Source organism: Carcharhinus amblyrhynchos, chromosome 11, assembly GCF_965287045.1.
Source record: "Carcharhinus amblyrhynchos chromosome 11, sCarAmb.v2.hapA, whole genome shotgun sequence".
NCBI lineage: Eukaryota > Metazoa > Chordata > Chondrichthyes > Carcharhiniformes > Carcharhinidae > Carcharhinus > Carcharhinus amblyrhynchos.
The window spans coordinates 90616987-91193702 of record NC_137334.1 but is presented as its reverse complement, the minus strand read 5'-3'; the positions used below and the strand labels follow the sequence as shown (position 1 = coordinate 91193702).

The window sequence follows — 576716 nt, the reverse complement described above, 5'->3', positions numbered from 1 at the left end:
TTGTAGCCAGCTTGTTTTCCAAACTATTGCTCATCACTATGCCTCTTTCTCAGGTTCCTTTCTCTCTCTGGCCCTTTATTCCCAGTCCCTGGCTTTCAGCTGTCTTCCTGGCTGCCTGGTCTCTCTCTCTCTCTCTCGCTCCCTCTGACTCTCTGCTCTCTCTCAGGTTCTCTGCTCTCTCTCTCTCTCTGTTCCTTCGCTTTCTCTCTCTGATTCTCTGCCCTCTGACTCTGCTCTCTCTCTCTCTGGCTCTCTGCTCTCTCTCCAACTCTCTCTCTCGGACTCTCTCTCTCTGATCCTTCGCTTTCTCTCTCTGATTCTCTGCCCTCTGACTCTGCTCTCTCTCTCTCCGGCTCTCTCTCCAACTCTCTCTCTCGGACTCTCTGCTCTCTTTCTGACTCTTTGCTCTTTCTCTCATTTTCTGCTCTCTCTCTCTGACTCTTTGCTCTCTCTCTCTCTGGTTCTCTGCTCTCTCTGACTCTCTGCTCTCTCCCTGACTCCCTGCTCTCTCTCTGACTCTTTGCTCTCTCTCTGGTTCCCTGCTCCCTCTCTGGCTCTCTGATCTCTCTCTGACTCTGCTCTCTCTCTGGTTCCCTGCTCTCTCCCTGATTCTCTGCTCTCTCTCTGGTTCCCTGCTCTCCCTCTGATTCCCTGTGCTCTCTCGCTGGTTCTCTGCTCTCTCTCTCTCTTGCTCTTTGCCTTCACTCTGTCTTTATGTTGCCCCTGGCTCTTGCCTCTATGACTTGCCAGGTCCTTTGTTTTATTTGTTGTCTCTCTGGCGTCTCTCTTTCTGACATTGATCAAAGTGTTTGAGTGGCATGTTGTGCTCAAGGTGAGAGATGCTAATACCGGCGAAGATTCTAGCAGCGTGCAGTGTCAGCAATAAGCACTTCCAGCTTGTTCGACTTAGCTACAGAGTAAAGCTTTCTACTAAATGACACAATGATGTGTTTCAATCACTGAAGGCTCCCTTCACTACACTGAAGCCACATTTCCAATTCGAACACCAGACTTTATCATGACCTCTCTTTGTTAGGTTGTCAATTCAGTGCCAATCTGAAGTGAATTATAGGCAGCTTTGTGTGTCATCTCTTCACAGGAATGACTTGAACCGATGCCAGGTTCACTTCAACCAGGAGAAATATCAGATCTTCCATTAATCTGGTTTGATTTTCAAACCCAAGCATCTCCCGCCCCCATCGGCTCATTCCCAGTCAGTCAGTACTAAATAAAGACATTAGCGAACCAGATGGGTTTTTATGACCACACCTTTCCTTCCTTTAGGGACATCCCTAAGGAACTCTGCCACCTGTATCCTTGACTCCAGACCCTGAGCAATGTGGCTGACTTTTAACTGCCCTCTGAAGTGACCTAAAAAATCCATGAAAGTTCAAGGGCAATTAGCGATGGGCAACAAATGCTGGCCATGCCAGGGACATCCATATCCCATGGAAGAAACACCCCTCCCACACCCCTCAGCATAATAAAGGACCCCATGCACCCCAGACATTCTCTCTTCCACCTTCTTCTTTTGGGAAAAAGATACAAAAGTCTGAGGTCACGTACCAACTAATTCAAGAACAGTTTCTTCCCTGCTGCTGTCAGACTTTTGAATGGATCTGCCTTGCATTAAGTTGATCTTTCTCTGCACCCTAGCTATGACTATAACACTACATTCTGCACTCCTTTCCTTCTCTATGAATGGTATGCTTTGTCTGTATAGCATGCAAGAAACAATACTTTTCACTGTATTTTAATACATGTGACAATAATAAATCAAATCAAATCAAATCAAAAGTTTGCTCCATTTTTGTTCCAATCCCTCCCAGTTTCAGTACAATATCTAACATACTTCCCGTCTCTTTAGCTCTGAAGAAGAGTTATAGAATCATAGAATTGTAGAATCCCTACGGTGCAGAAGGAGGCCATTTGGCCCATTGAGTCTGCACTGACCACAATTCTTCCAGGCCCTACCCCCATAACGCCATGTATTTACCCTGCTCGTCCCCTGACACTAAGGGGCAATTTTGCATGACCGGACAACCTAACCAACACGATTTGGGGTCATACAGACTAAAAACGTTAACTCAGTTTTCTCTCCCTCCAGATGCTGCCGGACCTGCTGAACTTTTCCAGCATCCTCTGTTCTTGTTTCAGATTGCAGCATCTGCAGTATTTTGCTAGTCATATCACCAGCTTAGATGTTTGGGCTCAAGTGGGTTTTGAACCCACAGTCTCCTGACCGCAGGGCTGAGAGTGTTGAACTGAGTTAATTAAGGCTATCCCTTCCCTAATTGCTCCTGCGATGTAGAATTCCGGGGCACCAACTGCTGCTAGCATTGAGAATGAACCAAATCAGTTAATATTCTTGTTATGAATCCCCGCTGATGTTATGTGCGAGAGTGTTCCAACCTGAAACATCGCTTTCCCGTGATGCATTGTTTTGGATATTAGTGAGAAAGGTTTGCAGAAACAGTGAAACCTCAAACCTCCCTTTCGTTAACAACAAGTATTTATTAAGTAGAAGAAAGATAATAAAACACTGCAAAGTAGAATCTTATATTTCAGCAAATTAACAGTAAACACTTTGTCCCTCACAGACTGAAAATCCAGAAGTATCTTTTACCCCCATAATCCTAATCTCTGCTGAGACCCCTGTTTCTCAAGCAACAAGCATAAACCTATTGGTCAAGTGTAGCCAGGGATTACCGCACTGTGCAGTTTAGGTGACCAGGACTTGGGAATGGTCTTTCGTTCAGAGAAGAAAATTATCATTTGCACAAACTAAACTTTTGCCTTCAGTGCTTTATTTCCAGCTGACCTGTCTCCTGAGGATGACTGCCCCTCTCTCCTGCTCTTCTGCTGCCTTCAGCTCCTAATCTCCGGCTGAACTGGTTCCTGGAGATGGCTGCCTCTCTCTCTCTCTCTCTCTATCACTCTTGCTGCTGCTTCTTCAACACCTCATCTGTGTCTAACCTGCCTCCTGGCTCGCAGTACTCAGGCTACTAATTGTATCAGTTGCAAAGAACACCTATTTCCCTATTCTTTCCTTTTCCTTCCTTTCTATTAGTTGCTGCCGAGACTTGGTATACAATTTACATGGCCGTATGATTTTACTTGTGCAAAAAAAAAATTCATTTCAATAGCATCCTAACATTTTGTGATATAAAGTTTTAAAGTTTATTTATTAGTGTCACAGGTAGGCTCACACTAACACTGCAATGACATTACTGTGAAAATCCCCTAGTTGCCACGCTCCGGCGCTGTTTGGGTACACTGAGGGAGAATTTAGCATGGGCCAATGCACCTAACCAGCAGTCTTTCGGACTGTGGGAGGAAACCGGAGCACCCGGAGGAAACCCATGCAGACATGGGGAGAATGTGCGGACTCCACGCAGATAGTGACCTAAGCCGGGAATCAAACCCCAGTCCCTGGCACTGTGATGCAGCAATGCTAACCACTGTGCCACGCATATGCTATTCAAATAAGACACCAAAGCAAGATTTTGGGCAGAATTTTCCCATTCTGTCCGCCACAGGAATCATAGTGGGCGGGACATGGACAGAGGTCCATTAATCTCGAGTGGGATTTTTTGACCTTGGGGCAAGCACGGCTGGAAAATGCCACCCTTTGTCCCTATGTCCCAGTGAGTCAGATAGATGCTATTTCTAGAACATCAGGGATTCTTTGAAAGTATTCCATCCAGGGCTGGCGCCACCGAAAGCAGATAAATTGGCCATTCACCCCATTGCCAAGTGTGGGATGTTGCTCTGCCCAAAACAATGTTAAATTTAATTAAGCAAGGAATGAAAGGAAGAGTTTGTAATTATATTGCAACTTTCATGACCTCAGGACGTTCCAAAGTGCTTAACGTCCAGTGAATGTATATTTTGAAGTGTAATTCACTGCTGTAATGAACAGCACAGGTCTGCATTAGTTTGTGAGTTACTTTGAGAAGCCACAAGGCATGATATAAAAGCCAGTCTTTGCTTCAATGTCAGAGATTTTAATTCAGATACAATATTATGCTCAAGTACCTGGCGATATCGCTCAGTGTGCAGAGTGCAGTCAACTCATTGTCAAACATCTCCTTGATAGACCAACACCTTCTAGAAATCCAATCACTTTCCGTGTGAAATGGATGCCTTGGTTAAGTGTTTCCTGTGATTATAATTGTGTGTGATTGAATTGCTGCATGAATGATTACACGGAGCGGGAGACAAAAGATTAGCGAACCTGCTATTTTTATCCACAGTGCTTTCCCAATAAAACAATGATTCAAGCTGGAACCTTCCCTGCTGTAACCTCCTTTTTCTCAATTGCCAGCTAGGCATTATTACCAGTTACAATTGGGCATTGGCAACAGTTATCTTTTCCCCCTTACGCATGCCCATCTGGCCATGTGGTGTGGCTCTCCCCTGCCACTGGATAAATCCTGGTGACGGTGGATTGAGGCCCTTACGTGGGCAATGATTGCCCACAGTTCTCATAATGGGCCTGCTGATACGACACTGGTAAAATTGCAGTGGGGCAGGGGTGGGCAGGCGGGTGGGTGGTGGGCAGACCCCTGGCCGGGTTTAGCAAACAGTTAGAAACACACACTTTGGGGTCGCTCATTAATGGGCTCCCTGAGTTCATCGGAGAGTAACTGAGTGCGCAGAGTCTGCATGGGTTTCCTCCGGTTTCCTCCCACGGTCCAAAGACGTGCAGGTTAGGTTGATTGCTGAATTGTCCCTTTGTGTCAGAGGGATTAGCTGGGTAAATATGTGGAGTTATGGGGATAGGGCCTGGGTAGGAATGTTGTCGGTGCAGACTCAATGGGCTGAATGGCCTCCTTCTGCACTGTAAGGATTCTAAAGTACTGGAGAGCTGCAAGCCTCCGATTGGCTGACAGTAGCGGGACTTGCTGTTCCCCAGGTTGAAAGTCCCACCAGTCTATTAATGACCATAAACTGTTTTTAGCCAATGGGAGTGGGTATGGTTGTATCCCATTAAATTAATCCTGTAGGATAACTTGCAGCATACAAGGAGCGTATTTAACCCATTGCATCTGGATCGGCTCTCTGAAGGAGATATCCAACCAATCCTATTCCACTTCTGATCTTTCCCCATAGCCCTCCTTTTCCAATGCCCCATCGAAAGCTACTACAAAGTCCCAGATGACCATTGGCTGACTGATAGTGATTTACTTTGAGGATCATCGCTAGTCAGGGGCCAGATTGTGAAAGTGGGGTCTTTATGAATAACCTCAGCTGATACAGGAATTGAACCGATGTCATTGGTGTTGCTTTGCATCACAAACCAACTGTCCAGCCGACTGAGCTAAACCAAGCCACGGGTGACAGCTAATATTGAAACTGTTCCATCACCTTTCCAGACATACATCCTCGATTGTAAGAACTTGCTGGCAAATCATTCTCCTTCTCCCTCACAACCTTGTCTTGTTTCTCCTTAAATGGATAGATTCTATTCACTTTAACCACTCTCTGTGTTGGAAAATTTCCAAATTCCCACGCCCGTATGAGTAAAGGAGTTTCTCCTGAATTCCCAATTGGTTTCTTGGTGATTATTTTATACTGGCCTCTAGATACAATCTTCCCCACAAGAGGAAACATTCTCTCTGTGTCCACTTCATCAAAACCTTTCAGAATTTTAAAAACTTCTATTTGATCATCCTTCAGCACTCTTTCCAACAAAGAAGTGACCCAGTCTACGAATCCTTCCCTCGTGTGTACGCCCACGTATTTCTGATACCATCCTTGTAAAACTTCTCTGGTGTATACTGTGTTATATCAATTCTATAACACAGTAGCCAGAACTGTAAGCAATGCTCTAAGTGTGATCTCACCAAGGTTCGATACAGGTTTACCTGCTTAGAGGATGGGCAATAATTGCTGACCTTGCCAGCGATGGTCACACCCTATGGACCAACCTCTCCTTTGTAGGTGGGCCCTTTAGCCCATCCTCAATGCTACACTGAAATATCAGCCAATAATAAACTCTTCCAGCGATGGGGTCCATTTTGCTGTGGGGTTGGTGCTCCCACTCTCGCTGTTCCAACCCTGGTGATCATTTGGAATGCTCAAACACACAGAGTTGTGGGTAGTAGGTAAAGATGTTTCTTTTTACAAAAATCACAGCTACAGAAATTAACTTTGATGCTGCATTTCTGTCATAGGCTTGGTGTACCAAGGGTACTGATATCATCTTCAGTATAAACCTTTGTCTGGTAGTCTTCATATGGGGAATCAAATTCTCCAGGAGCATTGAAAGTCTGTGTGGGTTTCTTCCAGGTGCTCTGGTTTCCTCCCACAGTCCAAAGATGTGCAAGTTAGGCAGATTAGCCATGCTAAATTAACTCTAGTGTCAGGGGAATTAGCAGGGTAAATAAGTGGAGTTGCAAGGATAGATCCTGGGTGGGATTGTTGTCGGTGCAGACTCAATGGGCTGAATGGCCTTCTATACTGTAGGGATTCTATGCCTTCCTTCCTAAATGGACCTGTTCCTCTTTTAAGATGATGAATCCCCCACCTCCATCCTTGATTCCCCCACCAGAACAAAGATTTGCTGTGCCTGCTTTGTGTTTGCTGGTTAGATGTTACCGGTGAGCGATTGGCAATGTTACTCTGACCTCTCAGCTCTTGCCCCGTGCCCACATCCAATTGGTGAAGATTTGTATTCTTTTTAATATCTGCCTTGTGAGTTTCAGGGGCAAGGCTGGGTGAAATCTCACTGACAAAAACTGGATTCCCAATGATAAGTATCCCATTCGGTCAGGAACTCATCGGGGAGAATTAATGATCCAGTGAGTAGTCCAGTTAAGTGCGCATCGCTGACAAATGAATAATCAAATCGTGTTGAGCGGGTTCTTTCTCAACTGGAATTGACTGCACTCGCTGGTTAGGGTCACATCAGGAATAGGCACTCTCCAACAACAATCTAACTGGGCCTTGCCAATCTGGCCTTGTAAATATCACCGTGCTGTGCTTCCGAGGTTAAGGGTGATATCCATCACGAGGTGCAATTATAACAATATTACAGGGTCTACTTTATCCATCGACCTCTGCTGCACAGCTCCTGTTTAACATGTCCAATTAATGAACTGTCTTATTCATTACTGTAGATTAGTTGTCCTTGCTCTCTGTCCCACTCTCTCAGCATTAAGTGCAGTGGATGGATGGGGTTGTATGTGTGTGCGTGCTTGTGTGTGTGTATTTGCCTATGTTTGTGCAGGGATGCATGCCTATGTCCTGAGGGTGTATGTGTGTGCATGTTTGTGTGTGTGCGCGTGTGCCGATGTTTTGCAGGTATACATGCCTATGTGCTGAGGGCGCATGTGTGTGCATGTTTGTGTGTGTGTTGTGTGTGTGTGCACACATGTGGGCATGTCTGTGTGTGCAAGTGTGGCTATGTGAGCGTGTAGGTTGTATATGTGCATGTCTGGGTATATGTCCGCCTAGGGGTGGCACAGTGGCGCACTAGTTAGCACCGCTGCCTCACAGCGCCAGGGACTCCGGTTCAATTCCCAGCTTGGGTTGCTGTCTGTGCGGAGCTTGCACATTCTCCCTGTGTCTGCGTGGGTTTCTTCCAGGTGCTCCAGTTTCCTCCCACAATCCAAAGGACATGCTAATTAGGTGCACTGGCTGTGCTAAATTCTCTCTCAGTGTACTCAAACAGGCACTCTAGTGTGGTGACTAGAGGATTTTCACAGTAACTTCATTGCAGTGTTAACGTAAGTCTACTTGTGTCTCTAATAAATAAACTTTGAACTATGTTTGTGCAGGTATATGTGAGTGTGTGCAGGTGTATGTGAGCAGGTGACTGAAGCTAGAACATGGTTGATGATCTCTGCACAGTTCAGTAATGATTGGAAAATTTTGAAAAACCCTTTATGTCTCTCTTCATTGTCTTTCTTGCCCATTCTATGCCAGATATCATAGAACTTGCCCCACATCCCAAGTTAAATTTGTAATAATTGTAAAAGTAGGCAATGTTATACATTATAATATTAACATTAATTAAAATATTCTCATTAAACTTGCCTCCTTTGCAATAGTGGTCATAATTTGAAAGTACTTCATTGACCGGGAAGCATTCTGAGATGTCCTGGGGCATTGTTAAAGTAAGTTCATTCTTTCTTTCAATGGGTTGCGTATTGTCTGGGAACCAGCTGCAGTTGAGGGGACAATTGTTGGGATAATTAGTTTTAGGATTCTGGAATGAGGCCATAGCAGGTGTCACATCAGCTGTGGCTCCGTTACTCTGGGATAAAAGGTCATGGGTTCAAATCCCACTCCAGAGACTTCAGCATAAAATCTCAGTTGATACTCTCAGGAGGAGTGCCACATGGTTGGAGGTGAACTTATTTTTGGCTGAGGTGATAAACTGAGACTCTGCCTGCTCTCTCAGGTAGATATCAAAAGATCCCATGGCACTCTGTTAAGATGTTCCCTCAGCAATAAAATACTTGTGCAGACAAAGGTGTTATTAATGACCCTGAGTTGGACTAAGTCCACAGTGGAATCTGAAAACATAAAATTCTCAACTTCACGTTTAAATCCCTTTTTTTCTTGCCTTCCTGATCTCAACATCCAACAACCCTTCCTGAGGTGAATTCCTTCCCTGAATCTCTCTCCTCTCATTAAAACACACCTTGCTAACCAAACCCTGGCCACCCATTCTGAAAACCTTCCCAAATAAAAACAGAAAATGCTTGAAAAGCTCAGTAGGTCTCTTTAACTTTCTCCTTCTGAAGTCTTACATAGAAGCACACATAGAACATAGGAGCAGGAGGAGGCCATTTAGCCCTTCGAGCCTGCTCTACCATTCGTTATGATCATGGCTGATCACCAAATTCAATATCCTGATTCCCCCCCTCCTTCCCATATTCCTTAATCCCAAGAGTTATGTCTAATTCCTTCTAAAACATCATCTTAGTCTCACTACTTTCTGTGGCAGTGAATTCCAACATTCACCACTCTCTGAGTGAAGGAATTTCTCCTCACTCAGTCTCAAACTTCAAACTACGGCTCCACATTCTGGACACCCCCACCATCGAGAACATTCTTTCTGAATTTGCCCTGTTTTATCCTGTAAGAATCTTATGAGATCCCCTCTCACTCTTCTAAACTTCAGTGAACATAATCCTAACTGATTTAATCTCTTTTCATATGACTGACCTGCCATCCCAGGAATCAGCCTGGTAAACCTCCGTTGTACTTCCTCTGTAGCAATGACGTCCTTCCTCAGATAAGGACACCAAAACTGCATACAGTACTCCAGATGTAGCCTCACCAACACTCTATACAATTGCAGCAAAACATCCCTATCCCTGTACTCAAATCCTCTCGCTATGAAGGCCAACATACCATTTGCCTTCTTTATTCTGCCTGCTGTACCTACTTTCAGCAACTGATGCACAAGAACATCAAGGTCTTGCTGAGTATCCATCTCTCAATGTACACCTATTCAGGTAATAAACTGACTTCCTATTTTTGTTACCTAAAGTGGATAACCTCACATTTATCCACGATATACTGCACCTACCACGCAGATGCCCACACACTCAGCCTGTTGAAATCACACTGCAGCATCTCTGTATCCTCCTCACAGCTCACCCTCCCACCCAACTTTGTATAATCTGCAAATTTGGAGAGTAGCCATACCAAACTCGGTAACTACATTTAAATCTAGTTAATTCCATGTAAATAGGCCGTATGCCCATTCCGGCATGAAGCCGTTCTCACTGGCAAAACAGAGCCAGGAAGATAGCAATCTGATTAGCACTCGGCCTGATTCAGAATTTTGGCCTTGCGTGCTATCTTCCCGGAATACTGCGAAGCTGGTCGATCGGCGAGTTGATCCAATAGGATCACACCCGTTAACTCTGTTTCTCTGTTTTCCAGTTTGTTTTCATGTCATATTTCCAACATCTGCGGCATTTTACTTTTATTACAGCCATACAACACTTTGAGATCCTTCTATTCCTCCAATTTTGGTCTCAGATTGATCTCTCCAGCATCGGTGGTCATGCCTTGAGCTCTCTGGTCATAGAATCATGGAATCATAGAATCACAGTGCAGAAGGAGGCCATTTGGCCCATCGAGTCTGCATCAACAACAATCCCACCTAGGCCCTACCCTGCAACCCTACATGTTTACCCTGTTAATCCCTCTGACTATGCATCCCAGGAAAGGGGCAATTTAGCACCAAACCCACACATCTTTGGACCTGAAGCTCTTGAACCCTATCCCTAACCTTCTCTACCTCTCGGTTCTCCAATACTTTAACGGCCTACTTCTTTGATCAAGTTTCTCATCACTTACCCTCATATTGCTTTATGTGGCCTGGATTTTCTATTATAACGCTCCCACAAAGGGCCTTGGGATGTTCAACGATATTAAAAGGTGCTATGTAAATGCAAATTATTGCTGTTCAGTGGCTAGTCATCTCATCAGTTGCGTGTTGGATCATGCTATGCACAAAATGGCTACTGTGTCTACCCAAGGTAACAATACTTATTGAGCAACGTGATGAAGGTCAGTGCAGATCATGGAATGCAGTAGAATCACTACACTACAGAAGGAGGCCATTTGGCCCATCGAGTCTGTATCAACCACAATGTGACTCAGACCCTATTCCCGCAACCCCACGTATCTACCCTGTTAATCCCTCTGACACGAAGGGACATTTTAGCATGGCCAATTAACCTAACCTGCTCATCTTTGGAGGGTGGGGGGAAACCAGAGCAGCAGGAGGAAACCCATGCAGACATGGAGAGAGTGTGCAAACTCCACACAGACAGTGACCCGAGACTAGAATTGAACCCAGGTCTGACCACTGTGCCACCGTGCCGCCCTACGCTGGTTTATCTTACACCAGTCTCAGCAATGAAATTACTGGATGTATGTGTATAGATGTATGTGTGTGTAGATAATATATACGTATATATTAAAATAAAGATACGCATCAGTCCTGCCTTTCTAAGCTCTATAGGGAAGTAAAAGGTTCTGACAAACAGGTTATTAATGATACACAAAGCAGCAATGCTTACACATATAAGAAGTTACTCCTGGTGAGCGTGTTTTAACTTCAGTTTGATTTCTGTCCCTGTTTTGAGCAAGGGGGGAGGTCAGAAATTAAATGCACGGAGCTAAATCGCCTGGCGGTTAAAGGGATTGGAGATGTCGAGGTGTGGTTGACGGTAGCTTAGTGAATGATTAGAAGTGGTTTAATTTGCCGCTCTGTCAGCGGGAGTTGATAAGCCCTAAGTGGCTGTCAGGGAAACACATCAGTCTTCCGATCAGGGACTTACACGGAAATTCATTCCCTAATTAGAAACTTCCTCGGCGGGGGGAAAGCAAAAAACATTATCTAAATAAATACTTCCATTAGGGACATTGTGGCTGCGGGCAGCATGAACCGGTGAGTTATTAATGGAGGACGGCCAGCCGAAGATTAAGACGGATGATTTATTAACAAATGGGCCTGATTGGATCGTTGTCTGAGGCAGTGTCTTTTCGAAGGTCACCCTGATCCTTACTCAGTACCCCCTCCGCCACCCCCTCCGCCACCCCCAGCCCACCCCACCCACACTCCGCACAGAACAGGGTGGGGACGGTGCCCTCAATTCACAGTCTGTTTGGTGTTACCATTTTACCGAGCGCGCCATTTATTGTCGTCGGTTGCTCACTGATTCCATGTCCGGTCATGGCACTAACTTCTTATTCGTACGTTCAAATCTCTCCAGGGCCTCACCATCTGCCCTGTCCCCGTCACCTCCTCCAGCCCCACATCTCGGTCTTCCTCCTGTTCCGGCCTCTTAAGTTTCATCGATTTTCTTCTTTTTTCCCTTCATTCTTTCATGGGATGCGGGTGTCTCTGGCGGGGACAACACTTGTTGCCCATCCCTAATTGCCCTCGAACCGAGTGCCTCGCTCGGCCATCTTGGGAGCAGTTGAGAGTCACCCACATTGCTATGGGTCTGCATCACATGTAGGCCAGACCGGGTAAGGACAGCAGATTTCCTTCTCTAAAGGACATTAGTGAGCTGGATGGATTTTTCCAACAATTGACAATGGTTTCATGATCATCAGTAGAGTTTTAATTCCAGATTTTTATTGAATTCAAATTTCACCATTTGTCGTGACGGGATTCGAATTGGGGTCTCCAACCCGACATTGGCATTCATGTCTTCAAGCAGGCCAATCCGAATTCCCTCACCAAACCTTTCCGCCTCAGTACCTCTTCCTCCTTCGAGACCTACTTCTTTGTACGTCCTTGGGACAGTTTGCAGCTTCACAGGTGCTATCCAAATGCCAGTTGTTGTTGTGATGAGCACCAATCACTGAGGCCTCCCTCCACAACACTCAAGTGCAGCCAACCTTAATGACCTCTCCGGGGGGTGGGGAGGTAATCGGGGAAGAGGGGGGCTGGGGAAGTGGAGGGTATTGTGGTTGGATCTGTCCTTGGCTTACCAACAACAACGGCAACAAATGTGTCATGCATCAGCCAAAAGCTCAGTGGATAGCACTTTGATCTTCATGTCCCACACTGGTATTGTGGGTCAGATAGTGTAGGTTGGTTCTCTGCTGGAGAACTGAGGGAGTGCCACACTGTTGAAGATGCTATCCTTTGGACAAGATGTCTAATTGAGGCACACACGGACCTTTCAGGTGCATATAAAAGATCCCAAGGCACTTGTTTGGAGAACAGAGGGAGCCTGTCCCTGGTGTCACAGCCAATATTTATGATAGAATGGCTACAGACACACAGGATACCAATGGGTCCATGTTAGCTCTCTGTACAAGTAACTCAATTAGCTTCACTTCTCTGCCCTTCTCCCTTACCTCCCCACCCCCCGGAGAGGTCATTAAGGTTGGCTGCACTTGAGTGTTGTGGAGGGAGGCCTCAGTGATTGGTGCTCATCACAACAACAACTGGCATTTGGATAGCACCTGTGAAGCTGCAAACTGTCCCAAGGACGTACAAAGAAGTAGGTCTCGAAGGAGGAAGAGGTACTGAGGCGGAAAGGTTTGGTGAGGGAATATTCTCTCTTCAGGTAATAATCCAATTTCCTTTTGCAAGCCTCCATTGAATCTATCTCCACCACACTCTCAGACAGTGCATTCCAGATCCTAACCACTCCTTGTGTGAATCTGTCTCCACCACACTCTCAGGCAGTGCATTCCAGATCCTAACAACTCGCTGAGTGAATCTGTCTCCACCACACTCTCAGACAGTACATTCCAGACCCTAACAACTCGCTGCGTGAATCTGTCTCCACCATACTCTCAGACAGAGGGTATTGTGGTTGGATCTGTCCTTGGCTTACCAACAACAATGGTAACAAATGTGTCATACATCAGCCAAATGCTCAGTGGATAGCACCTTGATCTTCATGTCCCACACTGGTATTGTGGGTCAGATAGTGTAGGTTGGTTCTCTGGTGGAGAACATTCTAGACCCTAACAACTCGCTGCGTGAATCTGTCTCCACCACACTCTCAGACAGTGCATTCCAAATCCTAACCACTCGCTGTGTGAATCTGTCTCCACCACACTCTCAGACAGTGCATTCCAAATCCTAACCACTCGCTGTGTGAATCTGTCTCCACCACACTCTCAGACAGTGCATTCCAGGTCCAAACCACTCGCTGTGTCAAAAAACTACCCTTCGTTTCACCTCTAGTTCTCTGTCTATTGGCTTTAAACCCGAGTTCTCTGACCCTCGACCCCTCTGTCACTGAGAACAGTTTGCTCTATCCGAATCTTCATGATTTTACACTTCTATCAAATCTCCTCTCAACCTTCTCTCCTCTAACCAGACAACACCTACCAACTACCAACTAGAACCGATTACCTGGTCGTTATCACGTTACTGATTGTGGGATCTTACTGTGTGGAAATATGCTGCCACATTTCCTACATTACAAAAGTGAGTACACTTTATAAGTGCTTTGGTATTCCTCTTTCTTTTCACAAAGCAGATAGAGAAAGAACTTGCATTCATATAGTGACTTTATGACTTCAGAAAGCATCTTGGCCAATGAGGTGCTTTGTGAAGTATATCAGAAGGTTTCATTGATGAAGCATTGTGTTGGAGACCAGATAGAATTCCCATCACCATCTTTGCACAGAACTACGGGATCTTTTCCATTCACTTGAGAAGGTAGATGGGGCCTTGGTTTAGCGCCTCAAAGACAGCACCTCTGACAGAGCAGCACTCCTCCTGCCCCGCACTGACTGAGAACAGGTCAGCGTAGATTACACACAGATATCGCTGGAATAATGTGTTCACACCATGACCTGCAGCCTCACTTAGTGACGAGAGTGCAACCCCTACCCGCCGCCCCCCCCCCCCCCCCATCACAATTGGCGCCTGGGCTCCAAGCTTCTCTACCTGCTTCTGTTGGAATAGAACTGGACTAATCATACAACCCACCTTATTAAGATAGAGTTTATTTACTAATCAGAAGTAGATTTACATTCACACTGCAACAAAGTTACTGCAAAAATCCCCTAGTCACCAAAATCTGGCACCTGTTTGGGTACACTGAGGGAGAATTAACACGACCAATTCATTTAACCTGCACAACTTTTGGGCCGTGGGTGGAAACTGGAGCATCCAGAGGAAACCCATACAGACATGGGGAGAACATGCAAACTCCACACAGACAGTGACCCAAGCCCAGGAATCGAGCCTGGGTCCCTGGCGCTGTGAGGCAGCAGTGCTAACCACTGTGCCACCATGCTACCCTTGTTGCCACCTCTCTATCACAATAAACTGCTGCAGTCGTGAGTGACAAGACACCAGCCACTTCAATCCCTGCTAACTACCTCTTGTTTATGTTCATGACTTTATGTCCACTCATCGCAACCCAGTGATTCTGTCCTTGTAATTTCGAAATGAAGAGGCAACAATATAGATTCCTCCACTGTTTTATCTTCTGATAACTCTCTCTCTCTCTCTCTCTCTGTGACTTTCCCAGCCAGATTGGTTCTGGCTGGCAATCAATTTAATTCCCTAAGCAGCTCTCAAACTCGTCCGTCCTTCGACTCGATAATGAAGCAGTGAATTTAGAATTACTCATTGCTACATTTACAAAATGATTGTCTGATTATTTAGATATAGGGTCGGACAAGTGGTAAACATGGAGGGAATTTCATTTTCGCAAAGCACACAGCCAGTGTAAGTTACGGAGCTGAATTAATTCCTTCGTTAAATGGAATGAAACAACTCGATCTATACTTCACCTTAGAAAGTGTTGGTTGCTCTTGGCTGAGTTTGACTTGGATTAATTTTCACCAACTACCTCCCCCTCCCCAACCCAAACTGGGGTTTCTTCTTAACTGCCTGTAGGCAACTCTAGGCTGCATTGTTGGAGATAGTAGGAAATCTCACAACACCAGGTTAAAGTCCAACAGGTTTACTTGGCATCACAAGCTTTCGGAGTCTCAGGCTCCTTCTTCAGGTGAGTGAGGAGTTGTGTTTACAAACAGGGCATATACAGACACAAACTCAATTTACAAGGTAGTGGTTGGAAAGCGAGTCTTTCCAGGTAATCAACAGACAATGTTCTTCTTATGTCTGCATGGGTTTCCTCTGGATGCTCCGGTTTCCTCCCACAGTCCAAAAGTTGTGCAGGTTAGGTGAATTGGCCGTGTTAATTCTCCCTCAGTGCATCCAAACAGGTGCCAGATTTTGGCGACTATGGGATTTTCACAGTATCTTCATTGCAGTGTGAATGTAAGCCTACTTCTGACGAATAAATAAACCTTACTTTACTTTAACAAGTACAATGAGAGAGGACCAAGCGCAGGTTAAAGAGGTGTGTATTGTCTCCAGCCAGGACGGTTAGTGAGATTTTGCAAGCCCAGGCAAGTCATTGGGGTTACAGGTAGTGTGACATGAACCCAAGATCCCGGTTGAGGCCGTCCTTATGTGTGCGGAACTTGGCTATCAGTCTCTGCTCAGCAATTCTGCATTGTCGTGTGTCATGAAGGCCGTCTTGGAGAATGTTTACCTGAAGATCAGAGATTGAATGCCCGTGACCACTGAAGTGTTTCCCAACAGGAAGAGAACATTCTTGCCTGGTGATTGTCGAGCGGTGTTCATTCATCCGTTGTCGTAGCGTCTGCATGGGCCTCCCCAAGGTTGGAAATAGCCTGTCACTTGCCAGGGTGCTGTAATAAGTCTTCAAGGCAGAAGTCCCTTCACCAACATCCCTTTATTTGCAATTCTAACAGCAGTACACAGAGTGCTCGCAGTCAGCAGTCTACCTATGGGAGTGCCAGAGGAACTGACAGTCCTGGTTAAATACAAGGAAAAGATTCCTTGATTGGCCCATCAACTGACTCCTTAATTAGGGCGTTCATATTCCAATAGGCCAACCTCAGTGGCCTGATTGAAGTCATGGCGAGGATGGCAAGGGATAGTGCCAGGGCCTGGCAGGGGTGAGGCATGGGGGGGGGGGGAGCCAGGAGAGTCCTTGTTGACCCCACATTGGTGTGTCTCCCCTGTTTTGTGGGGGGGGGGTGGAAAGGTTGGCCTCTGACTGTTGTGGGGGGGGGTGGTTCGGTATTTGGGTCACCCTCATGTCTGTATTGTGTGAGGCAGAGGGGATTACCCATTCATTTAGGGGTGCCAGGGAGATTGCCCCTTGGTGGTGAGGTGTTGGGGGTGTTGACCTTCTCAGTGGGGAGTTGCCAATTCCATGGGGCAGGTGTGGGGGTGTTTGGGAGGGTGTGGGGAGGGAGCTTGAGGAAGGCGTCAGTTAACTCTGAGGTCGACCTTCTCACTGGTGGGAGCACTGAGTTTTGTTAATGGGGAATTGTGGTGACCTTGAAAGGAGGTTTGTTAATGGGGAATTGTGGTGACCTTGAAAGGAGGTTCCCATCTGCAATCCCAGACAGATGTGAAAAGTCCCTCGGCCTCTATCAACCCCAAGTTATTGTTCATGTGGGGACACATGACATAGGGAGGTTAAGGGAAGGGGATATTAAGCAGAGATTTATGGAGTTGGGGTGGAAACTAAAGGCCAAGACTGATAGAGTGGTTATCTCCAGACTCTTGCCTGTGCCACGAGATAGTTTACAGAGGAATAGAGAAAGGGAAAGTTTGAACTTGTGGCTGAGAGGATGGTGCAGGAGGGAGGGGTTCAGGTACTTAAGCAATTGGGGCTCGTTCTGGGGAAGGTGGGACCTCTATAAGAGGGATGGTCTACACCTAAATCAGAAGGGGACCAATATCCTGGGGGGTAAGTTTGCTAGGGCTATGCAGGGAAGTTTAAACTGATTCGGAGGGGGGGAGGGATCCTGAGTAGAGGGGTTGAAAGTGAGGGGTGCATGGATGGGGACTGCAATGCATGGCATCGCAGGGGTGGGGTGGAGCAGGGTTTGAAATGTGTATACTTCAATGCGAGGAGTATTCGCAATAAAGTGGGTGAACTTGCAGCGTGGATCAGTACCTGGGATTTCGATGTTGTGGCCATTTCAGAGACATGGATAGAGCAGGGGCAGGAATGGATGCTGCAGGTCTCGGGGTTTAAATGTTTTAGTCGAAGTAGAGAAGGAGGTAGAAGGGGGGGAGGGGTAGCATTATTGGTCAGGGATTGTATTACAGTGTCAGAGAGGAGGTTTGATGAGGACTTGTCTGTTGAGGTAGTATGGGCGGAGATTAGAAATAGGAGAGGAGAGGTCACCCTGTTGGGAGTCTTTTATAGACCTCCTAAAAGTTCTAGAGAGGTTGAGGAAAGGATTGCGGAGACGATCCTGGTTAGGAGTGAAAGTAATAGGGTAATTGTTATGGGGGATTTTAACTTTACTAATATTGATTGGAATTGTTATAGCTCTAGCTCGCTAGAGGGGTCAGTTTTTGTGCAAAGTGTGCAGGAAGGTTTTTTGACTCAGTATGTAGATAGGCCAACTAGAGGTGAGGCTATATTGGATTTGGTGCTGGGAAATGAGCCAGATCAGGTGTTGGATTTGGAAGTTGGTGTGCATTTTGGTGATAGTGACCACAATTCGGTTACGTTCACCTTAGTGATGGAAAGGGATAGGCATGAACCTCGGGCCAGTGGTTTTAGCTGGGGGAAGGGTAATTATGAGGCTATTAGGGGAGAATTAGGAAACATAGGTTGGACTAGGAGATTACAGGGATTGGGAACGTCCGAAATGTGGAGTTTTTTCAAGGAGCAGCTACTGCGAGTCTGTGATAGGTATGTCCCTGTCAGGCAAGGTGGAATTGGTAAGGCTAGGGAACCGTGGTGCACCAAAAAAGTTGATTCGTTGGTTAAAAAGAAAAAGGAGGCTTATGTTCGGATGAGACGTGAGCACTCGGATAGTGCACTAGAGAGCTTTAGATTGGCTAGGAGGGAGTTGAAGAGCGAGCTAAGGAGGGCTAAAAGAGGACACAAGAAGACTTTGGCTGATAGGGTTAAGGAGAATCCTAAGGCGTTCTATAGGTATGTCAAGAACAGAAGGTTGGTTAGGGCAAGGTTAGGGCCAGTTATAGACGGCAGAGGGAAGTTATGTGTGGAACCGGAGGAGATTGGTGAAGCATTGAACCAATATTTCTCTTCGGTGTTCACGCAGGGGGACATGGATATAGCTGAGGAGGACACTGGGTTGCAGGGGAGTAGAATTGACAGCGTTACAGTTGATAAGGAGGATGTGCTGGATATTCTGGAGGGTCTGAAAATAGATAAGTCCCCTGGTCCGGATGGGATTTACCCCAGGATTCTCTGGGAGGCAAGAGAAGTGATTGCAGAGCCTCTGGCTCTGATCTTCAGGTCGTCGTTGGCCTCTGGTATAGTACCAGATGATTGGAGGATAGCGAATGTTGTCCCATTGTTTAAGAAGGGGAACAGAGACTTCCCCGGGAATTATAGACCGGTGAGTCTCACTTCTGTTGTGGGCAAGGTTTTGGAAAAAATTATTAGGGATAGGATTTATAGTTATTTGGAGAGTAATGAGTTGATTGGAGATAGTCAGCATGGTTTTGTGGCGGGTAGGTCGTGCCTTACTAACCTTATTGAGTTTTTTGAGAAAGTGACCAAAGAGGTGGATGGGGGTAAGGCAGTGGATGTGGTGTATATGGATTTTAGTAAGGCGTTTGATAAGGTTCACCATGGTAGGCTTCTGCACAAAATGCAGATGTATGGGATTGGGGGTGATCTAGGGAACTGGATTAGGAATTGGCTAGCGGATAGGAGACAGAGGGTAGTGGTTGACGGTAAATATTCATCATGGAGTTCGGTTACAAGTGGTGTGCCTCAGGGATCTGTGTTGGGGCCACTGCTGTTTGTGATTTTTATTAATGATCTGGATGAGGGTATAGTTGGGTGGATCAGTAAATTTGCTGATGACACCAAAGTCGGAGGTGTGGTAGATAGTGAGGAAGGGTGTCACAGTTTGCAGGAAGACTTAGACAGGTTGCAGAGCTGGGCCGAGAGGTGGCGGATGGAGTTTAATGCAGAGAAATGTGAGGTAATTCACTTTGGTAGGAATAACAGATGTGTTGAGTATAGGGCTAACGGGAAGACTTTGAATAGTGTGGAGGAGCAGAGGGATCTAGGTGTATGTGTACATAGATCCCTGAAAGTTGGGAATCAAGTAGATAAGGTTGTTAAGAAGGCACACAGATCTTGGCGTTTATTGGTAGGGGGATTGAATTTAGGAGTCGTAGCGTTATGTTGCAACTGTACACAACTCTGGTGCGGCCGCACTTGGAGTATTGTGTGCAGTTCTGGTCCCCACATTACAGGAAGGATGTGGAGGCTTTGGAGAGGGTGCAGAGGAGGTTTACCAGGATGTTGCCTGGTATGGAGGGGAGATCCTATGAGGAGAGGCTGAGGGATTTGGGGTTGTTTTCGCTGGAAAGAAGGCGGCTAAGAGGGGATCTTATTGAAACATATAAGATGATTAGAGGTTTAGATAGGGTGGATAGTGATAGCCTTTTTCCTCTGATGGAAAAATCTAGCACGAGGGGGCATGGCTTTAAACTAAGGGGGGGTAGTTATAGGACAGATGTCAGGGGTAGGTTCTTTACCCAGAGGGTGGTGAGGGATTGGAATGCCCTGCCTGCTGCAGTTGTAAATGCGCCTAGTTTGGGGGCGTTTAAGAGGTCTGTGGACAGGTTTATGGACGAAAAGGGATTGGTTTAGGTTAGTGGGTCATTGTTGTTGTTTTTTTTAACTGGTCGGCGCAACATCGTGGGCCGAAGGGCCTGTTCTGCGCTGTAATGTTCTATGTTCTATGTTCTATGTTCTATTAGAAGAAAAGCAGGGAGGTTCTACCACTGTGCAGTCTTTATTCCTCAATCAATATCACACAAAAATATAGACACGTGAGCCATATGTTATCACATTGCTGTTTATGGGATCTTGCTGTGCTATCTTAGAGACGTATAAGATAATGAAGGGGATGGATAGGGTAGAGGTAGAGAGATTCTTCCGGCTTAGAAAAGATAGCAGGACTAGAGGGCACAGCCTCAAGATAAGCGGGGGGGGAGGGGTTTGGAGGAACTTCTTCACTCAAAGGGTAGTGAATCTCTGGAATTCTCTGCCCGTTGAAGTGGTGGAGGCTACCTCGCTAAATATATTTAAGTCACGGGTAGATAGGTTTCTGATAGACAGGGGAATTAAGGGTTATGGGGAGAAAGCGGGAAAGTGGAACTGAGCCACTTCAGATCAGCCATGATCTTATTGAATGGCGGGGCAGGCTCGAGGGGCTAGATGGCCTACTCCTGCTCCTATTTCTCATGTTCTTATGTTCTGCCTTTCCTATATTATAATAGCTCATTGTGTTAAATATTTCATTGGCTGTAAACCACAAAGTGATGTCTCGTGGTAATGAAAGGCACCAAACAAATAGAAAGTCCGGAATTCTTTCAAAAAAATTTTGTGTCAAATTCATGTGAAAACTGGAGGAGGTAAAAGAATTAGCACAATGGGATGGGAGAATTGTTCTTTCTCCCTGCTAACTGGAACACAGGGAGGTCGGGGCAGGAGGGGGGGGAAATGGTGAAACTGGGCTTCAAACAAAATGGAATGGATGCTTCACACAGAATCTCTACGGTGCAGAAGGAGACCATTCAACCCATCACGTCTGCACCCACCCTCTGACAGAATATCTTACCCAGGCCCTCTGCCCGTAATCCCACACATTTACTCCACTAATCCTCCTAACCTGCACATCTTTGAACTGTGGGAGGAAACCGGAGCACCCGGAGATAACCCACGCAGACGTGGGGAGAACGTGCAATCTTCGCACAGACATTCACCCAAGGTTGGATTTGAACCCTTGTCTCTGGAGCTGTGAGGCAGCAGTGATAACCGCTGTGCCAACGTATCACTGAGTAGACAGTGGCTACGAGAATATAGCGGGGGAACAGAACTTATCTTTCTACAGAGAGCTGGCATGGACTCAATGGACTGAATGGCCTCCTTCTGTGCCTCTATGACTGTGGAAATCTACTGCACAGGAGAACGTTACAAAGAAATTGAGACAAAATCATAAGTTAAAAAAAAGCTTGATTTTTATGATGGATCTCTACTGGGGCGAGGGTAGTGAGCACTGCAGGATGAATGCTATTTAAACCAGAAGCAGAGGTAGTGTTAAGCCCTGAGCGAGTATAATATTAACTGCCTGTTTGTGCCTTTGTGTTGATCCTACCAGAAGGTTATTTGAGGGTCTGGATTTGTTTAATTGCGTGTGACAGTCTCCAAAGGGCTTGTTCGAGTGGAAGAGTGCTGATTACTGCCATGACTTTTATTAGGCCACCACGACAGCTATCCCCACCCACTGCCCCCCTTCCCCGTCACCAACCCCCACCCCGCCCCCCAACCCTTACCCCAACCACAGTCCCTGCTCCATCTGACACTTTACAATCTGACCACAAGCCAGAGCAATAAAGGTGTCTTTCATCCAATCTGAGGTGGCGATTCTTAATACTTTTTATTCTTTTATGGGAACCTACCAGATACAAGGGAGAGCGATGGAGGTTGGAGCAGAGAATGATTCCTTCCTGTAGTTGTGGGTGAATTTGGCAAATGTATCATTAAAGCATCATGAAATTGCAGCTCTCTCTCTCTCTTTCTTCTCCCCTTTTCTTTCTCTTGTGGCTAAATGCGCCTGATTAATTTACGTAAACTATTACTCGTTGAGGGGCTGCTGTGGCTTTTGTCTAAATACAAATGATGTCATCTCGATTCTTAATGATACCATCTGTACCCGACACAGGCTACGTAGCAAAGCACAACTGGAACAGGGCTAAAGGCAGTGGGACCCAGACACAGGGCCATTCACTGCTCCTTCCCCTGCCATTACCACCTGCCCTGCTAATGCCCACCCATGAAAGCCATTGATGAATTAGTCGAACATGCACTGCGTTGGAGAGAGAGGGCACAGCCTACAGAGAAGCAGCAATCATGTGGTACAGAGGGAATGGGTCATTTAATCTACACTTACAATCCCTGCACCAGAGATGCTTCAAACAGCCTCCTGATGCCAACAGACACACAGGTAATATCCTCTGCTCTCGCTGGTTGTGAGTTTGGAGATGGGAAGAGGCAGGATAGTGGGGGACCAGAACCCTGACATCTCACTGCCTCCGCAAGAATTAAGTTCTGGGCAGGAAGCACAGTGTGTTGCCCTTTCTTGTCTCTGGGAGATTTTCCTCTCCCTGTTCCCCACCTTTGGCAGCCAAGTCTTCATCCGTTTAAGCCCAAAACTGAGACATTCCCCCATCCAATCTTTCCACAACTCTCTCACCCTCCTTAAAACCTGCCTCGTCAAGGAGCACTTATCCTAATATCTCCCTGTCTGGCTCAGTGGAAATTTTAATCCGAGTGTGCTCCCACGAAGCTCCTTGAGACATGTACCCACACGAAAAGCATGACGCTGAGAGGTCAGTTCCCCTTGTGGGACAGCCTAGCACCAGAGGCATAATCTCAGAGCAAAGGGGTCACTCTTTAAGATGTGGAGGTGCCAACGTTGGACTGGGGTAAACACAGTAAGAAGTCTCGCAACATCAGGTTAAAGCCCAACAGGTTTATTTGGTAGCAAAAGCCACTAGCTTTCGGAGCTCTGCCACTCCGAAGGGGCAGTGCTCATTTGAGCCAGAGGTGAGGAGGAATTTCTTCACTGAGGGGGTACTGAATCTGTGGAATTCTTTACTGCTGTGGGCTGTAGAGGGTGGGTTGTTAAGTATGTCCAAGGCAGAGATAGGCTGATTTTAAGGCAATCAAGGGATATAAGGATAAGGTGGGAAAGTGAAGTTGAGGATGATTTTATCAGATCAGTCGTGGCCACATCTCATGGTGGAGCTGACACGATGGGCTGAATGGCCTACTCCTTCTACTCCTACACCTTATGTTCTAAAAATGCAAGGAGTTGTTTATTGGGATCAATAGTTTCCACTCTAGTACTTTACCCTCCCCACTCCAGACAGCCAGATGTATTAGATTCTGAGTGCATTAGGAGTATGATGGAAGCTTAAATATAGAAATCATAGAACCCTACAGTGCAGAAAGAGGCCCTTCGGCCCATTGAGTCTGCACCGAGCACAATCCCACCCAGGCCCTACCCCCATATCATACCCATTAATCCCTCTAACCTACAGATCGCTGTATTCTGAGGGGCACTTTCTTAGCATGGCCAATCAACCTAACCCGCACATCTTTGGACTGTGGGAGGAAACCGGAGTACCCAGAGGAAACCCACGCAGACACAAGGAGAATGTGCAGACTCCACACAGACAGTGACCTGAGCCGGGAATCGAACCCAGGACCCTGGAGCTGTGAAGCAGCAGTGCTAACCACTGTGCTATAAACATTAACTTTGGGACATCCAGAGGTCGCAAAAGGTGCCAGGTAAATGCAAGTTCTTTTCATGTCCCTTACTGGATCTCAGACCAAAAGGAATGTAATGTTTCATGTATCATGTCTTTTCTCTCAACCTATCACTTTACCTCCCTTGAAGAAAATATTAATAACTTAAGCACCGACCCCTTAGAGGCGAATAAGACGAGGGAAGGAAATTTCTATCTTAGACACAATATTGAAATATTCAAATACTACCTGAACTGTAGCAGTAAAGGAGTGGCAGCAGTCTTGTGTTGAAATTGGAGATAAAACTGTTCCACTGTTGAATGGAAAAGTGTACTAAGGGGTCTCACAACACCAGGTTTAAGTCCAACCAATTTATTTGATAGTAAACTCACAAGCTTTTTGGGGTTTCCCTCTTCGTCGGGTGAATGGAGAGTTCTGGCCTCAGACAGAGCATATAACAGCACACACAGTTTACAGATTACTGATTAGAATGTGAGTCTTTACACCTAACCTGCTATTTAAGTCTGAAAGATGCCAACAATGTGAGTGGAAAGAGCATTATGAATAGCAGGTTAGTTGTAAAGACTCACATTCTAATCAGTAATCTGTAAACTGCCTGTGCTTTATATGCTCTGTCTGAGGCCAGAACTCTCCGTTCACCTGATGAAGGGCAAACCCTGAAAGCTTGTGAGTTTACTATCAAATAAATTAGTTGGACTTAAACCTGGTGTTGTCAGACTTCTTACTGTGTTTACCCCAGTCCAACACTAGCATCTCCACATCATGAATGGAAAAATGTGCCAGGGACTAAATCTTCTGAAAGTGCGTCACTGAAGCAATTTGCAAATACCATTAGCACAACAATTGATGAACCATTGACTTGAAGAAAATTATGATCGTGAGTGGTCATGTCTTTCAATGCTTGGGTTGCCAAGAAGGAAACTACATAAACCCTCTGATTAGATTACCTTTTTATAATGACTCCCTTGTGTCTGTGTAGAGAGCTACTTTGTACACGGGAGGCAACGGCCTACTGGTTTTACCGCTGGACTATTAATCCAGAAACATAGCTAATGTTCTGGGGACATTTCTGGGTTCGAATCCCGCTGCAGCAGATGGTGGAATTTGAAATCAATAAAAGACCTGGAATTAAGAATCTACTGGTGGCCATGAAACGCTTGTCAGAAAAATCCATCTGGATCACCAATGCACTTCAGGGAAGGAGTTTCTGGGGATGTTTTTGCTAGAGTTCAGATAAATGAGAGGGGGATCTTATAGAGACTTATAAAATTCTGACAGTTCTAGACAGGGTAGATGCAGGAAGGATGTTCCCGATGGTGGGGGAATCTAGAACCGGGTGTCACAGTCTAAGGATTCGAAATAGATCATTTAGGATGGAGATGAGGAGACATTTCTTCACCCAAAGAGAGGTGAGCCTGTGGAATTCATTATCACAGGAAGTAGTTGATGCCAAAACATTAAATGTATTCAATTTTACAGATTCACTTTTACAGATGCACCATAGAAAGCATTCTTTCTGGTTGTATCACAGCTTGGTATGGGCTCCTGCTCTGCCCAAGACTGCAAGAAACTATAAGAGATCATGAATGTAGCCCAATCCATCACGCAAACCAGCCTCTCATCCATTGAGTCTGTCTACACTTCCTGCTGCCTCAGCAAAGCTGCCAGCATAATTAAGGACCCCACGCACCCCAGACATTCTCTCTTCCACCTTCTTCCTTCGGGAAAAAGGTACAAAGGTCTACGGTCACGTTCCAACTGACTCAAGAACAGCTTCTTCCCTGCTGCTTTCAGACTTTTGAATGGACCTACCTTGCATTAAGTTGATCTTTCTCTACACCCTATAACTGTAACACTACATTCTGCACTCTCTCATTTCCTTCTCTATGAACGGTATGCTTTGTCTGTACAGCATGCCAGAAACAATACTTTTCACTGTATCTTAATACATGTGACAATAATAAATCAAATCAAAATCAAAGTATTCAGGAGATGGCTGGATATAGCACTTGGGGCAAATAGGATCAAAGGTTATGGGGAGAAAGCAGGGTTAGGCTGCTGAGTTGGACGATCAGCCATGATCGTGATGAATAGTGGAACAGGCTTAAAGGGCCGAATGGCCTCCTCCAGCTCCTATCTTCTGTGTTTCTATGTAAGTGGTCTGGGGTTGTGTGTGTGTGTGTGTGTGTGTGTGTGTGTGTGTGTGTGTGTGTGTGTGTGTGTGTGTGTGTGTGTGTGTGTGTGTGTGTGTGTGTGTGTGTGTGTGTATTGTGTGCACTCACTTGCAGCCGTCACTGGTGAGCTTGGTGGGAAGTTACATGGGTATATAACAGAAAGCCTTTTAACAAAGTGTTTAAAAACTCACATTTTCATATTTATATAATGCATGCTGATGCAAATAATCTTTAATAATTACATACTTAATGTTACCCTGCTGATTTATTGCAGGTTTATATTGGCTGGTGTCTGGGGTTGTATTAATTTAATGGGGCCACATTGGAAATAGTTGTGAAACAATTGCCCTTGATATTCAGAAGCATTACAATTATGAAATCCCCACTATCAATATTCTCCAGATTACCATTGACCAGATACCTAACTGTACCAACCAATGGCTGCAAAGTGGGTCAGAGGCTAGGAATCCTGCGGTGAGTAACTCACATCCAAAGCCTGTTCATCATCTACAAAACACAAGCCAGGAGTGTGGTGCGGTACTCTCCAACTGCCTGAGAAGCGCAGCTCTTTCCACACTCTGCAATCCCAACACTCCAAGCCAAGCATGATTGGCACTCCATCCATCATTGCCTCTATTCCTGGTGCAGAGTGGGATCAGTCTGCATCAGCAACTGGTTACCCTGCAGCAGTTTGCCAGGATTCCTCCAACCAGTGACTCCCAATCCTCCTACCTGTACCACCTAGAGGGGCAAGGGCAGCAAAAGACACATGGTACCACCACCACCACCACCTGGAGGCTCCCCTCCAAGCCACTCAACATCATGACTTGGAAATATATCAGCCATTCCTTCACTGTCGCTGGGTTAAAATACTGGAACACCCTCCCTAACAGCATCATAGGTGTACCTACACCTCATGGGCGGCAAGAAGGCAGCTCACCACCACCTTCTCAAGGGCAACTAGGGATGGGCAAGAAATGCTGGCCTTGCCAGCGATGCCCATGTCCCAAGAATGAATCAGGGAAAGAGATCTGACAGCAAAAGAGAAAATGCTGGAAAATCTCAGCAGGTCTGGCAGCATCTGTAAGGAGAGAAAAGAGCTGACGTTTCGAGTCCAGACGAGGGTTGTTGTTCTGGGAGTTATGTGAGAGGTCGGTAGGGAGAAGAAGTCGCAGAGGGATTTGAGTACGAGGGTGAGGATTTTAATTCCCAGAGTGGGGAGCCAGCATTTTTGAAATTTCTGAGAGAAACAAACCTTTAATTGCCTTTGACAGATGTAGAAGCTATTGAGAGGGAGGAGAGAGACTGCAAGCGCTGTCCTTGTGGAGATAATCCAAGCTGATTAGTAAGTTTATGCTCGTAGTAAAGGGCTGAAGATGAGCTATGGGTTGTCCTGATCAGGCTCCTAAATTGAAAAGATTAATCAGTAGATTGGTTTTGCAAGAAGCACCAGAGCAAAGCCTGGGAGAGACAAGCACATCACTGGAGTATTAATATAATGTAAGCTGCGGAATGGAGTGTTTATTTAGAAGACATTCCACAGTGGCCTTCATCAGAGACAAGGTCATTGTTAATGCCATTGGAAATTCAACATCTCAAGCTGATGAATCTTTAATTGTAACATGAGCTTTAATTGGGAGTGTAAGATGGCTCACTTGGGAAAATGAAAGTGTCCATTTCAGTGTCCTGGGCAGCATTTGCGCTAACTTACCCGGGCATCGCAGAGGTTGGTCTGAAAGAGTTAAAGAGATTGGTACAGGTTAGATATAAAGATCACCTGGGATGCGATTAAATGATAGACTAGATGCCTGGGAGTGAATTACAGGCTTGGATGGCTTGGATGAGAATAATGAGTGAGTTACAGGCTGGGATTTAATCAAGGACACCGTGTGGTTTATATATTGGATAATGGAGTGAGTTAGAGGCTGGAGTCTAGTTGAGGGATTTAGATAGTTTATATGTAGAGTAATGGATATGCAACAAATGCTGGCCCAGCCAGCTATACCCATATCCCATGAATGAATAATAGAAACTGCCTTCTCTGTGTGAAATTTCTGGGTAACCTGTAACCTGATCTCAAAAAATGGCTTCCCCTGCCTCCTTTCCCATGACAATGGCAACACATTATCTTTGGACAATTAAGAATGGGCAATAGTGCCCACGTCCATTGAAAGAACCAATGAAAAAGCAAGTAGAAATGGTAATCAATTATCTACCATAGCAGCCATTTCAAAAGCTGACAGATACAACTTGCCTCTTCTTCTTACCCTATTGATGACTGCCAATTTTAGTACAGTAAGATCCCATAAATAACAATGAATTATATGCCCAGTTCTTCTGTTTTCAGTGTCGGTTGTGGCTAACTCTCATCCTCTTCTTCCAATAATGTCTTATATTCATTGAAAGGGCATGATGGAGGCCTTGGTTTCTGTAGGATTATATCCATTGGATATATGGGCACAGAAACAGGCCATTCAGCCCAAACAGTCCATTCTGTTCTTTATGCTCCACTTGAGCCTCCTCCTGTCTTACCACATCAAAATCTATATTCTCATTCCCCCATACATGTTGTCTAGACTCTCCCCAAATACATCTTTATTATTCTTCAACCAATCCCACATTCTCATCACTCTTTGGGTTGTTCATTCGTGGGACACAGGCATCGCTGGCTGGGCCAGCATTTATTGCCCATCCTTGGTTGCCATTGGAGGCAGCTGAGAGTCAACCACGATGGCACAGTGGTTAGCACTGCTGCTTCACAGCGCCAGGGACCTGAGTCCGATTCCCAGCTTGGGTCACTGTCCGTTTGGAGTCTGCACATTCTCCCCTCCAGGTGCTCCAGTTTCCTCCCACAGTCTGAAAGACATGCTGGTTAGGTGCATTGATGTAAACAGGCGCCGAGAGTGTGGGGATTAGGGAGATTTTACAGTAACCTCATTGCAGTGTTAATAAGCCTAACTTGTGACTAATAAATAAACTTCAGTGGGCCTGGAGTCACAGGTAGGCCAAACCAGGTAAGGATGGCAAATTTCCTTCAGAAGTTAGTGAACCAGATAGGTTTTTATGACAATCAACAATGGTTTCATGGTCATCGGTAGATCCTTAATTCCAGATTTTTTAATTGAATTTGAATTTCATCATCTGCTGTGGCAGGATTCAATCCAGAACATTATTTGAGTTTCTAGACAGGGTAGACAGGAAACACCAGTTTCCCCAAACAGAGAAGTCAATTACCAGGAGGCATGGACTGAAGGTATTGGTAGAATGATTAGAGGGGACATGAGGAAAATCTTTTTCACCCAGTGGGTGGTGAGTCTGGAATTCACTGTCTGAGTTGATGGTTGAGTCAGAAATCCTTAACTCATTTGAAAGGAACCTGGACCTATATCCGAACTGCCTTCTCTGTGAAATTTCTGGGCAATCTGATCTCAGAATGGCTTCCCCTACCTCTTTTCCCATGACAATTGCAACGCATTAGACTTGGACAATTAAGAATGGGCAATAAAGCCCACATCCCTTGAATGAACCAAAGACAAAGAAACAGTAATCAACTATCTATCATAGCAGTCCTTTCAAGTCAGAAACAAAGCTGACAGATACAACTTGAATTTCACTATCTGCCATGATGGGATTCGAACCCAGGTGCCCAGAACATTAGTTGAGCTTCTAGGTTAATAGTCTAGCGATAATGCCATTAGGCCATCACTCCCCACTTTGGGGAAATGGGTTTCTCCTGAATTCCTCAAGTAGCAATGAAGAGAGATTGGATAGGCGAGAGTTGTTTTCTTTAGAACAGGAACCTGCAAGGCTATGAACCAGATGCTGGAAAATGAGCCACTAATTTCTATTTTCTCTTATACAGCCAGCGCTGAGACAATGCTGCCTGTACTCGATCCTGAATTGGTTCTCATTTCCACTTAATATGGGTCCAATATAAAGCACCAGAAGCAACTCCAGACAATTGTGTAAACCTTGCCCGAATCCATGTTGTCAGGGTCACAGAAAGGAGGAGGAAGGCATTCAGTCTGAAACTTTGGGCAAATTGGTTACAGAATTTAAAGAAAGAAGCAAACAGCTTTCAGAATCAGAGGCACCCTGAGTGCTTCATAATTAATGAAGTATATTGATAGTATTGGAATGGGGAGTGAATGGTACAGTGGTATTCATATAAGAACATAAGAACATAAGAAATAGGAGCAGGAGTAGGCCATCTGGCCCTTCGAGCCTGCCCCGCCATTCAATAAGATCATGGCTGATCTGTCGTGGCTCAGTTCCACTTTCCCGCCCTCTCCCCATAACCCTTAATCCCCTCTCTTATCAAGAACCCATCAACCCGCTTCTTAAAAATATTTAGCGAGGCAGCCTCCACCACTTCAACGGGCAGAGAATTCCAGAGATTCACCACCCTTTGAGTGAAGAAGTTCCTCCTCAACTCCGTTCTAAACCGCCCCCCCTTTATCTTGAGGCTGTGCCCCCTAGTCCTACTGTCTTTTTTGAGCGGGAAGAGTCTCTCCACCTCTATCCTATCCATCCCATTCATCATCTTATACGTCTCAATGAGATCTCCCCTCATTCTTCTAAACTCTAACGAGTACAAGCCTAGTTTATTCAGCCTCTCCTCATAGCTCAACCCCCTCAACTCCGGTATCAGCCTGGTAAACCTCCTCTGCACTCCCTCCAAGCCCTACAGCGCATAAGGAGGTCATTTGGTCCATCAATCCTGCACCAACCACAATCCCACCAGGCCCTAGTCCCGTAACCCCACATGTTTACCCTGCCAATACCCTGGCACACAGGGAGAATGTGCAAACTCACTGCTGCCTCACAGCACCAGGACCCAGGTTCAATCCGGCCTCGGGTCACTGTCTGTGTGGAATTTGCACATTCTCCCAGTATCTGCATGGGTTTCCTCCAGGTGCTCCAGTTTCCTCCCACACTTCAATGATGTGCGGGTTAGATTGATTGGCCATGCTAAATTGCTCCTTAGTGCCAGGGGTATTAGGGCTGTAATTATGTGGGGTGACGGGTATGCAATCTGGGGGGATTATTGTCAGTGCCAGCCCGATGGGCCAATTGGCCTCCTTCTGTACTCTCTGAATCTAAGTTTCTAAGCTGAAATCTGCCATTTCTACCTGGTCTGGACTACATATAACTACAGAGCAACAGCAATGTCATTGACTCTCAAATGGCCAGGCAAGCTATTCAGTTCGAGGGTAATGAGGGAGGGACAGTCAGTGCTGGTCCAGCCAGATGCAGTGCAATAATAACCAGACCACCTTTCCTTGAAGGTAATGTTGTTAAAGGGATCGTTGAAGGCAGATATCCCATCTGCAACGGAGTTAGAAGCTGTGGATCATTCAGAGTTAAAATCTCTGGAGTGGGACTCGCCCCCAGGATCCTCCGGAGCAGGAGCAGGAGAGCTCCGCACTCAGCTGTGACTCACTCCTGTGAGCTTATTTTGACTTGAGCCAAGTTCAGTTTTCCTGCACCAACCGCGCCCCCCCCCCCCCCCCCCCCCCAATTAAATCTGGCACCCAGTCCGATTGGGCAAGCTGTCCACTGGGGAGGGAGTCAAACCTGAACAGAGTCACACTGGCCGATGACAGCTCAGCTATTGTGTCTCCTCAGGGAACGAGGGTGGAGGGGGCGGCGGGGGGTGGGGGGGAGGGTGGAGCGGTGGACAGGGGCTCGAACAGTCGAGAGGTCAGTCGCGGCTGCCAATGAGTTACTTGTGTTCAATGAATTGAATGCTTCCTAAACAGCTAAGGGTGATGACATATGGAAGTGCCTGTTTAATTAAAGTGATGAAATGAAGACATTAGCACAAAGAGGGCAACCAGGGCCTCTGAAAGACTCCCATCTGAGCAAGTCAGTTCACAACAATAGGAGCGTCGGTGTGAGATTAATGTTGGGGAGTGTCCTGTCATGTTTGGGGTTGGATGTGCTCTCATTGTATCCAACAAGTTTATTATGCTGACACTCGGTGAAAGACCTATGGGGGCCTTTATTCCTTCTTTCTCAACAATTCAAAACCACAAGAGCTCTTTGTTCTTAACAGCAAGAATGGACCAGAAGAACCATCTGTAAAACTGAAGCGTGAACCTGTCAATGAGCCGAAAACCAGCGTCTTCCATCGCTTTTTTGTTTCGAATTTCTGGCACTGTTAACAAAATTGCCCGTGTCCGCGTGGGCTTCCTCTGGGTGCTCCGGTTTCCTCCCACAGTCCAAAGGTGTGCGGGTTAGCTGCACTGGCCATGCTAAATTGCCCCTTAGTGTCCTGGGATGTGTAGGTTAGAGGGGTTAGCAGGATAAATATGTGGGGTTACAGGGGTAGGGCTGAGCTGGGATTGCTGTCAGCGCAGACCTAATGGGCTGAATGGCCTCCTTCTGCACTGTAGGAATTCTATGAAACAGGACAGAAGGAGCACGTTCACCCCAGCAGGTTCGTACCTGCTCTTCTGAAAGAATTGTCCAACTAAAGAAAGACTTGCATGACCTAATAATGTCCCAAAATGCTTTGCAGCAAAGGAAGTATTTTCAAAGTGAAAAATAAAATTTATTTATTAGCGTCACAAATAGGATTACATTAACATTGCAGTGAAGTTATTGTGAAAATCCCCTAGTCAGCATACTCCTGTCCCTGTTTGGATACAGGGAGGGGTTGGGGGGATGAGGAAGGAGGTGGTGGGGAGGGAGGGGTTGGGGGAGGTGGGGAGGGAGGGGTTGGGGGAGGTGGGGAGGGAGGGGTTGGAGGAGGTGGGGAGGGAGGGGTTGGAGGAATGGGGAGGGAGGGGTTGGGGGAGGTGCTTATCCTGCCTTAAACTGTGGATTGTGATGTTTGTCTCGCCTTGTAACTCATGGGCGCCCTTCTCTGAGCTCTCTCTAACTGTTGCCATTTCTGTTGCTTCCTTGAAAGTCAACTCAATCTGAGCCAAAAATTTCCTTTGTACAGCTACATTATTTACACCACATGCCAAACAATCTCTTAACATGTCATTTAAAGTGGGTACGGGGTTGCAATGCTCTGGAATCTGCTTCAATCTTGCTATGAAAGCTACAATAGTCTTCTCCCCGGAGCCCTCCCCACTGAGATCATCTTTGCAACATTACCTAAGGTTTAGGACAGTAATGTCCCTTTGCCAACTCAACGAGCTTTGCAGATCTCTGTGTGTCAGGAGCAGCTGAGAGCATTAAACTTTAGATCAAGTTATATGTCTGGCTCCCACATGCAGTAAGTAAAATTATTTTCTTCTTATCTTTCCCCTCTGTTTCATTAGCCCTGAAAGAATTCTCTAACTATTCCATATACAGTAGTTGTGTTGAAGGTGTCTATCTCCCTCTTTTTCAGGCTGGGATCGATCTAATTCGCTCTGCAGATTTGCAACAACATTCTCTTTGAATTCATCACTGCAAATGGAGTTGATCTGATTTACCTCGTCGCCAGTATAGTAATTGCAAGGATTGGCAACCACCAGTTAGTACAACAAACAATGGCGGTTTATTTACTAGCAGATAAATATAGAGCGTCCTTTCACAATGTTAACACTTCTCCAGGCTCTAGGATGTGTTCTGATTACAAAAACCTACTCTCTGCCACCCATGCTCCTTGCCCATTGGCCGATCAGGTCACATAAAGCTCCCATTGTTTTGAAGTTTAAAATTTATTTATTAATATCACAAGTAGGCTTACATTAACACTGCAATGAAGTTACTGTGAAAATTCCCGAGTTGTCACAGTCCGGTGCCTGTTCGGATACACTGAGAGAGAATGTAGTATGGGCCAATGTAACTAACCAGCACACCTTTTTTTGGACAGTGGGAAGAAACCCATGCAAACATGGAGAGAACGTGCAGACTCTACACAGACAGTGACCCAAGCCAGGAATCGAACCTAGGTCCCTGGTGCTGTAAGGTAGTACGCTCCTTAAAGATGCCAGCTACTACAGGGGGCATAATTGTGGGCCATCTCATTTTTTAAGATATTTTGAATAGCAGGAATTTCTGGGGCCTCGGTTTCTCCTCTTCCTGCTCAACTCAAGCCCAAAACACAAACTTGGCCACAATTAAAGATTGTGAAAATTGGAAGTCTTTTTTTTAACAACATATTGGATATGTGAGGGAGTCCCCATTCCCAGCCTGGTGCTTGACTCCAACATGTCATTCAATCATCGTGTACTGACCAGCGTCCTTACTAACAATGTCAATTTGGAAAATGTAGACACTTAAAATGGCACGGTGGCACAGTGGTTGGCACTGCTGCCTCACAGCACCAGGGACCTCAGTTCGATTCCGGCTTGGGTCACTGTCTATGTGGCGTTTGCACATTCCTCCCATGTCTGAGTGGCTTCCACGGATGCTGCAGTTTCCTCCCACAGTCTGAAAGACAAACTTAGTTAGATGCATTGGCTGTGCTAAATTTTCTCTCAGTGTACCCAAATAAGCGCTGGAGTGTGGTGACTAGGGGATTTTCACAGTAACTTCATTGCAATGTTAATGTAAGCCTACTTGTGACACTAATGAGTAAACCTTAAACTTAAACTTTGTTCAGGCCCCATGCCCTGCCCTATCAAAACATTGAGCCTTTAAGTTTCCTCAATGATTGAGTGACCAGATTAAAGCAGATGCAGTCCTGGGCCAGTCTGTCAGGGTGACTATGTGCAACACAAGGAGGTGGCAGTCTTCTGGGTGGCCTCCTGAGTGTGTGTGTGTGTGTGTGTGTGTGGCATACGGAGGTCCCTGTTAACATGGTGCAGTGAAGCAGATGTGGGGTGGGAGGCACTGAATAACAAGCTGACAGAATGGCCCCAGGTCAGGCAGCCAGCTGAATGCATCGCCACTGGCCCTCTGTAAAAGCAGGCATTTGTGCAAACTTTCTATCTGACCATAAAGCAGAGAGTGCTCCTGTCTAATTGCTGCTGTATCCACTTAAAGAGACGACAACTGAATGACTAACTCCACAACTAGCAAGGTGGTGTTGACCACTACGTTAACCACTAACCACATGTGGAGACTTGGGAATACAGATGTGGCTGCAGTAATTGAATTTTATAACTGAGATACATAACAGACACTGCCATTAATTTGATTTGATTTATTATTGTGCCATGTATTAATAAACAGTTAAAGTATTGTTTCTTGTGCGCTATACAGACAGAACGTACCATTCAATAATAAGGAAAGGAGAGGGTGCATAATGTAACGTTACAGTCATAGCTCAGGCGTAGAGAAAGATCAGTTTAATGCAATCAAACGTCTGATGGCAGCAGGGAAGAAGCTGATCTTCAGTTGGTTGGTACATGACCTTTTGTATCTTTTTCCTGATGGAAGAAGGTGGAAGAGAGAATGTCCGGGGTGTGTGGGCTCCTTGATTATGCTGGCTGCTTTTCCGAGGCAGTGGGAAGTGTAGATGGAGTCAATGGATGGAAGGCTAGCTTGCATAATGGATTGGGTTTCATGCATGATCTTTTGTCGTTCCTTGTGGTCTTGGGCAGAGCAGGAGCCATACCAAGCTGTGATACAACCAGAAAGAATGCTTTCTATGGTGCATTTGTGAAAGTTGGTGAGAGTCGTAGTGGACGTGCCAAATTTCCCTGAACCTGCAATCTCACTACTCACGTAGAAGCAGTGGATATTTGTAAACTTTAACCTTTCTGTGCTTTTGTGGATAAAATGGTAAAACCAGAGCGGAGGGTGTCAGTGCTTTCTGGTCATCAGCATATCAATATTCTTGGCAATTACAACAACAATCTGTATTTATATGGTGCCTTTAAGGTAATGAAACATCCAAGGTGCCCCACAGGAGCATTGCAAAACAAAACATGACAGCATGTGACAGAAGGAGAACTAGGTCATATGACCAAAGGGGCAGCACGTAGCACAGTGGCTAACACAGCACCAGGATCTGGGTTCAATTATTAAATATATTGGGTTATGGGGATAGGGCCTGGGTAAAATAGCCTGTTGGAGAATCAGTGCAGACTCGATGGGCCAAAAGGCCTCCCCCTGTCCTATAGAGATTCTACGATTCTTTGAGTTAGGTTTTCAAATAAAGGAAGATTGTGAGGTATAGAGGCGGAGAGGGGAAGGGAAGGAATTCCAGAGCTTGGATCCTCAGCTGCTGAAGGTATGAGGTGAAAATCAGGGAGGCCAGGATTAGAGGAAGAGAGCTATCTTGGAGTGGGTGCCAGTTAGCCCAGGTTTTTATATATCTGTAGGGCAGTGTTGGGTGCCATTAAAGGTGTGGGTTCAATCTTCATACTGGCTCTGGGTAGCTGATGGAGGCCTGCCTCATTGTCCTGCTCCATGTTTGATGTGGGTTGGTTCCCCCCCACCAACCACCCCCACCCCACAAGCTGTATGATCAGCAACAACTATGAATGTGTGTCAACAGCACATGTGGCTGGCCACTGGGAATTCCCCCCAATTTTACCCATGGCAGCTCATGAATAAACAAGACTCTAACAGTGAGAGAAACACCGATGATATCTCATAGACTCTAGCTAATTACTTTACCTTACAGAGTTGTAGATACCTTGGAGAGTTGTAATGCTGGAGATGATTACAGAAGTAGGGAGAGGCTAGGGCATGGAGGAACTTGAAAACAAGGGTGAGAGTTTGAAAATTGAGGCACTGCGTGAGTGGGAGTTAGTGTCAGTCAGCAAGCACAGGGGTAATAGGAGAATAGGACTTGCTACTAGTAAAGACTCAGGCAGATGACCTCAAGAGGGGAGAATTTGAGAGGCTTCATCCTAGCCTCTTTAGGCTTCTGGACAGCTTCTCTGGACAATACCCTGGCTGGTTTCTCTGCTCCCCTTCCATCCCACTGTATTCCCCCTCCCCTGGCCCCATCCCTGAGACTATCACATCTCTCTCCCAATGGTCCTGTTTACCAAAATAAATTGAAACCAACTGCAATGTTCTTGCAATCAAGCAACTCATGTGGAGCAGGGATGAATCCTGATACCTCCCTGAGTCTATCGATTTCAATCTCAATGGCTAAGTTACCGGGAAATGTTGTACAGGCTCATGGTGTTGAAGGATTGGGAGGATGGGTTGTTTGGAAGGTTGTGGCCTCCCTCTGAGACCTTAACTTCACCTCTGCACATTCCAGATAAAATCTCAGAATATGTTCAACACCTTCCCAAATCAGCTTTCCCTGTTTTGCTCAGTCATGAGCCAGGATCTCCCTGGCCAGAATGTGTGCTCTTCGGAGATGCTTTTAAGGACACCTTTAATGTGTTTCCTCTGGGAATCTCCGGCTGAATCTCCGAGTGGAGTCAGTTGTACGAGGGACATGTCCCTGGCAGCAGAGCCAGTTGTGACTCATTAGCTCCTTGGAGGTGGGCAGGTTGGCTTGAGGGAAGATGTTGTTGTTGGAGCAATTGCTTGATGAAGCCCACCCCCTATCTCCCTATCTCTGCAACTTCCTCCAGCTCTCTGAGGTCACTACACTGCTCCAGATCTGCCCTCTCGTGTGTTGTTAACTTTACTTGTTTCACCATTGGCACCCATTCATTTGCTTATTGGGCAATGATCCTAGAATTCCCTTTACAAATTCCCCAACTCACTAGCTCTCTTCCTTCAAGCTCCTCCTTAAAACCTCTTTCTCAAGCCAATCTTTCAGTCACCTGTCCCAATATCTCCATATTTGTCAAAATTTGTTTGGTAACCTTCCTCTGAAATGCCTGGGGTTGTTTCGCTGGAGCTGTATAAATGCAAGTTGTTGTTTAAGATGTAAGTAAAGTTTATTAATTAGTCACAAGTAGGCTTACATTAACACTGCAATGAAGTTACTGTGAAAATCTTCTAATTGCCACACTTCAGCGCCTGTTCGGATACACTGAGGGAGAATTTAGCATTGCCAATGCACCTAACCAACACATCTTTTGGCCTGAGGGACAAAACCAGAGCACCCAAAGGAAACCCACAGAGACACGGGGAGAACATGCAGACTCCACACAGACAGTGACCCAAGCCAGGAATTGAACACAGGTCCCTGGTGCTGTTAGGCAATAGTGCTAACCATTGAACTATCGTGCCACTCCTTTTGATTGAGACAAAGAGAAACTACTTCCTCTGAGGGTGGGGAGTGTCCAGAACAAAGGGGAAGGACCTTAAAATTAGAGCTAAAATTTTAGAGTTTAGGGAGATGTCAGGAAGCATTTCTTCACACAAAGGGGATTGGAAATCTGGAACTTTCTCCTGGGGAGCTGTCGAGGCTGTCGAGCTGTCTCTGTATACTGAGACATGTTACAATAATGAATCAAATCAAATCAAATAGGCTTACATTAACACTGCAATGAAGTTACTGTGAAAATCCCATAGTCACCACACTCCGGCAGGTGTTTCATGTACAGGTACACTGAGGAAGGATTTAGCACAGCCAATACACCTAACCAGCACATCTTTGGACTGTGGGAGGAAACCAGAGCACCAGAAGGAAACCCACGAAGACACAGGGAGAACATGCAGACACCACACAGACAGTGACTCAAGCCAGGAATTGAACCTGGGTCCTTAATGCTATGAGCCAGCAGTGTTAACCACTGTGCGTTAGTTTTCTGGAACAAGCCAGGTTGAGGTTAAGAAAAGGACCAACAATGATCTAATTGAACGGTGCAAAAGGCTTGAGGGGCTCTGTGTGGACCACACCCTCCCCCCCCACCGCCCCTCCAGCCTCGCCACCCCTGCCATCCTTATCTTAATGTTGCACCCTGCTACATCCTGGTTGAATGATCCAGGCACACTTAACATCTGGATCATGCTCTGAGGGGATCGATTGAACAAGCAAAAGTGTTTTTCTTGTCAGAACAGCCTGTGGGTGAATCAGCTGCACTGAGCTATCTTATCACCCAGCCATTTCAGCCTTGGCCAGTTGCAGTTTCTCCATGTACCTCCATTCTCGGATGGGCTTTAGATCAGATTGGTGGGGCACTGCGACAGTGTAAAAACCTCCAGCAGGTTGGTCCCTTGTCTGTGGTGAGCACTATTACTCCCAGCAATAACACAGAGCAGCATATTATTAATAGTTTAGCAGGAGGCATGTTATCAGACCTCATTATTAACACAGTAAACTAGGTGTGACTCCTCACTAACGATTAGTTCTGTAAATAGTACAGCAGGGAAGTTAATTGATTTGTTTTTAATGCTACCTCCTGACCACATCAAGCCTGGCTCCTGCTAATAGCGAGACAAACACAGGCTTGCCTGCAGCTTGTTAACTCAGGTCAAAACAGACTATTGTCAAGTGATAAGCGATCTCCAGCCCGATGAGGAATGAATCACTCCGAGGGTGTAAACACTGCTGATACTTTACCTGTTCCATTATCTCCCATGTTGAGGCTTCTCCAATCACCTGCATCAATCTTGCCATTCAGACAGATGGGTATAGTGAAATCACATTGATGGGTGCACTTTCGTATCAAACCAGGAACCGTGCACCAATTCCCTGCACTCTAACCTGTTCCCGCCCAGCAATCCTGAGATTACTACCTTTGAGGTCCCACTTTCAGTTTCCACCCTAACTCCTTATATTCTGCTTGTAGGATCTCTTCACTTTTGTTACCAATCTCGTTGATATTGATTCACCACACCCCCCCTTTCAGAATGCTCCGCAGCTGCTCCGAGACATCCTTGACCCTGGCATCAGGGAGGCAGCACACCATCCTGGAGTCTTTGCATTGTTGCAGAAGAGCCTGTTCGTTCCCTTTAATATTGAATCTTCTATCGCAATAACCCTACCAATCTTCTTACTCTCTTCTTGTACAACAGAGCCTGGTCTGCAACGCAAAGATTGTTGCAAAGATCCTGCAACGCAAAGCCAAATCTCACCAAGTTGGCAAAGATAAGGGCAAATATAAGGAAGAACCTACTGAAAAAATGCAGGAGTAATTAAATATTGGAATTTTACTACTTCCAATAGATTCAACATTTGAAAAAAAAACTACATTCTGTGATGTTGAATTCCACACATTCAGCACTCTCTGGGTGAAGAAATTTCTCCTCACCTCAGCTCTACTTACATTAATAAGACAGGGGCGGCACAGTGGTTAGCATTGTTGCTTCACAGCGCCAGGGACTTGGGTTCGATTCCTGGCTTGGGTCACTGTCTGTGTGGGTTTTCTTCAGCTGCTCCAGTTTCCTCCCACAGTCCGAAAGACATTCTGGTTGGATGCACTGACCCTAAATAGGCGCCGCAGTATGGTGATTAGAGGAATTTCACAGTAACTTAATTGTGGTGTTAATGTAAGCCATACTTATGACACTAATAATAAACTTTACTTTACTTTAGATGATCCAGTGATTATAACATCGCTGGTTATAGGATCACGCTGTGTATAAGTTGGCTGCCATGTTTTCCTACATTGCAGCAGTGACTACACATTGAAAGTGCGACTGCAAAACATATTGGGATGTCCTGAGGTTGTGAAAGGTGCTACATAAATGCACAGTCCTCCTTTATTGGCATTACAATTGTACAATGCGTCTTACCAACCCATGCCATTGGAGTCGGTAGTTAGCGAGTAATTTTCCTAATCTTTTCCCAGTTAGAATCTCATCTACTCGAACTTCTGATACAAGGTCCCTGAAGGTGAGACTCCCCACTGGAATCGCTAAGTGGAAGTTGGCCTGAACCCCCCATCAGGAACCACCATTGTGTGAAGCATTGTCACTAAGAGCAGGGTCCTGATTAACACTTTGTGGCCACATATGTTGCCCTGGGTGGTCCCGAGGGGCTGAATGTGCTTTACCGGAAGAGGAATGTTGGAAATTGTCTACACTTGCCCCTCCCCTGGACTCCCCCTCAATTCCACTGGCACGCACAACTCACGTATTCCTCTGTAATGTCACATGTATTTAACTCTGCCCTCAGACCTCCCAGCTACAATAAAGCTCCATTGTTCTCAAGTCCTAAAAGTTGGCTCTAAGTCAACTTGTTAAAGTTCCTGCTAAAGCTTTTATTGAGGGAAAGGGGTGGGGTCAGATGCTGCTTCTAGTTTAAAATCAATGAATGGTTTTGACAGAGTAAACAGTGAGAAACTATGTGGCAGAAAGCTCAGTAAGTAGAGGGAACGGGGCAAAGATAATTGGCAAAAGAACCGGGGTGAGGGGTTAGGGAGCAGAACAGGATGAACTGTGGTGATCAGATTCAACAGTGACAGTCCAAGGGGGGAGTGAATAAATACTTCATAAAGGAAAAAGAGCTGCAGAGAATGGGGGTGTAGACTGAATGGATATCTCTTTCAAACAGCCAAGCAAGATGGGTCAAATGGTCTCTTTCTGTGCTGCATCATTTTTTTACTAATTCGTGGGATAGGGGCATCACTGGCTGACTAGCATTTATTGCCCATCCCTACTTGTCCAAGGGCAGCTGAGAGTCAACCACATTGCTGTGGCTCTGGAGTCACATGTAGGCCAGACCAGGTAAGGACAGCAGATTTCCTTCCCTCAAGTGAACCAGATGGGTTTTTCCAACAATTGACAATGGTTTCATGGTCATCAGTAAGATTCTTAATTCCAGAACATTTTTAACTGAATTCAAATTCCACTGTCTGCCGAGGCAGGATTCAAACCCGGGTCCCCAGAACACTAGCTGAGCGTCTGGATTAGTCTAATGATAATACCACTAGGCCATCGCCTTCCCATTGTCTTATGGCTCTATTTTCAGGGTGGCAACACATTGAAAGTGAGGGTCGGATCCACATTTCTCAACCTGCTGGCCATGTTTTCACACAATTTCTTTTTCAGAAACTCTCTCGGAGTCTGTCCTTAATTAGACTAATTCTCTTGCATTTAGAGCAGGGAGATAAATCAAAGTGTTGCACAGTGGCCTTGCCACCCTAATTAATGTCACCTCATTAATGCAATAATAATAATTTATTACACTGGCACTTATTCCGCTCCCTCCAACACACACACACACACACACACACCCTCCCACCCCCTCCCCACCACCACCACCGCCTCCATTGCCATTTAACAGGCTGGACAGTGTAATATTTAAACCTTGAGAAGACAAGGTGAGGCCTCCACTTGGTGACTGGTGGTGGGAGAGGGGCGGGGGGGAGGAAGGGTGGAGGGAGAGCGGAGGGGGGAGCAGGATGAAGGAGATCATTAAAACTAAATGTGCACAAAGAGCCACTTCAGGACCACCTCAGAAATACAGAGACTCAGTTGTCAGAATTAATCATTCATATCAACCATCCTCCACTAACTCACAACCAGCACGTTGGCACAATGGTTAGCACTGCTGCCTCACAGTGCCAGGGACCCGGGTTTGACTCCCAGCCCGAGGTCACTGTCTGGGCGCTGTTTGCATGTTCTCCCTGTGTCTGTGTGGGTTTCCTCCGGGTGCTCCGGTTTCCTCCCACAGTCCAAAAGAAATGCTGGTTAAGTGGATTGGCCATGCTAAATTCTCCCTCAGTGTACCTGAACAGGCGCTGGAGTGTGGCGACTAGGGGATTTTCACAGTAATTTTATTGCAGTGTGAATGTAAGCCTACTTGTGGCAATAATAAACAAACTTAACTCACAATCTTTCACCAACACTTGATCCTCCCAGTAACCCCCACTATGTTCATCCAAGTCCCCTTTATCCTGATTTATTGATCGAACCAAATAATATTATAATATTTGTTAAATTCTCTCCTTATGCTCCATTTTTACCTTCCCCATTTCTTAATCTATTCCCTTATTTTCTCGCATTCCCTTTTACAAAGAATAATGTAGGCTCTATCTACCTTCTTGTTTGATTTTTATTTATTTCAAATATCGCTACTTGCCCACTGCGTCAGGAAACTTGAAGTTTTCCTTTCCTGGGAATACTTAGTGCTCCATGGTCCCACTTGACAAATTGTCCAACATCCTCATTCCAAATTTTGATTCAATCCCAACCTTTGAGAAATAACCCTTTTACAAAATGGTTATACGAAGATGTGTGCAGGCTAGGTGGATTGGCTGTGCTAAATTGACCCTAGTGTCAATGGGATTAGCAGGGTAAATATGTGGGAATGAGGCTGGGGGGGGGGGGGGGGGTGGGCGGGCGGGATTGTGATCAGTACAGCCTCGATGGGATGAATAGCCTCCTTCTGTACTGTAGGGATTTTATAGAACATAGAACATAGAACACTACAGCACAAACAGGCCCTTCGGCCCACAAGTTGCGCCGATCACATCACCTACCAACCTACAGACCTATCTATAACCCTCAATCTCATTAAACCCCATATACTAATCCAGAAGTCTTTTAAAAGACCCCAGCGAGTTCGCCTCCAACACCACTGACGGCAGCCGATTCCATTCACTCACCACCCTCTGAGTGAAAAACTTACCCCTAACATCACTTCTGAACCTCCCTCCCCGCACCTTAAATCTGTGTCCTCTCGTAGCGACCATTTCAAACCGGGGAAATAGCCTCTGAGAGTCCACCCTATCTATTCCTCTCAACATTTTGTAAACTTCTATCAGGTCGCCTCTCAACCTTCGTCTCTCCAGGGAAAAGAGTCCCAGCTCCCTCAACCTAACTTCATAAGGCATGCCTCCCAGTCCAGGCAACATCCTTGTAAATCTCCTCTGCACCCTTTCAATAGCTTCTACATCTTTCCTATAGTGAGGCGACCAGAACTGCACACAATACTCCAAATGAGGCCTGACAAGGGTCTTATAAAGTTCCAGCATTACCTCCCGACTCCTAAACTCAATCCCTCGATTAATGAAGGCCAGTACACCATACGCCTTCTTGACCACCTCCTCCACCTGCGAGGCCGATTTAAGAGTCCTGTGGACCCGGACCCCAAGATCCTTCTGCTCCTCAACACTACTCAGACTTCTGCCCTTGATAGTGTACTCGTTCATCCCGTTGGTTCTGCCAAAATGGACGACTACACATTTATCCGCGTTGAAGTCCATCTGCCACTTCTCCGCCCAGTCCTGCATCCTATCTATGTCCTGCTGTTATATGTTAATATATGTTATATTATTACATTATGACTTCCAAGGTGTTCACCCACATTCAGTTCATAGGAATAGACCGAGAGGGAAAGGAAAGGAATTGCATTTGTATAGCACCTTTCATAAGGTTACCGTAAAGCTCTTTACAGGTAACAATGATCTTTTGAAGTGTAAACGCTTTGGCAATGGAGGAAAAGTGGCAACTAATTTGTGCACAGCAAGATCCCACAAACATCAGTGTTATAATGACCAGATAATCTGTTTTCCGGATGAACTACCGCCTACCCCACAACCACCTCACCACTGCTCTTCTTTGTTAGTCCAGATTTTGTTCACAAAGAGGTTGCTGAGCCCCTCGAGCATGTTCCAACGTTAAATTTGACCATGTCTGATCTGTGTGGTTTCTGGGAAAGTACTGATTCATTGCTCATGACAAGATCTAACAAGTTAATCAAGAAGAAGGACAAGCACCCAGAGGAAACCCACGCAGACATGGGGAGAACGTGCTAACTCCACATAGACAGTGACCCAAGCGGGAATTGAACTCAGGTCCCTGGCGTTGTGAGGCAGGAATGCTAACCGTTGTGCCACAATGCCACCCTGTATTCTATTTTTCCCTTTTCTCGATGGCACAGACGTAATGGGCTGAATGGCCTCTTTCTGCACTGTAACTTTTCTGTGGTTCTAAAGGTTTCATTCCGACTCAGTTTTCTGGTTTGTCTCCAAATCTCCTCTTCCATCCTTCCCTTCCGACCAGCATCGCCCCCTCTCAGGGAGAACGCGAGGATGGAGTGTGACTCTAATCTTCTTAACAATAAGCGAGTAAATTAAAGTTCACTGGCATTGGCCAAAACTACCATCAAAGGTTTTAATGTGTTTATTACCCAGATTATAGTTCACTAATATCTTTGGAATTACTAAAATGAGATGACTCACTGCCCTTACTGAAAGCCAGTTCTGCCCCAAGTTTACTGCATCCAATACTGTGCGCTGTGACTAAGATTCGGAGGGATTCAGTTTACTTAAATGGTCTCTTTCGTTCTTAGAACCTCATTTAGATTTCAGCGATAGAGGACAAGAGGCAATGCAAGACCATAAGTGGGACTGTCTGGCCACACTCACCCCAAAACCAGAGAAACCTACTGAGGTCACTGGACCTTTGTGTGTGGTCCACCACCTGCCTGCATCGATTCCCATGATGGGCAGAATGGGAGAACCACCCCCCCCGCCCCACCTCATAAGACCATAAGACACAGGAGCAGAAGTAGGCCATTCAGCCCATCAAGGCCATACAATGAGATCATGGCTGATCGGCAGCACAGTGGCACAGTGGTTAGCACTGTTGCCTCACAGCGCCAGGGACCTGTGTTCAATTCCCAGCTTGGATCACTGTGTAGGCGGAGACTGCATGTTCTCCCCATATCTGCGTGGGTTTTCTCCTGGTGTTCCGGCTTCCTCCCACAGTCCAAAGATGTGCGGGTTAGGTGGATTGGCCATGTTAAATTGCCCCTTAGTGTCAGGGGGCCTAGCTAGGGTAAACTCACAGGTTTATGGGGATAGTGCCTGTGTGGGATTGTGGTCGGTGCAGACTCGATGGGCCAAATGGTCTCCTTCTGCATCATAGGATTCTATGATATAATCCTCAACTCCACTTTGCCCCATAACCTGTGATTCCCTAAATGATCAAAAACATACCTGTCTCAGCCTTGAACGTACATAATGACCCAGCCTCTACAACCCTCTGCGGTAAGAATTCCACAGATCCACTACCCTCTGAGAGAAGAAATTCCTCCTCAGCTCTATTGTAAATGAATGATCCTTTACTCTAAGTTTAAGCCCTCTGGTCCAAGACTCTCCCACAAGGGGAAAAAGAAGTCTCAATGAGGTCGCCTCTCATTCTTCTCAACTCCAATGAGTATGGACCCAACCTACTCAACCTCTCCTCATAAGAAAATCCCTCCATACCCGGGATCAACCTAACGAACCTTCTCTGGAATGCCTCTAAAGCCAGTATATATTTCCTTAGATAAGTGAATCAGAACTGATTGCAATACAAGGATCGGACATCAAACGTCTTCTGATTTTTCTCTCTACAGTGTGAAAGTGCCTAAGACCATCAGAAATAAAACATCAGATGCATAAATCTGCAAAAAAAGGAAAGAGTTTGCATTTATATAGCACCTTCCTTCTCTTCACAATGCTTTATAGCCATAGGGGAGGTAATGGCCTAGTGGTATTATCACTAGATTTATTAATCCAGAAATTCAGCGAATGTTCTGGGGACCTGGGTTCAAATCCTACCACGGCAGATGGTGGAATTTGAATTCAATTTAAAAAATCTGGAATTAAGAATCTACTGATGACCATGAATTCATTTTTGATTGTCAGGGAAAAACCCATCTGGTTCACTAATGTCCTTTAGGGAAGGAAATCTGCCATCCTTACCTGATCTGGCCTACATGTGACTCCAGAGCCACAGCAATGTGGTTTACTCTCAACTACCTTTGGATGACTATGAATGGGCAATAAATGCTGGCCAGCCAGCGACACCCATGTATCACAAATGAATATTAATGGGATGCGTAGGTTAGAGGGATTAGTGGGTATAAAATGTAGGGATATGGGGGTAGGACCTGGGTGGGATTGTGTCGGTGCAGACTCGATGGGCCGAAGGGCCTCTTTCTGCACTGTAGGGGTCTATGAATCTATGATTCTATGAATAAGAAAATACTATTTGATGTGATTTATTATTGTCACATGTATTGGTATACAGTGAAAAGTATTGTTTCTTGTGCACTATACAGACAAAGCATACCGTTCATTGAGAAGGAAAGGAGGGAGTGCAGAATGCAGTGTTACAGTCATAGCTGGGGTGTAGAGAAAGATCAACTTAGTGTGAAGTCTGATGGCAGCAGGGAAGAAGCTGCTCTTGAGTCAGCTGGTACGTGACCTCAGACTTTTGTATCTTTTTCTCAACAGAAGAAAATGGAAGAGAGAATGCCCTGGTACTCTTATTGTAATGTTGTGATACAGGAAGTTAGGCAACCAATTTGTACATAGCAAGGCCCCATAAACAGCAATAGGAGAAGACATTCTGTTGCTGGTTGAGGGATAAGTATTGGACACCAGGTGAGAACTCCGTCAATCTTCTTCCACATAATGCCAAGGAACCCACCGGAGGGAGCAGGGGGACATCCGTTTACCATCTCACCTGAAAGACTGTGGTTCCGACAGTGTAGCATGCCATCAGTGCCTCATTTGAGTGTCAGTCTCAATAATGTGATACTCAGATTACCTAGACTGATGCTTGAACATATGAGTCATTGGTATCAGCTTCTGATTCAGAAACAGAAGAGTATGATCCAAACTACCAGGAATTAATTGCCAATCTTGTTCAGAGAACAAGAACATAAGAATCAAAGAAAAATCATGGAATCCCAACAGCGCAGAAGGACCATTCGGCCCACTGAGTCTGCACCAACAACAATCCCACCCAAGCCCCAACCCACAACCCCACATATTTACCTCCCTAACCCCTCTAAATCTTCATATCTTGGGACACCAGGGGCAATTTAGCATGGCCAATGCACCTACCCTGCACAACTTTGGACTGTGGCAGGAAATCGGAGCACCAGAGAAAACCTATGCAGACACGGGAAGAATGTGCAAACTCCACACAGACAGTGACCCAAGCTGGGAATTGAACCCAGGTCCCTGGCACAATGAGGCAGCAGTGCCAACCACTATGCCACCATGGAATGGAAGTAGCAGTTGGCCACTGTGAATCCTTCAAGTCTGTTCAGCCAATCAGTAAGGTCATGGCTGATGTTAGACATCAAAACCATTTCCTTTTAAAGAGGGTCCAGATAGATTCACAAGGATGATCCCAGGGGTAAAGAGTTTGTCATATGAGGAGTGGTTGAGGACTCTGGGTCTTGAGTTTTGAAGGGTAAGTGGGGGGATCTCATTGAAACTCACAGGATACTGCGAGGCGAGGATAGCGTGGAGGTGGAAAATCTGTTTCCATTAGAGAGGGAGACTAGAACCGGAGGGCACTGCCTCAAAGTGAAGAGATGCTCCTTTAAAACAGAGATGAGGAGGAATTTCTTCAGCTGGAGAGTGGTGAATCTGTGGAACGCATTGCTACAGATGGCTGTGGAGGCCAGGTTATTGAATGTCTTTAAGGCAGAGAAAGATAGGCTCCTGATCAATAAGGGGATCAAGGGTTTTAGGGAGAAGGCAGGAGAATGGCGACAAGAATCATATCAGCCATGATTGAATGGTGGAGCAGACTCGATGGGCCAAATGGCCTAATTTTGCCCCTACATCTTATGGTCCTATGCTTGTAATATGTAGAAATGCTTCAACCTCAACTTTCAGCATATTCAACCATCTACAGGGTGAGGATAAAGGATAAACCTTTTAGGACTGAGAAAGAAATTTCTTCACCCAAAGGGTGGTTAGTGTGTGGAATTTGCTTCCACAGAAAGTAGTTGAAGCCAAAACATTGTCTGATTTCAAGAAGAAATTGGATGTAGTTCTTGGGGCTAAAGGAATTCAGGGATATGGTGGGAAGGCGGGATCAGGATATTGATACCAGGATATATCAGCTATGATCAAAATGAATGGTGCAGCAAGCTCGAAGGGCTGAATGGCCTAATCCTGCTTCTAATTTGTATATTTCTATCGCTAGAGACAAATAGAACATTCACTGCTCCAGTTGGAGGGTCACTTTTCTGTGACTGGGATAGAGGCTTGTTGTTCAGGTAAGGTGGAAGGGAAATTGTATTCTGCGTTGAGTTCTGCTGTGTTTGACTTGAGACTTGTTGCTGAGGATTTGGGATCTGCTTATTCCTCAGAACTAACATCCCGTGTCTCAATATGTGAGATACTGACAATTAAAAAGCATTTAAAATGTAACTATATTAACCCGGGCTCTTGACTTAACCTCCCACTACTGAGGGCCTAGTAGTATTATTGCTAGACTATTAATCCAAAAACTCAGCTAACGTTCCAGGGACCCGGGTTCAAATCCCGCCACAGCAGATGGTGGAATTTAAATTTAATTTAAAAAAATCAGGGATTAAAAATCTACTGATGACTGTGAAACCATTGTTGATTGTTGGAAAAATCCATCTGGTTCACTAATGTTCTTTAGAGAAGGAAATCTGCCGTCCTTACCTGGTCTGGCCTACATGTGATTCCAGAGCCACAGCAAAGTGGTTGACTCTCAACTGCCCTCCAAGGGCAACTAGGGATGGGCAATAAATGCTGGCCAGCCAGCAATGCCCATGTCCTGTCAATGAATGAATAAATACCATGTCACTGAGTTCAGATGGCGTTGTGTGTTCGAGTTCCAATTGATGGTGCTGTGGAGCTTAGGGTCACATCTTCAATCATTCTTTTCAATGTTTTCCCAACTCAGTAACAATGACACAGGACCTCACTGTAATTTTTTTTCATTCATGGGATGTCGGAGTCGCTGGCTAGTCCGGCATTTGTTGCCCATCCTTAATTGCCCTTGAGAAGGTGGTGGTGAGCTGCCTTCTTAAACTCATGCAGTCTCTGAGGTGTAGGTACACCCACAGTGCTGTTAGTGAGGGAGTTCCAGGATTTTGACCCAGCGACAATGAAGGAACAGCCAATATGTTTCGAAGTCAGGATGGACCATAGAACCCACAGAATTCCTACAGCGCAGAACGAGTCTGTACCAGCTCTCCAAAAGAGCATCTTGCCATCCTCCAACGCCCCCACCCCCCACCGACTCCCCCCTCTCCCCTCACACACACACACACACACACACACACCTCTGCACTGTAACCCTGTGCTTTTACCATGGTAATCCACCTAACCTACACATCACGGGGAACTAAGCATGTGTGTGTGTTGGGGAGATTAATGGGATAAATACATGGGATTAGAGCCCTGTTAGGATGCTCTGTTGGAGAAATGGTGCAGACTTGATGGGCCAAATGGCCTCCTTCTACACTGTGAAGATTCTACGATCACAGAGTATGAGGAATAGTCTGACCAGAGCACTGCACAATTTTATTGTGTTCTGGCAAAATAAACAACAACAGCGGCAAGATGCATTAGTATAGCATCTCTAAAGTAGTGAAGCCATTCCATGGTGCCTCACAGGTTTGAGAATAAAGCTGGCCCCAAACAAAGAGAGATATTAGGACAAGTGAAAAGCTTGATTGAAGAGATAAGCTTTATATCACCAAAAAAAGACAGATTGATCACAGAATTGTTCTGGTGTGGAAGGGGGCCATTTGGCCCATTGTGCCTGTACTGGAAATTATCTGGTCATTCATTGCTATTAAATGGGAGCTTGCTGTGCAATTGCGAAAGATACTGTGCAAAACAAGTTCCTTCATTCTTGTATTATCCAAGAATCACCAACCCTCCAACACCATCCCCTTCCCCACCTGGGAAATTCTGAGGGAGTGAAGGTTCAATATAAACGTGAATCTTTCTTTAAAGTTTATTTATTAGTCTCAGGAATAGGCTTACATTAACAATGCAAAATGTGAAAATCCCCTAATTGCCATACTCTGGTGCCTGTTCGGGTACACTGAGGGAGAGTTTAGCACGGCCAATGCACCCAACCAGCACGTCTTTCGGACTGTGGGAGGAAACCAGAGCACCCGGTGGAAACCCACACAGACATGGGGAAAACATGCAAACTCCACACAGACAGCGACCTGAGCCGGGAATTGAACCTAGGTCCCTAGCACTGTGAGGCAGCAGTGCCAACCACTGTGCCACTGTGCTGCCCAATAGGGCATCAGGTTAGGTGCTTTGGCCGTGCTAAATTCTCCCCCAGTGTACCCGAACAGGCGCTGGAGTGTGGCGACTGGAGGATTTTCACAGTAATTTCATTACTGTAAGCCTACCTGTGACACTAATAAATAAGAATTAAATAAGAATGTGCAGCCACATCTTAAATACAACATATAAAAATGAGTGGTAATTCAGGCTGTTTGCAGAGTGCAGGGAGCTGACTGAACACTAAAGGGTTAAAATATTTTGTCTCATTTGGTCTAATTCAGCTGACTAATACACAGAGCCCTTATCTGTGTGAAAGTCTGGGAATGTCCATCTGCAAGGTGGTAGAATAAATAAGCAAGTGACATTGGAATGATTAGTGACAAGTTAAAGTGCTTAAAAATGACTAATTATTGAAAAACCCTAATTAACAGGATCAGCGCTGTCTCGATTATGTCGTTAATGGGCAATCATTTTTTATGTTTTCTAACTGATTCAGTTAAAAGAACACAGAAGACTTTATTAGCACGGGATTAAGTGATAATGCATTCTGAGCGAGGGAACTTAAAGCAAGTGATGCAATAGGTTCCTTGGCTGAGCTCGTAAAAGATAAAAGAAAATGTGTGGGAAGGTTTACACACTGTAATGCGCATTGCAACAGATGCCAATTAAAGCAGAGTAGGGTTGGGGCAAGGCACAACAAGGTGTTCTGACAAATAAATGTATAAACAGCTCATCTGAATTGGTTATTCTAACACTGTCTTCACCGATGTCCCAACTTTCACCTTCTGTGAGCAAGAGTTGATCCAAAGCTCTGAACTCTAACTCACACCCGTTCACCCCTCATCTCACTGACGTGCAAAGGCTCCTGCTCCACCAATGCTCAATTTTAAAATGCTTTTCCCCCCACCCCGCTTCTTTTCAAAACTCTGGGTGGGGTTTTCTATCCGCGCTCGCTCCGAGACTGGAAACTCCTGCCCAGGGTCAATGGTTGCATGGTGCGTCCCCACCCACTGCAATTCCTATGGCAAGGCGGGCAGGAGGGGAAATTTCACCCTCTGTTTTACCATCCCCTCCCTATCTCAGTAATCTCCTCCCACAACTCAACGTGGGCCTTTAACCTATCCCTGGTTGTAATCGCTCCCCCACTGGTGACTGAGACTTCAGGTTCGTAGATCCAATGCTCTGGAGCTCCCTCATAGAATAAAATCATAGCATCTCTATAGTATGGAAGGAGGCCATTCAGCCCATCGGTTTTGCACTGACCACAATCCCACCCAGCCCCTTTTCCTGTATTCCTTATTTACCCCAGCTAATCCCCCTGACACCAGGGTCAATTTAGCACAGCCAATCAACCTAACCCATGCACTTTTGGAGTGTGGGAGGAAGCCGGAGCACCCAGAGGAAACCCACGCAGACACATGGAGAAAGTGCAAAGTCCGCACAGACAGTGAAACAAGGTTGGAAATGAACCCGGGTCTCTGGCGCTGTGAGGCAGCAGTGCTAACCACTGTGCCACCGTGCTGCCCTTCAATCTTTCTGCCTTTCAAAGCAGGGCAGCATTGTGGCACACTGGCTAGTTCTGCTACCTCACAGCGCCAGGGACCTGGGTTCAGTTCTGGCCTTGAGTGTCTGTCTGTGTGGATGTTGCATGTTCTCCCATGTCTGCATGGGTTTTCTCCAGGTGCTCTTGTTTCCTTCCATCATCGAGAGATGTACAGGTTAGGTGGATTGGCCATGGTAAATTGTGCCTTCGTGTCTCAAGGCATGTGGGCTGGATGGATTAGCCATGGGAAATGCGAGGGGGTTGGATGGGAGAGGGCCTGGTAAGATACCTAGCTTATGAGGAGAGATTGAGTAGGTTGGGCCTGTTGTAGTTTAGAAGGCTGAAGAAGACTTACAAGATAATGAAGGGGATAGATAGGGTAGAGGTAGAGAGATTCTTTCCACTTAGAAAGGAAATCAGAACTAGAGGGCACAGCCTCAAAATAAGTGGGGGGGGGGGTGCGGTGGTGGGGTGCGGGGGTGCAGATTAGAACAGAGTTGAGGAGGAAGTTCTTCTCTCAGAGGGTGGTGAATCTCTGGAATTCTCTGCCCATTGAAGCGGTGGAGGCTGCCTCATTGAATCTATTTAAGTCATGGGTAGATAGATTTCTGATAGACAGGGGAATTAAGGGTTATGGGGAGCAGGCGGGTAAATAGAACTGATCCACTTCAGATCAGCCATGATCTTATTGAATGGTGGGGCAGGCTCGAAGGGCTAGATGGCCTCCTCCTGCTCCTATTTCTTATGTTCTTACACTCTGTCAGAGAGTTGGTGCAGATGCGATGGGCCGAATGACGCTATAAATGGAGTTGAGACCATGATCTAACTGAATCAGCGGAACAGGTTTGAGAGGCTGAATGGCCTCTTTGTGCAGTCCCTAATAGCCCTAAAATATGGGACTAAATGTTCCCTGGTGCAACACAAGGAGCAGAATTGAAGGATTAGTGATATCTATGTTACCAAAGCAAAGGGGACGCACAGTGAACAGTGGCAAATTGACTATTTTCCTTCTGACAAAACCAGGCATTGTACATTTAAAGGGTTATTTTTTCCAGAAAGTAGATTTTGCTTTTAGAAATATAGCTGCAATTTGTCACAGAAAGTAAATTATTGATATTATTGAGTCACAGCAGACAATGGATACTGTTACGTTAAACGACTCCCCGTGTCCTTGGCTTGTCTTGTGTCATTTTTCAAAGCCTGGCTTTGGATCGATCAGTGTGACTTGTACGTTGGAAATCAGTTGCTTAAATATTCCCATTTTCCCACTGGAAAGTGCTCGGGGTTCTTGCAGCTTTCGGTTATCCCTGCTGGGGGTTTGGAAGATCTTTACCCAAGCAGCAGAAAGACCAACCGCCCAGCTGGAATTTAAGGAGTGTCCTCTGAGAGACGGCACCCACAACAATGCAGCACTTCCTCAATCCTGCAGTCGGACTGTTCTCAAGCTGCAGGGTGGGGCTTGACACCAGAGCCTCCGGACTGAGAGGTGAAAGCACAGGCATTGAGCCATGGGAATGTTTGTGCCTAGGCTGCAAAAGGCATGAAAATGCGAGGAGCAAGGGGCAGGTGGGGGAGGGAAAATACATCTCAAGTGTTCGAATCTGAACCCACCAAGTCATAGAGGTTTACAGCATGGAAACAGGCCCATTGGCCCAACTTGTGCATGTCATTTTTAGCACTAAGCTAGTCCCATTGCCCACATTAGGTCCATATCCCTCTACACACATCTTACCCATGCTTTTTAAAAGACAAAATTGTACCCGCCTCTACTACTACCTCTGGCAGCTCCTTCCAGACCCTCACCACCCTCTGTGTAAAAGAATTGCCCCTCTGAACCCTTTTGTATCTCTCCCCTCTCACCTTAAACCTATGCCCTCTAGTTTTAGACTCCCTATATTTGGGAAAAGATATTGAATATCTAGCTGACCTATGACCTTCATTATTTTATAAACCTCTATAAGATCATCCCTCAGCCTCCTACACGCCAGAGAAAAAAGTCCCAGTTTATCCAGCCTCTCCTTATAACTCAATCCATCATGTCCTGGTAGCATCCTAGTAAATCTTTTCTGCACTCTTTGTAGTTTAATAATATCCTTTCTATAATAGGGTGACCAGAACTGTACACAGTATTCCAAGTGTGGCCTTACCAATGTCCTGCACAACTTCAACAAGACATTCCAACTCCTGTAACCAATGGTCTGAACAATGAAACCAAGCATGCCGAATGCCTTCTTTACCACCCTGTCCACCTGTGATTCCACTTTCAAGGAGCTGTGAACCTGTACCACTTTGAACCAGGCTTGAACTAAGGCCAAAATTTTGAGCGTGTGGCAAGCTTCTTCACGTGCAGTGACCACATTCCGCTCACAAAACCACATATCTTAGAGATGTCACTTTGTTGGGAAAGGCATTATCGCATGTCAGGTGTGAACAGCCGGGTCAACCAGTCAAGGTTTCTTGTGGTTAGGGGTCAGGGGTCAACGAGAGCCTGATTAAGTGAGAGAGATAAGGCACATTGTATGCACATTCTGCACACACCTGGGACTGTGCTGGTTATCAGCTGTGTGTGTGTGTGCAGAAGTTTTTCACACTTTACAATGGGCCAGTTGTCAATTAATCCCTGAAGTGGCGGAGTGTAAGTTGTGTAGTTGAAGTGTGGGGTTAGGAGATGCAGACCTGCCTCGCATTTCAATCCCATCCCCCATCAGGCTAATTTACAGAGGAAAGAAGGAGACCTGTACATCTGGGGCCCAGTCAGTTGCAGGAGTTTCCAGAAGCTTCTTGCCTGAGGAAATCTGCAACTGCCTCCACATTTTGAGTCAGGTTTACTCCTTTGGTTTTGACTCTCGATGCTAATGTTAAAGGTGGGCCCAGCAGGAGCGGCACGGTGGCACAGTGGTTAGCACGGCTGCCTCACAGCGGCAGGGACCCGGGTTCAATCCCTGGCTTGGGTCACTGTCTGTGTGGAGACTGCACATTCTCCCCGTGTCTGTGTGGGTTTCCTCTGGGTGCTCCAGTTTCCTCCCACAGTCTGAAAGGCATGCTGGTCAGGTGCATTGGCCATGCTAAATTATCCTTCAGTGTACCCAAACAGGTGGTGGAGTGTGGCGACTAGGTGATTTTCACAGTAACTTCGTTGCAGTGTTAATGTAAGCCTACTTATGAAACTTTAACCCATCTATATCATTGTCAAGTCTTTTTGCCCTGGAGAGTCGGCGACTTAGGGGTGATCTTATAGATATCTATAAATTAATGAGGGGCATAGATCAGTTAGATAGTTGACATCATTTCCCAAAGATAGAGGAGTCTAAAACTAGAGGGCATAGGTTTAAGGTGAGAGATACAAAAGGGTCCAGAGGGGCAATCTTTTTCACACTGAGGGTGGTGAGTGTCTGGAACAAGCTGCCAGAGGTAGTAGTAGAGGCAGGTACAATTTTGTCTTTTCATAGAATCATAGAAATCCTACAGTGCAGAATGAGGCCATTGAGCCCATTGAGCCTGCACCGACCACAATCCCATCCCCATATCCCTATATATTAACCCACTAATCCCTCTAGCCTACGCATTTCAGGACACAAAGGGACAATTTTACCATAGCCAATCAACCTAACCCACACATCTTTAGACATTTTAAAAAGCATTTAGACCGTTATATGGGTAAGATGGGTGTAGAGGGATATGGCTCAAATGGGAGAATTTAACATGGCCAATGTACTTAACCTGCACATCTTTGGGGTGTGGGAGGAAATCAGAACACCCGGAGAAAACCCATGCAGATACGGGGAGAATGTGCATAGTCTACACAGAGATTGACCCGAGGTTGGAATCAAACCCGGATCCCTGGCGCTGTGAGGCAGCAGTGCTAACCACTGTGCCACCGCCCCTGAATGTTTGACCATGGATCGTAACAGATTTCAACAAAAAAGTCACACATGGTGTAAGACAGGCTCCAGGTTCCGCAAAAATCTTATTCCACATGACTGGTAAAGTCTACTTTGCTTTCCATAACCTTTGATCTCTTAGTCCTTTGCCAGGAAGACGAGGCAACTCTGAGTGAGATGATGGCTGTAATGGAGTTGGAGTATTAATGCGTGGCGGGATTTGAGTGACCCACAAGCCCATTGAGCCAGGCCAGGGCAGGCCAGGTGCCTGCCTGATCCTCCTGTTATCTGTTACTCTGACTGTCAATGATAGTGAAGAATGAAAGGTAATTTCTCCTTTCATTTTCAATCCCTTCTCATGAGTGGAGGATGAAGCTAATCAGCCCGGGGACACCTGAACTCATCGCGCGGCTGATTAACGACCCACTGAAGTCGGATTTCATCTGCGAACCAACATATATCACCGACTCACCCCTTCCTCTCCATCTCCCTCCAATCCTCTCGCTGCTGTAGAACCTTCAGCCACAGTTTAATCTAATCCTCCAGCTCAATCAGCCTCCTCGCACTGATTAACTGGCTTGTTTCTGTCAGATTCTCATCAATCACTGGCAAAAAGACTCAAAGCAGACGGTGAAAATTAATATAGAATTAGTCCTCCTTTACCAATGCCACACCGATGCACTACCCTACAGAACTGTACACCTGAAAAGATGATGGAGCTCATGGCCCACGCTCCCTTTCGAAGCAGATTCTCTATTACTGGCAGCATTTATCAGAATATTGTGGGCGTTTTGCCCGATATTTTCTGGTTTGCATCCAAAAGTTCCCAGTGGTGCTCTGAAAAATAAGGGGTGGCACAGTGGTTAGCACTGTTGCCTCACAACACCAGGGACTCAGGTTCGATTCCTGGCTTGGGTTACTCTCTGTGCGGAGTCTGCACGTTCTCCCCGTGTCTGCATGGGTTTTCTCCGGGTGCTCCCGTTTCCTCCCACAGTCCAAACATGTGGGGGTTAGATGGATTGGCCATGGTAAATTGCCCCTTAGTGTCAGGGGACCAGCTAGAGTAAATGCATGGGATTATGGGGAATGGGACTTGGGTGGGATTGTGGTTGGTTGGACTTGATGGGCCTCCTTCTGCACTGTAGGTTTCTATGATTCTATGAATTGTAGGCACCATCATCACAAAAGGAGACGCTGGATAGACTGGGGTCTTTCTTCCCTTAGGAGTGATTTTATAGAGGTCTATGAAATAATGAGGGGCATAGAACAGTTGATAGTTAACATCTTTTTCCAAAAGTAGGGGAGTCTAAAACTAAAGGGCATAGTTTAAGGTGAGAGGGGAGAGATACAAAAGGGTCCAGAGGGGCAATTTTTTCACACAGAGAGAGGTGAGGGTCTGGAACAAGCTGCCAGAGGTACGAGGAACGAGGAACAAAATCTGGCAATTTTGAATTTTAAAAAGCATTTAGACAGTTACACAGGTACGATGGGTATAGTGGGATATGGGCCAAATGCAGACAAATGAGACCAACTTTGGGGTTAAAAAAAAGGGCGGCATGGACAAGTTGGGCCAAAGGACCTGTTTCCGTGCTGTAAACCTCAATGACTCTATGACAGGATAGGACAATCAGAATTGGCCTTTTCCCCACTCCTGCTTAAGAAATAGGAGCAAGAATATAGAAATTTGATCTGGCTCATCTGATTATGGCTTCAACTCCACTTGCCTGTCTGTAACCCACTGACTCCCGATAGTCCAAGAATCCACTTATATCAATCCTAGAGGGATTCAACCTCCACAGGTCACTGAGGTCGGGAATTCCAAACATTTGCCACCCTCTGTGAGAGATACATGGTCTTGCTGGAACCTCTTTCTGTCTCATTGATATCTCTGGATTTGATAATCCCAACACTTCCCAGCCTGGCCTCCCATCTTCCTGCCTCCTTCAATGGAGTTCACCCAAAACCCTGCTGTCTGCAATCCTAACAGCAAATTCTGTTCACCTATCACACCCTCTGTGTTTTTAAATTTTAAAATTCCCCTCCTTGTTTTCAGATTCTTCTGTCTACGCTCTCACCCCTTTCCTAGTCTCTGACCATCCGTGGCCCTACAACCCTCCAAGCCACCATCAATTCTGATCTCTTGAGCATCCCGACAGACTTCTCACAGAATCAGAGAATCCCTACAATGCAGAAGGAGACCATTCGGCCCATCGCATCTGCACCAATTATAATCCCATCCGGCTCTATCTCTGTACATTTTCCCTAGCTAGTCCCCCGACACTAAGGGGCAACTTAGCATGGCCAATCCACCTAACCTACACATCATTGGACTGTGGGTGGAAACCGCTGCACCCCGAGGAAACCCACGCAGACATGGGGAGAATGTGCAAACTCCACACAGGCAGTGACCCAAGCCAATAATCAAACCCAGGTCCCTTCGCTGTGAGGCAGGAATGCTAACCACTGTGCCACAATGCCACCCTGTATTCTATTTTTCTCTTTTTTTGATGGCACAGACGTAATGGGCTGAATGGCCTCTTTCTGAACTGTAACTTTTCTATGGTTCTAATGGTTTAATTCCAACTTAGTTTTCTGGTTTGTCTCCAAATCTCCTCTTCCATCTTCCTCCTCTGATTAGTGATTAGCATCGCCCTCCTCTTAGAGAGAACGCGAGGACGGAATGTGACTCCAACCTTCTTAACAATAAAGCAGTACATTTACTTGTCACTTATCAAAGAACAAAGAAAATTACAGCACAGGACCAGGCCTTTCAGCCCTCCAAGCCTGCACCGACCATGCCGCTGACTGAACTAAAACCCCCTACCCTTCCGGGGACATACCCCTCTATCCCCACCCTATTCATGTATTTGCCAAGACACCCCTTAAAACTCACTACCGTATCTGCTTCCACTACCTCCCGCGGCAGCGAGTTTCAGGCACTCACCACCCTCTGTTTAAAAATTCTGCCTCGTACATCTTTAAACTTTGCCCCTCGCACCTTAAACCTGTGCCCCCTAGTAATTGACTCTTCCACCTCGGAAAAAACTTCTGACTATCCACTCTGTACCTGCCTCTCATAATCTTGTAGATTTCTATCAGGTCGTCCCTCAACCCCTGTCGTTCCAGTGAGAACAAACCAAATTTCTCCAACCTCTCCTCATAGCTAATGCCCTCCATACCAGGCAACATTCTGGTAAATCATTTCTCTACCCTCTCCAAAGCCTCCACATCCTTCTGGTAGTGTGGCGACCAGAATTGAACACTATATTCCAAGTGCAGCTAACTAAAGTTCTATATAGCTGCAACATGACTTGCCAATTTTTAAACTCAATGTCCCAGCCAATGAAGGCAAGCATGCTGTATGCTTTCTTGACTACCTTCTCAACCTGCATTGCCACTTTCAGTGACCTGTGTACCTGTACACCCAGATCCCTCTGCCTATCAATCCTCTTAAGGGTTCTGCTATTTACTGTATATTTCCTACCTGTATTAGATCCTACAAAATACATTACCTCACATTTGTCCAGATTAAACTCCATCTGCCACCTCTCTGCCCAAGTTCCTAACCAATCTATATCACACTATGTCCTCTGATGGTCCTCATCGCTATCTGCAAATCCACCAATCTTTGTGTCGTCCGCAAACTTATTAATCAATGCAGTTACATTTTCCTTCAAATCATTTATATATAAGTACAAACAGCAAAGTTCCCAGCACTGATCCCTGAGGAATGCCATTTGTCACAGCCCCCCATTCAGAAATGCACCCTTCTACTGCTACCTTCTGTCTTCTTTGATGGAGCCAGTTTTGTGTCCGCCTTGCCAGCTCACCCCTGATCCCATGCAACTTCACCTTCACCAGTCTGCCATGCGGGACCTTGTCAAAGGCCTTACTGAAGCCCACGTAGACAACATCCACTGCCCTACCCTCATCAATCATCTTCGTCACATCCTCAAAAAACTCGATCAAGTTAATCAGACACGACCTCCCCTTCACAAAACCACATTGCCTCTCATTAATACGTTCACTTATTTCCAAGTGGGAGTAAATCCTGTCTCGAAGATTCTTCTCCAATAATTTCCCCATCACTGAGGTAAGGCTCATTGGCCTGTAATTACCTAGATTATTCTTGCTGCCCTTCTTAAACAAAGGAACAACATTGGCTATTCTCCAATCCTCTGGGACCTCCCTGTAGCCAGTGAGATTTCTCTCAAGGATTGGTAGGCAGCACCGTGAGGCGGGACTTCCTGATCGAGTGGAAGTCCCACCTCCAGTCTGTGAACAGCCAGTTAGCTGTTAAGGGGCTGTTCATTGGCCGGCCATCCCTTTGATGGTCTCCCTGAGAACTATTTAGTCTGAAGTCTGGGGGCTCTGACACCATGTAAAATGTAGCCCTTGATTTCTCTAAATATTTTGGATGCAGAAACCATTTCTGTCATTTGTGGACAAGATGGGCAAATTGCCTTAAAAAAAAATCTTTAAGGGATGAAAGAATCATTTGCATTTATATACAAGGCCAGCATTTATTGCCCATTGCTAATTTCCCTGAACTGAGTATTTCACCCAACCATTTCAGAGGGCAGTTAAGAGTCAACCACATTGCTGTGGCTCTGGAGTCACATGTAGGCCAGACCGGGTAAGGACGGCAGATTTCCTTTCCTAAAGGACATTAGTGAACCAGATGGGTTTTTCCAACAGTTGCTGGTTGGCCACCATTACTGAGACTAGCTTCTGAATCCAGATTTATTAATTGAATTTATGTTCCACCAGTGGCTTTTGTGGGATTTGAACCCATATCTCCAGAATGTTAACCTGGCTCTCTAGATTATTAATACAGTGAGGTCACCACTATGCCACCAACTCCCATCCCATGTTTAAGATGATTAGGCTGTCTCACAGCAAAAAGGACCTGGGGTCAAATCCAGCCTCGGGTCACTGTCTGGGTGGAGTTTGCATGTTCTCCCCGTTGTCTGTGTGGGTTTCCTCCGGGTGCTCCGGTTTCCTCCCACACTCCAAAGGTGTGCTGGTTAGGTTGATTGGCCATGCTAAATTGGCCCTAGTGTCAGCAAGATTAGCAGGGTAAATATGTGGGGTTTTGGGAATAGGGCCTGGGTGGGATTGTGGTCGGTGCAGACTCGATGGACAAATGGCCTCCTCGTGCACAGTAGGGATTCTATGAGATGGGAGTTAGGATGCAGATCAGCCATAATTGCTTTGAACAGGAGGTAGACTAGGCTCAAAGGGCTGAATGTCCTCCTCCTGTTCTTATGCCCCTATATTTTAAGATTGGCAATGCTTTTAAAGTGAGGCTCTTTCTTCCCTTTCAGATGGATGTGAAATATCCAACAACACCATTCAGAGACGAGCAGGGGAGTTCTTCCCAGTGTCCTGGCCAACATTCATCCCTCAACCAACATCACTAATACAGATGGTCTGCTCATTTAAGCCGTTGCAGTTTTTGGGATCTTGCTGTGTGCATATTGCCTGCCGCAGCTCCTTGCTTCATTTCCACTTCACCGCTTACTCCAATCCAGGGTCACAGGGAGTCAAAGCTTATCCAGGCAGACACTGGGCATTAGGTGAGGTGCAAACAGGACAGGACGCCAGTCTATTGCAGAGCACACACTCTCACACACAGACAACCTAACAGTCAATTTAGCGGGGCCAACTCACCTAATCTGCACGTATTTGGAATGTGGGAGAAAACCAAAGCACCCAGAGGAGACATTTGTAGACACAGGGAGAATGTGCAAAGTGTCCCACAGACAGTCATGCAAGGTTGGAATCAAACCCAGGTCCTTGGTGCTGTGAAGCAACAGTGCTAATCATGGTGCCACTGTGCTGCCCACACCTGGAATACTGTGAGCAGTTTTAGCCCCCTTATCTAAGTATATACAAATGAACTGGAAGAAAATGTGGGGGGGGTCTGATTAGTAAGTTTGCTGGTGACACAAGGATTGGTGGCGTTGTTGATAGAGCCGTGGATTGTCAGAGGATACAACAAGATATAGATAGATTGGACTCAGAAATGGCAGAAAGCGTTTAATCCGGACAAATGTGGAGTAACGCATTTTGGACGATTAAATTTAGGTGTGAATTATTATGTAAATGTAAATAGGAACATTAAAATACAGAGGGATCTGGGCGTGCAGGTCCATAGTTCCCTAAAAGTGCCAACACAATTGGCCAAGGTGATTAAGAAGGCATATGGCATTCTTGCCTTCATCATGTGGAGATGCCGGTGTTGGACTGGGGTAAGCACAGTCAGAAATCTCACAACACCAGGTTAAAGTCCAACAGGTTTATTTGGCAGCGCTAGATTTCGGAGTCTCAAGACTCACCTGATGAAGGAGCTTGAGACTCCGAAAGCTAGTGTTGCCAAATAAACCTGTTTCACTTTAACCTGGTGTTGTGAGACTTCTTACTTTGCCATTATTAGCCAGGGCACTGAGTGCAGGAGTTGGGAAATCATGTTGCAGCTATATAAAACTTTGTTTAGACCACACGTGGAGTATTGTGTGCAACTTTGGTCACCACACTACCAGAAGGAGCTTTGGAGAGAGTGCAAAGCAGGTTCACCAGGACGTTACCTGGTTTTGAGGGTGTTGACTATGAGAAGAGGTTGAATAAATTAGGATTGTTTTCACTAGAAAGACGGAAGCTGAGGGGAGATCTGATAGAGGTCTCCAAAATTATAAGAGACATAGACAGAGTGGATAGTCATAGGCTATTTTCCAGGATGGAAGTGTCAATTATAAGGGGCACAGGTTCAAGCTGAGACAGGGAAAGTTTAGGAGAGATGTGCGGGGGGGAGATTTTCATGCAGAGAGTGGTGGGAGCCTGGAACACGCTGCCAGAGAATGTAGTGGAAGCAGGTACATTAACAACATTTAAGAGGCATCTGGGTGGGTATATGATGAGGGAGAGAATAGAGGGACACAGACTGAGTAAGGGCAGGAGGTTTTCCTCTTTAGTTTAGTTGGGACATCATGATCAGCACAGTCTTAGAGGGCCGAAGGGCCTGTCTTTGTTCTGTTCTTTTTCTTTATTCTTTGTTCTGTGAAAGATATACTGGCATTGGAGGCAGCCCAAAGAAGGTTCACTGGGTTGATCCCAGATATGAAGGGACTTTTTTAAAAGGAAAGGTTGAGTAGGTTGGACCTGTTGTCTTTGGAGTTTAGAAGAATGAGAGGCAACTTTATTGAGATATCAAGGATTAGCAGGGGGCTTGACAAGATAGGTCTGGAGAGGTTGTTTCTCCTTCAGGTTTAGACTCCTGGGATCAGAGGGCATAACTTTAGGGTAAGGGGTCGTGCCGTTTAAAACATAGATGGGAAGGAATTTCTTCTCCCAGAGGGTAGAGAATTCTTTGCTGCAGAGACTGGGTCATTAAGCTGAGATAGATAGGGAATTAAGGTATATTTAGGAAAAGTGGGGGAAAGTGGAGTTGAGGATGGTCATATTAGATCAAGTATGATGTCATTGAATGGGGGACTAGATGGGCCGAATGGCCTACTGTTCTTCACATGGTCTTATTGCAGCAGTGTGTACACTTTAAATGTATTTCATTGGCTGTAAAGTGGTTTGGGACGTCCTGAGGCGATGAAAGGTGACGTATAAATACACGTCCTTTCTTATTTGTCTCCTGTGAAAACACAAAACCGTTAATTCTTCATCTCCTTAAGCCAACTCTTTATTTACTCTAATCTCCAATAAACCCTACTTTGCTTGTCACCTTTAAGGCGCATTGAAGCTTGTCCCTGAGCTAGTAGCAGATTGATGGCCCGCTTAATAATATTTTGACAGCAATTCATTCGCAACATGAAAAATACTTCAATGCATTGGAATGAAATGAAATTGAAGTTCTCAACCAGCAGGTCCCGGCTATTTGAATAACAGAGACTGACATGTGGGTAAGTGGTTCTTTTGATTAAATTTAATTTGTGCATTTCTGTCACACTCAATGACGGATTTACCAGCGAGGCTGCTTAAATTACTTTTAAATCATAAAAGCTGGAGGTGAAATTGTAAAAGCACTTGCCTTCTTCTCCCTGATTTCCCCTGAGCAAATTAGCTCTATATCATACCGGGAGTGGGGGCAGTTCAAGGGATGGGACAATATCTAATCTGCTTTATTGGGAGCTGGTGGGAAGAACTGCGGGACCCTCCGTGCTATGCTCCACACCAGTCCACAGCTCTCGGTTTCCTCAAAGCACTTATTCCTCCAAACTGCCATCATCCTCTTCCTCATCTTTTGTGGCTTACACACTCTCTGCACCTGCCCTCCATACACCTATGTGAATGTGTGCCCAGCTTCCCCCGATTCTGACCAGAGGACAATTTCCTGCCTTCTGCCCGCTCTCTAATCTGTGTCAGTTAGCTCCGTGTCTGAGCGGAGAGAGGGGGAGGTGAGCTGTGGCGAACAGAGCAGCCAAACTTGGCTACTTAGTTGGTTGAAAAGCGCTTTGGAATCTCCTGCAGTTGCAAAAGTACAAATCTTCTTTTCATTTTCCCATTAGTAGCCCAAGAGTGTAGAGGCCAATGATAGACTGCTTGGAATTAGCTAACAATTTCAGTGGGAGCAATGAACTAGACCATAGAACTATAGAATCATACCATAAACCAAAGGACCATAGGACCATTGGTCCACACAACCATAGACCCATACAATCATTGGATCATAAAATCCCTACAGTACAGAAAGAGGTCATCCACACGGAATCTCTAAAAGAGCATCCCTCCCAGGCCCTCCCTTCTGCCCTATCCCCATAACCCTACACATTTACCATGACCAATCCACCTGTCCTGCACATCTTTGGACACTAAGAGGCAATTTAGCATGGCCAATCCAACTAACCTGCACATCTATGGACTCAAAGGGACAAATTAGCATGGCCAGTCAACCTAACTCACACACCATTGAACACAAATGGACTATCTAGCATGGCCTATCCACCTAATGTACACATCTTTGGACACGAAGGTGCAATTTAGTATGACCAGTCCAGATAACCTGCACATCTTTGGACTGTGGGAGGAAACCAGAGCAGCTGGAGTTAACCCAAGCAGACATGGGGAGAACATGCAAACTCCACACAGGCAGTGACCCGAGACTGGAATTGAACCCTGGTCCCTGGCACAGGCGACCATTGTAAGAAGTCTCACAATGTCAGGTGAAAGTCCAACAGGTTTATTTGGTAGCAAAAGCCACTAGCTTTTGGAGATCTGCCCCTTCATCAGGTGAGTGGGAGTTCTGTTCACAAACAGGGCATATAAAGACACAAAGTCAATTTACAAAATAATGGTTGGAATGTGATTAATTACAGGTAATCAAGTCTTGAAGGTGCAGACGATGTGAGTGGAGAGATAGTTAAGCACAGGTGTAAGAGATGTGCATTGACCCCACCCAGGACAGCTAGTGAGATTTTGCAAGCCCAGGCAAGTCGTGTAGGTTACAGATAGTGTGACATGAACCGAAGATCCTGGTTGAAGCCGTCCTCATGTGTGTGGAACTTGGCTATCAGTCTCTGCTCAGCGACTCTGCGCTGTCGTGTATCATGAAGGCCACCTTGGATAACGCTTACCCGAAGATCAGAGGCCGAATGGCCGTGACCGCTGAGGTGTTCCCCAACAGGAAGAGAGCATTCTTGACTGGTGATTGCCGAGCGGTGTTCATTCAATCCTCATCGTAGCGTCTGCAAGGTCTCCCCAATGTACCATGCCTCGAGACATTCTTTCCTACAGCGTATCAGGTAGACGACGTTGCCAAGTTGCAAGAATATGTACTGTGTACCTGGATGATGGTGTTCTCACATGAGATGATGACATCTGTGTCGATGATCCGGCGTGTCTTGCAGAGGTTGCTGTGGCAGGGTTGTGTGGTGTCGTGGTCACTGTTCTCCTGAAGGCTGGGTAGTTTGCTGCGGACAATAGTTGTGCGGTTGTTTGAAGGCAAGAAGTGAGGGTGTGGGGATGGCCTTGGCGAGATGCTCGTCTTCATCAATGACATGTTGAAGGCTCCAGAGGAGATGTCATAGCTTCTCCACTCCAGGGAAGTACTGGACGACAAAGGGTACTCTGTCTGCCGTGTCCTGTGGCATGTCGGAACTGTCGATCAATGAGTCGAGCGCCGCATCCTGTTCTTATGAGGGTATCTTTCAGCGTCTGGAGGTGGCTGTTTGCGATCCTCAGGTGACCATTGACAGGGAGAGAGGTCCTCTGTGTTTCATACTCAATACTCATTGCAGTACTCAGCATCACTGCCACATGCCTCAATCACAATATGGGATGGCCTGTCATTACTTCTCTGGAACAGAGTATATTCTGAGGGGTACAGTACATGGCTGACCGCAGGCTGTAATGTCAGAGCTAAGCTTGCAGCACGAAGCATTGTAGCATGCAACAGATACTCAACACGGCCATGAAGTCAGAGCTTTCCTTTGCTCATGATCCAAAGGCAGCCCCAGCAGAAAGTGATGGAAATTGGGAGTAAAACAAAGGGATTGTGGGCTCTAATGATGAGAATAGAGGAGAAATAAGACTTGCATTTCTGTGGCACCCTTCATCTCCTGAGATTCCAAAGCATTTTGCAGCCAATGAAGTAAGGGAGGCAGTGGTGTAGTGGTGTTGTCTCTGGAATAGTCACCTGGACACCCAGGGTTATGCTCTGGGGAGCTGGGTTCAAATCCCATCACAGAAGATGGTGAAATCTGAATTCAGTAAAAATCTGGAATTAAACGTTTAATGATGACCTTGAAATCATTGTCGATTGTCATAAAAACCCATCTTTGGGGAAGGAAATCTGCCGTCCTTACCTGGTCTGGCCTACATATGATTCCAGAGCCATAGCAATCCTTAAATGCCCCCCAGGGATGGGCAATAAACACTGGCCCAGCCAGTGGCAGCTATGAACAAATGTAAAAACATAGGAAATAGGATCAGAAGGCCATTTGGCTTCTCCTTTGAAATCATCTCTCTAATGTTCAACCAGATTAGCAAGACTTGCATTGCAAGTGTATTTAATGCTTAGCAATGTTATGTACTGCCTGTGTAGCCGAGATTTAAAATAACAGAAGTGCAATTGACATTATTATGATGCTTATAAGGCCAGACTGAAAATAAATGGAGTGTAGTGCATTTTTTTACAGGTTGTATTTTAGCAGGAGGCCATTTCCAAGTGTTAAAGGGGGAAGTTTATTTCAGAACAGTCGCTCCTCATGCATCTTTCTGGAAGAAATCTTCCTTCACCATCTTTGTATCCCTTGATGTCATTGGTGCATACATATCTACCAACCTCTGCTTTGAACATATTCAACAACTGAACCTCCACACCCGTCTGGAGTAGAGAATTCCAAAGATTCACCAGCCTCTGAGTTAACAAAATCCTCCTCATCTCAATCCTAAATGGGCTATCTCTTATTCTGAGACTGTCCCCTGGTTCTAGCCAACCCCAACACCCTTCCTGCATCCACCCCTGTGGGACTTGTAAGGATTTTGTACACTTCAACGAGGTCTCCTCTCATCCCTCTAAACTTAGAGAATACAGGTCCAGTCTCCCCAATCTCTCCTCATAGGGCAATCCTAGGGATATCTCTGCTGAACCTATGTTTCTCGTGCTCTCTGACATTATATCCTTTCTTAGGTTAGGAGATCCAAACTGCACACACATTCCTCCATGTGTGGTCTCTCCAAGGCTCTATACACTTGCAACAAGACTTCTTTATCCCTGTACTCAAATCCCATTGCAATAAAGAGTAATATACCAGATGAGGGAGGTGATGGCCAGGCTGTATTATTGCTAGACTATTAATACAGAAACTCAACTAATGCACTGGAACCTAGGTTTGAATCTCGTCATGGCAGATGGTGGAATTTGAATTAAATAAAAAATAGCTGGAATTAAGAATCTACTGATGACCATGAAACCATTATCGATTGTTGGAAAAACCCATCTGATTCACTAATGTCCTTTAGGGAAGGAAATCTGCTGTCCTTAGCTGGTCTGATCTATAGGTGACTCAAGAGCCACAGCAATGTGGTTGACTCTCATCTGCCCTCCAAGGGCAACTAGGGATGGGCAATAAATGCGGGCCAGCCAGTGACACTCATGTCCTACAAATGAATAAAAAAAAACATTTGTCTTCCAAATTGCTTGTTCCACCTGCTTGTTAATTTTCAGAGATTAGTGAACCAAGAACATGCAGATCCCTTTGGACATCGATACTTCCCAATCTTTCCCCATCTAAGAATTATCCTGTATTTCTGTTTTTCTTTTTGTGGAGTGAGCAATTGTGACAAAAGTAGAAAATGCTGGGAAAATCTCAGCAGGTCTGACAGCATCTGTGGAGAGAGAATAGAGCCAACGCTTCAAGTCTGGATTATCCTTTGTCAGAGTCATCCAGATTCGAGACATTGGCTCTATTTCTTCCCCCACAGATGCTGTCAGACCTGCTGAGATGTTCCAGCATTTTCTGTTTTTGTTTCAGATTCCAGCATCCACAGTAATTTGCTTTTATCTCAGTGAGAAATTTGTGATCTGGAATTCACTGGTTATAAGGGAAGTGAACACAGATTCAGTGGTGGGGTTCAAAAGGGAATTGATCAAATGTTTGAAAGGAAGTAAATTCCGGAGCTTTGGGGAAAGAACAGGAGCGGGAGTGGGAGTATTTGGAGTGCGCTTTCAAAGAGCCAGAATGGGCATGATGGGCCAAATTGCCTTTGTCATGGCCGTAACATTCAACTAGAAATCTGGCCAAAGGTGCACTCGTTTGCATTGGAGCACTGAGCTGGTTTGGACAGGGCTGCCTAAAAACCCACTTTCCCATTGACCCTGTCTGCGGCTCCAATCAGCCTCCACCCTACGCCCAACACCCCCACTGCCTCCCCCACCCTCCAAGCAAGGAAGCCATTGATTTTTTTTTACAAAATGTCCTCTGTGTGATTCAAGCATCTGACTAAACTGCCCAACTACCTGTGGGTTTCAGATATATGCTTATAGATTCATGGGAACATAGAGAAACTGACTGAAAGAGGCCATTTGACCCATTGAGTCAGTGCCAGAATTAGTGCCCTATTTGCTTGTAACATCATCTACCTCAGCCATGTGATGCTATACCAATATTTGCCACCATTTATTTAATGCTTTTCACAACCAAGGGAAATGAAAGAGTTTATCATTGCCAATAATGTGCCCCAAATGTGTGCTCACTGTTGTAGGAAAGTGGGCAGCCAGTTTACCCGCAGTAAGCTCCCACAAATGCATTAAGTTGATCTTTCTTTGCACTCCACCTATGACCATAATATTACATTCTGCACTCTCTCCTTTCCTTCTCTATGAACGATATGTTTTGTCTGTATAGTGCGCAAAAAGCAATATTTCTCACTGTGTCCCAATACATATGACAATAATAAATCAAATCAAATCAAGCGGTGATATGGCAGTTTGCTGGGCATTCTGGTTTTAGTGGATGGACTGTGATAGCTTGGATCTTCACACTTACTGAGTCATGGCTGACAACACTTCTCAAATAAAAATGCTCCTTCTGTCTAGTCCTTGATATCATCGTCCTCGAATCAAAACAGCGTGGTTACAACTGATGAAAACAAAACCTTTCCAGAGCGGGGGCTGGGTTTTGAAGTGGCCCTGCATCCTTTCCCTTTCTGGAGAGATGTGTCCAATCTCTCACTTTGCCATCCTCAGCTCCCTAATAACAAGTGTCAAACCATGTTCCATATAATTGATTCCAATTATTTGGACGGTCCGACTCTTTCCGTCCATTTAATGTCGGTTACAGTTGCTGTAAGTGGGCTAATTCATATACTTTCACAAATATAGCAAGTCTGGAGAGATCAGCGATTGTTAACTGATCATAAAATTCCTCAGCAAATGCAGCCCGGCCATTGTTAATGATTTACAATGGTCGCATAAATCAAAGCACCTGAATATACAGCAGGAACTATATGAAAGATTTGTATACAGGCATTTATCTTTCAGGGAGGAGGCTTTGAACCCTTGTCCAAATGACCTTAATACAGGTACTGCCTATCTTTAACATTCCAAAGAACTGGATTGTAACAATACCAGGGTTTATTTACATTGAATTTCAGTGAACTCACAGCATGGAAACAGACCATTCAGCCCATCTGATCCATGCTAGCAATAATGCTCCACTTGAACCTCCCCCCAATCCTCATCGTCTGACCCTATTAGCATCACCTTCTATTCCTTTCTCCCATGTATTTTTATCTAGCTTCCCTTTAACCGCACCAAATTCCACATTCTCATCATTCTCTGAGTAGAGAAATTCCTCCTGAATTCCCAGTGGATTTATTGGCAATTATTGTTTTTTCAATGGGGACCTGAGTTTTGGGCTAGTCCACTACTTCACCAATTCAATTCACTCCACGTGTTATCAAGAAATGGCTGAAGGTGCTGGTTCAACCCTGGCTACTGGCCTTGACTTTAATTAGGTGGTTGAGGTGGGCCTGTTAGAATATGAGCTCCCTGACTAAGGGCCAAATTGATGGAGCAGTCAGAGAGCCTTTTGCTTTGTATTTAACCAGGAGTGTCAGCTCCTCTGGCACTCTGAGTGTAGACTGCTAACTGGAAACACTCTGTGTGATGCTGTCAGACTTGTAAATAAAGGGGTTTTTGGTGAAGGGATTTCTGCCTCTGAGGACCTAGTACACCTTGACAATATTCCATACATAGTACTGAAGACTTGTGCCCCAGAACTTGCTACTCCTTTAGCCAAGCTTTTCCACTGCTGGCACCTACCTGACAATGTGAAAAACTACCCAGGTATGTCCAATCCATGGAAAGCAGGACAAATCTAACCCACTCAATTACCACCTCATCAGACTACTCTTGATCATTGTCAAAGTAATGGAAGGGATTGTCAACATTGCTATCGAGTGGAACTTACTCAATAACAACTCCTTCAACTGCATAAAATTTTGGTTAGACCACACTTAGAGGACTGTATGTAGTTTTGGTCCCCTTACCCTCGGAAGGATATTATTGTCATGGAGGAAGTGAAACGAATGTTCACCAGACCAGTTCCCAGGGTGAAGGAGCTGTCTTACGAAGAGAAAACTGGACCTGTATTTTCTAGAGATTCAAAGAATGAGAGGTAATCTAACTGAAACCTAAAAAATATGGTATCACAGTGGTTAGCATTGCTGCCTCACAGCACCAGAGATCAGTATTCAATTCCAGTCTCGAGTCTCTGTCTATGTGGAGACTGCATGTTCTCCCCATGTCTGCGTGGGTTTCCTCTAGGTTCTCTGGTTTCCTCCCACAGTCCAAAGATGTGCAGGTTAGCTGGATTGGCCATGCTCAATTGACCCTAGTATCAGGGCGATTAGCGGGGAAAATGCATGGGGTTATGGGGATATGGCCTAGGTGGAATTGTGGTCGATGCAAACTCAATGGGCCAAATAGTCTTCTTCTGCACTGTAGGGATTTGATGATTCTAATTCAAGGAACCGACAGGATAGGTGCAGGTTAGATATTTCCCTTGGTTGGGGAGTTCAGAATCAGGAAACACAATTTCAAAATAAAGGGGAAGTCACTTGGGAGTGAGATGAGGAGAATTTAATTTTTACTCAGCGTTGTGAATCTTTGGAATTCTCCACCCCAGCGGACTGTGAAAGCTCAGTCGGTGAGTATGTTTAAAGCAGCAATTGTGGGTGTACCTACATCACGTGCACTGCAGTGGTTCAAAAAGATCAGCTTTTCAAGGACAATTAAGGGTAGGTAATGCATGCTGACCTAGCTAGTGATACCTACATCCTGTGAATGAATAAACAAAATAAAGTCTAAACAACTTTTCTATGCCTTTCCCAAAAAAAAATTCCATAATTTAAAAAAACAGCTTTCAGTTGATCTCTTTTCTACAGAAAAGAGCCCAGGCTGTGGGGTCTTTCCCGATGGTAATAACTTCTCAGTTCTGGTAACATTCTTTGATGTGGGTATGCCGGCGTTGGACTGGCGTAAACACAGTAAAAAGTCTGACAACACCAGGTTTTAGTCCAACCTATTTATTTGATAATATACTCGCAAGTGTTAGCCCCTTCGTCAGGTGAATGGAGAGTTCTGGCCTCAGACAGAGCATATAAAGCACAGACAGTTTAGAGATTACTGATTAGAATGCGAATCCTTACACCTAACCTGCTGTTCAAGACCTGAAGTGGCTGACAATGTGAGTGGAAGGAGCACTGATCACAGTTTAAAGAGATGTGTATTGTCTTCAGACAGTACAGTAAGTGAGGCAAGACTGTTCCCTTCCTGTTGGCGAACACTTCAGTGGTCACGGGCATTCAGCCTCTGACCTTCGGGTAAGCATTCTCCAAGGCGGCTTTCACGACACACGACAGCGCAGAGTCGCTGAACAGAGACTGATAGCCAAGTTCCGCACACATGAGGACGGTCTCAACAGGGATCGTGGGTTCATGTCGCACTATCTGTAACCCCCGTGACTTGCCTGGGTTTGCAAAACCTCACTTACTGTACTGTCTGGAGACAATACACATCTCTTTAAACTGTGATCAACAGTGCTCCTTCCACTCACATTATCAGCCACTTCAGGTCTTGAACAGCAGGTTAGGTGTAAGGATTCGCATTCTAATCAGTAATCTCTAAACTGTCTGTGCTTTATATGCTCTGTCTGAGGCCAGAACTCTCCATTCACCTGACGAAGGGGCTAACCCCGAAAGCTTGCGAGTATATTATCAAATAAATAGGTTGGACTAAAACCTGGTGTTGTCAGACTTTTTACTGTGTTTACGCCAGTCCAACGCCGGCATACCCACATCATGGATTGTAATGGCCATTCACTCCGGCAGGATTTTCCCGCCCTGCCGCAGTGAACGGAGATTTGGCTGGGCGTCACATTCTCCTCCTCGCCGCAGCGGGAACATGGTGTGAAAGGCCAGTAAGATCATATCCAGTGACTCTATCAGTGGGATTTTATTGCCTCACTCGACCTGAGACTGGAAAATCTACTGACCTGACCCTTGCCAGCTCCGATCCCATGGTGGGCGGGGTGGTAGAAATCTGACTCATTCGGGTGCATCTAATATCCCAATATCTGAAGAAAAATAGATAAAATGCTTTTTGCAATGTACAAGTAATTGATTCCTTTCATTTCCCAATCTCCCTTTTCCCACCGCATCGTTCCTCGTCTTTTCCTTTCTTCTCTTCCCCCTCCTCCCCTCCAAACATATGATTCTAATCACACTTCCTCTTCTCTGGATCCTCACTGCATTCCCATTGAGAATCCACACACTTTTACAGAGTGTTTGGGACTTAATGCTGAACAGGACTGGGAGAAATGAGTTGGAATATATATAGGGGTTATACATAAAGGCCCTGCCTTCGCAACCCTCTGAGATGTGGCGATCCTCAGGTTAAATCACCACCAGGCAACTCTCCCCCTCAAAGGGGAGTGCAGCCTATGGTCATCTGGGGCTACGGCGACTTTATCTTTCTGAGAATGGGAATTACAAGGCCATAGTGAAGGACATTGGAGAAATGATGTGTGGAAGTATCAGACGTGAGGATAGATCTATTAAAGGTGATGGCGAGGCGTGGATTGAAGTGAGCTTTTTTGGACATGGAAGGCAGCAATCTTGATAGTGAAGTAGATTGAATTTCATCAGGACACAGGGTTTCCGCACATTCTGCCTCTTCCAGAATGAGCAGATGGGGAATGGAGATAGAGGCAGGTTGTAAGGATGTGGAGATTATGGTCAAGGCCAAATTAAGTGGTGTTAATCTTGTCGATGTTAAATTAGAGGAATTTCTGACTTATACATCAATTGACTTTGGAGTCAGAGACAGAATGGATTTCATGGAAAGGAGGGTGATGGCAAATCTTGCGTAAGGTCCATTTATTCCTTTGAACATAACTTAGAGAAAATTAAATCATTGCAGAAAGGGAAGGAAAGAGTGAAATTGGAGCTGTCTTTTTCATTGCCAGCCCATTGTCCTGATCTGGAACAGACTGAATTCAAAACCAAAGCTGAAGTGCAAACACAGAGCTGAAACAACACTATATGTCATTCGGTATCTTGTTATTGAAATTGACCTCCAACTTGGAGAAACTGACCTTGCAGATGTTGTTTGTGAAAAGCCTGTTTTGCTTGCATTGGACCCTTCAGAAATGCAGTCAGTTTCTAGCTAATCCAGCATGCCTTCTGAGTTTTAAAATATAGTCAAATGTCAGTTAACCCCCTACAATCTAGCATTTAAATGTAATTACATAGGCAGAAAGATCTTTAAATGAAGCCTTTGCACAGATGAAGCAAACCATACACAGAATCCCTCAACAGCTTGGTTTCCTTATTCTCCATTGAACACAAAATCCAGGCAGACACTTGCAGTGCAGGACAAAGGGAGTGCTGCACTGTCAGAGGTGCTGTCTTTTGAATGAAATGTGAAATGTGACATTTGTTTGCCCTTCCAGTGACTTGGTTTCGAAGAGGAGTAGGGGAGTTGTCTCAATGTTCTGACCTCGAAGTATTGCTCATCAACATCAGTGAAAACATATCATCTGGCCCAATGGCTGTCTGTGGGAGCTTGCTTAATGCAAATTGGCTGCCATGTTTCCACCACCACTTCCTACATTCAAAAGATACTTCCATTGTCTGTAAGAGCACTGGGATGTCCTGAGACAGTGATTGATGCTATATAAATGTAAGTGCTTTCACCCTATGGGAAGTCATTACATGGGGCATGAAGATGGAACATTGGGGGCACTCCCAAGATGAACATCATGGGCAGGATGACAAGCCGTTCCTTGGGCCCAAGAGAAGGCAATCCCACAGTGAGATTCTGTGGATCACTAGCGGTGGAGCAGGATAGATGGTGTTTGATTATCACAGAGTGGCTGAGATGTCACAGTCCCAGAAAACTGAATCAAATCTGGGCACAGGTGGTTTTAAGTTTTAAAATTTATTTATCAATGTCACAAGTAGGCTTACATTAACACCACAATGAAGTTACTGCGAAAATCCCCTGGTCGTCGCACTCCAGTGCCTGTTTGGTTATATTGACGAAGAATTTAGCATGGCCAATGCTCGTCTTTTGGACTGTGGGAAGAAACCAGAGCACCCGGAGGAAACTCATGCAGACACAGGGAGAACATGAAGACTCTGCACAGACAGTGACCCAACTTGGGAATTGAACCTGGGTCCCTGGCACTGTGAGGAGCAGTGCTAACCACTGGGTCACCATATCACTCTTAAAGAAACCTGACTGAGAGGATTTGAACAAAGAATGAGATAGGTGAGCAACGTGGTGTGAAAAGCATTCAATGTGCTGAATTTAATGGCCAGAGTGTTGGGTCCATGACCAGTCAGAAAGCCAAGGCAGCTCCAGCATGACCACTCTGGGAAGGCCAAAGGGAATTTGATGACACTCAGGCAATTAACTGTCTGCTGTTTGGGCTTCCACCCATTTATGGGCAAAGATCTGCCTCCAAGAGTTGCCAACCAACCAGAGGACCTCCAGACCATCAGTCCCAGCAGCGCCACCAGGTGCAATGGCCGCTGCTGGGATTGCAGCAGGACTGGACCAGCCAGCAATGGAGGAGGCCCCCAGAATGAAAAATAAAATGTGGGATCTTCAAGGTGAGGGAGGCCCTTACTGTTGGGTGGCCTTCCTTGGGCCATGGTGCCTAATCAAGAGGTACCACCTTGAAACCCACAAGGAGGCTACCAATTTTAATTAGCCTGCCTCCTTTATTGCCATTGCACTGCCCCTCCCTGCTCCCACCCCAACCTCACAATCCCACCACTGGCAGAACTGGGCTGTCCTCAACCTCACCCACTCTTGATATAATTGGGGATTAGTCAGGAAGGCAATAGGCACTCCATTCTTTGTGTTTTCTTCTGATTCTCCCCACTAAATTCTAGCCCAGCCCCACACCCTTCTCCCCAACTAACCTGTTCCCACGAGCTGTAGAAGCATCTGCCTTTCTAAATTGGTTAGACCCTTTCTGGAGCACTGTGTTCAGTTTGGAAATGCTCCTCAAGAAGATTGGCCTTGAAGAGCATGCATAGCAGATTCAACAGAGTGATTCCTGGGCCAACAGAGTTAAGTTTCATGGACTCGGCTTGTGTTACATGGAGGTTAAGATATTGAGGGCATGATGTTGTTATGAAGCAGATGTTGATCCCCCCTCTGGGAACTAACACCCAAACAGCCAAAGAGGAGTACCTCACCTTTTAATCTGTAAAAAGTGTGTGTGAAGTGGTGTGATCTACTCTTCAGCAACTCTTAGTGGTTAAATAAAGAATAAATCCCTGACAGTCTCTCTAAAATCAACACATAACACTTTATTTATCTAACTAAGACTGAGCAAATTAACTAAGCTATTAACAAATCAAATAAATCCCTTCTAACTATTAACTATTCCTGAACTAAATAAGATTCTAATGGAATGCTGCTCCAATAAATGCAATTCTCACTCATTAACAAAGTAGAATTTAATCACTCTCTAAATTACAACCAGGTTTTGTGTCTTCCGGAACATTCTGAGCTTTCTCTGTTGATTCTTCTGTCCGGAACTTCTTTCTTCTTTGGTACCTTTGCTATCTGGATGGGGCTTTCTCTAAGATATAAATGACACTATGAGAGCCAGTGATTTTCTCTCTCTTTGAGAGCTATGAGCTGTTATCTCTGGCAAGTGGCAATTTCTCTCTCTTTCTCTCTCTCTCTCTTTTATTGTCCCACTGCCCCCTTATACCAGCGATAATGTATCAATATTTCCCACAACGGGATTGGTCCTAGATTGTCAAAATCATCAGATTCAAATTTAACAGTTTCTTGATATCTAAGCACCTGATTCAAATATTTCATTCTGGGGCTCTCTATGTCCTTGCAGCTTTTTTTTAACTCTCTAAGAACAGAAAAAGCACCATCTTTTAAAGGCTCCATGCAATGCTTTCTCCCTAACATTTTTACAAGCACCAATCTACAATTACTCTACCAATGTTGCAGCAATGTGTTAATACTGAAGTGTTAATAATGCTAAAAGGATTTGATAGAGTCATAACATGAAGATATTTTCTCTGATGTCAGAATTAAGAACGAGAGAACGTAATGTTAAAATGCCTGATCTGTTAGGGAGCGAAATTAGGAAATATATTTTCAATGCAAATGTGGTGGAAATTTGGCATTTTCACCCAGAAAAAGTGATGAATATAAGAAGCGATTAGACCTCTCAAGACTGAATCAATAGGTGTTGCTGGGATCGGGGTGTTGAGGGATTTGGAGTCAAGGGAGGTAAGTGGGGTTGAGGTGCCTATCAGCCATTGGTCGTGGAGAAGACTCAAATGGCTGAACACTATTCCTGCTTGTTATGTTCGTAACGGTAAGAAGTCTCACAACACCAGGTTAAAGTCCAACAGGTTTGTTTGGTAACACGAGCTTTTGGAGCACTAAGTGATCATCTGATGAAGGGGCAGCACCCCAAAAACTCGTGCTACCAAATAAACCTGTTGGACTTTAACCTGGTGCTGTGAGACTTCTTACCGTTAAAGTCCACCAGGTTTATTTAGTAGCACGAGCTTTTGGGGTGCTGCCCCTTCATCAGATGATCACTCAGCTCTCCGAAAGCTCGTGATACCAAATAAACCTGTTGGACTTTAACCTGGTGTTGTGAGACTTCTTACTGTGCCCACCCCAGTCCAACGCCGGCATCTCCACATCATGTTCCTAATGGGGTAGCCAATCCGGAGCAGGATCCTTGGCTGATGCCTCTGCTCCTTTGCCCTGGGAATCCTGCCGTGATCCCTGGCTAAATTCAGTGAACTCAGAACAGGCCGGTGCTGAACAAGACCAGGGACGGAGCAGAGAACTGCAGTAACACAGCTTTATGTTCCTTGGCCCTCAGGGGGCTCTGTGACAATCGTGATAAGTGTGGAATGAGATCAAAGTACGTGACCCCCCCCCCCACCCCGACTCACTATTAAAGCTAAACAAATAGAATAAGGATTTATCACCCCCTTTCTCCTTAAATCTGTGACTAGATTCTCCCAAACCACCAACTCGTCCAATTTGTGGTCAATTTCATCTATTGAAACTCAACCAATCAGTGATCCCTGTGAACCTGACCAAATTTCGAAGCCAGGTCACCGCTGGGAGAAAATGACAATTAATCAGAGGGACAGGGGCGGCCTGAACAGCTACACATTCCTGTTTAAGAATAACAACATGTACGGAACAATAGGCTAACAGTCCTGATTATTGAACCATAGTTCATTCATCTTCTCTCTTTTTCCTTTTCCTGCTGTGTTGATAAAGATTGACTGATAGATGTATACACACTTAATGGATAAGTGGATTCATATATGCACAGGGCGGCACAGTGGCACAGTGGTTTTAGCACTGCTGCCTCACAGCGCCAGGGACCTGGGTTTGAATCCAACCTTGGGTCACTGTCTGTGTGGAGTTTGCACATTCTCCCATCTCTGTGTGGGTTTCCTCCCGCAGTCCAAAGATGTGCAGGCTAGGTTGATTCGCCATGCTAAATTGCCCCTTAGTGTCAGGGAATTAGCGGGGTAAATGTGTAGGTTTACGTAGGGCCTGAGTGGGATTGTGGTTGGTGTAGACTCGATGGGCTGAATGGCCTCCTGCACTGCAGGAATTCTATGATTCTATGCCTGGTGGACACATTGATGTTTACTACAACAACTTCCATTGATCTAGCACTGTGAACGTAATAAAGCATCGCAAGGTACTTCACAGGAACACTATAAAACAAAGTCTGACATTGGATCATATAAGGGATATTAGGTCAGATGACCAAACGTTTGGCCAACAAAGGTAGGTTTTAAGAATTATGATAAGAAGCCAGTAGATCTAAAGTGTGTAAAAGAGATTAATGTGTAAAATTAAAGCGCAAGGAATTGGGGGTAGTGTATTGAGGTGGATAGAAAACTCATTAGCAGACAGGAAGAAAAGAGTCGGAAAAAAAGGCCTTTACTGAATGGCAGGCAGTGACTCGAGGGGTACCGCTGGAGTCAGTGTTAGTACCCCAGCTAAACACATTATATATTAATGAATTGAATGAGGGAACTGAATGTATTATCCCCAAATTTGCAGATGGCACAAAGCTGGGTGGGACGGTGAGCTGTGAGGAAGATGCGGAGATGTTTCAGTGTAATTTGGATAGGCTGAGTGTGTAGGTAAATGCATGGCAGATGCCATATAATGTGGATAAATGTGAGGTTATCCATTTGATAGCAAAGACAGGAAGGCAGATTATTATCTGAATGGCTAAGTGAAGGGAATGCGCAACAAAATCTGAGTGTCCTTGTGCACCAGTCACTGATGGTAAATATGCAGGTGCATCAGGTTGTAAAGAAGGCAAATGGGGTGTTGGCCTTCATAGCAAGAGGGCAAGAGCACAGGAGCAGGGATATATCACTGCAATTATACAGGGCCTTAAAGCCATATCTAAAGTGTTGTATGCAGTTTTGGTCTCCTTATCCAAGGAAGGATGCTCTTGCTATAGAGGGAGTGCAGTGAAGATTTACCAGACTGATTCCTGAGACAGCAGGACTGACGTAGGAGGAGAAATTGAGTTGGTTAGGAGTTTATTTGCTGGAGTTCAGAAGACTGAGGGGGGATCTCAGAAACTTATAAAATTCTAACAGGACTAGTCAGGGTAGATGCAGGAAGGTGTGATGACACTGTACCTTTAAGAAATGTACTTTAATCATGTTCCTTGTTTCTACCAGGCCCTGGAAGTTGTCAATGTCGAGATATCTGTAACCAGTGTCCTCTAATTTTACTGAAGCAATATAATGGACATCATGCTGATTTTAATCTGGGTTAAAGTGGTGTTTTGGGGTTTTATGGTCTTTTCGGGATTGCTGAATGGAGCTTGATTTGGGGATGATTGACAGATTAGGTGATGCCTGGGGACAGATTTTTCCACAGAAAAATCCAGTTTTTAGTTTCAGTTTAGTTGCTGTTAGAAGCTGGTGGAAGAGACAGTGAGCAGAATTTTCCCATCCTGCCCACCATGGAAATCGTAGCAGGAGGGGGCAGACCATGCAAAGGTCTGATGTCCTAGGACGGGATTTTCCAGCCTTGGGGCGAGCGTGGCCAGAAAATCCTACCCAGTGTCTCTGGCTCTCTACAGAAGCTTGCTGAAAGTTCCAGGAATGGGAAGCCTCAGAGATTTAATCCAATATTCAAAGGATAAATTTGCAGCAAGTGTTAAAAAGATCCAGCAACACGTGAGCACACTTTCTTTTTCTGCTAAGTCTAGACAGCTCCAAGGTCCCAAGTTCGATTCCCGGCTTGGGTCACTGCCCATGTGGAGTTTGCACATTCTCCCTGTGTCTGCATGGGTTTCCTCCAGGTGCTCCAGTTTCCTCCCACAGTCCAAAGGTGTGCAGGTTAGATTGATTGGCCAACTTAATTTGCCCCTTATTGTCCCAGGATGCATACGTTAGCGGGATTAGCAGGATAAATATGTGGGGTTATGCGGATAGGGCATGGATGGGATTGTTGTCAGTGCAGACTAAATGGGCCAAATGGCCTCCTTCTGTACTGTGGGATTTCTATGATTCTATGACTTTGACTTCCAGCAGGCTTTCAGCAAAATTCCCCCATAAGAGATTCACATGTACAATTAAAGCGCATGAGATTGGTCCAAAGATGTATGTTTTTGCAATGGTGTTTGACCTGGAACAACATAGATAGCTAGCTGTCAATGTTCATGCTGTGTTATGTTTAAATCTTGTAATTGGCAGAAGTTAAACTAATTCTTTTTATTATATTTTAACTGTGTTCGTAAAAAAACTTTTAAAAGCTTCCTGGTGGGTCACTTGAATCATACCCAGAGTGAAACACCTTATGTGCACCCATGTCTAATCCAAATGTAGAACTTAGGGTCTAGATTATCTTCACAAAACATCTTGGAGTTTCTGACCTGGGTCTTAACAGAAGGATATTGGTTGTCAAATAGGAGGCAGAGAGTGGGGGTCAACGGGTGCTATTCGGATTGGCGGATGGTGACTAGTGGAGTGCCCCAGGGGTCGGTGCTGGGGCCTCAGCTTTATACCATTTATATAGATGATCTGGAGGAGGGAACCGAGTGTAGAGTGTCGAAATTTGCTGATGACACCAAGATTGGGGGAACGGCAAATTGTGCGGAGGGTGTGGAGAGTCTGCAGAAGGATCTAGATAGGCTGGGAGAATGGGCCAGGAAATGGCAAATGGAATTTAATGTTGGCAAGTGTGAGGTGGTCCACTTTGGTAGGAAGAATGGTAGGAAGGACTATTACTTACGGGGCGAAAAACTGCAGCAGGCGACGGTGCAGAGGGACCTCGGGGTCCTTGTGCATGAGTCGCAAAAACCCAGCTTGCAGGTGCAGCAGGTGGTCAGGAAGGCGAATGGGATGCTGGCCTTCATAGCGAGGGGGATTGAATATAAAAGTAGGGAGGTCTTGCTGCAGCTGTATAGGGCATTGGTGAGGCCGCAGCTGGAGTACTGTGTGCAGTTTTGGGCGCCGCACCTGCGCAAAGATATTTTGGCCTTGGAGGGAGTGCAGAGGAGGTTTACTAGGCTGATACCGGGGTTGAGCTATGAGGAGAGGCTGAATAAACTGGGCTTGTACTCGTTAGAGTTTAGAAGAATGAGGGGAGATCTCATTGAGACGTATAAGATGATGAATGGGATGGATAGGATAGAGGTGGAAAGACTCTTCCCACTCAAAAAAGACAGTAGGACTAGGGGGCACAGCCTCAAGATAAAAGGGGGGCGGTTTAGAACGGAGTTGAGGAGGAACTTCTTCACTTAAAGGGTGGTGAATCTCTGGAATTCTCTGCCCGTTGAAGTGGTGGAGGCTGCCTCGCTAAATATTTTTAAGACGCGGGTTGGTGGGTTTTTGATAGGAGAGGGGATTAAGGGTTATGGGGAGAGGGCGGGAAAGTGGAACTGAGCAGCGACAGATCAGCCATGATCTTATTGAATGGCGGGGCAGGCTCGAAGGGCTGGATGGCCTACTCCTGCTCCTATTTCTTATGTTCTTATGTTCTTATGTTCTTATTCCTGATGGTGAGATTGTCCAGAACCAACAGTCATAGTTTCAGGATACAGGGTAAATCTCTTAGGACTAAGATGAAGATAAATTTCTTTAACCAGAGAATGGTGAGCGTGTGGAATTATCTACCGTAGGAAGCAGTTGAGGCCAAAACATTGTATGATTTCAAGAAGGAGATATATAGCTCTTGGGGTGAAGGGGATCAAAGGATATGGGAGGCAAGGCAGAATCAGGCTATTGAGTTGGATGTTCAGCCATGATCTTAATGAATGGTGGAGCAGGCTCAAAAGGCCAAATGATCTACTCCTGCTTCTAACTGCTATGTTAAAGGAAGTGAAGTAGAGGAGCAGAGGGGGGAACAGGGAAATTCCAGACCTTGGGGCCCAGGCAACTGATGGCACGGCCACTAATGGTGCAACAATTATAATTAGGAATGCACTAGAGGCCAGAATTCAAGGAATTGCAGATTCCTCAGGGGGTTGTGGGGCTGCAGGAGATTCCAGAATAGGGAGGGCTGAGGCCATAGAGGGATTTGAAAACAAGATTGAGAATTTTAAAATCAATTTGTTGCTCAACTGTTAGCCAATTAAGACATGGACAGCAAAGATATGAATGACTCCAAGTTTACAGAGGGTAGAATATAGGAGAGAAGCCAGGAGTGAACTGGAATAGTTGAGTGTTGATGAAAGGGATACACATAAATATGACAGACAGATGGATGGACAGACCAACTGACTGACAAATAGATTGATCAATGGATGGATGATGGGCTGATTGATGGACACTGCAAAGGAAAGATAGACAGATAGACAGACGGATCAACTGATAGATGAAGATGGACAGATCAACTAATGGACTGCCAATAGATTGAGAGATTAAATAACGGACCAACCAATGGACCATCTGACAGATGGACCAACTGAATGACCCACCAATGGACTGATTGACCAATGGACCAATCAATGGATCAATTGATCGACTAACTAATGGACTGACCAACCAAATGACTAATGGACCCAGCGAACTGACTAGTGGACTGACTGACCGACTGAAGGAATGACTGACAGACAGATTGACTGACCGATGGAGTGAGTGGTGGTGGACCAATCGACTTATGGAATGAAGGATTGACTGACCAACAGAATGACTGACTGATGTAATGACTGACTGATGGACGAATTAATGGACAAACCAACCGACTGATAGACTGACCACAGACAGACCAGCTGACATGGAAATTTGCAGGTGGTGATCCTATATATCTGCTATCCTTGTCCTTCTAGGCGGTAGAGGTCACAGGTTTGGAAGGTGTGCTCTCGAAGGAGCCTGACTGAGTTGCTACAGTACATCATGTAAATGCTGCTGATGTTGCCACTGTTTGTCACTGGCGGAGGGAGTGAATGTTTAAGGTCGTGGATTTGTTTCCTCTTTAAAACCTTTATTGAATCTGAACCCAAATATTGAGATGCAGTCAGCTTTTTACCAGTTAGCTGTGACACTCTTATTCATATTCTAATAGTTTTGTACAATTTATTTTTGTAACCTTCACTTTAAACTTCCACTGCCAACCCTATCATTGTCTGACATCTGTCCTAAACTTGCCTTTAAGAGCCTTGACCTTCTCTCCAGCCCAGTTCACAGGTATAATATATCAACATTGTTCCCAGTTTGATTTCTATATCCATTCAGATCCAGGGATTTTATCTACTGAAGCCACAGCTTATCCAATGCCTTCACTCTTCAATAATTCTCAATGTTTCTGGAGCATTTCAAGAAAGTCACTTTTTTTATTTAATATCTTTCAGTACTTTTTGATTGATTTTGCTTTGATTGTTCCAGCTTCTGTTCTAAACTCACACCATTTACAACAATGGTGTGTAAAACTCACTGACACCAAACACATCACAGCAAAAGGAAATGTGTTAAGCTGGGGAATCTGAACCCAGATGAGGATAGGAATGTTAAGATGATGGGATGTCAGGGTTTACATTTGTGGGTTTGATGTTTACCATTTGGGCTTATGGAGATGAGGAATTGGATAATAGGCTAACTTCTGAATTCCTCTGATTTCATATATAATATATATAAGTTTATGTACACACACACAGATATATGTATAGATTAGTACATTTATTAACCATGGAATTCCTTTGGTGTTTTATATTTATATATAATATATTTGTTGAGTACTGAATTCCTCTCATTTTGTATACACGCACGTATACACTCGCACACACACACACATATATACATTTATAAAGATAGATATAATGAATATATTTAATAGCCTTAGCCTAAACACAACAGAGTCATTCCATTTGCTTGTCATTTCCACCATCCGTTCCTTTGGAATACATATAGGATTTTGAAAGGAATAAAAGAACAAAATGAATTGTTATATTTCCCAGGACTTTTCCAATTTGTTTTCAATTCAAAATTACCTCCTTTCAAATACCTGAAAACTCATTTCTGCTGTAGTTTCAAGTGCTGGATAAAAGTGCAATTTGCTCAGGGGTGCATGTCCCACTCAGTTCCCCCTACTGCAAATTTAGAAGTCCCACAGATCCCATCGATTGTGAAGCAGTGAGACGTCTTACTGATGTGGAATGTGCATGAATGGAGATGTAAAAATTGAAATCCCATCACATTTCTACATCTCTCCATCTCTTAAAAAAAGACTCATATTGAACTGGAAAGATTAACTCTGCTTCTCTCTCCACAGATCTGCTGAGCTGTTCCAGCAATTCTTGTTTTCATCTTTTGTAAATTAACTATATTATTTTGCACCAGTGGGGAGGGGCTGAGAGGTGGTTTAATGACAAGTCTAATTCTGTTCAGAATGGGTTGCCTTAGAACCACACAGCACAAACTAGACATTTAAGAAGCATTTCGATGAAATGCCACAGCATACCAGTCTACGGAGCACGTGCAGGTAAATGGGAATGGTTTAGTTTATTTATCGATATCACAAGTAGGCTTACATTAACACAGCAGTGAAGTTACTGCAACCCCTAGTTGCCACACTCCGGCACCAGTTCGGGTACACTGAGGGAGAATTTAGCATAGCCAATGCACTTAATCAGCACGTCTTTTGGAAGGTGGGAGGAAATTGGACTACCTGGAGGAAACCCATGCTGACACGGGGAAAACGTGCAGACTGCACACAGACGGTCACCCAAGTTTGGAATTGGACCCTGGTCCCTGGCCCTGTGAGGTAGCATTGCTAACCACTGTGCCACCATGCGGCCCCTCGAAGGTGCTTGATGGCCGATGCACAGCTGATGGGTCAAAGGATCTCTTTCTGTGCTGTAAAACGCTATGACAGGTAGAAGATGAAACATGATGGCACCAGGGGAATGATGGCGAGCAAGCGAGCAGATAAGTTGGATGGGAGGGGAGTAGTACTGGGTACAGGCGAGGGGGAGAAAATTCATAGCTAGAACTACAGGCGAAACTGAACAAATTCTGCGGTCGGAAACTAGTTAAGTAAGGATTGAACTGAAGGAATTGATGAGAAAATTAAGATGGGAGTGCTGCTGGCGTTTATCCACGGCTTTCGATTCTCTGATGCCCGATTTCAACAAATCGAATGTGTAGTATTTAAGTTGACAACAGTTGGACTGTATTCTGTACAACCATTCGTGTAAAGGGTCTACATTTCCGTCTCAGATCACACACGCCGTTCCCTCTCCACCTCATGTTGAAGCTTGCTCCGTTGCTGTGGCGTTACAACCTCGTCTAAAAGCTTGTTAAATGTGCAGTTTGTACTGTGTGCTGCCAGAGGTAACCCACTCTGAACAGAATTAGACTTATTATTAATCCATCTCTCAGCCCCTCACATATACCTTCCCCGTTTGCATTGCGGTGTGGGGGACAGTAATTATATTGTCCTGAGGATCTATCGAAAATCTGGAACTTTGCAAATAGACTCCAGGCAGAACACTCACCTGGGTCTGTTATACAATTCACCATTTCTCTTTTCTTCCTGAATTAATTTATTTTCACATAATATATATAGATTTCGCTCAAAACGATTTATTAAAAAAAAAAATTCGTTCCAGACAATTTGTAAAAGATATATTTCGTTCAAATGCAGTGAGATCGCCTCCTGGTTCATCTGCGAAGCAAGATCTGTATAAATTCCTTCTGAATTCAAGGAAAGTGACTGCGGATTTTGTTGAATCTCTCCCCTTTGGGACTTTAGCTCTTGTTTCGTGTTCCCAATCCACAGTATTGTTCCCAGCACCTCCTGCCTTCAATCCCAGCACATCCATCTGACTGGTGGGAAGTTTGGGGCGGACTTCAGTCTTTGGAAAGAGCGCGGATTCGGGGAAAGTGAGAGCTTGAGAAGCCAACAAATCGGGGCCTTTTTTGTTCAGCAACATTCACGTGTATGTTTTGCATAGAATCAGATAGCACAGAGCAGGCCATTCTGTCCATCATGCCGGTGGTAGCTCTTTGTAAAGGGTTATGTCATCAGTCCCACTCTTTCCCCATAATTCTTTTCTGGGGGGCGGCACGTTCCAGATCACAGCCACCAGCTGATAAAAACTATCCCCCCCACCTTTGGCCACTTGCTGAATTGGCCTCAGTCTGTGTCCAGTGTTGACCTCCCTCGCCCCGGCCCCGGCCCCCGCCCCCGTCCCCTCATTAATTCCAGAGAATCCCTAAACATGTATTAGAGATTCTGGAGACTGCATCTAACATGTGACACATTCTATAATGGTTCACTCTGAGAGAGGGGCTGACGGAGGGAATGAGAGAAAGAGAGAGGAGGGAGGGAATGAGAGAAGGGGAGGGAATGAAAGAGGGAGAAGGAATGGGATGAGAGAGAGGGGGGAATGAGGGAGAGAGGCTGAGGGAGGGAATGAGAGAGAGGCTGAGGGAGGGAATGAGAGAGAGAGAAGGAATGAGGAATGAGAGAGGGCTGAGGGAGATGAGAGTGAATTAAAGAGGGGGTCTGGAAGGGGGCCTGTTTGAAACCCGAGACTTCCAAACTCCTCTCCTCCTGCCTTGAAGCTGGTGTAAAGCTCTGAAGCTTTTTATCCGCCTCTCCTGGTTTAACCCCCACCGAGAATGTTTGTAAAGAGCCCGGAGAGGAGAGGGGGAACGGGAATGACTGGATCCAAACTCTGATATTTCACAGAAAGATAAAAATTATTTTCTGATGTTTTATCAATTTTAATATCTATTCTTTAAAATTGAAATAAATTGATTTCTGTCGAATATGAAATCTATTTCTTGCTCCTCAGATTGGGAAATGAGCATAGTTTAATGATTAAATTGATTGATAAATTAAATTTGAATTTAATTTCAGAAACACCCTACACAAGCGGCTCCTCGCTGCTCCCGGAGCGGAATTGGGTTAAATATTATAACATTTCGCTGGTGATACAGCTTCATCCAAATGAGGGGTAATTAATTAATTAAACGCCTTTTGAATAGGATCCTATCCCTAGGGATGGACATCACCTGGGCTAATGGCGTTCCCTACCCCCAGGGGGTGCTGAGATCTTCACAGGGGTGACCAAAGACTACAACACCAGGGTTGGGGAGATCGCTGTATGAGGGAACACAGTTAGGAGATTCCCAGGACACAGAGGTTTGAATCCAAGGGAAGATGTTTTAAAAGACAAATCTATAGGCCAGTGGAAATAACTCAAAAAAGGAAGGGGAGAGATAGACAGAGATAGACAAAATAAAAACTAGAAGACACGCGCGCACACACACACACACACCAAGAGAGACGAGAAAGGCTCACAGACTGAGAGACAGATTGAGACAGTGACAGAAACATAGAGACAGAGAGAAAACTGAGAGGGAGAAAGCCATAGGCTGAGAGGTAGAGAGAGAATGGGACAGAGATTCGCTGAGACAGAATAGCATAACTGGAAGACACGGTGCCATACAATAGCAAATCAACTGTAGAGGCATCACAAACGGATTGGGAACTGGGGCACCGCAGAAAAATAGTTTACCCAGTGAAACAGACAGGGAGAGAATCTGATCAAAGTGCTATATAGACAGGGAGTAACTGCTGGTGTTACATAGGGAGTAACCGTGGGTGTTACACGGGGAGTAGCTGTGGGTGTTACACAGGGAGTAGCTGTGGGTGTTACACAAGGAGTAGCTGTGAGTGTTGCACAGGGAGTAACTGTGGGTGTTACAGGGAGTAGCTGTGGGTGTTACACAAGGAGTAGCTGTGAGTGTTGCACAGGGAGTAACTGTGGGTGTTACAGGGAGTAGTTGTGGGTGTTACACAGGGAGTAGCTGTGGGTGTTACACAGGGAGTAACTGTGCGTTTACGGGGAGGCGCTGTGGGTGTGTTACAGGGAGTAGCTGTGGGTGTTACAGGGAGTAGCTGTGGGTGTTACAAGGGAGTAACCGTGGGTGTTACACAGGGAGTAACTGTGGGTTTACGGGGAGGAGCTGTGGGTGTGTTACAGGGAGTAGCTGTGGGTGTTACAGGGAGTAGCTGTGGGTGTTACAAGGGAGTAACTGTGGGTGTTACACGGGGAATAACCGTGGGTGTTACACAGGGAGTAACTGTGGGTTTACAGGGAGTAGCTGTGAGTGTTACACGGGAATAACCGTGGGTGTTACAAGGGAGTAACTGTGGGTGTTACAGGGAGTAGCTGTGGGTGTTACAGGGAGTAACTGTGGGTGTTACACAGGGAATAACCGTGGGTGTTACAGGGAGTAGCTGTGGGTGTTTTACAGGGAGTAACCGTGGGTGTTACACGGGGAGTAACCGTGGGTGTTACACGGGGAGTAACCGTGGGTGTTACACAGGGAGTAGTTGTGGGTGTTACACAGGGAGTAACTGTGGGTTTACAGGGAGTAGCTGTGGGTGTTACACGGGGAATAACCGTGGGTGTTACAGGGAGTAGTTGTGGGTGTTACACAGGGAGTAACTGTGGGTTTACAGGGAGTAGCTGTGAGTGTTACACGGGGAATAACCATGGGTGTTACAGGGAGTAGCTGTGAGTGTTACACGGGGAATAACCATGGGTGTTACAGGGAGTAGCTGTGGGTGTTTTACAGGGAGTAGTTGTGGGTGTTACACAGGGAGTAACTGAGGGTTTACAGGGAGTAGCTGTGGGTTTACAGGGAGTAGCTGTGAGTGTTACACGGGGAATAACCATGGGTGTTACAGGGAGTAGCTGTGGGTGTTACACAGGGAGTAACTGAGGGTTTACAGGGAGTAGCTGTGAGTGTTACACGGGGAATAACCATGGGTGTTACAGGGAGTAGCCGTGGGTGTTACAGGGAGTAGCTGTGAGTGTTTTACAGGGAGTAGCTGTGGGTGTTTTACAGGGAGTAGCTGTGGGTGGTATATGGAGCACTTGTCCTCTCCCTGGACACTCAGAGTTGTGGAGATCTGCAGGTAGGCAGTGGGAAAGGCAGTGCCCACAGGTCGGAGTGTTGGAGGCTGGCACGGCTGTTCTTATAGAGCGCAGTGACTAGACCAGCATCACAGAGGAGCTGCTGTCACAGTGAGAGCTTCCTTCCCACATTCCCCCCCCCAAAACCACCCAACGCCATGGAGAAGTCGAAAAACTTCCGGATCGACGCTCTGTTAGCCGAGGAGGCGCCCCGGGCGGTGCCGAGCGCTTCCCCTCCCGTGCTGAGCCCCGGCTCGGTGCCGGAGAGTTCGGCGGGGAGCCCGGGCACCGAGAGCCCCTCTCCCCGGGCGAACCCGGGCCCCTTGTCCCTGGCTAGCAGCATCATCCCCAAGCCGGGTTTGCTGAACCTGCAGCCCCCGGCGCTGGGCTCTCTGTCCCACTCCGCCATCCCCGCCATGTACGGCCACCCTGTCTACACCTACCCCAGCCTGGGAGCCCATCACCCCGCTCTGCCGTACGGCGCCTTCCCGCCGCTGCCCCAGCCGCACCCCGAGCACCTGAAGGCGGCGGCGGCCGGCTCCTTCCAGCTAGACCACTGGCTCCGAGCTCAAGCTGCCGGGATGATGATACCGAGACTGCCCGACTACAGCAGTGAGTAACAGAGAGAAAAAAAAACTCTAATTCACAATAACAATTCCAAATTTAAGACAAACTTTGTGTAACTTTGGGAAAGTTTAGAGTGAAGATCCACTCGTTTAGACAATTTATATTTTCCCATCGATTCATTCCTACAAAATTACAAAGTGTTAAATTCCTTCCAGCGCAGAAATTGGGAAGCTGTGATTGTTCTGGAGCACAGAGAGGTGAGGGGAGAGATTAAATATTTAAAACCAGGATTGAGAGAAGAGTGTTTTGTGTAATAGTGGAACACAGACTGCAGAGAATGGGCAGATAAACCACTCGGGGGGATACTGTTTTTCACACAGCTCTGGAACGGGCAGAAAGCGCGGTGCGAGCAGATTCGATAGGAACTAATATTTGGCGAGAGGAGATACAAAAAAATTTCCGGGTTAGGGTAGGGGATAGAACTAGTACAGAGGCAAGGGGCTGAATGGTCTCCCGATCGGCCGTAGGAATCTGTGATTCGGAAAGTGGGTTAGGGGCAAGCCACAGAAAATGCTGGAAAATCTCAGCGGGTCTGGCTGCATCAGTGGAGAGAGAATAGAACCAAAGTTTCGAGTCTGGATTACCCTTCCAGCATTTGTTTCCGATTCCAGCATCCGCAGTAATTTGCTTTTATCTCAGGGACAGGTCAGTTTGTTGGAACAAGGATTCTCTTCAATTGGGTTCCTGATTCCGCCCCACCCCGGAATAACTTTTTGTTCCTGTGGGATATTATTTGGGAATCGGGTGGAGAGTTCGCTGGGTGCTGGACTGTGAAAATATCCTGAAAGTCTAAACTATTCCTTCCTTTAGCGGTCCGTTGTGTTTGAATGGGATGGTGTGGAATTGGGGGATAAAGCGAGGTCTCTTTCGCTCGCTGTAAAACGAGTTCTCCAGATGTACTGTGCAGTTGGGCTGTGTGTTACCGCCCCAGGTCTCACAGAGGCTCGCTGGAGCGGCTGCATCTGTTTTATGTTTGAGCAGGAACAGTTGTCGGGGTGTTCTGTGTCGGAACAAGTTAAGAGGACGTGTGGCTTTCTCACTCCCTTCTGATATTGGGGTGGGATTAAGGCCTTTTAACCTTCCCGGGTCCCGAGTAATCGGTGCGGCTCTTTGAGGGGAAATTCGGGGAGGGGGAGATGTTCACTGCAGTGTGTGTGCAGATTACATTAAAAAGTAAATTATTATATATACATATATAAATATGTATGTATATGTGTGTGTGTAATAGGTGTACAAAGATGTATCTCAGCTGGGAATCCGGAATCATATTAGCAGGAAAATCGTTGTCACATCAACGCAATTAAAACGAACATAAATCCCCGAAAAAGTGGCAGGGCAGGAAAAAAGATACAAATTAAAGTTTAAGAAGGAATTAACGTGTTGCCATTATCATAGATCCCCACCGCGCTGAAAGGGGATCATACGGTCCATCCTATCTGGACTAACAATTTCACAATCTCAGGCACTCCAAAAGTCAATCTATAAACAAATGAAAGATTTTTTTTGTGTAGTCGCTGTTGTAATGTGTGTAGACTAACATATACAATATTAAATAAAGACAGCAAATGCTGGAAAAGCTCAGCAAATCTGGCAGCTTCTGTGGACAGAAAATGTTCCCCATCCAGGATGGGTTTTCTTTAGCAGTTTGTTTTTTCCCCGAGCATCTTTCTGTTTTTTTTTCCCATTTCCAGCATCCCCGGTATTTTACTTTTATATAAAATACTAACATCTACAGAAAGTACCAGCTATGCAGACTTTAGCCATTGTTTAATGGCACATTGTGATGTTTTCCTTAGCTCTCTGACGAGATGTACAAACTGTTCATCTGTGTCTCGGTATGTTTCCGCGTTTGAATGTGTGTCTCTGTCTGTGTGTATCTGTATCTGTCTGTGTGACTGTGTGTCTCTGTGTGTCTTTGTATCTGTGCCTGTGTCTCTGTGTCTCTGTGCCTGTCCCTGTGTGTCTTTGTATCTGTGCCTGTGTACGTGTGTTTTGTGTCTCTGTGGCTCGATGTGTGTGTGTGTCAGAGTGTCTCTGTGTGTCTTTCTATCTGTGTGTGTGTGTGTGTGAAGATGTGAAGGGGCCAGTCTTCTCAAAGGAAGTTGTTCTTGTCAGTCTAATTGCTTATTGGAAGAAATTAGTTCAATCTGCCGCTGAAAGTGGGCTGTTTCACGGCCCATTAGCCGGAATGAAGAGATCAGTGTGTGTGGGTGCAGATAATGTGATTAGATACACTTCACACTAGGACAACGAGACTGCCAGGAAAGAGAGAGAGGGACAGAAAGCCAGAGGGAGAAAGAAGGACTAGACACACAACAGGCACAAGTTAGAAACAATGCGAACACAAGGGCATCACACAATCTCTCATGTTAAACACGATGTGGGGATGCCTTCTGTGCTGGGGCTGTGAGACGACTTATTGTTCTCATGTTAAAGACACGAGAGACGCCGAGAGGGAAAGGCGAGAAATAGAAGGCAAGAAGAGAGAGGAGGAACGTGGGGGACTGACAGAGATGTGCGAAATAGAATAAGACCGAAAGATAAACGGGAAGATTGAGAAGGAGACGGGGGACAAAGAGGAGTTAACACTGAATGAGATGGGGATGAGAGACAGGCAGAAGAGTCACATTGGACTGGAGGCATTAACTCTGTTTCTCTCTCCACAGAGGCTGCCAGACTTGCTGAATCTTTCCGGCATTTTTTGCTTTTATTTTGAGACAGAAATGTAGAGCAGGGTAGTCAGAGACTGAGAGAGAGTGCGTTACAAATAGGGAGAAAGATACGAGCCAGAGAGAACATGGGAAGGTTCGAAAAACATTAGAAGCTCGGTGTAACTGAAACGAGGCCGGCCTCACAGATTTACACATCTACTGCTGTTAATTTGATTCACTTTAGCTGACACTTTAGCTTCCCATTTTCCCGTCTGTGGGTCCCGTCTAATTTGAGGGGAACGGTTTGTCGTTAAATTTACAACACGGTTCACACAAACACCCTTCCCTTATCCAGCTCAGTTCACAGCGGGGGAGCGAAAGGCTCAAAGTGGAAATTAAACCTCGGAAGGCAGTTTGTGCTTGTGATGTTTTGCATGTGACTTGTCTGTGTTTATTGTGGAATGTGGAATAGGAGGCAGCTGCTGTGTGACTTCAGAGTAAACACACTAATCTGTTTCTCACTCGCACACAATACCTTAAACACGAGCCACCCCCCCCCCCACCTTCCCAAAAAAAATCACAAAGGAATATTTACTCGTTAAGGGGCAATTAATCAGTTCGGTGGGGTGGGGGGAGAGAGGCGGTGGATTTGGTTAAATTGGGACTACACTGACACGGTGGGCCGAACGGCGTCCCTCTGTGCTGGGAGTTGTGTGTGGTCAAAGACAACACTCGCTATTTTTAACATCTTCCAGCGACTCGGTGCCAAAATCCACGCGGCCACATGTTTAATTAAAAGCGAGTTGATCCAGTTTCGTTAGATTTATGTCCAAACATCACAAACGGTTTCAGAAATCATGACAGCATTATCCCGGGTGGAGATAGGGGCAGATATTTGACTGGTTGTCCACACCGCGGGAGCCTTTTGCTTCAATTCTGAATATTTCCAAGCCCGGTTGTGCGTCCGACCTGGTTCCTTCCCTCGGCACACACTGCTGGGCACCGCTACAAACTCTCATTGTCATCTCTCCCCGCCCCCCATGGCTGGGCTGCAGGCGGCCCTCTGTGATTTTTACACTGGGGTCAAATTAGTTTTACTGAGCAATTCGTCTCATCACGCGTTAGACTGGATGTATTTCTGGGAATGATGTGGAGATGCCGGCGTTGGACTGGGGTAAACACAGTAAGAAGCCTCAGAACATCTGGTTAGAGTCCAACCAATTTATTTGATAGTAACCCCCCAAGCTTTCGGGGTTTGCCCCTTCGTCAGGGGCAAACGACGAAGGGGCAAACCCCGAAAGTTTGTGAGTTTACTATCAAATAAGTTGGTTGGACTCTAACTAGGTGTCCTGAGACTTCTTGCTATATTACTGGGAAGGCAGGAGGAGGCCACTCAGCCCCTCTGTGTCAATGAGATCACGGCTGACCTGTGAGCCAACAACAACTGTCATTACTCCTTCAAGACATGAGGCCAAGGTGCTTCACAGGGTCATTTTAGAACAAAATCTGACCGCCCTCCCCCCCACCAGCCACCTAAGGAGGTGTTTAAGTGTATCTATTAGTCACAAGTAAGGCTTACATTAACACGGCAATGAAGTTACTGTGAAATTCCCCCCGTCGCCACACTCCGGTGACTGTTCGGGTCAATGCACCCTCACCAGCACATCTTTCAGATTGTGGGAGGAAACACACGCAGATACGGGGAGAATGTGCAAAGTCCACACAGACAGTGACCCAAGCTGGGACTCAAACCCGGATCGCTGGTGCTGTGAGGCAGCAGTGCTAACTATTGTACCACCATGTTGCTAGGTCAGGTGATCAAAATCCTGGTCAAGAGGTGGGTTTTAAGGGGAAGGGGGTGTTCTGAGAGGGGGAGGGAGTTAGGGAGGTGGAGAGATGTAGGGATGGTTTTAGAGTTTGGTCTCTTGGTCACCAATGATGGAGTAATTATAATTGGGAATGTACAAGAGGCCAAGATTAGAGGAGAGCAGGTGTGTTGGAGGATTGTGGGTCTGGAAGAGACGGTACAGGACAGCACAGTAGTTAGCACTGCTCCCTCACAGCACCAGGGATCCGGGTTCAATTCCAGCCTTGGGTCACTGTCTGTGTGGAGTTTGCATGTTCTCCCCATATTTAAGAACATAAGAAATAGGAGCAGGAGTAGGTCATCTAGCCCTTCGAGCCTGCCCTGCCATTCAATTAGATCATGGCTGATCTGTCGTGGCTCAGTTCCACATTCCCGCCCTCTCCCCATAACCCTTAATCCCCTCTCTTATCAAAAACCCATCAACCCGCGTCTTAAAAATATTTAGCGAGGCAGCCTCCACCACTTCAACAGGCAGAGAATTCCAGAGATTCACCACCCTTTGAGTGAAGAAGTTCCTCCTCAACTCCGTTCTAAACCGCACCCCCCTTTATCTTGAGGCTGTGCCCCCTAGTCCTACTATCCTTTCTGAGCGGGAAGAGTCTCTCCACCTCTATCCTATCCATCCCATTCATCATCTTATACGTCTCAATGAGAACTCCCCTCATTCTTCTAAACTCTAACGAGTACAAGCCTAGTTTATTCAGCCTCTCCTCATAGCTCAACCCCCTCAACTCCGGTATCAGCCTAGTAAACCTCCTCTCCAAGGCCAAAATATCCTTGCGCAGGTGCGGCGCCCAAAACTGCACACAGTACTCCAGCTGCGGCTTCACCAATGCCCTATACAGCTGCAGCAAGACCTCCCTACTTTTATATTCAATCCCCCTCGCTATGAAGGCCAGCATCCCATTCGCCTTCCTGACCACCTGCTGCACCTGCAGGCTGGGTTTTTGCGACTCATGCACAAGGACCCCAAGGTCCCTCTGCACCGTCGCCTGTTGCAGTTTTTCGCCACGTAAATAATAATCCTTCCTACCATTATTCCTACCAAAGTGGGATGTATTTGTGTGGGTTTCTTCCGGGTGCTCCATTTCCTCCCACAGTCATGTGCTGGTTAGATTGATTGGCCATGCTAAATTGACCCTAGTATCAAGGGCTGAGCAGGGTAAATGCATAGGGTCACTGAAATAGGGGCCAGGTGGGATTATTGTGGTTGGTGTAGACTCGATGGATCAAATGTCCTTCTTCTGCATTGTAGGGATTCTATGATTCTAACCTATTTGCCAAGGTAAATGTGTGGGGTTACTATAAGTGTGGGATGGACCTGGATAGAAATCTATTTTGAAAAGTCGGTGAAGATGGGCCGAATGGCCTTCTTGTACACTGTAAGGATTCAATGGTTTTAAGATCACAGAGAGCGAGAGAGAAAGTGATAGAGTGATTTGAAAACAAGGATGAGAATTCTAAAGTCAAGACCCTGCTGGACCAGGAGCCAGAGTAGTTCATCCAGCCCAAAGGGTGATGGGGGAATGAGATCTGCTGTAATTTAATCCAGGGCACCTGCGTTTTGGATGGTTTCAAGTTCAGGGCGGGTAGATTATGGGAGAGCAGTGTTGGAATAGTTGAGGCTGGGGGTAACAAAAGCAAGAATGAGGGTTTCAGTCGCAGCTGAGGCGCATTCTCACACTTTGCTCAGTAACTCTTTTCTCTCAGTGCCTTGTGCAACACCTGGTTGTAATGATAGAGAGTTTAGGCTCAGGATGAATCAGTATCTGTGGCAGCATAATCCTATTATGATGATTGATTCATGGTCAAACTCCATGCTGGGGGGGCAACCTTTTGTTAAATATCACAACTGTTGTAACAGGGAATTTACCAATCTCAAATTTAAAGTTCACAATTGATCCTGGGAAGAAAGTTCCAAACTCCATTCAAGTTTCTTCATGTCTGTCAAAGGGGAGGAACAATATTGCGACCCCCCCCCCCTTGTCCCACTGCGGTCCCCCCCCCTTGTCCCACTGCGGTCCCCCCCCCTTGTCCCACTGTGGTCCCCCCCCCTTGTCCCACTGCGGTCCCCCCCTTGTCCCACTGCGGTCCCCCCCCCTTGTCCCACTGCGGTCCTCCCCCCTTGTCCCACTGCGGTCCCCCCCCCCTTGTCCCACTGCGGTCCCCCCCCTTGTCCCACTGCGGTCCCCCCCCCTTGTCCCACTGCGGTCCCCCCCCCTTGTCCCACTGCGGTCCCCCCCCCTTGTCCCACTGCGGTCCCCCCCCCTTGTCCCACTGCGGTCCCCCCCCCTTGTCCCACTGCGGTCCCCCCCCCTTGTCCCACTGCGGTCCCCCCCCCTTGTCCCACTGCGGTCCCCCCCCCTTGTCCCACTGCGGTCCCCCCCCCTTGTCCCACTGCGGTCCCCCCCCTTGTCCCACTGCGGTCCCCCCCCCTTGTCCCACTGCGGTCCCCCCCCCTTGTCCCACTGCGGTCCCCCCCCCTTGTCCCACTGCGGTCCCCCCCCCCTTGTCCCACTGCGGTCCCCCCCCCCTTGTCCCACTGCGGTCCCCCCCCCCCTTGTCCCACTGCGGTCCCCCCCCCCTTGTCCCACTGCGGTCCCCCCCCCCCCTTGTCCCACTGCGGTCCCCCCCCCCCCTTGTCCCACTGCGGTCCCCCCCCCCTTGTCCCACTGCGGCCCCCCCCCCACTTGTCCCACTGCGGTTCCCCCCCCCCCTTGTCCCACTGCAATTTCATTTTCCCGGTTCCATCGACATCTATTAACCTCAGTATAATGGTTCTAGATTTGTAAGATTCCATCTCTCCACATTCTTCACAAATGAGAATGTTTTAAACATAAATCTATTTGAGGGTGGGACACGCCCTAACCTCTTATTTTGGGACGATTTTTGTTCTATCTTCTGGTTCCCAGAAACAAATAGAATCAAAAAGTAATGTAAACACAGGTGCCAGTGTGATGTCCTTCAGTGCCCCAGGCAGAGAGAGCAGTTGATAAGGCTGGATGGTTTGCATTGCAACTCAAAGCTGTTGCTTTAAAGACGTTTATGACGAGGATTAAGGTCCGTGATCATGTTTGAGATCAGGGTTCCTTCTGATGGTGAAGGAAAGATGGATGTTCGGTGGGAGTTTTTTGCTGTTGGTTTTTAAATGAATGAAAAATATTCAGTTTCTTTCCCGTGCTCATCATTATTTCAAACCCCCTGTTGGTCAGGGTGATGTGTTATACTGATCAGCTTAGAGTTTTTATATCCCGGAAATCATTGGACAACGATCCAGTTGAGAGGAAGGAGAATGCAAGCTTTGACAAAGCGTTGTCTGGACTCGAAACATCAGCTCTTTTCCCTCCTTATGGATGCTACCAGACCTGCTGAGATTTTCTCTCTTGGTTGGAAAATGCAATATCCTTTTCCCATTGCAATCTCCCTTTTTTCAACTGCAATTCCCCCTTTTCCCATTGCAACACCCCCCCCCCCTTCCCATTGTGACTCTCTTTTCCCACTATGGTCCTTTTTTCAACACAATTCCCCCCTTTTCCCATTGTGATTCCCTTTTCCGATTGCAACCCCCCCTTTTCTCATTGAAATCCCCCCCCCTTTTCTCATTGCCATCCTCTTTTCCCATTGCAAGCTCCCTTTCCCGTTGCAGTTATAGTCAAGAGTTTCAAATGGCTTGTGTGAAACTGTAGAAAGTTCTGAGTAGAATGCAGACACAAAAATGAAGGAGTCTGTGGGAAGGGGAGTTGACACAGGAAAAGTGGGCAAGAAATTCAGAGCGAAGGACTCAGGTGTATCACAGAATCAGATAGCACAGGAAGAGTCCACCCGCCCCCCTCGGGCCTGTGCTGGCTTTTTACAGGAGCGGTTCAATTATTTCCCCCCTTCTCTTTCCCCACCCCGCCTCCCTGCATCACCATCCCCTTACATTCTCTCCCCGGAACCCTTTAAACCAATATTCCAGTGTTAGCAGAGACTTCTCATTTCCAGTGAGAACATGGAGAGCTTATTAAAACGGAATAGTTTTATTCTTTATTAATGTCGGTGACAAAGGAAGATGAGTTAATGTTTCAGCAACAATCAGAACACCCCTGGAAATGAGGATTGGGCTGGGGGGAGGGATATAAAGTTTATAGCACAGAACAAGGCCACTCTGCCTATCGGATTCGCCCCTCGCTGGAGCAACCCTCCATTCATCCCATAGCCTCGCCCTCTCCCCATTCTCTCTTTCCTATCAGCTGTTGAAATGCTTTCTTCCTTCAAATATACCACGGATTCTGTCTCCGCATTTGCTCTGACAATTGGCTATGCAGGGAAATTTCTCTCCTACACGTCAGGATACCGATAGCAGAAACAGGGCAGGTGGATAAGCACCCTTGGCACTTTTTCAAGCCAGCGGTGTTTACCATCTGTAAAATAGTCAGCGAAGCCCATTCCTCGTTGGCTTTCTGGAAAGGTTTATTTATTAGTGCCACAAGTAGGCTTACATTAACACTGCAATGAAGTTACTGTGAAAATCCCCTAGTCGCCGCACTCCAGCAACTATTTGGGTCAATACACCTAACCAGCACATCTTTCCCAACTGTGGGAGGAAACCGGAGCAGCCGGAGGAAACCCACGCAGACACGAGGAGAACGTGCAAACTCCACACAGAGAGTGACCCAAGCTAGAAATCAAACCCAGGTCCTTGGCGCTGTGAAGCAGCAGTGCCAATCCACTGTGTCACTGTGCTGCCCAGTCAGTGGTCAGTGGCTGGTGGAGATTTTAACCAGGCTCAGTGTTTAACAAGAAACCACTTTTGTAAAACTGGTTTAGTATTTTACTCAATGTTGCAGATTTAAAAAAATAAAGCAGGTGTACCACTCAATGTGGCTGATTTTAAATAAAAACAGAAACAGGTCCTGTTTTTATTCCAGGTTTCCAGCACTTGCAGTGTTTTGCTTTTATCGTAAGTGATTTTAAACTAGGTTTAGTGTTTATTCAATCTAGCAAAAAAAAATAAGTTCAGAGTTTTGCTTGTATTTTTATTTTGGTCCTATTTTCTTTCAGTTTCTGGGATGTGATCCCAGTCATGCTGTCTTATATCAAACTGGCAAATCCCTTTTGTGGTTTATCTGTATTTCTGGCAGTAGATAGCTGAATTTAGCAGTGTCAAAGTTGCTAAAACTTTGTTTTTTAATATCAATAAAATAAATGGTAAGTGTTGGCACAATACACAAAGTTGATATATGCTACCCAAGCAACTGGATACTCTATACCCACACAGCACATCTGCACATTTTCAATATCAACTGGCCCACCATCTCTCTGAGTGAGATGACCAATCTATGCTACAGATTCTCACCCAGATGGTGAAATTTGAATTCAGTAAAAATCTGGAATTAAAAGTCTACCGATGACCATGAAATAATTGGCAATTGTCATGAAAATCCATCTGGTCACTAATGTCCTTCAGGGAAGGAATCTGCTGTCCTTACCTGGTCTGGCCTACATGTGACTCTAGAGCCTTAGAAATGTGCTTGACTCTCAAATGTCTTCTAAAGTGGAACGCAGTTAAGGATGGGCAATAAATTCTGGCCCAGCCAGTGACACTCACGGCCCATAAAATTAAGTTAAAAAAATGCTGATGCTTGATTGAGATTATCCAAAACTAATAGGATGGATGGATACAGAACTAGGGGGCATAGATTTAAGGTGCGAGGGCAAGGTTTAAAGGAGATGTAGAAGGCAAGTTCTTTACACAGAGGGTGGTGGACGCCTGGAACCCACTGCCGGGGAAGTAGTGGAAGCAGATAATATATTGACTTTTAAGGGGCAACTTGACAAATACATGAATAGGATGGGAATAGAGGGATATGGTGCCCAGAAGGGTAGGGGGTTTTAGTTCAATCAGGCAGCATGGTCAGCACAGGCTTGGAGGGCTGAAGGGCCTGTTCCTGTGCTGTAATTCTCTTTGTTCTTATTCTTTGATCTTAATGGATGTCCCATCAGCCCAGGCTGGATTTGGGACTGGGTCTCAAACAGAAAAGAAGTGTCTAATGCACTTTGGCACTCAGTTACCCAAAATAGAATTAGGCTATTCACCCTGCTCCGCCATTTAATAAGATCATCGTAGATCTCTTTCCTCAACATCTCTGTTCTGCCTCATCTGCATATCCTTCATTCCGTTAGAGTGTTGAACTTTTATATTTCAGGACTTATTTCATGATTGTTCTTTGCGAAGAACTGTTTGGGACAACCCTTGAGGGAGATTCACGATTTGGATCCAGGCTACATGTGAAGGATTAGGCTAACTCTGTCAATTTATAATCTATTTGGGGAAGAGAATTACATGGAGGGTCATGTATCTGTGGAGGTCTTTTCCAGACAGCAGTGCAGCCAGGGCCAATGACTATTTTTAAGGCTGAGTTTGATGGATTCTTGACTAACCAGAGCGTTCAAGGGTTGAGGGGATACATAGGAAAGTGGGATTGAGGCCACAATCAGATCAGCCATGATCTTATTGAATAGAAGAGCAGCCCTGGGGGGCCAAGTGGCCTACTCCTGCTCCTAGTCTGGATGTTGATATGTTTGTATCTTTCTCTATCTATCAAGGTCTGTTTTTTTTCTCTGTTTAAACAGATGGTACTGTAGCCTTGGTACAAGCCATTGTCTTGGCAAGGTTTCCAAATCAGACCTAGAACTCTAAAGAACCTTACACATAAATGACAATGAAGCACCTTGAGGTTGCATTTTCCTCTGATTGAGGGAACGTTAACATCATTTCAGTTGCTTATTTTCAATCCATTTACTGAATCTATGTAATGGGACAGGGGCTAGGACATGGCTGGGGAATGGGATTGTGTTATATTATGGTACAGCTTTCCTATATGTTGCTGTATGTGTGGGTTTGAATGTATATTTGACAGTTGAGTGAGTATATGAAAATGACCAGCAGGTTCACTAACTTGCCCCATTCTCATGATGACTGGAACATTGTGACTGGATGTTTTGTACGTTGTCCCCCAAACTCCCAATCCCTATTCCCCAATCCTTCCAACATCTCCTGGGAGAGTCAAAGAACCTAGAGGGAAAAATAACAGGGCCAACATGGGAAAGTATTCTGGGAACATTTCTCTCCTGCTCCTTCAGGTAATCAAAACAAATTCCGGAGATCTCAGGGATTGCATTATCTCTACAAACTCATTTACCTTCTGGGACACTGACCTGTGATTCTGCCCCAGTCAGGAACTGCTCCTGCTCCCTCACAAAGGCAGAGAAGCAGTTCCTTCCACACCAGCCAACAATGTATTCCAGTTTTCACACAAAAGGTCATGAATGTAGCTCAATCCATAATGCAAACCAACCTCCCTTCCATTGACTCTGTCTACGCTTCCCGCTGCCTTGGCAAAGCAGCCAGCATAATTAAGGACCCCACCCACCCCGGACATTCTCTCTTCCACTTTCTTCCTTCAGGAAAAAAATACAAAGGTCTAAGGTCTTGTGCCAACTGACTTAAGAACAGCTTCTTCCCTACTGCCGTCAGAGTTTTGAATGGGCATTAAGTTGATCTTTCTCTACACCCTAGCTATGACTGTAACACTATATTCTGCACTCTCTCATTTCCTTCTCTATGAATGGTATGTTTTGTCTGTATAGCACGCAAGAAACAATACTTTTACTGTATGTTAATACATGTGACAATAATAAATCAAATCAAATCAATGCATTCCAGTTTTCACACAAGGGGAAGTATACCTTATTGTCTGCTGTTAAGTGTGTGGTTAGTTCATATCTCTCGCAACAGAGACACTAATGACATAACAGTGATACTAGGAACTTAGGGGCCGAGCATTCAAATTATGTTTTTGATTCATTCGCAAGTTGTGGGTGTTGCTGTCGAGGCCAGCACCCATTGGCCCTCCCTAACAGTCTCAACACAACTGAATGGCTTGCTGAACCATTCCACAATCAATGGCCAGAATCTTGAGGCGGCAACGAGAGTCTTGGCTTCTGCTGGAAAGCCAGCCAAAGAGTATCCTGCATTATCTCTTTCTGGAAAGGTCTTCACATCTTGTTGCATCCAGGTACTTGACAGAGCAGCCGTGGGCTGTTCCTGGGGTTGGAAATTTCGCCTGCTCAGATCTTCCATTAAAACAGAGACTGTCAGCACCACCAGGCATTTAATAAATCTGGTTGTCCAATGTTCTTCAAAGATGGGAAGCTGGTCTGGCCAACATCTGATTCTCAACACACACATTGTGGTTGATGTTTTTTAATCTTTCATGGGATGTGGGCAAAGGCAGCATTTGTTGCCCATCCCTGATCACCTTCAACCATTTCAGTGGGCAGTTAATAACCAACCACATTGTATGGGTCTGGAGTCATAGTTAGGCTAAAGCAGGTAAAGTTGCTAAATGATATTAGTGAACCAGATGAGTTTTTAATGACATTCAGTAATGGTTTTGTTACTGAGACGTGGTTTCAATTCCAGCTTTATTAATAATGCCGAGGTGAAATTTGAACTCACGTCCCCAGGGTGTTAGGTTGTGTTTTGGGTTACTAGTCAATTGACATTAGCACCACATCACTGTCTCCCCTGTTAACTTCAGTGCCCTCTGAAGTGCCCTGACAAACCATGACGTTATTTTAAAAAGACAATTTCTACAAACCAAGCAGAAAACCAATCAGCACCACCTCTCAAGGAAAATATCCATTGGTAATAAATGGGACCCTGCCACTGTTGCCCATATCCTAAGGACAAATGTAACAAGAAATCGATTGCTGTGTGTAGTTACCTTGGAGTCAGAGAGAGAGATAATGGAACACCGTAGATTTTCTGGGCTCTTCTGTGTTTTTTTAACTTTATCCATTCTTGGAATGCGGAAGTCACAGGTAAACCTCCCTCCTGTGAATATATTTCTGTGTCTTCTCATAGACCATGGGCAATTTAATACAACTTAGTGCCTTGCTAAATAATTTCAGAGGGCATTTAAGAGTTAACCGCATTGCAGTGGGATTGCCAGACTGAGTAAGATAGCTTCTCCCCTGAAGAGACATTAATGAACCATCTGGGGTTTTGAGACTACACAATCACTTTGGTTATTTATTTATTTTTTATTTTTATATCAGTTTCACAAGTAGGCTTACATTAATGCTACATTGAAGTTACTGTAAAAATCCCCTAATTGCTACACTCCAGAGAGAATGTAGCACGGCCAATGCACCGAACTATAGCACGTCTTTTGGACTTTGGGAGGAAAGCAGAGCACCCAGCGGAAATCCATATAGGCACAGGGAGAACATGCAAACTCCACACAGACAGTGACCCAAGCCGGGAATCGAACCCAGGTCCCTGGTGCTGTGGAGCAGCAGTGCCAACCCACGGTGCCACACTGATCCCACCATTTCTTCTAAACTTAATTCAAATTCTCACTGGAGTGTAGAAATCACTTTCTCCTGCATATTCAGACCAAGCCTCTGGATTACTAGCTCTGTAACATAACCACTGCACCACAGTACCCATTAAATAACCCCAGACTCAGTGGAGCTCATGTACACTCACATTCCATTCCCATGTGCACTCTTTTTAAGCAGAGGCTATTAACCATTCAGTTTCCACTCGTACAAAGTTAACACAGCAGCACATTGGGTGTGTGTGAACATTGACAATTGAAAGTGTACGAGTCAATGCTTAGCCTACACTTAACACTGCCACTCAATGACACAGAAGTGAATGAGGAACATCTGCAACAAAGTAAACACTCAGAGAATTACCCCCCACCCCCTGCACCACACTGTACTTAGTATCCACAAACATTTAAAAATCTACAGGAATCTACAGAAAACAGGTTAATATTTTAAATAAGTATTTTTTTTAAACAAAATCTTTGCAACTATTTCAGTTCTTAAAAAGGCCCTGATGCTGGGGTGTTGTCATTATAGGTGTTTGAAGTTGTAAAGTTTAAAGTTTTAAAGTTTATTTATTAGAGTCACAAGTTTGCTGTGTCTCAGTGGGAAACAGCCTCCCCTCTGAATTGGAAAGTTTAGCTTCATGTTGAGGCTGATACCCCAGTACACCTCTGAGGGAGTACTACACTGTTAGAGATGCTGTCCTTGTGGTGAGGCCTGGCACAAGAATGGCAACATTCCACAGAAGCATGCCTGCCTGTGCACTGTTGGCACAATAGCTTCAGGGAAATGGGGCACAAAAGGCGGCATTTCAGCCCACTTGGACTTGTTCTGCTTTTCAATTAAACCATGAGTGATCTGCATTTTAATTCCTATTGAATGTCCTGGATTTGCAACCCTTCATGCTTTTACCTGGTCATTTTCAACTGACCCCAGACTCAACAGCTTTTTGCAGGGGAGACAGATGCACTCCCTTTGTGTGAGGGAGTGTTTCCTGATATCATTTGGCTCTAATTTTAAGGAGATTTTCCCTTTCTCTGGACTTCCATCACACCCTCTGGAGTGTTAATATGGATCTTAAAGTCTTCTCGCACAATTTCCAAGTCACTTGGCTGTTAAGAAGAATAACTTGTGGAATGAAACACAGGGCAATAAACACAGTATAAAGAAATCAAAGCAGGCTTTATGAGCTAGTTAAGCACTTGACAGACAGGACAAAAGGGCACACCACTTTAGGTCATTCATTCAAGTGGACTAGAAGAAAATGAGGTTAATAGGAGGAGTATATCTCCCTCTTAACACAGCAATTCAATGGTGTGGAAGTGAATGGAGAAACACTTACACACAAAGTGAAGGACTTATCAGATTGACGCTCAAATACATATCATTGCTGATACTGTTTATCTAGCCAAGGTTTTATTTTCCCTTGATATGTTCCACACTGGCAATTAGTCAGAAGACCATTTATGACTGAAAGACTGAGACAGATACCAAATCTATTTAAACAAAAGGTGTGGGTGAGGGGGAGAGAAAAAAACTCCTTTTGCACTTATAAATGAGCAGGTTCCCAATTTCTCTGGCGTTATCAATCATAAGAAGTGTTAAGAAAACTCTTACTGTGCCCCTTCTCACCGCAGTAGCAAAGTGAACGCCATCCAAATTATCTGCTCTTGAGGTCAGTAACACATGACAAGTTTGCATTGACAGGTAACTTGTGTGACAGAGTCCATATGGTGGGGAGGCGGGGCGGGGGGGGGGAGGTGGGGGTGGAATGAGGGGGAGGGGGAAGTCGTTGTGCTTTGCTTGCCATTATAGTGTTATTATGTGTGAAATGGTTGTGTTATCACACACATTAAACAAGGTGTCCCCTCCCTTCTCCACCCGCTTTCATGGCAGGTCTCATTCTCCAGTAAGTGCAGCATTCCCCATTGTGTACAGACTGCCCTCTACGCAGAGAAGGTAGAATTCTTCATAATAGTGGAGATTTCCAGTAAAAGTGAGAGGGGGAAAAGGTGACCCTCATTTCGAGCACGTTTGGATGTCCCAGCTTGCCTCACAGCCAATGGAGTGATTTTTTTTTTGACGTTTCGTTGTAATGTTGACAACACAGCTGCACTGTAAGCTTCCAGACACAGGAGTCTAATAATACCATCCTCCTGTGGAATTGGCTGAGGAATAATCAGGGCACTGGGGAGAACAACTTCTCCGAACAGTGCCTGGATCTCTTATACCCGCCTGAGAGATAGGTTTAATGTCTCAAACAGACAAGTGTAGCCCTCTTCCAATTGCCACAGTGGAGTGTCAGCCTAAGGTTTTATAATAAGGTTCTGACTCTGAGCTGAGTGCTACTTACTGAGACACACATGATAGCCAATGTCCTACACCAGGGAACCCTCTTCATGTTCCGCTAGTCTCTTCGCACAGATCTGAGGTAAACCAAATGTCAGATCAATGACCCCCTCAAGTAAGACTAAGATTTGGGAGAACATGCTGCGTTCACCGATCAGTGGCCAGGTGGAACGGGTTACTGGTAAAAGTTCTCTGTTGATTGACTTTTATAAAAAGGATGAGTATTCTTGATAGTTGGAGCATCACGTCTAGACAATCCCCCTTTCAACCCCGTCCCTAGCCCACCCACCCCCACTGCCACTGCCGTGTAATCTCTTGAGACAGACAAGAAATATCACAAGGAAAAGGCCCGGGAAGGCGGGGTGGGGGTGGGGGGGGTTGCGTTTTAAATACACTAGAAATGTATTTTCAGATCCCCCCGCCCCAAAGGACATCCTTACGGAAAAGTGTTATCCTCTGATACAGATGTGTTGAATACGGAAGTGGAATTGTCCATACTGAATCAAAGTTGTATCTGTAAGAATGTTCTGTATATAGGGAGACCTGTATTTATTGTGCGGACGGACGGTTTCCCGAGGGCATCCAATTCCTCACCTGGTTGACGCTGTAAACCTGACTATGGGATACACAAAGATATTTCTCTCCATGAATGTGTTTGGGAGCAGTGCCTGCGCCAATGGTCGCCAGATTCCAAATCTCCATATCAGCAAGAATAGCACTGAGATTTCAGTTAAAACCTTCATAACGCGCTCATTCATTTTGTTCCATATAAACTTTGACCATAAACTTTGTTTATACTTTAAACCAAAAAATACTGTAAATTATTATGCTGTTAATTTAAAATATTAAAATTTATTATATTATTAATTAAAAATATTATAATTAACTATTATACTGAAATGTAAAAATATTATAATATTTAATTTTAAAAACATTAATTATTATACAACTAAAAGATTATATTTATTGTATTATTAATTTTAAAACATTATCAATTATATTTTTAAAATTAATAACATGATATAATTATTATTGTAAAATATAGTTAATTATATTAAAAATTATGAATTATTATACTATAGATGTAAAAGTATTATAACTATTATATTGATTTTTAAAATATAATTATATTGTAAATTTAAAAATAATTTAATTTTAAAAATATTGTAATGAATTATACAGTTAAATATTATAATTAATTATACTGTTTATTTTTAAAAACTTATAATTATATAGTTAATTGAAAATATTATAATTAATTATCTATTGTTCATTTAAAAACCATTATGCTTTAGTAGCCATACCCATTAGATGTATGAGTCTGATATATGGGTGGGTTGTAAACAATTTGTTTAAAGGCGTTTGCCCTGTTAATGTCAAGTAGTTTTTTTGCTGACTTGTTTCATTATGATATTGTAGTCCCACACAATCTTATCCATTTGTGGTCCAGCATGAACTAACTGACACTGGACACTAGAGTCACTAAACCAAAAGAAACCACCTTTTATGCAGTCCAGTTATTGCAAACAGGTGCTCTTTTCTCTAGAAAAGAGACCTAACTGAGACGTTGATTAGGATAACCATAAAGAATATGTTTCCACTTGTGGGAGAAACCAAAACCCAATGTCATAAAATAGTCATAAATAAATCCAATAGGTGAATGTGTTTTTTACTCAGAGAGTGGTGGGATTCAGAGAACGGGGAGTGGTCGAGCTGAATGGCAAAAATACTTTCAGGTAGACACATGAGAGAGAAAGGAATCAAAAGGATATGCTAATCGAGTGAGGTGAAGCAGAGTGGTAGGAACCTCTTGTGGAGCACTAACAGTTTAGACCGAATAGTCTGTTTCTATGCCGTAATTATATGTAAACATATTTTTGTAACGTAACGGATAATCTAATATTGAAGAGATGTATCCATGAAATGAAATAGAATCTGAATGAACCATTTATGATGTGGAGATGCCGGCGTTGGACTGGGGTAAACACAGTGAGAAGTCTGACAACACCAAGATTCGCATTCTAATCAGTAATCTGTAAACTGTCTGTGCTGTTATATGTACTGCCTGAGGCCACTACTCTCCATTCACCTGAGGAAGAGGGAAACCTCGAAAGCTTTTGAGTTTACTATCAAATAAATCGGTTGGACTTAAACCTGGCGTTGTCAGACTTCTTACAGGTGTACTTACCCGAGTATGAGAAAGGACAAATGATTGGTTGTGCATATCAAAGCGTGATACTGCGCAGAAGGAATGAAAATAAATTAAAGGACATTTATATCCGGCTTTTTCACACTATCAGGTAGCCCAACATGCGTTACAGCCAATTCAATACTTCTGAAACCCCCCAAAAGAGAAAATGCTGGAAAATCTCAGCAGGCCTGGCATCTGTAGGTCCTTTGTCAAGGTCACCTGGACTTGAAACGTCAGCTCTTTTCCCTCCTTACAGATGCTGCCAGACCTGCTGAGATTTTCCAGCGTTTTCTCTTGGTTTCAGATTCCAGCACCCGCAGTAGTTCGCTTTTATTCATCACTTTTGAAAGTGTGGTCACTATGTTGGAGGAACCACAGCTGCCCCCTTCCTACACAGCTTCGCAACTGTGTCCCTCTCAAAGTGTTTATCCCGTTCCCTTTTAAAAATTATTATTCCATACAAAGCTTCATTTCCTTCTTTACCTGAAGAGCACAGAAATCGTGTGTGTCGATATAAATGCGCATACACAGACATGCACATCTGTGTATGTATTTTCATCGAGTGGTTTAAGTACACGTGCGGATGTGCACTGTGTCTTGTGTGCACACCGCTCTCCCCAGTTGTCTGCCAGAGCAAGTGCTTGTGCCTTGTTGCTGACCTAATTTTTGCACTCACTTTCTCGCCTCGAGTAGATCCTCAAACGCCGTTGTTTCCAACAATCCCTAACTCCAGTCTTTCCCCCATCTGAAAACTGTAAAGAAAACCGTTTAGCAACTAAAATTCGTTTTTTTCAGAGGTGGAGGGAACGGAGGATGATTTTTTTTTTAAAAATTAATTATTAAACACTCTTAAGAAATGTCTCCCACGCCTTGTCGCGGATTTAATCCTCACTCCCAGCCCGCCGCTTTGTGCAGAGTCCCACTTCACTGGACAGAGGCAGTCCACCTGCCTGCAGTAACACAGGCTGGTTCTCAAAACCGACCTGAACTGATCGGAATTTGTTACACTCAAATCCGACACGAACATTTTAATTCTTTTCGGTTTTTTTTAAGGAAAAAGGTGCTGATTAAATCGCTTGGCGGAAACACGCCGCAAGTTTCATTTTACTGCCCCGCGTCCTGGCGCCTTCACAGGAAATGAGTGAAATTAAATGAGCAGTAAATACAAACTGGACACTGCGGCAAGGTCCCGCTGTATGACCCAGTGTCTATTTTAATCCGAAATAAAAATCACAAAAATTGTAAAAGTACATTACCAAACAATTTGAGTTGTAAATTACAGAAAGTGTAATGAAATCCAACCTTTCTCCACACAGCTCATTCTACTCTGCCGTGCCGCAATGCAACTGATATTTACTTGATATGTACTCCATGTCAAGTATACAGCAGTTTCCAGCCTCGATGCAACTGATATTTACTTGATATGTACTCCATGTCAAGTATATAGCAGTTTCCAGCCTCTCCCTGTACTCTACCTAAAAGGCCTTTTTACCTGCAGTTACACGCAATAGAACCAAAATATTTCCTAAATTCCCTAAGTAAAATTTTCCCTAACCCATTTTCCAACAGAACTACACCAGTGGATTATCTAATTATTCCCTCACTGCTGTTTGTGGGGACTCGCTCCCAGACATATTAACTGCCCGTTTTACAGCAGCGACAGCATTGCAAAAACGACTTACAGAGGTCGTGAAAGGTGCTATATAAATGAAGAAAAAAACATATCTGCATTTTTAAAAAAAAACACTCTGGGTAAGACCGTCAAAAATATTTCCTTCCGACTATGGGTTAATATTGGGAGCTGCACTAACATTGCCGTGACTGTTCAATGCAAATTTAACCGCCAAGCATCGAAATCTATCCCCAGTACACGGCCAGCTTAATAGAGACTGAATGGGAGAGCTCGGTGTTCAATAAATATACCCACATCACCGGAAAATCACTAACATTAAGACACAGCTAGACTTACTTACACTCCTGAATTGAGTAGTATCCGAATTCTTTCCGCAAGGAGCGGATTTCTCGCTGTTTTATTTAAGAGAAATGACTAGTGCTATTAGTGCACTAATATTCTCGAAGATCAGTGCAATCTTCGAGAATATTGTGGAATTTTTCGAAGGGAGACCTGTACTAGTTGTTTTCAGCTAAATCCTGCCCGGTTCTTGATGTGACCTTTTTTTTGGGGGGGGGGTGGGAAGAAAATGAATGCGGCCGATTCCTGGGGAAAGGTTGGAAAGGAGTCTAAAACTGGCGGACCAGAGGAATTAGGAAGAAGCATATCTTACATTTCAGAAATAGCAACAGAAGCGGAGAACTGTGTGTGTCTGAGTGAGCGATTTACTGAAATGGACTGATGTATAACAGTGCAACATTTAGCTGTCTTGACTGCCCAGTATTTATATCCACAGGCGGGTATTAATTGCTGGGTATTTGAGTGGAAATGTTAACATATGAGAGTATTAATGGGTGCTCGCTGGAAGCATTAATCTGTGATTAACGCATATAGTATTTGAAGGATACATTTCTGTGGGAGTATTAATGGAGTGTGAATGTATGTACCTGCAAATGTGTGTCTGGGAGTGTTTTATTGAGTGTTTAATCGTTTCTATACCTGTGATGTGTTAGTTTGTGTGTGTGAGGGTGAGGGGGATATTTAAATTGAAATTTGACCAGATGTATAAAATCGAACGGCATTACTTTGGAGCGGATGTAACGCACGGTTTTATTAGCCAAGTTCACTTAAACCGGGTCCTGTTATGGAGAGCGGCTCTCGTTCTCCCAGTTTGAATTCAATCCCGCGGTTTCTCGTGTATCGAAAAATCCAGAACGGAAGCAGGAAAAGATTTATAGAACTCACAATAATGAAATGTTGAGATTAGAGAGAGGGGGCTAGGGCTGGCGGAGCGGGGGAGAGGGAGGGGAGCAGAGAAAGAAATCGAGGCGCAGAGAGGAGATATCCCTCCCGAATATAAAGGAGATCTTGTAATATTCTCTCTCCTTTGATCTGCATTTGATGATGATGTCCCAAATTCTCCTTCAATAACATCAGTGCTGCTACTAATTTCCATTTAATAGCCCGGGAATCATATTACACAGCTGTAACTTTACAGCTCACTGGGAAATCTAATTTATCCCATCCCTTTAAACATCAAAAGCAGTTTTTTTTCGGAAGGGGGAAGAATTAAGCCAGAGAGTTGTTTTGCATTGAGTGGAGTTTTCAACCTAAACAGATTTATTTATTTTAAATAAAAAAAATAACATTCTGGGTAAAACCTTCAGCCGAACCCAAGATCTGAATTCTAATTGTGTTTAATCTATCCAGCCTGCAACCAACTCAACTAGATACTTAGAATCTGGAAAAGTTATGTAACTTTCTTTTAAGAGGCCGCTTTTACGAGATTCGGATTTTCTTTTCCATGCGCACTTTTAATTTTAGCACCTCTAGCTTTCAATATGTGGGCGGGAAAGTAGATTTTAAAAAGTGTTTTTGTAATGTATTTTAAAGGGATGTTCGATGGGGCTAATTTGGGAGCGGGGGTGGGGGTTGGGGGTGGTTATGCCAGACCTGTGTAATCCCGAGGCAACCACGAATATAATGGGTAAGAGAGTCAATCCCAGGGGAAAAAAAAATTAGAGGTGTACACAAAATATACAGTGAATGTACGCACCAGTTACAGCATGTTGCTGGCAAGCTCAAACATCCACAGTATATTTTTTTTCTTTCCGAATGCAATCAATTAAACTGGTTTGTGTTGACGCCCAGGTGATTTTTAAAATTCATTTTATGGGCCGTGAGCGTCGCTGGCATTTATTGCCCGTCCTTAACTGTCCTCCATTCCAGAGGACATTTCAGAGTCAACAACATTGCAGTGGCTCTGGAATCACATGTAGGCCAGGTCGGCTTAGGACGGCAGATTTTCTTCCCTAAAGGACATTTACAACAATCGACCTTATTGAACTCGAATTTCACCAGCTGCGGTGGAGGGATTTGAACCCGGGTCCCCAGATCTTGCCCTAGGTCTCTGGATTACTAGTTCAGTGGCAATATCACTGGCTCTTCTACTTATCCCGCATCTCACCCTTTTAGCCAACCTTTCTACATCATGGGACAATTCGGGCTTACACTTTAACCTGCTTATTCCTTCAGCCACCCCCTATGGTCGTGAGTTCCACAATGTCACCACTCCCTGGGTAGAGAGGTGTCTCCTGGATTTCCCAATTGGGTTTAGTATTGATCATGAAATTGTTGCAAAAACCCATTTGGTTCATTAATGTCCTTTAGAGAGGGCAAGTTCTCAGTAACTTTTATATTTAAGTCACGGGTAGATAGGTTTCTGATAGCCAGGGGAATTAAGGGTTATGGGGAAAAAGCGGGAAAGTGGAACTGATCCACTTCAGATCAGCCATGATCTTATTGAATGGCGGGGCAGGCTCGAAGGACTAGATGGCCTACTCCTGCTCCTATTTCTTATGTTCTTATGTTCTTGACTTCATTGCAATGTTAATGTAAGCCTTACTTGTGACTAATAATTAAACCTTACTATCTTATCCAGTCTGGACTACATGTGACTCCAGACCCACAGCAATGTGATTGACTCTTAACTGCTGTCTGAAGTGGCCTAGCAAGCCACTCTTGTTCAAGGGCAATTAGGGATGGGCAACAAATGCTGGCCTTGCCAGTGACGCCCACATTCCATGAAATATTTAAATGAAGTAATGTAAACAGAATTTTACAGTTTTATCCTGAATAATCTCTATAATAATACCGTGTTTAATCTCTATAATAATATCGTCGCTTAACTGTTACAATCATGTCTTATTCTAACTGCAATTGGACATACTGTGAGGAGGAGTGATTGATAAACATTTATAACAATATCTTCACCATATTTTAGATAATGTGCTTGGATTCCATTTCGATTTCTGTTTTATTCTAAGGGTCTATCTGTTAGACACGGGTAAAGATAATGGCTCCTTGTATTAAAAACCCCAACTGCAGAACGTTGGAGATGTTTGCCGCCCCGGACGAAAACATCCACCCCAAGCACTTGCTAAGGAAATGTGTTATAGAGAGAGGTGTCGCCGAGGCACAGTGGGGTGGAGGGTTAGATATACTGGAAATAACAGGTCCTTTCACAAAGCAGCGTAACTGGTTGAACGCACATTTCAGAGCTCTACACACACACAGAGCGAGCCCTCGGCACTAGACTCTGAACCTCGGGGGATTAATTAACATAATAGTCAATGATGAAAAATAAATAATTACTTACACCTAATTATTTATCGTCTCTCTCTATCCCGAGCGGTAGGACGGGGATTTGTCAGTGAGATTTTAGTATTCAATAAAAAGCTAACACAATCCAACCGCTGATCTCCCAATTTCTATTAGGAAAGAATATTCCCTCTTTAATGGGGATCGCTCGCTGCTGTCCCCTTAGAGCCACACAAGGAATTTTCAATAAAATTCTTCAATTTGAAAGCGCACGCGGGCTGGTGGGAAAATTCTCCAACATTCTGCAGTTGGGTTTAATACAACGAATCGATTATTATCTTTACATGCGTCTAAAAGACAGGCCGTGGAATAAAAAAATTCTTGGAAATTGAAATGGAATCCAGGCATATTATTTATCTAAGTGTAAAATATGGTGAGGATTTGCTATGAATGTAGATTTATATTTATATAGTTTTTAAAATATATATTTATCTCACAATATCTCCAACTGCAGTTAGAGTGAGACAGGATTGTAACAATTAACCAATGATATTATAAAGATTAAACATTATTTATTCAGGATGATAATATAAAACTCTGACTGCGTTAATTTATTTAATCTTTCAGATAAACCTACCCGGTTCATATCTATTATATGGATATCAGTTTTAGTTTAAATATCCACATCTGTTTTTTTTTCTCCCCTGACTGCTCATTTAATAAATTAATTCCGATTTCGCCACAGGTCCCCGTTCAAAACTTTTTAATTTTAACAGTGGTCCGGCCGGCGATTTTGACTCGTTAACGCACCATGGCGAAAGTTTCGTAAATCATATTTCGTTTCTTTAAAAAAAACCCAAAGCGGTTAGTGTGAGGGTATTTGAATGATACCATTGCCACCACTTGTACAGACCAAATGTTATTCTTGGTAATCTGCAGTTCCATGTCTAACGTTTAACGGGATCGAACAAAGGTCAGTTCACTGCGAGTGTTAAGCGAAGGTTAAAATGAACCGAAGTCCTCGCTTGCTGGCGGTATTATCCGGAGTTTAATTTCATTCTCAGCTTATTTCTCACAATCAGAAAGATTTCAGTGCAGGTGACTCTGAAGCAAGCGAAACAGACTCAGGAGGGCACAAAAATAAAGGATGGTGAAATCTAGATAATTCCATTCACAGCGGGTGTCACGGGCAAGGCAGTTTTAACCCATTCCCCAGTCTTTTTTTAAAAATACTCCATTTTTATATTTACAAAGCCAATGTTCAGACTGGACCAGGCAAACTTTCAATCTGCTAACCTACTGGGCTGCAGGTCGGCACAGTGGATAGCACCGCTGTCTCACAGTGTCAGGGAACCCGGGTTCGATTCCGGCGTGGGGGGGGTCACTGTCTGTGAGAAATTTGCAGTTCTCCTCGCGTCTGCGTGGGTTTCCTCTGGATGCTCCGGTTTCCTCCCGCAATCCAAAAATGTACAGGGTTAGGTTAATTGGCCATGCTAAATTGCCCCTTAGTGTCAGAGGATTGGCAGGATAAATATACGGAGTTAGGGGGATTGTGGTCAGTGCAGACTAGCACTGGGGGATTCTATAAAGGCAAAATACTGCGGATGTTGGAATCTGAAACAGCTCTGACCAAGGGTCATCCAGACTGGAAACGTTGGCTCTATTCTCTCTCCAAAGATGTTGTCAGACCTGCTGAGATTTTCCAGCATTTAGTCCATCTCCTTACTTGCTCCAAAAACAATTCAATTTGAATCCAATTCATGCCCCCCTCCCACCCCCACCAGAGAGACAAACAAGATCTAAGCGGACAAGGAAAGGCATTGCACCACACCCAGGCCTTGATCTGAGGCCTGATTCACCAAAAGCCCATCCCTAGTTGCCCTTGAACTGAGTGTCTGACTCCACCATTTCAGAGAAGCAGTTAAGAGTCAACCACATTGCTGGGTGACACAGTGGTTAGCTCGGCTGCCTCACATCTGCCAGGGACCAGGTTCGATTCCCGGCCTGGCTCATTGTCTGTGCGGAATTTGCACGTTCTCTCCTTGTCTGTGTGGGTTTCCTCCCGGTGCCTCGGTTTCCTCCCACAGTCTGAAAGACTTGCTGGTTCGGTGCAGTGCCCTGAACAGGCGTTAGAATGGCAAATACGGGAATTTCACAGTAACTTAATTGCAGTGTTAATGTAAGCCTTACTTGTGACTAAAGAACCGAATAAAAAAGTTAAGAGGCCAGACCAACTAAGGACGGCAGATTTCCTCCCCTGAAGAACATCAGTAAACCAGATGGGTTTTTACACGAATCCATGATAGTTTGATGATCGCCATTAATGAGATTAGTTTTATATTCAGATTTTATTAATTGTATTTGATCCTGTGATTTAACCTGGCCTTTTGGGTTACCAGTTCAAAGGATACTTTGACATTATGGCGTATCTCCCCGGCCCATTGCTTATTTGCTTTGTAAGAATATTTAGCAAACAGAGGGACAATGAATAAAAGCTGCTTGTGTGTACGCCCAGCTTTTTATTGAGAAACTGAATTAAAATCTCCCAGCGACCCCCATGGTGAAGTTGTGGACCCTGGGTCACCAATCATTAATTCGCCCAGTAACTCTAGAATTATTCTCTCGATAATCTCCCTTAATACAGCGGCGGGGGTGGAGGGAAGGGGCGGGGAGTGAAATAAGAGGTTGCGAAAATGGAGAGGGAGTGTGGAAAATGGATGGGAAGTAAGTCAGGCGGAAAGAGAACCCAACTGAAAGAAAGGAAAGCAGATAGATTCACCGAGAAAGGGCAAGTGGGGGCAGAATTTGTGAAGCAACAAGAAACAGGTAGCAAAAAGAGAGACATTCTTAATGATACTGAGAATAACTCCCAGTTTGAACTCTGTTTCTGATGTATCCTGTCAGGAGCAGGTAAATCAAAACCGTTACACGCTCAAGGCTTGTTTCAGTATGAATTATCTATGTTGTTATATTCTAAAGTTAAAATCGACAATGCTTCAAAGCAAGTCATTGACTTAATTTGGAATTATTACACGGAAGGGGATTTTGGAAAGTAATTTTAATATCAATATTTGTCACAATCCGTGTGTTATTTCACTCTCCACACAGTGTAAATACTTTATGATGCTGCTTGTCACTGATCTTAGGTGGAGAAAGGAAGACTCCCTCCCGCTGCCTCAATTATAGTAACTGGGCATCTTGTCCTGATCGCCTGACAAGGTTTTTTTTAAAAGCTGAGATGTTACCGCCCTGTGTACTTCCGGCGCTTCGCTTATTTGCACTTTAGCGATGATCAAGGGAAGCAAGTTTGTCGGGATTGGTTTGCGGGGCAGATTTGGGATCTATCTGAACATTAAGTAAAATTTCTCCAATCCAAGTGGGGAGAAATTGACTGGAATAAAAACCCAGAATCTCACAATACCGAAGGAGGCCGTTCGGCCCATTCTGCAGGTACTCGCTGTTTGATACAGCGATCCAATTCATCCCACCCCCGCCCCCGCTCTCTTTCCCCCTCAGTCCTGCAAATTTTTCCTTTTCAAATATTTATCCAATTCTCTTTTGAAAGTTCCTATTGAATCTACCTCCGCCGCCCTTTCTAACAGCGCCTTCCAGATCACAATACATTGTGTAAAAAAAATCCCTTATCTCCCCTTCCCCCGTGTGTTCAAGTTACTGACTCTCCTGCCATTGGAAACAAGTTTTCCTCATTCAATCTATCAAAATCCCTTCATATGGCCATTAGGGAAACTCAGGAGTTGTTAAACAATCTATTTTATATCAGTCACTTGCAAGAATTTGAGTTTCAGCAAGTGGATACTGGTGGGTCATGGATGATACACAGGCCCAGGGCGTGATGGGTAAGGGTTGTCACACAGGCCCACGGAGTGATGGGTAAGGGATGTTACACAGGCCCAGGGAGTGATGGGTAAGGGATGTTACACAGGCCCAGGGAGTGATGGGTAAGGGATGTTACACAGGCCCAGGGAGTGATGACGGGTAAGGGATGTCACACAGGCATAGTTGGGATGGGGGTGAGGGGGTGGTGATGATTCCTCCTTGGGTAAAGATTAATATCAGAACTCATTAGAACAGCTCCTCTGATGAAATGTCACAGGTCTCAAACATTAACTTGCTGAGATTTTTCCCAAGGTTTTGTTTTTTTTATCATTTTACAATATTCAATAAATAACAACTCACACTCAGAGAGTGTCATGGACATAGGGTTCACATCAACAGCCCATTCTTAATTCTTTCATTCGGTGCCCATGCCCAACACCTTTGAACTTGGCATGCCATTTCAGAGAGCAGTTTAAAGTCAACCACATTACTGTGGATTTGAAATCCCATAAAGTCCAGACCAGATAAGGATAGCGGATTCCCTTCCCGAAAGGGATTAGCAAACCAGGTGGGTTTATAAACTGGAATCACTGACGGTTATCATGGACACCCTTACTGAGACTATTTTCAATTCCAGATTTGATTAATTGAATTTGCATTCTATCAGCTGCTGTGGCGGGATTTGAACCTGTTTCTCCAGCGTATTAGGCTGGTCCTCTGGATTGTTAGTCCAGTGAAATTATCACCATCATCTAGCCTTATCTGGATTACTTTCTATATCTTTCCCCCTCATGCTTCACTTTAAGTTTATCTCTGCTATTTGCTTTATCCACACCCTACCACAGCAAGTTCTATATTCTAACAAATCATTAAGTAATGAAATTTTTCCTGACCTCCTTATTGGTGACCATCCTATATGTGTGATCTCACCCACAAGTGGAAACATTCTTTCCCTCTCTACCTTGTAAAACCCCTTCATAAATATAAAGACTCCTACCAGTTCACCTTGACCTTTACTTGAGAAAAGAGCACCTACCTTCAATAATTCCAGTGGCTCACCTAAAAGATACTTTCTTTGGTGAAATCCCATTGATTTATCCTTCCATTTCCTTCACCCTCATTTGTTTAACTAATTCCATTTAAATATATCTATACTATTCATGTCAATCAGTCCATGTGTTGCAAGTTCCACACTCTAACCACTCTCTAGTTAAATAACCCTTTAATTTAGTTTCATGTGAGTCAACATTGCTGTTTTATGTAAATTGACAACTTAAGGCATTGTAACCAGCAACCTTGAAATTGACATCAAGACACGTGGATGTTGGTTATCACTTTCACCCGATATCGGCAACTTCCCATTTTTTAAAATAGACTTTATAGGCTTCAAGTTTTTAGGTGTTCAGATCACCAACAACCTACCCTGGTTCCTCCATGCTGACCATGGCATTTAGAAAGCCCATCAATGCCTCTATTTTCTCAGAGGACAAAGGAAATTTGGCATGTGAGCTATGACTCTCACCAACTATTACAGATGCACCATAGAAAGCATTCTTTCTGGTTGTATCACAGCTTGGTGTGGCTCCTGCTCTGCGCAAGTCCGCAAGGAACTACAAAAGGTAGTGAATGTAGCCCAATCCATCACGCAAACCAGCCTCCCATCCACTGACTCTGTCTACACTTGCCCCTGCCTCGGCAAAGCAGTCAGCATAATTAAGGACCCTATGCACCCGGACATACTCTCTTCCACCTTCTTCTGTTGAGAAAAAGATACAAAACTCTGAGGCCATGTACCAACTGACTCAAGAACAGCTTCTTCCCTGCTGCTGTCAGACTTTTGAATGGACCTACCTCGCATTAAGCTGATTTTTCTTACACCCTGATTATGACTACATTCTGCACTGTCTCATTTCCTTCTCCATGAATGGTATGCTTTGCCTGTATTGCACACAAGAAACAATACTTTTCACTGAATGTTAATACATGTGACAATAATGAATCAAATCAAATCAAAGTTTAAGTGGTAGGATCTACCCTTTGTCTATTTATTGATGTAATGCGTAAAATGGTATTATTCTGATGCACAAATTGCGCTCTAACTGACCTGTTGTACAACACATCACATGTCACATGTGTTTCATGCCAAAGGCTAGTAACGCAAACTTTGCATGACCCAGGCTGGAATGGGCAAGACTGAATGTTCTGCCCTTGTCCCAATGAAACCTTATTAGATTCAGAAGCAGCAAAGAGATCATGTAATCTGAAATGTGATGATGCACTCAGCAAGATGTTATAGCAAAATCAATTGGTTAATGTTGGGGCGGTTGAACTGACACATCTCGGCAATCTCCTTGTTCACTGTGCATCGCACTGTTTCCTGGCGTGAGTCCTAAAATACTTACATTAAAAAAAGAGTCAGAGACAGTTGTTGCTGAATGGATCTGTGAAGCAATATATCAGCTGCCGCAGCATATCACTTGGCCCAGTCACCGTGTCTGGTGCTACAAATTTCTTTTGATCCCTGCTTTAGCAAAAGATGAAGTAAAATTTAGAAGGAGCTGAATGAAAGAGCTGGCGATGCAAGCGAGGCGGGAGGCACACTGGAGCAAGCTTGACAAATCAGCCAATCCCTTTCACATTGCCGGCCCCTTTACATTACAACACAGTAGCTGCCAGAAGGACAATTTTGGAGTCAGTAGTATGATTTAACCCATAACAGTCCAAGATCTCTGCACAATCTGGCCTCTTGGTGTGAATTGTATATTAACCACGTTTAATTGTATGCAGTTCCTGGATATTAATGTGTGCCCCTAAAAATAGGCACCGACTGAAGCTGTGCTTGTTGGTTTAGGAAGTGCATGCCTGTGATGTGTAACCCTGTGAATCACAGAATCCCTACAGTGGAGAAGAAGGCCATTTGGCCCATCGAGTCTGCATCACCACCAATCCCACCCAGGCCCTATCCTTCCAACCCAATATATTTACCTTGCTAATCCCCCTGACACTAAGGGGCAATTTACCATGGCCAATCCACCCAACCTCAATGCTTATAAAAATGTCCAAAGATTAACTCCAATTCTATCTTTCAGCAACTGGCATTTTGGAACATAAAAGGGTGGCAGAAAATGGATGCCTAATGATTTTACAATCCAACAGTACAGAAGGAGGCCATTCGGCCCATCGAGTCTGCACCAAACACAATCCCACCCAGGCCCTATCCCCCTAACCACATGCATTTACCCTACCCAGTTCCCCCGACATTAAGGGGCAATTTAGCATGGCCAATCCACCTAACTCACATGTCTTTCGGACTGTGGGGAAACTGGAGCACCCAGAGGAATCAAATGCTGACATGGGGAGAATGTGCAAACTCCGCACAGACAATGATCCCACTGGGAATCAAAGCCAGGTCCCTGGCACTAGAGGGGCAGCAGTGCTAACCACTGTATTACATGCCACTCTAAGAAAATTTGTCAGATAAAAGAAACTACAACCCTATTAGCCATTGTGGCAAGTAAAATCACTCTCTGACATTCTGGCAATTCAGCCATATGATGCGGGGAGATGGTTGCATCGTGGTATTGTCACTGGACTAGTAATCCAGGATCCAAGGGATCATGCTCTGGGGACCTGGGTTCAAATCTCTTCACAGCAAATAGCGAAATTTGAATTCACTAAAAATCTGCTGATTGCTATAAAAACCCATCTGGTTCACGAATATCCTTTAGGGGAAGAAATCTACCATCCTATTGGACCTATGCATGACTCCAGAGCCACGGCAATCTTAAATGCCCTCTGAAATGCCCTCTTGAACTAAGTTCAAGCGGTTTGAAGGGATGGGCAATAGATGCTGGACCAGCCCAGTGATGTTCACATCCCGTGAATTCATAAAAATGAAATGGCCAGGTGGGCACTGGTTGCAAACCAACCTGGGCATTGTCACTTCTTACAAGAAATATGATGGGTAGCACAGTGGTTAGCACTGCTGCGTCAAAGTACCAGTGACTCGTGTTCAATTCTGGCCTTGGGTAACTCGCTGTGTGGAGTTTGCACGTTCTCCCCATGTCTGTGTGGGTTTCCTCCAACAATCCAAAGATGTAGGGTGGGATTCTCCCCAAAAAATTCTAAGGGTCAAATTTGCATGAAAACTGGAGTAATTCACACTTTTTTCTCAGTGGGGGTTCAGAGAAGAATCTCCGCCCCCGGCTGGTCCCTCCCCCTGCCTGCCCCAATCACTGCCCTCCCTTCTTTCCCTAGTGATGCCTATGGTGAGTGGAAGCAGTAAGCAGTGCCAAGGTTCCCTCTGGGCATTGGCACTTTAGCCCTTGGGCAGTGCTGGGGACACAGGCTGGCACTGCCAGGTTGCCAATGCCCGGGGTCACCAACCCCCCATCTGCCCAACACCTGGGGGGCCTGGTTGCCCCCCCCCTTCACTCCAGTGGGATTGGGTCACTAGCTCCCTGAAAGTGGAGAGCGACAGTAATCCCCGCTGGAGTGAAATACTCTGGCAGAGTGGGAGATGTTAGTGGGCCCAGAAACTTCAGTCCCAGGCCTGCTAAACATATTTAAATTATATTACAATGACCATGTAAATGGACTTTGTGACATCCTGCCAATTTCTGGCACGGAGCAGACGCGACCAAAAACGTGGCTCTGGAAGACACAAGCAAGGCCTGAGTTGGCTGACATCTTCCCGCATAGAGATTTTTCCCACTTAGAAAGGGCAGCAGGACTAGAGGGCACAGCCTCAAGAAAACGGGGGTGGGGGGGGGGGCAGTTTAGATCGGAGTTGAGGAGGAACTTCTCTCACTCAAAGGGTGGTGAATCTCTGGAATTCTCTGCCCGTTGAAGTGGTGGAGGCTACCTTGCTAAATATATTTAACTCACGGGCAGATAGGTTTTTGATAGACAAGGGAATTAAGGGTTATGGGGAGAGGGCGGGAAAGTGGAACTGAGCCACTTCAGATCAGCCATGATCTTGTTGAGTGGCGGGGCAGGCTCGAAGGGCTAGATGGCCTACTCCTGCTCCTATTTCTTATGTTATGAGAATTTCCTGGCCCGCTGCACTAAAAAATTAGTACGAAGTTTCACAACACCAGGTTAAAGTCCAACAGGTTTATCTGGTAGCAAAAGCCACTAGCTTTCGGAGCACTTGCTGCCCCTTCGTCAGGCGAATGGGGTGAATGTCACAAAGACGTCCCAGTCGCTTGTCCAGTATTAACATCAGCTGGGATCATAAAACAATGTACATCACGATAATTCATCTAAACTCACTGCACCCATTTCTAACCATAGATTGCAATTCCCTGCTTGTAGACCTATTATTACTTACTGCCAGCAAGTACCCATGAGATTACTAATTTATCCAGTTTTGTGCGCTTGGACAGAAATTCCTGTGGTGTATTTTTGTGAACAGAAACTTCTGATTTTACTTGGACTCTCGCAGCTAGAGAGAAATACAAAAGAACCAGCCATTCGTTCATACCTGTGACTGTCAGTGTGTGCTCACAGCACCATCTAGTGCTCCAATGATTAACATCTATTTAACTTAATGTTAATTGTAATGTTGCTGATAAACCAATCTCTCCTTAACAGATGCATCTCTTCATATAGATCCACATTAGCTTCTCTCCTGCATGGTAATCTTTACTGCCTCCCAACTCTCTCAGATCCATTTTCATCTCTGGCCTCATTTAAATGTGAGGTGATGTGAAGTCTACTGCAGAAGGAAAGCACACAGTAAATGGTAGAGCACATAGAAATGTTAGCATACAGAGGGATCTAGGCATGCAGATCCACAGTTCTCTGAAGGTGGCAACTCAGGTGTGCAAGGTGGTCAAGAAGGCATATGGCATGTTAGCCTTCATTGGTTGGGGTGTTCACTATAAGAATTGGAAGATCATGTTGCAGCTGTATAAGACTTTGGTTAGGCTGCATTTGGAGTATTGTGTACAATTCTGGTCGCCACACTACCAGAAGGATGTTGATACATTGGAAAGGGTGCAGAAAAGATTTACCAGGATGTTGCCTGGTTTGGAGAAATTGGACTACGAAGAAAAGTTGAACAAACTTGGATTGGTTCCATTGGAGTGTCGGAGGATGAGGGGGAACCTGATAAAGGTTTACAAGGTTATGACAGGCTTTGCTAAAATGGGTAGTCAGAGTCTTTTTCCCAGGGTTGAGAGTCAGGGTGGGGGGAGTTTAAAAGAGTTGGAAGGGGCAAGCTTTTCACACAGAGGGTGGTGAATGCCAGGAACATGCTGCCGGACGAGGTGATGGAAGCAGATTCTGTAACAACATTCAAGAGACATCTGTATAGATCTGGAATGAAAGGACATGGATCATGTAGAGGCAGGAAAATATTAGAGAGGCATCTGTGTCGGCACAGACTTGGTGGGCCAAAGGGCCTGTTCCAGTGCTGTACTGTTCTTTACTCTTTCTTATTTTAAAATTGGTAGATGAAATGCAGGGAGCCAAAATGCAAGCCTCCCTCAGTGCACCGCACTGCACCAAGGCCAGGACCACACCAGCAAGGTAAATTGCAGGGTTGGGAATGTGGAGTAGTGATCCCAGAGAATGGAGTGAGGGGGCAGGGTGTGGGGGGAAGGCTGTGGCAAGGGCAGCAGTGGACCTGACTGTTCTTCCCTCTCTTCCTGTAATGACTTCAACGAGGCCCAAGAAGTAGTCCTCTTGGAGTATGAGCTCCCTGATTGAGGTGATGATTGCCTGCCCAATCAGGTAGCCTCGAGCTACTGAAACTCTCGATTCTGGGTTTGTGCCTAAAACACTCTTAGGAGTGGAATAGAATTTGTAAACAAAGAGAACCTGGTGAAGGGACACAGGCCTCTGAGGAATTATTTCACTTCCCTTTCCAGTACCGACACTCCAATGTAGCACTGACAAAGTGTTACACTGCCAGTGAGTAAGATTCATCAACAGTGACGTGGGGACTGGAGTTACATGCATCCAAATCTGGCAAGGATAGTTGTTTTTCTTCCCTAGGGGCCCATTAGTGAATCACGTAGATTTTTATTTTGGACAGCTTCCAGGTCATTTACACTATTTAACTTGAATTCACATTCACCAATTGCAATGTTGGGATTTTGAACCCAAAATTATGAGTCTAGCTCTTTGGATTGGTGGCCCAGTAATATTACCACTGCTCTACCACCACTAGTGTTGACAGCGGATTGTGAGTAGTCCAATGCACACTGTACAGGCACAAACTAAACTGGTATTGCTCTTCCTTGGTCCATTTCTTCCATCGCTAATGGGTTACACTCTTGCCACTGAATCTGAACATTGTAGGTTCAAGTCTGTAACAAATTGAGGGTGAATCGGTGAGGCTAAAGTTGGCTTTATTGCCAACTGAACAAATAACTATATTTATAACTAGGGCCAGACAGAATTACTATGTGACTGTACACCACTTCTTCCTGGCTCCTGCGACTTGGCATATGCTCCCATGTACTCGAATTGCTCAGTTTCCCCTCCCTTGACATTCCATAGCGTCTGGCCTGAGAATGTGGCCCTTATCCAAAACCCTCTTAAAGGGGCCACAATACCACAAAGTCCCTTTCCAGAGTCTTCAAGCCAATAGACCACTGTGCAGTCTTCCAGTGGAGAAATTAAAATGAAATCCTGCCTTCCCTCTTAAGGTTGATGTAAATGAGCCCATGGTTTTAGTTTCATTTATTAGTATCATAAGTAGGTTTACATTACTGCAATGAAGTTACTGTGAGAATCCCCTAGTCGCTACACTCCGGCACCTGTTCAGATAAAGTCAGGGAGAATTTAGCATAGACAAATCACCGAACAGCACGTCTCTCAGACTGTGGGAGGAAACTGGAGCACCCGGAGGAAACCCATGCAGACACTGGGAGAACTTGCAAACCCTGCACAGGCAGTTAGCCAAGGCTGGAATTGAACCCAAGTCCCTGGCACTGTGAGGCAGCAGCGCTAACCACTGTGCTGTCCATGCACACTGGCTATCAACCAGCAGGCAAAGCAAATATTTCTGACCAGTCGAGGGGAAGATAATCATGGATTTGTTGTGAATTGCTTTGAAATGTACAATTCCTTGTGTCCTGGTTGTCACCTCTTAAGCATCAGCTGGACTCAAGTTGGGCTGAGAGTGCACAATTCATGGTGTCTGTTTATTCTGGGTTCTATTCATGGCCAGATGTGCTTTCCCTTTCTGCTTGACTTTCAATGTCCTTCCAAACAGTCAGCCTCTAATGTCATGGTCATCAGCAGCTTTCCCAGTTTGTGTCAATGTCCGTTATATCTATGTTGGCTTAGCAATGAGTTTATACTGATGGAATGATTATGCTTGTTGGCATGTTTGGGAGGATTTTGCAAGTTGACTGCCGTGTTATGAACTTAGCCATCGATTCCTGGGGTGGGACTCAAAACCAGAACTTCTGGCTCAGAGGCAAGGATGCTAACCCAGGTTATGCAGTCATCACTACATTGCTGTTTATGATTTGATTTGATTTATTATTGTCACACGTGTTAACATACAGTGAAAAGTATTATTTCCTGCACGCTATACAGACAAAACGTACCGTTCATAGAGAAGGAAAGGAGTGAGTGCAGAATGTAATCTTACAGTCATAGCTAGGATGTAGAGGAAGAGTAACTTAATGCGAGGTAGGTCCATTCAAAAGTCTGACAGCAGCAGGGAAGAAGGAGCTTGCTGTGCTCAAATTGACTGCCTATGTTATAACAGTGACATGCTCCGGGATTGCTGAGAGAGCTGTTATCCAAATGCACACAGTCTGAGATGGTCACTCATTTTCCTTGTCCTTTCCTGTTTTCCAGCTCAGCCCCAGTCAGGACTGATGGGGAAATGCCGTCGGCCTCGGACAGCGTTCACCAGTCAACAGCTCCTGGAGCTGGAAAACCAGTTCAAGCTCAACAAATACCTGTCCAGGCCCAAACGCTTCGAGGTGGCCACGTCTCTCATGCTGACAGAAACCCAGGTAAGGAAGCAGCCATGCAACAGTCCAGCAGAATTGGCACATTACTACATTACAACAGCATTGACTACATTTCCAAAGAAGCTTATTGCTTGTGAAAGGTTTTTGGGATGCTGTAAGATTACCAATCCATCACTCCTGTGCCCTTTGACCTGCATAGCTCCCAATTGAACAGTGACTGCATTTTAAAATTCTTACCCTGATGTTCCAATCCTATTCTTCATGTCACTGATCTGCTCCAGCCCACAACCCAGTGAGAAACAGGCCTCTTGAGCATCCCCGATATTAATTATTCCACCATTGATGGCCATGTATTCAACTGTTGGGACAGTAATTCCCTCCCTAAACCTCTCTGCTCCTCTCTCCTCCTTTAAGACCTTGGGCAGAACTGTGGTTAGCACTGCTGCCTCTCAGCACCAGGGATGTGGGTCAGATCATAGACCATAGAACATAGATCATAGAACATAGATCATAGAACATAGATCATAGAAAAACTACAGCACAAACAGGCCCTTCGGCCCACAGGTTGTGCTGATCATATCCCTCCCTACTAGGCCTACCTATAACCCTCAATCCTATTAAGTCCCATATACTCATCCAGAAGTCTCTTAAAAGACCCTATCGAATTTGCCTCCACCACCACCGACAGCAGCTGATTCCACTCACCCACCGTTGTCTGAGTGATAAACTTACCCCGACATCTCTTCTGTACCTACTCCCCAGCACCTTAAACCTGTGTCCTCTCGTAGTGACCATTTCAGCCCTGGGAAATAGCCCCTGAGAATCCACCCGATCTATACATCTCAACATCTTATAAACCTCTATCAGGTCACCTCTCATCCTTCGTCTCCTTTGGAGGTTCATTAATCTGAATGCATATAAGTGTTACTAAGTTGCCCCCTCGCCAGTTATTAACCCCGTGCCAATGTGACATCACATTGGCATAGTTTACAACAGGTTCACACAGACATGAACACATTGTGGAGGTCTCCCCGGTAGTGCAAAGTTATATATAGCCCCTGGGGGTGAAGGACTTGGCCAGTGGCTTGGCAATGTCCCTTGGCACATGTTGGCGTGGCCAGACTGGCACCATGCTCATGCCAACCGGGCAGTACCAACTTGACAGTGCCAACCTGTGCTAAAGGGCCGGATCCAATGGGAACCTCATGGTGGGGTGGGGAGAGGTGTAATTGGGAAGATTTATTTAGATGTGGTTGGGGTGAATGGAGGAGCTGGAAATGCTGGCAATGGCCATTGGCGGGGGGCGGTGCAGGTGGGTGTCAGCTCAAGGTGTGTGTGGTGGGGGTGAAAGGAGAAAGGTCCAATGGTCGTGGGGGTTGGGGGGAAGAAGCCAATGATCAGTGAGGAGAAGGGGCTAATGATCTGGGGAGGGCGGTAGAGAAGTGCCGACTCTGGTCGGGGGGTGGGTTGGATACCCCCTGAGACCTCCATGGTGGACTGGAAGGGAGGTTTGTTCAGGTTATGATCAGGGCATCATTTTTAAGAGCAGCCTACTTTTGCCAGTGTGTTGAGGCCCTGTCCCCCTGTATGATGGCATAAAATGCACCTCCCTTGATGCTTTTAGGTTGAGCGTGGTAAGGTCTGGAGATAAAACCAACTGGTTTCTGAAGAGAAACTTGCCGGAAACAACATGGTGCCATGTTTTGGTAACCATGATGTGGTGATGCCAGCATTGGACTGGGATGGGCAAAGTAAGAAGTCTCACAACACCAGGTAAAAGTCCAACAGGTTTATTTGGAATCACGAGCTTTTGGAGCACTGGTCCTTCATCAGGCGAGTGGAGCTCGGTTCACAAACTTACCTCCTTTACAGTCCTGTAAAGATTTGATTACCTGTAAAGACTCGCATTCCAACCATTCTTCACATTCCAATCTGTAACTATCTTCCAATTACATCTATGCCTTTATATGCCGTGTTTGTGAACCTACCTCCACTCCCCGATGAAGGAGCAGTGCTCCAAAAGCTCGTGATTGCAAAGAAGCCTGTTGGACTTTAACTTGGTGTAGTGAGACTTCTTACTATGTCTTGGTAAGATTTGGTCCTTTGCCATTTTTTGGGGGAAAATCGCACCCTTTATTGTATTAAAGAACATATAATTAATGTAAAGGCAAAATACTGCAGTTGCTGGAATCTGAAACAAAGACAGAAAATGCTGGAAAATCTCAGCAGGTCTGACAGCATCTGTGGAGAGAGAAACAGAGCTAACGTTTAGCGTCTGTACAACCCTTCATCAAGGCTGACCCTTCGTTATCCAGACTCAAAACATTGGCTGGAATTTTGCCATCCTGCCCGCGGAACTTGGAGCAGCCGAGTGGCGGACCTTGGGTATGATGTTATGGTTGTGGGATGAGCAAGGCTGTAAAATCCCATCCGTTGGCTCTATTCTCTCTCCACAGATGCTGTCAGACCTGCTGAAATTTTCCAGCATAACATAAAATCCCTACAAGTAGACAGAGGCTATTCGTCCCATCAACTCTGTACCGAGCATGATCCCGTTCGGGCTGTATCCGCATAGCCCACTATTTACCCTGCTAACCCCCTGACACTAAGTGGCAAATTAGCATGGCCAATCAATCAAACCCGCTTATCTTTATACTGTGGGAGGAAACCCACGCAGACACGGGGAGAAAGTGCAGACTCCGCACAGGCAGTGACCCACACCAGGAATTGAACCTGGGTCCCTGGCGCTATGAAGCAGCAGTGCTAACCACTGTGACACGATTTATAATGATGTGGAGATGTTGGTGTTGGACTGGGGTAGGCACAGTAAGAAGTTTCACATTGCCATGTCAAAGTCCAACAGGCTTATTTGGTAGCACAAGCTTTAGGAGCACTGCTCCTTCATCAGGTGAGAGTTGGGTTCACAAATAGGACATATATAGACACAAACTCAATTACAAGACAATGGTTGGAATACGAGTCTTAACAGGTAATCAAGTCTTTTCAGGAAGTTGTCTCACAACATCAGGTTAAAGTCCAACAGGTTTATTTGGTAGCATGAGCTTTTGGAGCGCTGTCCCTTCATCAGCTGAGTGTCACTTGATCAGGCACTCACCTGATGAAAGGGTAGCGCTCCTAAAGCTGGTGCTACTAAATAAACCTGGTGGACTTTAACCTGATGTTGTGAGACTACTTACTCTACCTACCCCAGTCCAACACAGGCAACTCCACATCAAGCCTTTACAGATACCGACAATGTGAGTGGAGAGAGGGTTAAGCACAGGTTAAAGAGATGTGTATTGTCTCCAGACAGGACAGTTAGTGAGATTTTACAAGTCCAGGCAAGTCGTGGGGATTACAGATAGTGTGACATGAACCCAAGATCCCGGTTGAGGCCGTCCTCACTTGGCTATTATTTATAATAAATGTAAATTGTTCTGTAAATGCAGGTTCTGTTAGTGTCACAAGAAGAAGGCAAACTGCTAAGATTTTTTTCCCCCTCTGCAAAAATCTCACTCAGGTGAAGATCTGGTTCCAGAACCGCAGGATGAAGTGGAAGCGGAGCCGGAAAGCCAAGGAGCAGGCAGCACAGGAGGCTGAGAAGCAGCGAGCCGGAAAATTGGCGGACAAAGCGGGAGGGGGCGAGAGCAGGTCCGAGTCGGAGAGTGTGGATTTCAGCAACCACAACACACACTTCCTGCAGTGCAACACAGAACTGGGCTACACCTCCAACAGCTCCTGCTCGGAGGACGAAGTCACTCGGAAGGAGGTGAAAATCGCTTCGGCGTTGTGAATGAACTCCTGGGCGCAAACTTCGCGCGCAACGAAGAAAAACTTTTTCTCGGGTCTTGAGAAAGTTGCACTCCTCCGTGACACTGGGTTCTAGTGCCCGGCCAAGTTCGCCCTCACTCTCTGTCTCCTGCTACCAATCCAGCAAAAATACTGAGAATTTTTAAAAATTCAGCGAGGAGAAGGGATAAAAGACTTACAAGACTTCTTCAAATAAAACAAAAACTGAACAAACAGAAAAAAATGAAAGAGGCAGCGCCTGATTTGCTGGGCACTTAAATATTATACTGTACTGAAACAGTTTAATTTAATTTATTTTTTATTTTTGTCATATTTAATGTGAATTATTCTTATATTATATTTTGGAAAGACATCTCCGGATCCACAGTATCTCGCTCTTTCGAAAACTTGAAGGGACAGAAGGCAGGAGTGTAAACTAAGAACAAACAATGAGACAAAAGTGGAGGATTTTGCAAAGGGCGGGGTGGGGGGGGACAATTTCAAAGACTTTGTAACATGCTTTTCTTAATTTATTCAAATACTGTGAACTTCAAAGTGTCGTGTGGCCCTGTACATATCTCTAACTTTGCTTTTCATTATTCTGCATCCAGAAAAATATTGCTGGCAGATGTTACAAAAGTGTGCGTGTGTTCTTGCAAGTGTGGGTGCATGCGGGAGTGTGCATCTGTGTGTGTGTGTGTGAGTGTGGACCTGTGTGTGTATTTTGGAAGCTGCACTAGAATGAGGGTATCAATCTCTCGTTGGTTTTAACAGTAGAAAAATAGTCTGCTTTATTATTTGAAAGGAATCTGCCATACTCCCTCCGTGGAGTAGCAAATATACAGTGTCTGTGTCTGTCCGGGACGTCTGTCTCTGGACTCTTGTCTGTGATGTCTCGAACTTTGTACAAAGCAAACGCTTGCCAACGCTTTAAATGTGAATATTAAACAGTTCTGTATATGTTCAATGTTCTGTACAACAAGATAACGTGGTTTAAAAGATAGAACCAATTCCCGACGTGTGTGGTTATTTCTGATACTTGAGAACCTAGGAGTGTGACTAGGCCATTCCGCCCCTTGAGATTGTTTGTCTTTCTTCTAGATTACATATCCCAACTCCATTCATCCACCTTAGCTGCACATCCTGGGGTTGGGTGGCACAATGGTTTGGGTGGCACGGTGGCACAGTGGTTAGCACTGCTGCTTCACAGCTCCAAGGACCTGGGTTCGATTCCCAGCTTGGGTCACTGTCTTGTGTAGAATTTGCACATTCTCCCTGTGCCTGCATGGGTTTCCTCCCACAGTCCGAAGATGTGCAGGTTAGGCACATTGGCCATGCTAATTTGCCCCTTAGTGTCCTGGGATTAGTGGGGTTAATATGTGTGTCTATGGGGATAGGGTCTGGGTGGGATTGGTACAGACTCAATGTGCGGAATGGTCTCCTCCTGCACTGTAGGAATTCTATGATCAAAAATCTTGCAAATTCATTCTCAGCATCCACAACCTTTGGGGAGAGAGTTTCTGATTCCCATTACCCTCTGTGTGTGTGTTTAAAGTTAGAGTTTATTTATTAGTCGCAAGTAGGCTTACATTAACAGTGCAATGAAGTTACTGTGCTTGGGAAGAATAGTAGGCATCACTGGCAAGGCCAAAGTTTATTGTTTGTTAGTTGTTGCCCATGAGAAGGGTGGTGACCTGCCTTCCCAAGCATTTGCTGTGATATCAGTACATCCCCAATGGTGTTTAGTGAGGGAGATTCAGGATTTGTACCCAGTGATGGTAAAGGAATAGTAATACATTTCCACATCAGGATTCCATGTGACTTGGAGGGTAACGTAGCTGGTGGTGTTCTTGTGCACCTGCTGGCCTTGTTCCCTGGAACAATAGAGGCTGGAATTTTACCGCCATGCCCACCATGGCAACTGGAATGGGCGAGGGGTGGAGCAGGGAAAGGTCCAGTGACCTTGGAAGGGATTTTACAGTTTTGGGATGAGCAAGGCAGAGTTTCAGACTTGGAAAGTGCTGTCAAAGGAGCCTTGGCAAGTTGCTGCAGTGCATTTTGAAGATGACATGTACTGCTGCTATGCTGCACCGGTGGGGTTACTGAAGCTTTAGTGTGGCGGTTGCATTGTCAATTAAACAGGCTGCTTTGTCCTGGATGGTGTTGAGCTTCTTGTGTGTTGCTGGAGCTGCACCCATCCACTCATGTAAGTGGAGAGAGTGGACAGTATTCTGTCATACGCCTGACATTCACCTGGTAGATGGTGGACAGGGTTTGGGAAGTCAGGTAGATTTAGATTATGTTATTTCCAATGCTCTCAACAACTAAGGGTTTTCCTGGCCTCATGTCTGGGAATGCTGCAGATTCCTGGATTGGGATCAGTGGCTGTGATTAATCAATTACTCCCATTATTATTGTAACATGCACCTATCAGGATAGCAGAAATTGAAGTTAGACCATGATTTTATGACTGTCCCTCCTGCCGTGACGTGTCTTCCCCCCGCTCCGTGAATCTGGTGAGCCATTTAAAAATCCATTCAGTAGAGTAATATTGTAGCGAGGCCATATAATCCTGGCCTTAGTCTTTTTGATTTGTATTTACATAGTACCTTTAACAATCTGTGGATATTCAAAGATGCATGACAACCAATTTGTTCTAAGTGCTACCTCCATTGTTGTAATGAAGGAAACTTGGCACAACTTGCGCAAAGTAAGATCCCACAAACAGCAAATAACCAAATAATCTACTCGTCGAGTAGATTGAAGAATAAATATTGGCCAGGACATCTGCTCTTCTTTGAAGTAGCACCGTGGGATATTTTATGTTCAATTTAAGAGGACAGACAGGACCTCAATTTAACATGCCATCTGGCAGTGTAGAACTCTGTCAGTATTGCACTGGGATCACCAGCTGAGATTTTGTGCTCAAGTTCTTCGAGTGAGACTTGAACCAACAACCTTTTGACTCAGAGCTGGCAGTGCTACCAACTGACATACAGTAGTCACGGATACCACCTCACAGCAATGATCGTGTACTGAATCAGGGAGCCTCCTTAATGGTGCATAATTCCACAAGATAATCACAGGTAGAGACCTTCATTTATACCGTGCCTTTCGTGGAAAACCAAGAATCCCAAGACGTTTTACAAGTTGGGAAAGGGCAACAGGCAGCAACGCCGGGAGAAAGGTGTGTTTGGAAGATGTGACGGGTGGGATTTACTGGCCTTGCTCGCCCCGAATCCGGAAAATCCCACCCGAGGTCAATGGACCTTTCCATGGTCCTCTCTCCCACTCCAATTCCCATGGGAGGCAGGATGGTAAAATAGTCTTGGGTGAGGTCTTTAACAGCAACATTTTGCATTCATATTATGTCATAATGTAAACTCTCCAAAGTACTGCACAAGACTGATATCAAATAAAATTTGACACAGTGCCATAAAAGGAGATGGTAGGAGAGTTTTGCCAAATTGGTAGTTTTTGAAAAGCATTTGAAAGGAGGGATGAATTGCAGAGTGAAAGTTCTTGGCAGTGGGGTTGAGGGGGAGATATTCCGGAGCTAGGGACCCAGATAACTAAATGCACAGCCAGCAGTGTTGGAGCGATGATAATCAGAAATATACATGAGACCAGAGTTGGAAGAATGCAGAGGTCTGGGAGGGAAGCTGGGGGAGGTTACAGAGGGAGAGAGAGGGGAAGGATGAAAAATCAGTCAGGCTAATGACGGGAATAAAACTCAGGAAGTGACACCCTTGCCACCAATGGAGAGGTGAAGGGAGGAGCAGATGCACAGGCTGGGATTTTCCAGCCACATTGTGGTCAGATCCATCATGGGAGATCCACTTTTGCAAGGACTGGACAATCCCGCTGGAATTGATCTGGCTGTTCACATTGGCGGGATCTTCTGGGGCCGCTGATGGCACTGCCCGCCATGGGTTTTCCGGTGGTGAGGGGTACATTCAGTGGGTAACACCGTTAACAACAGCAGGACTGGAATCTGCCGCCATGGGCCAATGGTAAGCTGCCCCCGCCGGTTATGCGGAAAATCTCGGGTGTTCATGATGTGGACAGAGATTGTCAGCGATTGTCCACTTTCCTTAAGTAAGCTACTCCGGACTGTATTTTATTAAAACAATTATCAGTTACTTACAGTTCCATGTACATGAGGCTGGACATTCCTTTGTCCAGATCACTGTTACTTAGTCATGCGTCATTACATCGTGGACGTACAACATAAGGAGGTCGTAGAATTAGGATGGGTGAGAAAATGAAACATTAGAGTTAGATAACAATTCTATTTTTCTTATTCATCCATGGGACATTGCTTTTATTGCCCATCCCTAGTTGCCCAAGAGCAGTTGAGAGTCAACCGCATTGCTCTGTGTCTGGAGTCACATGTAGGTTAGGTTAGGTTAGGTCAGGTCAGGTCAGGTTCAGTCTCACACCTCTCTTCCTACAAACCCCAGTGTCCCAGACATGCCCTATTTATACAGTCCTTTTAAACAATGAACTAATTTAAAATGGAAAATGCTGGATAAACTCATTAGGTCTGGCAACACATGTGGATAGAGAAACAGTGTTAATGTTTTGAGTCCATGATCCTTCTGCAGAAGTTCTCTTCCAGGAATCAGTGCAATCTACTGAACAAATTAAATTGATGGTCCTTTAAAGGGGCACTTATCCCATAATTATATGTGTCAAAAGACAATTAACATCCATCACCTCTTCCTCTTAACCTTAACAATGTAATTGACATGACATTGACACCCTTGCAGTATAATTATATGAGGATTAGGTGACACCAACTTTTGGATTTTAAACTGCAGATGTTGGAAATATGAAACAAAATCAGGAAATTTAGGGAACATCCAGCACCTGTCTGACAAATGGTTAGCTTAATAATAGTTTCAGGTTCAAGAAGATCTTCAGCCCACCATAAATAGATTTTGTGGCACAGAAACAGGTCATTCAGCCAAACAGGTCTATGCTGGTGTTTATCTTGCATACAACATAACAGGTGGCACAGTGGTCAGCACTGCTGCCTCACAGTGCCAGGGACTTGGGTTCAATTCCCAGCTTGGGTCACTGTCTGTATGGAGTTTGCACATTCTCTCCATGTCTGTGCAGGTTTCCTCCGAGTGCTCCAGTTTTCTCCCACCATGTGAAAGATGTGCTATTTAGGTGTATTAACCCAAACAGACGCTGGAATGTGGTGACGCGGGGAATTTCACAGTAACTTCATTGCAGTGTTAATGTAAGCCTTATTTGTGATTCATAAATAAACTTTACTTTAACTGCAAACCTCCTACCACCCTTTCAACTCTATTCCTTCCTCCCTCATGTACTTACCTAGATTCTCTTTACTTCCTTCAACTATTTTTTGCGATGACAAGTGTTATTCCAAAAGCAAAAGAATGCGGATGCTGAAAATCTAAAATAGAAACATAAGCATAAAATGCTGGAGACTCAGCAGATAAGGCAATATCTTGGAGAGACACGGAGTTAGTGTTTCAGTTGAGATGACCATCTATTTCTCTCCACAGATGCTATTTGGCCTGACTTGCTGAGCATTTTATGTTTTAATGCCCTTATTATTCTCTTGGTGCATTTCTAAATACCTTTGAATCCTATTCACTGCCAAGAACTTGCTGAGTTCCTTCTTGAATCCCACTTTTTTCCCACTTGCCAGTCAATCTGCTCCGTATATTTACCACCCTTTTGGGAAAGGGGTTTCTTTTGCATTCCAATTATCTTGTGTGTTGATTTTAATTTGTACAAACTGACTGCTGCGCTTCAATCCAGCTCATGATGGATAAGCTTAACGTGGATCCCATTGGGATCATCAGTAATAAACACATTCCTTCCTTGTTCAAGAGTAAAATGACCAAAGTCCTGTTCATCCATCATCTGCTATCTTTGATATTCCTTTAAATTCTGTGCAACCCTTCAGCAGAACCCCTGCGATAACAGAATATTCTTTGTGAAATAAAGAGACCAAAATAATGAAAAATGAAAAAGTTATGAAGAAAAGGCAGGAGGATGGGGATGAGAACAGTATCAGCCATGATTGATTGGTGGAGCAGACTCGATGGGCCAAGTGGCCAATGTCTTATGGTCTTACAGAAAAAGATTTGCATTTATTTGGCACCTCTTGGGAAATAAATAATAAATTTGGTGCAGCACAGTGGTTAGCACTGCTGCTTCACAGCTCCAGGGACCTGGGTTCGATTCCCGGCTTGGGTCACTGCCTGTGTGGAGTTTGCACATTCTCCTCATGTCTGCATGGGTTTCCTCCAGGTGCTCCGGTTTCCCCCCACAGTCCAAAGACATGGGGGTTAGGTTGATTAGCCGTGCTAAAATTGCCCCTTAGTGTCCTAAGATGCTTAGGTTAGAGGGATTAGTAGGTAATAATATGTAGGGATATGGGGGTAGGGCCTGGGTGAGATTGTGGTCGGTGCAGACTCGATGGGCCGAAGGGCCTCTTTCTGCACTGTAGGGTTTCTATGATTCTATGAAATTGAGCCAAAGTGCTTCACAAGGGAGTATCAAATGAAATTTGACACCAAGCCTCATAAGGAGATATTATAGAATCCCTACGGTACAGAAGGAGGCCAATTGGCCCATCAATTCTCTATCAACCACAATCCCACTCAGGCCCTTTTCCTGTAACCCTCATTTACTCTGCTAACCTCCCTGAAACTACAGTCAATTGCAAATGTCCAATCAACCTAACCTGCATAGCCTTGGACTGTGGAGGGATTCCGGAGAACCTGGAGGAAACCCATGCAGACACAGGGAGAAAGTGCAAACTCCACACAGACAGTGAGTGACTCGAGGCCCGGACTTGAACCTGGGCCCCTGATGCTGTGTGGCTGCAGTGCTAAACCACTGCGCCACCGTGCTATTAGGGCAGATGGTAAAACTTTTGGTCAAAGGACTACTTTCAAAGGAGTAGAGTGAGGTAGAGAGGTTTGGGGGTGGGTGAAATTATAAGCTGCTGAAGGCACAGCCACCAGCAGTGGAGTAATTATAATTGGAGATGTATGACAGGCCAGAATTAAAGGAGAGCTGCTGTCTTGAAGGTGTTTGTGGAGATTACAGAAATAGGAAGGGGGTGAGGCCATAGAGGGATTCAAAACTAACTATCAGGATTTTGAAATTGAGGTACTGCAGAACTGGGAGCCAATGTATGTCAGTGAGCACGGGGCAATGGTTGAACAGGACTTGGTATAAATTAGGACAAGAGTGGCAGACGTCAACTTTGCACACAACACTTGGGATGTGATCTCATCAGAACAAAATAGAATCACAGAATCCCCACAGCACAGAAGGAGGCCACTCAGCCCATCGAGCTGCACTGATAACAATCCCACCCAGGCTCTATTCTTGTAACCCTACACATTTATCCTATAATCTCTCTGATACTAAGGGCCAATCCACCTAACCTGCACATGTTTGGAGTGTGGGAGGAAACTGGAGCACATGGAGGAAACCCACGCAGACATGGGGAGAATGTGCAAACTCCACACCAAACAAAGCTGGAATTGAACCTAGGACCCTGGCACTACTGAGCGACAGTACTAACTGTGCCACCGTGCCTCCCCAAATTTTGGAATGATCTTTATGAATTAATGTTTTGTACCTTGATATATATCCCAATCTTTCATTTGACCTTTCAAAAAAAAAAGTGGCTTGGGAACCTTAGTTTAAGTGACCTAAAACCCCAAGATCTCCTTCCTGCTCTGTTCCCTCAAGTACTTTCCCATTCAGCACAAAATCCGCATCAATCTTCCCTCTGCCGAATCTCATCACCTTAAATATCCCTTTATTAAATTACATCTGTCAGTTCTCCACCCACTGTTCGAACCTGTCAAGATCCCTTTGTGCACATTCATATTCATCACTTGCCTTTGCTCTCAGTGTGGTGGTGTCTGCAAATTTGGACACGAGTCCTTCCTCTAAATCATTTTTAAAAATCATAAACAACAATCGCCCCAACACAGGTGGCTTGAAGCCAAATTTTGCTTACTAACCCTTCCCGTGAAGTGTGTTGCAATGCTTCAAAATGATGAAGATACTATTTCAATGAAAGTTCATTTTGTACGGAGACGTGAGTGACATACTGGCAGATTTGCCAAGGTATATCCTGTCCACAAAAGCAGAACGACTCCAACACAATCACTATCAACCTACTTTGGATCATCAGTAAATTGATGGAGGGAGTCACGAATATTGCTATCAAGTGGCACTTACACACCAATAACCTGCTCACCGATACACACTTGGTATCACTCAGCTCCAGACCTAATTGCAACCTTAGCCCAAACAGACATGAGGGGAGAGTGACTGCTCTCGGCATCAAGGCAACATGCAGCTGAGAATGACATCAAGGTGTCCGAGTAACACTGGGGTCAATGGGAATCAGGGGGATCTGTCTGCTGGCTGAAGTCATACCTAGCCACAAAAGAAGATGGTTGTGGTTGTTGAAGGTCAAACATTTCAGGCCCTGGAGTTCTAAGGCTGTAGCTGCTTCATCAATGACTTTCCCCATTCATAAAGTCAGAAATGGGGATATTCATTGATAGTTTAGGGTGACACGGTGGCACCACTGCCTCACAGCGCTGGGGACCTGGGTTCAATTCTGGTCTTGGGTGACTGTGTGGAGTTTGCTTGTTCTCCCCGTGTCTGCGTGGGTTTCTTCCAGGTGCTCTGGTTTTCTCTCATAGTCCAAAGATATGCAGGTTAGGTGGATTGGCCATACTAAATTGCCCCTTAGTGTCCCAAAATGCATTAGATTAAATTCATGGGGTTACAGTGTTTGGACCTGGATAAGGCGTTCTGTCAGAGAGTCAATGCAGACTCAATGGGCTAAATAGCCTGCTTCAGCATGGTAGAGATTCTATGATTCCAATTGCACAGTGTTCATATTATTTATAATTCCCAGGTAATGAAGCAATCTGAGCCTCCCCATACAGTATCATCTGAACAGCATCCAGACTGATGAGTGACAAGTGACAATTGTGTCACACGGCAGCTAGGAAATTACCATGTTCAACAAGAGAGATTATTGCATGTGATGGTGTTCTCATGAGTCCGCTGTCCTTGTTCTTCTAGGTGGTAGAGATCACAGGTTTGGAAGATTGACGGAGCCTTGGTGAGTTGCTGCAGTGTATCTGAAAAATAGTATGCACTGCAGCTTTGATGCCATGATGATGGAGGGAGCGAATGTTTGAGGTAGTGGATAGGATGTCAGTGAAGTGGGCTGCTTTGTCCCAAACTGTGAAGGGCTGCTTGAGCGTTGTTGGAACTGCATTCATCCAAGCAATTGGAAGGTTTTCCATCACACCCCTTACCTATGCCTTGTAGATGATGTAGAGAGTTAGGGAGTGAGTTACTCGCTGCAGAATTCTCTGCTCTTGTAGCCATGGCATCTATATGGTTGGATCAGTTAAACTTCTGGTCAATAGTAACCCTCAGGGTACTGATGAGGGAGAATTCATTGATGATAATGCCATTGAAAGCCATGAAAAGATGTTTTGACTCCATTTATGGCCATAGATATTGCCTGGCATTTGTGTGGCATGTAGCTATTTGCCACGTCAGACCAAGCTTGAATGTCCACCTTTCAGTTAGACCATAAATGATGTTTCCTTCTTCACTTCTTCAAACCTTCCCATTGAATTAGTCTACTAAACATATTCTATTAAAGCAAAATACTGCGGATTCTGGAATCGGGAACAAAAACAGAAAATGCTGGAAAATCTCAGCAGGTCTGACCATATATATGGAGAGAGAATAGAGTAAAAAGTTTTACTGTGTTTACCCCAGTCCAATGCCGGCATCTCCACATCGAGAGAGAATAGAGCCAACATTTCAAGCCTAGATACCCCTTCATCAGAGCTAAGAGCAAAGAAAATCAGGGGTTTATACTCTGAGGGTTGTGGGGGTGACAGCAATTGGACAAAGGGAATGTAAGTGAGGATGAACAAGGCTGAGAAAGGTGCTGAAAACGTCCATTAAGTGACCATAATATGTGAATGGTAAGCAGGGTCTGCAAGCATCTTCCTGTCGCTTGCCACTTCAACACACCACCCTGCTCCCCAGTCCACATGTCCATCCTTGGCCTTTTGCAACGTTCTAGCAAACCCCAATGCAAACTGGAGGAACAGCACCTCATCTTCCGGTTGGGCAATTTACACCTTTCCAGACTGAACATTGAGTTCACTAACTTCAGAGAATGAACTCTCTCCTCCACCTTCACTCCATGTCCATTTATTTTACTTCCTTTTGTTTCTTCTTTTCATGTCATTCATCCATTTTTATCATCCTTTTATCTAAAGAACATAACAACATAAGAAATAGGAGCAGGAGTAGGCCATCTAGCCCTTCGAGCCTGCCCCGCCATTCAATAAGATCATGGCTGATCTGTCGTGGCTCAGTTCCACATTCCCGCCCTCTCCCCATAACCCGTAATCCCCTCACTTCAATTTTTCCACTTCTCCCATTCCCAATCTCTATCTGCAACAAACCACCACCCCCTCCCACCCCCCGACCCGCCACCGCCATTCCTCACCACCACCACCTTCAGGGCAACTGCTTTAACCATTTGTATCTCTGTTCTGCCATCCACACATTCTGATCTCTTAATGGATGCTTTCACTTTCAACACCTTTCTCAAGCCTTCTTCATCCTCATCTACAGTCCCTTTGTCCAATAACAGATCCCCCCCCCCCCATCATATAAATCTCTCCTAATTTTCTTTGCTCTTAACTTTGACAGAGTCATCCAGACTTAAAATATTGGCTCTATTCTCCCTCCACAGGTGCTGTCGGACCTGCTGAGACTTCCCAGCATTTTCTATTTTTATTACTTTCCTTCATTGTATTCCCCAACAAGCTTTGTTGTAAGCAGCCCTTCATGCATTTTCTAAAGCAAAATATTGTTTTCATATTGCACCAATGCTCTGACACTATCCCACCTCGATGAAAAGCCCCTGTTTTAAAAGGCAAAGTATTTATTTCTAATCATTTCTGACGCTGCGTATCACCCATCTATATTACTTATTTAACAGTGCCCATCTTTACAGCTTTTCACCTTTTGTCCAGTGTTGTCCAATGTTATCAGTTATCAACAAGGGTCAAAAAAAAGGCTTTACAAGAGCACAATTTGAACCAATTGTGTTTATATTACTGTCCTCTCTGCAAGAAACAAGAGCTTATTGATATTCTTACACTTCAACCCTTTATAGCTGAACACTTACAAAATTATATCCCAAATGAAAAGTGCAATAAATCAACCATAAATATTGTTTAATTCCTTGTATAATATAGTCTGGCTATTTTTTGATGAAGAATACTCATTACCAATTCGCATGAGTAGCACAATGAAGCAGAATGATATGAAATGGCTCTGTGCCCAGTGGTTACACTTTGCATCCTGTTGGACAGATGGCACACTGTTTGCTCCTTTGGGCCCTCCAGTCCTTAAGGAAAACATTCCCGCTCTGCGGAAAAGGCTTTTAAGCTAAAATAGAAATAGGTCCACAGAGGAGATCTTCTGCCTGTACTAGAGATACCTCTTCACAAATCAGACATCTTTTAAAAGGAATGCCACTGACTCTCAGTTATGGTTCAGGAGGTGGTAAGAGTTCAAGTGGTAGAGGCAGGAAAGCACATCATAGGATACAAGGACAAAGTACTGGAAAAGGGGATTAGCATAGACAGGTGCAAATGTGATGGGCCGAAGGGTCTCTTTCTGTGCTGTAAAATTCCATGACTTTATGACACTCCGGAGGCCTGAATACAAATATAAACTGATACTCTACTGCAGTACTGAGGGCGTGCCGCAAAGATGGAAGTGTCATGCTTTGGACGAAATGTCATTGAAACATAGAATCGTAGAGGATTGGAGCAGGAGGAGGCCATTTGGCCCTTTGGGCCTGATCTGTCATTCATTACCATTTACGGCTGATCGTCCAACTCAATAACCTAATCCTGCTTTTTCCCCACAATCTCTGAACCCATTCGACCCAAGTGCTATATCTAGCTGCCTCTTGAACACATTCAATGTTTTGGCATCAACTACTTCCTGTGGTAATGAATTCCACAGGCTCACCACTCTTTGGGTGAAGAAATGTCTCCTCACCTCCATCCTAAATGGTCTACCCCATACCCTCAGACTGTGATCCCTGGTTCTGGACACCCCCACCATCGGGAACGTCCTCCCTGCATCTACCCTGTTCCATCCTGTTAGAATTTTATAAGTTTCTATGAGGTCACCCCTCATTCAGCTGAACTCCATTGAAAACAATCTTAATCTAGTCAATCTCTTCTCATACATCAGTCCCGTCATCCCCAGAATCAGCCTGGCAAACTTCTGCTGCACTCCCTTGAGAGCAAGAACATCCTTCCTCAGAAAATGCGTGGCACGGTGGCACAGTGGTTAGCACTGCTGCCTCACAGCAGTGGGGACCTGGGTTCAATTCCCAGGTTGGATCACTGTCCGCGTGGAGTTTGCATGTTCTCCCTGTGTCTGCGTGGGTTTCGTCTGGGTGATCCAGTTTCCTCCCACATTCTGAAAGACGTACTGGTAAGGTGCACTCACCCGAACAGAAGCCAATGTGTGGCGACTAGAGGAATTTCACAGTAACTTCATTACAGTGTTAATATAAGCCTACTTGTGACTAATATAAGTAAATAAAATAAAGAAAAGGAGACCCAAACTGCACACAATATTCTAGGTGTGACCTCACCAAGGCCCTGTATAACTGTAACACCACATCCTGTACTCAAAACCTCTCACAATGAAGGCCAACATACATCTTTACCACCGGCTGCATTTGCATGCTTCCCTTCAGCAACTGGTACACCAGGACACCCAGGTCCCATTGCCACTTTATGTCAAATCAAGGCTCTGTCTGCTCTCTAACGAATGCAAAAGATCCCTCAGCTCAATTTCAACTCCCTAGTGTCTGGTAATTCTTCCTCAACCAACATCACAAAACTACATATTTGTCGGAATTCTCTGGCCGTTCACGTCAGCAGAATTCTCCGGTCCTGCCAGCAATGATCCATGGAGGCGTGGAGTGACATCAATGGGAAATCCCACTGAAAGTGGCAAGACCAGAATATCCCACTGCCTTCCACCGCTGGGAAACACGTTGGGGCCAGAGAATCTCGCCCATTATCTGATCATTATCACATTAATCTTTGTGGGACTGTGCCATTGTGCAAAATAGTTGCTACATTTCTTACATTGCAACAGTGACTACACTTCAGAAGGACCTTCCTGAATTCATGGAAGGCGTATAACTCCAAATTCTTTCTTAAAGTAATATTCTTTGTATAAAGCCTTAGCAGCAATGGCTGATTGGTTGAAGCTTTGCATTTGAAATGCATTTGGACTGTATGATACAGTTTCCAACCCAACTCAGCGCATTTGCCTAACGTTGTGCTTAGTGCTTCAAATTCTTTACTCATTTTTCTTATGCTTCTATATTTGATTCTGAGATTGATAGCTTTTTGTATATGAAAGGAATCAGGAATGTGGGGATAGGTGGGGGAAATATTTTTCTATTCATTTGTGAGACATGGGCATCACTGGCTGGCCAGCATTTATTACCCATCCTTAGTTGACCTTGAGATGGTGAGCTGCCTTCTTGAAACGTTGCAGTCCACACATTGTGGGCTGACTCATAATGCTGTTAAGGAAGTTATGCAGGAGATTAGTCATAATTTTGTTGAACAGGAGCAGGTTTAAGGAGCCCTATTCTTGCTAACTCTTACGGTCTTAGAATACTACCATTTTATCTCTGGGTTTCAATGTATTTTCATGTTGCATGACAGTTCCTCCTCTTGTTCATCTGTCAGCCACATACAGTTCTAATCTCGATAGGCATCTTCATTTGGTTTCAATGTCTTAACCGCTCAGAGTCAGCCTGCCCAGTTTCAACTTGAATAAAGTTGGGCATTTCACTATCCCATGCTCTATTCTCCAATGGCAACACTTCCACTAATCAAAATCCACTTGCCAACCAATCAGTGTTCTCTTCTCAAGCAGTATAAATTGTTGTTCCCATGTTACAGTTGGTAATTTCGTGCAAGCAATTCTGATGAATGCAAGATGGAAAAGCCTGCCTCTTTTGTTCAGCACTATTCAAATTCTATACGCAATGTGGCTTGGACTGGTTCCTTCCTGCCATCTAACTGGGCATATAACAAAACATAATAAATTCAGCACATATTGAATTGGCCAAGTGTAAGTGCAAGATGTTTACCAATGAGGGTGCACTTGTGTGATTCTATCACTTAGACTGGAAATAAAATGTAGAGACATATGCCTTTGATATCCAAGAGCAGAACATTTAATGATACTTCTGATTTGATTTGGTTTATTATTGTCACATGTATTAGTATACAGTGAAAAGTAGTTTCTCACATGCTATGCAGACAAAGCATACCATTCATAGAGAAGGAAAGCAGAGGATGCAGAATGTAGTGTTACAGTCATAGCTAGGATGTAAAGAAAGATCAACTTAATATAAGGTAAGTCCATTCAAAAGTCTGACAACAGAAGGGAAGAAGCTGTTCTTGAGTTAGTTGGTACGTGACCTCAGACTTTTGTATTTTGATCCTTGAGGTTGTTTTGTCTTTCTTCTAGATCACATACCCCAACTCTATTCACCCACTTTAGCTGCACAGCCCTTCAAACCCAATCAAATCAAAAATCTAGAAATTTCAATCTCAGCATCCAGAGTCTCTGGGGAGAGAGTTCCAGATTTCCATTACTCTTTTTTTTAAAGCTAAAGTTTATTTATTAGTTACAAATAGGCTTACATGAACACTACTGTGAGAATCTCAGCAGGTCTGACAGTATCTGTGGAGTGAGAATAGAGCCAATGTTTTGAGTCTGGATGTCCCTTCATCAGAGCTGATGATCCAGACTCGAAATGTTGGCTCTATTCTCACTCCACAGATGCTGTCGGACTGCTGAGATCTTCCAGCATTTTCTGTTTTTGTTTCAGATTCCAGCACCTGCAGTATTTTGCTTTTATCTTACTGTGAAAGTCCTGTGATGCATCCGGAAAGGATGCTTTCTATGGTGCAATTATAAAAGTTGGTGAGAGTCATAGCAGACATGCCGGATTTCCTTAGCTTCCTGAGAAAGTAGAGGCATTGATGCGCTTTCTTAACTATAGCATTAGCGTGAAGGGACCAGGTCAGGTTGTTATTGATCTGGACACCTAGAAACTTGAAGATCTCAACCATTTTCACTTCATCCCTGTTGATGTCGACAGGGGCATGTTCTCCATTTCGCTTCCTGAATTCAATATTTAAAATTCCTCAAATTGGACTTGGAGAACTGTGAATTAATTTGTTCCTCAAATCTTCTGAGTCATTCACTAAGATCATGGTTGATCTTCTACCTTAAATTCAGACTTCCTACTGACTCAACTCTTGAGTCAGTGGTTGTAAGATATGTTTGGCTGAAAATCCATCGCCTGTATACTCTCACATCAATGCCCAATTCCTGATTCCACATCTCCGTTCATTCCCTCAGCTTTGGAGGGGGTGGGAAACGGCAGGGGAATGGTGTCATGTTTAGTGGTGCAGTACAGAAGGCAGACAAGTATCCAACTCAGCCAGGAAAAAAATTTTAAATCAAAGACTTTCAGGATGAGGGTGACCAAAGACAAGCAGGTCTTCCGAGCCCTGGTGGAGACCAAATTGTTGAGAGGCAGCCATTTTCAAGTACCAATCTTTGACGAGATTATAATTACGGTTTACTAACTGTTTAACAGGTTCAAGAGCAAAAGTTCACTTAAAGCTGAGTAATAGCACATTAAGATGTCAATAAAGTATCTGGAAAGTTTATCGTCACTTTTGACCCTGCGCTTGTGTTGTCAATATCACGTGTTATCTATCTTGTTTTGAAGGATACTTCTGCGCTGTGCTGCTGATTTTTACAATCAATTAATATTGGATTTTTTTGTAATGTCTGTCCCTTCCTTTCCTCTCTGCTTTCCTTTCCTTTCTCTCGGACCGTGAATCTTCCCTGGCTACGACCTACTTACAAGATTTCATCTGTTTTATTCATAGCCATACATGAGGGGTTACAGACAAACGACCCTACAGGTTCATAGAATCATACAATCCCTACAGTACAGAAAGAGGCCATTCAGCCCATCAAGCCTGCACCAACAACAGGTCCTATCCCTGTAACCCCATGCATTTACGTTGCTAATCTCCCTGACATTAAGAAGCAATTTAGCATGGCTATTCCACCTAACTTGCACATCTTTGGACTTTGGATGTTGTGCCTCTTCTTCTGACTTTGTTAGCATCTTGTAAGGAAATCCCTTTTTATTGCTCTGTGTAACTCTTCCTCATTGATGCCCAAAGATGTGTGGGCTAGGTGAATTGGTCCTGCTATGTTGCCCCTTAGTGTCAGGGGATTACCAGTGTAAATGTATGTGGTTACGGGGATAGGGCCTTGGTGGGATTGCCTTCAGTGCAGGCTTCATGGGCTGAATGGCCTGATTTTGCACTGTAGGGATTCTATGATGGCAATCAAAATGCTGAGACACTGAAGGAAATCCAGATGAAGCCCATCTCACATCACATCAATGACTGAACTTGTTCAAATCCAGACCCTTGTTGCCTCTCAAAGGTACCTTTAATTTTGTCAGTTTGGCTGAGAAACTATTTAGCCATCCGTAATCATCTAGTGGGCCTACTTTTCTTCACGGTTGAGTGCCTATTGAAAAGGTTTGCTTTCTGCAGCATGCCACTCTGCTGATTGGGAGTCTGGATTCCTGTTGCCTGACACTATCACCAGGCAAGGGAAGTGCATTGTGAGCTTCCCTTTGTGCTGGGTTTGCCAATAGACAGATCTCTCATATCGGTTGGGATAATTGAGAAAAAATAGATGGATGGATAGATATTAGAAAAATAGATGATAGGTATTAGAAAAATAGATAGATCGATAGATATTAGAAAAATAGATGATAGGTATTAGAAAATTAGATAGATAGATACTTAGATAGATAGAGAAGTAGCTAGATGGATGGGAAAATAGATGGATAAATAAATCAACAGATAGATGGATATACATAGACAGAATCATACACAGATGGATAGAGAGCCAAAGGGCAGTACAAAAAGATGAAGACAGCAGCCAATAGATAGCACTATCAAAGAGTGACTTTTCGGTAAAATGGCAGGGTGAAGTTTAAAAACTGCACCTATTAAAGTGATGAATTTTACAGCTAATCTCTCTTACTTGTTTTAGAGTCCGTGTAGCTGTAAAAGACAACCATCCTGTGTGTTTATTTATTGTCCACTGCTCCCAGGACTGGGCAGTTTCCCAGATCTCCTAATTCAAGATCTGATTTACTGCTGTTTAGAGGAATGAGTCATGCTGTAAACAGTGGCAAATGCCATCAAACACAGATTTATCCCACTTTGTACCCTTCTCCCACCCACCTTAAATCTTTGGGACATTGGTAAAGGGCTGACACAATGCCGCAGATACAATTAGAGCCAATACAACAAATTCAGATCATTTACAGAAAACAGCTCCTTTCATTATTTACCTTCATTGCTATCCTGTCAGTCTTGTCCCATTTAATTATACATATTGAATGTTAATGGGGTAATTGAATATTTGGTGTGTGAATTACGCTATCAGATAATGATAGCAGGCTCTTTTAGAGTTTATTGATTATAAGTGAGCAGATTTAAAATCACCATTAGTTAAATGTGTTTAATTACCTTACTGGGAGGTGAAATAAAGGACAACAGACCAAACGAGCTAAATAACTGTAGGAGATGGAGATGCCTAGACCAGAGAAATGGGATCTTACAACTTTTGACAAAGAATGGCCATAAACACGCACAAAATTGAGCAGAAAAGCAGTGGAGTCATTAAGAATAAAATATTTGGGTTTTATATTTCATTAGAAGGAAGGAGAATTCTGCAAACCGGTTTCTTTTACCTGATGCTGAAATTAATCCTTACTGTCAGGAAGCCGGTACATTTTTAGTGGTCCCTAATGTTTTTCCAAAATGAGCCTCATTCTTCCTCTCTGCTGAGGTTCCCCATTTTTACCTTTTTACCAATTTCATAATTGCCACTGCGATTGAACCATACCAACACAGGAGTAGGAGGCAGCCATTCAGCCCCTCAAACTTGTTCTGGATCACGGCTGATCCATATCTTAACTCCGATTACCTATCTTGTTTTTATAAACCTTTACCTCGACAGAAATCCGATCAATCTCAGAAAATGTTGGAGAATGTCAGCAGGTCTGGCAGCGTCTGTGGAGGGAGAATGGAGCTAATGGTTTGAGACTGGTTGAGGCTTTTATTTCAGATTCCAGCATCCGCAGTATTTTGCTTTTATCTATCAAACTCAGTTTTGATATGCTCAATTGACCTGAGACTCAACAGCTTTTTGCAGGAAGCGAGTTCCAGATTTTCAGCACTCTTTGCGTGAAGATGTGTTTCCTAACATCACCTCTGACAGCCTAGGTTTCATTGCAAAGCCCTTTGGTCCGGACCTTCCCACAAGTGGAGATAATTTTTCTCCCCATCTTTTCAACCTTTTCCAAGAAGAAGCTATGTTCAATCCCCTGTCGGGCCATCTTTCTATAGTGTTTGCTTATTTCAATTAAGGTGGCAGAACAGGGGTGTCAGAATTATGGGGAGGCCATGGCCTACAGGTACCGTTGCTAGACTATTAATCCAAAACTCAGCTAATGTTCTGGGAACCTGGGTTCGAATCCCGCCAAGGCAGATAGTAGAATTTGAATTTGATAAAAAACATCTGGAATTAAAAATCTACCGTTAAACCATTGTCAATTGTTGGAAAAACCCATCTGGTTCAGTAATGACCCTTAGGGAAGGAAATCCGCTGTCCTTACCTGGTCTGGCCTACATGTGACTCCAGAGCTACAGCAATGTGGTTGACTCTCAATTGTCCTCTGAAAAATTCAGAATGCTGGCCTTGCCAGTGGCGCCCACATCCCATGAAAGGATAAGGACAACCTCAAGGCACAAAATGCACAATGTAATTTTCAATAGTCCACATGCTTCAATGGCTGAAGAAATGCTCTGGTCATCATGGGGTCATGAAAGTCCCTATATAAACATAACTTCTATCTTTGTCATTCAAAGTTGGATTATCAGAAACACTTGAACAGCCACACAAGAATAATCACAAGGTTTGCATAGCATCTTTTGCAACCTTGGAATGCCTCAAAGCATCTTACAACCAATGAAGTAACATTGAAGTTTAGCCACTGTTGCAATGTATAAACTTTGATTAGGGGATAAATGTTACCTGGCACATTGGACAATACTCACCTGCTCTCCTTAAAATAGTGTCCTGTGATCTTTTATGTCCACATAAGAGAGCCAGAATGTTTCTCATCCAAGAGACACCCAGGAAAGTGTAACCCTACCACAATATTGCACTAAACTGTCAGTCTAGAAACCTCTGGCATCAGGCTTGAACCCACCACCTCCCTCAAGCTTCCCAGGAAAGGCAAAAGAACAGAAATCCATAGCCAATTCAAGTAACCCCTATTAAAACATCTTTGAATCCTCAAAAGTCATCAGCTCATCATAAGAGACTCTCATACATTTGGTTATTACACTAAATTTCATATTTTTCCTGCTTACTTTTCCACTACAACCTTCTTGAAGACGTTCAACAGGCCAAATGACCTCTGAGAAAAGCAAAACTTCTGAGCACCCAGCCTCGCTTCTTCCTTCCCCAAATTGAATGGTTGGTGTCTCTAGTTCCCTCATCCCAGTGTATTGACCTGTTTGTGTGTTATTGATGCATTTAATAAGTTTAAAACCTGAATCGGATACCCGCTAACACTATTGCCCCACAGTGAATCCAAACTCAAACCATGCCGTCTAACTAAGAAACAGGAGACAGCTTGTCCAAATACTGATTCCCTAAACCCCATCAAACATGAGTTGGATTAGTCTCTGGCTGAGATAGGACTGAACCTTGTGTAAAAGGTAGGTAACTCTATAAAAGCAGTCAGCATCAGAATGGTCCCTTGGCTAATCCTGCTCATTTAAAAGGAGAGATGGCCTTTTAAAGTGAGGACTGCTTTGGGCTTAAATCTGAGCCCTCAGAGTGAATCAGCCCATTGAACCACCCGAGCTGGAGAACAGCCTACTCTGTTTGAGATGTTGGATAATCTTTGAACTTGTAGCTGTAGACAAATTGGCACTGCGAACACAATGTATACAAAGGCAGCTCTGTGGTACAGTGGTTAGCACTGCTGTCTCACAGTGCCAGAAACTCGGGTTTGATTCCCAGCTTGGGTCACTGTCTATGTGGAGTTTGCAAGTTCTCCCCGTGTCTGCATGGGTTTCCTCAGGGCGCTCTTATTTCCTCCCACAGTTCAAAGGTGTGCTGGTTAGGTGGATTGGCTATGCTAAATTCTCCCTTAGTGTACCTGAACAGGTGCCAGAGTGTGGTGACTAGGGGATTTTCACAGTAACTTCATTACAGTGCTAATGTAAGCCTACTTATGACTAATAAATAAACTTAAATCAGCATTTTCAGCAAAGAACGAAGGGGAAAGAAACAGAAAAATATGAAGCAAAATAAATAAAAAGTAGACTGAGCACATATTGTACTGCAGTAATATTGAAAATGGATAGCTATATTAGCATGAGAGGCAATCATGGTAATGTGTGCTACAAACAAATGCATTTAAAACAAATTGACTGAACATCAACAGCAGGCGATAGTTTTGCCGTTGAGTTGTGAGAAATAATTTCATAAAAATTCTCACAAACAATCCGCCCTCGCAATTCAAATACACATCAATTTTTATTGGATTAATCAAGGAAAGAATTAGAAATTAAAAGCCCCACATTGTGCTCTTTAATCAGTGTTTTCCATTCATTTCATAAAGATGAATTTAAATGGAATTTATTTTTGTTAACCTATGAAGTCACACAAAGCTATATTTCAGACTCTATTATAATTGAGGTTAGCTAAGCTGCACGGTGGAGCTCGGAATATTAGGGTGGGTCTGATAGACTGAATGTATCAGAAAACGAAAGGGTTGTCTGGACTCAAAACATCAGCTATTTTCTCTCCTTGCAGATGCTGTCAGACCTACTGAGATTTTCCAGCATTTTCTCTCTCTCGGTCTATTCTGTCTGCTGTCCATTTGTTTCATGTCGTTGTCAGTCTGACTCATCAAACTTTTCTTTTAAAAACTCACTCAGCACTCCCACCTCTGGATTCAAGTCCCACGGGGGCATTTGAACATATTATCTAGACCAATATTTTATCAATAGCAACAACTCATATTTATATTGCACCGATAACGCAGAGAAGGCGATTCAAAGGTGCAAAATCAGATGAAAATAGACACCAGTCACCTAAGGAAATATTAGGACAGGTGCCAAAAATTTAGTTAAAGGGGTAGGTTGAGTCGATTTATTATTGTCACATGTATTGGTACACAGTGAAAAGTATTGTTTCTCGTGAGCTGCACAGACAAAGCACAATGTTCATAGAGTATATAGAGGAGAAAATAAAGAGAGCGTGCAGAATGTAGTGCTACAGTCATAGCTAGAGTGTAGAGAAAGATCAACTTAAAAATTGTAGGTCCATTTAAAAGTCTGATTGCAGCAGGGAAGAAGTTGGTTGGTACACGGTCTAAGACTTTTGTATCTTATTCCCATTGGAAAAGTTGGAAGAGAGTATGTCCAGGGTGCATGGGGTCCTTGATTATGCTGCCTGCTTTTCTGAGGCAGCGAGAAGTGAAGACGGAGTCAATGGATGGTGGGCTAGTTTACGTGATGGACTGGGCTACATGCAGAACCCTTTGTAGATTCTTGTGATTAAAGATTTTAAGGGAAAGTCTTTAAAAGAGAAGAGGGGAGGAGTGACTTGGGTAGGGAATTCTAGGACTTAAGGTCTTGGCATCTGAAGACATGGCTTCCAAAGGTGGGATGTTGGAAATTAGGATCACCCAGAGTCTAGAGTTGGAAGAGCACAGAGATCTTGAGGACTCTAGGACTGTGGAATGTTAAAGACACAGGGAGAGGCAAGGCCATGTATTCAATGGTGAAAACTTTAAATTTGAGGTGTTGTGAGACCAGGAGGCAGAGTAGGTCAACGTGTTTCAGTGCAACAGGGAGGTGATTGTTGCTCTGTCAGAATTGTCACTTTTAAGATGAGATGTTAACTTGACTCCCCCTCCCCCACACCCGCCCACACCCTGCCATGCCCTCTCCTGTGGACATAATTTTAAGTAGAGGTGAAAATCTTTCCCAATGTGATGCCAGAACTAATCCCTTAACCAACATCACCAAACACAGATTAACTGGTTATTTAACTCATTGTTGCTGGTGGACCTTGCTGTGTGCAAATTGGGCACCAGTTTTATGAACCAACAACATTAGTTACATTTCAAAAGTACTTAATTAAATGTGAAAAGCGTGAGAAAAATGTTTTTTTAGTAATACATTTAAATTTCTATTTTTCCCATGCATGTTAAAGTTTAGGCATTGCAGTGAGGTCACAGAAACATAGAATTGTTACAATGCAGAAGGAGGCCATTCATCCCATCGTGTCAGCATTGGCACTCGAAATGAGCAATGCACCTAACGCAAATTCTCTGTCCTCTCCCTACACATTATTCCTTTCCAGATGACAGTCCAATTCTGTTTTTAATGCCTCGATTGAACCTACACTTTCAGGCAGTGCATTCCAGGCCCTAACCATTCATTGTGAGAAAAAAAATCCTCATATCGCTCATTTCTTTTTCCAATTACTTTAAATCTGTGCCCTCTTGTTCTCACTGCCTTCACAAGTGGTAAGAGTTTTTCCCTTTCTACTCCCTCATTTTCCTTTTCTCCAGGGAAAACAGTCCCATCTTGTTTGCTTGTTTATTTATTAGTGACACAAGTAGGCTTATATTAACATTGCAATGAAGTTACTGTGAAAATCCTTTAGTTGCCACACTCTGGTGCCTGTTCGGGTACGCTGAGGGAGAATTTAGTATGGCATTGCAACTAACCAGCACGTCTTTCAGACTGCAGTGGGAACACACACAGACACGGGGACACTCCACACAGACAGTGACCGAAGCTGGGATTTGAATCTAGGTCCTTGGCGCCACGAGGCAGCAGTGCTAACCATAGTGTCACCGTGCTGCCCCGTATCTCCAATCTATCTTCATAACTGAAGTTCCTCGTATCTGGAACCATTCTTGTGAATCATTTCTCCACCCTCTCCAACACCTTCACATTTTTCCTAAAGCGTGGTGCCCAGATCTGGACACAACTGAGACCCATCAGGATAGTTTATGTACGATTTGACACTAAACCGATTAAGGTGCTCAAGACAGGACATGGGAAGACTGGCATAGCACAATTAATTTTTCCTTTTACTGAGGTCTCTAATTATAAAATAATAACGTGAGAGGTAGGTGTGGGGACAGACCATTCAGCCCTTTTGAGTTTGTGCCACCATTCAACAGGATCATGGCCTTTTCTATTTATTGTTGGGATATGAGCACCAATGGCAAGGCCAGCCTTTATTGCCTGTCCCTTATTGGCCTTGTGCAGGCTTGTTATCCATTTCAACTCCACTTTCCCACACTACCATATAATCTTAATTTATTTGGTATCCACAAATCTATTGATCTCTGACTTGAATACACTCAATGATTCAACATCCATAACCCACTGAAGTAGGATAGATTCACAACCCTTCTATTGATAATTTTTCCTCATTTTAACCCAATAATCTGAGATTTTGGCCTTGTGTTGACTCACCAGCAGAAACAACCTTCCACCATCTAGCCTGTCAAGCTCCATAAAAATTTTCTATGTTTCAGTGACGTCATTTCCCACTGCCTTGACAAAGCAGCCAGCATAATTAAGGACACCACGCACCCCAAACATTCTCTCTTCCACCTTCTTCCATCGGAAAAATGAGGTCACGTACCAACTGACTCAAGAACAGCTTCTTCCCTGCTGACATCAGACTTTTGAATGGACGTACCTCTCATTAAGTTGCTCTCTCTACACTCTACATTTGAAGCTATAATTATCTCATCAGCACTCAAAGTCCATAGTTTCTGAGGATTTCAAGGATTTCTCCTCAGAAGTCTCCCATCACCCTCTCAGATGATTATCATATAAGGAGGTCTAAATTCCATTCCCAGAAATAGGCTTTAAAATCTTCTCTCGTTGCAATACTTTCAGTTAGCAATCCACATTCTAAACTCCAGTTTGAGTTTTCCAAAGACGTGGTTGACTAGAGTTTCTGCTCCATAAGAACATAAGAACATAAGAAATAGGAGCAGGAGTAGGCCATCTAGCCCTTCGAGCCTGCCCCGCCATTCAATAAGATCATGGCTGATCTGTCGCTGCTCAGTTCCACTTTCCCGCCCTCTCTCCATAATCCTTAATCCCCTCTCTTATCAAAAACCCATCAACCCGCGTCTTAAAAATATTTAGCGAGGCAGCCACTTCAACGGGCAGAGAATTCCAGAGATTCACCACCCTTTGAGTGAAGAAGTTCCTCCTCAACTCCGTTCTAAACCGCCCCCCTTTTATCTTGAGGCTGTGCCCCCTAGTCCTACTGTCTTTTTTGAGCGGGAAGAGTCTCTCCACCTCTATCCTATCCATCCCATTCATCATCTTATACGTCTCAATGAGATCGCCCCTCATTCTTCTAAACTCTAACGAGTACAAGCCTAGTTTATTCAGCCTCTCCTCATAGCTCAACCCCCTCAACTCCGGTATCAGCCTAGTAAACCTCCTCTGCACTCCCTCCAAGGCCAAAATATCTTTGCGCAGGTGCGGCGCCCAAAACTGCACACAGTACTCCAGCTGCGGCCTCACCAATGCCCTATACAGCTGCAGCAAGACCTCTCTACTTTTATATTCAATCCCCCTCGCTATGAAGGCCAGCATCCCATTCGCCTTCCTGACCACCTGCTGCACCTGCAAGCTGGGTTTTTGCGACTCATGCACAAGGACCCCGAGGTCCCTCTGCACCGTTGCCTGCTGCAGTTTTTCGCCCCGTAAGTAATAGTCCTTCCTACCATTCTTCCTACCAAAGTGGACCACCTCACACTTGCCAACATTAAATTCCATTTGCCAGTTCCTGGCCCATTCGCCCAGCCTATCTAAATCCTTCTGCAGACTCTCCACACCCTCCGCACAATTTGCCGTTCCCCCAATCTTGGTGTCATCAGCAAATTTCGACACCCTACACTCGGTTCCCTCCTCCAGATCATCTATATAAATGGTAAAAAGCTGAGGCCCCAGCACCGACCCCTGGGGCACTCCACTAGTCTCCACCTTAGAAGTGAATCCTTACCAGGATTTCGAACCAGCTCCTTCTTCCTTCCACACTCTTAATGACATCACACTGTTCTACCACCTTTTAGGTTTCGGTCACTAATTTGCAATTTGTTCGAAACGCTAACAAAACAATTAGTTGAGTTAATTTTAGAAAACCTTTTTTTCAGCAATCAATCTGTCCCAACTTTTTCTCATTCTCCGAACAGAAGTTTGTTTTCCAATAATCTCTGATCACTAAGTTTCAGATGTTCTGAAATCTTCTTGTTACAGCTCTCTGAAACTCTGGACCTTTCAGCAGTTCTCTCCTTTTTTTTCTGTGGAACTCTAGTCCTGGCTAGGTTACTCCATTATAAGACTCCACCTTCAAGCAGATCTGAGAGACCCATCTTACCTTTCTTCCAGTCTCCAACTCAATTGACTGCTAAGAGACAAGATGAGCTAAACCGAGGTGTAATGACCAGGGCATGCCTGGCTTACATTTGAAAGTCTGTGGATTGTAAGTAGCCTTTCAGGACAACCTGGAGCACTTACAACCAATGACAGCTTTTTGAAATGTTTGTCACTTTACAACATTGGAAACATGATGGCTAATGTGTGCAGAGAAAGCTCCCGCAGACAGCAATATGGTGATGACCAGATAACTGTGTTTGTGATGTTGATTGACAGTTCATTATTTGGTAGGAAGTTTCTTCAAAATCTATCTCCACGATAATCCGAAACAATCTTTTACACCCAACTGAAGAGAATCTTTATTTAGCATCTCATTTCAAAGACAAGTTCTGGACTGGAATTTTAACCTAGAGTTTGAATTTAAAACCTTGCAATTCAAAGGTGAGGGTGTCACCCACTTAGCCATTGCAGGCAGTTAAGGGCCAGTTCCATCTGAACCTATCGCATAATCCTTGATAAGGAGAGTTGTTGACCTTTCCAGATCTAGTTTTAGAGAGTGATTAAGAAGGGAAGGTTTGAACTTAAATATCACCTGACCAACATGACTAAGACACAGGCAGCCTGGTCAATATCAGAATGCTGCTTGTGGGATATTATTGTGTGCAAATTGGCAGCTGCATTTCCTAAATTACAACACTGACTAACATTTCAAAATGAATTAATTAGCTACCGTGCCACTGGGGTGGCACAGTGGCATTGTGATTGGCACTGTTGCCTCGCAGAGCCACAGACCTGGTTTGATTCCTGGCTTGGGTCTTTGTCTGTGTGGAGTTTGCACATTCTCCCTGTGTCTTGAACGAGCTGCCAGAAGTAGTAGAAGTGGGTACAATGTTGTCTTTAAAAAAGCATTTAGACAGGGTAAGATGGTATAGAGGGTTTCCTCTGGATGTTCTGGTTTCCTCCCACAGTCCAAAAGACATGCTAGTTAGGTGCATCAGTCATGCTAAATTCTCCCTCAGTGTACCCGAACAGGCGCCGGAATACGGCAACTAGGGGATTTTCACAGTAACTTCATTACAATGTTAACTTAAACATTACTTATGACACAAATAAATTAACTTATATGTTAATTGCCTGTAAAACCACTTTGGAATATCCTAACAACAAGAAAGCTGTTACATAAATTCAAGTCTTTATTTGTTCTCTTTACAACAGTGTCATAGAGTCATAGAGGTTTACAGCATGGAGACAGGCCCTTTGGCCCAACTTGTCCATGCTGCCCAGTTTTTGTCATGAAGCTAGTCCCAATTGCCCATATTTGCCCCATATCCTTTTATACCCATCTTACCCATGTAACGTCTAAATGCTTTTTAAAAGATAAAGTTGTACCCACCTCTACTACTACTACTTCTGGCAGCTCGTTCCAGACAGTCACCATCCTCTGAGAGAAAAAATGCCTCTCTGGACCCTTTCATATCTCTCCCACCTCACCATAAATCTATGCCTTCTAGTTTTAGGCTCCCCTACCTTCAGGCAAAGACGACCTTATCTCTGCCCTTCATTATTTTATAGACTACTATAAGTTCACCCCTAAACCTCATACATTCGAGGAAAAAAGTCCCAGTCTATTCAGCCCTTCCTTATAACACAAATCAAGTCCTGGTAGCATCCTAGTAAATCTTTTCTGCACTCTTTCTAGTTAAACAATATCCTTTCTATAATAGGGTGACCAGAACTGTACACCATATTCCAAGTGTGGCCTTACCAATGTCTTGTACAACTTCAACAAGATGTCCTAACTCCTGTATTCAATGTTCTGACCGATGAAACCAAGCATGCCAAATGCCTTCTTCACTACTCTGTCCACTTGTGACTCCACGTTCACGGGGCTATGAACCTTTGTACCCCTTGATCTCTTTGTTCTGTAACTCTCCCCAACGCCCTACCAATATATAGATGATCTGGAGGAAGGGGCTGAGTGTAGGGTGACGAAATTTGCTGATGACATGAAGGTGAGTGGAAAAGCAAATTGCGTGGAGGGTGTGGAAAGTCTGCAGAGAGATCTGGATAGGCTGAGTGAGAGGGCGAGGACCTGGCAGATGGAGAATAATGTTAGCAAGTGTGAGGTTATCCACTTTGGCAGAAATAATAGTAGGAGGGATTATTATTTAAAAGGTGAAAAGCTGCAGCATGCTACGGTGCAGAGGGACCTGGGGGTCCTTGTGCACGAGTCGCAAAAACCCAGTCTGCAGGTGCAGCAGGTGATCAAGAAGGTGAATGGAATGTTGGCCTTTATAGCAAGGGGGATAGAATATAAAAGCAGGGAGGTCTTGCTACAACTGTACAGGGTACCGGTGAGGCCGCAGCTGGAGTACTGGTCGCTGCACTTGCGGAAGGATATATTCGCCTTGGAGGGAGTGCAGAGGAGGTTCACTAGGCTGATACCAGAGATGAGGGAGTTAGCCTATGAAGAGAGACTAAATAGACTGGGCCTGTACTCGTTGGAGTTTAGAGGGCTGAGGGGGGATCTTATAGAGACATATTAGATAATGAAGGGGATAGACAGGGTAGACGTAGAGAGATCCTTCCCGCTTAGAAAGGATAGCAGGACTAGAGGGCACAGACTCAAGATAAGGTGCGGGGCAGTTTAGATCAGAGTTGAGGAGGAACTTCTTCACACAAACGGTGGTGAATCTTTGGAATTCTCTGCCCGTTGAAGTGGTGGAGGCTACCTCGCTGAATATATTTAAGTCACGGGTGGATAGGTTTCTGATAGACAGGGGAATTAAGGGTTACGGGGAGAAAGCCGGAAAGTGGAACTGATCCACTTCAGATCAGCCATGATCTTATTGAATGGCGGGGCAGGCTCGAAGGGCGAGATGGCCTACTCCTGCTCCTATTTCTTATGTTCTTATTAATTGCCCTGTTCCATCACCTTGCATATGTCTGAATCAGGGGTCTCCAAACTATGGCCCATGGGCCGCATCCAGATTGGAGATTGGAGACCACTGGTGGGGCGGGGGGGGGGGGGGGGGTGTCTTTCAGGTTGGAGACCACTCTCCATCTGCCATTCCTCAGCCCACTGGCCCAATGATTAAGAGGTGGAAACGCCAGTGCCAAACTGACCAAGATCCCGTCGCAATCCTAGATCACCTTCTTCACTTCAGAGAGAAGCTATTACACTTCGGAAAGCGCACCCCTGTTGTGTGAAAAGCCCAGTGGGTGTGCGGAGGCGCTATACAAAGGCAGATCCGGCCACCGTGGGTGGGCGGGGGCGGGCGGCGCGGGACTCACTGCGCCTGCGCGGTGCCCCGGCCGCCGGCCGTTGCCAGGGGCAGCAGCGGCGCCGCTGGTTGCCAAGGGGACGGGGCCGCCCGGAACGCGGCGCTGGGAGGCCGGAGAGACCGGGGAGACCGGGCCAGGGCCAGGACCAGGTGAGAGAGAGAGGCCGGGGAGAGGGGGCCTCCTGAGCTGCGGGGAGACTGGGGACCCCCAACCCAGAGGAATCGGGACCCCCCCCACCCCCTCCTCTCCCCACAGAGAGATTGGGGATCCCCCAGTCCCCAGAAATACAGAGAGGTCGGAGTCAACCCCTTCCCCCCCCCACCCCCCCCCCCACCACAAACCAGCGGAATTAGGGACCCCCCCCCCTCCTCAGATTTACAGCAAGATAAGGGACCCCCTCCCTTTCCTCTTGCTCCTCAGATACAAGGGGATCTGGAACCCCAAGAGGAAAAGAGAGAGATCAGAGACAATCCACTACCCCCCCCCCCCCCCGCCCCCCCACAACACTCCCTTCCCTTTTGAGGCACTGAGAGATTGAGGATCTGTGAGGGGTGCAGGGAGATTGGGGATTTTCATCCAATTTACAAGGGGAGTGACCCCCCCCCCTCCCCCCCAACACCCCTCCGAGAGATACAGGCAGCTCAGGGAACCCCAAACACTCCGTGATGCACCGAGCGATTGAGGATCTGTGAGGGGTACAGGGAGATTGGGGATTTTCACCCTGAGTTTCAAGGAGATTGACCCTCCCACCCCTCCGAGAGATGCAGGCAGCTCAGGGAACCCCAACCACTCAATGATGCACTGAGCGATTGAGGATCTCTGAGGGGTACAAGGAGATTGGGGATTTTCACCCTGAGTTACAGGGGATTGACCCCCCCCCCCCCCACCATCTCTCCGAGAGGTACAGGCAACCACTCCACTGGGCGACTGAGGACTCCCATGGGGTACAGGGAGATTGGAGATTCCCATCCTGAGTTGCAGGAAGATTGCACTCCCCACATACCTCCCTCCCAGAGCTACAGAAAGAGCAGGAACCTTCCCACTTCCCCCATGAGATACGGCGAGATTGAGGATCCCTGAGGGGCACAGGGAGATTGGAAATCCCCCCCCACAAGGTACAGGGAAAGTTTGGATTCCACCTGGCCCCCCCAAGGTACACTGGGGCCACCCCTTGAGGTTGTATGAGATTTCTGACCCTCGAAGCGTTCAGAGGCTTCCCCTAGCTACCCATAAGTACAAGAAGATTGGGCAGCCCTCGCCCCCTCCCCCCCACCCATCCCATATGGGTTCAGGACACAGTATTGTTCTAAAGTTATAAAACATACAATGCTGGGAAAAAAACTCAGTCGTCTGGCAGCATCTTTAGAGAGAGAGATAATGTTTTAAGTCCATGTGACTCTTCTTCAGATCTGTAGTGTTGTAGGGAATTTGACCCGCACTGGTGTGGATTGGGTTCCCCCCCCCCCCACCTCACCCCTCACCCCTGGCTCTATGTTGCATTCTAGCCTGGCTGAAGGAGCACCATATTGCAGAATCCACACAAGTAATCCTTCTCTATGAATGTGCTCAGGCAGGGTGTTTGACTGGGATAGTTCACATTCCCACTCCAGCTCTACTGAAACTTGCAATTTCTGATGATCTTTCATTGCCCAGAGTCATTGAGATCAATTGTAGAAGCCAGTGTCAGAGGCTCCTGCTCTACTATCTATTTACATATTTTACATTTGAAGGTTTGAGATGATGGACTGCTCTTGGGTTTGAATGTTGCATAGCACACGTGAATGAAAAACATTTTTGTTGGACGCAAGATGGAATAAGTAAGTCAAGTATTGTGAAGCAGTGCATCATTCCTTGGAATTATTGCTGTTGTACAACGTAATAAGATTTTCAACCCAACTCGTGTCTTATTTCAGACAAGTCTTGGAGGCTTGGAAGTAGAGTGATTTGACCATTAACAACCTAATTTTAAAGCACTAATATCTCTGTGCTGTCCCATATCTTTTTATTCTCATGTTCCCCATTTTGTGCAATGTGATAGGATGAAATGACAGTGAAAGCACTCCTAAGTAGCAGCGATCATAATGTGATTGAATTTTACATTCAGTTTGAGGGAGAGAACAATGCATCCGAGGCTGGTATTTTAAACTTAAATAAGGGCAATTATAGGGGCATTAAAACAGAGCTAGCTAGATTGAATTGGTAAATATGCTTAAGGGATAGGTCAATAGAGGTTCAGTGGCAGACATTTAGAGGGGCATTTCAGCAACCACAGAAAGAAAGTTCAATTTAGTTTGTTTAATTTAGTTAATTAATTTACGAAATTATCCATGATTAACTAAAACAATTAAAGACAATGGTGGAACAGTGGTTAGTTCTGTTGCCTCACAGCGCCGGGGACCTGGGTTTGATTCCTAGCTCAGGTCATTGTCTGTGTGGAGTCTGCATGTTCTCCCTGTGTCTACGTGGGTTTCCACCAGGAGCTCCGTTTCCTCCCACAATCTGAAAGACCTGCTGGTCAGGTTCATTGGCCGTGCTAAATTCTCCCTCAGTGTACCCAAACAAGTGCCAGAGTGTGGTGACAAAAGTATTTTCACAGTAGCTTCATTGCAGGAATAATGTAAGCCTACTTGTGACACTAATAAATAAACTTGAACTATTAAACTTAAAGAAAAAGCAAATATTTGTGCAAAGATGAGTGGCAGGTCAGATGATTAGAATGAATAGAAAGAACATAAAAGAATGATAAAAAGATTGATAAGGAGAGAAAAACAGGGAAACAAAAAAGCTAGATAGCAATATAAAAATGAAAGTAAGAGTTTCTACAGATATTTAAGTAAGAGTTAACAAAGTGAGCGCTGGCCCTATAGAAGGTGTGTCTGGGGAATTGATAATAAGAACATAAGAAATAAGAACATAAGAAATAGGAGCAGGAGTAGGCCATCTGGCCCTTCGAGCCTGCCCCGCCATTCAATAAGATCATGGCTGATCTGTCGTGGCTCAGTTCCACTTTCCCGCCCTCTCCCCATAACCCTTAAACCCCTCTCTTATCAAAAACCCATCAACCCGCTTCTTAAAAATATTTAGCGAGGCAGCCTCCACCACTTCAACGGGCAGAGAATTCCAGAGATTCACCACCCTTTGAGTGAAGAAGTTCCTCCTCAACTCTGTTCTAAACCGCTCCCCCTTTATCTTGAGGCTGTGCCCCCTAGTCCTACTGTCTTTTTTGAGCGGGAAGAGTCTCTCCACCTCTATCCTATCCATCCCATTCATCATCTTATACGTCTCAATGAGATCTCCCCTCATTCTTCTAAACTCTAACGAGTACAAGCCTAGTTTATTCAGCCTCTCCTCATAGCTCAACCCCCTCAACTCCGGTATCAGCCTAGTAAACCTCCTCTGCACTCCCTCCAAGGCCAAAATATCCTTGCGCAGGTGCGGCGCCCTAAACTGCACACAGTACTCCAGCTGCGGCCTCACCAATGCCCTATACAGCTGCAGCAAGACCTCCCTACTTTTATATTCAATCCCCCTCGCTATGAAGGCCAGCATCCCATTCGCCTTCCTGACCACCTGCTGCACCTGCAGGCTGGGTTTTTGCGACTCCTGCACAAGGACCCCGAGGTCCCTCTGCACCGTCGCCTGCTGCAGTTTTTCGCCCCGTAAGTAATAGTCCTTCCTACCATTCTTCCTACCAAAGTGGACCACCTCGCACTTGCCAACATTAAATTCCATTTGCCATTTCCTGGCCCATTCGCCCAGCCTATCTAGATCCTTCTGCAGACTCTCCACACCCTCTGCACAATTTGCCTTTCCCCCAATCTTGGTGTCATCAGCAAATTTCGACACCCTACACTCGGTTCCCTCCTCCAGATCATCTATATAAATGGTAAATAGCTGAGATGAGCTAAGCAGGTGCTTTGTATCAGTCTTCACTGTAGCGGATACAAGTAACATCCCAGAAATAGCTGTAAATCAGGAAATGGGAGGGAGGTACTCAGGAAAATTTCCAATCACCAAGGAAATAGTATTGAGCAAATTGCTCAGCCTGTGAGCTGACAAATCCCCAGGTCAGGTGAACTTCACCGTAAGGTCTTGTTTCTCACATTAGGAGGCAGTGTGTCAGTTGCCGCCAGCAGGACCTCCTGGTCCCGCTGCTGTCAGTAGGGTTTCCTATTAACTGTGCTCCATGCGGCTAGGAAACCTTTGGTGGGATGCGCCGTTGGCAGGACCAGAAGATCCCACCAGCATGAACAGCAGGAACATTCCAGCCATTTACACCTATCTTCAGTCAATGTGTTGAGTGGATGATCCATCTCAGCCTCCTCCTGAGGCCATCACAGATGTCAATCTTCAACCAATCTAATTCATTCCACATGATATTAAGAAATTGCTGAAAGCACTGGTTACAAAAAGGCTCTGGGCCCTGACAACATGCACATACTAGAGTGATTGGCATTAGAACTCAGACTCCTCAATGCCACACTTGTTTGAATACTTGTTTTGATGTCAAGGGCAGTCAGGTTTGTCTGTGTTTGGGCCAAGGCTGCAATAAGTTCTGGAACTATGTGGCTCTGGCAAATCATTGGTGAACAGATTGTTGCTGAGTAAGTGCTGCTTGACAGCACTGTCCATGACATATTTCATCACTTCACTGATGTAGACTAATGGGGCAATATTTGGCTGGATTTGATTTGTCCTCTGTTTTGTGGACGGGAAATATCTGGACAAATTTTCACATTGTTTGGTAGATAGATGTCAGCATTGTAGCTGTACTGAAACAGCTTGGCTAAGAGCAACGCTAGTTCTGGAGCACAGGTCTTCAGTGCTACAGTTGGGATGTTGTCAGGGCTCATATCTTTTTTACAAGGGACGATCGTTTAAAAAGAGATGAGGAGGAACTTATTCAGCCAGAGAGTGGTGAATCAGTGGAACTCTTTGCCACAGAAGGCTGTGGAGATCAGGTCATTGAGCGTCTTTAAGACAGAGATAAACAGGTTCTTGATTAATAAGGGGATCAGGGATTATGAGGAAAAGGCAGGAGAATGGGGATGAGAAAAATATCAGCCATGATTGGATGATGGAGCAGATTTGATGGGCCGAGTGGCCTAATTCTGCTCCTATGTCTTATGATCTTATGGTCTTATATTGAGTGCCTTCAGCCATTTCGTGATATCACGTGGAATGAATTGAATTGACTGAAGATTGACAGCTATGATGGTGTCAAGAGGAGGCTGAGATGAATTATCTGGTTGAAGATAGGTGCAAATGCTTCAATCTTATCTTTTGCATTGATGTGTTGTGTGTTCCATTTTTGAGGGTGGGGTTGTTTTTGGAGCCTCCTCCTCTGCTTAGTTGCTTAATTAACAAACTCCAATGAGAGGTGAGGAAACCAGCCCACTCCTGTCCTCCTCACCAACTCTCAATGTTAGAAAGCTTTGGCAAATGTAGGTCCAAAGTCACCTGTCCCTCCCAACCATGCTACACTTTCCACATATCATATCTCAAATGATTTATACACTATGTCAAATGTTATTTCCTGAAATAAATCTATATAACCTAGATTTTACTGGATTGGGCCATTTTGTGTGCCCTATTCATGAGATTTTTTTTACTCACCTTTCAGGTGAAGTCAATGGATATCTGGAACCTTAGTAAATGAGAGGGCCAACAGTGTGACTCCTTAGATTTAAGGATAGAGAGAGGAATGATGGTCCAGGAAATAGAAAGAATTAGGCTAAATTTAGACACAGAAAGATAAATGAACAGAGGGAAAGAAAGTTTGGATTAAGAGAGAGAAATATACAAGATTAAAAAAAAGCCTTGGAACAATGTACTGTCCACAGCTTCAATTATTCTCTTTCAGAGCTGGGGAACCATTAAATCTAGTCAATCGTTATGAATCAGCCTTAACTCTCCGTGGTGACTTTCATTCATTTTAGTGGCGCAAATGCAGAAATTCCTTGGAACACGTGGGGAAATTGAAGGTTCAGATCCTGTTTTTGTAAGGCGAATGGAGCAGTCCAGCAACTTGTGGCATTTTACAACTCATAGCATCCCCCTCTCTGGTGGCTGAATAAGTCACGCATTAATAATGGTTACCACCATCCAAATTGCTTTTATTTATGCAGCAAATCCTGGGCCATTACTCCCTTTTCAATGTTCTGCTATCGTGGAGATGGTGCAATAGCTCATTATGAAAGGTACAAATTTTCATAGGATCAACCAGCAGAACTGTCCAGTTCTGAACAGTCTCCTGTCAGTCAGACTTTGGCATGCTGACAGCAATTCAGTGTCAGAGAAACTGAATGTAAGCCAACTGATCTTAAGTCACTGGTGTGTAATGCTGATGGGATACTCTTAATCCATCAACTCAAATTTCTGCCACCACTACTGACAGACCTGTAAAGGCCAATGCTTCACCTTGCTAAAGAGCTCCAAGTACTTTCTCCAGGTGCAACCCAAGATCGGGAGGACTGACTCATTTTCGTGTGTCACCAGGTATTTCAGTTAAAGTGTAATCAATAGGTATATATTTTGCATTTTTCCTTGCGCTTTTGTGACATGGCTTCACAATTCTCCATATGGAAGACTCTCATAGAGGGGTCATTTGTGATGTCATTATTTTGTGCACAAATATCGCAGTATCTCAGTGAAGTTGTCATAAACCTTTCGTTTATAACAGAACTCTAAATGCCAAGTTAACTCCCCAGCAATATTTATACCTGCTATTTAATCAATGGGAGAAAGTCATTAGCATAATATGAACAGATTGCAATGTTTTAACCTAATCAGAATTATTGGTTTTGCATTTACCATATGTAGCAATTCCACTTAAGTAAATGGGGAATAGGGTAAGAGTTGCGAGATTGTAATAAATTCTGGACCTGATGCTCAGTACTATATTATTCCATCAGTCTGGTAATAGGAGAGTGCCTTACTTGCTGAGCAATTTAAAGGACAACAGCATCTCGATTATAATTGCAGTTAACTGAAAGGTCACTTAGTATTATAGTTATTTTTATATTCCTTCTTCACTTTGATTGTCAGGTTTCCTGGTACTGGCCTTTCTTTGTTTTCAGGCATGTGCTGGATATGTGGTACTCACTTCACCCCCAAAAAGCTACGGGGGCTCAGTAAATTGAAAATATCAAACCCGGGGTTGATAGGTTTTTGTGTTAGATGAGGGTACTAATAATTTTTTGTTACATGAGGTTATTAAGGGGATGCTGAAGAAAGGTGGGTAAATGGAGTTGAGTATGAGGGTGATCTATCTGAGGTGTTTAAAATTGTTAAAGAAGTTTGGTAGGCAGATGGAGAGTAAGTATTTCCTCTGATGGGGAAAGTCCAGAAGAAGGCGTGTATCCTTTCACAGGGCTGATAACAAGAAGCACTTCTTCACACAAAGGATAGTGGAGGTGTGCAACTTTCTGCTCTCCCAAAAAAGCTGTTGAGGCTGAAGTCAAACCAGATTGTCAAAACTGAGGTCAATCATTTTTTGTTGCGTAAGGAACCTAAGGGATTTAGAATTATAGTAAGTGGATGGAGTTAAGATACAGATCAGCCAGGATCTAGTTGAATGGCTCACTCTTGTTTCCATTTCCTATGTCACTGCATCCCATTGTAGAGTGGTAAATGTACCTCATGATAGAAGTTTAATCCATAAACACTGATGGTAAAAAGCCTCTTTGAAGCAACCAGGTTCATAAGGAAAAGGCGGGTGATGTATTCTCCACTTGTTGGCTCTAGAAGTATATGGGTGAGATTTTCCAGCTCTTCCCACCAGTGGGATCTTCCAGTTCTGCAAGAGATGGGCCAAACAGCATAGATACTGGCAGAACTGGAAGATCCCACCAATGGCCAATGGTGAGCAGCCTCCACTGCCAGAAAACACACCACAGCGGGGCCAGAAAATCCTGTCGTGTGTCTGACCTCATAGTATGTGTTATTGAACAGTGAGATGTGTGACTGTAACAAAAATTTATAGACCATTGTAAAGTTGTAAAACGTCCCAAGTTACTTCATAGCAGCACAATCAGAGAAATGTGACACTGCATCACAAAAGGGGACATTAGGATAGGAAACTTGGTAATTGAGGTAGGGCTTTAGGACATCTTAGGGGAGAGGGATGGGGTGGGCAGGGAGGGCGGGGAGGGGAGCGGAGAGGTTTGGGAGGCAATTCCCAGAGCTTAGAGTCTCAACAATTATAACCACTGCCACCAATGGCAGAGTGATGGAAATCAGGGGCAAGAGGCCTGGGGAGGAAGAGATGTACAAGAGCATTGTTACTAGACTTATATGTTGACTTGGCATCCCAAAGATAACCATTTAGGACCCACAATCAATGAGATTTGACCCATTTCCCATCATCAAAGTAACCCCAACAACCAGATAATATGTCCAGTGTTCCATGAGCCCAGTAATCCAGTACCCACTGTCACTACCCATGCAGCTAAGTCAAAATAGATATCCAAAGATTAACAAACCAGTCTGAGCGTGCACTAGTACATAATTCCCCCACTCTAACAACACCAGAGACATGTATAACAAAAAAAGAGAACCCAATCTTTTCCAGGATACAGTCCAGTGAAGGGTATTAAAAATTGTACTCCTTCAGTGCAAATACAAGAACTACAGCACATAAAAAACCCAGATAAATACTCATGTGACATAACCAACTCAGCATGTTCTCCAATAGAAAGAAGGAGACTCACAAACAATTCCCAAACAAGGAAGTATCTCCATATTGCAAACACCAAAACTCATGATTTAGTCCTTGATAGAGAGCCAGAAACAGGATGGGCAGACTCCCTCATCCACCTCGCTCCCCTAATACAATCATCAAGATCAAAATTGAGTGCAAACTACAATGCACATTAAAATATGGCCTCCCTCATTCCACTGAAGAAGCAGGCCAGTGGATGAATACCTTCAAAAAGAAAAAAATGTATAATCCTGATTTTTGCAGGATAACAGGTGATAAACGCCTCTGTACTCATATATCATACACCCTTGTCAGGCTTTCCTTCGCCCCTGCACTTACATCATGTTATCCCCTGCAACCATTTTTTTAATTCGCTCATGGGATGTGGGCCATGATTTATTGCCTGTCCCCAGTTGGCATTTAAGAGTCAACCACATTGTGATGGAGTCACATACAAGCCAGACCAGGTTAGGACAGCAGATTTCTTTCACTTAAAGGACATTAGTGAATCAGATGGCTTTTCCGACAGTGACATTAGACATTAGACATTAGACTCTTAATTCCAGATTTCTATTGAATTTATCTATTGTGTTGGGATTTGAACCCGGATCCCCAGAACCTTACCTTACCTTGGGTCTTTGGATTATTAGTCCAGTGACAATACCACAACACCACTGCCTCCCTCCCATATTGCCAGTCAAGTTCCTATCAGCTCCCAGAGGACGGATTCAGTCAGTCCAACTTTCTCACTTGATTCCCTTAACCTTGCAAATTTATTTTATTCAAGTGCCCATCCAATTTCCTTTTGGAATCCTTGCTTGTTTCCACTTCTCACACTGTTGATTTGATTTGGTTTGATTTATTATTGTCACATGTATTAACATACAGTGAAAAGTTCTGTTTCTTGAGCACTATACAGACAAAGCATACCGTTCATAGCGAAGGAAAGGAGAGAGAGCAGAATGTAGTGTTACAGCACTACCTAGGGTGTAGAGAAAGATCAACTTAGTGCAAGATAAGACCCATTCAAAAGTCTGTGGCAGCAGGGAAGGTTGGTATGTGACCTCAGACTTTTGTATCTTTTTCTCAACAGAAGAAGGTGGAAGAGAGAGTGTCTGGGGTATGTGGGGTCCTTAATTATGTTGGCTGCTTTGCCAAGGCAGCGAGAAGTATAGATAGAGTCAATGGATGGGAGGCTGGTTTACGTGATGAATTGGGCTACATTCACAACCTTTGTAGTTTCTTGCGATCTTGGGCAGAGCAGGAGCCATACCAAGCTGTGATATAACCAGAAAGAATGCTTTCTATAGTGCATCTGTAAAAGTTGGTGAGAGTCGTAGCTGACATTGTGGGAAGTGAGTTGTGGGAAGTGAGTTCTAAGTCATTACCACCCCCTGCATAAAAACACTCCAACTCATACTTCCTTGCATCTCTTGCCAGAAAACTTTAATTTTTATGTAAAATCATAGAGTTCACAGTTCTGATAGCCTTTTTATCTCACTTTGACAGTGTTTAAACATGTTGACCTCGACGTATTCCATGAAGTCTGTCCCTTTTCAAGATGTGTCACTGAAAGCTTATACTAAGGTAGGTCCATCATACACCCTGTGGGTGATTAATATGTTATTTCATTTGTGTACGAAAGGATGTGAAGAAGATTACATTGCATATAACCTCTCATTTTTGTGAATCACAGAATTGTTTACAGTGCAAACGAGGCCATTTGGGCAGGTGTTGACATGATGGGCCAAATGGCCTCCTTTTGCACCATAACAATTCTGTAATTTTGTTATTTACAAGAATGATACGTGAACTGAGAGGTTATAACTCTCAGGAAAGATTGAACAAGTTACGGCTCTTTTCTCCAGAAAAATTAAGGCTGGATATGATATAATGGAGATCTTGAGCAAAGTTTTCTCTCAATGGCAAGTGTGCGCACATCATGCATTGATTGTGACTGCATGTGAGTTGCTGTGATTTTCAGGGTCAGTAACTCCTGATCAGTATGTTACAATATTGGTACAGGGCAGCATACTCAAAGTGAGTAAGTAATAGTCAAGCAGAAAACATCCTGGGAAAGTCATGACACTAGCACAAAAAATCACAATCCTAGGTTGAGTGAAAAACCATGTTGCCCAGGGAATACAGCGTCAATGGATCTACAATTAGGTAAATTATGCAGTCTGAAGAAAGAGTAAGGGTCATTGTCAGTGGTACTGTTAGGTTAACTTTTGTAAGTAGGAGAGACCCACATTTGGAGGAAATGGAGAAGTTACAGAACACATGGATACAGCACCAGCAACAACAGGAGGACTCTAGTTAATGGTCAAATCATTCACAATAAGCACTTGAATTTTACTCGTGTATCAAAAGTTTTAAAGAGCATGGTATCACTGGAGATAATAGCGATGATGAAGGTGATGCAAGATGTGGCCCTCCTTTGCCTTCCAAAGGATTCTTGGCCAATACAAGATGTTTGATTGTAAAAAGTGTTTCCGGCTGCATGATATGAAATAGGTGGGGGGAGATGCATCAGCTGACTATGCAGAGTAGGAGAGTTTGCCATGGTGTTATAAAAATATGCTGAGGAGAGAGGCTACCCCCAGGCAGCGCGGGGTTTTTAACGCAGAGGAATCTGTCTGTTCTGGAAGAAAATGCCAAGTAGCAGCTTTCAAATCTAAAGAAGAAAGGACAGTCCTTCGTTTTAAAGGTACAAAGAGCAGGCTAACACTCCGACCATGTGCCAATGTGACGAGTTTTAAATGTAAACCAGTGCTGGCTTATAGGACCAGAAGAACATAAGAACATAAGAAATAGGAGCAGGAGTAGGCCCTAAGAAGGCTCATTTTACAATCAAGATGATGGCAGTTCTCATAGAATTAGCTGAAGAGTTAAACTATAACAGACCATAAACAAACATGTAGAATAATTGACACGACTAATGCTCTTTACTGAGACCTTTACAAAATTGAAAAGGAACAGGCAAAGTAGTCAAGAATAAAATCTTTCTATTCACATAAGTGACTACATAAACCACTTCACCCACTCCCCCCATCTCCACTCTCTAAAGTATTCTACAGTAATTTGTACCGTAAGTGTGACAAATGTTACAATAGCCTTGTTTCCTAGATTTAGAATCCATAGAACCCGACAGTGCAGAAGGAGGCCATTTGGCCCACTGAATCTGCACTGACTCTCCAAAACAGCATCTTACCTCAGCCTATCTCCCCTGTCCTATCCCCGTAATCCAGTGCATTTAGCATGGCTAATCCAACTAACCTGTTAATCTTTGGATTGTGGGAAGAAACTGGAGCACCCAGAGGAAACTGGAGCACCTGGAGGAAACCCACACAGATATGGGGAGAATGTGCAAAGTCCACACAGACAGTGACCCATGCTAGAATTGAACCTGGGTCCCTGGCAATGTGAGGCAGCAATGCTAACTACCATGCCACCACGTTGCCTGTTCTGAAACAATTTCTCCAATTGTCTTGAATTTAGTCAAAACCATGGTTTTTATTGTCTCTGCCTGTAAAAAGTCTAATTTTGGGATAACTGGAATCTACCTGATTCACTCCCACTACTAAGTATGTCCATCATTCTTTGTGAGAATTTGTGGGACTAACCCCGCAAATGGTGGGACATTTATATAGCAATTTTTGCCCATAGGGAAAGAAGTTAGTTGCCAATTTAAATTGTTCACCAGATTGATTCCAGGATAAATAACTTGACTTCTGAAGAGAGATTGAGCAGTTTCGGTTTGTAATTGCAGGAGTTCAGAAGAATGAGTGGAGGTCCATTTGAGGTATCTAAGACGCTAAAGGGATTGGATGAGTAGATGTAGAGAGAATGTTTCCCCTGTTGGACATTCTAGAGTGAGAGGCCATAGTTTTAGGCTAAGGGGTGGCAGATTTAAAACAAAAATGAGCAGGAATTACTTCACTCAAAGGATGGTGAATCTGTGGAAATCTCTACCCAGAGTGCAGTGGATGCCAGAACACTAAGCAAATTTCAGGAGGAGATTTTTAATTAGTGGTGAGGTGAAGGGTTGTGGAGAGCAGGCAGGAGGGTGGACATGAGGCCACACATGATCATATTGAATGCAGGCTCGAGAGGCTGAATTGCCTACTCCTGCTCCTAGTTCTTATGTCTTAGGGTAGGGAGGAAGACAGTGGGGAGCATGCATTTGGGGAAAGAGAAAGAGACAGTGAGGTTATATGCTCAGGGGAAAAGATACTAGAAAACAATGTTAGGGATGAACAAGATAGTTAGAAGCATGCAATAATGTAACAATGTGACCCTCCCTTGGTATAAGGCCTTTCCTTTTCAAGTGCATCGATTTGCATTTGTTCAACAACAACAACCTCCATTTATATAAATATCTTTAACTTCACAAAGTATCCCACAGAACTTGTCAGTGAACCATAAAAGGAGGTAGGTTGATGAATGAGGTAGGCTTTGAAATGAGTGAGGTAGGGAAGGAGAGAGGGCTAGGGAGGAAATTCTAGAGGTTAGGGCCCATACTGCTGAAGGTAATCATAATGTGGAGATGCCGGCGTTGGACTGGGGTAAAACACAGTAAAAAGTCTGACAACACCAGGTTTAAGTCCAACCAATTTATTTGATAGTGAACTCGCAAGCTTTCGGGGTTTGCCCCTTCATCAGGTGAATGGAGAGTTCTGAATTCTCAGAGAGTTCAGAACTCTCCATTCACCTGACGAAGGGGCAAACCCCGAAAGCTTGCGAGTTCACTATCAAATAAATTGGTTGGACTTAAACCTGGTGTTGTCAGACTTCTTACAGAAGGTAATCATAGACAGATTGCAGACTTAATATCCAATGCAGGATATTTTGCTGCGTGAAGCCCTGCCATATTGAATTGTATCTAGGACATTTGGGGCCCAATTCAAGATTAAACAGCATTTCAACCAGGCACTTGTTTTTTCTGTTCTGTGGAAGCAGGGGGTGGGGGGGTAGTGGTTCTGGATTAATGAGCAGAACCACAGACAGATTCTTAGGTTAAGCAATAGCTGGAGAGGAAAGAGTTAAAATTATTCATACTTAATAAAATCTGTTGACAGTTTATCTACATGTGAATGAGAGTGATAATGAGTGATAATGAGAGTGATAGGAATATGATTTTAAGTATTAAGTATCTTTATATCAAAACACTGAATGATGTATTTTAAGATATTAAAAGTATTTTTAATATGAACTCACCTCAGAAATGTGAACGCTGCAGAAATGATGGTGGAAGTTAAGAAGTTCATAGCTGAATTATCAGGAATGCAATACTTTCAAGTTCTAGGACAGAGGATGAAACATAATTATGTTCAAACACTGAGGTTTCTATTGTCCAGGCATAGAAATGTGCCAGTCTTAGGGCCCAAGATGCCGTTATCTCCATCTTGGCAATGTGCCATTGGAAAAATATTCGGGTGGCGTGTAGAAACAACAACAAGGAAGTGGACCATGCCATCGGGTAAAGATTAGGTAATAGAAACAGACAAATAGAATATCATTATGTCAGGTAGTGTATCGTATCTGGCTGAGGTTATTTGATATAATTTGGACTGACATGTTAATATGAAATAAAATAGAATTAAGCTAATTAGTAGGAGTATCTAAGATAAGCAGGCAGTATAATTGTATTGAATTTTGGATCAATGCCACAGATCTTTGAGAAAGGCTTTCTGGCACATGTCTGCGCCACCTAGCCATCCAGAGGTCTCCCTTCGGCTGTTGGCTACTGTTCTGTATTGTGTTGTTTCATTATTTTTATGTTTAAATAAATTCTTGGTACGTTTTTAAGCTGAGACTTTGCCTTTGTGAGTTTAATTTTGAAAGATTCTTTAAGTCTTAAGATATCAGACCACCTTTAAAAAATCCCCTACTACAGGTGGTGAGACTGTTCCTGTATCTTGTCAGTTCTTAACACTTTATGTCTGACTTCTTTGCAGTGGAATGTGCACAATCTAGTCAACCCTGGCATCACAAGAAGGAAGAACAAGCCAATCAAGGCAAACTTTTTTGGTATTGAGTTCTTTGAACATCTGGAATGGATGAACTGGGAACTGGGGATAGCATCCACCAAACATGTAATATTGAAGAATGTGCAATTCAAAACTCAAAAACTCAAGTTCAGGTAAGTTCTAGTGCAGCTTTTCAGGGGCTTTAATGATTGTCAGAAGCCATTTATATATCCACCTAGCTCTTTTGTCATTTTAGGGCCACATAGGCTTGTACCACTGAGCTTTGAGAACCACTTAAGAAGTTTAAATTTATAGGGCGGCACAGTGGTTAGCCCTGCAGCCTCACAGCATCAGGGATTCAGGTTTGATTCCTAGCGTGGGTCACTGTCTGTGTGGAATTTGCACTTTCCCCCTGTGTCTGCATGAGTTTCCTCCGGGTGCTCTGGTTGCCGTCCACAGTCCAAAGATGTGTAGGTTAGGCGAATTGGCCATGCTAAATTCTCCCCCAGCGTACCCGAACAGCCACTGGAATATGGTGATTAGGGGATTTTCACAGTAACTTCATTTCAGTGTGAAGGTAAGCCTACTTGTGACTCATAAATAAAGTTTACTTTTAATTTTACTTTATCCATAGGCCTATTAATTTGCGCATAGTTCCATTCACTGATTAACAGATCCTGCTGTTGTGATTTGGGATTTGTCTGCTAATGGGTCAACAGGTGTAAGATCAGCCCTTTTCAACCCAATGAATAAATCGGGGAAATCAGAAATGACAGAAAATGGACTGCATCATGAGGTTTTGATGTTACCAGGGCTCAGGAATTGAATGGAATGTGCTGTTGGACACAGACAAATCTAGCCCGTACCTTTAGCAAATCATGCACCCTATCATGGAGTCCACCCAAAGCATTTAATACAATGAAAAGCAAAATCTGTATTTATATAGTGCCTGTCATGACCCTGCAATGTTGAAAAGTGTTATATAACTAATTAAGTACATCTGATGTGTTATCACTGGCATAATCATAGAATTTTACAGCACTGAGGAGGCCCAATGTGTCACCTCTTTGAAAACCATCTAATTAGTGTCTCACCTCCTTGTTGCTGCTCTTCCCCCAAAGTTCTGCACATTTTTCCTTTTCAGGTCTGAAAATTATTGTTAAATCATCTTCTATCACCCATTCATTTGTGATCACAACTACCCACTTGTAAAAAATAACCATCTAATTAGTGTCTCACCTCCTTGTTGCTGCTCTTCCCCCAAAGTTCTGCACATTTTTCCTTTTCAGGTCTGAAAATTATTGTTAAATCATCTTCTATCACCCATTCATTTGTGATCACAACTACCCACTTGTAAAAAATAAATTCTTAAGATTCACCGGCATGGTGGCACAATGGTTAGCACTGCTGCTTCACAGCTCCAGAGACCTGGGTTTGATTCCCAGCTTGGGTCACTGTTTGTGCGGAGTCTGCGCATTCTCCCTGTGTCTGCATGGGTTTCCTCCGGGTGCTCTGGTTTCCTCCCACAGTCCAAAGGTGTGCGGATTAGGTTGATTGGCCATGCTAAATTGCCCCTTAGTGTCCTGGGATGCGTAGTTTAGAGGGATTAGAGGGATTAGTGAATATGTGGCATTATGGGGATAAGGTCTAGGTGGGATTGTTGTCAGTGCAGAGTCAATGGGCCGAATGGCCTCCTTGTGCATTGTATGGTTTCAATGTTTATCTTTTAGCTCTTTTGTTAATTACTTAAATCTGTGTCCTCTTGCCATTGGGAACAATTGTTCCTTATTTACTCTTCATAATTTTGAATTGCTTTACTGAATCTCCATGTAAATTTTTACTCTAAGGAGAACCATCCCAGCTTCTTCTATCTATGCAGCAGATCCCTTCTGGTATCATTTTACTAATCTCCTATGCACCCTGTCCAAGGCCTTGGCATTGTTGCAAATGGGTAGTGCTCCAAATTAGCACAGTAATCCAACCATTTCAAGGCTTTAATTAGGTCCCAGTTCCCTTTAAAACTTCTTCTTTTGCATGTGTTCAAATTCCTCCACTCCCTAGTCCCCCACCGAAACCTCCTGCAGCCTTTCAACACTACAAGATTTCTGCATTTCTTCGATTCTGTCCTCATGAACTTCCCGATCTTTATCACAATACCAGTGATGGCTGTGTCTTCAGCCGCATAGGCCTTAAGCTCTGTAATTTCTTCTCTGTACCTCTCCAGCTCTCTACCTCTCCCTCTCCTTTGTGCTCTCACCTCCATTGACCAGCATTTCACCTGCTGTGAAATCTCCCTCAGTGATTTGGTGTTGAATTTTGTATTGCTGTTGTAAAACACTGGGGGGTTTTTACTAAGTTAAGTTAAGGGTGCCATATAAATGTAAAGTTATTGGGTTGGATCCTCTAGCCACAGTCACCTCAAAACCGAAGAATCTTGCCCGAGGTCAATGGTCCACCGCCCTGCCCTCTATAATTTCTGTGTCAGGTGGGACAGGAGAATTCTGGCCATTGTGTTTATAAATCTACCTCTTTTGTTTTACAGATCTCCATCTACAGCATTCTTCTCTACACTGTTTCCAAAGCTGGTGGTCTTGAGCGCAGGAACGTCATTCTCTTTGCCAGTCACGTTTTGTGGTCTTGAGAAGGTAAAGCAACAGAACAATATTGGGAGAGGTTCAAGTTTTGAGTTGATTTGATTTGATTTGATTTATTATTGTCCATGTATTAACATATAGCTAAACAGACAAAACGTACCGCTCATAGAGAAGGAAACAAGAGAATGCAGAATGTAGTGTTACAGTCATAGCTAGGGTGTAGAGAAAGATTGACTTAATGCGTGGTAAGTCTATTCAAAAGTCTGACAGCAGCAGGGAAGAAGCTGTTCTTGAGTTGGTTGGTACGTGACCTCAGACTTTTAATCTTTTTCCTGCAGAAGGAAGGCAAGAAGAGACGATGTATGGGGTACGTGGGGTCCTTAATTATGCTGGCTGCTTTGCCGAGGCAGTGTGAAGTGTAGACAGAGTCAACGGATGGGAGGCTGGTTTGCGTGATGGGTTGGGCTAAATTCATGACCTTCTGTAGTCCCTTGCGGCTTTGGGCAGAGCAGGAGCCATACCAAGCTGTGATACAACCAGAAAGAATGCTTTCTATGGTGCATCTGTAAATGTTGGTGAGAGTCGTAGCAGATATGCCGAATTTCCTTAGTCTTCTGAGAAAGTAGAGGCGTTTGTGGGCTTTCTTTACTATAATGTCGGCATGGGAGACCAGGACAGTTTGTTGGTGATTTGGACACCTAAAAACTTGAAGCTCTCGACCCTTTCTACTTCGTCCCCGTTGATGTAACATATCTAAGTTATATTTCCATATCTAAATTTCATTTTTCCATTATAACTCCATTCCCACTTCAAGGTTTCCCCACATTATGTTACATGCCTTAGCGAAGTGGATGATCTGCTCTTGGGTCTCCTCACTGAATCGTAGAAATTTACAACACAGAAGGAGATTGTTTAGCCCATCATGTCTCCAGCTTCCCCGGAACAAGCTACCATAAGGTTCTTCCATGTGTTGCTTGTTTCACCCAAGTACAAAACACTGGCCACCATGGTGTAAAGATAATAGGAGAAGTTTCAGGGTCTGTTAGTCACGGACTCAAATCCCATTAAGGCCGCAATTCTCGCGAGAGGGCCATAATAGGATTTGCACTGGGGAGATCTTAAAATGAGACCTTCCCCACTTGCGACTTGGGCATGAACCTGATTACCATCAATTTGAATAGTTTTAAATATTCTTAAATGGCTTAAAACTGTTGCTCCCAGGGTTGTCCCCTGTGGTCCAGTTAATCATAAGTGTGAGGTTATCCATTTTGGCAGAAAAAAATAGAAAAAGTGGAAACAGATTCAAAATGCATCTGGGCAGAGGGATCTGGATATCTTTGTTCATGAATTGCAGAAAGTGGTATGCAGGTACAGCATGTAATGAAGAAGGCAAATTGATGTTGACATTTATTGCAAAAGGACTGGATATAAAAGTAGAGAAGTGTTGCAATTGTATAGGGTGTTGGTGAGACCACATCTGGAGTATTGTGTCCAGTTTCGATCTCGTTATTTGAGGAAGGATGTGGTGGCATTGGAGGCAGTTCAGAGGAGATTCACCAAATTGATTCTGGGGATGAAAGGGTTGACCCCCAGATGGAGGGAGATTAAATAGTCTGGACTTATATTTGTTGGAGTTTAGAAGGATGAGAAGGGATCTGATCAGGATATATAAAATGCTAAAAGGGATTGATAGAGGTAACATAGGCCAAATGTTTCCTCTTATGAGGCAATCGAGAACAAGAGGTCACAGGAATAGGTTGACAGGCAGTAAACCTGAGATGAGGAGGAACTGCTCACAGAAAGTGGTGAATTTGTGGAACTTGCTGCCCCATAGAGCGGTGGAGTCTCAATCATTAAACGATTACAAGGAGGAGATAGATATATTTATAATAAAGGGATATGGGGAACAGATGAGGATGTCGATTTGAGTCCAGAGAGAAGTCAACCATGATCTGATTGAATGGTGGAGCAGGCTTGAAGGGCCGAGCTTGCCTCCTTCTGCTCCTAGTTCATATGTGTCCATTCTATATGTTCTGATGTTCCCCCATGGTTCACATCACCCCACAGCGTGTAGTAAATTGTGGGACAGGGTGATGGATTGAACTACCCGGCTCAATAATGGAGCCAGCAAAGGCAGAGAATTGCTGTGTGTGGGTTAGCTACCCACAACCTTATCCCAGGCCATCAAAACATATTGCCAGAATGGGCATAGACTAGGAATTTTGGAACCAACCATTTGTAAAGACAACTTGACTTAGTCAAAAACTGAGACTTAGCTTTTCATTCTAGATTTATTTAATAACTGACACTGAAGACCCCACCTGCAGTGGTAGAATTTTAATTCATGCCTCTGGATTAATTCATGCCGGCAGGCGGCACGGTGGCATAATGGTTATACCTGCTGCCTCACAGGGCCAGGGACCCAGGTTCAATTCCTAGCTTGTGACTGACTGTGTGGAGTTTTTCCCATAATGTCCCAAGCTTACATGGATTAGCCATGGTAATTGTGTGGAGTTAGAGGGAAGGGCGAGGGAGAAGGCCTGGGTAAGATACTCTGTCAGAGAGTTAGTGGGGACTTGATGGATCAAGTGGCCTCTCCTGCACTGTAGGGATTCTATCAATTGACCCAGGAGCACAATCACTATGCTACTACATTAAAGATGAAGATAGAAGCGTACACCACAACCACTTCAGTGAGATCGTTGGGCCTTCATTTTTGTCTCCTTGCAGAAAGACTATGAGGATCGCATTGTGTTCGAGTCGAAAGATGGGTCATTTGTTGTTCGGCTGCGTGCTTCTGTGCCCTCCTACGACCTGCAAATTCCTGAGATGCTGTGTTTGCCAGTCTGTGGAGTCTTTGAAACCTCAGAGACCATATTTTATTTATGCAACAACAGGTAAGGCCAAAAGACCATAGAAACATAGAAAAGCAGGAGGGTTTTCAGCCTGCACTAATATCTCTTTAAGTGTCAAATTCTGTTAGATAAACTCTCCTACAAAGCATCTTGGCATGTTTTACTATGTTAAAGGCACTGTATAAATAACAGCTACTGTTGTTGCTGTTAATGCTGACAATGTTAACTGTCTTTACAGTCAGCTTCCGACTCGCTTCCGTTTGGAAGTGCCCAGTCCATTCTTCTTAGTACCAGCCAGCGGCATATTGCCACCATGGGATGACTACAAGATCAAGGTTTTGTTCCAGCCCCAGATCCCCAAAGTCTTTGATGCAATTGCCACCTGCAAGTTTGGAGATGATGACCGTGTAAAGTACATGAGGCTGCAAGCAATAGGTGAGAATAAATTCTATCAATAGTGAAACTTTGTCATTAAAAAAAAAGAAAAAGTGAAGAGGTTCCATTTATATAGGTTGGAATTCTTCGATATTGTACGGCCCAGGTGCTCAGCGAAATTTCCATTCACTGCAGCAGGACCTGAGAATCCCAGCTGTGGATGAGGACGGAGAATCCCAGCCTAGGTATCTTTCATGCACTCAGGATCTCCCTATTTTTGTTTGATTTGTTCATGAATATCGCTGGTAATGCCAGCATTTGTTGCCCATCCTTGATGTGCCTTTGTGAAGGTCATGGTGAGCTGTCTTCATGAACCAGTACGGTCCATTTGGTGCAGGTACACCAATGGTGAATGGAAATCCAGGATTTCATCCATATACAGTGAGGGAACAGAGAATTATTTCCTAGTGAAGATGGTGAGTGTCTTGAAGAGAAACATGCAGGTGGTAGTGTTCCCATTGCATATGCTGCCTTCATCCATATAGATGGCGAAGGATGTAAGCTTGGAAGATGCTGCCGAAGGAGTCTTAGTGAGTTGGTGCAGTGTGTCATGTGTTGGTAGTGGAGAGTGTGAAATTTTTTTTGACTAATCAGTCAAGCTGCCTGGTTTACATTTCAAACAATGCTTAGCAATTAACTGTGAGTTACCATCAACTGATGCATTCTCCATAGGCATTGCCTCTACTAGAGCCTGTGCCAGTCAGAGGCAACTTGCTAACCAGTCTACACTTACTTCTCCTACTATTGCCTCCCATGGATTTGTATTCTTGCAAATGTCCTGATGAGTGCAAGATGAAAAGCCTCCAGAAAAAATGTCTCCTTATTCAGTAATACTCAAATTCTGTATTTCCAAATGACTAAATGTTTAAGCTGGTGGATGGAGTGCCATTGAAGTGGGGCTGCTTTGTCTTGGATGGTGTCGAGCTTATTGTATGTTGTTGGGGATGCACTCATCCAGGCAAGTGGAAAGTATTCCATCACACTCCCAACTTGTGCCTTATTGATAGTTGAAAGGTTTTGGGGAGTCAGAAAGTGAGTTACTCGCCATAGAATTCCCAGCCTCTGACCTGCCTTTGTAGCCACAGTATTTATATGGCTGGGTCCAGTTCAGTTTCTGGCCAATTCTAACCACAGTAAGAAGTCTCACAACACCAGGTTAAGGTCCAACAGATTTATTTGGTAGCACAAGCTTTCGGAGTGTCATTCCCTCTTCAGGTGAGTGAGGAGTTGTGTTCACAAACAGGGCATATATAGACACAAACTCAATCAGTGGTACCCCCAGGATGTTGATAGTCGGAGATTCAGCCATGATAATGTCATTGAACATCAAGGGAAAATTATTAGATTCAGCCATTGATAGCGGAGGAGGAGGCCATTTGACCCATCATGTCTACCCTTTCAAGAAAGATCCGACTACACTAATCCTATTTTCCAGCACTTGGTCTGTAGCCCTGGAGCAGCACAAGTGGTAGACAGAGATGTTTGTAGTCTGGTACATATGGGATGCAAATGTTACTTGAATATTGATGTAAGACCAAATTTGACATTCCATACCCAGTTGGGATGATGAACCATAACATTCTGACTTGGAAGTGAGAGAACAACTATTTGAGACACAACTGATACCGAGGAAGAAATTGGTTGATTTTAGTATTCTAACCAGTTCCTTCTGCTCCACAGCCAAGTACCCTCATCTCTTGGTGAGTGGACTAGGAGAACAGTCCCAGACATCCAAACAGGAGGACACACAGAGCGTCCTAAACTTCGGGCATGTTGCTATTGGCAGCGCAGTTGAGAAGTATATGGAGATTCATAACTATGCATTGGTGAGTATTTCCAGTGGTAGATTTGACAAAACATTAAGTGGAGCGGAGCCAAATCTTTGGTCTGTTTGGACTATTCGGGCAGACAGCACGGCAGCACAATGGTTGGCACTGCTACCTCACAGCGACAGGGACCCAGGTTCAAATCCGGCCTCGGGTCATAGTCTGTGTGGAGTTTGCACATAGTCCCTGTGTCTGTCTGGGTTTCCTCTGGGTAGTCCAGTTTCTTCCCACACTCCAAAGTTTGATTGGCGATGCTCAGTTGCCCTTAGTGTCGGGGGAACTAGCTAGAATAATATGTGGAGTTACGGGAATAGGGCCTAAGTGGGATTGTGATTGGTACAGTCTCGATTCTCCTCCTTCTGCACTTAGGGATTTTCTGAACTTTGCTGTGGTACCATTCTTGATTTAGCAGCAACATCTATCAGCTTGAATTTATACAGCGCCTTTGATATAATGGAACATCTCAAAGTGGCGCTATCAAACAAAATTCAAAGTCGAACCACATAACGAGGCAAGGACAGGCGGTCCAAAGTTGTAAGTTTTGAGGGCCATCTTGAAGGAGGGGAGGGAGAGAGTGAGAGGTAGGCAGATAGGGAGAGAATTGGAAAGCGTAGAGTCAAGGCAGCTGAAAACTCAGCTCTTGATAGTGAAGTGATGGAAATCGAAGACATGAGAAAGAAATCCTAAATTTCTGCTAAGTTCCTTGTTAATGCGGATGAGTACTGGAAATGGAGTGTGCTCTCACAATGTGCACACTATGCCAATCTCATCCAGGTCCCAAATGTGCTTGATGCAGTGCAAAGCTCCCTCTCGGCACTGTCCCATCAAGCACTTCCAAGTCATGTTTAGATGCAAAGTACAGGTATTTATGCATGAGGTTGTTATGACCTCAAAGAATCCCTACAGTGCAGAAGAGATCATTCAGCCCATTGAGTCTACACCGATTCTCTGACAGAAAACCCAATTTAGACCCAATACCTTGCCCTAACCCCAAACCCCTGCTCATTGATCATGGCCAATCCACCTAACCTGCACACCTTTGGATTGGGGGAGGAAACCAGAGCACCCAGAGGAAACCCACGCAGACACAGGGCGAACGTGCAGACTCCACACAGACAGTGACCCGAGGCTGGAATTGAACCCGGGTCCTTGGTGTTTTCAGGCATCAGTGCTAACCATTGTGCCACTGTGCTGCCCTATGATCTGGAATGCAATTGCTGAAAGGACGGTAGATGCAGACTCAATAGTAACTTTCAAAAGAGAATTGAACAAGTATTTCAAGAACAATTTTCAGCACAGTGGGAAAAGAGCAGAGCAGGGAGATTATTTGGAAAGCTCTTTCAAAATGCCAGCACAGGCATGATAGCCTCACCCATTAGGTACAGTCAAACCAAGCAGGAGACCAGGTGAGATACTGAGTCAAGTTGCCTGTGTACTGTGCATTCAAGGATCAGATATGGCACAGATGAAATTATAAAAGGAAATAAATTTATGTAATGGGTGGCACGATGGCACAGTGGTTAGAACTGCTGCCTCACAGCATCAGGAGCCTGGGTTCAATTCCTGGCTTGGGTCACTGTCTTTGCGGAGTTTGCACATTCTCCTGTGTCTGCGTGGGTTTCTTCTGGGTGCTCCAGTTTTCTTCCACAGTCCAAAGATGTTAGGGTGATTGGCCATGCTAAATTGACCCTGAGTGTCAGGGGGATTTGCAGGGTAAATGTATGGAGATAGTGGTCGATACAGACTCGATAGGCCGAATGGCCTCCTCCTGTACTGTTGGGATTCTATGATTTTATAACTCAACCTCAGAATGTTTCAAAGTGCTTTGCTGTCAAAAAAGTACTGTTGAAATGTTGTATTTATTCCCATGCTGAAATGTAGATACAGGGTAACGCTTCCATTGCAATGTCCCGGAAAGCACACTCTGATGAACGCCCTCAATATAAACTTCATCAAGCAATTGCAGGTCACAAGTTAAATTCATTGTGAGTGAGATTATAAATATGAGCTGCTCTTTGAAACCACTCTCACTACAAATCGGTTGCCAAGAGTAATTTTGCAAAGTTACATAGATCTTAGAGCTCAGGAATAGGCTGGTCTGTCCAGTACATCTATGCTAAAAATACTGGAGAGTCTCGGCAGGTCTGGCAGCGTCCATGGAGAGAGAATAGAGTATGAAGTCTCACAACACCAGGTTAAAGTTCAACAGGTCTATTTGGTAGCACAAGCCACTAACTAGCTTTTGGAGCACTGGTCCTTCATCAGGTGAGCCACTCACCTGATGAAGGAGCAGGGCTCCGAGAGTTAGTGGCTTGTACTACCAAAGAAACCTGTTGGACTTTAACCTGGTGTTGTGAGACTTCTTACCATGTTTACCCCAGTCCAACGCCAGCGTCTCCACATCAGAGAGAGAATAGAGTCAACGTTTTAGGTCTGGATGATTGTCATCAGGGCTCAAAACATTGGTTCTATTCTCTTTCCAGAGATGCTGTCAGACCTCATGAGATTTTCCAGCATTTTCTATTTTTGTTTCAGGTTCCAACATCCGCAACATTTTGCCTTTATCTTAGGTCTGTGCTGGCGTTTGTGCACCTGTTATCCAGCTTTGTCTAATCCTGTCAGCATAAACCTCTATTCCTCTCGCCATGTCCCTTGTGGGAGCAGGAATGGAGTCCACCCCTCATCTTCTGCCCCATCCCTTCTCTCTTCTAGTGACTCAATTGGGAGTTGACTTTGTTGCAGCATGAACACTGACCATGAACAAACAGTGCCACCAACTGGCACGACTGGGTAAATGCGATATTTTGTAAAAACACTTGTTAAAATTCTTCTGTAATTAATCTCTGAAATTCCATATTGCAAAAGCATTAAATTTACCACAAAAGTGAAATAACCTACAATGTTAATAATGTGACTGCAATTTATCAATTCAATATAATTTGATGTAAAATGTTGAAAACCTGTTGCGATCTTTCATAGAGTCACAGAGCTTTACAGCATGGAAACAGGCCCTTCGGCCCAACTTGTCCATGCCGCCCTGCTTTTTTAACCTCTAAATTAGTCTCAATTGCCTGCATTTGGCCAATATTCCTCTATACCCACCTTACCCATGTAACTATCTAAATGCTTTTTAAAAGACAAAATTGTACCCGCCCCTACTACTACCTTTGGCAGCTTGTTCCAGACACTCACCACCCTCTTGAGCTTCATCTGTTGTATTATGAGCGAGATATTAAATATTTTATTAACAGTTCAGTTGATGCAGCTCTGGGAGTGCCAATTTTGCACACCGCAACATCCCATAGATAGCAATGAGATTATCTGTTTTATCGTTGCTAGTCATGATATCAATATCGTCCAAGACACCTGCAGAAGTCCTGCTCATCTGATGTATTACTAACAGTGTAACGCTGCTGCAGGGTTGAGGGGGAGGGGGGGAGGTGATGGTGGTAGTGGTGATAAGCGGACCATGTGCTAGGGGATACGGAGGGAGGGGTTGGGGAACTGAGGTGGGGGGAGAGTGCATTGGGGTGTTTAGGGGGTTTACTTTTGGGGAGGTCTCTGATGTCTGCAGGGAGGTGGTGAGGGGGGAGGTTGTATCTGGCCCAGTGTTGGGAGTTTGGGGGAGGTTCTGTCAGCAGAGCTAGGGTTTTTCCAGTTTTCCTGCACATGCACAGTTTGTGGCTTGGATCTAAGCTGTTGGCTGTCTGGTGAAATAGGCCCCACCTGCTGCCTTCAGCAGATAGAAATGGTCTAGCCCGTATTTTCAAAGACTTATGCGCATAAAATTGGGAGTGAAAACTTAATCAAAAAATGGATCAGCAACTCTCATGTTTTTTGCTGTCTCACAACACCAGGGACCTGGCTTGGGTCACTGTCTGTGTGGAGTCTGCACGTTCGCCCTGTGTCTGTGAGGGTTTCCTCATACCGTCCAACAGGCATATAGGTTAGGTGCATTAGTCATGTAAAGTTCTACTTCAGTATACCCTAACAGGTGCCGGAGTGTGGTGACTGGGAGGGTTTCACAGTAGTTTCATTGCAGTGTTAATGTCAGCCTGCTTGTGACACTAATAAATAAACTTTAAACACTCGGGAAAATTTTGTAAAATTCACCTATTCTAAGTTCTGGGCAAGTATTGTAGCTGCCCAAACTGATCCCCCACACCCAGGCATTTCCCCCCACACTACAACATTTCCCCCCTCACTCCCCCATAGTTTACCCGCCACCCAGACCCTCCAAAGGGTCTGTCCCCCCAGATCCATGCGCACTCTGCCCTGACCTGCAGAGCTGAACACCCCTTCCCAACACTCTCCTCCCCCCTGCTCCACACCCCCTCATGCCCCCCACTCACGACCCACAGAAACAATCAGAACCCTCCCACTCTGTCCTGCCCTAATGATCTCCAACCTCTGACACTCCAATCTCCACCCCTCACCCCTCTGACCTTACAGTCTCCCCCAACCCTCCCCAGAACTCTGAAGTCCCACCCCCCCAATCTCTGACCCCCTCAACCACATTGACAACCCAACTCCACCTCTCTCCCGACCCTCATTCACAATCCCGACCTCTAATCTCCTCAATCTCCCCCAAATCCAACCTCTTCCTCACCTGACCTCAATCTTCCAATTACTTTGGACACACTTTTCCCTGGCCTATCATTTTCTCTGGGCCCTTTAACCCGAGCTGCTTTATAATAGCTGGGATAGAGCTGGACTGTGCTTGGACCTGCTAGGAGTCTTTCACTGCAGGCCCCAGAAGTTCTTGGCCATCTGAGGTTCCTGCACAGTTTTCAGGAGCAGCTAAGAGCACATCAAATTCTTCCAGTTGCTGCCAGCCATCTCTTTCTTACACTTGGAGAAAGTTATAGAGTCATAGAGGTTTACAGCATGGAAGCAGGTCCTTCGGCCCAACTTGTTCTTGTTGCCTTTTTTTTAAAACCCTAAGCTAGCCCCAATTGCCCGCATTTGGCCCATATCCCTCTATACCCATCTTACCCATATAACTGTCTAAAAGCTTTTTAAAAGACAAGATTGCACCTGCCTCTACTACTACCTCTGGCAGCTTGTCCCAGACACTCACCACCCTCTGTGTGAAAAAATTGCCCCTCTGGAGCCTTTTGTATCTCTCCCCTGTCACCTTAAACCTAAAACTCTCTAGTTTTAAACTCCCCTACCATCGGGAAAAGATATTGACTATCCAGCTGACCTGTGCCCCTCATTATTTTATCGACCTCTATCAGATCACCCCTCAGCTTTCTATGCTCCAGAGAAAAATGTCCCCGTTTATCCAGCATCTCCAGCAACTCAAACCATCAAGTCCTGGTAGCATCCTAGTAAATCTTGTCTGCACTCTTTATAGTTTAATAATATCCTTTCTGTAATAGAATGACCAGAAGTGTACACAATATTCCAAGTGTGGTCTTAACAATGTCTTGTACAACTTCAGCAAGATGTCCCAACTCCTGTATTCAATGTTCCTACCAATGAAACCAAGCATGCTGAATGCCTTCTTCACCACTCTGTCCACCTGTGACAACACCTTCAAGGACCTATGAGCCTATACCCCTAGATCTCTTTGTTCTGTAATTCTCCCCAGCACCCTACCATTAACTGAGTGAGTCCTGTTCTGGTTAAATCTACCAAAATGCATCACTTCGCACTTATCTAAATTAAACTCCATCTGCCATTCGTCAGCCCACTGGCCCAATTGATCAAGATTCTGTTGCAATCTAGATAACCTTCTTCACTGTCCACTATGCCACCAACCTTGGTGTCATCTGCAATCTTACCATCTATGCATGCTTCCGATATTCTCATCCAAATCATTAATATAAATACCAAATAACAGTGGATCCAGCACTGATATCTGAGGCACACCGCTGGTCACAGGTCTCCAATTTGAAAAACAAGTCATGGCCCTATCCTTTTATTGCTTTCTCTGCCATGTACCTGACTGGTTTCCCTTAAATGTATCTATTCTCCTCACCTAAACCATTCCTTCTGCCAGCTAGTTCCATAACCAGGCCACAGTCTGGGGTAAAGGTATTTCTCCTGAATTCTTACTGGATTGATTTGTGGCTTGCTTATATTTTTGCCCCTAATTCTGGATTTCCCCATGAGTCCTGCTCCTCTGATTCTCTGAGTGAGAGTACCAACTTAATTGTGGGACATTACAACTTACAAGCCAGGAATTGGTCAAATTAAATTGACGCAATAGTACTGAAGACTTCTGTTCCAGAACTAGCCGCGTCCCCAGCCAAACTGTTTCAGTGAAGTCAGGACACTGGCATCTACCAGCAATATGTCCTGTGCACAAAAAAGCAAGACAAATCCAACCCAGCCACTTATTGCTCCGTCACTCAAAATGTGGTCAGCAGCTAAGTGATCGAAGGTGTCGTCGACAGTGCTATCAAGTGGCACTTACTCAACAGTAACCTTTCACTGCTAGTCAGATCTGCCATGGTCACTGAGCTCCTTACCTTATTGTGCCCTTTGTTCAAAAATTGACAGTGGGCTAAATGCCAGAGGTGAGGTGAGAGTGACTGCCCTTTATGTCAAGGTAACATTTGATCAAATTTGCTATCAAGGGAAGAAAGGAAAAACCTTCCACTGATTGGCGTCATACTTCATACAAAGATAGATAGTTGCTGCAGGTCAATCATCTCAGCTCCAGCACATCACTGCAGGAGTTCCTCAGGGTTAATGTCCTAGGTCCATCCATCTTCAGCTGCTTCATCAATGACCCTCCCTTAATGATAAGGTCAGAAGTGGGGGTGCTCACTGATAATTGCACAATGTTCAGCATTATTCACAACTCCTCAGATACTGAGGCAATTATTGCCAATAGGTGCTCACCTAAACACTTCTTAAATATTGTGAGGGTTCTAGACTCCACCACCCTTTCAGGCAGAGTTTCAGATTCCCACCACCCGCTGAATAAAAAGGTTTTTATCCAGATCGTGCTCCCTCCATCTCCAACACACCGTGGCAGCATCTACAAGATGCATTGTAGCAACTCTCCCTCCTCTGGCAGCAGCTTCCAAACCTGCAACCTCGACCACCTTAAAGATGAAGGGAAGAATATGTTTAGAATGCGCCTCCCTCCAGGCCCATACCACCCTGACTTGGAAATATATCGCCATTCCTTCACTGGCACTCAGTCAAAATCTGAGGACTCCCTTCCGAACAGCACTGTGGGTGTATCTCGCCAGCAATGCGTACGTGCCCAGAAAGAGTAAAAAGTGACAGGACTCTTAAAGCCAGCTGCTGGAAGGATGCTTTAATGTCATTAGCCTGGGAAAGATTTGAGCAAAGTTGCTGAGATTGAAATGTTAGTAGGTGCCATTCAAATATATCAATTTAAATGTGAAATCTATTATGACAATTTTCTTAACTTTTTTCTTCGCCTTGTGAACAGGTGAACACTTCGTTTCGAATCATGCAATGTGAGCACCCTGCACTGCTACAGCCTGAATTCATCTGTGAGGTCAGGGAGGGCTCTATCCAAGCCAGCAGCAGGTTCCAGGTCCCCATCACATTCATGCCACAGACAGTTGGCGCGCAGAGCGTTGATTACTTCTACGTGACCCGGCCTGGCAACAGCTCCAGGACCGTGCTGAAGGTGGTCGGAACATGCAAAGGTACAAATCGTTTCTCACGGGATAAAATCAAGCTCGGGCAACACAGAAATCTGTAGAAAGCAAGCAGACTTCCTTTAACACCCACTGCATTCTGCCCACACTCCATGAGCCACCCAGCCCTCGACCTGAGCTTGCATTGATCTCTGGTTTCTTATCTACCTCCCCTCTCTGAGCTTATCTTGTCCATGGGACTCCCTATTTGAACTGCTGATCACCAGGTTCCCCTCCTGGCCACATGTTAGCTGATGTGAATGCTTCTCCCTCTGTGCTGTGACTGAGCCTCTCTCTAAAAACACATTCCTTGATCTCACTGTCCTTGCAAACATCCCGCCTCCAATCTCCTTTTACATAAAAACATAAGAACTAGGAGCAGGGGTAGGCTGTCTGTCCCCTCAAGCCTACTATGCCATCCAATAAGATCATGGCTGATCTTTTTGTGGACTCGGCTCCACTTACCCACCTGCTCACCATAACCCTTAATTCCTTTACTGTTCAAAAATTTATCTATCCTTGCCTCAAAAACATTCAATGAGGTAGCCTCAACTGCTTCTCTGGGCAGGGAATTCCACAGATTCACGACCCTTTGTGTGAAGAAGTTCCTCCTCAACTCAGCCCTAAATCTGCTCCCCCTTATTTTGAGGTTATGTTCCCTAGTTCTAGTTTTACCAGCCAGTGGAAACAACCTCCCTGTTTCTATCTTATCTATTTCCTTCATAACTTTATATGTTTCTATAAGATCATCCCTCATTCTTCTGAATTCCAGTGAGTCTTCCAATGAGCCCCAGTCTTTCCCTTCCAAGGTTCCTGAACGTGTTGTTACCATTACAAATCCATTCTGCACTATTGCTGCACGGCACAGGTTGAAGCATTGCACAGTCGGAGAGACCCCCCTTTAAATGAGGTACAAAGGGAAGAAAGGATCAGAAATTGATGCTGATGGGATTAGATGAAGAGGGATGACAGGAAATTTGTGTGGTGTCTAAAAACTAGCAAAGATGTGTTGATCAGAATGGCTTATCTCCTGGAACTTCATGTCTGAATTGCTCATCCGGCAGTCAGGATGCTCCAGTAGCAGTAAAGAACGAACCTCACAAAGTAAATCAAAGGTTTAATAAATAAACTTAATTACACGACCACCTGAGCCACGTGCTGGGCTACAAATACTCCCCAACAATCTCCATCTGCTTTCTATTTATACTGGGTTAGCTGGTCAGATGTCCACCATACCATTTTGTTATTGATTATGTTGTCTACCGGGTCAGCTGACCCTCACAGCATGTTATTATTGGTTACATTGTTATATTGGTTACATTGTTACAGCAAACTCGATGGGCCAAATGGCCTAATCTTGCTCCTATATCTTATCTCCACTACATCACCTTTAATGTAGACAGGGGAATGTCCTCCAGTGTGTTTCCTGAAGTCGATGACTATTTCCTTTGTTTTACTGACACTGAGGGAGAGATTTTTGTCATCGCACCAATTCAGCAGGTTTGCTATCTCTTTTCTGTACTCCATCTTATCATTGTTTGAGATCCGACCCACTTCAGTGGTGTCATCAGCCAAGTTAAAAATATAGTTGGAGTGGAATTTGGCCACACAATTATAAGTGTAAAGGACTGTGATAAGGGCCTGAGGATGCAACCTTGTGAGGCACCGGTGTTAAGGATAATTGTAGAGGAGGTGTCATTACCTATCCTTATTGATTGCGGTCTGTGGGTTAGGAAGCCTACAATCCGGTCACAGAGGGAAGAACTGAACCCTAGGCTACTGAGTTTGGAATTGAGTTTTGCTTGGACAATGATATTGAAGGCTGAGTTGTAGTTAGTCCACACAGGATCTGATTGCTTATCCAGGTACCCCACCTGGGTCAGTCGCTTTATATGGGTTAACTTTCAAGAAGTCTGATCTGATGTCTGTGATGGCGACCTCAGATACCAATTCGACTGAGGTTGTCAGGGCGGATGACGTTCTCTTGCTGACCTCTTGCTCAAAACCAGCATTGAATGCATCGAGCTCATCGGGGAGGCTGCAATCCTATTTGTCTTCACGTTGTAGCCTGTAATGTCGTGTAGACCTTGCCATAATCAGTGGGTGTTTGTATGGCTAGCTTGGAACTCCTAGCTTGGTCCTGTTTTGTCTCTTGGCATCTTTGATTGTTCTCTGTAGGTTATATCTGGATTTCATTTTAGGTCAGGGTCATCCAACTTGAACACCTCACCCTTGGACTTCAGTAGGCAGTGCATATCCCAGAGGGTGGTGAGGGATTGGAATGCCCTGCCTGCTGCAGTTGTAAATGCGCCTAGTTTGGGGGCGTTTAAGAGGTCTGTGGACAGGTTTATGGACGAAAAGGGATTGGTTTAGGTTAGTGGGTCGTTGTTGTTGTTTTTTTTTTATTTTTTTTTATTTTTTTAATTTTTTTTTAACTGGTCGGCGCAACATCGTGGGCCGAAGGGCCTGTTCTGCGCTGTAATGTTCTATGTTCTATGTTCTATGTTCTATCCCTTTCCATCCATGGTTTCCGTTTGGGAAACACTCAGATTTGCTTCTTTGGCAAACAGCTTTCTACTCACTTACTATTGAAGTCAATTATTGTGGTGGTGTAGTCATTCAGGTTGTTCACTAAGCTCTTGAATATTGACCAATCCACTGATCTAAAGCAGTCCCGAACGAGATCATCTGATTCCCCAGACCAACATTGAGCAACCTTCTTTTTCAGATCCTCCTGCTTCAGTTTTGTTTGTATGCTGGGGGCAGGAGCACAACCTTGTGGTCAGATTTGGAGAAGTGTGGCTGGCGGATAGAGCATTCAGCGTGTTTGATGTTTGTGTAGCAGTGGTTGAGGATGTTTGGGCCTCTGGTGGGACAGGAGACATGTTGATGGTATCTTGGTAGGACACTCTTGATTGAGAATGAGTTGAGCCTTAGGTTTTGTTTCCCAGAGGATGTGTCAGTAGTTAGAGGTTCTTCCCAGAGAATTTATTAGTGTAAATAAGCTTACATTAACACTACAATGAAGTTACTGTGAAAATCCACTAGTCAGCACAATCCGGCACTTGTTTGGGTACAAGGAGGGAGAATTTAGCATGGCCAATGCATCTAACCAGTACGTCTATCGGACTGCGGGAGGAAACCAGAGCATCCGAAGGAAACCCATGCAGACATGGGGAGAACACACTAACTCCACACTGACAGTAACCCAAGCCGGGAATCAAACCGGGGTCCCTGGAGCTGTGAGACAACAGTGCTAATGCTTGTGCCACCAGTCTGCCCTGTTCTTCCATGGTTTCTGATTGGGAACCACTTGGATTTGTTTCTTTGGTGCACAGTCTTCTGTGCACTTACTAATGAAGTCTGTAACTGTAGTGGCGCATTCATTTAGCTTGATCACTGACCAGTCCTGAAGGAGATCATCCATTTCCTCAGATCAACATTGCATAACTTTCTTTGTCAGATTCTCCCACAGTATTTACATATCGTTCGAAGCAGAGTGTGTCAGTATTTGAACATTATCCCTGGAGAATGTATCAGTGTGTAGAAGAGATTGCTCTGCAATAATTTGTCTGTATTTAGGGTTTTTTCTCCCAGGAGAATGTGTTGTCATTTAAAAATTGTTTCTCGAAGAATGTTCAGCATTTCGAAAATGCTACCGGGAGTATTTTGCAGCATGTAGAGAATTTTGCCATGGGAATACGCGAGAACTCTGAGGTTCTTACCAAAAGAATATGCCAATGCTCAGAGAATATTGCTCAAATGTATCAGTGGAAAGGAAAATCTCCCTGAAGAATACATCAGTATTTACAAGTTGTTTTCAGAAGAATATGTCAGTATTTAGAGATTTTTTTCCCCAGGGATGGTTCCTCGGAGAAGGTGGCGCAGTGGTTAGCACTGCTGCGTCACAGCGCCAGGATTCCTGGTTCGATTCCCTGGCTTGGGTCACTGTCTGTGTGAAGTTTGCACATTCTTCTCGTGTCTGTGTGGGTTTCCTCCCACACTCCAAAGATGTGCTGATTAGGTGGATTGGCCATGCTAAATTGCCCCTTGGAGTGAGGGGACTAGCTCGGGTAAATACACGGAGATAGGTTCTGGGTGGGATTGTGGTTGCTGCAGATTCGATAGACCGAATGGCCTTGTTCCGCACGTAGGATTCTATGATTCTAAGGTGTCAGTCTTTAGAGATTTTTGCCCAGAAAATGTGTCAGCATTCAGAAACTGTTCCCTGGAGTATTATTCATTATTTTCTCCTCCAGATAGTGTGTCAGTGCTTGCTTCAAAGTTGGCCCTGGGAAAGTCATTTTGAGTTTGTTACCAGAGAAAGTTATCACTATTTACAGGTTGGTTCCAGGGTACTGTGTCAGTATTTCCAGATTGCTGCCTGGAGTCATCTCATTGGGTCTCATGCAACAGCAGGGATTTGTTCTAAACTTGAGCGTTTTAATGTGTAGCAGGAACTGAGGCTTTGACCTCACTTGACCAAAAGTGATGGAGCAAAGTTTGTAACAGATAAATCACACCATACTTTCGGAAAGATGCTTCTCAATATTAGCTGACATATCAACTATTCTCCTGCGAGTTGTATTATCAGACAGAGGAATTTCCGTAACTTCTTGCTCAGCATCATCAGCAAACAAAGTTTTCACAATCAAGCTGCAGACAGGTGAATCAATTTTTCAGCTATTGTTGTGTGTGGTTTTATCTGCTGAGCAATCAATTCAGCCACTTGGTAAGATACAATCTGCATCTTATCTGAGACTGCCATTCGTTTTTCAAAATATGATCGTTGGCATTTCTGCTGTTCCAAAAGCCTTTCAAAATATTGAACATCCTTGTTTGCCAGATTTCCATCTTTTTTCATCTTGCTTGGGACCATATTGGAATTGGAAAGCTTCTCACCACAAATCAAACACATAGGCCAAGGTACGTTTTCATCTCCAGTCCATGTGAAACTGAGATTCAGATAGCTATCCATATATTGTTGACAAACTTTCTTTTTTGGAGGTTTGCTTGGGCCTGCTACTGGTGTAGAATTAAACGACTCTTCTTCGGCACTCTGTTCGAACAGCGATTCTGGATCACAACATGGACTCAGATCATCCTCAGCATCACTTGATGCTCTTGCTCTCACTTTGAAAAAATATCTATCCATGATCTGCAAATAAAAAGAATTATTTTAATCGTCATTCTAAATATAAATCTTGCAAATAAATGTGATAATAACACACTATACTATACTACACTGCACTTAACACAAAGAGTGATGGCATGAAATATGGAAACTTCTACATGTTTCTATACATGAACATTTAAATGTTTCTTTGTCCTTGAATTTTCCCGCCACACTTGCCATCCTCTCTCGCCGCACCAGTGTGGCATGCCACACCCTTTGGGAAGCACTGATTTAAAACAAGCATGAAGAAGCAACTGAGGGCATCTATAAAGACCAAATTGGAGTGAGTGACCAGTTTTGCGTGAAGAACTTTCGTGGGATCATAATTGAAAAAAACAGGGCCAGTGTCCTGTGAAAGGGTAAGGTCATGAGGAAACATGAGTCCTCCCCAGAGCTGCTTGCCTTCACCAGCTGGGGCATAGTGTACAAGAGTTGGGAAATCATTTTGCAGCTATGTAAAGCCTTGGTTGGACCGCATTTGGAGTTTTGAGTGCAATTCTGGTCAGCACACTACCAGAAGGATGTGGAAGCTCTGGAGAGTTTTGCAAAGAAGGTTCACCAGGATGTTGCCTGGTCTTGAAGATGTTGGCTATGAGGAGAGGTTGAATAAACTAGGACTGTTTTCACTGGAAAGACAAAGGCTGAAGGGAAACCTGATAAATGTCCACAAACTTCAGACAGGCATAGACAGGGTGGATAATCCAAGGTTTTATCCTTGGGTAGAAGCATCAATTACAGGGTTCAAAGTGAGAGGGGGAAAGTTTAAAGGAAATGCTCGGAGGAGGTTTTTCATACTGGGAGTGGTAGATGCCTGGAACACACTGCCAGAGGAGGTGGTGGAAAGAAGCACATTAGTAATAGTTAAGAGTACACAATGGGTACATGAATAGAAGGGAAATAGGGGATACAGAGTAAGGGCAGAAGTTTTTTTTTAGTTTAGTGACGGCATCATGATTAGTACAGGCTTTGAGGGCTGAAGGGCCTGTCCTGTGCTGTACTTTTCTTTGTTCTTTGTTTATTACCGGCCATGGAAATGGCCACTGCCAGCCCAGAGTTGTTGCTTTCTGGTGTCCCACAGAATGATGCAGAAATGGACTCAGAGATGGAAACTGAGGAAGCAGACATCCCGACTGAGGCGGATCCTGAAGAGAAACCTGTGTCAGTGATACTTCGGTGCTCCCTCTGAAAACGAAGGTCCCTGATTCAGTTCATGCCCTTAGATCCAAAGCCACTCCCAGCTGACCCTCGACTGGTCGCCAAGCAGCAGAAAGAACTCCTTCGCAGTGGGATTACAGTGGGAGCTGTGGAGTTGAGGGGGCAGGGATGTTTTGTGGGATCATCAATGGATTTGACAAGGTACCTCACAAAAGGTTATTGCAGAAGGTAAGGGGGCATGGAGTTGGGGGTAGGGTGTTAGCGTGGATAGAGGATTGGTTGTCAAATAGGAGGCAGAGAGTGGGGGTCAATGGGTGCTATTCGGATTGGCGGTTGGTGACTAGTGGAGTGCCCCAGGGGTCGGTGCTGGGGCCTCAGCTATTTACCATTTATATAGATGATCTGGAGGAGGGAACCGAGTGTATGGTGTCGAAATTTGCTGATGACACCAAGATTGGTGGAACGGCAAATTGCGTGGAGGGTGTGGAGAGTCTGCAGAAGGACCTAGATAGGCTGGGCGAATGGGCCAGGAACTGGTAAATGGAATTTAATGTTGGCAAGTGCGAGGTGACTGTGGGAGGAAACGGAGCACCCGGGAGAAACCCACACAAATACATCCCACTTTGGTAGGAATAATGGTAGGAAGGATTATTATTTACGTGGCGAAAAACTGCAACAGGCGACGGTGCAGAGGGACCTTGGGGTCCTTGTGCATGAGTCGCAAAAACCCAGCCTGCAGGTGCAGCAGGTGGTCAGGAAGGCTAATGGAATGCTGGCCTTCATAGCGAGGGGGATTGAATATAAAAGTGGGGAGGTCTTGCTGCAGCTGTATAGGGCATAAGTGAGGCCGTAGCTGGAGTACTGTGTGCAGTTTTGGTCGCCGCACTTACACAAGGATATTTTGGCCTTGGAGGGAGTGCAGAGGAGGTTTACTAGGCTGATGCCGGAGTTGAGGGGGTTGAGCTATGAGGAGAGGCTGAATAAACTAGGCTTGCACTCGTTAGAGTTTAGAAGAATGAGGGGAGATCTCATTGAGACGTATAAGATGATGAATGGGATGGCTAGGATACTCTTCCCGCTCAGAAAGGACAGTAGGACTAGGGGGCACAGCCTCAAGATAAAGGGGGGTGCGGTTTAGAACGGAGTTGAGGAGGAACTTCTTCACTCAAAGGGTGGTGAATCTGTGGAATTCTCTGCCCGTTGAAGTGGTGGAGGCTGCCTCGCTAAATATTTTTAAGACGCGGGTTGATGGGTTTTTGATAAGCGAGGGGATTAAGGGTTATGAGGAGAGGGCGGGAATGTGGAACTGAGCCACGACAGATCAGCCATGATCTAATTGAATGGCGGGGCAGGCTCGAAGGGCTAGATGGCCTACTCCTGCTCCTATTTCTTCTGTTCTTATGTTCTTATCTCCCCATGGGCTTCGTGGAAGTCCATATTTCCCTATTAAGTGAGTGGGAGCTTCTTGTGTGTTGTTGGAGCTGTACTCATCCAGTCAAGTGGATATTATTCCATCACCCTTCTGATTTGTGCCTTATAGACGGTGGACTGATGTAGGGGAGTTAGGAACTGACTTACTTGCCACAGACTTCCCAGTTTCTGACCTGCTCTTGGAGGCACAGTATATATTTGGCTCGTCCACTTCAGTTTCTGGTCAATGATAAACCCCAGGATGTTGAAAGTGGGGAATTCAGCGGAATGGGCGGAATGGCCTACGCTTGCTCCTATTTTCTGTTTCTACGTGTGCACTTCCAGTAACGATAACTGGGTGATGATAAGGAGTGGGAAGCCTGTGCAAATTATAACATTCCCGATGCTGCGGGTCAGCCTCTTCAGGACAGGATGCATAAAAATTAGGAGAGAAAAAATAAACTATTAAAAGAAAATTCATGCAATTTTTATGCTCTTGTCCTAGGTCCAGTGGTGGCTCTTGCAGACTTGAAGCTGAGTTTTGGTCGTGTGTTACTTGGCGAGACAGTGACTTACACGACTGAAATCAGTAACACATCGGATGTACCGACAATTTACCAATTTGAAATTGATTGCAGCCAGAGCGTGTTCATGATTGATCAACCATGTGGCGTGCTGGAAGGGGAATCCACGCAGAAGCTAAAGGTGACATTCCGACCCTCCCATTCCATAAACTACTACAGAAGGGTGGCTTGCCTTATCCACCATCAGGTACAGTGCAACCAACATAAAGATATGGCATGGAAAGTTATTTATAAAAGTCATATCAATTGATGACCGAGCAAGGCTCAAATATTACCTTGCAGAGCCTAAAAACAAAAAAAAATTCACATTTATTTGGTATCTTCCACACCAGTGGGATATGCCAATGTGTATTACAGCTAATGTAGCATTTTTGAAGAATCGGCATTGCTGGTTGAGGATGTTATTTGTTTGAGGTGTCTTTAATGAATCATTCTACAAATTGTTTTTTAATAATCCAGGACTTCTCAAGTGGTCTACTCAGAATCTTGACCACGTAAATAACCTCTTACATTTATCATAATTGCTTCTGTTATAATCCTTCAACCTTAGGTGTCTTGCAGTTTGAACCTTGGATTTTCCCTTTCTTGCCAATAATTAAAAATTGGAACTTGGGTCAACTCCCACAGTTTGTTAGTGCAGTTGCATACATGCAAACCATGAGCTTTTTAACTTGTGTACCAGTTTGTCAGCACTTTCCATTTTAGATCAGTGTCAAGTGTTTCTTCAGAAGGAATTCTTCAAAATGCAGCTAATGAAAATACAACAAAACTTGCTCCCACTTATAAATCAAAGAAAGGGTCTAATAAAGAAACATCATTACTCCAAACTTGGGGCCTCACCCTGGATCACTCCAAGCTTCCCACAATTCTACATGATTCCTTATTTATAGTGAGTCAGCTGGTCCATGTTTTACCATGTAATTGGTTCCATGTTTTACTGGGTCAGCTGACCCTTACATCTTGTTCCCATTGGTCACATTACATCCAATTAAAGTTGTCACTGGTTACATTCTAACATCAAGGATAATGGATAGGTTTATGGATGGAAAGGGGTTGGTTTAGGTTAGAGGGTCATTGCTTTTTAACTGGTCGGCGCAACATCGTGGGCCGAAGGGCCTGTTCTGCACTGTAATGTTCTATGTTCTATAATAATCAGATTGTTTTGAAGTCTGATATAACCAATGTTTTCTTCCATTGTTGGTTATCCAAGATGCTGAGGTTGAAACATTTTAAGATAAATTTGCTTTTGAGAATTGTGATTACTATTGTTTTCATAGAGTGTTATTGCCAAATAGATTATATGTAACAACTAAGCTGAGAACGAAAGACAGGATGAATGCACAGACTTGTATTTGTGTAGCACCTTCTATGATCTCAGGATCTCCCAATGCACATGACGCATTGCTCAGGAATGACTGACATGGAGTGGTTTGTAATAAAAATCAGCAACTTCAGGAGAAGAGACACAGAGGAAATCAAAGGATGAAAACAAGAATTTCTCTGCAGTCACACACACCTTCAATCTACTAACTTTGAATATAAAAGCTTAATGGTTTGGTGTTTACTTTTCCAAAATTCATTGCAACATCAAGTCAATTCCATCGATCAAAAAATTATCTTTTTTTAACACGGGAAGTAATTTGCCAGTGGTTGACCACAAGGAAAATGGCCATTTAGACCAAATGGTCCATTCTGGTTTTTATGCTCTACACAAGCCTCCTCCAACTTCCTTCAGCTATCCCTATCAGCATATTTTTCTGTTCCTTTCTTCCTCTTGTGCTTATTTTGCTACCTCTTAAATGTATCTGTGCTAATTGCCTTGGTCACTTCCTGCTGTAGCAAGCTCCGCACTTTAAATGTTCTTTACACAGTATATTTGACATAAAAGCAAGCCTTTCAGTCCAATCATTCCATGAGGGCACTTGAGTCTCCTCCTATTTTTTTCTCATCCAAACCTATCATCGTAATCCTCTATTTCCTTCTCCCTCAGATGTTTGTCTAGCTTTTTCTAAAATGCATCTACATTATTTGCTTCAGCCACTTCCTCTGGTACCCAGTTCTGCATTCTCACTATTCTTTGGGTAAAGAAGTTTCTTCTGAATTCCCTATTGGATTTCTTGGTGATTATCTTATATTGATGGCCTTGTCTTGTGCTCTTCCCTAAATATTCTCTTGGTATGCACTCAGAACCTTTCATAATTTTAAAGCCTTCTATTAAGCCAACATTCAGCCTTTTTCAAGAAAAAAGAGATCCAGCCTGTCCATCCTTTCCTGATACGTAAACCCACACATTTCTGGTATCATCTTGTAAACCTTCTCTGTATCCAATCCAGTAATCGTATTTCTTTTTTTGCTATATTACAAGCAGAACTGCGCGCAGTTCTCTACTTGTGTTCTACCCACAGTTTGATACAGGTTTAACATACTTCTCTACTGTTCAGTTCTATCCCTCTAGAATTAAAATCTAGTGCTTGGTTTGCATTTCTCATGGCCTAGTTAATCTGTGGTGCTTTTAATGATTGATGCATTTGCCCTCTGAGACTTTGTTCCTCCATCCCTCCTTGACTCATACCTTCCAAGCAATAAGTGTTCTCCCCATTCTTCCTACCAAATTGTGCAATCTCACATTTATCTATGCTGAACTTTATTTGTTAATGTGCCCATTGTTCAAGTTAGTGAATGTTCTGTAATTTATTGCAGTCCTCCATCATATTGACTGTTCCCTCCAACATGATATCATCCATAAGTTTTGAAATCAAGAACAAAATTACTGAGTCCAAATTGTTAATGTAAATCGTGAACAGCGGTGGTCCCATAAATTATGTCTGTTGCATTTCCATTGTCCACTCTCTCTGTTATCCTCTCAAAAATTCAATAAGGTTGGCCAAACAAGATTTTCCCTTTTGAAATCGAAGATGGCTACTCATTGTTACATTTTTAATTTCTGGGCTGTTCTTCTATTCAATCTTTCTGTAGGAAACCCTTTATTTTATTTCCCACTGATTTTAAGCCGATCAGTCATTAATTCCCTGGTATAATCTGCCTTAAGTATAGGAATTACATCAGCTATCCTTCAATCCTCTGGCACAATACATTTTTCTAATGAATTGTTGAATATTTATATGTGTCTGCTATCTCTTCTCTGTACTTATTCTTTTAAAGCAAGCAACACAGTTATCCTGAATTACTCATTGGATTTACTAGCCTCATCTTGCATTGATGACTCCTAGCAGAGATGATAAACAACTATGAGAAGTGTAAAACTGTTGTAGCTTTTAACCATCCAACTTGCCCTGCCTGTGCTACAGGATCCTCTGTTCCTGGATTTAATCGGCACTTGCTACTCAAATCAGATGGTGCCAGCGATTCTGAAGCCCAAACACATCGAACTGTACCGTACTAATACGTTACGTGGACTGACTTTCTACCCACCCGACATACTGAATATGATGCTGCAGGAAGGCAAGCTGCAGCTCGAGGATGATGGCAGCCTGACACTGGCTCCTCTATATTGTTGCCCAGAGAAAAACATCAACGAGGTAACTGCCCTTCTCTAACATTCACCCCCCTGCCTCCTCCAACCCCCCCTCCAACCCCCAACTCCCTTTCCCACACCCTGCCAATTCTCCCCCAGGCTGAAAAATCTGGAGAGGTCACTGCAGAAAATAAAAGCTCATGGTGCAGGGAATAACACTTTAGCATGGACGGGAAATTAGCAGCTAACAGGAAAGAGAGGGTAACCATAAATGGATCTTTTTTGATTGGCGGGATGTGATGGGTGGTGTGCCACGGGAATCAATTCTGGGGCCTCAACCTTTTACAATTTATATTGGATGAAGGGCTAGAAGGTATGCTTGCTAAATTTGCTGATAATACAAAGATAGGTAGGAAAATAAGTTGTGAGGAGGACCTCAGGAGGGAACATGGGGATATAGATAGGTTCAGTGAGTGGGCAAAAAATTTTGTAAATGGAGCATAATGTGAGAAAATGAAACTCTCCATTTTGGCAGGAAGAAGGAAAAGAAGCTCATTATCACAAGATTGCAAAACTCTGATACGCAGAGGGATCTGAGGTGTCCTGGTGCATTAATCACAAAAGGCTAATATGCAGGTGTAGCAAATAATTAGGAAATCTAATAGAATGCTATTGTTTATTGCAAGGGAGTTGGAATACAAAAGTCACAGGGTTATGCTTCAGTTGTACAGGATACTGGTGAACACACCTGGAGTTGGTTTAACTCAGTTGGCTGGATGAATGCATAGTGATGCAGATCAACACCAACAGTGTGGTTTCAATTCCCATACCGGATGAGGTTATTCATGAAGGCCCTGCATTCTCAACCTTGCCCCTTGCCTATGGTGTGGTGATCCTCAGGTTAAAATCACCACCAGTCACACTTTATCGTCATCTGGTGACTTTACTATATACAGTATTAATCTCCTTGTTTAAGGAAGGGTGTCAATGTATTAGAAATCATTCAGAAAGGATTTATCAAACCAATACCAGGAAAGGATGCATTGTCTTATGAGGAAAGGTTGGATACAATGGGCTCACATCCGCTAGACTTTAGAAGAGTAAGATTGAAACTTAATTGAAACACATAAGATTCTGAGGAGACTTGGCAGGGTGATGTGGAGAGGATGGTTGGGCTTCTTTGGCTGCGCTTGCCCCAAGGCCAGAAAATCCCACCTGAGGTCATTGGATCTTTGCATGGTCCGTGTCCCAACTTCTACGTTTCCCGTGCTGGGTGGGAAAGGACAATTCCTCCTGATGTTTTTCTTGTGGCAGAATCTAGAACTAGAGGCCACTGTTTAAAAATATTGTTTAAGACAGAGACGAGAACAATTTCTTTCTCCTCAGAGAGTAGTGAATCTTTGGGATTGTCTTCCTCAAAAGGCTGTGGAAGCAGAATCTTCAAGACAGAGCTAGGTAGATCCCTAATAAACAAGAGGTTGAAAGGTTAATGGAGGTGGGAAGGAGGTTTGCAGTCAAGATCTTATTGAATGGTGGTGATTTTAACCTGAGGATCACCACATCACAGGCAAGGGGCAAGGTTGAGAATGCGGGGCCTTCATGAATAACCTCATCTGATAAGGGAATTAAGCCCACACTGTTGGGGGCCGAGTGACCTCACCATGTCCTGAAAGTATATGTTTGTACATATCTAGGGGTGTCTGAGACTCCTTCTCTGTTCTGTTTCATTTTGTTACATAAAACACTGCATCAGTTACAACAGTACTGAATGAGGTCTTTATTGAGACATCACAGTATATAATCTACTAAGTGCACTCAGATAAATCACACTGCACAACTCCAGTATAAACTTTTATGGGCTCCTATTACTTGAGTTATCAGATAGAATGCACTCTAAAGTCCAGCATGAGTACAACATACATTGGTTCATACACAATTCTCATAATAATTCTAACTTTGATCTCCACATACCATGCATATAACCATTAAATCATAGTATATTCTGGCATCAGAATAATAGCGTGGAGACAATAAGATGAATTTAGGTCTCTGAATCTCTTCCAATCATTCTGTGACCATACTCGTACGGCCCACTCCATTTCATCATTATAAATATCAGTGAAAGAACCAACATCTCCAGAATCATTGAAGTCACGGATGAGTGATACTCACATCCCATCAGTTCCATCAAAACTTTTACCTTAGACCCACTTACATAGTGACCCCATGTTTAGCAGCCAGCTGTGCTAACACAATGGGGCGAGATTTTACAGTCTCGCTTGATCCAGAGCTGAGGTCAACAGACCTTCACATTGTCCAGCTCTTGCCTGCTCCAAATCCATGGCGGGTAGGGCAGTAGAATTCCAGTGATGGAGTGCTGATCCCCGACAAACCACCCAGGACATTGAGATATGGTATGGACCCTCTTTTTGCAGGGCTCACAGTTACAGGAAAAGGAATCAAACATTTAGGATTGAGATGGAGAGAAACTTATTTTTGGATATTGAGATAATTAGGAACTGTTGTTCCTCCCCTTATCCAACAAGTATCTATTAAACTCAGTTTTGTTTTCAATTGCCCACCAGGCTCAGCAACTCTTTCTGAGAGGAAGAGAGTTCTGGATTTCCATTGTGTGAAGATTATCTTTCCTGACATCACCCCGAATGACCTCGTTAATTTTAAAATTGCACTCCCTTGTTCTGGACTCTCCCCACCAGAAAAAGTAATTTCTCACAACATATTCTTTCAGCATGGGGCAGCATTACAGCACAGTGGCTAGCACTGCTGCCTCTCAGTGCCAGGCTTGGGTCACTGTCTGTGTGGAGTCTGCAGGTTTTCCTTGTGCCTGCGAAGATTTTCTCCAGGTGCTCCGGTTTCCTCCTACGGTCCGAAAGACATGCTAGTTGGGTGCATTGGCCATCGTGAGTTCTCCCTCAGTGTACCCGAACAGGCGCTGGAGTGTGGCAAAAGTTGTGATACAGTTGTATGGTGTTTGGCTAAATCCCATCTCACAGTAACCTCATTGCAGTGTTAATGTAAGCCCACTTGTGACACTAATAAATAAGCTTTAAACTTTACTTTTTAAATGCTTTAATCTTAAATGCCCCCTAATCTTCCATACTCAAGAGAATATAGACCTCACCTATGCAAATTTTCTTCAAGATTCTTCAAGGATATTATTAAACTAGAAAGAGTGCAGTAAAGATTTACTAGGATGCTACCAGGACTTGATGGATTGAGTTATAAGGAGAGGCTGAATAGACTGGGACATTTTTCTCTGGAGCATAGAAGGCTGAGGGGTGATTTATAGAGGTCTATAAAATAATGAGGGGCATAGACAAGGTAGATAGTCAATATCTTTTCCCAAAGGTAGGGGAGTCTGAAACTAGAGGGCATAGGATTAAGATGAGAGGGGAGAGATACAAAAGTGTCCAGAGGGTGGTGAGTGTCTGGAACAAGCTGCCAGAGGTAGTAGTAGAGGTGGGTACAATTATATCTTTTAAAAAGCATTTAGATAGTTATGTGGGGATGTTGGGTATAGAGGAATATGGGCCAAATGCGGGCAATTGGGATTAGTTTAGGGGTTTAAAAGAAAATAAGGGCGGCATGGACAAGTTGGGCCGAAGGGCCTGTTTCCATGCTATAAACCTCTGTGACTCTATGACTCTAATACTTTTAGCCCCGGTGTAATTCTAGTGAATCTGTGCTGCACCCTACCCAAGGCCATTCTTCATGAAGTGCACTGTCCAAAACTTAATGCAATATTTGAGATGGGATTTAGCCAAACACCATACAACTGTATCACAGCTTTTACTCACGTTACATTCCAGTCCATTGGTCAAAATTAATTAGCCTATTTAATTACTTTTTTTACACTATACCCTTGCATTTTGCATTCCGTATTTGGAACCCCCTAAATATCTCTGCTCTTCCACTCTAAATCTTCTCGCCATTCCGAAAACATACTGATCTGATTCCTCTAGTCCAAAGGGGGAACAACATTGCATTTCTCTGTGTTTTAACTTTGTGCTTCCTTCCCAGGAATGTCCAAAATCTCCAGGATTGTTCCCCAGTATTCCTTCAATCATTGAGTATTTTGATGACGGTATCCAAAGTGATGTTACCATGTTTCCACCTCATGTCTCAGTCAGTGAAAGGGAGTTAGATTTCGGCAACTGCCGTGTACGTGACCAGATCGTTCCTCTGCCGCTCACCGTGATGAACCACACAAAAGGCAAGGTCACAATCATCTGGACATCGATACCAGGCAGCACCTTCACTGTGTTACCTCAGATCATCGACATCCCCCCCTTGAAGAGTATGGCTTTCCGTGTCCACTTTGCCCCTGAAAAAAATAACATGTTATATGGCGCTGAACTGGAATGTTTTTCTTATTATAAGGTCAGTATAGGTGCAAGAATCATCTACTATAATGCAAAGTGTTAGTGCAGGCTCAGACTTTTGCCTCAGAGTCATAAGATCATGGGTTCAAGATCCATTCCAAAGATGTGAGTATAACATTCCAGACTGATATCTTAGTGCAGAACTAAAGGTGTTTTGCACTGTCAGATGTGTCTTTCAGATAAGACATCCTGACTGCCCACAGGTGTACACAAAGGATCCCGTGGCCTTTGAAGAAGGACAGGGGATGGCACAATGTTGGATCTAATTCTGGGGAACTGGGGAAGTCAGACAGGTGTTTGAATAAGCAATGGGGGAGCATTTTAGTGATAGTGACCATAACACAGTATAATTTAAGTTTATTATGGAAAAGGAAAAAGATAGTCTGCAAAAAACAATTTTAGATTGGGGAAAAGGCAGATTTTATTAAAATAAGGTAGGATCTGGTGAAGGTAGATTGGGAACAGCTTTTTGTAGAAAAATATACAGCAGAGCAGTGGGGAGGTGTCCAAAAAGGAAATGGGGAGAGTACAGGCCCAACATGTTCCCTACAGAGTGAAATGAAGGACTAACAAGGCCAGAGAATCCTATATGTCCAGGAATACTCAAGACAGGATAAGAAAGTAAAGAGAGGCTCTTAGCAGGTGGAGCCTTCTTGGAGTATATAAAGTGCAAGGGGAACTTAAGGAAGGACTTAGGGGAAGGGGCATGAAAAAGTGCTGGCAGGTAAGATTATGGAGATAATCTGTAAGTATGTTAAGAGTAAAAGGATAACCAGGGAAAGAGTAGGGACGAAGGGGGTAATCTGTCCATGGAGCCGGAGGACATTGATATGGTGCTAAACGTTTACTTCATATTTATCTTCACACGGGAGAAGGAAAGTGTAGGTATAGAATTCCGAGAGAGAGACTGTGAGATTCTTGAACAGTTTGACAAAGGCGCCAGAACCCTACCTCCCCGTCAGCCACGGAATCAGAGCAGGTGAGAGGCGGGCAATGGAAATGTCTGTTGATCTCGGGTGGGAATTTCCGGTCTCGCTCAAACGAGGCTGTAAAACCTTGCCCAAGGAGTGAGCAGGTATTGGAGGTTTTGGCAGGCTTAACAATGGACAAATTTCCAGGTCCCAAAGAGTTGTGCCCAGACTGCCGTGGGAGGCAAGGGAGGAAATTACAGGGGCTCTGACCCAGATTTATAATTCATCTCTGGTCACAAGAGAGGTGCTAGAGAACTGGAGGACAGCTAATGTGGTTCCACTTTTCAAGAAGGGTGGTAGAGATGAACCAGGGAATTACAGATCGGTGAGCCTCTCATCAGTGGTAGGGAAACAATTGGGTACATTCTGAAGGGGAGAATTAACGAATGCTTGGAGAGACAAGGTGTAGAAACATAGAATCCCCACAGTGCAGAGGGAGGCTGTCGGCTTACTGACTCTCCAAAAGAGTACCTTACCCTGGCCCACTCTATCCCAGGAACCCTGCACATTTACCATGGCTAATCCTACAAAACTTCACACCTTTGAACACAAAGGGGCAATTTAGCATGGCCAATCCACCTAACCTTCGTATTTCTGGACTGCAAGAGGAAATTTGAGCAGCTAGGGGAAACACAGACAGATGCAGGGAGGACGTGAAAACGCCACACAGTCACCCAAGGCCAGAATTGAACCTGGATTCTTGGTGCTGCGAGGCAGCAATGCTAACCAACGTGCCATCATGCTGTCCTTAATCAGGAGATTGATCAGGGATAGTCAACATAGTTTTCTCACTGGGAGGTCATGCCTAACAAATTTGATTGAATTTTTCGAAGCGGCAATTGAGTGTGTAGATGAGGATAGTGCAGTTCATGTTTATATGGATTTCAGCAAAGTCTTTGACAAGGTCCTACATGGGAGACTTATAAAGAAGGCAAATCCATATGAGATCCAGCCTCGTATCCAATGACATGCCACAGAGATCAGCGCTTGGTCCCTTGATGTTTGTGATATATATAAATGACATAGATGAGAATGTGGGGGGGATAATGAATAAATTTGCGATGACAGAAAGACTGGCAGGGTGGTTAATAATGAGGAAGAAGATCCGAGGTTGCAGGAAAATATAGACGAGTTGTTCAGTTGGGCAGATAGGTGGCAGATCGGATTCAATCCTGAAAAGTGTGAAGTGATGCACTTTGCAAGGAGTAACCAGACAAGGAGTACTCAATGACAGTAAGTAGCTCAGAGGAACAGTGGATCTGGGGGTGCATGTCCACAGATCCCTGAAGGTGACAGAATAGGTTTAATAGGGTAGTTAAGAAGGCAAACAGGGACACTTGCTTATATCAGTCATGACAGATTAAAAGAGCAGAAAGGTTACGTTGGAGCTGTACAATACTTTGGTCAGGCCACAGCAGAAGTACTGTGTGTTGTTCTGGTCACCTTACTATAGGAAGGATGTGATTGTACTGGAGAGGGTGTGGAGGAGATTCACCAGGATGCTGCCTGGGATGGAGCATTTGAGCTGTGAAGAGGGGCTAAATAGGCTCAGGTTGTTTTCTTTAAAGCAAAGGAGGGTGGGGGGGGAGGGGCCTGATTGAGATGTACAGAATTATGAGGGGTATGGATAAGGTCGATAGGAAACAGCTGTTCCCCTTAGCTGAAGTAATGAGAGGGCATAATTTTAAGGTAAGGGGTAGGAGATTTAGAGAGGATCTAAGGAAAAGCTTTTTTCACCTAGCGGGTGGTGGGACTCTGGCTTGTCCCTGGGAAGATAGTAGAGGCAGGAAACGTCACAACCTTTAAAAACTATGTAGATAAGTACTTGAAATGTCATAACAGTCAAAGCTCTGGGCCAAGGCAGTAAGGCAAGAAAATATATAGTTTTGTCAGTACAGATTCGATGGGCTGAAGGACCTCTTTTGCACTGAATGGCTATGAGTGAGTTTTCCACTCTGGTTACCATTTATTCCTCAACCAATGTCACTACCTTGTGATAATCTAGTCACTGTTTGTGGGAGCTTGCTATTACCAAATTGGTTGCCAAGTACTTGTTAATGGAAGTTTCCAAGTTGTTGGTGTTATTTTCAGGTCCTGCGTGATCACCGTCTTGTAGACGATAACACATTCTGTCCACCATGGTGCCTAACGGTAAATGTGCAAGGGCACACATTCCAGCCAGAATTGGAACATTTCATCCCCAAGTACACCCTTGACTCTGCTGAAGTGGTGAGTTAAAATACGGAGCTCAGTGTTTTTATGCCCTGCGCAATCCAAGAAGCCAGTAAATTGAACCTCTTGGTCATTCTAGCCAGAGAAGGTGGGAAGATGGAATGGGGTTGGGTGGCAGAAAGGGAGGGTTGAGGGGATGAGGGAAAAGGGAGCAGGGAGAGAACAGGGACTGGGTGGTGCTCTGGATTGGATGCCAGCTTTTTGAAAGAAGGGTAATCACTCCCATGGGGTTTTCAGGAGAGATGTGGGAAGAAGCATCCAGCTCAAAACAAACAACGAGGGATTTTAGGATATGACAGATATATTTTCTGTGGTGTTTTTATCTTGTTCCGTAGTGAGGAGTATATACAGATTTATGTGCTAATCTAAGCTATGGGCAGTATTTTATGAGCCCCTCCTGGTGGTTTTGCAGATGGGAGGAGTGGTTGGGTTGGGTCTCCTCCCACTCCCCCTCTCCCAATTAATGACCAATTATGACCCACTTTCTGCCCAACTCCAAAACTAAGGCTGGTGGGCAGAGGTTAGGAAATGGTTGAGGGAGGGGGAGGGGATCCTGCAGGTTACCCTGCTTGGATACAAAAGAGATGGAGGGGGAGGGGGGAATGCCTCCCTCCCTTTCCCATCGGGCTCTCCCGAAGGCATGTCCCTCCTAGTGCTCTCTCTCCTCATGGCCTCTCTGTTAAGATACTCTATTCAATATCCACCAACCTTGGTGCCTCCTGTCCCGCCGCACCTCTGATGTGACATCTCCCAGCACTTACCCTCACTCTGGACCTCCAACTTATGGGGTTGCTTGTAATCCAATTGCCAATCAAATTGACTGACAGCTCTCTGAGGCAGGACTTCCACCCCAGTGAGGCACAAAAGTCTCGCTTTTAGCCGATTAACTCTCCACAGACTGTTAAAAGGTTGAGGGACAGCCAACATTAAAAAGGACAATTTCCCCACAGTCTCTGAGTCACAGATTTCTTGCGGCACAGAAGGAGGCCATTCGGCCCATTTTATCTTCATCAACCCTTCCCTCAAACGAACAAAAATGAAAGCAAATTACTGCAGGTGCTGGTATCTGAAATCAAAAGAGAAAATACTGGAAAATCTTAGCAGGTCTGACAGCATCTATAAGGAGAGAAAAGAACTGACATTTCAAGCCCTTTGTCAAAGCTAAAAGGAGATATTTATACTATAGTGTGAGGGAATGAAAGATGAGTCATTACCACAGAAACCAGGGAAACCCGCTAATAGCTGTCCACAGCTAGGATTTATTCCCTCACCCTGCAGTATAAATATCTTCCACTTTCTATGCCTTTTACCTTTGACAAAGGGTCATCTGGACTTGAAACGTCAGCTCTTTTCTCTCCTTATGGATAATGCCAGACCTGCTGAGATTTTCCAGCATTTTCTATTTCAGCCTCCAAACGAGCAGTTCACCTCGTGCCATTCTCCTGCCTTCTCCCTGTAACCCTACATGGTCTTCCTTTTCACACAGCGGTCTAATTTCCTTTTGAATGCTTCAATTGACCCTGCCTCCACCACATTCTCAGGCATTGTGTTCCATCCTTTAACCACTCGCGGCGTGAAAAAGTTCTGCCTCGTGTCGTTTTGTTCTCCTTTGCCAGTTGCTTTAAATCTGTGCTCTCTCATTCTCAACACTTCCATGAGTGATAACAGTTTCTCCTCATGTCATCTACTCCTCATCTACTCTTCATCCCAGAACCATCATGATTTCGAACAACTCTAATTTCCTCTCAGCCTTCTCTTCTACAAGGAAAACAGTGAGAGGAGAGTTTATTTCATAAATGAAGTTCCTCATCCCTGAAGCCATTTTCCTGGTTTTTTTCTGTGCTGTTTCCAATGCATTAAAGTTTAAAGTTTATCTATTAGTCACAGTATGACTTACATTAACACTGCAATGAAGTTACTGTGAAATTCCCCTAGTCAGCACAGTCTGGTACCTGTTCGGGTCAATGCACCTAACCAGCACTCCTTTGAGAATGTGGGAGGGAACCGGAACACCCAGAGGAAACCCATGCAGACATGGGGAGAACGTGCAAACTCCATACAGACAACGACCTAAGCTGAGAATCAAACCCGTGTCCCTAGACCTATAAAACAGCAGTGCTAACCACTGTATACCGTGCATTCATATTTTTTACAAAGTTGGGTGCCCAAAACCAGACCCAACAGCCCAGATGAGGCTGAACCTTATACAGGTTCAACTTAACGTGCTTGCCTTTGTATCATATGCCCCTATTAATAAAGCCTATTAAAGGATACTGTATGCTTTATTAAGCAGCACTCAAAACCTGTCTCACTGCATTCAAAGATCTGTGCACAGATATACCAGGTCCTTCTTCTCCTGCACCCCTTTTAGAATTGTACTTTTTATTTTCTCTCCATGTTCTTCCTAAAGACAGGAATCATTTCACATTTTTTCACATTGAACTTCATCTGCCACTTTTTGATTTGATTTGATGCCACGTCTGCCCATCCTACCATGTCCTTGTAATGTTCTACACTATCCTCTCACAGTTCATAAAGCTTCTAAATTTTGTGTCATCTGCAAATTTTGAAATTATGCCCTGTGTGCTAAGGTCTAGGTCATGAATATGTATCAAGAAAGAGGCACAATACTGACCCCTGGGGAACTCCATTACAAACCTTTCCCAACCTGAACAATAGCCATTAATCTCTGCTACCTGTTTCCTGTCACTCAGCCAATTTTTTTATATAGTTAAAGAAGCTCTTGCTGTCATTTTTATATTACTTGCTAGTCTATCCTCATAATTTATCTTTTCCCTTTTTTTGATCATCTTTTGTTGATTTTTAAAACTTTCCCAATCTTCTGGCTTACCACTTAGCTTTGCCACATTGTTTGCTTTTCCTTTCAGTTTAATACTATGCCTCCTTGGTTAACCATTATTGATTTCTCCTTCTTAGAATCTCCCACGGTCTGATGGCATCCACCCCAGATTACTGAGAGAGGCAAGGGTAGAAATTGCTTGGGCCTTGACAGAAATCTTTGTATCTGCACTGGCTACAGGTGAAATTCCAGAGGACTGGAGAACAATCAATGTTGTTCCATTGTTCAAAGAGGGAATCAGGGATAATCCAGGAAGTTATAGGTTGGTGAGCTTTATGTCAGTAGAAGGGAAATTATTGGAAAAGATTCTTAGGGACAGGATTTACTCACATTTAGAAAGAAATGGACTTTAGCGATAGCATGGTTTTATGAAGGTGAGGTCATGTCACATTAACTTGATTGAGTTTTTCGAGGAAGTGACAAAGATGATAGATGAGGGAAAGGCAGTGGATGTTGTGTGCATCAGCTTCAGTAAAGCTTTTGACAGGGTACCCCATGGAAAGCTGGTACGAAAGGTGAAGTCACATGGGATCAGAGGAGAACTGGCAAGATGGATGTAGAACTGGCTTGGCAATAGAAGACAGAGAGTAGCAGTAGAGAGGTGCTTTTCTGAATGGAACGCTGTGACTAGCGGTGTTCATGATGTGGAAATGCTGGCATTGGACTGGGGTAAACACAGTAAGAAGTCTGTGGATCTCTCTGTTGGCTGTTCTGGTTCACTGGCTGTCTCATTGTGTTTGCAGATCTCTCTGCGGTGTTCCACAGGGATCAGTTGTTGACCTTTGTTGCTAGTAGTATATTAAATGATCAGGAGGAAAACATAACTGGTCTGCTTAGTAAGTTTGCAAATGACACAAAATTTGGTGGAGTTGTGAATAGTGAAGAGGATTGTCAGAGGATGCAGCAAGATATAGACCAGTTGGACTCTTAGGTAGAGAAATGGCAGATGCAGTTTAATCCGGACAAGTGTGAGATAATGCATTTTGGAATGTCCAATGCATGTAGGAATTATACAGTAAATGGTAGAAACTTTAGGAGTATTGATAGGGAGAGAGATCTGGGCGTACATGTCCACTGATTACTGAAAGAAGCAGTGCAGGTCGATAATACAGTCAAGAAAGCATAAGGCATTGAATATAAAAATTGGCAGGTCATGTTGCAGCTGTACAGAACCTTCGTTAGGCCTCATTTAGATATTGTGTACAATTCTGGTTGCCATACCACCAGAAGGATGTGGATGCTTTAGAGAGGCTACAGAAGAGGTTTACTAGGATGTTGCCTAGTCTGAAGGGTATTAGCTATGAGCAGAGGTTGGATAAACTCAGTTTGTTCTCACTGGAACTAGAGGTCTACAAGATTATGAGTGGCGTGGACAGAGTGGATCATCAGATGCTCTTTCCTAAGATAAAAAAATCAAGTACTAGGGGACATAGGTTTAAGGTGCGTGGGGAAAGTTTAGAGGATATGTGCGAGATAAGCCTATTACGCAGAGGGTGGTGAATGTCTGGAATGAACTGCCCAGGGAGGTGGTGAGAATAGGTACGATAGCGTCATTTAAGGGGAAACTAGACGAATACATGAATAGGATGGGAATGGAAGGATACGGACTCCATAAGCGCATATGGTTTTAGTTTAGGCGGGCATCATGATCGGCACAGGCTTGGAGGGCCGAATGGCCTGTTCTTGTGCTGTACTTTTCTTTGTTCTTTGTTCTTCCTCACTGGGATATATAGCATAAGAACATAAGAAATAGGAGCAGGAGTAGGCCATCCAGCCCTTCGAGCCTGCCCTACCATTCAGTAAGATCATGGCTGATCTGTCATGGCTCAGTTCCACATTCCCGCCCTCTCCCCATAACCCTTAATCCCCTCGCTTATCAAAAACCCATCAACCGGCGTCTTAAAAATATTTAGCGAGGCAGCCTCCACCACTTCAACGGGCAGAGAATTCCAGAGATTCACCACCCTTTGAGTGAAGAAGTTCCTCCTCAACTCCGTTCTAAACCGCCCCCCCTTTATCTTGAGGCTGTGCCCCCTAGTCCTACTGTCCTTTCTGAGCGGGAAGAGTCTCTCCACCTCTATCCTATCCATCCCATTCATCATCTTATACATCTCAATGAGATCTCCCCTCATTCTTCTAAACTCTAACGAGTACAAGCCTAGTTTATTCAGCCTCTCCTCATAGCTCAACCCCCTCAACTCCGGTATCAGCCTAGTAAACCTCCTCTGCACTCCCTCCAAGGCCAAAATATCCTTGCGTAAGTACGGTGACCAAAACTGCACACAGTACTCCAGCTGCGGCCTCACCAATGCCCTACACAGCCGCAGCAAGACCTCCCTACTTTTATATTCAATCCCCCTCGCTATGAAGGCCAGCATCCCATTAGCCTTCCTTGTTGTGAGTCATTAACTGTTTTCATAAATGCCTGTCAGTACTGATCATTGGTCACACTGGAAGCAACTCTTCAACGACAAACCATTTTTGGAACGTGGCTATCACTGGCAAAGTTTATTGCCCATCCCTGGTTGCTCTTGAGAATGTGGTAGTGAATCGCCTTCTTAAATGCTGGGAGTAATTTTCTATAAGTGATTTACTCAAGCACTTCAGAGTCAACTGGGTTAATGTGGGGCTGGAGACTCACATAGGCCAATTTGCATAAGGATAGTAGATTTCTGAACCCCAAAAGGGGCATTAATGAAGTATTTGGGTTTATTTGAACAGTCTGACATTTTCATGGTCACTTTCACTGAATTTAATTTCTCAAACTGCCCATGATGGGATCAGCCCAAGCCTCAGGATTAGCAGTCTTGCGCTATCTGACCCCAACTTGGGACATTTTAATTATGTGAAAGTTGCCATATAAATGTTCCACATAATTGGAGAGGCAGTGGTGTAGTGGTATTGCTACTAGACTAACAATCCCAAGTTTATTTGGAATCACAAGCTTTCAGAGTCACTCACCTGAGGAAGGAGCAGCGTTCTGAAAACTTGTGATTCCAAATAAACCTGTTAGACTTTAACCTGGTATTGTGAGACTTCTTACTGTGCCCACCCCAGTCCAACACCGGCAACTCCACATCATCATAATTCCAAGACCCAGATTAATGATTTGGGGACCTGGATTCAAATCCTACCACAGCAGATGGTGAACTTTGAATGCAATAATAATCTGGAATTAAATGTCGAATGATGACCATGAAACCATTGTCGGTAGTTGTAAAACCCATCTGGTTCACTGACGTCCTTTAGGGAAGGAAATCTGCTGTCCTTGCTTGGTCTGGCCTACATGTGACTCCCGATCCACGGCAATGCGGTTGACTCTTAAAAAGCTCAGTGATGGGCAATAAATGCTGGCCAGCGACACGTCCCATGAATGAATAAAAAAAAACTATTGACAGGTTATTTTAACGTTGTATTTCAAAAGGCGTTGTGATTCCTAATTCACCTCAATTTGCTTCCTTCAGGTGTTGCCAGCAGTGAATGAGAAAGGGATAATCTACAAGACCCTGCTGCTCAAGAATATAGGGAACTTACCCATCATGTTCTCAATGAATACGCAGCATGATACCGCCATCAAAATCAAACCAGCTGTCGGTTTTGTTTTCCCTCAAGCTTGTCAGATATTCACAGTGAGAGGAGCACCCAAGAACGAAAGCCTTACCAAACACTCTTTGCTGCTGCGTCTGAATGCCTCAGAGAGATACGAGCAGGTACCAGCAAGAAATCTTAGGCTTAGAGTATAGTGTATAGTTTTGGACTGCTTACCAGCGGAAGGATGGGCACACCTGTCTCTGAGTGGATGCAATGAAATTTTATGAGGTTGAGGCCTGGGATGGGAGATTTCTAAGGAGATAATGGGTGGAATTTTACAAAATTTTTTTCCAAGTGTTTAAAGTTTATTTATTAGTGTCACAAGCAGGCTGACATTAACACTGCAGTGAAGTTACTGTGAAACCCTCTCCATCGCCACACTCTGTAACCTGTTAGGGTACACTGAGGGAGAATTTTACATGGCTAATGCACCTAACCTGTACGTCTGTTGGACGGTATGAGGAAGCCCACACAGACACGGGAGAACATGCAGACTCCACACAGATAGTGACCCAAGCTGGGTCCCTGGCGCTGTGAGGCAGCAGAAAACATGAGAGCCGCTGATCCATTTTTCGGGTAAGATTTCACTCCCAATTTTATGTGCATAAGCCTTTGAAAATATGGGCTAGACCGTTTCTATCCACTCGAGGCAGCAGGGAGGTCCTATTTTGCCAGACAGCCAACAGCTTAGATGGAAGCCACAAACTGTGCCTGTGCAGGAAAATCGGAAAAACCCTAGCTCTGCTGACAGAACCTACCCCCCACTCCCAACACCGGGCCAGATACAGCCTCCCCCCTCTCCTCCATCCCACAGACATCAGAGACCTCCCCAACAGTAGACCCCCTAACCACCCCAATGCACTCTCCCCCCACCTCAGATCCCCAATCCCTCCCTCTGGACCCCCTGACACATGGTCCATTCATCACTACCACCCCCCCAAATCTGGTCCCGATGGCTGACTGACATGACCCTCAGCCATGGCATCCTCAGAACCCATGACAGATTCTCTCCGCACCCCACTACTGCACTCACCCCAGGTCCTAAATGGGAGTTTAGTGCCTCCTTACCCACCACCCAGACATGGACCAGGTGCCAGCAAGCGGCGCTCTGAGTCTGACTAGTTTGCACCAGGGCATCATCAAAATGGTGCTTAGCGAGTCATCATCATCCTCCTGTCTGCCACAGAAACTCACTAACGCAGCGTACCCAGACCCACCTGTAACACACTCTGTATGACAATGTTGCAGGAGATTGTAGGAATCTAAGGGGAGGGGGGTGGGGGTGGGGGTGGGGGGTTGGGGGGGGAGGTTGGGGGTGGGGGGTTGGGGGGGTGGTGGTGGTGGCGGGGAGGCGAGGGAATGGGACCCATGTGTGACCAAAGCACATGGTGATCAGGGCCTTCCTCGCCGTCCTCACATGCCTGATCGTTGCTGCTGCCAGTCCTCCAGCATCTGGGTGATGTTGCTTGTTATTGTCATCCTCTTCCTCCTGCTGGGTTGTCTCCTCTCCAGTGATGCCCAGCTGATTGGCTTCCACATCCTCCTCCTCCAAAAGGTCTCCTCACTGCTGCGCCAGTTTGTGTAGGGATCGGAACACAACCACAATGTGGGATGATATCAGGGGCTATATTGGAGGACCCCGCCAGAGTGGTCCAGGCACATTTTGAGGAGCCCTATGCACCGCTCCACTGGCAACGTGGGCCTCATTGTATCAGGTCTCTGCGTCACCTCCCCACAGATGTCATCAGCCATGTCTGAAGAACAGGTACCACATGTCCCCCATGAGCTATCCCTTCACCCTGGGCTCCTCTTCAATGACTTCCACGACATCAGAACTCCTTAATATGAGGCTGTCAAGCACGTTGCTGGGGTGTCTGGCACAGACATGCATCATATTCACTTGAGGGCCCACAGCAATTGCGCATTTATTGAATGGAAGCCCTTTCTGTTCATGAATCTTCCTGGATTCTTCCCGGGGTCTCGATGGTGATGTGGGATTGCAGTTTATAGCCCCCTGAACATTTGGCATGGCCGCGAATCTGCAGCCTGGGCTTCCAGCTGGGCCTGGTCCAGGTCAAATTTAATATACTGGCCAACCTGGACAGACAGGCCATCCGTGACCTCCTTGACACACTTGTGGAGGATGGTTGGGAAATGCCACAAAAATCTCCACTGGAAGGACTCAGCAGCGTAAAGGTTTAAGGCAGCTGTCACTTTCACAGACGCAGGGTATGGTTGCTCCCCCGTCTCCTGAGGCACCAGGTCCTGCAACAAATGGCACGAGTGTCACACTGTCTGCTTTCGGAGCTGGACCTGGGGCCATCAGCGGCACACGATGTCCAGCAATTGCTCGCAGGACATTCATGTCTGGAACTGCTGGGTCTCTGCTCCCTCCTTCTCCCACCAGAGACACCCAGCAACACACATTCCCGATATCCCCCGCCCCCCACAGACCCCCAGCAACACACATTGTCCATACCCCCCCCCCCCACCACAGATTCACTGGCTATAGCAGGTGGCATCCATCGGCAGCAACTTCCATTATCTGCCATGGTGTTCTTGGAACCTATGAGAGATTCCTCTGCACCTCCCACCCCACCCACCATCTTAGGAGCGCCTGCGTATTGTACAATGTATTCTGCCAGGAGCACTTTCTGCACTATCGAAATGCTGACGTTACGATGCTTTTCCCATATTTTATATCATAGCCTCATCCAAAGCAAAGGCATCTCTGGCAGTACAGCAGCAAAGACTCACGTTCCAACTATTATCTTGTAAATTGAGTTTGTGCCTTTATATGCTCTGTCTGTGAACCCAGCTCTTCACTCAGCTGATGAAGGAGCAGCGCTCTGAAAGCTAGTGGCTTGTACTACCAAATAAACCTGTTGGACTTTAACCTGGTATTGTGAGACTTCTTTACAGTGCAGCACTCCCACAGCATGGCATGAAGTGTCAGCCTGCATCATGTGTTCAAGTCTCTGGAGCAGAGCTTGAAGGCCAGAATGCAACAATGGACTCATGTTACACTTGTGCTGAGTTACAAAGGACAGAGGGGAACTGAAACTTAACCTGCTCCATTTCTTGCTTTTTAGGAGATTAGGTTGTACTCCAATGTAGAAATTCCACGATTGGCTCTGGATGAAGATGGATATCTGTATTTTAAGCCGACGTGTATAGGCACCATATCGGAACGATTCTATTACATTAAGAACTTGTCTCGGATGCCACTGTATTTTCAGTGGAAGGTATCAGCATCTGGCTCCAGAGTGCTGTCTGTCAAACCAAACTTTGGGATCATCCAAGCCTACGAATCACTGGTGAGTTCCAGATCTACTTTTGTTGTTTAAACGAGCACAATAAGATCAGTGTGGTTAAATGCACTTACTGCTGATATGTTTGTCTTGTCCACTGTAATGCTGCCTTTTTGTCCACGTTTGTAACTTTGAATTTCTACTATAAGAACCCAAACCGACTGTAGGCAACTAGGGCTGGCTACATTAGGGAACCAGATGTTTTGTTCCGACAATCGATTCATGGTCATTGGTAGATTCTTAATTCCAGATTTTTAAAAATTGAATTCAAGTCCCACCACCTGCCGTGGATTCGAACCCAGGTCCCCTTAACACTAACAGAGTTTCTAGATTAATAGTCTAGCGATAATACCACTAGGCCATCGCCTCCCGTTGTATTTAGGTTTATTCTGTGTTTTACGTGCATCTAAAATCTAGATTATTATTTTGCATGTGATTATAATGGTGCATGATATTTGAAGCATTTATTGTTTTACACTCTGTGTGAGAAAGGGAGATGTTCTGGTTGATAAGGGGAAGTCTGTGTTCTACAGTAGAAACTGAGACAGTAACTCATACCTATAAAGCCAAACTGGTGAAGTGCTTATTCTGTGTTTGATTAATTGTTTCTTATTTTGGTCCATCAAAACATCTTTATGTGGTGCATTGTAAATATTCTTTTTTTTCTCCTTTCCCACTATGTATATTTTTGAACCATTTTTGCACTTGGATTTAGAGTATATATAAACTCCTTTGTATGAAGGTGTCATTGCATATTTTGTCACCATCTGTATATATATTTATATATATGGGTGGCACAGTGGTTAGCACTGCTGCCTCACAGCATCAGGGACCTGGGTTCGATTCCCAGCTTGGGTCACTGTCTGTGTGGAGTTTGTACTATCTCCCCATGTCTGCGTGGATTTCCTTCAGGCCCCTGGTGCTGTGAAGCAGCAGTGCTAATCACTGTGCTACTGTGTTGGCCTTTTGACTAGGTTTTAGTGGCCTAAAACGTGGTCAAAGGGGTAGGTAAGGAGCATCTTAAAGGAGAAGAGAGAGGCTAAGTGATTTGGAGAGAAAATTCTAGAATTAGAACATGGGTGCCAATGGTGGAGCACAGGAAATGGGAGATGACTTTGATGAGTGAATAGATTTCAGAGATTGCAGGTTTGGAGGAGATTACATATGCATGACGGGGGGAGGCCATGAAAGAATTTGAGAATGAGAATGACAGAGTTGAGAGTGTGGCTGCCAGTGGTGCACAAAGGAAATCATGGATGTGCCATTAAAAGATCACAGGGTTTGCTGCCAATTATACTTTTAGTGCTAAGATAAAATACAGGATGGGTTAGAGGAGATAAAGACCAAGGACCTCCTACCATTCTGGTAGTTACATGATACAATCCTACTGAAGTTACTGACTCAATCTCCATCAATTATCAACAACAAACTAATGGGAAAATGGCAGAATTGCACAACAAGCCATTGAGCAAGCGAGGGGATAAAGTCATTGGATTATTTCAGCAGAACTTGAATAGATGGATTATAACAATAAAACTTGCATTTAGATAGCAGCATGTTGCATTGAAATGCCCCAGAGACACACACACAACAACTGCCATTATGTAGACAAAAGTGATTTAGTTTATTTGTTAGTGCTAGATTAACACTGCAATGAAGTTACTGTGAAAATCTCCAAGTCACCACACTCTGGCACCTGTTTGTGTACACTGAGGGAAAATTTAGCTTGGCCAGTGCACCTAACCAGCACGTCTTTCAGACTGTGGGAGGAAACCAGAGCACCCAGAGGAAACCCACACAGACACGGGGAGAACATGCAGACTCTGCACAGACAGTGACCCAAGCCAGAATCAAACCTGTGTTCTTGGTACTGAGAGGCAGCAGTGCTGCTGACCACTGTGCCACAATGTCACGCTGAACTTTTCTACATTCTAAAGTCTTTCTGCTTAAGTTTTTGTTTTTCTTTGAATATAAAAGTAGGGAGGTCTTGCTGCAGCTGTATAGGGCATTGGTGAGGCCGCAGCTGGAGTACTGTGTGCAGTTTTGGGCACCGCACCTGCGCAAAGATATTTTGGCCTTGGAGGGAGTGCAGAGGAGGTTTAATAGGCTGATACCGGAGTTGAGGGGGTTGAGCTATGAGGAGAGGCTGAATAAACTAGGCTTGTACTCGTTAGAGTTTAGAAGAATGAGGGGAGATCTCATTGAGACGTATAAGATGATGAATGGGATGGATAGGATAGAGGTGGAGAGACTCTTCCCGCTCAAAAAAGACAGTAGGACTAGGGGGCACAGCCTCAAGATAAAGGGGGGACGGTTTAGAACGGAGTTGAGGAGGAACTTCTTTACTCAAAGGGTGGTGAATCTCTGGAATTCTCTGCCCGTTGAAGTGGTGGAGGCTGCCTCGCTAAATATTTTTAAGACACGGGTTGATGGGTTTTTGATAAGCGAGGGGATTAAGGGTTATGGGGAGAGGGCGGGAAAGTGGAACTGAGCCACGACAGATCAGCCATGATCTTATTGAATGGCGGGGCAGGCTCGAAGGGCTAGATGGCCTACTCCTGCTCCTATTTCTTATGTTCTTATGTTCTTAGATGGTGCTAATCAGCTGCTTGAGACTTTTGTTCTGTTGCTGTATTAATGTTTGTGCAGCCTGTGCATTTTTTTATTCTTTCACAGAATGTGGGCATTACTGGCAAGGCCAGTCTTGCTATTTGCTATTGAGAAGTGTATGTATGTATCTATTCTCGGTCTAACCAGTGAAATGTTGTGGGCTCTTTGCAGTCACAGACTTGGTCTTTCTATCCGCAAGCAAAACAGAAGTATTTCCTGAAACCCCACCTTTTCGTATGGGGCATGAAAGGTCCATACTGTCCAGACTCGGGGAAGAAGACCCGCCTCATTCTCAGGGTTATCGGTGAAGGAACAGAGGGCAGAATAATGGTGAGATTACAGGAGAGAAATAAGTCCTGCTCATATGTTTTTTCTTTGTAATGGTGACCATATCTCCCTCAATCAATTTCTCCCCTTCTCCCTGAAAGTAGTAACCCTTGTTGGGGACCATGATGTGGAGATGCTTGTAACCCTTGTCGGGGGGAACAAGTTAGCATTGACGGGTCTGTGGTACTTTGGACAGAAGACCATTCTTCATGTGTCATGGCAAGCAACTTCAAACAGCATTTCAGTCATGAATAGGTCATGCGACCCAACATTGAACCCAAGTAGAATCATAGAATCCCTACAATGCAGAAGGAGCTATTTGGCCCATCAAGAATACGTGTTTATAAATCTTTCGTTGGGCATTAACCCAGCAGCATTTACAGTCACCTCCATATTCAGTTTTTGCCGAATTGCATAGAATTTACAGCACAGAAACAGGCCGTTCGGCCTAAGTTGTCCCTGCCATTGTTTATGCTCTGCACAAGCCTTTTCCCATTGTACTTCACCTCACCCTATCTTTCTATTCTTTCCTGCCTCATTTATTTTCTGAGATTCCGCTTAAATCTATTTATGCTAGCTATTGAGTCATAAAGCCATTATAGCACAGAAGGAGACATTCAGTGAAGTACACACCTGCTCTCTGTAGAACAATCCGCTCAGTCTCATTCCCCCACATTGTTGCTGTAGCCCTGCAAGTTTATTAGCCTGAAGTATTCATTCAACTTCCTTTTGAAATCAACAATTATCTCTGTTTCCATCACTCACGTGGGGAGTGAGGTCCACTCACTGTGTAAAGTAAGTTCTTCCTCACTTACCCTTACATTTCTTACTCAAAAACTTACATTTGGGCCCCTAGATCTTGCGCCAGCACCTAATAGAACAGCTTATCTTTGTCTATCTTATTTTAATCTGCCATATTCTTGTACACCATTGTTGAATCTCTTCTCAATTTCCTTTGCTCCAAGATCACTTTCGGATTGCCAATCTGTAGCGAAATTGCCAATCCAAAGACCAAGAGCAAAGAAAATTACAGCACAGGAACAGGCCCTTCGGCCCTCAAGCCTTCACTGACCATGTTGCCTGACTGAACTAAAGCCCTCTACCCTTTCGGGTATATCCCTCTATTTCCATCCTGTTCATGTATTTTCCCGTTAAAAGTCACCATCGTATCTGCTTCCACTACCTCACCCAGCAGCGAGTTCCAGGCAGCCATCACCCTCTGTGTAAAAGAACTTGTCTCGTACATGTCCTTTAAACCTTGCCCCTTATACCTTAAACCTATGCCTCCCAGTTATTGACTCTTCCACCCTGGGAAAAAGCTTCTGATTATCCACTCTGTCCATGCCCCTCATAATCTTGGAGACTCCTAACGGGTCGCCCTTCCACTTCCGTGATTCTAGTGAGAACAAACCAAGTTTCTCCAATCTGTCCTCATAGCTAATGCCCTCCATGCCAGGCAACATCCTGGTAAATCTTTTCTGTACCCTCTCCAAAACCTCCACATCCTCCTGGTAGTGTGGCAACCAGAATTGAACATTATATTCCAAGTGCAGTTTAACTAACATTCTATAAAGCTCAACATGATTTGCCAATTTTTAAACTCAATGTCCTGGCTGATGAAGACAAGCATGCTGTATACCTTCTTGACTATCTTTTCCGCCTGCATTGCCACTTTCAGTGACTGTGTACCTGTACACCAGATCCCTCTGCCTATCAATACTCTTAAGAGTTCTGCCATTTACTGTATATTTCCTATTGGTATTACACCTTCCAAAATGCATTGCCTCATATTTACCCAGATTAAACTCCTTCTGCCACTTCTCCACCCAAGTCTCCAACTGATCTATATCGTGCTGTACCCTCTGATGGTCCTCACCGCTATCTGCAAATCCACCAACCTTTGTGTCATCCTTGGAACCATTCTGGTAAATGTCCTTTGCACCTTGTCCTTGCAAAGACTTCCTGACATATGGGGACCAGAACTGGACACAATACTGACACTGTGGAGTAACTTGAGTTTTATTCAAGTTAACTACTCCCTGTGGTAGAAAGTTCCACATTCTAACCACTCTGAGTAAAGTAGTTTCTCCCAAAAGCCTTCTGGAATTTATTTGTGATCATCTTACATTTATGTCCCTCACTTTGGAATCACTCACAAGTGGAAAGATCATGTGTCCCCCGTTGAGTCCCTTCATTACGTTAAACTAGGGGTCGACTCAGCCTTCTTACTCGTACCTATAGCAGAGGGTGAAATGAAAAGATTATAAGCATGTCTAGATATGGGAACAATTTTAGCATCCCACCCACTGCAGGAATTGGAGCAGACGAGGGGTGCATCGTGGAAAGGTCCATTTTGGAGTGAGCGAGGCCAGAAAATCCCACCCATAGAGTCTACCCTGTATCAACAATAATCCCAGTCTCAACTTCAGCAGAGTTATTTCTGCTCCAACAGTGTGAATTTCCAGTTTGAATTGTCAACTGCAATTTTGTAAATGCAATTGACAAGTTGTGTTGAGGCTTTCCAAACTCAATTCATGTCGGACTTTTACAGCCAGCAGACATGCAAAGCTTTTCCTTTATCTGGGCTACGTGCTAGAAGCAAAAGAAAAATATTCTCACTGCCTGCACCCTTTAAGACAATGCTTGAGAGATATTGGCCAAATATTCAAAAACTTGGGAACATCTTGTTGAAATTGTACAATAGTATCTTTTTCCTGACTGAAGAAGGTGGAAGAGAGAATGTCCGGGGTGCGTGGGATACTTAATTATGCTGGCTGCTTTGCTGAGACAGCGGGAAATGTAGACAGAGTCAATGGATGGGAGGCTGGTTTGCGTGATGGATTGGGCTACATTGATGATCTTTTGTAGTTTCGGGATACTGTGTACAGTTCTGGTCACCCTGTTATAGAAAGAGTATTATTAAACTAGAAAGAGTGCAGAAAAGGTTTGCTAGGATGCTATTGGGACTTGATGTTTTGAAATATAAGGAGAGGCTGGATAGACTGGGACTTTCTTTCCTGGAGCATAGGAGGCTTAAGGTGATCTTATAGACATCTATAAAATAATGAGGGGCATTGATCAGTTAGATCGTCAACATCTTTTCTTAAAGACAGGGGAGTCTAAAATGAGAGAGCATAGGTTTAGGGTGAGAGGGGAGAGATACAAAAGGGTCCAGAGGGGCATTTTTTTCACACAGAGGATGGTGAGTGTCTGGAATGAGCTGCTGGAGGCAGTAATAGGAGCAGGTACAATTTTGTTTCTAAAAAGCATTTAGACAGTTACATGAGTAAGATGGGTATAGAGGGAAATGGGCCAAATGCAGGCAATCGGCACTAGTTTAGTGGTTAAAAACTGGGCGGCATGGAAATTTGGGCCGAAGGGCCTGTTTCCATGCAGTAAACCTCTGTGACTCTATAACTTCCTAGAGCTAATAAATACAAAAAAGAATTCAGGAGAGACTTATTTGCGAATACTGTGGACACATTTAAAGGGGGACTAGATAGCAGAGAAAGGAACAGTGAGTTTTCTGGATAATGTGTTTTAACAAGGGTGGGAGGAGGCTCGTATGGATAACCGGATGGACCAGTTGGGCTGAATGGCCTGTTTTTGTGCTGTAAATACGGTGTAATAACCACCTGAAGGTGCAACTTGCATAATTTTCTACTCAACTTTGCTCATCTTGGATCATTAAAAGAGATGAGTGTTATTCTCCCAGTTTTTTGACATGTGAATAGGTAGATTTAAGTAAGTTTTCATCCATCCTATTGCAACAATATTTTCCGTAATCTCTAGGGGCCACTTTTTGTAAAGATAGAAAGATCAACTGGTCCCATCTTGTGCCGTGCTTGAGAATTGTATCAGTAATGTTTGCCCCTCTGTTAAATATCTCCTTTAGGCTGAGAAAACCCATATAGATTTGGGAGAGATCCTGATTGGCGATATTAAGTCAGATGATCTTGTACTGGTCAATAATGAGGCATGCTCTTTGAACTTTGAGCTGAATGTGAAGCAGGAGATCACTGGATTATGTGACCCTGATGTGGTTGTGAAAGATCCGATGGGTAAGTAGTTGAGATAAAAATGAGGCATTGAAATATTACTGAACTCGTTTCAAATATCTGTCAGTGGTGGATGGAAAGGTCACTGAGGGATTAAAGAACTTAGACCTCCTAGGCAAGATCTAACTGGAGTAAGAGCAATTAAAGTTTATTTATTATTGTCACAAGTAGGCTTACATTAACACTGATATGATGACAAAAATTGACAAATACCAACTCATGTTACCTTTTCTTATCATGGCAAATGATAATCGAACTTGTGACTAATCATGGCAACCACTTTATCAATTTGTCCACAACAGACCCAGAAGTGTCATGAGGAAAATCCCAATGGTGGACAACTTTGGGATTGATAAGTTTCTCTATTCTAATTGCAGTGTTTAGATGACCAAAGCAATCAATTTGAGAACATAAACAAATTCCTCTGATGAGGGAGGAAAATTAGACCTATGTTGTTCAGGAGTGATGTCAGGAAGCACTTCTTTGATCAAAGGAAAGTGGGTGGCACGGTGGCACAGTGATTAGCATGGCTGCCTCACAGTGTCATGAACCTGGGTTCAATTCTCGCCTCGGGTCATTGTCTGTGTGGGGTTTGCACGTTCTCCCCATGTCTGGGTTTCCTTCAGGTCATAGAGGTTTACAGCATGGAAATAGGCCCTTCGGCCCAACTTGTCCATGCTGCCCTTTTTCTTTAAACCCCTAAGCCATTGCCAATTGCCTGCATTTGGTCTATATCCCTCTATACCCATATTACTCATGTAACAGTCTAAATGCTTTTTAAAAGACAAAATTGTACCCGTCTCCACTACTACCTCTGGTAGCTCGTTACAAACACTCACCATTTTCTGTGTGAAAAAATTGCCCTGGCTGCTCCGATTTCTTCCCACAGTCCAAAGGCATGCGGATTAGGTTGATTGCTATGTTAAATTGTTATTTCCTGATGCTAAATTGACCCGCGTATCAGAGGGATTAGCAGGGTAAATATGTAGGGTTACGGAGATAGCGGGTGGGATTGTGGTCGGTGCAGATTCAATCAACCGAATGGCCTCCTTCTGGACAGTAAGGATTCTATGAAAGCTGGAATGCTCTGCCCCAAAAAGGTGTTGATGCTGGTGTCAACTGAAAATTTCAAAAGTGAAAACAACAGATTTTTCTTAGGAAAGGATATTAAGGATTATGGGACTAAATGGGGAGCTGTTGTTAAGATCAACATTAATCTGATTGAATGGCAGCAGAACAGAATGTTGCCATGTGTACTCTGTGATAAGACTTATCCATAATATATACATTGGTGAACAAATATCATGTTTTTTTGTTGGAAATGCGTGTTCCTCAGCTTTTGTATTGAAATCTCATCATGGCACAATACCCGCGAGGTCAAAAGTCAATTTCAGATTCACTGTCCGGCCTGTCCGAAGGCTTCGTTACACTTGGACAATTACCTCCAAGATTATCTCTGCTCAAGGTGAGTACTTCTTTCATGTTTGTAAATGAGATGTTGGCCTTTTGTATCTGGTGCCTTGCTCTGCGTCTGATTGAGACTCAAAGGATAAAAGTTTCTTCTATCTTAGCTATAACTGTCACATGCGATTCGTCCAGTTTGGTTCCTTGCAAGTTTGGACCTACAGCACACAATTGCCTCTTAACTGGTGCTGGTTGACATCCTAATTGGCCTAGCAAGTCATTCAGTCCAAGGCAACAAAATGCTGACTTTGCCAGTGATGCCCACGTCACAAGAAAAAATAAAGAATTAGGCGGGGGATGGTTCTCAGACCTCCCCATGCCATTCACAGATCGCGCCAGTCCTGGAGAATAGTGTGCGTGCCTAAAAATGCGTTTTGTGCCCAGCACCAAGTAGTTCGTGAGTCTCTCAGCCCATTCTTAATGATATGAATTGATTCACATCCAGAAAGGGCATGAGGCAATATCATGTTTAAAGTAGCATTTAAATATTTATAGACCATTCAAATCCCAGCACATGGAATTCTCCAGCCTTTGGGTGTGACACAATAACAGCGAGAATCGGTACTGGTCCCCACGAACACAGGCCTGGCATGATGGTCACTCCAGGCTGCTCAGAGGCTATTTAAGCCTCCGGTGTGGCCGGGCGGTGCCCACCTGGCAGGGCCCACTTGCCACATTGGAGGTGGCTAATGGTTCCCCTGGCGTAGTAGCAGTGTGCCAGGGGCAGTGCCGAGGGTGGTGGGGGCCTAAGTGGAGCCAATGATGAGGTGGCTATGGCATGGAGGGATTGTGCAGAGGTCGATCCTGAATGTGGTCATGATAGCTGGGGGGGGGGGGGGGGGTGGTGGTGTTGAGATGGCACATGTCATGGATCATGATTGGGGGGCATTTTGGGTATCTGGGAGGGGGACCCATTAGGAGGGCTCCGATCCCGGCAACGCATGTCGGAGCGGAGGATGGGGGTGTGGGGAACCAGTGAGGGGGTTCTGGTGTCCATGAGGGATCGGAGAGAGTTTCCCATTGCACCGTGGGATTGGGTCACCTTTATGAAATGCCACCTGAGCACTCTGGGCTCGGCAGCGTGTTTAGGCCCCCCAGCATGTACTAGGCTCCCCAGTACCAGAGTGAAACTCCCAACCCTCCGAAAATGTGACTGAGTGTGGGAAGATTGTAGTGTGGTGTGCGCCTGAGAAGCCAGCATGGATCACTCCATTATACTTGGCAGGATGACACTTTTGTTTTGGAGAGAATTCTATCATTAGGACAGTTGATGTGTGAAATCAGGAAATGATGATTTAAGAAGGAAAATCTTGCATTCTTATGGCATCTTTCATGACCTTAGGTAATCCCAAACAATGATGTACTTTTCGAAGTGTTCTCACTGTGCAACTCATTTGTACAAATCAAAATCACTCAAACAGAAATGTGATTCAATTCATTTTAGTGCTGTCCGTTGAGGGATAAAGTTTGGCCAGAAAACTAGAAAAAATGCCCCTGCTTTTCTTAAAATAGCGCCATGCAATGTTTTATGTCCAACTAAGGGCTCAGACAGGGTCTTGGTCCGATGTCTCATCCGAAAGACAGCACCCACAACAGTGCAACACTCGTTCAGCACGGTACTGAAATGGCAAGCTAGATTCAAGCTATTAGAATGTGATTCAAGCTTATGCCTTCTGACTCTGAACTGTAAGCTCATGTCCCGGACATTTGGGCATCACTGTCTCGACCAGAATTTATTGCCCATCCCTAATTTCCCTTGAGAAGGTGGTAGTGAATTGCCTTCTTGAACTGTTGCAGTCCACGTGATGTAGTACACCCACAGTGCTATTAAAGTTCCAGTATTTTGACCCAGCAACAGTGAATGAATGGCTATATTGTTCCAAGTTAGGATGTTGCATTACTTGAAGAGGAACTTGCAGGTGGTGGTGTTCCCATGCATCTTGTCCTTCTAGATGGTAGTAATCATAGATTGTTAGGTGCTGTCTAAGGGGCCGTGGTGAAATGTTACAATGCATCTTGAAGATAGTAGACACTGCTGCCACTTTGCATCATGATGAATGGGGTGCCAGTCAAGTGGGCTGCTTTGTCTTGGATGACTTTGAGCTTCTTGAGTGTTGTTGGAGCTGCATTCATTTCGACATATGGAGAGAATTCCTTCACACACCTGACTTGTGTCTTGTACGTGGTGGACAGGCATTGGGGATGGTGAGTTACTCTCTGCTGAGCTCCCAACCTCTGACTTGTTCTGGTAACCACAGTATTTATATGTCTAGTGAAGTTTAGTTTCTGGTCAATGATAACCTCCAGGATGTTGATAGTAGGGTATTCTGTGATAATAATGCCATTGAATATCAAGGGCAGATGGTTAGATATCCTCTTGGAGATACTCATTGTCTGGTACTTTGTGGCACAAATGTTACTTGACACTGAACAGCCCAAGCCTGAATATTGCCCAGGTTTGCTGCATATGGACACAAATTGCTTCAATTCAAATGATTGTTGTGCATTTGTGTAATGTTCTCAGTGCTGGAACCTGATGAAAGTGAGGAGGGAAACCATGCATGTTGCGTGACAGCATATGGAGTCTATCCAATGATATCAATCTCGGATGCTCGTTGCCTGGGGAGCATTAGTGGCATCAGCAAGCAGCAACTCTGGCGACTGTTCTCACTTGACACACTCAATGAGTACCTGCAGCGTGATCCCACAGAGGGCGAGCTGCTGTACCGAGTGCCAACCAGACACAGGTGAGAAAATATGCCCAAAATACACAAAGAGCGGCTGACAATTTGGACAGCCAAGACTCGCTAACTGGTCCCAGAAGGTAGACCGAGTTGGATGGGCTTTTCTTCCTACATTCTAATGTTGGTTATCAAAAATGTATTGCTTCAATGATTATCAAAGTTTTAAAGAGGGTGCAGAAGAGATCCACCAGAACTGAGGAACTTAGAGAAAAATGGAGAGATCTGGAGAAACTGGAGTTGTTCCCCTTAAAGCAGAGAAGATTAAAGGCGGATATAGTAGCGCTGTTCAAAATTTTGAGAGGTTTCGATAACTTAGACGAGGGAAAACTATTTTCACTGACGGGAGAACACACAGATTTATGATATTCATGAAAAATATCATGATGTAGAGATTCTGGCATTGGACTGGGGTGAGCACAGTGAGAAGTCTCACAACACAGGTTAAAGTCCAATAGGTTTATTTGGAATCACAATCTTTCGGAGTTTCTTCATCAGGTGAGTGAGGAAGAAGCCGTGCTTTGAAAGCTTGTGATTCCAAATAAACCTGTTGGACTTTAACCTGTGTTGTGAGACTTCTTACAATGAAAAATATCGGAGGGGGTGATGAGGAGAATTTTTTTATGTAGGAAATTCTAACGATCTGTAATGCACTTACTAAAAAGGTGATAGAAGCATATTCAACAGTAACTTTCAATTAATACTGCAGTGGGCCAGCACCACAATAGTGGGCCAAATGGTCTCCTTCTGTGTTGTAGGATGTTATGATTTATATACTTCTACAACTTGCTGCCTAACTATGCAACCTGCCTCTGACAGTTTCGCATACTCTGCACTCATTCACAGTCCTGTGCCACAATTTCTGATAGTATTTCAGCAAATTCCAAAATCGTTCTCTTATACATATGAAGATTCCTACATTAGAGGAAATTGTTTTCCTTATCTACCTTATCAAATCCTTTGATAATCTTACACATCTTGATTAGTGGACCAGCATGGTGGCACAGTGGTTAGCACTGCTGTCTCACAGCTCTGGGGACCTGGGTTCAATTCCCGATTTGGGTGACTGCCTGTGTGAAATTTGCACATTCTCCCTATGTCTGCGTGGGTTTCTTCTGCGTGCTCTGGTTTCCTCCCACAATCCAAAATATGCGGGTTAGGTAGACTGGCCATGGTAAATTACCCCTTAGTGTCCCGGGATGCATAGTTTAGAGGGATAAGCGAGGTAAATATGTGGAGCTACGGGGATAAGGCCTTGGTGGGATTGTTGCCTGTGTGGACTTGGTGAGCCGAATGGCCTCCATCTGCACTATAGGTTTACTATGAGTTATCCCTTAATCTCTGTTGTCAAGGAAACATTGGCCCATGCAGGATTTGGCCAACAGTCTTTTCTGCTTTCCTTCTAGCACAAATCGCTGCCCCTCTGTGTCCACCCCAGTAATGGTGGACTTCAACTTTGGAGCAGCACCCATATGCTCAGACCCATCCATCGTTCTGCTAATGATGGAGAACAAGGAGGTGACGCCCGTCAACTGGTAGGTACCAGACGCTTCTGGAGGGAGGAGAAACTGAACCTGTGTAATCAAATTCCTGAATTTGATTCTACCAGAAGGTGGAACTTAGAAAACAAGGTCATCCCAAAGTGAATTACTTTTTGTAGGTGTAGCCTCTGATTATGGAGGTGAATGCAGCATCCAGTCCCCACACTGCACAGCTCCAAAAGAAATAATAAAAGAAAATGCACAGTGAACCATCAATTCTCAACTGTATTTTGCTGATAAGTTCAGCCAAAATGGACTGTGAGGTTACATACATACGTACTGCAACTTGTTTCTCTCAGATATTTTAGTAGATTCCCCTGGAGGGGAAGGAGAGGCCTCAGGGCAGTGGTGTAAAATACCCAAAAACATTTAGGTTGGAATCCAGGTAGCTTTCCTTTTCAGAGACTAATTGACCTTTGCAACACACTGTCAGGCTGTGTCGCCATTACAGGTCTTTACAGGCAGGTTCCTTGAGAGTAGAAAAACATCTCAAGTTTATGGAGGGTAAAATGATAGTTATTTTTTACATAGTTAGATATTCATAATGTGTTTTACTAAGAGTAGATAAGGAGAAGCTGTTTCCACTGTGGAAGGATCAGTTAGCTGAGGGCATTATTAAGTTGATTGGCAAAAGGACCAGGGAGGAGATGAGAATTTATTTTTACATGGTGAGTTTTATGATCTGGAACGCACTGCCTGAAAGGGCAGTAAAAGAAATTCATTGGTAACTTTCAAAAGAAAATTGGCCAAATACTTGAAAAGGAAATATTTGCAGGGCTATGGGAAATGAGCAAGTAAAGAGAAAGAAGCTAGTTGGATAGATATTGCCCAAGCACATTGGGCCAAATGGCCTCCTCTTGCGTCTTGAGATTGTAGACAACTCATTACAGGGCATTACAAAACAGTGGAAAATAACATCATGGGCCCGGTCTTACTGCCCACTCAAGCCACGATCCTGCTGCACTGAAGGCAGAGATTTTGGCGACAAGCCAAATGTCTTTCACTGCAGCAGGATGTTCAAGGTTATGAGGGACATGGATAGGGTGGGTAGGGAGCAGCTGTTCCTCTTAGTTGAAGGGTCAGTTGTGCAGAGACACAAGTTAAAAGTGAGGGATGGGAGGTTTAGGGGGGGATTTGAAGAAAAACATTTGTACCCAGTGGGCGGTGATGGTCTGGAATGCGCTGCCTGGGAGGGTGGTGGAGGCGGGATGCCTCACATCCTTTAAAATGTGCCTGGATGAGTACTTGGCACATCATAACATTCAAGGCTATGGGCCAAATGCTGGCAAGTGGGATGAGATGGGCAGGTCAGGGCCTTTCATGCATCGCTGCAGACGCGATGGGCACTGTAGTATTCTGTGAAACTGTGATGGGAAAATCCCACTGGCGTGATCAGTTTTCTCTTCCACTGTCTTCCTTCGGAAAAAAGATACAAAAATTTGAGGTCACGTACCAACCATCTCAAGAACAGCTTCTTCCCTGCTGCAGTCAGACTTTTGAATGGACCTATCTCGCATTAAGTTGAACTTTCTCTACACCTTGTATGACTGTAACACTACATTCTGCACTTTCTCATTTCCTTCTTGATGAATGGTATGTTTTTCTGTATAGCGCACTAGAAACAATACTTTTCACTGTATGCTAATACATGTGACAATAATAAATCAAATCAAAGCATTTTGAAAATTCTGGCCCATATGCTGTTATATTCTGAATTTACAGCCTGGAAGTCAATTACTTTCTTTGATTTGTTCCTTTTGCTTTGCCAAGGGCCTTTCTATTTCCAAAAGACCAACAACTGAACTTGGAGTACTGGGCAGAGACCGGAGAATTCGACCCCATTGAAATGCACGAGATGAGGATCGACGATAACCGGCTCTTCATGGTGGAACCAAAATCCGGTTGCCTGTCTCCTGGACAGCGAGAAACCATTCAACTCACTTATAGGTAAGTTCATTTCTACGGCTAGAGACTGTGTGGAGAACATACATGTAAATTTGTCCCCTGCAGTGTAAGACAAATGGTAAAATCATGATTATAGCAAAGGACTGCAGCTGCTGGAACCTGAAACAAAAACAGAAAACGCTGGAAACATTTCAGCAAGTCTGACAGCATCTGTGGAGAGGGAATAGAGCCAACGTTTCGAGTCTGTTTGACCCTTCGTGCAGTTATATCAGGTAAATTAGTCAAAACTAGATATTTGGGATACTAAATATAAATATGTTAAAAATATCTCTCCAATTTGCATCAATCTATTATCAACAACATAGAATCATAGTATCTACAGTGCAGAAAGAGGCCGTTTGGCCCATCGAGCCTGCACCGACAACAACCTCACCCAGGCTCTGTCCTCAAAACCCCATGTATTTACCTTTCAAGTCCCCCTGATACTAAGGAGCAATTTAGCATGGCCAATCAACCTTACCCGCACATCTTTGGGCCTTGAGCCCTAAACTCTGTCATTCTCCCCCAAGCCTCTGCCCCTTCTTCTCCTTCTTTAAGGAACTCCTTAAAACCTATCTCTGTGACCAATTTATTCCGATATCTCCTTACGTTACTTGGTAAACATTTTGCTTGATAATTGTTCCTGTGAAGTGCCTTGAAATGAAAGTTCTTATTAAACTGGGGCGGTTGTAACAAAGTGTTATACCAGGTCAGTCACTGCATATTTTACCATTTCAGTAAGCTAGTGAAGAATTTTGACCAAATGTTTCAGCGTTTCCTTCACTTCAAACTTGTATTCCTCCAAACTGCACCACAAAAGATGAATGTTTGTGGCATTGCGGTGAAGCCACTGGGTTGGTTATCCCGAAGCCCAGGCTACATTCTTTGGGAATGTGGGTTCAAATCTCAGCACGGCAGCTAGTGGAATTTCAGTTTGGTGAATAAATCTGGAATTGAAAACTAGTCTAAATTCACTATTTCTTCAATTACAGAGCAAAAAATTGAGCTCCCCAAACTCAGCAACCTGATTAATTTAGCGGAGGTGCTACTGAAGCTTGAATTCCATAACTGATTATTCTGTATCACTGGTGTTGTGCATTTTCAGAGAGCTTAAAAATCTCTTCCCACTAACTCTGACACACACTAACTCTGAACCCTCTCTCTCTGCACTCCTGTTTTGCTTCTGTTTTGGTGTCACTGGATTGCAGTTTTTTTTAAATTAGAATCCTACAATGTAGAAGGAGGCCATTTGACCCATTGGGCCTGCACCAACCACAATCCCACCCAGGCCCTACCCCCACAACTCCATGCATTTGCCCTAGCTAGTCCCCCTGACATAAGAACATAAGAAATAGGAGCAGGAGTAGGCCATCCAGCCCTTCGAGCCTGCCCCGCCATTCAATAAGATCATGGCTGATCTGTCGTGGCTCAGTTCCACATTCCCGCCCTCTCCCCATAACCCTTAATCCCCTCTCTTATCAAAAACTCATCAACCCGTGTCTTAAAAATATTTAGCGAGGCAGCCTCCACCACTTCAACGGGCAGAGAATTCCAGAGATTCACCACCCTTTGAGTGAAGAAGTTCCTCCTCAACTCTGTTCTAAACTGCCCCCCCTTTATCTTGAGGCTGTGCCCCCTAGTCCTACTATCCTTTCTGAGCAGGAAGAGTCTCTCCACCTCTATCCTATCCATCCCATTCATCATCTTATACGTCTCAATGAGATCTCCCCTCATTCTTCTAAACTCTAACGAGTACAAGCCTAGTTTATTCAGCCTCTCCTCATAGCTCAACCCCCTCAACTCCGGCATCAGCCTAGTAAACCTCCTCTGCACTCCCTCCAAGGCCAAAATATCCTTGCGTAAGTACGGCGCCCAAAACTGCACACAGTACTCCAGCTGCGGCCTCACCAATGCCCTATACAGCCGCAGCAAGACCTCCCTACTTTTATATTCAATCCCCCTCGCTATGAAGGCCAGCATCCCATTCACCTTCCTGACCACCTGCTGCATCTGCAAGCTGGGTTTTTGCGACTCGTGCACAAGGACCCCAAGGTCCCTCTGCACCGTCGCCTGCTGCAGTTTTTCGCCACGTAAGTAATAATCCTTCCTACCACTATTCCTACCAAAGTGGACCACCTCGCACTTGCCAACATTAAATTCCATTTGCCATTTCCTGGCCCATTCGCCCAGCCTATCTAGATCCTTCTGTAGACTCTCCACACCCTCCGCACAATTTGCCTTTCCTCCAATCTTGGTGTCATCAGCAAATTTCGACACCCTACACTCGGTTCCCTCCTCCAGATCATCTATATAAATGGTAAATAGCTGAGGCCCCAGCACCGACCCCTGGGGCACTCCACTAGTCACCAACCGCCAATCCGAATAGCACCCATTGACCCCCACTCTCTGCCTCCTATTTGACAACCAATCCTCTATCCACGCTAACACCCTACCCCTGACTCCATGTCCCCTGACCTTCTGCAATAACCTCCTGTGAGGTACCTTGTCAAACGCCTTCTGAAAATCCAGAAAGACCACATCCACCGGCTCTCCTCTATCCACCGCCCTAGACACATCCTCATAGAACTCCAGTAAATTTGTCAGACACGACTTCCCCTTAACGAAACCGTGCTGCGTCTGCTCTATCAAGCAATTCCTCTCAAGGTGCCTCGCTATTTCCTCCTTGATGACGGATTCTAACATTTTACCTACAACAGACGTTAAACTAACCGGCCTATAATTCCCCGCCTTTTGCCTGGCACCCTTCTTAAACAACGGCATAACATTAGCTGCTTTCCAATCTTCCGGCACTTCCCCGGAATCACTCAGGGGCAATTTAGCATGGCCAATCCACCTAACCCGCACATCTGTGGACTGTGGGAGGAAACCGGTACACCCGGAGGAAGGCCACACAGACATGGGGAGAATGTACAAACTCCCCACAGACTGTGATCTGAGCCGGGAATTGAACCCAGGTCCCTCGTGCTGTGAGGCAGCGGCGCTAACCACAGTGCCACTGTGCTACCCCGCAAGTTTTTTCCAATACCACCAAACTTTTAACTCCTTTCAACCCACCTCATCTCAAGCGGTCGTGAAACTTCATTAGTAGTTACATACAAACACGAAACACCTGAAACCTTTTAGTCACGATCTAGATTCCCAGGGACTAAGGTTCACAAACAAAACCAAAATGAAACCAATCTCACCTTTCTTAACACACATGTATACATTCAACTTAAAAATTATACATTATTCATAACACCTGCAATGTCTGCATCAAATGAATTTTAGTAAAGAATAAAAATGGCCAATTATACCTCTACATAAAGTTAGTTTATTAGTCACAAGTAGGCTTTCATTAACACTGCAATGAAGTTACTGTGAAAATTCCCCTAGTTGCCACACTCCAGCGCTTGTTTGGGCACACTAAGAGAGAATTTAGCATGGCCATTACACCTAACCAGCACGTCTTTTGGACTGTGGGAGGAAACCAGAGCATCCGAGGAAACCCACACAGACACAGGGAGAACATGCAGACTCCGCACAGACAGTGACCCAAACTGGGAATCGAACCTGGGTCCCTGGAGCTGTGAGTAGTGCTAACCACCGTGCCACTACGCTGTCCTGTACATAAAGGATAGTAGGGATTTATGATAATACCTATACAATGCCTCCACAAAGGGGAAAATAATATATGATAGCCCATGTTCCAAGTGAATCACGGAATTGTTTTGGTGCAATGGGAGGAAATTAGATCCATTGTGTTTGCACAGGCTCTTTGAATGAGCAACTCACCTTGGTGCCATTTCCCCATCCTTCTCCCCATAGCTTGGCGCGTTCTTCCTATTCAAATAAGTTCCTTTTCGAATGCTTCAATGGAACCTACCTCCACCACGCTTTCAGGCAGTGCTTTCTAAATCCTAAATATTTGCTGTGTAACAAAGCTTGTCTTCACATCACTTTTGCTTCTCAACTAATTATTTTAAATCTGTGCTGCCTTGCTTTTGATTCTTTCATGAATCGGAAGAGTTTCTCCCTATCGACTCTGTCCAGATGCCTCATAATTTTTAATATCTGTATAAAACCTCCTCTCAACCTTCTTTTCTTTTTCAATCATTTATTATTAAGAGGGGAATTCAATACAAAAGCATGGAGATGATACTTTAGTTGTACGGGGCACTGGTGAGACCACATCTGGAGTACTGCGTACAGCATTGCTCTCCTTACTTAAGGAAGAATGTAAAATCATTAGAAAAATGTCCAAGAAAGTTTACTAGACTGATACTAAGCATGGGCGAGTTGTCTTATGAGGAGAGATTGGACAGGCTCGGCTCATCTCCACTTGAGTTTAGAAGAGCTTGGAGGGCCAAAGGGGTTGTTCCTGTGCTGTAATTTTCTTTGTTCTTTGTTCCAGTAAAAGGTGACTTGATTGAAAGATATTGGCCTGAATTTTAACGGCCCACCCACCATGGGAATCGGAGTGGGTAAGGGGCGGAACATGGGAAGGCCCGTTGACCTTGGGCTGGATTTTATTGTTTCAGGATGAGTGAGGCTGTAGAATTCCACCCGTTAGATCCTGAGAGGTCTTGACAGGACGGAGGTGGAAAGAACGTTCCCTCTTATGGGAGAATCTAGAATAGGAGTCACTGTTTAAAAATAAGGGGTCACCCATTTAAGACAGATGAGGAGAATTTTTTTTTCTCACGGAGGGTAATGAGTGTGTCAAACTGTCTTTCTCAAAAGGTGGTAGAAGCAGAGTCTTTGAATATGTTTAAGGCAGAGCTAGATTCTTCATTATTAAACGATGTGGGGGGGGCTTAGTTATCGGAGAGTAGATAAAAAGGTGAGGCCAAGGTTACAGACAACCATAATCTTAGTGAATGGCGGGACAGGTTCAATTGGCAGAATGGCCTACTAGTACTCATAATTTGTCTGTTTGACTGTAAGGAAAACAGCCTCTGGTTGAATTATATTGACAATTAATTATAATTAAAGATTATTTATTAGTCACAAATAAGGCTTACGTTAACACTGCAATGAAGTTACTGTGAAATTCCCCTAATCGCCACACTCTGGTGCCTGTTCAGATCAATGTACCTAACCAGCACGTCTTTCAGAATGTGGGAGGAAACCGGAGCACCCGGAGAAAACCCATGCTGACACGGGGAGAATGCGCAAACCCCACACAGTGACCCAAGCCGGGAATCGAACCTGAGTCCCTGGCGCTGTGAAGCAGCAGTGCTAACCATTGTGCCACCGTGCCATCCCAATCAGTAGCGTGCGTATCAGTATTTTAGCACCATGTTCATGTGTTAACATACACTTTGAAGTTTAAAGATTTGCTTTGATCCGAGATGGTTTTAAGCTTGCAAGTAAAAATAGCCATCAAAGATCTTTCATGCCTGGATTGAAATTGTGGGTTTTATTTTAATCATTCTCTGCCCTTCTCAGGCATGAATATACAGGCACTGACCGGATCCCTGTTCTACTGAAACTTTCACATGGCCGTGAAATTCTGGTAAGGAACAGCTTATACTGCCCCAGGGAAGGATTTGTCTTGTTTGACTGTGATGGGTCCTGTAACTGAAGGAGTCTTCAAAGTACCCCAAATTTGAGGCAAGATTCTTCCAATGCTACCCACAATTGAGGGCTATTGGGATAAACAATTATCCCTCACAGTTACAGGAATGACTGAGTGTGTTACAATGATAGAAGCCAAGAATTGAGGTCAGCGTTCTGAACCAATGGGAAAGAACCACAATCAGTTGACGGTTTATATTTTACGACCTTACTCATTTTAACTGAAAGCTTTGTCACCAGTGACAACGTCACATCATGTTTCAGAAGATTACCTGTGAAGTTCTGTAATTTCTCTTGACTGCCTTCACACGCACACAATATATTTTTACAAGTTCATGTAGCGACTCTTGGGGTGAGGGAACAGTATTCTGTCATAGCTTTCTCCACAGCTTGTGACAAAATTAGAGCAATATCTTGGAAAGGGATGTTTTTGCCCTAAGTACGATATGTTAATCCCTAATTTAAACTTTTTGTTTGTTTCCTGTTAGGCCAACATTTCATTTAACTAATGGATTCACTTTTACCGGTTTCCAGAATGTTTTCCTATCTCTGTACTGTACTATACATTGGACCAATAGTTATCCCTCAATAAACATCACGAAAAGTGATTAAAAACACAAAGTACTGAATATACTCAGCAGGTCTGGCAGCATCTGTGTAGAGAGAAGCTGAGTTAATGTTTTGGGTCAAATATGACTCTTCTTCAGAGCTGAGGGAAGATAGAAATGTGAGGGGTTTTGAGATGACGTGAGTTGTGGAACTTGCTGGTTGAAGAAACCTTTGTAACCTTCTGTATGTTAACAGCATATCTTTATTCATTACTTGTAACTATATACAACTATGCAGTGTTGGATACAGGTAAGGAACTATCTCTTAACGTGTCTCTAACCAACTCCACACACAAGCTTGATCTCAGTAATATAAGACCAGAAGAACATAATACATAGGAGCAGAATTAGGCCACTCGGCCCATCGAGTCTGACATTCAAACATGGCTGTTATTTCTCTCAACTCCATTCTCCTGCCTTTTACCCATATGTCTTCTTATATCACTGTGTGTATGGTCCTGTACTCAAGGGGGTTGGTTGGCTGGATAGCTGGATAGCAGAGTGACACCAACATCATGGGTTCAATTCCCGTACTAGCTGGGGTATTCATGAATAACCCCCTCCTGCCTCATCTTCATCTGTCACAGCTTATCCTCTGATTTCAGCTTCTCTGCTGAATGGCCATTCACACCCTCTATTCTCTCCATGGACTGCCATTAGCAGCCTTTCCCCTGATTTCTGTGGCTATGACTCATCTTTCTTTCCTTCATCCTATAGTATAAATGTCTCCCACTTTCTATGCCTTTTAGCTTTGACAAAGGGTCATCTGGATTCGAAAGGTCAGCTCTTTTCTCTCCTTACAGATGCTGCCAGACTGCTGAGAGTTTTTCAGCATTTTCTGTTTTGGTTATTGATGAAGGTCATCCTTACCACTCACCTAATGTGTAGTGAAGCTCAGTTAAGTCATCACCAGTCAGCTCTTTCTCAAAGGGGAGAGCAGCCTATGTTCCTCTGGGACTATGGCAATGTTTACTCTACAGAGACCCACATTAATCCTGCATGTACCTGACTATTCTACTGTACTGAGGTTTATCAACACCAGGTTTTAGTCCAACCTATTTATTTGATAATATACTCACAAGCTTTATGCCATTGAAAGGAGGGAGGGGGAGGAAGGTCAAAAAATAAAGATCTGGGATTGGGTAGAGGGTCGGAAAGATTTTTTAAAAAAATCATTCATGGGACATGGGTGTCACTGGCTGGCCAGCATTTATTATTGTCCATCCCTAGATGCCCTTGGAGGGCAGTTGAGAGTCAACCATATTGCTGTGCCTCTGGAGTCACATGTAGGCCAGGTCTGGTAGGGAAGGCAGATTTTCTTCCCAAAAGGGCATTAATGAACCAAATGGGTTTTGCCTGACATTCAATAATGGTTTCATGGTCCTCAGTCAATTCTTAATTCCAGGTATTTTTGTTGAACTCAAATTCCACTATTTGCCATGGCGGGATTTGAACCCTGATCCCCAGAACATTAGTTGAGTTTTTGGATTCATGTGCAGCAATAATACCACTTAGGCCATTGCTGCCCCTGTAAATGGCAAATATAATGTGGAAATGCTGGCATTGGACTGAGGTAAGCACAGTAAGAAATCTCACAACACCAGTTAAAGACCAACAGGTTTATTTGGTAGCACAAACTTGTGCTACCAAATAAATCTGTTGGACTTTAACTTGGTGTAGTGAGACTTCTTACCGTGGCAAATATGTCATGGAAGAAAAGGAAAAGGGAGTGATAATGCTTGTAGTAAAGGAACAAAGCATGGTCCAGTGTGTGAATGGCAGAACACTCAATAGCCCAAAAACAAAAATAAGATTCAGATGAATCTGGCAGATGATAAAAAGAATCAAAAAGAGGAGCAGAGTTTGTGGTCAGAAATGTTTGAACTCGGTGTTGAGTCCAGAAGGCTTTTAAGTAGTGGATCAATAGATGAGGTGCTGTTTTTTGAGTTGGCGTTGAGCTTTATTGGAACAACACTGCAGGCTGAGGGCTGGAATGTGAACATGAGAGCAAGCTGGTGAATTAAAATGGCAAGAAACCAGAAGCTCGAGTCAGGCCTGAAAACTCAGCAGAAGTGTTCTGAAAATCAGTTACCCACCCTGCAGTTGGTCTCTCCAATCACTAAGTGATCGTCTGCTTTTTGTCACGTTGCTGTTTGTTAGAAATTGGATTCTCCATTTCCTTACAAAAGTGGCTGCATTTCAAGAATACTTCAGTTGGTTGTGAAGCATTTTGAAACATCCTGAGGTGTGAAAGGTGCTACATAAATGCAAGTTTTTCTTTATTTTTTCTCATTAAGTTATGATAAGTTTGCAAAAAATACAAATGGAAATCACCTCATTAGAGCATAAATATTCTAAGTTTGTAGTTCAGGAATGACCAGGCGGAATAGAGTAAAGGTCGATAAATATTTACCTTAAAGTGGGTTTTAGTTAAAAAAAATAGCAGTGGGCCATCTCTGCCAAGTTCTGTACGCTGCTATTTCCTTGAGCAAATGCTGGAGCAGGTGCAATGGAATAATATTGGTCTGGGAAATTCCCATGGATTGAACTCCATAAAATTCGTGATAGTGGGTTCGGTTTTGGTTTTCTTTAACCTAATAACTACTTGGTGGAGAATGCAAAAAACCCCCTTAACCATTAATTATATAGTTTGTGGGATTCCATGACCATTAGCCTTTAACTGTCTCATTAAAAGCCCATGTGATTAGTGGTGCAGTGGCAGAATGGATACAAAAGTAAAGTTTAATTATTAGTTACAAGAAAGGTTTACATTAACATGCAATGAAGTTGCTGTGGAATTCCCCTCGTCACCACATTCCAGCGCCTGTTCAGGTCAACGCACCTAACCAGCACATCTTTCAGACTGTGGGAGGAAACTGAAGCACCCAGAGGAAACCCACACAGACGTGGGGAGAATGTGCAGACTCCACACAGACAGTGACCCAAACCAGGAATCGAACCCAGGTCCCTAGCACTGTGAGGTAGCAGTGCTAACCACTATGCCACCACGCCATTCCAGGACTGGAAGCAGAGATTAGTGGTGAATGGCTTACTTGGGAGTGTACAGAAAGGTGTTCCTCAGGGGTCAGTATTAGGACCACTGCCCTTTTTATTATTCATCAATTCAAAGATTGCAGATGACACAGAGCTCTAAAGTGATAGGAAGGATAGTAACAGACATAAGAAGGATACAGACAGACTGGTAAAGTTGCCAGAAAGAGTTTAATTCAGAGAAATACAAAGTGACTCATTTTGGTAGGAAGAATGAGGAGAAGCTTTATAAACTAAATGATACAATTCTAAAGGATTGCAGGAACAGAAAGAATAAATCTTTGAAGGAGGCAAGACTAAAGCAGTTGCAATGAGACTAGACAAGCTGCACATGATATGTTGACAGGTTTATTTGGTCGGTCTTACTATTTAGTATTGTTTGACAGGTCATTCGGCTACCAAGTAAACCTGCTGGACTTTAACCTAGTGTTGTGAGACTTCTTACTGTGCTTATCCCAGTCCAACACCGGCATCTCCATGATATTTTGACCAGTGCACACACACAAAGCAATAGTTCATAAAGCTTCACAAACTTGACCTCTTTCAAAACTCCACAATTCCCTTCAAGTTGGAGCATGCATGCATGGCGAAATTAAAATGTTGCTTTATGACATCTCTGTTCAATAATCATTGACTTGCTGGTTCCAAGGAAAGTTATTCGAAAGGAACAGTCTTTCCAGAGGTGAGTGCTAACATGTTGGCACTGATGTTTGCTGCATGAGACCCAAGCTGTGGAAATACTTGTCAAAGACCACAAAATTATCAAAATAATTAACACATGGCCAGCCATTTGGCCCACTTTATTTCACCAGGCAAGGAGACCCCAATATCCCTCTTAGCCCACAGTTACCCTGAACTGCAGTAACAAGTTGTTTCTACATGCAGATTTGTTTCCTCTGATATTCTTTCTGGAAGTTAGTTTTACATGTTGAACCTCTCAGTGCATGCCACTCACTGTGGCTCATCAGCTGGCACTTTCTCCTCTAACTCAGTGAGCTCAAGTCCCATACTAGAGGCTGGAATGCAGGCCAATGCTTCTAGTGTAGTGTTAGTGGGAATGCTGCACTGTTGAAGGTGAGGTGGGTCTAATCAGACATTCAACTCTGCAGTCTCCTCTATTTCAAGGAAGAGCAGGAGAATTGTGGTGAATTCAGCTGCAGAGTAAGGGAAATGAATCGAAGAGCAGGGTAAGGGATCAGAAACAAAAAATGCTGGATAATCTCAGCAGGTCTGAGAGCATCTGTGATGTGGAGATGCCGACATTGGACTGGGGTGGGCACAGTAAGAAGCCTGATAACATCAGGTTAAAGACCAACAGGTTTATTTGGTACCACGAACTTTTGGAGCATTTCTCCTTCAATAGCTGAGCATCTGTGTGACAGAATAGAGCTAATGTTTCGAGTCTGGATGACCTTTCATCAGAGGAGGGCGGGGAAGCACCCTGGTGAGCTTGGGTCTTTGTTCTAGAACCTTCTCAGGAACTGACTCACAGCCATGAGGCTGAAAGGCTCTGTGTTAAAGTTGCATGTAAATAAACCTTGCAGTTGTTATTTACCTAACTGGTGAACTAGAATTATTACAGGAGTTATTCTTGGTGTCCTGGCCAATGCTTATCCCTCACATCAACATCACAGGAGCAGATTATTAAGCCATTATCACGTTGCTGCTTGATGGAATTTACAAGTTCACAAATTGGCTGCCATATTTCTGACCTTACATCTTTATTACACCAGTGACTGCGCTTCAAAAATAATTCATTGGTTTCAAAGTGCTTTGAGAGGTCCGTGGTTGTGAAGGAGCTTTATAAATGCAAGTCTTTTAGCTAACATGACGAATAAAAACAAATAATCTGGTCATTATCACATTTCTGTTTCTAGAGCTTGCTGTGCGCAAATTGGCAGGCATTTCAGAAATACCTCAGTGGCTGAAAGACGCTCGGGATGCCCTGAGAAATTCAATGCTGCTTTATAGATGCAAGTCTTGCCTTATAAAATCAGCTTAATGCTCACATTATGCCGCATGCTATTACATCGTCCTGAAGTCTCAGAGCACTTTGCACAGTGAATCAAGTTTTGGGATGCAATATTTTGTTTGTAATGCCACAGGAATTCTGTGCCAGCTGCATCCCACGGCCCGCTTCTGTTTTTTTTGTGGTATTTGCCATAGGAGGAATTCTGGCGAGCAGTTCCAGGAAAATGCCTGCCTTCCTTTGAATTGTGCACTCGGATCTTTGATGTCCACCTGAACAAGCAGATAGGGACCCGCGTGCTGCAGTACAGGGAGAAAAAGATTATTTATGTAATACTATTTATGACCCCAGAACATCCCAAAATGATACACATTCAATTAAGCCCTTTGAAGTGTAGTTTACTGCTGTACTGTAAGAAACACAGCATCTAATTTAAGGCATCAAAAGAACGGTGTGCTAATAATCAGATAACCTTTTTGATGATATTTGAGGGCAAACTAGTGCTTTGTTGGAACTTTCGTTTAAAATCTCATCCAACAGTACTGCACTTTTTCAATTACACTAGAGATTCAGTTTACACTTTTGAAATAACTTCTCAGAGACCAGTGCTCCTTCACCAGATTTCCTTTATTTATAAACTTGTCTCCACTCCTAAGAGTGCTTCAGGTACAGAGTTAGAATCTGCACTGTCAGGGCTCGCTCTCTCTCTCTGTCTCTTTCCTTATATATATAGGCAATCAGGGAGCTCATACTCCAAGGGGCCAACCTCAATGGCCTTATTGTGGTCATTACAACATTTTTTTTTGCTTGAATCCACAACCTTCTGACTCAGAAGCAAGAACGATATTCACTGAGCCAGAAGAATAAATGGCATGAAAATAAGCAGTTCTGCCGGAGAATCATAGAATAGAATCCAACAGTGCAGAAGGAGGACATTTGGCCCATCAAGTCTGCACCGACCACAATCACACCCAGACCCTATCCCCATGACCCCATATATTTACCGTAACTAGTTCCCCTGCACTAAGGAGCAATTTAGCACGGCCAATCCAGCTAACCGGCCCATCTTTTGGACAGAGGAGGGTAATCTGCTCTGGCAGGGTAATAGCCTGTTGCCAAATTAAAAATCATCCCCAATCTCCCCCTATGCATTGTAGTTTTTATTCTTATTCAAATTAATCTGGAGTGATTGCCTTTGCACCATTACTTACCAGACCTTTCATTAGTAGTGCTCATTGGAGCAAAGCCTTAATACCAGCAATACACCTTCTGTATTCCCGTTATCTCCAGCTACATTCTTTAAGTGCTTCAACTCAAACCAATAAGAATGTAGCAATGCAAATGATTTTATCACTTTTGTCTCCTTCCAGTTAAATTTCATCGGTATCACGGTGCCGAAAGATCGTCCTTACATTCACTTCCTTGTCACTCACCATACGTTTGCACCTGTTTGTATCAGCACTTCCAACCCACCCAAGCAGGTGAGTGAATCCCATCTCCTCCTTACGGCTGAATTCACTCATTGTGGTCTAGTGTGAGATAGTGTTATTCGTGTTTAGCTTATAATTGAGTGCAGATCATGTAATTGACTCTAATATTTCATTTCTACTTGATTAGATTAATTTGTAAAATGGTGGTGGAGGGGGGGGAATGATAATTAAATGTTGAAACATATAACCAATTTTTTAAAAAAAACAATATCATTTAACCAGCTGAACCATTTATCCCAGCCCCATTTTGGTCTCTCTCCCCTCTGCTGCCTCTCCCTTGAAGACGGTCACATCACGTCATGTCAATGGCAGGGAACATTCTGAAGGAGAGCATCTATCTCCACTTGGAGAGGCAAAGCTTGATCAGGGATAGTCAGCATGGCTTTGTCAGAGGGAACTTGTGCCTAACAAATTTGATTGAATTTTTTGAGGAGGTGGCCAGGTGTGCAGACGAGGGCAGTGCAGTCGATGTAGTTTATACAGATTTCTGCAAAGCTTTTAACAAGGACCTACATGGAAGCCTTATAAAGAAGGTAAATTCTCATGGGATACAGGGTAATTTGATAAAGTGGATTCAAAATTGGCTCAGTTGCAGGAGACAGAGGGTGTTGACAGACGGCTGCCTTAGTGACTGGAAGCCATTGTCCAGTGGTGTACCACAGGGACTTGTGTCGGGCCCCCTATTAATCGTCATTTATATAAATGATATTGATGACCATGTGAGAGGTAGGATTAGTAAATTTGTGGATGACACAAAGATTGGATGGGTGGTTAACAGTGAGGCAGAGTGTCAGGCTACAAGAAGATATAGATGGAATGGTCTATATGGAAGGAATAATTTGACTAGAAAGTATTCAATAGATGATAGGACATTTGGAAATTCTGTGGAACAAAGGGACCTTGGTAAGTTTGTCCACAGATCTCTGAAAGCAGAAGAACATGTTAGTAGGGTGGTGAAAAAGACATATTTGTCACTTGCCTGTATCTGTTGAGGCATAGATTACAAAAACAGGGAAGTCATTATGGAGTTGTATAAAACTTTGGTGAGGCCACAGCTGGAGTACTGTGTACAGTTCTGGTCGCCACATTATCAGAAGAATGTGATTGCACTGGAGGGGGTGCAGAGGAGATTCACCAGGTTGCTGCCTGGGATGGGACATTGAACTTATGAAGAGAGGTTGGATAAGCTTGGGTTGTTTTCATTGGGGCAGAAAAGTCTGAGGGGGTGACTTGATTCAGATGTACAAGATTATGAGGGACATGGACAGAGTGGATAAGGAGCAGCTGTTCCCCTTAGTTAAAGGGTCAGTCACGAGGGGACACAGGTTCAAGGTGAGGGGTGGGTGGTTTAAGAGGGATGCCGAGAACAAGGTTTTTTACCCAGAGGGCGGTGACAGTCTGGAATGCGCTGCCTAGGAGGGTGGTGGAGGCAGGTTGCCCCACAGCCTTTAAAAAGTATCTGGATGGACACTTGGCGCATCATAACATCCAGGGCTATGGGCCAAATGCTAGCAGATGGGATTAGGTGGGAGTTCAGGTGTTTCTATTGTGTTAGTGTGGACTCGATGGGCCGAAGGGCCTATTCTGTGCAGTGTGATTCTGTGATTCTATGAAATGCAATGCCTGTTATGAAACTGTGTCATTTATATCAAGAAGGCTCAGAGTTTGGCTCCCAGGCAGTTTTGTTACATTAAATGATCTTAACTTAGGGTGATGACACCTGCAATTGACCTCCGTGTCCTGGTCTTGGGAGGGGAGCAATCAACTCCAGGATTTCTACTCTTGATCATTATTCAGTGACATTGATTTAGGGTTTCTGAACTAATATCACAAGTTCAAATCCCACAATGGCAAGTTGTAAGAATGAATTCAAAATAATTCTGGCAAATCAGTGGGATAGAAGCAGAAAAGTAAAAGTCAAAGCTTCTGGATTGTTTTCAAAAAATCCCTGGGGTCCTCTGATATCCTTCGGGGAATAGAGCCAATCATCCGACCCAATCTGGCTTGTGACTCTGTGGTGGATTGATTGTTCGTAACTTCTGACTTTGCCAAACCTCCAGGATTCTTCAGCAATTGAAGATTATTCTGTGGTCAAAACCTAAAAAAAAAATCATAGGTGCATTGAGAAAATTGTGAGTGGGGATGGTGCTAATGCGTTATTATTTTCCTTGAACACTTAAGTTTATTGGTTACAAAATCTAGGAGATGGGGGGGAAAGGAATACAGTTTAATAGTCAATCATCGAACTGAGTCGTGAAGAGCCTGTTCAGTTTGTGTGGGAAGTTGGAAAGGCCATGGACATGTTGGATAAAACAATGGAGGGACGCTGGAAGATAGGACAGAGGGAGGTTGGGGCATTGTGTAATAAAACCTTCAGGAATATGTCCATCCAGAGCTGGCAATCTTAGAACCCCCTGGAATGGGTTAGTGGGTCGCTAACAATTGGTGTGACACTTTGTGATTTCAGCCCTTTCCTTATATCTTTTGCTCACCACAGATTTATGAGCTGTACAATGGTGGCTCAGCACGAGTGATATATGATATCCAGCTAGATTCCTTGAAAGAAGTCCAGGAGCAGAATTACAACCATTCCATCTTTAAGTGCCTGAATCCACGTGGCGAGATCAAGCCGGGAATGACTGCTTACATTGAATGGATTTTCTCACCACTTGAGGCGCGATCCTATTCGGTATGTGACCCAGAGAAAGACTTTCATTTGGCAACAACAGTTTTGGTCATCTATATCAATGATCTGGATGATAATGTGGTAAATTGGATCAGCAAATTTGCTGATGATACAAAGTTTGGAGGTGTAGAGGACAGTGAGGAAGGTTTTCAAAGCTTGCAGAGGGATTTGGACCAACTAGAAAAATGGGCTGAAAAATGGCAAATGGAATTTAATGCAGACAAGTGTGAGGGAAGTCGTTATGGAGTTGTATAAAACTTTGGTGAAGCCACAGCTGGAGTACTGTGTGCCGTTCTGGTTGCCACATTATCGGAAAGATGTGATTGCACTGGAGGGGGTGCAGAGGAGATTCACCAGGATGCTGCCTAGGATGGAACATTTAAGTTATAAAGAGAGGTTAGACAGGCTTGGGTTGTTTTCAATGGTGCAGAAAAGTCTGAGGGGGTGACTTGATTGAGATGTACAAGGTTGTGAGGGACATGGACAGAGTGAATAAGGAGCAGCTCTTCCCCTTAGTTAAAGGGTCAGTCACAAGGGGACACAGGTTCAAGGTGAGGGGTGGAAGGTTTAAGAGGCAGAGAGGTTTGGGTAGGCTGAGTGAGTGGGCGATGATCTGGCAGATGGAGTATAACGTTGGCAAATGTGAGGTTATCTACTTTGGAAGAAATAATAGTAAAATGGAATATTATTTAAATGGTGAAAAATTACAACATGCTACTGTGCAGAGGGACCTGGGGGTCGTTGTGCATGAATTGCAAAAACTCAGTCTGCAGGTGCTGCAGGTGATCAAGAAGGCGAATGGAATGTTGACCTTTATTGCGAGGGGGATAGAATATAAAAGCAGGGAGGTCTTGCTACAACTGTATAAGGCTCTGGTGAGGCCGCAACTAGAGTACAGTGTGCAATTTTGATCCCCTTATTTGCGAAAGGATATATTGGCCTTGGAGGGAGTACAGAAAAGCTTCACCAGGTTGATACCGGAGAAGTGGGTGTTAGCATATGAGGAGAGACTGAGCAGATTGGGCCTGTACTCGTTGGAGTTTAGAAGGCTGAGGGGTGATCTTATAGAGACATATAAGATAATGAAGGGACTAAATAAGGTAGACGGAGAGAGATTCTTTCCACTTAGAAAGGAAACCAGAACTCGAGGGCACAGCCTCAAAATAAGGGGGGGTCAGTTTAGAACAGAGTTGAGGAGGAAGTTCTTCTCTCAGAGGGTAGTGAATCTCTGGAATTCTCTGCCCATTGAAGTGGTGGAGGCTACCTCGTTGAATATGTTTAAGTCACAGATAGATAAATTTCTGATCAATAAGGGAGTTAAGAGTTATGGGAAGCAGGCGGGTAAGTGGAACTGATCCACTTCAGATTAGCCATGATCTTATTGAATGGTGGGGCAGGCTCGAGGGGCTAGATGGCCTCCTCCTGCTCCTATTTCTTATGCTCTTATGTATTGTACTTTGGAAGGACAAACCAAAGTAGAACGTACGGGCTAAATGGCAGGACTCTGAAGAGTGCAGTTGAACAGAGGGATCTGGGAATGCAGGTACAGAATTCCCTAAAAGTGACATCACAGGTGGATAGGGTCGTAAAGAGTGCTTTTGGCCTTTATAAATCAGAGTATCGAGCATAAAAGTTGGAGTGTTATGGTAAGGTTGTATAAGGCATTGGTGAGGCCGAATTTAGAGCATTGTGTACAGTTTTGGTCACCTAGTTACAGGAAGGATGTAAACAAGGTTGAAAGAGTGCAGGGAAGGTTCACAAGGATGTTGCCTGGACTTGAGAAGCTGAGTTACAGAGAGAGATTAAATAGGTTAGGACTTTATTCCCTGAAGCATAGAAGAATGAAGGGAGATTTGATAGAGGTGTATAAGATTTTGATGGGTATAGATAGGGTGAATGCAAGCAGGCTTTTTCCACTGAGGCTAGGGGAGAAAAAAAAAACAGAGGGCATGGGTTAAGGGTGAAAGGAGAAAAGTTTAAAGGGAATATTAGGGGGGGCTTCTTCACACGGAGAGTGGTGGGAGTATGGAATGAGTTGCTGGATAAAGTGGTAAGTACGGGTCACTTTTAACTTTTAAGAAAAACTTGGACAGGTTCATGGATGAGAGGAGTGTGGAGAGATATGGTCCAAGTGCAAGTCAGTGGGACTAGGCAAAAAATGGTTTGGCACAGACAAGAAGGGCCAAAAGGCTTGTTTCTGAGTTGTAATTTTCAATGGTCCCTGGATGTTCCAAAGCACCTGACTGCAAATGATGCACTTTTCAAGTTTCGCTGGAGTTGGAATGCTGGAAATGTGGCAGCCAATTTGCACTGTAAGCTCCCACAAACAGCATTCTGATAATGACCATGTAATCCACTTCAAGTGCACTAAGATGTCAGCCAAGGGTTTTGTGCTCAATTCTCTGGAGGGAGACTAGAGCCCACAACTTCCTGAGTCAGAGGCAAGAGTGTTACCCACTGAGCCACAGTTCACACCACAGAATGTTGTCCACTTGCCAGTGTCTCCTCCACTGATACTCAAAGATAAGTACTTGACGGGATTATAGTTCATGTTAATGGAATGAGTTGAAATTGGTTTGTTTTCATCAGCTAAAAGGAGCAAGTATGTGTAGACATGGAGAACAACAGCACTTCTGTAACCAAATTAAAGTTAAGCCTGGATTGTTAATGAAACAAAAGGCATACATTTTGGATCACATGGCAAGACTACCAGTTAAAATGATTGCTAGGTATAAAACATTAGATGAAACCTTGGCAGCGATGTGGTGAATTGAATAGAGGGACAAAGAGTGGAATTTTACGGCCCCTTCTGCCAGTGAAATTCTTTGTTCTGACTGAAGCCAGTGGATCTTTGAATGTTTTGTCATATTTATTGGCATGAGTGGCAAAATTTTCACTGCAACCTCATTGTGGTGTTAATGTAAATCTACTTGTGACGCTAATAAATAAACTTTTAAAATTCTGCCCAAAGTCTCAGTTGTTGTCCAAGCTTCATTTTTATATTTTTTTCAATATTCCTTGTCCCGTTGTGAGTTTTCTTAGAATCCTACAATGCCGAAAAAGGCCTTTTGGTCCATCGAGTCTGCATCGAGCACAATCCCATCCAGGCCCGATCCTTGTCACTCCATATATTTATCCTGCTAGTCTGCCTGGCATGTAAGGGGCAATTTTACACAGTCAATCCACCGAACCTGCACATGTTTGGACTGCGAAAGGAAACCGGAGCACCCAGAGGAAACCCATGCAGACACAGGGAGAATGTGTCCACACATTCACAGGGAGAATTGTCCACAGACAGTGACCCAAGCCGGGACTTGAACCCGGGTCCCTGGCGCTGTGAGGTAGCAGTGCTAACCGCTGTGCCACCGTGCCGCCCATAAAGTGAGCATTCATCTGGGAGTTGAATCTCAGATGTCAGGTTCAGCAAATTCATTGATAGCAGCACTTAAAGCGAGAGTCATAACCCTAGGCCAATGAGCTGACACAGTTTTGTGGGACATGCAGGCCAAAATTTTGCACCATCAAAAATCCAGTCTCCTGGGACTGCTCCCAAATCTACAGAATTTTGGAGGATGACAGCCAACGCATCCACTATTTCCAGGGTCACCTCCTTTTAGTACTCTGGGATGTAGATTACCAAGCTCTGAGGATTCATTGGCTTTCAGTTACATTAATTTCTCCAACTCCTATTTCTTTAGTAATACCAATTTACTTCAATTCCTCCTTAAGTCTACTTATTCGTCTTACAAGTAGGCTTACATTAACACTGCAATGAATTTATTGTGAAAACCCCCTAGTTGCTACACTCCAGCGCCTGTTCAGGTACACTGAGGGAGAATTTAGCATGGCCAATTCATCTAACCTGTATGTCTTTCAGACGGTGGGTGGAAACCGGACCACCTGGAGGAAACGCACACAGACCTGGGGAGAACATGCAAACTCCACACAGACAATGACCCAAGCTGGGAATCAAATCTGGGTCCCTGATACTGTGAGGCAGCCATGCTAACCACTGTGCCACCATGCCGCCTAGACTCTTGGTTCCTTTGTTTTTCTGGGAAGTTATTTGTTTCTTCTCCTGTGAAGACAGAACTGAAATAGTTGTTTAACTGGAAAGGTTAGAATATGGAACTTGCCACCACAGAGTGTAGTTGAGGTCAACAGCATGGACACATTGAAGAGGAAGCTGGATACGTACATGAGGGAGAAAAGAATGGGAGAATATGCTGACAGGATGAAATGAATTAGGAAGGAGGTTTGTGTGGAGCATAAACACCAGCTCCAGCTGGGCTGAAGGGCCCATTTCTATGTTGTAATATTCTATCTAATTCAAGCATGTTTAACTTCAAGAATCCAGGCACATGCCCAACATGTGCTTTGGCTGCTGGAGTGAAGGTTACACCATTCGGCCCATCGAGTCTGTGCCAACCACAATCGCTCAAGCATTTATAACATGAATCCAATTATACTCGTTCTAGCATGATAGAAAGACAACCAGAAATATTGGAAATATGAAATAAAAGAAAAGACTGGAAATAATCAGCAGAAAATAACAGGTTAACATTTGGGAGGTGACCCCTCCGCCCCATAAGGATCACATTTTGCTGATGGACAGCACTATAAACATCAAACTCTTCGTCTTCACATTGGTGATTGACTCACTGTATGTGTTCTGCGTTATGTGGGATTTAAGTGGAATTTCAATTACTCTCTGACTGTTGTGGCTCATTCTGAGACTTCCATTCTTCAACTGAAACTTTATTTTGGCTTTGCATGTACTCCAGTAAATTGGATTTCTACCTTGTCTTTTCTCTAGGTGAACATCCCCATTCATATCCTGTGTGGTGATTCTGCCTTGGTGACCTTCACAGGTATTGGATATGATACGCGGGTCCTAGGCAACTCTGCCTCTTTCAATGACCCATCTTCCTACTTTGGAGCTCCAGCTGTCCAGCGAGCACCAGTCCTTGGGCAGGTGAGAGTTGGATTGATCATCGGACTGTACTGTATTTCAAGGATCTCTTAAACCCTTTGTCACGTATGGATTTGTTCCTGTTACACGGAATTCATTAGGAAACTAACAACGGCATGTTTAATGCCACTCACTCATTTTTGGTATGGAAATAGCCCAGCAATTTGCAGTGACGAAATGGTATGCTATAAATTTGAATTGTCACACATTGCTGAATGATGTACAGTGTTCTGTTGTTAGTGGCAACAGAGTCTCAGTGCCCTGGGAGTCTTAAGCAATTGCTCCTTTCGTAACTTAGAAATGGTACATAATACAGGAGCCATATCAATGACAAGTTTCCTGAAACCCAAGTCAACCTTCCCTGCTCAGAAAAGGAACAATTAAAATTTTGGAGTTTTGACCCAGCATTGCAGATTGCTCCAAATGCAGGGTTTTTAATTTTTTCATTACTCTTTGTCTCAGTATCATTTCTATTGCTTTTAATCTGCCAGGATAGTTTCCTTCAACAGTGTGTGTTGGAGCCAACGAGGGAACGAGCTATCTTGGATCTGGTGTTATGTAATGAGGTGGGTAGAATTAGGGACCTTGTGGTGAAGGATCCTCTTGGGGAGAGTGATCATTGTATGGTGGAGTTTCTGGTGCAGATGGAGGAGGAGAAAGTGGGTTCCCGGACACGCGTCCTTTGTTTGAACAAAGGGGAGTACGGTAGGATGAGAGAAGAATTGGCGAATGTTGACTGGGGGAGCGCGTTGGAAGGTAGGTCTGCTGAGGAGCAGTGGAGGATCTTTAAGGAGTTCTTTCTTGGTGCTCAGCAGAAATTTATTCCGATGGTTAAAAAGGACCGTAGGAGGAGAGGTAATAAGCCGTGGATAACGAAGGAGGTGAAGGAAAGTGTTAAATTAAAAGCGGAGGCATTTAGAGTAGCTAAGAGTAGTGGGTGAGAAGAGGATTGGGAGAGGTTTAAATGTCAACAAAGATTGACAAAAAAGTTGATAAGGAAGGGTAGGAGAAACTATGAAGCTGGGCTAGTGCTTCATATAAAAAAGGATAGCAGGAGCTTTTATGAATATATAAAAGGGAAGAGGCTGGCTAGGGTGAACGTTGGACCCTTGGAGGATGAGAGGGGGGACTTAGTGGTAGGGGATGGGGAAGTGGCTGAGGTCTTGAATAACTTTTTTGTTTCGGTCTTCACGGAGGAAGATGTGAATAATTTGCCGGGTGTTAGCGATGGAAAGGTGGTAGAACTGGAGGGTCTCAATGACATTATTGTTACTAGAGAGGCGGTGCTCGACAGACTGGAGGGACTGATTGTGGACAAGTCCCCAGGACTGGATGGAATGCATCCGAGGGTTCTGAAAGAAATGGCGGAGGTGATAGCGGATGCCTTGGTGGTTATTTTCCAAACGTCGCTGGATTCCGGGGAAGTGCCGGAAGATTGGAAAGAACATAAGAACATAAGAACATAAGAAATAGGAGCAGGAGTAGGCCATCTAGCCCTTCGAGCCTGCCCCGCCATTCAATAAGATCATGGCTGATCTGTCGTGGCTCAGTTCCACTTTCCCGCCCTCTCCCCATAACCCTTAATCCCTTCTCTTATCAAAAACCCATCAACCCGCTTCTTAAAAATATTTAGCGAGGCAGCCTCCACCACTTCAACGGGCAGAGAATTCCAGAGATTCACCACCCTTTGAGTGAAGAAGTTCCTCCTCAACTCCGTTCTAAACCGCCTCCCCTTTATCTTGAGGCTGTGCCCCCTAGTCCTACTGTCTTTTTTGAGCGGGAAGAGTCTCTCCACCTCTATCCTATCCATCCCATTCATCATCTTATACGTCTCAATGAGATCTCCCCTCATTCTTCTAAACTCTAACGAGTACAAGCCTAGTTTATTCAGCCTCTCCTTAAGAAGGGTGCCAGGCAAAAGGCGGGGAATTATAGGCCGGTTAGTTTAACGTCTGTTGTGGGTAAAATGTTAGAATCCGTCATCAAGGAGGAAGTAGCGAGGCATCTTGAGGGGAATTGCTTGATAGAGCAGACGCAGCACGGTTTCGTTAAGGGGAAGTCGTGTCTGACAAATTTATTGGAGTTCTATGAGGATGTGTCTAGGGCGGTGGATAGAGGAGAGCCGGTGGATGTGGTCTTTCTTGATTTTCAGAAGGCGTTTGACAAGGTACCTCACAAGAGGTTATTGCAGAAGGTAAGGGGGCATGGAGTTGGGGGTAGGGTGTTAGCGTGGATAGAGGATTGGTTGTCAAATAGGAGGCAGAGAGTGGGGGTCAATGGGTGCTATTCGGATTGGCGGTTGGTGACTAGTGGAGTGCCCCAGGGGTCGGTGCTGGGGCCTCAGCTATTTACCATTTATGTAGATGATCTGGAGGAGGGAACCGAGTGTATGGTGTCGAAATTTGCTGATGACACCAAGATTGGTGGAACGGCAAATTGTGTGGAGGGTGTGGAGAGTCTGCAGAAGGATCTAGATAGCTGGGTGAATGGGCCAGGAACTGGCAAATGGAATTTAATGTTGGCAAGTGCGAGGTGGTCCACTTTGGTAGGAATAATGGTAGGAAGGATTATTACTTACGTGGCGAAAAACTGCAGCAGGCGACGGTGCAGAGGGACCTCGGGGTCCTTGTGCATGAGTCGCAAAAACCCAGCCTGCAGGTGCAGCAGGTGGTCAGGAAGGCTAATGGGATGCTGACCTTCATAGCGAGGGGGATTGAATATAAAAGTAGGGAGGTCTTGCTGCGGCTGTATAGGGCATTGGTGAGGACGCAGCTGGAGTACTGTGTGCAGTTTTGGTCGCCGTACTTACGCAAGGATATTTTGGCCTTGGAGGGAGTGCAGAGGAGGTTTACTAGGCTGATACCGGAGATGAGGGGGTTGAGCTATGAGGAGAGGCTGAATAAACTAGGCTTGTACTCGTTAGAGTTTAGAAGAATGAGGGGAGATCTCATTGAGACATATAAAATGATAAATGGGATGGATAGGATAGAGGTAGAGAGACTCTTCCCGCTCAGAAAGGACAGTAGGACTAGGGGGCACAGCCTCAAGATAAAGGGGGGTGCGGTTTAGAACGGAGTTGAGGAGGAACTTCTTCACTCAAAGGGTGGTGAACCTCTGGAATTCTCTGCCCGTTGAGGTGGTGGAGGCTGCCTCGCTAAATATTTTTAAGACGCGGGTTGATGGATTTTTGATAAGTGAGGGGATTAAGGGTTATGGGGAGAGGGCGGGAATGTGGAACTGAGCCATGACAGATCAGCCATGATCTTATTGAATGGTGGGGCAGGCTCGAAGGGCTAGGTGGCCTACTCCTGCTCCTATTTCTTATGTTCTTATGTCCTTAGGTTCTTAATCCATTCTTTCTTTTCCTCTCTTCATTTCTCTTTCTGTGACTGATTCAATTAATCCACTCTATTTCTCCACTGGTCCTCTGTTTCTTTCTTAACCCTTATACCTCACAAGTTAAGGAGACAGTCCTTAGGGTCTGAGATTTACTGAAGTCCCATTTGTCCCAAAATCCTCACTGTGCCATTATTGTGGTGTTTGTCCCCTCCATGGGGCAATCTGCCAAAAGGGCCATGTTACCCAGATGACCAGTCATGGACCAGGGTGGAGGATTACCCTAGCAAGTGTGGTCTTCTGTATCAGTTTGATCTTGGACGCTGACTGGCAGCCATGAGGCTGCAAGTCTTTGTATTGTAGTTATATCTAAATAAATGTTGCACTTGTTATTTATTTAACTGGTGAACAAGAATTATTACACTGGCAATGAGAGATTAATGATAAGGGAAAGAAAAAGCAGTCCCAAGATCGTGAGTATAAACCCACATTCAAGTTCAGTTCAGGTTGAGAAATAGATGAGTGTTTGCAGATATGCCCCTATTACGTTTGATGCCTCTTTGGAGCATTGGAGACAACACATTGAACATTTGAACTACTATTTTCAGCCCCACAGAGGAAGGTAAAAGAAAGGCAATGCTTCTGAGCATGTGTGGAAGACAGGCCTACAATTTAATATGCAGCCTAATATTCCCCAAGCAGCCCAGTCCCAAGACATTCATTGAAATTGTTGAATTGCTGAAAACACACTACCACCCAAAGCCATCAGTAATATTGCAGTGATTTAAGTTTAACTCAACTGGGAGAACTGCTGGAAATACTATTGCAATTTATATTATCAAGTTAAGTCAGATCTCAGAGCACTACGAATTCAGAGCCACTTTCAATGATATGGTGGGACCATTTAGTCTGCGGGGTAAGTAATGAGGTCATCCAAAGGAAGCTATTAGCAGAGGCAGATATAATTTTTAAGAAGATACTGGAGATAGTGCTAGCGACAGTGAGTGCCGAGATGAACGCACAGGAGTTTCCCAGTATGCAAAATGCCGCGGTTCACCAGTTAGGGTGGGAAGCTAAAAATGAAGATGTCATTTTAAAACTGGAAGCACCCAGGGCACCAAAAATAATCCCTCTACATTTCACGATGGTACAGTGGTTGGCACTGCTGCCTGACAGCACCAGGGACCCGGGTTCAATTCCTGGCTTGGGTCACTGTCTGTGTGGCGTTTGCACGTTCTCCCCATGTCTGTGTGGGTTTCCTTTGAGTGCTCCGATTTCTTCCCACAGTCCAAAGATGTCGGGTTAGGTGCCTGGACTAATATCTACCCACAACCAACAAAAATGTCAAAACAAGCAAATGACCTGGTCAATATCTCATTGCAATCTCTGGGACATCCGTCCATGTAAATTATTACCGAGCCATTACAGTGACTACTCTTTACATATCATTTAATTGTTTGTGAAGTACTTATTGTAATGATTAGATAGCTTGTCCATAACATCATAAGACTGTAAGACATAGGAGCAGAATTAGGTCACTTCACCCATCGAGTCTGCTGACCATTCAATCATGGCTGATGTTTTTCTCATCCCCATTCTCCTTCCTTTTCCACATAACCCCTGATCCCCTTATTAATCAAGAACCCATCTCTCTCGGGCTTAAAGACACCTAATGATCTGGCTTCTGTGGCAAAGTGTTCCACAGATTCACCGCTGTCTGCCTGAAGAAATTCTTTCTCACTTCTGCTTTAAAGGATCATCCTTTAGTCTGAGGATGTACCCTCTGGTTCTAGTTTTTCCTACTAGTGGAAACATCCTCTCCACATCCACTCTATCCAGGCCTTGCAGTATCCTGTCAATATTCAAAGTTCGGCAAAAAATTTATAAAGAATGGTACCTAGGCAATGTATTGGAGAGTTTCTGCAATTGGAGAGGGCAAGAAGTGTTCCTAAAGTTCCAGGATTTTTTTTTGGCAGCTAATGTTTTTGTCGGAAGAGCGGATTTCTTTTAGAAATGTCCCTGTCTTCACTAAATCAAGCCGCATGATCTTTCTGTACAACGTTTCTGAGACAGAAGTCATTTCATATAAATGGTACTCAACATCAGCACACATCAGCGAGGTGAGAGATTAGCAATTTCTTCCAAGTTTACGATCATGAAATGATAATAGTGGGATCAGATTTATTGTCTGTAGTTTTTATCTTTAGTTGATAAATATGTTTTGAAAAAACTTTTTCTGTCTGGGCCCTGTTGTTTTATTTTTCTGGCTGCAGCTGGTTTAAAGTAATTTGTACCAATTACCTTAAACCAGAGCCAGGTTCTTAAACAGATTTTTGGCCTTTCATTTTCATGTGTAGATGACCTAGTGTTTCTGATGGGATGGTTGAGTATTTCAGGTGCTGGTTGAGCTTGGGGCAGCATGCTGCAACATTGGCCTTTCCCCCGCTATCTCCGTACCCCGATCAGGCTACCTGACTACTGCCTCAAGCTAATACAAGAGTTGCGGGGCACTTAATGCCTCCAAATCCATCTTCATCAGGGCCAATTTATTATCAAGATCTCCCTGTTTCTAGCTCTGAAACATTATCGGCCTCTCACCCACCACTCCCAAAATGCTCATTAACACCTTTTGAATTTTAAGACTTCATATGGCCTTGGTTGTTTGGCCATTTCCATCCCAAGAGAACCTCAATTCACCCAGAATCCTGTCTCCGATATTTTCCCCTGTACAAGGACCCACGCTTTTCAAGATCCACCATGCCTCAGCGAAGGAATTGTTAATATCTCTGGGGGCGATCTTACCAGCTGTTCGCACCACGCTCCCATTGCAGCGAGGTTGGAGAATTTGGAAAATTTGTCAGCATGAATGGTAGTAACATTCTGGCCTTTGTCTCCAAATTCCTCCATGGCCTTGCCTACCTTTTCCTCCATGATCATGTGCAATGGCAGGTTATTGCCTGACGCTGACTCATTGGTCATTCCCCACCGATGACAATCTGCTCTACACAGTAAGCATGTCCTCTCTCTGTGCAACTCCCTTCCTCCACAACAATTTGCATTCATGTGGTCCTTGTAATGTAGCACAGTGTCCCAGTGTGTTTCACTGGTACATCAGCAGCCTAGGTGTGAAAAGCTGAGCCACCTGTGGAAATATTGGTGAGGTGGGTTTCAAAATGAATTATTTAAAAGGAGAAGAGAGAAGCAGAGCAGTAAACCTCTCTGACACAATTGCAGAGCTTAGAGCCTAGACAGCTACAGGCACAGCTGCCAATGGTGAAACAATGAAAATTGGAGGCCAATAATTGGAGGATACAGAGTATCTTGAAGGATTGGATGGCACGGTGGCACAGTGGTTAGCACTGCTGCCTCACTGCACAAGGGACCCGGGTTCAATTCCCAGCTTCGGTCACTGTCTGCGTGGAGTTTGCACATTCTCCCTGTGTCTTTGTGGGTATCTCCTGGGGGCGCTGGTTTCCTCTCACATCCAAAGATGTGTCGGTTAGGTGGATTGGCCATGCTAAATTGCCCCTTTGTGTCAAGAGGACCAGCTAGGGTAAATGCATGGGGTTACGGGAATAGGGCTGGATGGGATTGTGGTTGGTGCAGATTTGATGCACTGAATGGCCTCCTTCTGCACTGGAGGACTCTGTGATGTAGAGCTGGAGGGGAAGGGTGAGGCCATGGAGGAAATTGAATATTTGGATGAAATTTGTCATTCAATTCCTGCTTTTGAAACCCCTTCTCTTCAGCTTTGCTTTTTCCCATTCCCCATCAATCATTTTTTTACCTCCTGTTTGATATCCAATTATTTCTACCCATAATCTGTAGAATCATTCAAGCATCTTTCTATATGTCAGGAGTGTGAACTAGATGTAAGTTGTTACAATAGTATGATTTGAGACAGTTGCTTCTCATTTTGGTCCATGCATCACTTCACTGCGCCTATCTAAGTCTTGTTAACTTTAGCTACTCTTTTTACAGGTATTAAATGTTTGTCCTGTTCGTGGAGTGCTTCATCCTGGAGAAAGCGCACATTGTATTGTCACACTGAGATCACACAAAACACCTTGCTTCTATGACCTGGATTTAATTTGTGAGGTAACTCCTTTTAACTTATCTATAAAAAGGATTTGAACTGATAGGAAACTGTGCTCAGGAATCACTGGAGGCAGCTACCCAGCTGTGGCCTTAGCCTTTTTGCTTTTGCCTCAAACTCTCCTGTTCCATCTCGTGAAAGGACTGCTCTTTTGTGTTAGGGAACAAAGATAGTTTTAAAGAATTTATAATTGTATTGCTAAACATTAGAAATAAGACAAAGAGCAAAGAACAACACAGCACAGGAAACAGGCCCATCGGCCCAATGAGCCCGCACCGCCATTTCAACATTATGAGTCCCCTCTCCACCCATGACCCTTGTCTATGCTTATGGCACTCCACGTTGAGGGAAGACTAATTTAGGGACAATTTGTTACACCAATCAGCCTAACAGCACATCTTTGGGGTGTGGGAGGAAACCGGAGCACCCAGAGAAAATACATAGTTTTAAGACATAGTTTAAAGTGTGCTTAATTTAATGCTTTTGAGCCTGGAAGGGTAAAACCTCTATCACAGAATCCCTACAGAAGGAGGCTATTCAGCTCATCAAGTCTGCACCGATTCTACAACACAGCATCCCACATAGGCCTTACCCCCATAACCCCATGTGTTTACCCCATTAATCCCCCTGACCTACACATCTTGAGACGCTGAGGGACAATTTAACATGGTCAATCAACCTAACCTGGAACATCCTGAGGTCATATAAGGTTACTATATTATGCAAGTTTTTCTTTCCTTTGAAGTGGTAGGAAGTGTTCCATGCACAGTCACATGAAGTGCCAGGGTCTCTCAGCATCTAAACAATGCTTGCACTTGGCCCTTACCTTCAGCATTCTAATGCAAATTGTTTTTGAGTAGTTTCAACTCAATACTTGGAATATATAAGCCCCTACTGCAGTCAAATGGGCAATCTTGCTCCAACAAACCCATGTAGAAAATAGGCACAGGACAAGAAAAGTGAAAAGGTAGCATTTTAAAAGGGGTGGAGGAACTGATACCTCAGGGATCGAAAGTAACAGGACACGTTGATAAGAAAAAGAAGCATAGGGGATTCTTGGCTTTATAAATAGATGTGGAGGTCTCTTTACCTAAGGATGGATACACTATCCCAAGAGGGAGTGCAACAAAGATCTGCAACAAAGGTGGAATTTTAATGCCTATCCCTTGTTGCCTTGCAAAGATGGTGGTGAGCTGCCTTTCATATGCTGTGGGTTGACCCATAATGCCATTAGGGAGGGAATTCCAGGATTTTGACCCAGCAACTTAAAAGGAATGTTGATATATTTCCAAATTAGGATGGCGTGTGGCTTCGAAGGGAACTTGCAGGTTCCCATGTATTTGCTGTCCTTGTCCTTCTAGAAGGGAGTGGTGGTGGGTTTGGAAGATGCTGTCGAAGGATCTTTGGTGAATTACTGCAGTGCACCTTGTAGATAGTAGACTGGGCCCTTATTCCCTTGAGTTAAGAAGAATGAAAGGAGATTTCATTGAAGCATACAAAATTCTTCCAGAGCTCGACAGGGTAAATGCAGAAAGGATGTTATCCATGGCTGAGAGGGGTGGTTCTAGAACCAGGGGACACAGGCCAGGATTCTCTGCTCCTGTTCATGTTGAGCGGGTTTCTTAGAGCAGGGAAACTTAAGAGAAGATTTAATAGAGCTATTTTGGAAGAAACTGTTTCCATTGGCATATGGGTCAGTGAGCAAAAGACACAAATTTAAGATAAATAACTTAAGAACCAGAGGGGAGATAGAGTCATGGGGTGGGGGGGTGTGTGGGGGGGAGTGGGAGAGCAGTCTTACTGGCTCATCATGCCAATCGATCAGCTTGATGAGCTGGTAAGGTTATGAGACCTTAGGGTGACACGGTCGCACAGTGGTTAGCATTGCTGCATCATAGCGCCAAGGATCCGGTTTTGATTCCTGGCTTGGGTCGCTGTCTGTGTGGAGTTTGCACATTATCCCCACGTTTGCATGGGTTTTCCCCAGGTGCTCCAGTTTCTTCCCACTGTCCGAAAAATGTGCTGGTTAGGCGCATTGGCCATGCCAAATTCTCCCTCAGTGTACCCGATTAGGCGCTGGAGTGGTGACGAGGGGATTTTCACAGTAAGTTTATTGCACTGTTAAAGTAAGCCTACTTGTGACTAAGGAACTTTAAAACTTTAACTTTGGAGAGGCGAAAATTTGGAAACATTATTGAGCAGCGGAGAGGAAGCTTTCTGCTGAATATAATTTGCCCTGTCTGTGACCTGGGAGAATTGAGTGCTTGAAATGCCCCATCCTTTTGATAAACATTAAATTCACCTTCTTAACAAAACCATTTTGCTCCCAACGTGGAAGATTGCCAGGAAAGGCCCAGCCGGTGGTTTCTGAGTGCACTATTGTGCGTTTGTGTGTTTAAGATGATGAAGAGATTTGATGGTGAAGGTAGAAGCTATTTCCCCTGGTGGAGGGAGGCCAAAACAAGAGGGCATGGCCTTCAAATCGGAGCCAGGCCATTCATGGGCAATGTCAGGAAGCACTTCCTCACTCTAAGGGTAGAGAAATTGAACATTCTCTTCCCAAGAAAGCTGTTGAGGCTGTTTTAATTTTCAGTTGAAAACCTTAAAACTGTAGGATGGATAGATTTTGTTAAGTAGTGTTACAGAACCAAGACGGGTAAACGCAGTTAGGGTACAGGTCAGCAATGATCTGACTTGAATGTGAAACAGGCTCGAGGGCCTCAAAGGCCTCCTGTTCTTGTGTATGGAACTGCAACACTCTGTAAATCTGTCTGATTTTACTGACTTGATCTCCTTGATAGGTTTACTGTAAGAGACAGGTAACACAGTACCAGAAAGAACTCCAGGAGTGGGAGAAAGAGAAAGGCCGGCAGAAAGTCGAATTCACTATTACAGAATGGGGTCTGCAGCCCAATCAACCGCCAGTTCGCCAAAGACAGGTAGCTGCTGCTAATAAAAAAAAGGCTGGGATTGAGTATGTTTAGCACAAACTGTGATGGCTGATCAGATTGATAAACAGCTTGTCAGGAGCTCAAGTTCTGTGTCACTCATTGCTCACTGGAGGCTAAATGTATAGGATTGTGAGACCAGAACTTGGAACTTTTAATTCTTCACTCTGCCCTGTTCTGTTACATGGCCACACAAGCCTACTTCCTTGTTGAGGAATGTAATTCCAGAAAGTTACAGTTCAGACACTGGGTAACACATTTCCAGATTACAAGGCATGTGTAACTTCCCAGGGCATCAAGTTTGAGGATTGTGGATGCACCCACAAGAGTGACTCTTAGCATTGAGTGAGAGAAATAATCTGACCAATGTATCAGCCTCAAATTCCTTCCAGAGGGAGATGGTGCCGCAGTGGTATTGTCACTGGACCAGTAATCCAGAGATCCAGGGTAATGCTTTGGGGACCAGGTTTGATTCCCACATGGCAGTTTTGAATTCAATAAAAATCTGGAATTAAAGCCAGAGTTTTACTGCCCTGATCACCATGGGATTGGAATGGGCGAGGGGTGGAACATGAAAAGCTCTAGTTGACCTCTGGCAGAATTTTACAGTTTTAGATGAGTGAGGCTGTAAAATCCCGCCCAATAAACATTATAGAAACATAGGCATAGAAACATAGAAGATAGGAGCAGGACGAGGCCATTCAGCCCTTCGGGTCTGCTCCACTATTCATCATGATCATGGCTGATCATCCAACTCAATAGCCTAATTCTGCTTTCTCCCCATAACCTTTGATTCCATTTGCCCCTAGTGCTATAGCCAGCCGGCTCTTGAATACATTCAATGTTTTGTAATCAACCATTTCCTTTGGTAATGAATTCCACAGGCTCTTTGGGTGAAGACATGTCTTCTTATCTCCATCCTAAATGGTCTACCCTGAATCCTCAGACTGTGACCCCTGGCTCTGGACGTTCCCACCATCAGGTGATGACCATGAAACCCATCTGGTTCACAAATGTCTTTAGGGAAAGAAAACTGCCATCCTTAACTATGATCCCAGATCCACAGCAATGTGGTTGACTCTTAACTGCCCTCTGAAATGGAGGAATGAGACACTCAGACCAAGGCCAATTATGGATGAGCAACAAATGCTGGCCTTGCCAGGGAGGCCCACATCCCTGAATGAATAAAGAATAAATAAATAAAAACAGAGAATGCTGGAAAAACTCAGCAGATGTTTACCAAACAATTGTTGAGCAGAGGACGGAGTTGAGCTTTCACCACTTGGATCTGTCCAGTCAGGGTGGCAAATAGAGACCATGGAACCTTTAATCGTAAGGTTAGGGAAACCATGCAGGACATGCTAGGTTCCTGTTGACAGGCTTGTGGCAGATAAGTATGTGGGCCTAGTTGATTGCAAGACACCTTGTGAAGCCCCTGATAAATTTTGGCGTGTTACATAGAACAACTGCATTGAACTACCTCTCGACCTTAAAAGTGCTGTGGATGGGGCAGAGTTGTCTCACTAGTGCAGCATCACTTCCAAGTTTGATTCTGTTAATACCAGAAGTTCACACACCTTTTTGTTTCGGGATAATGAGAGTGGGAACCTGGGCTGATTTTCCTCCTCCATAACCCTGGGAGATGAGATTAAAACCTGGTGTTGTTGTGAGAGACTTCTTACTGTGTTTACCCCAGTCCAATGCCGGCATCTCTACATCATAACTGAGACAAGTCACAGTTACAACTGAGATTAACCCACTTTGCACTGAAAGGGGTTTAAATTTGGGTCGGACTGGATCAATTGGGAAGGATATTTAAATGGCGGAGTTTCCCACCCCATCACCCAAAGAGTCGGCGGGCGGACAGCCCCGAAACCACTAAACACTCTGAGGAGAGTTAATTGGCTGAAGATGGGACTTGTGCCTCTCACTTTGGCAGAAGTCCTGCCTCATAGAGCTACTGGGGAATCTGACTGGTTGAAAGCTCTCCATGGTCCCAGCAATACCAGTGGCCAGGACTGGGACAGAAAGTAGGTTCCCACATTCTGAGTCCAGGATCAGGTATAAGCAAAGGTTCTCATGGCAGGGAGGGGCGCTGAACCTGGGCGTTGTTGGAGAGGTGTGTGCAGAGGGAATCAAGGGACAAGGGTCTTGTTGGAGAGGCCAGTGGGGGGAATTGGGAGCACAGGTGGGTGACAGACCTTTAGGGTGGAAAGGGAACCCTAGAGGGGGGCTCTGCCCTCAATTCCTTCCTGAAGTCCAAGCTTGGTGATTTGCTGAGCTTCTCCACTGCTCCAAACCTTTCCTGCCAGCCTCAAAATTCAAGCGAGTAGCCAAAGATTGGTCATGGGTCACTTAAGGCCTCAATTAGATTGAGGGGAATGGGGTGTGGGTTGTCCTATTTCTTGCATGCCCTATAGAAAATTGCAGACAGGTCGGAGAAGGTGGCAGGCCAGCAGAGAGGCCACCTGGGAAGTTTTGCAGCTTGCAGACCTTTGTGAGGGACCACAAAAATCTGCCCCATATTTTTCAGTCTGTCCATCTACGCTGTGATTATAGCAGCCGCAAGTTTCGTAAGTCATCCCCATGATACGACAATATGTATCAGATCTTTATTCTTGGTATATTAGCCGTTCCTCAGTGGGTTGTACTCTGGTCTCAGAGTTCAAATTTCAGCTTGGATGGAGAATGTGGAACTGAACACAAAACGGTCAGCCCTAACTGAACTGACTGAATGGCGGGTCTGGTTCAAGGGGCCAAATGGCCAGCTTCTGTTCGTAGAAACATAACCCAGGCAGTCAGTTCAGTGCTGCAGTGAGGGAGTGCACGCTATTAGAAGCATGACATTTGGAGGTGAAGTTAATGCGAGGTCCAATCTGCCCTTTCAGGTCATTGTAAAAGCACATGGTATTATTGCAGTGAAGAACAGAGGAGTTCTCTCTGGTGTCATGGTCAATACTTATCTGTCGTTTTTTTTTAAAATAAAGGATCATCTGGTCATGATCATATTTCTGTTTGTGGGACCATGCTTTATAAAAATTGTCTGGTGTTTTTCTACGTTACGACAGTGAATAGGTTTCAAAAAACAAGTCGCTTGCTGACTGTAAAGCACTTTACGATGCATGGAGCTTGTGAAAGTCACCATATAAACATGAGTCTTTTTGCCAAATGTGGCTTTTTCTTCATAGCTCATAGCTGAATAGCACAATACTCCTCATGGCTGCAATGCTTTAGAACACTTCTATGGTTCAGTACAGTGTATTCTAAATGTACCAACTCAATTTCATTTCTTTATCTTTGAAAGTGTTGCAAAGAATTACAAGAACATCACAAGATGACACTCAAGGACGTAGCCCCTAAGATTATGAAGTACAAGGTGAGAAACATGGACTAAGGTACAGCCTGTCATAGTGAAGATAAAAATAGAGGTATGTGAAAGAGTATAACAAAAATCATATTGAGGGAAAAAGCGCTGGTATGATAAAGTTCCCTGAAGTAGATTAGATTATTTTGAGTTGGTTGAGTGGCAAGCTCTTAATTCAGATGTTCAGCTATTTTAGCACTTTGTTATGTTCCTGACATTGCAGCACCTAAAAAGTCCCTTTTGCCAAAAGGTGTTTTGTGAAATGGATTTGGACCTGAAATCAAGTTCAATTTTTCTCTTTGTCTAGACAGATGGTTTTAATCTAACCCTTTGGTTGGGAAAACCATGGAATCAAATGTGACACTGGTTTTGCACATTGCCTGATTTTACCATCTGTCAAAGTCAACAAGAGCAATAAAAGCAGAAAATGGTGGAAATACTCAGCAGGTCAGGCAGCATCTGTAGAGAGAAAGAGTTAATCAGTGAAACCTCACCTAAAAATAGCAGAGTGTTGTTTCAGGTGAGAAACCCGGCCTGTTTCTCTCCAGAGAAACCGGTCGATTTTCTCTCCAGATCTCACAACACTGTGCCAACAAAAATCAGGGGGACGTGTTTTATGCCATCGTACGGGATGGAGGGGATGGGGGGGGATAGGTCCTCAATACGCTGGCAAAATCCCGCTGCTCAGAGATCACAAACCATTTTAAAAGGGCGTCCAATCAGAGTCTGGGAGATTTTAGGGGCCCCGTCCCCACCCCAGATTGGAATTGGCACTTCTCTAACCCCTCCAATCACTGGCCCGTTCTCGCTTCTCCCATTCCTCACCCACCAATCATTGACACCTGCATGAAGTGCATTGTGTGGTCACAGATGAGCTCCGCATTGAGGGAAGAATATCCCTCCTTTCCTGATGCATTGCAATGTTTACAGCTATGCGTCCAGCACAACGACTCTGTGCTGAAGCTCCTCACGCCACAGGCATTTACTGCTGGTTTGGTTGTTCCGGATCACCATCCTGACTCCTCAACCACTCCTAAAAGACAAACCCTTCATTCCTGGGATCATTCCTGTGAACCTCCTCTGGGAGCCCTTCAAGGCCAACACATTGAGTAACATTCTGAGATGCTTCAATGAAGTAAAGGATACATTTCAGACATTTTACAATGGTCTTCCAAATGTTGCTGTTATTTTAAAGGTTTTCTACATAGAAAAAGTTGCACTGTGAGGTGCTTCAGTACAGCTGAAATAGATGTAATATTCACTGTATATGTTCAATGAGTCGTTTGGCCTGAGGAGGTTCTGCTCCCCTTGGTTCATTTGGGCAGCAGCTGCAAAGTCACAATAGGGAAGGACGCTGTCTAAGACCCATCTTGGTCTTGATTTTGTATATCCAATTCATTCCAATCAAAGTCCAATTCAAAGTCTCAGCAAGTGAGACGTTCCAGATCCAAGCTGACAAGTCAGGCTTCCCACTTCCTGTCCTGAGCCTGATCTACATAATCCAAGCTCATTGGAGCAGGTTTTGCATGTTCTCCAAGGCTTGATCTTATTTGCCAATAGGTCAAGATGCCACTTTAAGAAATTGCTTCAAATAAAGCCTCAGTGTAACCTCGTGACTTCAACCAAGTGCAAGATGTCGATACTACACTTGAACTTAATCAAAAGGCCAAGAAGCGATAGATGTTGGTGACTGTTCTTGGCCCTCTTTTCACCTGCTATTCTAGATACTGCTGACTGATTCCAGGTCTTCTCTTTGCCCATTCTTCTAGACAGATGGTTAGTGCCTTCAGATCCTCTTTTCTCCCGCCCCCCCCCTCCCCCACTTGGTGATGATTACTGCTTCTGGGTCCTCCTTTCAACAGCTCAGAGAGCAGTCACGATATGGCTTAAAACTGGAATGCCTCCTGACCTCGTGGATTCCTTGTTCAGAACATTAGAACATTTACATTGCCCCTGTTTCCCTGGAGCGGTCACAACACTGTCTTTAGTGAGTGCGTGGTGGATACAGCACAGGAAAGTCCGTAATTCAGTACATCAACAATTTCCTTATGGACACCCAGCAGCAAGTTAATGGAAATATTGCTGTAGTGTATTAGAGAGCATTTTTTGGAGGCTGGGGTTAGGGTAAATCTTTCAGGCAGAGCTGTCGCACTTTTATTCAATGTCTAACCCGCGTCACAAGTTAGTGGAGTGGTTAATGTTGCCTGAAATAAGAAAGGAATCTTGTAACCTTGATAGACATCAAGCATTGCCAAACACTTGAAAGTGGATTAAATTACAGTAGTCAAAATTCCTCGAGGTATGTTTGTCTCTGCACAGACGCTCCCTCCAATCAAGGAGCCAATGGAAACATGGGAAGGTCAACATAATAGGAAGACAGTTGCCGGAATGTGGCTGAAACCGATGCCAGTTAAACCATTCTTGCTGCACCTTGGAGTCACCGCCAGATCTCACTCCATGGAGGAATATCATAAGAGCTTTCCACATGACGTTCCTAAGCACTACATTATGAGGTAGGAAGTGTCCACGGTAGCCATGGGATATGTTGGGTCATCAATTCTGGTTGGACGTTTGCCTCAAGGCATGATCATGCGACCTCTCACCTCCAACTTCTTCCCCCCCCATGCTCCCGCTGTTGGTCACACAACATGCCACCGTCTGTGAGGTGTAATCTCTTCCCATGGCCAATCGGAAAGTGAATAAACTCTTCTGATGGAAATTCATGGACCTGAAACATTCAAGGGAATTTTAGGGCCTCGCTTGAGTGAGATCATAAATTCCACTTGTGGCCAGAGGAGATTTCCGTTCTGGGGATCGAGCCCAAGCTGATTCCGGGGCGGGCGAGGTGGTAAGGTTCAGGCCATTGACTCTGCTTTTCTCTCTCCACAGCTTCTGCCAAATTAATGAGCATTTTCCATTTTTATTTCAGATTTCCAGCACCTTCAGTTTTCCAACAGATTCCTTGCCTGATTAGGACAATTCTCGAGTCCCTTGAGGCTTGAGACTTTCCTCCTCATTGTCAATATTTTTATGACTAATAAATAAATATTTAAAGAAAATTGGGGGCAGATATCTAGTTTTATTTTCAATATCAAAGCAAATTACTGCAGATGCTGGAATCAGAAACCAAAAGAAAAAAGTGCTGGAAAATCTCAGCAGGTCTGGCAGCATCTGTAAGGAGAGAAAACCTTTGACAAAGAGTCATCTGGACTCAAAATATCAGCTCTTTTCTCTCCTTACAGATGCTACCAGACCTGCTGAGATTTTCCAGCATTTTCTCTGACAGGAAATCTTGATGATATTTATCCTTGTTTCACACTTGCCGAGGCAAAGACTCTAAGAACAGGGAGGTAGGTTATGCTGGAACAATATAATATGTTGATTAGGCCATAGCTAGAGTACTGTGTGCAGTTTTGGAATCCACATTACAGGAGGGATGTGACAGCACTGGAAAGGGTGCAAAGGAGGTTAACTAAGATGCTGCCTGAGCTGGAGTTATGGAGTGGATAGGCAGAGGTTGTTTTCCTCGGAGCAGAGGAGATTGTGCCTCAGCTAATAAAAGCACGAATACCATATGGCTTCTTAAACAGTTTATTCATCTGATTGATTGACACGTAGTCGGCTGCGTCCTAATGCATAATGCAGAGGAGACTGAGGGAGGACATGATTGAAATGCATAAGATTATGAGGGGTATAGATAGAACAGAGTGGAAGAAACCTTTCACCTTGGTGGAGGGATCAATGATCAGGGACACAAATTTAAGATAAGGGATGGGAGGCTAAGAGGGGATGTGAGGAGAAACCTTTCCACCCAGAGGGTGGTGGGAGTCTGGAACTCACTGCCTGAAAAAGTGGTGAAGGCCGAGACCCTCATAACGTTAAAGGAGCATTTAGATGTGCACTTGCGATGCCAAAGTTCACAAGGCTGTGGGCCATGTGCTAGAAAATTGGATCAGAATACTTGAATGGTTTGTCTTTGTCAAGCACAGACTTCAAGGGCTGAAGGATCTTTTTCTGTGCTCTGGATCTCTATAACTCTAAATCCAGGTTGCTTCAGGAATTATATCACTCAGTTTACTCTTGTGCTGTTTCCACTCCATCATAGAGTCATACTTCAGCAGCAGCAGCCCCATTTCATGTCAGGGTAAACTCAGTGCTTGCTCATCGAACACACTGATCATAATTAGGGCAACAGTAAGGTTCCCAGGATTTCCCTGGAGTCTCCAGATTAATCTCCCACACACTGTTGTTAGAAAAACCCCAGGGAAAAATAAATTTGGAGCACTGTGAGCAGTTTTGGGCTCTATTTTTAAGGAAGGATGTGCTAGCCTTGGAAAGGGTCCAGAAGAGGTTCACAAGGATGATCCCTGGAATGAAGAGCTTATCATTTGAGGAACAGTTGAGTACTCTGGATCTGTACTCGTTGGAGTTTAGAAGGCTGAGGGGGATCTTATTGAAACTTACATGATGCTGCAAGGCCTGGATAGAGTGGACATGGAGAGATGTTTCCACTAGTGGGAACAACTAGAACCAGAGGCCATAACCTCAGACTAAAAGGACGATTGTTTAAAACAGAGATGAGGAGGAATTTCTTCAGCCAGAGAGTGGTGAATCTGTGGAACTCTTTGCCATAGATGGCTGGGAGACCAGGTCATTGAGTGCCTTTAAGACAGAGATAGGTAAGTTCTTGATTAATAAGGGGATCAGGGGTTATGGGAAAAAGGCAGGAGAACGGGAATGAGAAAATTATCAGCCATGATTGAATGGTGGAGCAGACATGATGGGCCAAGTGGCCTAATTCTGCTCCTGTGTCTTATGGTCTTTTGGTCTAAATGGAGCATTAAAAAATATTTATCCATACAATGAGAACTGGTGTTTAATCGATGGTGAAGTCTATTCGTTTCCACTTGATCATGGGAAAGGTGATGTGGTGTTGGGGTTGACCTGTTGCTAGGTGAATGGAGAAGTTTGGGAGTGGATGGTCACCTGATGGCATCTCCTGGACCTCCTCCAACTAGAGTTGCTACAACATACCAGCGCGGATTATCACAGCTGTGCTCACGTATTGAATATTCCTGTCGAAAGTCCCAGCTTATTGAATACATGCTACAGACGACACTTTGCAGGTTTTCCAATACTGATATTGCATTCTCAATTGCCAGGAGCCTCATTTCGGAACCGCTCTCAGCTAACTCGGAGCCTGGATGCAGTGGGAAGATTTGGGGCAAGTGGGAGGACAATTCGGTTGATCCCCTCTTGTCTGCCTCAAATGAAAACATGAGGCTTGTAACTGACATCCTCACAACAGTCCTGAGGTAATTGGAAATATCTTATCACATAGGCCTTGGAGTGGTGTGTCCATTAATTTTCGTAGAACCATACTGTGAGGCCATTTGGCCAACTTCCTCTCCCATTCCTTCCCTCCAACAATATTAAGCAATATTAATCAAGCTTGCTGCTGTCTACATCACTGCTCACAAATATACAACATCTACTTCAGGCTGGAGTTGCACCTGCAGATTTTTACTTGAGCAAACATTCAAAGTTGTCAGAAGAAAATTGGTGGGAAAAGAAACATTCAGGGTAATTTTAAGCCACACCCCCCCCCAAAAAAACAAAGAAAACATGTGGACTGGAGTGAAAACCAACAGACAATTCCCCTTCAACCTGCCAAGTTCTTGTTTTAATGGAGGTGGGATGGGAGGTGGTTAATTAACCCATTTCCAAAGACACGTTGGTAATTTAAATATATTGAGGCTGTCTGCATTACACTTCACTTTTCTTTCAGGTTCCATAATGTTTACAGCATAGAAACAGGCCCTTTGGTCCAACTTGTCCATGCTGTCCTTTTTTTTAACCACTAGGTTAGTCCCAATTTCCCACATTTGGCCAATATCCCTCTGTACCCATCTTACCCATGTAACTGTCTAAATGCTTTTTAAAAGACAAAATTGTACCCGCCCCTACTATTACCTCTGGCAGATCGTTCCAGATGCTCACCACCCTCTGTGTGAAAAAATGTCCTTCTGGACCCTTTTGTATCTCTTCCCTCTCACCTTAAACCTATGCCCTCTAGTTTTAGACTCCCCTACCTTTGGGAAAATATATTGACTATTTACCAATGCCTCTCATTATTTTATAGACCCCTATAAGATCATCCCTAAGTCTCCTTTGCTCTTAAGGAAAAAAGTCCCAGTCTATCCAACCTCTCCTTATAATTCAAGCAATCAAGTCCTGGTAGCATCTTAGTAAATGTTTTCTTCACTCATTCTAGTTTAATAATATCCTTTCTATAAACAGGTGACCAGTACTGTATACTGTTTGACTGTGTTTCCTAAGCAGAGGGAAACAGACAGCTAAAGTTGGGCCAAAGGGCCTATTTTCATGCTGTAAGCCTCAATGACTCTACAATGGGAGCTGGGTGAATGAGAAATATACTTTACAGCACTGCTGTGGGCCTGGGGGAGCAGAAGTGCTTCATTTTGCACCCCCCAAGACATGCCTGAATTTGATCCCACCAGGACTAAGCATTCTCTCCAGTCAGAGATGTGGATCCACATTCCCACTAACCCAGCAGCTGGCTCCCTCCTTTTGTGACCTCCTCTGGAGCATTCTTTGCCCACCAGGGAGCCAAATTTGCCACCAGACTGGATTTCCCAGCTGGAGATCTGCCTGAACAAAAAGATGCATGTTGTGGAGTCAAAACCGAGGGACATCCAGAGTTCCTGACTAACACTATTCACAAAAGCTGTCCCAATAAATGTTGGAGCTTGTTAGTCTACATTTAGCTGGAGTGGAGTGGTGCAAATTGCCCAGTAACTTCTGCCGATCCTTAACTTATGAGTAATCTCTTGCTTTTAACAAATTGCTGGCTAATTCACACATTAATAATAGTGAGCACTGTTCTCATGCACTCATTGCTAGGGGGCTCGTTTTAGCTCAGTTGGCTGGAGACTGATTAGTGATGCAAAGTGACATTAACAGCTTGGGCTCAATTCCCGTACCAGCTGAGGTTATTCATGAAGGTCCCACCTTCTGAACTTTGCCCCTCACCTGAGTTGTAATGATCCTTGATCCCAGTTTAAGTCATCACCAGTCAGCTCTCTCTCCTCTCCCTGCAAAGAAGGAGGCAGTGTATGGCAACTTTATTCCTTGCTGTTGCCCCAGAAACTGCCTTCTATAAACTTGTGGTCATTTAAAGCTCTACTGTCCATGGGTTAACTTGCAGCAAATCCTGTTCACTTAACCCTGTGCTCGCTAGCCTATTATATTGGTCAAGTGGACATGGATTTAATATTTTTCATCCTGGTTTTCAAATATCTCACTGCTCCCTATCTCTGTATTCTCCAACCTCACAGCCCATTGAAATATCTACGCTTGTCTATTTCCAGCCTCTTGTGCATCCCCAATTTTAATTCCTCCAGCACTGGTAACTATGTCTTCAGCTGTCTGAGTGCCAAGCTCTGGAAATCCCTCCCTGAATCCCCCTACTTCTTCCTCTCCTTATTTAAGGTGTGCTCCAACAAAATGTCTGATCATCTGATCTGGTATGTCCTTATAATTATACTTACTGGAGTTTGGAAAAGTGAGAGGGGATCGCATAGAAACTTATAAAATTCTAACAGGGTTAGAGAGGGTACATTCAAAAAGAATATCCCCGATGGTAGGGAGAATCCAGACCTAGGGGGTCATTGTTTGAGGATAAGGGATAAAATTTTTAGAACTGAGGTGAGGAGAAATTTCTTCACCTTGAAGGTGGTGAATGTGTGGAATTCAGTAGTTGAGGCCAATGGGCGGAAGACGAGATCAGGATACTGAATTCGATGATCAACCATGACCAAAATGGATGGCGAAACAGGCTCGAATGGTCAAATGGCCTACTCCTGTTTCTAGGTTCTATGTCTCTATGTGGCTTGGTGTCATATTTAGTTTTATAATGCTCCCTCAGATATTTTATTATGTTACAGCCATTATATAAATATATATGTTGTTATTTTGCCCGGCAAATTCTGAGTCAATAAATATCAAGTGTCCAAACCTCACCTCATGAAACCATCAGATACTCATGGTTGTTATTTTCATAACACATTTAAGAGCTAAGTAAAAGGTGTTGGCTTTTATCTCTTTTGTTTTGTCTAAGGTGTCTGCAGGAAGACGTTCACTTCCAACGTGTTCTGGCTGAAGGAACCACCGAGCCCATCCCTTATTACAGACAGTTCTGGAGCGAGGAGGGTGAGGAATTGGCCATGAAGAGCAAGGAGCTTGCAAATATTGAAGACATGGAAACTGCTCAGCACCATGAGTCAGACCATATCCAAGCAAAAGAAACCAAAAACGTGGTGCTCCCAACTGTCCCAGCTATCAAAGACACCAGTCATGGCCAGGAACTAGACATAATACTACCAAAAGAAACTGACACAGATTTGACATTGACTGTAACTGTGAATGAAGGAGAACACAGTCAGGAAGCTGACAGTATCCAACGATTAGAAACTGAAGGAGAGGATGTGTCAAGTTTAGTAGAGAGCTCAAATGAAGGTCAGAGCCAGGAACCTGAAACTTCCCAGCTGACAGATGTGGAGGAAGAGCTGACCTCGAATCTTCAGAGCGTAGATGTTGGCCAGGGCCAGGAAGCTGACGATGCCCAACCAACAGAATCTGAAGAAGAGACAACTTCGATTGTATCCGCAACCGCAGACGTCAGTCAGAGTTTGGACGTAGTTGGTACTGACACTGAGGAAGAGTGGCAGTCTGAGGAAGTACAAGCATCATTGAGCGCCGTTCGCTTGGAAGAGCAGCTTGCTCGCAGGCGTCACCTGAAAAGGTGAGTAATCACTGAAAAGAACCAGTGGCTGGGGTTTTCTGCTCATGTCAGTGTTCACATCAGCGGAGGGAGTGTAAAATATCGTAAGTAGACCAAAATTGCATTTCATATTCACTTGTAGCACGAACAGATTGCCCCCACTCCCGTAAGTAATGGACCACATTGGAACCTCATTATAATAAATGATAATATAATTATCAGGCCAACATACTGGAATCATACCCCCCACACCAAAAGGTCCATCCAAGGCAGCTTGCTGTTAGATTGGAGTGAAGCACGCCTGTCCTATGAAAGAGAGCACCCGGCAAGAAATCTCCTAGGGGAACCCAGGCGTATGCAGCACACAGTGATGCAGTCACTGAAGGTGGTGCCCAGGTCATGCTTGGACCATGCTCAGGTAATACCATCTTGATGCCTAGATAGTGCCAGCTTGATGCTTGGGTAGTACCAGCTTGAGGCCTGGTAGTGCAGGGGGATGGTGGTATCAGGGGGCACACCTGGCTGAACTAGTTTCCTCACTGTGCATTGGGGCACCCCAGATCATCGGGTCTCTGAGCTGCTGGCAAATCAGAGCCTGTCCTGCCAGCGATACATCATGGAATCCGTGACTTGAAGTTTTCTTTCTACCGGCTGCGCTACATGATGGAGAAAGCTGTCTTTCCTGACCGATGTTGGCCTTTGCCAATATCAGCCAAAATCCCGGCCAGAGTTTCTCCTTGATGAGAACCAGTGAGCCTTTTCCTATATCTATAACCATCTCAAATCTTGTAACTCTTCCCAGTGTGGCTCGGAAGGTAGCACTGCAGCATTTACCTTTCATCACTTGTTGAGAAGGTGGTCTTCGTGAACTGCTGCAGTCTGTGGTGAAAGTGCTCCCACAGTGTGTTAGGCAAGTTCCAGGATTTTAACCCAGCAATATTAAAGGAAAGGCTGATATAAGCCAGATCTCTCCTCAGCCAATTTCCATTCACTGCAGTGGGACCGGAAAATCCCAGTGACTGGAGAGGTCGGAGAATTCTGTTTCTAGTTTTAGAGTCATAGGTCCAAGTCAGGTGCTGTGCGACTTGTGCTTGTTAACTTGGGAGGTAGTGATAAGACCTTAAGACATAAGAGCAGAATTAGGCCACTCAGCCCATCGATCATGGTTGATATTTTTCTCATCCCCATTCTCCTGCCTTTTCCCCATAATCCCTGATCCCCTTATTATCAAGAATCTATCTATCTCTGTCTTAAAAACACTCAATTACCTGGCCTCCACAGCCTTCTGCAGCAAAGAGTTCCACAGATTCTCCACTCTCTGGCTGAAGAAATTCCTTCTTATCTCTGTTTTAAAGGATCTTTCCTTTAGTCTGAGGTTGTGCCCTTTGCTTCTAGTTTTTCCTATTAATGGAAAGACGCTCTCCAAGTTCACTCTATCCAGGCCTCGCCGTATCCTGTAAGTTTCAATAAGATTCCCTCTCACCCTTCTAAACTCCAACGAGTACAGACCCAGAGCCCTCAACCGTTCCTCAAACTATAAGCTCTTCATCCCAGGGATCATTCTTGTGAACATGCTTTGGACTCTTGCCAAGGCCAGAACATCCTTCCTGAGATACAGAACTGCTCACAGTACTCCAAATGGGGTCTGACCAGAGCCTTATACAGCCTCAGAGGTACATCCCAAATGTTGCTATTATTATGATACTAAGATACTAAGCAGCAAATACGAAGTGCTCAGCTGCCTTACCCCCAGGGAAACTTTAATGATTTGAAATTTGTATGTTACGTGAAGTATCTGACGTCAGGAGAAGTAAATTTCAGACCACTTGTGAAGATTTCAAACATTAAATTTAGATATATTTTGATATATGAAAATAAAGAAAAGAAGAAAATAACATTTAGGGACACAAAAACACCTTTTACTACAAACATTTCCCAGAAGATTTTGGAAATAAGTAAACTCAGAGCTAAATTTCCTTTTCATGGCAACAGCTTTCATAGATGTTTAATGTATTCAAAAAAATTCCTGTGATGTTACCACATTGTTGCTATCGGAAAACTTTATACAGGCTTTCCTCCTGTCTCGATGTATACTGAAAAGCCACAGCCTGTGTCATAAGAACATAAGAACATAAGAAATAGGAGCAGGAGTAGGCCATCTAGCCCTTCGAGCCTGCCCCGCCATTCAATAAGATCATGGCTGATCTGTCGTGGCTCAGTTCCACTTTCCCGCCCTCTCCCCATAACCCTTAATCCCCTCTCTTATCAAGAACCCATCAACCCGCTTCTTAAAAATATTTAGCGAGGTAGCCTCCACCACTTCAACAGGCAGAGAATTCCAGAGATTCACCACCCTTTGAGTGAAGAAGTTCCTCCTCAACTCTGTTCTAAACCGCCTCCCCTTTATCTTGAGGCTGTGCCCCCTAGTCCTACTGTCTTTTTTGAGCGGGAAGAGTCTCTCCACCTCTATCCTATCCATCCCATTCATCATCTTATACTTGCAGACAAAAACACATTTCTCTGAGGGTGATGGAGACTGGTTTTCACAGGCCTGCCTCCAGCAGACTCTGTCTTGTCAGAATATCATTTTCACACACTAATAGTCTTCAATTTATCTTTAAATATGTTTTGATCTTCCATTCTATTGTTTCTAGTTATAGAGTCATACAGCATGGAAACAGGCCCTTTGGCCTAACTTTGCCCATGCCGACCAGATTTCCAATGCTGAGCTAGCCCCATTTGCCTGCATTTGGCCCATATCCCTCTAAATCTCACTTATCCACGCATCTATCCAAATGTAATCGTGCCCACCTCTACCACATCCTCTGGCAGTTCATTCCATATACACACCAACCTCTGCGTGAAAAAGTTTCCTCTCAACTGTGGAATTTCCTCTTCCTATCATTTACCAATCTTTTGTGTTACTTTGTGGCCACTAATTTTATAAAATTAAACTTACTACTTTGTGTCACCCATTTATGATTGCCTAATTGTAATGCAATGATTAACATGAAATCACTATCTATTGTAAATTCCCATTCACGTTCCCCCTGCCATTCCCTCTTAGGTCTGTTCATTTCCCTTCAACCACTTGTCTCTATACCAACCCCTTATTGATGTTTGACCCTTGTAGTCTAACTGTTTTCAGTTTAATTAAGACAGTTACACCCTTCCCTACTCATACGCACAAGTCTGTTAGAATAGAATCACTACAGCGCAGAAAGAGGCCCATCAAGCCTGTACTGACCACAATCCCACCCAGGCCCTATGCTCACATCCTTACATATTTACCCAGTAATCCTCCAATCTATGCATTTCAGGACACTAAAGGGCAATTTTAGTATGGCCAATCAACCTAACCTGCACATCTTTGGACTGTGGTAGGAAACCGGAGCACCGGGAGGAAACCCACGCAGACACGAGGAGAATGTGCAAACTCCACACAGACAGTGACCCAAGCCAGGAATCGAACCAGGTCCCTGGAGTTGTGAAGCAGCAGTGCTAACCATTGTGCTACCGTGCCACCCCAGTGTTAAAGTATATGACAGTGATAGTACAAGAAAAACAAAATCTCAGTTTTCCTCATACTTTGGACATGCTACCCATGTGGGTAGAGGTTGCAGAGCTATGGAGATGCTGTCAAATGCACCTTTAATATCACTGTCATATACTTTGAAACAGGCTTGTGCATATGAATAGGGAGGAATGTGACTGGTTTAATTAAACTGAAGATAGTTAGACTACAAGGTCAAAATCTATAACGGGTTGGTGTGAAGGCAAGTGGCTGAACTGCAGTGCCTCCCACAATTGACAGGTGGAGGAGTGGGGTGGATGTTCAAGATGGTGGATGGGCTCAAACAGTAACCAAGCATTCTCTTTCAGGTACTGACAGCCATGGTGTGTATTGCTGATTGACTCTGTAATCTGTTAATAGCAACTGCTAGAACAATTTTTCATATTTGACTGTGGCATTCGATAACTCTTTTTCCTTCCCTTGACACCCCCTACCTTCATCTATTTCCAGGCACCCGGAGTTCTGTGACCTTCTGGAATCAATTCTGGAGAACACACTGCAGAATATACTGATAGAAGCCAGCAGGGGGGAGGTGGTACTGACAGCTCGACCCAGGGTGGTCAGCCTGCCCCCTGTGACATCCAGGTAAAGTGCAGACAAAAGCCTGGGGGTGAAAATAGCCGTTGAGTGATTGGCTATCACCAACATGGCCACTTATGCAACATTACCCGCTTGCCAACTTTCACCAGCACACTGATGATAAAAAGCCCTTGTTTGTGGAGTTGCCCTGATGGGTCATTTGGTAAAGACACTGCACTGTGTGACATCCTCAGTGGTGGAAGTTATGCATTCTATCATAGAAGCTTCAGCAAGTAGGAAAGTCAAAAAAAGAGGGGTGTCTTTTCAAGAGCCTGTGTTAAAATTTTGAAAGAATTATATACCGTAGACTTAGAGAAGATGTTTGATTATTCTTAACTAGGACAATTTTTTGTGGTCCCTGACAGAATGTTTAGAATGCGGATCTTGTAAGACATAGAGTGGCCAAGGGATTAGCATTGATGTATTTCAGGGAAAGCTAGATAACTACATAAGGAAAAGAGAGATATGCGAATGTATGACTTGCCAAAATTGAGTTTAAAAATTGGCCAGTCATGTTGCAGCTTTATAGAACCTTGTTTAGACCGTACTTGGAATATAGTGGTCAATTCAAGTCATCAGAAGGATGTGGAGGCTTTGGAGAGGGTACAGAAAAGATTTACCAGGATGTTGCCTGGCATGGAGGGCATTAGCTATGAGGAGAGGTTGGAGAAACTTGGTTTGTTCTCAAGGGACGACCTGATAGAAGTCTACAAGATTATGAGAGACATGGACAGATTGGGTAGTCAGAAGCTTTTTCCCAGGATGGAAGAGTCCATTGCTAGAGGGCATAAGTTTAAGGTGCGAGGGGCAAGATTTAAAGGAGATGCACGAGGCAGATTTTTTACACAGAGGGTGGTGGGTGCCTGGAACTTGTTGCCGGGGGAGGTAGTGGAAGCAGATACAGTAATGCCTTGTAAGGGGCATCTTGACAAATACATGAATAGGATGGGAATAGAGGGATATGGTCCCCGAAAGGGGGTTTTAGTTCAGTAAGACAGCCATGGTCAATGCAGGTTTGGAGGGCCAAAAGGCCTGTTCCTGTGCTGTAATTTTCCTTGTTCTTTATATGTAAATAAGGAAGGATGGGGAGGAGGCTAGATTAGAGCATAAATATTGGCAGAGGCTGGTTGAGCCAAATGCTTTGTTTCTATGTTACACATTCTGTATAACTGTAGGTAATGCAGGTATAATTTATTTACTTCTTTATTTATTCCTGGGATCCAGGTGTTATTGATGAGGCCAGCATTTATTGTCCATCCTTAATTGCCCTAAAGATGGTGGTGGTGAACCATATTCCTAAACCACTGGAGCCGGTGTAGTGAAGGTACTCCCACAGTGCTGCTAAGTCAGGAGTTTTAGGATTTTTACCAAGCAATGATGGCAATTTATTTCCAAGTCAGTGCGTAACTTCGAGATGATCTTGCAGGTTCCCATGTGCCAGCTGCCTTTGTCCTTCTCAGTGGGTTTGGGGATTGGAATGGAATTGTTCAAAGCACTCTGGATTTACTCACATTAATTAAGCCGTGCCCTCTTGAGTGCAACACAATGACTGTGATACTTTCAGCAGCAGTCAGAGTTTAAGAAACTGATACATATGAGATTCAATCTTTAAGTATAAATGTGAAGGCATAAACCTGCTAATGATGGGCTGTGGAAACTCATAATTTTTTGCATTGTGGATAAACAGTCACGGAGATTGTGGAAAAACCAGGATCGCATCACGTGTGTTTTCCAAAAGTTAAAAACTATTATTGACTTAATTTATTATTGTCACATGTATAGTGATTCAGTGAAAAGTATTATTTCTTGCGCACTATATAGGCAAAGCATTACATTCATAGAGTACGTAGGGGAGAAGGAAAGGAGAGGGTGTAGAATGTGGTGTTACAGACATAGCTATAGCTATAGAACTAAATGGCACAAGAACAGGACTATAGTGCAGATGAGTTGACAGCAACAGGACTGAGGTACAGCAACAGAAACAGGGCAATAAGACACTGTGCTCTTGCTACCCTTTGTTATAAGTGGTAATTACCCAATAGGAAAAAGCACTTTGCACCAGTATTCTCATTTCCCATTTTTCACTAGCGTTCTATTTTAAAGTATGCAAGACCAATTTGGATCAGTATTCTTATTTCACTGCTTTTACTGTTTGCCTTTTGGTGTTAATTTTCCAAAATTCCAACAAGGTTTACTTGCCTATGAAGCCATTAAGACTTCATGGGGTCAGAGTTAATGTTGAGGACTCCCTGGGTAACTCCATCCTTTCTGTATGTCACTGTGCAGCACTAGCTTAGGAATAGTGATGATGGTGCTTGTGACATTGACTGAAAGGTATGAGTTGGAGGTTGTCTGTCAGGTTGTTGTTTGACTATCTGCAGCATTGCTCACCTAATTTTAATACAACCCTCCCGAGATTAGTAAAGTGGACTTTGTAGGGTCGGCAGGGCTGGGTGTGCCCTTGTGTTTTCCAGTGCATATGATGGATGTGAGGTGGTCCATCCGGTTTTATCCTTTTTTGACTTTTCTGTAATGGTTTGGTGCAACTGAGTGACTTGCCTAGACCATTTCAGAGGACAGTTAAAAGTCAACCACATTGCTGTGGCTCTGGATTCACAGCTGACAGATTTCCTTCCGTTTTTGTAACATATATTTATATATATATATATATCATGATTTGGAGGAAAATGTAACTGATTTGATTACTATGTTTGCGGATGACACAAAGGTTGGCGGATAGCAATGAGTACTATCAGAGGATACAACCGGATATAGATCGGTTGGATGCTTGGGTGGATAGATGGCAGATGGAGTTTAATCCAGACAATTGTGAGGCAATGCATTTTGGAAGGTCTATTACAGATAGGAAATATACAGTAAATGGCAGAACCCTTAAGAGTATTGATAAACAAAGGGATCTGGGTATACAGGTACACCGATTACTGTCAACGCAGCTGGAAAAGGTAGTCAAGAAAGCATACTACATGCTTCCTTCATCGGCCGGGGCATTGAGTTTAAAAATTGGCAAGTCATGATGCAGCTTTATAGAACCTTAGTTAGGCCACACTTGGTGTTCAATTCTGGTCGCCACACTACCAGAAGGATGTGGAGACTTTGGAGAGGGTACACAAAAGATTTACGAGGATGTTGCCTGGTATGGAGGGCATTAGCTATGAGGAGAGGTTGGAGGTAGTGGCACAGTGGTATACAGTTGGGAGGGAGCTAACATCAATTTTGCAGCCTACCAAGTCTTATGGCACCAAGTGACCAAGTCTTGTCGACTGATAGAAGTCTACAAGAAGTCTAATCTTGTAGACTTCTATCAATTCACTCCTTCAATCCAGATAGAAGTCTACAAGATTATCAGGGGCATGGATCGAGTGGATAGTCAGAAGGTTTTTCCTAGGGCAGAAGAGTCAATTACTAGGGAGCATAGGTTTAGGGTGCAAGAGGCAAGGTTTAAAGGAGATGTATGAGGCAAGTTTTTTACACAGAGGGTGGTGGGTGCCGAGAAATCGATGCCAGGGTAGATAGTGAAGCAGATACAATGGTGAATAGGATGGGAATAGAGGGATATGGTCCCTGGAAGGGTAGGGAGTTTTAGTTCAGTCAGGCAGCATGAACAATGCAAGCTTGGAGAGCCAAAGGGGCGCCTTCCTGTGCTGTAATTTTCTTTGTACTTTTATCTTCCCTAAAGGGCTTAGTGAACCAGCTAGGGTTTTTACAACAATCTGAGACCAGTTTTTAGTTTAAATTCCATCAGCTGTTGTGGTGGAAATTGAACCCGTGAACCAGGCGATTAGTTTGGCCTTCTGGATTATTAGTCCAGGGACATTACTAATATACCACCTACTCCACCAATGGCAGCCTCTCTCCTTCAATGCTGCACCTCATCAACCCTCTGCATTTGCCGTCTCCCAGAATTCCCAACACTGAGGCTAATTGGAACATACCAAGTTGAATTTAGCCATTTGGCCCTTCAAACCAGCTGTGCTTTTCAACAAGATCATGACTGATCATCCATCCCAATTCCGCTTATCCGTCCTAACTAAAATCTATTGATTTCTGTCTTGAATGTATTCAATGATTGAGTATCCACAGCTCTCCGGGATAGGGAACCCCAAACATTCACGACCCCTGAGTGAAGAAATTTCTCCTCACCTCAGTTCTAAATGTTGGATCTCCTCCCGTTTCTCTGAACTTCAGATTATAAAGGCCTAGTTTGCTCAGCCTCTCCTCATAGGACAGTCCCCTCATTGGGTCTGGTGAACTTTTGTTGTACACCCTCTACAGCAAGTATCCTCCTCAGGTAAGGAGACCTAAACAGCACAAGGTACTCCAGGTGTATCCCCTCCAATACCCTAAGTGTTTTCTGACTATTACACTAGAGGTAGATAAGATCATAGATAAGGAATTAACCTCGGCCAGACTTGGGCTCCACATCTTAGTGATGAAACGCTTGATAATTGAAATTTTACAGTAATTGCTTGCTTTTTCTGTATTTTAGAAGTACTTTCGAGTCTTTAAGCATTCAAGAAGCTTCACAGAGTAAGGAAGAATTGGATCAGAGCAGCCCAACGTAAGTGATATTACTTCACTGGTAACTTGTTTATACCTGTCACATGATCATAGAATCATAGAATCCTACAGTGTAGAAGGAAACCATTCAGCCTATTGAGTCTGCACCGACCACAATCTCTCCCAGATCCTATCTGATAACCCCATGCGTTTACCCTAGCTAGTTCCCCTGATATTAAGGGACAATTTAGCACGGCCAATTCACCTAACCCACACATCTTTGGACAATGGGAGGAAACCAGAGCATCTGGAGGAAACCCACGCAGTCACGGGCAGAATGTGCAAACTCCACACAGAGACCCAAGCCTTGTCCCTGGTGCTGTGCAGCATGCGGAGCTAACCACTGTGCCACCGTGTCACGCTCCCTGTATGTATGTCATTTGTTTTATTGAGTCATATAAATGCATTGCAGAGGAGAACATTTGGCTCATCATGCCTGTGCTGGCATTACGTCTGCAGCGGGAGCTTCGCAGTCCAATATTAGTAGTCTCAAGAATTAATCACCAGATGCTGTTGGGACGTAACATTTGATTATTGCATTGGAAGATTGCCATTGTGCCTGTTTTAACTTGTGCTTTTGTTATAGGACCTAGGCTCCTCACTACCTGTGTCACCAGGAGGATAGACCCAGCCAGAGGTGGTGGCACAGTGGTATACAGTTGGGAGGGAGCTCTGGTATTCCTAAACATCATTTCTTCAGCCTACCAAGTCTTATGGGACCAAATCAGATATGATTATCACTTACCATCCCCCTCAGCTGATGAACCAGTGCTCCTCCATTCAAACACCACTTGAGGATGGTGCTGAATGTGCTCTGGGTGGGGGAGCTTCAATGACCATCACCAAGAGTGGCTCAGTAGTACCACCACAGACTGAGTTGGCCAGGTCCTAAAGGACATCGCAGTGAGATTGGGACTATGGCAGGTGGCAAGGGAACCAACAAGAGGGAAAAACGTAGTTGACCTCATCTTCACCAAGCTGCCTGCCACAGATGCATCTATCCATGACAGTATCGGTAGGAGTGACCACAGCACAGTCCTCATGGACACAAAGTTCCGTCTTCACATTTAGGATATCCTCCATCGTGTTGTGTGGCACCTCCACCGTGCTAAATGGGACAGACTTCAAACAGATCTAGCAAGTCAAGACTGGACTTCCATGAGGTGCTGCAGGCCATCAGCAGCAACAGAATTGTATTCAATTACAATCTGTAACCTCATGGCCCGGCATATCCCCCACTTTATCATTACCATCAAGCCAGGGTATCAACTCTGGTTCAATGAAGAGTACAGGAGGACATGACAGGGGCAGCACTAGGCATACCTAAAAATGAGATGTGAACCTAGTGAAGTTACAGCAGAGGATACTTGCATGCCAAACAACATAAGCAGCAAGTAATAGACAGCCAAGCAATTCCTCAACCAATGCATTAGATGTAACTCCTGCCACTTAAGTGGTGGAGGGAAGAGCCTGAGTAAGATACTCTGTCGGAGAGTCAGTGCAGACTTGATGGGACAAATGGCCTCCTTCTTAACTCTAGGGGATTCTGTGAATTTTATCCCAGATGCCTAAATTTCAATCCCTTGCCAGCAAACTGTGCCACCCTCACCCATTCATTTACCCAAACCGCCAGTGTAGTGTGTGAGGCCATGATTGCCAGGCTATTCCACGTTGGGGACTGAATTCTGATATTTCTGCACTTATTGGATGACCATTTGTGCAGTGGCATCCCTGCTGATTTTACCACTTCTCCAGACCCAGGCATTGAGGTCAATTTTACTGTCCACTCCTCTCCCACGACAATACCCTGACCGTCTAAAGTATGAGTTTAAAGTTTAAACTAATAGTTTATATGATCAGGGTGTTGCAGGGGGTTTGGGGGGGGTGGGGGGGAGGCGGGGTTATGTGCATTGGTCGTGCTAAATTATCCCTCAGTGTACCCGAACAGGTGCCCAGTGTGGTGACTTGGGGATTTTCACAGTAACTTCATTGCAGTATAAATGTAAGCCTACTTGTGACACCAATGAAAAAAAATTAGCCATGATGGAGAATTAAACAATTCACTGGAGGAGGAGGCTCCGCAAATATCCTCTTCCTCAATGATGGAGGAGTCCAGCACATCAGTGCAAAAAAAAAGGCATTCACGACAACCTGTGGTGAGAGTCTTTAGCCAGGAATGCTGAGAAGATAATCCACCTCAGCCTCCTTCCCACGTCCCCAGCATCACAAGTGTCACTCTTGTAAAGTCCAGTTTGATTCACCCCATGTGATATCAAGAAACAGCTGAAGGTACTGGATGCAGCAAAGGCAATGGGCCCTAACAATATTCCAGCAATAATCTGCTCCAGAACTTGCCACACTCTAGCCAAGCTGTCACGGTACAGCTACAACACTGGCATTTACCCAGCAATGTGGAAAATTGCCCAGATTAGTCCTTAAGAAACAGGACAAAAACACAACACAAGAATACAAGAAATAATAACAGAAAGAGGCCCTTCAAGCCTGCCCCACCATTCAGTACAATCGTGGCTGATCTATGCTGCCTCAACTCTTTTTCTGTGCCATTTCCCCATGGCCCTCTATTCCTCGATCTATCAAATATTTAACCACCTCCATTTTGAGTACTTCTAATGAACCAATCTCAGTTACACTTTGGGGGCAGAGAGATTCACCACCCTCTGCAAGAAGAAATTTCTATACTCCTCAGTTTTAAATGACCGGACCTTTATCTTGTAGCAATATCCTCTTGTTTGAGACTCTCCTACTGGTGAAAACATCTCACCAGTAACCCTATCAAGCCCCCTCAGGATCTTATATATTTGAATAAGGTCACCCCTCATTCCTCTAAAGTCCAACGAATACAGACCCAGACTATTTAGTAACTTTTGATAGGACAATCATCTCATCCCAGGAATTAGCTTGGTGAATCTTTTTTGGACTGCCTCCAATGTTACTCTAAGCTTTTTAAGGTAAGGAAACCAGAACTGTATGCAGTGTTCCAGGTTTGGGTCTGTGCCGGCCAGCTTTTAGGAAATGGAAAAAAACATTGTACAAAGGTCCTGCTATCCTCTGATAAACTGTTTTCTTCTAATGTAGTCATCTTCCACTGCACCCTCACAATGGATATTGGAGCTCATAGGTGGGATTTAATGGCCATGCTGTCCTGGAACCATAAAATCCTGCCTAAGGTCAGTGGACCTTTCCATGGTCGGCCCCTTGCTGCTCTGATTCCAATGGTGGACGGGACAGTAAAATTCACCTCTGTAAGTCAGTTATGCTAACACTTAGAATTGAAAACATAAGCAGCAACAGCCCCTTCAAGTTCTGCTCCTGGCATGTCCTCCTGCACTGGAACCCATTCCTCACTGCTAGTCCTTGAGAAACAAGAATGGGATGACGGCTGATGGTAGGTGGTATGGAGACAAGGAGAGACAATCGGAAAGGGGAAGGCTGCTAGAGAGGGATACTGACAGGTGGCATAGAACTGAGATCAGTGTTCGAGGTGGAGGACTGGAATTGTGGCGGGGAGAGAGAAGGAGGTTGTGATTGACTGAAAATATGCCGAGGACTTTTCTGAGGGATGGTGGGGAGTTCTCATGCTCCTCCTGACCCACAGTGTTGTCAAAAAGGGCCTCCCTTTCCCTGAGTGCCAAACATATAATTTCAAAATAGTGTGAAAGCTGATCTGTGTGAGCTGTCTTCCTCAACATGTTGTGATTAACAATCTAGAGGAGAACATATATATCAATAACAAACAACAGCATTAATATATACCACCTGATTTTTTTTTAAATCCCAATTTTCTCCCCTGTAGGAGTGAACTTTTTGCTGGGGTAAAGTTGTCTGACCTGGGGAATCCTGCTTTATCTAAGACCGCTGACTAAGACAGTGAATGTCGGTAGGAACCCTATTTATTCTGCCATTGACAGCCTCACTTTTAACCCCTTTTCTCACTCTAGTATCTCTCCATCTGACTGTCTTTTTACCAAATATCCTCGCACCCAAAATCTCTCCGTCTGCCTCCTGGTCCACTCTTCCAACTTTTGAAATCTGGTTTTTATAGTGTTCTATGTTCTATTCTACTTCTTTTGTATTCTTCACCACTCAGTTCCTGCTTTGTTCCCTGCACGTAGCATTTCCTTGCCCCTTTCCAGTATGAGGAGTTGCTTATTGCAATTGAGCCTGATGTCTATCCTGACCAGTACAGATCCCCATAGAGGGACCAGACTGCTGTAGGATCATTTATTTTTAATCTAATTGTAGGCTAATCAGACGTGAGGTCAACTAACTCTTAAAAATGTCCTAACTAATGGAGTCATAAAGGTTTATAGCATGGAAATAGGCCCTTCGGCCCAACTTGTCCATGCCACCCTTTTTTTAACCACAAAGCTAATCCCAATTGTCTGTGTTGGCCCATATCCCTCTAAACCCATCTTACCCATGAAACAGTCTAAATGCTTTTTAAAAGTCAAAATTGTACCTGCCTCTACTACTACTTCTGGCAGCTTGTTCCAGACACTCACCACCCACTGTGTGAAAAAATTGCCTTCTAACTCCACCACCTTATCCTTTCTGTCTGTCCTTCTTAAACACTGAATAGTCCTCAATGTTTAGTTCTCATCCTCGGTCACCTTGGAGCCACGTCTCCGTAATGCCAACCATATCATACTTCTTTACATCTATCTGTGCAACAAATTAATCCATTTCGTTTCAAATCCGATGAGCATTCAGGTGCAAAACCTGAAGGTGGGCACTGTTAACATTTCTTTTATAAGAACATAAGGACATAAGAAATAGGAGCAGGAGTAGGCCATCTAGCCCTTCGAGCCTGCCCCGCCATTCAATAAGATCATGGCTGATCTGTCGTGGCTCAGTTCCACATTCCACATTCCTACTAGTCCCTTTCCTACTATTTTTTACTGTGTTCTTATCTGACTCTGGCCCTTTATTTCTCTGCCTATCACTTTCCTTATTCTCCTCACCGTCTTTTTCTCTTGTTCTTAATTGCCCTGTTCTGAATCTTTGGAAAGGTTACCAACCCCCTGCCACATTAGTTGAAACTCTCTCTAACCACTCTAGCAAGTACCCCCCCCCCAGCTGTACCCGTCCAGTTTGTACAGGTCCCACCTCCCCCTGAACTGGTCCCAATACCCTACGGATCTGAAACCCTCCCCCTCACGCCATCTTTTCAGCCATGTATTCATCCTCTGTATCCTGCCGTTTCTACTTTGACTCGCAAGTGGCACAAGTAGTAATCCTGAGATCACTACGTTTGAAGTCCTACTTTTCAACTTGCTTCCTAGCTCCTTATATTCTGCTTTTAGGACCTCATCCCTTTTTTACCTCTAGTGTTTGTTACGACCACTGGATGTTCACCCTCCCTCTTCAGAATGTCCTGCAGCTGCTCCGAGACATCCTTGACCCAAGCACCAGGGAGGCAATATACCATCCTGGAGTCTCGTTTGGGCAACAGAAACGCCTATCTATTCCCCTTACAATTGAATCCCTTATAACTATTGCATTCCCACATTTTTTACTCCTCTCCTCTGCAGCACAACCAACTGTGGTGCAACGGAACATCCAGTTCTCTGCCAACATCCTATTAATGAGAGTTTAATAATTCCTTTGCTAGTATTTGTTGCCCATCCCTAATTGTATTAAACTTAGTAGCTTGCTAGACCTTTTCAGAGGGCAGTTAAGAGTCACCCATATGACTGTGGGTCTGGAGCCACATGCAGGCTAGACCAGGTAAGGAAGCAGATTTCCTTCCCTAAAAGACATGAGTGAACCAGATGGGTTTTTCCAACAATCAATGATTGTTAGTGTAGATAGGTGATGTCTTAGTCACATTACTGAGACTAGCTTTATAATTCCAGGTTTCATAGTTGAATTTAAATTCTAACAATGGATATTGTAGGATTTAGCTTGAGCCTCTGGATTACTATCCCACTGATCTTACTGCTAAAAATCAAAAGTTGTCTTGGTAACTTTCCTTTCTCTCTTGCCTACTGTTCCACACATTCATACTACCAAATGGCACCTGGTGTTTACCCTGGTCCTTCAAGAGTCTCTGAATGCCTTCTTATCTGTAAACTTCCAGACTATCTTGCATCACATCATGTTTCCCCAACATTCCCTCCTGAAAAGTCAGTTTAAAAGTTTTTTTAACAATCGCTCCTTTTGGCAGGTAAGTAATCCAAGTAAAGTCCAAAAATCCTCTGCTGAAAATCCTGTTGAGATTATTAGTATTTATTTATTTTTAAAATTTTAACCCAGGTGGATTCTGATGAGTTTATCTGTTGCACCCCAAGCACAGACCAGGGGCCAAATCTGGGTCAGACTTGAACTTTATAGCTTAGTCCCATAATAAACTATCTAAGCAGTAACCTGACATGCTTTGATTAAATTTGATAGTAATCTTTAGCTTTCTCCGAATTTAGTCCACAAGACCTTGAAATTAGTTCATCAGAGAAAAACAGCGACATGGACGTCAGCAGCTCACAGTAAGTGAAGTTACAGCACAAGTAACTTATCTGTAGCATCTGCAATCACCTATAAGATGTTTGTCCTGGAATCACAGTAACTGCAACTCAGGGGACCAATTAGTCATCGTGCCTGTGTTAGCTCTTCAACTGGATTAATCCACCTCAACTATCAATCCTACCCAGGGTCAGTGACTAGCAAGCTGTAATTACAAGAGATCTTATCCAACAATTATTTCCCTTCCATAGAACATATAGTGGAGCACAGATGGAAGCCATTTGGCTCATTTAATCTGCACCAGATTTTATGAAGAGTAATTCAGTAAGTCCCAGTCCCCTGCTCTTTCCCATAGCCTTGGAATATTTTCCATCCAGCAAGAGTTCTGCTCGGAGCCATTTATTGCACCTGTGTCTTACAAACTCTTTATCACGCTAAAATCACTTTAATGGCTTCACCCCCACCCTACTTCTGTAACCTCCTGCAGCCTTACAATCCCCTGCGATCTTTGTGGACCCCAGTTCTACTTTCTTCCACATTCTTCTTTTTCTTTGCTGACTACTGATGATGTGAATAAAAAGTGAAATTATTGTTAACCAAATGTTTTGCTAAAATTGAAGGGGCAGAAAAGAGTATTGTAGAAATAATGTCTGGCAACTATGTTTCATATATCGCTTGCAAAATTTTAATTTTTTATGCACATTCACCAATTATTTTTTGTTATTTGGATTGATGTTTATAAATGATACAGCAGGGGAGACCATTCAGTCCGTTGTGTTTCTGCTGAGTCTTTGAAAGAGGTACCAAATTGATCCCAATACCTGGTCTTTCCCAATTTTTCCTTCAGACAATTACCCAGTCATCTTCTGAATTTCACTATTGGGTCACTTTTCCAGCGTTCCTCATTGAATGTTTTGGAGGCAACCTCCATTTACCACCTTCAATGGAATAGTTTCTTCAAAATCTCAAATACCTCCTAATGGTCAACCGTCCATACCAATCACCATTCCATTCTGCTTGGAGAATCTTAGAATAGAATTCCACAGCAAAGAAAGCAGAATTAAACAACAATAAAATTTAGAAATACTCAGCAAGTCCGTCTGCATCCTAGGAGAGAGAAACAGAGTTTAGAAGCAGGATTTACTGCTGGGTGATTCACAATGGCGGAAGATGGTCATTGGCCAGTGGTAGGATCTTCTGGTTCTTCCATTGTGAATGGGGTTTCCCATTGAAAGTACCCCTTGCCACCAGGAAATCTACAGTATGGTTGTGCCATCAGGGTGACTGGAAGCTCTCACCAGTGTGACCAGCCAGAAAATTCCAACCAATATTTCAGGTTGAGATGATCTTTCATCTGATGGCTCCTTTTCTCCTTATCGCCCCCTCAGCTTCAAGATCTCTACCTGCCATCCTAAATTAGATCCTAAATCCACCTTCCGCTCATTAATTGGCCAATTTGAGGAAAATCATAACCAGGTCACTGTTTCCACACAGTGCCAATATTTGACCATGACAGCAGGGGAGGGGTCATGGACAAATCCTGTTCCCAAGGGAATTGGAAAAGAACCAAAGGAAAACCTGAAGAGACATTATATCGGAAGTTGTTATGATCAGGAATGCACTACCTGAAAGGTTGGTGGAAGCAAAAAGGAAATTGGATAATACTTGAAGAAAAGAAAATTGTTTGGCTTTCTGGAGGAGCAGGGAGGGAAATGAGTTAAGTAAATCCCTTAAAGAATCAACATAAATGATCGACACTGGTCACTGACTACTTAGAAGTAAAAGATCCTTACAGATATCTGGAATCCAAGTTGGTGTTGGTTGCTGACAATCATTCCCTCATGCCTTGAACTCTTGTGGAGGACATAAAAATGGACCTAAGGATCTCAGATTCAGATTTGTTATGATCCTTGGTCAGACCCTAAGTTCTGGCTAAGGTCAGTTAGGGCCCAATAATGTTTTGTTTACAGTAGACGAAATTTGAGATTCGAGACACTTGCTCAGTGAAGAAAACCACAAGATTCCATTGGTTTTAAGAAGACAAAACTAAACTACTATGCAAGATCAGTGAAACAATAGGATATATATCTGATATTCCAACATTCAGGGTAAGTACAAGGTACATGTGAATTAACAGGCAAACGGTGATCAGACACATCACATTGCATGATAAATGACAGATGCGACAAAAGCAGCTCCATGGATTTCTCAGCAACCCACCAGGATGTTATTCACACTTTGAATTGACCAATTTCACTGAAATTCCTATTCTCTCATGAGGTTTCCAATCTTCACCTTTTGAAGAACTCACCTCGGAATTCTCTCTTCAAATTTGCTCAACTCGGATGTCTTCAATATGATCCACATTGCTGGTTTCAATCTCCCCTCTGAGATTCCACATTCCATTGGATTCTTGAGTAAACTCAAAAGCCAATTGACATGCACAATTCCAGCTCCTCGGCTGCTCCGTAAAGATACCTTTGCCCCAATCCTCCCGCAGCATGGAGTCACCAATCTTCAAACATACAAATTAAGATCAGGAGTGGGCCAGGTGGCCCATCTAGACTTGTCTTTCATTTAATAAGGTCATAACTGATCTGACTGTAACCTCAGCACCACATTCCTGCCGACCCCCAATTACCAGTTACCCCCTCGCTTATCAAGAATCTATCTACCTCTGCCTTCAAAAGACTTAAAGACTCTGCTTCCACTACATTAGAAGAGTTCCAAAGACTGCTGACCATCTGAAAGAAAATAATTCTTCACGTCACTGCCTTAAAATGGCCAACTCCTTATTTTTAAATGGTGACCCCTAGTTCTAGACTCTCCCACAAGAGGAAACATTCTCCCGCGTCCTATCAAGACACCTTTTACTCTTTTAATCCATTGCATCTTGCCATCTTGCAGATGGATTAGAGTTGGCAGTTGGTGACTAGTGGAGTGCCGCAGGGATCGGCGCTGGGGCCTCAACTGTTTACCATTTACATAGACGATCTGGAGGAGGGGGCTGAGTCAGGTCCCATCTTGCCATCCAGAAAATGATAGATTTATATCTAATCTCTGTTTCCTGTTAGCTAGCAAATCTTCTATTCCTGTCAATGTATTAACCCTTACACCATGAGCTTTAATTTTCTGCAGTAATCATTGATGTGGCACATTATTAAATGCCTGCTCGAAATTCAAGTCCAGTACATCCACCAGTTCCCCTTTATCCACAGCAAGTGTTTTCAGCTGCCTTCTTGAACCTTCTTAGCACTTATTGATTATCAGGGCTTCTCCTATGCTTACTTCATTTAAAAGCAGCCCTTTTTTCTAATCAGAGCCTGTTTTTCAGCTCCTTCCTTTTAACTGAATGTAACTAGGATCTATTTCTGTCCCCCTATCTTTGACCCATATCTGGGACTTCTTTTTGGGGCCACATCCTGTGCCCTTCCCTTGTACCCCTTACCTGGGATACTATGGTGCCACTGTGGTTAGCAATGGTGCCACAATGGTTAGCACTGCTCCTTCATAGCGCCAGGACCCAAGTCCGATTCCAGCCTCGGGTCACTGTCTGTGTAAAGTTCGCACATTCTCCCCGTGCCTGCATGGGTTTACGTAGAAACATAAAACATTGGATCGGAGCAGGAGGAGGCTGTTTGGTTGTCGAGCCTGCTCTGCCGTTCATTACAATCATGGCTGATCATCCAACTCAATAGCCTAAGCCTGCATTTTCCTCATAACCTTCAATCCCATTTGCCCCAAGTGCTATATCCAGCCGCCTCTTGAATAAATTCCTCTTGGTGCTCAGGTTTCCTCCCACAGTCCAAAGATGTGCAGGTTAGGTGATTGGCCATGTTGAATTGACAGGGAGATTGGCAGGGTAAATAAGAGGGTTACAGGAATAGGGATGGCCTTGTGGTTTGTGCAGACTCAATGGGCTGAATGGCCTCCTTCTGCACTGTAGGGATCCTATGGATTCTTGGAACCTCTTCTTGTCCCTCTCCTTTGTTCCTTACTTGGGACACTTGCTAGCCATGGTCCTTTACACCTGGTCACCTGTACCTGGCTTTCAAACACCAGATTTGTTCTATATGAACATGTTAGCCTGGCCCATGGCCCAGATAGTGTAACGGACGCAGAAATCCTCGTGTGCAGCCCACTCCCGATGTGCATGCATGGGAAGTTGAAAGACTACCAGATTTGGAGTTCCCAACCTCCGTGCTCAAGTTTGAGGTCAGCTGGGTTTCATAACAGACCCATCCCTTATCCTAAGCTTCACTCAACTATGGTTACGTGAGTTGAAAGCGGTTGACATGTGGGAAGGGGGAGAAATTCTGACTTTCCACTTGAAGATGAAAAGATATTCAGGCACTGGGGCGATCTGGTGAGAGGGTCACATGACCCAGATAACCAACCAATCAGGAACCAGAGTCGGGGGGGGGGAGATCACCCAAGCAAGCACGGGTTTCTGTATCAATTCAATCCTGAAAGCTGATTGGCAGCCATGAGGCTGCAAACCTCTCTATTATAGTTTTACGTAAATAGACACTGCAGTTTTTTGTTACCTAACTGATGAATAAGAATTATTACAGGGGCCAGATTGGAAAGAGCAGGGACAGGATGAAAATAAAACAGGTTTCATACAAACAGGTGCAGGCCATTCAGCCCCTGTTACTTGTTCTACCATTCATCACCCAATGCTTGCTGACGCGTTTTGTTCATTAGTCTGATGTCACCTCAATTTTAAATCCTTTATCCCTGTTTTCAAATTCATCCATGCCCTCACCTATGTCTGCAACCTCTGCAGCCCCACAACCCTCCAAGATCTCTATGCTTCTCCAGTTCTGGTCTTTTGCAGATCCTCGATTCTATATGCTCCACCATTGGTCGCTATGCCTTCAGATGTCTGGGCTCCAAGCTCTGAATTCCCTCCCTAAATCTCTTCGCTTTTCTATCTCTTTTCAGAATCTTTTTTTAAATCTATCTCCCGAAGCCCAGTCTATCACTCAAACCAGCCTCCCACTCATTGACTCTATCTATACTTCCCGCTGCCTTGGAAAAGCAGCCAGCATAATAAAGGACTCCCATGCACCCTAGACATACTCTCTTCTACCTTCTTTTGTCAGGAAAAAGATACAGAAGTCTGAGGTCACATATCAACCTACTCAAGAACAGCTTCTACCCTGCTGCCATCAGACTCTCGAATGGACCTACCTCGCATTAAATTGATCTTTCTCTTCATCCTAGCTATGACTGTAACACTATATTCTGCACTCTCTCCTTTCCTTCTCTATGTATGGTATGTTTTGTATAACGTGCAAGAAACAATACTTTTCACTGAATGTTAATACATGTGACAATAATAAATTAACTGAAACAAAAAGCTTTTAGTTACCTGTCTTAATGTCTCCTTGTGCACCTCGGTGTCAAAAATAATTTTATTGATATTTCTTTTGTTAAGCGTCCTTGTAAGTTCTGCAACACTAAATACAGTATATATGAGTTATTTTCCAATGAGATTGCGACCGATATACCTTTTTCTTTACAATCTTTACAATTTTAATTGTGATTTTATCTGTTCAACAGATTTTCAACCCTGGATAAACAAAGAAGGCCAATGAATATGACAGCTGCAACTCAAGACGAGACTCCCATAGATAAGAAGCCGAATATCAACAAAATCAACAAACAGAACGTCTCAATCTCGACTGTCAGTGGCACGAGCACGCGCACCAGCTAACGTTTCTGATTTGTGAGGTGCTAAATCTTTGATGAGGAAACCACCTCTTGAGGACTGGGTGCCTTGGTTAAGAGAGACAATCTAATCTGAACAGGATGGGGGAGGGGAATAATAAAAAGAACAACCCTGGAACATGTTAGAATTTGGTGGAATAAATTCTATTTGTTACAAGTAGAGTTAAAATGCAAATAATTAGTAAGATTTTCTTGGCTGCAACCTTGCATATTTTGGCTTGAGTGGCATTCAATGTAACGTTTGGATTTGATGACTCGCTATTGCCGAAAATTCCAATATATGTTGAAGAGGATGCCGCAACAGTGCCTTTTATTATATAAGTAAAACAATTAAAAGTGAGTATATTTTATTTTTTTGCCTCATTTTTATTTCCACCATTCCTTTCTAATGCCTCAGAAATTAGGGTGTTTGTGGTGGCGGGTATGGCTGGGTTGGGGAGGGGGAGGGGTTTTGGGCGGAGTGGCGCTATTAATTAAAGATGGCAGCTGTGACTGAAGAGGGAGGATGTCAAAGGGGGAGAAGTCAAAATGTCCAGAGGAGTCAAAGATGGAACCTCCCTGGCTAGAGGTATGGAGTGAAAAAAAGTGCAATAACTTTGATCATGGTAGCATATAGACCAGCAGCTTGGGAAGGGGTGCAGAGAAACAAATTCGCAGAAGAAAATTACAGAGAGGTCCAAACATCATGAAGCAATTAGAATGGGGGACTTCAATTATCCAAATATAGACTGGGATTGGAATAGTGCAAAGGGACAAGAGTTCCTGGAGTGTGTTCAAGAGAATTTTCTGCAGCAGTACGTTTTCAATCGAATGAGAGGGCAGGTACTGTCCAACCTGATTCTGGGGAATGAGTCAGCCCAGATGGATCCAACATCAGGGTGACCATTATATCAGAAGGTTGGCCACGGAGAAGGACAAGGAACAAACCAGAAAGGGATAATTAATTGGAGGGATGCCAGCTTCGATGGGATAAAAATGCATCTGAGTTGAGTGAGTTGAAATCAAATTCTGGCAAAATAGATGGTGGCTTTCAAAGAAAATGTTTTACAGGCAATGTTAAGGTATATTCCACTGAAGAGGACACATGGACAAATAAATCCAGAATGGCCGAGATGACGAGAGAGATAGAGGTGAACATGAAAAGGAAGATATGCTTTATGACAATTGTTAGGTAGAAAGTCATTGAATCCTACGGTGCAGAAGGAGGCCATTCAACCCATCGAGTCTGCATTGACCACAATCCCATCCAGGCCCCATCCCCATAACCCCATGAATTCACCCTGCCAACACCCCTGACATTAAGGGACAATTTAGCCTGGCCAATGCACATCTTTGGACTGTGGGAGGAAACCAGAGCACCCGAAGGAAACCCACGCAGACATAGGGAGGATGTAGAAACTCCACACAGACAGTGACCCAAGGCTGGAATTGAACCCTGGTCCCTGGCGCCGTGAGACAGCAGTGCTAACCACTGTGCCGCTGTGTCACCCAATGGAGAATCAGGCTAAATATAGAAGGACCAGCAGAAAGGCCTGGATAGAGAACTGGCTCATGGGCAGGAAACTGCGAGTGGGGATAAGGGGTTATTTTTCTGGTTGACAACCTGTAACCAGTGGGATTCCACAATGATCAGCACTGGGATTGCAGCTGTTTACAATTTATTATTAATGACTTGAAGGAAGGAAGTGAATGTATTGTAGCCAGATTTGCAGACAATACAAAAATAGGTGGAATGACAAGTTGCGAGAGAGATACAACAGTTTACAAAGAGATATTGAGAGGTTAAGCAAGTGGTCAAATGGAGTAAAACGTGGAAAAATGTGAAGTTGTTCATTTTGGAAGGGAGAACAACAGAAGGTGGTTAGCTTGCTGGACTAGGGTGTATTATTCTTACTTAAGGGAGCAGCATTAGAATGCGAGAGGTCCCGGATTCAAATCCCAGACCAACCCAAGACGTTTAGCAGCATAGTGGCGCAGAGGCTGGCACTGCTGCCTCACAGCGCCAGGGACCCAGATTCAATTGGGGCCTCGGGTTACTGGATACGTGGAGACTGCACGCTCTCCTGGTCTCTATGTGGGTTTCCTCTGGGTGCTCCGGTTTCCTCCCACAGTCCAAAGATGTGTGGGTTAGTTGATTGGCTATGCTAAAAATTGTCCCTCAGTGTTAGGGGAATTAATAGGATAATGACTTGGGGATAGGTCCTGGGTGGGATTGTTGTTGGTGCAGGCATGAAAAGCCAAATGGCCTCCTTCTGCACTGGAGGGATTCCATGATTCTATGAATAGTATTATTTAAATGGAGAAAAACTCCAGAAAGCTGCAACGCAAAGGGACCTTGGAGGTACTTGCTCACGAAACACAGAAAGCTAGCACACAGGCGCAGCAGGTAATCAGGAAGGCCAATGGAATCTTGGTCCTTATTTTAAGTGTGTTACAGTATAAGTGTAGGGAAGTCTTGCTGCAACTGTACAAGGTACTGGGGAGACCACATCTGGGGCATTGAGAGCAGTTTTGGTCCCCTAATTAAAGGAAAGATATTACTTTATTGGAGGCAGCTCGGATAAGGTTCGCCAGAATGATCCTCGGTACGGAGGGATTGTCTTGTGAGAAAAGGTTAAACGGGAATTGGATTTTAGAAGAATGAGAGGTGAACTTACTGAAACATATAAGGTGGGATTTTACTGCTGCTGAATGCCCAATGTGCGGCGGGAAATATCGATAAAATCAGCTTTCATAACCGGCACGATTTTATGACATCCGGACTTCCAATGTGGTCAGCCTCTGACCAGTAATGGATGAGAGACTGGTTAATTTATTCACATTTATTCAAATTGTGTTCCGCATCTGTTTAGCGAGCGCAGCGCTCAATCGTCCGGCTCACTTGCCTTTATGGCCTCTCCAGGAGAGGGTCTCTCTGGCGAGGAAACACCTGCTCCCTATGAATGAGGAACAGTCATGTTGGCCTCGCCGGTGGAACTGGAGGCCATTGAACCTCCACCAAGGCCAACGACAAGGTGGGGGTGCACCTTGAGCCATGCCAGACTGGAGGTGCCACCCTGGCACCTGGGCAATGGCCACTGGGCAGTGCTAGAGAGCAGGGCAAATGGATGTGGGGCCTGTGGGTGGGTGCAGCCTGTAGGGTCAGTGCCAGGGGTAGGACCTGTGGGTGGGTGGAGCCAATGGGGGTGGGGTTGGCGGGGGAGGGGGGCCCGCTGCAGCTCTGCATATGATTGGTGGGGGAGGGCAGAAGGGCCGCGCTCGGTGGGGGAGGGAGGGGTCCATGATCAGTCTCAGCAGCAGTGGGGAGGGGCTTGCATCGCAGGCCACGGACCTCTGTGATTGCAGGCGGGGTGGGGCTATTTATGGCTGTCTGCAATAAATAGGTCTGACAGCTCTCTGTCTATCAGAGTGCTACTATTGTTAATCAGAGGTCTGTACATGCGCAATAGCTCCCTCCACAGGCTGTCTGGTGAGTTAAGCCCTGCCCTTTGCCTTCTGGAGTGAGAAATGGACTTGCCCAAAATTTTAAAGACAGAGTGCATAAGATTGGGCATAAAAACATGCCCCAAAAATGGATCGGGAACTCTCCCAGTTTCACACCCACCCCCAACACCTAGAAAAAAATCTTGTAAAATTCCGTCCAGGGGTTTCTTAAGAGACATGACAGGGTAAATGCTGAAAGGATGTTTCCCTCATGGGGGAGTTTATAACTAGAGGGCCTCAGAATAAAGGAGCACCAATTTAAGGCTGTGATGAGGATGTATTTCTTCCTCAGATAGTTGTAAAGCTTTGGAACTCCTTTCTCCAGTGAGCGTGGATGCAGAGTCCTTGTGTATATTTAAAGCCGAGATAGATAGATTTTTGATCTGTAAGGGAATCAAGACTTATTGGGAAAAGGTAGGACAGTGAACATGAGGATATTCCAATCAACCATGGTCCTACTGAATGGTGGAGCAGGCTTGAGGGGCTGAATGGTCTATACCTATTCCTAGTGGCCTTATTGTCTGAAAGAGACTGGTAGCTAACATGAAAAGGATTCCAAGGCTGTTTATAAGTATATAAATAATAAAAGGGTGGTAAAAGAGAATTTTGACTTGTGACTCAGTGGGTAGCATCCCTGCCTGTAAGCCAGAGGTTCTGGGTTCAAGTCCCACCCTGGAATTAATAGCCAAGGAACACGGTTGCAAACAGGTTGCGTGTAACTCCTCCCAACTCACACCAGTGGCTGGCGGTAAGACCAAGAGACTCCTGCTCAGCCATGCGTGATGCAGAGTGGTGCTCGTCAAACTATAACAAGCCTCTGCTGACAGACTAGAGATCTGTTCGGGGTCCTTGTGCATGAGTTGCAAAAACCCAGCTTGCAAGTGCAGCAGGTGGTCAGGAAGGCGAATGGGATGCTGGCCTTCATAGTGAGGGGGATTGAATATAAAAGTAGGGAGGTCTTGCTGCAGCTGTATAGGGCATTGGTGAGGCCGCAGCTGGAGTACTGTGTGCAGTTTTGGGCGCCGCACCTGCGCAAAGATATTTTGGCCTTGGAGGGAGTGCAGAGGAGGTTTACTAGGCTGATACCGGAGTTGAGGGGGTTGAGCTATGAGGAGAGGCTGAATAAACTGGGCTTGTACTCGTTAGAGTTTAGAAGAATGAGGGGAGATCTCATTGAGACATATAAGATGATGAATGGGATGGATAGGATAGAGGTGGAGAGACTCTTCCCGCTCAAAAAAGACAGTAGGACTAGGGGGCACAGCCTCAAGATAAAAGGGGGGCGGTTTAGAATGGAGTTGAGGAGGAACTTCTTCACTCAAAGGGTGGTGAATCTCTGGAATTCTCTGCCCGTTGAAGTGGTGGAGGCTGCCTCGCTAAATATTTTTAAGACGCGGGTTGATGGGTTTTTGATAAGAGAGGGGATTAAGGGTTATGGGGAGAGGGCGGGAAAGTGGAACTGAGCCACGACAGATCAGCCATGATCTTATTGAATGGCGGGGCAGGCTCGAAGGGCTAGATGGCCTACTCCTGCTCCTATTTCTTATGTTCTTATGTTCTTATGAACGGACAAGATTCTGCCTTAGTGCCCCTAAGAGAATTGGAAAAGAGAGAGTAGCGTCAATTAGGGATACAAAGGCAGTCTGAAGGCAGACTGTACCTGAAGGCAGGGGAAATAGTGGAGATATTAACCAAATCCATCAATCCTTCTGTCATTTTGAGAATTATGTGGATATGCTGTTGTTGGACTGGGGTGGGCACAGTGAGAAGTCTCACAACACCAGGTTAAACTCCAACAGGTTTATTTGGAATCATGAGCTTTCGGAGCGCTGCCCTGGGAGCGGCACCCCAAAAGCTCATGATTCCAAATGAATCTGTTGGACTTTAACCTGGTGTTGTGAGACTTCATATTGACTTCAAGAACTGAAATTGAAAGTGGCTTTGATTTTAAAAATTGCATTTAATCTACCGTAAAGAAGCTTGAAATAATCTTTTTTTCAGAAAGTTTGCAAATACATTTGTGATATTTTATATGTTTGAAAATTATAATTAATTAAAAGCCTTGTGAGGAAACAGCTTGGACTATATTTAGTTCAGCCTCAGTGGAGAGTTGGAAGAGCAGAAAGATGATTTCTTGGAAGGGCAAAGAGAAATGTTTTGTGAAAAGCAGCAGCAGGTGTAAGTGGAGGGAAGCAGAATCATTTTCAGATGGGAAAACGAAAGAGAGATGTTTCCCCTGGGAGTTCAGGTGTAAGCAGCCTTTCCAATGGATGGGACTGTATTTCACCCTCTGGTGAGTGTCTCCAGGGGTGGAGTTGAAGGGCGGAACGATCGAGAGGCGCCGCTTGTTGTGGTGGGGACGGAGAGAGGGAGCGGACGGGCCGGCAGTTACAGCAATTGAGAGGTGAGGTTTGTTGTCTATTTTTCAAAAGTTTAAAAACTTTAAATAATTTACTTTAATTTTCCGCCCTGGGGGTGGAAGGAATCTGGTGTGTTTGTCTAAAGCCGCCTCCCCCTCACATGGACGGGGTCCCTCAGTGTCAACAATCCCCTCAGTGATGACAACAGCTCTTATTGATTATTTTTACTTTGTATTTGTTTCACAACATTTACAAATCCACTGATTGATAGATTAGGACCTGATTAGTTTCTTATTCCCTACATAATTAGCTGTTTTGTGATGATATTTACAGAATTAGCCTGAGGCAAACCTCAATATTTCATACTTTGCTCTGTTTTTTCCCAATCATTTGAGTCATCGAATCCCCACAGCGCAGAAGGAGGCCGCTCAGCCCATCGAGTCTGTACCGATCACGATCCCACCCAGGCACTATCCCCATAACCCTATGCATTTACCCCAGCTAGTCCCCCTGACACTAAGGGGGAATTTACCACGGCCAACGCACCCTAACCAGCACATCTTTTGGACTGTGGGCGGAAACTGGAGCACCCGGAGGAAACCCACGCAGACACGGGGAGAACGTGCAGACTCCACTCAGGCAGTGACCCAAGCCGGGAATCAAACTGGCTCCCTGGCGCTGTGAGGCAGCAGTGCTAACCACTGTGCTGCTGTTAAAGCTCTGCGTTGGGATGCTGCCCTATCCCAGGAAAGTATTGGCATTTTGCACAGGGTGACCTAAACTATAAAGTCAGGGACACTTGAATTGGGAGTTCGCCTTCCAAACACTTTCCACTCCCACCCTAACAAACCCACACACACACCTCTGCCCAACACACCTTCCTGACAGATGCACACTGCTGACATCTCCCTAACCTCCTCCCTATATTCACTCAGAAACACTTCTCCCCAATATCCTCCCCAGACTCACTCAGCAGTCCCGCTCTCATCCCTTTCCCCAGCGTCTCCGCACTCCCTCATTTGAAGTCCCTTTCTGTAACCTCTTCCTCATGCTCACTCAACCTCTCTCCCCACCTCTTCATGCCACACTCACACAGGAGCCTTTTTCCTCAGCCCCACCTCCACACACACAACAGCCCCTCTTCCATAACCCACCCACTCAACAGACCCATCTCTCCACCTTCTCCCACACAATCACTCACTCAACAGTCCCACTTTTTTTAACTGGAGGTCTGTCACTCGTGGTGTTCCGCAAGGATCTGTGCTGGGGCCTCTGTTGTTTGTAATTATATATAAATGATTTGGAGGAAAATGTAGATGGTCTGATTAGTAAATTTGCAGAGGATACAAAAATTGGGGGAGTAGTGGATAGATTGAGGTGAGTACAATATTCAAAGCTGACAGCAGCTCTTCTCTAGATCGTCATTGATGCAGCTGTGTAAGGTTAGACTGCTGGGGGTTGCAGGCAGAGACATTGGTAATGGGTGCTGAGGGCCTTGGGCAGGACTTGCAATGGGTGCTGTGGGTCTCAGGGTTGTTCACAGTGGGTGTTGTGGGTCTCAGGGTTGTTCACAGTGGGTGCTGTGGGTGTCAGGCAAGGCCGTTCAGTGTATGTAGTGTGGGTCTGCCTGGAAGAACCATTCGCAGTGACAGTCTGCACTCTACCAACAGAGAACAGGGTGGGGGAATGGGACTTTGACAGGAACATGAGGGTGAACAGAACAGGAGGGATTGTGGGGAGGGGTGACAGATGGCAGGCAGAGGGATGACTGTGGGTGCTGGCGATAGAGAGGGAAGGGCCATACCCCGACTCAGCAGAGGTGTTGGATGGGAGTGAGAGGAAGCTAGTACATACAGACTAGGCAAAGGGGGGTGGGGGCTGGTTAGTGTAGTACTAGATGGAAAGGTTGTGGGGTGGAGGGTCTTAATGACATTACTGTTACTAGAGAGGTGGTGCTCGACAGACTGGAGGGGCTGATTGTGGACAAGTCCCCAGGACCGGATGGAATGCATCCGAGGGTTCTGAAAGAAATGGCGGAGGTTATAGTGGATGCCTTGGTGGTTATTTTCCAGACGTCGCTGGATTCCGGGGAAGTGCCGGAAGATTGGAAAACGGCTAATGTTACGCCATTGTTTAAGAAGGGTGCCAGGCAAAAGGCGGGGAATTATAGGCCGGTTAGTTTAACGTCGGTGGTAGGTAAAATGTTAGAATCCGTCATTAAGGAGGAAATTGCGAGGCATCTTGAAGGGAATTGCTTGATAGGGCGGACGCAACACGGTTTCATTAAAGGGAAGTCGTGTCTGACAAATTTACTGGAGTTCTATGAGGATGTGTCTAGGGCAGTGGATAGAGGAGAGCCGGTGGATGTGGTCTTTCTGGATTTTCAGAAGGCGTTTGACAAGGTACCTCACAAGAGGTTATTGCAGAAGGTCAGGGGACATGGAGTTGGGGGTAGGGTGTTAGCGTGGATAGAGGATTGGTTGTCAAATAGGAGGCAGAGAGTGGGGGTCAATGGGTGCTATTCGGATTGGTGGTTGGTGACTAGTGGGGTGCCCCAGGGGTCGGTGCTGGGGCCTCAGCTATTTACCATTTATATAGATGATCTGGAGGAGGGAACCGAGTGCAGGGTGTCGAAATTTGCTGATGACAGCAAGATTGGTGGAACGGCAAATTGTGCGGAGGGTGTGGAGAGTCTGCAGAAGGATCTAGATAGGCTGGGCGAATGGGCCAGGAAATGGCAAATGGAATTTAATGTTGGCAAGTGTGAGGTGGTCCACTTTGGTAGGAAGAATGGTAGGAAGGACTATTACTTACGTGGCGAAAAACTGCAGCAGGCGACGGTGCAGAGGGACCTCGGGGTCCTTGTGCATGAGTCGCAAAAACCCAGCTTGCAGGTGCAGCAGGTGGTCAGGAAGGCGAATGGGATGCTGGCCTTCATAGCGAGGGGGATTGAATATAAAAGTAGGGAGGTCTTGCTGCAGCTGTATAGGGCATTGGTGAGGCCGCAGCTGGAGTACTGTGTGCAGTTTTGGGCGCCGCACCTGCGCAAGGATATTTTGGCCCTGGAGGGAGTGCAGAGGAGGTTTACTAGGCTGATACCGGAGTTGAGGGGATTGAGCTATGAGGAGAGGCTGAATAAACTAGGCTTGTACTCGTTAGAGTTTAGAAGAATGAGGGGAGATCTCATTGAGACGTATAAGATGATGAATGGGATGGATAGGATAGAGGTGGAGAGACTCTTCCCGCTCAAAAAAGACAGTAGGACTAGGGGGCACAGCCTCAAGATAAAGGGGAGGCGGTTTAGAACGGAGTTGAGGAGGAACTTCTTCACTCAAAGGGTGGTGAATCTCTGGAATTCTCTGCCCGTTGAAGTGGTGGAGGCTGCCTCGCTAAATATTTTTAAGAAGCGGGTTGATGGGTTCTTGATAAGAGAGGGGTTTAAGGGTTATGGGGAGAGGGCGGGAAAGTGGAACTGAGCCACGACAGATCAGCCATGATCTTATTGAATGGCGGGGCAGGCTCGAAGGGCTAGATGGCCTACTCCTGCTCCTATTTCTTATGTTCTTATGTTCTTATGTGGAGTTGAATGGTTGTGGGGGAGGATGGTGTGTTCAGTCCTGACAGAAACATGGTGGTTTATTGACAGCCATACCCCTGGGACAGAGATCAAAAGGTTGGGGTGTGAGATTAAAGGCAGTCCTGAGGCTTTGTGCCCCATGCCACAGGGTGATGCATGACCAGGTTGTGCTCCTGGTCCTAGGAGGGACATAAATTGTCTATCACAGCTAGGTGTGCAGGAGGTGGCCTATGCCTCACACATGATGCTGCTGGGGATAACTGGCTCAGTGCTGGGCTGCAGTTGGAATGGTCATGGTTGGGGGAGGCAGCCTGTAATAGGGGAAAACATAAAGTGGGGGTTACTGCTGCATGTGCTGAGCCCATCTCGGGTAAGAGCTGAAGATGCAGCATGATAGATGCTGGTGGTGTTGAAGTGTCTGAGAGTCAGTCAGTGTTGAAATTTGCCCCCGTGACCATTGTGTGAGAGCCCTCAGTAGTGTAATCAGTGCAAGATGCCAATCTGAGAGTTTGGAGTGAGAAGAAGGTTGACTTCTCCTGGCTGAGGGACTTAGGGTATTCATCCTCTTGTAGCACTGCTGGGCATTTTGTTACCAGTGGCCCACGGTAGAGAAGGCCTCAGCAACTGCTTCCCTGGCCAGGTTGGTGAGATTGGTGGAACTTCTGATTTCACCCTGGCATTGGTGGTCTACACAGAGAAGAGCCTCAGGAGGCACGTGGCTGAACTTTGCAGCTATTGTTCTTTCTCCCTACGGTCATCTCAGGGCGAGGTATACAGCTGGGCTGCTGAGAGTGAATGTGTGTGCTTGGATGGCATTTAAATATGGCACCAGAATCTTTGACCCCACGAGGTAATGGCGGATCAGACGAATCTATGCCCGTCCCGCTATGTGATTCAGAGAGATGCTCACCGGTGCATAATTAATGAGCTTCAAGCATAAAATCAGGAGTGATAATTCACCATGCCACTCTGTGAGAAACATGACCCTTATCACATCTGCTCTCACACTTCAAGTGGAATTTCCCCATCCCGCCCACCATGGGAATCGTAGCGGGCAGGACAGAAAATTCAGGGACCATGCAAAGATCCGTTGGCCTTGAGGGATTTTCCGGTCTTGGGATGAGCACAGCTGGAAAATCCCACCCTAAGTCTCCCTATGGTTTCTGATGAAGGGTCACAGACCTGAAACGTTAATTCTGTTTCCCTCTCTACAGATGTTGGCAGATCTGCTAGGTGTCTCCTGCATTTTCTGCTTTTATAGCAAAAGCAAATATGGTTTCAATGGCTGTTTCCCAATTCAAATTTTCGTTTCCCAATTCAAATTTTCGTTTCCCAATTCAAATTTTCGTTTCCCAATTCAAATTTTCGTTTCCCAATTCAAATTTTCGTTTCCCAATTCAAATTTTCGTTTCTGTGTTTAGAGGTCATGAGCATTAAGTGCCAATGTTCATTGGAGGATGTTGCCAGTGAAACAGATTAGCTGAAGTATCTGTGGCTCAGCGGGCAGCGCTCTGACCTTTGAGTCAGAAAGTTGTTGAATTAAGTCCAAATACAGAGCTTTGAGCACATAATCTGTGCTGATACTGAGGGAATGCTGCACTGTCTCAGAAGAATGGAAAGACCTGCCTGCCCTCCTGTAATAGGTCTCATGGCAGCAAATTCTCCCTTGTGTCTTTGCCATTATTTATCCTCAACTAGTAAAACAGTTGATCTGGTCTTTATCTTGTCACTGTTTGTCGGAACAATGACTGTAGAATCATGAAATCATGACAGTACAGAAGGAGGCCATTTGGCCCATCGGATCTGTACCAACCACACCCCAGATGAGCCCTATTCCTGTAAACCCACACATTTACTCTGCTAATCCCCCTGATGCTCAGGGGCCAATCAACCTAACCTGCACATTTTTGGACTGTGGGAGGAAACCAGAGGCAACCCACTCAGACAGGGGGAGAACATGCAAACTCCACACAGACAGTGACCCGAGGCCAGGATTGAACCCTGGTGCTGTGAGGCAGCAGTGCTAACCACTTCAGCAAGTACTTAATGTTAGCTGTGAAAACAGGTTGGAATCTACTAAGGCTGTGAAAGGTGCTGTACAAATGGAAAAGTTTCTTTTCTTTAACTCCAGAGTCTTCCTTTCAATGGCGGAATTGGAGACGTTGGCCGATGATCTCCTCGCTCAGCCGTGGATCTCTGTTTATATTGGTGACTCTCCTTTCCTGCTCAAGGCCTCTTTCAGCGATGCTGCCTACAAGCTGATGCTCTGTGACCTTGACAGTGTCTGGTGGGAGGAGATGAACTCGGATGGTCTGAAGCAAAGGGCACAGGTATGTCTTTGGATTCGTGTTACCAATATAGAAGGAGGTGGATGAGAGAGAGCCTGGATTCAGCCAGTTCACCTTGTGCCATCCTGGTAGTCGTAAGACCAAACACCAACAGAGTTGTTCGGCTAATAATAGGAGCCGAAGACAATTCATCCCTTTGAGCTTGTTCTGCCATTGAATTAATTCATGACTGATCTGTATCTTAACTCCAGTAACATTCTAAAAACAGGTTGCAGATCCACATTTTGACAGTAGATTAGTGTTTTTCAGTGAAATTTAATGAGGAAGTGAATTACAACACAAAAATTATAGGTTGCATCACCCACAGCTTACATGTGACACGAATATACAAACTTAATCAGAACTTTATAAAACCGTCCCAAAGTTCGCATTACCTCATTTAGAGATATAGACCCTAAGGAATTGTTTGAAAAGGAAAGACTGAGGTCCGTCTTCTCCACCTTGTGACCATCCTGATGGCTGCAAATAAAGACAGACAAACATGTATTTATACAGCACTTTCCCTGCACTTGGCGCTTCCCAAAGTGCATTACAATTAATGAAGTATTTTTAAAGTGTAGACACTATTATAATGCAGGTATCAATGATAAAGGAGTTGTTGATGAGTTACAACAATCAATCTCCTTTCAATTCATCTCCAGTGTGAGGTGAGGAAAATTCCCAACAGTGGAGAGTTTTGGGAACAGATTTCAAAGGACCTCATGCAGCCCAGACATTCTCTCTTCCACCTTCTTCAATCGGGAAAAAGATACAAAACATGCACCAATCGAGTCAAGGACAGCTACTTCCCTGCTGTCATCAGATTTTGAATGGTCCTATCATATATTAAATTAATCTTCCCCTGTCTGTGATTGCAGCACTATATTCTGCACCCTCTCTTTTCCTTTTCCCCTATATACTCTATGAACAGAATGTTGTGCCTGTTTAGCGCACAAGAAACAATACTTCTCACCGTGACCCAGTACGTGTGACAATAATAAATCAGAAGAATCCTGAGCCATATGCGCCCCTAGGATTGCCAACTGTGATCAACTGTAATCCTGGAGGTTTCATCACCTGACTTCCCCCACAATCCAGCCATTCATTAATCAGCCAACATACCCATCCTTATGACAAATTGCCTTCCTACGCCAGTTGGAAAGAGAAATATTTGAAGAATCTACTTTTATAAGTTTTTTTTAATGGTATATTGTTGTATACTACATAAATGCACATTTGTTTCTTGTTGCTCTGTTGCTGCCTCAGCCTAGCAGATAATCCTCAATGTGATTTGGTTTTCCCAGGAACTGAACAAGAGGCTGAAGGCCCCGGTGTCCGCATTTTGCCGTCACCTTCGTGAGGCGGTGGATCCGCTGTTGCGAGGCGGAAATGGGGTTCCCCTGTCAGGCTTCTCGTGCGAGCGAGCTCGGAATCTGCTCCGTGTCAGCCTGAGGAGTGAGTTATCTGGCGTTCCTTTCTACTGGACCTTCCACTGCACCGAGGCCCCTCTGAGCATGGTAGGTACTTCACTCACATGGATCAGCACATGGTCTCTGCTGCTGATACGGCATTGGCAACGGAGGGAGGGAGATCTAAGCAGGGCGATGGGCAGACAAAAACTGCAGGTTAGGACACTCTCCGATATAAAATCAAAATACTGCAGATGCTGGAATCTGAGATGGGACCTGTGGGAAGAGAATAGAACCAACGTTTTGAGTCTGCATGACCCTATTTGAAAAGTTGACTTTGTTCTCTCACCACAGATGTTGTCAGACTTGCTGAGATTTTCCTACGTTTTCTGTTTCTGTGGGAAACTTTCCTGTCTCACTTCAGGGATTTGAATTTATACAAAAGAATATTGAGGACAATGGTGGCCCTTCAAGATTTAAAGGTTGTAGATTGCTTTAAGAGCTGATCACATGATTTGATGGTGCTGTCATTAGGGTGTTGCACAGTCTTATTTTCAGTTTGTATCTGTGTGGTGCAGAGAACATCTTTTTCAGTGAAACCTGTCAGGTGTTACTTAGTATCTACGTGTGCAAACCTCAACTATTCTTTTTGTTTAAAACCCACAACCCGAACAAAGGACATCGCAAAGACTGTTCAATTCACACCATTCACTGAGATCATCCCTGATCTGTGCCTCAAGTCCATTTATCTGTCTTTGATCAAGATCCCGCAGTATCCTCACCCAACCCATCTCAGTCTTTAAAAGCCCCAACTGACCTTGGATGTCAGGATCCTTTTCGTAGAGAGAGTTCCAGATTTCTTTTTAAAGTTTATTTATTAGTGTTGTAAGTAGGCTGACATTAACACTGCAATGGAGCTACTGTGGAAATCCCCAAGTTGCCACACTCCTGTCTCTGTTTGGGTAAACACAGTAAGAAGTCTCTCAACACCAGGTTAAAGTCCAGCCAGTTTATTTGATAGTAAACCTACAAGCTTTCGGAAATGCTGTTCCTTTGTCAGGTGTGTGGAAAGTTCTGATCAGAGGACTTTAACCTGGTGTTGTGAGACTTCTTACTGTGTTTACCTTAGTCCAACACTGGCATCTCCGCATCTGTTCGGGTACACCGAGGGAGAATTTAGCATAGCCAGTGCACCTAACCAGCACATCTTTCAGACTGTTGGAAGAAACTGGAGCACCTGGAGGAAACCCATGCAGGTGCAGGGAGAACGTGCAAACTCTACACAGCCCAAGCCGGGAATTGAGCCTGGATCCCTGGTGCTGTGAGTCAGCAGTGCTTACCACTGTGCTGCCACCCCTAATAAAATTGTGTGACGAAATTGCTTGCTGATATCTCATCCCTGAATGGCCTAGCTCCAATTTTAAGACTTTGTCTCCTTGTCCTGGATTCCCCCTCCCCCGTGCCCCTCGAACCTGCCCACCTGAGGAAGTGCTCTCTATCTGAGCCAATGTTGACTGCCCCTGAGCTGTCATCGTTCAAGAGACCTGTATCCCGGACGCTCTAATTCAGCATTGCCACTTCCTTTTATTCTTTCACAGAATATGGACATCACTGGCTTGCCCAGCATTTTGCCCAGCAGTATCCCTCATTGCCCTTGAGAAGGTGATGGTGAGCCAGTACCTTGAACCGCTGCAGCCTGTGTTTTGTAAATATACCCAGTGCTGTTAGGGTGGGTGTTCCAGGATTTTGACCCAGCGACAGTGAAGGAACAGCAATATACTTCCAAATTGGGCTAGCGTGTGGCTCAGAGGGGACCATGTAGTTGGCAATGTTCCCATGCCTCTGCTGCCCTTTTCCTAGGAGGTAGAGGTTGTGGATTTGGCAGATGCTGTCGAAGGAATCTTGGTGAGTTGCTGCAGTGCATCTTGTGGATGGTACTCACTGCTGTGGCTATAAATCAGGAGTGAGGGAGTGAATGTTGAAAGTAGTAGAGGTGTTTGAGGGATATCTGATGAATTCAGTGTCAAATCACTTGCTCCAAAGGCAGTGCGTGCCTTAACTGGGACATCATCACAGCTTGTTTATCATTGGCTGTAGCATTATTAAAGTGGAAACAAGATGGTAAAATCGAAAGATTGAAAAGGTTAAATCAGTAACTTTTTATACAACTTTTTTTAATACGCTACGAGAGGACACAGGTTTAAGGTGCTGGGGAGTAAGTACAGAGGAGACGTCAGAGGTAAGTTTTTCACTCAGAGGGTGGTGAGTGAGTGGAATCGGCTGCCGTCAGTGGTGGTAGAGGCGAACTCGCTGGGGTCTTTTAAAAGACTTCTGGATGAGTACATGGGATTTAATGGGATTGGGAGTTACAGATAGTTCTATGGCCTGGTAGGTATGCATATGACCGGTGCAACTTGTGGGCCGAAGGGCCTGTTTGTGCTGTAGTGTTCTATGTAATAAAAAAGTTTTACTACACATTCTGTAATTGCTAATTAAACCTGTTTTGATGCCCCTGTTAAACAAATATACTTAAGAGATGCGCTCAGATGCTGTTAAGGTCTCCCTGGCTATATCTGAAGAAGAGGGGAATTCTCCTGCTCCCTGGCTAACATTCATTCCTCCTCAATCAACATTGTTAAAAGAATTCATTGCGTTGCAGTCTGCAAGAAAGGGCCCGTGTGGCTTCCTGATTCTAAAAGTCATGAATATTTTAGAACTGAGCACTAAATCCAATGGTTTATACATCATTGGATACAGAACTATTGAAATGTGTGGCTGTCTGCAACGTATTTCTTCATGAGATGCGGGTGTCACTGGCAAGACCCTTGTTACATTCGAGTTGGAGTTTGGTAGTGGGGGGGTTTTGGTGAGTGGGGTGGTGGTGGGGAGGGTGGGTGTTTGGTGAGGTGGGGAGAAGGTAATCAATCCCTTTTCTCTGATTGGTAAACACTTTTAAGTTTAAGTGTCACATGTAGGCTTATATTAACAATGTAATGAAACTACTGTGAAAATCTCCTAGTCACCGCACTCCGATGCCTGTTTGGGTACAGTAAGGCAGAATTTAGCACAGCCAATGCACCTAACCAGCACACCTCTTCAAAATGAAAGTAAGATCTTAAGGAATTTGGAGCATGAGGGGAAAGAGGTGCAGCGCAGAGCACCGGAGGTCAGAGGGAGCAAACCTGGTGAGGACAGCTTCCTGGCGAACCTTTACTCCGAGTTCCTGAGGATTTAAAAGTGATGAGGGGTAGGCAGAAACGGCTGATTAGGTGAGTATTTATACAATAATTACTTGTATTTTATAAAGTCTTTATTTTGTGGTTTATAGTTTGTAAGGGCTAAATTCTGCATTAACAAGATCAAGGGAAGAAGAACGCTGAAGTAGTTGATAATTATTTGATTTTAAGAATCCTTTATAAGTTTAGTCATGGTAGGAGAGCTCAAAGCTGAGTTTGCTCCTCCTGCTCACTTGAATTTGAACTCCTACCTCCCAAATTAGTCCAGGCTTCATGTTCACTACAGAAACATAGCCACTACACTACCATTCCTATTCTGTGAGACATGAGAGGGCTGCTACATCAGCACAGTTCTCCGTTCTACAGTTCTTCTGTCCAAAAACAGCTGCTGTGCCACAGTTTTCCACTAGGGGGTGGAACAATACCGCTTTAGACATTATGTGACGATGCTGGCACTGGACTTGGGTAAACACAATAAGAAGTCTCTCAATACCAGGTTAAAGTCAGAACTCCCACTTACCTGATGAATGCTACCAGATAAATCTGTTGGACTTTAATCTTCTTTAGACACTGCCAGAGTTTTGAGACTGAGGTGAGCTGGCTACCCTGAAGTCTCAAAACAGACGGTGATTGCCCATTTATATCCGAATCTTATTTACCCATCTCATTCTTCTGTAGTCCGTCCTTCTCATTTAGGCACTGCTGTAGAGTTGGGTACACAGTGAGGTGAAGGAAGGGTGGAAGAAACAGTCAGTGATCACAAATACTGACATAAACATGTTGGGCCAAATGGCCTGTTTTCGGTGCTGTGAATTCTATATCCTTGGTTGCACAAGAGTTTTAAACCGGTGTCAAATTTCTAATCTCTAGTCCCTGCAGCCTTGGTTTAGTGATTGATGCTGCCATAACATATATAATGATTTTATGATTGTCCGCCTGTGGGTTAGGATGAACCTTTTTCAAAATTATTTTGTGGAATATTGGCGTCATTGGCAAGGCCAGCATTTGTTGCCAACCCCTAATTGCTCTTGAACTGAGTGCCTCTCTTGGCCACTTCAGAGGACACTTAAGAGTCAACCACATTACCTTGGGTCTGGAATCACATGTCGCCATGACGTGGAGATGCTGGTGTTGAACTGGGGTAAACACAGTAAGAAGTCTCACAACACCAGGTTAAAGTCCAACAAGTTTATTTGCTAGCACAAGCCACTAGTTTTCGGAGCGCTTGCTACTCCTTCATCAGGTGAGTGGGATTTCAGTTCACAAACAGGGCATATAAAGGCACAAACTCAATTTACAAAATAACGGTTGGAATGCAAATCCAACCATTCCAACCATTATTTTGTAAATTGAGTTTGTGTCTTTAGATGCCCTGTTTGTGAACTAAATCCCACTCGCCTGATGAAGGAGCAGCGCTCCAAAAGGTAATCGCATGTAGGCCAGACCAGGTTAGGACGGCAGATTTCCTTCCCTTAAGGGCTTTAGTGTGCCGGATGGACTTTTATGACAATCGATGATAGTTCAATGGCCACCATTCACTGAGACTAGCTTTACATTCCAGATTTATTAATTGAATTTAAAATCCATCAATTACCGTGATGGGATTTGAACCTCTGTCCCCAGAGCATTAACCTGAAGATCTGGATTGAGAATCCAGTGACAATACCAATACACCAAGCTGCACACTACAGCAAACTATCTAAAGAGTCTCCTTGAACTACAGCGTTTGGAACTCATTGGTCCAAGCTACAGCAAAGTCTTTTGACAAAAAGATATTGCAGAAAACATAAACTCATGGTGTGGGGTAATATAATGGCATGCATTGGTTAGCTAACAGGAAGTGGATTTGGCATAAATGGCTCATTCTTTGGCTGGCAGGATGTGACAGTGATGTGCCACTGGGATCAGTGCTGGGGCTTCAATTTATATCAATGACATGGATGAACGGACTGATGATATGGTCACTAAATTTGCTGACAACACAAAGATAAGTAGGAAAGTAAATTGTGAAGAGGACGTAAGGAGGCTACAAAGTGATAGGTTGAATGGACAAAAATTTGGTAATGGAATGTAATGTGGGCAAATATGAAAATGTCAATTTTGGCAGGAACAATAAAAAATAAATTTATTATCTAAATGGCAAGAGATTGCAGAGCTCTGCGATGCAGAGGGATCTGGGTGTCCTAATGCATGAATCACAACAGGTACAGCAAGTAATTAGGAAAACTAATAGGATGTTATTGTTTATTGTGAGGAGAATTGATTACCAAAGTAGAGACGATATGCTTCAGTTGTACAGGACGTTGATGAGACCACATCTGGGGTACCGTGTACAGTATTGCTATCTTCAGGGAAAGATGTAAATGCTTTTGAAGCAATTCAGAGAAGGTTTATTAGACTAATACCAGGAATGTCTAATGAGGACAGGTTAGTGAGGTTAGGTTTGTATCCACTAGAGTTTAGAAGAATAAGAGGCAACTTGACTGAAATCTTGAAGGTCCTGAGGGGTAGTGACAAGGTGGACGTGGAGAGGATGTTTCCCATTGTTGGAAAATCTAGAACTCGGCTGTCAGTGCTTAAAATAAGGGGCCACTCATTTCAGACAGAGAAAACTTTTCTCTGAGGGTTGTGAATCTCTGGGACTCCCTTCCTCAAAAGGCAGTGGAAGCCATCTGTTTCACTAATGTTCTTGAAGGAAGGAAACCTGCCGTCCTTGCCTGATCTGGCCCACATGTTACTCGAGATCCACAACAGTGTAGTTGACTCTTAAAGTGTCTACTAAGCCACTCAGTTTAAAGGCAGTCAGAGATGAGCAATGAAACACAGGCCAGTGACACCCACATCTTGTGAATGAATAAAATGAATTTTATAAAAGTGTTTGAGTATTTTAAGACAGAGCTAGGTAGATTCCTGATTAACAAAGGGAGAGAAAGATTATCAGGACTAAATGGAAAGTGGGGTTGAGGTGACACTCGTCAGCCATGATCTTATTGAATGGCAGATTTAAAGGGCCAAGTGGCCTACTCCTGCTCCTACTCCTAATTCGTATGTTTGTAAAAGTTGGGTGATTTCTCCAACAAAAGGCAGTGAATGGGGGATAGACGTATCATACTGATCTGTGCGGTCATTTACAGAGTGCAGGCTTTAGGTGTGATCAATGGGCAAGACTTGTTCAAACATTTCCATTCTGCTCTGGTTTTGTGTTGTCACTATATGCAACTCTATTTTAAATGCTGGCTGCGACCCCTTTATTTTCTTAGAATGCTTTCCAGAAAAATCTGGACTTGTGTCTTGAATTCTGCGTTCTGCACTTTCTTTCTTCTGTATGCATTGCCTTGTTCATGATATACACCAGCATAATCTTCATCTCTGAGGATTATGCTGGTGATTTGACAGTGTCCTTTGTAAATTGGGATGGGAAATAAAGGGTTGGTGAGGGATGGGGTGGTGGGGTCCTGTATACCCCTCCACCGCAATATTCAAGCAATCCTTAAAGTCTGTTGGAGTGTTGACCTGTATCTCAAAGTGGCCTTGAATACAAAAGCTGAAGGCCTTTTGTTTCAGTTTCACAAAGTTCTGGTCTGTAACAGTTGGAAGCCTTTTCCTAGGGCAAAAATGACAATTAGAAGGGGGGACAGGTTCAAAATAAGGGGGGAAAGGTTCAGTGGAGATGTGTGAGCGAAGATTTTTTACACAAAGGGTGGTGGGAGCCTGGAATGCACTGCCAAGTGAGGTGGTTGAGGCAGTTACATTACTCACACCTAAGACTCATCTTGATAGGCACACGAACAGATGGGGATATAAGCAGTTGGCCTAGATAGGACAACGTGACTGGCACAGGCTTGGAGGGCCAAACGGCCTGTTCCTGTGCTGTACTGTTCTTAGGATTTGGCCAAAGAACAATCATCTGGAGTAAATGCATTCAGTTTTATGTGTCATTTTCCAGTGGGTACATAGAGATCCTGGAAGGAGGTACAGTGCTGATTTAGGGTTTAATTTTTTTCAGTATTATTTTCACAGGATATGGCCGTCACTGGCTAATCCAGCACTTTTGTTGCCCATACCTAATCACCCTTGAGAAAATGGTGGTGACCCGCTGCCTTGAACTGCTGCAGTCCATGTGCTGTAGGTACACCTACTGAGCTGTTAGGGAGTTCAGCATTTTTGACAATGTGCTATTCGGATTGGTGGATGGTGACTAGTGGACTGTCCCAGGGGTCGGTGCTGGGGCCTCAGCTATTTACCATTTATATAGATGATCTGGAGGAGGGAACCGAGTGTAGGGTGTCGAAATTTGCTGATGACAGCAAGATTGGTGGAACGGCAAATTGTGCGGAGGGTGTGGAGAGTCTACAGAAGGATCTAGATAGGCTGGGCGAATGGGCCAGGAAATGGCAAATGGAATTTAATGTTGGCAAGTGCGAGGTGGTCCACTTTGGTAGGAATAATGGTAGGAAGGATTATTACTTACGTGGCGAAAAACTGCAGCAGACGACGGTGCAGAGGGACCTCGGGGTCCTTGTGCATGAGTCGCAAAAACCCAGCTTGCAGGTGCAGCAGGTGGTCAGGAAGGCGAATGGGATGCTGGCCTTCATCGCGAGGGGGATTGAATATAAAAGTAGGGAGGTCTTGCTGCGGCTGTATAGGGCATTGGTGAGGCCGCAGCTGGAGTACTGTGTGCAGTTTTGGGCGCCGTACTTACACAAGGATATTTTGGCCTTGGAGGGAGTGCAGAGGAGGTTTACTAGGCTGATACCGGAGTTGAGGGGGTTGAGCTATGAGGAGAGGCTGAATGAACTAGGCTTGTACTCGTTGGAGTTTAGAAGAATGAGGGGAGATCTCATTGAGACATATAAGATGATGAATGGGATGGATAGGATAGAGGTGGAGAGACTCTTCCCACTTAGAAAGGATAGTAGGACTAGGGGGCACAGCCTCAAGATAAAGGGGGGTGCGGTTTAGAATGGAGTTGAGGAGGAACTTCTTCACTCAAAGGGTGGTGAATCTCTGGAATTCTCTGCCCGTTGAAGTGGTGGAGGCTACCTCGCTAAATATTTTTAAGACGCGGGTTGATGGGTTTTTGATAAGAGAGGGGATTAAGGGTTATGGGGAGAGGGCGGGAATGTGGAACTGAGCCACGACAGATCAGCCATGATCTTATTGAATGACGGGGCAGGCTCGAAGGGCTAGATGGCCTACTCCTGCTCCTATTTTTTATGTTCTTATGTTATGTTCTTATGACCCAGTGATTTTGAAGAAACAATGATATGTTTTCAAGTCAGGATGGTGAGCAACTTGGAGAGGAACTTGCAGAGGTGATATTCCCAGGTATCTAATGCTGTTATAGAAACATAGAAAATAAGAGCGGGAAGCGGCCATTTGGCCCTTTGAGCCTTCTCTGCCATTCATTATGATCACGGCTGACCATCGAACCCAGTAACCTATTCATCTACCCTGTCTAACCCTGTTAGGAGATTCTTTGCCCTGACCTATTCCTAGTCTTCACTTCTGCCTCACCTCCTCTGCCCCCTTTCCAACTATACAATTCCGTACATTTTTACCTTCAGTTCCGTAGAAGGATCATTTAGATCCAAAACTTTAACTTTGTTTCTCTCCACAGATCCTGCCTGATCTGCTGAGTTTATCCGACATTTTCTATTTTTATATTTGAAATATTCTTGGAAAGTTGTAATACGATAAGTCTGATTTTTCTGCCTATTAGTGTGGATGCCTGTGAGTTATGCTAGCTGGGAGAAGTGTGCTTTATTTTTCCTTTACTCTTTGATTACTTCCCTCTGTTACCTAGTGTTAGGTTTGAGCACAAAACCCACCTCCATAGTCGCTACTTCAGTAAGTTGAGCGAATGCAGCGCAGCGCCCTGCGTGAGCCGTGGGAAATGCCTGGTGCTTGTGCATTGCCTGCTGTACTGAGGGAGTGTCGCACTGTTGGAGGTGCAGGCTTTCAGGTAAGACATTAAAACGGAGTCTCTTTCTGTCCTCTCGGGTGGAGGTAATGGAACCCACAACACTATACTTAAAAAAGGAACAGCTCTCCACAGCCTGGGAACTTCCAGGGGAAGTTTTTTTACACAGAGTATGGTGGGGGCCCAGAATGCCAAGTGAGGTAGTTGAGGCAGATACGTTAACGACATTTAAGAATTATCAGTTTAGGCACATGAACAGATGTGGCATGGAGGTTTATCTGGATAGGACAATGTGACTGGTGCAGGCTTGGAGGGCCGAAGGGCCTGTTCCTGGGCTGTACTTTTCTTTGTTCAGTGTTCTGGTCATTATTTACTTTTAAACAGTACTTTTAAAAAAAACTTTAGCTTGGTTTGTACTTCAGTGGCATTGGAGGGACCTTGCTGCTCACAAGCTGGCTGCTCTATTTCCTATGTTTCTGTCAATTTGAAGTGATTGACCAGGAAACTGGGAAGATGTGGAGAATGATTTATTTAACACAGCGAGTTGTTCTGATCTTGAGTGAACTTCTTGAAATGATGGTGGAAACAGATTCAGTAGCAACCATTAAAAACCAAATTGCGTATATCCTTTTAAAGGAAAAATTGATAGGGCTATGGAGGGCAGTGTCATGGGACAAATTGAACAGTTGTTTCAACCACAGTGGACCAAAGTACTTTATAGTAGGTTTGTCATTGTTATAATGGTGGCCATATTGCACATTGCAAGCTCCCACACACAGCCTTGTGATAATGTCGTAATCATTTGTTACAACGATGTTCAATGTTGGTCCAGGACCTTGGGGTAAACTCCCTGTTGTTCTTAACTGGGGTCTTTTATATGCACTTAGGAGCGTAATCAAAATCTCGGTCTGACGTCCCATCCGAAAGATGGCACCGCCAACAGTGCAGCACTCCTACAGAACTCTGCTGGGAGCCTAGATTATGTGCTTCAGGTTCTGCAGTGGAACATGAACCTGTTTCCTTCTGTCTCAAAGGCTAGGTTGCTAACCACTGAGCCGAGGCTGACACTGCATTGGGTTTGTAATTATGCCAAAGGAGCAATAGGAACTTGCATGTGGGATGGGGTGTATTGGAGGTTTACCAATCTCTTGGCTGACTCTCCCTATCCAGATATATTGCCATGGACCGGAGTGTACACTTCTGCAGAGGACCTGTCTGAAGCAGACTGAGTGGATGGGCAACTGAGGAGGGAGAGGTTTGAACTTGTGGTTGATGTGGGTCTAAGCCCCTTGGTTTCAGCCATTACTCAAGGCTGTTTTGGAAATTTGACTGTTCTCTTGACGCGTTTGGCATCTCTCCTTTGGAGATAAGTAGCTGCTTTGCCTTGTCAATCGCTCTTTCTAATTATGCAGCTGCAATTTTCCTTTTCTTCCCTCGCTTAGAAATGTAAATTTCTCACTTTTCACAAACCTAGTGTCATGTTTTAATTAAATCCAGGCACCAGGGTTGTTTAACTACCTTATTTTTGTATAAAGAAAGGAAGCATTTGTTGCTCTCCTCTTGGCTATTTTAAATGTAATCTGATAATGGAAATTTCTCAGTCCACTCCTTCCCTATCCTTTCTACTGCAAGACAAATCTGGAGTGAAAATAGCTGTCTTTTCAATGTTTGATCCTAGGTGCATGCTTCTCTTTGAAGAGCATTAGGAATCATTCCTGTCTTGTCTAGTCTGATGCTACCAGTGTCATGACTATGGGAGTGCTGCAATGTTGAGATCTTAAAACTGAGCCTGGGTCTACTCTCTCAAGTGTAAAAGAACCCATTGCACTATTAAAAACGGAACAGTGGAGTACCCAGTGCTTTGGCCAATATTAAATCTTCGACTACTTCAATTCAAAACAGATCATCTGCCCATTGACTACACTGCGTTTGTGAGATCTTGCTGTCCAAAATTGATTTTATTTGATTTGATTTATTATTGGCACATGTATTAGTTTACAGTGAAAAGTTTTGTTTCTTGCGTGCTATACAGACAAAACATACCGTTCTTGGAGAAGGAAAGGAGAGAGTGCGAAAGGTAGTGTTACAGTCATAGGTAGCGGGCAGAGAAAGATCAACTTAAGGCACGGTAGGTCCATTCAGAAGTCTGACAGTAGCAGGGAAGAAGCTGTTCTTGAGTCGGTTGGTACATAACCCCAGACTTTTGTATCTTTTTCCCAGCGGAAGAAGATGGAATCAAGGATGCCCGGGGTGGGTGGTGTCCTTAGTTATGCCAGCAGCCTTGATGAGGCAGCGAGAAGTGAAGTTAGAGTCACTGGATGGAAGGCTGCAACATGACAACAGAGATGACACTTCATGGCATTGGAATGTCATGTCGCCAGGCAAATTTTTTATCTGGTTAAAGGCTCTGTACTTGCTGTCGTGCATTTTGTTTATTTCTAAGCTGCAAATACCTCCTCCGAAGCAGTCTCCCCTCATCTCTGCACCTTCTGTGTTGGATTGGAATTGAAATAACTCTCATCCTCCAACTCATTCATAACAGGACCTTAAATGATTAAAGATAATAAATTTGCAGGAAGGAGCAGGGAGAGTGGGACTAATTGGATAGTTCTCTCAAAAGCATCCCACAGGCTTGAATGGTTGAATGGTTTCCTTCTGTGCGAATATCATTCTAAAAATTGATGCCCTCAATACTGAAAGGCAGTGAAGAACATTTGGGGAAAACTGGACATTTGAGGTGTAGGAAGAGGAAGGTACTTTCATTTGTACAATACCTTATCATACCCCTCTGCCTATCCAAAAGACTTCATATACAATCAACTTTTTTGAGATACGTTACTATTGTGACGATACTATGCCTTTAAGAAATGTTATTTGTGTTTCTTGTGCAGGATGTGTTTTAGCCATCAGTTCTGTATGTCTGTACTCGACAGCCTATGTTGTTACTGCAGCAGCAAAATTGATCTTAATTACTGGATTTTTTTTTAATCTGGACTAATGCAGCATTGTTATGTTAGTGTTTTTCCCTGAAGTTTTTCAGAGTGGGATGTGATTCGGGTTTTGACAGGTAAAATCATGTAACTGGGTGAGGCCAGGGTCACAGAGAGAAAGCCAACTCAGTTGATGTTTGGGATTTCTAGAGAAAAGAAATAACTCTCTGCGTTTGTCTCTCTCTCTCTCTCTCTCTCTCTGTCTCTTTGGATTTGGGATCTAGCAGAAAACAGTGCTCTTTCTCTGAAGCTCTGTTTCTTGAAGGTAACTCTTCCTTTGGGAACTGCTATATGGGAGTAGTATCTGTCCAGAGGAGTTAAAGGACTGTAAATCTAGTATCCACATGAGCATACTTGTTTTTGGTGCTAATTGATTCTGATGTAGGATTTATGTCTATGGGAGTATTGCTTAAATTTGAACTATAGAGATCGATTTTTACAGCTTTTTACCATTTATATAGATGATCTGGAGGAGGGAACCGAGTGTAGAGTGTCGAAATTTGCTGATGACACCAAGATTGGGGGAACGGCAAATTGTGCGGAGGGTGTGGAGAGTCTGCAGAAGGATCTAGATAGGCTGGGCGAATGGGCCAGGAAATGGCAAATGGAATTTAATGTTGGCAAGTGTGAGGTGGTCCACTTTGGTAGGAAAAATGGTAGGAAGGACTATTACTTACGAGGCGAAAAACTGCAGCAGGCGACGGTGCAGAGGGACCTCGGGGTCCTTGTGCATGAGTCGCAAAAACCCAGCTTGCAGGTGCAGCAGGTGGTCAGGAAGGCGAATGGGATGCTGGCCTTCATAGCGAAGGGGATTGAATATAAAAGTAGGGAGGTCTTGCTGCAGCTGTATAGGGCATTGGTGAGGCCGCAACTGGAGTACTGTGTGCATTTTTGGGCGCCGCACCTGCGCAAAGATATTTTGGCCTTGGAGGGAGTGCAGAGGAGGTTTACTAGGCTGATACCGGAGTTGAAAGGGTTGAGCTATGAGGAGAGGCTGAATAAACTGGGCTTGTACTCGTTAGAGTTTAGAAGAATGAGAGGAGATCTCATTGAGACATATAAGATGATGAATGGGATGGATAGGATAGAGGTGGAAAGACTCTTCCCGCTCAAAAAAGACAATAGGACTAGGGGGCACAGCCTCAAGATAAAAGGGGGGCGGTTTAGAACGGAGTTGAGGAGGAACTTCTTCACTCAAAGGGTGGTGAATCTCTGGAATTCTCTGCCCGTTGAAGTGGTGGAGGCTGCCTCGCTAAATATTTTTAAGACGCGGGTTGATGGGTTTTTGATAGGAGAGGGGATTAAGGGTTATGGGGAGAGGGCGGGAAAGTGGAACTGAGCAGCGACAGATCAGCCATGATCTTATTGAATGGCGGGGCAGGCTCGAAGGGCTGGATGGCCTACTCCTGCTCCTATTTCTTATGTTCTTATGTTTAAATTTTTCAATCGATAAAGGTCATACTAATTTTTTTCTTATATTTTAGCTGTGTTGTTAAATAAAGTTTGTTTTAATAAAAGCTTTCTGGTGGGTCAATTGAATTACATCCGGAATGGAACACCTTATGCTCATCCTAATGCCAAAATCAAAAATAAGTTGGGTAACTTCATAATATATGAAGTTATTATGCTTCATAATATACCTTGGAATTTCTGATTTCTGATCTGGTCCCTAACACTGTGTAGTTGAATGTGGCATGCATTGTGCATATTGAAATGCTTTACCTGTAGCTGTGAGGTGGATTTCTTTAATGGCGTTTCATTGACGGAAGAATAGTTAACGTTGACCAGGGTACCAAAAGCCCTCCAGGCTCTGCCAAGAGGATCATGTGATCTTTAGGACACTTGTCCTTATGGGAGGGACTATAATAGAGATCAGAGTTTAAACATAAGGGGTCTCCCATTTAAGACAAAGATGGGAAGAGATTTTTTTTCACTGAGGGTAGTGAATCTTTGGAGCGAGATAGATAGATTCTTGACCAAGAATAGAGTCAAAGGTTATTGGGGTGGGTGGAATGTGGAGTTGAGGTCACAATCAGATTTACCATGATCTTATTGAACGGTGGTGCTGACTTGAGGGGCCAATTGGCCTCCTCCTGCTGCTAATTTGTATGTTCATGCCTTGTTGAACAGGCCAAGAGGGTCATCATTGGAATACTTCCTCTGACAGAGCAGTTCACCCTCGCTACTGACAAGCAGAATTTAACTCTTGTTCTGGAGCAGAACTTGGATCCTCGTCTTGGAGGTGAAAGTGCTGAACCATAGATGACAAACCTCAGGCTAAAGGGACGATCCTTTAGAACAGAGATGAGGAGGAATTTCTTCAGCCAAAGCGTGGTGAATCTGTGGAATTCTTTGCTGCAGAAGGTTGTGGAGGCCAGGTCATTGAATGTCTTTAAGACAGGGAGGTAGGTTCTTGATCTAAAAGAGGGTCAGGAGTTATGGGGAAAAAGGTAGGAAAATTGGGCTGAGAAAAATTTCAGCCATGATTGAATGGCGGAGCAGACTAGTGGCCTAATTCTGTTCCTATGTCTTATGGTGTTATGTTCATTCCAGTGGCATTAACAGTGAAGTATTGCTGTTGGGCTGGGTGGTTTCACCTGGAGAGGTGATGTATCTCAGATAGTGCAAGGCTAGCTGGACCAGTGCACAATGGTTGATTTCAATTTTTGCTCCTATTAATTTGTGAGTGCAGTCCTACAGAGTTACCTGGATAGGTAGGAAAAAGTGGGATTGACCTCACCGGAGGAGATTTGATAGAGATACTCAAAATCCTGAGCAGGTCTGGACTGAGTAGATCAGGGGAGAAATTGTCCAATTAGTGGAATTTTTGAGAACCAGAGGAGACTGGTTTAAGGCGATCGGCAAAAAAATACGGCATATGGAAAAACATTTTTAAATCAGTGAGTTGTTGGGAGCCGCCTGAGAGTGGGGTGGGGGCAGATTCAATCATGGTTTCAAAGGGGAATCGGAAAGTGGAAATATTTACAGAGCTACTGGGAAAGGGGGGGTGAGTGGGACTCGCTGAGTCGCTCTTGCTGGGAGCTGGCACAGCCTCACTGGGTTGAATGGCCTTGCTATGTGCTATGACTATTGCACGAATTGAAATTTATCATCCTCTTGTTCCATTCAGTGACTCCGTCCGTGCAGGTTGGTCATTGATGCTATCAGTACTCAGCGTCCGAGCAAATACATTGGGGTGGGGGGAAATCTTGAAACCATCATGGGAAAACAGAGTGTGAGCTAATCCTGCAGCACTGTGTTTGTTTTTGTAAGGCGTTTTCCGATGGTGACAGTCATTCTTTTGATCCTGTGTATAAATGAGATGAAACACTGAGAAGACATTATACAACATGCTACTTTTTAACAGGTCGGAGCCAAAAGCAAATTGTCAACAAGGTTGCAGCAAGGTGGTGTTTCTACAAATACATATTAACTGGGATAATCAGCCATTTGAATCATAGAATCCCTACAGCGCAGAAGGAGGCCATTCAGCCCATCGAGCCTGCACCGCCCACAGACCCACCCAGGCCCTATTCCCATAACCCCATGCATTTGCCCTAGCTAATTCCCACAGACACTAAGAGGCAGTTAAGCATGGCCAATCCACCTGACCTGCACATCTTTGGATTGTGGGACGAAATCGGAACACCTGGAGGAAACCCACACAGATATTGTGTGCAGACGCCACACAAACAGTGACCCAAACTGGGGATTGAACTTGGGACCCTGGCACTGTGAGGCAGCAGTGCTAACCACTGTGCCACTGGAGCGTGAGGCAGACTGGTTTTCATCATCCATTTTACCTTGGGCGGGTAGGGGGAATAAAAGCAGTTTTACCTCTTCTAAGGTAAGAGGGCATCATGGTGGCTCGGTGGTTAGCACTGCAGTCTCATAGTACCAGGGACCCAGTGCAAATTCTCCCCGTTTCTGTGTGGGTTCCTTCCAGGTGCTCCAGTTTCCTTCCACATCCAAAGATGTGTGGGTTGGCCATCCTAAATTGTCCCTTAATGTCCCACGATGTGTAGGTTAGATGGATTAGCCATGGTAAACGTGTGTGGAGTTACAGCAATAGGGTGGGAGAGAGGGACTGGATAAGTTACTCTATCAGATAGTCAGTGCATCCTCGATGGGATGAATGGCCTCTTCTGCGCTGTAGGGATTCTATGATCATCTCCCTTGGACAAGTAGAAACTGGTAATCAATGCAGCCTTGCCAGTGTAATGAAAAGCCCAAGACCAAATGGGAGCATTCTTTCTGATTATAGCTTGAACATAAGAACATAAGAAATAGGAGCAGGAGTAGGCCATCTAGCCCTTCGAGCCTGCCCCGCCATTCAATAAGATCATGGCTGATCTGTTGTGGCTCAGTTCCACTTTCCCGCCCTCTCCCCATAACCCTTAATCCCCTCTCTTATCAAGAACCCATCAACCCGCTTCTTAAAAATATTTAGCGAGGCAGCCTCCACCACTTCAACGGGCAGAGAATTCCAGAGATTCACCACCCTTTGAGTGAAGAAGTTCCTCCTCAACTCCGTTCTAAACCGCCTCCCCTTTATCTTGAGGCTGTGCCCCCTAGTCCTACTGTCTTTTTTGAGCGGGAAGAGTCTCTCCACCTCTATCCTATCCATCCCATTCATCATCTTATACGTCTCAATGAGATCTCCCCTCATTCTTCTAAACTCTAACGAGTACAAGCCTAGTTTATTCAGCCTCTCCTCATAGCTCAATCCCCTCAACTCCGGTATCAGCTTGGTTTGGCTTCTGCTCTGCCCAAGACCGCAAGGGGCTACAAAGGGTCGTGAATGAAGCCCTGTCCATCATGCAAACCAGCCTCCCATCCATTGACTGTGACTACACTTCCCACTGCCTCAGAAAAGCAGCCAGCATAATTGAAGATCCCATGCATCCGGACGTTCTTTCCTCCATCTTCTTCCGTCAGGAAAAAGATACAAAAGTTTGAGGTCACGTACCAACCGACTCAAGAACAGTTCTTCCCTGCTGCTGTCAGGCTTTTGAATGGACCTACCTCGCACTAAGTTGATCTTTCTCTATTCTCTATCTATGACTGTAACACTACATTCTGCACTCTCCTTTTCTTCGCTATGTACGGAGTGCTTTGTATAGCATGCAAGAAAAAAATACTTCTAATTGTATACTAATAATGTGACAATGATAAATCAAATTAAAAAATCAAGTTTTATTCGCAAACAGATGGATGACTCTATTAATTGGCACCCAAGAGCACTTCATATCCAACCAGTTTACTCAATGCTGTACCAGGTGCAACAAAACTTTGCTTTCAACTTCAGCGAGGATGTGGAGATGCCGGCGTTGGACTGGGGTGGGCACAATAAGAAGTCTCACGACATTAGGTTAAAGTCCAACAGGTTTATTTGGAGTCACGAGCTTTCGGAGAGCTGCTTCTTCATCAGGTGAGTCCAAAAGCTGGTGATTGCAAATAAACCTGTTGGACTTTAGCCTGGTGTTGTGAGACTTCTTACTGAACTTCAACAAGTATATGGAGTTTGACTACAGACAGACGAAACCTGACCTGACTGGCAGCACAGGCTAAATGTCCTACTTAACTTAAAGGAAACAACGTTCACAACCTCATGGTGCCTGAAAAATCTTTTAAATCAGGAAAGCACTTTTGAAATGTGATGGCTGTTGTGGGAAAAGTGGCCACCAGTTTGTGCCCATCATGATCCCACAAATTGCGATGTGATAAGCAGTTCTTTAAGTGATGTTGATTGAGGGATAAATATTGGTGAGTACCCCCCCCCCCCCCCCCCCCCCAACCTCCTGTAGCATTCATAGTAATAGTGTTGTGGAATCCTCCCTGCCCACCCCAGAGAGCAGAGGGGGCCTCAGTTGACCACCTCATGCAATGAACACCACCTCTGACAGTGCAGCCCTCCACAATGCTGGACTCGCTGTGCTGGCCTGGATGCCGTGTTCAGGTCCCCAGAGCGGGACTTTGAACCCACAAACCTCTGAGTCAGAGGCTAGAGAGACTTACCCGCTGAGCCACGGCCGAAACTATCAGTCAACATTGAGGGTGATTGGTGGTCAGGTACTAACTTGTGGCGACGCCCATGTGGGGAGGCGTGATGTACCATTGGCTGTGTTTAGCCCAGACTCGTGCGGTCACTGAGGCCCAGCAGACTGACCACATCCAACACAAAGACTGCAGCCAATGTCGGTTTTTGAGGGACCTGGGTCTGAAGTGACCAAACACTAAAAAATGTGAAGCTTGATATTATTTGATTTTGAGCTGCTATTCTAAACCTCAGTTTATTTGCTGCTGGAAACCTCATAATTATTCAGTCTGATACCGATCAACAGGCTGTGGTAAATTTGCACCTTGCTTCACATTTATATATTTTTATAAGCGGCCCGTGAATGATTGCATATACAATGTTCCAGTTCTCCTCAATTCTTTGGAAAATTACAACTCTCATGACCCAACACTGACTATCGTGCATGGCACTGACCGTGTATGTGAGCAATATCCTTTCTTAACCTGTTCCCCTCACTTATAAGATGCTCCTTGTAAAGATGTTGAGTTGTACTGAGACACAATTTGCACAGTTGCTCATTACCATTGAGACATAGGGATACAACCAGAAAATATTGGAAAAACTCCGCAGCGTCTGTGGTGAGAGGAACAGAGTTATCGTTTCGAGTCTGTATGGCACTTCAGAACAGCAGTTGCTCTGTTGAAGAGTTGTACGGACTCAAAACATTAACTCTGTGTGCCTCTGTCCACAGACACGACCAGACCTGCGGAGTTTTCCCAGAATTTTCTGTTTCTATTTCAGATTTACAGCATCGCAGTATTTTGGTTTTTATTATTGGAACACTGGACCTTAGAGCCAGGAGCAGGCCATTTGGTCCTTTGAGCCTGTTCTGCCATTCAGTAAGACCATGGCTGTGGCTCCTCCTGGCCACCCTCCCCCATGACACCTGACTCTTTTGTCCATCAAAAATCTGTCCAACCCAGCCTTGAATAATTTCAATGAACCAGTCTCCAAAGCTCTCTGGAGAAGGGAATTTCCAGACTAAGTACCCTCTGAGAGAACAATATTCCTCTCAGTTTTAAACTGTATCCCCTCATAAAACTAGGAGCGGGGAAGGGAATTCAGGGTCTCAGACCTGTTCCGCCATTTAATACGATCATGGCTGATCCCATCTCAGCTTCAACTCCTGCCCCTTCACCATCACCTCTCAACTCCACTATCGATTAAAAAATATGTCCACCTCTTCCTTAAATTTACTCAAAGTTCCTGCATCCACCGTGCTCTGGGATAGTGAATTCCACAGATTCACTGCCCTGAGAGAAAAAACTTCTCCTCATCTCTGTTTTAAATCTGTTATCCCTTATCCCAAGACTATAACCTCTTATTTTAGATTGTCCTACAAGAGGAAACATCCTCTCCATGTCTACCTTGTCTTTCCCCCTTATCATCTTGTAGGTCTCAATTCGATCTTCTCTCATTTTTCTAAACTGCAGGAACTATAGGCCTAAACTGCCCAATCTATCCTTGTAAATCAAACCTCTCATCTCTGGAATCAATCTCGTGAACCTCCTCTGAACCGCCTCCAATGCAAATACATCAGTATCATAGAATCCTACAGTGCAGAAGGTGGCCATTCGGCCCGTTCGAGTCTGCACCGACTACAATCCCACACAGGCCCTACCTCCACAACCCCATGCACCTACCCTAACTAGTCCCCCTGAAACTAAGGGGCAATTTTGCATGGCAAATCCATCTAATCTGCACACATTTGCACTGTGGGAAGAAACTGGAGCACCTGGAGGAAACCCATGCAGACATGTGGAGAACGTGCAAACTCCATACAAACAGTGACCTGAGCCGGGAATTGAACCCGGGTCCCTGGCTTTGTGAGGCAGCAGTGCTAACCACTGTGCCACCCTGCCACCACTCCTCAAGTAAGGGGTCCAAAACTACACAATATTCTAAGTGCAGTCTCACTAACGCTTTGTAGAGTAGCAGCAATACTTCACTACTTTTATATCCTATTCCTTTAGCAATAAATGCCAAGATTCCATTTACTTTGCTTATTACCTGCTGTACCTGCATATTAGTTTTCTGAGATTCATGCATGAGAACACCCAGATCCCTCTGCATCAAAAGCACTACGAAGTCTCTCCCTATTTAGAAAATTTGCCTTTCTATTTTTCCTACCAAAATGGATAATCTCTCACTAATCTGCATTCAACTCCATCGGCCAAATTTTGGCTCATTTACTTAACCTACCCCATATCTATTTGTAAATTTCTTATTTCAAAGAACAAAGAACAGGCCCTCTGGCCCACCAAGTCTGTGCCTACATAGCTGCCTCCCTAATATTTTTTTTATCTCAACACAGTCCATATCCCTCTATCCCCTGCCTAATCATGTATCTATCCAGATGCCCCTTTGAACATTGTTATAGAATCAGCTTCCACCACCACCACCACCTGCAGTGCGTTCCAGGCATTCACCTCCCTCTGTCTGAAAAACTTGCCCTTTATATCTCTTTTAAACCTTCCCCCTCTCATTCTCAACCTATGCCCCTGAGTAATTGACCTTTCGACCTTAAGAACATAAGAAATAGGAGCAGGAGTAGGCCATCTGGCCCCTCGAGCCTGTCCCGCCATTCAATAAGATCATGGCTGATCTGTTGTGGCTCAGTTCCACATTCCCGCCCTCTCCCCATAACCCTTAATCCCCTCTCTTATCAAAAACCCATCAACCCACGTCTTAAAAATATTTAGCGAGGTAGCCTCCACCACTTCCAACGGGCAGAGAATTCCAGAGATTCACCACCCTTTGAGTGAAGAAGTTCCTCCTCAACTCCGTTCTAAACCGCCCCCCCTTTATCTTGAGGCTGTGCCCCCTAGTCCTACTATCCTTTCTGAGCGGGAAGAGTCTCCACCTCTATCCTATCCATCCCATTCATCATCTTATATGTCTCAATGAGATCTCTCCTCATTCTTCTAAACTCTAACGAGTACAAGCCTAATTTATTCAGCCTCTCCTCATAGTTCAACCCCCTCAACTCCGGCATCAGCCTAGTAAACCTCCTCTGCACTCCCTCCAAGGCCAAAATATCCTTGAGGACCTTGGGAAAAAGACTTTGACTATCCACTTTATCCAAGCTTGTCGTAATCTTGTAAACCTTTATCCAGTCCCCCCTCATTCTCCAATACTCCAATGAAAACAATCCAAGTTTGACCAATCTTTCTTCATACTCCATTTCCTCCAAACCAGACAACATCCTGGTTAATCTCTTCTGCACCCTTTCCAATGCATCAACATCCTTCCGGTAATAATTTACCAGAATGATAGGGAGTGGGATAGCATGATCTTGGGTTTGGACATAGCTCGGCACAACATCGAGGACCGAAGAGCCTGTACTGTTCTATGTTCTAATGTGATGACCAGAATTGTGTACAATACTCCAAATGCGGCCTAGCCAAAGTCTTATACAGCTGCAACATGATTTTCCAATTCCTATACTCAATGCCCCGACCAGTGAAGGCCAGCATGCCGTATGCCTTCTTGATTACCTTGTCCACCTGAGTGCCACCTTCAGGGAACTGTGGATCTGCATACCTAGATCCCTCTATCTGCTAATATTTCTATGGGCTCTACTGTTTATTGTATATTTTCCTTTTGCAGTAGACCTTCCACATTGCATCACCTCGGACTTGTCTGGGTTAAATTCCATATGCCATCTTTCGGCCCACATCTCCAGAGTTTTGACCATAAATTGTATTTGGTACAACTTTATTATCAATTTCCACACAGCAAACTCCCACAAATAGCAAAATGGTAACGAGCAGACAGTCTGTTTCTGCAATGTCTATTGAAGGATAAATATTGGCCTGGATACTAGGAGAACTCCTCTGACGGATGGTCATCCAGACTCGAAATGTTGGCTCTATTCTCTCTCCACAGATGCTTTTAGATCTGCTGAGATTTTCCAGTATTTTCTGTTTTTTGTTTCAGATTCCAGCATCTGCAGTATTTTGCTTTTAAGGTAGATAGTCAATGTCTTTTTCCAAAGGTAGAGGAGTCTAAAACTAGAGGGCATAGGTTGAAGGTGAGAGGGGAGAGATACAAAAGGTCCAGAGGGGCAGCTTTTTCACTCAGAGTGGTGAGTGTCTAGAACAAGCTGCCAGAGGTAGTAGGAGAAGCGGGTACAATTTTGTCTTTTAAAAAGCATTTAGCCAATTACATGAATAAGATGGGTATAAAGGGATCTGGGCCAAATGTGGGCAATTGGGACTAGCTTAGTGGTAAAACCTGAGCAACATAGACAAGTTGGGCCAATGGGCCTGTTTCCATGTTGTAAACCTCTATGATTCTATAAATGGGTCTAACTATGTACATTTCTGAAGAGAGCCAGACTGGTCTAATGTGCTGAGTGGCATCTTTCTGTGCTCAGAAATTCCACGGTTCCACCAGTATTAATGAGGAATGCACAGAACTTACAAATAATCAGTTCTGCACTGGGTGACATGGCAGCATGTTTGTGTGTGTTTCAGATAAGGTGAAAGACCTGTAACGTTAGGTGCCAAAACCAATCTGATTTGTCCCCATCTATTATCTGCAGGTATCCCGCCACATGATCTGCCCCTTACTGAATATGATGCAGGCTTTGCACAGACAAACCCAGGACCTGATGCTACTCTTGGAGAGGAAAGATGCAGAGATTCTCGACTACAAGGAAAATGGCGCTATGCTCAGTAGAGGTGAGGACTGTTGCGGCAATCTGTACCAAAGATTTGAATAAATAAAGGGAGAATTGGAGAGACGGAGAGGAAGACAACCCTCCGGATGGCTCAAGCCAGGTTCCAGCCAGTGAACTACTTGCAAAGCATGTCACTGTTGTAATGGAGGAAACATGGCAGCCAATTTATGCACAGCAAGCTCCCACAATTAACAATGCAATAATGGCCAGATGATCTGTTTTGTAGATACCTTGATGTGGAGATGCAGGTGTTGGGCTGGGATGGGCACCGTAAGTAGTCTCACAACACCAGGTTACAATCAAACAGGTTTATTTGGTATCTCTAGCTTTTAGAGCACTGCTCCTACATCAGGTGAGTCATAGACCTGTTGGACTTTAACCTGCTGTTGTGAATCTTCTTACTGTAGATACCTTGGTTAAGAGATGAGTGTCTGGGTACCAGGGAGAACTCTTTTGTTGTACTTCAGAATACTGCTGTGGGACCTTCGTGTCCACTTGAGAGGGAGGACAGAGCTTGGCTTAAGCTCCCATGGGAAAGCTCTGCCGATGACCTCTGCGCTCTCTCGGTATTGGATATCGCATGATATTGTATATTCTAGTCCCAGCATGGGGCTTGAACCACTGGCATGAGAGTGTCTTCAACTGAGGTCCGGCCAAAACACTTGTCCAACATGAAAGAGAAAGTGGATGTTAGGCTCCGTTATAAAGACCAAGCTTGCATCATATCGTAACCGTCACATTATCGAAACACCCAGAGTAGGTGAACACAGTAACCAATCTACGCACAACAAACAGTAACCATCTTTGCTTAGTGTTGTTAGGAGGATACATGTGGATAAAACCCTCTCCGTTATCCTCCTGCTAGACCTGTTGACCAAAGTTAGGACAACAACGGAACTGTACAATTGCATTGATGGGTGACAAGATGTGGCAAACAGTTGGCTCCTGGTTGCCATCATGTGGCCTGTGTTGGTATGGCATATGAATGTTAGCTGACAATTGGGTTTGATTTCCATCCATTCCATCTCTCCATCCCCAGTATTTGAGGAGCGTGCTTAGCCCGATGGTTAGCAATCTGTCCTCTGGCTCAGAGGATTGTGGATTTAAGGCCTGCTCCAAAGATTTGAGTGTGTAGTAAGGACTTAGAATCTGTGTCAGAACTGAGCGAGTGCTACAGTATCGGAGGTTCCTCCTTTCAATTGCAATGCTTATCAAATTCCTGGTTTGTTTTCTTGGAGAGCTGTTAAAGATCCCTTACATCATACTGAAGAAAAGATTGGGAGTTCTCACCAGTGTCCTGAGCGGTATGGTGCCACAGTGGTTAGCACTGCTGCCTCACAGTGCCAGGGTTTGATTCCTGGCTTGGGTCACTGGCTATGCGGAGTCTGCACATTCTCCCCGTGTCTGTGTGGGTTTCCTCCGAGTGCTCCAGTTTCCTCCCATGTGCTGGTTAAGTGCATTGGCCCGTGCTAAATTCTCCCTCACTGTACCTGAACAGGCGCTGGAGTGTGGCAACTAGGGGATTTACAGAGTAACTTCATTGCAGTGTTAATGTAAGCCTACTTGTGACACTAATAAATAAACTTTTTAAAAAAACAATATTTATTCCTCATCCGTTGTCACAGAAGCCATTTATTTGACTGTTATTACTTGGCTGTGTGTGGGAGCTTGCTCTGCACTAAGCTCAAAGCAGTGACTGTCCTTCAAAAATAATTAATTGCCCGTAAAGCACTTTGAAAAAACTTCAGGCTGGGAAAGATGCTGTATAAAATCTTTTTGCTTTGGTGTTTACTGCAAATATTTGCAATGTGCCAAACATTATCAATACCTTGCTGTTGGAATAAAAATGCTTCAGTTTACCTTTTGGGATGAGGGAATTGGTGGGATTGTAGATTTAGGGGAAAGTTTAGACTGTTTCCATCCTCAATGTACAGGATGGGATTTTCTGCACGCTCCCCTGCTGTGCTATGTGGTGATGGAAGTGGTTGGCCATTGGCCAAACACAGGATCTTCCAGTCCCTCCGTTGTCCATGGGTTTGTTGGCACCCTCCAATGCCAAAGAACCTGCAACCAGGGGAGGGAGAGGATCAGCATCAGTAGAAGCCACCAGAAAATTTCCACCGCTGTCTCAAATTCCTCTCAGTGTGTGTCAGTAAACTGGGACGTGGGGCTGAAGAGTGCAGAACAGCCACCCAGAGCACTCTGACCAATTCCCCTGTGGAATAGCTGCTTACCCGTTGTGTGGTCAAGAACTGTCCAATTTGCTGCTAAGATGATAATGATGGTACCTCCACAAGCAAAATCGATCCCTTTTACTTCATCCCTTCGATAGAAATGAACCACACCATGTGGTTAAGTAAAATCCAGACCAATGTTTGGGCTAGAACTTGCTGAAGTGGGTCATCGTAGAATATAGAATAGACTCCCTACAGTGCAGAAGGCCATTCGGCCCACTGAGCCTGCACTGACGACAATTCCACCCAGGCCCTATCCTCATAACCCTCTGCATTTACCCCTGATACTAAGGGGCAATTTAGCATGGCCAATCCACTTAACCCGCACATCTTTTGGACTGTGGGAGGAAACCGGAGCACCTGGAGGAAACCCACGCAGTCACAAGGAGAACGTGCAAACTCCACACCGATAGTAACCCAAGATGGGAATTGAACCCGGGTCCCTGGCGCTGTGAAGCAGCAGTGCTAACCACTGAGCTACCATGCTATCTTGTGTCGGTGACATTTAGTCAGAATTTTCCTCACCTATTTGGCGGAGATGTACTTGATTGGCTTCTGCGATGAGATGGTTGCTCGATGATGAGAGGCTGAGTAAATCGGGCCTAAGTTCTCTGGATTTACAAGAATGAGAAGTGAACTCTTTGAAACATACAAGATTCTGATGGGGCTTGACAGGGTAAACACTGAGAGATTGTTTCCCCCTGCTTGGAGAATCTTGAACATGGGGGCACAGTCTCTGGATAATGGGCTGAGCATTTAGGACAGAGATGAGGAGAAATTGCTTCATTCAAAGCATTGCGAATCTTTGGAATTCTCTATCCCAGAGGGTTGTGGATGTTCCATCGCCGATTAAGGCTGGGACATACAGATGTTTGGTGTCTCAGGGAATCAAGGGATGCGACAGGAAAGTGGTGTTAGGTAAGGGTTATGGGGAGAAAGCGGGAAAGTGGAACTGATCCACTGCAGATCAGCCATGATCTTTTGAATGGCGGAGCAGGCTCGAAGGGCTAGATGGCCTACTCCTGCTCCTATTTCTTATGTTTTTGTGTTGAGGCAGCAAACCAGCCCTGATCTTATTCAATGGCAGAGCAGGCTTGAGGGGTTATATGGCCTCATTGTCCCGGTTCTCATATTCTTATGGAATATAATTAATGTTGTAACTCGCTGGAATTGCAATCTAATAATAGCGTAGTGAGGGAAACAGGACATCTGGGACCATGCTGAAAGAGGGGGCAAACAATTTATCTCCTTAACCAAATGAGATTTAAGGATTGAGAAAGAAACAGAGGAATGACAGAGAAAAAAAAGGATGAATTAGAATCAAGTTAGATATTTGGGTATCAAAAGAAGAATAGAGGAAAAAAGATTGGATTCAGAGGGGGAATAAAGAGGAAATGTAAAAGTAAGAACATAGAACAGTACAGTACAGCACAGCACAGGCCCTTCAGCCCTCGATGTTGTGCCAAGCTATATCCGAACCCAGGATCAAGCTATCCCACTCCCTATCATTCTGGTGTGTTCCATGTGCCTATCCAATAACCGTTTGAAAGTTCCTAAAGTGTCCACTATCACAGCAGGCAGTGCATTCCACACCCCAACCACTCTCTGAGTAAAGAATCTACTTTGGACATCCTTCCTGTATGTCCCACCATGAACCTTATAGTTATGCCCCTAGTAACAACTACATCACCCGAGGAAATAGTCTCTGAACGTCCACTCTACCTATCCCCCTCATCATCTATTAAGTTGCCTCTCAACCTCCTCCACTCTAAAGAGAAAAGCCTCAGCTCCCTCAACCTTTCGTCATAAGACCTACCCTCCAAACAAGGCAACATCTTGGTAAGTCTCCTGTGCGCTCTCTTCAATGCTTCCGCATCCTCCTTATAATGAGATGACCAGAACGGAATACAATATTCCAAATGTGGTCTCACCAATGTCCTGTATAGTTGCAGCATAACCCCACGACTCTTAAACTCAAACCTCCTGTTTTTTAAACTTATTAAAAAAACTCTAAGAATAATTAGATGTAAATAGGAATGGGATTGAACATTTTAAATTGCTTCCTTGGTTGGCTAAATTTAGCTGAATTGATTGGCAGTGTAATCATGTCATTGAATGTTCATTTGTTAGTTTCTCAAGTAGGCTTATGTTAACACTGCAATGATGTTACTGTGAAAATCCCCTAGTCGCCACACTCTAGTGCCTGTTCGGGTACACTGAGAGAGAATTTAGCATGGCCAATGCACCTAACTAGCATGTCTTTTGGACTATGGGAGGAAACCCATGCAGACACGGAAAGAACGTGCAGATTCCGCACAGACAGTGACCCAAGATGGAAATTGAACCCAGGTTCCTGACGCTATGAAGCAGCAGTGCTGACCATTATGTGACCGTGCCGCCGTTTCTGCATTCCTGTACTTCAGACCTCTTGTACATCCCTTACTTCCTTTGCTCTGCCACTGTCCTTTGACTTCCAGGACCCAAAGCTCTGGAATTCCTCCTTAACTCTCTTTGATGCTATTCGGGTGCTATTCGGATTGGCGGTTGGTGACTAGTGGAGTGCCCCAGGGATCGGTGCTGGGGCCTCAGCTATTCACCATTTATATAGATGATCTGGAGGAGGGAACCGAGTGTATGGTGTCGAAATTTGCTGATGACACCAAGATTGATGGAACGGCAAATTGTGCGGAGGGTGTGGAGAGTCTGCAGAAGGATCTAGATAGGCTGGGCGAATGGGCCAGGAACTGGCAAATGGAATTTAATGTTGGCAAATGTGAGGTTGTCCACTTTGGTAGGAATAATGGTAGGAAGGACTATTACTTACATGGCAAAAAACTGCAGCATGCGACGGTGCAGAGGGACCTCGGGGTCCTCGTGCATGAGTCGCAAAAACCCAGCCTGCAGGTGCAGCAGGTGGTCAGGAAGGCGAATGGGATGCTGGCCTTCATAGCGAGGGGGATTGAATATAAAAGTAGGGAGGTCTTGCTGCGGCTGTATAGGGCACTGGTGAGGCCGCAGCTGGAGTACTGTGTGCAGTTTTGGTCGCCGCACTTACACAAGGATATTTTGGCCTTGGAGGGAGTGCAGAGGAGGTTTACTAGGCTGATGCCGGAGTTGAGGGGGTTGAGCTATGAGGAGAGGCTGAATAAACTAGGCTTGTACTCATTAGAGTTTAGAAGAATGAGGGGAGATCTCATTGAGACATATAAGATGATGAATGGGATGGATAGGATAGAGGTAGAGAGGCTCTTCCCGCTCAGAAAGGACAGTAGGACTAGAGTGCACAGCCTCAAGATAAAGGGGGGTGCGGTTTAGAATGGAGTTGAGGAGGAACTTCTTCACTCAAAGGGTGGTGAATCCCTGGAATTCTCTGCCCGTTGAAGTGGTGGAGGCTGCCTCGCTAAATATTTTTAAGACGCGGGTTGATGGGTTTTTGATAGGCAAGGGGATTGAGGGTTATGGGAGAAGGCGGGAATGTGGAACTGAGCCACGACAGATCAGCCATGATCTTATTGAATGGCGGGGCAGGCTCGAGGGGCTAGATGGCCTACTCCTGCTCCTATTTCTTACGTTCTTATGATTTACTTAAGACACTTTGTAAAACCTATCACTTCAACCAAGTTTTTGGCCACCTGTGGCTGGGTCTCAAATATTGTCGGGCGATCAGTCCATGATGTTAAAAGGCACTCTATAAATGCAAGGTTTTGTTGTTGTACACTGAAATCTCTTGAGTGGGCATTCTCCACCTTCATAACCCACATGTAACAGGGCCTCTGTGGTTATTGACTCTGCCAAGTATTCCTGGCACTCGATGACTCAGCCCTCACATATGGGCAACCTGGCCAAGTCTTTAAGCAATGTTTTCTTAATCGAATTTTTCTGAAGACATCACAAAAAAACTAACTGAAACCCCAGCAAGTGCAGCAGCCCGGTGATGATGCTATTTATTCATCCAAAGGCAACTGCTTCAAACGGAGAATTTGTGAAACTGGCCTCAGAAATTTGATAGAGGTGATTAACTTTGCAAACGATTTCTGATGAGAGTAAATAAAGAAAAATGATTTTCATTGCTGGTTGGATCACGAACCAGAGGAAACACAGATTTAAGATAATAGCTGAGAAAAAATTAAGAGACCAGACTACGATGCCCTTCAACAGTCAAGGGCATTCAGCTTCCGATCTTTGGTAAGCATTCTCCAAGGTGCCTTCAAGACGCACAACAATGCAGAATCGCCGAGCAGAAACTGATAGCCAAGTTCTGCACACATAAGGATGGCCTCAACCGGGATCTTGGGTTCATATCACAATCCATGTAACCTCCACCATTTGGTGTGGGCTTGCAAAATCCAGCTAACTGACCTGGCGTGAGACAATTCACACCTCTTTAACCTCTAATTATCCCCCTCTCTACTCGCACTGTCTATACCTGTAAAGACTTGATTACCTGTAAAGACTCGCATTCCAACTATTCTTCACATTCCAGTCTGTAATTATCTTACAACTGTGTCTTTGCCTATATATGCTGCTTTTGTGAACCTACCTCTCCACTCACCTGATGAAGGAGCAGTGCTCCGAAAGCTTGTGATTCCAAATAAGCCTGTTGGACTTTAACCTGATGTTGTGAGACTTCTTATTGGGCCCACCCCAGTCCAAAGCAGGCATCTCCATATCTTAAACTTATGATCCGAAAGCCACCAACTGGAATGTGCAATGGTGGAAACAGATGCAACAAATGCTTAAATAAGTAAGAAGAAGAACAAAGAAGAAGAAGAACGAAGAAGAACAAAAGCAGCCCGGGAAACAGGCCCTTCGGCCCAACGAGCCCGCGCCGCCATCTCAACACCACCAGTCCCCCTCTTCACCCATGACCCTTGTCCATCCACATTGAGGGAAGCTAATTTAGGGACAATTTATTACTGCCAGTCAGCCTAACAGCACATCTTTGGGATGTGGGAGGAAACCGGAGCACCCGGAGAAAACCCACGCAAGCACGGGGAGAATGCGCAAACTCCTACAGACACTGGCCCAAATCCATGTGTCTGCACAGCAATCAGTGATAGTCACTGAGCTGTCGTCTTGCCCAGTATCTGGTCCAGTTTAGGCGCGCACTAACGACATGAAGCACTAGGCCAATCTTGAACAACCAAGAGCAGCCCAAGTACGACCCACTGCGTGTATGCCCCTCATTGGACACAAGGCAGACCGACTTAAAACCTGTGAATGAGAAGGAAAAAAACTATTATTATTGTACCATATCCATTTACCTTACCAGGGATGCCCCAATGCTAATGACCCTTATTTAAGAACATAAGAACATAAGAACCTAAGAAAATAGGAGCAGGAGTAGGCCAACTAGCCCTTCGAGCCTGCCCCGCCATTCAGTAAGATCATGGCTGATCTGTCGTGGCTCAGTTCCACATTCCCGCCCTCTCCCCATAACCCTTAAACCCCTGTCTTATCAAAAACCCATCAACCCGCGTCTTAAAAATATTTAGCGAGGTAGCCTCCACCACTTCAACGGGCAGAGAATTCCAGAGATTCACCACCCTTTGAGTGAAGAAGTTCCTCCTCAACTCCGTTCTAAACCGCCCCCCCTTTATCTTGAGGCTGTGCTCCCTAGTCCTGCTATCCTTTCTGAGCGGGAAGAGTCTCTCCACCTCTATCCTATCCATCCCATTCATCATCTTATATGTCTCAATGAGATCTCCCCTCATTCTTCTAAACTCTAACGAGTACAAGCCTAGTTTATTCAGCCTCTCCTCATAGCTCAACCCCCTCAACTCCGGTATCAGCCTAGTAAACCTCCTCTGCACTCCCTCCAAGGCCAAAATATCCTTGCGTAAGTACGGCGCCCAAAACTGCACACAGTACTCCAGCTGTGGCCTCACCAATGCCCTATACAGCCGCAGCAAGACCTCCCTACTTTTATATTCAATCACCCTCGCGATGAAGGCCGGCATCCCATTCGCCTTCCTGACCACCTGCTGCACCTGCAAGCTGGGTTTTTGCGACTCATGCACAAGGACCCCGAGGTCCCTCTGCACCGTCGCCTGCTGCAGTTTTTCTCCACGTAAGTAATAGTCCTTCCTACCATTATTCCTACCAAAGTGGACCACCTCGCACTTGCCAACATTAAATTCCATTTGCCATTTCCTGGCCCATTCGCCCAGCCTATCTAGATCCTTCTGTAGACTCTCCCCACCCTCCGCACAATTTGCCTTTCCATCAATTTTGGTGTCATCAGCAAGTTTCGACACCCTACACTCGGTTCCCTCCTCCAGATCATCTATATAAATGGTAAATAGCTGAGGCCCCAGCACCGACCCCTGGGGCACTCCACTAGTCACCGTCCGCCAATCCGAATAGCACCCATTGACCCCCACTCTCTGCCTCCTATTTGACAACCAGTCCTCTATCCACGCTAACACCCTACCCCCAACTCCATGCCCCCTGACCTTCTGCAAAACCTCTTGTGAGGTACCTTGTCAAACGCCTTCTGAAAATCAAGAAAGAATTTCTTAATTATTTCTTAATAATTTCTTAATTATTTAAAACAATCTCCTATATCCACCCATCTCCAACTCACTCATGTGCCTGTCTAAGTTACTCTTAAATGACTCTAGCGTGCTTGCCTCCACCACCTTACTTGGCAGAGCATTCCATACCCCCACTACCCTCTGTGTGAAAAACCTCCCTCTAATATCTGTGTTATACCTCTCCCCCCTCACCTTAAGTCCATGGCCCCTTGTCCTGTGTATCTCTATCATGGAAAATAGCTTACCTCTGTTTACTCTATCTATACCCTACATAATCTTATATACCTCTATTAGATCCCCCCTCAGTCGCCGTCTTTCAAGGGAAAAGAGCCCCAATTTCTTCAATCTTTCCTCATACCCCAGTCCTTCCATACCAGGCAACATCCTGGTAAACCTCCTCTGCACTCTCTCCAGAGTCTCCACGTCCTTCCGGTAGTAAGGCGACCAGAACTGGACGCAGTACTCTAAATGCGGCCTAACCAACGTTCTGTACAACTGCAACATTAGACTCCAGCTCTTATATTCTATCTGCAGAGCTATGAGGAAAGAGCAGGATGCAGTGGAACTAATTGGAAAGCTTCTTCAAAGAGCTGGTGCAGACTTAATGGACCGAACGGCCTTTTTCAGCACTGTGAGATTTTTAAAAAATTCATTCATGGGACGCAGGTGTTGCTGGCTGGCCAGCATTTATTGCCCATCCCTAGTTGCCCTTGGGGGGCAGTTTGAGAGTCGACCACATTGCTGTGTCTCTGGAGTCACATGTAGGCCAGACCAGGTAAGGACGGCAGATTTCCTTCCCTAAAGGACATTAGTGAACCAGATGGGTTCTTCCGACAATCGTTCAATGGTCATCAGTAGATTTTCAATTCCAGATTTTTAAAAAAGTCGCTAGGATGAAAGGCTCTCTGACAGATGTGAGAGAGATGTGTTTGGTTAAGTTTCAATCTGTTTCACGGTTGGGAGAATTCGGCCACTCTGCGTTAGGCTGGCATCCTCCACAGGCAGTAATTTGGTAACCTAGCTCTGAGTGCAGAAGATGGTTGCCGTGATAATGGAAGATATTGCACTGGCGCAATGCGGGACTGTTGTTCTGAAAATGTAAAAATTGTTGTCAAATCCCTCCATGACTTTGCCCCTTCCCTACCTTTGTAATCTCCTCCAGCCCACCAACCCTCAGAGATCTCTGTACTCCACTGACTCTGGCTTCTTGCTCATCCCTGATTTGTTCCATTGGTGGCTACACTTTCAGCTATCTGGACTCTTAAGCATTGGGATTTTCTACCTAAACTCTCCACCTCTCTGCGGCCATTCAAAGCTAAGAAATAAAAGGTACAGACAGCCTTAAGATACCTTCAATCAGGAAGTTAGAGCGGTTTGACCCAGAAATGGAGAACTGTAAGAGTGCGTACTGGAGAATCGGCCCGAAAGTGGAGTTGAGACCAAGGTGAGATCAGCCATGATTGTGTTGAATGGCTGAGCAGGCTGAAGAAGCTGAATTGTCCACTCCTGTTCCTAATTCTTATGTTCTTATCTCTCCGTGGCTAACATGGTCACTGAAGAGAAAAAGCAAAAGGTGACACTATTCACAGGGCAGGTTTTTACGTTGTAAATACCCTTTTTATTTCTTTAATACTACAAATTAACAGTAACGATCCATCATTCTTTGCTTGCCTGCCTACATTTGCTCCTGAGCCGACAACGGCACAGTGGTTAGCACTGCTGCCTCACAGCGCCAGAAACCAAGGTTCAGTTCCCGGCTTGGGTCACTGTCTGTGTGGAGTTTGCACATTTTCCCTGTGTCTGTGTGGGTTTTCTCTGGGTGCTCCGATTTCCTCTCACAGTCCGAAAGACGTGCTGGTTAGGATGTGTTGGCCGTGCTAAATTCTCCCTCAGTGTCCCCGAACATAGAACATTACAGCGCAGTACAGGCCCTTCGGCCCTCGATGTTGCACCGACCAGTGGAACCAATCTAATGACCCTCGAACCTAAACTATTCCAATGTTATCCATATGCCCTTAAAGTTGGCGAGTCCACAACTGCTGCAGGCAGGGCATTCCACGTCCTTACTACCCTCTGAGTAAAGAACCTACCTCTGACATAGAACATAGAACATTACAGCGCAGAACAGGCCCTTCGGCCCGCAATGTTGCGCCGACCAATTAAAAAAGCAATGACCCGCTAACCTAAACCAATCCCTTTCCATCCATAAACCTATCTACGGATCTCTTAAACGCCCCCAAACTAGGCACATCTACAACTGCAGCAGGCAGGGCATTCCAATCCCTCACCACCCTCTGGGTAAAGAACCCACCTCTGACATCTGTCCTGTAACTACCACCCCTTAATTTAAAGCTATGCCCCCTCGTGCTAGCTTTCTCCATCCGAGGAAAAAGGCTATCACTGTCCACCCTATCTAAACCTCTAATCATCTTATATGTTTCAATAAGGTCCCCTCTTAGCCGCCTTCTTTCTAACGAAAACAACCCCAAATCCTTCAGTCTCTCCTCATAGGACCTTCCCTCCATACCAGGCAACATCCTGGTAAACCTCCTCTGCACCCTCTCCAATGCCTCCACATCCTTCCTATAATGTGGGGACCAGAACTGCACACAATACTCTAAGTGCAGACGCACCAGAGTTTTGTACAGTTGCAACATGACGTTGCGGCTCCTAAATTCAATCCCCCTACCAATAAACGCCAAGACACCGTATGCCTTCCTAACTACCTTATCTACTTGATTCCCAACTTTCAGGGATCTATGTACACATACACCTAGATCCCTCTGTTCATCAACACTATTCAGAGTCCTACCGTTAGCCCTATACTCTACACATCTGTTATTCCTGCCAAAGTGAATTACCTCACACTTTTCCGCATTAAACTCCATCTGCCACCTCTCGGCCCAGCTCTGCAACTTGTCCAAGTCTCTCTGTAAACTATGACACCCCTCTTCATTATCTACCACTCCTCCGACTTTGGTGTCATCAGCAAATTTACTGATCCACCCAACTATACCCTCATCCAGATCATTTATAAAAATTACAAACATCAGTGGCCCCAAAACAGATCCCTGAGGCACACCACTTGTAACCGAACTCCATGACGAATACTTTCCATCAACCACCACCCTCTGTCTCCTATCTGCTAGCCAATTCCTGATCCAATTAACTAAATCACCCCCAATCCCATACATCTGCATTTTCTGCAGAAGCCTTCCATGGTGAACCTTATCAAACGCCTTACTAAAGTCCATATATACCACGTTAACTGCCTTACCCCCATCCACCTCTTTGGTCACTTTCTCAAAAAACTCAATAAGGTTAGTAAGGCACGACCTACCCTTGACAAAACCGTGCTGACTATCTCCAATCAATTCATTACTCTCCAAATAACTATAAATCCTATCCCTAATAATTTTTTCTAAAACTTTGCCCACAACAGAAGTAAGACTCACCGGCCTATAATTCCCGGGGAAGTCTCTGTTCCCCTTCTTAAACAATGGGACAACATTTGCTATCCTCCAATCCTCTGGCACTATACCAGTGACCAATGACGACCTGAAGATCAGAGCCAGAGGCTCTGCAATTGCCTCTCTTGGCTCCCAGAGAATCCTAGGGTAAATCCCGTCCGGCCCAGGGGACTTATCTATTTTCAAACCCTCAAGAATATCTAGCACATCCTCCTTATCAACTGCAATACTATCCAGTTTACATCCGTCCTATAATTACCACCCCTTAATTTAAAGCTATGTCCCCTTGTGTTAGCCGTCACCATCTGAGGTAAAAGGCTCTCACTGTCCACCCTATCCAATCCTTTGATCATCTTGATGCCTCAATCAGGTCACCTCGTAACCTTCTTCTCTCCAATGAAAATAACCTCAAGTCCCTCAGCCTTTCCTCATAAGACCTTCCCCCCATACCAGGCAACATCCTGGTAAACCTCCTCTGCACCCTTTCCAATGCCTCCACATCTTTCTTATAATGCGGCGACCAGAACTGTACGCAATACTCCAAGTGCGGCCGCACCAGAGTTTTGTACAGTTGTAACATGACCTCACGGCTCCGAAATTCAATCCCTCTACCAATAAAAGCTAACACGCTGTACGCCTTCTTAACAAACTTATCAACCTGGGTGCCAACTTTCAGGGAGCTATGCACATGTACCCCGAGATCTCTCTGCTCGTCAACACTACTAAGAGTCCTTCCATTAGCCCTATATTCTGTACTCCTGTTATTCTTACCAAAGTGAATCACCTCACACTTTTCCGTATTAAACTCCATCTGTCATCTCTCGGCTCAGCTCTGCAGCTTATCTATGTCCCTCTGCAAACTGTAACATCCATCCTCACTGTCTACAACAGGCGCTGGAGTGTGGCGACTAGGGGATTTTCACAGTAACTTCGTGGCAGTGTTAATATAAGCCTACTTGTGACACTAATTAATAAATTTTAACTTTAAGCTTGAAATCCCTCCATGACCTTTTCCCTCCCTATCTCCATAAAAAAATCTCACAACACCAAGTTAAAGTTCAACAGGTTTATTTGGTAGCACAAGCTTTCGGAGCGCTGCTCCTTTAACAGATGAATGAACTGGTTCATTCATGTGATGGAGGAACAGTGCTCCAAAAGCTTGTACTACTAAATAAACCTATTGGACTTTAACCTGGTGTTGTGAGATTTCTTACAGTGCCTTCCTCAGTCCAATGCCAGCATCTCCACATCATGGCTCCCTATCTCTGTTCAGCTACCTCCTCCAGCCCTCCAATCCTCCCAGATCTCTGCACTCCCCCAATTCTGTTCCCTTTAGCATCAGCTGATTTAATTCCTCCATCAGGGGCGGCTTTCCCTTCAGCTCCCTGGTCCCCATGTTCCAGAATTCCCACCCTGCCTCACTCACCTTCTTTAAAATAACAGTCAAAGCCAAACCTCACTGACCCAGCTTTTGGCCGCCTGTTCTGTTACCACCTCCTGTGGCTCGATATCAAATATTGTTTGATAACACTCCCCTGAAGCACCTTTGAGACATTTGACAGAGTCGATGGTGCTGTATAAATGCAGGTTGTTGTTGTAAATCACAGTGCAGATTGTTTCAGAAGGGTTGATGTCGTTTCTCAGTGCTGCAAAGTTCTTATAATGGAGGGAATCTCTGTGCTACTTGACTCCCTTTTCATGAAAAGAAAGCCCTCCAATAGTTATATTTCTGATTAGGCTTCACATCCCTTTATTTGTTTTTCCTGCCTTTCTGTTGGTTTTAAATCCATGTCTGTATTTTTGTTTAAATGCCGAGTGGTTTTTTCCTCACTGTTGAGCCTCTTTGTTTAGCTTGACGTGAGGCGGGCTGGAGAGTGCACCCATTATAAAAAAACTGACTGGTGACCTCAGTAAATTTGTGACTGGATTGCGATCAAACTGGCTTTGTCTCACCGGACATTGGATTAGTCTAGGAAATGAGCCTGGTGGGAACTTTCTTTCTGCTGTGAGACAGCAATGTTTGGTGCACAGTTGGGAACATTGCCATGTGGATCGCTCTACCCCATATCCCCCCTCCTTTTGTTTCCCCCCACCACCACCCCTTCCGACACAATGCAAACTTTGTGCAAAGGAATGATTCATCTGCAGTCTGCTGGTACTATTTCCCACTTACACCATGTGGACAGCATGGTGGCACAGTGGTTAACACTGCTGCCTCATATTGCCAGTGACCCTGGTTCGATTCTGGTTTTGGGTCACTGTGTAGAGTTTGCACATTCTCCCCGTGGCTGCGTGGATTTCCTCCAGGTGCTCTGGTTTCCTCCCACAGTCCTTAAAATGTGCGGATTAGGTGGATTGGCCATGCTAAATTGACCCTGGTGTCAGGAGGATTAGCAAGGTAAATATGTGGGGTTATGGGAATAGGGCTTGGGTGGGATTGTGGTTGGTGTACACTTAATGGAAGAATGTCTTCCTTCTGCGCTGTAGGGATTCTATGATTCTATGTTTGCCCATGATCACAATGCAGAAAAGGAAGTAAAGAATTTGCATTTGTATTTTTAGTATAATATTTTATATTATTTATACTTTCACAATGTCTGGATACCCCCAAAACACTTTGCGATGAGTATAATACTTTCTGAGGGGTGGTCACTGCTGCAATATTGAACATGCAGCAGCCAGTTTGCACAAAGCAAGCTCCCAGTAGTGTGATAATGATCAGGTAATCTTACCTTCTGACTGATTGGTATTGACCAGGGCATTAGGGAGAATCTCCACGCCCTTCTTTGAATGGTGTCATTGTGTCTTCCACGTTCATCTGAGAAGGCAGATGGGGCCTTGATTGAATGTCTCATCTGAACGACATCCCCTCCGCCCAACAGCACAGTTCTCCCTTGGCCTAGATTTTGTGCTGAAGACTTTGGGCTGGGGTCTAAACTTGTAACCTTCTAACACAAAAAACAAATGAGTTTTAAAAGTTTAAAGTCTAAAGTTCATTTTATCAGTGCCACAACTAGGCTTACGTTAACACCATAGTAAGGGAATAAAAGGACATGGGAAAAGTGCAAGATGTTGGAGTGCAGGTAGAAAATCAGTCATGACGTTGAACAGCAGAGCAGGGTTGAATGGCCTAATACAGATCCTATTTCTTACGTTCTGAAGCAATCTTCGTTCCTCTCATCAGTTATGTGGATAAGACCTTTTGCGTAATGTGTAAATTACCTAATGTGTCCCCTTATTGGTATTGTACAATACACATGATAAGATGCACTTAAATTGAGGATGAAGCACGTCGGCAATTACAGTCCCCATAAGGGGACACCTTATGTTACTATCCAAAAATCTAGTATTCACAATTGTGAATATATTCTTTTGGCTGAGCATCCACTGCTCGCTGGGATAAAGAATTCCAAAGATTCACTGTCCTTTGGGTGAAGAAATGTCTCCTTAGCTCAGTTCTAAACGGCCAACCCTGTATCCTGAGACTGTGACATCAGACTTTCCAAGGGAAACGGACTCTTGGTGATCATGCCAAGGAGAATTTTATGAAACCTACTGAAGATGGGACCAATCGACTGTGACTCCCAGCAAAGATTTAGCTTGGGGGAGCCACTCAATCCCAGGGCCAACTGGGTTTTTTTTGTTTTAAAAGAAATCTCAACCACTCCCATTTAAGTTGATGCCAGTTAGAGAAAGTTAGTCCAGCACTCGCAGGAAGAACACGCTGTAAGTGATGTTAGATTTGTGAATTTTGTATAGTTAAATCAACTTTCTGGGAGTTGGTTTAGCTCAGTTGGCTGGACAACTGGTTAGCGATGCCATCAGCGTAGGTTCAATTCCTGTACCGGCCGAGGTTATTCATGAAGACCCTGCCTTCTCAACCTTGCCCCTCGCCTGATGCGTGGTGATCCTCAGGTCCTGCAGCAGGCGACGGTGCAGAGGGACCTTGGGGTCCTTGTGCATGAGTCGCAAAAACCCAGCTTGCAGGTGCAGCAGGTGGTCAGGAAGGCGAATGAGATGCTGGCCTTCATAGCGAGGGGGATTGAATATAAAAGTAGGGAGGTCTTGCTGCAGCTGTATAGGGCATTGGTGAGGCCGCAGCTGGAGTACTGTGTGCAGTTTTGGGCGCCGCACCTGCGCAAAGATATTTTGGCCTTGGAGGGAGTGCAGAGGAGGTTTACTAGGCTGATACCGGAGTTGAGGGGGTTGAGCTATGAGGAGAGGCTGAATGAACTAGGCTTGTACTCGTTGGAGTTTAGAAGAATGAGGGGAGATCTCATTGAGACGTATAAGATGATGAATGGGATGGATAGGATAGAGGTGGAGAGACTCTTCCCGCTCAAAAAAGACAGTAGGACTAGGGGGCACAGCCTCAAGATAAAGGGGGGGCATTTTAGAACGGAGTTGAGGAGGAACTTCTTCACTCAAAGGGTGGTGAATCTCTGGAATTCTCTACCCGTTGAAGTGGTGGAGGCTGCCTCGCTAAATATTTTCAAGAAGCGGGTTGATGGGTTTTTGATAAGAGAGGGGATTAAGGGTTATAGGGAGAGGGCCGGAAAGTGGAACTGAGCCACGACAGATCAGCCATGATCTTATTGAATGGCGGGGCAGGCTCGAAGGGCCAGATGGCCTACTCCTGCTCCTATTTCTTATGTTCTTATGTAAATCACCAACATTCAGCTCTCCCCCTCGTAACTTGGGACTGTGGCAACCTTTTCTTTTATTTTATACAAATTACTTTAACTCATTACCTGTCGCATATGCAACAGCAGTGATGTCATCAGATTATCCTCCAATTTACTGTGACGTACACCACAAGAGCTCTCTGTCACTCTGCACGTCTTATCGATCCGCGCACACTTTGCTTGTCAGCCTGCGCTCCAGCCGGTCAGTGAGTCTGCACGCCTGATGGTCAGTTTGTGTGCTTGTTTGTTGGTTGGTTGGGACTGCGGATCTGTCAGCAGGTGGGTATATGTCTGCACTGTGTGTTTGTGCTCGACTGAATATGAAAGTGCGTGTCTGTGGCTAAGTGCGCACGTGTGTCTGTCCATGTAACAATTCCCTCTCCCCAGCTGAAAACAAATGCGTTATTTTAGCGTGTTTTTTCTGGATGTTTCGAATTGGACGTAGTTGATTGGAGAATCCTTCGTATTTACAGGAAAAATATTTGTCTGAGAGTAGTCAAAGTAATATCATTCCTCCTTAAACTACAGTGCTTTGTGTGGGATATGTTGATCTTTCTGTCAGTCAGATTGAATTTTATATGAAATATTTTTTCCCCAAAAAGCATGCATACAGTAAAAAAAAAATCCTGGGATTAGGTTTACCAAGCTTAGATGTTGTGTGTCAAATGGGCAAGGAAAATCAAAAGAAATTTACCAAAGAACTGTTGATATTGGAGCAGCTGGGTGTTTGCAGTCAGGGGTTCTTGGTATATGTTAGTGCAGCTTGTAGTAGTGTGTGCTGTATAATGTTGATCTTTGTGTCAATCAAGTTGAATTTTAATCAGAATATGATCCAAGAGCCACAGTAAAAACCTGGGGATTAGGTTCGCGGAGACTGTGTGACTTTACTGTTTGGGTTGCAAAAAAAAATGAGAGAAGTGGTTTTGATTTTCTCTCTACCTTCCTCCTCCTCCTTCATCCTTGGGTCTTTGAACCCGATTGTGGGGGTGGGGTTTATGTAATCATGAATCACTGCTGCTTATGTTGTAAGAACTCTCCTTTGATGCCTCTCAATTCCTCCGAATGGTTCAGTCAGTAGATCTGCGGGAAAAGATGGCTTTGGGACAAGTTTGATCACGAGTTGGCTGTTCTCAGCCGAGGTGGTTTGGAATCGTTTAAGTAACTCTCTATGCCCCGGGCTGTGAAGGGGTAGGTGGAAGAGGGAGCTAGCCACTGTCCTATGCTTTTGAATGCTCTCCAATGGCTCCTGCTGGATTGCAGGTCATATCGCACCTTCAGTGACTTCAGAATGTCCCAAATTGCTTTGCAGGCAAGTTACAAAAATTGTATGGATCCTGAGGATGTGAGCATCACTGGCGAGGTCAGCATTTGTTGCCCTCCCCTTCTTCCTGGAGAAGGTGGCAATGAACCACCTTCTTGAATAGCTTCAGTACACAAAGTGTAGGTACACCCACAATGCTGTTAGGGAGTTCCAAGATTTGGCCCAATGATGATGAAGGAATGATGATATGGTTCAGAGGTAGGATGGTGTGTAGCTTGCAGGAGAACTTGCAGAACATGCATCTGCTGCCCTTGTCCTTCTAGATAGTAGAGCTCATGAGTTTGGAAGGTGCTATAAAAGGAGCCTTGATGAATTGCTGCAGTGTGTCTTGCAAATGGTGTACATGGCTACCACTGTGCATCACTGGCTAGGGAGTGAATGTTTAAGGTGGTGAATGGGGTTCCAATCAAAGGGACTGCTTTACCCTGGACGGTGTCAGGCTTCTTGAGTATTGAGCTTTGCTCATCCAGGCAACTGGGGAGTATTCCATCACAATCCTGCCATCTGGAGATACTTTGGAGAAATTGGAGGTGAGTAGAATGTAAATTTGGACACTGCCTCATAAGTGTGAGTTCTTGTGTTCTTGCTCCATTGTAGCTGAACCCTCCAAGGTCCTACAAATGAGTGAAGCCCATTGGTTACTCATCAGCAGCTTCCTGGAGTTCTGGTCCTTAAAGAACATAAGAGCTAGGAACAGGAGTAGGCCGTCTGGCCCCTCAAAAGCCTGCTCCGCCATTCAGTAAGATCATGGCTGATCTTTTCATGGACTCAGCTCCACTTATCCTTCTGCTCACCATAACCCTTAATTCCTTTATTGCTCAAAAATTTATCTATCCTTGCCTTAAAACCATTCAATGAGGTAGCCTCTACTGCTTCACTGGATAGGGAATTCCACAGAGACACAACCCTTTCTGTGAAGAAGTTCCTCCTCAACTCAGCCCTAAATCTGCTTCCCCTTATTTTGAGGCCATGCCTCTTAGTTCCAGGTTCACCCGTCAGTGGAAACAACTTCCTTGCTTCTATCTTATCTATTCCCTTCATCATCTTGTGTGTTTCTATAAGATCTTCCCTCATTCTTCTGAATTCCAATGAGTATAGCCCTTACTGTGTGTTTCCTACATACTCTGTGCGTATCTCAGAGTTCCTCCTGGTGGTAGTTTGCTTATCTCTGCCCTGGTTCATTGACCTGAAATATGTTCATTATTTTGTTTCACATATTTTCAACTGAACTGAAGCTGCGGCGTGATTTCCAGGTGCTGATTTCTATCCTTTTGTATGTCCAGATCGCTTGGAGACTGAGACTTTCAACGCAGAGGAGTTTAAAGACAGGTTTCTTGCAGAGGTAAGGATTGGTCCCTTGGGTGTATTTGGGCAGAGGTGGAAATGTGTGTAATGGTTATTTATTGCAAGTTGCCTGGGGCTCCTTGTGTCACACAGGTAATGTGCTCCACCATACAGTACCTCACTGCTCTTCGCTCCCCCCCCGTCCCGATGACAGCGCAACATTGAGCATGACATGCAGCATAAGCACCTTGTGACCAGACAGCAGGACGTTTCCTGGTCTGTGTGTGTGGAGGCTTTAGTCGTTCCCTGAAGAAACTCACTCAGGCATTCAGAGTACATTTGGGATCCACGGTGATGCCTTGAAGGTGAGGGAGGAACGTTGCGATGGATGGCACCTTCCCATAAGCCCGTTTCAGAGTTTTGCTGAGTTGCATAGAATACAGCAGAGACTGGCCCTATAGTAAAAGCTAAGTACTGCAGATACTGCTGGCAATCTGAAATAAAAACCAAAAATGCTGCAAGTACTCAGCGGGTCTGTCAGCATCTGTAGAGTTTGGTTGTTGAGTTGAGTACGTTTCCTTAGCACAGTTTTGATTTGATTTATTATTGTCACATGTATTGGTATACGGTGAAAAGCATTGTTTCTTGCACACTCTACCGACAAGGCATACTGTTCATAGAGAAGGAAAGGAGAGGCTGCAGAATGTACTATTTACAGTCATAGCTACCATGTAGAGAAACATCAACTTAATGTGGTCCATTCAAAAGTCTGCTTGCATCAGGGAAGAAGCTGTTCTTGAGTTGGTTGGTATGTGACCTTAGACTTTTGTACCTTTTTCCCAACCGAAGAAGATGGGAGAGAGAATGTCCGGGGTGTGTGGGGTCCTTGAATACGCTGGCTGCTTTGCTGAAGTAGTGGCAAGTGTAGACAGAGTCAATGGATGGGAGGCTGTTTGCGTGATGGACTGGGGTTTGTTCACGATCCTTTGTAGTTTCTTGCAGAGTTGGGCAGAGCAGGAGCTATATCAAGCTGTGATACAGCCAGAAAGAATGCTTTCTATGGTGCATCTATAAAAGTTGGTGAGAGTCGTAGCTGACATGCTAAACTTCTGTAGCTGCCGACAGAAGTAGAGGCATTGGTGGGCATTCTATCTATAGTGTCAGAATTTAGATTTGATTTGATTTGATTTATTAAAGTCACATCTATTGGTATACAGTGAAAAGTATTGTTTCTTGCTTGCAATATAGACAAAGCATACCGTTCATAGAGAAGGAAAGGAGAGAGTACAGAATGTAGTGTTACAATCATAGCTCAGATGGAGAGAAAGATGAAGGGACCAAGAAGGTTGTTGTTGATTTGGACACTGAAATACTTGAAGCTCTCGACTATTTCCACTTCATCCCTGTTGATGTAGACATGGGCATGTCCTCCACTACACTGAAGTCCCTGACTATCCCCTTAGTTTTGTTGATATTGAGGGAGAGATTATTGTTGTCATTTCAGTTTGCCAGATTCTCTATCTCACTCCTGTACTCTGTCTCGTCATTGTTTGAGACCTGACCCACTATGGTGGTGTCATCAGCAAACTTGGAAATCGAGTTGGAGGGGAATTTTTGAAAAAGTCATATTCAACATAGAAAATGGCCATTTGGAAACTGAACTCTTTCCTTATTTAAGGAAAGAGAGAAAGTTTACTTGACTAATAGATAGAATAAAGGATTGTCTTATAAGGAATGATTGGACAGGAGACGCTTATATCTACCAGAGTTTAGAAGGATAAGCGGTAACTTGATCGAAATCTTTAGGATCCTGAAAGGTATTGATAGGGTGGATGTGGAGAAGATGTTTCCTCTTGTGGAGAATCTGGAACTAGGGATCACTTTTAAAAATAAGGAATCATCTAATTAAGACAGAGATGAGAAATAATTTCTCTCAGTGGGTGGTGAATCTCTGGAACTTTCTTCCTCAAAGGGCAGTGTAAGCGGAGTCTTTGAATATTCTTAAGGCAGAGCGAGATAAATTCTTGATTAACAAGAGGGTGAAAGATAACTGGGGGGTAGATGCAAGGTTAAAATCAGATCAGCCATGATCTTGTTGAATGGTGGGGCAGGCTTGCGGGACCGACTGGCCTACTCCTACTCCTAATGTGCATGTTTATGGCAATGTTTATGTTGTATTCAAGCCTCATCTCTATTTACTTCAGTTCAACGTGTCAACATAAACTTCAACTGAGACTGAGTAGACTGGGACTATACTCATTGGAATTTAGAAGAATGAGGAGGAATCTTATAGAAACATATAAGATTATGAAGGGAATAGATAAGCTAGAAGCAGTGAGATTGTTTCCACTGGTGGGTGAAACCAGAACGATGGAGCATGGCCTCAAAATAAGGGGGAACAGATTTAGGACTGAGTTGAGGAGGAACTTTTTCATACAAAGGGTTGTGAATCTGTGGAATTCCTTGCCTAGTGAAGCAGTTGAGGCTACTCAATAAATGTTTTTAAGGCAAGGATAGATACATTTTTGAACAGTAAAGGAATTAAGGCTTATGGTGAGTGGGTGGGTAAGTGGAGCAGAGACCACGAAAAGATCAGCTGTGATCTTGTTGAATGGCAGAGCAGGCTCGAGGGGCCAGATGGCCCATTGCTGCTTCTAGTTCTTATGTTTTAATTTAGTCCTTTCTACCTCGTATTTATTTAATTTCTCCTTAAATATATCTCATGTTACTCACCTTAACCTCTCCTTGTGGCAGTGGCTTCCACATTCTAACCACTGTCTGAGTAAAGAAGCTTCTCCTGAATTTCACAATGGATGAAATCTTATTCTAAATCTTATATTTTATAGATTCTAGTTTTGGACTCTCCCAAAAATGAGAAGAGCTTTTCGATTTTTTACCTCTCAAACCTTTTCATAATTTTAACGGCCACTATCCAGCCACCCTTCATTGTTTTCTAAAGAAAGAACCTCCAGCCTGTTCAGCCTTTCCCATAGTTGTACCTCCTCCATTCTACAGTATCTCCAGTACCTTCACATCCTTTAGATAATATGTAGACCAGAACTGTGCTCAGCGCTCAGAGTGAGGTCTGGGTGGCATGGTGGCACAGTGGTTGGCACTGCTGCCTCACAGCGCCAGGGACCCTGGTTCAATTCCCGGCTTGGGTCATTGTCTGCGTGGGTTTCCTTCGGGAACTCTGGTTTCTCCCACAGTCCAAAGATGTAAGGTGAGAGGGGAGAGATATAAAAGGATCCAGAGAGGCAGTTCTTTTGTGAGTATCACAAGCTACCAGAGGTAGTATTAGAGACAGGTGTAATTTTGTCTTTTAAAAAGTGTTTAGACAGTTACATGGGTAAGATGGGTGTAGAGGGATATGGGCCAAACGCGGTCAATTGGGACTGGGTTAGTGGTTAAAAAAGAGACGGCATTGACAAGTTGGGCTGAAGGGCCTGTTTCCATGCTCTAAACTTCTAAGACTCTATGACTGTTACGTGCCGGTGAGGTGGATTGGCCAAGCTAAATTGCCCCTTAGTGTCAGGGGGACTAACTAGGGTAAACATATGGGTTTATGGGGATAGGGCCTGGGGGGTGATTGTGGTTGGTGTCGACTCTATGGGCCAAATGGCCTCCTTCTGCACTGTAGGATTCTACGGTTCTATGAAGGTCTGGTATAAGCTCAACATCTCTGCTTTCCAGTTCTATTTCTCGAGAAATGAACTCCTGTCCATTTTTGTGATTGGTTTTACCTGCTTCACCACAGCTAATGATCTGTGCTCCAAGATCCCCTTGTGCCTTTACCTCACTCAGATCAGGTGGCTTCCCTTAATCCGCTTACCAAAAACACAGCACCTCGCAGAAATAAAGCATTTCTTTTCAAAGGAGGGAGGAGGATTAGATTGTGCTCATTACTGAGCACACAACCACAAACCACAAAGCATGACCAGTCTCATTCTCCGGCTGTGCTTTGTGCCTGGAGTGTGGGGTGGTAATTACAGAGAAATGCTACTGAGCTAAAGCCATGCTGAATTGAATGAAATCTGTGCTCTGTTTATGTGTGTCTTATCCTTCAGAGGGCTGCTCCACACATTGAAACATGGGATGGAATGGTAGGGTTGCCTTGTCTGGTCCCCATGGTGATGACAGCACTTGTGTAGTTGTTTCTCTGATGTCTGTTGTTACATATGCTGTTTTGTCGTGCTTCTCAAAGTAAGGAAACGTATTAGCAAAGTAGGTTCCTTTTCAGGCATTAAACACTCCCAGGACAGGTACAGCAAGGGGTTAGATAAGAGCAAATCTCCCTCTACACTGTTGCCCATCAAATATTCAGCAAGGGTTAGTTAGTCAAACATTATGAGCTCAGATATAAAGGCGTTAACAGCCTGAGCAGAGGAAATAAATTGTACAAGACATGTTGTGGATTGAAAACAGGAAGCACTTACATACTGATTGTTCTTCAGTTGGGCGCTGGAGGCAAAGATTATGAACTAATTCAAGAGACGGTTAGATAGTGTGAGGGATGCAAAGTTTCTCCGAAGGGCTGCAATGGATGGTCTCTCTCATACTTAGACATGTTATTATCAGAAACTAGGCTACACCAGTTTCAACTGGCTAAAGACAATATTTTGCAACTGCTAAAGAACAAACTTCCATTTATATGGTACCTCATACGACCTCCCAACCTTCCCTAAGTTTGAATCATAGAATCATCAAACGTAGAATCCCCACAGTGCAGAAGGAGCCATATGGCCCATCGAGTCTGCACCGACCATAATCCCACCCAGGTCCTATCCCCATTACCCCATACATTTACCCTAGCCAGTGCCCTTGACACTAAGGGGCAATTTAGCATGACCAATCCACCTAACCCGCACACCTTTGGACTGTGGGAGGAAACTGGAGCACCTGGAGGAAACCCAAACATGCAAACTCTACACAAGCAGTGACCCAAGCTGGGATTGAACACGGGTCCCTGGCGCTATGAGGCAGTAGTGCTAACCACTGTGCCACCCACAATAAATATTGTCAATGTTGTAATGTAGGAACAGTGACACCACATTTGTGTAGAACAAGCTCCACAAACAAGTGGGAGAAGAGCCAGGTTACCTGTTTCTTGATGTTGATTGAGGACTAGTCTGCTCTCCTTCAGAGTTGTGCCAAGGGATCGTTTAATACTTCGTTTGTGGCAGACAGGACCACGGTTTAATGTTTCATCCTGAATGATGGGACCTCCGGCTGCGCAGTATTCCCTTGGTACTGGCTCTTGGACTATCAACCTGGATTGTATGCTCGAGTCTCACCAATGGGATCTGAAACATGTGACCTCCTGGTTGAGATGTGAGAGTGATATCGGGATGTTGCTCTTCATTCAAGGAGTGAGTTAGGATATAAAAATAGTCTCTGGATATGATGCCAAAGGTGAAAACCGGAGAACAATACTCCAGAGCATTGGAAAGCCAGGTCAGGAAACTGGTAGGCTTTTGGATAAGGTAAATGATCTACCTCGTCCATTCTAATCTTGTACTTCGGTGCCCATGGAATGTTCAGTCTCCTCTGCAGTTATGCCTGAAGGCTAGATTTTCTTGACATTCATTCGCGGAATGTGAGTGTTGCTGGCGGAGCATTTGTTACCCATCCCTACTTGCCCTTGAACTGAGTGTCTTGCTCGGCCACTTCAGAGGGCAGTTAAGAGTCAACCACATTGCTGTGGCTCTGGAGTCAGCTGTAGGCCAGACCGGGTAAGGACAGCAGATTTCTTCCCAGATGGGTTTTTGATTTGATTTGCTTTGATTTATTATTGTCGCATGTATTAACATACAGTGAAAAGTATTGTTTCTTGTGCGCTATATAGAAAAAACCTCCCATTCATAGAGAAGGAAAGGAGAGAGTGCAGAATGTGGTGTTACAGTCATAGCTAGGGAGTAGAGAAAGATCAACTTGATGCAAGGTAGGTCCATCCAAAAGCCTGACAGCAGCAGGGAAGAAGCTGTTCTTGCGTCAATTGGTACATGACCGCAGGCTTTTGTATCTTCTTCCCAATGCAAGAAGGTGGAAGAGAGAGTGTCCAGGGTGCGTGAGTTTCTCAATTATGCTGGCTGCTTTGCTGAGGCAGCAAGAAGTGTAAACAGAGTCAATGGATGGGAGGCTGGTTTGCGTGATGGATTGGGCTTCATTCACTACCTTTTGTAGTTCCTTGTGGCCTTAGAATGAATCTCTGGATATGATGCCATAGGTAAAAACCAGAGAACAATGTTAAGAGCATTGGAAAGCCAGGTAAGGAAACTGGTAGGCTTTGGATGAAGTAAATGATCTACCTTGTCCGTACTAATCTTATACTTCAGTGCCCATGGAATGCTCTTATCCCTTCTGCACTTATCCCTGAAGACTAGATTTTCTTGATATTCATTCAGAGGATGGAAGTGTCACTGGTGGGTCCAGTATTTATTGCCCATCCCTAATTGCCTTTGAACTGAGTGTCTCACTCAGCCATTTCAGGCGGCAGTTGAGAGTCAACCACATTGCTGAGATTCTGGAGTCAGCTGTAGGCCAGACCGGCTAAGGACAGCAGATTTCTTTCCCAGATGGGTTTTTCAAACAATCGATGATGGTTGTCATGGTCACCATGACTTAAACTAGCTTTATATTCCAGATTTTATTAATTGAATTTAAATTCCACCAGCTGCCACAGTGGGATTTGAACCTGTGTCCCCAGAGGCATTAGCCTGGGCCACTGGATTACGAGCCCAGCGTTTACAACTGAGCCACTGTCACTCGTAAAAGAAACCCCTGTTGCTCCAGCCTCCACCTGTGGCTCCCACTTTCAACTGGAAACCTGGGCTAAGTTTTAGATTTCTGCCCATTGTCCCTCATGAAGGTCTAAGTCGTCCCGTCTCTCCCTCCCATCCGGCCCATGGCCTAGCCCCTCTGCAGCTCTGTAATCTCCTCCAACCCACCATCCTTCCACGATCTCTACATTCCTCCAATTCTGCACTCTTGCACATAATGATGCTCTGCAACATCATTATGCCTTCAGTTGCCTGGGCCTTAAACTCTGGAATTACTTCCCTAAAGCTCTCCACCCTCTCCCTCACAGGGCACCATCTTTTCACGCCCTGCCACTGCTGCAAGTGAGGACAGAGGATTTGGCACATAGCCAAATTTCCATTCACTGCAGTGGGGCCAGAAAATCCCACCAGCATGAACAGCCATAGGATTCCACCTGCAGTCTCTAAAACACACCTTGAAATCTATCTCTTTGACCACGCACCTGCTCCTTTACCTCCTTGTGTGTCTTGTGTTTCACGTTTTAGAATCCATAGAATCCCTACAGCGCAGAAGGAGGCCATTCGGTCTGCACCGACCACAATCCCACCCAGTCCCCCTGACACTAAGGGGCAATGTTTAGCACGACCAGTCAGCCTAACCTGCACATCTTTGGACTCTGAGAAGAAACCGAAGCACCCGGAGGAAATCCACGCAGACACGGGGAGAACGTACAGACTCCACACAGACAGTGACCCAAGCTGGAATACGATCCCAGGTCCCTGGCGCAATGAGGCAGCAGTGCTAACCCACTGTGCCACCCATAGTTAGATTATGTTCCTGTGAAGCAGCTTGGGATGTTTTACTGAGTTAAAGACGCTATTGAAATATAAACTGTGTAGGTTTTGCTGTGACAAGCCGACATGCTCCTGAGTTTAGTGTTTCTTTGAATTAAAAAGAGTTAAATGGTAGACTCGGAATTCCTGAAGTAGGATATCAGTAAACTGAGGTAAAACTGGGAATGGAAGTTAAAGAAAGATAAAGAAGTTAGACTTATATGTTACGTATCACATCCTCAGGATGTTCCAAAACACTTAACTACCTCTGAAGCTGTTTTGAACTGCTGTAATATAGGAAACACAGCTGCCAATTTGCACAAAGCAGGATCCCATAAAGAGCAGTGTGAGGATATCTGGGCAATCTGTATTTTCAATATTGGTGATCAATGGGCAGACGTTAACCATGCTCTGAGGAAGAATAACTTTGCTATCCGTTAAAATAGAACTCTGCAATCCTCCAGAGAGTGGAATTTATCGAGTAAATGTATGCTCTGTTCGTGAACACAATTCTTCACTCACCTGAAGAAGGAGCAACACTCTAAAAGCTTGTGCTGCCAAATAAACCTGTTGGACTTTAACCTGGTGTTGTGAGACTTCTTACTATCCTCCAAAGAGACGTGACAAGGAACGCGACTTAACATCTCACCCAATAGATGGCCAATAGTATGCCTCTGATCGGCAGAAAATTCCAGAATTACTTTGCCAAATTCGTCATCATCTTTTCCAATTTTTTTCCTCTCTTTAATCTCACAGGAAAGTTTAGTTCATAAATTTGATAGGTCCTGCAGGAGATTAGCTCTTTGTCACATCACCAACCCCACCATCAGAGGGCACCAGTGCCTTTAACTATATTGACTCACTTGCAGCCCCTAGTGGCAGTGGTTGACAATACATTTCTTTCTCAACCTGTCCTTTTAACACTTTAAGGTTATGTATCTGTGTATGTTGTGAATGTTAGCTTTATTATACAGTGACTGAGAGTCCATGTGCGTTTTATTTTCAGCCATTTTAATTTCCACTGATTTTTATTTAATGAGAAAGGAGATGCAATGTTTTTGTTCAAGCAATGAAAGTTGGTGAAGTCATTGTGGAAACTATCTGGGAAGAGAGCGAACATGTGATAATCATGCTTGCTTAGAAAACCCGCGCTTTATAACTTCTCCCAGCTAGTTCCTCTACCTCTGTCCTCACCACTGATGTATTCGAAGCTTCCACTTTGAATGAAAACATTCTACATCAAGAAATTAAATGATTGTAATCTCCGTCTGTGACATAGTTTGTAAAGGTGGGGTTCGTGGAATCCCTTGTAGAATCCTACAGTGCAGGAGGAGGCCATTTGGTCCATCAAGCCTGCACTGACAACAATCCCATCCAGGCCCAATCCCTGTAACAACACGTATTTACCCTGTTAATCCTCTGACACCAAGGGGAAATTTTAGCATGGCCTAAATGCACCTAACCAGCATGTCTTTCAAGCTGTTGGAGGAAACCAGAGCACCCAGAGGAAACTAATGCAGTCATGGGAAGAACGTGCAAATTCCACACAGACAATGACCCAAGGCTGGAAGGCACTGCTAACCACTGTGCCACCTTGCCACCGTGCTGTCCTTTAGTTTAGCCCAGTTGGCTGGATGGCTGGTTAGTGATGCAGAGCGACACCAACAGCATCAATTCCCATACTGGCTAAGGTTATTCACAAAGGTCCTACCTTCTCAACCTTATCCCTCACCTGAGGTATGACGATGCTCAGGTTAAATCACTACCAGTCAGCTCTCCCCCTGGGGGACACAGCCTCTGGTCACCTGGGACTATGGTGACCTTACCCAAAGGTGGTGTGTCCCATTAACACATGCTATCGAGAAATAAGCCTGCAAGGTATGAACCGTCATTTCCTCTGGTAAAGGATCCAGCATAAGGGTGAACTAACCTTTCAAATTAGAGTTAAGTCACCCATGGGCGATGTGAATACACATAGGAACATGTATATTAGGAGCAGGAGTAGACCATTCGGCCCCTCGAACCTACTCTACCATTCAGTAGGATCATGCTGATCTGCTTGTGGCTTCAACTCCACTTTCCAGATAACTCCCTGATAACCTTTGACTCCTTTATTGATCAAAAATGTATCTAACTCTGGCTTTAAAAGATTCAATGACTCTACCTCTGCCTCTCTCTGGGGAAGCAAGTTGTTAGACTCACCACTGTCCGAGCGAAAACATTTCTCATTTCCATCTTAAATGGGAGACCCTTTATTCTTAGTCCCGGATCCTCGTCTCACCAAAAAAGGGAACATTATTTTGGCATCTGCCCTGTCAAGTCTCCTCAGAATCTTTCAGAATGTTTCAATGTGATCACCTCTCATTCTTCTCTAATTCTTAAGATACCTGATGTGAGGAATCACTTCACCACATAAGAGGCCATGGAAATCTGGAGGCCTCATCCACAAAAGCTGTGGAATGATATCCATTTCCATCCTCAGGATCTTGTATGTTTCATTCAAGCCACTTCTTATGCTTCCAGACTCCAATGGATGTCAGCCTGATCTTTCCTCCTTATGTCCTCTTCACAATTTAATTTCCTATTTATCTTTGTGTCATTAGCAAATTTAGCAACTGTACCTTTGATCCCTTCTCTGTTGTTGAGAAAGTTGTTGCCTGGCACTTGTGTAGTGCGAATCTTACTTGCCACTTAAACAGCCCAAGCCTAGATATTGTCCAGGTCTTGCTTCAGGTATGCACGGACTGCTTCAGAAAACACTTTTTTTTAAATCACCAGTCTAGCAGTTTGATAGGCTATCTTAGAGGGGAGCTATGAGCTCATCACATTTGTATGGGACTGGGGTCACTTGTAAGCTTAGACCAGCTAAGGATGGTGAATGGATGTCAGAGGTAGGTTCTTTACTCAGGGTAGTAAGAGCGTGGAATGCCCTGCCTGCAGCAGTTGTGGACTCGCCAACTTTAAGGGCGTTCAAATGGTCAGTGGATAGGCATATGGATAACATTGGAATAGTTTAGGTTAGAGGGTCATTAGATTGGTTCCACTGGTCAGCGCAACATTGAGGGCCGAAGGGCCTGTACTGCGCTGTAATGTTCTATGTTCTATGGTGAACATAAGATAGTCTTGCATTTCTATAGCACCTTTCACAACTTCCAAGTCCTTTCAAATTACTTTATAGCCATTGCTAACACTCTTTTAAGAAGTGGGGATGCAGTGCCTGTTTACACACAGCAAGCTCCCATATAGAATCCCTACAGTATGGAAGGAGGCTATTCGGCCCATCGAGTCTGTACCGACCACAGTCCCGCCCAGGCCCTATTCCTGTAACTGCACGCATTTACCTGGCTAATCCCCCGACACTAGTGTCAATTTAGTGTGGCCAATCGACCTAACCTGCACAGCTTTGGACTGTGGGAGGAAACTGGAGCACCCGGAGGAAACCCATGCAGACATGGGCAGAACATACAGACTCCACACTGACAGTGAACTGAGGCCGGAATTGAACCTGGGATCCTGGCGCTATGAGGTAGCAGTGCTAACCACTGCACCAGCATGACAAATGGCGCAGCGAACACGATTGTAAATCTTTCCTTGTAATGCCATTTGAGGAATATATGTTTGCCCAGGACCTCTGCTCCTCCTCAAGATAGCAGGCATGGAAGCTTTCACATCCCACCTCTGAGAGCCCTCTGTCTGACAGTGCAACACTCCCTCAGTGCTATACTGAAAGTGTCAGTCCTAGTTTTGTGTTGAAGGCTCTGGAATGGGACTTAGTTGGATCCGTTCAGTTTCTCCAACAACGCAGCAGCTTCTCTGGTCTCATTTACTGACGGCAACTTTTTATTTCCAGATTTTTTTTTAAAACAGAATCCAAATTCTCAAAGTGCCATGGTGTGGGAATTGAACTCCCGTCCTCTGCATTATTAGTCCAGTAACATAACCACGACGCTACTGTACCCTGTTATTGCATTCTCTGTTATTACTTCAGATTCCCAGCATTCACGGTTGGGCTTTTTGTTTATATAGTTTGATTAAAAAAAAGACTTTTATACCGTGAGAGTGTGATATTATCTCCACAGTTTGATACTATAGCTGTCATACTGGGAGTGAGTGTTCCTTTTTTTCAAAGTGTGTGCATGAATCCCTGCTCCAGAGGACAAGGACTGTGCAGTGCTGAGAGTGTGGTAGTTCAGTGCAGCTGCATAGTTTCCTTTCCCCATTTACTAGGCTTCTCCACTGTCGCACTGCAGAACGTGTGTGGGGAAAAGAGAGCCTGGAGGAGACCAGGAGTGACCAAATGACTCTGGGCTTCTCCTCATACCAGTATTAAGAGCAGCATTGCGGGCCAAGGGGATGGAACTCTGCTGCAGAAGGCTTTGAAGGCTGGGTCATTGAGTGTCTTTTGAGGTTCTTGATTAATAAGGGGATCAGAGGTTATGGGGAAAAGGCAGGAGAATGGGGATGAGAAAAATATCAGCCATGATTGAATGGCGGAGTAGACCTTGATGGGCCGAGTGGCCTAATTCTGTTTCTTTGTCTTATGGTCGAAGATCTCTTCGGTTGGACCTCTTACCAGAGGTTGGGTTGAGAAGGAGAAGGTCATTGGATCATAGAATCTCTACAGTTCAGAAGAGGGTATTCGGCCCATTGAGTCTGCACCAACTGTCCGACAGAGCATCTTACCTAACCCTTCTCCACTGCCCTATCCTCAGAACTTTGCAAATTTCCCATGGCTAATTCATCTAACCTACACAACTTGGGTCACTAAGGGGCAATTTAGCATGGCAGTCCACCTAAACTGCACATCTTTTGAACTGTGGGAGGAAACCAGAGTATCTGGAGAAAACCTACGCAGACACAGGGTGCACATGTAGACTCCATACAGACAGTCACCCAAGGCCAGAATTGAACCTGGTTCCTTGGAGCTGTGAGGCAGTAGAATGCAGAAGGAGGCTATCCGGCAATCGAATCTGCACCGATCACAATCCCACCCAGGCCCTATCCCCACAGCCCCATGCATTTACTCTAGCTAGTCCCCCTGTCACTAAGGGGCAATTTAGCATAGCTAATCCACCTAATCAACACATCTTTGGACTGTGGCAGGAAATTGGAGCAACTGGAAGAATCCCCTGCAGACAAGGGAGAATGGGCAAACTCCACACAGACAGTGACCCGCGCCTGGAATCGAACCCAGGTCCTTGGCTCTGTGAGGCAGTAGTGCTAACCACTATGCCACTGTGCTACCCCTGTCTTGAGGTCAAATGCATCGTGCCATCTTCATCTCTTGGTTGAGGCATTAAATTGAGGTCAATCTGCCCCCTTTGGTCAGACATAAAAGATCCCATGGCAGTATTCTGCCCAAGAGAAGAGTGCTTCTCCTGGGTAAGCTTCAACAAACATATCCAACATTTGCCATAACAAATTATCTGGTCATGATCATGTTTGTGGGAGCTTGCTATAGGTAAACTTGCCGTGGATTATCATGAGGTTTTGAAAGGCACTATATAAATGAAAGTTCTTTCTTTTACGATTACTGCCTGGACACTCCAGCAGCAGTGGGTTACCTGTAGAACTCTGAAGTGGACCAGATGGGGAACACTCCCTGAGTTAAATATCCTGACAACACTTCGAGCAGTGGCCACTTGAACGAGGTTTTGAAGGGCTCTTGTTGCCCGTAAACTCACTGTCCTGAAAGGAGAGGAGTTAGAAAATCAGCTGGACAAGCCTTTAATCCAATGCCAGTAATGAGCTCAAAGGTGTGCTGTTGGTCAAAGTTTCCTAATTCCTTCTCCCACCAACCTTCATCTTGTGCCAGGAAAGCCTATTAACTTGTAATGACTGTTCAAAATCCTATATAGTGCCTCTTCTTCCTCCAATAGTTCCTTGCTCTGAACCCTTGCCCTATCATAGTGCCAGTTTGACAGGCTAGCATGACTCTACACTCTTAAATTCACTGAATAATTGTGAATTCTTTGGGAGCCTTCTCAGGGGAGAGTGAATGAGATCTCAAAAGTCACGATATCGATGCAAGTCTTTCTTTCATAGTAGGCTGACAAAATGTTGGCACGCAAACAAAATATGTGACAGTTTAGGTCAAAATATAATAGTATCCAAGGAGGAATGAGATCAGCAGTTGTGGAAGAATGTTGAAGAACTTCAGGAAACAATGAGGAAATGGGATTGAAGTAGAGAGATTCCGTGGAGGGAACGGGATAGCGGTGAAGAAACCTCTAATGTAAACAAAATCAGATTCTAATTGATATTCAATGAGAATGACGAGATTGAACTTGCATTTCTATCGCAGCTATAATGACCTCAGGACATCCCAATGCACTTTGCAACCAGTGAAGTACTTTTGAAGTCCACGTACTGTCGTAAAGTAGGAAATGCAACAGCCAACTATTGCACAGCAAGCTCCCACAATCAGCAATCTGATAATGACCCAGTAATGTTTTCTGAGTGATGCTGGTTGAGAAATAACTATTGGTCAGGACATCAGGGAGAACGCCCCTGGTCTTGGTTTTGAAATCTGGTGCCGTGGGATCATTCACCCTTCGCTCGCCAGGGGCCGAGGGGGGTCTGATTTAACCTATCAGCTCACAGAGGGCACAGCTATTTGCTCACTGGTTAGAATACAGCAACAGAACTGGACACTTCCTCTGAGCCTGTGTTTATTATCTTATTAGATTTTTATTGTTCCTGTCTTCCATGTTGTTTTGTTATTTGGAGTTGAGTTTTGCTTCTCATTGTGAATAAGTAAGCTGGACAGAGTGAAATGATGATTAAAAACCTGCATTAGTTTCCTTCCCCAGCCCCTCTCCATAAAGAATGTGGCTGGTGAAAGGGTTGGAAATGTGGAGGGGATACTGGTTTAATATTTAGTGAAAGAAATTTCCTGCACTAAAGTTGATGGCCAGTATGGTAATATTTGTATGACTATAGGACTGGCCTTTTCAGGATGTCTGAGGAATAATTATTTTTATCTCTGTCCGCTGGCCATTTCTTTCAGCCACATTTGGTTGACCCACATTTTTTAAAATTGGTTTATAGAAGCAGGGTTTCAACAAACAGGACAGGGAGGGTGAAAGGTCAGCCTGGGCTGTGACTGGAGGATGTACCATTAAAACAAGCACCGCTGAATAGGAAGACAAATAAACAGCGGGGTTAAGAATCCCGGCCGATGGAGGCGTTCGGGGTCCAGGCGCGGAAGTTTTGGGATTGGGTTTGTTAGCATAAACTCACTGACGTCAGCGTGGAGAGGGGCAGCCGGCGAAATTCATTGTTTTCGCTTTCCCCAGGGGGTTGGGCTGGAAATGATTCAAACATCTCGATACCAGCTGGATTGTAGAGATTCCAGCTCACTTTCTACAGCCTGCAGTGAAAGGGCTTTTAGCATGCAGTTTCAGTGCAGTTCATTTCAACGAAACTCTTTCTTTCTCAGCCACTTTCCTTTTCTCCTTTCCTTTCTTTCCTTCTCCTCTCTGCTTCCTTCTCTTTCCTTCTCCTCTCTCTCTGCCTCTATATCTACCCCCCGCCCCCCCCGTCTGATTGATTCTAATTTTCAGCCCTGTGTTTCTCCATTTGTCCTCTGCTCCACCATTGGTTGTCGTGTGCCTTCAGCTACTTCAACCCTAATCCCTGCAATTTTTACTACCTACCTCTCCTCCTCTTTGAGCAATCTTTAGGTCATCAGTCCTAACGTCTCACTTTTGACTCCGTGCCAATATTTGTTTGAGAAATGCTTTTTATTTTCTTCTTTCCTGGGATGTAGGTGGCACTGGCAAGATAAGAATTTGTTACCTAAGCCTAATTGCTCTTGAATTTGCCATTTCAGACGGTAAAGAGTCAAACGCATTCTATCTAGAGTTGCATGTAGGCCATATTTCCTTCCGTAAAGGACATCAGTGTTTAAAATAACGGATCATCATAAAATCCTACCGTGCAGAAGAAGGCCATTTGGCCCATTCAGTCTGCACTGACCACAATCCCTCCCAGGCCCTCTCCCCTTTACCACGTGCATTTACCCTAGCTAGTCCCCCTGACACAAAGGGGCAATTTAACATGGCCAATCCACCTATCCCACGCATCTTTGGACTATCCATCTTTGGATAGTTTCATTGTCACCATTATTAAGACTACTTTTCAATTATGGATTGTATTAATAATTAAAATTAAGATCCACCAGCTGTCATTTGAATCTGTAATCCCAGCACAATAACCTGGGCCTCTGGGTTACTAGACCAGTGACATTACCACTATGTCATCATCTCTGCACAAAGCTCCTATGCAGTGCCTTGGGGCATTTTACTGTGTTAACAGTGCCTTTGGAGTGAGTCCAAGACCCTTCAGGAGCAATGTCAGGAAGCCTGTTCGTGTAAGTGCCAATGGACACCTAAAACCCTCTTCCCAGAAAGCAGTTGAGGCTGGGTCTAAGTTTAAACAAAGCAAAATACGTCCAGTACAGTTGGAAAAACAAGAGGGCAAGGTGAATAAGCAAAAGAATTCAGCGAACCTGTGTAGATGAATCATGGGTATAATATCATATTCTTAAAATACTAATGAAGTTCTGGGTTTTGATTTAAGAGTTACAGAATATACAAACAAGGAAGTACTTCTGTGATTACATGGAGTGTTGGTCAGACCTCATTTGGAATATTGAGTTTGTTTATTGGTGACCCACTTTTATTTTAGGAAACTTTTGGAAAAGGTCCAGTGATTGTTCAAAAGTTTGACATTTGGAACAAAGAGACAGTGCTACACTGGTAGTAAACATGAGTCAGACTCCCTGGAGGTGATGAGGGAGAATAGTGATCTGTTTGAGGTGTTTACGATATCGAAGAGAATTGATGGGGCGTATAGATGACGACTTATCCCATTATTATTGTAATCTCTTTTGCCACGTCTGTTTTCTCGCCCTCTCCCTCTCTCTCTCTCTCTCTCCCTCCCTGTCACACATATCAAACCTACTTCACCAGTATCTCCTCTCATTATGATCTCTTGAAGAACTAAAGTAGCAATATCGTGGGAACTTCAGTTTACACCCATCCTAACGGGGGCACATATTGTTGTTTTCTCATTGTTACTGGGTCACATTTGTGGAATTTCCAAAGTAGCACTTGTGGGAGCATCATCACCACAAGGACGGTTGTAATGCAATGTCTTCTCCCACCGCTACCTCCTTTTCATGACAGTTTGGCCTGGATAGCAAATACAACCTTGCCAACGTGATATGAATTGAAAAATTACAGCAGAGGCCATGGGCTGATTTATCCCTTTCCTTTCCAGAATTCTGAGGTACATGATTAATTGGCAAAAAATAGCAGAGACAACATGAGGAGTAAGAAATTGCTTGCAGCGGCGAACTGTTGTGATCTGGAATGCACCACCTGAAAGGATGGTGATAACAGACTCAAAAGGATGTTCAAAAGGGAACTGGATAAGTAATTGAAAGAGAACAAATTACAGGGCAATGAGGAAAGTGCAAGGGCGAGTGACCATAACGTGTAGGAGCAGAAGTAGGCCATTCGGCCCATACTTTGCCAATCAGTAGAACATAAGAACATAAGAAATAGGAGCAGGAGTAGGCCATCTAGCCCTTCGAGCCTGCCCTGCCATTCAATAAGATCGTGGCTGATCTGTCGTGGCTCAGTTCCACTTTCCCGCCCTCTCCCCATAACCCTTAATCACCTTGCCTATCAAAAACCTATCAACCCGCGTCTTAAATATATTTAGCGAGGCAGCCTCCACCACTTCAACGGGCAGAAAATTCCAGAGATTCATCACACTTTGAGTGAAGAAGTTCCTCCTCAACTCCGTTCTAGACTGCACCCCCTTTATCTTGAGGCTGTGCCCTCTAGTCCTACTGTCCTTTCTGAGCGGGAAGAGCCTCTCCACCTCTATCCTATCCATCCCATTCATCATCTTGTATGTCTCAATGAGATCTCCCCTCATCCTTCTAAACTCTAACGAGTGCAAGCCTAGTTTATTCAGCCTCTCCTCATAGCTCAACCCCCTCAATTCCGGTATCAGCCTAGTAAACCTCCTCTGCACTCCCTCCAAGGCCAAAATATCCTTGCGTAAGTGCGGCGACCAAAACTGCACACAGTACTCCAGCTGCGGCCTCACCAATGCCCTGTACAGTTGCAGCAAGACCTCCCTAATTTTATATTCAATCCCCCTCGCTATGAAGGCCAGTATCCCATTTGCCTTCCAGACCACCTGCTGCACCTGCAAGCTGGGTTTTTGCGACTCATGCACAAGGACCCCGAGGTCTCTCTGCACCGTAGCCTGCTGCAGTTTGTCGCCATGTAAGTAATAGTCCTTCCTACCATTATTCCTACCAAAGTGGACAACTTCACACTTGCCAACATTAAATTCCAGTTGCCAGTTCCTGGCCCATTCGCCCAGCCTATCTAGATCCCTCTGCAGACTCTCCACACCCTCCACACAATTTGCTGTTCCATCAATCTTGGTGTCATCAGCAAATTTCGACACTTTACACTCGGTTCCCTCCTCCAGATCATCTATATAAATGATAAATAGCTGAGGCCCCAGCACCGATCTCTGGGGCACTCCACTAGTCACCAACCGCCAATCCGAATAGCACCCATTGACCCCCACTCTCTGCCTCCTATTTGACAGCCAATTCCCTATCCACGCTAACACCCTACCCCCAACTCCACGCCCCCTAACCTTCTGTAACAACCTCTTGTGCGGCACCTTATCAAACGCCTTCTGAAAATCAAGAAACACCACATCTACCAGCTCTCCTCTATCCACCGCACTAGACACATCCTCATAGAATTCCAATAAATTTGTCAGACACGACTTCCCCTTAACGAAACTGCGCTGCGTCTGCTCTATCAAACAATTCTCCTCAAGATGCCTCGCTATTTTCTCCTTGATTATGGATTCAAGCATTTTACCTACAACAGACGTTAAACTAACCGGCCTATAATTCCCTGCCTTTTGCCAGCTACCCTTCTTAAACAATGGCGTAACATTAGCCGTTTTCCAATCTTCCGGCACTTCCCCGGAATCCAGCGAGGTTTGGAAAATAATCACCAAGGCATCCACTATCACCTTCGCCATTTCTTTCAGAACCCTTGGATGCATTCCATCCGGTCCTGGGGACTTGTCCACAGTCAGTCCCTCCAGTCTGTCGAGCACTGCCTCTCTAGTAACAATAATGTCATTCAGGCCCTCCACTCCTACCATCTTTCCATTGCTAACACCCGGCAAACTATTCACGTCCTCCTCCGTGAAGACCAAGCAAAAAAGTTATTCAAGGTCTCAGCCATTTCCTCATCCCCCACCACTATGTCCCCCCTCTCATCCTCTAAGGGTCCAACGTTCACCCTAGTCAGCCTCTTCCTTTTTATATATTTATGAAAACTCTTACTATCCTTTTTTATATTTAGCGCTAGCCCAGCTTCATAGTTTATCCTTCCTTTCTTTATCAACTTCTTCGTCATTCTTTGTTGATATTTAAACCTCTCCCAATCCTCTTCTTGCCCACTACTGTTAGCCACTCTAAACGCATCCGCTTTTAATTTAATACTCTCCTTTACCTCCTTCGTTATCCACGGCTGATTATCTCTATGATCCTTTTTAACCATAGGAATAAATTTCTGCTGAGCACCAAGAAAGATCTCCTTAAAGATCCTCCACTGTTCCTCAGCAGACCTACCTTCCAATGTGCTCCCCCAATCAACATTCGCCAATTCCTCTCTCATCCTATCGTACTCCCTCTGTTCAAACAAAGGACACAGGTCCGGGAACCCACTTTCTCCTCCTCCATCTGCATCAGAAACTCCACCATACAATGATCACTCTTCCCAAGAGGATCCTTCACCACAAGGTCCCTAATTCTACCTGCCATGAGGTCCCTACCACAAGGTCCCTAATTCTACCTGTCAGTCATGATTCTACAATAGAATCATGACTGACCTGATATGTTAATCCTCAGCTCCACTTTCCCGCCTTACCCCCATAATCCTCAATTCCCTTCTCGATTAATACTCTGTCTGCCTCAATCTTGAATGTACTCAACGACCCAGTCTCTGCAGGCCCTTATGGTAAAGAATTTCAAAGATTCGTTACCCTCTGAGAGAAGAAATTCTCCTTCGTCGTTTTTTTGTTAAAGTTTAAAATTTATTTATTAGTGTTACAAGTAGGTTTGCATTAACACTGCAATGAACTTGCTGTGAAAATCCCATAGTTGCCACAATCCGGCACCTGCTCGGGTACACAGAGAGAATTTAGCATGACCAATGCACTTAACCAACACACCTTTCAGACTGTTCGAGGGAACCCATGCAGACTCAGAGAGAACATGTAGACTCTGCACAGACAGTGACCCAAGCCAGGAATTGAACCTGGGTCTCTGGCTCTGTGAGGCCCCAACTATCTTAAGTTGGCGACCCTTTACTGTGAGATTATGCCCTCTGGTCCTAGACTCTCCCACAAGGGGAAACAACATCTCAACATCTGCTCTGTCAGGCCCCCTATGCATCTCGATAAGGTCGTCTCTCATCCTTCTAAACTCCAATGAGTACAGACCCAACCTACTCAACCTGTTCTAGGACCTTGCTGTTTGTCATTTTCATAAATGACCTGGATGAGGAAGTGGAAGGATGGGTAAGTAAGTTCGCTGATGACACGAAGGTCGGTGGTGTTGTGGATGGTCTGGAAGGATGGCAAAAGTTGCAGCAGGACATAAATAGGATGCAGGACTGGGCGGAGAAGTGGCAGATGGACTTCAACGCGGATAAATGCGTAGTCGTCTATTTTGGCAGAACCAACGGGATGAACGAGTACACCATCAAGGGCAGGAGTCTTGGTAGTGTTGAGGAGCAGAAGGATCTTGGGGTCCGGGTCCACAGGACTCTTAAATCGGCCTCGCAGGTGGAAGAGGTGGTCAAGGAGGTGTACAGTGTACTGGCCTTCATAAATCGAGGGATTGAGTTTAGGAGTCGGGAGGTAATGCTGCAACTTTATAAGACCCTTGTCAGGCCTCATTTGGAGTACTGTGCGCAGTTCTGGTCGCCTCACTATAGGAAAGATGTAGAAGCTATTGAAAGGGTACAGAGGAGATTTACAAGGATGTTGCCTGGACTGGGAGGCATGCCTTATGAAGTTAGGTTGAGGGAACTGGATCTCTTTTCCCTGGAGAGACGTAGGTTGAGAGGCGACCTGATAGAGGTTTATAAAATGTTGAGAGGAATAGATAGGGTGGATTCTCAGAGGCTATTTCCCCGGGTTGAAATGGTCGCTACGAGAGGACACAGGTTTAAGGTGCGGGGAGGAAAGTACAGAAGTGATGTTAGGGGTAAGTTTTTCACTCAGAGGGTGGTGAGTGAATGGAATCGGCTGCCGTCAGTGGTGGTGGAGGCGAACTCGCTGGGGTCTTTTAAAAGACTTCTGGATGAGTATATGGGGTTTTATGGGATTGGGGGTTATAGATAGGTGTTGATGCGATCGGCGCAACTCGTGGGCCGTAGGGCCTGTTTGTGCTGTAGTGTTCTATGTTCTATGTTCTAACCTCTCCTCATAAGAAAATCCCTCCATACCCGGTTTCAACCAAGTGAATGACAATTTGGACTAGACAGTAAACACTTGTTCTGGACTACCTCCATTGCCCATGTATCTTTTCATAATTAAGGGGACCTCTGTGTCATACTCGACACAACGGAAGATGATTGGGGTGGTTGGAGGTTAGGCATCTTAGTTCCAGGGTATCACTGCAGAGGTTTCTCAGGTAGTGTCACAGGCCTAACCATCTTCAGCTTCACTCAAAGGGTGGTGAATCTCTGGAATTCTCTGCCCGTTGAAGTGGTGGAGGCTGCCTCGCTAAATATTTTTAAGGCGCGGGTTGATGGGTTTTTGATAAGAGAGGGGATTAAGGGTTATGGGGAGAGGGCGGGAAAGTGGAACTGAGCAGCGACAGATCAGCCATGATCTTATTGAATGGCGGGGCAGGCTCGAAGGGCTAGATGGCCTACTCCTGCTCCTATTTCTTATGTTCTTATGTTCTTCATCAATGTCCCTCCTTCCATCGTAAGGTCAGAAGTTTGCTGAGACTGCGCAATGTTCAACAACATTCACAGATCCTCAGATACTGAAGCAGCTGATGTTCAGATACAACACCTGAACAATATCTATGGTTGATTTATCCCCTTTCTAGAATTCTTCTTCCTCACTGGAATTTCTGTTTGTTTTGAGTGTTGAACTATTTTCATAAACATCCACCATTGCTGATCAACCATTTTTCCTGCTGAACTCCTTTCCCAGTCCATTCCAACCAACTCTGCCGTCATTTCTTTATGATTAGCCTTATTTAAGTGTAGCACAGTTGTTTCAGAGCCACGTTTCTCACTCTCAAACTGAATGCTAAATTCTATCATGTTACAGTCACTGCTTCCTCAGGTATCCTCTACTCTGAGGTTGTTTATTACACCTGCCTCATTACACATGACCAGATCCAAAATAGCCTGATCCCTGGTTGGATCCACAGCATATTATCCTAAGAAACTGTCCTGAATACACACAATGAATTCTTCCTCATGGCTACTTTTCCCAATCTACATGAAGATTAAAGTTACCTATACATGGACAAGTTGGGCTGACCAGAATTGAACTCTGTGTTCCAAGTGCAGCCTAACTAAGGTTCTGCAAAGCTACAACATGGCTTGCCAATTTTTAAACCAAGTGCTCTGGCTGATGAAGGCAAGCATACTGTGTGCCTTCTTGACTATCTTCTCCACCTGCGTTGCCACTTTCAGTGACCTGTGTACCTGTACACCCAGATCCCTCTGCTTATCAATCCGCTTAAGGATTTTGCCGTTTACTGCTACTTTAACTCTGGGCATTCTAATCTGTAATAGCTTAAACCCAGCCCCGGTTTTAAATTAATCAGCTGATTCATAGAGAGAACTGGACATTTAAAGTCCTGTTGGACTATTATAAGCGAGTTCTTTCTCCTGCACTGATTAACATTTTGCCATTTACCGAGAGATTCCGCAGTTATAAAATTGGGATGTATAAGATTATAATTTTTCAAAAGAGGCCTTCTTTGTCGTCTCAGTAAGAATTATGAGATGCCTCGAAGGAAAATGCCAGCAAAATAACAGATTCCTTTCTTTTTGCTTATTAAGATTCCCTCAGCTGTGGGCAGTCTCCCCATCACACACTGTTGTGTACAGTACATAATTACATATTGCTGGTTGCCATGTTCTCCTTTCGTCTCCGAGAGATTTGGTCAGTGTCACGCAATGAGATGCAATAGTTACTGACCTACAAATTAAGAGCCGCAGTAGACCACTCGGCCATTCAGGCATGCTCAGCCATTCAATAAGATCATGGCTCCCGTCTACGATAGTAACATTTCACCCCTTTTGTTTATCAATCTACCACTGCACAAAAATATTCAAAGTCTTTGTTTGAAGAAGAGAATTCCAGAGATTCACTACCTTCTGAGAGAAAAACATTTCCTCATCTCTGGGCGACTCCTTATTTTTAAATAATGTCCTCTAGTTCTACTGATGGATTTTGTATAAATTTTATATTGACTTTGGAGAGATGCTGTGTAGATTCAGCAGGATAATACTGGGTTAGAAGCTAAGAGGGGAGGTTTCATGGACCGGGTTTGTTCTTTCTCCAGTATAAAAAATGAATGGGTGAAATAATCAAGGTGTCTCAGATGATTAAAGTATTTCATAGGGTAGATAGGGCAAAACTGTTCCCTTCTGGAGGAAGAGCCAGGTCACTGAGGCTGTATAAGGCTCTGGTCAGACCCATTTGGAATATTGTGAGCAGTTTTGAGCATGTACCTAAGGAAGGATATGCTGGCCTTAGAGGGGTTCCAGAGGAGGTTCACGAGAATGAAGGGTTTATCATATGAGGAGCGGTTGAGGAGTCTGGGTCTGTACTCGATGGAGTTTAGAAGGATGGGGGTGGGGGGGGGATCCAATTGAAACTTACAGACGACTGAGAGGACTAGATAGAGTGGATGTGGAGAGGATGTTTCCACTAGTGAGAGAGACAAGAACTCGAGCACATAACCTCACAGTGAAGGGATGCTCCTTTAAAACTGTGATGAAGAGGAATTTCTTCAGCCAAATGGTGGTGAATCTGTGGAACTCACTACCACAGAAGGCTGTGGAGACCAGGTCATTGAGTGTCTTTGAGACAGAGATAGATAGTTTCTTGATCAATAAGGGGATCAAGGGTTATGGGGAGAAGGCAGGAGAATGGAGATGAGAGTCATATCAGCTGTGATTGAATGGCAGAGCAGACTCAATGGATTGAATGGCCTAATTCTGCTCCTATATCTTATGGTCTTATTGAAGGGTAAAGGGTAGCGGAAATCTGCCCCCACCCCCTCCCCCCCATGGCCAAAGTAATATTACATCTTTTTTAATGTTGAGCCATATAGAAGGAGAAATGCTGGCTAGATGAGCAAAAGCTTAACCAAGGAGGTAGGTTATAAAAGGCAGATTGAAAGAGAGGAGAGAGGTAAAAAAAAGTGGAGAGGTTTAGGGAGGGAATTCTGGAGCTTATGACCCAGGTAGCTGAAAGCATAGTCACCATGGCTAAAGCTGCTAAATCTGGAGATGTACAAGAAGGCAGAATTGGAAGGTGTAGAAATGGAAGCAAAGTAGAAGGAGACCATTTAGCTTCTGGAGACTGTTCAGCCATTCAATGATATCATGGCTGATCTCCAACCTAACTCCATATCTCTCAATACCGTTAACTAATAGCAATCTACCCATCACCGTTTTTAAAATTACCAATTGATTTAACATCAATTGTCATTTGCAGTTTGTCTTCTTTAGTTCTTTTTTGTTCCAAACTCCTGCCACCCTTTGCATGAGGTAGTGATTCTGAATTTCACTGTTGTAAAGGCCTAACTTACTGATATTGTCGATTATGGTCCTTGTTCTGGACTCCCAAATTATGAAACTAGTTTCTCCCATTCTACACAATCTGTTCCCCTTAATACCTTGAAGATTTAAATGAAAACACCTTGTAACCTTCAATATTCTGAGAAATACAATTCTAGTTTGTCTAATTTTTTTATCTTCACTTAATCCTTTGAGTCTAGGTAAATCAACACCACGCTGCCTTTGAGGCAAATATATAATTCCTAAGGTGTGGTGCCCAGAACTGCTCTCGATGCTCCAGGTGTAGTCTAGCAAGGACTTTGTATTGCTGTAACATGACTTCCACCCCCTTATGTTCAAGTTCTCCAGATATAAAAGTCAGCACTCCATTAGCCTTTTTGATTGTTTTTTGTAGCTTTTTGTCATTTAAGAAGTACGCTATGCTATCTTTTATTGATCCAAAGTGGATGATTTTACATTTGGCTAAATCCCTTTGCCACAATTTTTGTCTGTTTATTTAACAGGATTAATTTCACTGTGGCCTTGCCAAACCCTGACCTGGACTGACTTCCTGTACCTTCTCCAGCACTACATTTGTCAGAAATCCAGTTCTGGCCTTCTGTGCACCACTGATTATCTTGACTCCACTATTGTCAATAGTGACCTAGGCCCCAATCTCTGGAATTCCCTCCTTAAACTTGTTTTTTTCCCCCACTCGGCTACAACACACTTGTTTGAACAGGCTTTTGGTCACCTATCTTAACGTCTGCTTTGGAGACTCAGTATCAAATGTTATCTGATTGTGCTTCTGTTTTGCTGAATTAAAATACAATGTAAATGCAAGTTGTTAGTATCAGTAAGAAGCATATATAGCATGGAACATTATCATTAAAATCTAAGACTGTGGGGCAGTGAAGTTTATCAGAAGGTGGATTTCAAAATCTTTGTAGTGAAATCCAAATTATTGTAATTTTACCAATTCCCCTGTGATTTCTTTTCCAAAATATCTCTATTCCCATGCACTCCGCAAGCACACCCAGCTCCGGGCATCTTGAATGATTCTTATAGCCAAAAGGGTTTTGTGGCCCACCATTCATTGCCTCACGGTGCGGAATGGCTAAATCCTTCAGCACCCAGGCAATAATAACAGCATTTATTCTAGAACCAGAAGTAAATCTGTCCCATATAACGACGATGTGGAGATGCTGGCGTTGGACTAGGGTAAACACAGTCAGAAGTCCCACAACACCAGGTTGAGGTCCAACAGGTTTATTTGGTAGTAAACGCCACTAGCTTTCGGCGTTTGCCCCTTTGTCAGGTGAGTGGGAGTTCTGAACTCTCACTTACCTGACAAAGGGGCAAACCTCGAAAGCTAGTGGTGTTTACTACCAAATAAACCTGTGGGACTTCAACCTGGTGTTGTGAGACTTCTTACCATCTAACACCAGAGACATTCTCTGCTCAAGTTTAGCTTCTGCACAACTTTAAAAGAGTAAGAGGCAACTTAATTTAAATCTTCAAGGTATCTAAAGATCTTGGATGTGGAGAGGATGTTCACTGTTATGGGAGAATCGAGGGGTCACTGTTTAAAAAACAGTGTTGCCCATTGAAGACAGAGATGAGAAATTTTTTTCCCTCAGAGGGTCTTGAATCTTTGGAACTCTCTTCCTCAAAGTAGAAGTAGAGTCTGATTTCAACAAGGAATTAGATATATATATTTAAATATATATATATATAATGTAGTATGGGAACAGAAGTGATCCCTTGAGTCTATTTGAATGAGATGCTGGCTGGTTTGCATCTCTGCTTGCCTTGATTCCATGATCTTTAATACTTCCTGCCTCACAGAGATCTGGCAACCTCACTGCAAGTATTTTCCGTCAGCAAAAAGTAAAAGTAAATTTCACCTTGCCAAGGTTTGAGAAACGGTTAATTTTATCAGACTCCATTCTGGAATGCATGAATACCTCAGGAAAACCACATGCGCTCCCAAGACCTGTTAATGAGTCATTGCTCTTCTCCCCAAACCATCATGTGTCAGTGATGATAGACCATCTTTATATAGACGTCTCCTACAAAAAACTGTCTCCTTTACACAGTAAACAACAACAGTATGATTATTAAGAGTCTCCACTGTGTGATTACCCTTGCCTAAAGAGGAAGAGGCTTGAAGGTACGCACTGGAACATGACTGATAGTAATCCTATAGCTTGCCCCCTTTTGTATGTTAATAAAGGTTTTCAATTTGCATAGTCATGCTGCATAGCGAGAGACCAGTCAGCCCATCATACTTGTGCCAGCAACCTTTGAAAGAACTATCGGATTAAGCCCCTATTTCCCCCAAAGACTTACAGTTTCTTATTTCCCCTTTTTAAATAAATTATTAATTTCCTCTTGATCACTAAGATTGAATTTGCTTCCACAACTCTTTTCTGTCGTTGCAGTCTAGGTCTTGACAACTTGCTGCGTCAGGTAATTTCTCTGCAATTCCCTTCTGGCTTCCCTTGCCAATTATCTTAAAGCTGTCGCCTAGTTGCTGACCTCTTCCTGCCAGTGGAAACAGTTTCTCCTTATTTATGCTTATCAAAACCCCTCGTGACTTTGGTGTATTCCTAACTTGGAATTTCCCATTCAATTTCTTCAGTCAGAAAAGTAAATCCTGTCGGGAATGATGTAAATTTAGACAAACGACTGGGATTCTTCCCCTCATTTAGTTCAAGAGGGGAGGCTTACTGTAATAGTGAGTAATACTGAAAGTTTATCTGCCATGCCCTGCTCCCATTCCGGTAGAAGGCAGACGGTATAATGAGTAATATACAAAATAAATGTTTGTAAATGTCTCGAGGTGCCAGCACAGACTGGGCCAAACAGTTACATTAAAAGCACTGTCTCTACTACACTATTCGCCTACTTAATGCCAAGTGCCTCTTCTTTCAGAAGACGGTCACTGAGGGGTTGCCAACACTCTAGAATTGTCCTGTTCAAACTTTGGGGCACTGCTACTAGCAAAAACCCAGGAACAGAGTGTCGGAAACATTTTTTAAAAAGTGTCTTTTTTTTGCATTGAACACATTTCTGTTTACTGTATTTACTTGTGTAAAAGTCAATCTTGTGTAAATTTGATCCCATGACTTTTGGCCTAAAACCCCATTCCGTCAGAAGTATCCTCATGGCTCATTTGAAAGTTGACCCTAGATTTACCAGGGATAAAACCATAAGACATAGGAGAAACGTAGACCATTCCACCTGCTGGGTGGAATTTACCCGTCCCGCCCGCTACAAGATTGAAATATCTGTTGATCTCGGGTGAGATTTTCCAGCCTTGGGGTGAGCGTAGCCAGAACATCCCGCCCATTAGTTTGCATTGCCAGTAAATGAGATCATGACTCATCTGATGTAATTCTCAACTCCACTTCTCCGCTTATCCCCATAACCCTCGATTCCCTTACTGATTAAAAATCTGTCTATCTCAGCCTTGAACATACTTAACAACTTAGTTTCTACAGCTCTGTGCAGTAAAGCATTCCACAGATTCACTCTCCTCTAAGAGAAGAAATTCCACCTTATCTCTGTCTTAAATGGCTGACCCATTACTCCGTGATTGTACCTCTGGTCCTGGTCTCTTCCACAATGCAAAGCAACCTCTCAGCATGGGCAGTACAGTGGCACAGTGGTTAGCACAGTTGCCTCTTAGCGCCAGGGACCCAGGTTCAATTTCCGCCTCAGATCACTGTCTGTGTGGAGTTTGCATGTTCTCCCCATGTCTGCGTGGGTTTCCTCTGGGTACTTAGTTACCCCCCATAGTTCAACGATTGTGGGTTAGGTTGATTGACCATGGTAAATTGCCTCTTTGTGTCAGGGGACTAGCAGGATGAATATATGGGGTAACAGAGATAGGGGTCTGGATGGAATTGCAGTCAGTGCAGACTTGATGGGCTGAATGGCCACCTCCTGCACTGTAGGGATTTTATGCTTCTATGCGCATCTACCCTGTCAAGCCCCTTGAGAATCCTATATGTCTCAATAAGGCTGCCTCTCGTTCTTCTAAATTCCAATTAGTAGAGGCCACTGCTCATAAGAAAATCCCTTCATTCCCAGGATCAACTTAGTCAACCTTCCCTGGATCAAACTGTGTTCCAAATTAATTGCTTACTGGTAATTACCACAGTTCAATCATTTGAAGGTGGTGAGGGAACTTCAGATTTTCTGTCAATTAAAAAGGCAATTTCTGAGCCAATTGACAAGATTAATCAGTAGTGTGTGGCTATCATGATGCTTCCAAGAAAGGAAAACAAGAATGCAGCTCAATTTAAACCATTGAAAAAAGTGGAAGAATGGGTTAACAAACTCTGCACCTTCAGAGAAGTGAAGAAGGGTGGTATTCCAGAATTGAAAGCCAGCACCAGGTGGTACACAAGATTCATTAAAAGGAGCAACTCAGTACTCTGTCAGAAAACAAACATCAGCATCTGTCACCTGAACTCTGAAATCAGCAAATAGGTTGTTTTGTCACCCAATATAGGGAAAGATGTGTATCAATTGCCCTGCATTGGAAATATGGATGAAACATTGATGAATTTTGACATGCCAGCAAGCAAGGCTGCTACAAAGATTGGCGAAAGAACTGTTCTTAAGTCAACTGGTCACAAGAAGACTCTGTTCACCGTGGTTTCACTTGTATAGGATGGCACAAATTTAAAGCCAATGGTAACATTGAAACGCAAAGCTCTTCCTGAAGAGGATTGTCAGAAGGATGTTGTCATCCATGCTCATTGGAAAGGTTGAAATCGATGAAGGTGGGTTGCAAGAAATGTATCAAAAAAGTGTAGAATTTGAGACCAGGAGGATGACACAGAAAGAAATTGCCCATCTGTGACGTGTTCAAATCCTACTTTCTTAAGAATGTGGCCTGTGACGTGAGATCAACCAACACCAACATGGCAGTTCAAGTGGTGTTCAGCCCTTGGATGTTTGTTTGAATAAACTCACTAGAACAGTATCCGAGACACGTGGAACAATTGGATGGTTGGAAGATGAGAAAACTTCACTGAAGCAATAAATATGTAAATAGCCTCGAGCAACATTACGTTAATGGGTCATGGACACGTGAAATGAACTTGATCCCAATATTCTCAAAAAATCCGTTCTAAAAAGAGGAAAATTGAATATGTTCAAAAGTATAGATTACTGATAGAACGATGATGCTGAAGTTACAGGACCCACGAGTATCTATGATGAAGCCTGGGAAACACTACATGATGTTATATAATCAAAATATTGGGACAAATTGTTCAGATAGTGATCAGAGTGATTTTGGAGGATTCCATTGTGATCTGTTGTAGCTAATGTTGTGGTATATAGTTATATGAATGAAATATATATAGTTTGTAATGTTATAAAATAAATTTTGATTTGATTTATTATTGTCACATGTATTAATATACAGTGAAAAATATTGTTTCTTGTGTGCTATACAGACAAAGCATATCATTGATAGAGAAGGAAAGGAGTGCAGAATATAATGTTACTGTCATGGCTAGGGTGTAGAGAAAGAACGACTTGATGCAGGGTAGGTCCATTCAGAAGTCTGATGGCAGCAGGGAAGAAGCTGTTCTTGAGTTGGTTGGTACATGACCTCAAGACTTTTGTATCTTTTTCCCGATGGAAGAAGGTGGAAGAGAGAATGTTCAGGGTGTATGGAGTCCTTAATTATGCTGGCTGCTTTTCCAAGACAACAGGGAGTATAGACAGAGTCAATGGATGGGAGGCTGCTTTCCGTGATGGACTGGGCTACATTCATGACCCTTTGTAGTTTCTTGCAGTTCATGAACTAATATGAATTAATTAATATGACTGAGTTATTATGAATTCTTTAATATTATAGGTTTTTACTTTATTCCATTCTGACAATCTTGTTTGGGCCCAAATCAAGCATGCAGGTCAATGCCTCAAAATCATTATCCATGCAAAGGTCAACCCCATGATTCTTGGCCTAAGTTCAAAAATCCAACTTTTGCACAAGTATATACTGCTTATAAAAATATTAGCCATGAAATTGGGAGAAAGGGGCTTGTTTGGCTTCTCATGCACCCTCCATTGTAATCATCCCACCACTGGTGGCTGTTCTTTCAATTGCTTCAATTCTAAGCTCTCTGCTTCACTCTTCCTTCATTAATATGTTTCTGAAAACATCTCTTTTACCAAGCTTTTGACCCGACATTGTCCTTTATGCTTTTGCGTCAAATTTTATTAGATTATGCACCTGTGAAGCACCACGTTAACATTTTACCCAAGTTAAAGGTTCTGTATAAATGTTGTTGGCTGCTCACTTTTTCCACTTACAAAGAATAGTACGGCACAGGAACAGGCCTTTTGGCCCATCAAGTCTGTGCTGAAATAGATGCCTGTCTAAAATAATATTTTCTTGCCTGTACATGGTCCATATCCCTCTATTCCCTTCCTATTCTGTCCAGATGCCTTTTGAGTATTGTTATAGAATCTGCTTCCACCATCTCCCCCGGCAGCGCATTCCAGAAGTTCACCACCCTCTATGTGAAAAACTTGCCGTTTACATCTCTTTTAAACTTTCCCCCCTCAATCTCAACCTATGCCCCTGAGTAATTGACCCTTCGAGCCTGGGAAAAAGACTCTGACTATGCACTCTATCCACGCCTGACATAATCATGTAAACCTCTTTCTGGTCCCACCCTCATCCTCCAATGGAATCATTCAAGTTTGTTCAACCTTTCTTCATAGTTCGTATCCTCCAAACCAGGCAACATCCTGGTAAATCTCTTCTGCAGCCTTTCCAATACATCAACATCCTTGGGCCAGCTCTGGATCAGAGGAGAGTAATTCCAGCCTTAGTCTTGTTCTTAGTTAAGGATTTGATTTGATTTATTATTGTTATATGCATTGATATAAAGTGAAAAGTATTGTCTCTTTTGCACTATACAAACAAAGCATACCGTTCATAGAGAAGGAAAGGAGAGGGTACAGAATGTAGTGTTACAATCATAGTCATGGGGCAGCACGGTGGCACAGTAGTTAGCACTATTGCCTCACAGCGCCGGGGATCTGTGTTCGATTCTTGGCTTGGATCATTGTCAGTATGGAGTTTGCATGTTCTCCCTGTGTCTGTGTGGGTTTCCTCCAGATACTCCAGTTTTCTCCCACAGCCTGAAAGACTAGCTGGTTAGGTGCATTGACCCAAACAGGCGCCAGAGAGTGGCGATTAGGGGTAACTTCATTGCGTTGTTAATATAAGACACATTTGTGACTAATAAATTAACTTTATAGCTAGGATGTAGAGAAAGATCAGCTGAAGATAAGGTAGATCCATTCAAAAGTAGGGAAGACGTTGTCCTTGAGTTGGTTGGTAGATGACCTCAGACTTTTGTATCGAAGGATTTTGTGACGAGTTTTTTTTCCCAGTTGGCCATGAGAAGACAGCACTTTGGGGGATGGACTGACCAATAGGAAGGGAATGTGAAGGTGGACCAGTTTGTGCCAAGTGGGCCTGTGATTAAACTATCAGAAATTGCTCTGACTAGAATTGGCAACTCCCAAATTGGTCTGACTAGATTTGGCACGAAAGGGTGAGGTCTTTGCCCACAGACCTTCCCTTGTGTTCCACCATTTTGGGGCTGAGCAGATGATCTATTTCATGGTCTGATCGAATGTGAATTTCATGTACAGTCCCCCTGGTTTGAGATGGGAATGAAGGTGGGCTACAGTGCTTCAGGAGGGCTCAACTCAAGATCTGCGGTGGGGAGGAGAGGACAGAAACATAGTTTTTTTTTGCCAGATAGTTGCAAAAGCACTTTATAGCCTATGAAGCATTTTTGAAGTGCTGTCACTGTTGCAATGTAGCAAATGCAGAAGCCAACTTGAGTGTGCACCAAAGTCCCACAAATAGCAACATGATCTATTTTAGACACTGGTTTAAAGAATTAATATTGACCTGGAAATCTGAAATAAAAACACAAAATGCTGGAAATACCTAGGCAGTGTCTGGGAAGAGAAACAGAAATAGTGGCTGGAATTTTCCAGCCATTCATGCCCCGCCATGGCTGCTAGCAAAGATGGAGAATTTGGCCTTTAGCCAAATCTTCATTCACTGCAGCGGGACTGGAGAATCCTGTCGGTGTGAATGGTCGCAACATTCCGGCCAATTCATTTCGAGAGTTTTGGTCGCAATGATCTTTCATCTGATGGCTTCCAGTCCAGTTATTGGTTCCTCCAGCTGCAAGAGCCCACGCGCCATCTTTAATTGGATGGCAAGCCCACCCTCTGGCCATGAATTGGCTGGGAAGGTAGAGTCGATGTTTGAAGATCAGCTATGATTGTATTGAATGGCAGGACAGGCCACGGGAGCATATGTCAGTCCCTTTGTGCAAGCTTGATCTGCACACTGTCCCAAAACTTTGTCCTCAGCATCCATAGAAAGCTATCATAGTATCATTTAACTCATCCCTACTAGGCATTGCCAGCTCTGTGTGCTTCTAGCTACTTCCTGCTGACAATATGAGCCTGTGCCCTGCCAGTTGAATTCGCTGCTCTGTGTAGACTCTCTCTTTCTGTTCAGAAGCACTGTGCTCTCACAATATGAGCTGGCTCTTAGTACTGCCAAATGAATAATGTCCACTGCACCAGCTCTGTGTAATGCCGCTTGATCTACTGCTGGCTCTTCATGTTGCCAGTTCTGTCCATTCATCAGAGCCAAATGCATGGTTCTACTTTCTTAATAACTTGCCAGGTGTGCTTGCCCTAGTTGGCTGCCTCATAATTGGTTTGATTCCTGATCACAACCAGAGAGTGAAATCCTCCATGTGCCTGGACAGTAGATTCCTTCCTCCTGCTCACTCCACACATCCAAAGGCCACTTGCAGTTTGAAAGGTTTTATTGATTTACAGCTGCTTTGAATCTGGGGAATGTGGGGAGGGAGTCAGGCCACTGAGGATAAAATGAATCACTTTAGCTGAACTTGGGGGTTCAGCCAGTCCAACTGCTCAATCAATAATCACTGTACGTTGTTGCTGGTGACCCTGTCAGGTTAGAAGACCTGATATTGACCTTCTATTGGCACTGTGTAAGTACATTGTGTGGTACAATGGCATTCATATCGACCCTCAAGGTTCATAGAATCCCTACAGTACAGAAAGAGGCCATTCGGCCCATTGTGTCTGTACGAACGACAATCCCACCCAGGCCCTATTCCTGTAACCCCATATATTTACCCTGCTAATTCCCGTGGTCAACTAAGGTCAATTTAGCATGGCCAATTTTGCTAACCCACACATCTTTGGACTGAGGGAGGAAACTGGAGCACTCGGAGGAAACCCACACAGACATGGAGAGAACATGCAAATTCTACACAAATAGTGATTCAAACCTGGATCTCTGGCGCTATGAGGAAGGAATGCTAACCACTGTGCCACCTCAGCTCTTTAATTTCCTGAACAATATTTATCCCTCAATCAATATCAGATTCTTCTCTCATTGCTCTTTATAGGATCTCTCTGTGCACAAATTGGCTTCTGTGTTTCCATTATAACAGTGACTACATTTCAGAAGTTCTTCCTAAGTTGACTGTAACACTCTTTAGGCTGTGCTGAGGTCATGAAAGGGACAATTGATATTTAAGTCTTTTTCGATTTCTCCTTTCATTTTTCTTTCTCCCACTCAGCCTTTCTCTTTCCCTATCTGATTTGAGCTGGAGCATTGGAGGGCTTACTAGATCCTACCTCTGTGAACTTGTCTTGTTGGTTTGGGGTGGATGTCAGTCAGAGTTTCCCCTTCTGATGGGAAAGCTTGTGCATGTACATGTTATATGTGTGGCATTGGGACCCAGCCTGAGACTTGAAGGAATGAGTACTTGTGAAGTATTCCTGTTTATAGTGTTAATACAACCAGGTTTCCCTAAGCTAGCTAGGGCAAGAAAAACAATCCATTATCTAATTGTACCTAAACTTGTGACCTCTACCACCTAGAAGGACGAGGGCATCAGATGCATAGGAGCATCACCATTTACAAGTTTTCTTCCGCCTTAACTTGGAAATATATTGCCATTCCTTCATAGTCAATGGGTCAAAAACCTGGAACTCCCCTCTACTTCCTCAAGGGCAGTTAGGGATGGATGCTTTTAAGTGATGGTCTAGTCAGCAATGCCTAATGCAACAATAAAAAGAATTAAGATAGTGTTGTTAGTCTATGTTTTCCCTTAATCTCATCATTTATGGCATTAGAGTCTAACTTTCCACCTCTGCTAGATCTGGTTGTGACCAATCGCTCTGGTCTGCTGTGAAACAAGTTGAGGAAGGTTCACCAGGCAAGCTATTGGGCATGTGTCCACAGCACAGTGTGCACTTAACTTGGCATTGAACCGACAGTCTTACTCTGTCAGAGAGGCTGGTGTGTAGTGTGGAACAGTATCGTGCGGATGCCAAGATTGAGGGGGAAGAGGTACGTTGTTTTGGCAGAGTAGAGGGAGCTTCCCAATGAGATAACGGAATGTTTTTTCCCGCTTCGGAGCCACCAACAAATGCTATTTTTGATATTGTATAAATAGACAGCGAAGGGAAACTCTGTTGAAACAAGAAAATAAGCAAATGTTTATTTACTTGAATTAGATTCACATAATTTTAAATGTGTTTTTCCTATCTTACCTTCCCCTTGGCCCCTGATTTGTCTATGTAAACGACTGTGTAGAGGGTAGGCTGTGTGGTCTGGAGGGTCTTTACCTGTATGTCTATAAACCACATTGAGAGAGGCTCCCAAGATCAACTTGGAAGAGAAGAGTACAGGTTTGAGCTGGCTGTGGATATGTATCTCAATTTGTACATTATGGGGCGCAGGCTTAATTTCAACCCCCTGCGTTGAGTAATTTTTCTTCATTCTGTCTTAGTATATGGGCATTAATGGTAAGGCACAGCATTTGTTGCCCATCCCTAATTGCCTTTGAACTGAGTGGCTAGTTGGGCCATTTCAGAGGACAATTAAGAATCAGCCACATTGCTGTGGGTCTGGAGTCACATGTAAACCAGACTGGGTGAGGACGGCAGATTTCCTTCCCTAAAGGACATTGGTTTTTATATCAATCGATGATCGTTTCACAGTCACTATTACTGAGACTAGCTTTCAGTTCCAGATTCTTTTATTAATTGAATTTCGATGTCACCAGTTGTTGTGGCTGGATTTGAACCTGTGTCCCCTCAGCATTAGCCTGGATTACTAGTGCACTGACATTACTTCTATGCCATAATCTCAGTTTAAATGCCAGTTTAGGATGAACTGTGAGCCCATTTGAAACTGCCTCAGGGTTACCCATACATGTTCCATGTAAACCTCACCCAGCTATTATCCAATCAGATGGACCTAGTTCACACCCCCAGCCCTGCAACTGAAATATAATCCTCCTCTAACTATAGTTAAAAAGACTTGCATGTCATCTTAACTCAGTAGGCAGGACTCACCTCTGAGTTTTAACCCATTCTGGCACCAAATTTCAGCTAACATGTCAGTGCTGGGAAAATACAGCATTTGCCAAAGATTTTTGGCAATATGTGAAACATTGCCTTCCACCCGCAATCCCCCCAAGCTTCCATCTATTCCTGTTAGTACTCAAGCTCCTTTTTATTCGTTCTTGGGATGTGGGCATCACTGGCTAGGCCAGCATTTATTGCCCATCCCTAACAGTACTTGAGAAGATGGTGGTGAGCTGCCTTCTTGAACTGCTGCAGTCCACGTGGTGTAGGTGCACCCACTGTGCTGTTAGGGAGGGAGTTTTCATGATTTTGAACCAGCGACAGTGAAGGAATGGCCGATATATATATGTTTCCAAGTCAGAATGACGGTTGGCTTGGAGGAGAACTTCCAGGTGGTGGTGTTAGCCCTTGTCCTTCTCGATGGAGTGGTCATGGGTTTGGAACGTGCCATATGAGGAGGCTTAGTGAGTTCCTGCAGTGTCTCTTGTAGATGGTACACACTGTTGCCACTGCTTCGGTGCTGGCGGGAGTGAATGTTTGTCGATGGGGTGCTGATCAACTCGGCTACTTTGTTCTGGATGGTTCTGAGCTTCTTGAGTGTTGTTGGAGCTGCACCCTGCTAGGCTTGTGGAGTGTATTATGTTACCCTTCTAACTTGTGCCTTATAGATGGTAGACAAGCTTTGGGGAGTCATGAGATGAGTTACTTGCCACAGGGTCCCTAGCCTCTGACCTGCTCTTGTAGCCACTGTATTCACAAGGCTAGTCCAGTTCAGTTTCTGATCAAGCCCCCAGGAGGTCAGTAGTAGGATAATCAGCGATGCTAGTACCATTGACTATCTAGGGGCAAAGGCTAGATTCTTGTTAGAGATAGCCATTGCCTTGTACTTCTATGGCATGAATATTACGCCACTTGTCAGCCCAAGCTTAGGTATTGTCCTAGTGCTGCATTTAGGCATGGACTGCTTCAGTATCAGAGGAGTCGTGAAAGGTGCTGAACATTGTGCAAACATCAGCAAATATTCCCACTTCTGATCTTATGACGGAAGGAAGGTCATTGATGAAGCAGCTGAAGATGGTTGTGTCTAGGACACTACCCTGAGAAACTCCCGCAGTGATGTCCTGGAACTGTGATGATAGACCTTTGTGCCAGGTATGACTCCAACCAGTAGATTCCCATTGAATCCAGTTTTGCTAAGGCCCCTTGATGTCATATTCAGTCAAGTGCTACCTTGATGTCAAAGGCAGTCACTCTCACCTCACCTCCAGCATTCAACTCTTTTGTTCATGTTTGAACCAAGGCTGTAATGTCAGGAGCTGAGTGATTCTGGCAGAACCCAAACTGAGCATCATTGAGCAAGTTATTGCTAAGCAAAGGCCACTTCATAGCATGACTTTTTCCATCACATTACTGATCATCAGGACTAGACTGATGGGGCAATAATTGGCTGTGTTTTTGTTCACAGGACATTCCTGGACAATTTTCCACATTGCCAGGTAGATGCCAGATCTTGTGACGTTCATTCAAAAAGTGGGAAGGATTTATGGCCATTACTTTCATTACTACTTAAGAGCATAAGAAATGGGATCAGGTGTGGACCATAGTGCTCCTCAAGTCTGCTCCACCACTCAGTAAGATCATGGCTGATCTTCAACTTCAGCGCCATCTTCCTGCTCTGGCCCCATATCCCTTGATTACCTTAGTTTCCAAAAGTCTATTGACTTTTCTGCTTAATTCACTGACTGACCATTTGCCACGCTCTGGGGTAGAGATTCGTAAGATTCACAACCCTCTCCGTGAAGACATTTTATCTCATTCCTCAGTGGCCAACTCCTGATCCTGAGATAATGACTCCTTAATGCTAGACCCTGGGAACAATCTCTTAGCATCCACCATGCCAGTCCTACCCTGTGGGGTTCTTTCCAGTCACCGTCGTGGTAGCCACTTCAAAGTGTTTTATTTCACTCGCTTCGGGTTGTTTATAAGAAAGGACAAGGCGTGACATAAACATGATTTTTTTTTTCATAAAAGTAAGTTGCTGGAAATGGTGCTGTGATATTCCGCACCAGTTGAAAGCATCAACAGTTGTGGTTACCAGATTTTTGCTGTGTGAGTATCAGGGGTTATGGAGCGAAGCTGGGTAAATGGTGCTGAGATACAGATCAGCCATGATTTAGTTGAATGGCGGAACAACTGAACAGCCCCCTCCTGTTCCTGTGTTGCAATCCTGATGCACCCGAAACATGAACTTGACCTTGCCTATTACAGACACTGACTTGAACGACTGTAGATTTCCAGCATTTTCTGGTTTTATTTATTTATTCGCCCAAGTTTCCTTCAGATTAAGTTTCCAACTTGTTGAAAGGGTCACCATCAGAATCCCTTTCATTGAGTCTATCTTAAGCCGGAGTCACAACCACAAAAAAGCCAGATTGGTTTATGATTAATTTAAACATCCTATTTGGTTTTCTTTCTCCCCTGTCTATTTCTATCTGTACTTTTGAAAATATTTTTGTTTAGATTGTGAGTCCTCGTAATGTCGCCAGGGTGCTGACTGAGGAAACACTGAGTCTGACCTGTTGGGATTGTTGCATTGCGGGCACCTCTGTCCAGCGTTATTGACCGCACCTCTGCTGATGCCCGTTCCATCCCTCAGGCCACTGGCGTGGCCAGCACCTCCTCCCAGACATTCCCACAGGGCGATGTCCACAGCACACATTGATTAAACAAAAAGAAACGTTCAGAATTAACCTCCAGAAAGAGCTGGTTAAAGGGACTTGGTGAAACTGAGTGCCAAGTCCCTTATAAAGAGAGGAATGCATTGATGCGGTCGTCTGCCCCTCAAATGTTTTTTTTCAGTTAGTTTACGTAAAATTTAATGTCAGAACACGAAAACCACACCACAGCCTTTGATACTGTTAGAAATTCCCAGTGAAAGCAGTCAACGCCACATCGAATAAAATAAAGTTTACAGTGCAGAAACAGGCCATTGGCCTGACTGGTCTGTACTCGTACTTATGCACCCCGCATGCCTACTCTCCCCTCTGTTTACTTCATCTAACCCTATAAACGTTATCCTTTTATTCCTTCTCCCTCATATACTTTCCCCTTAAGTGTGTCCAGACGATTTGTCTCAATCACTCCATGTGGTAGTCAACTCCGCGTTCTCACCACCATGGAGATGGTAGCTTCTCCTTGAATTCCTTTGTGGATTTATTAGTAACTATCACATAATTACGGCCACTGGTTTGAGAGCATCCTCACAAGTGAAAACATCCCACCCGTTTGCCAGCTCCTGGGTATTTGCGGAAATACGTGAGTAGCTGAGAATGGGACTGGAGGTTATGAGGTTCAACAGAGTAAATACAACACAGGACATGGGATTCATGAGGGAGGAATGCTGTCTGAAGGATAGGTGGACAGTTGTGAATAGTGGGGTGGATGAATAATCTGGAAGTTTAACCTCATTCCCCCTCTGATTCAGAAAGTATTTTTACACAACTTTCCCTTAAACCGAAGTGGGTTGGATGGAGCTAATGATGAGTTATACGAAAGACCTTAGGAAGTTACCAGGTACTTTACAGCCAAAGTCAGATCATCATCTGTTGTAGTGTAGGAAACAGGAAGCTCCCACAAACATCAGTGTGATAATGGTCTGAGATCTGCTTCAGTGATGTTGATTGAGGGATAAGTGTTGGCCCAGGACACTGGGGAGAACTCCACCTCTTGCTCCTCTCCCTGCACTCTCTCCCTGCTTTTCTTTGGTGCAGCAATATCTCCTGTGCCCACATTTTTATTTATTCATCGGTGTCACAAGTAAGATTTACATTAACACTGCAATGAAGTTACTGTGAAAATCCCATAGCTGCCACACTGCCGACGCCTGTTCAGGTACTCTGGGCATTGCACCTGAGTAAGAAATCTCACAACACCAGTTTAAAGTCCAACAGGTTTATTTGGTAGCAAACGCCACTAGCTTTTGGGGCTTTGCCGTTTTGTCAGGTGATGAAGGGGCAAAGCCCTGAAAGCTAGTGGCGTTTGCTACCAAATAAACCTGTTGGATTTTAACCTTGTGTTGTGAGACTTCTTACTGTGTTTACCCCAGTCCAATGCCGACATCTCCACCTTAACCAGCATGTCTTTTGGACTATGGGAGGAAACTGGAGCACCTGGAGGAAATCCAGACCAGCCAGACACGGGGAGAATGTGCCAACTCTACACAGGCAGTGACCCAAGCCGGGAATCGAACCCGGGTCCCTGGTGCTGTGAGGCAGCAGTGCTAACCACTGTGCCACCGTGCTGCCTCATGAGAGAGCAGATGAGGCCTTGGTTTCTCATTTCATCTGAAAAACAGCATCTCCAACAGTATAGCTCTGGCAATGTCATCCTGTGTTTCGTGTTCTGGTCTCTGGAGTGAGAATGCTGCTATGTAGTGTGAATCAGGTTTTGTCTAGGGCAAGGGTAGGGACATGTCTTTAGAAATCAGTTCCTGACTGGGGAGTGTGTACGCATTGAATAAAGACAGGATTAAACTTGTCTCTCGTTCTTCTCATTAGCAGAAGTCCCAATCTGAGCTCACCTGCAAATAATGAGCGTTGGGTGGGGGAGGGACGAAAGGAAGCTTTAGCTATGAACTTGATCTCAGCGAGAAATCAATTCATCCAGGAGAAGAGGGGAAGGGAGAAAATTGATGAGGAGAAATAAAATCTTTTGTAAAAGACTGTGAAGAAGGGAGGTTGGAGAAGTGCTTTGGCAGATATCCTGGGATCGCCTCACACACAACAACAAACAACACGCAGACATCGGGAGGGAGAATTCATAAAACACAGTCAAACAATTATGAGAAATTATACTGCAGCCAAAAATAAAATCTCATTTTAAGAATGGAGACTGGACATCCAACACACAAGCCCAGTACGTTTATTTATAGCCCTCTGTAAATAAACTTGGTCAAGCTACTGGTTTGGATACAGAGCAGGAACATTCGAAGCAGCCGCAGTAGGGGGTGAGGGGGGGGATATGTGCACGTGTGTGTACCTATATGCATCCGTGTGAGTGACTCTGTGGCTGTGAGTGTGTGCACGTGTCTGGGTGCATGTCTACATGTGTGTGTGTGAGATACAGATATGTATATATTTTACACTTTTTTATTTATATATATGTTTTTTTTGTCTGCTGGAATGTCTGTGCAAGTTAGTATCTATGTCTTGTGTGTGTGACTGTGTGTGTATCTGTGCATGTGTGTGTAAGATTCTGTGTGCGAGAGAACGAGACTCTATGGCTGGAATTTTACCATCCTGCCACCGTAGAAATTGGAGCAGGTGAGGGACGGACAATGGAAAGTTCCATAGACCTTGAGTGGGATTTTCCGGTTTTGGGGCGAGCATGGCTGGAAAATCCTGTGCCATATATCTGTGTTTGCGCGTGTGTGTCTGTAAGTGTAACTCTGACTTTACATTTGTGTGTGTGTATGTGAGAGAGAGTGAGTGTGTGTATGTGAGAGTGTGTGTGTATGTGAGAGAGAGTGTGTGTGTGTGTATGTGAGAGAGAGAGTGTGTGTGTGTGTGAGAGAGAGAGTGTGTGTGTGTATGTGAGAGAGTGTGTATGTGAGAGAGAGTGTGTGTGTGTGTATGTGAGAGAGTGTGTATGTGAGAGAGAGTGTGTGTGTGTGTATGTGAGAGAGAGTGTGTGTGTGTGTATGTGAGAGAGAGTGTGTGTGTATGTATGTGAGAGAGAGTGTGTGTGTGTGTGTGAGAGAGAGTGTGTGTATGTATGTGAGAGAGAGTGTGTGTGTGTGTGTGTGAATGTGAGTGAGTGTGTGTGTGTGTGAGAGAGAGAGAGTGTGTGTGTGTGTATATACACAGCAATCCAAGGCTGTGTTTAAATTTAGCTGCTTAATGACGGCTCTGAGGAAACAGACTCTCATGAACCCAACTCTAATTGCCACATAAATCTTTTCTTATGGTTTCCTACAAAGACCAGGCTGGAAATCGGAGGTTGAGTTTGGGTTGCAGATTGGGATGAGGGATGGGGGAAGCAAGGAGGCGGCAAATTGAATTTCTGGTACACTGGTTCTATGCAGACAGTGTTCAGCTCCTTGTCTCTCCTTTACTCTGTCTTGAGTTTAACCTCTTTTTAACATCAATGCATTCCTTCCTGCTTCTTTGTTGAAAAAGCAAAAGATTTAAGGTAAGGGGCAGGAGACTTAGAGGGGATTTGAGGGAAACACTTTCACCCAGAGGGTGGTGAGAATCTGGAACTCACTGCCTGAAAGAGTGGTAGTGATGGGAACTGTGACCATGTTTCAGAAGCATGTAGACTGGAAGTCTACATGGAGTCGTGTCTGACAAATTTACTGGAGTTCTATGAGGATGTGTCTAGGGCAGTGGATAGAGGAGAGCCGGTGGATGTGGTCTTTCTGGATTTTCAGAAGGCGTTTGTCAAGGTACCTCACAAGAGGTTATTGCAGAAGGTCAGGGGACATGGAGTTGGGGGTAGGGTGTTAGCGTGGATAGAGGATTGGTTGTCAAATAGGAGGCAGAGAGTGGGGGTCAATGGGTGCTATTCGGATTGGCGGTTGGTGACTAGTGGGGTGCCCCAGGGGTCGGTGCTGGGGCCTCAGCTATTTACCATTTATATAGATGATCTGGAGGAGGGAACCGAGTGCAGGGTGTCGAAATTTGCTGATGACACCAAGATTGGGGGAAAGGCAAATTGTGCGGAGGGTGTGGAGAGTCTGCAGAAGGATCTAGATAGGCTGGGCGAATGGGCCAGGAAATGGCAAATGGAATTTAATGTTGGCAAGTGTGAGGTGGTCCACTTTGGTAGGAAGAATGGTAGGAAGGACTATTACTTACGTGGCGAAAAACTGCAGCAGGCGACGGTGCAGAGGGACCTCGGGGTCCTTGTGCATGAGTCGCAAAAACCCAGCTTGCAGGTGCAGCAGGTGGTCAGGAAGGCGAATGGGATGCTGGCCTTCATAGCGAGGGGGATTGAATATAAAAGTAGGGAGGTCTTGCTGCAGCTGTATAGGGCATTGGTGAGGCCGCAGCTGGAGTACTGTGTGCAGTTTTGGGCGCCGCACCTGCGCAAGGATATTTTGGCCCTGGAGGGAGTGCAGAGGAGGTTTACTAGGCTGATGCCGGAGTTGAGGGGATTGAGCTATGAGGAGAGGCTGAATAAACTAGGCTTGTACTCGTTAGAGTTTAGAAGAATGAGGGGAGATCTCATTGAGACGTATAAGATGATGAATGGGATGGATAGGATAGAGGTGGAGAGACTCTTCCCGCTCAAAAAAGACAGTAGGACTAGGGGGCACAGCCTCAAGATAAAGGGGAGGCGGTTTAGAACGGAGTTGAGGAGGAACTTCTTCACTCAAAGGGTGGTGAATCTCTGGAATTCTCTGCCCGTTGAAGTGGTGGAGGCTGCCTCGCTAAATATTTTTAAGAAGCGGGTTGATGGGTTCTTGATAAGAGAGGGGATTAAGGGTTATGGGGAGAGGGCGGGAAAGTGGAACTGAGCCACAACAGATCAGCCATGATCTTATTGAATGGCAGGGCAGGCTCGAAGGGCTAGATGGCCTACTCCTGCTCCTATTTCTTATGTTCTTATGTTCTTATGTTCTTAAACACCATAGCATACAAGGCTGCAACCAAGTGCTGGAAAATGGGATTAGAATAGATAGATGCCTAATGACCAATACAGACACGATGGGCTGAAGGGCCTTTCTTGCACTGTAAAACTCTGTGGGCGTGATTTAATGGCTTTGCTTGTCCCGAAACTGTAAAATCCCATCCGAGGTCAACGGACTTTCCATGGTCTGCCCCTCACCCACTCTGATTCCCGTGGTGGACAGGACGGTAAAATTCCAGCCCATGACTCCAGTATGCTGTATCTCTTCCCTCATTAGCTAAAGGCCCCGATTGAAACACAATTGCCAAAAAAAGCCCTCATCCCAGTTTGTCAAGATTTCTGCATTTTTGATCGTTCATCGCATGGGATGTGTTCTCATGTGTTTCTGAAAAGACCTGAAAGGGGGCTGTTTAAATGCATGCCCTTTCCAATGCATATTCACCTGGCTGTGTGAGCTTAGATGGTGATTATTGGCCAGCTATGCTGGCCTTTACTTTCCAGCTGGCTTCGCAAGAGGGAATAGCAACTGAGAAGTTTCATTTCCCCATTCTGGGATCAGTGGCTCAAGGAAATAGCAATGGGAATTCTTTGTAGCTTTGGCAGTCCATTGCAACACTAAAGTGCATTTGAAAGCAAGGCCCAGTGCTGTACTTCATAGAATAATGCAGCCATTCGGCCCATTGTGCCTGTGATGGCTCTTTGAAAGAGCTATTCAATTAGTCCCACTGCCCCTCCTCTTTCCCCAGAGACCAGCAAAGACCCAGAAACTCTTCCAGTTCTTCAGTTCCCTTTTCGAAGTTGTATTGAATCTGCTCCCAGACTGAGCATTGTAGATCACAACAACTAGAATCATAGAGCTATTTATGGCACAGCAGGAAACCAATCGGCCCATTGAGTACATTACAGCTCCCCACCATGGAGCATTTCCCCTTTGTCATCATAACTCTGCAAGTTTATTTCCTTCAAGTGCTCAACCAATTTCCTTTGGAATTGTTAAGTCTTTGTGCACTCAGAGCCTTATGGGCAATGAATTCCAGCTCATTACCATTCACTGTGTGAAGAAAATTCTTCCTCTTTCCTCGCATCTTTTGCACCAGTCCTTAAATCTATACCCCTGTCCTTGTACAATTAATCAATGAGAAAACATGTCATAATTTTTATTCGCTCCAATCAAATCTCCTCTCAATTTCCGTTGCTGCAAGGAGAGTGATCCCAGCCTGTCCAACTGACTCCTGTCACTAAAATTCCTCATTCTCGGAACCTGGTTCTGATAAATCTCTTCTGCACCCTTTCAAGGATCTTAACATTTTTCCTAAATTGTGGTGACCAGAACTGGACATAATATCATGGTTGGGGCCTAACCAGAGCTTGATAAAGATTTAACATAACTTGTTTGCTTTTGTGCCCAGTCAATTTATGAAGCCCAAGATCCCATACACTTTGCTGACCCCTCTCTCAGTATGTCCAGTCACCTTCAAAGGTTGATACATCAACACCCTCGGGTGCTTCTCTTCCTACACATCTGCAGAATGGTGCCGTTAAGTCTATATTGCCTCTCCCTATCCTTTCTACCGAAATGCATTACCTCTCACCTCTCAGTATGAAATTCCATCTGCCACTTGTCCAGCCATTCTGCCAGCCTATCCTGTTGCGGACAATTTGTAGCATCCTTGCCATGTCTCCAAATGTGAAAGTTTGAAATTTTCTTATGAATTCCAAGATTCAAGGCATTTATATATAGCAAAAAAAAAGTATTGGTCCCAGCACTGACCTTTGAGGAACACCACTGTTTTCTACCCTCCAATCCAAAAAGCAATCATCTACTATGATTTGTTGTGTCCTGCCCATAAGTCAATTTTTTATCTAACGCACAATGACCCTTCTGTTCCAAAAGCCTCAGTTTTGTTAACTAGCCTTTTATGTGGTACCTTATGGAACATTTTCTTAAAATCCTTCTGGATGACACGTTCCCTTCATCAACTTTCTCTGTTGCTTCATCAAAAACTTCAATTAGATTAGTCATTGCAATCTACATTTTACAAATCCGTGTTCCTTAATTAACTTTAACTTGTCTGAGTGTCTGTAGTTTATCTTCTCCTGATTACGGATTTCAAAACCTTATCCATGTTACCTGATGTTTGCTAACTGGCCTGCAGTTGCTGGATGTCTTTGCATCCTTTCTTGAATGGGAGTGTCACATTCGCCACTTTCTCACCCTCTGAGTACCCATTGAATAAAATTCCCCTCATCCCCTTTCTGGTTCTAATGCTGAGAATCTTAAATCTGTTCCCTCTGGTTATTGACCCTTCTGCCAGTGGAAACAATTTCGCGCTCTCTACTCACATAAATCACCTCATGATTTCCAAAACCTCTCTCCTCTTAATCTTTATAAAATACTGTTGTGCTGTCAACTGGAGTATTGTGTTCAGGTTTGGGCACCATAGTTTAAGAAGCAGATGAAAGCATTGGAGAGGGTTCAGAAATGATTTGCAAGAACGCTTCCAGGGCTGAGAGACTTCAATTCCATGGATCAGTTGGGTTGTTCTTGAGTTGAGAGGGGTTTTGATAGAATTATTTAAAATCTTCAGGGGTATGGATAGAGTAAGTAGAGAAAGATTGTTCCCATTGGCAGAGGGGTCAAGAACCAGAGGACACCAATTTAAGGTGATTGGCAAAATAATGAATTACAACATGCAGCGAGCAGTTAGGATCTGCAACTGAGAGTGTGATGACGGAAGCAAGGTTGAATAGTGACTTCCAATAGAGAATTGGGTAAGTACAGAAAAAACATTTTCAGGGCTATAGAGGGTGGGTGAACGGACCTCACTAAACGATTCATGCGGAAAACTGCTACAGGCTGAATGGCTTCCTTCTGGGCTGTAACCATTCTACGATCAACCTTCCCTGCCTTAAGATTCCCAGTTTCCCATATCTCTCTGTGTAGAAGAAGACCTTCATCCCAGCTATCATCAGGTGCATGAACTTTATGACTTAAGCCTGGCCTCATCATGATAAATCGGGGATACTGCTTCTCTCCCAAGTATGAAGTTGACACTTCAGATGGGTCCCCATGATGGCTGACAATCTGCTGCTACACATATCCTCAGGGTGTCACAGTGGCACAGTGGTTAGACTGCTGCCTCACAGCATCAGGGATCCGGGTTCGATTCCCAGTTTGGATCACTGTCTGTGTGAGTTTGCACATTCTCCCCGTGTCTGTGTGGGTTTCCTCCAGGTGCTTCATTACCTCCCACAGTCCAAAGATGTTTTGGTTAGGTGCATTGGCCATTCTAAATTCTTCCTCGGTGTACCAGAATAGGTGCCAGAGTGTGATGACTAGGGGATTTTCACAGTAACTTTTTTTTTCACAGTAACTTCATTACGGTGTGAATGTAAGCGGACTTGTGACTAATAAATAAACTTTAAAACTTTTTGATGCTAGTTATTGCACCTGTAACATTGTAGTTAGTGTATGCTGGTTATTGAACTTTCTGGAAACCAGCTCATAATCGTTGCTTGATAAATATACAGTAAAAATGGCAACGCTCACTCCCTGATGTGAAGGTTACTGCACCTTGCAATGGAGCATTGTAACTAGCCTGTGCTGACACCGCAGACAAGTGCAAGTAGCAAGAATTAATGCAGCTGTCTCATAAAATTCATAGTGTAACCTGTAAACTCAAATGAGATTGCACTTCAAAGGGGAGATGAGAGCCTGGTCAATGAGATTGGTTTTAAAGAGCATCCTAAAGGAGGAAGGAGGGGCAGAGGGGTTTAGGACTGAATTCCAGAGCTGAGAAACCTGAAGGCACAGGAGGCAGTGGTGGAGTGCTTAAATTGGGGATGGGCAAGTGGCCATAATGGAGGCGTGCAGAGATCTCAGAGGGTTATCGGACTGGAGGAGGAAAGATCAAGGAAGGATTTGAAAACAAGAATGCGGATTTTAAAATGGAAGCGTTGCCAGGTGGGGAGTCAGTGTAGAGCAGCAAGCATAGGGTAGAGTGTTGCAGCTAATGCTTGAGCCAATGAAATGATGCAGAGTGCAAGTGAAAGATCTTGATTGCTGTCTATACCTTTGGGTTGGAATTCGTCAAGTTTAAGAAGATTGCTTCTCTGCCCTTCCTGAAAATCATCCATTTAAAGACAGTTGGACAGCTGGGATTTCAGTCTGTTGTCATCAAGGTTTCAGGTCAGACAGAACAGAACTGAAAAAGGACTTGATTCCAATTACTTTGCAGCCTCCAAAGAAAAAAATCCTGCGGAATTCCACCCAATTCTGGACCTTTGCTTACTCAACAGATGTCTTCCGAAAAGCATTCAAAATGGCTGCCTGACCTCAATGTTACTCAGGCAGTCTGCCCAGGAGATGTGACAGACCTCAATGAAGCCCACTTCCACGTGGGGATTGGCTCACAGCACAGGAAATTGCTGAGGTTTCACGAGCACAAGATATTCCCTCTTGGCCTCCCTTCTCCAGCCAGGTTGTCTTTCTGTGGTTGCACCTATGGCTTCAGGACTTGCACATCTCCCCTTTGCGTAGATGGTAAGCTCATTGGAGCAAACCTTCAGGGTCTCCCAAGGACAACAGTCTCAGGGCATTGGGTTTCTTGTTAACTTTGAGAAATCTCAGAGCTAATGTTAACTTGTAATGGTGCCTATTATTCTTGGACACCTCTGGAAGTTCTGTTCTTTCCAATGGCCTAGTTTCCCTGCAAAGCACAGTACTTCCTCTTGAGGAAGATCCTTCAGCAGAAAGTTAACTGGAATTTTTTCAGGTCAGATGGTGGCAGCCTTGTAGTACTGTACTGAACTTGTGACTCTTCAGGTTATCTGTTTAAGAAAAAAATCATTTTCTTCAAATTGGCCATCAGTATTTCAGTGAGAGCAGCTTAGGAATTTATGGTTTTGCCAGGGCTTATTGTAGGCAACACTGGCAAGACATTAGATGCTGCACACCCCTTGCTGTACTGAAGGCATTAAGAGCCAACTGTGTTAGGTTATGGGACTGGGGTTACATTACGTATTATGTTCTGATTTTTTGTGAATCCCCATTTTTCTTTGCTCTACTGTTGGTAACTGTGCCTTTAACTGCCTAGACCCTAAGCTCCTGGATACCTTCCCTAAATCTCTATGTTTCTTTGCTCCTTTAAGACACTCTTTGAAACTTAACTTTTCAATGGATCCTATGGTCGCCTGTGCTGATATCTCCGTATGTAACTTTACGTCAGATTTTGTTTGATGATCACTCACATGATGCATCATGAGACACTTTACTGCATTAAAGGCACCATATAAATGCAAGTTGATGTTTTCCTTTTTTGGCAGTTAATTCACAATGAAACTTCCCAGGTAAACTCGTCACAGTGTAATTACACACTCCCTCCATTGAGGGCGCTGCAACACTGTCCTTAACAGGAAGTTTACATCTATAGTTGCTATTACAAATGGAAATATAAATATGAGGACAGGACTTTCTGGTTCCACATCTGGGTCCAATCCTCCACTCACACCTCGCACACCCTCTAACCCTGTGTTACTTAAGTTTTGACTGTGTTTGAATACTACGAGAATTGATTGAAATATATTTAGTACATCAAAACAGAAATAGGCTATTCAGCGCCTTGAGTCTGTTCTGTTATTCAGTTCGATCTTGGCTGTTCTTTATCTTCGTTCCATCTGGGCAACACGGTGGCACTGTGGTTAGCACTGCCGCCTCACAGCACCAGGGACCCCAGTTCGATTCCCAGCTCAGGTCACTGTGTGGAGTTTGCACGCCTTCTGGGTGCTCCAGTTCCTTCCCACAGTCTAAAGATGTGCAGGTCAAGTGGAATGGCCACGCTAAATTGCCCCTTGTGTCAGGAGGACTAGCTCGGGTAAATGCATTTAGTTACGGGGATAGTGCCTGGGTGGGAATGTGATTGGTGCAAAATGACCTCCTTCTGCACTGTAGGGATTCTATGCTTCTTTGATCTACGCGCCTTGGTTCCATCACCATAATCATTAAAGCTTTATCCAGCAAAAAAAGTCTATTGTCACAGGAGGAGAATACTGCAGATTCCAAGAACCTGAAACAAAAGCAAAACCCTGTAAATGTCCTCAAGATCTGGCAGCATCTGGACAATAACAGTCTTATTTTGGAGGGGGGAGAGAATTCCAGATTTCCACTACCTTTGGCATGAACAAGTGCTTCCCCACATCATCCCTGAACAGCCTATGGCTGTATCCCTAAGGAGGGAAACAGAAAACACCAAAGCAGAGAACTGTCTGTTGAAACAAGCATCAGGATTAGCGGAGGTGTGCACTTACATGTTTGGGTAAAAGGATTTAGTGCTTCAATGTTGATATGAGGAAAGGGTAATATAGGATCAGGAGACAGGGTCCTGTTCAGGGACAGATTCAGCAATTTAATGAAATGATTTTAGCTGCAGAGTTAACAGCTAGACCATAGAACCTACAGTGCAGAAGGAGGCCATTTGGCCCATCGAGCTTGCACCTACAACAATCCCACCCAGATCCTGTCCTATCCCCGTAATCCCACATATTTACCCTCCTAATCCCCCTGAGGGGAAATTTAACACGGCCAATCAACCTAACCTGGACTGTGGAAGGAAACCAGAGCACCTGGAGGAAACCCATGCAGACAGACGGAGAATGTGCAGTCTCTGCACAGAGAGTGACCTGAGGCCGGGAATTGAACCTGGGTCCCTGCTACTGTGAGGCAGCAGTGCTAACCACCGTGCCGTCCCACCACCATTGTGTAATGTCCAAGTAACTGAAATACCTGGGCCAGGTGGGTTCTGGTGCAGGTTTCCCTGGATCCCCTCATACTTATGAAGCAGGTTTAATGCAGTTAAACATTCCACATCTCTTCGCCTGAGCGATTATCAAACGTAATTTGATACCAAGCCATAAGAGGAGAAATTAGTTCCGAAGAAGCCATGTTGGACATGAAATGTTAACTTTGTTTCTTTTGATTTGATTTATTATTGTCACATATATTGGAATATGGTGAAAAGTATTGTTGTGCACTTTACAATAAAGCACACCATTCATAGAGATATTGGGGGGAAGGAAAGGAGAGGAGAGGGTGCAAAATGTAGCATTACCGTCATACTAGGGTGTAGAGAAAGATCATCTTAATATAAGTTAAGTTCACTCAAAAGTGTGATGGCAGCAGGGAAGAAGCTGTTCTTGAGTTGTTTGGTACGGCACTTCAGACTTTGTCTTTTTCCTCACGGAAGAAGGTGGAAGAGAGAATGCCTGGGGTCCTTGATTATGCTGGTTGCTTCCCTGAGGCAGTTAGAAGTTTGGACAGAATCATTGGACGGGAGGCTGGTTTGCGTGATGGACTGGGGCTACATTGTAGTTTCTTGCGGCCTTGGTCAGAGCAGGAGGCATACCAAGTTGTGACACAACCAGAAAGGATGCTTTCTATGGTGCGTCTGTAAAAATTAGTGTGTCATCGCGGATATGCCGAATTTCCTTAGCCTCCTGAGAAAGTAGAAACATTGATGAACTTTCTTAGCTATGGCATTCTCTCTCCATAGATGCTGCCAGACCTGCTGAGTTTTTTCAGTATTTTCTGTTTGTATTTATACAAGGAGAAATTAGGACAGATAATTCAAAAACTTTGGGTAAAGATGTTGACTTTAAGAATTATTTTAAAGGAGTCCCTTAGAGCAGAGGAGTTTTGATAAGGCTGATCAGGATCTTGAGGGATTTTAATCAAGTAAAATCCAGTGACAGATAGATCTGTAAGCAGAGGACACAGATTCAAGTGATTGGCAAAGGAGGTGAGATGAGAACATTTTCTGATTCAGTGAATTGTTAGGAGTTGGAATGCACTTCCTGAAAAGGGCGTTGCAAGCAAATTCAGATGTAACTTTCAAAAAGAGAATAGCAATGTAGTCACAAAACTGGCCCAGTAATAGGAAACAGCGAGTAATGGTGAACTGATATTTTTCAGGCTGGAATTCCCCTTGCTTTTCCTGTTATATATTAATGATCTGGATCTTGATGTTCAGGGAACATTTTCAAAGTTTGCGGACGATACAAAACTTGGAATGTAAACTGCGAGGAGGAAAGTGCGGAACTTCAAAAGGACATATACAAGTTGGTGGAATGGGCCGATAGGCGGCAGATGGAGTTCAATGCGGGGGAGTGTGAGGTGATGCATTTGGTAGGAAGAACATGGAGAAGCAATGTAAAATAAGTGGTGCCACTCTAAAGGAGCAGAGAGACTGGGGTGTATTTGTGCATAGTTCATTAAACGTGCCAGGACAAGTGGGGAGAGTATTTATTAACGCATACAGTATCCTTTATTAATAGGAGCATAGAATATGAGAGCAAAGAGGTCATTCTGAAGTTGTATAAGACACTAGTTAGACCTCAGCTGGAATGTTATGTACAGTTCTGGGTGCCACACTATAGGAAGGATGTGAGTGTATTGAAGAGAACGTGAAGAGGTTTACAAGAAAGGTTCCAGGGATGCGAAACTTAAGTCACGAGGATAGATTGGAGAGGTTGGGACTGTTGTCCTTGAAGAGGAGATGGGCAAGAAGAGATTGATAGAGATGCTCAAAATCATGAGGGGGTTGAACAGAGTAGATAGGGATAACTGTTCCTACCCTAATAGCAACCGAGAGGGCACAGATTTAAAGTGATTTGTAAAAGAAGCAAATCCAATCTGAGAAAAAAAAAAATTCACCCAGCAAGTGGTTGGGGTCTGGTATGCGCTGCCTGGTAGTGTGATGGAGGCAGGTTCAGTGGAGGCATTTAAGGGAGCATTAGATAATTATTTGAATAGAAACAATCTGCAGGAAAAAGGCACTAAGACACTTGGAGGGCCAGTGCAGACATGATGGGCGGAATGGCCTCCATCTGCACTGTAACAATTCTGTGACTCTGATTCTGTGACTCTGCGGATAAATACTAAAGAAACATTACATGATTATGGGGAAAGCAGGGAAGTAGGAGCAATTGGATTTTTTTTAAAGAGATGGCAAAGGGGATGATGGACCGAATGGATTTTTTCTTTGCTGCATGTCTGAGTCCGCTCATTTGATATATTCTGTACAGTCAGAACGCCACCATAAGTTCTAGGGTATGTGCAAACTCAGAAAACAGGCAGGGATAGGTTGTGCTGTATTTTCTTTCAGAGCCCTCCTTGAAAAACAAAGGAAACAGCCTTGCATTGCTGGAAGTTGTGTGCTTTCATGGTGAGGGCTTGTTATTATCAGGTAACCCTGACAAACACAGCTTGCCCTTCTCCTCACCCTTCCTATTCGAATTATGTGATTTTTAAGAGCTTCCTGAATTCTACGATTTATAAGATATTTCTGTTTCCGGTCACGCTGGGTTTAATGAGACAGATCTTAAGGTGGGCATACACAATAATATTAATATATATTCTTCCCATTGCTTATTGTCTTTGTAATGACTGTCAGATGGAGTGGGAAATCTTTGGTCTGTTCTGTTTCCAGCCTAGCTATCTTAGCTTCGGACAATGCATCCTGTGTTGCATGGGTTCAATGGAACACAACAGTATATTAAACACTGATAAGCTTATGAGGGCTGATTAAGGTTTAAACCTATTTGTTATTTTACCATGTTGTTGCACATCCTATTCTAAATATCCTTTTGCTGTCTTGTATCTTGCCTACCAGCCCAACTTCTTACCACGAGTGAGTGCTATGCAGTTGAGCTTGCAAATGCTTCCTGCCAGTGATGTATTGACCAAGACTGTCTCGTTCCACCTCGTTTACATCATTCCTCCACACTCGCCTCAGTTGCTCAAAATCTTAATCCCTGACTTCTTGTCACTTCCAGATTTGACTATCCCAATGTTCACCATACCTCACTCCAAACCTCCGTAAACTTCAGCACATCCAAAACTCTGCTGCCTGTATCCTATAACTCTCAACAAGTCCTGTTCATTCATCTCTCTACATGGAGTTACGTTGGCTCATTCGTTAGAGTTTAGAAGAATGAGGGGAGATCTCATTGAGACGTATAAGATGATGAATGGGATGGATAGGATAGAGGTGGAGAGACTCTTCCCGCTCAAAAAAGACAGTAGGACTAGGGGGCACAGCCTCAAGATAAAGGGGAGGCGGTTTAGAACGGAGTTGAGGAGGAACTTCTTCACTCAAAGGGTGGTGAATCTCTGGAATTCTCTGCCCGTTGAAGTGGTGGAGGCTGCCTCGCTAAATATTTTTAAGAAGCGGGTTGATGGGTTTTTGATAAGAGAAGGGATTAAGGGTTATGGGGAGAGGGCGGGAAAGTGGAACTGAGCCACGACAGATCAGCCATGATCTTATTGAATGGCGGGGCAGGCTCGAAGGGCTAGATGGCCTACTCCTGCTCCTATTTCTTATGTTCTTATGTTCTTATTATCCAAAATTACCTTGAATTTAAAATTCCCAGCTCAATCCCTCCATGACCTTGCCCCCTCTATGTCTCAGTAACTACAGTCTCTGGAACCTCCATTCCTATACAATTCTGGTCTGTTGAACATTCCCAGTTTCCATCAGCCCACCACTGGTAGCCACACCTTCAGCTACGTAGGCCCTGGATTCTGGGGTACCCTTCCTGCGACCCTCCATCCCTCCATTTTCTCAACCTTTATGGCACTTCTTAAAACACATCTCTCTGACTACACTTTTGATCCCTTATCCTAATATTGCTTTAAGAACATAAGAACATAAGAAATAGGAGCAGGAGTAGGCCATCTAGCCCTTCGAGCCTGCCCCGCCATTCAATAAGATCATGGCTGATCTGTCGCTGCTCAGTTCCACTTTCCCGCTTTCTCCCCATAACCCTTAATCCCCTCTCTTATCAAAAACCCATCAACCCGCGTCTTAAAAATATTTAGCGAGGCAGCCTCCACCACTTCAACGGGCAGAGAATTCCAGAGATTCACCACCCTTTGAGTGAAGAAGTTCCTCCTCAACTCCGTTCTAAACCGCCCCCCTTTTATCTTGAGGCTGTGCCCCCTAGTCCTACTGTCTTTTTTGAGCGGGAAGAGTCTCTCCACCTCTATCCTATCCATCCCATTCATCATCTTATACGTCTCAATGAGATCTCCCCTCATTCTTCTAAACTCTAACGAGTACAAGCCCAGTTTATTCAGCCTCTCCTCATAGCTCAACCCCCTCAACTCCGGCATCAGCCTAGTAAACCTCCTCTGCACTCCCTCCAAGGCCAAAATATCTTTGCGCAGGTGCGGCGCCCAAAACTGCACACAGTACTCCAGCTGCGGCTTCACCAATGCCCTATACAGCTGCAGCAAGACCTCCCTACTTTTATATTCAATCCCCCTCGCTATGAAGGCCAGCATCCCATTTGCCTTCCTGACTACCTGCTGCACCTGCAAGCTGGGTTTTTGCGACTCATGCACAAGGACCCCGAGGTCCCTCTGCACCGTCGCCTGCTGCAGTTTTTCACCCCGTAAGTATTAGTCCTTCCTACCATTCTTCCTACCAAAGTGGACCACCTCACCAACATTAAATTCCATTTGCCATTTCCTGGCCCATTCGCCCAGCCTATCTAGATCCTTCTGCAGACTCTCCACACCCTCTGCACAATTTGCCGTTCCCCCAATCTGTGACATGGTGTCATTTTTTTGTTTTTGTTAATGCTGCTTTGAAGTGATTAGGGCATTTCATCATATTTAAGAACACTATATCAATGCAGGGAGTTATTGTAGTGGGACGTAAAAGTTAGCAGCAAACTTTTTTGTTTTAACCCCATTACATTTTTTTTATTAATTTGTGGGACATGGGCTTTGCTGGCTGGCCAACATTTATTGCCCATCCCTAAGTTACCCCCAAAGGCAATTGAGAGCCACCACATTGCTGTGGCTCCGGAGTCACATGTAGGCCCAACCAGCGAAGGACAGAAGATTTCCTTCCCTAAAGGACATTAGTGAACCAGATGGGTTTTTCTGACAATCAACAATGGTTTCATGGTCATCAGTAGATTCTTAATTCCAGATACTTTATATTGAATTCAAATTCCACCATCTGCCTTGGTGGGATTCGAACTCAGATCCCCAGAACATTAGCTGAGTGTCTGGATTAATAATCTAGTGATAATACCACTAGGCTATCACCTCCCCTACATGTTAATTCCAAACGTAGTTCCATACGACTCCATGTGTGATGTAACAAAAACAGAAAATGCTGGAAAATCTCAGCAGGTCTGACAGCATCTGTGGGGAGAGAAAAGAGCCAATATTTCACAGAAACATAGAAGAAACATTGAAACAGAGAAGAAAGGAGCAGGAGGAGGCCATTTGGCCCTTTGAGCCTGCTCTGCCATTCATTATGATCATGGCTGATCATCCAACTCAATAGCCCAATCCTGTTTTTTCCCCATAACCTTTGATCCCATTTGCCCCAAGTGCTATATCCAGCCGCCTTTTGAATGCATTCAATGTTTTGGCATCAACTACTTCCTGTGATAATGAATTCCGCAGGCTTACCACTCTTTGGGTGAAGAGATGTCTCCTCATCTCCGTCCTAACATAAGAACATAAGAAATAGGAGCAGGAGTAGGCCATCTAGCCCCTCGAGCCTGCCCCGCCATTCAATAAGATCATGGCTGATCTGATAGTGGCTCAGTTCCACTTTCCAGCCTGCTCCCCATAACCCTTAATTCCGTTATTGATCAGAAATCTAGCTACCTGTGACTTAAACACATTTATCGAGGTAGCCTCCACTGCCTCAATGGGTAGAGAATTCCAAAGATTCACCACCCTCTGAGAGAAGAAGTCCCCCCTCAACTCTGTTCTAAATTGACTCCGCCTTGTTTCCTTTCTAAGTGGAAATAATCTCTCTGCCTCTACCCTGTCTAGCTCTTTCATTGTCTTATATGCCTCTATAAGATCTCCCCTCAGCCTTCTAAACGCCAACGAGTACAGGCCCAATCTACTCAATCTCTCCTCATAAACTAATCCCCTCATCTCCGGTATCAACCTGGTGAAATTTCTCTGCACTCCCTCCAAGGCCAATATATCCTTCCGCAAGTGCGGCGACCAAAACTGCACACAATACTCTAGTTGCGGCCTCACCAGTGCCCTGTACAGTTGCAGCAAGACCTCCCTGCTTTTATATTCCAACCCCCTCGCGATAAAGCCCAACATTCCATTTGCCTTCTTGATCACCTGCTGCACCTGCAGACTGGGTTTTTGCGATTCATGCATAAGGACCCCCAGGTCCCTCTGCACAGTAGCATGTTGTAATTTTTCACCATTTAAATAATAGTCCATTTTACTATTATTCCTTCCAAAGTGGATAACCTCACACTTACCAACGTTATACTCCATCTGCCAGATCCTCGCCCACTCACTTAGCCTATCCAAATCTTTCTACAGACTTTCCACGTCCTCCATGCAATTCGCTTTCCCACTCATCTTTGTGTCATCAGCAAACTTCGTTACCCTACACTCGGTCCCCTCCTCCAGATCGTCTACGTATATGGTAAACAATTGAGGCCCCAGCACCGATCCCTGCAACACACCACTAGTCACCAACTGCCAACCGGAAAAGCACCCATTTATTCCAACTCTCTGCTTCCTGTTAGATAGCCAATCCTCAATCCACGCTAACACTTTACCCACAACTGCGTGTACCTTAATCTTTTGTAGCAACCTATTGTGAGGCACCTTATCGAACGCCTTCTGGAAATCTAAAAACACCACATCCGCCGGTTCCCCTCTGTCAACCGCACTCGTTACGTCTTCATAAAAATCCAGTAAGTTCGTCAAACACGTCTTTCCTTTCACGAATCCATGCTGCGTCCTAAATCGTCTACCCTGAATCCTCAGACTGTGACCCCTGGTTCTGGACTCTCCCACAATCGGGAACATCCTCTCTGCATCTATCCTGTCGAGATTGTTAAAATTTTGTCAGTGTCCATGAGATCCTCTCTCACTCATCTGATTCTGAAGAAGGGTCATCTAGAATTGAAACATTGGCTCTATTCTCTCCCCAAAGGTGCTTACAGACCTGCTGAGATTTTCCAGCATTTTCTGTTTTTGTTTCAGATTTCAGCACCTGCGGTATTTCGCTTTTATCCATGGTGTAATATGTTGAAATGTGTCCATTTCTGAGCATTCTACCTTTACTTCAAGGCTCTCACAGCTTCAGAGAGTGAGCAGAGCAGGCTTCTGGAATTGGTTCCAGGTTTGAGGAACTTCAGTTACGTGGAGGGACTCGAGAAGCAGGGATTGGAGAACAGAGGAGGCCAAGTTCCAATCATCCAGTTAACCTTGCATGTTGGGAAAAGAACTGAGTTGGAGGTGAATATTTAACTGGAGCTTACTGTTAGAAGCAAAGGGACAGCTCCAGTGGGGCAAAGTGCAGGCAGCAAGATGACCACTTGCAATATTTTAGTCAAGACACTTAAATTCATGATAGCATTTATAAATAGGCAAATCTATAGTCCTAGAATCCCTACAGTGCAGAAGGAGGCCATTCAGCCCATCGAGTCTGCACCTACTACAATCCCACCTATTCCTGTAACCCCTCATATTTACCCTGCTAATCCCCCTGACTCAACTGTTAATTTAGCATGGCCAATCAACGTAACCCACACATCTTTGGAGTGTGGGAGAAAACTGGAGCACCTGGAGTAAACCCAGGCAGACATGTGGAGAATGCGCAAACTCAACACGGATAGTGACTCGAAGCCGGCATTGAACTCAAGTCCCTGGTGCTGTGAGGCAGCAACATGAATAAGGAGGAACTGTTGCCTGTGGTGGAAAGATTGGTAGCCAGACAATACAGAATTAAGATAATTGGCAAAAGAATGCGAGACTGGGTGAAGAGAAGTTGTTAAACACAGCAAGTTGTTGTGTTCTGGGATGCACTGCCTGAAAGAGGGGTGGAAACAGATTCTGTAAGAACTCTTAAATGAAGGAGTAATAATTTGCAGGGTTATGGAGAAAGACCGAGACTAACTGGAGGTGGGCCGACTGGTCTCCTTCTGTGCTGTGTCATCCTGTGGTGAGGTGCCGAGCGAAGCCAGACAGCTCAGGGATGTCACCAGGTGGGCAAAGTCCTGGGCCTGTTCCCTATTCTGCAACGGTTTGATATCCTTTGGGAAAGAGACTGGGACAACCAGTTGGTTTCTAAGTCCCGATCACCCAGTGAACCTTGCATGTTGGGAAAAGGACTGAGTTGGACAGGAATGTTTAACCTGCCGGAGTTTAATGTTAGAGGCAAAGGGCAGCTCCAATGGGGTAAAGAACTGGCAGCCCTTTCAAAATTCCCCCAAAATAATAAATGACAAGTGCGGAAGGGAGGTGGAGGCAAATTGGAGAAGGGAAGCAGGATTTGTTTTGCCTGTGACACAGTAGCATTCTATCAAGATGGCAGCACTCCAAGTACACAGATTTGCAACCCATCCTCTGTTCATTGTTGTGTCTGACCATGGAATCACAGCGCTCCAAGTTCCTCAGATTAGCCGGGAAAACTGCGCTCGAGGTTCAAGGTTTTATTTTTTTTTGTCTCGCTGTCTCACCCTTGGTAAGCCTTCATGTGAAGGAATGTCGAAACAGAAACAATTGTGCAGATAGATAACTTTCCAATGACAGGCCACCTGAGCGCTGAGACTCGAGCTGTGTCTGTAGCAGAACACTAGCCCGATACAAAGATTGATCTTAAAGAGGCATGAACTTCACCTTTCCCAAACTTGGCTACTTTGGCCAAACCCACTTTAGTATATCATCGCTGGACTTTGCAGGTTATACGCACGCAGTAGAAATAGCGTGGAATCACACAGCAGAGATGGAGGCTATTCAACCCATCATGCCTTCTGTAGAGAAGGCAGCAGTGTAAGGTTACATAAATATTTGTAAACACTGTGGCTGGAAATTTCCATCCATTCATGCCGACGGGATTTTCCAATCCTGCTGATAGCCAGTTTCCCAGCGGTAAGAGGTGCACACAGTGGGAAACCCCCATTGACAATGGTAGGACCAGAAGATCCTGGTGATGATCGATGGAAGGCCACCTTCCACCACCATGAAAGACACGTTGGGCTGTGCAGTAAATCCCGTCCCATGTTTCTCCTCCTCCGCAAGCATCCCTTCCCAGTCTCACCCATTGTGACAAATGGCTTGTGAGTGAAGGTTGTAACGCTAAGTAACACAGAATTTAATTGGCAGAGCGATGCTGAGGTTAACACGGTGAAATAATGAGGACTGTTTTGTCGGCTGGGTTTGTATTCTCATGAGTATTGAAGATTAAGAAGTGAGCGAAATAAATTGTTTAAAATGATTGAAGGAGTTTATGGGATGTGTAGAGAGAAGGACGACGTCCTTTGGGGAACTCCAGAACAAGGGAGCATAACCTTAAAACTAAGGCTGATGTCAGGAAGCACTTTTTCACACATAGGGCAGTGGAGCACAGGAACTTCCCCTGAAGGCAGTGTTGTTTGATTTAATTTGCTTTATTATTGCCACATGTATTGGAATACAATGAAAAGTATTTTTACTCGTGTGCTATGCAAATAAAACATACTGTTCATAGAGTACGAGGCGATGGCCTAATGATATTATTGCTTGACTGTTAATCCAGAAACTCAGCTAATGTTCTGGGGACCCAGACAGATAGTGGAATTTGAATTCAGTTAAAAATATCTGGAATTTTACTAAATCAACTGATGGCCATGAAACTATTGTCGATTGTCAGAAAAACCCCTATCTGATTCACGAATGCCCTTTATGGAAGGAACACTGATGTCCTGACCCAGTCTGGCCTACATGTGACTCCAGAGCCATAGCAATGTGGTTGACTTTCAACATCCCTTGGGGTACTAGGGATAGGCAATAAATATTGACTGGCCAGCGATGCTCATGTCCCATGAATGAATTAAAAAAACATAGGGGAGAAGGAAAGGAGAGGGTGCAGAATATAGTGTTACAGTCACAGCTAGGGTGTGGAGAAAGATCAGCTTGATATAAGGTAGGTCCATTCAAAAGTCGAATGGCAGGAGGGAAGAAGCTGTTCTTAAGTCGGTTGGTAGGTGACCTCAGACTTTTGTATCTTTTTTGCAACAGAAGAAGGTGGACTAGTATGTCCAGGATGAATGGGATCTTTGATTAGGCTAGCTGCTTTTCTGAGGCAGCAAGAAGTGTTGACTGAGTCAATAGATGGGAGGTTGGGTTCCATGATGGACTGAGCTACATTCATCTTTGTAGTTTATTGCGGTCTTGGGCAGAGCAGGAACCATATCAAGCTGTGATACACCCAGAAAGAATGTTTTCTATGGAGCATCTGTATAATTGGTGAGTTGTAGTGGATATGCCAAATTTCCTTAGCCTCCTGAGAAAGTAGAGGCGTTGGCGGGCTTTCTTAACTATAGTGTCGGTGTGGAGGGACCAAACTGCGATTAATAGATTTTAGTTTTATATAAGAGTATTTACTAAGGGTTACAGGCAGGTAGATAGAGTTGAGATCAGCTATGTTCTAACTGGGTAGCTGAACAGGCCTGCAGGGTTCCTGGAACATGAGCTCAGTAGTCACCGGGGGTTTCGTTGGCCCCCAACCGCTTTCAGTAATATTTCTTCTGGAAAGAGAAGAGATTGGAGAGGAGAAGGCAGGCTGTGTTGGTGAGCACGGGATAAAGAAGGTTAGTTCGTCGTACCCCATGTCCTTTCCTGTACCCAAAAATTCTTATCTCCCACAATCAGTAGGAAGCGGATGAAGATAAATTGACATTGAAACAGTAACAACAAAGAACCAGTTATGGAACTCTGCATTGCTGCAGAATAACTTCTCACAAATTTGTTGCCAACTGGCATATTTCAGCCAAGTAATCAATCCTGTTTCTTTTTAAAGAAGGTGAGGAAATCTGAGAGTTGCTAATTACTGCCGCGCTGATTTGATTTGATTTATTATTGTCACATGTATTAGTATATAGTGAAAAGTATTGTTTCTTGCATGCTATACAAACAAAACATACTGTTCATAGAGAAGGAAAGGAGAGAGTGCAGAATGTAGTGTTACAGTCATACCTATGGTGCAGAGAAAGACCAACTTAATGCAAGGTAAGTCCATTCAAAGGCCTGACAGCGGCAGGGGCGAAGCTGTTCTTGAGTTGATTGGTAGTGATCTTTTTCCCGAAGGATGAAGGTGGAAGAGAGAACGTCCGGGGTGTGTGGGGCCCTTAATTATGCTTAATTATGTTTTGCCGAGACAGTAGGAAGTATTGACAGAATCAATGGATGGGAGGCTGGTTTGCGTGATGGATTGAGCTACATTTACAACCTTTTGTCGTTTCTTGTGGGTCTTGGGCTGAGCTGGAGTCATACCAAGCTGTGATACAACCAGAAAGGATACCCTCAGTGGTGCATCTGTAAATGTTGGTGAGACATGTTGCTGACATGCCTAATTTTCTTAGTCTTCTAAGAAAGCAGAAGCATTGGTGGGTTTTCTTAACTATGGCATCGGCCAGGGGGGACCAAGGTAGGTTGTTGGTGATCTGGACACCCGAAATCTTGAAGCTTTCGACCATTCCTACTTCGTCTGCAGGTCAGCATGTTGGGAAATTGTGTCTCAACCATGTGTAGAACTTGGTGGCAAGACTGGATGGATGAGAAAACAAACTCTGGAAAAACTGAACATTCTGATGTGGGAGCTGAAGGATAGTGGAATCACGAAATACGGATGGGTACTAAACTTTGCTGGGCTGGGGTAGGTTGTGTTGCAGTAGAAAATTCCTGTTACTCTCGCCCAAAAATCATACTGAAGAAGGAACCTGAAGGTGACTTTGCTTCAAAATCAAATCTCAAATCAATTGTGGCTTGCTAATATAGTTTGCAAATGACGCAACAGATTAAACTTGGCTTCAAATAAGATACAAGCACCATGTTTGCTTTTATGAGGACGTTTCACTGTGGGGACCCAGTTTCAAAGAAATGTAAAACATTGTAATAAAACAAACACTTTTATTCTATTTTAATTTCAGTTACTAAATTGCCACAGACTGAATTCTAACTTATTTTGTAAAGACACAGCAAGGAAGTTAAGAAACATATTTCCGAACTTTCTCCGCAGCATCGTTTACTGGCCAGAACCTGCAACTACATTGTTACAGGCATATGTTTACATACAGAATTTTCAATCTGAATCTTTACACAATTAAATGTTATGAAAGCGTAACCAATAGGCTAATAATAATACTTCATTCGATGTTAAGTTTTGCAAAGCTAGCTTGGAGGAATTCTGATGTTGGACAGGATGAGGGAGGTGGATTACCTTAGGAGAGGAGTGGTCAGCTATGCAGGATGGCTTTGAGCAGCTCTCTCATGCACATCCAAGTTTCTAAGCAAATTCTACAACTCTTACAAGTTTTTTTTCCCCCCAAGCAATTCCCACACTGTTGGGAGATGATGACTCAGACACTGATAGAGATGTTTGATAGAGTGGGTGGGGAGAAGTTCTTTCCATTGGTACAGGGTTCGTAAACAAAGATATAATGCAATTGGTCAAAAGGGGAGATGAGAATTTTTTTTAACTGCAGTGTGCTGATATGATCTGGAATGGATAATGTGTTGAGTGGCTTCCTTCTGTCCTGTATGAGTCCATGCAATAAACTGATTTTGTCTTAACCATTTCCCCCTTTTCTTTTCCCTCCTTCCTCCTCATGCCCCTTCCATCTGCCTCTGTCCTCCTATTCTCTCCTCCTACCCCCCCCCCACCCAACTTGCCGCTGTCGCTGTCCCCCATTACAAGTCAGGAGTGTGATGGAATACTCCCCACTTGCCTGGATGGGTGCAACTCCAACAACACTCAGGAAGCTTGACACCATCCAGGACAAAGCAGCCCAGCTTGATTGGCGCCGCATCTACAAATATTCAATCTGTCCACCACTGATGCTCAGTATCAGCAGTGTGTACTATCTACAAGATGCGCTGCAGCAATTCACCAAAGATCCTTAGGCAACACCTTCCAAACCCGCGATCACTTCCATCAAGAAGGACAAGGGCAGCAGGTACATGGGAAGGCCACCAGCTGCAAGTTCATAAGAACATAATAAGAAATAGGAGCAGGAGTAGGCCATCTGGCCCTTCGAGCCTGCCCCGCCATTCAATAAGATCATGGCTGATCTGTCGTGGCTCAGTTCCACTTTCCCGCCCTCTCCCCATAACCCTTAATCCCCTCTCTTATCAAAAACCCATCAACCCGCTTCTTAAAAATATTTAGCGAGGCAGCCTCCACCACTTCAACGGGCAGAGAATTCCAGAGATTCACCACCCTTTGAGTGAAGAAGTTCCTCCTCAACTCCGTTCTGAACCGCCCCCCCTTTATCTTGAGGCTGTGCCCCCTAGTCCTACTGTCTTTTTTGAGCGGGAAGAGTCTTTCCACCTCTATCCTATCCATCCCATTCATCATCTTATACGTCTCAATGAGATCTCCCCTCATTCTTCTAAACTCTAACGAGTACAAGCCTAGTTTATTCAGCCTCTCCTCATAGCTCAACCCCCTCAACTCCGGTATCAGCCTAGTAAACCTCCTCTGCACTCCCTCCAAGGCCAAAATATCCTTGCGCAGGTGCGGCGCCCAAAACTGCACACAGTACTCCAGCTGCGGCCTCACCAGTGCCCTATACAGCTGCAGCAAGACCTCCCTACTTTTATATTCAATCCCCCTCGCTATGAAGGCCAGCATCCCATTCGCCTTCCTGACCACCTGCTGCACCTGCAAGCTGGGTTTTTGCGACTCATGCACAAGGACCCCGAGGTCCCTCTGCACCGTCGCCTGCTGCAGTTTTTCGCCACGTAAGTAATAGTCCTTCCTACCATTCTTCCTACCAAAGTGGACCACCTCACACTTGCCAACATTAAATTCCATTTGCCATTTCCTGGCCCATTCGCCCAGCCTATCTAGATCCTTCTGCAGACTCTCCACACCCTCCGCACAATTTGCCTTTCCCCCAATCTTGGTGTCATCAGCAAATTTCGACACCCTACACTCGGTTCCCTCCTCCAGATCATCTATATAAATGGTAAATAGCTGAGGCCCCAGCACCGACCCCTGGGGCACCCCACTAGTCACCAACCGCCAATCTGAATAGCACCCATTGACCCCCACTCTCTGCCTCCTATTTGACAACCAATCCTCTATCCACGCTAACACCCTACCCCCAACTCCATGTCCTCTGACCTTCTGCAGTAACCTCTTGTGAGGTACCTTATCAAACGCCTTCTGAAAATCCAGAAAGACCACATCCACCGGCTCTCCTCTATCCACCGCCCTAGACACATCCTCATAGAACTCCAGTAAATTTGTCAGACACGACTTCCCTTTAATGAAACCGTGTTGCGTCTGCCCTATCAAGCAATTCCCTTCAAGATGCCTCGCAATTTCCTCCTTAATGACGGATTCTAACATTTTACCTACCACAGACGTTAAACTAACCGGCCTGTAATTCCCCGCCTTTTGCCTGGCTCCCTCCAAGCCACTCACCATCCTGGCTTGGAAATATATCATCGTTCCTTCATGGTCACAGGGTCAAAATCCTGGAATTCCCTCCCTAATGGTATTGTGCCTCAACCAAATCACATGAACTGCAGCAATTCAAGAAGGTAGTCACCAACACCTTCTCAAGGGCAACTAAAGGATGACTTTAGCTCAGAGATCCAGTCCTGAGAGACGGTAACCAGAGACCAATCCCTTGCTGCACCATTCCATCTTTACAGAGGGACTCCCCCTGCAATAAGACTCCTTCATTACCAAGGGACATCCCATAACCAGGTTCCCTTCTTCAGAACATTTCTGTTCATTGTGCAAGTGTTGTCCTGAGGATCACGATATAGATTGTGTGACTGGAAAGCTCCATTTAAAACAATGCTCAGAAGCATTTCTCATACAGCGTCCAGTGTACTGAATGGCTGACACTGATATCAGACCAGCCGTGTGTGTTGTGTTTATTTGCTTAATTGTGTCACTCCAAGAAGCTTGGTTTCCTTTTCAAACTGGGAGCCAGGAAATCACTCTCTGTAAAAATACCCTTCCATTATTAAAAGATCAGATACAGTAGGATTTTTTTTTATATAAATGACCTTGCACCTTTTCTTTACTGCAATAAATTTCAGCCACTCATGTCTGCACTCTTTGAGCTATTTGCTCTCTGTTTAACTAGACAATTTCCTATTTGAAGTTCAAATGTTAAACCTCAGTCAGCCACTGCAGTAGTGTTCCCTCAGGGCATGCTGCCTAAATAAAATGGCCTTTTTTACTTCACACCAGATTTTTCCACTTCTCTCCTGGAGGGCATCATCCTGAGACTCCAAGAGGTCAGACACACCATCCCACTTGCCTATGGAATCCCCTTACCACTAGCCTCAACTCCCACATCACCTGCGTCACCCCTAGGTGCTCCTCTGTGGGGTCTTGCTCCACCCTTGGCTTCTCCTCTGTAAGACCCAGATTTTCAGTGGGACCAAATTCACCCCTGGGTGCTCCCCTGTGAGGTTTTACCCTTGCCTTGGGTAATCCTGTGTGGGACCCAGATTCATCAACTTTTATAAAGCCTCACCTTATGTTTATTTCTTCTGTTGCAAACTCCTTTAAATTCCTTTCTCCTCCTCATCTGCCTCTGTCCTCCCATCCTCTCCCCATCCCCCTCTTGCCTCCGTCCCCCTCTCGGGCCCCCGTCTCCCCCCCTCCCCGTTCTTCTGAACTGTGAAGTTTTATACTCAGCTCTTCAAAATGGTGGCACAGTGGTTAGGGACCCGTGTTTGATTCCCAGCTTGAGTCACTGTCTGTGCGAACTCTGCATGTTCTCCCCATGCCTGCGTGGGTTTCCTCTGGGTGCTCTGGTTTCCTCCCACAGTTCAAAGAACGTGCTGGTTAGGTGCGTTGGACATGCTAAATTCTCCCTCAGTGTACTTGATCAGATACCGAAGTGTGGTGATTAGGGAATTTTCGCAGTAACTTCATTGCAATGTTAATGTAAGTCTGTCCAGGCTGGAAAGCTCATCATTGCAAATGGATGTTCCTGAATAGTCCTGATGAACCATTCAGGGAGCTGCGTTACCTTGTCCTGTAAGCCCAGGAGTCCAAAAGAGCTGCAGCGGCCTGTTTGTCTGCTACTCGTTTCTTCTCAGCGTAAGTGCACAAAGCTCATTTCAACTACTGTTATTTTTGGCTCCCAATAAAGTTGGCTTTGTGTGCTAAATATGAGAACAAGCATGGGTTGAATGAAAGAAGTGCAAAGGCTGGATTTCGTCCAGAGGCTGTAACATTCACACTCTAGAAATCGGCCATTCAGCCCAACAAATCCATGCTAATCTCTACGTCCCTGTACCTTTGTCCATCCTAACCTATCCTTTTGTACTTCTATTCCTTTCTCCCTCGTGTACTTACCCAGCTTTCCTGTAAATGCTCTGTGCTTTTTGCTTCAACAACTCCACTTGGTAGTGAGTTTCTCAAGCATAATGTGTGTCCCAACCTACTCGTCATCTGCTAGCCCTCAATTCAAGGATTACATCTCATCAGGGTCGTGAGTTTCTGCTCTAGATCTCTGTGATTGACGCTTGACCCACATATCTTTAGGTGCATCAGGCAGCATATCCCAAGAGCTAGTGGGATCTGGGCGACAGGATTTGATTCCTTCTCTGCTGTTGCTGTGCCTCATCATAAAGACGTTGTGACTCAAAGTACAATGTAGCTTGGTGAACAAGTTGTCGCCTTTTTAAACAGTTGCTTGCAAATTCTTCCCAGTCACTCATGTCAATGCTGCGGTGGAGAGTTTCAAGGGGTGTTTCAGAGCATCTTTGAAATGTTTTCTTTGTTGTCCTTTTGGGGGAGGAGATGGCCTAACGTTGGTGACAGGGTGGCACAGTGGTTAGCATTGCTGCCTCACAGCGCCAGGGACCTGGATTCAATTCGAGCCTCTGGTCACTGTGTGGAGTTTGCATGTTCTCCCTGTGTCTGCATGGGTTTCCTCCGGCTGCTCCGGTTTCCTCCCACAGTCTAAAGGCGTGCTGTTTAGGTGTATTGACCTAGATAGGTGCCGGAGTGTGGCGACTAGGGGAGTTTTATAGTAACTTCATTGCAATTGTAACTTCATTGTAACTTTATTGTTAATGTAAGCCTTACTTGTGAGTAATAAATAAACTTTACTTTCTGGGGCCATTAATAAAAAATATCTGGATTTAAGAATTACTGATGATCGTGAAGCCATTGTTGATTGTCAGAAAAACCCATCTGGTTCACTGATGTCCTTTAGGGAAGGAAATCTGTTGCTCTTACCTGGCTTGGCTTTCGTGCAATTCCAGAACCATAGCAATGTGGTTAATTCGCAGTTGCCCTCGGGCAATTAGGGATGGGCGATAAATGCTGGCCAGCCAGCGACGCCCATGTTCCACGAATGAATAAAAACAAATTGAGAGTCGAGAAAACAGGAAATGATTTTTGAGTATGTGAACACCATGTCCTGTCCAGTCCATTGCAGTTGATTTTTCTTGGGCTTGGCCTGATTTTTTGTGAAGCTGGCTTCAAGAAGGACACCAGCATTTGTTCAATGGCCTTACCATTAAATCTAGAGGACACAGCAGAGGCGTTGCTGATGGAGTTTCTCTCACACTGTTGTGGGTTATTGATAATACTCCAGCTCAGTTTGCAGTGCATCAGTGTGTTCTGCACACTCGGACTTCTGTTGACTTGAGGAGGTTTTTATTGTCAAACACTCGTGGCTGGATTTTGGAAAAGGCTGAGTTGGCACAGCTGGTCCAGTGTTGGATCTCCTCATTAATGGTGGCCTTTTGAAAGATGTGACTGCCAAGGGGAAAGGAAGGAGAGACTCCCGTTCAACATATACAGGAGGTGGAATATTTGATTGTCTAGATCCGGGTTGACATGAGTTTTGCTTTAACAAGGACAGACCGAGGTTTGTGAGTGCAGAGTTGAAAAGGTTGAGAGAGGCTTAGAAATCTGGTGCAGAGTGGGCCACATCACTGTGGCCATCCACAAACTGTAGATCATGTATGTCTATGGTGGTCAGTTTAGTTTTGGCGTGGAGGCGACTGAAGTTAAAGAGTTTTCCATCTAGAAGGTTTGATAATAGTGGATTGATTAGTTCAGTTAGGTGGACAGTTGGTTAGTAATATAGAGCCACGTCAGCAGCACAGGTTCAATTCCGATACCAGTTATGAAGTTATTCATGAAGGCCCACCCTCTCAACCTTGTCCCTCACCTGAGGTGTGGTGATCCACAGGTTAAATCACCACTAATCAGCTCTCTCTCTACCAAAGGGGAGAGCAGCCTATCTGGTACTATGGCAGCTTCTTACTTCTTATTTAATAATAGTTGACCTATGATGAGGTGAATAACACAATCAGATTGAATGTGAATAGAACGAAGGGTATCGCACAACCTTGCTCAACCTTGGTCTGGATTTTGAAGATGTCTCGTTCAGATCTCCCACACAAGACAGTTGCAGTCGTATCATCATGAAGCAGTTGCAGGTTTGTGATTAAGTTTCTCACACATCCAAATCTTTGGAGCAAGACACACACAGCTTTCTGATTTATTGAATCAAATGCTTTGGTCAGGCTTAATGAATGCAATGAATGTTCCTGGTGTTCTCGGCACTTTTCATTGATTTGTCTGGCACAGAAGATCATGCCAGAGGTTCCCCTGGAGGGTCTAAAGCCACACTGTGTCTCTGAGAGGAGTTCCTCAACCACAGGAAGTAATGGATTCAGGAGAATGTGTGTCAGGACTTTCCCTGCTGTGGACAGGATGGGAAAACCTTGATAGTTTCCACAGTTTCTTGTACCTCCTTCCTGAAGATAATTGCTGAAACTGAGGGGGCAGGGAGGATGGGCAGGCTGGTGTGGGGGGGTGGCGATGGTGGGAGGGTAGACTGATTGTGGGGTGGATTGGTTGTGGGGGGGGTGATTGGTGACGAGTAAAGGGAAGTTTCAATTCTTGCTGCAATAAGGTAGCATTCATTAACTGCCTTATTCTTGCTGCAATAAGGTAGCATTCATTAACTGCCTTGACTACTTGCTGTATCTGCATGCTAACTTTCTGTGACTTTAGCACACCTGGATTCCCACTTTGCAATTCTGCATTTAAGTAATACTCTGCTTTTCGATTGCTCCTGCCAAAGTGAGCAACTTCACATTTTCCCACATTTTCTCCAGAATTTTGCCCACCCACTCAACCTTTCTATATTGTCTGCAAATTCCTTATGTGCTTTTCCCAACATACTTTCTTTCTTTTTTTTGTGAGCTGTAAATTTAGCTACCATGCCTTCATTCGCCCCATCTAAATTATTGATGAAAATTGTAAAAAGTTGAGGCTCCAGTACAGACCCCAACAGGACTCCACTCATTACATCCTCCCAATCAAAGATCCATTTATACATACAGACTTTTGTATCTTTTTCCTGACGGAGGAAGGTGGAAGAGAGAATGTCTGGGGTGTGCAAAGTCCTTGATTATGCTTGGCTAGGCAACAGAAATTATTTTGGTACTGAACTACACAAACCAATGAGGCTCCAGGTGATAAATTAGCTGGAACAGTGGTAGGAGAATTGACCTTAATACCCCCAGTTTGGGAGGAACACTGGAACTGCCACAGGACCTGGTCTGTCTCCGTAGAGTTAATGAAATGTCCAATGCAGAAACATGCCATTTCCCCTAACTTGTCCCTATCTATGTTATAGAATCATAAATCGTAGAATTTTGCAGTGCAGAAGGAGGCCATTTGGCACATCAAATCTGCACTGACTGCACAATCCCACCCAGGCCCGATCCTCATAACTCCATGCATTTAGCCTAGCTAGCCCCCCTGACACTAAGGGGGAGTTTAGCATGGCCAATCCACCTAACCTGCACATCTTTGGACTAAGTGAGGAAACCAGAGCACCTGGAGGAAACCCACGCAGACATGGGGAGAATGTGCAAACTCTACACAGACAGCGACCTAAGCCAGGACTCAAACCCGGGAGCTGGCGCTGTGAGTCAGCAGTGCTAACCATTGTGTTACCGTGCTGCCCATTCCTCTCATCCAAATCCATCAAGGTAATGTTCTATTTCTTTCACCTTCACTTGCATATCGTAACTTCTCCATAAAAGCAGCATATTTTATCAAGTTCCTTTATTATTTTTCTCTTTACACGACATGCATATTAAGGTTTGATTTATTATTTCATGGGATGTGGGTGTCACTGACAAGGCTGGCATTTGTTATCCATCCTTAATTGCCTTTGAACTGATTGACTTGTTCGGCCATTTCAGAGGGCAGTTAAGATTCAACCACATTTCTGTGGGTTTGGAGTCATATGTAGACCAGACCAATTAAGGACAGCAGATTTGGATGGTTCCCGAGAGTGTGGTGGAGGCAAATTCAATCGTGGCTTTCAAAAGGGAAGTGAATATTTATCTGAGGATGAAAATTTTACAGGGCTGTGTAGAAAAAGCTGGGGAGTGGAACTAACTGAGTTGTTTTTATTGAAGTCAATGTGGAGACCATGAGTTGAAAGGCTTTCTCCTCTGCTTGGAACCATTCTGTGATTTTATCATGCATTGCCCCACATTTTTCACCTAATTAGAATGTTTCAAAGTGTTTCTATAGAATTATAGAATCCCTACAGTGCAGAAAGAGGCCATTCAGCCCATTGACTCTGCACCTAGTCTGACAGACTATTTTACCCAGGCCCATGACCCTGCCCTATCTTGTAACCCCATACATTTACCATGGTTAATCCATCTAACCTACTCATCTTTGCACACTAAGGGGTAATCTAATCCACCTAACCTGCGCGTCTTTGGACTGTGGGAGGAAACTGGAGCACCCGGAGGAAACCCACACAGGCATGGGGAGAATGTGCAAACTCCACCCAGACAGTCATCCAAAGCTATAATTGAACCCAGATCATTGGTGCTGTGAGGCAGCAGTGCTAACCATCATGCCATCCAAGCAGTTGGTCAAGTTTTTTGAAATACTACGATGAAGGAAACATGGCAGCCAGTTTAAACCCAGCAAGTTCTTATAGTGACCAAATAATCTCTTGAATGATGTTGTCTGAGGGATGAGCATTTAACACAACGCTTGAGAGAGATTCACTTCTGAAATAGTGGCTTCGGATCTTTTATGTGCACTCGACGAAGCCTCTTTTAAACACCTCATCTGAAAGAAGGTTTCGTCAGTGCTACAGTAGCAAGTTTCAACCTAGCATCTGTGCTCCAGTTTTGGTTTACATACAGAAAATAGCAACTTAGGCTGAAGCATAAAGCGGGTTTTTCAGTGTGAGTCAATGTTTTCAACTTGGTGGGGGGGGGGGGGGGGGGGGGGGGGGGGGGGGGGGGCGGTGGGGGGGGGGGGGGGAGGTGGGGGGTGGGGGCGGGGTGGGGGTGGGGGGGGGGTGGAATTTGAAATTCCAAATTCCAGTCTGTCCAATTGGGAAGGGATTTGCTCTAGTTAGCTTAATATATGGCTTATAACTCTGATCGCAGCTGGGAAGAAGTTGTTTTTGAGTTGGTTGATACATGATATCAGACGTCAGTATATTTTTCCTGATGGAAGGTGGAAGAGAATATGTCCAGGATGCGTGGGGTTCTTGATAATGCTAGCTGCTTTTCAGAGGCAGGGGGAGGTGTAGACAGTGTCAGTGGATGGGAGGCTTGTTGCTCAATGGACTGGGCTTCTTTCAGACCCTTTGTAGCTTCTTGGGCAGAGCAGGAGCCTTACCAAGCTGTGATATAACCAGAAAGAATGCCTTCTATGGTGCACCTGTAGAAGTTGGCGAGAGTCGTAGCTGACGTGCCAAATTTCTTTATTCTTCTGAGAAAGTGGAGGCGTTCTTGGGCTTTCTTAACTATAGTGTCAGCTATATGGGGGGACCAGGACATGTTTTTGGTGATTTGGACACCTAAAATCTTGAAGCTCTTGACCGTTTCTTTCTCTGCTGCTGCTGTACTCCACATTAAGATTTTGTGAATCATTCTGTGATGCAGCTGGATGGACAATTTGAACGATTGGTAACAAACTCTTCATCATTAATATCAATGCTGTTGTGTTTCGAGGTGTCCTGGAAGCAATCTCTTTTGATCCTCGTCAACTCACTTTCCCTTCAAGGTTCTTGGGACCTCAGTCGTTCATGAGGGGAACTTTAACATGAGTCACATTCTATCATCTTAGGTTGTTTGGCCATGCTAAATTGCCCCTTGCTGTCAGGGGCACTAGCTAGGGTAAATACATGGGGTTATGGGGATAGGGTCTGGGTGGGATTGGGATTGTGGTTGGTGCAGGCTCGATAGGCCAAATAGTGGGGATTCTATGGTTCTATGTTGACAGCACACATTAGTTATATTATGCATAATGCTACTAGCAGTCTGGCCAAATGTCCCAGATACCCATTTTAAATCACAAAACGATGATTTAAGATCTCGGGAGCTGTACTCAGTGAAAATGCAGACAGAATTGGATGTGCTTCGGTAAACCTTTAAGAACATTGAAAAGCAGACACAATCCAGGACTGAAAAGTGGATGCTGTGGAATTCAGCATTTTATTGAAATGGGTTATAAAACTGCAAGGAATATGCATGAAAGCGATGGACTTCAAGACCAGAGATTGAAAATTTCCTTATTTTTACCTCCAGCCCAAGTAATTGGTGAAAACACTATCCTTTTTGGAAAAAAGCAAATTATCGTGGATGCTGGAATCTGAAACCAAAAGAAAAAATGCTGGAAAATCTCAGCAGGTCTGGCAGCATCTGTAAGGAGAGAAAAGAACTGAAGTTTCGAGTCCAGATGATCCTTTGTCAAATTGTCAACTTTGACAAAGGGTCATCTGGACTTGAAAGGCCAGCCTTTTTCTCTCCTTACAGATGCTGCCAGACCTGCTGAGATTTTCTAGCATTTTCTCTTCATCCTTTTTGGAAATTAGCCTATGGGCCAGTAAGAAGCTCAAGTACTTCTTTGGGCCATGGTATGTTACTTTATCTTGGGCTGCCGCAGTTGATGTTATGCTTGCCCTCAAACTGGGCAAGGGGAATCAAAGTCAGCCACAGCTCACAAGTCTAACCATTGCCCGTAAAAGGGTAAGTGTGCCTTTAGTTTAACGTTTGAAGTGGCTCCTTTATCATAACCTCACTGTAAATACCAGTGAAAGCCAGTTTATCTGGTGGTCACCTCATTGCTGTCTGTGGTATCTCGCTGTGCATCAATTGCCAGTCGCATTTCCTACATCCTAACAGTCACTGCTTCTAAAAGTGCTTCTTTGTCTTGAAAGCTCTTTGGGACGTCCTGAGATGGGTGAAAGGTGCTCCAAATTACATCTTGCTCTCCTCCCTACACTGCAGCATCTCATTTTAAAAAGGCTGCCAGAGCGATAGGGTAATCTGTTGTCAGTGTTTGTTGAACACTGGCCTTATCAAAATAATTTTGTCACACATGTGGCATAGTATTATTATCACGTGACGCGGTGTTAATAACTTGTGTTATCAAGACCACAGAACATGCTGCATGCCTGTTCTCCCTGCAGTGAATAAGCTGATGCCCTTCTATGTCAACTTCAGAATACAATTGTACTGATTCACTTTCTTTTGACTCTTTTCAGAATCTGATTTCAATTATTTTTTTTAAAAGGTTGCTTGTTTTGTTTATTGCTGTAGTGCAAAGAGGGGGGAAAGCTCAAACTTGCTTCTGTATCCCTCTGTCTTTCTTTCGATGAATTTGACACCCGTCCCAGAACAAAAGGGTTTTGTGACGATGTGAACAGAATGTGGACTGCTCAAGGTCCTGATGCACCCTTTGACTGAACTTCATGTATAAATCCCTTACTGTGTGCTGTCCGGGGGTTTTGGGGGAGCCCACTCGAATGTGAATGGAACAGAATGCTTTTAATTTGTCTGACTCTGCTGTTTGTAAGTTTATTGTGAGCTGCGGCCTCTCTTTTTTATATATATATATACATCGGTAAATATCAGATTGTGTTCGACCCCTCCTAAAGTCAATATTTGCGTTATATTTAATTATAACTTAACGAGCAGCTATTTGCAGAGTCTGTTTCTTTTTGGTCTAAATGGGAGCGTTTATCTGAGGGGAGTGGGTGTGTGTTTGGTGACTCAGTGGTGCCAGTGGCTGTCAGACCGATGCACACCCACTGTGTCAACTTAATCCTCTATTTCAGTTTTTACAGCGGGTAAACTGTGGCACAGTTTAGTATTGCGCAAAGAGAAGTAGAAAAAAAAACAGGGCAGGTTTTTGTGCACGGAGCCCCGACCCGGAGCAGCCCCAGCCTCTGATTAATGACCAAGTGACGTCATTTGGCCAGGTATTCACACTGCTGGCTGTGAGAGCCCGATTTAGACCGAGGTTTCCTCTTTTCTTTAAAAAAAAACTTCTATTTATTATTTCAGAAAACCCTTCCACCACTCCCACTGCCTCTTGCTCTCCAAGGGAAAAAAATACCCACCTCTCCACAGATAACAAAATAGCCTTCCAAAAAAACTGTGTCTTTTTTTTTAAAATCTTACTCATTCGCAGACAGGGAGCAGCTGCGGTCACCCATCTGAATAGTTAACGCTCAGGGTCAACAAGGTGAAGCATCTTCTTTTCTTCCAGAAACGTTGTTCTGGCGATCAGAGTTAGATTCTGCCGGTTGACCCGCAGGCGGTTTTGTGCAGGCGTTCACATCAGGTTGTCGCGTGGTCTAATCCGGATGTTGATGAATCTTTTTGAGGTGTTTAAGAATCTTATCGGAGGGGTTTGTCAATCATAAAGTACAAAGAATGATTGAAGGGTTTGATGGAATGGGTGGAGAAAAACAATTTCCTCTAATCTTTGGGGCGGCACGGTGGCACATTACTGCCTCACAGCGCCAAGGATTCAGGTTCGATCCTGGCCTCAAGTCACTGTCTGTGTGAAGTTTGCACATTCTCCCCATGTCTATGTGGGTTTCCTCCGGTTTCCTCCCACAGTCCAAAGCTATGAGGGTTGGGTGGATTGGCCATGCTAAATTGCCCCTTAATATCATGGGGACTAGCTAGGGTAAATGCATGGGGTTATGGGGGGTAGGGTCTAGGTGAGATTGTGGCTGGTGCAGTCTTGATGGGCTGAATGACCTCCTTCTCCACTGTAGGGATTCTATGATTCTATAATCAGGAGAGTTGAGAGTCAGAGAGGGCCTGGGTAAGATACTCTGTTAAAGAGCCAGTGCCAACACAATGGGCCAAATAGCCTCTTTTGCATTGTGGAGATTCTATGATGGGCTGAATTCTAAAAGTGGAGCTAGGCCATTCACAATGCACTTGTTCGCACAAAGGGTAGTGTAAATCTGGAACTTTTTACCCCTACCGCCATCAACCATAAAGAACAATTGAGGCTAGGGATCAGTTGTTAGGGATGAGTATTGATCATAGAATCCCAAGTGCAGAAGGAGGGCGTTCGGCCCATCGAGTCTGCATTAACAACAATCCTGCTCTATCCCCATAACCTCACGGATTTACCTTGTTAATCCCCCTGACACTAAGCACGGCCAATCCACCTAACCCACACATCTTTGGATTGTTGGATGAAACCGGAACACCCGGATGAAAACCCATGCAGACACGGGGAGAACATGCAGATTCTACACAGACAGTGATCCGAGCCCAGAATTGAACCGGGTCCCTGGGGTGTCTTAAATGAGAAATACAGAAATAGCTGAGATGGGTAATAGAAACCCTAGATTAAGTTTTTTCCCCGTGAGGCAGCAGTGCTAACCACTGTGCCATCATGCTGCCTTCAAAGGTAATGGAATCAAGGCACATCGGAAGAGTTAAAATGCAGATCAACCGTGATGTAACTAAATGGCAGAATGGCCTCCTTCTGTTCCAAGGATTCATGCTTTTTTGGTTCTGATGTGTCAGGGAAGAAATTATTGTCACATGGTGAACACAGGCCTGACACAGCCAGCAGTGATGTTGAAAATCAGGAGTGTGCAAGAAACTAAAAGTGGCGATGTGCAGAGATCTCGGAGGGTCCTGGGGCTGAAGGAGGTTGGAGATAGGGCAGGGCCAGGCCATGGTAGGATTTGAAAACAGAGTTGTGAATTTTAAAGTGGAGACATTGTTCAACTGGAAGGCATTGTAGGTGAGCGAGCGCGGGGTGATGGGCAAACGGGACTTTGTAATTGGAAGCTCAACTATGACATCAAGGTTGCAAGCATTTGCAGCAAGGCCACCTGACTAGTTTGGGAACTTTTCACAGCTACTTTTCCTGGAAGGCGTGGTGCAAAATGCAATTGATTTGATTCTGGTTCCTTTAAACATAAAATGCCAGGCAAAAGGCGGGGAATTACAGGCCGGTTAGTTTAACGTCTGTGGTAGGTAAAATGTTAGAATCCGTCATTAAGGAGGAAATTGCGAGGCATCTTGAAGGGAATTGCTTGATAGGGCAGACGCAACACGGTTTCATTAAAGGGAAGTCGTGTCTGACAAATTTACTGGAGTTCTATGAGGATGTGTCTAGGGCGGTGGATAGAGGAGAGCCGGTGGATGTGGTCTTTCTGGATTTTCAGAAGGCGTTTGATAAGGTACCTCACAAGAGGTTACTGCAGAAGGTCAGAGGACATGGAGTTGGGGGTAGGGTGTTAGCGTGGATAGAGGATTGGTTGTCAAATAGGAGGCAGAGAGTGGGGGTCAATGGGTGCTATTCGGATTGGCGGTTGGTGACTAGTGGGGTGCCCCAGGGGTCGGTGCTGGGGCCTCAGCTATTTACCATTTATATAGATGATCTGGAGGAGGGAACCGAGTGTAGGGTGTCGAAATTTGCTGATGACACCAAGATTGGGGGAAAGGCAAATTGTGCGGAGGGTGTGGAGAGTCTGCAGAAGGATCTAGATAGGCTGGGCGAATGGGCCAGGAAATGGCAAATGGAATTTAATGTTGGCAAGTGTGAGGTGGTCCACTTTGGTAGGAAGAATGGTAGGAAGGACTATTACTTACGTGGCGAAAAACTGCAGCAGGCGACGGTGCAGAGGGACCTCGGGGTCCTTGTGCATGAGTCGCAAAAACCCAGCCTGCAAGTGCAGCAGGTGGTCAGGAAGGCGAATGGGATGCTGGCCTTCATAGCGAGGGGGATTGAATATAAAAGTAGGGAGGTCTTGCTGCAGCTGTATAGGGCATTGGTGAGGCCGCAGCTGGAGTACTGTGTGCAGTTTTGGGCGCCGCACCTGCGCAAGGATATTTTGGCCCTGGAGGGAGTGCAGAGGAGGTTTACTAGGCTGATACCGGAGTTGAGGGGGTTGAGCTATGAGGAGAGGCTGAATAAACTGGGCTTGTACTCGTTAGAGTTTAGAAGAATGAGGGGAGATCTCATTGAGACGTATAAGATGATGAATGGGATGGATAGGATAGAGGTGGAAAGACTCTTCCCGCTCAAAAAAGACAGTAGGACTAGGGGGCACAGCCTCAAGATAAAGGGGGGGCGGTTCAGAACGGAGTTGAGGAAGAACTTCTTCACTCAAAGGGTGGTGAATCTCTGGAATTCTCTGCCCGTTGAAGTGGTGGAGGCTGCCTCGCTAAATATTTTTAAGAAGCGGGTTGATGGGTTTTTGATAAGAGAGGGGATTAAGGGTTATGGGGAGAGGGCGGGAAAGTGGAACTGAGCCACGACAGATCAGCCATGATCTTATTGAATGGCGGGGCAGGCTCGAAGGGCCAGATGGCCTACTCCTGCTCCTATTTCTTATGTTCTTATGAAAGAACTTACATTTGTATATCATCTACCATTGACAACCTCAGGACATCACAAAGTACTTGAGAGCCTATGAAGTCATTTTTGAAGTGCAGTCACTGTTGCAATGCAATGTTGGAATGACATAGAATCATAAAATCCCGACAGTGCAGAATGAGGCCACAATTCCATCCAGGCCTTATTCCCATAAACCCTCATATTTACCCTGCTAATTCCCCAACACTAGGGTCAATATTAGCATGGCCAATCAACCTAACCCACACATCTTTGGACTGTGGGAGGAAATGGAGCACCCGGAGGAAACCCATGCAGACACGAGGAGAACATGCAAACTCCACACAGACAGTGACCCGAGGCTGAAGTTGAACCCGGGTCCCTGGCGCTGTGAAGCAGCAGCGCTAACCACTGTGCCGCCGTGCTGCCCTGATGGACGGAATAAGTGAAACTTCGAAACATCAGAGCGAATGTGAGTGTTTAGTGCCCATATGTATTGTAATACAGCCCATCCTCAAACTGGAATACCCTCCTCCAAAGCCTTTGCTTTCCTGAATATTTAAACCAGGGCACAAGAGCTTTTCAATGTAATTTGCCACTAGCACTCGTTCCTTCATGCATGACCTGTCCCCATATTCACCCGTGTAATGTCCCAGTAAAAAATTCTGTTTATGTTTTTGTGTGTGTGTGTGGAATAAATCATTAACAAGGCTGAGGCATCTTGCTTTGATGTCCCGTCAGTGACTGTGTGTTAGCTGAGCTCAAATGCTGAGAAACGGGCAAGAGGCTAATAGAGTAAGATTAATCTCAAGGGCCAGATTAAAATCAATAACCCGAACCGCGACTGCCACAGATGGGAAGTTACAGACCCACAACTACTGGACAGACATCAAATAATGACCTCATGCAGTTTGCTAAGCGGCCTGCAGAAATGGTGCAATAATATTTAGAGAACGCTTCTTTTTTTCTGTCTGTATTCTTTCCATTTAGTGTGCAGTGATGGTTTAGAGGTCCAGGTAGAAGGTGCAAATAGCTCAACAGTACAGCCCCTGCACTGTAGTGAATTTGTCTGGTGCAGCGGGAGATGGTGGGCAAGAGTGAAGAATTAAGGTGGGCTCATTCTCCGAAGAAGGGAGAGAATGTTTGAGGATGTTGTCTGCCTACTACTGTCCCCACCCCAGACAAACTGTCCATCTCCTACTAATGGCAGGCTGGTAACATCTTTGCACAGATATCCTCCAAAGAATGCCACCAATTCAGTTTCTTGCTTAATAACAACATGCATTTATATAGCACCTTTAATCCAGTTAAAAAGTCTCAAAATGAATACAATAATTTTACACAAAGCCAAAGAAGCAAGCATTGAGACAGATAACCAATAGCTTGGTCAAAGAACTAGATTTTAAAACACACCTTTAGGACGTGAGGGAGTTAGAGAGATGCAGGGAGGGACATGGTGAGAGAGGTAGAGAAGTGTAGGGAGATAATGAGGTGTAGGGAGTTAGGGAGGTGTAGGGAGGGAGGTATGCGAGGGAGGTAATGAGGTGTAGGCAATTGGAGAGATGTAGGGAAGGAGGTGGTGAGGGGGGTGTAGGGAGTTAGAGAAGTGTCTTAAATGAGAAATACAGAAATAGCTGAGATGGGTAATAGAAACCCTAGATTAAGTTTTTTTCCTCCCAATGGAACAAAGACATTCAAAAAGGGAAGAATACTGTTCACAGCTTAAATTTGGGGATATAACTCCACCATGTTTTAGTGACTGAACAAGAGGGAGGGAGGGAAGTGGAGAGGGAGTTAGAGATGTATGTAGAGAGAGGGAGGTAGAGAGGTGTAGGGAGGGGGGGTGGAGAGAGAAGTAGAGAGGTGTACGGAGGGAGATGGAGAGGGATGTAAAGAGGTGTAGGGATGTATTCCAGAGGTTAGGGCCTGCTCAAGCTGAAGGTAGCTGAATCCTTGCTAAGGATTGGCAACATCCTTAGACAATGTTGGGGCTAAGAAAATGGGGATGCCCAAGAGGTGAGAAGTAGAAGAATGCAGAAGTCTCAGAGGTTTGAAGGGCGGAGGAGGTTGGATTGTGGTAGGGATGTGGTGAGGCCACAAAGGGATTCAGAAACAAGGATTTTAAATTTGAAGCAATACTGGCCTCGGTCAGTGTTGGCTGGCGATTGCATCAGAGAATTGAAAAAAAGCAACATTATAACAGTGAGTAACCAGCTCAGTTGGTTAGATAGCTCGAGTGTGATTTAGAAAGATGCCAATAGTCTGTGTTTAATCCCGCACTGGCTGTGATTGTTCATGGAGCCTTGTTCGTCACCATGCTTGCTGAGTGGTGCCCCTGAAACTACATAATGAGATATCTGTACAGAGGTGAGAAAAGATATTGACTATCTAGCTGATCTATGGGGCATAGATCAGCTAGATAGTCAATATCTTTGCCCAAAAATAGGGGAGTCTAAAACTAGAGGGCATAGGTTTAAGGTGAAAGGGGAGAGATACAAAAGGGTCCAGAGGGGCAGTTTTTTCACACAGAGGGTGGTGAGTATCTGGAGCTGCCAGACGTAGTAGTAGAGGCAGGTACACTTTTGTCTTTTAAAAAGTGTTTAGACAGTTACATGGATAAGATGGGTATTGAGGCTTATGGGCCAAATGCAGGCAATTGGGACTAGCTTAGGGGTTTTAAAAAAAGGGCAGAATGGACAAGTTAGACCAAAGGGCCTGTTTCCATGCTGTTAACCTCTATGACTCTATGAGAAACTTCTTTCCCAAAGGATTGTTAGTGTGTGGAACTTCCTTTCCCAGAAAGCAGTGGAGGCTGGGTCTTTGAATTTATTTGAGGCAGAGTTAGATATCCTTGTTTGCCAAGGAAATCAAAGATTATGCGGGCAGACAGGGAAGTGGAACTAAGACCACAGCCAAATCAGCCATGATCTTATTGGATAGTGGAGCAGGCTTGAAGGGCCAAATAGCCTTGTCCTGCTCTTAAGATCCAATATAACCAGTTGTCTCCCCTAACAAAGAGAGATGCCTGTGGTCCTTTGTGGACTATGGCTAATGAGAGGAAAATAATCTGACTTTTTGCCAAAGCTTTCATATTTTGGATTGTGCAGACATTACCTGCAAGGTTTTTGAAGAATGCATAATACCCGTGGGTGATTGATCCTGAACACAGGAAAATAGCAATGAACAAGCGGAAGCCACTCAGCCTATCAAGCCCATCCCCTCTAAAACCAAGCATAATTAATCTTTTTCTGGATCCTCAGACTTGGGCTTAATTTTCGCCCGACACCGCCCCCCCCCCCCAATCCCCCCACTTACACACTGCCCCAGTCTGAAAGTTCTTTTAAAATTTCCGTGCTCCCTGATCCTCAAAGGAAATTGGACCAAAAAAAACCCCAACATACCTAACCATTGGCGTTCCATCATCTAAGCCTCCAGGGCCCAGAGCCACGGGAATGATCATGTTCCATAGAATAATTGATCATCTCTGACTATATTTATCTTCCATAGCCTTCAATCCCCTTCATAACCAGATAATTATGAGTTGTATTTTTTGAACTGTTAAATGGACAAAGCTTTTTGGTTGGAGCCTTTTTTTGACCAATGCACAGGACTTGGCAGGGGGAATGGAAAGTCTAATGTCTAGTTTTGCTTGATGCTTGTTAATTTTGTTCTCCTATCATTTAATTTTGCTCTCACGGCCCAAATTAAATTGCCCGGTTACACCTCGGACGTCTCTCCTTCTACACATTTCAAAGTCCTGAATCATAGTTCCACATCACTTGGTTCAGCAAGGGAAGAGTTCCCTGGATTGTACATGAGTTGCTGTTGTTGGATATTGCCCATTGTCATTGCTTATATCTGGAAGCACATAGGAGAGGCCATTCAGCCCCTTGAGCCTTCTCAGCACACTGAGTTTGATCATGGCTGATCTGTACCTCAACTCTTTTACAGTTCTTGATTCAAAACCTCTGAAGCACCTACTCAACAAAAATCTATTGATCTCATTCTGGAGAGGTTACAGCAGAACCCGCCAGCTGTTGCTTTTTCAGTGAAGGAATTCCAACTCCTCATGTATAGTTCTTGATCTCCTCCTTAACTGGTAAAGTTGCCAAATTTCTAGGATTGTCCTGATGTCTCCAGGAATGTAAAGATTAATCTCCAGGTCACCACCGTGAGCAAAACTTGGGAGAAAAATCAAACACTTTTTGTTTATTAGTTGTAAAAATTTTGGCAGTGGGAAAGGTTTTTTAATGGTCAAGAATCTGCTTGTTTTCCAATTGGCCTTAGGAAGGTGATGATACGCCATGAGGAATGGACTGAAGAGCATGGGAGGAGGGAGACCGAAGGCAGGAGGGTAATGTGACAAAAAGCCCAGGAATGCATCCAACTGGGGATGGTTATCCTCCAAAAACAAATCTTAATCTTAAGTTTGTATCCCTTTTAAACCTATTTCCTCCATCAGAGCAAATAATAAAGTTTAAAGTTTATTTATTTGTCACAAGTAAGGCTGACATTAACACTGTAATGAAGTTACTGTGAAATTCCCTTAATCACCACACTCAAGCTCCTGGCCGGGTCAATGCACATCTTTCACAGTGTGTGAGGAAACCGGAGCACCCAGAGGAAACCTACGCAGACACGGGGAGAATGTGCAGACTCCATACAGACAGCGACCCAAGCCGGGACCCAAGCAGTGCTAACCACTATGCCACCGTGCCACCCACCATTTCACTGCATCTACCCTATTGAATCCTTTTAACATTTTAAAGATGTTTAAACAATAGAATAATCCAACTATTAGCAGGAAAAGTATGGAAAATTGATAGGGTAGCATATCCAGGACACATGAATGATGAATTTGTGCATGCTGACGTTCTACGTGGAGAGGGCTGTAGAAATTCAAATGGAAAGTACATACAATGTGTTTATAATATATTTTCCAAACTGTCTGAGACCCTTTATGCCAGTGACATTTACTAGAAAAATAGTGCAGGCCAGCTGGGATAATGGAAATTTCTAATTTAGCCACAAGTAAAATTTTAAAAATACTTAAAGGTTTATGGCAATTTATTTATTCAAAAAGCTATCTTGGTACATAAAACACAAAAAATGAAAGCACATTAGTAACTATGTGGTACACCTAGTGTACCGTTACTAATGTGTTTAATAGCTTGCTAACTCTTAATAACTTACTACTTTTGTCGACTTCCCTCACGATCGCTGCCTTTCTTGCTCACTGCTTCCCTTCCCTACCATCCCACTTGCCACTTCTGTCCTGCTTGCTGCTTCTCTACTGCCTGCCAATTCCCTCCCTGAACCTCCTGTTCATCAACCCTCCCTCTCACTCAGCGCCTCTCTCTCCCAAACCCTCACAAGGGCTCAAAAGAGAGAGAGGGGCAGTGAAAAAGAGGAAACATGGTGAAGAAGCAAAAAGGGCTGTGAGTGGGAGAGAGGGGATGATTGCATTGATTGACAGAACAGGCTTGAGGGGCCATATAGCCTACTGCCCCTATTTCTTATGTTCTGATGTTTTAAAGCACTCCCTCATTAAGCACTACCAGACCAATTATAACACTTGTTAAATTTAGGTTCGAGCTCTAAAGGCACTGTTTCATTTACAGACAGGGGTAACACAGATTCGGTGCAGACTAAGCTTCCTCTACACTCTCAGGAAAAGCATCCTGAGCTAGGCACATCATGAATTTGTGGCTGGAATCAGTAGGTGATGGAAAAGAAGTTATGGCTGTTGGAGGGCAATCATCTCAGCCCAAGATATCCTCAGGAAGGCATCATCAAGCAAACCATCCATAGCCTCTTCATCATTCACCTTCAAAATTACCACAGATAAAGCAGTTGGCTCAACTGTGGACATAATGGGTGAGATTTTCCAGTTCTGCACACTCCAAGACTGGAAATTTCTGTCTGAGGTTAATGGACTTTTAAATGGTCTGCCAAATTTCCTGTCTCGCCCTCTATGATCTTCACAGCAAGCAGGACAGGAAAATTCCACCAGGGTCTTCTCTCTGCATCAGAGGCAAACCTGACCTTACTGTGTACTATACGCAGGACATTGTGCAGCAACTACTCAGTTTTCATTGACAGCATTTTCCAGCTCCTCTATCCATATCAGCAAGAAGAAGAATAGCAATCATACTGTGGGAACACAATTACTGGCAAGGTCTCTTCCAAGTCACACAAGATCCAGATGAACAAAGGAACAGGAGATGACCATTAAACCCTTAAACCTGTTCTGCCATTCAGTGAGACATTGACTGACATGTATCCTAACTCCATCCACTTGTATTGATGACATAATCCCTTAATGCCCTTGTCTAACAAAAGTCTATCAATCACAGATTTAAAATTATTGATTGAGCTAGCATCTGATGGCTTTTGTAGCTGAGGTCTGCACTTCTACAGCCCTTTTTGTGAAGAATTGTCCCTAACTTCTCTCCTGAATTCCCTGTTCTGACTTTTTTTTGCCCCTTGTACTCATCAACTTCCACATCGTCTATTCACAATATTAATTCCTTTCAAAATCCAAAATCCCTCAATTAAATCACCCCTTAAGCTTCTATGCTTTAGGGAACACAGTCCAAGTTTATGTAACTCTCATAATCTAACCTTTGGAGTTCTGGTCTGGTGAATCACTCCTTCCAAGCCCAGTATATCCTTTCTAAGGTGCGGTGCCCAGAACTGTACACAGTACTCTAGATGTGGTCCAACCAGGGCTTTCTATAGCTGTAGAAAAAATTTCCTCTCTTTTATATTCTAGCCCTCTAGTTGTAAAAGCTAACATTGCATTAGCCCTTTTGATTTTTGTTTGTAGCTTACTACTACATTTTAGTGATCTGTGTACATGAACCCTTTGGACTTTCACTGTTCTGAACTTTTCCACACATTAAAAAGAAAACTTGGCTCTATCCTTTTTGGTCCAAGATGGATGACCTCACATTTACCTGCATTGAAATCGATCTACCACGGTTTTTCCCACTCACTTAATGTATCAATGCCGCTTTGTAATTTTAGGTTTTCTGTATGTTACTTACTATTTCAACAGTCTCTGTGTCAACCAATATATGTACTCTTTCTTGCACCATCTAAGTCATTAATAAATATGAATGTAGTGAGTAGTTGGGATCCCAACACAGATCCTTGTGGAGCCCCATTGATAATTTCCTTCCAATTCTACTGGATGTTCACTTTTCCTTCTTTCATCCTTTTATTGCCTAGACCAGTACCAGATTGGGACACATGCCATTCCATTACCCTCATTACTCCTGAAATTCTTTAATACTACTGTGAGTGTACCATCATCTCAAGGATTGCAGTGATTCAAGGGAAAGGCCCACCACCATTGTATCACAGCTCTGTCTGTGTTGTCCACGTTCCAAGAACAACTTAGAAAAGTTATTTCCAGAATTCTGTGTTCTTGTTCCAGATTCCAGCCTCTGCAATACTTTCTTCCCTTTCCCCTTCCTGCTAGCAGATGAGGCTAATGAAGCCTTTCCTTGTGGATTCTGAAACGTTGCCATCCCACAGAGCCCAATACAACTCAGCCGGTAAGGTTGTCATAGGTAGAGGAGGGCAGTCATAATGTTAAAATGGCGGCGAGGGCTCGTTGGGCCGAAGGGCCTGTTTCCCGTGCTGTGTTGTTCTTTGTTCTTTATTCTTTGTTTCGCTTCCGGGGTTTTTGTTGTCTCAAAGGACTGAACAGCCTTTGTCAGTTTATCCAGAGTTGGCAGTTTTTCCAGGCTCTACCACTCACTGTCTTCTAGAAACTCCATGATAGAGATCATGAAGGACTGGAGAGGCCGAGTTACCTGTTGGCTTCAGGTCGTACTGGCATAGAAGAATTTGCTGATTTTCAGAATGTCAGATTGCAATGACTTTACCAAGCCATCTTAACTCGGTCTGCTGATCACAAAGCTCTCTTTGTGCACCTTTTGGAAGAAGAAAGGCAAGTACATTTCATTATGCTCTGCAAAGCAGACTCTGGACCAGAAAATGACCTTGGAGAGCTTCGAGGCAAAGAGCAAGGCTTGCTGTTCTGTCACCTCTTGGGGATCCTCCTTGACATCTACCCCCATTTGACTGCAGCCAAATGTTTCTGCATGCTTTTCTGGAGTCAGGACATTTCCTCCAGTCTCTCTCTCGTGTTCTGAACACCTTTAAGGATGAAGAGGCTCTTGGTGTTCCCCTTGATTGCTTCCCACCAGAGTGACTGATTTTATACTGTTAACAGAGAACAAGCCACAGCAACTAGCAGGACATTACAGGCACACATGGGTGGAGGCAATGACCACGTTTTCACCAGCCTTACATACAGGATGGGCCATGGGACGATAAATACAGAGCAAATAGTTTGTGGTGAGGTACATGGTTAATGCAGGATTAGTGCGGAGGCTGGTGTAATTACATATGTAAAAAGTCTGACAACACCAGGTTTTAGTCCAACCTATTTATTTGATAATATACTCACAAGCTTTCGAGGGACACCCTCTTCGTCAGGTGAATGGAGAGTTCACCTGACGAAGAGGGTGTCCCTCGAAAGCTTGTGAGTATATTATCAAATAAATAGGTTGGACTAAAACCTGGTGTTGTCAGACTTTTTACTGTGTTTACGCCAGTCCAACGCCGGCATACCCACATCGTAATTACATATGACCAACAAAAGATTTTCGAACACCTTCTAGGTTTACAAAGCTCTGAGAGCAGTCTAGCCCCATGACCAAACAGACCCAAGTAATTAAATGGTTCTGACGAGCTAAATTCTGCGAACTGCTTTTAAGTGAGACAGCCTGGAGAACAAAAGGGAGGTTTGCATTTGTACAACACTTTCCATAACCCAGGACATCCCAAAGCTTTTTACTGCCAAGGAAGTAGAAGTGTAATTACTGTTGTATTGTCAGAAACAGCAGTCAGTTTGCACACAGCAAGGTCCCACAAAGTGTAGTGTTCCAAAGGGTGGTGAGTCTCTGGAATTCTCTGCCCATTGAAGTGGTGGAGGCTACCTCGCTGAATATATTTAAGTCACAGGGAGATAGGTTTCTGATAGACAAGGGAATTAAGGGTTATGGGGAGAGAGTGGGAAAGTGGAACTGATCCACTTCAGATCAGCCATGATCTTATTGAATGGCGGGGCAGGCTCGAAGGGCTAGATGGCCTACTCTTACTCCTATTTCTTATGTTCTTATATTGACCAGACAATCTGTTCTCTATTGATGACAATTAAGTCCTTTAGGGAAGAAAATCTGCTGTCCTTACTTGGTCTGGCCTACATGTGACTCCAGAGCCACATCAATGTGGCTGATTCATAACTGTCTTCCAAGGGTAACTAGGGACAAGCAATAAATGCTGGCTAGCCAGCGATGCCCATGTCCCACAAATTAATAAAAAATATACATAAATCAGGCAGGGCTCTTCTTTGCAATAGTGCCCTGGGATCTGTAATGTTCACCTTTATCCAAGAGATTGCACCTCACACTACAGCAATCCATCAGCACTGGACTGCAGTTGAAGTAAGGATCTTAGATATTTTTATATAAAGTAAATTTTGATCAGGTATCAGAGAGAGCATCTTCATACACAGGCTACTAATGATCGGGAATGCGGTGTTCAGAGACTTTCAGAGCTTGGTTGGTGGTTGGGGGAGTTAAGAGCTTGAAATGGACAGGTTACAGTGGTTGAATGACCTATTTTCTGTTTTTCAGCTTGGCTTAGTTGGAGGCACACTTGAGTCTCTTGAGTCAGTTGGTTGAGGTTTTGAACCCCACTTCAGCTCAGCCCATCATCTGGGTTGAGGGAGTGCTCCGCTGGCAGATGCACCACCTTTCGGACAGGATATTAAAGTGAGGCCTTAATTTCTGTCTCACTGATTCAGATGGAAGTTTAAAGATCCCATGGTATCAGTTAGGGAGAGTAAGCAAATTCACCTGGGGACCTGGCCAATTTGCCGTTAACAGCTGATTAAATGAAACTTTGTCTCAGCTCTTTGTGGAATTTTACATCACCGCAAAATGTCATTATGGCCATCATCACATCATTTACTACACTTTCAGAGTCATTATTTAGTGTAAAGTTCTCTGAAATCTGACTGAGACACACAATAAGGCATCATAGAAATACTAGTCTTTCTGTTCTTGGCTTGTTTTATAGCTTCAACTTATGACTGCAACAGATGCCTAACTTAGACTGGCACCTGACTGCAGCACTCTTTTTGGAAGAAAACTTGTCAAAATAAATTAATCAAGAGGCGGCTTGCTCAGCAAGCACTTGCTTCTGAGAAAGCTCATCGTGCATGATATATGATATCAATGATGGCTTTTTTGAGAGTGTAGCACTTCCTCGGTACCACACTGTCCTGATCTTTAGGTACAGAGTGGTTTTGATGGAATTTCTGGGGAGAATGGACAAGGATGATTCATTCCATGAGAAGATTTGGTGGTGGAGGTGGGGGTGGGGGGGGCACAGGCAGGAAGGAAGGCAGTGGTTAGCACTGCTGCATCACAGCTTCAGGGACCTGGGTTCAATTTCTGGCTTGGATCACTGTCTGTGTGGAGTTTGCATGTTCTTCCCATGTCCGCATGGGTTTCCTCTAGGTGCTCCGATTTCCTCCCACAGTCCAAGGATACGCGACTCAGGTTGATTGGCCGTGCTAAATTGTCCTTTAGTGTCCTGGGGTGTGCAGCTTAAAGGGATTAGTGGGGTAAATATGTGGGGTAACGGGGATAGGGCCTAGGTGGGATTGGTGTCAGTGCAAATTCGATGGGCCAAAAGGCTTCCTTCTGCACTGTGGGGATTCTATGAAGATGCAATTGAAGGAGGAGAAAAGAACGGGTGAGTTGCAGGGAAAATGCAATCACTTAAATTTCCATTCCATGTGGGAAAGTGTGTGAAACAAGCCCACCATAGCAAGAACTAACAGATTCACTCTATGTTAATTCCTAGGTATGCATGGTGCTGAAGAGCTGACCAAAGCAATGCTCTTCCATTTGTAAAATTTCATTGGAAAATAGCTCCAGTCTGAAAGGGGAATAGCCATTGTATGACCTAAGCCCAAAACCAAATCTGTGACTCATTGTTTTAGGTTGCAATTTGTCTGAATATAGTTTGTCTGATGGTAACTCCATCAATCAACATTTCTGTTGATTGCATCCATATGACACTCTTTGGGATTGTCGTACACCCCAAAACATCTGACTGCCAATTATATACTTTTTTTTGATTGAAGTGAAGTTAACTGCCATAGGGAACACGGCAGTCAACTTGTGCCCAGCACAATCTCATCAGCAGCAATGAGAAAGTGACCGGATCATCTCTTTTTGGTTAGTGATGTTGTTTGAGGAATAAATTTTAGGAAATTCATCACAGGAACTGAGCGAGCTGTGATGGCTAAGCACTTCTTTCTGGAAATTTCAAGCAGCTGACTGCTTTCGGCGGTCTCTGCCGAGTCATCAGTGTTGCTCACTGATTGGTGAGATGGCCTTGTGGAGACTTTGGAGCAGAGCTTCCCAGAGCACTGTCTGCATGCAGTCATTTCCTCCTTTGAACAATATGGAACTTGCACACCTCAACCTGGCTGCTGGGCGCAAGTGGAATTGACCCAAATACTAACTGTAGGAATTAAATGAAAAGACATAGAGCCAGAACATCAAAGAGCCTCTTTGTAAAGGGCCAGTCCAACCAAAGCAGTGTACTCATCCTGACTCTTTATCATCCAGACTGGCTGTCCCCTCACCCTCTTCCAGACTTCCCTCTAATTATTTCATTGACTCCATCGCCCAGATGGTCACAGATTGTTTTTCCTGAATGATTACAGGGTCTAGAACTGCAGGCCAAAGCAGACTGGCTAAATGTCACTGACATATTTAGGATGGGAGATACATAGGGACGATCCTTTCAATCACTGAATATCCAAAAACCATTGCCTCAGCTAGTTGAGACGGTTTTTTTGATTTGATTTATTATTGTTACATGTACAACATACAGTGAAAGTATTGTTTCTGGTGCACTACACAGACAAAACATACCGTTCACAGAGAAGGAAACGAGAGGTCAATTCAAACCAGCAAGGTACCAGTTTCAATTGCCCCCACCCCCCCCCCTCACCCCACCTCCCACTGTCCCGAGGAAGAAATGTTTTATTTCAGAGGGTCTTGAGTCTGTGGAATTCTCTTCCCCAGAGAGCAACAGAGGTGATTTTTGAGAGACAAGGGAGTTGAGGGTCATGGGGGACAAGCAAGAAATTGGAATTGAGACCACAGTCAGATCAGCCATGACTTATCTTGATACTGGAGCAGGCTCGAAGGACCTATAGTCCTCCTGTCCCAGAATGCACTCCTTTGCGCTGTTTTAACTGGAAAGGTGCTGTTACCTCAGCAATACAAAGAGCAAATTCATCCAAAATTCCAGTTGATGATCATAGTCCAGTAGCCACACTTGCTATAGAAAGATTGTGAGCACAGTTCAAGGTCCAATGTGGTACCTGTGGACCTGCACTCAAGCACAAGTCAGTACATTCAGAAGAGGAGGAGACATCACAAAGTCACTTTAAACATGATAGGAACCAGGCTACTAAAACCAGTGAAAAGTAATGGATCCAAGTGTCAGGGGAAGGTATTTCCATCGAATCTTGACAGTGCAGAAGGAGGCCATTCAGCCCATTGAGTCTGCACCACAACAATCCCACCCAGGCCCTGTCCCCATAATCCCCCTGACATTGAGGGGTAATTTAGCATGGCCAATCCACCTAACCTGCACGTCTTTGGACTGTGGGAGGAAACCGGAGGATCCGGGAGAAATCCATGCAGACATGGCGAGAACGTGCAAACTCCACACAGCCAGTGACCCAAGACCAGTATTGAATCTGGGTCTCTGGTGTTGTAAGGCAACAGCGTTAACCACTGTGCCATCGGCTGTATATCTGTAAATGTATAGAAGCATGTTTCTGCGTAGAAGTCTCCTGGATCACATCATCATTTTTGTTAGTTCTGATGATAGTTGTGTACTTGAGCTTTATGTCCACATTTCCTCTGAAATCTGTTGCAAAGCTGAAACTTACCCCATTCTCTTCTATAACTTTGGTGTGTTTATGCAAGATTCTGGATTCCATTGTTGAACCCTGGTAACTGGGGGGAAGGATGGTGGTATTGGGTTGGCCTGTGTGATGTTGAATTTGATTTCAGTTTCATGCGAAATTTGGTTCAAGCGTTGCCAAGCCAAGTGTGGAGCCAGACAACCTGTTCACAGGCCAGTACTCGTGCGGCTGAATAACTAAGAGTGTTGGGAGCTTTCAGTCGCATCTGTGGGTGCTTCTGAAAAGATTAACGAATTTATCTAATCAAGCCCATTTTACCTCCACGCTGGTGACTGTGACTCAGTGGATAGCACTTCTGCCTCTGAGTTTGGATTTTGAGGGCTCCAATCTCACTCCAGAAACCTGAGCAACAAATCTAGCCTCACACTCCTAGTGTAGTCCTGAGGGAGGGCTGCACTGTTGAAGAAGCTGGCTTTTGAATGAGATGTTAAATCCGAGACGCTGTCTTCTCTCTCAAGTGAACACAAAAGATCATATGGCACCATATCAAAGAGGAGGAGTGGGGTATTCCCTGTTGTCATTATTTATCCAATTGACTTGGAAGCTTGCCATGTGCATTTTGGCTACCGTGTACATTCCAGCAGTGACTACCGTTCACAAATGCCTCATTGACCTTAAAGCCCTTTGGGAATTTCTAAGGTCATGAATGGCATTGTGTAAATGCAACTTCTTTCTTTCTTGTTAACCAATGCTTATGAGCCAGATTTTCCACTTCACTGTTCCTTTGCAAATGTGACATCTTACTATTCCTTTGCAAATGTGAAACTCCTCTGCAGGGCTGGAAGTAAATCGTCATGATGTGGAGCAGAATTCCAGAGAACGCAATTGAGGATAGATTGGCACTGTGACAAAAACATACAGTTGCCTGTTAAATTTTTGCATTGGATTTGGTAGAATTATATAAAGTTTATGGCAAGCGAGCAACCATTTGGCCCAACTCAAGGTACCCCCTTACTGCATCTAACTGCACATCCTGTTTGTATTTTGTGTAACAAGAAGCAGCACGTGTGAAGTTCAGACTCAAGGTCACAATATGTTATAATGTTATTACAATATATTATAAAATACTTTTCTATTCAGCAGCCCTCAGTTCATATCAGCACATTGGCAGGAAAGGACTCCACTGGTTGCATATTTCCAGGGAAAAAAAAGTACATCTTTGATTTGATTTGATTTATTATCACATGTATTATACAGTGAAAAGTATTGTTTCTTGCGCACCAGACAGACAGGGCATACTGTTCATAGAGAAGGAAAGGAGAGAGTGCAGAATGTAGTGTTACAGTCTTAGCTAGGGTGTAGAGAAAGATCAACTTAGTGCGAGGTAAGTCCATTCAAAAATCTGATGGCAACAGGGGAAAAAGCTGTTCTTGAGTCAGTTGGTACATAACCTCAGACTTCTGTATCTTTTTACCCATAGAAGAAGGTGGAAGAAAGAATGTCCGGGGTGCGTGGGGTCTTTAATTATGCTGGCTGCTTTTCCAAGGCACCAGAAAGTGTAGACAGAGTGATTGGATGGGAGGCTGTTTTGTGTGATGGATTGAGCTTCATTCGTGACCCTTTGTAGTCTCTTGCGGTCTCGGCAGACAGGAACCATACCAAGTGTGATACAACCAGAAAGAATACTTTCTATTGTGCATCTGTAAAAGTTGGTGAGAGTTTTTGTCACTTCTTCTAATGAGACTCTTTGATGAATCTTTAATAAGGTCTTTGACTCAATGTCAGTTTCTTGTCTGATTACTCTCCACTGAAGCAACATGGAATGTTTTTGCTATGTTAAAAGGCTGTATATAAATGTAACTCGCTGCTGTTCATTTCGATGAAGCCAATCTCTTTCCCTTTCATTCATCTTCACATGACGGGTTTACTCCCAACTTAGGGTTCCACTTCAGAAAGAGGCGAGCGAGCAAAACTCCCACAACTGATTTGGTTGTAAAGACATCCGTTCTTTCATTCAACCTACATAGCTGCTGGAGGCTGGTGAGAGGCAACAGACCTGACCATGGCCAGTGTGCTTAGACGTTCCTCAGGGAGACTGCAATCCTTGTGGTCACTTGCGACTGTTAATTACTAACATTCACAGCCATTTCAGTAATACGGCAGGAGAGAGAAACAGAAAGGGTCCTTCTTTAGGGCTGTTGATTGGCGCTCATATAGATGCCATCGGACCATTAAGCTGCAGAGGGTGTGGTGACGATCAAAATATAAAGGCCACCGCAGACCAGTTTTGTGCCTTATTTCTGTCGTAATTTTAGCCCTTGCGAGTGATCCTACTTTGTTTGCAGCACAGCAATAATCCCTGCGTGAAGCTGTGTTAATGATGGGGTTTCATTTGGTCGTTTTTATTTAAAATTTTACTTGAAGTTTATTTTTGAATCGGGTACTTTGAGTCACCCTTGAGCACGGGGGATTGTATGGGCGATCGGAAAGGTCGCACACCACTATGTACAGTATAGTAGGCAAGCCCAAATGCTACATGCGCACTCGTGCCAATTAGTTTGTCTTACCTGATCAACAAGAAATTTTTAACTATGTTGGGTTTCTGTTTTAAGAGTGAAAAGTCAGGCAGGAAACAAGTTCTGAGCTCTCACCTACGGACACATACCTGCCTCCTCTCAATCCTTCCTGCCTGGGTATTTTATTTTTGTTTGTTTTATTTATTAGTCAAAGTAGGCTTACATTAACACTGCAAAGAACTTGCTGTGAAATTTCCCTAATTGCCACAATCTGGTGCCTATTCAGGTCAATGCACCCAACCAACACATCTTTAGGACTGTGGGAGGAAACTAGAGCACCCAGAGGAAACCCATGCAGACACGGGGAGAATGTGCAAACTCCACACAGATAGTGACCCAAGCCGGGAATCAAACCCAGGTCCCTGGCGCTATGAGGCAGCAGTGCTAACCACTGTGCCACTGTGCTACCTGTGAGGCACGTATTGTGATGGTGAACATATTGTATTGTAAAGCATCAGCATTGGCTCTGTACCTGACACTCCAGTGCAGTGCTGAGTGAGGATTGTAATGTCCGAGTTACAGTCTTTCAGATGAGATGTTGAACTGAGACCCCATCGGTCCTCTCGAATGGACATAAAAGTCACACTTTAAAGAAGGGACTTTGAAGAGAATGTCTTGTCCAGTGTCCTGGCCAATATTCATTCCTCAATGAACATCAATAAAATAACAGTTTATCACATTACAGTCTGTGGGAGCTTGCTGAGTGCAAATTGGTTGCTGTTTTTTTCCCACGCTTCTGCAATAACTGCACTTGGAAAATACTTAATTGGTTGGGGAAAAACGCTTTGGGTCATCTTGACATGTAATATGTGAACGCTAATTCCTCCTCTCCCAGCACTCTCATCTGAGTTATGTGGCTTCATTCCTGTTTTTACTTTTTCAGACATATGTTTAGAGTTTCTTCCCTGTCATCCTTAATTTTACCACTGATTGCTTGTTTTTGAGAACAGTTTGGTGACCCCTGCAAACCGTAGCAACGAATCCCAGAAACTCTCGGGGAATCAAAAAGCTGCCTGCTTTTGTTTCCTGCCCAGGGCCCTGGTTTAAATTTGCTGAATGTTGACTCCTGTGTTTTTGTTTGCCACTAATCTTGTGGTGATATCTCAGACCCAAAAATGTGTTTGTTACTGATTTATTTTTCCCACAAAGGCCGAGAACACAAGCCCACAGGTTCTATAATTCTCATCATTCAAAGTATTTGCCACTCAGAAGTCATGGCTTTTAGTTTCTTTTACCTCGTCAGAAATGGGATTTGTGATGGGATTGCTATATTTTCCCATGCCTTTTTTTTAGTGAGAGGTTTAGAAACATAGGAACTAGAAGCCATTTAGTAGGCCATTTAGTCCTTCCAGCCTGATCCACCATTCAATCTGATCATGGCTGAATCATCAAATTCAATATCCTGATTCCTCCCTTCCTCCCATATCTTTTGATCTCTTCAGCCCCAAGAGCAATATCTAATCTCTTCTTGACGTCAGATGTTTTGACCTCAGCTACATTCTGTGGTAGTGAATTCCACACATTCGCCACCCTCTGAATGAAGAAATTTCTCCTCACCTCAGTTCTAAAAGGTTTACCTCTTTTCTTAAAACTGTGACCCCTAGTTCTGGACTCCCCCACCATTGGGAACATTCTTTCTGAATCTACCCTCTCTAATCCTGTTAGAATTTTATAAGTTTTTGTGAGAACCTATCTCACTCTTCGAAACTCCAGGGAATATAATCCTAACTGTCCTAATCTCTCCTCATATGACAGACCCTCCATCCAGGAATCAACCTGGTAAATCTTCGCTGCACTCCCTCTATAGGAATTGCATCCTTCCTCAGATAAGGACAACAAAACTGCACACAATACTCCAGGTGTGGCCTCACCAACACCCTATACAATTGCAGCAAAACACCCCTATTCCTATACTCAAATCTTCTCACTGTGAAGGCCAACATACCATTTGCCTTCTTTACTGCCTGCTGTACCTGCACGCTTACTTTCAGTGACTGATGCATGAGGACACCAAGGTCTCACTGAGTATCGACCTCTCTCAAACTACACCCATTCAAATAATAATCTGTCTTCCTATTGACAGCAGTATGAGGAAAATTCTGCCTACTCGATTATTTCTCTATGCCAGCTAAATGGAAGGGGAAGGGTGGCAAGCAAAGAATTCAACAGAAGCGTGAGATCAAGGTATCTTGCGCAGCGATGGTGTGGCACAGGATCATGTCAACCAGCAAATGTATTTACTGTTTTCAGAAAAGGGGCAGCCAATTTAGATAGGGTACACTGCAGCAAACAACAATGAGGCAATGACTAGATCTTTGTTTTTGGTTGAGGAATGACTATTAGTCAGAACACCCGGAAAAACTTGCCTGCACTCCCTCAAAATGATACCACGGAATCCTGTATGTCTACCTGGAAAGGCAAATGGTTCTCAGTCTCACGCCTTGGCCGACAGTGCAGCACTCTTTGGCATTGCGCTGTAGTGCCAGTTTTAGATTTTGTGAGCTCGTGCCTCGTGGAGTTTGGCATAAATCCCACAACCTTCTGCTTCTGAGTGCTCCCTCTGAATGTCAGCCCTGGGGCAGAAACAGAAAATAGTGGTAATATGCAGCGAGTAAGGCAGCACCTGTGGAGAGAGAAATGGGATTAACATTCCAGGTCAGTGGTGGTTCTGATGAGAGGTCATCAACTTGAAATGTTAACTCCGTTTCTCTCTCCACATTGCTCCCCCGTATGTCTGCGTGGGTTTCCTTCGGGAACTCTGGCTTCCTCCCACAGTCCAAAGATGTAAGGTGAGAGGGGAGAGATGTAAAAGGATCCAGAGAGGCAATTCTTTCGTGAGTATCACGAGCTACCAGAGGTAGTAGTAGAGACAGGTGTAATTTTGTCTTTTAAAAAGTGTTTAGACAGTTACAGGGGTAAGATGGGTATAGAGAGATATGGGCCAAACGTGGGCAATTGGGACTAGATTAGTGGTTAAAAAAGAAACGGCATGGACAAGTTGGGCCAAAGGGCCTGTTTCCACACACTAAACTTCTATGACTCTGTGACCCTATTTCCAGCATCTCCTGTTTTGTTTCAGATTTTCAGCATCTGCAGTATTTTGATTTTGTATGAAAACGCAGGGTTAGATGCTGAGGTGCAATACTAGTGAAGTAGGGATTCCCTCTTCAGAGGTTGAATCTAAAATGTGTTACTGGGTCAGTGTGGAGAGATTGGGCTTGGGGACATCATGGAATCTTTTGAGAATAAGGATGTGGACTTTAAAGTTGAGACCTGGAGAATGATAGGGTGATGCGTTAATGGGACTCAGTGCCAGCTTTTCAAGATTACTGCGCTCCTTCTATTTGAGTCTTTTGCACGAGTCCAGGATTAACCATTCCGCCATTGGCAGCCATGCCTTCAACTGCCTGGACCCCAAGCTCTGGAATTCCCTCCCTAAATCTCTCCACCTCTCTATCATCTCTCCTCCTTTAAGAAGCTCCTTAAGACCTAATTCTTTGACCAAGCTTTGGTCCCCTGCCCTAATATTTTTGTATGTGGCTCAGTGTCAAATTTTGTTTGATAAACTCTTGTGAATTGCCTTTGGAATGTTTAACCACATTAAAGGTGCTATATAAATACAAGCTGACCCCATACTTACTATTCAGCCCCGTGCCTGCTTACAAGTTTCTCATGTGTAGACGCAGTAAGATGCAAAGTGCTGCCCATTGATTAAGAGTTCTCCAGTCACACAGCTTGCACTTTGGCCTGAAGGCTTTACTTTTCCCTTGCAATCTCTGTATTGCGTATATTCCAGCACTCCCAAGATTACAAATTACAGAAAGACTCTGTTGTTTCAGTAAGGAGTAAAACATATTCTCTGAATATTTCTCTTAACTACTGATAGGCATATCACTGGGTCCATGGTTTTTTCTCATGGCAAACCTTTGGGGAAACTCGTGGATTAGTCTCGGTAAGAATGCCAAAAGACAAAGGAAATCAAAGTAAAAGTCCTGAGCTGTTGAGAAATCTTCAAGTGCAGAAGGATCCGGTGAGATCCGTTGTGATGATACCTCTAAAACAGCCTGTCAGTTTGGTCCCACTTGCTTGCTCTTTCCCCATAGCCCTGACATTTTTCCTCCTCCTAATATTTACCCATTTTCCTTTGGAAATTTGTTATTGACTGTGCTTCCACAGCTCTTTCGGATCATCATGACATCACAGATCATAGAATCCTACAGTGCAGAAGGAGGCCATTCGGCCCATTGAAGTTGCACCAACCACAATCCCACTCAAGCCCTATCACCATAACCCCATGAATTTACCCCTGGCAATTTAGTATGGCCAATCCACCTAACCTGCACATCTTTGGACTGTGGGAGGAAACTGGAGTACCCAGAGGAAACCCAGGCAGAATAGGAAGAATGTGCAAACTCCACACAGACAGTAATCCAAGCCAGGAATTGAACCTGGGTCCCTGGCGCTGTGATACAACAGCGCTAACCACTGTGCCAGTGCTGACTCGCTGTGTAAAAGAATTTCTCCTCGTATCCCTGGTTCCTTCATCCCATTACTTTAAAACATTGATATCATTTATTATTGTCACATGTATTTACAGTGAGAAGTATTGTTTCTTGCACGCTATACAGACAGAGCATAAAGAAGAAAATGAGAGTGCAGAATGTAGTGTTACAATCATAGCAAGGGTGTAGAGAAAGATCAACTTAATGCAAGGCAAATCCATTCAAAAGTCTGACAGCAGCAGGGAAAAGCTGTTCTTGAGTCAGTTGGTACATGACCTCAGACTTCTGTATCTTTTTCCTGAAGGAAGAGGCAGAAGAGAGAAGGTCCGTGGTACATGAGGCTCCTTAATTATGCTGGCTATTTTGCCAAGGCAGCAGAAATGTAGACAGAGTCAATGGAAGGGAGATTGGTCTTGGGCAGAGCAGGAGCCATACCAAGCTGAGATACAATCAGAAAGAATGCTTTCTGTGGTGCATCTGTAAAAGTTAGTGAGAGTTGTAGCTGACATGCTAAATTTCCTTAGTCTTCTCAGAAAGTAGAGGCATTGGTGGGCTTTTTTTAACTATAGTGTCAGCATGGGGGAACCAGGACAAAATTGTTGGCGATCTGGACACCTAAAAACTTGATGTATTTAATGAGCTATGGGTTGGAATGGAGGGGTGGGGTGGGGGAGGAGTTAATGAATTTGGGGTTAGTAATTAAGTTTTTCTTAGTCTTGAGGGTTGTGCTTGCTGCTTCGCCAGATGAGTTCTCTGAAGATTCTGTTGCAGCTCCAGAGCATTCCAGCCCCACCGCAGCTACAGGAGATGACAGCTATGGTTCACAATTACATGGTTGCTACTGGTGCTGAGTTCAGGGCTGATGCTGTGACTGTCCATCCCAGCCTACTGATGTGTCTCCCTTTGATCATGCAACCCCAATCCTTCAGCACTTTCTGTTAGTTCTAGTCCTCCTTTGGCTGTCGCTGGTAATTTGCTAACTCTACCCCAGTACTCTGGGCCAATGCTCATTCCTCCAGCCGGAATCACTGAGTGAACATCATCTGGTCAATATTACATCACTGTTTGTAGGACCTTACTCTGTTCAAATTGGCTGCTGCATTCCCAACATTGGAAGAGTGGCTGCATTTCCGAAAAATACTTTATTGGCTCTGAAGCACTTTGAAAGTTCCTGAGGTGACCAAAGACCTGGATAAACACAGTTCTTTCTTTAAGCAGGACTAACTGCTTGACATGGTGAGCAGAATGAGTTCTCAAATCATCCACCAAACTGAAAATTCAGATCCTCGTTCAGAATGATCTTCAGCAACTCCGCTGATGATCATCTAGTTTATTTCACTTCTTGTGTCACTTCAGTGCTGAGTTTCTCATTGCCATGGCTGTTTAGTTTTTAATAAGTCACCATCAACCTAAGTAATTTCCCACCAAAGCCATGTTTATGGTCATTTATCTTCCTCTTGAATTGCTTTTTCCCTGGTCGAGTTAATGCCTTATCTTCAAACTCCTTGGCCAGGATTTTATTGCTCCTCTGTAGTGTTCCTCTCCCTGGTGAATGCGGTGAGCCATTTAAATGGCCATTCAATTTGGTGGGTCCTGCTGCGCAGGAGGCATGGTAAAATCCTTTGTATTAATTCAGGGCTTCTTCAGAACTATTCTTACTTGTATTTTGTCCCTTTTCCATATGCATGCTTTACACTCATCCATTAGCCCCATCTACTCTTTTACTCATTGAGTCACCCTGCAGGCATCAACTTCATTCAGCGAGCACAGCCTAAACACTGAAAACCTCCTCACTCGAGAATGTTAGCTATGAGGAAAGCTGGAGGTGATTTAATTGGTACAGAGGAAGCTGAGAGGAGATCTTTGCTTTATTCTTACGTGGGATGTGGGCCTCACTGAGAAAGCTAGTATTTATTTCCCCATCCCAAATTACCCTTGAATTGTGTCTCGCTAGGTCATTTCAAAGGGTAATTAAGAGTCAATCGCATTGCTTTGGATCTGGAGTCACATGTAGGGCAGACAGGGTATGGATGGCAGATTTCCTTCCTTAATAGATCTTAGCGAACCAGATGGGAGTTTACAACTATTGGTAGTTTCATGGTCACTAATCCTGAGACTAGCTTTATGTTCCAGATTTATTCATTGAATTTAAATTCTGCCAGCTATATTTGATGGGATTTGAATCCATGTCTCCTGTACATTAACCCAAGTCGCTGGATCACTAGTCCAGTATCCTTGCAACTCTGCTACTGTCTCCCCCATAATTAATTTCATTGAGGTGTATAGAATTGAGAGGTGCCGAAATAGAGTGGATAGGAAAACCTATTTCCTTAAACCAACAAACGGTAAAGTAACTGGTAGAAGGATTAGATGGAAGTTAAGAATATTTAACATCCAGTCATTGGTGGGCATGGATAAGGATGTGGGTGATGGGGATTCTACCTCTGTCACATATTTGCATTTAAAAAGTATTTGGATATGCTCTGTCAGAGTTAGAAAGTAGAATTAGGCTGGCTAGCTCTTTTATGCCTGGCACGGACATTGTGGGCTGAATAGCCCCTTCTGTGCTTGACCCTAGTGCAGAAGTAGGCCATTTGGCCCACAGAGTCAGCACCAACCACAGTCCCACCCATGCCCTCTTCCTGTAACCCCACATATTTACCCTGCAAGTCCCCTGACACTAGGGTCAATTTAGCATGGCCAATCAACCTTACCCGCACATCTTTGGACTTTGGGAGGAAATTGGAGCGTGCGGAGGAATCCCACGCAGAGACGGGGCGAATGTGTAAACTCCACACAGACAGTGACCCATGGCTGGAATTGAACCTGGGTCCCTATGCTGCTGTGTCACTCCTGCTGTAGGAAGAATACCTACCGAGTCCCAGACTACTGGCTGGGATGGGAGTCACAGTAAGAGAGCTGTTGCGGGTTGGTAACAAGGACAAGAGGTGGTTCTCAGTGGGTCCCCCCCCCCATCCCTCTGGCACTGAATGCCTTTGATTGAGACATTCCTTCTTGCCGGATTTCCAGCGTCCAGTCTTTTGCTTCTGTTTGGTTGTCACATCATCTTCTGTCTCATCACCTCCACTCACAGCCTTAAAGAAGATGATTGCTGTTTGTTAACTTTCAACAACTTTTTATCAAGCCAGAGTCTGTTCGGCGCTTGGAATACATTTCTAACAAACTTGAAGAAGAGGTTAGAAAGCAATTAAAATTGAAGAAAGCCTCTGAGATGAGAGGAAAAATACTGATATCTTGAAGGAGACTGTGAAATAAATAAGAAAAGAAGTTAAGAGCTAGAAAAGAAAGGCTTTTAGGAAATAATTTTCAAAAGGTGTCTAAAAACAGTGAAATATTTTACAAGAATATCGGTCAAAAGTGAGGTGAATCCCCTATTTATGAATGAAAATCAAAAAATAGTGCAAGTATTTAATAAGAACTTTGACCTTTACTAAAGAGAGGAAGGGGAACCCCAAAATGATTCCTAGTGAGTTGAATTAAACTCTGTTCGATGAAAGAAAAATGTTCAATTAGTTGGTTAGACAAAGGAATACATCCTCGGATCCTGAAGGGTGAAATCGCCGCAGCTGTGGAAATTATATTTCAGTGCTGTATTGAGTGCGATTGTGTGCTAGAGGATTGGAGGGTGACCAATGTACTACCCATTATTAAAAAAGGAGACAGAGTTAATCCAGGTAATTACAGGCTAGTTAGGTCAACTTCCGTGGTAGGAAAAATGTTAAGAGTCTTTAATTATGGATGAAATTGCCACATATCTAAATAAAGAGAAAATAGTTGAAAGTAGCCAGCATGGGATTTCAAAAACGACAGTTGTGCCTGGCTAATCTTATAGAATTATTTGAGGAGGTAACAGGCAGGGTAGGTGGAACTAGAACATAGAATCCCTAAAGTGCAGAAGGAGGCCATTTGGCCCATTGAGTCTGTATCGGCTACAATCCCACCCAGCGCCTGTTCTTGTTTACCCTGCTAATCCCCCTGACACTAAGGGGCAATTTAACATGGCTAACCAGTCTAACCCGCACATCTTTGGTGTATGGGAGGAAACCCTCGCAGGTACGGGGAGAATGTGCAGACTCCACACAGATGGTGACCCGAGGCTGGAGTTGAACCCAGGTCCCTGTGCTGTGCAGCAGCAGTGCTAACCACTGTGCTGCTCATAGTGGACTTTAAATGACAGTTTGTTTGTGGGAAGCACATGCTCAGCTGTTAGCAACCCCACAGGATGATATGTGGGAGAAGTGGGATCTTCCTCCTCTTTGGAATGGTGACCTCTCCTTCCCTCCCTCTCCCAGTGATGGAATAATATGCCCCACCTCCTCGATTCACGGTGCTGCATGGTGTACCTCGTATGGTGGGGTTTTCCTTCCTATTGAAGATTAGCCTGACAGCCCCCAGTTTCTTGCCCAGAGGGGAATGCCGTTAGTGCAGCGGACAGTAGAGGGCAAAAGTCCACCCAACTCTCTACAGCGTCGGTTGGCACTGAAATGCCAGCGACGTGGCCTCTGAGATGACGGGCAACCCTCAACTCCTCCAGCCACAGCCACCACCCTCTGTGCAGCAACAGAGAAGCTGGGGGGTGGTCTGGAGAATCATTCTGGGAGGAGCTAGGTAGGGAGAAATACAGTGGATGTACCATACGTGGGCTCAAGGCAAGTCTTTGGCAAGATAACTCATTGGGTTATCCTGAATGGGGTATGGAATTAGGGGAATGGAATAACTTTGAAGGTGACTTGTTGTAGTTTCAAGCTACTTATATGGCTTCAATAACTGGTTTACTGACAATATTTATATGTGTACAAACAGGGTCTGACAGAACTGCAATAAATTTCTGCTCTGTTCTCCTCCCTGGCTCCAATTGAGGTTTTGCCCCCCTCCCAGGATGCACGCCCTTGCTCACGATTGGCTCGGCTTCCTGCGCTGCTCCCATTGGGTCCAGCCCGATCATGTGGCTCTCAGAGATTTCCTCCCCTTAAAGGGGCCACAATGCCACAGGGAGAGATATGAAACTGGTCTGAAAATTGGTTAGAAGGGAGAACGTCCTTCTTACCGTTTTACAAAGCAATTGAAAGTGGGCAAAGTTCTCCCACAGGGTTGAGTTCAGGGAGGCTACTTCTGGTTGCTGCATGGATCAAAAATCTGTGTGCGTGCCTGAAGGTGATAAGCAGGTGATCCAAAATAAGGGGTGCAATTAGTACTGTGCTGTAGAAAAACAAAGGGAACTGCAAAGAGATTTTGATGAAATTAGGAAAATGGCTAAAAAGAAAAAGTAAAGTTTATTTATTAGTGTCACAAGTGGGCTTACATTAACACTGCATTGAAATTACTGTACAACCCCCTAGTCGCCACACTCTGTCACCTGAGGGAATACTGAGGGAAATTTTGGCATGACCACCCCACCTAACATGCACGTTTTTGGACTGTGGGAGGAAACCGGAGCACACGGAGGAAACCCACGCAGACGTGGGGGGAACATGCAAACTCCACACCGACAGTGGTCCAAGCTGGGAATTGAACCTGAGTCCCTGATGCTGGGAGGCAGCAATGCTAACCACTGGGCCACTATATTGCCCAGATGAACCAGTAAGGTGAGATGATGCAATATCGTTCAAAAAACAAGTCACTGCATACTCTGAATGAGTCAATGCTGCATAAGACTAGAGGGAATTGAGAATGCTGAGGTGGATTCCACATCACACTTCTGAAGGAGATCAGAGCAGGTATCCCGAACAACCTGGGCCAATATTCACCCCTCATCTAACACCACTTTAAAAAACATGATCTGATTATGATCACTTTGATGTTGGTGGGAGCTTGCTATATACAAGAGGCTGCAGTGTTTCCTACATTACAGCAGTGACTGCACTGTAAAGTGATATTGGATGCCCTGAGGCTGTGAAAGGCGCTGTACCAATGCAAATTCACCCTTTACTTAAACCCACAGCATTGACGGTCACTAACTCTGAGCAAACTCTTCTTTATTGATACGTTAATTGACAAATGGGGTTTCGCCTGCACTTCGAGTTTATTAGTTTAGATTATTGAAAAATCTAATCTGGTGATTTCACTAATCCATACATGAATGTGGGATAGAGCAGGAGGGGACGAAATATTGAGCTCTAACCTGCAATCATGCTGCCCTTTGGCACGACATACCATCATGGTGCCAGGGTACAGTATGGTCTGTACTGAACAGTAAGCATTAATTTGAGACAGCCCATGTACGCTTCCTTCCAGCAGTACCTCAATAATCCTAGATATTAGTCCTGGCACATTTAGTAACCTGATTTTATCACATTTGGCTGTGAGGTGAAAGTTGGAGCACATATTATGCTCTGTACGGTTGAGGTGGCTTTGCATTTAGTTTTATACCCGTCGGACTCCCCCCTTATCGTGAAGGGTGAGGGGTGTGAGTAGAGACGGTGAGGTTAGAGCAGTAGTAGCAGGAATGCTTTAGGAAAACAGCTGACTTGTGTCGTGTTACATAAGCACTGGGCAATCTGTGAAACTTTCTGTACTCCGCATAGGCCAAAGACTGACTTCACACACTCCAAAAAGAGGTGTTCCCCGCCCTGCTGAAACCAGGCCACTGGAAAATCCCACCGAGCTGCAATTATAACAGCAGCAAAATAAGAGTATTACTGATATATCCCGACCCTTTATGCAGTAAATGTGCAAGTGAGTGCCAAGGGCCTCACCTGGCCATAGCCCCCCTCTTGATAAGTCAATAAATCAAACTAACTTTCTTCCACCCTCCCAAAAGGAGACGTGAGTTAGCTTAATTCCATAGTTGAATATTTGTTTTATAGCCAAAGGGCATAATACCTGCAATTTCCTATTAGAAAAGTTATCAAGTCAAACAAACATGTCTTCATACCTTAAGCAGCAGCAAATTCGCAATCAGAATGGGCAGCTCTTCATCTCGTGCTGATGATAACCTGGGTTTTTGGTGGCTCAAAGTTCCTGTACTCACTGGATAATGTGAGAGCATCTTAACACCCGCATTCTATATCCCCCAGCTTCACGCATGCGTATGTTTTGTTTCCCCCCAGTGATTTACAGAGTATTGCTTTCTGGGAGTTTTCAGCAGTTAATTGGAGGCTGGTGAGAACAGCTTCAACAATAGCTTGTGTTTATATTATTGCCTTTAACATAATAAAGCCCTGAAGGGAGTTGAATGTGGGGGTGAGGAGCTAGAGCTTTGGATGATCTGAGGATTGAAGAAAGTTTGGAGGGGAGAAGCCGGCTCGAGCATTGGAAAGTGAAGATGAAGGTAACAGGCAAAGGGCAGAGATGGCCAGAGTTACTAAAGGTGGAGGTGCAGAGGTTCTGGTGTCAAGAGCTCAACTGGGGGTCAGATACAAGGCTGAGATTGCAAACTGTCTGATTCAGGCTCAGACAGAGAGGGATGTAATCAGTGGTTAGAGAATGAAGCTTGTGGTGGCGACCGAAGACAGTGACTTCGGTCATCCCAACATTTAATTGGAGAAAATCTCTGCTGATCCAGCCCTGGATGATGGACAAGCAGCCTGACAAATCAGAGGCAGTGGAGGTAGCTCCTGCCTGAGAAGCTGCTGTGTAATATTACTTGGGCCATTAATTAGACAAGGAAATAAAATGGGCTTTCTTCTGTTTTCTGTTTGGACAGCTTACTCTCTCTTAAATTGTCATAATGTGACTATACACAGAAACTGTTCTGTACACAGAAAAGAAAAACCACATGAATTGGTAGGTAGACCTCACACGCTGAGGAAACAAACTCTCGCCTCACATCGACAACAGTTGGGGCTGTTTTCCTCACGGAAAAGGAGGCCAAGAGGAGATTTCTAGAGGTGTTCAAAATCTTGAAGGACCTGCACAGATTTTATTTGTTATTGTCGCATGCATTGGGATACAATGAAAAGTATTGTTTGTTGCATGCTATACAGATGGAGCATACCGTTCATAGAGAAGAAAAGGAGAGGGTGCAGAATGTAGTGTTACTGTCATAGCTAGAGTGTCGAGAAAGGTCAACCTAATGCAAGGTAGATCCATTCAAAAATCTGATGACAGCAAAGAAAAAGCTGTTCTTGAGTCAGTTGGTGTGTGACCTCGGACTTTTGTATCTTTTACCTGACGGAGGGCGGTGGAAGAGAGTATGCCCGGGTGTGTGGGGTCCTCATTTATGCTAGCCACTTTTCCGAGGCAGCGGGAAGTGTAGACAGTGTCAATGGATGGAAGGCTGGTTTGTGTGATGGACTGGGCTTCATTCAGGACCTTTTGTAGTTTCTTGTGGTCTTGGATAGAGCAAGAGCCATACCAAGTGTGATACATCTGGAAAGAATGCTTTCTATGGTGCATCTGTAAAAGTTGTGAGAGTTGTAGCAGACATGCCAGATTTCCTAAGTCTCCTGAGGCATTGTTGGGCTTTCTTAACTGTGGTGTCTGCTTGGAGGGACCCAGGAGACATTGTTAGTGATCTGGACACCTAAAATCCTGAAGCTTTTGACCATTTCTACTTCGTTCCCATTGTTGTTGACAGGGGCATGTTTTTCACTATGATTCTTGAAGCCGATGAATATCTCCTTCATTTTGTTGTCATTGAGGGAGAGGTTATTAAGTAGAGTGGAGGGAGAGAAACTGTTGCAACTTGTGAAAAGATAAGAGCATGAGAGAGCACACGTTTAAATCAACTGGTGAAAGAAGCAAAAGCAACATAAGGAAAAACATTTTCAAGCGACAAGTGCTTAGGGCTTGGAATGCCTGAGAGTACTTTTTTTCTTTACGGGATGTAGCCATTGCTGGCTAGGCCAGTACTTATTATTCATTCCTACTTGCCCTTGAGAAGGTGGCGGTGAGCTGCCTTCTTAAACCACTCCAGTTCCAGAGATGTAGGTAAAAGCTCAGTGCTGTTAGAGAGGAACTTCAGGATTTTGACCCAGCGACCCTGCTGTGACCCTTTTTTTTACAAAGGGATCCAGGGAAAAGCCTGGGAACGACAGACCAATGATCCTCACATTTGTCGTGGGTTAAGTTGTTGGAAGGTATTTTGAGAGACAGGATCTTACAGGCATTGAGAGACACGATCTAGAGGCATTTAGAGACACAAGGACTGATTAGGGACAGTCAGCATGGCTTTGTGAGTGGAAAATCATGTCTCACAAATTTTATTGAGGTTTTTGAAGGGGTAACCAAGAAGGTAGAAGAGGGCAGTGCGGTTGATGTTGTCTATATGGACTTTTGCAAGGCTTTGACAAGATACCACATGGTAGGTTGTTGCATATGGTTAAATCTCATGGGATCCAGGGTGAGGTACTAAATGAATACAAAATTGGTTTCTTGATAGAAGCCAGAGGGTGGTTGTAGAGAGTTATTTTTCAGTCTGAGGCCTGTGACCAGCGGTGTGCCTCAGGGATTAGTTCTGGGTCTACTGTCATTTGTCATTTATATTAATGATTTGGATGAGAATATAGGAGGCACGGTTAGTAAGTTTGCAGATGACACCAAGATTGGTAGCATGGTGGACAGTGAAGAAAGTTATTTCCAATTGCAACGGGATCTTGATCAATTGGGCCAGCGGGCTGACGAATGGCAGTTGGAGTTTAATTTAGACATGAGCGAGGTGATGCATTTTGGTAGATTGAATCACAGCAGAACTTATTCATTTTATGGTAGGATGTTGAGGAGAATTACAGAACAAAGAGATCTAGAGATACATGTTCATGTCTCCTTGAAGGTGGAGTCACAGGTGGACAGAGTGGTGAAGAAGGCATTCGGCATGCTTGGTTTCATCGGTCAGAACATTGAACACAGGAGTTGGAATGTCTTTTGAAGCTGTACAAGACATTGGTAAGGCCACACTTGGAATACTGTGTGCAGTTCTGGTCACCCTATTATAGAAAGGATATTATTAAATTAGTAAGAGTGCAGAAAAGGTTTACCAGGATGCTACTAGGACTTCATGGTTTCAGTTCTAAGGAGAAGCTGGATAGACTGAGACAATTTTTTCTGGAGCGTAGGAGGCTGAGGGGTGATCTTATAGAGGTCTATAAAATAATGAGGGGTACAGATCAGTTGGATAGTCAATATCTTTTTCCAAAAGTAGGGAAGTCTAAAACTAGAGGGTAGAGGTTTAAGGTGAGAGGGGAGAGATACAGAAGTGTCCATAGGGGCAATTTTTTCACACAGACGGTGGCAAATCTCTGGAACAAGCTGCCAGGGGTAGTAGTAGAGGTGGGTACAGTGTTGTCTTTTAAAAAGCATTTAGATAGTTACATGGATAAGATGGATGTAGAGGAATATAGACCAAATGCGGGCAATTGAGAATAGCTCAGGGTTTTAAAAAAAGGATGGCATGGATAAGTTGTGTCGAAGAGCCTGTTTCCATAAACCTCCAAAAAAAATTTAGACTACGAAGGAATGGCAATATATTTCCAAGTCAGGATGGTGAGTGATTTTGTGGGGAATTTTTAAGTGTTGGTGTTCCCAGGTATCTGCTTGTCTTCCTAGATGGTAGTGGTCGTGAGTTTGGAAGGTGCTGGCTAAGGAGCTATGGTGAGTTCTTGCAGTGCATCTTGTAGATGGAACATTTTGTGCTGTTGTTAGTCAGTGTTGGAGGGATTGAATGTTTGTGGAAGGGGTGACAATCAAGTGGGCTGTTTTGTTCTGGATGATGTTGAGCTTCTTCAGTAGTATTGGAGCTGTAGTTATCTAGGTAAATGGAGAGTATTCCAACATACTCCTGGCATCGGCTTTGTAGATGGTGGATAGGCTTTGGAGAGTTAGGAAGTCAGTTACTCGCTGTTTGGTTCCTAGCCTCTGACCTGTTCTTGTCGGCACAGTACTTATATGGCTGGTGCTGTTCAGTTTCTGGTCAATGGTAACTCTCAGGATGTTGATAATGGGGCATTCAGTGGCGGTAATGCCATTAAATGTCAAGGGACGGTCATTAGATCTTCTCTTCTTGGAGGTGGTCATTGCCTGGACTTGTGTGGTGGAGGAAAGTTCAATGGAGGCTTTCAAAAGGGAATTGGACAGATACTTGTAAAGGAAAAATGTGCAGCTTAGATGGGAGAGACAGGAGAATGGCACTAGATGGATTGCCAATCCAGAGAGCCAGTACATAGACAGTGGGCTGAATGGCATCTTTCTTTAACAATTCTGTGATTCTGAGAAGATGGATTCTCAGCAAATGCTTAGCTTCCATATCTAAGGGACAACTAAGTCAATCACTACCAATTAATGACTGAGCCATCAGGATATTGTTGGGAGTACTGCAGTCATAATTTTGAGGCCAACTATGAATTACATTATAAATTAAGAAAGATTATAGGTGGCAAAAGGCAAGTGATCAGGCGGTAATTGGATCAGAGAGTTCACATGACCTCAAGCCACAAGAACGCAGCTTGAATGTTTTGCGGACTTCATCTGACCCCCCTCCCCCGCCACTAAATTACAGCTTTTCAAAGTTCAGCATATAAAAATAATAGAGGGTCGAGACCAAGTAAAAGACTTTAATTTAATTTTCAGGTTCAAATAATGTCTGTAGAATGTTTAGACTTCACTCGTGGTTTTATAGTGGAAGCTGAACCCCACAATTAGATGACAATCTGATTCCTCAATTCTAGCCATCCATAAGTCTGTAGCCAAGAATCAACCCTCCTCTCCTGGACTCTGCAGGTACAATGCCTTCAAACTTTGGTTTTCTCCACGTTGCAGTGGAAAGGTTGGGAGGATCGTAACCTGCCTTTTTACCCAATCTCTGTATTTCTGACACCTCCTTTCACAATGCCTTTCCTGACATAAGGAGGCTGGAAAGCTGCTCACAGCCATTGGAGTACTTTTGAAGTGTGGTCAGTGTAGTCACCATGGGAAACACGGCAGCCAATTAGTGGTCAGCAGGTTCTGCTCTCGCCACCAGCAGTAACATTCATGAGCAGACCCCAGGGAGGCAATGACGTCTTGGTACTGTCAATGAACTAGTAGTCCAGTGACCCAGGGTAATACCCCAGGGACCCGGGTTCAAATCCCACCAAGGCAGATGTTGAATTTGAATCCAATACAAATTTGTAATTAAAAGTCTAATAACCATGAAACCAGCGTGAATTGTCATAAAAACCCATCTGATGAAGTTGATTGGCCATGCTAAGTTGCCCCTTCGTGTCAGGGAGACAAGCTAGGGTAAACACATGGAGTTAGGGAGTGGATGGCATTGTGGTAGGTGCAGACCTCCCCCTCAACACGATATTCCTGCCAAATTTTCTCATCTACATCACACAACATTATCTGGTCATTATCACATGGTTGTTTGTGGAAACTTGCTTCACACATTAGCAGCTGTGTTTCCTACATCACAACAGTGACAATGCTTTTGAAATATTTCCATAGAATCATAGAATATTACAGTGCAGAAGGAGGCCATTTGGCCCATCGTGCCTGCACCTACCACAATCCCACCCAGACCCTATGCCCATAACCCCACATATTTACCCTACCTAATCCCCCTGACATTAAGGGGCAATTTAGCATGGCCAATCCACCCAATCCGCATATCTTTGGAGACACAGGGAGAACATGCAAACTCCACACAGACAGTGACCCAAGCTGGGAATCGAACCTGGGTGCCTGGCGCTGTGAGGCAGCAGTGCTAATCACTGTGCCACTTTGGGTGTAAAGCAGTGAGGCGCATCATGAAGTCATGAAAAGATCTGTTTAAACGTAATTAATTTGGTTACCTTGGAGCAACAGCCGGGATTTTGTGCTCGTGCCTTTAGAGTGGGGCTTGAACCTGCTGCTTTCTGAATCCAACTACCATTCATGGAAGTATTGATTCTGGAGTGAGAGAGTTTGTAAACCCAATTGTGGGTATAGTTAGAAGGAGAATACTGTCGTGCCTTAAGAATGATTGCTAAATCTATGTGACACAGCACCCAGGTTGTCAGGTTGAAGATATGTCATCAGACATCATACACTTATCACCATCGAAGGGCTGAAAGGCCTCCTGCTGCTCCTATCTTCTAACATTCTCCTCATATTTTGCTGTGTGGTAGCGTCTTGCCCACCATCTCTGATTCACAGTAAATTGTGGGCCTGATCCTTTTTTCCCTCCTGCTTTTTTTAAAGTGACATTGTGCGTGTGTGGTTAACGAGACCTGATTACAGTGGATGTATCTTAGAAGTTTACAACTTTAACATGAATCACTTGTAGGTTACTCTGAAAACAACCCTGATGCTTAACATCGTGGGAGCTCAACACATCTGGCTGCAGTCCTGAAATCACAGAATGGTTACAACACAAGGCCATTCAGCCCATTGCACCTAAGCTGGCTGTCTGAAGGATTTCTCCAATAATGTCTTGTTCATGTCTGCTGGCGCTGTCTCATGGCGAAGCATTTTTCTGTAGGTTCACCAAACTTTCCATTGTTCCCAGAGACTGGAGTTCCTCTGTTTTATCGTTCCTTTTGAATGTGGGGACAGAAGGAGGCCATTCTTGTGACCGTGTAGTGGCAATATCTCCTCAGGTAAAGTGGGCACAGCAGGTTAAGGTTTTAGCAGGATCACATGACAGAAAGAAAACAATTCATCCGGTTGCAGTACTCGTCCATGTCAATGAGGATCAGGTTCCAGACAAACAATACTGTTCCTGCAGTCCATAGACTTAAATGTCTGCTTAGCATTTATCCTTGAGTAGCAAGTCATCTTGGTTAAGTGCAAACATGATTCTAGTAACTGACAATGAGCTGTTTTATCAGTTGTATGTGTTGGGCTGTTTTATCAGTTGTAGGTGTTGGCAGTGGCTCAGTGAGTAGCACTGTTGCCTTTGTGTTAAGAGATTTTTGTTATTCATTCAATGGATGTGGACTTTGCTGATTAATGACCACCCTAATTGGCCTTGAGATATTGGTGGTGAGCTGCCTTCTTGAACTGCTGCAGTCCCTGAGATGTAGGCACACCAACAGTTGTAAGGGAGGGAGTTCCAGGATTTTGACCCAGCGACAGTGAAGAATCGGCGATATATTTCTAAGTCAGGATGATGAGTGGCTTGGAGAGGGATTCCCAGGAGATGGTGTTTCCAGGTATCTGCTACCCTTGTCCTTCTGGATGATAGTAGTAATGAATTTGGAAGGTGCTGCCTTAAGAGCCTTTTTGAGTTCTTGCAATTCATCTTGTAGATGGTACATACTGCTGCTACCATGCGTTGGTGACGGAGAGAATGAATGTTTGTGGTGTCAGTCAAGTGTGCTGTATTGTCCTGGATAGTGTCGAACTTTTTGAGTGTTAGAGCTGTACTCATCCAGGCAGGGGAGAGTATTGCATCACACTTCTGAATTCTGCCTTATAGATTGTGGATAATCTTTAGGGAGTCAGGAGGCAAATTACTAGCCACAGGGTTCCGAGTGACCTGAGCATGTATTTATATGGCTGGTGCAGGTCAGTTTCTGGTCACTGATAACCCCCAGGATGTTTATAGTAGAAGATTCAGAGATAGTGGTGACATTGAATGTCAATTAGCGATGGTTGGATCCTCTCTTGCTGGAGATAGTCATTGTGTGGCGTAAATGATAGTTGCCAGTTGTCAACCAAAACGTGGATATTGTGCAGATCCATGGACCACAGACGAGGGTATTGCGAGTGGCCCGTGGAAAAAAGTACAATTGTGTGTACCTTGTAAGTATCATAATCGATGTCACACTGTTATTTGCAATGGAATTGATTGGTCAAAATGTGTTGGAGTTAGCACAGGTAAGGCCCGTGCAATATTAGGCTAACACAGTGCGGTTGTAATGCTGGGGTGAACAGGATCAAAGGTTATGGGAAGAAAGCAGGGTTAGTCTGTTGAGTTGGACGATCAGCCATGATTGTGGTGAATGGCAGAACAGGCTCAAAGGGCTGAATGGCCTCTTCCTGCTCCCATTTTCTATGTTTCTATGTCTAACAGAAATGGCTCTGCAGGCAATATCTGTTTACTGCAGCATCCATAGGAAGGCATTGATTGTAAAGAAAATGCCTGCTGATCTCATGATTATTTTGAAGAAAATGGTTAAAACACTTAATTTGATCAAGGCCTTTCCACTAAATTCATGAATATTTGTGGCTCTATGTTTTTAAGAAGCGGGTTGATGGGTTCTTGATAAGAGAGGGGATTAAGGGTTATGGGGAGAGGGCGGGAAAGTGGAACTGAGCCACAACAGATCAGCCATGATCTTATTGAATGGCGGGGCAGGCTCGAAGGGCTAGATGGCCTACTCCTGCTCCTATTTCGTATGTTCTTATGTTCTTAAGATGGGCAGTGATCATCATCAACTTCTTCTGCACACCAAGTTCCACTGCCTCTCCCAGTGAAGGCTCTAAATTGAATTAACCTCAGAATTTTTAGATTAAGAAAAGTGAGAATCATCCAGTGCATCCCAATCCAACTCACTGCCCTGGCACCGCAGCATGAGGGTGCCAACTCACTGTCCTGGCATTGCCGCATGAGGGTGCCAACTCACTGTCCTGGCACTGCAGCATGAGGGTTCAAGTGTATGATGTTACATGAGAGTTAAATCAATGGCCTTTCCCCACCAGTGCTCGCTGAATAAACTCTCACAGATGAGGAATCCGAGGACCATCTTATTTACAAAGATGCATAGACAAAAGGCCCTTCTGCCCAACTAGCCTGTGCTTCTCCACACAAATCTCCTCCAATTCCATTGGCTTCTCAGCCTTTCAGTGTATCTTTCAATTCCCTTTTATCTTATGTACTTCTCTGATTTCCTCTTGAGAGCATCAAAGCTATCCACCTCAACTACAATGTGTGGTAGCAAGTTGCACAGTCTGGCCATTCCCCGAGTAAAGAAATATCTCCTTATTTCCACGTTGGATTTATTTATAACTATCTTGCATTTCTACGTTGGATTTATTTGTAACTATCCTGCCCCTGGTTTTGGATTATGGGGCCTTTCTCTCCACATCTACCCTGCCTAACCTGTTTACCGTTTAAGACGTCTATCAGGTCACCTCTTTGCCTACCCTTTTCTAACAAGAAAGTATCACACTGTGTAAGTGTGGCCTGATGCAGCTCCCAACTTTCAGGCAGATGAACAAAGAAAGGCACTTGGAAGCAAGGAGACATGAGTGAAGGATCTGGAAAGGGGTGACATGGAGTTCATTGAGGATTTTGGAGCTTGTTGAGGTTTAATGTGTGTTTATACCGTTCAGGATTTCATTCTTATCCCTGGATCTCATGTCAATGATGTAAGATGTTTTATGGAGAGCAGGTGCCGATGCCACTTGGTAACTTTATCCTCTTGGTTCCTTGTCTCTAGCTCTGCAGCAAAAGGGTCACGTTCAGTGTGCAGTGCATACTGTCACCGCACACTGAACTCTCTCCGCGTCGCTCCCTGATGTGTCTTGCTCCTTTTTCTCTCATTTTCTCGCTTTCTCTTCCTATTTCTTTGTAATTCCCCCCCTGTTTTCTCTGCCTGTGTTTCCCTCTGTTTCATTCTGCAGACTTTCTTTCCTGCAGGTCGTCCCTGCCAATGCCTGCTTCGTGCCACGAGCTTTAATTCATTGAACAAGTGGGACTCTTGATATCTTCAGTAAGGTGACACTGGAACTATCCAGTCGTTGGAGGCCGAGAGGTTAATCTGATGCCTCTGACATGCATGAAATATCTAGTCGTGAGCCTCTGCTGTAATCTGTTTCTGCGCTTCACCGAATACCAAGGATTGACGTGCCCAAGAATCCCAGTGCAACCTGGCAGACCTGTGATTAATACTCCATTTGATCAAGCAAAAAAAAACAGACTATAAACTAAAATTATAGGATCAAAGAATAACATGGCGTGAAAGAAGGCCATTCTGTCCGTCAAGTCGCTGCCAGCTCTTTTGCAGCACAATCTGGTTCCTTATTAGATATGTTAGTGTCAACAAACAAAACAACAAAGAACAACCCAGCATGGGAAACAGGCCCTTCGGCCCAACGAGCCCGCGCCGCCATTTCAACAAAGCATTTTCCTACACCTACCCTGCCCTGTGTGTATGTGAATGGTACCCCTAATGTAGCCAGATTCAGGGGAGAATAGTGTAGGGTCAATTTGGTACACCAATCAGCCTAAGAGCACATCTTTGGGAGTGTGGGAGGAAACCGGAGCACCCGGAGGAAACCCACGCAACCACAGGGAGAATGCGCAAACGCCCACAGACACAGGCCCAAATCCATGTATCTGCAAAGTATGTATCCATGTATCAAAGGATATCAGGAGTCGGCAGGCCTGTGGAGTTGAGGCCACAATCAAATCAGCCAGGATTCTTATTGAATGGAGAACAGACCTTATTGAATGGCAGAACAGGGGGCAAGTGGCCTTCTCCTGCACCTGATTCATATGTTTGTAGTAACTAGCTTATTTCTGGGTGACACTGAAAATATACAACAAAACTGTCAGCACCAGTGAAGTGAATACTCAGGTGATTATTTCGGCTATAAATCTTTCATTCGAGCCAAATGTGACAGTTACGACTGTAGCATTTTATTATGTCTCAGAATCCACTCAGAGGATGGTGGATATTTGGAATTCTCTCACCCAGAGGCAGTGAAAGCTCATTCATTGGGCTTGTTCAAAGCAGAAATCGAGAGAGTTCAGAAGACCATTGCCATCGAGGGAGATGGAGATAATAATGCAGGAAAGTGTCCTTGAGATCCATGATCAGCCATGATCCAATTGAAGATGGATCTGTTTCTGTCTACTTCTGTTCTAATGTTCCTGTGTGGAACAGTTTGGGTTAATATTTTATAGATTTAAAGGATAAATAGCTGAGGTAAAAGGAATGGTAGGATCTGCGAGTCAGGTGGGAAGAGGCTCATATGGCGTACAAGCACCAGATTGACCAGTTTCATTCCCAGAATTGACAATATGTTTAAGAAGGGAACAAGCTTGCTGTCAATCCATAAGGATCCCTTGGATTCTGTCTCCTCCCTTTGGCTGTATTAGATGTATCACCTTCACATTGAATGGGGTTGTGACTCTGTGAATGGCACATTCAAAGAATCATACAGTCTACGGCACGGAGGCAGGCCCTTTAGCCCAAACTGGCCTATGCCAACCAAAAGACCAATCTAATCTCACCCCATATGTCTGCTAACCCCATTTGGTCCATATCCCTCTAAACCTTCCTATCCACGTACCTGTCCAAATGTCTGCCTTTTAAATGTTGTCAATGAGCCTGCCTCAACCACTTCCTCCGGCAGCTCATTCCACACACGTACCACCTTCTGTGTAAAAAAAGTTGCTCCTCAGGTTCCCATTAATTCTTTCCCCTCTTAACTCAAACCTGTGCCCTCTAGTTCTCGATTCCCCAGCCCTGGGAAAAAAATTAAGTGCATTCAGCTTATCCAGGCCTCTCATGATAGTATGCATCTCTATAAGATCACCCTTTAGTTTCCAGTGCTCCAAATTAAAAAGTCCTAACTTATCCAATCTCTCCCTATAATTCAGTCCTTCGTGTCCTGGCAACATCCTCATCAGTCTCTTCTGCACTTTCTCTAGTTTGGCATCTTTCCAGTAGCAAGGCAACCAAAACTAAACACGATACTCCAGGTGCAGCTCACCATTGTCCCATACAACTGCAACATAACTTCCCAACTTCTTTACCCAGTGCCCTGACTGATGAAGGCCAGTATGCCAAAAGTCTTCTTCATCTACCTGTGACTCCACTTGTAAAGAACCATACCCCTGAACCCCAAGGTCCTTCTGTTCCACAACAGTCCCTGAGGTCCTAGATTCACCAGCCAGGGGAAACATTTTTATCCACCCTGTCACACTCTGTAAGAACTTGCTAAATTTCAATGAGCTCATTCTTCAAAACTCTGGGGAATGCAGATGCAGTCTCCTTAATCTCTTTTCGTAAAACATTCACTGTGAAAGTCCTACCTTGATTTGACTTTCCAAAATTTTCCTTCCTTGTTCTTGTGTTCTGGTTCCTTCTGTCAACAAACATATTGATAACTTTCATATCTAGTAAAAAGCCTCTTCTCCCAGCTGTTTGATCAGCAAGACTAAAGGGAAGAGATTGTAACTTGTCTTACACAATAAAAGTAATATTTTTTCATACCTCACTTATCTTGCCGAGTGCTATGATGATTCTCTGTAGCTGTAGTAAAGTGCATGGATTTAGTTATCTATAGTCTGTTGTTCTCTGTAATATATGCAGAATCTATTACATAATATATATTTGAGAATATTTTCCTGCTCTCTCATTCGATGTAAGAGGTTTATTATTTGCTAATGTGTACTCAGTTGACTATATCCTTTAATATACACAGGTAAAGCTATTCTCTAATTTATTTACACTGTTAGGTGTACCCTTAAAAAATACTGGGCCTGCTTTTGTATATAAGTTATGTAAACAGTTTCCTATATACTATAAAATATGTGCAATGGGTCTATTTTATCCGATAATATACATAGAGATGATATATAGGGCGGCGTAATGGCACAGTGGTTAGCATTGTTTGCTGGAGCAGACGAGTGAAGGAGCAGAGGGACAGATAAGAAATTACCTGTTAAAAACCTGTTTAAATAAGTTTAAAGCACTTTGTAGTAAGAACTTACCTTGTAGAACTGTTTAAATCATTTAAAAGCATTTTTGCGGGCTTTTTGGATTTACCGCTTTAAGAATTCTGAGGGAGTGGTTAGAAGGGAGTTGTGGGGAAGCAGGCTTTAAAACAGCACCGGGTTTAAAAGGAGGCCTGGTATAGACAGCGGGCAGCGTCGGAGCGGGCAGCGCAGTGAGAGGGAAGCAGAGTGAGCTATTAGGGCTTTAGATCAAAAGGGCTGGGGGGAAAAAGGGCGAGGTAAGTTCTTGTGGAAATTTTCGATACCACTACAGTGAATAATGGAGGGGCATGTGATGTGTTGTTTCTGTATGATGTGGGAACTGGTGGACCCCAGGGTCCTTCCCAGTGACCATGTCTGCAGTAAGTGCAGGTTGCTGGAGGAGCTCCAGCTCAAGGTAGATGAGCTGGCCTCTGAGCTACAGACACTGAGGCTCATCGGGGGAGAGAGGGTGCCATTGTCAATGGGGTGCAAGTGACATCCACCCCCCCGGACTGGCTAACTCTAAGGGTCAGGAACAAGAGGGGGCTGCTGAGAGGAGGAAGGGGGGTGGGGAGCGGAGGAAGGGGGGGTGGGGAGCGGAGGAAGGGGGGGTGGGGAGCGGAGGAAGGGGGGGTGGGGAGCGGAGGAAGGGGGGGTGGGGAGCAGAGGAAGGGGGGGTGGGGAGCGGAGGCCTCAGCCTCTCAATCTGCATAACAGGTTTGAGGTTCTTGCTTCCAGTGTGGACGGAGGTGAGGTCGGTGAGCAAACTGCACACGGTACAGTGATGCAGCAGGACATAGGCAAGGAGAAGGTGAAAAGGAACGTAGTGGTAATTGGGGATAGTAGGGTGAAGGGTATTGACACTGTCCTTTGTCACAGTGACAAAGTGCACAGAAGGGTGTGCTGTCTGCCTGGTGCTTGGGTCCGGGATGTCACATCTGGGCTGCAGAGGAACCTGGAGTGGGAGGGTGAGAATCCGGTCGTTGTGGTACATGTGGGTGCCGACGACGTAGGCAAAATGCGAAGTGAGGATCTGGGGAGGGAGTATGAAAAGCTGGGAATGGAATTAAAAAGTAGAACCGACAAGGTGGTTATCTCTGCGCTACTGCCTGAACCGAGTGCAGACGGGCGTAGGGTTGATAGGATTAAGGAAGTGAATGGGTGGCTCAGGGATTGGTGTGGGAGGAATGGGTTTGAATTTATGGGGCATTGGCATCAGTATTGGGGTAGGTGGGACCTGTTTGGGTGGGATGGGGTTGGTCTGAACCGTGCTGGGACCAGAGTCCTGGCGAATCGTGTAAAGAGGACTGTAGACAGGGCTTTAACCTAATTAGGGGGGGTTGGGGGGGGAGGGTGCGTGGGTAGGTGACATTACAGGGTCTAAAGTTAAAGAGAGGGTACAGGTAAGGGTAGAGGCCGAGGATGTCCCAATAATAAAGGGAATAGGGGGCGTGAGTATGGTTGGTGGCGTTCCAGCAAATAGGGTCCAGGTGAAGGCTGGGATGAAGGCACTTTATCTGAATGCACGAAGCATTCGGAATAAAGTGGATGAGCTGGTGGCGCAGATTTTATAAATATATAAAAAGGAAGAGGCTGGCTAGGGTGAATGTTGGTCCTGTAGAGGATGAGAAAGGAGACCTAGTGGTAGGGGATGAGGATATGGCTAAGGTATTGAATAACTTTTTTGTTTCTGTCTTCACGGAGGAGGACGTGAATAATTTGCCGGGTGTTAGCGATGGAAAGGTGGTAGGCCTGGAGGGTCTTAATGACATTACTGTTACTAGAGAGGCGGTGCTCGACCGTGTGCAGGATAAATATGTGGGATTGCGGGGCTAAGGCTGAGGTGAAATTGCAGTCGGTTCAGACTCGGGCCGAATGGCCTGCTTCTGCACTGCAGAGATTCAGTGATTCTAGGATGTTTGATAAAATGTATGCAGGCAATATTTCCTGAAATATATATGCCATGTCTCCTCTTCCCCTTTACTGAGCACTGAAATAAAACCACACACCATTTCAGTTTGGACCACATGACTCACTGACCAGAAGCATGGGGCTGGATTTTCTCCCTCCAAGCAGAGCAAACCTGTGTCGGGTGGGTGGAGAAAGAGGCCAGTGGGTTCCACTGGCAGAACTCCTGCCTATTTCCTTTACAGCAACTTTTAACAGCACAGGGTGGAGACTAGTTCATTGGCCCACATGCAGCACTTCCAACCTTGCCAACTCCATTGTAAGACTATAAGATATATGAGCAGGATTAGGCCAATCGGCCCATCGAGTCCGCTCCGCCACTCAATCATGGCCAATACTTTTCTTATCCCCATTCCCCTGCCTTCTCCCCATAACCATTGATCCCCAGTTTGATCAAGAACTTATTTGTCTCTGTCTTAAAGACACTCAATGACCTGGCCTCCACAGCCTTCTGTGATAATGAGTTCCACAGATTTGCCATCCTCTGGCTGAAGAAATTCCTCTTCATCTCAGTATTAAAGGAGCGACCCTTCACTTTGAGGTTGTGCCCTCAAGTCCTAGTCCCTCCCACTAACGGAAATATCCTCTCCATGTCCACTCTATCTGGCCTCTCAGCATTCTGTAAGTTTCAATTAGATCCCCCTCCCCCCCGTCATCCTTCTAAACTCCATTGAGTACAGACCTAGACTCCTCAACTGCTCCTCATATGACAAATCCTTCATTCCTGGGATCATTCTTGTGAATCTCCTCTGGACCTTTAGAACCCCGGCAATTTTGATTCAGATGGGCTGACTTCTGAAAGCAACATTGTTCTAGCTCAGAGGTGTTGTGACCAATGGGGGAACCCTAGTCTGGAGTCAGGAACCAGTTATTCAGTTGTACAAGAGAGCCCATGCATGCTTAGCTGAGCTTCAAATTCCATTGATTGTTTCAGCTCCAGATGCTTTGTTGACACAGCTGTCAAGGATCTGTGAGGTTGTTTACCTTGATAGTTTTATGATCATTAATAGGATTATTTTTTGACGTGGTTTTTGAATGATTGTTTATTTTGACAGTATTAGGGTTCAAGAATTCTGCACGTCATAATTACTGGGTGAGTCAGCATGGATTGATCAATGACAAGGGCGTAGGGAGGGAATATGGGGTTGAGATGGGTGTGGGGTGATGGGTTAGAGGCTGTACATTCATCTATGGAACTGCGTTAATGCAGACAGGCTCTCCAGCCTGCCCGTCTCGACATCTGCCTGCTTGCATTTCCAGTACTATCCTGCAGTCCTCACTCCAATCCGCCCACAACTCTGTGGGGGGGACCAGCACAGCGACTGAGGAGGCCAGATTATATTGTTGAAAAGTGGCTCGATTCCCAATTCTGGCCCCTCACGCTTACCAAGAATGGAATCAAATTGCTGCCCCTTTGCTCTCTCCCCCACAACTATTCAAATGTACAAGAAAGTATGACATGGCTCTTGATGTTTACTCATGATGGACACTGGGTGGTCAGTGTAAACACAGTAAAAAGTCTGACAACACCAGGTTTTAGTCCAACCTATTTATTTGATAATATACTCACAAGCTTTCGGGGTTAGTCCCTTCGTCAGGTGAATGGAGAGTTCTGGCCTCAGACAGAAAAGGCAGTGGAGGGTGGAGGAGGGACTAAGTTGGCATAGGTGCTATAAAGAGCCATTAGGGATGGATAGATGGGAATTGGTTGGCATTGAGGGGCCATGGATGGCCAGAGGGCATGAGGTGGCATGAGTTCACATAGTTGCACACTACATAGCTAAAGGTACCTTTGTATTTGACTGGCTACCTTATCTATCTTCTGTCAATGCAGCTGATTTGAGCAGTTAAGTTATTACATCATGCTTGTGTTCTTTTATGCATTTACGGGATGTGGGCATTTCTGGCTAAGCCAGCATTTATTGCCCGTCCATAATTGCCCTTGTAAAGATGATGGTGAGCTGCCTTCTTGAACTGTTACAGTCCCTGCAGCGCAGTAACATAGCCACCTTTGGCTTGATAGCGCAGATGTGAGTGTAGGACTGTCCTAAACTGGCAGTGGGGTGTGATGCACATCGTAGAAGCTACAATCTGCAAGTTAATAGAGGTGACTGCCTGATCCAGGTTTGTGTTTTGGTCTCCTAGTGCTCTAACCCCAGGGGAGATTGCACTGACCTGGGGAAAGGACCATTAAATCTCTCCCCGCTATTTTCATAGCATGGAGCCCCTTTCTGCTTAGTGGTTGGCAGCGAGGGAATGTCCTCAAATTCCCACTTCCTGCCTGAAAAATGCCATGTTATACTTTATTGTCCACTAGATGGGGCATCTGCTTTGAATGCCCTCCTCATTACCCTAACTACCTGAAGGCAGGTTGACGCAAACTCTTACCTCCAGGCACTGCTTGCCCACGCAGCACATCGTTACCCTTTCTCTGGAGAATACCAAGTTCCATTCTAAAGGACTGAGGTGTGTCCACACTTACCCACATCCGCCGGCATTGTGTTTCTGATCTGTTGCAACTCAATAATAGAAGCAAAATGCTTGGATAAAGGAAAGACAGCAACAAACCTGCATTAATGTAAAACTGTAAGACATAGGAGCAGAATTTGGCCACTTGGCCCATCGAGTCTGCTCCGCCATTCAATCATGGCTAATATTTTTCTTATCCCCATTCTCGTGCCTTTTCCCCATAACCCTTGATCCCCCTATTATTCAAGAACCTTGCTATCTCTATCTTAAAGACACTCAATGACTTGCCTCTACAGCCTTTTGCAGCAAAGGGTTCCACAGATTCACCAGTCTCTGGCTGAAGAAATTCCTCCTTATCTCTGTTTTAAAGGATTGTCCCTTTAAAAGGTTGTGCCCTCTGACTCTAGTTTTTTCCTATTCATGGAAACACCCTGTCCACATCCACTCTGTCCAGGCCTCGCAGTATCCTGTAAGTTTCAATAAGATTCCTCCCCCCCTCCGCCATTTCTTCTGAACTCCAACGAGTTCAGACCGAGTCCTCAACCATTCCTCATACGACAAACCCTCAATTCCAGGGATCATTCTTGTGAACCTCCTTTGGATCCTTTCCAAGACCAGCATACCCTACCTTAGATATGGGGCCCAAAACTGCTCTCAATACTCCAAATTTGGGGTTTGACCAGAGCCTTATACCGCCTTAGAACTACATCCCTACTCTTGTATTCTAGCCCTCTCGACATGAATGCTATAGCATCTGTTACAATTATACTCCAGTCAATTTGTACACAGCAAGATTCCACAAACAGCAATGAATGGAATGATCTGGCCATCTATTCTACATGTTGGTGTAGGGATTAATATTTGCCAAGGCACTGGGGATAATTTCCATGTTCGATTAGTGACGGGGATCCTTCAAGTCCGCCTGAGGGATAAAGAAGAGGCCTTGGTGTAACATTCCAAACAAAAATATAGCCTTTGACGGTACAGCATTGAAATTCCAGGCCTGACTCTGAGCTGCAATGTTCTCTGGCTCAGCAGCAAGGCTTGGTATCAATGTGCTTGGAGCGATTCAAACAAAGGGCATGCACACAGTGGGTCGTGCGTGGGCTGCTCTTGGAGGTTCCAGGAGTGGCCTAGTACTTCGTGTCGGTGTGTGTGCTTGATCCTGGACCGGTAGACGGGCGCAGCAACAGCTCAGTGACTAGCACTGTTGGCTGTGCAGATACATGGATTTGGGCCTGTGTCTGTGGGAGTTTGCGCATTCTCCCTGTGGTTGCGTGGGTTTCCTCCGGGTGCTCCGGTTTCCTCCCACACCCCAAAGATGTGCTCTTAGGCTGATTGGTACACCAAATTGACACTATTCTCCCCTGAATCTGGCTAAGTTAGGGGTTCCACTCGCATACACGCAGGGTAGGGTAGGTGTAGGAGGATGCGGCGGCGCGGGCTTGTTGGGCCGAAGGGCCTGTTTCCCGTGCTGGGTTGTTCTTTGTTCTTTGATTCCTCAAACCCAACTTCGTTTGGGAGCCCTCACCAACCATTGGAACAAGGCTATTATCAGTCTACCTCTATCAGATTCTGAAAGCAATTTTCGGATGTAAAGGACCACTGCTTGAGTTGGGGAAAGGGAGAGACTGTAGAGGATTCTCTCCTCATGCCTTCTATCTCGTTGAAAGGAAACTTTTAAAAGCCCAACATTAAACTTACTAAGTGGGACATTCAACACGATGAAGATGCACTTTGTTGCTCTCACAGCTGAAAGAAGGCCATCCAGTTAAATATTTAAGTGACTTATCTATGATCATAGGAATCAGGATCCGCATTCTTCTCAATTACAAGCACTCATCCCAGAATTCCATTTTGAAAGCTCAGTGATTCACCCTCTCTAACTGTACACATGATCTGTTATTGTGGGAAAACAAGGATCCCCTATTACTGAAAGAGAAGGGAAAGCAGATAAATGATTAACAACTACTTCTTCCGACAAATAAAATGACCTAAGTGTGGACACAGGTTTTGGGATTTGCCACAGGACAGGCAGGGGCACTGAGAATCTGGAGAGAAAGCACTTGATTCGGGAAGTCTCTCCCTGCATTTCTGCCCCTCCAGCATAAGGCAAAGTCCATATGATCCTACATTTGTCTCTATCAAGGGCTAAACCACATGGTGGGGCTGTGTACAAGATAGACCGTTTGAATTCAAATGGAATTGGAAACAAGGATGTAAAATATGGCAGAGGAACTAGGGGTACAGATACACAAAAGCAGTGGTGCAGATTAATAAGGCCATAAAAGAGAAGTATTGGAGTTTGTTTCTTTAGTGACAGAATTGAAAAACAGAAAAGTTATGGAACCTTGTTCAGGCCAATCATGCATGCAATTACTGGGCACAGTTTGGTCTCCACATTATAAAACAAACATACATAGAGACACCGGAGAAGGAGCAATGAAATATTCGCAAGGATGATATCAGAAGTGGGAGGACAAATAAAGGCTTAGGGATGACCATGGAGTTCTGAACAATTCTTGAAAAGTTCAATAATGTAGGTGTAGAGTAGATGTTTCACTTCTGGAGAAGACCAAAACTAGAGGATATTAATGTAAGATAATCATTAAAATATCCAAAAAGAAATTCAGGAGTAAAATTTTTACCCTGAACGGTAAGAATGTGAAACTTGCCAGTTGGGAAGTAGTTCAGGTGAGTAACTGAAGTAAAAGCTTGAAAACGTGTACCAACAGATTCAAGCTTCTTCCCTGCTGTTACCAAACTTTTGAATGGACCTCTCATATGTTGAACTGATCTACTCTGCATTTTCTCTGTGGCTGCAACACTATATTCTGCACTCTGTTCCACTACCCTGATGTACTTATGTACGGTATGATTTGTAAGGACAGCGTGCAAAACAACACTTTACACCTTTCACAGTAAACAACTTTTCTGATCATGTGACATAATAAATCAAATCAAACAAAGATACATTTAAGGGGAAGCTGGATAAGCACATGAGGGAGAAAGGAATCAGAGTTCTGCTGATAGAATTAAAGGAAGTTGAAGTATAGGACTTAAGACCATCGCATTCAACCTTTCAAGCCTTCTCTGCCATTCGATAAGACCATGGCTGATCTGGTTGTGATCTCAAATCCACTTCCCTGCATGCAGCCATTATCCTTAACTTTTTCGTCTGTCAAGGAAGTGGTAGGGAATGCACGTGTGGAGCATAAACACTGGCATGGACCAGTTGGGTTGGGCTTACTGGTCTGTTTCTATGCTGCAAATTCTATGTAATAACAAGTGATGTGAAACTCACCTCTAAATAATGAAGGGTGGGGCCAGTCGAGCTGTGATTCCCTTTGATATTCTTTATCTTATCAGCAACTGGTCCAAATGCTATGATTAGTGATTCATTTTTTCAAAAGAAAACAAGAAGGTTTGGCTTTTGTACTTTGATCAGAAAAGTTGTTTACTGTGAAAGGTGCATTGTTTAATTATTAGTAAGTGCCAATCAATGAACACTCTCAACAATAGCATTGCTGCTTTCCTTTTGTTTAGTTAAAGTTGAAGATTTGTGTGGTATAAACTCTTATGTAAAGATGCTATTCAATAGCAATATTTAGTCAGCTGCTAGAGTGACCAAATAATTGGCTATGTGTTAGCAGTGGCTTTGAATATTAAGCATTTCATTATTTCTCTGGAATTTATTGTGTCGTCTTCATGGAACTAGTTATTCGCTTTTTGAGAATCGGCAACTGTCTTTTGCCAAGTGCCAACAATAACTGCACTTCCAAAATTATTCACTAGCCGTGAAGCTCGATGGAGCTTCAAACAGCCAAGAACGTGGGCAACAAGCCTGCTGATTCCGTTTCATTTCCTTCCCCTTCTAAAAGATTTCACGCCCCTGGAGATTCATGCCCACAGGCATTCTGCATCCGAGGCCAGGATTTTCTGACTCTGCCTTGGGGGAAAGTCCATCGGAATTTGGTGGGACCGATGATGGATCAGACCAAGAAATCCCACCCTGAGAGTCCAAAGAGAGAAAGAAAGAAAAAAACTTGCATTTATATAGCAACTTTCACAACCTCAGTGTGGTCACTGGCGTAATGTCTAGATACAACAACAATTTGCATTTATACAGCAAATATAATGTATTTAAACATCCCTAGGTGCCTCACAGGAGCGTTATAGAACAAAATGTGACACCAAGTCACTTAGGCGATATGAGGGAAGGTGACAAAAAGCTTGGTCAAAGAGGAATATCTTGAAGAAGGTAAAAGGGGTAGAGAGGCAAAGGCTGGAACTTTCAGACTGTCCACACCAGTGGGATTTTCTCGTCCCACTGCAGTGAGCGGAGATTTGGCTTGTCGCCAGATTCCCCATCTTCGCTGTAGTGGGACCATAGCGTGAACAGCCAGTAAGGCTGCGCCCATAGAGTTTTAGGGAGGGAATTTCAGAGTTTAGTGCCTAGGCACATGAAGGCACAGCCATCAATGGTGGGGTGATTAAAATCTGTAAGTGACCTGAACTGGAGGAGAGACGAGACCTTGGAAGGTTGAATGGCTGGAATATGTTACATTGATGAGAACAGGTGAGTCTAGGGGGGGATTTGAAAACAAAATGGGAATATTAACAAGGGACTTGAATATAAGAGTCAAACAATTATAGAGGACCTTGGGGTCACATCTGGGTTGCTGTGTGCAGTTTTGGTCCCTTACCTAAGAAAGACCTACTTGCCCAAGAGAGAGTCCAACAAAGGTTCATTTGACTGTTTTCTGGGGTGAACAGATTTGTCCTCTGAGGAAAGTCTGAATGGATTAGACTTGTAGAACCATGAGAGGTGATAGAATTGAAACATGTAAAATTCATAAGAGATTTGATAGGGTATAGATACTGGGAGGATGTTCCACTGACTAGGGAACCCTGAACACACACTGATAGTCTTAGAATGAGGGGTAGGTAATTTGGGACTGAGATGAGGTGAAATTTCTTCACTCAAAGTGTGGTGAATCTTTCAAATTATCAACCCCAGAGAACAGTGGGTGCTCAGTTGTTGAGTATATTCAAGACTGAGGCCAGATCAGTTGTTGGATGCTAAGGAAGTTAAGAGACATGGAGATAGTGCAGGAAGGTGAATCTTATTGAATAGCAGAACAGTTATGGATAACGAAAAGGCCCACTCCAGTTCCTATGTCTTATATTTGAATGAACTAACTAACCTCAGATTGGAAATTAAACTCTGAACCTATTGATCTGTGAGCTGAGATGCACATTTATTGATTGTGAGTTTGCGTAACCATTCCACTTGATGATAGCTCTGTGAACAAAGTAGGGATTACATTTATATAGCATCTTTCACTAACATCAGGCTACCCCAAATGCCAATGCAGCCCATTTGAAGTATAGCCACCATTGTAACTTATATAATGTGGCAGGCACAGCAACACCCCACTAGCAACAATGAGAAAATCTGTTTTAGTAATGTGGGTTATGGGTAAACACTGACCAGGACTTCAAAGTAGTGTCATCGCATACTTCACATCTACTCAAGAAGGGAGAATTTTAACATATAAAGAAAGAAAAGGAAGAAAGAATTGTGTTTATATAGCACCGGTCATGGCCACCAAATGTCTCAACGTGCTTTGTCACCAATGAAGTACTTTTTGAAGTTTATTCATTGTTATAATGTAGTGAGCATGGCAGCCAATCAGTGCGCATCAAGCCCCCCTAAGGAACAAGGTGGTAATGACCAGATAATCTGTTCTTGTGATATTGGATGAGGGGTGAATTTTGGCCAGGATAACCTCCCTGCATAGTGGGATCTTTTATCGCCCATCTGAGAGAGCAAGCAAGGCCTCTGTTTAACAATACATACCAAAGACGGCACTCTGACAATGCAGCACACCCACTCAGTGACTGCGCTGGAATGTCAGCCAAGATTGATGCACTCCAATACTGGAGTGGGACTTAAACCCATGACCTTCTAACTCAGAAGAAAGAATGCTACCAACTGAGCCACAGCTGACAAATATACAAGCAAAGAATCTGGCTTTCATTGTGGAACTTAAGGAATACAGCACTGGAAAAGGTGCAGTCTGCAGAATGCAATCTTGAACTGTTCGATCGACATCAAAGATTCCAAAAGAAGTGCTAAGTTCCATCGGTGCCCCAGACAACACTCTTTCCCTCGTGGCACGGTGGCACAGTAATTATCACTGCTGCCGCACAGTGGTTATCACTGCTGCCTCACAGCGCCAGGGCCCTGGGTTCGATTCCCAGCTTGGGTGACTGTCTGCGGAGCCTGCATGTTCTCCCCGTGACTCTGTGGGTTTCCTCCGGATGCTCCGGTTTCCTCTCACAGTCCAAAAGACGCGCTGGTTAGGTGCATTGGCCATGCTAAATTCTCCCTCAGTGTACCCAAACAGGCAACTATTGAATTATCACAGTAACTTCATTGTAATGATAATGTAAGCCTACTTGTGACTGATAAATAAGCTTGAAAACAGATTAACTGGTTCTTCATGGCATTCTGCTTTGTGGAATCTTGATTTGAATAAAGTGACTTCACCACTCACAAACCCAACAGCAATGATTGCACTATTCATCCCTACAACACCATTATTTCAGGCCCAACCACCTTCAGCTGCTTCATCGATGACCTTCTTTTCATTGTAAGGTCAAAAATGGAGATGTTCGTTGTTGATTGCACAGTGTTAAAATTAGCATTAGTCACTGCACCACTGATGGAGCAGTCTGTGCCCACATGCAGCAAGACATGGGTAACTTTCAGCCTTGGAGTGATAAGTGGCAAATAACATTCCATACCACAGATGCCAGGAAATGATCATCTCCAACAGGAGAGGGTCTATCCATCCCTTGTTGTCATTTAACACCATTACCATCCCCCATGATCAACATGCTAGTAGTTTCCATTGACCAGTAAAGTAACTTTTAGTCTTCAATGTCTGTTTTGAGGACTAGAAGACATGCATTTCCAGTTACCACGAGGGGAGCTGATAACAGCGAAATCCATGTCGACAGCCTTCCTACCAAGTCCCAGTGGTAAGGGGAAGTATTTGTATGGATTAATAACCTGGATTGTGTCCACAATAGCACTTATAAAACAAAGTTGAACGTCCAACACAAGATTTCTCGTAAAAAGTTGAGGTTTAACAATCTTTGAATAATAACAATGATGTAAGTCACAGTCCATGTTACAGGGACTGCATTGATCTATATTCTAACATTTCATTATTGATTGTAAATCAGCCGGACAGGCTTGTCTCTATCACAGATAAACAATGCATAAATTGGAAGATAATGCTAAATAAACCTTTTTTTTACCATATTGTAACAATACATCATGTTGAACATGTTTGGACATGTCTCTTTTATGGAAGTTGTTTCTAAGGATTCTTTTGTTTAGTTGTTTTTCTTACCCCTTTCCTTGGCTATTGCCACGCCAAGCTGGAAATACTGCTGCAAGTGGCCTATCTTCTGACAGTATCACCTACAAGGCACACATTAGGATTTGTTCGAATGCTTTTCAGGTGTCAGGGTGGAATGCAACTGCAGCAACACTGAAGGAGTTCAATACCATTCAGGACAAAGCAGTCCCCCCCCCCCCCCAATCAACACGCTATCCACCACTTCAAGCATCTCTTCCGTCCACCTGATTCTCCCTTTCTAGCTTGAATGTTCTGAAGCCAGTAGACTTCTAGAACAACTGGCGATGGGCAGTAAAAAGGTGGCCTTGCCAGCGACACCTAAATCCCTTCTCCTGAGCTAATATCTTTTTTTACGGGGAGTCATTGAAAATAGAGACTACCAAATCAAAGTCCTTGACTGAGGAAAGGTCAATCAGTTGGGAAAATTATATTTTTTTTATTCATTCGAGAGAGATGGGTGTCACTGGCTGACCAGCATTTATTGCCCATCCCTTGAAACTGAATGGCTTGCTCGGCCATTTCAGAAGGCAGCTGAGAGTAGACCATATTGCTGTGGCTCTGGTGTCACATGTAGATCAAACCGGGTAAGGATTTCCTTCCCTAAAGGACATTAGTGCATCAGATGGGTATTACCGACAATCAGCAATGGTTTCATGGTCATCAGTCAATTCTTAATTCCAGATAATATTTTATTGAATTCAAATGCCACCATCTGCCATGGTGGGATTTAAACCTGGGTCCCCAGAGCATTAGCTGAGTTTCTGGATTAACAGCCTAGTGATAATGCCACTAGGCCATTGCCTCCCTAATGGAAATGGGAAAGCCAAGCATTGTTATTATTCTCTGAAAGGTATTGTTCCAAAAGAATGTTGTTGTAATTCTGAGAGCAGCTATGTTGAATTGGTGCTTGTGCGTCTTTATTGGGAATGGATTGCTCTCAACACAAAACAGGACATCCTTTGCACAGTATAATTGAGGAATGCAGTGGCACAGTGAGTTCGAAATAGCAAAGTGCAGACATAAATGATCAAAGGCAAAAAAAAACCACAGCTCAATTCGGACTACAGAGGATGGAAGACTTAAATTTATATAGCTCCTTTCACATCCGCAAGATAACCCGAAGCACCTTACAGCCAATGTGGCAGCCAATTTGTGCACAGTCAGATCCCACCATAACAAGGAAAGCCTTGACCAGATATTGCGTTTTAGTGCTGTGGATTGAGGGATAAATATTGACCAAGAGACTGGCTATAACTCCCGCACTCTTATTTGAAATAGTGCCATAGGATTTGTTACATCCAGTGAGGGAGAGATGCCTAATCTCAGTGCAGCCTTGGTACTTCTTTAGAGGTATCAACCATTGAAGATGGAATAAGTTACCAACAAGGAGTGATTCAAATTAACTTCAATTTGATTTGATTTATTATTGTCATATGTATTCAGTGAAAGTATTGTTTCTTGCACATTGTACAGACAAAGCATTCTGTTCATAGAGAAGGAAAGAAGAGAGTGCAGAATGTTGTATTACTGACATAGCTAGGGTACAGAGAAAGATCAACTAATGCAAGGTAGGTCCATTCAACAGTCTGACGGCAGCAAGGAAGAAGCTGTTCTTGAGTCGGTTGGTACATGTCCTCAGACTTTTGTATCTTTTTCCCAAAAGGAGAAGGTGGAAGAGAGAATGTCTGGGGCATGTGGGGTCCTTAATTACGCTGGCTACTTTTCTGAGGCAGTGGGAAGTGTAGACAGAGGCAATGGGTGGCATGCTGGCTTGCGTGATGGACTGGGCTTTGTTCAGAACCCTTTGATTTGATTTGGGATGTTTAAAACAAATCCCCAAATAGAGTCCCCTACGTTATAATCAATAACTGATAACAAGACCATGAACTCTTGAGTCTTGGGCAATGGTTATAAATTGCTCTGGGATTTATGGCTTTCTTTGATGGTGTTCTCTGCCCTCTCACCTTTGTGATATGGACACAAGTTCAGTTTTTAGGCTGAGGGATTGAAAATCTTCCCTCTCTGAACATGGTCTCAATCCATTTCACAAGCGTGCCTGAGTTAGCGGCGCAAAATGCCTTCTTAACGAAGCAAGGGATCTGATGCTCAGGGACCAGGAAGGGCACTTGGCATTTTGGGAAGCACAGAGGCGGGAATTCTGCAGATCTTTCCCCAAGGTGAGGGGCTGCACTCTAAAGTGGATCGGGTTGGGTCAAAAGTTGAGAGTTTAGATTCCAGCATGGCAGGTTGTGGAATTGAATTCAAAAAAATCTGAGAGGTGAGCAGTTTGAAAAAAAAAGACAGTTAACAATACAAAACTGTCTCCTTTGTCCCCGCAATTTTGGTATTCCAGTGGCTGCATTTTAAGTTAGGTATGGCATGATTAGATGAAGGGTGCAGTAATGTGCCAGATTAAATTTCCTTCTACTCTATTCCACCAATTTGCCCCGGCCTTAACTCGGAGCACTTTGCACAATTGGCATTCTGTGACAGCAGTGAATGGATTTGTTAATCTGGTGCCAAATCAGATGGATTTTGTGCTGTAGGCTCCTACCCTCTGCAAGCTGCTTTGAGACTGCTAAACTCATTCTCAACAGGAGCCATCCAGTCAGCAGAAAGCAAACATTTTTAAAATCTTTGCAGCTTTGAACAGCGGCTGATGAAGAAATAATGTGCGTTTATACAACGTCTCTCATAACTTCAGAACGTTCCAAAGCGCTTTACAGCTAGTGAAACGCTTTTGAAGTATAGCCACTGTTGTAAAGCAGGGAACACAGCAGACAATTTGCACACAAGGACACAAGTACAGCAATGTGATAACAATCATGTTTTTAGTGATGTTGATTGAAGGATTAGTATTGACCCAGGACACCAGGAAAAAAATCCACCTGATCTAAATTTGCCAAATATGTCTCTCTGTCCTGAATCAGAAGTTTGTGACTTCATTGGATAAGACATTAAACCAAGGCCCAAGCCTTTTCTTCCATCCAGACATAGGAGATCCCATGTCACATTTCAAAGATGAACAGGGGAGTTTATCTCTGCTCTTCTAACCAATATTTATCCTCAATCAATATCCCTAAAACATTATCTGATCGTTATCACATTGCTGGTTGTGGAAGCTTGCGTTGTACAAATTGGCTGTTGCGTCACAACAGCGACAATACCTCAAAAATATTTAATTGGGTGTAAAGTACTTTACAATGATGTTCTTTGGCTGTAAAAGGCACAATGGAAATGCAAGTCTTTTTTGCCTTTTTCCCTTAAAAATGGTGCATAGAGAGACCATCTCGTCTGAAGGACAGCACCTCCAAAAGTATAGCACTTCCTCAGTACCACGTTGAAACGTTAGTCCAGATTAAATGTCCCATAAGCTATGGGACGTGAACCCACAAACTTCTGACTGAGAAATGAAATTGCTGCCATTGCATCACAGCTTTACTGGCAGGGTAAAGTTTCAGGATGTTGGCAAGTGGCTCCAAAATTCATACTAAAGCCTATCTAACAGTAAAGAGGCGTGCAACAGTAAAGTGATTTATTTCTGTCATAGTGAACTACTGTTGAGTTTAAAGAGAGCATTTTAAGCTGTATAACACTAGGTGGAGTATTGATGGTGATTGTAGTAGAAGCAAGTTAATGAAATGATAAATTAATCCAGAAAAAGGGTTTGCCTATCTGTCACAAACTCAGGACATCCCAAATTGCTTCAAACCAATGGAAGGTTTTTGATGTGTAGTAACTTTGAAATATGGGGCAATGTAGCAGCCAATTACAGATAACAAGCTCCCCCCCAAACAATATTGAAATAATGACCAGATAATTTGCTTTAGTGATATTGGATGAGTGATAAATGTTGCCAGGACACATTGGAGAATTCCCTGTTCTTCGTTGAGTCTATTGCTGATATGATTTGATTTGATTTATTATTGTCACATGTATTTAGCATACAGTGAAATTGTATTGTTTCTTGTGCACTATACAGACAAAGCATACCGTTCATGAAGTAAAGAGAGGAGAAGGAAAGGAGAGAGTGCAGAATATAGTGTTACAGTCATAGCTAGGATGTAGAGGAAGATCAGCTCAATATAAGGTAGGTCCATTCAAAAGTCTGATGACAGCAGGGAAGAAGCTGTTCTTGAGTAAGTTGGTACATGATCTCAGACTTTTGTATCTTTATCCTAACGGAATAAGGTGGAAGAGAGTATGTTCAGGTCCTTGATATGTCCGTTGCTTTTCTGAGGCAGTGGGAAGTGTAGACTGAGTCAATGGACAGGCCTGTCTATCGCCTGAGAGGGCAGGATGGGGGCCACAGTTTAACATAACATACAAATAAATAGCATCTCTGACAGCTCAGCACTCCTTCAGCACTGCAGTGCATTAGGTGCTCAAGTCTGTGGATTGTGGCTTGAAGCCTCATCTGAGGTGTAGGTTGTACTGAAAGAGGCAAGACCGGGACACATAAAAAAATTAGGAGATCTATTACACGGCACACAAATAAGGTTCAAAAGTGTGAGAGTGAAGCCTCAGAGAATAAGTGATAAGCTACCATCAGACTTGAACTTTAGGACTCTAATAATAAGAAGAGAGGACTAAAAGAGTAAAATTGTTAGTGGGAATGGGGGTGGGGGGGAACTCCATTGGTTGGAGCCATACCTAGCATAGAGGAGGATGTGTGCAGTTATTAGAGACCAGTTATCTCAGTCCCAGGAAATGAATTCTTCAAGGTAATGTCTGAGGCCCAACCATCTTCAGCTGCTTCACCATGACTTTCCCTCCATCATAATGTCAGAAGTCGAGAGTCTGTTCAGTAGCATTGTGATTCCTCCTAATGAAATAGTCCACACCCATGCAGACTTGGGCTAGCAAGTGGCAATTGGAATTTCTGTTTCTCAATTGTCAGGCAGTGCTGTCCTCCAAAAGAAGTGGATCTAGGTTCTCCCTTTGACATTCAATAAAATTGTCATCGCTGAATTCCTCATCATCAACAACCATTGTTCCAAAACTTAGCTAGACCAGCCATATTTGTCCTGTGACCTGAAAAGAGACTGAGAATTCTGCAGTGAGTAACTCAGCCCCTCATGCCCCAGAGTCTATCCACTATCCATTTGGATCAAAGTAGATTGAGGGAGGATTTGACAGATATAGGTAAGGTAGGAAAAAAAAGCTTCAGTCATTCACTAAGGGCTAAGGGGACACAGATTTAAGGTTTGGGGCAAGAGGTACAGGGGGAGTGCAAGGAAGAACATTTTACTCGGTGGGAGGTGATGGAAGCAGAGACCATTAGTAATTTCAAAAGGAAATTGAACAATCAGCTGAGTGAAATGAAGTTGCAGGACTCTGGAGTTGGGGGAAACCGGACTGACTAGACTGCTCTGTAAGGAGCTGGCTTGGACTCGATGGGCCGAATGACTTCCATTTGGGCCACTACAACTCTGGGCCTGTGAGGCCATTCGTCATGCACGGGCTTCGCCAGCAAGGTGCCTGCAAGTGAGGAGGCCTGAGACCCTGCCCCATGCCCTGATGGCTATGTTTGCATTTATCAGAGAGTTATGAGACACTCTTGAAAAGGTAGAACGTTGGCCAATTTCCTGCCCTGCATCCTGATTATCAATTTTAGCAAGCCATCACCAGCACGACCTAGACTAAAGCCATGATACCTCCTTTGCATGAGCCTGAGGGAGAACGGCAATCAAACAGGACTATCCAACCTCCATTTCCTAACTAGAATTCCGATGGATCAGAGAGTGGGGGTTGGGGTGGGGGATGTTGCTGTTGGGGACAAGGATGCAGAAGCTAGGTGTGTAATGACACTGTTCTGAACACAGCCACTTTGTATTAGTGAATGCCACATTTGCAGCCAGTGTCAATCACCTAAACTAAAGGTGTGTTAGGATGAACAGAATAAGCACCTACAGTTTCTGAAACTTTCCTATAGTAACCTGTCACTCCCACGCAATTAGATATGATAGGGATTTTTCAGATAAGACATTGTTTATGACTTCCTTGCTAATGGGAAATGGTTATTTAAACACCTTCACTGTAATAAACCATCAAAGACAGCATTGGACAAGAGCTCATTAAACTTTAGCTGATGGAGCTGGATGTCACAGTGGGTTTGAATATCCTTACACTTTGATAGCCAGACAAGCTTAGTGGAATGTTTTCTGTTGCACTGTGTGCTGAGTGTAATGAGTTTTTCAAGTTTCAACCTGATTCTCAGTGAACAAATCCACCTCCCATTTCTCATCCATCCATGCTGATTTAACCTTATGCAACAACTTATCATCAGGTACCTTGTCAAAGGCCTTGCCAAAGTCCATGTGGACAATATCAGCTGCATTGTCCTCATCTGCCTTCTTGGTTATGATTTTCCACTCACAAAGCCATGCTGACTGTCCCTAATCAGTCCTTGCATCTCCAAATGCCTGTAGATCCTGTCTCTCAAAATATCTCCCAACAACTTACCCAACATAATTGTAAGGTTCACTGGCCTGTAATTCCCAGGCTTTCCCCTCAGCCCTTCTTAAACAAAGGCACAATATCTGTCACCCTCCAATCTTCAGGCATTTCACCTATGACTAACAATGATTCAAATATCTCTGCTAGGGGACCCGCAATTTCCTACCTAACCTCCCACAACGTCCTGGGATTTATCTACCTTGATGTGCTTTAGGACTTTCAGCACCACCTCCTCTGTAACATGTACACTCTTCAAGACATCACTATTTATTTCCTCAAGTTCCCTAACATCCATGCTTTTCTCGACAGTAAATACTGATGAGAAATATTCATTGAGGATCTCACCCTTCTCTTGTGAATTTGCACGTTGATGACAAAGAACAAAGAAAATTACAGCACAGGAACAGGCCCTTCGGCCCTCCAAGCCCACACTGACCGTGCTGCCCGATTTTAGCTAAAACCCCCCATCCTTCCGGGGACCATGTCCCTCTATTCCCATCCCATTCATGTACTTGTCAAGACACCCCTTAAAAGTCACTACCATATCCACTTCCACTACCTCCCCCAGCAACGAGTTCCAGGCACCCACTACACTCTGTGTAAAAAATCTGCCTCATACATCCCCTTTAAACCTTGCCCTTCGCACCTTAAACCTATGCTCCCTAGTAATTGACTCTTTCCCTCCCCGGAAAAAAACTTCTGACTATCCACTCTGTCCATGCCTCTCATAATCTTGTAGACTTCTATTACGTCGCCCCTCAACCTCCATCGCTCCAGTGAGAACAAACCAAGTTTTTCCAACCTGTCCTCATAACTAATGCCCTCCATACCAGGCAACATCCTGGTAAATCTTTTCTGTACCCTCTCCAAAGCCTCCGCGTCCTTCTGGTAGCGTGGCAATCAGAACTGAACACTATATTTCAAGTGCGGCCTAGCGAAGGTTCTATAAAGCTGCAACATGACTTGCCAATTTTTAAACTCAGTACTCCGGCTGATGAAGGCAAGCATGCCATATGCCTTCTTGACTACCTTTTCCACCTGCATTGCCACTTTCAGTGACCTGTGTACCTGTACACCCAGACCCCTCTGCCTATCAATATTCTTACGGGTTTTGCCATTTACTGTATATTTCCTATCTGTATTAGACCTTCCAAAATGCATTACCTCACATTTGTCCAGATTAAACACCATCTGCCATCTCTCCACCCAAGTCTCCAACTAATCTATATCTTGCTGTATTCTCTAATGGTCCTCATTGCTATCTGCAAATCCACCAATCTTTGTGTCGTCTGCAAACTTACTAATCAATCCAGTTACATCTTCCTCCAAATCATTTATATATTTTACAAACAGCAAAGGTCCCAGTACTGATCCCTGAGGAACACCACTTGTCACAGCCCTCCATTCAGAAATGCACCCTTCCATTGCTACCTCTGTCTTCTTTGACCAAGTAAGAAGTCTCACAATACCAGGTTAAGGTCCAACAGGTTTATTTGGCAGCAAGAGCCACTAGCTTTTGAATTGCAGCTTCTTCATCAGGTGAGTGGGATTTCAGTCACAAACAGGGCATATAAAGACACAAACTCAATTTACAAAATAATGGTTGGAATGTGAGTCTTATTTACCATTTATATAGATGATCTGGAGGAGGGAACCGAGTGTGTGGTGTCGAAATTTGCTGATGACACCAAGATTGGTGTAACGGCAAATTGCGCGGAGGGTGTGGAGAGTCTGCAGAAGGATCTAGATAGGCTGGGTGAATGGGCCAGGAACTGGCAAATGGAATTTAATGTTGGCAAGTGCGAGGTGGTCCACTTTGGTAGGAGTAATGGTAGGAAGGACTATTACTTACGTGGCGAAAAACTGCAGCAGGCGACGGTGCAGAGGGACCTCGGGGTCCTTGTGCATGAGTCGCAAAAACCCAGCCTGCAGGTGCAGCAGGTGGTCAGGAAGGCGAATGGGATGCTGGCCTTCATAGCGAGGAGGATTGAATATAAAAGTAGGGAGGTCTTGCTGCGGCTGTATAGGGCATTGGTGAGGCCGCAGCTGGAGTACTGTGTGCAGTTTTGGTCGCCGTACTTACGCAAGGATATTTTGGCCTTGGAGGGAGTGCAGAGGAGGTTTACTAGGCTGATACCGGAGTTGAGGGGGTTGAGCGATGAGGAGAGGCTGAATAAACTAGGCTTGTACTCGTTAGAGTTTAGAAGAATGAGGGGAGATCTCATTGAGACATATAAGATGATGAATGGGATGGATAGGATAGAGGTGGAGAGACTCTTCCCGCTCAGAAAGGACAGTAGGACTAGGGGGCACAGCCTCAAGATAAAGGGGGGGCGGTTTAGAATGGAGTTGAGGAGGAACGTCTTCACTCAAAGGGTGGTGAATCTCTGGAATTCTCTGCCCATTGAGGTGGTGGAGGCTACCTCGCTAAATATTTTTAAGACGCGGGTTGATGGGTTTTTGATAAGCGAGGGGATTAAGGGTTATGGGGAGAGGGCGGGAATGTGGAACTGAGCCACGACAGATCAGCCATGATCTTATTGAATGGCAGGGCAGGCTCGAAGGGCTAGATGGCCTACTCCTGCTCCTATTTCTTATGTTCTTATGTTCTTAAAGGTACTGACAATGTGAGTAGAGAGAGGGTTAAGCACAGATTAAAGAGATGTGTATTATCTCCAGCCAGGACAGTTAGTGAGATTTTGCAAGCCCAGGCATGTCGTGGGAGTTACAGATAGTGTGACATGAACCCAGGATCCCAGTTGAGGCCATCCTCGTGTGCGGAACTTGGCTATCAGTCTCTGCTCAGTGATTCTGCGCTGTCGTGTGTTGTGAAGGCCGCCTTGGAGAATGCTTACCTGAAGATCAGAGGCCAAATGCCCGTGACCATTGAAGTGTTCCCCAACAGGAAGAGAACACTCTTGCCTGGTGTTTGTCAAGCGATGTTCATTCATCTGTTGTCGTAGCATCTGCATGGTCTCCCCAGTGTACCATGCCTTGGGACACTCTTTCCTGCAGCGAATCAGGTAGACAATGTTGGCTGAGTTGCAAATGTTAGTACCATGTACCTTTTGGATGGTGTTCTCACCTTCTATTTCACCAACTCCTGCTTCTATTTCTTATGTTCTTATGTTCTTACTTGCCTTGGTTGCAAATGCCTTAGAACATAGAACATAGAAAAACTACAGCACAAACAGGCCCTTCGGCCCACAAGTTGCGCCGATCATATCCCCACCTACTAGGCTTACCTATAACCCTCAATCCTATTAAGTCCCATGTACTCATCCAGAAGTCTCTTAAAAGGCCCAATCGAATTTGCCTCCACCACCACCGACGGCAGCCGATTCCACTCACCCACCACCTTCTGAGTGAGAGGGGATTAAGGGTTATGGGGAGAGGGCGGGAATGTGGAACTGAACCACGACAGATCAGCCATGATCTTATTGAATGGCGGGGCAGGCTCGAAGGGCTAGATGGCCTACTCCTGCTCCTATTTCTTATGTTCTTATCTCCTCTGTACCTACTCCCCAGTACCTTAAACCTGTGTCCTCTTGTGGCAACCATTTCAGCCCTGGGAAAAAGCCTCTGAGAATCACCCAATCAATACCTCTCAACATCTTATAAACCTCTATCAGGTCACCTCTCACCCTTCGTCTCTCCAAGGAGAAAAGACCAAGCTCCCTCAACCTATCCTCGTAAGGCATGCCACCCAATCCGGGCAACATCCTTGTAAATCTCCTCTGCGCCCTTTCAATAGCTTCCACATCCTTCCTGTAATGAGGCGACCAGAACTGAGCACAGTACTCCAAGTGGGTCTGACTAGGGCCTTATAAAGCTGCAGCATTATCTCCCAACTCTTAAACTCAGTCCCCCAATTGATGAAGGCCAGTACACCATACGCCTTCTTAACCACATCCTCTACCTGCGAGGCCGATTTAAGAGTCCTATGGACCCAGACTCCAAGGTCCTTCTGATCCTCTACACTGCTAAGAATCTTATCCTTGATATTGTACTCCTTCATCCCATTTGACCTGCCAAAATGGACCAATTACATTTATCCAGGTTGAAGTTCATCTGCCACTTCTCCACCCAGTCTTGCATCCTATCTATGTCACGCTGCAACTTCTGACATCCCTCCAAACTATCCACAGCACCACCAACCTTTGTGTCGTCAGCAAACTTACCAACCCATCCCTCCACTTCCTCATCCAGGTCTTTTCTGAAAATTATAAACAGCAAGGGTCCCAGAACAGATCCCTGAGGCACTCCACTGGTGACCGACTTCCATGCAGAAAAAGACCCATCTACCACCACTCTCTGCCTTCTGCGGGCGACCCAGTTCTAGATTCACAAGGCAGCAGCCCCTTGGATCCCAAGCCCTCTCACTTTCTCCAGAAGTCTTGCGTGGGGGACCTTATCGAACGCCTTGCTGAAGTCCATATAAACCACATCTACCGCTCTTCCTTCGTCAATGTGTTTAGTCACATTTTCAAAGACCTCACCCAGGCTCTTAAGGCACGATCTGTCTTTGACAAAGCCGTGCTGACTACTTTTGAGCATACTAAACTTCTCTAAATGTTCACAAATCCTGTCCCTCAGGATCTTCTCCATCAACTTACCAACCACTGAGTTTAGACTCACCAGTCGGTAATTTCCTGGGCTATCCCTAGTTCCTTTCTTGAATATAGGAACCACATCCGCAATCCTCCGGAACCTCTCCCGTCTCCATCGACGATGCAAAGATCATTGCCAGAGGCTTTGCAATCCCTTCCCTTGCCTCCCACAGAAACCTGGGGTACATCCCGCCCAGTCCCGACGACTTATCTATCTTGACACTATTCAAAAGTTCAAAAGCCTTAATACTCTAACAAAAATCAGTTAGGCTCAGCGTTGAGATTTTCAACAGACTTCAACAGAGGAAAGCCGGTCCCAGATTTCACCCCACCCTTTTCCAGTGGCAATTGAATAACTGCTTCAAGCCGGATATGCAATGGAATGGGGGTGCGAAGTGAGGATTTGGCATCAAGCCAGTTCTGAGTCGCTTCTGAGCAGGGATGGGGTTAACATTTGAAAGGGCGCCCTGTCTTTGCAGTGTTTTTGTTTCTTTGTGTATTTGCTTCCACCTGTCAGTTATTCATTTTATCCTCAGGGGTGTGGGGCGCGGGGTGGGGCTGGAGTTGGGGTGGGCGCATGTAACCCAAAGTTCTGTATGTTTGTAGGAATCTATCAGCATCAGGTCTCTGAGCGAGGCACCATTCCCTCAGTGAAAGGCAGCTCTGAAAGGAAAGGATTAGTTGCCTGGTCTGAATCTGTCCATTTGTCACATACAGTGTTTCAGTCTGTGTTTGTCACGTTGTCTCCACTTACTGAGAGGGAAGGGTCAGAGGAAAATTAACCCTCTAAGGCCCACGTTAGCAGTTCACTGACCTTGTTCTTTCTGCAGCCTTTCACTGCTCAAAGCACTGATTCTTGTGAGGACAATGAGGCCTCAGGGGGCAGCAGCAAATTACCTCAACACAGTCACCATTCTTGCAATCACTTGGCTGTGCAACAAGGCTCTCATTCAGGTGGAATGCTACTGTGGCTCTGGTAGCATTTTTACCTCTTGAGTCAGAAGGTTGCGGGTTTAAGTCCCGTTCCTCGGGCATAGAATCTAGGCTGGTACTCTCATCGGAGTATTGAGAGAATGCTGCACTGTCAGTGATGCCACGTTTCGGGTGAGACATTAAAGTAATGCTTCCCTAAGATGAGCGTATTTTCAAGAAGCGGGTTGATGGGTTTTTGATAAGAGAGGGGATTAAGGGTTATGGGGAGAGGGCCGGAAAGTGGAACTGAGCCACGACAGATCAGCCATGATCTTATTGAATGGCGGGGCAGGCTCGAAGGGCCAGATGGCCTACTCCTGCTCCTATTTCTTATGTTCCTATGTAAAGGATCTCACAGATCCATTTTAAAGGAGAGTAGAGAGGGGGTTCACCCAAAGTCCTGGCCAATATTTATCCCTCAACCAATATCCTTTACAAAAAAAAGATGAGCTGGCCATTGTTGTTTGCAAGAGTTTGCTGTGCACAAATTGGCTGCTGCGTTTTCTACTTTGCTACATTTCAATTCTATGTCATTGGCTGTAAAGTATTTTGGGATGTTTCATGATCTATAAATGCAGTATCTTTTTTTAAAATTTATTCCAACATTATTTGAGGACCACAATCAAGTGTGATCCAGCCATTGCTGGACATCTCCACCTTAGTACTTTTCAGCAGGTGTCACAGAGGGTAATCAGAAACTGATGTTTCCTCTTTTCTTGCAATTCAGTGCTGCTTGAATCAACCTGCAATCTATATCCTAACTCGCACCAAATCCCAAACACTCATCGTCACTGGTTTGAGGAGGAACTTCTTCGCCCCAAAGGTTGTGAATCTGTGGAGTTCCCTGCCCAGTGAAGCAGTTGAGGCTACCTCATTGAATGTTTTTTAAGGCAAAGATAGATAAATTTTCGAAAAGTAAAGGAATTACGGGTTATGGTGAGTGGGTGGGTAAGTGGAATTGAGTCCATGAAAATATCAGCCATGATCTTATTGAAAGGCGGAGCAGGGTCGAGGGGCCAGATGGCCTATTCCCGCTCCTAGTTCTTACGTCCTTATCCTGGCAATGCTTTGATTCTTCCCTCAGATTCCTCCAAGTCATCTCCCCTGCTTATGACTCGAACCACGTCTATCTTAAAGCCCTCCGAGATCGCTGCGCTCCTCCCACTCTGGCCTTTTGCACTTCCCCAGCTTCCATCACTGCACCTTTGGTGGCTATGCCTTCATCTACCTGGACCCTGAGCTCTGGAGCTCCCTCTCTAAACCTCTCCACCGCCATGCCTCTTTAGGAAAAACTCATTTAAACCACCTATTTGACTTCTGTTCTAATACCTTTTATGCATGGCCCGGTGTCAAATTTTATTTTTTCTTGAAGTGCTTCATGCTTTGCAGTTGCAAGTTGATTTTGGTCTTGTGCCATAGTTGAGGTCCATTGATTCAGCTCTGACTGGGAAACAGTAGCCAGCACCTTCCATAGACCCATCATGGCCCAGTACAAGGGGACTCACTGCTGTACAGGAGTTTAAAGTTTTTAAGGTTTATTTATTAATGTCACAAGTCAGCTTACATGAACACTACGATGAAGTTACTGTGAAAATCCCCTAGTCGTCACTGTCCAGTGCCTGTTTGGGTACACTGAGGGAGAATTTAGCATGGCCAATCCACCCAACATCATGTCTTTCAGAAAGTGGGAGGAAACCAGAGGACCCCTATACAGATGTGGGGAGAAAGTGCAGACTCCACACAGACGGTGTCCCAAGCTGAGAATCAAACCTGGGTCCCTGGCGCTGTTAGACAGCAGTGCTAATCACTGTGTCAACATGGCACCTGGATGCCCCATACCAAAAAGAAGTGAACTGCTGATGTTTCGTGTTACCAAGAGGACATTTAAACTTCACAAATTTTACTCTCTTCATTTTCACCATTCAATGTGCTCAAACCCAAATGATTGTCCTGTGCATACTGTGCCAATCAGAAATCTTTTCCCATCAACTTTGGACCAAATCAGAGTTTCCTTGCCCAAATCCAAAGGATGAATATTTCTGAATCTCCACTGTCATGCATGCTCCCTGCACCATTTATTATTCCTCTTTTTACATGTCCATTTCAAAAACTTAGCAGGCCAAGGAGATGTACAAGGATGGTACTGGGAGAAAGAGTATTATTTCATTACATAGAAAGATTAGAAAACAAAGAAAGTTGAGGAGAAATTTAATTGAGGTGCTTAAAGTTATGAAGGCTTCTGATAGGGTAATAAACTTGTTCCATTGGAGGGTGGTCTCAGGGTAATTGGCAAAGATGAAATGAGGATTTGTTTTGGCCAAGTGAGTTGTCAAGGCTGCTGGAAGCAGATTCAGTCCTAACTTTCGAAAGGGACTTGGATAGATACCTGAAGGGGAAAGATTTGCAGGTCTCTGGGGAAAGGAAAGGTGACATGGGACTAATTGTTTAGATCTTTTAAAGAACAATCACAGATACAATAGGCCAAATGGTTTTCATGATGGAGCATCCCAAGAGTAACAAGTGATGCAGAGGTTGTTGAAATGGAACAATTTAAAACAATTGCCATCACAAGGGAAAAAGTATTGAGCAAGCTTTGGGCTTAAAGGAAGACAAGTTCCCAGGGCATGATGGCCTACATTCTACAACCTTAAAGGAAGTGGCAACAGAAATCCTGAAGGCATTAGTTACAGTATTCCAAAATTCCCTGGATTCTGGAAAGGTTCCAGTGGATTGGAAAGAAAGCTGATGTAACGTCCCTGTTCAAAAAGGGAAAATGTCGGAAACTATAGACCAGTTAGTTTAACATCTGCAGTTGGGAAACAGTTAGAATGCATCATTAAGGAAGTAGTAATGGGACGTTTGGAAAGTCGAAATGCATTCCATCGGAGTCAGCATGGTTTTGTGCAGGGTAAATCAAGTTTGACTGATTTACGGGAGTTCTTTGAAGATGTGTGGTTGATTGGCCATGCTAAGTTGCCCCTTACTATTGGGGGGGTTAGTGGGTAAATACAGGCATAGAACCTGGGTGGGATTGTTAAATAAAAATAAGGACGGCACAGTGGATAGCATTGCTGCCTCCCAGTGCCAGAGACCCAAGTTCAATTCCGGCCTTGGGTCACTGTCTGGAGTTTGCACATTCTCCCTGTGTTTGCGTGGGTTTCCTGCGGGTGCTCCGATTTCCTCCCACAGTCCAAAGACGTGTAGTTTAGATTGATTGGCCATGCTAACTTGACCCTAATGTCAGGGGAATTAACAGGGTAAATGAGGGTTGCAGGAATAGGGCCTGGGAGGGATTGTGGTCATTCGTTGGGCCGAATGGCTTCCTTCTGTACTGTAGTGATTTTATCAATCTGTGACTCTGTAACAACAAGGTGAATAATGGGAGTCCTGTAGCTATAGTATTTCTGGACTTCCAGAAGGTATTTGATAAGGCGCTGCACAAAAATTAGTACAAAAGGTAAGATTCCATGGGAGTGGGAGTAATATATTAGCTTGGATGGAGGATTGTCTACCAACAGAAAGCAGAGAGTTGGAGTAAATGAGTCTTTTTTTGGTTGGTAAGATGTAAATGGTGGTGGGTTCAGTCCTTAGGCCCTGACTATTTACAATCTATATTAATGACTTGGATACAGGGATAGAAGATATGACAGCTAAATTTGGAATTCACACGAAGTGAGAAAGAGGAAATAAGAAACTTACAAATGGAGATGGATAGGTTAGGTGAGTGGGCCGAAATTTGGCAGATGGAATTTAATGGGGATAAGTGTGACGTTATCCACTTTGATCAGAGGAATAAGAAGCTTACTGTCTAAATGAAGAGAAACTTCAAAATGCTTTGTTGCAGAAGGATCTGGGTGTCTTTGTGCATGAATCGCAGATAGTATGTGGGTGCAGCAGGTAATAAGGAAAGCAGCTAGAATTTAGGTGTTCATTGGCAATGGAATAGAGTATAAAAAAGGGAAGTGCTGTTGCAGCTGTATAGGGTATTGGTGAGACCACGTCTGGAGTTCTGCACAGAGTTGTGGTCCCTTACTTGAGGCAGGATGAAAATGCATTAGTGGAGTTTCAGAAGGTTCATTAGATTGATTCCAGGGATGGAGGCCTTTTTTTAGGCTGGCCAGCATTTATTGCCCATCCCTAGTTATCCGAAGGCAGTTGAGAGTCAACCACATTGTCGTAGGTCTGGAGTCACATATAAGCCAGACCAGGTAAGGACGGCAGATTTCCCTCCCTGAAGATATTAGTGAACCAGATGGATTTTTCCAACAATCGACAATGGTTTCATGGTCATCTGTAGATTCTTAATTCCAGATTCCTTTTTTATTGAATTCAAATTTCACTATCTGCCGTAGCGGGATTCAAACCCAAGTCCTTAGAACATTAGCTGAGCTTCTGGATTAATAGTCTGGCAATAATACTGCTAGGCCACCACTTCCCCAATGAGCGAGTGATCCACTTGTCTTATAAGTGAGTCCCTGATGAAGGAGCAGCGCTCTGAAAGCTCGTGATTCCAAATAAACCTGTTGGACTTTAATCTAGTGTTGTGAGACTTCTGACTGAACCTGGATTATGTGCTCAAGCCCTTGCAGTGAGACTCGAACTCTCAGCTGTAAGAGATATGAGCGCTACTCACAGGACCTCGGCTAGTGTGTAAGAGGGAGCAGCATTGAGGGTTTTGCCAGTATCCTAAGGGCAGATCCAGAGGCACATGAACGAGCAAGTCTGGCAAGGACTACACAAACTGACAGAGCAATCAGCCTGCAGCCTTGAACAATATTGTGAGTGCCCTTAACCTCACCCAGGAAGTGAATTGAGAACAGCTCAATACAAAGGCTGACCTTGCGCTATAGGCCATAACTCACTTCCAACAAATAGGGAAGCATATATCGTTTCAGCTATAAGGGGCCCAGAGTTTGCCACCACAGTAGTTTGATGTCTCATGATCGTAAAACTCATCCTTATTTTCACATGCTTTCGTGGCCTCACCACGCTCTTTCTCCCAAGCCTCCTTCAGCCCTATAACCCACTGAGATCTCTGCATCCCTCCAATTCTGGCCTCTTGTGGATTCCTGATTTACATTTGTCCATTGTTGATGGCCAGATCTTCAGCTGCCTAAGCCCTGAAATCATCACTAAAAACATCCACCTCTCCCCTTTCTCTTTGAGAATTTCATTAAACCACCCTCTTCACTTGTCCAAATGTTTCCAAATGGGATGGATAGGATAGAGGTGGAAAGACTCTTCCCGCTCAAAAAAGACAGTAGGACTAGGGGGCACAGCCTCAAGATAAAGGGGGGGCGGTTCAGAACGGAGTTGAGGAGGAACTTCTTCACTCAAAGGGTGGTGAATCTCTGGAATTCTCTGCCCGTTGAAGTGGTGGAGGCTGCCTCGCTAAATATTTTTAAGAAGCGGGTTGATGGGTTTTTGATAAGAGAGGGGATTAAGGGTTATGGGGAGAGGGCGGGAAAGTGGAACTGAGCAGCGACAGATCAGCCATGATCTTATTGAATGGCGGGGCAGGCTCGAAGGGCCAGATGGCCTACTCCTGCTCCTATTTCTTATGTTCTTATGTTCTTATGTTTCCTCACATAGCTGTTTATCAAAGGTGAAAGAGAGAATGTCTGAAGTGTGTGGGGTCCTTGATTATGCTGGCTGTTTTTCCAAGGTAGCAGGAACTCTCGACAGCGTCAATGGATGGGAGGCTGGTTTGAGTGATGGATTGGACTACATTCATGACTCTTTGTAATTTATGGCAGCCTTGGACAGAGCAGGAGCCATACCAAACTATGATACTTCCCTTGCTGCTTGTGATATGGAAATAATGCTTTCTATGGTGCATCTGTAGAAATCGGTGAGAGTTGTAGCGGACATGCCAAATTTTCTTAGTCTCCTGTGAAAATACAGGCATTGGTAGGCTCTCTTAACTACAGTGTTCACATGGAGGGACCAGGACAGATTGGTGGTGATCTGCACACCTATAAACTTGAAGCTCTCAACCATTTCCACTTGATGTCATCATTCTCCAGAAACTTATTGATTTCTGTCTTGAATAAGCTCAATGATTGAGCTGGGTGCAGAATTGCAGAGATTCAACACCTCTGAGTGAAATGAAATAAACTTCTCCTCATCTCAGTGTTAAATGGCCTGCCCCTTAATCTGAGAATTAACAGAGTTGTACTTATTTCTTCTCAAAGGCAATTCAGGATGGATAACAATGCTGCCCTTGTCAATTGATACTCACGTTGCGTGGGAAAAAAAAATTAGAACGTGTCATGTGAGGAGACTAACATGTTCTTGGTCAAAGTGCGTAACTAAACCATCAGATGGGGGCGGTCCTGCCAGTTGTTAGATTTTTTAAACTAAGTGTCCCATCCACTCATTGTTTAGTAGATTATTCACATTGGAATGGCAGTCTCACGGGAAGATGATGGTATTAGCCCTAGACTATTAATCAGCTCATGTTCTGAGGACCCGGGTTTGAATCTCGACATGGCAGATGGTGGAATTTGAATTCAATTATAAAAAAAATCTGGGATTGAGAATCTACTGATGACCATGAAACCATGTCAATTGTCGGAAAAACCCAGATGGTTCAGCAATGTCCTTAAGGAAAGGAAATCTGCCAGCCTTATCTGCTCTGGCCTACATGTGACTCCAGAACCACAGCAATTTGGTTCACTCTCAATGCTCTCGGACAACTAGTGATGGGTAATAAATACTGGCCAGCCTTGTCCCAGGAATGAAAAAGAACTTGCTCTATACATTTATTCATCTCAATTTTTGCCAGTTATACTTCCTGTATCTGAACAGCAGCAACTTCACTCTTTCTTCTCACACATCCAGTACATGGTTAACCTACCATTTCTATGCAAACTGCTTTTCCTCACCACGCTTCCCACCCCAATTCTGTCTTTATGACCTCTGTCTGCCCTCCTTCTTTGCTTTCCTTTTCCCCTCTCCTCTCATTTCTTCCATTTGTTTGTCCCTGCTCTGCTTACTTCCCTTACTGCCTGTTTGATTTCACCCTATTTATCTCCTCCCGCACTTTCTCCCCACTTGCTTTCCTGTGCATTTTCTCTCTGTTTTGCATCCTTGTTGCTTCTTTCCTCTCTGCTTCCTGCTTTCCATCAGTTTTGTTTTGCTTTGCTTTTTATTACCATCTTCGTAGATTTGCAGCATTAGTGATTTTACTGCCAGACCATGTGAGGAGACCATATTCTTTGAGCAGTGTGACAGTAATGGATTTTATGCTTATTGTAATCAATAATTGACCGTTGCTAAGGTATATAATGCTTTAAAGTTTTGACAGTCTCTCCCCTGTATTCCACACACTGAAATCTCTGCCTTTCTCTAATTCTGGCCTCTTGTGCATTGTCAGTTTTACTCACTCCACCATTGGCGGCAGTACTGCCCAAGACCGCAAGGAACTACAAAAGGTTGTGCATGTAGCCCAGACCATCACACAAACCAGCCTCCCATCCATTGACTCTGTCTACACTTCCCGCTGCCTTGACAAAGCAGCCAGTATAATTAAGGATCCCAAGCACCCTGGACATTCTCTCTTCCACCTCCTTCCATCGGGAAAAAGATACTAAAGTCTCAGGTCACGTACCAACTAACTCAAGAACAACTTCTTCCCTGCTGCTGTCACTTACCTTGCATTAAGTTGATCTTTCTCTACACCCTAGCTATGACTGTAACACTACATTCTGCACTCTCTCATTTCCTTCTCCATGAACGGTATGTTTTGTTTGTATAGCGTGTAAGAAACAACATTTTTCACTGTATGTTAACACACGTGACAATAATAAATCAAATCAAATCAAACCTTTGGCCGTTGAGGCACTAAGCTCTGAAATTCCTCCCCTAAACCTCTCCACCTCTCTCTGTCTTCTTGAACAGCCTCCTTCAAACCCACCTCAGTGTTCACATTCGTGGTCACTTGTATCACCTTTTGAAGGTAATTGTCAAAATCTGTTTGCTGCTGCAAAGCCTCTTGTCTTAAAAGCAGAATATAAATTCAAGTGATTTGTTTGGAAGTAAGGAGGTAGGACTGCAATATCGTGATCTCTTTCAAGGCATGTGGGCATCACAGGGCCAGCATTTGTTGCCAATCTCTAGTTGCTCTTAAACTGAGTGAGTTGCTGAGCCACTTTAGAGGGCAATTAAGAGTCAACCATATTGCTGTGGGTCTGGAATCACATGTAGGCCAGACTGGATAAGATTTCCTTCCCCAAAGAACATTAGTGAAATAGATGAGTTTTTAAAACAATCGATGATAATTTTGTGGTCACCATTACTGAGACTAGCTTTCAATTCCAGATGATGGGATTTGAACCCATGTACCCAGATTATTACAAGTTCAGTGACATTACCATATTGCAAACATGTTCCCTGCTTAAGGTAGTTATTGCCACTCAGGAGTTAGCACATTGTCACCAATTTGTCACACAACATAGGACCAGTATTGTTCCCACACAGAGATCCAACCAAAAGTTTATTTATTAGTCACAATTAGGCTCACATTCACACTGCAATGAAGTTACTGTGAAAATCCCCTAGTCGCCACACTCCATCATGAGTTCAGGTGCACTGAGGGAGAATTTAACATGGCCAATTCACCTAACCTGCACATCTTTGGACTGTGGGAGGAAACTGGAGCACCCGGAGGAAACCCATGCAGACACAGGGAGAACATGCAAACTCCACACAGATAGTGACCCATGCCGGAATCAAACCCGGGTCTCTGAATCTGTGAGGCTGCAGTGTTAACCAGTGTGCCACCATGCCATCCTTAAAAAATTCTGCTGTGGTGGGATTTGAACCTGGGTCCCCCAGAATATTAGCTGAGTTTCTGGATTGATCGGTTAGCGACAATATCACCCGGCCATCGCCTCCCCTCCCCAAAAATGGGTTTTGAAAGTTTCAAGCCATCTTTAGAGATTGTTCAACTTATAAAACATATGAATAGTTATGCAAAAAGAAATCGTGAAATTGTTTGCTACCTTGACAAACTAAAGATTCCTTCTTTTTCTCCCTGTAGCAAAGTTTGATTTGTCCTCATCTTCCAGACATTGTCTTATTAAACTAAAGATCTTGTGCCACTATTCCTGCACTCACTGTAAATTTCAGTTCAACTAGAACTCGGCTGCCCCTGTACTGTCCCTCACCAGCAGTTACCCATCACCCTGATCTTCAACATCTTTCATTTAAATTGCTCATTCTAGTGTTTAAATCCTTTCATGACCAAATTCCTCCCCATCATCTTGTCCAGCCCTACAAAACCCTCACTGTCTCCATTTCCTCTCCATTCCCATTTCCCTTCACCCCAATATTAGAATCATAGAATCCCTGCAGTGCAGAAAGAGGCCATTCAGCCTATCGTGCCTGCACTGACAACAATCCCACCCAGGCCCTATCCTCGTAACCTTACATATTTAACCTGCTAACCCCCCTGACACTACAGGGCAATTTAGCATGGCCAATGCACCTAACCCGCACGTCCTTTGGAGTTTGGGAGGAAACTGGAGCACCCAGAGGAAACCCGTGCAGACTCCACACAGATAGTCTGTCAAGGCCAGAATTGAGTCCAGGTCCGGGGCGCTGTGAAGCAGGAGTGCTAACCACTGTGCTGCCCAAACAGCTGTGCTTTCAGCTGCCCAGTCTCTACATTCTGAGATTCCCTCCTGAAACCTCAATGTCATGCCACCTCGCTTTTAAGCCCTGCCTTAATACACGCTCCTTCACTCCTACTAACGTCTCCTTCTGTGACTCGTTTTTGTCTGATCCTCCTTGGTGAAATGCCAGAGGATATTTTTCTTTATTAAAGGTGCAAGTTGTTGTTTTTGTTCAAACAGCTTGGTGTCAGAACCCATTTCTGTCCCCCACCCAACGCAGATTAATTGATTAGAATTTCTCAGGTGACTGTAATTCACACCTATGTGTTTGCTTAACAATTAACACCAGTCAGTAACCAAGGAGGTAAGGAGAAACTCATGCACGCTCACTCTCCCTTGTTAACGTTTTACCAACAATTGTACAAAAACGGTTAAGGTTCACATGTACGCATCACACATACCGATATCAGTATGGAAATCACGGGACAAATGACGGAGTCCAGTACTCACTTGTTATTTATCAATCGGAAAATCCAAATGACCACATCTGGATTGCCAAATAACCACACATCAATACAGTTCTTATTCCTCCTATCATTCTCTCAGATCCTACAATATCTTCCTCGTTCCTACCTTCACTCCAAACTAAAATCAAGACAGATAATGCAGTGTCTACTCTGGCTGAAGGCTCTGAGATCTCAATGTCTCTGTAATGAACTACAGGCTTTAAAACCCAAGCTTTGCCATGCTTCACCACCTCTTTCCCCACTTCTCTAATTTCCTCCACTGTTTCTAAGCGTTCAGCCTGCTCAACTGACATCTAGTGTTGGATGTTCAGAAATTTCCAACAAATAAATATTGGGAGGACAGTAACAATTGTCTGAGGACCTGCTACAAATTTTATTCCCTGGCTACCAGCTCTATCCTCATCCTAGCCACACTGATTCAGGATTATCCTGAATCAGACCATTCACAAACTTGAGAGCAGCGAGGAAGCACAGTGGTTAGCACTGCTGCCTCACAGCGCCAGGGACCCGGGTTCGATTCCTGGCTTGCATCATTGTGCAGAATTTGCACGTTCTCCACATGCCTGCATGGGTTTCCTCCGGGTGTTCCGGTTTCCTCCCACAGTCCGAAAGACGTACTGGTTAGGTGCATTGGTCATGCTAAATTTTCCATCAGTATACCCAAGCAGACGCTGGAGTGTGGCGACTAGGGGATTTTCTGACCATCCACTCTTGTAGACTATCCGCAAATCCACCAACCTTTGTGTCGTCTGCAAACTTACTAATCAATCCAGTTACATTTTCCTCCAAATCATTTATATATATTACAAACAGAATCATTTTGCTTTGCCAAGGCAGCAGGAAGTGTAAACAGAGTCAATGTATGGGAGCTGGTTTGCGTGATGGATTGGGGTACATTCACAACCTTTTGTAGTTTGTTGCGGTCTTGGGCAGAGCAGGAGCCATACCAAGCAGTGATACAACCAGAAAGAATGCTTTCTGTGGTGCATCTGTAAAAGTTGGTGAAAGTTGGAACTGACATGCCAAATTTCCTTAGTCTTCCGAGAAAGTAGAGGCATTGGTGAGCTTTCTTATCTACAGTGGCAGCATATGGCGACCAGGACAGGTTGTTGGTGATCTGGACACCTAAAACCTTGAAGCTCTCGACCTTTTCTACTTCGTCCCAATTGATGTAGACAGGGGCATGTTCTCCTTTATGCTTCCTGAAGTTGATGATATGGCTCATGTGGAGCATGAACACCAGGATATATCTAATGCACAGCAAATCCCATTTCTGTGCTGTAAATACTTTGGGAAATCTTCTCCACCATTATTGCCATTAGGTGGAGCTGCCCAAATTACTTGGAGGACAATTTCAAATTTGGTATTAGACCACTTTGCCAATCTTAATCAAAGTGACAGATTTTGACCTGAGAGAATGAATATGGAGAAAAATTTAAGCTTTGTTTCAATTACACAATTTAGAGTGATCTTTTAGTTTTCACCCGCATTGAAGATGAGGGGACAGATGCTGGAAGCTTTTGTCACTGGGCAGTAGCATAATCATTCTTCAACATGGGCAGCATCACTTTGTCAGTTTGTTCAAAAGGTGTTTCAACTTGCTCCAGGTCTGATACGTGAGTGATACAAAAGAGACGCATGCTCTTAAATCCTCCTTCGGCAGCTGCCTCACGATCTGGTCACCCCTCAGTGACTGTGGTATGAAGCAGAAGGCCTTTGCATTCTCCACCCTGGTGAGAACAGGTACTGTAGTGTTTGGACTGTGCGAAGAAACTGCTCGACAAACACGACCGCATGAACCAGGGCAGCTTTTCATTCCCCACACCCACCTTGTCTAAGCACTCAAAGTCTTTTAAAGGTCACGTAAGAAGGAGGGATCCGCAGTCAGGAATTCACATGACATTCCTCTGTATAGGCAAACAAAACTCGTGATTGATTAATTACCATTTAAAATCAATTATTCCCCACATAATTCATGATGTCACATACAGGTCTCCGCTATAGAAATGCTTCCCTGTTTATGTTGGTTTAGCCAAGCTCTGTATTAGCTCTGCTGTGCTGGGAAGTAGCTAGCCCGTACCGTCCTGACCAACCCCTGTGCTCACCTTCCATCTGGTCTCTGAAAGTAAAAGGCCAACCTGCTGAAGGAGCACATAGAAGAAGGAGGACTCGCTGAAAGGTTGAGGAGCCACCTCAGGGGTTTCTGATATGACAGTGGTGTAAACGGGGGCTCAGTGGGTAACCCCCATGACTGAGTCACTGAATCATGGGCTCAGGCCCCATCCAGAATCTCACATGTAAAATCTAGGCTCCCTGTGCAGGACTGAGGGAGTGCTGCACTGTCAGGAATGCTGCCTTTTGGGTGAGATGTTTTACCAAAGCCCTTTTACCAAAGATCCCAGGGTATTATTTCAAAGGAGACCTGGGGATTTCCTGCTGGCTTCCAGCCAATATTTGTCCCTTCTCCAGCTTCGCTAAAAAACAGGCCATTATCTCATTGCCGTTTGTGGGATTTCGTTGTGCACAAAATGTCTGCTACTTTCTGTGCATCATAACATTCCAACAGTTCTTCATTGTGTGTAGGAGTGATTTGGGGTGCCCTGAAGATATTAAAGGTGCTATAGAAATGCAAGTCTCTCTTTCTTGAGTTTTGTGATTTCCTCTCAAATGATGGGTGCCCTTCCGATCCTCCAGCTTGCCATACCTCAGGTTGTACTTCTAAGAGTCCCAGTGTCTCAATCCCTCTCCATAATTGCAACGAGAACATGCTAATGAGATTTCCGATTCGTTTTATATCCTTCACATAACAGAATGCCCTGAAAGATGCACCATATTTCAGCTGCGACCTAATTAAGGTCCTGTGCAAGTTCACTGGCTTCTCCTGCCTTTTCTGTTCATTCCCTTTAATTATAAACTTGCCAAGAATTATAAACTATTTAGTCTGTCATTCATCTGGGGGTACTTTAATTTAAAAAAATTAATTGAAGTGCTTCCTTTTAAATATCCGGGCTGGAATTCTCTGGCTGTTCACGCTGGCAGTGTACCTCCGCCGGCGTGGGGTTACATTAGTGAGAATTCCCATCAACAGCAGCAGAACTGGAGAATCCCATTGCTAGCCAGCGACACGGCACTTCCCGCCAACGGGAAACACGCAGCTGGGAAGTCAGAGAATCCCGCCCCTTGTGTCTGCACACGTTGAGTTCTCTCTTTTCGCCTACGATCATTAGAAAGGTGCAATCCCATCCATGCTCTTACTTGGAGAATGTAGTTTGATGAACCTATCGGTCTATCCTGGTTCCAATCTCCTGCAATCTTTCTCAGTCTTTGAGACATTTTCCAGGGCACTCACTGAATTTGGCATCATTGAATTTTGACATGACTCCCCCATCAATTTCCGTGCTCAAATCCTTTCGATGTGCAGTTAATAATAATTAACCCCACTTGGATCTCTGTGCAGTGCCGCCCATCCCAGCTTCCTGGTCTGAGGAGCTTCCTTTAGCTTCCTCCTTTCTAACCAACTTGTGGCCACGTTCCCTCTAATTCCACATGCCATTATCTCCTCGATAAATCTTTTCATGTGGTACCTAATCAAATGTTATTTTCGAAGTATAGCTAAGCCACATCCAGGGCACATGTTTTATCGATCCCCTCTTTTTGTTTCCTCACGGAATTCAGTAAAGTTAGTCAAACAAAACCTGTCCTTTTAGGACTGATCCCCCCTGACTCTCCCCCCTGTCTTGGGTTGCGACAAGCTCTTGCCATGTTATCAACTATATTAACCAAACCATCTTATGTTTAATTTCCTAACTCCAGAACCAGTGAGAGCAGAAATTACTGGAAAGCCTATTAATTTACAGATTACAAACTGTTTTAAGAACAGTATTTCTTGAGTAGAAATTTTACTTCATCCAGAAACGTTTTTTTTCCAGCAAAAATCACATCTCCGTGCAAAATTTTGGGAAGTTATACTCAGAATTGCCACTTTTCCTCTCTTACCCTCAGATGATTTTCATACCCTAATTTTATAGAATGATATAGCACAGAAGGAGGCCATTTGGCTATGCTGGCTCTTTAAATGAGCTATCCATTTTAGTTCTGCTCCCCTATCCTTTCTCCATTGACTTATCCCTTCAAACAATTATCTTTTTTAAAGTTAAGATTGAATTTGCTTCCAAAGGCCTTTCTGATAGCGTATTCCAGATCATAACAATTTGCTGTGTAAAACGAAATCTTCTCATCTTATTTCTGTTTCTTTTGCCAATTACCTTAAATCTGTGTCCTCTGGTTACTGGGCCACACGCCAGTGGAAATTGCTCATTTTTTTCAGAATTCATGATTTTTACCATCTCTATTAAATAGCCCCTTACATTCCTCTATGTTGTTTGCCCTAAGGCAAACAACCCATTTTCTCCAGTCGCTCCTTGTAACCTCCCTGATACCATTCTAGCAAATCTCCCCAGCCCCCTCTGTAAAGGTGTGGTGCCCAGAACTGGATGGAGCACTCATGCTGGTGCCATACCAATAATTTGAAAGTTGAGTTTATTTCTTTGTATCACAAATAGGCTTTCATTAACACTGCAATGAAGTCCCTGTGAAAATCCCCTACTCATCATGCTCCAGTGCCTGTTTGGGTACCGTAAGGGAAAATTTAGCGTGGCCAGTGCACCTAATCTTCTGTGTCATTCTGCGATTTTGATTATAAATGTTGTAGTGTGGCCCCTTTGAGGGAGCGTTTCCTGAGGGCCACGTGATTGGGCCGTACCCTACGGATGCTGAGCCAACCGAGTGCGAGGGGGTGTATCCAGGGTCAGGTAGGCTTGCGGTTGGAGCCAGGCAAGAGTGTTGTATAGTCTCGTAGATAATTCTGCCTGACCCTTCATTGTATGTACCAATTTATCCTTGGCAATAAACCCTTTGTTACATTGAGCCCCACCCAGTTGCTCTCAATTTATTACAGTTAACCTATCTGGAATTGTTCTCTTTGTCTCCCTCGTCCCTGGAGAGCCCTTAATGGTTGTAGAATGGGGGGTGTTGCATTGTTTCCTATTTTACCTCCACACAGCATTCAGCTGGGATCAGGGCTTTAGTGGAAAGAAAGAGGGTGCTAGAGGAACTGAGATTTCTGCCATTTTGGTGTCGCATTTCTGGTCAAGCTCCTAGGTAACCTTGTGAATTACAGCTTGAAGCAGGGCCACCAATTTGTCTACTTTGAACATCTGTTGGGCACCTGCCATTGCCTCTGTTATACCCCAGAGACTTAGATGAGAAAAGTTATTGATTACAGCCAAGAAAGCTTGTCTTCCTTCAGATTATTTCTAGATGAGAAAGACATTGCCTGAGATTCTTGGCTCTTGAAAAGCTTTATCCAATAAAGTAATGGGTTCCTTAGTTTAAGATTCTAAAGCAGTCCAAGGTAGGGCTAGCACTGCTGGGATTTTGTCTGCAAACTGACGGTTCTTACTCTTCTGACACTTGGAAGAACTGTGCATGTTGATGGGATCAGAATCTGCTGTTCTTTCTAGTTTATTGTAATCTGCCAAAGTCAGAATGCTCAAAAGCAGGAATGACTGGAGGGGGCACAAGTTGGCACTTAGTGCTAATTCGAAAAGAACACTGAACAATTTACAAGGGAACTGCTGATATCTTTCAGTGCTAGCTTTATGGAGAAAATTGACTTCCTGTGGGTCCCCGAATGATGCTGTGTTTATATAATTTCTGGAATAACCAGTCATAACATAAAACAGCAAACCCTCCTCCTTGGTAAAATGTAACATTACTTTTTTCCACCTTTCAATTAAAATCTCAGATATTCTCTTGGACATTCACCTATGTGAAGTCTGTACTCGGTACAAGTCAAGTATCCCATATTGTCCATTCCCCCCAGTGTCTAAAAAGGACCTAGATGATGTCTCTTCTTGCACCAGTTCATAACCCAGGACATTTCATCACTGAGGCAATGGCTGAGTGGTATTATTGCTAGATTATTAATCCAGAAACTCAACTAATGTTCTGGGGACCTGGGTTCGAATCCCACCACGGCAGGAATTTGAATTCAATAAAAGAAATCTGGAATTAAGAATCTACTGATGACCATGAAACCATTGTCGATTGTTGGAAAAAATCCATCTGGTTCACTAATGCCCTTTAGGGAAGGAAATCTGCCATTCTTACCTGCTCTGACCTACATGTGACTCCAGAGCCACAGCAATGTGTTCGACTTTCAACTGCCCTCGGGCAACGAGGAATGGGAAATAAATACTGGCCAACCAGCAACATTCATGTCCCACGAATGAATTTTTTAAAAAGTATCCAAATCAGTGCTCTCTCAGCTGTACCCAAGGCTACTGCTCACGATGCAAAATGTGGTCTTGCGATCTGGACAAAATTGTGTTGCAGTGAAATACTCTTGAAGTCCACTCAGGTTTGTAATCAGCCTCATTCATAACAGCACTAAATTGGCTAGATAATTTCAGTGGTCATAGTCGCACTATTCAGTGAAGAGCAGGAGATGATTTTACACCCAGGTCACCCAAGACCCAACATTTACCTTCCAACCACCATTACCACAAAACAGAATATCTGATCATTGTCATCTTGCTGACTGTGGGATCTTGCTGACTGTGAATTGGCTGCCGCACCCTCCATTACAACAGTTACTGCGCTTCAAAAGTATTTCATTGATCTTAGAACCCTTTTTGGCATCCTGAGGTTGTGAAACAACCAGATAATCAACGGTTTGCACACAGAATAATGGCTATCTGGGAGTAAGTTATTGTCTACAATCACATTTGGGGGTTCTGGTGGCTTCTGTATAGAGTAATGAATGCCTGTCAGTGAGTTGTAAACTAAAACTTAACCAAGACATTCAGACATTGTTTATATGTAGAATAACGGATACCCAGGAGTGAATTGCAGGTTGGAATGTAATCCAGGGGTTCAGAACCAAAAACTCTGTGAATTAAATAAAGTGGGCCAAGCACTGTACCTGGGGAGTGGACTGCAGCTAAAGTAAACAATATTGGAAAAAGGAATGAGACATTAATTGTGGAATTATAGACTAGTTAGTTTGATGTTAATCATGGAGAAACGCTCGAGAGCATTTTATGAAAACTGAACTGGGTTCATCTAAAGAGCATCGAGGCCATAAGAAGTAGTCAGCATGGTTTTATAAGCAGTGGGTCATGCCTCAGAAACCTACTGGAATGTTCTGAGGCCAAAACTGAATTTGCAGATGAAACCCATCTAGTGCTTAAATGTTGACATGGATTTTCAGAGGCTATTTTTGATGGAGGTTTGTAAGTGAGGCTTTTTAAAGATTACAGCATGGGATTGATAAAAAGAAAGAAAAGCCGACATTTATAGAACCATAAAAAAGTTAGAGGCACAGAAAGAGACCATTCAGCCCATCATGTCTGTGCCAACCAAAATATCCCATCTGGTCCCTCGCGTTGCAAGTTCCAGCACTGCTAAATTCTCCCTCAGTATACCCAGATAGGTGCCAGAGTGTGGTGATTCAGAGATTAGCACCGGGGACCGGGTTCGGTTCCCGGCTTGGGTCACTGTCTGTGTGGAGTTCGCACATTCGCCCCATGACTGCCTAGGTTTCCTCTGGGTGCTCTGGTTTCCTCCCACACTCCAAAGATGTGCTGGTTAAGTGGATTGGCCATGCTAACTTGCCGCTTAGTGTCAGGGAAATTAACTAGGGTAAATACATGGGGTTATCAGGATAGGGCTTAGGGTGGGATTGTGGTCAGTGCAGACTCAATGGGCTGAATGGCCTGCTTCTGCGCTGTCTGATTCTATGTCTATGTCTCTACGCAGTGTTAATGTAAACCTACTTGTGACACTAATAAATAAAACTTTTAAACTTTCAGGTGCAGATCCAGGGACCTTTTAAATGAGTTGAACATTTCTGCCTCACCCACCAAGTTGGGAACAGAATTCCGGATACCCCTTCATCTCAGTGAAAAGATTTTCCTCATGTCCCCTTAATCCTTCTCCCAGTCACCCTAAAATCTATGCTCACTGGTGATTGACCTCTCAACTGGGGAAACAAGTCTTTCCTGTCTACCCTATCCAATGTATTTCACAATCTTGGGATGTCACAAAGTGCTTTACAGCTAATTAAATACTTTTGAGATGCAGTAGGAAATTAAACATCTGTTATTCCTGTGTGAGCCTGAAAAGTGACTTTGAGCTTGCTGTTTGACTGGGGCAGTTGAAGATCATGAATGAGCCAGGAGCCTTCCACTCAGACAAGTTTTAACAAAGGATACAAGATCTATTCAGTGGCAGAAACCCTGTGCAAATCCCCTCCCATCTCTCCCCAGTGTAATGATGCTATGGTCGGGGAGATCACACTGTACAGACCATCCAACTCAACAATTCTCACAACAGTGGCACAGTGGTTAGCACTGCTGCCTCACAGCGCCAGGGACCCGGGTTCGATTCCCGGCTTGGGTCACTGTCTGTGTGGAGTTTGCACGTTCTCCCTGTGTTTGTGGGTTTCCTCCAGGTGTGCCAGTTTCCTCCCAAGATGTGTGGTTTAGGTGGATTGGCCATGCTAAATTGTCCCTCAGTGTCAGGGGGACCAGCTAGGATAAATGAATGGGGTTTAGGAGATAGAGCCTGGATGGGTTTGTGATCGGTGCAGAGTCGATGGGCCAAATGGCCTCCTTTTGCACTGGAGGGTTCTATGAATTCTGTTCTTAGCAATTTGCATTTTGCTACCTCCTCACTTCTGGCACCTCTTGCCTCTTTCGTTCTAATTTTGCTAAAGCGATTACAACTTCTTAAAGGGTTCCAACATCAACTTTTGATTTTCTACAAAATAAAGAATGGAAGATTTAACTTTAATACATCTCTGTGAATCACCTTGCTATTTTGGCAACGCGCGTGTGATTAGCGGAGCTTGCCACACTTTCTCACATGCACTTTGACCTGCTCCATAGTACTCTGGGTGACCCTTAAGTGAGACGTGCAATTCGATCTGGGGATGAGTCCCATTCCACTGGCGCGTGTGACAGGCAGTCACGTTAGTCTCGGAATGCACAGAGGCATCGTGTGACCTGATTTAGGCAGAAGGCAGCAACAGCAGTGGGAGCGGGCAGCTCAGATCGAAAAATACTCTCCACGTATTGGGTGACAGGTCATGGATGCTGAAAATCGATTTCCAATCCTTTAACTCTCATGTCCCACCTGGCACTTGCCACCACCAATGTCCTTTAAAGAATAATGAAGCACTTTTGATTTGAGGAGAGAAACTTCCTTCCCCCATCTTCGCTTTCCCCCTTCTCTCCAGCCCCACTCCACCATCGGAGTGCAGGAGTGAAATTTAAAGCCCTTTTCCACAGTGGAGAGCATGATGATGGGGGGAACATTTAATCAGATGTGGGGATTGCAGAGGGGCACCCCACTTCCCCAAATAACTGGTCCACAGTTGTCCCCATTACCTGTCCCACTGCTGCTCCATACCTATCCCACCACTGCCTCCATTACCTTCCCCACCGCTGCTCCATTACCTGTCCCCACCGCTGCTCCATTACCTGTCCCACTGCTGCCCCCATTACCTTCCCCACCACTGCCCCCATTACCTATCCCACTGTTGCCCCATTACCTTCCCTACCCCTGCTCTGATTACGTGTCCCACTGCTGCCCTAATTAAGTCCATAAAACAATCCAGAGACGGTTCACTCAGCCGATTCCTGGTTGCCTTGTGAGAAGAGGTTACACAAGTTGGACCTGTGCTCCTTGGAGTTTAGAAGATTGAGAGGTGGTCTTACTCTCAGGCAAATCTACTAAGAACTAAGCTGCACAATTTGAGAATAAAGGGATTTCCGTTAAAATGAGGAGGAATTTCTTCTCTCAGAGAATTGATAATCTTTGGAGTTCTCTTTCACAGAGGGTGGTGGAGACTGTGTCATAAATATTCACGGTTGGATTGCACGGACTTGTGATCTTCAAGAGAGTCAAAGGATTATGAAGTAGCAAGCAGGAAAGTCATGTTGAGACCACGATCAGATCAGCTATGATCTTGCTGAATGATCGAGCAGCCTGGAAGGACTGAATAGCTTACTCAGCTCCTACTCCTGTATACTCCACAGGCCCAGCCCCAGCCAATGCTAGTTTATGTGACGTTACAAGAGACTGGGCCAAACTGCCTTCGCCACCCATGTTACCCATTGCTACTAGATAACTGCAGATAACCTCTCACAGAACAGTTGTCTTTTCCTGACTTCTAGTGTCTCAGAACATGTTACAACCAAATAGGTACTTGTGAGGTTTTGGTAATTGTTTGATACTTTAATGGGATGTGAGCATCGCTGGCAAGGCTACCATTTATTGCTGGTCCCTGAATACCCTTGTGATCATGGTGGTGAGCCACCTTCTTGAACCACTGTCAGTGCGCTAAAGATGCTCCCACAGTGCTGTTTGGGAAGTAGTGCCAAGGTTTTGACCCACTGGTGATGAAGAAAAAAGTGATGTACTGTAATCCTAAATCAGAACAGCGTGCGACTTGGAAGGAAACCAAAAGTGGTGGTGTCCCTATGTGTCTCCTGAGTTTCTACGTACCTACTGTCTTTGTTTTCCTAGTGAAGATTTGGGATGTGCTGCTAAAGAAGCAAGTTACTGCAGTACACTCTGTAAATGGGAGACATTGCTGTTATTGTGCATCAGTGATAAAGGGAGTGAATGCTAAGGGTGTCAATATGATCAAGCAGGTAGTCTTATCCTGATTTGATTTGATTTGATTTATTATTGTCACATGTATTAGTATGCAGTGAAAAGTATTGTTTCTTGCATGCTATACAGACAAAGCATTCAGTACGTGGAGAAGAAAAGGAGAGGGTGCAGAATGTAGTAGTCTTAGAAGCATAGAACAAGAATAATAGATAGTATTAGAAGGTATGCTGCGCACAGTTCACAAGAAGTCGTCACAGTCCAGCGTCATCTTGTATTTCCTGGATGGTGTTGAGCTTCTGGGAGGCATGCCTTATGACTGGGAGGCATGCCTTATGAAGTTAGGTTGAGGGAGCTGGGACTCTTTTCCCTGGAGAGACGAAGGTTGAGAGGCGACCTGATAGAAGTTTACAAAATGTTGAGAGGAATAGATAGGGTGGACTCTCAGAGGCTATTTCCCTGGGTTGAAATGGTCGCTACGAGAGGACACAGATTTAAGGTGCGGGGAGGGAGGTTCAGAAGTGATGTTAGGGGTAAGTTTTTCACTCAGAGGGTGGTGAGTGAATGGAATCGGCTGCCGTCAGTGGTGGTGGAGGCGAACTCGCTGGGGTCTTTTAAAAGACTCCTGGATGAGTATATGGGGTTTAATGAGATTGAGGGTTATAGATAGGTCTGTAGGCTGGTAGGTGATGATGTGATCGGCGCAACTTGTGGGCCGAAAGGCCTGTTTGTGCTGTAGTGTTCTATGTTCTATGTTCTATGTTCTTGAGTGCTGTTGGAGCTGCACTCATCCAGGCAAATGGAGAGTGTTCCATCTCTTGTGCCTTGTTAATGGTGATGATGTGGGTATGCCGGCGTTGGACTGGCGTAAACACAGTAAAAAGTCTGACAACACCAGGTTTTAGTCCAACCTATTTATTTGATAATATACTCGCAAGCTTTCGGGTTAGCCCCTTCGTCACCTGACGAAGGGGCTAACCCGAAAGCTTGCGAGTATATTATCAAATAAATAGGTTGGACTAAAACCTGGTGTTGTTAATGGTGGACAGGCTTTGGAGAGTCAGGATGTGAGTCAGTTGCTGCAGAATTCCCAGCTTCCGACCTGCAGTTGTAACTACGGTATTCACATGTCTGGTCTAGTCAAGTTTCTATTCAGTGATAACAAATGTTGCCAGGCTTTGAGAATTGCAGCTATGAGGAAAGATTGGACAGGCTAGGGTTATTTTCTTTGGTACAGGAGGAAGCTGAGGGGTGACTTTATTGAGGTATACAAGATTATGAGAGCCGAGATAAAATAGACAGGATAAACCTGTTCCCCCTAGCGGAGAGGTCAGTCACCACAGGACGTAGATTTAAGGTAATTGGTGGTAGGATTAGAGGGGACATGAGGAAAAACTCAGAAGGTGCTGGGTGTCTGGAATTTTTACTGGCTGGATTGACGGTGGAGGCAGAAGTCCTCCATTCATTTAGAAGGTACCTGGCTGTACACCTTAAGTACTGTAATTTACGAAGCTATGGATCAAAAGTGGGATTAGAATGATCAGCTAAATTTTTATTGTTTCCTTTTCAGCTGATGTAAACATGATGGCCTGAATGGACTTTTTCTATATCGCAGCATTTCTATGGTTCTATGGTTTTCTATTTTAAGGGCATTCAAATGGTCATGGGATAGACTTATGGATAATATTGGAATAATTTAGGTTAGAAGGTCATTAGATTGGTTCCACTGGTTGGCGCAACATCGAGGGCTGAAGGGCTTGTGCTGCGCTGTAATGTTCTATGTTCTAGGATGTTGGTGATGGGAGATTCAATGATGATGATGCAATTAAATGCTGTGGAGAGGTGGTTAGCCTCTCTCTTTGGAGTTAATCATTGGCAGGCACTTGTCATGAATGTAACTAATGGCAAACACAACATCCAAATTACATGCAGCAAGATCCCACAAACAGCAGTAAGTAGCCAGAGTATCTCTTTCAATGTGAGGGATAGATACTGGTCAGGACATCAGGGAGAGCTCTCCTGTTTCACAATCCTGTGGAACCTGAAAGGGCAAATGGGTCCTCAATTTAACATCTGATTCCAGTGCCTCCATATTGTACTGAAGTTTCAGCTAAGACTTTGTGCCCAAGCCTCTGGGATGGGACTTCAATCCAATTCCTTTTCTCTCTGGAGGAAGTGCTAGCTAAAAGCCTGAGGACACGTACCGACCAACTCAAGAACAGCTTCTTCCCTACTGCCGTCAGACTTCTGAATGGACCTACCTCGCATTTGGTTGATCTTTCCCGATACACTACATTCTGCACTCCTTTCCTTCTCTATAGATGGTATGCTTTATCTATATAGCATGCTAAAAACAATTTTCACTGTATACTAATTCATGTGACAACAAATCAAATCAAAATCAAGTTTTATTGAAATAGCTCCAGCAGCTCAGCATTGGTGATGCACAGAATTGGATAACATGCTCATTGCTGGTATTGAGCTTTGCAGTGGAAATTGGGACATCTTGATCACAGAGAGCACCAGGAGGAACATTGCCTTTCCTAGTTGCAACTTATCCACCAGAAAAGTTAACTTTCCAACAAATGCAAGCCAGCCAACAAATGCAAGCCAGCCAAAACACTCTCAATATTGTACATCAAATACTCAGTTTTCAACACAGAAAAAGTGAATTACACTTTCTAAACATGTTCTGGATTAATGGCTTTTGAAAATTCAATAAATTATATCTGTTGTATTCAGAAACAGCTAGCTCAATTAGTAAAACCCTCAGCTCTGAGTCAGAAACACTGGTGCCATTATCCTAATTCGCACTAAGCCTTGTTCACCAATCTCCCCTGTATTCACTCACCCACATTGATTTCCATACCAGCAAAACCTCAGTTTCAAAATTCATATTCTTGTTTCCAAGTTCTTCCCTCTCTCCTGTCCTAACCGCCCACCCCAGTGTCTGAGGGAGTTTGCACATTTTCCCCATGCTTGCATGGGTTTTCTCCGGGTGCTCCAGTTTCCTCCCACACCCCAAAGAAGTGCTCTTAGGCTGATTGGTGTAACAAATTGTCCCTAAATTAGTCTCCCCTCAATCTGGTTTCCAATGTGGAGTGCCATAAGCGTAGACAAGAGTCATGGGTGGAAGAGGGGACTCACAATGTTGAAATGGCGGCGTGGGCTCGTTGGGCCGAAGGGCCTGTTTCCTGTGCTGTGTTGTTCTTTGTTCTTTGTATCTCTGTGCATCTCTAATTCTGACCCCTTACACATCCGTGATTTTAATTGCTCCACCATTGGCAGCAATGCCTTTGTCTGCTTTAGTCCTAATCTTTGGAATCCCCTCCCTAACTCTCCCCCATCTTTAAAGACACCCTATAAAACTGATCTCTCTGACCAAACTGTTGGTCACCTGTCCTAATATTTCCTTGTCAAATTTTGGTTAATAACACTTACGTGTAGAGTCATTTCACTCAATTAAATACCCGGTGTTGTGGATTCAAATCCCACTCTGGGCGCAGAGACATTTAATCCAGGTTGATACTTCATTGTAGTACTGAGGGGAACTGTAGTATTGAGTGAGAAACCTTTGAGGTGATATATTGAACGCAAGCTCTGTGTGGTACTTGTTAGTAAAAATCTATTTGAAGAAAATATTATTTGAGCATGGAGATCTCAGCTATCATTTATAGAGGTTTACAACATGGAAACAGACCATGGGCGGCACGGTAGCACAGTGGTCAGCACTGCTGCTTCACAGCTCCAGAGTCCTTGTTCGATTCCCGGCTCGGGTCACTGTCTGTGTGGAGTTTGCACATTCTCCTTGTGTCTGTGGGGGTTTCCTCCCACAGTCCAAAGATGTGCGGGTTAGGTTGATTGGCCATGCTAAGAAATTGCCCTTTCGTGACCAGGGATGTGTAGGTTAGAGGGATTAGTCAGTATAATATGTAGGGATATGGGGATAGAGCCTGGGGTGGGATTGTGTTCAGCGCGGACTTGAAGGGCCTCTTTCTGCACTGTAGGGTTCTATGACCCTTTGGCCCAACTTGTTCATGCCGCCCTTTTTTTTTACCACTAACCTGATCCCAATTGCCAGCGTTTGACCCATAGCCCTTTATACCCATCTTGCCCATATAATTGCCATTATCATTTCTCTCTTTATTGAAGCATTAATTAGCTGCATACCTCATTTCACAAAATTCCTGCCCTTCAGAGTAACTCTCTGTATCTAAAGTATTTTTGAGATGTTTCTGAGGGAATGACTTACTTCCTCCACTTGGAAATCAGTGACAAAAAGTCATCAACTTAAAGCTGCCATTGTGAGAGTGAGGAAAGTTTTTGAGAATTTATTTTCCACAAGATGACTCTTGGAAAAGAGTGGTTGAGGCAGTGACTGTTCCATTCTTTAGGAGGATGTAAGGACCGGAACAGATGCTCTAGGCAGAATGGCCTCTGCGCTGAGTAGTACTGTTTTAAATGGGAAGAGAATAATGCAATATGACGGGCTGTGAGTTGGCTCTGACAAAGAGCCAGCACAGATACCTCGGGCCAAATAGCCTTCTCCTGCTCCTGTATGATTCTATGTTGGTGCAGCAAGGGGCCAACGATATAAAATTAAACAAGCTCACTTGCCCACATGTAATCCGCTCTGTTGTGATCCCACCCCATCTTACTCATTTTCCTGTGGGCAGGGTTTTAAAAAGTTTATTTATTAGTGTTACAGGTAGGCTTACATTAATACTGCCATGAAGTTGCTGCAAAGGGGGATTTGTTGGGGAAATAATGGCAGGCAAAGCTCTCGTGGTTCTCTTTGACAGTCCATGGTAATCATCGTCCCCACTTGTGTTTAACAGGGCTGGATGACTTAATTGGTGATCAGCTTGAATACTCATAACATAGAGCTCGAGTTCACAGGTAACAAATTGCCAGGATCATGTTGCTTGGCCTTTTTGCCTTCAAGAGTCAGGAATAGTCCCCTGAGAGCAATAGGCCGTGAAATGTTTCTGCCACGCCTCAACGCCATTCCATTCAGTGATCTTGTTGAACTTGAACTTAGCTCCCCTCCTCCCTCTGAGTACCAGGAAGGGACATACTTGCAGGGACAAGAAGGAAGCATTGAAGGTGGAAACACGAATCTCATTGGGTTTGTTCTTCCATTTTTGTTAGTCAGTGCAGTTAACCCTTTTTAATCTGTTGCCTATTTCCCACTAATGCCCTATCAACCCAAGTAATTGCCTGTCTCCCTTTTCATCTTGCAGAAGTGGCCTTCTCATGACCTTTTGTATTAAGAAATCTTCCACAGATTTCTTCCAGCTAGCTATGCTTGAATTCTGAAATTATGTTCCCTTGCTCCCATTATTAAAGAGCAGGCTCAGACCCATCTGCTGTATTGTTAGTCTCCTCCAGTCTCATTTTTCTTGGTGTTTAATAATTGCTACTGTTACTTCAATACTTTACCTGATCATTGTTACCTCTAGATGTGACTATTCCAGTGCTGACCTGGCTGATCTCCTACTTTCTGATCCAAAACTCTGCTTCCATATCCCAACATGCGCTAACCCCCACTTACCTCTCACCCCTGCACTAACTGAGCTCATTGGCTCCCAGTTCCACAGTGCCTCAATTGTAAAATCCTCATCCTTGCTTTCAAATCCCAAAATGGCTTTGCCCCTCCCTATCTCCGCAGTCTCCTTCAACCCAACAACCCTCTAAGATCTTTGCGCTTTTCCAATTCTGGCATTTTAAACAGAATCGATTTTAATCACCCCAACACTGGTGGACGTGCCTTCAGTTGCCTGAGCCCTGAGGTTGCTCGCTAAACCTCTCTGCCTCATTACTTCCCTCAAATCATAGAATCCCTACAGTGCAGAAGGAGACCATTCGGTCCGTTGTGTCTGCACTGACCACAATCCCACCCAGGCTCTTTTCCCATAACCCCACATATTTATCCTGCTAATACCCTAATTAAGCATCAATTTAGTATGGCCAATCAACCTAACCCACACATCTTTGGAGTGTGGAAGGAAACCAGAGCACCTGGAGAAAATCCACGCAGACATGGGGAGAATGTGCACGTTCCACACAGACAGTGACCCAAAGGCCAGAATTGAACCCGAGTCCTGGTGCTGTGAGGCAGCAGTGCTAACCACTGTGCCACCGTGCAGCCCTGATTTAAAAGATTTGACCAAGCTTTTGCCAGGCAAGCTTTTTTGTAAGAATATCTCTGAATGCGGTTCGCTGTCAAACTTTGTCTGGGTAGCATGGTGGCTAGCCCTGGTTAGCAGTGGTTAGCACTGTTGCCTCACAGCACTAGGGACCTGGGTTCAATTACGGTCTCGGTTGACTGTCTAGGTGGAGTCTGCAGATTCTCTCCATGTATGCATGGGTTTCCTTTGGAAGCTCCAGTTTCCTCTCACATCCAAAGATGTACAGGTTAGGTAGATTGGCCATGCTAAATTATCCCTTAGTGTCCCAAGATGTGTAGGTTTGGGGGATTAACCATGGTAAATGTGTGGGGTTACAGGGAGTGGTATAAGATACTTTGTCAGAGAGTTGGTGCAGACTTAATGGGCCAAATGGACTCCATCTTCACTGCAGGGATTCTATGATAATGCTCAACACTTTTTATTCTATTAAAACTGCTTTACAAATGCAAACTGTTGTTGTCAGTCACTGGCTGTAGTTATCCCTGCTAATTCATTAAGGATACATTTCTACTTTGACTTTAACTGTCTCTGCGGAGAGTAGGTTACAGGATACAGCGGCTGTCAGCAATTCTCATCAGCTGTAAAATGTGGTGGACCGGGAGCTCTTGGGTTTATTATTTTGATCTGATCGATGAGGTGTGACGAGTGCCTGGGCCATGAAACAATCTCGGAAATCATCCTTCCCCGGATTAGTGCAGAGACGTAGAAACTTGCTATATATCACAGGGAGATGGGGTCAAGGGCAGTCGGGAGTTAATTGTCTCAAAGCAGGCAGCATTTGTCGACTGTGTTATACGACTTAATATCTGGTTTCATGTCTGCTGATCCTTTTTTTTTGAAAGAAAACAAACATCTTCCTTTTTAAAAGGCTCTGATTCATGCTGGGTTACAGTTACGCAAGGATCCTCATGTTGTACGAACCTAGGTAATGGCTGTGTGACCATGAAGGGTTTCACAGTTAAACCCAATCTGCCCACATTTTCGCATCTTCTAGCAGAAGCCAGTTGGTAGCAATCTGGAGCAGGAATTCTGGTTGACTTCACCCGCTCTCACATTAGTCCAGTGCAGAGACCTGGAATGAAGAGTTTGTTGTATGAGGAACAGTTGAGGACTCTGGGTCTGTACTCACTGGAGTTTAGAAGAATGAGAGGGGATCTTATTGAAACTTTTGCAGGATACTGTGACGCCTGGATAGAGTGAATGTGGCGAGGATGTTTCCACTCGTAGGAAAAGCTAGAACCAGAGGGAACAACTTCAGGCTTGAGGGACAATCCTTTAAAACAGAAATGAGGAGGAATTTCTTCAGCCAGAGAGTGGTGAATCTGTGGAACTCTTTGCGCAGAAGGCTGTGGAGGCCAGGTCATTGAGTGTCTTTAAGACAGAAATAGATAGGTTCTTGATTAATAAGGGGATCAGGGATTAAGGCAGGAGAATGGGGATGAGAAAAATATCAGCAATGATTGAATGGCAGAACAGACTCAATGGGCCGAGTGACCAAATTCTGCTTCTATGTCTTATGGCCTTATTTGCCGAAAGCCAAAGCCGAATCCTTATCCTGCCCAAGATCAGCAAGCAAACAAACATTACCCAGTCACTGTAAGAAGCAACGTAGCTTTGTTAAACCCATTTAAAAAAAAGAAAACACAACACTGTGGTTGATGTTGAGAGAGATGAAAGTCATGTTAAATATGTATAGGAACTTGGTTAGACCGCATGTGGAGTATAGTCTCAAAATTATACTGTGTCCTCAATGTTACAAAAATGGATGTAGAGGAACTGATAAAGATGGAAATAGATTTACTAGCATGATATCAGACCTGTGAGATTATGCCGACTAAGGAAGATTGAGTAGGCTGGGCCTCTTGGGTGGCATAATGGTTAGCATGCAGCCTCACACACCTGGGTTCGATTCCCAGCTTGGATCACTCTCAGTGTGGAGTCTGCACGTTCTCCCCGTATCTGCATGGGTTTCCTCCAAGTGCTCCAGTTTCCTCCCACAGTTCGAAAGATGTGCCAGTTAGGTGCATTAGCCATGCTAAATTCTCCCTCAGTTTGCCCGAACCGGCATCGGAGTGTGGCAACTAGGGGATTTTCACAGTAGCTTTATTGCAGTGTTAATGTAAGCCTACTTGTGACACTGATAAAATAAACTTTAAACTTTTCTGTAAGAACGAAAAAGCCGCAGACTGAGCTGGTCGAGGGCTTTTAAAATTATGAAAGAGTTTGATGGGCTAGAAAATGTTTGCACTTGTGGAAGAGTTCAAAGCTTGGGACAGAAAATGAGGCAGCTGATTTGTGTGTTAAACAATGGTGAGAATGTGGAACTCACTACCATGGTTGCATTAAAGAGAAAACTGGATCAATACGGAAGAGAGAAAGCAATAGAAAGGTTCTGTCGATAGGGTGAGATGAAGGAGGCGTGGGGCTGGGGCCTCATGTGGCACTTAAACACCAGCATGGACCAGTTGAGCTGAATGGCCTCTTTGCGTGCTGTAATATTTATCCATCTGGCATTCCAGTGGATTGAGCAGGGAGTCAAAAGATAAGCATCTCCCCCACCCAACAATAAACTCCGCTGCACAGAACCCGATGAAGCACACCCAACGGCCGCGGGGAGGGAGGAGGGAGTGGAATTTCCTGATGTCCCTAGAGATAAAGTTGTCCAGCGGCACATTGCATGGACCTAGCCACGCATGCTGCCCAGGTCGCACAGTAACAAGCTGCAGAGTAAAAGCGACACACCCCAGTTAACTTCTGAGCACTATGAATTACAGCCACTGCTAAGCAGTCAGTTGACAGCCGTTGTTTCTTTATGCTAACACTTCATTGTAATCTGTACAGAAGACTGCGTCCAAATTAAAGAAAGAAAGAACTTGCATTTATGCAACTCTTTTTGCAACCTTTGGATGTTCCAAGAATCCACCCATCCAATCAAGTACATTTTAGGATATGGCTCTGTTGATACGGCAGGAAATGTAGTAACCAATTTGCATACAACAAAGTCCCACAAGCTGTAAGGAATTAATGATTAGATAATCCCATTTTGGGAATGTTGGTTGAGAGGTAAAATTTGGCCATTGCTCCAGGGAGAACTAAGTAGCGCCATAGGATCACTTACATTCACCCAGGTGGACAGACAAATGCTTGGTTTAATGTCTCTTTCAAAAGGACAAGCTCTCCACCCATGTGGATGCGTGGAGTCAGCACTCTTGCCTGCCTGCGCCGCCGCGCACCCCCCCCCCCCCCCCCCGGCCTCCCAAATTTTCAGTGTAAGAGGTTTCAAACTACAGTCTAAGTAGTAGCTGGATTGAAGGGAGAAGGCTGGACTGAGGCATTGAAGAGTTCCCTGGTTTTGAGATCCTGTCAAAGTTGTGTGTGATGTAGAGAATTGATTTGAAAACACAGGATTCAAGGTGAGACAAAGATAAATCCAGGTGAACAGTTTCACATTATCACATTCCGTATGTGGTCATCCTGCAGGTGATGCAATTTGCATGCTTTGGTGTTGATTTGAAGTGTTTGAGATTCTTCGGCGGCACAGTGGCTAGCACTGCTGCCTCACAGCACCAGGGACCTGGGTTCGATTCTCGGCTTGGGTCACTGCCTCTGCGGAGTTTGTACATTCTCCCCATGTCTGCATGGGTTTTCTCCAGTTTCCTCCCACCGTCCAAAGATGTGCAGGTTAGACGAATTGGCCATACTAAATTGTCCCTCAGTATTGCAGAGATTCACCACCCTTTGAGTGAAGAAGTTCTTCCTCAACTCCGTTCTAAACCGCCCCCCCTTTATCTTGAGGCTGTGTCCCCTAGTCCTACTGTCCTTTCTGAGCGGGAAGAGTCTCTCCACCTCTATCCTATCCATCCCATTCATCATCTTATATGTCTCAATGAGATCTCCCCTCATTCTTCTAAACTCTAACGAGTACAAGCCTAGTTTATTCAGTCTCTCCTCATAGCTCAACCCCCTCAACTCTGGCATCAGCCTAGTAAACCTCCTCTGCACTCCCTCCAAGGCCAAAATATCCTTGCGTAAGTAAGCCCAAAACTGCACACAGTACTCTGGCTGCGGCCTCACCAATGCCCTATACAGCCGCAGCAAGACCTCCCTACTTTTATATTCAATCCCCCTCGCTATGAAGGCCAACATCCCATTCGCCTTCCTGATCACCTGCTGCACCTGCGAGCTGGGTTTTTGCGACTCATGCACAAGGACCCCGAGGTCCCTCTGCACCGTCGCCTGCTGCAGTTTTTCTCCACGTAAGTAATAGTCCTTCCTACCATTATTCCTACCAAAGTGGACCATCTCGCACTTGCCAACATTAAATTCCATTTGCCAGTTCCTGGCCCATTCGCCCAGCCTATCTAGATCCTTCTGCAGACTCTCCATACCCTCCACGCAATTTGCCGTTCCACCAATCTTGGTGTCATCAGCAAATTTTGACACCATACACTCGGTTCCCTCCTCCAGATCATCTATAAAAATGGTAAATCGCTGAGGCCACAGCACTGACCCCTGGGGCACTCCACTGGTCACCAACCGCCAATCCGAATAGCATCCTCTCTGCCCGTTGACGTGGTGGAGGCTGCCTCGCTAAACACTTTTAAGACGCGGGTTGATGGGGATTAAGGGTTATGGGGAGAGGGCGGGAATGTGGAACTGAGCCACAACAGATCAGCCATGATCTTATTGAATGGCGGGGCAGGCTCGAAGGTCTAGATGGTCTACTCCTGCTTCTATTTCTTATGTTCTTATACCCAATCGGGTGCTGGAGTGTGGCGACCAGGGGATTTTCACAATAACTTCATGGCAGTGTTAATGTAAGCCTACTTGTGATTAAGAAATAAAGTTTAACTTGAAATAATAACAGCACGGTGGGGTGAGCAATAAACAAGGAAATAACTAATGCACATAAAAATGCAGTTTTCATGGGGGGCTTTAATCTGCATGTCAATTGGTCAAACCAGGTCGGTCAAGGCAACTTTGAGGAGGAGTTCATAGAATGTATCTGCGATAGTTTTGTGTAAAGGAACCTACAAGGGAGCAAGCTCTCGTCCTGTGTAATGAGACAGGAATAATTCATAATCCCACAGTTATGGATCCTCTCAAAAGGAGCAATGACAGTGTAGTTGAATTTAAAATATAGATGGAGCGTGAGAAGACACAGTGAAAGACACAAATAACTTGCCAAAAATTGACGCTATGACAGGTGAGGATCTAGAAACAATCATTATCACTAAAGAAGCGGTGTTGGGCAAACTAATCGGGCTGAAAATAGACAAGTCTCCTGGCCCTGATGGAATGCATCCCAGGATACTAAAAGAGATGGCAGGGGAAATAACAAATGCACTCGTGGTAATTTAACAAAATTCGCTGGATTCTGAGGCAGTTCCGGCAAATTGGAAAATTGGATTTCCAGCAGATTGGAAAATAGCAAATGTGATACCATTGTTTAAAAAAGGAGGTATTATAAGCCAGTTAGCTTAGCTTCTGTAATGCTTGAATCTGTCATCAGGGAAGAAATACCAAGACATCTTGGTAGAAATTGCCCCATTGGGAAGCCACAGCATAGATTCATAAAAGGCAGGTCATGTTTAACTAACTTAGTGGAATTCTTTGAGGAAATTATGAGCACGGTGGACAGTGGGGAACATATGGATGTACTGTATCTGGATTTCCAGAAGGCATTCGACAAGGTGCTGCACCAAAGACTACTGCATACGATAAAGGTGCATGGTAATGTATTAGTATGGATACAGGATTGGTGAACTAACAAACAGCAGAGTGGGGATAAGTGGATAGTTTTCTGGTTAATGATCAGTGATTAGTGGTGATTATAAGACGATGAAGGGAATAGATAGAGTGGACATTCAGAGACTATTTCCTTGGGTGGATGTAGCTGTAGCTCGGGGGTGTAACTATAATGTTCATGGTGGAAGATATAGCAGGGATGTCTGAGGAAGGTTCTTTACTCAGAGAGTCGTTAGGTTGTGGAATGCGCTGCGTGCTGTGATAGTGGAGCTGGACACATTAGGAACTTTCAAGCGGTTATTAGATAGGCACGTGGAGCACACCAGAATGATAGGGGGTGGGATAGCTTGGTTTCAGACAAAGCTCGGCACGACATCGAGGGCCGAAGGGCCTGTAACTGTGCTGTACTGTTCTATGTTCTATACCCAGACTGAGTTACAACTGGAATCTAATCAAGGGGTTTGGGTGGTTTATATATATAATAACAGATACCCGGGAATGAGTTACAGACTAGAATATAATCAAGTGGTTCGGGGTGGTTTATATTATAGAATAACAGATTCCCAGGAATGAGTTACAAACTGGAATCTAATCGAGGGGTTTGGGATGGTTTATATATAGAATAACAGATTCCCGGGAATGAGTTACAGATTGAAACCTAATCGAGGGGTTTGAGAGGGATGGTAGGGAGGGTTTATGGAATAAAAAATACACTAGAAGTGATTCACAGGCTGTAATGTAAATGAGGGGTTTGGATGGTTTATCCACAGAATAATGGATACCTGGAGTGAGCAATCTATATATAGAAGAAATAGTTACCTGGAAGCGAGTTACAGGTTGGAATCTAATCAGGAAGTTCAGATGTTTTATATATAGAATATCTAATTCCAGAGAATAGGTTACTCTAATCACAGGGGTTCAGATGGTCTCATAAATCATGAGAGCAAAGCTTGAGCACTTTATGGCCATCACCAGAACCTCAAGGTGAAATCACTTCACTGATATCGCTACAAGGTATTTTTTAATCTATGGAAGAATGCCAACATTCCTGGATCTGGAAATCACCTTCCACTTAAACTTAACAGCACCTGTCTTTGGAAAAACATTGCCGCACCTACAACCGGTCCCATGTCTAAACTCCAGCCTGGACGAGCAATGTGGTATTCAGTTGTGCAGGTATTCCGGGAGGGGGGCTGCTGAGTGTACAATATGACCGCGCTATCTGTTACACTTTGCCCCTTGCGCTCGGGGTGAGAGAGTGAGCATTAGAGCTCATTTAAGGAGAACCTTTGCCACTTTATCTGAGCAAAACAAAAATCCTGTTGTTTACCGGAGGATTGTGTTAATTGTTTTATTATTTTACTGTTGGCCCAGGTGGCCATAGTTTAAAGGCAGGTGACTTAACTCATTCCACCCCATGAGAGTCATCTTGATGTTCAAAGGGAAGGTTGAGTCAACTTGCATTGATATAGTATCTGGTCTGTCTGCAGAGCATCCCAAAACAGCTCAATACCCCTTTAGAGAACTGGCGGGGGTGCAAGCCAGCCAAATTAAGCACAATGAGATCTCACAAATAACATTTTAAATAAATTACAAGATAATGCGTGAATGAGAAAACCTCAGTAGGTCTGGCAGCATCTGTAAGGAGAGAAAAGAGCTGACGTTTGGAGTCCAGATGACCCTTTGTCAAAGTGAAATGGCATTGAAAGTGGGAGATATTTATACTGTGGGATGAGGGAATGAAAGATGAGTCACAGCCACAGAAACCAGGGGAAAGGCTGCTAATGGCAGCCCATAGAGAGAATAAAGGGTGTGAATGGCCAAACGGCAGAGAAGCTGTAAGCTGTGACAGATGAAGGTATTGGGCGGGGGAGGGAGGGTGGGGGGGATGGGACAGGGGTAGAATGTAGAAAAGGGGAAGCCGGGGGGGGGGGAGAAAAAAAAAGGGAAGGGGATGAAATGGGGAAAAGAGTGGAGGGGATGAAAAATGAAGAAAGACAATTCTGTATTTTACCTCTGTCCCATTTCGTGCACCCCCCGCCCCCAAACATCTTCACAACTTACAGCTTCTCTGCCGTTTGGCCATTCACACCCTTTATTCTCTCTGTGGACAGCCATTAGCAGTCTTTTTCCTTGGTTTCTATGGCTGTGACTCATCGTTCATTCCCTCCCCCTGCAGTATAAATATCTCCCGCTTTCTGTGCCTTTTAGCTTTGACAAATGGTCATCTGAACTGGTAACATAAGCTCTTTTCCTTTCAGATGCTGCCAGGTCTGCTGAGGTTTTCTTTTGGTTTCGGATTCCAGCATCCGCAGTAATTTGCTTTTAAATAATGTGAGAGTGATATTGGCTGAGAAATAAATGTTGGGCAGCACTCCAATGTTAACTGAAGGCAAATTATAGTGGATGCTGGAATCTGAAACCAAAATGCTGGAAAATCTCAGCAAGTCTGACAGCATCTGTGGAGAGAGAATAGAGCCAACATTTTGAGTAAGGATGACCCTTTGGTTACGTGACTCCAGACCCACCAGAATGTGGTCTAACTACCCACTGAAATGGCCAAGCAAGACATTCTGTTCAAGAAGGTAGCTCACAACCACCTTCTCAAGGGATGGGCAATAAATGTTGGACTTGCCAGTGATGCTGACATTCTGCAAATGAGGAATTTTTAAAAATTGGATGTAGATGGCATGTTGTAAGATTCTGTGTAATTCATTTTACCCTCTCCTATACGTCTCGCACCATTCTGAAGACAAGGAAACCAAAGTTCTCCTAATGTCCCAACTCCCATCATCATGTTACGAGTTTGGTTCTCGTTATTTCCCTGGAGGTAACATCTCAGCGCACTGCTGAAAGGAGACTAGTCTCTGCTTGAATCACCTTGTACAGCACCAATACAAGGGGAGCCTGCAAGTCCCCACTCAACAGTTACAATTCATGGTAAATCAGGTGGAAAGACATGCACTCGTAACATGTCACCTTGGGATCTGTTTTGTTTCAGAATCTGTCTGAGGCTGTTAGTGTGCAAGATGGAAGAATGTTTAACTCTGAGCTCCAGCGTCTCTACACAACAATAACAACAGCCAAGGCAAAGCGGAAGAGAGGACATGACCCAGGTAGGTGAATATAGGTATGTCTTGTATGATTGAAAACCAGCTACTGGTTGGACTGATCACTTGTTCTTGTGGGTTGGCTAAAGGGCACAGAAAAGGCATTTAAAATAATGGTGCATTGCATTGAATTTCTTCCTTTGGCCCTGAAACTAATCATTATAAGAACAACGTTTATACTTTTGCTCTTAATTTTCAGTTATCTCTTTTTGTTATTTCGCAGGGCGGCACGGTGACACAGTGGTTAGCACTGCTGCCTCACAATGCCAGGGACCCTGGTTCGATTCCAGCTCAGGTCACTGTCTGTGTGGAGTTTGTATGTTCTCCCCATGTCTGCATGGATTTCCTCCAGTGCTGTGGTTTCCTCCTACAGTAGTTATGATGTGGAGATACCGGCATTGGACTGGGGTAAACACAATAAGAAGTCTCACAGCACCAGGTTAAAGTCCAACAGGTTTATTTGGTAGCAAAAGCCACTAGCTTTCAGAGTGCTTGCTGCTTCTTCATCAGGTGAGAGGGGGTTCTGTTCACAAACAGGGCATATAAAGACACAAACTCAATTTACAAAATAATGGTTGGAATGCGAGTCTTTACAGGTAATCAAGTCTCAAAGGTACAGACAATGTGAGTGGAGAGAGCGTTAAGCACAGGTTAAAGAGATGTGTATTGTCTCTAGACAGGACAGTTAGGAAGATTTTGCAAGCCCAGGCAAGTCATGGGGATTACAGTAAGTGTGACATGAATCCAAGATCCCGATTGAGGCCGTCCTCATATGTGGAACTTGACTATCAGTCTCTGCTCAGCGACTGCGCTGTCATGTGTCGTGAAGGCCGCCTTGGAGAACGCTTACCCAAAGATCAGAGGCCTAATGCCTGTACCGTTGAAATGTTCCCCAACAGGAAGAGAGCACTCTTGCCTGGTGATTATCGAGCAGTGTTCATTTATCCGCTGTCGTAGCGTCTCCCCAATGTACCATGCCTCGGGACATCCTTTCATGCAGCATATTAGGTAGACAACGTTGGCCGAGTTACAAGAGTATATACCGTGTACTCTGGTGGATGGTGTTCTCACATGAGATGATGGCATCCGTGTAGATGATCCGGCATGTCTTGCAGAGGTTGCTGTAAAAAGTCTGACAACACCAGGTTGCTGTGGCAGGGTTGTGTGGTGTTGTGGTTACTGTTCTCCAGAAGGCTGGGTAGTTTGCTGCAGACAATAGTCTGTTTGAGGTTGTGCGGTTGATTGAAGGCAAGAAGTGGGGATGTGGGGATGGCCTTGGCGAGATGTTTGCCTGGGCTTGCAAAATCTCACTAACTGTCCAGTCTGGAGACAATTCACTAGGTTGATTCCAGACTGGAGAGGGTTGGCCTATGAGGAGAGACTGAGTAGACTGGGACTACTGGAATTCAGAAGCATGAGAGGAGATCTTATAAAAATACTTGAGATTATGAAGGGAATAAATAAGATAGAAGCAGGGAAGTTGTTTCCACTGTTGGGTGAAACTAGAACTGGGGGGCATAGCCTCAAAATAAGGGAAAACAGATTTAAAACTGAATTTAGGAGGAACTTCTTCACACAAAGAGTTGTGAATCTGTGGAATTCCCTGCCCAGTGAAGCAACTGAAGCTACCTTATTGAATGTTTTTAAGGCAAGGATAGATAAGTTTTTGAACAGTAAAGGAATTAAGGGTTATGGTGAATGGGCGGGTAAGTGGAGCTGAGTCCACGAAAAGATTAGCCATGATCTTATTGAATGGCAGAGCAGGCTCGAGGGGTCAGATGGCCTACTCCTGTTCCTAGTTCTTATGTATGTTCTACCATTTATTGTACATTTCCTATCTTTATTAGACTTTCCAAAATGCATTACCTCACACATGTCCGGATTAAATTCCATCTGCCATCTTTCTGCCCAAATATCCAACAAGTCTCTATCCTGCTGTATCCTCTGACGGTCCTTATCAGTATCCGCAATTCCACCAATCTTTATGTCATTCTCAAACTTACTAATCAATCCAGTTACACTTTCCTCTAAATCATTTATATATATTACAAACAGCAAAGGTCCCAGCACTGATCCCTGAGGAACACCACTAGTCACAGCCCTGCATTCACTCTCCCTTCTGCCTGTTCTTTCTTCTGTCCCTTCCTCTCTCTCTAGCTTCCCCTATTTTCTTTCCTCCCTTTCTCTTGTTCTTTCCCTCTCTTTCGTTCATTCAAGTTATGGAAGTATAATTGATGCCATTATTTCTATTGAAGTCAGATCCAAGCAGAATGGTCGATAAAGGAAACAAAAGAGAAGAGAGGAAGGCAGCTGTAGAGAATTATTAATGAGAGCCTGTGAAGAAGATTGTCATGTGGATCGTAGGAGAGTAAGATAGCTGAGAAATCATAGAAAGCATCCTTTCTGGTTGTATCACAGCTTGGTATGGCTCCTGTTCTGACCAAGACCGCAAGGAACTACAAAAGATCGTGAATGTAGCCCAATCCATCACGCAAACCAGCCTCCCATCCATTGACTCTGTCTACACTTCCCACTGCCTCGGCAAAGTAGCCAGCATAATTAAGGACCCCACACAGCCTGGACATTTTCTCTTCCACCTTCTTCCTTCAGGAAAAAGGTACAAAAGTCTGAGGTCATGAACCAACCAACTCGAGAGCAGCTTCTTCCCTGCTGCTGTCAGACTTTTGAATAGACTTACCTTGCATTAAGTTGATCTTTCTCTACACCCTGGCTATGACTGTAACACTACATTCTGAAGTCTCGTTTCCTTCTCTATGAACAGTATGTTTTGTTTGTATAGCGAGCAAGAAACAATATTTTTCACTGTATGTTAATATGTGTGACAATAATAAATCAAATCAAATCAAATCAGTCCCTGAGACACTAAGACCAGGATCGGCTGAACTGGGTTTGTACGAGATAATGTTTGAATAGTGAAAGAGGGAATGGGAAACACATCTTACGGTCAGAGAGAGCGAGTGACAAACCTACTGATCCCCAGGCTCAATCAGAACAAATACTTGGGGTGCTTGATCGTGTCAGAGAAATATAGGAGCTGCTAATGGAAGTGCAGACAAAAGTGTTACACAGTCGCTACCATAACTGAGAGGTTATATTCATCAATAAGAATACAACAGGCTGGAGTGATGTGAGGCCTTTGAGATTTTCAGAGGGTTTGTTGGGTAAATGTAAAGAAGATGTTTGTATTTGTGAAAGAGACCAAAACTGGGGACCATCAATGTAAGATAGTCATTAAGAAATCCAATAGGGAATTCAGGAATAAATTCTTTACCCACAGACTAATCAGGATGTGGAATATGCTACCATCGGGAGGAGCTGAGCTCTGTAACATACACACATTTAAGGGGGAACATTTAAGTGCATGAGGGGGAACATTTAAGTGCATGAGGGAGAACATTTAAGTGCATGAGGGAGAACAGAATAGAGGGATACATTGGCACAAGAAGAAGTCAGATGAGAGCAGGCTCATATAGAGCATCAAGACCAGCATTGGGCTGATGGCAGAATGGCCTGTTCCAGTCCAGTGAATACTTTGTCACAGTTTTACCAACATTGATCTGTGGCAAGTTACTGCTCATTCAAGCTTAGACATTGAACACACTGTGATGGAGGGGTAGAGTTGGGTCATCAGTGTACAAGTGGAAAGTGACCCCATACTCAACTCCCATTTGAATAAGAGAAAAGTTTAGTGTTAGTGAATTCTGATCAAAGTCTCATTGACACCTGCTGACCTTGTAGCGTGAGATACTGATAAGATATCAGCTAGTGGCTTGCACCTCATCTTAGTACATCACATTCTACGTTGCATAATGATTAACAGCCTGGTTAAATGTGAATATAAGAAATGAAACAGTGCATATAGAATATTAAAGTATTGAGGTGGATAGGTTTGTCCTGCATGGTGGCTGGTGTGAGATTTGAGTGTTTTTGGCATTTTTCTGAAGATATGCGCAGTTCCTGTCATGAATCGACACAAGGTGAAGTAGATTTTTCATTAGTGAGGACCCTCGTCCACCAGCAGATTGCAATGGAAGTTCAGATACCTGCCACACAGTTACACATTTACAGTAACTGAACAAGTGCAAAGTGCTTATGCCCTGCTTCCAACACGAGTTCCCAGTGGGTCAAACTCCCTGATTACACCACAATGCTGTGTGCATTGAATTCTCGCCTGCCGTGCGGGAGGCCCGGGTTCGATTCCCAGCTAATATAAAGCCCCTTCTTTTGAGGAGCAACATGGTGGAACAGTAGTTAACACTGCTGCCACACAGCGCCAGGGACACGGATTCAATTCCAGCCTCAGGTAACTGTGTGAAGTCTGCATGCTGTCCCTGTGACTACATGGGTTTCCTCTGGGTGCTCCACTTTCCTCCCACAGTCCAAAGATGTGCGGGTTAGGTAGATTGGCCTTGCTAAATTGCCGCACACACACACCGCACACACAAAACCACACACAACACAACAACACGCACAAACATACAACACACAACGCACACACGTAACACACACACACACACACACACAATCGTTCTTCTGTCATTGTTAAGCATCAACACAAATGTCAGAATTTTACTTTCTCTTTGTTAAGTATCCATAGACGGCAAGTTGTGATGGGTTGTAGTTCATCCAATGGTTTATTTTCTAAAGGGATGAATAAGTGATTAAATGTTATTCCTGAGATTATCCCATCCCATTGCAACATTTTTTGATACTTTCAGAAGAGGATGACAGTCAGAACCCACAGCCCGGTCTTGAAGAAGCACAAAGCAAAGCTTCAATCGAAACGAAAGAAATGATCACGCCAACTCCTGCAGAAAGCTCAGAAGTTAAAAAGCAGGTAGGTGAAAAACCTGGGAAGGCTGTGATTGGCCGCCTCCTGTTTGAATGTCATAAAATAGGGAAATGATTTGAAATGAAGATGAGATCGGCTGATCCACTTCAGCCTCTGACAGAACATTTTCCAAAACCTTTGGCCCATCGTGCGGCAGTTTTCTGGAGAAGCCATCAATGTTGTCACAGAATGGTGGCACAGTCGTTAGCGCTACTGCCTCACAGCACCGGGGACCCCAGTTCAAATGCTGGCTTGGGTCACTGTCTGTGTGGAGTTTGCATGTTCTCCCTGTATCTGCGTGGGTTTCCTCCAGGTGCTCCGGTTTCCTCCCACAGTCCGAAAGACGTGCTGGTTAGGTGGATTGGCTGTGCTAAATTCTCCCTCAGTGTATCCGAACAGGTGCCGGAGTGGGGCAACAAGAGGATTTTCACAGTAACTTCATTGCAGTGTTAATGTAAGCCTACATGTGACAATAATAAATAAACTTTTTTTTAAAACTTAAAACTTCTCTGCTCTTCCCGCATACTGAATTTAATTTTCTTTTTCATGTATTTATTTGATTCACTTTTGAAGAGTTTCTGACAAACCATTCCAACCTCCTACATAAAAGGAAGATCTTCCATAATTATAGAATCCCTACAGTAAGGAAGGAGGCCATTCAGCCCATCTTGTCTGTACAGACCAGAATCCCACCCAGGCCCTATTCCCATAACCTCATATATTTACACTGCTAATCTCCCTGATACTAGGGGCAATTTAAATAAACTTTAATGATGGCAACTAGATGAGGATGAAACAAAAAGCTTAAAGTTTATTGATTTATTAGTCACAAGTAAGGCTTACATTAACACTACAGTGAAGTTACTGTGAAATTCCTCTAGTTGCCACACTCCGGCGCCTGTGTGGGTCAATGAACCTAACCAGCATGTCTTTCAGACTGTGGGAGGAAACCGGAGCACCCGAAGGAAACCCAGGCAGACACGGGGAGAATGTGCAGATTCTGCACATACGATGACCCAAGCCGGGAATCGAATCGAATGTGCAGTGAGCCAACAGCTTTAACCACTGTGCCACCGTGTGATAAGATAAGATTGCAAAAGTAATTAGAATTGTTCATTTCTGTGTTAATCTTCTCTCTCCATTTCATTTCAGACAGTCCACAGTCTTCGCACTTCAGCAGTTCCGAGAAACTCAGTTCCTTCCATCGCAAAGCAGAAGAAAAAGAAAAGCAAAGGAATTTTTAGTTGATTTTATAGCCAATAACTCATTTTAAGCAAAAAAAATGTACTTGCTGTCATCATCCCACCTCCCCCCCCACCACCCCATCACCTTTTCCCCCATCCTACCATCTTCCCCCCACCTTCGCCCCCCCACTGCCCTTCTATTTTCCACCTACCTCTTATTTCTTATTACTTTCTGTTTCCATATCGTAGTCTAATGGATGGTGACAGCAGCATTATTATACATTTTATACTGCCAAAATATATCTTTCCTCTCCGCACCCAAAGTTTATTTAAAATGCCATTGCGCAATCGGCTAAGAGTCACATCATCCATTCCCGCTGCAGCTAAAACTTCACCAGACTCTCCAAGGTTGCCAACATTAACGATGCCATCAGTAAACTCCTGGAGGAGACCCGCACTCTGCAGTGCCAAGAACTGATTCCTCCCTCTCCCCCACCCCACAAGTGGGATCCACAGCAATCTAATAATTTAAATGGAGGAAGATCCAAGCTCTTGTCAGATTTGTCAGACTGCGCAGTTCCACGACTGTGCCATCGAATGAAGGAAGTTGCTTGGGTGACCATGCTGATGGTTGCCACGGGGATTGTTTCCAAAGGGCTCAAAGTCACTGGGTGATTTTATCTTAAATTGACTGATAATATCAGCAAAGGAGCAGGAATTAACTTTAAAATCCAAAGTAACAGAATGGCAAAACAAAGTGGAGAAGGAATTGAGGAGCAGGGAGCTGGGGCGCCTGTTTCTATTGCACTGTGATCTGTGACTGAAGCAGACTTGCTGCCTAGCTCCATTTGCTCTTCCTGGTTGCGTTTAAAGTGATACTCCAGCAAAACAATACTGTTTCCCATCCATTCAGGGTGTGAACTAACTGCCAGTAATTAGCCTATAATTTTGTTAGCAATAACCTTGATATCACAGGATCCATCTGACTACTAGTTTGCCTCCTGTCTGTCCCTAACTCTCTCTTAGCTTTGCTTTTGCTCATCTTTCTGTTCTCTGTTCCTCCCCTTCATTCCTCTCTCGATCTCGCACTTGTTCGTTCCTCTTTCACGTTCTCTCCTTCCCTATCCTCTTCTTTCATTCTGTTTTACTTTGTTTCCTCTTAGTTTTCTACCCCAACTGTTTTATCTTTATCACCTGTTTTAGGCAATATATAATTTATCATTTCAGTAACTTTTAACTTTGGTCAGTGAACGGTAACCATATTCATTGCTGAGGGATGGGCAGTACTTCTCCATGAACTTGTCAGTCATCTTAATGCCACAATTTTATCATCTGTTTTAAAAGAGAATTAGTGTTTCTTAAACTCCCACTTAGTTCGGAAGTCGCAGGAACTTTTTAATTTCATACTCCCATAATCACTATTTTTGCATTAGCAATTTTATTTCTTTCCCTCACCCCCCCTCTTTATTTCTAATCCGGTGAGACAGCAAAATTTATAGGTACAGCATTTGTTACTCCAAATTAAGATTAAACATTTGCAAATTACCAGTGTACCAGCAATAGTAATTACTTTGTCCAATTAATTAAAGGGTCTGCAAGATCACCAACTTGGGGATAACAGATGGTATGAATTTGGCACGCAGTTGCTTTTTGGTTCATTTTGTACAGGGCTGACTTTGTGTTAAACAACACGGAAGGTTGATTGCAGTGTCAGAAATATTGTCTGAAGTTTGGCTTCATTCTCCTTTGCTTTTGAAAAAATTTAATAAGTTAATTTAATAATTTAAAGTGTCTCTACTTTACTTAACATCATCATGTTTCCCTGGATTCCCCCCATCCCTTCCCTTTTCCCTCCTCCTGAAACTGGCTCATGTGCACCGTCACGGTGGAATGGTGTGTGAATCTTTCCATATTTCTGCTTTTAATGTCCCATTTTCATTTTAAAGATTTTTATAGATGTATGTCCCTCTTCGTTTTAAAAATTAAAAATGTTACTTTTACTAATTTTGCTTTTACTTTTAAATTCGTGTGGGATACAGGGTAATTTGATAAAATGGATTCAAAATTGACTCATTGTTGGAGACAGAGGGTGATGACAGTGCTTTAGTGACTGGAAGCCAGTGTCCAGTGACGTACCACAGGGATCTGTGTTGGGCCCCCTATTATTCATTATTTTTATAAATTACATAGATGACTATGTGGTGGGGGGGCAGGTAGGATTAGTAAATTTGCAGATGACACAGAGATTGGATAGGTGATTAACAGCGAGGCGGAATGTCTCGGGCTACAGGAAGATAAAGACGGAATGGTCAAATGGGCAGATAAGTGACAGATGGAATTTAACCCTGAAAAGTGTGAGGTGATACACTTTGGAAGGATAATTTGATGAGAAAGTACTCAACGACAGTAGCAATTCTGTGGATCAAAAGGACCTGGGTGTGTTTGTCCACAAATCACTGAAGGTGGAAGGGCATGTTAGTGGGATGGTGAAAAAGGGACACTTGCCTTTATCAATTGGGATGTAGATTACAACAGCAAGGATGTCATTATGGAGTTGATTCGAACTTTGGTGAGGCCACAGCTAGAGTACTGTACGCCAAATTATCAGAAGGATGTGATGACACTGGAGAGGGTGCAGAGGAGATTCACCAGGATGCTGCCTGGGATGGAATGTTTAAATTAGAACCATAGAACTCTACAGCACAGAAACAGGGCCCTTTGCCCCTTCTTGGCTGTGCCAAACCATTTTTCTGCCTAGTCCCACCGACCTGCACCTGGACTATATCCCTCCACACCCCTCTCATCCATGTACCTGTCCAAGTTTTTCTTAAATGTTAAAAGTGAGCCTGCCTTCACCACTTCATCTGGCAGCTCGTTCCAAACTCCCACCACTCTCTGTGTGAAGAACCCCCCCCATCCCAATATTCCCTTTAAACTTTTCCCCCTTCACCCTTAACCCATGTCCTCTAGTTTTTTTCTCCCCTAGCCTCAGTGGAAAAAGCCTGCTTGCATTCACTCTATCTATACCCCTCATAATTTTATACACCTCTATCAAATCTCCCCTCATTTTTCTACGCTTCAGGGAATAAAGTCCTAACCTATTCAGCCTTTCTCTGTAACTCAGTTTCTCAAGTCCCAGCAACATCCTTGTAAACCTTCTCTGTACTCTTTCAACCATATTAATATCCTTCCTGTAATTAGGTGACCAAAACTGCATACAATATGGAGTTATGGAGAGAGATTGCATAATCTTGGGTTGTTTTCATTGGAGCAGAGAAGACTGAGGTGTACAAGATAATGAGAGATATGGACAGAGTGGATAAGGAGCAGCTTTTCCCCTTAGTTGAAGGGTCAGTCACAAGAAGGCATAGGTTCAAGGTGAAGGGTAGAGGTTTAGGGGGAATGTGAGGAAAAACATTTTTACTCAGAGGGTGCTGACGATCTGGAATGTGCTGCCTGGGAAGGTGGTGGAGGTGGGTTGCCTAACATTCTTTAAAAAGTATCTGGATGGACACTTGGCACATTCAGGGCTATGGGCCAAATGCTGGCAGATGGGATTAGGTGGGAGTTCAGGTGTTTCTAATGTGTCGGTGCGGACTCAATGGGCTGAAGGGCCTCTTCGGCACTGTATGGTTCTATGATTCTAAAATTCTATGAAAATAAAACACAATGTCAAAATTAAAACTGTTTAATCTTTTAACTTGCAAACTACTTTTTGTTCAGGTACGCATGTTGATGTATTTTTTAACAGTTTCCATGGCTGTGCCAGAACTGAAGCACGCGGAGTGTTAATTCTGTCCTTCCAAATTTTTCGGAGTGATTCTAGACAAAGTTCCAGACGGCATGCTCTCTCCCACAAATTCAACTTTACATCCCTGTTCCTCTGCAAAGAATTGTTGACCATCGTTAAGCAGCTAATTTGGTCCTAAATTTATGAAGAGCAGCCAGCAACACAAGGTAAGAGGATGGGAGGAGGTTTGAGGGGTGGAGTGTTTGTGCGGGGGGGAAGGGGTGGAGGATGGTGGGGAAGTCCCTCAATTCCTGGCACAGTCATAGGCAAAAGAATTGGGCATGGTACCTGAAGTCGCAGGTCGGAGTCGCCTCTCTGTCTGGGCTCCCTGCGTCAAAGCTCAGAGGTAAACCACCCACCCTGCCACAACAGCTTGGTATAATCTCTGTGGTTTACTCAACAGGCATTTTCCCAATTAGTACCAATTACTACGAGAAGCAAGGGGGATTCCACTGGGAATTGGAGACCATCCGTACCGAGGACTTCAGCTGTCAAAGGGCGGAGATGGACATCCCCACTCCATGTTGTCTAAATTGGATTCAGTCCCAGAGGTATTAACACACTCTTCCATATCGTCCCCAGGGAACCTTTCATCTCGATGAATGCAGCTGCCTGTTACTTCTGTTCCAACAGCTGAACTGAATTGTCATTTTGTGTGCAGTTTTGGTCTCCTCTTCTGAAGAAGGATGCTGTTGCTCTCGAGGGAGTGCAACAAAAGTTTACCAGGCTGATTCCGGAGATGGCAGGACTGATATATGAGGAGAGATTGATTAGGTTAGGATTGTTTTTGCTGGAGTTCAGATGAATGTGGGGGGATCTCGTAGAGACTTACAAAATTCTAACAGGACTAAACAGGGTAGATGCAGGGAGGATGTTCCCGATGGTGGGGGAGTCCAGAACCAGGGGTCGCAGTCAGAGAATTCGGAGTAGACCAGTGAGGACAGAGGTGAGGAGACATTTCTTCACCCAAAGTGTGGTGAGCCTGTGGAATTCATTACAACAGAAAGTAGTTGATGCCAAAACATTGAATGTAGCACTTGGGGTGAATGGGATCAAAGATTATGAGGAAAAAGCAGGATTAGGCTATTGACGGTCAGCTGTGATCGTAATGAATGGCGGCGGAGCAGGCTCGAAGGGCTGAGTGGCCTCCTCCTGCTCCTATTTTCTATGTTTCTATTTTAGTTTTAAACACTTCCCAGTGGTAAGATTGCGAACTAATTAGGTTCTGAAGTTCTCACCTGCAACATCTGCTTAGCCAATGGTGGGAACGCTCAAATTTGTTCCAGTGACATGAATTTGGAAGAAGGGAGAGAAAAATGAAAGGTTTGCCACAGTGATCAGTAGCTCCTGATCAGAAGTGAAATCCATTACTGCAGGAAAGCTGTGATAACGCATCAAGACAATTTTAAAAAACCTCTGACAGTATCTGCAAAGCAACTATCTAACCATGTGTGAAAGAAACTGTGTTTAAAAAGTACCTTTCACAATCTCAGGACATAGCACTGCACTTAACAGCTAATTATATGATGTTTGAAACATAGTCACTGATGTATTGCTGGAATCTCCAGGAGTTGAGGGATGTGGGAGCAGGTGGGACATTGGAGTGGAAGCCTAACATCAGACAAGTTCGTACTGAATGGCAGAGCAGACTTAATGGGCCGAGTGGTCTGCTCCTGCTCCTGTTACTTGTGTTCTTATGAATCACAATAGCCAAGTTAAGCACAACAAGCTCGCACAAAGAGCAATAAAATCCTGACCAAATAACCTGGTTTAGTCAGGTTGCTTGTGGGGTAAGTATTGGCCAGGACACTGGGAAAAGTCTTCTTTAGAAATGGTAATTAAGGGGATCTTTTACGTCTGCCTTAGAGGGCAAACAGGCCCCCAGTTAAATGTATTAGCCAAAAGCCACACAAGGTTGACCTCTGAAAGTACAGCACTCGCCCAGTAAGCCAAACTCACTGGGACAGACAAAAGACTGAGGGGTTTGACAAGGTGCAGGCTGAGAGGTTGTTTCCGCTGGTCAGGGTATCTAAAACATGGGGCCACAGTCTCAGGATGAGGGAGTGAATCATTTAAGACTGAGATGAGGAGAAATTGCTTCGCTCAAAGAGTTGTGAATCTTTGGAATTCGCTACCCCTGAGAGTTGTGGATTCTCCATCATTAAATACACTTAAGGCAAGGTAGAGAGATTTTTTGTATCTCAGAATCGAGGAGTATGGGGGCTGGCGGGAAAACGGAGCTGAAGACTAAGATAAGCTGTAATCGTCTTGGGGAGGTGATTGGCATGGTGGGTTGGGGGGGTGGGAGGGGGTGGGGGTGACAGTTTCTGGCCTGTTCTCTCATTATGACCTTGGCCACAGTGTTGCAAAAATCTAAAATTAAAAGATAAAACCACCATTAAACCATCATCAATTGTCATGAATGTATTCAAGAGCGGCCTAGATAGAGCACTAGGGATGAATGGAATCAAATGTAATGGGGAGAAAGCAGGATTAGGCTGTTGAGTTGGATGATCAGCCATGATCATGATGAAAAAAAAGTTAAAAGTTTATTTATTAGTCACAAGTCAGCTTACATTCACACTGAAATTCCTTTATGGGGCAAGCTTAAAGGGCCAAATAGTTTCCTCCTGCTTCTATCTGCTATGTTTCTATGAAAGCGCATCTGATTCACCAATGTCCTTCAGGAAAGGAAACCTGTCATCCTTACTTGGTCTGGCCTGCATGTGAATTCAGATCCACAGCAATGTGTTTGACTCTTAAATGCCCTCTGAAATGAAGGGCAGTTAGGGATGGCAATAAACGCTGGCCCAGCCAGCGATGCCCACACCCCATAAAATGGATTTTTAAAACTTGCATTTTTGACCAAGCCCCCTTGGCCTCCTGGAGGACCCTCAGAAGTGGTCTGCAGGCCACCCTCTGAGAAATACTGATCTAATTCAATGATAGAATGAAAGGCTTACCCAAGGAAAGAATCTTAAGAATGACAAGATGAGGCTGGGGGACCTTTGGCATTAATCCCTCCAACTGAGAAAGGGCAATTTGGCCAAGTCATTTTCTTCTCAGAGTTGGGAGCGCTAAATAGCTCTATTTTTCCAATTGTCGTTTTATAATAATGACAAGTCAGGTTTAATTAAGATATTCAAGAAGGAATTAGGATATTATCCACAAAGGAATAATTGCTGGACTATGGGGAACAGGCAGGGTGTGGCACCAAATAAATTGATCCTTCAGAGAGCTGACACCAACATAATGGGCTGAATGACCTCCTCTAATGTTACAATGATAAGGTATAAAAAGGGGAACGTTTGAACTTAATATTCAATCCACAGTGTTGAATCTTTAAAGTTTATTCATTAGTCACAAATAGATTTGCATTAACATTGCATTGAAGTTACTGAGAAAATCCCCTAGTTGCCACACTCCAGCGCTTGTTCGGGTACACTGAGGGAGACTTTAGCATGGCCGATGCACCCAGCCAGAACGTCTTTCAGACTGTGGGAGGAAACCAGAGCACCCAGAGGAAACCCACGCAGCCATGGGGAGAATATAAGAACATAAGAAATAGGAGCAGGAGTAGGCCATCTAGCCCCTCGAGCCTGCCCCGCCATTCAATAAGATCATGGCTGATCTGTCGTGGCTCAGTTCCACATTCCCGCCCTCTCCCCATAACCCTTAATCCCCTTGCCTATCAAAAACCTATCAACCCGCGTCTTAAAAATATTGAGCGAAGCAGCCTCCACCACTTCAACAGGCAGAGAATTCCAGAGATTCACCACCCTTTGAGTGAAGAAGTTCCTCCTCAACTCCGTTCTAAACCGCCCCCCCCTTTATCCTGAGGCTGTGCCCTCTAGTCCTAAGAATGTGCAAACTCCACACAGAGTGACCCAAGCTGGGAATTGAACCCAGGTCCCTGGCGCTTTGAGGCAGCAGTGCTTGCCATGTGCTGTCTTGGCAATGATACAGAATGAGCAGAGGACAATACTAAAGATCAGCTCGCAGCGCGAAATGAAGAACTGTGAGGAGCAGTCTGTGTACACGAACAGAGCCTGGTGCAGCTGGGAAAATGTGTCCTTGCAAGACTTTGGAATGGAATCCACTGGAAGAAGGGTCGTACATGGAAGGTCAAAGCTGAGTTGTTGGGGACATTGTGCTCTGAATGGAAGGGGCAGATCAAATGGATAGCAAGGGCAGCTGGCAAAATGAAGGTTCTGTGATGTCAACTTGTCTACAATGAAATGATGGTGAACTGTGATTCATTGGATATTACACTTCTTGAGTCAGATATTGTGGCAAATTGAGAATCTGAAACTCACCTGTTCCTGTGTTTAAGCCCCCACTCCAGATATGTGAGCGCTGACAAATCTTTGAGCTTAAAGGGTCAGCTGGACTCGAAACATCAACTCTTTTCTCTCCTTACGGATGCTGCCAGACCTGCTGAGCTTTTCCAGTATTTTCTCTTTCAGTTTCAGATTCCAGCATCTGCAGTAATTTGCTTTTATTAGGAAGTTCTCAATGCTGGGCCAATATTTATCCGCTATCACTGAAACAAATGATCTGATTTCAACCTCATTGCTGTTTTGCGACCTTGCTATGTGTAAGTTGTCACATTCCCTACATTACTACGGTGACTACACTTTAGAAGCACTTTCAGTGGATGTAAAATGCTTTGGGACACCCCTCGCCTCTGTAAGGCAGCGTGCATATGCAAGTCTTTCTCTTGAACTGGTAGTAACAAAGCTGTCACTTTTTGTATATTCAAAGAACAAAGACCCAACTCTTGACCATTTAACAGGAAGGTCTAAGACCAGACAGCATGATGACTTGACTCGTCGTCGGGCCTCAGTCTGTTTCACCCAGTTTGAGCATACATTCAGGACTCCCTGGAGCCGATGTAGACTTCCCTATCTCTGAGCTCATCCAATGCAAACTCAGTTCAAAAGGAGATTCACTATCTGCACACTTATCACTGACTTCTCATGAGATTGCGATAAGTCTCAGAACTTTCAGACATTCAGTAATACTTGAAAGGAATACGTATTTCAGTATAAATTGGACTTTGCTCTGCAGCAAAACTGCTGAAGAAAAATCTTTCCATTCATTTATTCTAATCTTTCACTCAAGATTAAAAATAAATAAATCATTACTTCAAGGTCTGTTGATGCAATACTAGATATCACTGGCTTGTTGTCCACACTTCACCTTTGGAAAACAAAAAACTCCATCTCTTCATTTTGTTTTTAAATTTGGTAACCCTCCCATCTCTACAGTCAAGGGTTAAGAGAGCAGCATGGACCTGGTAGGGTTTGGAGTTTTGTCTGTTCAGAACCACCCAATCCCTCCCAATTCTCAGGTCTATTGCTTTGTATGCCTCCTCTTTGAATCTGTTGCAATCTCTAACTCCCTTGTAAACCATGATTGGGCCGCCACAGTTCCCTTTCTACTCTTGCACCAAATAAGCATAGACAATTTTAGAGTTCCTCTCTTCATTTCTACCATTGCATGTCCATTGTCCTTTTCAGTAATGTTTCCCAGTCCCTCATAGCCATCTCATACCTCATACCATCACAGTTATCTTTACTGAGACTCAGGACCCTGGTTTCAGAATCAACTACCTCATTATTCCCCCTTGATAAAGAATTCTACCAGATTATGGTCACTTGTACCCAAGAGTTCTCTTACAGCTACATTGCCAATTAACCCTTTCTCTTCCACAATACCCATTCCAAGACAGCCTGTTCTTTCGTTGTTTCCTCAATGTATTGATCCAGAAAACCACTCCATATAAACTCCAGTAATTCTTCCTCTATTATACTGGGACTAATTTGACTCGCCCAATCTATATGCAGATTAAAGTCGTTTATAATCAGAGGTATTCTTTAACATATGCATTTCTGATTTCCTGTTTAATTCTATTCCCAACTTTGCCACTACAGTTTGGTGATCTGTATACCACCCCCACCAATAGTTTTTGCCCTTTGGTGCTTCTTAACACATTGCCCTAATATCTTTCCTCAATATTGTATCAATATCTTCTTTAATCAACAATGCAATTCCATCTTTTCCTTTCTTATCTGTCCTTCCTAAACACTGAATACTCCACAATGTTTACTTCCCATCCTTGGAGCCATGTCTTCGTAATCCCAACTGGATTGTACCATTTTACATCCATTTGCACAACTAATTCATCCATTTTGTTTTGAATGCTCCAAGTGTTGAGGTACAAAACCTTAAGGCTAGTCCTTTTCACGTTTCTTGACTGGTTCCTACTACTTTTTTACTGTGTGCTTATCTGATTTTGGCCCTTGATTTCTCTGCCTATCACTTCTTATTCTCCTTGCTGTCCTTTTCTCCTGTTTTTGATTTCCCCTTCACTGAACCTTACATAGCTTCCCACCCCCCCTGCCATATTAGTTACAACCCTCCTCAACCACTCTAGCAAATACCCCCTCCTAGGGCATCAGTCCCCAGCTGTAATCTGCCCAGTTTGTACAGGTCCCATCTCCCCCAGAACCGGTTCCAGTGCCCAAGGAATCTGAAACTCTTCCCCTTCACACCACCTCTTCAGCCACATGTTCATCGGATATATCCTGCTGTTTTTATTCTGACTAGCACGTGGCACAGGCAGTAATCCTGAGATCACCGTCTTTGAGGTCCTACTTTTCAAACTTGCTTCCTAGCTCCCTGTATTCTGCTTTTAGGACCTCATCCCTTTTTTTTTTAACTTAACATCATTTGTACCAATATGTACCACAACAACCCTTGGTTCACCTTCTCCCCTTCAGAATGTCCTGCAGCTGCTCCGAGACATCCTTGACCCTAGTACCAAGGAGGCAGCATACCATCCTGGAGTCTCTTTTGTGGCCTCAGAAAGGCCTATCTATTCCCCTCACAATGACCATTGCTTTTCTGCGCCTTTTGCCCCTCCACTGTGCAGCAGAGGATAGATGGAGTTAAGAGACAGATCACTCATTATTGGAGTGAATGGTAGGAGGTGGAACAGGCCAAATTGCCTCCTCCTGTTCCTACATCAACAGCAATAGCACGTCAGCAAAGTTTTACACTCTGTGTGATTGAAGTGTGTAACAGGCAGAACGTTTGACTTCACCCCACAGGGCACTAATCACCAGAAGACCATAAGACATAGGAGCAGAATTAGGCCACTCGGCCCATTGAGTCTGCTGCGCCATTCAATCATGGCTTCTTTTTCTCATTCCCATTCCCCATTTTCCCCATAACCCCCGATCCCCTTATTAATCAAGAAACTATCTATCTCTGTCTTAAAGACATTCAGTAATCTGGCTTCCACAGCCTTCTGCGGCAAAGAGTTTCACAGATTCACCACTCTCTGGCTGAAGAAATTCCTCCTCATCTCTGTTTTAAAGGATCATCCTTTTAGCCTGAGATTGTGCCCTCTGGTTCTAGTTTTTCCTACTGATAGAAACATCCTCTCCACATCCACTCTGTCCAGACCTCGCAGTATCCTGTTAGTTTCAGTAAGATTCCCCCTTCATCCTTCTATATTCCAACAAGTACAGACCCAGTGTCTTCAAGCGATAAGCTCTTCATTCCAGGGGTCATTCTTGTGAACCTCCTCTGGACCCTTTCCAAGGCCAGCACATCCTTCCTTAGATATGGAGTCCAAAACTGCTCACAAAATTCCAAATGGGGTCTGACCAGAGCCTTATACAGCCTCAAAGTGTATCCCTGCTCTTGTACTCCAGCCCTCTTGACATGAATGTTAACATTGCATTTGCCTTCCTAACTGCTGACTGAACCTGCAGGTTAACCTTAAGAGAATCTTGAACAAGGATTCCTAAGTCCCTTTGTGCTTCTGATTTCCTAAGCATTTTCCCATTTAGAAAACTGTCTATGCCTCCATTCCTCCTTCAAAAGTGCATAACTTCACACTTTGCCACATTGTATTCCATGTGTCACTTCTTTGCCCATTCTCCCTCACCTGTCCAAGTACACCTGCAGCCCCCCTGCTTCCTCAATACCATCTGTCCCTCTACATATCTTTGTATCATCTGCAAACTTAGCAACAGTGCATTCAGTTCCTTCCTCCAAATCATTAATGTATATTGTGAAAAGCTGTGGTTCCAGCAGTGACCCCTGAGGCACACCACTAGTCACCGGCTGCCAACCTGAGAAGACCCCTTTATTCCCACTCTCTGTTGGAGATAAACCTCGCCCCCTCAGTGTCTCTGGGCTTAGGTACAAGCAGCAGCAACTCAGACCAGAAAGCATAGCTCTTTCCTTGGCTGAGGGTTGAGAGCCATGGGGTGAGTGTTGGAAAGAGGTCAAATGGAGAAGAATTCCATTTTCAGCACTGCTCTTCTCTCCACACCACGTGTAAAAGTAAAAATTGAAGTTGGCGACTTAATGACTGAAGGAAAATAACAGTAACCTTTTCATAAGAAATTCGAAACTGTGGAGCCTTTACATAACACTGCCTTTTCATACAAAAAAATAGTCAAGAGAACTTGTTGTATGTGGCTTCTGTATTGCGGATGTAGCCATAAAAAGCATTGCATCAAAGGCCTACAGTGAAATGATACTGTACTTTCTCAACCTTTAAATTACCTCAAGTATAGTTAAATCTGGTGAATAAGCCACACGATCTTGCTTCTGTCAATGTGATCCAAGTATATGAGAGTTCATCACATAAGCTAGTGTGTCTTACAAGCAACTGTTAAAATGAGGTCGTTCTACAAATGTAATGGAATTTAATCTGGAATACTGTGTCAGATCTTCATGATACTTCATGAGTTCCCACTAACCTTTCTCTCACAATCCTACTCATCAACTTTTTGTCCTCTCTTCCCATGTGAATCCCTTTAGTCTGTCTTGCACTCTCCTCACTTCACTGATAATCTTCCACAATCATAAGAGACCTTCCTCTGACTGCCTGTGTCTCTTTCCTCTTCCTATTCTGCAAATTTGAGCAAATTCTGCTGTCTGTATCCCATGTCCAAATCACCCATCATTCTTTGTGCTCCTTGATCTGAAATGCCTCAAATTTCAAATTCTCATCCTTCTGTTCAAATCCCTCCTTGACTTTGTTCCCTCCCTGTCTCGTTAACCTCCTGGGGTGCTGCAACCTTACGACATCTCTTGTGCTCCTCACATTCTGGCCTCTCGCGCATCCCCAATTTTAATTGCTCAATCATTGGTGGCCATGTCTGCATCTACCAAAACCTTAAACTCTGGAATTCCCTCTCTCAGTTTCTCTGTCTCTCTCTATCTTTTTCTCCTCTTTTTAGACACTTCTTAAAAGCTACTGATTTGACCAAGTTTTAGATTATTTATTCTACTCATCGCTTATGCAGCTCAGTGTCAAGTTTTCTCTGATAACTACTGCAATGATACACCTAGAGATATTTAACAAGGGCTCTCTCCTTGTCTTTTGCACAGTAAATCTTGATGTTCCCCGCCCAGTGTCCCCACACTGTGGCATTGCTCCCGCACAGTTCTTTTTCCACCACCCCAATTATCGCAATGCCTACTTTCTCCAGAAACAAACCGTCCAATTGTATTTCCAGTAAGCCCTCTCAATATTCTAAGGCGCAGTGTCAGCTTCTGTCTCTATATTCACAATGCCGTTTCTATTTACCACCACTTGTCTTGACCATTCAATCAACATTAAGTCACGGATGAGTCTGGGAGACTATGACCTAGTGGTGTTATTGCTAGTCTATTAATCCAGAAACTCAGCTAATAAGAACATAAGAAATAGGAGCAGGAGTAGGCCATCTAGCCCCTCAAGCCTGTCCCGCTATTCAATAAGATCATGGCTGATCTGATAGTGGTTCAGTTCCACTTACCCGCCTGCTCCCCATAACCCTTAATTCCCTTATTGTAAGGAAAACTATCTACCGTGACTTAAACATATTTAACAAGGTAGCCTCCACTTCTTCAATGGGCAGAGAATTCCAAAGATTCACTACCCTCTGAGAGAAGAAGTTCCTCCTCAACTCTGTTCTAAACTGACTCCCCCTTATTTTGAGGCTGTGCCCTCTAGCTCTTGTTTCCTTTCTAAGTGGAAAGGATCTCTCTGCCTCTACTCTGTCTAGCCCCTTCATTATCTTATACGTCTCTATAAGATCTCCCCTCAGCCTTCTAAACTCCAACGAGTACAGGCCCATTCTACTCAATCTCTCCTCATAAGCTAACCCCCTCATCTCCGGTGTTCTGGAGACCCAGGTTCAAATCTCTCCACAGCAGATGGTGGAATTAAAAAAATATCCAGAAATAAGAATCTATAGGTGACCATGAAATCATTGGTGATTGTCGGAAAAACCCATCTGGTTCACTAACGTCCTTAAGGGAAGGACATCTGCCATTCTTACCTGGTCCGGCCTACACGTGCCTACAAATCCACAGCAATGTGATTGACTCTCAACTACCATCTGAATGAGAACAACTAGGGATTGGCAATAACTGCTGGCCAGCCAACAGCACGCATGTCCCATGAATAAATGAAACAAAGAGTTGACATTGACTCCAGCCACACAGCATGAGGCTGAAAGTTACAGTGACACAGCAGAAATGGCCCTGAGAAAATTCACTTCCTCCCTTGTTTCCAACCCCATCTATCGTCAATTCTGTTCCTGGGCCACTCACATCCACCTCGTTCAGCCAACGAAACTGACTGGATTTCAGCTGATTGTTCAATTCGTGCATCCCGTCCACCTCTATATTGTCCACCTCAGCTGCAACTAAAACACTTACCTATTCCTTTGTCACCTCAAAGCTTAATTTCCCCTTGCCAATCTTCCATCCTCGATTAGGTCTGATCAGCTGTTCTCCACTGTTCATATTTTAAACTTTCCTCCTCACCAAACCACACTCTAAGAGATAACTTTGTGTTCCCTCCAACACTCTGAATCCTTGATTCTGGTCTTACAAGTACCCCACTCCCTGCCATTGATGGCAGTGCCTTTAACCACAGGTACATGTACGAGATCCCATGGACACTGTTTCAAAGAGCAATGGCGTGACCTGGCCAATATTTGTCCCTCATAGAATCTTTACAATGCAGAAGAGGCCTTTCTGCCCATCAACTCTCTGATATAAGCATCTTACCCAGGCACTCTCCCCCACCCTTTCCCCATGACCCCATGTATTTACTCCAGTAATCTACGCATCTTGGGACACTAAGGGGCAATTTAGCATGACCAATCCAGCTAATCTGCACATCTTTGGACTGTGGGAGGAAACCCACGCAGACAAGAAGAGAAAGTGCAAACTCCACACAGTCACCCGAGGCTGGAATTGAACCCGGGTCCCTGGCAGCATGAGGCAGCAGTGCTAACCACTCTGCCACTGTGATGCCCTTCATTGTCACATTGAAGGATCTAGCTCTGTACAAATTAGTCACCAGATTTTTTTTAATGTTCCAACAGTGACTGTGCTTCAACAAGGACTTTATTGGCTTTGGATTGTCCTGAGATTATTAGAGGTGCTATATAAATGCAATCTTTCCCTACTTCCTCTTTTCACCTTTAAAAATATCCTCAACTCCACATTTTACTAAATGCCTCCTTCTCCCAGCACACCTTGTACTTTTTCCTGTCTCTGTGGATGGCAGTGATTTTGATTTGATTTATTATTATCACAAGCATTAACATACAATGATAAGTATTGTTTCTTGCACGCAAGGCAGACAAAGCATACTGTTCATAGAGAAGGAAAGGAGAGAGTGCAGAACGTAGTGTTACAGTCATAGCCAGGGTGTAGATAAAGATCAACTAAATAAATGTGAGGTAGGTCCAGTCAAACATCTGATGGCAGCAGGGAAGAAGCTGTTCTTGAGTCGGATGGTACGTGACCTCAGACTTTTGTATCTTTTTCCCGATGGAAGAAGGTGGAAGAGAGAATGCGTGGGGTCTTTAATTATGCTGGCTGCTTTGCCAAGTCAGTGGGAAGTGTAGCCAGAGTTTACATGTGACATGTAGAGTGACATGTTTTCTATAATTGCACACTATAGGTGCAAATTGTTTGGAGTCAACTGCGTGTCTCATGCAACAGCTATTTGCCACGCTGCGATGAGTGTAGACCGAGATAATTAAACATTCAGTCCTTCCTGTGCCACTGGGGTTAGTATGGATGTAGCATCTGGAAAGCAGAAGATTAAAATTGAAAAGCAGAGGTGTGAGCAAGGATCTGTATTTGCAGATTGATAATCAGTGAACCGTTAGGAAGTTATGGAGATTTTCTTTTCGTAAAAGGGGCAGCGCAAAGTCCTTGGAAGGAGGGCTTAATTGGCCAGATGGCCTTTTATTACATTGCCTAAAGGAATAGAACAAACTACCCTTTCACCTTCCTGAGTACATGTTTGAAGAGTAAACAAGAATAGTGACAAGTTGAGTTCACTGTTTCCATTTTGTAGTCTGCCAGCTGTGGCTTTGTGGACTGCGCTCTCACCTCTTGAGTTCGAAGGTTGTGGCTTTAAGTCCCGTTAAAAATCAGGGTTGGCACTCCAGTAAGGGAGGGCTGTAAAGACGAGATCTTAAACTGAGGCACTATCTGCCTCTCGAATGGGTGTAGCAAATCCCACAGCAATGTTTGGAAGAAGCGTGGTGGTGGGGGTGGCACAGTGCCAGGGACCCGGGTTCGATTCCTGGCTTGTGACATTATCTGTATGGAGTTTGCATGTTCTCCCCGTGTCTGCATGGGTTTCCTCTGGGCACTCCAGTTTCCACCCACACTCTGAAAGGTGTGCTGGTTGGGTGCATTGGCCATGCTAAATGTTCCCTCAGTGTATCCAAACAGGCACTGGAGTGTGGCGACTAGGGGATTTTCACAGTAATTTCATTGTAGTGTGGGTGTAAGCCCCACTTGTGACAAATAAATTTTACTTTAGGTTCAGGTTAAGGGCCTGAGGACATGAGTTCAAAAATACCACAGAAGCTGGTGGAATTTAAATTCAATTATTAAATTTAAAGTCTCAGTCATGTTGTTGATGAAGCCATCATTGATTGTTGTAAAAACCCATCTGGTCCACTAATGCCTCTTTAGGGAAGGAAATCTGCCATCCTTACCCAGTCTGGCTTCATGTGACGCCAGGTGCACAGTAATGTGGTTGAGTTATAGAAAGTTTACAGCACAGAAAGAGGCCACTTGGTCCATCATGTCTTTGCTAGCTGGAAATGAGCCACCCAGCCTAATCCCACTTTCCAGCACTTGGTCTGTGGCTCTGCAGGTTACAGCACTTGAGATGAATATTCTGATACTTTTTAAATTGGTTGTGGGTTTCCTGCCTCTACTACCCTCTCAGCCAATGGATCAGATCTAAGGTCTGCAGTCCTGCCACATCCAGTCTAGAATGACGGTGGGCAACTAAACAACGCACTGGAGGAGGAGACTCCACAAATATCCTCACCCTCAATGATGGAGGAGCCCAGCAGATCAGTGGAAAACTCATGGGCGAATGTTTGCAACAATCTTCAGCCAGAAGCGTCAACTAGGCCATCTCAGCCTCCTCCAGAAGTTCCCAGCATCACAGACGTCAATCTTCAGCCAATTCAATTTACCCGACGTGGTATCAAGAAACGGCTGAAGGCACAGGCTCCTGCAAAGGATATGGGCCTTGACATTATTCCAGCAATAGCACTGAAGACTTCTGCTCTGGAACTGGCTGGGCCTCTAGTCAAGCTGTTTCAGTACAGCTACAACACTGACATATACTCGACAAGGTGCAAATTTGCCCAGCTATGTCCTATACACAAGAAGTAGGGAAAATCCAACCCAACCAATTATCTATCTACCCTAGGTCATCAACAAAGTGAAGGTGCCATCAACAGTAATACTGAGCAGCAAGTACTCAGCAATATCCTGATCACTGGCGCCCAGTTTGACCCGGGCTAGAGCCAGTCAGCTTCTGATCTGATTATTACTTTGGTTCAAACATGGTCATTGGAGTTGAATGCCAGAGGTGAGGTAAGAGTGACTGCCCTTGACACCAAGGCAACCTTTGATCGAGTGTGGCATCAAGGAGCCGTAGCCAAACTGGAGCCATTGGGAATCAGGGAGTAAGCTGTCCGCTGGTTGGAGTCATACCTGGCACAAGGAGGATGGGTGTGGTGGTTGAAGGTCGATCATCTCAGTTCAGGACATTTTTGTCTATTTTTATAGAAACATTCATGGGGTGTGGACATCACCAGCTAGGCCAACATTTATTGCCCATTCCTAATTACCCTTGAGAAGGAGGTGATGAACTGCCTTCTTGAGCTGTTGCTGTCTATGTGCTGTTAAGGAGGGAGTTCCTGGATTTTGCCCCTCAGTGTCGTGTCTTAGGCCCAACCACCTTCAACTACTTCATCAATGACCTTCCCTCCATTATAAATTCAGAAGAGGGGATAGTGAAGGTGTCTGTCTATATTGCAGCAAGATTGGGATAACATTCAGGCTTGGGGCCAATTAGTTGGAACAACATTCACGCCTCAAGTGCCAGGCAATGACCTCCTCCAACAAATGAGAATCCAACCTTCTCCACTTGATATTCGATGCTAAATTGCTCCTTAGTGTCCTGGGGTGCGTAAATTAGAAGGATTAGCGGGTAAATATGTGGGATTATGGGGATAGGGCCTCAGTGGGATTGTTGTCGGTACAGACTCGATTGACTTCCTTCTGCACTACAGGGTTTCTAAGATTCTATGAACTTCCTTCCTAACAGCATTGTGGGTGTACCTACACCTCATGGACTGCAGCAGTTCAAGGCAGCAGCTCACTGCCACCTTCTCAAGGTCAGTGCCGGATGGGCAATAAATGCTGACCTAGCCAGCGACGCCGCATCCCAAGAATGAACTTTTAAATATCCCTTTTCCTCACAGCCCACCAGTTCCCTCTTACTCCTACTCCAGATCAAAATGCTTTCTCTCCTGAGCAATGCTTCAAGTATCAGTTGCAATCTCAGTGAATTGTAGACGGGACTTGGAATTGGCAGAAATACAATGTCCTTGGTTGAGGTCAAGGTACATTGTTAGCACAGTGCAGAGGAGGGATTATTCAGCAGCTGTCATTGCTTGATGCTGATACTGGGAGCCCAGTGGAAAAGCTTGGATCTCCCAGCTCAGCATTGCATTTATATCATATTTTTAATTGAATAAAAAGCCTCAACTTGTTCCATTCCAGCTCATCACAACACACTGCGTCAAACAATTTATCCTCATCATCCCTCTGGTCCTTTTGCCAATTATCTTAAATCTTTCTCCTCCGGCAACTGGCATGCCTTCCAGAGAAACAGTTACTTAGTATTTATTTTATCAAAACCCTTCAAACTCTATGAATATCCCACCTTAACCTTTCTGACTGAGCTTTTGATCATAGAGCTTCAAATTTTTAGGTGTCCAGATCACCAACAACCTGTCCTGCCCCCCCTCCGCCCCCCATGCCGACATTATAATTAATTAAGCACACCAATGCCTTTACTTTCTCAGAAGATGAAGGAACTTTGGCATGTCAACTACAACTCTCATCAACTGTTACAGATGCACCATTGAAAGCATTCTTTCTGGTTGTATCACAGCTTGGTATGGCTCCTGCTCTGCCCAAGACTGCAAGAAACTACAAAAGGTCATGAACGAATCCCAGTCCATCACGCAAACCAGCCTCCCATCCATTGACTCTGTCTAACGTTCCCGCTGTCTCGGCAAAGCAGCCGGCATAATTAAAGACCCCACGCACCCTGGACATTCTCTCTTCCACCTTCTTTGGGAAAAGGATACAGAAGTCTGAGGTCACATACTTACCAACTCAAGGACAGCTTCTTCCCTGCTGCTGTCAGACTTTTGAATGGACTTGCCTTGCATTAAGTTGATCTTTCTCTAAACCCTAGCTATGACTGTGACACTACATTCTGCACTCTCTCCTTCTCTATGAACGGTATGCTTTGTATAGTCGCAAGAAACAATACTTTTCGCTGTATCCCAATACATGTGACAATAATAAATCAAATCAAACCAAATCAAAAGAATCATAGAGCAATACAGCACGGAAGCAGGTCCTATCCCCCCAACCAATCCATGCTGACTATCATGCCCTCCCAGCTAGTTCCAATTGCCCATGTTTGGCCCATATCCCTCTAATCTTTTCCAATCCATGTACTTATCCAAATGTTTTTTAAGTGTTGCTATTGAATCTGCCTCAACTGCTTGCTCTGGCAGTTCATTTCATACACGCACCACTCTCTGCATGACGAAGTTACTCCTCAGGTCCCTTTTAAATCTCTCTCTCTTAAACCCATGCTCTCTGGTTTTTAATTCCCCCTGGGAAAAAGACTATGTGCATCCCTCCTATCCATCTCTGCCCCTCATGATTTTATAAATCTCAATAAGGTCACGCCTCATTCTCCTACATTCCAAGGAATAAAGTCCCAGCCTGACCAATTTTTCCCTATAACTCAGGTTCACTAGTCCTGGCAACATCTGTCCTAACCTTGGTTTATGTGGATCGGTGACTAAATTTGCTTCATATTGCCCCTGTAAAACACCTTGGGATATCTTCATACCTAAAACATGTACTTGTTCCATTCCAGCTCATCACAACACACTGCGTCAAACAATTTATCCTCATCATTCCTCTGGTCCTTTTGCCAATTATCTTAAATCTTTCTCCTCTGGCAACTGGCATGCCTTTCAGAGAAACAGCTTCTGACTATTTATTTTTTCGAAATCCTAACTACAGAGGAGATGTTAGGGGTAAGTTTTTCACTCAGAGGGTGGTGAGTGAATGGAATCGGCTGCCGTCGGTGGTGGTAGAGGCGAACTCGCTGGGGTCTTTTAAAAGACTTCTGGATGAGTATATGGGATCTAATGGGATTGGGGGTTATAGATAGGTCTATGGCTTAGTAGGTATACAAGTGATCGGCGCAACTAGTGGGCCGAAGGGCCTGTTTGTGCTGTAGTGTTCTATGTTCTACGAATATCCTACCTTAACTTTTCTGACCGAGCTTTTGATCATAGAGCTTCAAGTTTTTAGATGTCCAGATTACCAACAACCTGTTCTGCAGTGTACTGCAGTGATCAGGAAGGTGGTTCATCACAACCTTCTAAAGGGGCAATCAGAGATGGGCAATAAATGCTGGACTGGCCAGCCAAACCCAATATAGTGTGGGGAATGTGAAGTTATTCACTTTAATCGTAAGAATGGCAAAGTCATTTTTCTTTAAAGATGTGGAACTTGCAAACGTTAATCTTCACAGACTTGAGTGTACTCATACAAGAAATGTAGAAAGTTAGTACACAGATGCAGCAAGAAATTAGGAAGACAAATGGCATGTCAACTTTTATTCCAGCATTTTCTCAACAGCTGATGTCAGATAACTGGCCTGTAGATCACTGTTCACTCTCTCACTCCTTTTCTGAAATCACCAACTTCCAATCTGTTGGGACCATCCCCAAATCTAAGGAATGTTGGGGAAACAATAGCTAGTGCACCCGTTATTACTCCAGCTATCTCTTATACAATCCTCGGGAATAGACCGTCAGGTCCTGGAGTATGGGAATATCGAAGACTTGCTATAATTGGACAGGGATTTGATGAGGCCACATCTGGAATACTGGCCAAAATTTTGTGGCCATTCTCACTCGGGGGATCTTCTGACGGCAAACCTACACCATGGGTTTCCTGCGTAGAACAGAAACCCCATTGACAGAAAGTCCCGCTGCCAGTCAATAGTGAGCCACCTCCGCCGCTGCGAAACGTGCCATGGGGGTGGGTGTGGGGGGGGTGGCAGGTTTGGAAAATCTGTGTTCAGTTTTAGTCTCCATATTTAAGGAAGGACATACATGCACTGGGGGCAGCAAAAGTTCGCTGGATTGGTCGCTGGGATGAGGGGGTTGTCCCTTTGGTGATTGACTGTGGAAATTGGATCCATATTCCCTGGAGTTTAGGAAAATGAGAGGCATCACAAGATTCTGAAGGGGCCGGACAAGGGTGGACACCAAGAGATTGTTTCTGCTGCTCGGGGAATCTAAAACACGGGGGCACAGTCTCAGGATAAGGGACAATCATTTAGGACTGAGATGAGGAGAGATCTCTTCACTCAAACGGTTGTTAATCTTTGGAATTCTTGATCTCAGTGGGTTGTGGATGCTCCATTGTTGAATATATTTAAGGCTGGAACAGACAGATTTCTGGTTTCTTGGAAAATTTAGGGAATATGGGGAATGGGCGAGAAAGTGGAGTTAAAGCCCACAATCAGCCATGATCATATTGAATGGAGCAGGCTCAACGGATTGTATTGCCCACTCCTGCTCCTATTTCTTACATTCTTGTAGGGCCTTAAAATCCTTCCTAATGTACAATCCCCAGATTGTTCTCTAGCTGATGAACAATCAATGTTTTTTTTAAAGATTCAGGTGGTGGTGGAGGCAAATTCGATAAGGTCTTTGAAGAGACTCCTGGATGAGTACATGGAACTTAATAGAATTGAGGGTTATACGTAAGCCTAGTAGGTATAGATATCATTGGCGCAACTTGTGGGCCGAAGGACCTGTTTGTGCTGTAGTTTTTCTATGTTCTATGTTCTGTAACACTCTTTGCATTTTGTCTTCCGTTCCTCTGTTATTAAAGCTAAAGATCCCAGGTGCTTTTTTAACAACCTTCTCAACTTGGCCCACTCACTCAACTTATCTATATCTGTTTGCAAACTCCTTCTGTACTCTTCATAACATACTTTCCTACCAATCTTTGTGTCATTTGCCAATTTAGCTACCATGCCTTTGCTCCCCTCATCTAGGTTACAGACCCCTGTGGGACTCTACTCACCACATATTGCCAATCAGAAAAGAACCCATTTATACATACTCTCTGTTTTCTGCCTGACAGCCGATCTTCAATCCAGGCTCATATGTTACCCCCAACACTGTGAACTTTTATTTTCCATAATAACCTGAGATGTGGCACCTCATCAAATGACTTCTGGAAATCTAAGTAAAGCACATCTACAGGCTCCCCTTTACCTACAGTGCATGTAACTCTTTCAAAGAACTTCAATAAATTGGTTAAATGTGATTTCCTTTACACTGAACCATACTGACTCTTTCCAATGACCTAGAGTTTTCCTAAGTACCCAGCTCTTACCTCCCTAATGATCAATTCTAAGACCTTCCTCTTGACGGACATCAGACTAACTATGGAAATGGTCAAGATCTTCAAGTTTTAGGTGCCCAGAATCACCAACAACCTGTCCTGGTCGCCTCATACCGACACTATAGTTAAGAAAGTCCACCAATGCTTCTACATTCTCAGAAGACTAAGGCAACTTGAGAACTACAACTCTCACCAGCTTTGACAGATGCACCATAAAAAGCATTCTTTCTGATTATATCACAGCTTGGTATGGTTCCTGCTCTGCCCAAGACAGCAAGGAACTACAAAGGGTCGTGAACGAATCCCAGTCCATCAAGCAAAACAGTCCCCCATCCATTGACACTGTCTACACTTCCTGCTGTATAAAAGCAGGGAGGTCTTGCTGCAATTGTACAAGGTACTGGTGAGGCTGCAACTAGAGTACTGTGTGCAATTTTGGTCCCCTTATTTGGGAAAGGATATATTAGCTTTGGAGGGAATGTAGAGAAGATTCACCAGGTTGATTCTGGAAATGAGGGGGTTAGCTTATGAGGAGAGATTGAGTAGACTGGGCCTGTACTCATCAGAGTTTAGACGGCTGAGGGGAGATCTTATAGAGACATATAAGATAATGAAGGAGCTAGACAGGGTAGAAGCAGAGAGATTATTTCCACTTAGAATGGAAACAAGAACTAGAGGGCACAGCCTCAAAATAAGGAGGAGTCAATTTAGAACAGAGTTGAGGAGGAACTACTTCTCCCAGAGGGTGGTGGATCTTTGGCATTCTCTGCCGTTTGAAGCAGTGGAGGCTACCTCGTTAAATGTGTTTAAGTCACAGGTAGATAGATTTCTGATCAATAAGGGAATTAAGGGTTATGGGGAGCAGGTGGGTAAGTGGAACTGAACCACTATCAGATCAGCCATGATCTTACTGAATGGCGGGGCAGGCTCGAGGGGCTAGATGGCCTACTCCTGCTCCTATTTCTTATGTTCTTATGTTCACATACTTATGCTGTCTCCGAAAAGCAGCCAGCATAATTAAGGGCCCCGCACACCCCATACATTCTCTCACCTTCTTCCGTTGGGAAAAAGATACAAAAGTCTGAGGTCACATACCAACCGACTCAAGAAAAGCTTCTTCCCTGCTGCCATCAGACTTTTGAATATACTTAGCTTGCATTAAGTTGATCTCTCTCTGCACCCTAGCTATGACTGTAACACTACATTTTGCCCTCTGTCCTTTCCTTCTCTATGAATGGTATGTTTTGTCTGTATAGCGCACAAGAAACAATACTTGTCACTGTATGTTAATACATGTGACAATAATAAATCAAATCAACTAACTGGCCTATAGTTTCCTGCGTTTTGACTCCCTCTCTTTACTATTTGCAACTTTCCAGTCTGATGGAACCTTTTCAAAATCTATCAGGACCTGGAAACTTGTCAGCCCGCAGCTCCATCAGTTTGTTCAGTACCACTTCCCTGGTGATCGTAATTTCACCAAGTTCCCCTCTCCCTTTACAAGTGTTATTGGAACTTTTTTGTATCCTTTATAGTGAAGACAGAAACAAAACACTTGTTCCATCATTCCTTATTATCTACTGTTAACTCCTCATTCTCATTCAATTGAAGACCAACACCAACTTTACTTATTAACTTCCTTTTTAAACACCTGAACAAACACTTGCTATTCATTTTTACATTTCTAGCCAGCTCCTTCTCATGGTCTTATTGCCGGCACGGTGGCACAGTGGTCAGCATTGCTGCCTCACAGTGCCAGGGATCCGGGTTCAATTCTGGCTTCGGGTCACTGTCTGTGTGGAGTTTGCACATTCTCCCCATGTCTGCATGGGTTTCGTCTGGGTGCTCTGATTTCCTTGCACAGTCCGAAGATGTGCAAGTTAGGTGGATTGGCCATGCTAAATTGACCCTAGTGTCAGGGGGTTAGTAGGGTAAATATGAGGGGTTTATAGGAATACAGCCTGGGTGGGATTGTGATTGATGCGGACCCAATGGGCCGAATGGCTTCTTTCTGCATTGTAGGGATTCTATGATCATTCTGATATGTATAACAGTTACGAATTAAACTCATCACAGGAAGTTAAGTCTTCTCCATTTCAGTCTAAGTGTTAATTCAGTCCAAGTATTAATTGCTACAGTCAAGCTCTGTGCCATTCATAATTAACAATTACAACTATGGAGTCTCATTCCTACAGGTATTAATTGTTGTTTAAAATTTTAAAATGCCTGATGTTAAAACTTTGCCTATATTTTAAATTTTACATGCATTTTTGATGCAGGAGCAAGTTGCTAGTTTCCCTACTGCGGTAACATTCGCCCATTAAGCGGCACGAAGGAAGAGGCTATTCGGCCCCTCGAGCCTGGCATTCAATCAGATCATACTTGATCTGCTATTTAGCTTCATCAAAACTGTACCCTGTCACATTTTAGACCAGTAAAAATTGATCATTCTCAAATTTAAAATGATCACTAAAGCTGGCATCAGGGAATTTCACGATTCTTGTCCTGTTTTTGTAAAGAAATGTATTGTCCTAAAGTTTCTCCTCTGATTTTAAGGTTCCATGCCTTTCTCATAGATTGCCCCACCAGCAGAAAATATTTCTCCCATTTTTCTAATTCATTTGTGGGATGTGGCTTGCCCGCATTTCTTGTCCATCCCTCGATCCTGAGGGCAGTTGAGAGTCAACCACATTGCTGTGGATCTAGAATCGCATGTAGGCCAGACCAGGTAAGGATGGCAGATTTCCTTCCCTGAAGGACATTAGTGAACGAGTTGGGTTTTTCCAACAATCACAATGGTTATCATTAGACTTTTAATTCCAGATTTTTTTTATTGAATACAAATGCCACCATCTGCTGTGATGGGATTCGAACCCAGTCCCTCAGAATATTAGCTGAGTTTCTGGACTAATAGTCTAGTGATAATTTCACTAGGCCATCATCTCCCCTAACTTATCAATTTCTTCTGGAATCAATGGGAACTCACCCCCCAAACTTTCCATATTCCGGGGAATGCAAGCCCAATTTATAGAACCAAGCTCAGATGGATGAAGCAACTTCAACAAGATGAATAAATCAAAAAGAAAAAGGTCATATTTGAAACACAGAAGCCAGCATTTTTATAAAAAAACGAAGCAATTAAATAGAAAATCAATGGAAGATTTTCTTAATGGAGTTTGACCAACGTGAAGGCTGTGAGCTCTGGGGAACAGCCTTAACTTTTTTGTACTTAGTGCCATAATCCAACATTCCTGGGCCAGGGGGAGATGGTGGGTAATGTCACTGGATTACTAATCCCGAGGCGCAGAAGGACGCATTGGGAATTGTCAGTTGGAATTCAATTTCAATCCGGAATTGCATATTAGTTTCACTAATGTCCTTTAGAGAAGGAAATTTGCCATCCTTACCTGCTGTGGCCTACATGTGACTCCAGGCCCACAGCAATGTGATTGCCTCTTAACTGCTCTCTGAAATGGCCCGAGCGAGAAACTCAGTTCAAGGTCAAATAGGGATGGGCAACAAATCCTGGCCTTACCAGAGACGCCCACATCCCATGAAAGAATAAATTTAAAAAAGGTGTGCCATAGATGCACAGTAAAGTTTCCTTGCCCCTGCACCCTCCCTGTGACTTTTGAGAACAGAATTAGCAGTCCCACTCAAAATCTTTTAACTCGGAAGTAAAAAGTGTGACCTTTCCACTCCGCACATCATCTTCCTCGTGACCTTTCATAGGAAAGTAAGTTGTCAATTCAGAGGAGAGGCCATTCAGCCCATTAGGCTTGTGATAGGTCTTTTGTAGAATAATGCACTTAGTGCCACTCCCCTGCACTTTACACATATTGGCCTAGTACTCTATCACTGCAAATATTTATCAAATTCTCCTTTAATGATCCTATTGGATATGCTGGCACTGTCATTTCAGGCAATACGTTCCAGATCACAACAACTCGCTGTGTTAAAAAAAAGTGTTCCTCACTCTACCCCTGGCTCTTTAGCTTCAATTCTCTGCCCCCTGACGACTGACCCCTCCGTCACAGTGAGGAATCTCCGGAGCAAATTTGTTCTGGATATCTCTGGATGCTGCCTTTCAAATTAGAACCAGGCATGAAATGAGAAATCTCCACTTCTCTCTCTCTCTCTATCTTCGCCCGCTCACACACAGCTCCCCCCCCCAGTGTGTGGTGGAAATTAGAAGACTAAGGAAATTTGGCATGTCAGCTATCACTCTTTTACAGATGCACCATAGAAAGCATTCTTTCTGATTATATCACAGCTTGGTATGGCTCCTGCTCTGACTGAGTTCGCAAGAAACTACAAAGGGTTGTGAATGAAGCCCAGTTCATCACGCAAACCAGCCTCCCATCCATTGACTCTGACTACATTTCCCGCTGCCTCGGAGAGCAGCCAGCATAATTAAGGACCCCGTGCACCCTGGACATACTCTAGTCCACCTTCTTCCATCGGGAAATAGATACAAAAATCTGAGGTCACACACCAACCGACTCAAGAACAGCTTCTTCCCTGCTGCCATCAGACTTTTGAATGGACCTACTTTGCATTAAGTTGATCTTTCTCTACACCCTAGCTATGACTGTTACACTACATTCTGCATCTCTCATTTCCTTCTCTATGTACGGTATCCGTTGTCTGTGTAGTCGCGCAAGAAACAATACTTTTCCTTGTATACCAATACATGTGACAATAATAAATCAAATCAAATCACAGAAGCAGGCCAATAAGCCCAAAATGACCCATTGAAAGAGTTCTTTCTCCATAGTCTGATAATTAAAAAAATGTTTTATCAAATTCCCACTCTGCCTCAAAAGGCCAACACACTGGGTCAATTGAAGCTTTCTGAGAGAAATAGATATTTATTGGATAAGAGTATGAAGGGTAATGCAGATAACTGGAGGTACACATTAGCCATGGTCTGAGTGAATAGTGCAGAAAGACTAAATGAGCTGAATGGCCTTCCTCCTGTTCCTGCATTCTTAGATCAAGTCTTTAGGGGGTTGGGTTTATCTCAGTTGGCTGGACAGCTGGTTCGCGATGCAGAGCAATGCCAGCTGAGGTTATTCATAAAGGCCCTGCCTTCTCAACCTTGGCCTGAAGTGTGGTGATCCTCATCACCAGTCAGCTCTCCTCCCCCCTCAAAGGGGACAGCGGTCTGTGATCTTCTGGGAATATGACAACTTTGCCTTTCCTAGATAGATGCTTCCACTATTTTGAGAAACTTGATTTATTCTCACTGGAACGATGGAGGTTAAGGGGTGACCTAATAGAAGTCTATAAGACTATGAGAAGCATGGACAGAGTGAATAGTCAGAAGATTTATTCCACAGTGGAAGAATCAATAACTGGCGGGCATAAGTTTAAGCTATGAGGGGCAATGTTTAAAGGAGATGTATGAGGCAAGTTTTTTATGCAGAGGGTGGTGGGTGTCTGGAACTTGCTGCCGGGGGGAAGTAGTGGAAGCAGATACGATAGTGACTTTTAAGGGCATCTTAACAAATACACGAATAAGATGGGAATAGAGGGATATAGTCCCTGGGAGGTTTAGTCAGGCAACATGGCCAGTGCAGGCTTGGAGGGCTGAAGGGCCTGTTCCTGTGCTGTAATTTTCTTTGATCTTTAATCTTTGTAATGAGCTAAGAGCAGGAGACAATTTGATGATCCTAACACTGCAGATATAGAGGGAGAAAGAGTATGTAGAACGGGCTTTTATGAGCCGAAGATGAGAGAAAAGAGAGAGGAGCAATGAGCTTGGAGAAATGAGGCTGTAATGGGGAAGTGAAGAATTGTATATCAAATGACAAACCTTCCTTGCACCCTCCCCCGATCGAAACCAGAAGAACCTGCAGCAGAGAACACGGCTTGGACAGGCTAGAGGTTCATCAGGAATGAAGAGTTGTTGATGAGGAAAGATATTTTACGAAGAGAAGTTCAGAGTATCCTGAATGAAACAGCATCAGAGCGTGTGCGGGGAGTTCCACTGGAGGTCAAAGGACAAGAAGAGATGGAGAACCTTCCCAGAGTGAAGGGCTAAGATTGGCGCCATCTCAAAGTGGATATTGGGTTGTTAGATGTTTATCCAGCAGTAAGAGGTGGCACGATGGCACAGTGCTTAGCACTGCTGCCTCACAGCACCTGGGGCCTGGGTTCAATTCCCAGCTTGGGTCACTGTCTATGTGGAGTTTGCATGTTCTCTCTCTCTCTGTGTGGGTTTCCTCTGGGTGCCCTGGTTTCCTTCCGCAGTCTGAAAAACGTGCTGGAGAGGTGTATTTACGCAAACAAGTGCTGGACTGTGGTGACTAGGGGAATTTCACAATAACTTCATTGTAGTGTTAATGTAAGCCTTACCTGTGACTAATAAATAAACTTTATTTTTTACTTTAGACTCCTCCTGTAGCAAGCAATAATAAACAAAAAAAAACCTTCACAAAGTAAAAACAAAATAAAGGTTCGATAAAGGTCCTTTGTTACACCGCCACATGGACCAGGCCCTGGACCACAACTACTGTCCCCCAATCCCCAACTGCTTCCGATTTCTACCACGTCAACTGGTCAGCTGACCACCACATCATGTTGCCATTGGTTTCATTGTAGCGTCAGACCTGGGAGAGTCCTGAGGAATTACGACTGTATTGTTGATTAGTGGGAAATCCGGTGTGTGTGCATCCAGTTTATGTCAGAATAGTTGCTTCACGACGAATCAGGAGAGTGTTACGTTATGTAGTGCGATGCTGCGCTGATTGGAGAGGCCCAAAAAAAAGGCTTGGTGCCAGGTATTACCCAATCTGAGCCCAAATGGAGCTGGAAGCTCCTGTGCCAGGAAGGTAATAGAAAAGCCTCCTGCCCAAGATTGTGCACCTTAGTCACAGAATGGCAACCTCGAATGGGTCACCACCTTTCTCGGTTAGTGTGCCCTGGTCAAACTGCTGGACTGGCCACCAGGAAGGACTCACCTGCTTACATCAAACAGTTCCACGGGATCTTTCCCATTTCCCTGGTTGGGTGGGCGGGGGGGGGGGCACAGTTCGACGTCACGGTTAAAGAACACTGGGTGCACGCAGTGCCAACCTGGATCACAAGCTCAAGCCTCCAGGTTGGGTCGCCAGCACAGAAGCTTCATACCTGGAGTTGAGGGAGCCCTTACCTCAGTGTGAAAGCCAGGAGCAGAGGGAGATAGCAAAGTGGAGTGGATTTGGGAGAAACACTCGAATGAACAGAAGTGTCGAGACTGAAGGGTTGGTCTCCACTGTTGGGTAGATGAAAGCAATGGGTTAAGGCAGGAATGAAGGTCAGCAGAGGTTTGGCTGCACTCTGACCCAGGTCTGCCCTGCTAGATAATAGCATTGGCCAGCACTAAACATCAGTTGAGATTATTTTAAGTGTATTAAATGCGAACTGCTTGGAGCCTGTAGCTCGCCCTTGTTAACCACGTTGACCCAGAAGATTTATTTTATTTATTTTGGATACGTATAACTGCAGTTAAATCAGTGAAATTACACTCTGAGCTTATACTGGGGTGTTCTGTGTATTAAATAAAAGTTATTTAAAGCCTAGAGCTTGTCCTTTAATAGGAGAGAGAGCAGGACACTGCAGGGAGCCTCAATTCTAACGCCTTCTTTCTGAAAAAAGACCTTTACATGTGTTTTACCTGGGGAAAGATTTAGTGCCACCTACTGACACAGTCCAGCATAACGTGTTTAACTGGGATGAGAGGATCAGCAATGACCACACTGCTGTGCTTTGATTCCAGGTTTGCCTTCCCACGTGAGCAGTTGTCTAAGACAGAAGTTCAGGCATTACCACTCTTAACAGATCTCCTCAAATGTTCTTTCCTCATCTCATTGAAGAAGCTGGAAAGGATTGGCACAGTGGTGAGCACTGCTGCCTCACAGCGTCAGGGACCCAGGTTCAATTCCTGGCTTGGGTCACTGTCTGTACAGAGTCTGCACGTTCTCCTCATGTCTGCATGGGTTTCCTCTGGGTGCTCTGGTTTCCTCACACAGCCCAAAAGGCGTGCTGGGTAGGTGTATTAGCCACGCTAAATTCTCCCTCAGTGTATCCAAGTAGCCACTGGAGTACGGCAGCTAGGGGATTGTTACAGTACCTTCGTTGCAATGTTGTTTAAAGTTTATTTATTAGTCACAAGTAAGGCTTACATTAACACTGCAATGAAGTTACTGTAAAATTCTCCTAGTCGCCACAGTCTGGTGCCTGTTCGGGTCAATGCACCTAACCTGCAAACCCATGCAGACACGGGGAGAATGTGCAGACTTCGCACAGTGACCCAAACTGGGAATCAAACCCAGCTCCCTGGCGCTGTGAAGCAGTAGTGCTAACCACTGTGCCACCGTGCTGCCCTACATTTAAACTCACTTGTGACAGTAATAAATATACTTAAACTTAAATGACCAATAAAAGGTAGTGTTGCATTTATATAGCACCCTTCGTAAATGTAACGCTTCTTGAAGTGCAGTTACTGTTACAATTGGGAAGTGTGGCATTCACTCTGCTGCCACAAACAGCAATCAGATAAACTGCTCACTGACTTCAGCTGAGCAATAAAAATTGATTAGGATCACTCTTCCGCAAAAGAGTGTCAGGGGTTCCTTTACACCCATCCAAGAGAACACACAGGGCCTCAATTTACCACCTCACCCTGACAGTGCAGCACTCCCTTAGTACCGACACGTGGAGCCTCAGGTTTTGTTCTCAGGTCGATGGAGCTGATCTTGAATCCAAAGCCATATGAACGAGCAAATTGAGAGCAGGAATAGGCCATTTGGCCCCTCAAGCCTGCACAGTCATTTGATAAGATTGTGGCTTCTGGTCCTTGTAGCCTTTAGTCCACTTTCTCGCCTCTTTTTCCCGCCTTTGATTCCGTTGTGAGTCACGAATCTATCTACCTTAAAAATTTGAATGACCCTCCCTCCACTGCTCTCTGGGGCACAGAATTCCATGTCAGAAAAAATAAATTCTCCTCTTCCTTGAATGGGAGCTCCTTTATTTTTAAACTGTCTCCCCTTAGTCCCAGTCTCTCGATATCCACGCCATCCAGTCCCCTCAGGGTCTTATATGTTTCAATAAGATCACCTCTCGCTCTCCTTTCTTTACCCAGAGGGTGGTGAGGGACTGGAATGCCCTGCCTGCTGCAGTTGTAAATGCGCCTAGTTTGGGGGCGTTTAAGAGATTGGTGGATAGGTTTATGGACGAAAAGGGATTGGTTTAGATTAGTGGGTCAATGTTTTTTTTTAAAAATAAGACTGGTCGGCGCAACATTGTGGGCCGAAGGGCCTGTTCCGCGCTGTAATGTTCTATGTTCTATGTTCTAAACAGGAAAGGATTCAGGGCCAACCTGTCCAATAATTCCTCTGGCAAAACCATTCTGTCAGAGAAGCCAGAGGGCTACCAATTGGTAGCTGTGGGACTTGGGTCGGCATGGTGGCACAGTGGTGAGCTCTGCTGCCTCACGGTGCCAGGAACCCGGGTACAATTCTTGCTTTGGGTGACTGTGTGGAGCATGCATGTTCTCCCCGTTTCTCTCTTGCAGTTTCCTCCAACAGTCCTTTCGGGCTAGGTGGATTGGACATGATAAATTGCCCCTGAGTACCGGGAGGTTAGCAGAGTAAATATGTAGGATTGTGGGGGGGTAGGGCCTGGGTGGGATTGTTATCAATGCAGGTTTGATGGGCCATATGGCCTCCTTCTGCGCAGTTGGGATTTTACGATATGGAGATTTTTGTTCCAATCTACTTTTTAAAAGGGAGACTTGAATTTTCACCACGGTTTTGGACTGCTCAAAGTGCTTTGCAACCAATGAAGTAGTTTCAAAATGGAGTCAGTGGACTCAGCAACGCAGCAACTTTGTGAATTGAGTATTTGCTGCAGATACCAGAGGCCAGATGAGTTGTCATTTAGGTATTTGCTGTGTCGGCCCCTAGATACAAACGATAATTCAATGAGCAGAAACCGTGATATTGTGTGTCGCAACTTGATGTCTGTAAAACAATTGAACACACTAAAAGCAAATCAGTCTGATTTGAACCACAAGTCATGATGTGGAGATGCCAGCGTTGGACTGGGGTAACACAGTAAGAAGTCTGACAAAACCAGGTTTAAATCGGCTGGACTTAAACCTGGTGTTGTCAGACTTCTTACTGTGTTAGACCACAAGTGCAGAGTTAAACATTGATTGTAAATTACTATACTGCTGCTATAGATAGAATTGTTTTCAAATGTAAGTACCTCAACTATCGAGCTTTCCTCTTTGAACTGAACCACAATAACTCATTTAAGGCTGATCAGATGCGGCAATTTTCGGATTTTTAAGTAGTTTCTTTCGGGATCAATCCCATAACCCCATCCTATAGGAGAAGCTGGATAGACTGGGACATTTTTCCCCTGGAGTGTAGGAAGCTTAACAGTCTATATATAGAAGTCTATAAAATAATGAGGGGCATAGTAGATAAGGTAGATAGTCAACACCTTTTCGCAAAGGTAGGGGAATCTAAAACTAGAGGGCATAGGTGTAAGGTGAGAGGGGGGAGATACGAAAGGGTCCAGAGGGGCAATTCTGTCACACACAGGGTGGTGAGTGTCTGGAACAAGCTGCCGGATGTAGTAGTAGAGACGGGTACAATTTTAGAAAGCATTTAGACAGTTACATGGGTAAGATGGATCTAGAGGGATATGAGCCAAACGCAGGCAATTGGGATTAGCTTAGTGCTTAAAAAAAGGGTGGCATGGACAAGTTGGGCCGAAGGGCCTGTTTCCATGCTGCAGACCTCTGTGCCTCAATCTATTGGTTTCCCAAGATGAAGCTAAATTTATCTTGACAATGTGAAATTCCCGTATTCTATCTGAACTCAACTCAAAAGGAGGCCCACAATGACTGTGCAATCCGTTTGGAAAAAAGAACAGTAGAACAATTAATCCCATATTCCCACTCTTTCCACCATATTTTTTTTTTCTCTTTTCCGGCAGTTTCCCTTTTGGAAATTTCTGTCGAATTTGCTTCCGCTATTTTTTCAGATGATTCATTCGAGATCGTATCATCTCCTTGGGTGCGAACGTACCGCCCGTTCACGCAACACTCCCACTGCAGCGAAGAGGGAGATTCCGGTGACAAGCTAAATCTCCGTTCACTGCAGCAGGATGAGAAAATCCCACTGGCGTGAGCAATCGGAAAACTCTGGCTCCTGCGTTCCGGATGGCCCCGAGAATCGTGCCGTGCGACTATATTCCTCTTCCCCAGACAACTGACCCCCCCCCACCCCCACCCCCGCCACCTCGAAAGTCAGAAAAGCCTTGGTGAGTGGACGCAGACCTTTAGATTTTTAATGTAATGCAAATCTACTGTACGATTTGTACATCTTGTTTTTAAAAAAAGTGGCCCCTTTTGAAAAAAAGAGTTTATTGACATTGTTGGGTGTGGCCAGGGAAAATACGGAATCTCTGTGTCGACATTAACACTATCTCAAAAGTAAAAATACCACGGATAGAACAAAGAACAATGAAAGTTACAGTACAGGAACAAGCCCTTTGGCCCTACAAGCTTGCACCTATCATGCTGCCCCAATAAACCAAAACCCCCTACTCTTCCAGGGACTGTATCCCTCTATTCTCATCCCATTCATGTATTTGTCAAGACACACCTTAAAAGTCACTTTGGTATCTGCTTCCACTACCTCCCCCAAAACTGAAATAAAAGTCAGAAATGCTGCAAGCGCTCAGCTGGTCAGTCAGTATCTGCTGAGCGGTAAACAGATTGAATATTGTCAGGTGTGTCAATCATTTCCCAATGGAAGTGATTGCAAAGCGGATGGCTTTGCCTGCCGTGAGTATGATGGGTTGAGCCGAAACCCAGTCTTCACCCTCAGTTGAATGTAAAGAATGGCACGGTGGAGAGATGGTGGTTCCCATGCCACAAGGCATTGCCAGCAATGTCCCTCTCCCCCTGGGGAGGTATACTGTCCTTTGCATTTCTGGGGGCTCCCCCCCGGCAGGTTCATGTCTGGGTGAGCGCATTGTGAACCCTGATGTGTTTGAAAATCTTGTTAAGGGGGGAGAAATAATCTGGTGGGGGCAAGGGGGGGGTTAATTAGGTGTCAATTTATTAAAATGTATTGGAATCAACCTCACGTCCATTATGAGCGTGTATCTCCTCGCCAGCGAGGAACAGCGAAAATCAGATACCAGAATCTCACCGGCGGAGATGCTCATGAATTCTGAGCCCATGCCAGCGATCTTGCGGACGGAGAGTGCGGACTCAAAGTCCCGCACCATGACTCTATCATTGATTGTTGTAAATATCCATCTGGTTCTCTAATGTCCTTTAGGGAAGGAAATCATTACATCCGTATAGTACTGAAGGAGGTCATTCAGCCCATCAAGTCTGCACCAACCACAATCCCACCCAGGCCCTATTTCATAGGTAGAAGAGGGCACTCACAATGTTAAAATGGCGGCACGGGCATGTTGGGCCGAAGGGCCTGTTTCCTGTGCTGTGTTGTTCTTTGTTATTTCCGTAACCCCACACATTTATTCTGCTAATCCCTCAATACTAGAGTGAATTTAGCATGGTCAATCAACCTAACCCACACATCTTTGGACTGTAGGAGGAAACAGGAGCACCCAGAGGAAATCCACGCAGAAGTGAAGAGAACTTGCAGACTCTGTGCACAGAAGGTAACCCAAAGGTGGAATCGAACCCGAGTCCCTGGCACTGTGAGGCAGCAGTGCTAACCACTGTGCTACCAACGCTGCCTAAATCTGCCAACCTTACCGGTTCTGTTCCACATATGACTCCAGACCCCACAGCATGGTGGTTGATCCTGAAATGGCTGAACGAGACACTCAATCCAAGGGCAACAAAGACAAGCTTTGTCAACCACACACACTTCCAATGGAACAGTACAGTTTAAAATCTTTTGAGGAAGTACAGAAGAGTTCTCTCTATTGTCCTGCTCAATATCAATCCTGCAACCAACATCACGGAGAAGGAATCTTTCTATCTGACCATGATCACATTATTGATTATGGGAGCTTGTATTCATTGGCTGCCACACTTTCCCAACATTGTGACAGTGACTATTACACTTCAAATTTTGGGATGTTGTAAGGAGATGAAAGGTGCTATATCAATGCACAACAAAAACAGGAAATGCCGGAGAATCTCAGCAGGTCTGACAGCATCTGTGGGGAGAGTATAGAGCCAACGTTTCAAGTCTGGATGACCCTTTGTCAGAGCTGATGATCCAGACTCGAAACGTTGGCTCTGTTCTGTTCTTTTCTGATAGACAAGGGAATTAAGGGTTATGGGGAGAAAGCGGGAAAGTGGAACTGATCCACTTCAGATCAGCCATGATCCTATTGAATGGCGGGGCAGGCTCGAAGAGCTAGATGGCCTACTCCTGCTCCTATTTCTTATGTTCTCTCTCCACAGATGCTGTCAGACCTGCTGAGATTCTCCAGCATTTTGTTTTTGTTTCAGATTCCAGCATCCGCAATATTTTGTCTTCATCAATGCACTTTCCTTCTTTATTTCACCCGGGAAGAGACACCTGCAGTAAAGAACCTGTTTCTTCCAGTGCATGAGACCTCTGTGCCATGCTTCAGAGCGGACACAGTTCTCCGGGATGTTTTCTTGGATTGGAGTTTGCTTGTGTGGCTCTCCCCACGCAGTTTATGGAATGGGTGGTAAAGGTTAACCACAGCAACACTATCTCACAGTGTGAAAAACTCCCACCAGCTGACAGAGCCACACAAGGCTGGACAGCTTCTGAAGGACACAGCCAGCACTAAGAGAAAGTAAGGAACGAGGTTGGAAAAGAAAGAGAGAGACGTGGGGTTTGGCGAGAGGAAAAGGAGCTAAGAGCAAAATGGTCATTGTGAAAATAGGTGGGAAAGGAAAAATAAAACAAAGGATTAAAATGGAATGTTTTTTTAAAAAAATAAGTGAAGGGTAGTGAGTGATAATGAGAAGATAGTGAGGAGATGGAGAGGAAAGTCACAAACTCATTGGGACAGTGTCTGAATTCGTTTGGGCGTTGATATTGCTTGAGTTCCATTTCTAGAGCAAGAAAAGGCTATCCCCTTAAAACAGAAAAAAACTCACAACACCAGCTTAAAGTCCAACAAGTTTACTTGTAGCAAATGCCACAAGCTTTCGGAATACATTGTTCCTTCGTCAGGTGGCTGGGAGCCGTGTTCCGAAAGCTTGGGGTGTTTGCTACAAACAAACTTGTTGGACTTTAAGCTGGTGTTGTGAGATTTTTTTCTGTTTTACCCCAGTCCAACGCTGGCATCTCCACATCGCGACTATGCCCTTAAATGCAGCCTGATTCTGTACCTCTAATCTGATTTACTTGTTTGGTGAAGATATAGAGATGGATAGTGGCCATGAGTTTGAGACTGAGATGCTCTCATTATGTGATGTGGAGTGGCACAGTGGTCAGCACTGCTGCCTCGCAGCGCCTCAGGAATCCGGGTTCGATTCCCGGCTTGGGCCACTGTCTGTGGGGCGTCTGTATGTTCTCCCCCGTGTCTGTGTGGATTTCCTCCCACGGCACAAAGATGTGCTGCTTAGGTGGATTGGCCATTGCCCCTTAGTGTCCAAAGATCTATAGATTGGGTGAATTAGCCATGGTGATAGATATAGGTTGAGAGGCGATAGATTTAAAACTGAGATAAGGAGAAACAACTTCTTGCAGAGGGTGGTGAATTTGTGGAACTTGCTGCCCCAGAGTGCGGTGGAGTCTGAATCATTGAACGGTTTCAATGGATATATTTCTCATTAAAAAAGGGGAACAGGTCAGGAGGTGGATTTGAGACCAGGGAGAGATCAGCCATGATCTGATTGAATGGTAGAGCAGGCTCGAGGGCTGAATTTGCTGACTTCTGTTCCTAATTCCTATGTTTCTATGTATGTAAAAGTGCGGGGTTACGGGGATAGGGCAGAGGGAGGGTCTGTCTGGGATGCTCTTGCAGCAAGTCGGTGCAGACACGATGGGCTGAATGACCTCCTTATGCACTTTAGGGGTTCCGGGGGGAATTGGAGGGGCTACGATACGCACTTCAAAAACTGTTCTGGTTGAAGGCTGGATGAAGGTGAATTGTAAGAGGACCAAAAACAGAAAATGAGGAAATTCTCCGGATTCGCCTGAACAGGTATAAGTTTACTGCCATGTTGAATGATCTGCTTGAGTACTAATCTGAGACTGGAACCCCAAAAGTTGCTGTCTAAGTGAGTTGAGAGTTTAAACTGGGCCAAGCTGTCAATTAATGCTGTTCAATTTCACCTAAGTGAGAGAGTGTGTGTGTGTATTTCTGTATATGTGCGTCTTTGTCTGCATGTTCATGACAGGGTGTGTGCTTATGTCTGCGTACATGTGAGTGTGTATGTGTAATTGTGTGTGTGAGTGTGTGTGCATCTGAGTGTGTATGGAGTGTGAGTGCATATGTGTGTGAGTGTGTCTGTATGTGTGTGCGTGTTTGCATGCCTGTGTATGTGTGTGTGCATGTGTATTTGTGCCTGTTTACGTGTGTGAGTGTATGTATGAATGTGTGCGTGTGTGCATGTGTGTTCGAATGTGTGTGTGTGCGAGCGTTTGTGTGCCTGTATACATGTGTGTGTATGTGTATTTGTGTGCGTGTGTGCACGTGTGTGTTTGCATGAGTGTGTGTGTGTTTGTGTGTGTGTGTGTGCATGTGTGTGTGTTAGAATGAGTGTGTGTGTGAGAGTGAATGTGTGTGTGTTATTAGGGTACAGGTCCAAGGTATATTATGAAGCCAGCAATTTGCTTTTGTGGCATTAATGTGAGGATAAGGTATTTCACTCCAAGCGCGAGTCTATTGACACACCAGGAAGCTTTGATCAGAACAAATTTTAACAACACACTTTAACTATCTCAAATGAATTAACTTAACATTTTACCAATTGAACAATATTAAATGTGACAAGAAACAGTTCTTAACTGCTAACCTATCCCCAGGAGTTCCAATTCAAGCAATATTGCTCTTAAAACCCTTCTTCAAAACCAGTTAGCAAACTCCTGGCTTTTGAGCTTTGACTTGTTAATGGCATGAGAGCTTTTTCAGATCCATAGAACCCCTGCAGTGTGGAAGGGCCATTCAGTCCATCGAGTTGCACCGACTCTCTGACAGAGTATCTTACCCAGGCCCTCTCATCCGCTCTATATCCGTAACCCCACACATTTACCATGGCTAATCCATCTAACCTATACATCTCGGAACACTAAGTGGTAATTTAGCATGGCCAATCCACCTAATTTGCACATCATTGGACTTTTGAACACTTCTTGAGAGACAGGGAGAGATACCTGTGTTCTGAAAACCCCAAATGGCAGCCTCCAGAGAGAGAGAAGATTGGGCAGAAAACTTTTTTTACAACAAATGAGAAACCGTGTATCTTCAGTGTAAAATTAGCACATCCCATTAGCCTTGTCAATGAATCTAATCAAAACCCTACTCTGAAACCTCAAGGAAACCTAAGTAAACACAAATGCCTTAACTATGTTTAGACAAACACACCATTAACTGAAATCAATCATTTCCTTGAACTTTGAGCTGCCTGCTGCCCAGAAAAATTGGCATCATATAAAACAGGGCTGAATATTAAACATATCCCTTACAAGAAATATGATAACATGTATTTCCTAAAGGCACAGTATCATCAGGTGTGTGTTTGTCCAAGTGGTTAGTGAAACTGATGGAGTAAGTGTGAAATAAGCAAACCACTGTAGTTCTCCAGGGAGAGGACAAGAATAAGGCTCTGGAAATGACACCCCTTTTGTTTATTACCAAAATACTTCCTTAATTGTTGGTGAGTTTCACAACTTTCGGGAAATAATAAGAAACGTAAGACTCCTGTTTGAAGACCTTAAATAGAAATTTAGTTTAGTTAACTCAACAATAAAGGGCATTGTAAATCCCACTTGACACACATGCACATAAACAGGACGAAGGCTGTAATTTCCATATAGGGATACTTTGGAGGACCCCAGAGACTGGACCATGTTATCAATGACTTACATTTATATAGTGCCACTCCTTTAACACCATGGGGCAATGCATGAGAACATTTCCACCAAACATTTGACACCGAGCCTCAGTAGGTGACGTTCAGATAGGAGACCACAACCTTGGTCATTGGGGCACATTTGAAGGAGAT

The 576716-nt window shown here is 44.5% G+C and overlaps 3 protein-coding genes across 3 annotated transcripts; all 3 read left to right on the top strand.

Annotated features, from left to right (window-relative positions):
* The first annotated feature begins 89762 nt into the window (after positions 1-89762).
* On the top strand, positions 89763-130930 carry mnx2b (motor neuron and pancreas homeobox 2b). The gene is made up of 3 exons (XM_080198324.1): positions 89763-90233; positions 126563-126723; positions 130202-130930. Exons 1-3 carry the CDS (start codon positions 89780-89782, stop codon positions 130472-130474), a joined length of 888 nt encoding a protein of 295 aa, XP_080054450.1. The 5' UTR covers positions 89763-89779; the 3' UTR covers positions 130475-130930.
* A 28662-nt stretch (positions 130931-159592) lies between these two features.
* Positions 159593-297516, top strand: cfap65 (cilia and flagella associated protein 65). Its single transcript, XM_080198323.1, has 35 exons — positions 159593-159655; positions 169717-169794; positions 174168-174352; positions 176722-176824; positions 179504-179670; positions 179867-180063; positions 181744-181889; positions 189307-189529; positions 197767-198032; positions 201154-201384; positions 205362-205721; positions 208786-208923; positions 215251-215496; positions 218470-218694; positions 221470-221628; positions 225521-225686; positions 227020-227148; positions 229672-229894; positions 231295-231423; positions 233200-233376; positions 238825-238891; positions 245952-246062; positions 248569-248760; positions 253574-253732; positions 259042-259185; positions 261047-261163; positions 263963-264100; positions 267414-267485; positions 269793-269986; positions 272636-272788; positions 275614-276297; positions 280301-280435; positions 284937-285008; positions 291448-291510; positions 297056-297516. Exons 2-35 carry the CDS (start codon positions 169726-169728, stop codon positions 297207-297209), a joined length of 5994 nt encoding a protein of 1997 aa, XP_080054449.1. The 5' UTR covers positions 159593-159655; positions 169717-169725; the 3' UTR covers positions 297210-297516.
* Positions 297517-303040: 5524 nt separating this feature from the next.
* nhej1 (nonhomologous end-joining factor 1) lies at positions 303041-540563 on the top strand. The gene is made up of 8 exons (XM_080199547.1): positions 303041-303110; positions 308775-308973; positions 310275-310487; positions 333154-333292; positions 352821-352879; positions 530484-530598; positions 535332-535450; positions 536597-540563. The coding sequence occupies exons 2-8, from the start codon at positions 308788-308790 to the stop codon at positions 536690-536692; spliced, it is 927 nt and encodes a 308-aa protein (XP_080055673.1). The 5' UTR covers positions 303041-303110; positions 308775-308787; the 3' UTR covers positions 536693-540563.
* Positions 540564-576716: the final 36153 nt, after the last annotated feature.

Bases quoted from the DNA above. Each gene is read 5' to 3' on its own strand.
- nhej1 (XM_080199547.1), top strand. From the start codon at position 308,788: ATGGCGGAATTGGAGACGTTGGCCGATGATCTCCTCGCTCAGCCGTGG. The intron at 308,974-310,274 runs GTATGTCTTTGG...TGGTTTTCCCAG, and splicing joins GTCTGAAGCAAAGGGCACAG to GAACTGAACAAGAGGCTGAA. The intron at 333,293-352,820 runs GTGAGGACTGTT...TTGTATGTCCAG, and splicing joins TGGCGCTATGCTCAGTAGAG to ATCGCTTGGAGACTGAGACT.
- cfap65 (XM_080198323.1), top strand. From the start codon at position 169,726: ATGTTGACCTCGACGTATTCCATGAAGTCTGTCCCTTTTCAAGATGTG. The intron at 229,895-231,294 runs GTGAGAAAATAT...CTTTCCTTCTAG, and splicing joins CGAGTGCCAACCAGACACAG to CACAAATCGCTGCCCCTCTG. The intron at 285,009-291,447 runs GTAAGTGATATT...CTCCGAATTTAG, and splicing joins TTGGATCAGAGCAGCCCAAC to TCCACAAGACCTTGAAATTA.
- mnx2b (XM_080198324.1), top strand. From the start codon at position 89,780: ATGGAGAAGTCGAAAAACTTCCGGATCGACGCTCTGTTAGCCGAGGAG. The intron at 90,234-126,562 runs GTGAGTAACAGA...CCTGTTTTCCAG, and splicing joins GAGACTGCCCGACTACAGCA to CTCAGCCCCAGTCAGGACTG. The intron at 126,724-130,201 runs GTAAGGAAGCAG...AATCTCACTCAG, and splicing joins TCATGCTGACAGAAACCCAG to GTGAAGATCTGGTTCCAGAA.